The sequence below is a fragment of the Panthera pardus genome, unplaced genomic scaffold, assembly GCF_024362965.1.
Source record: "Panthera pardus isolate Hobbes unplaced genomic scaffold, ASM2436296v1 HiC_scaffold_8, whole genome shotgun sequence".
Classification (NCBI taxonomy): Eukaryota; Metazoa; Chordata; class Mammalia; order Carnivora; family Felidae; genus Panthera; species Panthera pardus.
This window is the reverse complement of record NW_026527013.1, coordinates 156179863-156756578: the sequence shown is the minus strand read 5'-3', so window position 1 is coordinate 156756578 and position 576716 is coordinate 156179863. Positions and strand designations below refer to the sequence as shown.

The following is a 576716-nucleotide window of genomic DNA, read 5'->3' as shown; positions in this document are numbered from 1 at the left end:
CTTCTTTTTTCTTTTTCCTTTTTTATGTCAAAAACTTCTAAATGAATGCACAGGAGAGATTATCTGTGACCCTGGGTTAGGCAAAGATGGACTAGATAGGACACAAAAAGTACATGAGCCATAAGAGGAAATGATTGATAAATTGAGCTTCATAAAATTTTAATAACTTCTGAAGTTCAGTAGATAATATTAAGAAAAAAAAGGAAAGAGAAGGAAAGAAAGAAAGAAAGAAAGAGAGAAAGAAAGAAAGAAAGAAAGAAAGAAAGAAAGAAAGAAAGAAAAAGAAAAGAAAAAAGGGAGAAAGAAAACAAAAAGGCAGGCTATAGACTAGAAAAATTATTTGCTGTATTTGTATCTGACAATGGATTTGCATTCAGGATACATAGAGAACTCTTACATCTCAATAAGAAGACAAACGATCCAATAAAAAAAATAAAAGGACAAAATATTTCAACATACTTCATGGAAGATAAGCTATGAAAGGCCAGTAAGCCCATGAAAAGATTCTCAATATTGTTAGTGATCAGAGAAATGCCAATTAATGTCACAATTAGATACCATACACCCCACTAGAACTGCTCCTAAAAAGACTGACAAGAAGTGTTGGTAATAATGTGGAGCGACTGGAGCTCTCATACATTACTGTTGGGAATGTACAGTTGGAAAACAGTTTGGCAATTTCTTATCAACTTAAACCTACTCTTCCCATACCACTCAGACATCTCATTCCTAAGTATTTATCCAGAAGAACAGAAAACACGTCCACACAAAAATTCTGCACATCATTGTTCATGGCAGCAAGCCCCAAACTGGAAGCTACCCAAATGTTCATCAACAGATGAACAGATAAACAAAATGTGACATATCCACCCAGGGACATACTACTCAGCAGTTAAAAAAAAGGGGGGAGATAGATTACTGATAGGCTTAATAATATAGGTGGCTCTCAAAAATGTACTCTAAGTGGAAGAAGCCAAATGCAAGAGTATCTACTTTGTGATTCCATTTATATGAAGTTTCAGAAAAGGCAGACCTAATCTACACTGAAAGCCAGCATGTCAGTGGTTGCCCGGGGACTGAAGTGACCGAAATAGGGCAAAAGATAGCTTTATATGGTGATGGAAATGTTATGTATTTTTATTGTGATTATACCAGTGTATAAATGTAACAAAATCTCATCAAGATGTACACTTTAAATGGATGGATTTTAACACATGTCTGCGAGGTTGATTTTTTCAAAGTTGGCATATTCAACACAATATCAAAGGAGAACAAAGTGGGACTCACTATACTTGAGACTCACAGTAACCAAAAGAGAAAAGAGTGTGGTATTCGTGAAAGAACAGACAAACTGAATGGAATAGAGAGCCCAGAAAGAGACCCACATAAATCTGGTCATCTGATCTTTGATAGAGGAACAAAGGCCATACAATGGAGCAGAGAAAGTCTTCAAAAATGATGCTGGAACTGGACATCCACAGGCAAAACAATGAAACCTAGGCACAGACCTTATAGCTTTCATAAAATAACTCAAAATAGATCACAGACCTGAAGGTAAAACACAGAACTGTAAAACTCCTAGTAGATAACATAGGAAATAATCCTAGATGATCTTGACTGTGGTATGACTTTTTAGCTATAATAACCAAGGAAACATGAACATGATCATGGGTAGGCTGGGCTTCATTAAAATTGAAAACTTCTTCTCTGCAAAAGTCAATGTCAAGAGAATGAGAAGACAGGCCACAGACTGGGAACATATATCTGCAAAGGCACATCATATAAAGCATTATCATCCAAAATATATAATGAACTCTTAAAATAACAATAAGAAAACAATATAATAAAATGGTCCAATGACCTTAATAGACACCTCACAATAAGATGTACAGATGTAAGATAATCCTATAAAAAGACACTTCATATCACATGTCATCGGGGAAATGCAAAGTAAAACAATGAGCTGTCACTACACTGAAAATCCAAGACATTGACACCACCAAATGCTGATGAGGATGTGGAGCAACAGGAACTCTTGTTCACTGCTGATGGGAATGCAACATGGTACAGCCACCTTCGAAGACAGTTTCACAGTTTCTTACAGACTAAACTACTCTTACCATATGATCTTGCAATCACACTCCTTGCTATTTACCCAAAGGAGTTATATCCACACAAAAACATGCATGTGGATATTAGTAGCAGCTGTGTTCATAATTGCCAAACGTAGAAGCAACCAAGATGTTCTTCAGGGGGTGAATGAGTAAGTAAATTGTGGTACATTCAGAAGTGGGGTATTATTCAGTGCTAAAAATAAATGAGCTAATAAGCCATGAACAGACATGGAGGAAATTTAAATGCATGATTAATGTATGATTGCGACTGGATGACATCTGGAAAAGGCAAAACTCTGGAGACAGTAAAAAGATCTGTGGATGCCAGGGGCAAGATGAGAGGATGAATAGGCAGGACACAGAGTATTTTGGGGGCAGTGAAAATACTTGATGATACCATAATTAGGGATACATGTCATTATACCTTTGTCCAAACCCACAGGATGTACAAGAGTGAACCCTAATGAGAACCATGGGCTTTGGGTGATAATAATGTGCTAATGTAGGTTTGAGTGTAACAGATGTACTACCCTGATGGGGATGTTGGTAACGGGAGGCTGTGTGTGTTTGTGTGTGTGTGTGTGTGTGTGTGTGTGTGTGTGTGTGTGTTGGGGGGGGGGGGCGCTATATGGGACTTCTGTGTGCTCTCCCCTCAATAGTGCTGTGAGCCTAAAAGTACTCTTAGGGGCCTCTGGCTGGCTCGGTCAGTACAGCTTGAGACTCTTGATGCCAGGGTCATAAGTTCACGCCCATATTGAGCATGGAGCCTACTTAAAAAAAAATAAATAAATAAAGCGTAGTTTTTTTAATTGGCATGTTAAAGCCTGAAAAAAAAAAAAAAAAACCTTCTCATTGTCTTTCCCTCTGTTTGTAATCTGTTCTCACCCCTGTATGATAATCAATTTCATTAGTTTCTTGATTATTCCTTCCTGTTTCTTTTTACAACAGTGTGTGTGTGGATACATATTGTGCCCAGTATTTCACAAATTAAAGGAAGCATGCTATGAATACTCTTTTACACCCTGCTTTTTTCAATTAATATATCTTAATAATTATGCTTTGACAATATTTAGAAATCTCCCTTATTTTTTTTTTCCATAGTGGCGTTCTGTTTGTCTCTATGAGTATACCATAGTTTATTCAACCAACCTCTAATGTACGGGCATTCGTGTTGCTTTCATGTTTTTGCTATCATAAAGCTGCAATGGATAAGTTTGTTTTAAGTGTTTTCATTTTATTGAAATTGTGCCTTTTGGCTAACTTTCTAGAGATAAAATTGCTAGGTCCAAGGATAAATGTATGTATGCTTTTGTAAGAAATTGCCAAGTTCATCCCCATGTTGGGTTGTACCACTTAGCATTCTCACCAGCAGTGGAGAGAGAATGCCTGTTTCCCCCACACAATTCTAACAGGACAGTTATCAGACTTCTGAAGCTTTGTTACCCTGATAGCTGGGAAATGGTATTCCAATATCGTTGTAACTTGGATTCTTTTTTCTGTTTTAAGTTTATTTAATTTTAGAGAGAGGGAGAGAGAGCATGAGCAGGAGAGGGGCAGAGAGAGAGAATCCCAAGTAGGCTCTGCACTGTCAGCACAGAGCCCGAAGAGGGTCTTGAACCCAGGGACCATGAGGTCATGATTTGAGCCAAATCTAAGAGTCGGACACTTAACTGACTGAGCCACCCAGGCGCCCCTTCATTCTTTTTTCTAGAAGTAAATCAGTGTGTGTTAAGAGTCATTTAGGTTTTTTTGGTTGCAAACTGTCCTTTTACATGTTTTGCCCATTTTCAGATATGTTTTTCGTGTTCTCATTTTAAGAGGTCTTTACAGATTAGAAATATTCATCTTTTATCTGTGATTACAGCACGTTTGTTTTTTAAATGTACTTAGTATTTCTGCCATTCAAAAATGCATATGTAGCTAATTTTATCAATCTTTTCTCTTAGCACATTTGATTTGGGGTCATAGTTAGGAAGCCTTTCCTCACACCTAGATTATGAGATTTCACTCTTGGTTTCTTCTAGTACTTGGGTGGTTTCCCTTTTAAAATTTACCACTCGGATGCATTTGGAATCTTGTCTTGTGTGTTGTGTGTCAGAGGGTATCCATTTTATCTTTTCCCAAATGCCTAACCAGTCATCCCAACATTTATGAAATTATATTTATAATTTATAATATAACATATTTATTATTTATATTATATAATTATAGATTATATTATGCATTATGTATTACATCAATATTTATAATAAGTTAATATAATTTATAATATAGGTTATTTGAAATTATATTTATGAAAGTATCTTTTCCCAGTAATACAAGATGCCACCTTTATTATACACTAATAGCCATATTTACTGTGTTGCCCTTATTGTTTTAATAAGCTTTATATTTTTAGATCTGAGTTGCGAATTAACTAGTTTTTATAATCTGCATCTCCAGATTAAGAACGCCATTTGTCTCTTTCTCGCACTTTTGCATGCTCACCCTCTACCTCCCAAAACAGCGGCACCTTGGTTCCAGTTTGGTTTTGCCTCAGTTTAGTTTAACATCATGGTTCTGCTAATTCGGGATTCTTTCTTAGCAACTGCAGAAGACCTTTCTCAGCATTACTTATAAATTACACTGGTCTTCGTGCCCGCCACTGTTTCCTGAAGCCAATTTGTTTGTCTGTTGTACCTGTTTTTCTTTTTCTAGACCTACAGGGTAACCTTAGGTACATTTTGGGGAAAACTTTCATGAGTGGTACATTTTCTAAACCCTTGATGTGGTATCAGCATTTCCACGTGCCAACGAAGAGTTTTAGGCGGCTGTGTGTGTCATACGAAGAGAGTGCCTTCACTGCCCTCAAATACTTTGTTTTTAGGGAACTTGTTTCACTTCTTTGTAGGTAATTTGTTCTCTTTGGCTTTGTTTTCTTTCTGGCGGCCTTCAAGGCTTTTTCTTCATGTTTGAAGTTCATTAGCTTGTCAGTAACCAGCTAGATCCTGCACTTCTCATTTACCCTGCTTTGCATTCGGATAGTCCTGTCTTTCTGAGAACTGAAATCGGTTTTTCAGTGCAAGGAAATTGCCATGTAATTGTAGGTTTCTTGCTACTTTTTTCTCTTTCTTTGCTTTCTTAACTCCCGCTTGCTAGATCTTCTTTGTCCTTCATTCTCTTTTTTCTGCTACTGTTTAGCTTCATGCCTTTCAGCACTGCCCTCTGGAACGATCACTTGACTCAGTTTCCCTGTTGACTTATTCATAGTGTTCATCCCCATCAAGATTTACTTCCTGCCATGTATTAAAATTGAGATTCTCTGGCAATTATACTTTTATTCTAATGAGTAACTTATTATAGCAGCCTGTTTTTTTGTTGTTTTTTTTTTTTTTTTTTGGAGACAAAGTATGTCATCTCAAAACTCCAATAATCTGCAATATTTATGTAGGACTTTCACCTTCATTTATCACTGTTACTAGAGTGTTGGTTTTCTGTGGTTAGTTTCGTGCTTCTCTTTCACGGTGTTACTTTTCACCACATATTCAGTGATTCTTGTTTATTTAAATGTTAAGTGGCATTGAAATTCTACATTGGTCATTACTGGTTACTGAGGTGTATTTTCTCAGGACAAATGATAATCCCTACTCTTCCTGTTTTCTTGGTCTTTTTCTTTCACATAGATGGCAGTTACAGATTCTTCTGTTTTCAAGGGTTTCTGATCAGTCTGATTCCATTTGATTTCCATTTTCTATAAATTTCTCACTGGCCCAGTTTATTGATTGTGCCCTTCTCCAAACCCAGTGCTATCATGGATTTATTCTGATTTTAAAACTTAATGTTTCATTTCAGAAGAGAATGGGAAAGAGAAGTAAAAATCCAGTTCAGATTTTTTTCAGTTTATGAAAGAAAAATTTTTCTCCCCCTGCAAAGAAGTCATGGCTATTAGACATAAAAGACACTCTGAGGGTGCCCCCCAGCTTAGCATGAGCAGGACCTCACCCAGGGTCATTGTCTAGATGAGGTTCTAGCGACTCAGTGTCTGGACCTCAAGTTTGCACATTCAGTATCACCCCCCTTGTCATAATAGTGTATAAACCTTGATGCCAGTGTATTTATCTAAAACACAGGGGTGCCTGGGTGGCTCAGTCAGTTAAGCGTCTGACTCTTGGGTTTGGCTCAGGTCACGATCTCACAGTTTCTTGGGTTCAAGTCCAGCATCGGGCTCTGTGCTGGCAGTGGAGCCTGCTTGGGATTCTCTGTCTCCCTCTCTCTCTGCCCCTCCCCTACTTGTCTAGTTTTTGTCTTTCTCAAAATAAATAAATAAACTTAAAAAAAATAAAACAATAAATAAAACACAGTGACCTACCTCTTCACTGATTTCACCTGTAAAACAACTGCGTGAAATTTATACACAGAACTGCTTCTTATAAGAATTTAAACACATTTTGCATTTAATTTTATATGCAGGTATAAAGTCATAAAAAAATTTTTAAATTAATATATTTTTTTTTAATTATTTTTTTTAACGTTTATTTATTTTTGAGACAGAGAGAGACAGAGCATGAACGGGGGAGGGTCAGAGAGAGGGAGACACAGAATCTGAAACAGGCTCCAGGCTCTGAGCTGTCAGCACAGAGCCCGACGCGGGGCTCGAACTCACAGACCACGAGATCATGACCTGAGCCGAAGTCGGCCGCCCAACCGACTGAGCCACCCAGGCGCCCCTAAATTAATATTTTTAATTTTAGAATCACCAAATTAAAGGCAGACTGTCCAAGATATTGCTTGAGAAATAGACATGTCACAAAACTAGAACATTCTGCGTGGCCTGGCCTGTTGGGGCAGGTGATCGTCAGAATCACAAGCAAGATTATAATCACAAGGTGGTTGGGTAAACTGAGAATCAGAGCAGGAACAGCGAGCTGAATAACTTCGGAGGTTACTACCTGAAGGAGCTGGAGAGTCACTAGGGTGATACCTTGTCTCCAGGAAAGGCTCGTACCCACTGAGAGCACCGCAGTCTCCCTGTCGGTTAACTGGAGTTCTCCCAGCCAGAGGACACGACTCAGCTCTGCTGTCCGCCTGGCTCCTGTTTTCCATTGTATCCTGGCAGCTGCCTTCTGCAATTACCACATCTTTACAAAAGTGGCACAGCCAGTTCTGGGATCCCGAACTTATGGAGGTCACTCTACCTCTTACCCCCTGAGGATCCCACTAGGTGGCCAGGGCTGCGTCTCCTGTTTTGGGGTTACAGGTGTCCTGAGGTGATAGGGGTCCGTTACCCAGAGACGGGTACAGATGGTGCTGAGAAAGACCTTATAGTGTGGATGTCACTCCAGCGAGCCGGCAATGAGTGGGTGGAGTGCTGGGTGTCAGCAGTCAATCCTTTTAGGTTCAAGTTACCAGGAGGGTCTCACTAGAGTTGAAGCCACTCAGCTCCCCTGCCCCACCTTTTGAGATAATACTGGTGCCACCAACTCAGCTCTCCATTGACTTTATTTGCAGAAAATTGGCTGCACAGAACTTATAAATAAGGTTCTTTATGAGAATGAAAACATGATATACCATTCAGTTATTTATATAATGTGCAAAAGGCTGAAATAAACACTTAAATCTGGAATATTTAAGATATAATATTAGGTAAACACAGCAAGCCTTCCTTTGAGATTTCCTTTGGAGGATTTGGGTTTTGTTTTTTTTTTAATAAATTTGTGTTGTGTTTTTTTAATGTTTATTTATTTTTAATTTTTTTTAATATTTATTCATCTTTGAGAGACAGAGAGAGAGACAGAGCATGAGTGGGGGAGGAGCAGAGAGAGAGGGAGACACAGAACCTGAAGCAAGCCCCAGGCTCTGAGCTGTCAGCACAGAGCCTGATGCAGGACTCGAACTCACTGACTGCGAGATCGTGACCTGAGCCGAAGTTGGACGCTTAACTGACTGAGCCACCCAGGAGCCCCTGTTTATTTATTTATTTTGAGAGAGAGAGAGCGAGAGCGAGAGAGAGAGAGAGACAGCACACACTTGCAATTGGGGGGTGGGGGGGAGTGCAGAGAGAGAGGTCAGAGAGAGAATCCCAAGCAAGCTCTGAGCTCTTAGTGCAGAGCCCAACGTGGGGCTTGATCCCATCAACCGGGAGATCACGACCGGAGCTGAAATCAAAAGTAGGGCCCTTAACTGACAGAGCCACCCAGGCGCCCTTGCTTTGGAGAGTTTGTCTTCCAAGAATGAGTAGACCAGAATCAACGTCCCCCTGTCTTCCTTCTGACCAGCCTCCATACCCAGGGAGGTCAGATATGCCCACCTTGTTCTCCCAGCTGCCCTGTGAGAGACAAAAGTGGTCATATTAGGAAAGCTGCTGCCTGCTGTATGCTGGGTGCTGTCCCTGGGGCTTTCTGTGGCTGCTCCTTGAATGGAGAACACTTGTGTGTCTTTGCAGCTGTGAGGATGACCTCTCCGAGGACAGAGACGAGCTCCTGCACGGGATTTCAGAGCTGGACATCAGCAACTCAGACTGCTTCCCATCCCAGCTGCTGGTGCACGGGGCTCTGGCCTTTCCCCTGGGGTTAGACTCCTACCATGGCTGTGTCATAGCGGCTGCCCGCTACGGCCGGGGCCGGGTGGTCGTGACCGGCCACAAGGTATTATTCACCGTTGGCAAACTGGGCCCCTTTCTGCTCAATGCCGTGCGCTGGCTGGACGGGGGCCGCAGAGGCAAGATCGTGGTGCAGACAGAACTGAGGACACTGAGCGGCCTGCTCGCAGTGGGGGGCATAGACACCAGCATCGAGCCCCATCTGACCAGCGACGCGAGTGTCTATTGCTTTGAACCCGTGAGCGATGTGGGGGTCAAAGAGCTGCAGGAGTTCGTAGCAGAGGGCGGGGGACTGTTCGTTGGAGCCCAAGCCTGGTGGTGGGCCTTCAAGAACCCTGGAGTGTCCCCTTTGGCTCGGTTCCCAGGAAACCTCCTCCTCAACCCCTTTGGCATCAGCATCACAAGCCAGAGCCTCAATCCGGGGCCCTTCCGTACTCCTAAAGCAGGGATCAGGACCTATCACTTCCGCTCCACTCTGGCCGAGTTCCAGGTCATAATGGGCCGGAAGAGAGGGAATGTGGAAAAGGGCTGGCTGGCAAAGCTGGGGCCGGACGGGGCTGCTTTCCTCCAGATCCCCGCAGAGGAGATCCCTGCCTATATGTCTGTGCACCGGCTCCTGAGGAAACTGCTGAGTCGCTATCGGCTCCCGGTAGCAACGCGAGAGAACCCCGTTATCAATGATTGCTGCAGGGGTGCTATGCTCTCCCTGGCCACTGGTCTGGCCCACTCGGGAAGCGACCTCTCTCTGTTAGTGCCAGAAATCGAAGACATGTACAGCAGCCCCTATCTGCGCCCCTCGGAATCTCCTATCACCGTTGACGTCAACTGCAACAATCCAGGTAAGGAATGGGGGCAGGGAGAAGGAGAACTCAGCATGGGGGGCCGTGGGGACGGGGCCTGATGGCCTCAGAAGGCCATCGCCACCCTTGGCCGTGCACTTTCCAGGAGATGGGGGTTGGGGATTTAGGTGACATTTAAGCACCTGAATCAGGGCGGCATGAAGGGAGGGAGGCGGGCGGAGCTCCCGAATGGGCTGTGGATGTGCTGGACGGAGATGGCGTCACGGAGGAGGGATAAAGTCTGCCCTTCTGTGCGTCGGCAGGCACCAGATACTGCTGGATGAGCACCGGGCTCTACATTCCTGGAAGGCAGATCATAGAGGTCTCGCTGCCTGAAGCTGCTGCCTCTGCTGATCTGAAGGTAAGGCCGGGCCCCATCTCCCGTGTGACGCAGAAGCCAGAGGTCCTTGCTGTCCTGGTTGCCAGTTAAAAACCCTACTGGCCTTGTGAGGCAAGGACTTACCCCATTTTAAGGGTAAGACAACTGAGGGGGCAGGTGGATTGAAAATATTGATCTAGTACACCTGGAACTAATGTGACACTGTGTGTCAACTATACTTGGGTCGATCAGTAGATCTGATGCATTGTGGAGCCCAGGACTCAAAGCTCACCAATTGCTAGCTCTCAAGTTCTGTGCCTTTCATTCATGTCCTGCAGTGGGGAATAAGAAGGGCAGCAAACAGGAGTGCCTGGCTGGCTCACTCGGTACGCAAGCGACTCTCAATCTCAGAGTCGTGAGTTCAAGCCCCACGTTGGGCACAGAGCCTACTTAAAAAATAATAATAATAATAATAATAATAATTTAAAAAATAAAATGCTTCCATTAAAGTAAAATAAAATAAGGCACCACATGGAGGCATCCCGGCATACAGCAATGTTCAGTCAACCGCAGTTCCCTCTCCATGCCCATCTAACCTCCCACTGGAGCCCAAGGTCTTTCTACCTCTTCCCTGTGACACCGAAGACTGTTCCTGCTTCCCTGTTCCACCTTCAGCTCTGCCGCTGTCACACACACATATCACAAATTAAGTAGCCATCCTGCTCAGCCCCCTTGAGAGTTGTGACAGGTAGGGTCTGTTCTGTGCCTGTACCTCTCCTGGAACTCTCTAGCATCAGCCTGGGAGAACCATCCCAGGACTCTGTGAAGTACAGGGACTGCTCCACTGGCCCAGGAGGGGGGCCCCGGAGAACAGGAGGAACTGAATCTATCCTCCAGGCCATCAGCCGGTCACCCTGCCCTTCACCGGGCCTCCTCTCTAGTCAACAAAACGCAGAAGTCCGCAAGGTCCCCTCTGCCCCATTACCAATGCCAGAATGGCCACAGTGAAATAGGCAACCCAGTATCCTGTGGGTCTCAGAGACACCCAGGGGCCCGGGAGTCGGCCCTCCTCAGCATTAGCGTGTGGGTTCCACCTGGTGCCCCTCACTTCAGCGTCCCTGGGAGGACATTACACGCGGTTCAGTCCACGCGGCCCTGAGGAATGATGGAATTGCATGGGTTTGGCACACATGGTTCACGAATGGTGGAAAAACTGGGCTTGCGTGGGATCATGGCCCAGTGATCCTGACTGTCCCCACCTCCTGGGAGCCTTCCCTTTCCACCTGCACACTCCCCGAAGTGACTCTGGGCGGGGGGGATCTTCTGCTCCAGATACAGATTGGCTGCCACACGGATGACCTGACCAGAGCCAGCAAGCTGTTCCGAGGCCCGCTCGTGATCAACCGGTGCTGCCTGGACAAGCCCACGAAGTCCATCACCTGCCTCTGGGGCGGCCTCCTCTACATCATCGTGCCTCAGAGCAGCAAACTGGGCTCCGTGCCCATCACTGTGAAGGGGGCTGTGCATGCCCCATACTACAAGCTAGGTGAGCGAAAGCCGTGGGGTGCACGCCTGCGGGAATGGGTCGTCTGGGGCTGTTCGGTGTAGGAAGAGAGACACGTGGGTTGGTAGAGGGAAGGAGAGAAGGACCAAACCACATTCATGGGGAGGGACTTCACAGAAGGAGAGAGAGGGGATGTGGTTGTTCATGACCTTGCTGTTCTCCGCCTGGGCTCAGGTTGTATCTTTTCACGTTAAGGGATTTGGGAAAGTGAGTTTCAAGCCCCACGGCCTCTCTTCCCAGGGGAGACCTCGCAGGAGGAGTGGAAGAGGCGTATCCAGGAGAATCCAGGTCCCTGGGGAGAGCTGGCTACGGACAACATCATCCTGACCGTGCCAACCGCCAATCTCCGTACCCTGGAGAACCCTGAGCCATTGCTTCGCCTCTGGGATGAGGTGATGCAGGCTGTGGCGCGGCTGGGGGCCGAGCCCTTCCCTTTGCGTCTGCCCCAGAGGATCGTCGCCGACGTGCAGATCTCAGTTGGTGGGTGCCCCGGGCGAACCAGCCCTCTGTGCGCGCTCCCCTCGGGGCCTCTCCTTTTTTTTTTTCCAACAGCCATCCAGTGGGCGGCCAGCTGGTTAAAAATGTTTTTCTAGCAAGACATATAAGATGTAAGTCTTGCCATATAGATGAAAAGGGGGAAAATGGATCTAAGAAAAACAGATGCAGCCATATCCCCCAACAAAAAATGGGAAACTACCTAAATGTCCAAAAGTATGGAACGGTTAAGTGATATATGGTGTGTACCTTCAACAGTCATTGAGGAAGATATTTAAAGTGATCTTTTGATGGCAGAAAGAAATATAATGGGATTATGTGACACAAAAGCAGGCTACAGAACTATATGAGCAGCACATTAAAATATGTAACAGTTGACAGGCGCTTGGGTGGCTCAGTTGGTTAAGCGTCAGACTTCAGCTCAGGTCATGATCTCACAGTTCATGAGTTTGAGCCCCCATGAGGCTTTTCACTCTCAGCCTGGAGCCCACTTGGGATATTCTCTCTCTCCCTCTCTCTCTCTCCCTCTCTCTCTCTCTCTCTCTCTCTCTTTCTCTCTCTCCCCCACTCCCACTCTCTCTCTTCCTCTCTCAAAAATAAACATAAAGTAAAACATAAAAGTATGTAACAGTTGAAGTCAGCATGTCAAGAGAGGTCTTCAACAGCAGGAAACATTCAGAGAATAGTGCCAGGCTTTCACAGCAGCCCCAGCAGGGGATGTCAAGGAGAAAGTAAAAGTGGCAGAGGGTCTGGACCTAGGTCACAGTTGTTGGGAGAAGGAACTTAACAACTTTGAGAAGACACTGAATGAAGAGATCTGTGCCAGGGGGTTAAGAAGCCTAGAAAAACCAGGGTGGGTGTAGACATTAAAGAACGATGGAAATTTCTCTGGACCCCAGTTTTCTTGCCCTCCGGAGATGATCCCTATAAAGTAGTGTCAATGTGGGCAACTCCACATCTAAATATTGAGAAGGGGAAACCACTGTCAGGAGTTTTTCAGTTTTGAGAGAAGGGTATAATGAGACAGGTTCACATGGACAGGACACTCCCACAAAAATAGAAACTGAAGAGGAACACGAAGGGCTGTCTGTAACGTGCATCAGTCCTGCAGCCACACCCTGTCGGGTGGGAGTGGGGTGGGGGCACCCATCCACCATGAGAGGGGGGGGGGAAGCCCAGGTGGGTCTTGTGTGGATCGTCCTTCTGAGCATTACGGTTTCTGGGAGTCCTGGTACAGATGCGTGGGGAGCATCCTAACCCTTCTTCCTCCCTCCTGCGGCCCAGGCTGGATGCACGCAGGGTACCCCATCATGTGCCATCTGGAGTCTGTGCAGGAGCTCATCAATGAGAAGCTCATCAGAACCAAGGGGCTGTGGGGCCCCGTCCACGAGCTCGGCCGTAACCAGCAACGGCAGGAGTGGGAGTTCCCCCCGCACACCACGGAGGCCACCTGCAACCTGTGGTGTGTTTATGTGCACGAGACGGTCCTGGGCATCCCTCGAGGCCGCGCCAATATTGCTCTGTGGCCTCCGGTTCGGGAAAAGAGGGTCCGAATCTACCTGGGCAAGGGTCCCAATGTGAAAAACTGGAATGCGTGGACCGCCCTGGAAACGTATCTCCAGGTACTGGGCAGCAACGGAGGGGGTTGGGAACCTCCCACTCAGGGGACCGGCAGCGCAACCTTGTCAGGTGACGCTCTAGTGACCCAGGAGACCTGACGGAGCCCAAGTGTGACAGTGCTATTTGATGAAGCCTCCCAGTGGACATGACTGCCTCAGCCCCACCCTCACACCATGATTCTGAGGAGGTTCAGTAGAGTGGATAGAAAGCACCACGAAAGCTTAAACTTGGTAGAGGCGAAAAGAGTACTTAAGGACAGTTACCATCTCTGGCTTTAAACCCAGACGTACCTGAGACTGAAGCCAAGCCGTGCCACAGAATAGCCCTCTAAAACCAAACACCCCCCCGCCCTGCCCTCCACGCACAAGATATGGGATGGGACCTGTTGTTTCCTTACAGGAGGCGGATCTTCTCCCTGCCTCAGTTTCTCCCTCTTAGGCAGTCCCAGATTCCTCACTGGCCTGGACACGAGGTTGCCCCTGCCTTTGAACTACTGTTCAACACGCCAGTTCCCTCCCCGCGGTTGCTGGGGCAGCTCCCAGCTCACCGGGCAGCGTCTCACCACCTGGGATTCTGGAACTCGGCCTCCAGCCAGGCACACTCTATTCTGGTTCTTGCTCTGTTCGAATCCGCTGCCCTGAGAACAACAGTGAGAGTGCCTGCAGACCTTAACCTTGTCGTTGGGCCGCTTTCACCCCAGGGACAAAAGGTGCTCACGTGTGAAATCCAGCTGACGCTGTTCCAGAGAATGGCTAATGTCCGTCCCAACGGTAAAGCGCCATAACCCAGCCTCACGTGGGCTGTTGCCAGTGGCCTCAGGACAGCTGCCTTCTCCTAAAACTATGTCTTACGTAACTTAATTCTAGCCACCTAGACTGTACATAATCTTCTGTGTCTATAGGACTCACCTTCTTTTCCCTAAAGGCCATGTTCCTAGCCTTGCAGATTGACATAGGCCTGTGGCCGATGCAGGCTAACGTCAGGGTAAGGGTGGAGGTTCCCCAACTATTGGGGTTTAACTTTGCAACTGTTGAAGATACAAGGATTTTTTTCCACGTCAGCCTGTTTTGAATCCTTGTGTGATATCCTGTGGACGCTTTCACGATCTAGTGAGCTACATGAATAACGATACTGGTGGTAAATACTGATGATAACCTTTACAGTTATTACCACAGCCATCATTTATTGAGTGTCTGCTCGGTGCTGAGCACCGTGCTAGCTCAGAGGCCCTTCCGAAGATAAGATCAAGGATGGCCCATGAGGCCAGCAGCCACAACGGGAGACAGGGTCAGTGACAGAGATGAAACTTGTGTTTCAGAGGTTAAATACATTAATTTACTGTAGTGTCTGCTGGGCCTTCTTTCTGTGGATTAAATGTCTCATCTTGCTGCTGCTTTCTCTTCCCAGCTACAGGAGGCCTTTGGGTGGGAGCCGTTCATCCGTCTCTTCACTGAGTACAGGAACCAGACCAACTTGCCCACAGACAATGTTGACAAAATGAATCTGTGGGTGAAGATGTTCTCCCACCAAGTGCAGAAGAATCTGGCTCCGTTCTTTGAGGCCTGGGCCTGGCCTATCCAGAAGGAAGTGGCTACCAGCCTGGCCTATCTGCCTGAATGGAAGGAAAATATTATGAAATTATACCTCCTCACACAGATGTAAGGAGTGCCCAGCGAGGTGGCAGGTAGAGAGGTTTGGGGAGGTAGGCAGAGATGGGGATTCAGTCCTCGACCTCTGTCTCTTAGGGTCCTAGCCTTGCCCTCTCAGCTCCCTGCCCCTGTAACTGACTGCCCGGCTCCATCCCTAGAAAGTGGGTTAAGAACACAGCAAAAAGGAGAATCCTAATTTCTCAGGAGCAAGGCCTTCTGTTTGTGAGTCTCGTTCCTCTGCTCTCAGCTGTCAGATTCCCTCCTGGCCCTATACTGGCCTGGTTCTGAGAGCTTTGACACCTGCCTTCATGCCAGCCCTTGGCTCACCACTGGGGGCCATGGCCCTTAGGGGGTGGTCCTCATTCTGACATCCTGAGGACTCTCTGGTCTTGTATGTTTTGACCAGCTGCTCCAAAAACCTGACCCTAGAATCTACTACAGCACAAATTTACCAGGATAACCAGATAGTTCCTTGATATTCTGTGTCTTAGGTCGTTTTCCAAGAGCATGAGATGCAATCTAGTGTACCAGAAAGAGCCCATAGCTGGGGTTAGCTCTTGGGAAAGTCACTGTAGCTCTAGGAGTGTGAGGTGAGGACAGAAATCCCTGCCTCACAGGGTGGTCGTGAAGACTCAGACCAATAGCTCTGAAGAGGCCTGCAAATACAGTACTTGCACGTCTCAGAGACTGCTCCGCGTTCTGCTGGCCCACGGAGTAGTGAGCTTAGTACGTCCTCTTTTCTCGCCACAGCCTGGAGGTTAAGACCATCATCTCTCACAGCAGACTCCTTGCGTCCAAACCTGGTTCTTCCACCTGTTAGTCACGTGACTCTGGGCAAACTGCTTATACAATGGGATCTATTTCATAGAATTATTGTGAGGATTAAATTTTAGCACCTCTAAACGGAATTGGGACAGTACCAGGCAGTTGGCAGGTACTGAGAAAGTGTCAGCTTCTGTTGTTACTGTCTAATGAATTCGGTATCATTGTAGAGCTAGACCGCCCTTTTAGATGGCATTTACAGATGGCAGTGTGATCTGTCCCATCGCATCCTACACTTTATACACCAGCCTCTGAAAGCATTGTGGAATCTTGCTTCAGCATCTACAGGATCCACAGGCTCTAAATCCACAGTGGGGTTTTAATAGCTACTTGGGGTTTGGTCTCTTCATTCAGTTCCACCTTTCAGGTAAAAGCCCTTCCTTGATTAGATCAAGAGTGGAAGTCACTTGAAAAACTAGAACGAATCCGTGAGGGTGTTTGTCTAGCAAACAATGGGCACCTGGCTTAGTGATGGTGTCTATATTTCCAGAGTGGCACAGATTCCTATCGCTGCCAGAGTTCCTTACCAGTTTGGCAGATAAAGTCCACACACACAGAGAAATCTTTATTTCAGAACCAGCTAACTGGATATGACTGACCCAAATTTCATTTAATTACAATGCAAAGACTTTCTTAAGTTTTCTTCTGATCTTATTCACAACCTCCCATTTTCTGTGTAATTTGAAGTAGAGTTGAGGCTCTGGGATTAATTCGTACACCCAGCCAGTTTCCTTTAGATCACTTCTATTCATTTAGTTGTTTTAATACACTATTTTATTCACTTTGTTAGGAACTGGGTGGAGGCATAGGCAATAAGATTGGACCCACAGAGTATTCTTCTGTGGATTCCTTTATTATGTCATTTCTCAGTCCTAGAATTATTTTCCTCTATCATGAATGTCTTCCTCTAGATGCTTTAAACGTAGATGTTGGACGTTCATTCAACATTTGAAAAAATCCTGTCAGTTAGAGGGTTTTTGAGTGTGTGCCAAATAACATACTTGTTTTTTGTTTTTAATATAGATTAATTTAATCGTCACAATAATCTGATGAAGTGGAAATGTATCGCTCCCATTTCAGGAATAAGTGAGCTGAATTTTATGGAGATCAAGTAAAGTGCCTGAGGCTACATTGCTAACAGGTGGTAGACCTGGGATTCGAACCAGGGCCCTCTGATTACAGAATGGTGTTAGTAACGAAAGTGCTTTGAATAAGCAAATCAGTGAGTAAATGAAACCAGCCAGCAAACAGAAGGACCTTTATGTCCTTCTTGCCAGCTTTTTGGCTGCTTGTGCTCACCCCCCATCCAATTTTATCAGAACAGAAAGTCCCTTTGTTTACCCCAAATGCCAGTTCAAAGCAAGAATCTACGGTAGGCTCCTAAAGTGTTTCCCAAAGACAGTGTGGGTCTTTCAGGTTCAGTTTATTCAGGTTTCACACATTATCTCTAGGGCACCATGAACGCATTCTAGTAGCTTACTGGGTTTTGAATGATGGGTTATTTTGGTAAAGTGCCTGACTCCCAGAAGTCCCAGACATTGCATGTTCTCAGTGAGGAAATCAGATTCTTAGTCCTCTAGAATAATATTTGTATGCATTCTGGCCCTCTTTAGTTCATTTTTAGCATTGCGGCCCCGGGGACCTCTTAATTATATAAAGCTATTCATGTCACTCTTGTGTCTAAAAGCTTCCAGTGGGACTTTGAATTTAAGATGATGAACTAAGCATATAAGTTTACTTCCCCTCCCTCCCCAGGCCCCACTGAAATTGAAGTCAAGAAATGCAAAAGAGGATTGACACATCTCAGCAAAGAAAATGGAACAGATTTGATAATAACTGAAGAAGATCTCAACACATTTCTGGAAGAGAGAAGGTGGATGAAGCATGATAATGAATGAAAGAGTGAAGGTGTCTTTCAGACAGAATAGAAGCTGATCTGAACAACCTAATCCCAAAGAAACATGAGCACCTGAAGAGTCTATAGAGTTATACCTTATACCCATTGTAAATCTGAACCCCGTCCTATCCTACCCCAACCATTGTGCAGAACACAGGCAGTATTGCGATTGGTACCCATTAAAAATCTGTTGTTCTTGTTGTTGTTGTTGTTTGTACAGAAGTTGATTAAGCTGCCTGAGGAGAGGTAGAAGTTGGTGCCCCAGAATAAGATTTCTCTTTTTTGGAAATAAGTGACTCCCCACCCCCCCAGTCTATCAGCTAATTCTCTGTCAAAATCCCTCTGCAAATGCCCAAGTGCTTCTAGATCCAGAAGAGGCTTAACTAGAGAAACAGACCCAGCCATACAATGGCAGAGGATACCCACGCCAATTCCTATAGAAGTTAACAGTTATATTGATTCTTAAATGCAAACGGTCAGCCCAGTAGTTTGGGCATTAGGAGGTGGAGGGGGAGGACCAGGGGAGAAGCATGTAAGAAAAATAACCAGTGAGAATTGGGAGACTTGAAAAATACAACCAACTCTAGAGGAAACAAAGTGAACATGGTGAACAAAGTGAACATGAAAACAGAAGGCTACAAAGGAAAGAAAAACTGGATAAAAAGAGCCCTTTGAAAGTGAAATAAAACTACCCAAAATATTCAGTAGACAGGCTAGAAAATAAAGTTGAGGGCAACTCCCTAGATACACAACAAAAAGAAACAGTAGAAAAAAATGAAGGAAAGAGATCTAGTCAATCAATATCTAAGCATTAGGACTTTTTGGAAAAGAGAACGTACAAAATCTAGGTGAAGAAATTTTTTAAAAATTGAAGAACAGAAAGAACTAAGTCTCCAGATGGAGGTACCCTGATACCACCTATATCTAGACACAATCTTGTGAAGTTTTGGAATATTAAGGAAAGAGGGAAGATATTACAAGTGCCCAAAGAGAAAATAAAGTCATCATAATTAGCTCAACTAAAAAGGGATGAGAAATAGACTGGCAGCAGATTTTTCATCAGCAACGCTGAGTGCTAGAAGCCAATGGAGCAGTTTCTTCCCTTATGGGAAATATTTGGATCCCGGATAACCTAGCAAGCCAAACTGTCAAGAGTGACGTCAAAATAAAGACATTTTCTGACGGGCAAGTTTTCAGAAAGTCTACCTACTTTGCACCCTTACTAAGAAAGTACCTTGAGGAAGTTCTCCAAGAAAATGAGGAAGAAGACCAGGAAAGAAGAAGAAATGGAATCCAGGAAACAATGGACCTCACCTAGGATGTCTCACTCTACAGTGACAGTTGTCCAGCAGGATGCCTCACTCTAGAGTGACAGTCCAGCAGGATGTGTCACTCTAGAGTGACAGCTGTCCCAGCAGGATGCCTCACTCTAGCAGACCCATTTCAGATGAGAGCACACAGTCTCAGGCTCTTTGGGAAGAATATACATTCTGCTCCACAGATCGTATCATTGAGAAGCTGCAATGTTTGAAAATATGGAAGACATACATGCTTCAGTCGGCAAAAAGAAAACGGAAGTATGTCGAGACATTCAGGTCCAACTGTGAAACAAAAACTCGTGGAATGTACGAAGAGATGCAATTTGACATTGGCGGTAGGTACCTTTCCTTACAAGTGGCATAGGAATCATGAACACTGGGTTTTGAATGGCAAAAAAATGCCCTCGCATCTACTCGGCTCTCGGTAAACACTATTTACCTAGACAAAATAATGTAGATGCTGTCTGTTGGTATTCAGTGTTCTGATCAGCCTAGAGACAAAACATGAGAAGCTTAATTTTTTATTCAGAACTGAAATGGAATATAACGAATCCTGACAAGCTCAGAAACAAGAGAACAGAAAGAGGTTGAGAATTGGTTGGGGGAGGAGGGGTGGAAGGAAGAGATGGGCCACTTCTGCATTCACAGCGAGAATGAGAAGATGAAGTCTGCAGTTAATGGAACAAGAACTAGAGGGCAGTATACTGTCCAAAGTTATAAATGAAATCAACAGAAGTCTTAAAAATGGCATTATCTATCGAAAGCTTGGGAAAGGACAGGCAAAGGAAAGGTGGGGATAGTGTAAGTTAAATCCTTATCTTTTGTAATGGGGAATTATTAAAGATTGTCTAAAGTTAATAAGTCAAGAATTATTGTTCAGACATATTATTTAATGTTAGCAAGTTAGTTAACAGAAGATCTAAAAATAGAAAATGTTAAATGCATTGCCTCTAGGGAACGGGGCTAGGGTTAAAGAGGGTGGGGTGGGAAACCGTGTTTTTCATTTTAAGTCCTTCTGTACTATTTAATTTTTTACCTTGTGCATGTATTACTTTGAAAAATTTTTAATAAACTCAAATAAAAATTCTGCAGTGACTTCATATTGACTAAGATATGCTCCAGACCAAACCCTTACAATGGCTTATGAGGCCCTCAGATATTTGGATCCACCCAGTGTGTCCAGGTTCATTGTTCTTCCCATTACTCTCTAGGTCCGGCCATTATTCACACTTCACCTTCCCTTGTTGCTGCAGGTGTTCCACAAAAAACAAAGCTTGTCCCTGATCTCACCATGTAACTGAGATTAAGCTTACTCTCTAGCAGAGTTTTAATATTCATTGAGTGAAGGAACACTCAACAGGTGTTGCATGAAGATTGCCAACCAGTGTTCTCTCCCAAGAAGGCATGATACTTGTCCCTATTCTATTCCAGGGAACATCTCAAGATCATAATGGGGCTGTAAGTCTTCCTGCATTCCTATTCATTTGACGATTTGGGTAAGTTTTAGTCTTAGATGAGACCAGGTCATGTCAGAAGACTTCTATCCGTCAGTCTCCTTGTTATGTTCTTTGCCACTTTGCTTGAACATCATAATCTGTTTTCTCCAATTCTCCCTCTGCCTCCCACCCCCGTATTTTGGAGAGGCAGTCAACTATGTAGGAGAAATCTTCAGGCTCCCAAATTTCTTGTGTTTTGCTATCTTCATCTCTTGGTGGCTCTTCCTTCCCCACTAGTTTACTTTCTTCTGTTGTCCAACTCCCAAGGCCAGGTGGAGCTCTCTAAGGAACATTGGCCTTACAGCCATATATATTGGCCTTACACATTAGGCTGCTATATTTAGTCCCTAAACCAATGTCCTCACATTGGTGAGTCGCAACCTCACCTAAGGTATATGCTAGCAAGCCACTAGGTAAGTAGATATGGCATTAGATGTTGACTGGTTTTGCTGGCAGAAGTAACACATTCTATGCCTTCTTTCAAGATGACATCACTTCTAGGTTCTTTATTCCTTCAATGCTTTTGGACCTCTACTTAGCTTCCATTTTGAAAAGGATTTCTTTCTTTGACCCTCATCATTAGAGTCAGAAGTGTGGTAGAGAAGGTTTGGGTGGGAGGGTGATCCTCTACTTTTCAAGCATCTTCTAACTACACACACACACACACACACACACACACACACACACACACACTCCACATCTAATTCAAGAGAGCTATAGAAATGCTACTGATTCATTTGGATTCTTACACATTTGAATGCTATAAAGAAGCATTTCTTTGAGAGGAAAGGTTGTGTACATTGTTATTGGCAATGTTCTCATGCTGGATGCTTAGTTTTATAGGTGCTCATTATATTAGGAAAAAAATAGAATAAATGAGTAAATTAGAAACAAAACAATCATTGATCAGTGATGACAGTTATCAGGAGCCAAGGACTATGTTAACACAAGCATGTGTACATGAAGGTCATTAAAATGTTACTTCTGTTCATCTGAACTATAAAGGAACTCAAATACACATAATTAAGAAATATGTACGTGTGGGTACTAAAAATTTCTTTGCATGAACTGCCTTAAATTTGGCATAAAGTTCACTGTCACAGACCGCCAAAATTATTTAGTATAATTTGAGTTCAGAGATAGTACAGGTGGGTGGGTGGGAGAATGTTGAGGGTGGGAGCCAGGAGGGCAAAATGATCAAATGTAAAACATAAAGACAACCAAATCAAGGAGTCCAGGAGAGGCCCCACAGACCGAGACATCCCCCCCCTTCCCCAACGCAACCTGTAATTCTGGGCCCAAGTATATATAACTGGCTATACCTATGCCAAGTCCTGTTATCTGTGAAGTGTTTGCTTTAAGTAAGAGCCAAGTACCCGGAAGAGGTCATGAGCTCTCCTTGTAGCCTCCATCAAGGTAGCGAGTGGGAGAGGCCAACTCCAATTTTTTGTTTTATTTTTTAACAGTTTCTCCTGTGGTTCTTACTGTCAGAGCAGCTTGGGGGCCACACAAAGGAAGCAATAGTAAGTCGTAATCAAGGTTTCTGATATTTATTCACAAGACATTTGGCACTGTGAGCTGGTCCGTTGGTAACAGTCAAAATCTAGAGCAGACAAATCTCAGATCCCCGTAGGAAATGGAGATTAAACTATAAAAAGGTGAACAGTGACTCACATCAGTAGTGTCGGAGTGACCTTTGGATAACGCCTACTGGGTCTCTGGTACTGGATGAAGAAGAGAATTTAATGGGATGGATGGGATGGGGAGGGGTGAATATCCTCAGGTCTAACAGATGATGGTATTGATGCCCTCCAGCCAAAGACCACCAGGAGCACCCCTCTAGCTGAACAAGCTGGGTAACTCATTGCGGCTAGGGAAAAGCACACACTGCAGGGAACTGGACATCTCAGTAAAAGGTGTTTAAAAGAAACGACTAGAGAATTTGGCTTTGGGTGAATCATTCTGGGGAGGGTCTAAGGAAGCAAGGCTTTGTTCTGGATTGGATGCTGTCAAGACGCAGGGGCAATTCTATGACTGTCTCAGGAAATCTCATCTATTGGTAAAGGGATGCCTACAGTGGCCATAGAGCCAGAACTGGTCTCTGAAAAAGTAGCAGGTCCTCATTTTAGGTAAGAGAGAGGGATATTTGGTATTTTGAGGTTGCCCAGAGATCTTGCTCTTGTTGCCTTATCATGGTCTCAGAGTGATCTTGTTTGACGTGGATGTTCCATGGAATGGTTTATGTACAAAGGGGAAAAACAGCGCCTAGCTGTATCAGACAGGCTCCTGATGTCAGGAGCTGCTTTTTTTTTTCTTTCACAGTGCTAGAGGATGAAATGAAGAGCCTCTGCTCCTCTTACACAAGATTAAAATATGCATTTCTCTTGACTGAGCATACGGATATGTTGGGGAAAAAAATAGTATCACAAGGTGCCCAAGAGCAACCCCTGGAAAGGGTGGTTCCCTAATGATTCCCTAGACTTGGAGCAAGTCTTGGTTGTAATTCAAAATGAGGCTGGGACCACAAGTTAATACTAACAGGCCACTTACTCTCTGAAACATTCCCACTTTTGAAATGTAGGTTCCCTGAGCCATTCCTGAGAAGAATACAAAGTAGGCATTAGGGAAGCAGTTTGCTTTTACCTAACAGGAAGAACATAACAGTAAGATACCATTACAATCCGTCTAAATGCACTTGCTAGTTGAGCCACACAGGAAAAATTGGAATTTAAAACAGAAACTGAAAGGTGCCTTTATGTTAGTTAGATATATAATGCTTTCGGGGCACCTGGCTGGCTCAGTTAAGCGTCTGACTCTTGACTTGGGCTCAAGTCATGATCTTATTATGTTTCATGAAATTGAGCCCCTCATCAGGCTCTGTGCTGACAGCACAGAGCCTGCTTGGGATTCTCTCCCTCTCTGCCCCTCCCCTGCTTGCTGTGTACACACTCTCTCTCTCAAAAATAAGTCAACTTTTAAAAAAAAGTATATGTAAAAAAGATCTATAGTGCTTTGATAAAAGGAGTAGCAGAAACCATTTTCTCCAGGGCTCAAACTTCCCTTATGGAGCTCATAGTCTCTGGGAGATAGGAGAGCAAAGCAGTAAAGATCTGTGGCCTCACTGAGATTTTAATATTTTTTAGCATAAAACTAAATGAAACCACTGGAAAAGTGCTTTACCAAGTTAAATTAAAATTCTTCGTGTTTGATCTGCCCTCTTTTAAGAAATGTTCAAAGAGGGGCACCTGGGTGGCTCTGTCGGTTAAGCATCTGACTTCAGCTCAGGTCGTGATCTCACAGTTGGTGAGTCCAAGCCCCTCATCGGGCTCTGTGCTAACAGCTTAGAGCCTGGAACCTGCTTCAGATTCTGTGTCTCCTTCTCTCTCTGCCCCTCCCCCATTTGCACTCTGTCTCTCTCTCTCAAAAATAAACATTAAAAAAAGTTTTAAAAAAAGAAATGTTCAAAGAAATGTTCCCTAAACATTCATAAAATCATTATAAAATTTTGGCTTCTGTAAGATGCATGTCCCACATTTGGGCATCTCCTTCCAATCTGGCCACTGGGTCACCTATAAATTCACTCAATAAACATTTATTGAACACCTACTACAATGCTAGTTAGAGGGTCTGGAAATACACAATAAACATAATAAAGCACCTGTCTTCATAGTGCTTATGTTCCAGTTTGAACATTAAAATGAACAAATAAACATATATCGAGTATGTTGAAGTATAAAACAAAGTTAAGACAGAGGAGTGTTCTGGGGAGGAGGGCACTGGACAAGGGGTGTGTTTGCTGTTTTATGCAGTGAGGTCCAGGAAAGCCTCTCTGATAAAGGGGAGATGTGGCAGATTCTTGAAGGAAATGAGGGAGCAAAGCATGCAGATACTTCAAGGCAAAGAGAGGTAAAATTAGACTTGGCATACTGAGAGCAGCAAGACAGACAAGAGTTTCATCCCCGTAAGAGTCCATAGCTATTTCTTGGATATAAGCTTTAATTTCTGACCTTAGCCTTATGACAGAACCCACTGACTTAATGGAAACTCACAACTTTTGAGTATCTCTCCTCAAACTTCAAAGTCAAAGCACACTTCTCACTCTGAAATATCCCTGTGACTGAGGAGTATGAGGGGCTCATCTTAGTGGCTGCTGTGACCTCTACCAAAGGTACTGAATGAAGACATGCCTTTAACTTTTATATACAAAGTTCTGGGTCCCTGTTGATGGCCTGATGGATCCAGTAACAAGTGGACTTTGGAACCACATTCATGGGAGAAAACTGATTTGGAAGCAAATGACTAAATTTGCACAGCAGTGCAAGTTTTAGACTTCCATACTGATGTCCATTAGGACAAATGTGTCATGGGAAACAGCCTCAGTTATCCTTGGCCTCCTAGTCCATATCCCTCTTCCCCTGCTAAGCTGTATAATATCCGTTTGACCTTGGTTAAAATTAAAAGACACATGGGGGCACCTGGGTGGCTCAGTAGGTTGAGCATCTGACTCTTGGTTTCGGCTCAGGTCACGAGCTCACGGTTCGTGAGATGGAGGTCCACACCAGGCTCTGCACTGACAGCACGGAGCCTGCTTGGGATTCTCTCTCTCCTTCTCTTTCTGATCCTCCCCCACTCACACATACACACACACACACACACACACAAACACACACACACTCTCTCTCTAAGTAAATATATAAACTTAAAAAAATGAAAAGATACTTGGATCATAAGTATCGATATAAAATGAAAAACCTTGAGAGGAAAACCTTGATATTACAGTAATTCTCAGAATAAATCAATTTGGAAATAATTGTTTATACTTGCAGAAAAATCTAAAAAATAATGTTGTTGATCCCATAGGACTGGTAGCTTTGATATTCCTTCTCTACGTGGATTTTATTGTAGAGATATTGGCCTTCAGTGACTCCCAATTCCCATACAGCAGCCCATCTGGCATCTTGACATCTGCGACCCTTGTGGGTTTGTGCATGAAGACAGATAAACCACACTGGTGTGGATACAATTATAGAAACTGTGTCTGTTGTATACCTACCTAATGGGTCTGATATTTCAGAGCCAGAGGAAAAACATCCACACTCAGCCTTGGGCTAAGTCAGTTCCACTGGCTCCGGGACAACTGAAATCTTCAGTACAAAACCAACCGTTATGGAGATGGGACAAGTTTGGAAATGTATGAAGACTCCTCTCTTGTTGCTGATGTGAAGAAGACATCTTCAGAATGGACATCTGTGGAGTGGTAGTGGTATGTTCCAAGACACCCCCTGTGACTGCAATATTACTGCTCCTGCCACATACGTCCCACATCCTTACGATCCAAAAAGAAAATATAGGCCCAGGTTGGGGAACCTGGCTGGCTCGGTCGGTAAAGCATGTGACTCCTGATCTCGGGGTTGTGAGTGTGTTGGGTGTAGAGATTACTTAAAATAAATAAATTTTAAAAAATAGGCCTAGGTTAATTTCACAAAGACGCCAAAGGAGAAAATGAAAGCTCTTCTAACTGCGATTAAGCGCTGGCCATCTGTCAAGAGTAGCAGCAAATTCCAGCCTCACTGCTTTAAATAAATAGGCAGGCAGGAACTTGCCCTAGAGATAGACCATGCTATGATCTGAATGAGGGTTATCATACATGTACTAAAGAATGAAAAAATGTAGTCGGTGAGGCTTTCCTACATGCTCTCAAGTTAACGGCTTTGCTCTTTACTCCCACTAAGGCACAATTTTGATAAGTGCACTTGAGCATTTTAACTTTAGGAGATATCCTTGTAACAGTACATGTGTTAGCCTGGATCCTCCAAGCAGTAGAAGCCAAGATGAGGTCAGATGCACAAGAGATTTATCTCAAGGGAAACATCTGTGAGAGAAAATGGAGAGGGACCAGAAGAGGCTGGGAGAGCCATGGGACCGTGAGGGAGGTTTCATCCTCTGAAGGAAGAGAGCAAACGCAGGAAAAGCTTCTGTGGGGCAGGTCTCAGAGAAAGTCCTGTCAAGGCCAATAGGAGTCCTTGAGCCAAAGTCACCCATCAGAAGAGTCCCATGTACCCCAGGAATGGGCCTGCCTCAATAGCCCGAGTACACTTAATCACCAGCCAGGAGAATCCATGGCCCAGCACCCAGGATTCCAGGGTGCACCAGCTGTGGCCGCCTGTCACTTACATACCCGCTCCTTGCAGTTGGAGATCGGAGTGGAGCCTTTTCATGGCCCAGTACTTATTCTTCAAACAGCTGCGGACACCTGTTCTGGATCATCTTAAATAGTGACTTAGTAACCCTCCCCAGCGACTCATACCAATAAATGCGCATAGGTGCATTCAACCATCTCTATTCCTAAATTAGACCATGGCTAATCCTTCCCAGATTCTTGAGGCCCTTCAGGGAAAGAATATATGGGACCACATTAAGTTTAACTCAGAGCTAAAAATAATTGAAGAAGGAAGTCAGTGACTATTAATGCTAGCCCACAATTAGAAAGCTTAGGTATTAGGTAACCCCTGCATTTGGCTTTGTGAGAAAATGGAATTACTGCAAGAGTTTTCCTCTGTTTGACAAAAACGGGCTGGTGTACCAGTGGTTAACAGTAAAAGTTCTGATCCCTATGCCCCTTGCATGTGCTAGACAATTAAGTATCATATTGCTCGTGTATACATATTAGGTATAACCCAGAAGGAGTCAGTCATTGTAGCACAAAGGACAGGGGTTGGCATGCTTGGCCTGAGCTAGGACAGACCCACACGTGGACCTGGAAATGGCTCCATCTCCCCCTGAATCTTAAGGGAGAGGGAGAAGGAGATTATCTAACAAAAATGGGATCTGCTGAGAAAGGGCAGTAGAGGTGGGGTAGGGAATGATGTGGAGGAGGGACTCTCCACGTTTACGACACGGCATTTCTTAAAAACCTTCCTCCAGACTGCAGACTACAATCCAAACTCCTGGGTTGCCATCCAAATTCACTCCCACAAGCGCGGTTCACAAATTTCGGTCACAATGAACATTTTGTCTTTCTCAGACCAAGCTTTCACAAGGACATCTCCATGCTGTGGACTACGATGTGGCCTCATGTTATAATGCCCTTGACTCTTGTCTGCTCACAAATCACATTTATGTTTTTCAAAGCTAAGTTTTAGTGGCTCCGTCCCTGTAAGTTCATCTCTGATGACTAAAAATAATGGCCTCTTCCCTTCTCTTTCCTGGCACTGATTTTTCAGCTGATTATGACACCTACATAAATCCTTACGGTATTACAGCTCTTTCGTGTCTACTGTCTTCTTAGATTTACTGACTACAGTATCATCTCCATCTCCCAGAGCACCCCACAGAGTATGTGCCCGGTGAGAATATGCTGATTTTCATGGAGGAGTCTCTGTTTTCCCCTAGGCTGGAGGAAGGGTCTGGAGGTCTGCACATGAGCAATGACCCTTTAGTCTGACCCGTGTTGGCCACCATCTTTCATTTGCTAGGTTTTAAATGGACCTTTGTGCTGTTTCTTATGTTGTTTTGTTTCCATTCTTCAGCCAACTTCTGTTCCCAAATGGAGGTACCCTAATGACCACAGGTACCATTTGCTCGCTGGCCCTGAAAAATTCACCTTTATTTGAAGCCCTTTCTTCTATTAGATCAACACCAAAAATACTCACAGGTGTCTTACTAGAATCGTGGCACTTGACCATAAAGTGGGACACTGATGTAGGCAGAGACTGGTTAAAACCTTAGAGCGCAAACACAAAAGGGCCCCTAGACTCCTCATTTGACATGGAACTTTCCTGACACACTCCCTCAGTGGCTGGCTCCCACCTTACTTCTCCAAGGTTTGTTTCCTGGTATGAAACCTATGAATTCAACTAACCCCAGCTCACATTGGGCTTCCACCCTGAAGTATTCTCAAATTCGGATAGGTCTTAGCCAAATCGCGTGCCTTGTATAGGTTTCTCCTTGCCTCTTCCATCTGAAACCTGACTGCATTTGGTCCTCTACCAAACAAATTTCTGCTAGTCCTCCAAAGACGCGGTTATTTACTAGTTCAGTACACATTTCTTGAACATTCACTATATGCTTATTCGCTTATTGAATCACACACTTTCATGCAATTATTAAGAAACGGAAGCCTGCTACGTGACAAATGAAGCTCGGCAGTGAGGATGCAATGACGGACACGACGGAGACAGATGACACACTCAGCAAGAGAGCCTATGGGAGAAACCAACGGTAATCGGTGGTCATACAAGCAAGTGTGGAGTGGCAACCTGGGAAAGAAGAAGAAAGAGAGGTGTCTGGTGTGGTCGGGAGCAGGATTTGGTATAATCTGGAGGTTAGGACATTCTTTTCGAGGCAAGTGACTGCTGCGCTAAGGTAAGAAAAAGCGTCGCTTTCTAAGAGAAGAAAATTTCACCTTCCTAGGAAGGAGTGTTGCACACTGAATACACTTTAAGAAAACCCCTGAAACAAGAATATCTTTGGCACCGAAGTCTCTTCTACTCCCAGACGCAGTACTAGCTTGAGTGTCCTGCACAGCCTGGAAACCCCACGAGCACGGGCTGCGCGGGCGGGTGCTGACCACCAGGAGGCAGCCTTTCAACGCAGGAAACTATTCTCTGGCGCTGCACCCCACCACTGGAGGGGAGGGAGGCGCTTCCACGCCAAAACCCCTAGGCGCTGGGTTACGCTGCCGTCGGGCGCTGCTTGCCCCGAATCTGGTTTACTAGAGACCTGGCGTTTGCTTTCCGGCAAAGCTCCCCTCTCGTACCCCAGAACTCTCGGAGGGCCTGAGAGAGCCTCTTTAACCGAACCCCGCAGATCGAGGAACTCCGCCTCCTGGGAGCATGAGTCACGCACCCTGATGGAGCTCCGCAAACTGCGACACCACCTCAAGCGCAGCGGGCCGGGAGGGGCCTCTCGGAGGCGAGCTGCCCCTCGCCACGCCCCCTCTCCTGCCTGTCCCGCCCACGAACCGCCCCAACCGCGCCGCGCCCCGCCCACCCCCGGGCCGCCCCGCCCCCGGGCCGCCTCAACCGGGCGGCGCCCCACCACGCCTGCCGCGCCCCGCCGGCTCCGCCCCACAGACCGCCCCCTGAGCCCCGTCCCTGAACCACCCCAACCCCGCCCCGCACGCCCGCCCCTGGGTCGCCAGCCGCGCCCCCTCCACAAGGCGCCCAGACCGACCGCCGCGCCCTGCCCCCGGGCCGTCCCCCCAGCACCTCGCCGCATCCTCGCCGCCTCTGGGTCCCACTCCGCGCCCTCTCCACGCGGCCCCGAGACCGCCCACCGCGCCGCGGACCGCCCCAACCGCGCCCCACCCCGCCTGCCTCCTCCATCAGGCCCCACCCCAGACCGCTTGCTGTGCCACCGCAGAAGTTCCCCGCGCTCGGATCTAGCGCCACGGACCCGGCTACCGATAGTGAGTTTAACAATCCGAGAGCGTTGCGGGTGGGGCGGGGGCCAAGAACCTGGGCTCGCTGGGGCGCCGCTTGGTGCCGGAAGCATGCCCAGGAATGTTCCTTCATTCAGGTGTTTCTCTCTGCCTGGGTCCCGGGTTTCCTTTCGTGTACCCAGTCTGGTGCTGTTTGCTATTTTTCTGAAAACACTTTTCTCTCGCCTCTTTGAACCTGTGAATCAAAAATCTTACCAAGATGTATGCATGTACGTGCGCATGTCTGCGCACACACGCGCACCTACTTCTTGAGAGTTGAGGTCAGGGTTCGTAGGAACTATTACTCATCTCTTGGGTTTTTTGTCTGTTTTTCCTGTTAGGCCCAGGGTACTGAAAGACTTCCCTTTCCAAGGTAGTTAACATGATCTTGATCTCAGGCTGCCTGACTTCTTTCGCTGCTTTTTCCCGAGTCCTAAACCAGAAAGCTGAGATCACTCGCCCTCATGGCCCACGATGCTCGATGTGGGTACCGGTTCTCTTTTGTGAATTCACTTTCCTGGGAGCATTACTGAGAAAGAGGTGGTTAGATGGGCCGGGAAGTTAGAGGGTGATCAGGAGCTGGACTTCTGTAGGAAATACTGGACATGTTCAGGGATGCTAAGCCTGCTAGAGGTTTGCAGAGAATGTATGTAGCAGGGGAAAAAAGTCTGGAACAGCCCAGACCATGGAGGTCTTAGAATCCAGGGCAAGGCACTCAGCTTCTACCTTATGGAGAGTGGATGAAATCAGAGGGTTTTTATTACGAAGTGAAGTGGGTAGGATGGCTTGAGAAGACGGTAGATGAGAATCCATCCTGGGACTAAAGCCAGATGGGTTTAGTCTGGATGTGAATACAAGCGGAAGGCACTCACTCATGTTGGAGAGACCCGGTGCAAGAAGAACAAAGTGAGGTAGCCGACTGTCTATGGAAACAGGAGAGAGGAAGGAAGGAGGCAAAGGTAGAGGAAAACTTTGGTGTCTTAGTTTCGATTCTTCCCCAAAGCGAGGCCTGCTACAAGGACTGGAGTCGGGTAGCCTATTTGGGAAGTGAGCCCCAAATGCAGGTGAGGAAGTGGGGAGGGGGAGACCAGGAAGGAGGGAAAGGCAGCGACGGGCTGAGCTGCTCACCACTGGGGCAGCTGGAGCTGAGCCCCTCAGGTGCTTGCTGAGGGACCCGTGGACACACGTAGGACAGCCGCTGTGGCACGGAGTCCACATGCCCTCCACTTCCCCGCTCAGGGCCACTGCAGGGCTGCCCCTGTGTACCTGCGGAAGTGAGGAGGCGTTCGAGTGCCCAGGAAGTTCCTCCATGGCAGTTGCTGAAGTCAGGGGTAGGCCGAGGGGAGCAGACAGGCACCCAGAACATGGCCCTTGTCATTTGGGGAAGTTAGAAAGGTCAGCATAGGGACAGACCCTCACGTTTTCTCAGCACTCACTGTGTACCCAGAACAAGGTGTTTTCATATGCATTCTCTTAATCTCCAAAAACGATCCTCCAAGGGATGTATTATTCTTTATTATAAGTGGGGAAACTGAGGCTTAAGTAATTTATCCAAGAGAAGCTGCTTTAAGGGAAAAAATAGCTGAATTTTAGGCACACTGACTTTTTAAAAATGTTATTTATATTTGAGAGAGAGAGAATGCATAGGCAGGGGAGGGGCGAGAGAAAGGGAGACACAGAAACTGAAGCAGGCTCCAGGCTCCAAGTTGTCAGCACAGAGCCCAAAAGAGGGCTTGAACCCTTGAACCGCGAGATCATGACCTGAGCCTAAGTCTGATGCTTCACAGACTGAGCCACCCAGGCTCTCCAGGCACAATGAATTTTAAAAGACCCCTGGAAAAAGAAAGCTACCCACACAGAGGTAGGGAACTCCTAGTTAGGGCAGCCATGATAAGTTGGGAGACATTTCAATTCATTTAGTCAAAACTGTCCCCCAAAATGCAGTTTTCTGAAAGGTCACTTGACCGTTTTGTCCATAGAGATGCAGCACAATACTAAGTCAGCTCACGCACATGGCTGTCACCTTGTACCAGGCTGTGCAGGACCCAGCCCCGCCCCCCTCAGCCACTCAGGTCGTGTTCTGCCCTGCCCAGGGCTACTTTGGGCTCCCACACATGCCACGTCTCAGCTGAAACGTCAGGTTACACCTTGAAGGTCACTTCCTCATCTAGGCCTTTCCTGTCACACAATCTCAACGGACTCTCCAGTTACTCTTGATATCACATCACTTCCTTATTTTCATCCTAATGGTTAGGAATTGCTGTGTTTATGTTTGTCTACCGATTTATTTATTGTCCTTCCCCTGCTGAAATATCAGATTCATGAAAATGAAGGCCTTGTCCCCGTGTGCCTTGCTGGGCCCCCTAGTGGTTGGCACACAGTGGGGAACCCAGTGAATGGTTTAGTTTGAATGTGTTTAGTTGTGTTTTCACTTGATGCTTCATCAGTTCTGACCAAGCGCAGCCTTTCATCTCCTCTGCAGCAGCTGGTTGAACCATGGCGACAACTCCTGCCAGTGCTTTCGAGGCCCTCATGGATGGAGTGACAAGCTGGAATGTCCCCAAAGACCCCATCCCTAGTGAACTTCTTCTTATTGGAGAGGCCGCCTTCCCGGTGATGGTGAATGACAAGGGCCAGGTCCTCATTGCTGCCTCCTTCTACGGCCGAGGCCGCCTGGTGGTGGTGTCCCATGAAGGCTACCTGCTGGACGCTGGCTTGGTTCCATTTCTTCTTAATGCAGTGGGTTGGCTCTGTCCCTCACCTGGGGCTCCCACTGGAGTGCACCCATCCCTGGGATCACTAGTAAGTATCCTGCAGGGCTGTGGGGTTCAGGCACAGATTCAGCCGGAACTGGGGGCCCCCTTGGGGGTTTACTGCATCAGTGCCTACCATGATAAGATGACTGCAGAGCTGATCCAGTTTGTGAAACGTGGAGGTGGCCTGCTCATCGGGGGCCAAGCCTGGTATTGGGCCAGTCAGCATGGTCGTGACAATGTGCTGTCCAGGTTCCCCGGGAACCAGGTGACAAGTGTGGCTGGAGTGTACTTCACCGACATCTATGGGGACAGAGGACGGTTCAAGGTCTCTAAGAAGGTACCCAAGATCCCACTCCATGTCAGGTGAGTGGTGTTTCCCTACGGGGAGTCGGACACATGGTAACAATACATTTGATCTCCCTCTTGGATGAGCTTCCATTTTCACACACGTGATTCTCCACTCTGTTTTGGAAGCACCACAAGGCAAACACAGGGAGGGAGGCTGGGTTCTCACCATCACCCTGTCCTATGTCCAGATAGAAGTGTTTGCTTTATTCATCTCTCCGTCTCCTGTGTCTAGTGTCCAGGATGGGGAGAGTGCTTATCAAGATCTCTTAAACAGATCAAAGAACACTGGTTTATTTGTGTGAGCTCAGCCCACTGCCAGCCCCACACAGCACACCAAGTCCTACTACCTGCTCATTTATATGCCGGTGAAGAGCTAGGCAATTAAGAAAACAAATAAATATAAACTCTAGCATGTGTTGATAAGAGCCACAGGGAAAGTAATGCAGGATAAGTGGACAGTGACAGGGAGGGGAGTCGAGGGCACTGAGGGTCATCAGGGAAGGCTTATCGGTCAGGCCCCGTCAGGACTAGTTGGTGTTTGAAACAGAAGGACTTAATATAAGAACTTGACTATGCAGGTGAGGGAGGAACTGGAAAGCCACACAAGAGACAGCACAGTAATGGAGGGCTTAGTGACAGCATGACCAACAGAGGGAGGTGGCCTTGTCACTGGAGCCCAGGTTCTGAGTCATCTGGTAGGAGCCTGTGTAGCAGGAGCTGGGACCCCAGATGGAGGGGTGTCTGTGGGACCTGGCATCTCAGAGTAGACACCGTGAGTGCCAGAGACACAGCCTGAAGAGAGAGACACAGACCTCGTCTCCTTCTTGTTGCCTGCCTGCCTTCAGTCTTCTTTCTGCCTCTGCCTCCCGTGGGTGTACCCACCAGAAGCCCAAGGGCAAGGAAGCCAGGGAAACACAATTCCCTAAAATGGAGAGCATGACAGAGGAGCGTGGGGAGTGGAGAGGAGTGCAAACAAGAAAACGGCCACCTTGGAAGGCTTCTCTGGTCTGGTCAGGTGACAGCTAAGAGATCTGAAAGAATTTCAGAAATGAGCCATATGGACATCCGTGAAAAGAGAACTGAGGGGGCGCCTGGGTGGCTCAGTCAGTTGAGCGTCCTACTCTTGATTTTGGCTCAGGTTAAGATCTCATGGTTTGTGGGATCAAGGCCCACATCGGGCTGTGCTGATAGCGTGGAGCCTGCTTGGGATTCCCTCTCTCCTTCTCTCTCTGCCCCTCCCCAACCTGCATGTGCTCCCTTTCTCTCTCTCTCTCTCTCTCTCAAAATAAATACACTTTTAAAAAGAAAAGAGAACTCAGGCGGAGGGGGGAGCAAAGGTGAAAGCCCGAAGCAGAAGCCCGCCTGCTTTGTTGCAGGAACACTGAGGAAGCTGGTGTGACCGGAGCTGGGTGAATGAGGGCTGGTGTAAAAGGACGTGAGGTAGTCCTTGGCAGCGCTCTGGGTCTTACTGGAAGTGAGAGGATTTGGGTCAGAGGACTGACAGGAAGTACCTGCATTTCAAAAGGGGCCTTCTGATTGATGGAGAATAGGCTGTAGGAGGCAGGACTGAAGCAGGACACCAGTCAGGAGGCTCCTGAAACAGGCTACCTAAGAGGTACCGTGGCTCACACCAGGGTGACGGCAGTGGAGCTGGAGGTGAGACTGGAGACCCAACAGGCATGGCTGATGGATGAAAATGGAGCGAGAAGGGAAAAAGCGACAGGAGTTTGGATCTGAATGCCTTAAAGACCAAAGTTGCTATTTATGAAGTGGAGGAAGACTGAGAAGGGAGTTCAGAGGAGACCAGGAAGTTTAATTTTGGATACTTGGGGGTTGGGGTAACGGTGAAACCAGTGACTGTGTTCGGTGACATGTCACAGAAGCCTTACCGCAGTGGATTAACCATGCAGGATTAAGTTTTCTTGTGGAGCACAAAGTTCAGGTAGATAAGCCTGTGGCAGACACTCCGTGATGTGCCAGGTTCATTCATTCTCTCTCTGTCTCTGCACCGTCACCTCCACCCCTCCCGTCATGGCGTATCACCTTATTCTTTATGGTCACAAGGCTGCCCCTACTACTTCAGGCACTGTAAGCATACCTAGGATAAGCTAGGATATCCACACCTGCTGAGTAGATCCCTTTTAGTTCAGAAAATAAAATATTTTTGGAAGCCCCGACCATTAGACTTGCTGTTCACCTGGCCAGCTCTGCTGCCAGAGGCTCTGAGGGGCTGAGTGTTTTAAAAATTTTTCTTTTTAAGGTTTATTTATTTTTGAGACAGAGAGAGACAGAGCATGAACGGGGGAGGGTCAGAGAGTGGGAGACACAGAATCTGAAACAGGCTTCAGGCTCTGAGCTGTCAGCACAGAGCCCGACTCGGAGCTCGAACTCACGGACCGCGAAATCATGACCTGAGCCGAAGTCGGCCGCTTAACCGACTGAGCCACCCAGGCGCCCCTGCTGAGTATTTTTAAAGGCGCACTAGCAACTCTGAAGAAATCAAGTTGCTGATGCCAGGAAGAGCATACGCTTGTTGGGTGAGCAGCTAGCAGCACCCTGGGCCGTCAGCCCCAAGCCCTGGTGCCCTGGGACCTCCTTCCCTCCGAGAGGGGCGGGAGGGGATGGGAGGGGACGGGTCACTCAGAAACCTTAGAGTGGATCTGATCCACTCCAGCTTGTCTTTGATTCTAATTCTATGGGACAAACAAGAAATCCCATGAGCCCGATTCTACTTAATTGTTCCAGAGGCTCTTGTCCGGCAAACTAAAGCGATTTTTCTTCATCTACACGTACATTTTTTTCATCTCTGTTGCTGAACCTGAGTTATGTTTTGTGTTTGTTTCAACTTTTAATTATGGAAAACTTCACACATGCAAAAGACCAGTCCCATGAGCCCCATGCAGCCATGACCTGACCTTCAGAAGAGCCAACTCATAGTCAGTTTTACCCACAGCCCTACCATTACTTGGAAGTAAATTGCAGACATATCATATTTCTTTTTCTTTTTTTTTTTTTTTAAGAGACAGAGCACAGGCCGGGGAGGGTAATAGAGAGGGGAACAGAGGACCTGAAGCAGGCTCCGCTCTGACAGCAGTGAGCCTGATGTGAGGCTTGAACTCACAAACCATGAGATAATGATCGGAGCCAAAGCCAGCCACTCAACCAACTGAGCCACCCAGGTGCTCCCATCATGTTTCAATATGTATGTCTAAACATATAAACTCTTTCAAAAACAACCACAAGGCACCACTGTCATTCCTTAATGGCATCATTTATTTCCATGATTATCTTTTTTTTTCAAAGTTTATTGGAACTGGTATTTATTAAAACCCAAATATTTTGACTGATACGACTTTTACGTCTCCTGTAAGATATGAGTTTCCTTCCCAATTCTTTTTATCTCTTGCTTTTTTTTTGTTCTGTTTTGTTGTTGTTGTTGTTGTTGTTGTTGTTGTTGTTGTTGTTGAAGAAACTAGGCACTTTGTCCTGCCTGAACAGTTCACTTCAGTCTGAATTTTTAGATTGCATTCTTACGGTGTCATGTAATATATTCCTTTGTTCCCTGTATTTCCTGTACACTGGAAGTTAGATGTAGATTCTATGGCAGGGATTAGCAAACCATGCCCTCCCTGTTTCTGTAAATAAAGCTTCAGTGCAACACAGTATGCCCCTCTGTGTACATGTGGTCTGTGGCTGCTTTCGAGCTACAATGGCAGAGTTGAGTAGGATCAACAGAGACCATGTGGCCCACAAGCCTAATGTCTATTATCTACCCTGCTGGAAAAGTTTCCCACCCCCCAATTTAGAAGCTTGATGAGCCTCATGTTTGAATTTTTGGCCTGACCACTTTAAACGTGGTAATGTGTGTATGTCCACAGAATGGAACATAATGTCTGTTTCTCTCACTGTGATATTAAAAGTCATTAATAATCATTGCCTAGTCCTAGATCCATTAATTCATCAGTGGCTATAAAATGGTAGATTTAGGGGTGCCTGGGTGGCTCAGCCAGTTAAGTGTCTGACTCTTGATTTTGGCTCAGGTCATGATCTCACCATTCGTGAGTTCAAGCCCCACTTCGGGCTCTGCACGGATACAGCTGAGCCTGCCTGAAATTCTCTTTTATTTATTTTATTTATCTCTCTCTGCCCCTCTCTCACCTGCTGTGTCTCTCTCTCTCTCAAAATAAATAAAAATAAACTTAAGATGGTATATTTAAAATTCTAGCATTCCTTTTATCCAGTATTTAGAATACTTCTATAAAAACATAATTCCCTTCATCTACTATTTGCATACCCTGGCATAGTCTGCTTAGGGAAGGCAGGATAAATGCTGGATTTTCCAAAGCACTGAGTTGGACTCCCTAGAATCTTCCAAAGGTCTCCACTGTGTCTTATTTTTTTTTAAATTGTCCTTATGAACTCATGGATTAGAACACTCACATAATAAACATGTTCCATCATGAACCTATTCAAGTCAAACTAAAACTTTTTGACCCAGCCTTAATGGACTTCCTTGTTTCAGCCTCATGTTACACATTTCCTGCCCCAGACCCAACGTCAGCCATTTCTACAAGGAGCCCTTATTCCTTTGAGTGGGAAATGGTGTTTAGGAGCCAGAGACACAGTGGTGTGCTCACTGCTCTTGGGTTGATCATTGTTTCCAGGCCTTTTGAGTGGGCAGAGCTAAGAAATAAGGATTTTGAAATGATAAATACATCAAGAGCTCATTCTCATGCTTCAAATTCAACTTCAGAGCTATAGGGTTTTATTTCCTTTCAGTGATCTTATTACATCTGCCTCCTTTTTGTCCCATGCTAAATAATCCTAGTTCTGAAAGAAAGCACCCTAATAACTCATTTGTTTTATCCCACAAGACACACATAACAGTTGCCAAATAACAGTACTACCAGCACAGTTAAAGATTATTTTCAGTTCCTTTCATCCTTATGATATATTTTATGAGGTATATAAAGTCAAATTACCATCTTTTAAAGTCACTTAGACTAGTTCTTCTCTTTGTGGTTACACCACTAAATGGATACACATGTAGGGGCGCCTGGGTGGCTCAGTCGGTTAAGCGTCCGACTTCAGCTCAGGTCACGATCTCGCGGTCCATGAGTTCGAGCCCCGCGTTGGGCTCTGGGCTGATGGCTCAGAGCCTGGAGCCTGCTTTGGATTCTGTGTCTCCCTCTCTCTCTCTGCCCCTCCCCCGTTCATGCTCTGTCTCTCTCTGTCTCAAAAATAAATAAATAAAAAAAACGTTAAAAAAAAAAAATTAAAAATAAATAAATAAATAAATGGATACACATGTAGATTCATTTGGATATTTTACTTTTGCTGTTTGGAAGCGCTTTTGTGAATTAATTTTATTTTATAATAATTTAGCATAGCTATGTGGATCTAAAGTAAAATCTTAAGAAGCCAATATTCTATCCCTGTTCCTTTATATAATTTTTTTTCTCGCTTTTTTAAAAAAAAATCATTTTACTCCATTGTTAGTATATGTATGAACACACACACACACACACACACACACACACACACACACACACACTGGTGTCCTTTTTCTTGAAAAAAGCAACTGTATACGATACATATTTTTCTCCACCTTACTTTTTCACTTAATATTGTTTTCTGGATATGGCTCCATAATAACCTATAGATATGCACTATATATTTTATTACACTGAAATGTATGGATGTAGTATAGTTTATTCAGATAGTTTTTTTACTGACAGATTTGAGTTTGTAGTATTTAAAAATTTTTTCCAGTATTCTTACTATTTCATCTATATTGCAGTAAATGCCTGTGTGCATATGTCTTTGTAATTTTGCATATTGCTGGAAATGGGATTGCTGAGTCAAAGGATAAATGCACATGTAATTTTTGCTAAACATTACCAACTATCCCAGAATTGGGTTCCCCAGGAACCCAACTCAAAGACCGAGAGAGTAAGCAGAAAGTTTACTAGGAGGGACTCTCCGAATCAGCACCTATGGGGGAAGGGAAGATGGAAGGATTGGAAAAGAGAAATGTGTCTATGGGGCAAAGTTTAGTAGCAAAAATTTTAATGGTGTTTCACTAGTAAGTAAAACACGGGGAAAACTATAAGTGTCTAACAGATGGAATATTGCTTAAATAATTATGGTATAGGGGCACCGGGGTGGTTCAGTCGGTTAAGCATCCAACTTCGGCTCAGGTCATGATCTCACAGTTCATGAGTTCGAGCCCCGAGTCGGGCTCTGGGCTGACGGCTCAGAGCCTGGAGCCTGCTTCAGATTCTGTGTCTCCCTCTCGCTCTCTGCCCTTCCCCCTCTCATGCTCTGTCTCTGTCTCTCAAAAATAAATAAATGTTAAAAAAAAATTTTTTTAATAAGATAAAATAAAAATCTTTAAAAAAATAGTAATTATGGTATATCTTACTCTTTAACTCCTTAAAGACTTATTACTTAAAGGAGTAAGAAAATACTGATGATACAATAGACAAAATTAATATATAAAACTATATTAAATGATGCCAAATTAGTTAAGATGTGTACAGATAGAAAATAAAAGTATTAATAGTATATCTCTAGAGATAAGCTGATAGGTGATTATTATTTTCTTCTTTAAACATTTGTTATCTCCAAGTTGTCTATAATTATAACCTGAAAAAAATTTTATATCACTCCTCTGCCTTTGTATAAACCCTTACACAATAGGAAATTTTCCTCAAATTACACTAAGATTCTTTCTTTGACCTTATGTCTTATATTGTTCTATTAATGCAGCAACAAAATGGGTAAAGATGCAAATTTCATTACCATATCAGTTTTCCTTCCCTCTTTCTAGAACCTGTCAATCCATTCTTTCACTCAGATAAAATGTGCTGAGAGCCTGTGAAACTGTAGACACTATTTTGGGCTCTGGGCCTACAGTAGTGTTTAACTGAAGTCCATACTTGCTTGACCAACAGAAGTGTTGGGAATGTTCAGGTAATGTATGAAAATAAGTTTTCCATGTTATCAGTTTTCCTTATTTGTAAAACTTTTACTGAAATAACAACATGACAGTGAAATATCTGAATATTTTTAGCTTCTCATTGTGTCCCCAACAAAATTTTGACCTTTACACATCTTCTGTCATCATGCATCATTTTTGCCAGTTGTTGTTATGTACTGCTATTTTGTATTTGCTTAAGAACATTTTTCTATTTTTAAAAGTAATGTTCTTAATGAGAATTTTTAGTCACAATATATGTGCCACAGTTGGTTTAACTGTGTCCTTGTGTTGAGTACGTAGACATTTTCTAACTTGAGTATTTCGAGGGGGGGGGTATAGCTTGTACATCAGCCACACACATCTTTAAATTTCTAAAATAATCCCCCCAAATTCAAAGACCTCAAGGTGTAACATTAGGTTTCTCGTCCTATAAAGTTTCAAGACATTTGTGGGGGTGCCTGGGTGGCTCAGTCAGTTAAGCATCTGACTCTTGGTTTTAGCTCAGGTAATGATCTCACAGCTCATGAAACTAAGCCCCGCGTCCGGCTGTGTGCTCATGACAGTGCAGAGCCTGCTTGAGATTCTCTCTCTCTTCCTCCCTCTCTCTCTCAAAATAAATAAACTTTAAAGAAGTTTTTTAAAGACATTTGCAAATCCAGTTATTCAAAAAAAATAACACTAGTAGTTCAATGGCAAAGTTCATTTTAAGACCTGTTTTCAAATTTCTCTTCCTACTCTGGGAAGCTCTGGACCAGACAATTTATTCTTCTTATTCAGTTTCAAGCTCAAACCCCCTTCTCAGAGGAGTCTTCCCCGATGACCCTATTGAATCTAAGACTAACCTCCCCGTGTCACTCTTCTGCATTTATGGCCTCGACATCAGTGATCACAACCTGCACACCCCCGACCTGTGCACTGGCTGGCGCCTGTCCAGCCAGCCAGAACGTTAAGCTGCACCAATGCCTTGCTCTTGCTTGTCATGTCTGCTGCTTTCTTCGCAGCGCCTGCCGTGTGAAACACAGTATAGAGCGACAAATGTTTGTATACCATATAAATTAATGGATACGTAGGTGAATACACACCCAAAACCATGAAGGAGAAAGGGTGGCTAGTATGCTAGTGTTAACCCCACAGATAAGTTCATGTTAAGGAATGTTCTGCCAGGGGAGCTCAGCCAAAAACTGGGTTGAAGCTGGCTGAGAGGGTCACGTCTAAAGTCTAAGAAGACCTGATAATGTTGAGCCCAGGCCCTCAGCTCAGATTCCTGCCTCCTTTACCTGGCGTCCCCTTAGAGGTTTTTAGGGAACTTTCCTGCTGGCAAATCTTGGTCAAAGGCGCCTGGACTGACCCAGCAGGTTTGCTGACTTCAAAGTCCTGCTGGAGGCCCTGGAGCATCTTAAGGGAAATGCTCTGCCAAGGGGAGGGGCATTCTCCAAAAACCAAAACAGAAGATACTCTCAATGTCTTGTCCCCAAGGGCAAGCGCTGACTGCACACCCATGCTTATATAACTGAGAGAGACACTGAAGTTACTTTAATACGCAAAGTCAGGGGGTGCCTGGGTGGCTCAGTCTGTTAGGGGTCTGACTCTTGATCTCAGCTCAGGTCATGATCTCATGGTTTATGAGTTGGAGCCCTGCATTGGCTCTCTGCTGTCAGCAGAGAGCCCACTTTGGATTCTCTGTCCCCCTCTCTGCCCCTCCCACACTCGCTTTCTCTCAAAAAAAAAAAAAAAAAAAAAAAAAAAAAACAACAAAGAACAAAGTCAGATCCAAAGGCACTTGCTAGGGAAAACAACTCCCAGAACAATAGCTCGTGACATTTATACGTGGTGTAACCTAGAAAGTCTAGAATATATTAGGAATTGCTCACGTGAAAGTAAACACATGCCAGCAGCTTATGCATCTTCTAAAGGTGTTGTGTTCTCTCATTTGATCCTCACCACGGTCCAAAGAGTTTCCAGGTAAAGACTGTATGCAATGGGGCTAGATCCCAGAACTGCCCTCTCCACCAAATCTGACCAAATGAATGAGCAATGCCAAGTAGACAGCTGAACGGGAGGCTTCGAGGCTGGCAGGTGACTGATGTGTGGCACGGTATGTACCATCTCCTGACCCCCACCCCAACCCAGACGCAAGAAGAAAGCTACCACCACAAATCCAAGAATTATCATTAATGCCTTCTCATATTCTAGAACGAACACACTGGGGAGTATATAAAAGCACCAGAGCCACTGCAGGACTTGGTGGAGGCAGAAAGGGAAGCCGGAGCTGCCATCTTCCATGCACAGTGGTGGGTGGAACCCCTCAGGTGTGTTCCACACCTGCTCGGGTGGGGTAGGCATAGCCTTAAGTCCCCCAAAGTGCAGGGACTAGCCCCCAGCAAGGACAGCAGTAGGCCCAGGTGATTACTTTGCCGTTTGATTCATGCTACACACCTCAGACAACAAGAAAGTGGAAAGCAGCAATATCCCAACCTCCGTAGAATCCAGGAAGGTGGATAGATGTGGGTGGTGTGTATAGGCAAACGGGTCCCGGAGCATATGAAGGAAAACTGAACCAAACTATTTCAGAACATGCAAGAGATCTGCAGCAGCTAATTGGGGGAACAAATCTGTACAGTAACTCTATAAAAACACCGTAATACATTGGAAAGGGAAATACAGAAAAGACAAATTTAGTATGGAAAGATGACAGAATCAATCAGGCGTGGGAGAAAAATGCGACCCAGTGAACAGAAGCAGATTCCCTGAGAATGTTTCAGGCTATTAAAGTTCTATTTAGAACTTTCCAAAAATATATGTTAAACAAGTAACAGAATGAAGTGAAAAGAAGGATGTCAGAGCAAAGAAAACAAATTCAGAACCAAACACCTCAGGAAAAAAGTCAATTAGGCATCATAAGGAATAGGATAGGGAAGGCCAATGTATGGTTAAGGGGACAGTGGCTCACTTCCCACTAAGCCCTCTCTTCATAGTTGTCATTATTGTGAGGTTCTTTAAGCTGCATTCAGAAAACCATTACATGGGATGCCTGGGTGGCTCAGTTGAGCGAGCATCTGACTGTTGACCTCAACTTAGGTCTCGATCTCAGGGTAAGTTCAAGCCCTGCGTTGGGCTCCACACTGGGTGTGAAGTCTACATAAAAAAAAAAAAAAAAAAAAAAAAAAAAAAAGCCACTGCACGTATCACTTGTCTGCTTAGGTGTGACCTAGTGTATTACCTGAACACTATCACCTCTCGCTTCCCTTCACTGTCAGCTCCGAAGGGACGCACATATTTCATTTTTCATAAACACAGTATTAGTTGCACCTTCACATCTTTTTAAAGTCTCCTTTGCACAAACTATATGCATTGATTGCCATATACCCACTTGTGGGCTTAATCCAAAGACTCAAGCAATTGAAGGAGAGTTTTCACTGTGTGGACAACATTGGCTAGAGGCAAACCACCCTGGATTTGCTTCCTGTCCCTGCCAGTTATTAGCTAAGAACCATGGAGCAAACTGCTTAACTTTTTAAGCCTCATTTGTGAAGCGAGAGTAATGTATTTCAGTTTTATCATGATTAAAGGAGAGAATCCATGTGTGTGGATACCTAGTATATATTAAGCCTCGTTAAGCAATAGCTACGTTCATTATTTTCCAGACTTCAATACCATTGATAGTATGCAAGATTTGAATATTGGTAAATCGATATTTGAGATCATTAATATTGCCCTCATAACACTGTCAAGCATTCTGCTGAGAATTACTTGGTATCCCATCTACTATGTTTGCTCTTCCTTCCATCTTTCCTTTGTCTTAACATCCCATCTTTTTACAAAACTCTTTCAAAAGGAATTCAAGCTTATTGTCAAGAACATACAGACCACAGAGAAATATATACAGAATAGTAGATCGTCTTTTATCCCACACTGCCAGGCCCTATCCCCAGAGGACGCCTCTGGACTGAGGTTGCTACTGCTCTTAAAAGCTTGACGCAGATAATCTAATTTGCTCATCTGTGCATGTGCTTGTGTGCTGAAAACTGGTATGTTATTTAATGCATCATGTTTAAGAAAGTCTACTTTCTTCCTTATAGTCTTGCCTCAAATTGGTGGAATGCAGCATCCTAGGCTCTCTCCCCATCATCCTCAGCGTCTGGGAGATATTGCACCAGTGTTCTCTGATCAAGCGTGTTTTTTGTTCTGCTCAAATCATCTCTCTCCTCTTTTTTCTTTTTTTTAATGTAATTGACCCACTGGATGCTGACAGATCCACTACCATCCCAAATGCAATTATGAGTTCATCAAATTTTAATTTGTTTTGTGCCAAGTTTTTGCTCTCAGCATTTTGTTTTTAGGACCCTAAAAATTGATGAAAATTGTATCTTTGGTAAAGTGTAACTTTTACCCATGGAAAATATTCACTTGGTGTATTTTAACTCTTTCCTCTTTCAATTTAGTTGCATCTCATATTAATACCGGCACTTCTGCTTTCTTTTTGTTGTGGTTTTTTCCGATACAGCTTTGTTGATACACAGATTTCCTCATTTTCAGTCCTTCTGTGTCAGTTTGGAGTATGTCTTTTACAAGCAGCTTATACCTAGATATTTTTAACCTGAGCTAAGAGGCTCAGTCATTTCATATAGAAATTTAACCCATTTATATAAAATAATAATTTCAGTGTATCTCTTCCTCTTGCCTTATTTTCTGCTTTTATGCTTTGTTTCTTTCTGCATTCTTTTTTTTTTTTTTTGACTAAGTTTTCTCTATTCCTTAAAGTCCCGAACACATTTGTAGATTATACATTTTATTTCTATTTTTCCAGCAGTTACCTTAGCATTTTAAATTTAATTTTTAATTGCCAGAGAAATTACATTCCTATATTCTCCCTATTTGAAAACTACCAATGAGGAAAAACCCCTGTGACCATCCCTTTCAAAATCAGCCCTTTCTCTCCATCCCACGATCCAAAAGTTTATTGTGGTTTTATCCTGACTTTTTTGACATATGTATTGACATATATTAACATTGTTTTATTTTTGTCTTATAAAAATTGCATCCCCAAGTTCTGCTATTTTGCAAATTGTTTTGCTCGGCACAATGTTCTGGACATCTGCCCATGTTAATTCGCATGGGTTTACCTGTTGTTTTTAACTGATAAATAGCAAGCCATGGTATGATTAATGCCATTTTTTTATTTGTTCCTCCTTTATGCTTAAGAGAAATTAAGGAGAAGCTGTGCAAGAGGTACTTTTTTCCATAATGTTTTGCAACTTAAATGGATAAACTATTTTTTAACAACACTTGATTTTTATGATGAGACAATAAAGTTTTGTAAAGATAATTAAAATTGCCTATAATCCCACTAGCCAAGATGGTCACTGAAGATGTTGTGATAAACAGACTTTAGATTCTGCCTCTGGTTTCATGTTTTCTATTTGCTTTTTCATTTTTGGTGGTTTGTTCCAAAAATTTGGCTCATTTAGGGCACAGTATCTTGGAATCTGATTTTTAAATATTTTCCATGAAGCATTTTCCAATATTATCTTACAGTTATTTTAATTATCATATGGTATGCCATCTACAGTTAACCATAACTTATTTAACCAATGTCCCGTTGTTTGACATTCACAAATCTATCTACAAATTGGTTTAAAAAAATCTTGACATACAAAAGTTTTTTTAAATTTATTACGTTTAGACCATTTCTCGATAAAAAGTGACAAATACTCTCATCAGATTTGAGAATTTTTACAGTGTGTGTGTGTATGAATCTTTAATTGTAGTATTAGACAATTTACTTGTGTTTCTAGCTCAGAGCTAGCAATCTGATGTTTTTACAGCTTTTTTTCTGGCAGAAAATTAGCTCTGAGAAATACAGTAGGACTACTTTCTCTAGGAATAGACTATTTTTTTACTAACTTATGTATATGTTTAATTACTTAAAAAGATATGAAATTCAAGCCAGAATATTCAACAACCAGTTGACTAACATGGGAAGAATTCCTGGCAGTGTTTATTTGGAGAAGGTGGACTTTAAGATGTACACATAAGGCCACTACGTCACTCCTCAGTATTTCATCAAATCCACGACAATGTCAGTTATAAGATAAGCACCATTTTTGTGTCACGAAGTAAGAGTCAACACTGCCAATTAAACAGCGATATGCCATCAGTTAGTCGTTCAAAGGTGAAAAAATCTGCCTCAGATCCGATAAGGTAAATGGTATTCCATACTTGAATCCTAGCAGTTATCAGTCAGAACCAGGAGGCTGGCACGAACTGTCCCCTCTGCACCCACACCGAGAACTCCCTATCTAGGAGCTTGTTTTCGGTGCTTCTGACCCTCTGTCCCCGTGTCACCCTCCAGGTGCGGGGAGGATCTCAGGCGGGATCAGCAGCAGCTCCTGGAAGGGATCTCAGAGCTGGACATCAAGACGGGGGGAGTTCCCTCGCAGCTGCTGGTGCACGGGGCCCTGGCCTTCCCGCTGGGGTTAGACGCCTCGCTCGGCTGCTTCCTGGCAGCCGCCCGCTATGGCCGGGGCCGGGTGGTCCTCGCCGCCCACGAGGGCATGCTCTGGGCTCCCAAGATGGGGCCCTTTTTGCTCAATGCTGTGCGCTGGCTGGCCAGAGGCCAGACAGGCAAATGTGGGGTGAACACAGAGCTGAAAAACCTGTGCGCCCTCCTATCGGAGCACGGCCTGGAGTGCGGTCTGCAGCCCCATCTGACGCACGACTTGCGTGTCTACTGCTGCAAGGCCTACTGTGACAAGGAGGCCAAGCAGCTACAGGAGTTCGTGGCCGAGGGTGGGGGCTTGCTGATCGGGGGCCAGGCCTGGTGGTGGGCCTCCCAGAACCCGGGCCGCTCCACTTTGGCCGGTTTCCCCGGCAACGTCATCCTCAACCGCTTTGGCCTCAGCATCCTGGCTCAGACCCTCGATCCGGGCTGCTTCCCTGTCCCCACCCCCGAGATGCGGAGCTACCACATCCGCACGGCGCTGTGCGAGTTCCAGGCCACGCTGAACCGTGGGGCTGGGAACCTGGAAAAGCGCTGGCTGGCAAAGCTGGGAGCAGACGGTGCGGCCTTCCTACAGATTCCCGCGGAGGGGGTCCCGGCCTACGCCTCCTTGCACCGGCTCCTGAGGAAGATGCTGCGTCTGTCAGGCCTCCCAGCCGTGAGCCGGGAGCACCCAGTGGCTGGCGATTCCTGTGAGGCCGCGGTGCTCTGCCTGGCCACGGAGCTGGCACGCTCTGGGACTGACTGCTCCCAGCTGGTGCGCGAGCTTGGGACGGGGACCTGCGGCTCCCTTCCGGCCCCCTCAGATCAGCCCATCGCTGTGGAGATCGATGGCAGCAACCCAGGTACAGAGCGAGATGCCCAGAGCAGGAGGCCCCGGGGCGGGGGGGTGGGGGGGTTCCTCGGTGTCACAGGACATTGCAGGTACCGAGCTCCAGTGGGCCAGCGTCATTCCCTATCACGTACTTCAGGGAAGATGGGGTCGGGGTTCCAATGAGGGTTTGGGGGGCATGCATGCCAGAAGCATGGGTGAGCTGAGGTCTGCAGGGCAGGGGCTGTGCCTCTGGGAGGGGCCGGGAGGCTCCAGGGTGCCCCAGAGTCAGCTGGGCGAAGAACTCAGCCCTTCCTGTGGCTTTTGTCAGGCAACGAGGACCGCTGGGTGAGTACCGGGCTCTACCTCCCGCACGGACAAAGTGCAGAAGTCTCGCTGTCCGAGGCTGCGGCCTGCGCCGGTCTGAAGGTAAGACCAGAGTAGCCACTGCCAACACCCCAAACCCCAGAGCCGCTTGGCTTTCCTCGGGTCTCGGCAGCGCTCCCGGGAGGCCAGGAGGGACCATTCTGCCCATTTCACAGGTTTCATAGACGAAGCAGATCTATTTCAGGGGGCCTAAAGGAGCAACTGAGATGCCAGAGGTACTGTCACGCATAGAACTCACACCTAAGCCCTCGCACTTCCACGTGTGGTGATTTTACGTCCCCACAGGGATGTGAGGGGCCCCAGGAGCCCCATCACATCCTCAGAACCTCACCCACTTCGCCAACAGCACACGGCCTTTCTGTGTTTTACGTCATTACCTTGACCCCTGAGGCTGTGCTTCATCTGGTCACTCACACAAGCAGGCCCTACAGGCAGGATTAACACTGTCCTGCCTCAACCTGAGGGTCACTTCCTGCCACAGTCAGGGGCTCTTCTGTGTCCGCCTTTCGGGAGCTCGCTTACGTTCCACCTAAAAGAAGCAACCCCAGGACTCCAGACAAAACAAACCTCAACCCGTGTGACCAGAAAGGGGAGTGGGGGGGCCCTGGACAAGGGCGGGGGGAAGTGAGAACTAGCCCTCCCGCCTCGGGCCACATCTCACCACCTCTGGACGGCTGCCCCCCTCTGTGCACAAAAGGCGGCCCAGGACCCCGTCTGGCTCATCCTGGTGTTGGAATCACCACACGGCGTAGGCCCTGACACGAGAGCCCGGGTCCCACCTGGTACAGAGACACCGCAGGGCCCTGGTCCATATCTGCCTCAGGGCTGTTGTGCCTGGTCTGTCTGGTGACACTCCATCGTTGGGCTGTTTAAACCCCCAGAAGAACGATCCCACATACTGTTCATTCCCTATGACTGCTGAAGGACGACCTCATAGGTTTCACGGGTAGCTCATAGAAGGGGGAAGCTGGTGTTTGTCGGGTACCCGCCATCCAGCCAGCACACACAGGGCCCCCCACACTCACCACAGAGACCTAGCTCCTGCTACACATGATGGACTCACCTCCCCAGATACAGGTTGGCTGCCACACTGATAACCTGACCGAGGCCAGAAAGCTGTCCCGAGCCCCTGTGGTGACTCACCAGTGCTGCATGGACAGGACCACGCGGTCGGTCTCCTGCCTCTGGGGCGGCCTCCTCTATGTCATCGTGCCGAAGGGCAGCAAACTGGGCCCCATACCTGTCACCATCAAGAGGGCCGTGCCCGCCCCATACTACAAGCTGGGTGAGGAGACAATGCCGGGGATGCTACCAGAGTCGCAGGCCGGTTGCTAAGGGGGGCTGGGGCGGGGACTGGCACACAGAAGGGGGAAGAAGTGTTCAAGATGTAAGTAGAGGTGGGGTGGGGCTATGAAACACCCTGTGGCTGTGGAGACTTCCGGGCAGAACTAAGGGGAGGGTCTAGAGGCCCGTCCTTCACTTCATGGCACATAGACCCACATGTCCAGTTCACTATTTCAGTGACCTCCTCCTGGAGTTCAAGGTAAGCTGGAGAAGTGGGGAGACATGCCCATGATATTTGTTCCCAGGTAAGACATCGGTGCAGGAGTGGAAGAACTGTGTCCAGGAGAGCCTGGCTCCCTGGGGAGAGCTGGCCACCGATAATATCATCCTGACGGTGCCAACGGCAGACCTCCGTACCCTGGAGGACCCCGAGCCTGCACTCCACCTCTGGGACGAGATGATGCAGGCGATAGCCCGGCTGGCAGCCCAGCCTTTCCCTCTCTGCCGTCCCGAGAGGATTGTTGCCGACGTGCAGATCTCAGCCGGTGGGTACTCCAGGGCTGTGCTCCTCCTAGTCAGCGCACACCATTTATTCAGTGTTTTGCCTTTTTTCATGTCCAGTATGTGAAGGGTATAATCTAACCAGTAAAGGAAAAAAGACCTTGATGGGGATGCAGAGATGTTCACGTGTGAAAAGGTGAACATCTACAAGGTGAGATTTCACAGGATGGCAGGACAATCTCAGAAAAAAAATTGCTCCTGGGGGTTCACAGATAGTGACGAGCCATCTCTTTGTTATTTCAAGGAGAGGTTAAAATAGAAATATTCCTCCAAACAGAAGTGAGTTGGCCATGGAAAGGAGCAGTTTATGTTCAGTATTGAGTGGTTTACATGAAAGAAAAATGAGGAGATCTGGTTCTGACATATTGACATTTCCTTTGGACCTTGGTTTTCTTCTCTTTAAAAAAGGAGAAGATGACCTCTGCTGATGAGTATAAATCTGCACGACAGTGGTTTACGTGGCAGAAGAAATGACACTGTTCTCCAATCCAGACACAGGACATGGTGTCACAGACTCACAGGATAGGAAAATCACACAAAGTGAAGCACTGAATTGTAGCAAGAATGGCTGTGTAAAGTGTATTCATATCCTTCAGGGCCACAGTGAGGTGGAGGGCATAACTCTGGCGTGAAAGGCTGGGCAGGGGGCCAGGGACCGTTCAGTTTCTGACCGGGTAAAGGAAGCCATCTACTTTCCGATCAACATGGAGATTCCGGTGTTGCAGAAGGCAACCCGGATGGTGAGGGAAAGTTACCCGGCAGAGAGGAATGAAGGGAGATGGGTTTGGGTACCCCCTGCCCCTCATCTCTTGCTTCTGCGTTCCCAGGCTGGATGCACTCAGGATACCCCATCATGTGCCACCTGGAGTCAGTGCAGGAGCTCATCAATGAGGCAGGCATGAGGAGCAGGGGTCTGTGGGGACCCATCCATGAGCTGGGTCACAACCAGCAGCAACAGAAGTGGGAGTTCCCCCCACACACCACTGAGGCCACCTGCAACCTCTGGTCAGTCTATGTGCATGAGACGGTCCTGGGCATCCCCAGGGCTCGGGCCCATCCTGCGCTGAGCCCTCCAGAACGAGAGAAGAGAATTAAAACCCACGTAAGAAAGGGAGCCCCACTGCACGACTGGAATGTGTGGACAGCTCTGGAAACATACCTACAGGTACGGAGAAGGTCAGGGAGTTGAGAGCCACCAGAACCCTCCACCGTGTAGCATCCTGGATCCCCTTCACTGCCGCCTCCAGACTGGGCACAGGTAGGGGGGGACCGGACCACATGGTGGGGCTTCCCAGGTTATATATGTCTAAGATAGAGATAATGACACCTGTCCCACTCGCCTTCTGTACTTTGCGACGTTAAGTAAGAGGAAATGAAAAGTATTATGAAAAACAAAGCAGGCGGACAAAATACAGCCTACTGGTCTGCTGGTCATGAGCAGAAGTTCTGAGGCATTCCTGAGACTGGAGCCAAGCACTTCCACTTACTGGTTCTGACCATGGTTGCCTAATGAGTGCTCCAGAAATGGGTGTCGTTCTGTTTTTCTTTGTTTTTCCTAACCTTAGTTCTGTGAATTAAGAGAATGTTACATCCCTTCATCCATCCGTTTGTAATAACAGTGGTATGAGTCCAGGACAACTGCATTACAAGAGCTTTCTAGGAGATAACTGTTATCAAGGCTCTCTGACTTCAGTCACACCACTTGAACCTGAAATGTCTTTAGAACGAATAAAGGAATAACCAACCAACCCCACTTCCCAAGGATACCAAAGTCCTGAAGCGGGTAGACTTCCTGTGAAATAAGCACAAAGCCCTGTCCCCTCCCCAACCTGCTCTGAATATTAATGTTTCAGAGTTCTCAAGTCTGTTCCCCAGATCAGATCTCTTATGCTGCCTGCCACAGCCCTATATGGCAGTGGTATGGCCTGCTTTTCACAGAGGCAAATACCAGATTAAAGAAGTTCAGCAGCCTCTCCCATATCACTCATTTAAATGATGAACCCGGAACCTAAAATCAGAAGTTAATGACACAACTCAAGCTTTGGCACTGCCTCTCAATCACTTCCCTTCCTCTTATCTTTAAAAAATATATTTATTTATTTTGGGGAGAGTGCAAGCGGGGGAGGGGCAGAGAGACGGGGACAGAGGATCCGAAGTGGGCTCTGCACTGACAGTCTGACAGCCGTGAGTCTGATGTGAGGCACGAATTCACAAACCACGAGATCGTGACCTGAGCTAACGTCGGACACCGACTGAGCTACCCAGGCGCCCCTCTTCCCCTTATTTTCTAAGAGTGAATGGAGACAGCACCACTCAATGAGATGACTTTGCACTGCCTCAGTTCTGTATTCTTACACGGCCGGTCTGAGGGTCTACATGGAGACAGACCTTAAATAGTAGCTTGCTACCGAAGTGGAAGTTAAAGCCATAATTTCACCCTACCCGCCTACCCACTCACCATGGAGCCTTGAAGATCATTTTGCAGAAGTTATGGAAAGACCCATCATCTTGGGGTCTGGGACTCAGTCTCAGGATGGGCAGGCACCTTCTGATTCCTCTACCTGCTCACCACCCTTCCTCCCACTGTTGCCCTGGTACAGGTGCTCACTGCTCGTCTCTGCTCTGTGACAACAGCCTCCTTGCCTCAACCCCCTACTGTCCCTCATCCACTTTACTTCCAAAATAATCTTAATACTCCATGATTAAAACTCTTAAAGTGATCTCCTCTACATACAAAGTCAAAGCCGCCCAGCAGGGTGTACAAGACCCTGCCAGCTTCAGATTTTTACCAGCTTCATCGCCCAGCTCCCGTGCCCCTCGAGTTACCCTCTGGTACTCCAAACTCCTTCCCACTATGAACACATCTTGCTGCTTCAGCTTCTCGTCCCCCAGTTCCCAGGTTTCCTTCCTTCCTGTGGCTGAAATGTGCTTGAACATCTTATCTACCCATCAAGTCAGGTCCCCTGTCAACATTCAGTTCTATTGCCCTCCTCTCCTGACATTATCTCCTTGATAAGCCTCTTTTTTTTTTTTTTTTTTTTTTACATTTATTTACACGTCTGTCTCTCCCACTGACCCGTGACCTCTGGAAGACAGGGGCTCTTAATCACCATTGTTTAGTGCAATGCCTGGCACGCTATAGGTATTTAATAAATGCTGTATGTGTAATAAGTGTCTGTTGATGCATTAATTAATAGTGATGAGCAGGACTGTCAGAGGCCAGGGCAATAAGATCAGAGGGAGGTCTGACTTTAGGATGTTATCCGTTTTGGCTTTTATACCCCAGGGTCAGAATTCTCCTCCACAAAAGAGGGGTGGTCTGGGACACCCCAGGATCCCTGCACATTCTATACCTCTGTAGTCTTAGCCAAGACTACAGGAGGGAGGCTCATGAATGGTCAAGGAGAAGAAATCGCTGTAACTGAAATATACTTCTGAACATGCATGTTGCCGGTGCTTTCACAACTTGGTACCTGATTCTGCCCCTTCCTTCTCTTCTCAGCTCCAGGAAGCCTTTGGGTGGGAGCCATTCACCCAGTTATTTGCTGAGTACCAGACACTCTCTGGCACCCCCACAGACAAGGCTGGCAAGATGAATCTGTGGGTGAAGAAGTTCTCGGAAAAGGTGCAGAAGAATCTGGCTCCATTCTTTGAGGCCTGGGGCTGGCCTGTCCAGAAGGAAGTGGCCGCCAGCCTGTCCTGTCTGCCTGAGTGGCAAGAAAACCCCATGCGGATGTACGTGCATCCTCAGGTATAAAGGATGTGCAGCAAGGCAGTGGGGTGGTGGTGGTGGGGAGGAACGATCACTCGCCAAGGCCACCACCCATGTTTCCAGCTTAGCTTCTTGAGCCTGAGCCCCACATCCATCCCTGAGCTGTCTTCAGGAAGGCAGCTAAGGTCATAAGACAAAATGACCCCAACTTTCTCAGGAAAATGCCCTTGTTACTATTTCCCTGTTCAACCGACTTGCTTCACGACCCTCCTTCTCCAGCAGAGGACCTTTCTTCTGCGCATCTTGAGGTCCTGCAGGCTCATGGCTTCTACTTCTGACCAACAGTTCTAACGACTATGGGTTACCATAACAATCTGACATCACTCCCTCACCCCTGCCAGCCTTGAACATGACTCTAAATTTCTTATGCTTTGGGAAGTTTTCTAATAGCAAGAGAGACAGGCTGGTATAGAGAGCCCTGGACTTGTTTGGTTCTGTGGGAAATCTCTTCAACTCTCTGTGCTTCTGTATTCTCATCCATGACTTGGGGATAAAAGTCCACTGTTTGATAATGGTGAACATGTTCATCCACTGCAAAATGCATACACATGCAAGGGCATTCTTCAGCTTTTGCCAGGTCCAATGGTGGCCTGGCCTGTCTATCTAGTCTTGTGTGGACAACCTGAAGACTGAATCCCACCTCAGAGTTGGCCACTTGAGGTAGGCATGCAGTCTCTGTGTAAGACTATGTAATGAGTACAGGTGTTGTTTCCAGACATGGTGATGATAGTTACTGAGATCCTAGCCTGTCTTACATCCTTTCTCCCACCTCTAGAAGGACTCGTGGGTATGACCTAACCCAAAGAGTGGTATAAATTCAAGTAAGATGGTATAAATTCAAGCTCAATGTTACAAAGCCACTTGGTCTTTTTGGTTAGTTCCATCTTCTAGTACTTGTGTTTCAACCAAAACTAAAGTCACAGCAGTAACCCCTACCAGGTCCACCAGCCTGTTTGTTCTTAGCACAAAATAGGTGACTGACTCCTCTGGTCACCAAAGAATCAAGGCGCTGTCCGGTGATAACAACAGCTGTACTGAATGAAAAGTCTTTGTGCATGACAGCCTTTACTCAGGAGCAGGATTACTGGATGCAGCAGACCAAATTAACCCTGAGCTTTCTAATAATGCATTCCAGCCCATCCCAACTCTTTGGCTAGGTGGAGTTCTAAATGGAGCTACATCTCCAGGATTAATGGGGTGTGGCCATTTTTCTCTAGCTTACTTTTAAACCATATTTTGTGGTTTGAATATCATTCCATGAACTGCGTTCAGAGTAGAGTAGCTCTTCTAAAGAAGAACTGACTTAGGAAATGCCTTTTTTGAATCCCATCCTCCTCCTCCCGATTCTAGGATAATTTCCTTTTATTTCACTACTATATTTTCTCAGGTGCTTTTCACATGAAAGGTGCTCAATAAACATTTGTGAGTTCAAAGAACAGTGATGACACCCAGCTCACAATGAGCGATCAGTACACGCAGGCACTGTGTGGGGTATTTAATGTGAGTTATCTCATGGAATTTACACAACAGACCTTTGAAGTAGGTACTATTATTATTCCCATGTCAAAAATGAGGAGACAGATACTAAGGAATATTAAGTAACTTCTGAAGTCACCCAGATAATAAGAGGAAAAGTCAGGGCTTAAGTGAAACCCCTAGCAGTGAAAAACTCCTCCATGAAAGATTTATAATTTAAACAAAAATCTACCTAGAAAATGGAAGTTCAACAAACTTCTGACTTACTTCATGTTAACTACTGAATTTTTACTAAATATCAAATTTAAGTTCCAAAAAGTATTGGTACCTGATTTTCTGGTTGTCTCAGCATGTGACTAGTTAGCTTCCATATAGGTAGAGAAAGGAGTTGAACCCAGGAAATTCAACTCCAGAACTGGTATTCTTATCGATGATGTTAAGGAAGACTGCATGGATGGATAATACCAGCTTTAAGAGGCTGCCATAGAACACCAACAATGAAGCAACAGAAAGAGAAATCAAGGAATCTATCCCATTTACAACTGCACCAAAAACCATAAAATACCTAGGAATAAATCTAACCAAAGAGGTGGAAAATCTATACACTGAAAACTACAGAAAGCTTATGAAAGAAATTGAAGAAGACACAAAAAAATGGAAAAACATTCCATGCTCCTGGATAGAAAGAACAAATATTGTTAAAATGTTGATACTATCCAAAGCAATCTACATATTCAATGCAATCCCTATCAAAGTAACACCAGCATTCTTCACAGAGCTAGAACAAATAATCCTAAAATTCGTATGGAACCAGAAAAGATCCTGAATAGCCAAAGCAGTTTTAAAAAAGAAAACCAAAGCAGGAGGCATCACAATCCTGGACTTCAACCTATACTACAAAGCTGTAATCATCAAGACAGTATGGTACTGTCACAAGAACAGACACTCAGATCAATGGAACAGAATAGAGAACCCAAAAATGGACCCACAAACATATGGCTAATCTTTGACAAAGCAGAAAAGAATATCCAATGGAACAAAGACAGTCTCTTCAGCAAGTGGTGCTGGGAAAACTGGACAACGACATGCAGAAGAATGAACCTGGGTCACTTTCTTACACCACACACAAAAATAAACTCAAAATGGATGAAAGACCTCAATGTAAGACAGGAAGCCATCAAAATCCTCGAGGAGAAAACAGGCAACAACCTCTTTGATCTCAGCCACAGCAACTTCCTACTCAACACGTCTCCGGGGGCTAGGGAAACAAAAGCAAAAATGAACTACTGGGACCTCATCAAAATAAAAAGCAAAGGAAACAATCAGCAAAACTAAAAGGCAACCAACGGAATGGGAGAAGATATTCGCAAATGACATATCAGATAAAGGGTTAGTATCCAAAATCTATAAAGAACTTACCAACTCAACACCCAAAAAACAAATAATCCAGTGAAGAAATGGGTAAAAGACATGAATACTTTTCCAAAGAAGACATCCAGGTGGCTAACAGACACATGAAAACATGCTCAATAAAAAAAAATAAAATAAAAAATTTTTAAAAATTTTAAAAAAAAGCTCAACATCACTCATCATCAGGGAAATACAAACCAAAACCACAATGAGATACCACCTGACACCTGTCAGAATGGCTAACATTAACAACTCAGGCAACAACAGATGTTGGCGAGGATGCGGAGAAAGAGGATCTCTTTTGCATTGCTGGTGGGAATGCAAGCTGGTGCAGCCACTCTGGAAAACAGTATGGAGGTTCCTCAAAAAATTAAAAATAGAACTACCCTACAACCCAGCAACTGCACTACTAAGTATTTATCCATGGGATACAGGTGTGCTGTTTCGAAGGGACACATGCACCCCCATGTTTACAGCAGCACTATCAACGATAGCCAAAGTAAGGAAAGAGCCCAAATGTCCATCAATGGATGAATGGATAAAGATGTGGTGTATATATACAATGGAGTATCACTCAGCAATCAAAATAATGAAATCTTGCCATTTGCAACTATATGGATGGAACTGGAGGGTATTATGCTAAGTGAAATTAGTCAGAGAAAGACAAAAATCATATGACTTCACTCATATGAGGACTTTAAGAAAAAAATAGATTAACATAAGGGAAGGGAAACAAAAATAATATAAAAACAGGGAGGGGGACAAAACAGAAGAGACTGATAAATATGGAGAACAAACAGGGTTACTGGAGGGGTTGTAGGAGGGGGGAAGAGCTAAATGGGTGAGGGGCAATAAGGAATCTACTCCTGAAATCATTGTTGCACTAGATGCTAACCAATTTGGATGTAAATTTAAAAAAATAAATAAAATTTAAAAAAAAAGAGGTTGTCATAGAGACAAAGACAAACCCTGACTCTTCCCCCACACACTCTGTAGTGGAAATTGGAGTCCTTCCCTCTTACAAATGGCTCTGCTGGTTGTTTCTGAGTTCACAATTAATTTTAACTGTTACAATGTCAGGGTATTCTGTATCCAAGTACATTTGCTCACAAGGATGTCAGTGTAGGTCTCAACATCAATAAATGCTGTCTTCCAGGAACTGTTATAAGTGCTTTTATTTTTTATGTTCACAACAGTCCTACGGAGTAAGTACTATTACTATATCCATTTTGCAGAGAAGGAAGTAGAAATACAGAGCTAAGTGGTAAAGCCCAAGTTGGACTGCAGAGCCCAAACCTTCAGCCAACATACCACGTGCTTCCTGCCACAACCTCCAGCTCCTCTTGCATGAAACTTGCATGAATAGGGGCGCCTGCGTGGCTCAGGTGGTTAAGCGTCTGACTTTAGGCCAGGTTATGATCTCACAGTTTGTGAGTTCAAGCCCTGCATCAGGTTCTGTGCTGTCAGCTCTGAGCCTGGAGCCTTCTGTGCCTCCCTCTCTCTGCCCCTCTGCCATTCATGCTCGCTCTCTCTCTCTCTCTCTCTCTCTCTCTCTTTCTCTGTCAAAAATAAATAAACGTTAAAAAAAAAAAAACTTGCATGCGTAGTTACTGAACCAAAAATGACCATATCAAAACTGCTAAAACCAAAAAACGTTATTTCTAGTTACTCAAAAGAAACTACTTAATGATAAGGGTCATTCATCTAAGGTACACATCCTTTAATACCATGACCCTGGCCTATCTAGTCTGGAGGATTTTAAAGATCTGATGCTTTAAAATAACAGCCTGGTGGAGTCCTAGAAGCTGGTCTGAAACACAGGACTTGTATCCACATGTCCTTTGCTCATTCTTAAGGGTACCCCAACTTCCATTCTTCGTGTCTCAGAGCATGGGACAAGGAACCACATGTGTTCTTATAGCCTATTAGATCCAATATCTGAAATACCCAAATTCCTACAATACTGGACAAATTTCAAAGGAAAGACATCACCCTAGGGAAATTTAGGGAAGTAGTAAAGGCTGCTTTACAGTTTTTGAGGTGATAAAAAGGACTCTACCTATATCTTCTTCCCTTAGCACTAGATAGCCACTGACTTATTAGGATGGACAATGAATTTCAAAACCATTAAAGCACTAATGGTCACACTGAACAGAACAATAAAATCTCCTACTTCTCTAGCAAATACTGTTAAAATGAAATAAGAAGCCCTGCTAAAGGAAATTAAAGTAATGTCTACCTTGAGTGAACTTAGGCATTGGAGATGCTGGGGCCACCTATGTTGTTCTTTGTCTCCTCCTTGTGGCCACTCAGAAACATTACAACTCCTTGCTATCAACAGTATTGTTCCCATAGTGGCAAACTCGGACCGTGCCTTCATTTTAGTTTACGAGTTTATCCACGTGACTCTTCCCATAAAATTGCTAGTCAAATGCTCTTCACTTCTTTTTTTTTTTAATTTTTTTTAACATTTATTCATCTTTGAGAGACAGAGACAGAGCATGAGCGGGGAAGGAGCAGAGAGAGGGAGACACAGAATCCCAAGCAGGCTCCAGGCTCTGAGCTGTCAAGCACAGAGCCTGACACGGGGCTTGAATTCATGAACTACGAGATCATGACCTGAGCCGAAGTCGGACGCTCAACCAACTGAGCCACCCAGGCCCCCTACCAGTATGGTCTTCACTTCTTAAAAAATATTCTAAGTGAATTTTTTAAAGCAAAGAAATATGACTTTTAGAAGAGGACAAATACACAAATTCCCTGAAGGGGTAATTTAAACCTACCATCCAAATCTTTCTTTAAGGTCTCAAAGAGCTTGTCTTTATTACAAAGGCAAACATCTCACCAAAGACACTGTGGCTTTTGATCTTTCACTAAAGATACACAGAAGAGGCCAAGTTTCACTTGTACTATCCATGAACAATCTCCCAAATCAATTTGCTCTACTCAAATAGAAACAAATTCATCTACTGTTTACCTAATAATATTGTTAATGTGGATTTAGAATCTTGGCATACAATAGAATCACTGCCTTTATTAATTACACATGTGAAATTTTAGTTGATACCTCTTATTAAGTGTGTAACTTTCACTTGGTTTATACCACATGAACTATGCACTTGGTGTAAGAAAAAAAAATCTACTCACAGAAGGACATCAAGTGTTACAAACTACTTATCGAAAATTGAATAATGATAGGATACCAGCCATGAGATGCTTAAGGCTAGTAAGAGCTCTGCCCAAAATAAAAACGTAAAAAACATATTAGGAAATAAAATAAAATTCAATTTACCAGGGATTTCACCCATACCTGTGTCAATGATCACCTTACCAAATGGGACCCATGATCAGGGAATTGTGACTACCCTGAAGACCAGTATCTCAGACCTCAGGGGTCTTTTCTCATTTTGGACCTCTGTTCTCAAACTTCCTGTCAAGGACTCTGGCCCTGCTGCAGGACTAGAAAATGAGGGCTCTGTAATCAGCAACTATGTCAGGCCCCAAGATCTTGAAAGACTGCAGACTTAAATACACACAGAGAATTTCTGCATCATCTCCAATAACCTGGCTGTGGTCAAGCCCTGGGGAATGGGACAACTGGTATACTGGATCCAAAGTAATAGAGAACAAACCAATCTGAAACCTTGGCCAAATATACAGATAAGAGTAAAATTTCAGAGGCACCTGGGTGACTCAGTCAGTTAAATGTACAACTTTAGCTCAGGTCATGAACCTCACAGTTCGTGAGTTCAAGCCCCGCATCAGGCTCTGTGCTGACAGCTCAGAGCCTAGAGCCTGCTTCGGATTCTGTGTCTTCCTCTCTCTCTCTGCCTCTCACCTCACTCACTCTTTCTCTCTCTCTTACTCTCTCTCAAAAATAAATAGAAACATTAAAAAATTTTTTTTGAAGAGTAAAGTTTTAGTCTCACATGTTTATGCCAACTAAATGCGTGTGTGTGTGTGTGTGTGTGTGTGTGTCTGTGTGTGTCCACGTAGTATTTAAGACTCTAAGCAGAATTATGCAGTGGTTACCTTAATTAGAGTGGGTGTTCTATTGGGACCTCAAGCTACTCCTATAGTAGCAGGAAACTGGTTTATGAATGTGATACATGGTTGCCCTTAAAAGGATTTAAGCCAATGTATCCCTTTAATTACATCCACATCCTATATTCAGCTGTTAAAAGACAAAAGAAAAACAGATATTGTTGAGGGATATTCTACCCTATTTTTCTTTGCCTTTACTTGAAGCGAGACTCCTTGGTGTAGGCAGTTCTCAGTTGAACATAGTAAGTGATTTAAATTAACATGACTAGGGTATTATGATTTTCTATCAAAAATATTCCATCCTCTTGGACCCCTCCAGAAATAAGGAGATTCTGCAGTAGGTGTTGGAACATTGTCTTAAAGTTTTTAAAGATCAAATTAAAAGGTAACATGGAAATTATCTGAATCTGTGCAAAGGCCAGACAATCTGAAGGAAGAAGAAGTTACAACTCAGAAACAGGCAGAACTTTGAACTTTACTGGCCATAATTCATTTCTTAAAACATAGACTTTAAAACTGGGGGTGGGGGAGTATTTTTAAGAACACTGTTGGAGGGGACCAAGATGGCAGAAAAGCATAGAAATTTTTTGTGTCTCTTGTCCCTGAAATGCAGCTAGATCAACATCAAACCAACCTGCACACCTAGAAAATTGATCTGAGGATTAACTCAACAATCTGCATGACTTGAACCACAGAATTCATACGTGATACAGAGAGGTGAACTTGGGGAGAGAGAAGCCAGGGAAGGTAGGGAGCTGTTTTTGCTTTCAGAGAGAGAACAGAGACAGAGGGGAGAGTACAGGAAATGCACTGCCCCTGAAAGCAGCTGGAGAGAAAGAGAAAGACTGGAAGCACCCATAAGGGAATTAAAAAGAAAGGGAGAAAAGAGAAAGGAGAGGGTCTGGATACCATCAAGACTCTATGTAAACAGAGGAGTGCAAAGTCTGAGACTCTGTACCTTGATACCTGGTGGAGCTGTGGTGAGAAGGGCAAATCCCTAGGAGCAGACAGCGAGGTCTGAGGGGTCCTTGGGCCACACGGGGAGAGGCAGTTCTCTTGCTGAGAGGACATTTGGTAGAGGCTGTGCAGCCTCCCCACAGGCAAAGGTCCCAGTGGACCCAGGGAACAGCCACACTTGCTAGTGTTGGAACAAGGGCGTTAAGAGACAAGAACAAGGTGCCAGATGTGTGCTGTGATTTACCATAATCCTTGAAACGCTGCTGCTACACAATCACACAGACTTTTTCTGGGGCGGGCTGGCCCCCAGCTACAGTCTCTGAGCATCTGCATCAGAGCGGTCACGTGAGCATTCCTGGAAGTGGGCCAGCACCCAGCCATTGCTTGGTGAAACCCTCCCCCAGAGGGGTGGAGTGGGTCAAAGGGTCAGGGCCCTCAGAAGCGAGGGGTTTGGCAACACAGCCCCATCTGAGATAAAACTCGGGAGGGAGGTGCCACCTGGCAGGCTGATGTCTTGGTAGCAGACAGGGTAGAAGTGGGGTGTGGGTGGAGGCCAAAGACAATGGAGGGGTGCTTGACTGCTGGTTGGCAAAAACACAAAGTTCTGATACCAGAGACTGGGTAGCTGGGTGATGCCATTTTCCCCTCTCCTGTGCATGAACGTACACATACCACAACAATCCACCCCAGGTAAGTTAACCAGTGCCATCTAGTAGAGAATGGAGTCGTTACACCAAGCCCCATCCAACTGTGTCAACCATGCTCTAGAGGAACGTAAGTCTCTCCACCTGCTTAGTTTACGGAGTATAAAGTGCTTCATAGTTTGACTGCTAGGGGAAACTGGATGTAATTTCCATCGTATTCCATTCTGTTCGCTGGTCCATCTATTCATTTTTTTTTCTTTTTCTTTTCTTATTCTTGAATACAGAAAGAGAAAATTTTTATTTTTATTTTTGTTTTTATAAGAAAGATTTTTCCTTAATTTTTTTCTACTATATTTTTTACTTTTTTGTAACTTTTTTACTCTATTTCACTTTAATCATTTCATTTTATTCTATTTTATTGTATTCACTTTTTTTAAATTTTCAAACATTTTCCTTTTTTTTCCTTTTCTTTTATTTCCTTTTTTCCTCTATTCTACCAAGCTTCCTTCAACAACCAGACCAAAACAAACCTAGGATCTAGCATCCTTTATCTGATTTTTGTGTTTTTGATTTTTATTTTTTATCAATTATTTTTCTTCCTTGAAAATGATGAAACAAAGGAATTCACCTCAAAAGAAAGAACAGAAAGAATTGACAGTCAGGGACTTAACACAGATATAAGCAAGATGTCTGAACAAGAATTTAGAATCATGATAATAAGAATACTAGCAGGGGTGGAAAAAAGCATAGAATCCCTTTCTGCGAAGGCAAAAGAAGTAAAATCTAGTCAAGACAAAATTAAAAATGCTATAACTGAGATGCAATCTTGAATGGATGCCACAGCAGAAAGGATGGATGAAGCAGAGAAGCGAATCAGTGATATAGAGGGCAAATTATGGAGAGTCATGTAGCAGAAAAAAAAGAGGTAAACTAAGGCAAAACAGCACTATATAAGAATTAGAGAGCTCAGTGACCCATGAAAAAGGAATAACAACCAAATCATACACTTCCCAGAAGATGAAGAGAGAGAAAAAGGGGTAGAAGGTTTCTGTGAGCAAATCATAGTGGAAAATTTTCCTAACCTGGGGAAAGACACAAACATCAAAATCCAGGAAGCACAGAGAACTCCCATTAGATTCAACAAAAACCAACTATCAACAAGGCATATCATAGTTCAATTCGCAAAATATACAGACAAGGAAAGAATCATGAAAGCAACAAGGGAAAAAAGCCCTTAATCTATAAGGGAAGATGGATCAGGTTCGCAGTAGACCAATACACAGAAACTTGGCAGGCCAGAAAGGAGTGGCAGGATATATTCAATGTGCTGAATCGGAAAAATATGCAGCCAAGAATTCTTTATCCAGCAAGGTTGTCATTCAAAATAGAAGGACAGATAAACAGTATCCCAGACAAACAAAAACTAAAGGAGTTTGTGACCACTAAACCAGCACTGCAAGAAATTTTAAGGGGGACACGCTGAGGGGAGAAAAGATGAAACAAAACAAAAAAGACCAAAATCAACAGACTAGAAAGGACCAGAGAACACCACCAGAAACTCCAACTCTACTGGCAACACAATGGCAATAAATTCTTATCTTTCAGTACTCACTCTAAATGTCAATGGACTAAAGGCTCTAATTAAAAGGCACAGGGTAACAGAATGGATATGAAAACAAGATCCATCTGCATGCTGTTTACAAAAGATCCATTTTAGACCTAAAGACACCTTCAGATTGAAAGTAAAGGGATGGAGAACTATGTATCATGCTAATGGATGTCAAAAGAAAGCCAGAGTAGCCATACTTATATCAGACAATCTAGATTTTAAAATAAAGATAGTAACAAGAGATAAAGAAGGGCATTATACCATAATTAAGGGGTTTATCCACCAAGAGGACCTAACAATTGTAAACATCCATATGGAAGCACCCAAATATATAAATCAATTAATCACAAACATATAGAAACTCATTGATAATACCATAATAGTAGGAGCCTTCAACACCCCACTTACAGCAATGGACAGATCATCTAAACAGAAAATCAACAAGGAAACCATGGCTTTGAATGCCACACTGAACCAGATGGACTTAACAGATATATTCAGAACATTTCATACCAAAACATCATAATACACATTCTTCTCAAGTGCACATGGAACATTCTCCAGAACAGATCACATACTGGGACACAAATCAGCCCTCAACAAGTACAAAAAGATAGAGATCATACCATGCATATTTTCAAACCACAATGCTATGAAACTAGAAATCAACCACAAGAAAAAATTTGGAAAGACAACAAATACTTGGAGACTAAAGAACATCTTACTAAAGAATGAATGGGTAAACCAAGAAATTAAAGAGGAAATTAAAAATTACATGGAAGCCAATGAAAATGATAACACCACAGCAAAAAACCTCTGGGACAGGGCAAAGGTGGTCAAAAGAGGGAAGTATATAGCAATCCAGGGTTTCCTAAAGAAGGAAGAAAGGTCTCTGATACACAACTTAACCTCACACCTTAAATAGCTGGAAAAAGAACAGCAAATAAAGCCCAAACCAGAAGACAGGAAATAATAAAGATTAGAGTAGAAATCAATAATACCAAAATCAAAAAACAGTAGAACAGATCAATGAAACCAGGAGCTGGTTCTTTGAAATTATTAACAAAATTGATAAACCCCTAGCCAGTTTGAGCAAAAAGAAAAAGGAAAGGACCCAAATAAACAAAATCAAGAATGAAAGAGGAGAGATCACAACCAATACTGCAGAAACACAAACAATAATAACAGAATACTATGAGCAATTATATGCAAATAAAATGGGCAATCTGGAAGAAAGGGACAAATTCCTAGAAACAGATTAACTACCAAAACTGAAACAAGAAGAAATAGAAAATTTGAACAGACCCATAACCAGTAAGAAAATCAAATTAGAAATCAAAACTCTCCCAAAAAACAAGAGTTCAGGGCCGGATGGCTTTCCAGGGAAATTCTATCAAACATTTAAAGAAGAGTTAACACCAATTCTTTTGAAGCTATTCCAAAAAATATAAATGGAAGGAAAACTTCCAAACTCACTTACAAAGCCAGCATTACCTTGATTCCAAAACCAAAGACCCCACTAAAAAGGAGTTTCCCTAATGAACATGGATGCAAAAATCCTCAACAAGATACTAGTCAACCAGATCCAACAATACATTAAAAAAATTATTCACCACGACCAAGCAGGATTTATACCTGGGATGCAGGGCTGCTTCAATATCTGAAAATAATCAATGTGATACATCACAGCAATAAAAGAAAGGGCAAGAACCACATGATCCTCTCAATAGATGCAGAGAAAGCAGTTGACAAAATACAGCATCCTTTCTTGATAACAGCCCTCAAGAAAGTAGGGACAGAAGGATCATACCTCAAGATCATAAAAGCTATAATTGAAATACCCACCACTAATATCATCCTCAATGGGGAAAAACTGAGAGCTTTCCCCCTAAGGTCAGGAACATGACAGGGATGTCCACCCTATCCAGTTATTCAACATAGTATGAAGTCCTAGCCTCAGCAATCAGCCAACACAAAGGAATAAAAGGCATCCATATCAGTAAGAAGGAAGTCAAACTTTCACTCTTTGCAGATGACAGGATACTCTATACGGAAAACCCAAAAGATTCCACCAAAAAACTGTTAGAACTGATCCATGAATTCAGCGAAGTTGCAGGATATCAAATCAAAGCACACAAATCGGTAGATTTCTATCCACCAATAATGAAGCAACAGAAAGAGAAATCAAGAATTGATCCCATTTACAACTGCATCAAAACCCACAAAATACCTAGGAATAAACCTAACCAAAGAGGTGAAAAATCTATATACTGAAAACTATAGAAAGCTTATCAAAGAAATCAAAGAAGACACAAAGAAATGAAAAACCATTCTGTGTTCCTCGATAGGAAGAACAAATATTGTTAAAATGTCAATACTACCCAAACCAATCTGCATATTCAATGCAATCCCTATCAAAATAACACCAGCATTCTTCACAGAGCTAGAACAAACAATCCTAAAATTTGTATGGAACCAGAAAAGACCCCGAATAGCCAAAGCAATCCTGAAAAAGAACACGAAGCCTGGAGGCATCACAATCCCGGACTTCAAGATGTATTACAAAGATATAATCATCAAGACAGTATGGTACTGCCACAAGAACAGACACATAGAGATGATTGTAACTGAAAAGAGAACCCAGAAGTGAACCCACAAACATATGACCAACTAATCTTTGACAAAGCAGGAAAGAATATCCAATGGAACAAAGACAGTCTCTTCAGCAAGTGGTGCTGGGAAAACTGGACAACGACATGCAGAAGAATGAACCTGGGTCACTTTCTTACACCACACACAAAAATAAACTCAAAATGGATGAAAGACCTCAATGTAAGACAGGAAGCCATCAAAATCCTCGAGGAGAAAACAGGCAACAACCTCTTTGATCTCAGCCACAGCAACTTCCTACTCAACACGTCTCCGGGGGCTAGGGAAACAAAAGCAAAAATGAACTACTGGGACCTCATCAAAATAAAAAGCAAAGGAAACAATCAGCAAAACTAAAAGGCAACCAACGGAATGGGAGAAGATATTCACAAATGACATATCAGATAAAGGGTTAGTATCCAAAATCTATAAAGAACTTACCAACTCAACACCCAAAAAACAAATAATCCAGTGAAGAAATGGGTAAAAGACATGAATACTTTTCCAAAGAAGACATCCAGGTGGCTAACAGACACATGAAAACATGCTCAATAAAAAAAAATAAAATAAAAAATTTTTAAAAAATTTTTTAAAAAGCTCAACATCACTCATCATCAGGGAAATACAAACCAAAACCACAATGAGATACCACCTGACACCTGTCAGAATGGCTAACATTAACAACTCAGGCAACAACAGATGTTGGCGAGGATGCAGAGAAAGAGGATCTCTTTTGCATTGCTGGTGGGAATGCAAGCTGGTGCAGCCACTCTGGAAAACAGTATGGAGGTTCCTCAAAAAACTAAAAATAGAACTACCCTACAACCCAGCAACTGCACTACTAAGTATTTATCCAAGTGATACAGGCATGCTGTTTTGAAGGAGCACATGCACCCCAATGTTTATAGCAGTGCTATCAACAATAGCCAAAGTATGGAAAGAGCCCAAATGTCCATCAATGGATGAATGGATAAAGAACATGTGGTATGTGTGTGTGTGTGTGTGTGTGTGTGTGTGTGTGTACACACACACACACACACACACACACACACACAATGGAGTATTACTTGGCAATCAAAAGGAATTAAATCTTGCCATTTGCAACAACGTGGATTGAACTGGAGGGTATTATGCTAAGCAAAATTAGTCAGAGAAAGACAAGTATCATATGACTTCACTCATATGTGGAATTTAAGATACAAAACAGATGAACATAAAGGAAGAGAAGCAAAAATAATATAAAAACAGGGAGGGGAACAAAACGTAAGAGACTTGAATATAGAGAACAAACTGAGGGTTGCTGGAGGAGTTTTGGATGGGGGATGAGCTAAATGGGCAAGGGGGAATAAGGAAGACACTTTTTGGGATTAGCACTGGGTGTTATATGTAGGGGATGAATCACTGGATTCTACTTCTGAAATCATCATCGCACTATATGCTAACTAACTTGAATGTGAATTAAAAAAAAAATTAAAAAAAATAAAAATAAATAAACTATGCGCAACTCAACCTTACTAGATAAAAACAAGCTGTAGACAACAGTAAGTTAAATTTGGACCACTCTGAATATATGAGGAGATTCCATTGCTCCAGATCCTGTGGACACTTAATATCATTGGCTTTTTTTTCTTCCTTTTGGCCAAAATGATGGGTGCAGAATAGTATATTATTGTGGTTTTAATTTATGCTGTACTGATTACTAATGAGGTTAGGTAGCTTTGCATATATTAACTTGACATTTAGATTTTGTTTTATTCTTGGTGCATTTTTCTATTGGATTTTCTGTATGTCATGATTATTCTGTTTATATAACTGTGGTTGGTTACATGTTTTCTGATAGCTTCTCCCACTCTGGGTTGCCCTTTCTTTCTTTTTCTTGTATCATTTGAGAAACAATACTTCTCCTGATAAACATTACAAGTCCAAGTTTTTAATCTTTTCCTTATGGGTAATGCTAATTGCATCTTGATTAAAAATTACTTTGTTTACCCAAATTACAAGAAGATACTTTTCTATACTATCTTCCAAGAGTTTTGCAATTTTCCTTTCAAGCGAAGATCTTTAAATAAGTTTTTTGTGTCATGTGAAGTAGGAATACAATTTCAGTGTCTAAAAATATGGCTTCCCAGTTATCGTAACCCTGTTCATTGAAAAGTCTACTCCTTCCCCTCATCGGCAGGGCCAACTGCCCGTATATATGTGTGTCTTTTGGAAGCGCTCTGTTTTTTTCTATTGATTTATTTTTCTATCTCTGTGCCAATGGTTCAATAGTGTAAGATTTTTATACTTGTTTTTCTTTATTTTTCTTCCAGAACACTCAACTGTTCTTGGCTCTTTGTTGCTTATATTTAAATTTTAAAATCAGCTCATTGTGTTCCACCAAAACAAATAAGCAAACAACAATCACCACCACAAGCCCTGCTACATTTTGATTCTAAGTGATTTCTTTTTTAAGTATAGATCAGTTTATGGGGAATTTATATCTTTTAAGAAATTAGTTTTTCAGTTTATGATCATATTTTACCTCTGCACCTCTTTAGGTACCCCCCAATGATTCTCTGTCCACATTTCTTTTTTTCTTTTTATCATTTATTTATTTTGAGAGAGAGAGGGAGAGGGAGCACAAGCAGGGGAGGGGCAGAGAAACAGGAAGAGAGAGAGAGAGAGTGAGCAAGAGAGAGAGAGAGAGAGAGAATCCCAAGCAGGCTCTGTGTTGTCAGCACACAGCCAGACTTGCGGCTCTATCTCACGAATCATGAGATCATAACTTGAGCCAAAATCAGGAGTTGGATGCTTAACTGACTGAGCTACCCAGGTGCCCCTGTTCACTTTCCTAGTTTTCCCACAAAGTTGTGGAACAGTTTCTAGATATGTTACTTCATTCTTGACTCCATATTTTTTAATGCAAGTGGATTTTCCCATTATTCCAAACGAATAAAATATTCATTTCACACCTGGAATATTGATAGTATATAGGAATGCAATTAATGTTTGTATGTTATCTTTAGCAATATCAAATAACAATATTTGTATGTTAACTCCAGCAATACTGATAAACCCCATAGCTTTCAAACTATGAGAATTAAAAAAAATTATGTTTATTCATTTATTTTGAGGGAGGGAAGGGGGGAGAGGGAGTGAGAGCGAGAGCGAGAGCGAGAGCGAGAGAGAGAGAGAATCCCAAGCAGGCTCCACACTGTCAGGCAGAGCCCAACATGGGGCTTAATCCCACAAACCTTGGAGACCATGACCTGAGCCGAAATCAAGAGTCAGACACTCAACCGACTGAGCCACCCAGGTGCCCCAAACTTTGGGAATCTTTAAATATTTTCCACCTACACACTCACATCACTTGTAAGTACAAAAGTTTTAAAAATTTATTTCCAGTCCTTCTTAACATTTACTCATTTCTTTATTATTTGTGTATTTTCACTTTAGCATTCTATGCTGGCAAGGACTTTTAATGTTGAATAAAAATGGTACCAGTGCACATCCTTATCTTATTCTGATCTCAAAGGGAAATGTTTGAATATTTCATCATGTAACTAATGTCTAACAATAGGTTTTATACATATCCATGATCAGTTTGGGAAAGTTCGTTTTTATTCTTTATTTTCTAAGAGATTTTACTAGATAAACTTTGAGTTTCATAAAAAGTATTTCTTCAACTGCTCAAATGGTTGCACACTTTTTCTTTTCTTGCCTGTAAACATAGGTGGGTTCATGAATTGAATTTCTCATGTTTAAACCAATATGGCATCCTGGGATCAACATAACTAGTCACGTGCATTATGAGACATATAAGTTATTATTTGTAAGTATAATACTGTTCTTAGGATTCCCACATCTACATTTACAGGTTAGATTAGACTACAATTCTCCTTTTTACACGTGTTTGCCAAGTTTTCATATCAAAGTTACATCCTTCTTCACAAAGTTAGGTATTGAACATTTCCTTCTTTTGCTCTCGTTGGAAAGATTTCATAAGATTAAAATTACTTTTTGAAAGAACTCACTGGACACTGTGTCTGGCATTTTATTTATAAGAAATTTTTACCTACTGATAAAATTTCCTTGATGGTTACAGAATTATTAACTTCCTTCTCGATTCAGATTTGAAAGTGATGCTTTTCAATAATTTGTGTATCTAATTTTTCCAATGTGTTGGCTTCAAGGTTTTTAGAACATCCTTGTGTGATTATTCAATCTCTACATCGTCTGTCCTTTTTTTTTCCCTTTTCATTTCTGATGTTATTATTTGTGTTTCTCTCACCTCTTTCGTCTTTGACCAGTGTCATAGGAGACTCATCTTTTCAGACTTTTGAGTTTGGCTATTTACACTTTTTTTCTTTTTAAATAATGTCTATTCTTAGCTTCATTATTTCCTTTTTTCTGCTTCTTGGCGGAGGCATTGTTTTGCTATCACTTTCTAACTTCTTAAATAGATGTTTAGTTCAGTTTATTTTCAGTCTTTCTTATACTAAAGTTTAAGAATGTATATTTTTCAATGATCACTTTTCATTCCATCTTTCCGAAGCAGACAATTCATTCTCTCTGCCATCTCCCTCTGCAACCAGTAGCAAAGTTTTGGCAAAAAGAACACATGAAAATTCTTTCAGACACTGTCATAAACTAAAATAAAAACTAACCAAACCTTAATTAGGCAGATTTCTTCATAATCTATTAAAACTGACCCCCATCTGGTACAAAGTGCTGTACCCTATACAAATAGCTACAAGGAACAAATAAATTCAGCAAACTCATCACTAGCCACCCTGGATTGCAGTGAAGAATGTACACTTCAAACATTAGCTCTTAGTGAATCAGCTTTCAGCACTCTGGCTCTTTCCAAATCAACGGCACTGAGCCCAGGCATCTTGTGAGGCCTCACAGCAGCACCTGACTGGCCCTGCATCAGGGTACACTGACTGCCTTGACTCTCACCAGAGAGAAGCTGCCCAACACAGAATGTCCAGTCTGGCCCCATATGGTCGGTAGTGGTGTTCCAATCTCCTAACCCAAGATCAAAGAGCAAAGATGAAAACTCACACTCTACGGAGGCTCTCTAATGGGACATCCCCGAGTAGTCACTGACCTCTGCTTTTACTCCTTTTGTTGCCCTCAGCCTGTTACCGGTTCCTGTCCTCTTGGGTCATGTTTTTCACTAAAGGTAACAATAGTTTTGCAGAGACCCCTCTGCTCACCACAGGGAAACACCTCCGTGCAGAGTGTGACAGTGATGAGTGGAGAATACTTGAGGAGACTGGGACAGTCTCAACCTAAATCCTCTCAGTTATAGACTCAGATCCAGAGAGAAGTGACCAGGGGCTTGTTTGCAAGAAGCATCACTTGAGTGTTGCTCAGGTGTTCAGGGAAGTCATCCAGCTAAGCACCACTCTCCCAAAAGGAGGCAGAAAGAAGGATATTGTGAAGGTAATCATACCTTCTTCCTTATATATAGCATCTCCAGACCACCCACTCTCCACTTCTACACAAATGACTCTTCTCCCTCACACTAGACCTGAGCTGTAGGCACAAGATGATCAGGTGAGCTTCTCTGACTGTTTCTGGAATGTGACTGTCCTGGGCATGGAGGAGGGAGGTGTTACTGAGCTTCCTTCCTTGTGTATTGGAACTGGAGTTGTGTGCCTAGGGCTAACGGTAACAATGAGAGGATGTAGCTACTAGGTTCTTGTGCTGATGAAAGACATAAACGAACGTGTTTAAATTGGAGCCTCCAGGCACCCAAAGCACATGAGAGAAGTTTCCTGTTTCTGATTTTCTTTGTACCCCAATTCTTTCTTTTGTATACCCTTCAGGGTCAAGGGAGGATGGGAGGATCAAACTCTAAGGAACCTAGAAGGAGACCAATCAGGTTGCAAATAAGCTTGGACAAGGAGATAGAGTCAAATGTTTCTCTGATTAATCTGAGATTACTCAAAATGTTTTAGGTCTCCTGGGATGGTGGGGGGAGATGTACTCTATAAAGAATATTGGACATCACGTCATCTCTTCCTTCCTATTGCATTCGGGATACCGCATCATGTGCCATGTGCAGTCAGTGCCTATGTTCCCAGGTCAGGTGATCATAAGGTCCAAAGGCATTTGGGTTCCTTTCCACAAGCCGGGCCACAACCAGCAGTGAGGCCGTGTGCAACCTCTGGTCAGTCTATGTGCATGAGATGGTCCTGGACATCCCCAGCTCAGGCCCACTCTGCTCTGAGAACTAAGTCGGCAGCTGAGGATCAACATGTGTATGGATAAGGGAGACCCCTGCATGACTGGAACATATGGAAAGCTCTGGAAACATATCTTTAGGTACTAAGCAGAAATGGGGGGGATGGGGACCACCAGGCCTCCCCTCAAGTTGTATAACATCTTTGTGACCCCAGAAGCCCCATGACTCGTTGCTCCTTCATCATCCACAGCAGCCATGGGCACACCACCTCCCCTGGATGAGGGACACTGAGCTGTATGGTGGTGTCTTTCTGTGGCTCAGATTTTAGGTGTCTAGAATGAATAACGATACACGTCCTCTCCTCTGCCTCCAAACTTTGTGGAAACAAATGAAAGTACGTGGAGTCATTGTGCAAATATACCATAATAACACAACTCTGTCTGAACAACCTTGAGATAGACACTCAGCTTTGCCAAATACAAGATCAATGGTTTCTCCTGAGTTATCCTTATAGCTCAGAGATGACGACTTCACTTGCTTGTAACAATGCATTACAAGGGCATATTTTGGGGACAGTGACCTGGTAGCAAGTTTCTCAAAATGGTATCTTCTTACTCAAATCCCAAATTCTGGTTTCCCTATAAAATAGCTAATATGTGCACAGTGTTTTACAGCATTTTGAATACCTTCCTTTCCATTTTGCCATGCAATCCTTACCAGGTGAGGAAAATACAACCCTCATTTTGCAGGTGCAGGAACTGAAGGTTAACCGCATAAGCAGTTTTCCATCAATCTTTTAACTGACCAGGAAGGGTCACACCTACTCAAGTTTAGTGTTCTGACTCCTGATCCCCGTGCTTTTGGCCTGACAGCACAATGTCTCTGGATTTTCACTGCCTTCACAATTTCAAAGAGTCTGAGATTACTTCAGGCAGCAAGGTGACTTCAGACTATACCATCTCCCCTGGCGGTGATGAATCTGTCAGAGCTTCTGCAGGAGAGTCCCAGTCCCAGCCAGAAGCTTGACAGGCAAGTTCAATTCCAAGCCTCTGGGGGTGGACTTGCTGCACTGCCCTCTGCCTAGACTTCCATGGCCCTGGGCTCCACCTCTCTGACTCCTTACCTTGCATTCCCACCACCAAGGTCAAAATTCCAGTCCCCAGCATCTCTCATCCAAACTACTCCATTAACCTCTTTACTGGGCTCCCCACTTCTAGGCATGATTTCAACTGACTCGTCTTCCAAAGCGCTGCCAAACAAACCACACCTTTCAGCTAAAAGGCCCTCAGGGACTCCCGGTTGTCTTCAGGGAGAATGCCAGACTCTTCATTTTCTGGCTCTACCCTACCCCTTCCCCTTCCTCCAGTTCCAGCTCCCACCCTCTGACTCATTCTCTGGCAAATCCAAATTGCTTCTCATCTTCAGAACACATCTCCGTGGTTTGCATATCTGCGCATTTACATACAGTGCTCCTTCTCCTTGAAATAGTGCTGCCTTCTTTATACACCAGGAAAACTCCTGTTCATCCTTCAGGAGGAGCTCATTTGTCGCCTTCTCCAAGAAGCCTTCCCCGAATGTGCTCCTTTTAGATATTATTTGCTTGTTCCCCCATATTACTTCTGTGTCCTAATGACACCATGTTGTCAGTTACTTTAAGCAGGTGTCTCTCTTACCAGGCAGAACAGAGTCTTCCTTTCCATCTCTGTGACCTGGTGTTTAGCACCGTGCCTGGTGCCCTGTGGACGTTCAATGAATGCCCAGTTATAATTAGGATGAGATATCTCCTAGTGACACAGACTGGGATCACAGCTGAGCAATAATGAAAAATGACAACGATGCTGGTCGAATCATTCTACTTTCACTTGTCGTAAGGCTGTCCTTCTCCAAGGTCCCTAAGGACCCTGCTCAACAGTCTAGGACTCGTAGTGCCTTCAAGTTCCACAGAAACTCCCCTACTGTTCCCTAAACCAATAAACTGCTTCCTTTTGCTTCTACGCATTTGAGTTCCAATCACCTGTCATCAGAAAAGCCCAACTGAAATACTTTCCCTTTCCTCCAGTTTGCTGTTAGAGCAGTGTGACTCTTGTCTTTTCTCCCTGAGGATCCACGCTGGTGTCACATCTCTTCCCTCTACTCACAGTGGATGAACTCGAGCACAACACAAGCCAGTTTTCCATGATCGCCGAGGACTCCACCTCTAGAAGTCCATGATTCTGAAACCACACATTCTTGATCTTAAAGGTACCCTTGGATAGAGAGATTCTTCGGACAGGCAAAGAATATGGGTTTTTTTTTTTTCCAGCTTTGGAAAGACAGGAGTCTGGTCAGAAGGGCTGACCAATAGTTCTGTCTCCTCTTGCAGGTCTCAATTTAAAGACCCTTTCTTACAGGAAACTCTACCCCTGGCTGTGTCCTGACTATGCACACTGTTACCTGCGGTCATACCCCGTGATTCCTTCCCTGCTTCTCATCATATTTGCAATAATGTTTGGGCGATGTTCTCTTCCCTAACTGGACTATACATGGCACGAAGGTGGGGCTGATGTCTGCATTTCTCAGAGCTTTACCCCCAAAACATAGCACAAGGCCTGGCACACCAAACGGTATTTGTGGACTAGATAAAGACAAAAAAGACTGAGTTTCCCAACTCCTGCCCCAACTAAATATCCTATACGGGCCTCTGATATTTACTGAAATCCAAAGACATTCTTCCAGAAAGAAGCTGCGATACGACTTTAGTCTTTTCTCCATTTTTTTCTACCTCATTACTGGCTACATAAATTTTGGTCACATTGGTGGCCAGACTGGGCGAGAGGTTAACTTTCCACTGGTTTCCTCCCCCACCCCCTTTTATATATTCAAAATTCAGTACTGATGGGAATGTTTCCAGTAAAAATTTTGTAGGAGATGGTGATGGAAACTTTCAAGGGAGATAAACAGGTTTTTATTTTTTTTTTAAGTTTATTTATTTGAGAGAGAGCATGAGCAGGGGAGGGGCAGAGAGAGATGGAGAGAGAGAATCTCAAACAGGCTCCATACTTTCAAACTCACTGAACTGTGAGATCATGCCCTGAGCAGAAATCAAGAGTCACACACTTGACCGACTGAGCCACCCTGGTGCCCTGGAAATAATCAGTTTTTAAATTCCTTAGGCCTTGACATTTTTACGGTCTCTGTCTTTAATTCTTCCCACACAGGTTTCTTTTGTCTCCTCACTTGATCTTCAACCAGCATTAATTTAGGAGAGGCTTTTCTTTTTTCTGAATTGTCACCTCCTTTGGTCCTGCTATATGTCATTAAATTCTGGATCAAAGGCATTCTTCTAAATCAGGATGATTCCCAAGTCTCTTTACATCATGAACCACAGTAATTCCAGTCCTTTCCTGTCTGTCCTCAAGATGGCACACTAAGCACAGGCTCCAGCCTCTCCAAAACCGGGGTCCTAACTTACTAGAAAGACCAGATCTCTTCTATAACTCTAATACAGCATTGGAAAGCTGGAAGCCTGGCTCCCCTAAAAGATCCAGGAAGATGGTATTACACGGTAAAAGAAAATCAAGAACCTGCCTGGTGCACAGGGCTTAACAGAGCAGGAGTGGCCGTGGGGACTCTCCAAGTCCAGAGGGAGTAGACTGGGGGGACAGATAAATCTCAAGAATGCAGGATGGTGCAATTCTAGTATAACTAATGTGTTCACTGACTTCACAGATTATAAGAGAAACACTTCATGACCATAACAGAAAATAGTTTGAAAAATCCAAGCCCAGGCAGGATTAAACATCTGCAGCACAGTAAGGTAGAAAGAAAGAAAGAATATAACGAATAGTATATCTACCAGAAACCTCTGGCAAAGCATTATACTCAGAAGTAAAAAGTTAGAAAGATTCACATTAAATTCAAGAACATGAGAAGAGGAGCACCTGGGTGGCTCAGTCAGATGAGCATCTGACTCTTGATTTTGGCTCAGGTCATGATCTCACGGTCATGAGATAGAGCCCCGCATTGGGGCTCTGTACTGAGTGTGGAGCCTGCTTAGGGTTCTCTCTCTCTCCCTTTCTCCCTCCCTCTCTCTCTCTCTCCCCCTCCCCCACTGCCCTTTTCCCCTTCGTGCACTTGCTTACTCTCTCTCAAAAAAAAAAAAAAGTGGGGGGGGCCTGGGTGGCTCAGTCAGTTAAGTATCTGACTTCGGCTCAGGTCATGTTCTCATGGTTCGTGGGTTCAAGCCCCGTGTAGGGCTCTGCACTGACAGCTCAGAGCCTGGAGCCTGATTCAGATTCTGTGTCTCCCTCTCTCTCTGCCCCTCCCCCACTCGCTCATGCTCTCTCACTCTCTCTCTCTCAAAAAAAAAAAAAAAAACCATGAGAAGAATGAAAAGGGATATACCTTCAGCATATCCCTGGAGATCCTAAGTAATGCATGAGGACAAGAAAAATAGACAAAATGCAAAGGAAGAAACAAAACAGTTGCTATTTTCAGAAAATATGACCATCTATATTTTGGGGGTGGATCTAACAGACTTCAATGATGAATAGATGTGATGGTGACAGGTAAAGAAAGAGCAAGTATGATACCTGGGTTCTCGGCTTGAGCCCTCAGTGTTTTTCATACCTTTAGGTGATATAGTGGGAAATGATAGCATGGGATTAAGAGAAAATATCACAACGGCAGTTTGACTGATGAGTCTAGACTCCAGAGCAGAGATCAGGTCTGAAATAGAAACTTAGAACTCATCAGAATATAGATGATATTCAAAGCTTTAGACCACACCGAATTCCTTAGGAAAACATGGAGAATGCTGCCAGCAACACTGTGAGACAAGCAAATGAGATTGGGAAAGACTAGCCTGGTGAGGTGAGAGAAAAGCCCAAACTTCTGATAGTATCACAGAACTACTTGAAAGAAAATATTTTTTTAAAAAGCGGAGGAGGAGGGAGATGTCCAGAGTCATAGGTTGTTGACTGCTCATGAAAAAGTCATGTAAAAGGAGGGTGGACATGTGACTGTAGGATGCGTCCTTGTGGAGGTGATCATGTCAAGGAATATGGCGGCTGAGTCAGAAACCCAACTGTGGTTGGTTGAGGGAATGGAAGATGAGGAACTCAAGACAACCTATATTCAAAATGCTCCTGATAGATTTTCCTTGGTAAAGAAACAAAAAAAGAGATGACAACTGGAGGGATAAAGGACTAAGGGAAGAGTTGTTTTTTAGTATGATGACAGGCAATGTTATATTAGTTTATATGTACAACACAGTAATCCAACTTCTCTACAGGTTAAGTATGGTGTGCTCACCACAAGTGTCCCCATACAACACTATTACAGTATCGTTGCCTATATTCTCTATGCTGTGACTTTTATTCCCGTGACTTATCCATTCCATAACTGGAACCTGTACCTTCCACTCCCCTTCACCATTTCACTCTTTCATCCGTCTGCCCATTCCCAACCCCTCCCCTCTGGCAACCATCAGCTTGTTCTCTGTATTTACAGATCTGATTCTGCTTTTTGTTTACTTAATCGTTTGTTTTGTTTTTTGGATTCCACATATGAGTGAAATCATATGGTATCTGAGTCTGACTTATCTGCTTAGCATGATACCCTCTAGGTCCATCCATGTTGTTGCAAATGGCAAAATCTCATCCTTTCATGGCTGTGTAATATACCATTGTATAAATAATGTATATCACATCTTCCTAATCCATTTGTCTGTCAATGGGCACTTAGGTTGCTTCCCCATACCTTGGCTACTGTAAAAAATGCTGCAATAAACACAGGGGTACATATATCTTTTCAAATTAGTGTTTTGTTTTCTTTGGGTAAATATCCAGCAGTGGAATTACTGGACCATACAGTATTTCTATTTTTAATTTTTTAAGGAACCTCTACACTATTTTCCACAGTGGCTGTACCAGTTTTCATTCCCACCAACAGTGCATGAAGGTTCCTTTCTCTCCACATCCTCACCAACACTTCTTATTTCTTGTCTTTTTTATTTTAGCCATCTTAACAGGTATAAAGTGATATTTCATTGTGGTTCTGATTTGCATTTCCTGATATTTAGTGATGTGAAGCATTTTTTCATGTGTCTAATGAGTTTTTTTTTTTAAAAGATAATGAGATACTAGAGAATACTGGCATAAAAATGTGACTAATCCAGTATGGAGTGAGAAATTCTGCCTTTGAGATTATGTGTTTGAAAGGAGTGGGCAAGTAAATTCATTTATATAAAGTAGTTTTCAAACTTTAAGGAAGAGATTAGATAGAATATGAATCCATAGCTCAGCCAAACAAACTTATTTTCTGTCATCTCAATTGGACTTGAAATTTGTTATATGCTTGATGTTTAAGAAACTAATGTGTAAAAGACATTTTTTCTGGGGCATCTGAGTGGCTCAGTCGGTTAAATGTCTAACTCTTGATTTTGGCTCAGGTCATGAGCTCATGCTTCATGAGATTGAGCCCCTGAGCCAGACTCCAAGCGGACAGCACAGAGCCTGCTTGGGATTCTCACCCTCTCTCTCTCCCCATCTGCCCCTCCCTTGCTTGCTTGAGCACGCACACATGCTTTCTCTCTCAAAATAAATACACTTTTTAAAAAAAAGGTATTTTGGGGGTGCCTGGGTGGCTCAGTTGGTTAAGCATCTGACTGGATTTCGGCTCAGGTCATGATCTCACGGTTTGAGTTCAAGACCCTGTTTGGTATTCTCTCCCTCGCTCTCTCTGCCCCTCCCCTGTTCATTCTCATTCTCTCTCTCTCAAAATAAATAAATAAAACTTTTTCTAAAGATACTTTTTCTTTTAAAGATATGGCTTCGCTCAGAGATTATTTTCATAACAAAAAATATCTGGGGATTTTGCCCCCAGTATGTATGTAGCACCTTATCTCTCAATATATCTTTGGGTATCTAAGATGAACCTATATTGACAAAAGACTTACTAATTCCTTCTCCAGATGAAAAAATGGAAATTTGAACAGCTTCCTGTAGAGTGCCTATTTACTCTCAACTCATTCAATTCTGTTTGATTTTAAACAGACACAGGGGATTTTAGTTGTGTGTTGTTTGGGTTTTTTTTTTTTGGGGGGGGGGGTTTGTGTGTGTTTTTGTTTTCACTGCTCAGCAGTGATCCTGTTTCTGTTTGGGGTCCCCCTCAAATAGTCTGAGTCTGGGTGGAAGACAGGGTCCTACTTCATAGCACACTAGGTAAAAATGCCACATACATATATTTCCTCCTCTCAACCCTAAAGCTAGAGTAGTCAGCCACGTCCACTGGGACACTGAATACCAAGCAGATGATGCCTGGGGAGCATAAAAGTATGGAACCAATTCCGTTGGTCGCATCCAGTGGCTGGTGGCCTCCTGAGGTATAAACTGTGCTGCACTTCTGAGCATCTAGCTCCCCGGTCTCCATACATGCCATTAATTCGGAGAGCTGTCCAAATTACTTCTAGTAAATTCCTTCCCTCCAAGAGTTAGCCAAGGCTTTCTTTTCTGTTGCTTTCCAACCAACATCCCCGAGTGCCGCACCACATACACTCCCAACTGTGGCATCCCCTAGCCAGCCTGACAGCCTCTTCCTCCAGGGAAGTAACCCAATTCTTGGAAGCTCTGCAGCCCAAATCGTACCTACATCTTTGTCTTTGCATTAGGTCTCATTTGGCTCACAAGGATCTAAATCTTGGCCACTACGGTTGGTCCTAGAGCCAGGCAGAGGACAAAGACTGAAATAATTAATATGAGGATACTCACATTCCGAGTATACATCTTAAGAAAATAGAATTCATTTTCGTTTCACCTTTGTGTGACACTTTCCTCAATGGCTACCCAGTGCGATGCACATGGCTTTTCAGTATTTGTCAAATAAGTATATCCAGAAAAATATTAGAAAACGGTGCAGAATCATGAAGAGAGAGCTGAAATAGTGGTCAAGGAAGAAAGCATTCTTTTCCTCTCTCTACAACCTTGAGGTAATCTCTGGCATCAATTTCCTTATTTGTAAAATGGGGCAAGGTAGTAGAGTAACTTTTAGTTCAGAAACTCTTTGATTTGGGAGTAAATATACTTAAGATTGGATACTAGGACTCAGAGCTCTGTGGTGCAAATTTGAAAAACAACAACAACAACAACAACAACAACAACAACAATTCTTTCTTTGGTGAGAAAAAAAGGGGGTTTTATTTCATTTATTTTTCCCAGCACTTGGCTGAGTAAATGTAGGCTTCATTAATTAGTAAAACTGCACAAGCCAACGCGTTCGCGTTTGCTCACACAGGCACGAGTTCCCACAGGAAGGTGCCCAGTACGTGCTGTACCGTAGGCTCTACTGAAACGCTGCCTCCACGGGGCCCAGCACCCCCGTATCCCCACAGCACTTCCGAAGGCTAGCCTGTCCCTCTCGGGTTAAACTCGCTGATGCAAATTGCCCAGCTGGGTTTTAATTAAAGCTCTGCTCCCGCTTTCCCTTGGGTGTTTCTAGCGTATACCCCTTCACTCCCCTCTTTCTCCCGTAGTCACCTCTCTCTTAACTCCCCCACACACAGGCCCAGGATGAAGAGAGCGGCTGATAATGAGGCCCCAGGAACTGGTTCAAAGCCTGCTGTAAAACTTTTTAAATTAAACCCTCGAGATTTTAAGAGTTGTAATTAAAATGCATGATTGGAAGTGAAGGAACTTCTGGCTGGCATAACCCCGTGCCCACGGGTCTGCTGGGCTCTGGGTGCTAAAGCCCTGGCAGAGAGCTACTCCCCACCACTGGCCACCCTTCCCCGATAGTGGGCAAAGTTCTCCTTGAACCTTTTAGGAAAGGTGCCAAATTCTCCTCTTGTTGAATGGTTAGAATGTGTTTAATCTTCCACTATTAGAATCAGTTGCTTTGATGAATGTCTATGGAGACAAGTCTTTGCATTTGTGAAAAATTCCTCAAAATAGATTTCCAGGGGTGGAATTAGAAAGTGGAGGGCAGAAATATATCAAGGATTCAATACAGATGCCAAACTCCTTTCTTCTCACTCATTCACAGAAGCAAATGTTTATTGAGCATCTGTATGTGCCAGGCACTGTTCCAGGTGCTGGAGGATGGCTGTGGACAAGATAGACGAGTCTCTGATCTTATGGAGTGTCTGCTCTAATGCTTAAGGAAGACAACAAACAAGTAAGAAAAAAAATACGTAATACAATTAGAAATGGTAACAAGCCATTAATACACCTAACATGGGATGATGGAGAGTAAGGATGGGGTTTTTCCGATCTTTCACACCCTCACAATTATCTGACCCTCAGCAGATTTGGTCAGCTTTATCTTCCAGACGTAAACAATTCAATTGCTCTCACCACCTTCTTGCTACCTCCTTAACGTGAGTCACCACCACCTTCTGCCTGGACTTTCCCAACACCTTCCCCTTTGGCTCATCCTACCCCTCTGTGTTCTATTCTCCCCACAACAGTCTTACTGAGTCTTTTATGGTGGAAGTCAGATCTTATAACTTAGCTGCAAAGGCACTTCAAATAGCTTCCCTTTTCTCAGAGTAAAATCCAGTCATTGCCAGGGAGCTCCAGCATGGACACTGGTACCTCCACTATCTCTACCACTCCCTCCAGTTCCTCTCCTCTCCAGTTCCAAGTGTGATCCTGCCCCAGGGCTTTTGCACCTGCTCTTTCCTGTGTTTGGAATGCTCTTTCCCCAGCTATTTCTCATTTGTTAGTTCTTTGTTCAAATAGTATCTTTTAAGAAAAACAATCACTGGCCATCCCAAATAAAATAGCAAGGCAGAGGCACCTGGTTGGCTCAGTTGGTAGACCATGCAACTCTTGATCTCAGGGTGGTGAGTTCAAGCCTCACATTAAGTGTAGAGCTTACTTTGTTTTTTAAGTTTATTTATTTTGAGAGAGAGAGCGCGAGAGAGCGAGAGAGCGCACAAGCTGGGGAAGGGCAGAGAGAAGGAGAAACAGAATCTTAAGCAGGCTCCATACTATCAGCACAGAGCCCAATATGGGGCTTGAACTCACAAACTGTGAGATCATGACTTACAGCAAAAATCGGATCCTTAATTAACCAACTGCACCACCCACGCACCCCTAGAGCTCACTTAAAAAAGAAAAAAAAAGAGGTGCCTGGGTGGCGCAGGCAGTTAAGCATCCAACTCTTGATTTGGGCTCAGGTCATGATCTCACTGTTCATGGGATCAAGCCCCGCACTGGGCTCTGTGCTGACAGCACAGAGCCTGCTTAGGATTCTCTCTCCCGCTCTCTGTCTCTCCCCTGAGCACATGCTCACTCTCTCTCAAAATAAACACTTTAAAAAAAATATTTCAAGAGATATATAACACTTCCAAATAAAATCGCATAGCATCCCTCTGTCTTTCTTCTGCATCTTCCTTTACTTTTTGTCGCCAGCACTAGACAGACTTATTTTATTGACTCTTTTTACCCACAAAAGTGGCAATTTCATAGAGAAAGGACTTCATTTGTTCTATCCACTGCTGTATCCACAGTGCCTAAATTGATACCTGGGTTCAGCATTTGCTGAATGAATGGACAAACCATCACACGCAGAGTATGCTCGTTAAGGGCTCTGTTTCAACCCGGCGAGAGATTTTTAGGGATATTCTGTAGGCTGGATTATGCACCTTGTCTTGTTTTTCATTTTTATCAATGAGATGGATCAAGAAACAGTATGAGGTTTCACAAAGTGGTGTAAAAAATGACTTGTTACCAGAATCATCTTCAGCAACGTTTATCAAATTGCACATCACTAACCATTAGTAGGCAGTAAATATAGTTTAGCAGGCTGTGAACAGCTTCTTCTTAACACATGGGAATATAGGCACACCGGAACAGAATGGAATTGGATTGGGGAAAACAATAAAACATATCACATGTAATACAGTTACGTGTTATTTTGTGAAAGTTTAATTACATGTATGTGGGGTTTTGTGCATAAAAAGGGATATGATGTACAATGTATTTATGTTGTCATAATTTTTTTAAAAGTTTCAAACATAAAGACCTAGAGTGTGGATTCTTGGAAACTGATCTAGAATTCCCAGGAAATAGTAAAAATAACAGCAAAAAACAATGAAATGGAAAAGCAGTAAAAGAGAGAAAGAATCAATAAACTAAAGAGCTGGTCCTTTTAAAAACATCAATAAGTTAATAACTGAGCAGCTCTACTGGCCATGGTAAGAAGGGAGAAGACATAAATTAAAATTTCAGAATGAAGGAGGGGATGCCATTGCAGAGCCTAAAGATATTTATAACCATAAGGATTAAACAGACAGGTCCTTTGAAAGACATACTAGCAAAACTCACTGAAGAAAAAACAGACATCTTAAACAATCTTTATATATATATACATATATATATATATATATGTATATATATATATAAAATTGAATTTGTGGTTAAAAACCTTCCAAGAAGAAGAATCTTCAGGCTCAGATGGTTGCACTGGCAAGATTTCTCAAACATTTCAGAAAAATAATACCAATTCTATGCAAAGTTTTCCAGAAAATAAGAGGGAATTACCAAGATCATTTTCTGAGGCTAGCATTACCTTATATTAAAAACAAAGACATCAAAATAAAACTACAGACCAAATATCCCTCATGAGCATAGATACAAAAATCTTTAATAAAACTGTAGTGATCGCAATCCAACAACGTGTAAAAAAGGTAATACACCATGACCAAGTAAGGTTTACCTCGGCATGCAAGACAGTTAAACATTCAAAAGCTGATCAAATCAATTCACCACATCAGTAGACAAAAGTGGAAGTATATACCATACACTTATCCCTAGAGATGCAGAAAATCAGTGGACAAAACCCAGCATCTATTCATAATAAAAACTCTCAAGAGGTTAATAATGGAAGGGCACGTCCTCAAGCTGAGGAAAAGCACCTACAAAAATGGCTGCTAACATCATAGCTCGTGGTGAAAGACTGAATGTTTTACCTCTAAGATCAGAAACCAGGCTAGGAGGGCCACTCCCACTACCCTTATGTGACTTCACACTAGAAGTTCTTTGGTTGCAATAAGAGAAGAAATAGAAATGAAAGATATAGGGGTGCCGGGGTGTCTCAGTCAGTTAAGCTTCCAACTCTTGACTGCAGCTCAGGTCATGATCTCACGGTTCATGGGATCGAGCCCCATGTTGGGCTCTGTGCTGACAGCTTGGAGCCTGCTTGGGATTCACTCTCTCCCTCTCTCTCTGCCCCTCTCCCACTCGCACATGTGTGCTCACTCTCCTTCTCAAAACAAATACATAAACATTAAAAAAAGAAAGAAAGACATAATGACATACTGATTGAAATGGAACAAATAGAAATGTTTCTCTTCACAGATGATGTGACTATATATTTAGAAAATTCCAATCTATGAGAAATTTATTAGAACTAAAAAGTAAGTTTAACAGTGGATGGAAGGCCAATATAAGTTCAGTATACAAAATCAACTGTGTTTCTGTATATATTCTTTATATTACCAATGGAAATTGAAAAGTTTCAAGTAGTACCATCATAATAGCACCAAAAAATAAAAAATATTTTGGACTATTTTAACACCAAAATCTTAACAAAATCTGTTTATGATTTGTGTACTGAAAACTCTAAAACACTGATTAAAAAAAAAAGTCAAAGACCTCAAAAAATTTAAGATATATCATGTTCGTGAGTTTAAAGTCTCAATGTTGTTATGATGTCAACTCTCCTGCAACTGTTCTACATATTCAATGCAATCTTAATATCATAGCAGGAATTTCTGTAGAAAATGAGAAGCTGATTCCAAACTCTCTAAGGAAAAATAAAAGGAAATGTAAGAGCTGAAACAATTGTGAAAAAGACAAACTTAGGGGACTTAAACTACCTCAGTTCAAGACTTACCTTAAAGCTACATTAATCCAGAGAGTACAGTATTGGTGAAAGCACAGACATATAAGTCAATGTAAAAGAGTAGATTCCAGATACAGATACAGACCCATGCATAAATATCAACAGATTTTTCACAAACATGTAAAGGGAGGGGCGCCTGGGTGGCTCAGTCGGTTAAGCATCCGTCTTCAACTTAGGTCATGATCTCTCAGTTCGTGGGTTCAAGCCCCATGTCGGGCTCTATGCTAACAGCTTAGAGCCTGGAGCCTGCTTCAAATTCTGTGTCTCCCTCTCTCTCTGCCCCAACCCCACTCATTCTTTCTCTCTCTCTCTCTCTCTCTCTCTTTCTCTCTCTCTCTCTCTCTGCCCCTCCCCTGCTCATGCTCTGTCTCTCTCTGTCTCAAAAATAAATAAAAACATTAAAAAATGTTTTTAATAATAAACAAATAAATAAATATTAAAAAGTTAAAAAAAACATAAAGGGAATTCAATGGAGAAAGAATACTCTTGCACATGACATTGAGATTTGTGGCTGTTTGTTACACAGCAAGAGCTGACTAGAACACAAACTGGTACAGAGATGTAGGGTAGTGCCATAACACAGCCAACACTTGAAATATGCAGTACTGGCTCTGGGCTGCAAAGGGACTGTTACTGGAAGCTGGAAAAAACTTCCAGCATTATTATATAGAGGCAAAACATTTAGCATAAATGTTGCCTGTGATAATTTGTAAGACAGAAACTGTAGCTAATGAAACTGTAGCACATGGCAAAGAGGTTTTGAAGAAGAATGTTGACAGATGAGCTGACTGTCTCCAGCTATGTTGGTAAGGTACTGCCTGAAAGAGCTGAACTGAGGGAGGAACTCATCAGTTCCTAAGAATTTAGAGGGGATTTAGTGAGTTGTGAATGTGCAGGGTGGAATAATGAAGTGATTTCTCACTATACCAAAGGTATGGCAATTACTACCGTCTCAGACTAACGACCCAATCGAGAGTAAAACTGGGTGAAACATTACCCGAAGCTAACAGAATTGACTGGGAACCCATAGAATCAGATTTGAAATCAACAGGTAGTTTTTGAAGTTGAGAAGGCAAGAAAAGCAGGAATTGTTTAACAGATGAAGGGACCTCGTTAGGATACGTGGATGGGATGAATGGATGCAAGTATCTTCAGACTTGTTTTATATCTTCTGAAGATCTGAATCCCAAGGAGAAGAATCCAACTGGCTCAGCGTGGGTCACATGCCCACCCCTTGGGAGTAGGAGAGTACAGCGTCTGTGGCCACAGTTTCATCTGACTATGGAAGGATTAAATACTAAAACCAAGTATGGCTGCTGTCAGGAGGAAAATATACGAAAAGAAAAAAAAATGCCTTGCAAAAGATGGTAAACAAGTACCTCTCAAGAATCTTCCATTTACCACATGAGTTCACTTCTGCTTCCTCTCAAACCTCACTAAAATGACAAGGAAGGGATTTAAAAGGTATACATCATCATGGATCAAGAAAATAAGAGTAAGGAAATTTTAGACTTTGCATGGATGGGTAACCAACTTCACAGAGCAAGGAAACAGAAACCTAAGCCAGAAATACAGTACCCTGAAGCCCAGGTTTATACTGCAGACTACTAGGAAGTCTCTAGAATTAGGAAGAGCTGGGGTTTGAGGGTTCACTTAAATGTCTGCGCAGAAGCAGTTAGATCCCTACAGTCAGTGAGCTGCCCAACTCTCCCCAAGGGGTAGAAGGAGATAGCAGAGGTTGAACCGGCATCGCTCTGGACTCAAGGACACCATACGTGTCCCAGAACAGGGGTGGTGATCTGCAAACAGGGGCACTGAGTGACGCTTCTTTGCCCTCTCACCCTCAGATCACTTCCCCTATCGGATTCCCAGAATGCTGGCGGCCAGGCTTATCCCCTACAGGCTAGAGAGTAGCGAACTCCTTCCTGACACTGACAAGCCCGCAGAACACGCTTACAGATCCTGACATTAGAGGTCCCCCACTGAAGCAACCGAGGCCTCAGTCACTTACTGACTCCCATCAGTCAACAAGCTTTGTCCGTACATATTGTGATTCTAGACAGTTTTTACTGGTATCATAAATACGAACAAAAAGTTAGGAAGCACCCGTCATTTTAAAAGCCTCCACTATTAGAAAAAACATACATACAAAAAGAAATCTCAGGGGAAAAAAAAGATGTTACCCCCCCCAAAAAAGATATTACAAAATATACATAAGAGGTATTACAAAATATATATTTCCTCAGAGAAATGAGAAAAGATTGCATCTACCAAATAAAAACAAATAGAATATTACATCACACACACAAAAAAAGGAACACCAGAGAATAAAACTGTTCTTTAAAATCATAACTTTGACAGCAGAAATGAAAAATTCAATGAAAGAACTGGAAAACAGTCAAGAAAATCTCCCATAACTAAAGCAAAAAGACAGGGTGAGAAAACTAGAGAAAATATGTATGTAGTTTAAAAAAGAGAGAACACGAGAGCAGTCTAGAAGGTACCTGAATTCAATACTTGAATAGGGGTTCCAAAAAGAAAGAACAAAGGAAATGGAACATTATCCAAAACATAATGAATAAATATTTCCCAGAATGAAGACCATGGGCTTCGAGATTGAATGGACCCACCAAAGCACTCATGATTCATTTTAAAAATGCCCAACACCATGGCACCGTGTCATGATATTTCAGGTTACTCTGGACAAAGAAAAGACACTAAACACTTTCAGAAAGAAAAAGAAAGATAGGTTAGGTGAAAAGGACTGAAAATCAAAATGAGACCATATTTCTCCAAAGCAACACTGGCAGCCAGTAACAATGGAATGATCCTTCCCAAGTCTAAGGAATAAGGTTTTTCGGCAGAAAATTTTATATCCACCCACAGTAGTAATCCATTGTTCGGACAGATAAAGACATTAACAGGCATTTAAGCCTTCAGCAACTTTATTTTCCCACATTCCCTATTTCAAGTTAAGTTTCCAGGGGAGTATTTGCCAACCAGTAGGAGAATAAAGGGAGAGAGAGAGAGAGAGAGAGAGAGAGAGAGAGAGAGAGAGATCGATCGATCGATCCAGCATCCAGGCAACAGGGATCCAACAGAAAATGAAGGGAAAGTTCAGGATGGTGCTAAAGAAAGATGCCAAGAAGACAGGTGCGCAAGAGCAAAGATGAACCAGTCCACGTTGGAGCAGTGCTGGGATCCAGGAGAGATGTCTCCATGACTGCGGCAAAGTGACACAGAGCTGGTATGACCAAATGCACTCCGAGATTCATACTCTCGGCTTGACGTTCCAGGGTGAAGTAGTGATAGCTACGTAGAAAGCTAAGTCAACAAAAAAGATGAGGTAGTTATTGACTCTAGGGGAAACAAAAGTTTTACAAGAAAGGAAATGTAATAATTGGTGATAACTGTATAATCTATGGCTCATCCATGAATAATATTAACATAATTACAATAATGTACACAGCGAATATCATTCTATGCCAAAATTATGATGTAACCTATTATATAGGGAAGGGAAGTACTTGTGTTTGTCTCTATGTTTGTATTGGGGAGGAGTATAAAAAAGCCAAATTCCCATCTTCCACAGTGGAAAGTTGAGAAACAGTATGTGAAACTGAAAGAAAAAAAAAATCAACCAACAATAGATTAAGATTTTTTTAAAGTACATTGCCAGAAGAAATAATTAAAAGAGTTGACATTGAGGACAGGTGAGAGGGAGGGAGGGGATTGGTACTTTTTTCAGTCTTAATTTTTTTTTTATTTTTTTAATGTTTATTTATTTTTGAGAGAGAGAAAGAGAGGGAGAGAGAGAATGAGCAGGGGAGGGACAGAAGAGACAGAGACACAGAATCGGACGCAGGCCCCAGGCTCCGAGCTGTCAGCAGAGAGCCTGACACAGGGCTCAAACCCACGAACCACGAGATCATGACCTGAGCCAGTCAGATGCTCAACGGACCGAGCCACCAAGGTACCCCTCTTACACAGTTATTTTTAACTGATCAAAATAAAACTTCAACTATAAAGGAAGAATATTTTCCTGCCAGGAGCTTAAGGATGAAGCAGGGTATGTGGTAAGATTCATGGCACAGACTTACAGGGACTCATACTGCCAACAACTGGGGGAAGTGTCTGGCTTGCCATGCATGGCGAAGCCACCAGAGCCATGCCCCATCCAGCTCTTCCTGGGGAATTCTGCTGCCTTCTGAGAAGGCTTCACAGAGCTGCACAGGGTAGGAGAACCCTCCAGATGAGACTGGAGTCAAAAGTGGGAAGATACTGTCCTGCAGCCAGTAGCTCTAAGACAAAAATCCCTCTCGGCATCTGGGAGTCAGTAACGAGACTGAATTTCAGATTCAAACCTACCTAAAGGCCTTCTAAACTTAGGAGATAGGCCCCTGAGTAAGCACAGGGGGTCGATCCTGCAGGGAAAGAATGTGGACCGGGCACTGCTATTGTTCTGTGGTCAATGCATTAGGATGAGTCAGAAAATAATGAAACACGGCATTTAGCAAGGATTTATCTGTGCCTTGTGCCGTGCTCACCGTTGTACAGAACCATCCCTTTGTGCCCTCGCTACAGCGCTCTACACTGGCACAGAGAGAACACTGGTTGGGCCCTCGCCACATCTCGGGTATCACATTAAATTCCATTCAGTCCTCATAACAGCTCTCTGGTCGAGGTGGACGTGTTATTTTGCCTACTTTACAGACGGGGAAACTGAGAAACGAAAACGTTCATCACTTCCCCAATGGCACGCAGCTAAGCCAGGATTCTAAGGCTGTGGATTCCCAAGACTGTACGTGGGATGGTGTGTGACGATAGTCCACAGCAATGCTGGCCTAGAGCAACAGAACACAAACTGGGGCTCAGAGGATCCAAGAAACAAGCCAAGGGTGCACAGTCACCAAGGAGCGGAGCCAGCGCTCGAATCCAGCCTTCCCTGAGCCCAGAGCCCACCAGGCATTGCTACATTAATAGCATAACGAGAGCTGCCTCCATAATAGAGAATCCAACAGAATAAGGAAAGCAAGCCACTCTGTCCTCAGGTTCACACTCACGGTGATGGTGAACACACTGACCGACGGTATACGGGGTATGGGGCGTACAGTATGTAGTATGGGAGGTCAGCAGTAAAATCCTCAGCCCCTGGGCGCCTGTGTGGAACAGGTCACCCGCCCTCTAGTGGAACGGGCGGCCTACCCTTTGCCTGCCCCTCTCCTTTCTAACACCAGCAGTAAGTGTTCAAGTGGTAAGTACTGTTGCAGTCCTTTCATCCAGGAGGTCCTTCCGTATGCCCTGCTCGCGACTCTGAGGCTAACCCTTGCTGTTGGTTGGCTGGCATTGCCAGGCTTGCGTTGGTTTCTGCTCTGCTCTTGGCATTCCAGGCTTCAGGAGTTGGTATCCTCATCCTCCACCCCCTGGGCTGCTGACTCGGATTTCTTACCTCATACAGAGTACCCTGTGGTGTGGCCCGCAGGCCCAGATTCCCAGTGAGTCAATCTCTACTAATTGCTATGGGAACCCCTTGCTGCAAAACGCCCACTTTGATGCCACCTGACTTCCTCCACGCTAGCTCATTCCCACACATCTGGGCCTCTGTGTAGACATGAACTTAGTCTTTACTTACTACCCACTTACTCTGGGATTGATCTCTGGGTCTGAGGTTTCTATTTCAGGTTCCTCTCTCCATAGACCTATCACTCATAGTAGCGACTAAAATTGGTAAGACACTTCACAATTTATACCGAACAAATATTCTGATTCAACTCCACAAACAATAATCCTTTGAGATAGGCATTGTTGTTGCATATGTATATATACTCTGTATATATATCAGATAGATAATCTGTCCAAAGTTGTAAAGAATTAGTGGCACAGATAGAACTAGAAACTAGATTTTCTGACTCTAGACGCTGTATTCTTTCTAGCATACCACACTGCCCATAAAGCCTACAAAGACTCAAACCCCACTTATAAAAATTTCCAAGCCTCAGGGCACCTGGGTGGCTTCAGGCAGTTAACTTGTAGTTAACTGACTTCGGCTCAGGTCATGATCTCACGGTTCGTGGGTTCAAGCCCCGTGTCAGGCTCTGTGCTGAAAGCTCAGAGCCTGGAACCTGCTTTGGGTTCTGTGTCTCCCTCTCTCTCTGCCCCTCCCCAACTCGTGCTCTTGTCTCTTTCTCAAAAAATGAATAAACATTACAAAAAAATTTTTTTAATTTCCAAGTCTTATTAAAAGGCTTGGAATTATATATCAAAATCACAGCAACCAGCTTAATGAATTTAGAAGTTAATGACAATGTAGGAGCGCCTGGGTGCCTCAGTCAGTAGAGCGTTCAACTCTTGATTTTGGCTCAGGTCATGATCCCAGGGTTGTGGGATGGAGTCCTGCATCAAGCCCCACAATGGACTTGGGAATCTCTCTCTCTCTCTCTCTCTCTCTCTCTCTCTCTCGGCCCCTCTCCCCAACTCACTCTCCCTCTCTCAAAAAAATAAAAAAGTTAATGACAATGTCGATCAACTGTAAAATCAAGCTCCAGAATATAAAATAAAATAAGATAAAAGAGAATAGATTAGAATAATGAAATAAGCGGCGCCCGGGTGGCTCAGTCAGTTAAGCAACTGACTTCGGCTCAGGTAATGATCTCTCAGTCCATAAGTTCGAGCCCCACATGGGGTTCTATGCTGTCATAATTGCTCAGAGCCTGGAGCCTGCTTCAGATTCTGTGTCTCCCTCTCTCTCTCTGTCCCTCCCCAACTTGTGCTCTGTCTCTCTCTCTAAAAATAAACATTAAGAATAAGACATGAAATGAGATGAAATGAAATGAGATGAAATGAAATGAGATGAAATGAAATCCCAAGCCTCCAGGCTGGCCCTGCCCTCTGGCGCCTGAAGTGTTACTCTTGCATCAGCAGCTGTCAGGCATAACTGGCCACGTGCAGCTCAGTATGCTCAGCTCTGACCTCAGCACACCTTCCGAATCACTAGCTCTCTCCATGCACTTGGCTCCATTTCTGTAAAAGCTCTCAAGTATTCTCTATACGCAAAACCTCAGAATCCCACTTGGCCCCCGCCCGCACCCATACCTGCCCATTCAGTTACCTACTGAAACCAAACACTGTCTCTGTGGTCACTCCCCGCATGTCAATTTTCCCTTCCTCTCTTACACCTACTGCTCGGATCCAGGCTCTCATAACTACTACCCCCCACCCCTACCCACCCCTGCCCCCTTCAACTACTAGTCTTCTCCTTCTTTACACTGTCTCCTTTCTCATTCCATCTTAAACCTACAAGATGAATCTCAGTAACATGTGCCACATTTTCTCTTGCAGAAAACCTTTGTGTGGCTCTTCATATCCTTTAAAAGAAGATCAGTTCCTTCACCTGTGCTTCTTGAACTGTGTGCTGGGAAACACCAGTGTTCTGTGGACACGAATAGGTCCTTCATTAGAAGAAAAAAAAAAAAGAAACGGCTGCTATCTATTATCATCTCTTCTCCATTTACATGCACTTTAGCTAAGAGCCCAAATATGTGACCAAGAGACCTGAAACTTTTTGCTTAAAACCAACATCTTTGGGATGCCTGGTTGGCTCAATCAGTGGTGCATGGGACTCTTGATCGGGGATGTAAGTTCAAGTCCCATGTTGGGTGTAGACATTACTTAAAAGTAAAATCTTAAAAACAAACAAAACAAAACAACTAACACTTTCAAGATGTACTTGACCACTGAACACTTTTTCCAATGAAAACTTATGAACATCTGATGGACACTAATGTTCCACAAAACACAGTTTAAGACATTCACCACCTCACCTCCACATCCCTTTCTGGACTTACCTTCCACCACTACCATGTACAAATCCTTTTTGCCTTGAAACTGGCTCCTGACCAAGTCAGACCAAGTTCCACCTTTGAGTTCAACGCTATCCTTCTCTGACCACCGGAGAAGCCTGGTGAGCGTTCTCAACTCTGCTCACTGCATTGGGAACCACATATTCCAGATTTTTGACATGGTTCTTGTTTTATGAGATTTACCCTTCTTAATAAAGATGATTCAAGTATAGCATGAAAAGAAATTTGATTTTAAGGGATTCTTACTGTAAATAAATTTACACACCAGAAAAAATCCTTTATTAAATCACCCATCCTGATTTCTGATTTATATAGTTGGTTTGCTATAATTGTTGAGCACACCTATTTTTTGCACTGTCTACTGAATTCACTGTCTGCGGTTCTGTAGGGTTAGTTATGTTTTATACCCCTTCAGATCTCTCCTACCAGGTTGGTCCATTTACCTCCAGTATTTATTTATCATCCAGAGTTTTATGCTCAATAACTTAGGTAGATTACGATGATTCCCTTTTTAAAATATTTTTATTTTTAACTAATCTCTACACCCAACATGGAGCTCAAACTCACAACCCCAAGATCAAGAGTCACATGCTCTACCAACTGAGCCAGCCAGGTGTGTCCAGATGATGATGATTCTGAGGTTGCTCTAAGACTCGCCCAGAGACTTTCAAATGGCAAAGTTCTTATTACCCAAAATACACATTTCACCTGTAAGACCAAGACTGCCTAAGAAAGGAATACTCTGCTTTAATTTAAGAAATAAGGCCTAGTCCTTAGTGGGGCATCTTAAAGCCACAAAGATTAAAGGAAACAAGAGGCACCAGGACCAGAGTCGTTATTATAACCATTTGCAGAACCCACTGCTCCTTTTGAAGACTCACCTGGTACTCAAATACCAAAACTAGAGAAGTACATAAATAATGGTACAAAAGCAGAAATGCACCAGTGTATGCAGGTGCTTCGATATAAAACAAGTGAATGCACGAAATTATTTGTGGGTGAAGTAATATACTATTCTGGATTTGCTTTAAAACACTGCAACAAAAACAAACGTCCAAAGAACATGAGGCAAAGACAGATGAAACAAGATTGGCAAAATGTTGGTAACTGATGAGCTGGATAACTGATCGTGAAGGCTTGTTACAACATTCTCTGTGATGTTACATGCACGGGAAAGTTTCTATAACCAAGAAACATCAAATGTGTGGACGACTGGTGTTGAGTAAAGAGGAAGCATGATGATGGTGCAAGTGCCTTGTTTATCAGGTCTGCACTTCTGTCAGCTTCTCTCCTTCCACTGTCAGTAACCAGACCGACCCGGGTATCACAATCACCCAGCCTGTGGCTTCGTGCTACCATCACCCCTTCTGAAAAGGCCAACCCAGGATTAACTTCCATCAGGAGGAGGCACGTAAATGGAGCCCAGTCTCCTTCTCTGTCCTTTTTTTCCTGCTGTTCATCTGTTCTTCCGCCTCCCAGCCTGCCTACTTCCCTGTCATCCCACCCAACTGCTACCTGCACACATCCTGCCCGTCCTTCCTCCATCAGGCTTGTAAGCCCTCATAACATCCCGCCTAAAACTGCAGATACCTCAGCTATCGACCGATACCAGGAATATGAACCTTCTGTCTCTGCCTTTGTATGCCCTCTTGATTTCTTTCTGACAGTGTGAATGCTGACCCTCCTGCTGACCCAGCCCTGACCTTCTCCTGTGCATGCTCTGATTCCAGAACCCGCTCAGGTGGTGCCCTCACATGATGCTCACCATCTGGCATTAAAGAGGCAGGGAGAGGCAGGCGAATGTGCACAGAAAGGTGTGACAAAATTGAGAATGTGTCTTATCATAAACACGAAAGAAGAAAGAATTTCAAGGATACGGTGCTCAAAGGGGCAAAATGCTAGAAAAATCTATGGAGCATAAGTAGTTAGAAGAGGGTTTTGGTAACTAGGGAATCATTACCAACTGTGACAAGTTCAGAAATGATAGAAGTGAGTTCCAGGAGCATAGAATTCAGGCAGGAAGGAGGCATGGAATAGACTGAAAACTTACCTAAGAATATATACAAGGATGAGAAGGAGAAAAATATATAGAATCTTATACAGAAAAAAGTCCAAACTTGGGGGTTTTCAAGATAACTTAGGCAGACATGGGCATGTCTGAAGGAGAAAGTAGCCACTGGAAAGAGAAAGGATGAAGAATCTAGGGTGTCAAGGGGCGCCTGGGTGGCTCAGTCGGTTGGGCGTCCGACTTCAGCTAAGGTCATGATCTCGCAGTAGGTGGGTTCTAGAGCCCCACTGACAGTTCAGAGCCTGGAGCCTGCTTCGGATTCTGTGTCTCTTCCTCTCTCTGCCCCTCCCCCACTCATGCTCTGTCTTGCTCTGTCTCTCAATAATAAACGTTAAAAAAGTTAATAAAAGTATAAATAAACTTTAAAACCAAAAAAAAAAAAAAAAGAAAACGAGAAGCTTGAGAAAAACAGAAGGTTGGTTGGCAGAGATGCTATGGAGATTTTGTCATGAAATGAGCAAGTTATTATCAAGCATCTGTAGGAACTCACTTCAAGCTCAGCCAGGCACTGGTACTGGGAAGGGTTGGGAGGTGTCTGGGCAGAAAGGAAGTTAGGGGAATGGATGCAACTGGAATAAGTAGGCAGTCATGCTACACAAACAAAGGTTTAGTGGATGATATCTTACAGGAGGGCTGGTGAAACTTAAAGCATCTCCTTGCTGCTAGTTAAGCAAAGGGGTGGAAACGTCAAGGAGGAGAAGTATGGTTAGTGTATTAGTATGGACAGGGAAATCCACAACAGGCTCTGCAGAATCGCTTCATGTAAGGAAACACTAGATGACTGCAAGGAAGTTGGAGTACAGCCCTCCTCCCTGCATTGTTCAGTCTTTACTGTGAGAAATCAACAAAGACGGTAAAAGCAATATCAGAAATGTAACAACAGTGACAAGCATTTCTGATGTGAACTGGTGATACTGCAGACCTTACATGAGAAGACTGGATACTAAGGGAAGCCGCGACCATTATTTCAGCTAGTTAGCTATAGCCAACTGTACTCTTCCACTCCCACTGATTTCAGCAAAGGAAGAATGAAAACTTTAAGTCTCAGGGAGTGAGGCAAAAAACAAACCTGGCTATAATCACTTTGTGGCAAAACAGCATTTGTCAGCCATGCATGGTTCTGCTTCTCATATTCTCACGTTTAATAACAGCATTAATGTTATACTCAAGTACTCACTTTTGGGTGCTTAATTAACATACCAGGTATCAGGCTACATTTATTTTTTCTATTCACCATTGTATCTTGAGATTTGTTCATGAAAAAATACTTAGTTCTAGCTCTTACTTCTAATCCCCTGTGCAGTATTTCATTTTTTTTCAGATAGCACATTTTCTACCCTTTTCTTTACTACTGGACATGCAAGGGATTTCTAACGCTGCCAGTTCACACTATGCTGCAGTGAACTCCTGAGAGCTTATGTTTCTGCATCTCTAGAAGAGGGTCTGCAGGGCATATGCTTCTATGCGAAGACGTAGAATATGAACATCGGTGCAGTGCCACCCATGCTATCAAGTTCTACTGCAGTGAGCATGCTCATTTATCTCACCAGTCACAGTCCCCAAGGGCTCCCCCTTCTCCACAACTTCGCCGGTCCTTTATGATTATCTGGCACTTAACTTTTGCCAAACTGATGGCTAGCAATGAGCTTCTCATTTATTCTTGCCTTTTCCCCCCCATTAAATAGTTTGCTTAGCGTCTAGTGTGAGGTGTGATGCTCAGTATTTTACTCCAACTGGCTGAGGTTGGCGGGTATAGCTTCAAAGTCACATGTGATATAGATGTTTCTTCACGAACTAAGGTATAACGATACTTCCAAAGGGGTCACGTGTATTTATTATTGAACTTCAGAAAACAAGGGGGGGAAAGTTGAATGAATTATGCCTTCCAACAAATTACAACTAGCTACTATGAAAAGCATTTGTCTCTAAGCAACATGATAAGAACACAGAATCAATGCAAGATAAATGTGAGCCAACACGTGCTGTCCCCGCATGAGCCCAGCTTTGTTACTTCCCAATGGCTTTTCTTGGGAGTCACACCTAATCCGGTTAACGACTTTTATTTAAATCCCTTGAGAAACAGGACAGTTTTGCTTTCATTTCGTGGCAAAAGATAGCTTGATCTTGAAAGGCTAGTGTGAACACAAGGCTAAAAAGAAAGCCAAGGATCCACATCATACCGGTGACAATGGAGAAAGAAAAAAGAGAAACTGCGTGGTCATCTACACATTATTATCTCTGACAAAAATGATGCTGACAATCTCTTCAGTGACTTATTATCCATTCAAATTACTCTTTTTATAAACAGCTCAACCACGTCTTTGTCTATTTTCCTTGGTTTTTAAAACTCATGGTATTTCCTTACAGAGCTGTAACTTTTTGATATTACTGATACAGGTATCACTTCCTGGACCATGCTGTCCTTTGTTAACCAAAATATTTATTTTTAATGTAGTCTAATCTGTCAATTTTTCTCCCCAAGGATTGTGTATTTTACACCTTTTTGGTATATCTAGTTGATTTTTCTTCATATCACAAACCCACATCTCTGAAACATTTATTTTAAAATTAAAACATTTTATGGGGCGACTTGGTGGCTCAGTCGGTTATAAGTCCGACTTCGGCTCAGGTCATCATCTCACAGTTTGTGAGTTTGAGCCCCGCGTTAGGCTCTGTGCTGACAGCTCAGAGCCTGGATCCTGCTTTGGATTCTGTCTCCTTCTCTCTCTGCCCCTCCCCACATGTGCTCTCTCTGTCTCTCAAAAATAAGTAAATGAAAAAAATTTTTAATTAAAGCATTTTCCACTGATTGATGATGCATTACCACCATTCACCAACTTCACATGAAAATAGGCACCTGCATTTGGACTGTCAATCATGTGCCGTCGGTCCATTTATTTTTATACAAATATCAATGCATTTTGCTAATTATTGCTTTGCAGTATATTTTAATATCTAGGAGGGCTACTCATCTTCTCTCCTCTCCACCTTGGTTCGAAATTTCAAATTTTTATTAGCTATTTTGGGGACTTTATTTCTTATATATATTTTAAAATGAATATGTCACTTTGCCTCATGAGTTCTGTTGTAATTGTTATTCAAATACATTTAACATATTCCAAAGTTGGAAAAACTGGCATTTTTAGCAAGTCTTCCTACTCATGAATACTGTATACTTCTATATTTATTTGGATTCTCTTTCTTGTCCTTTATTAGAGTTTTATACTTGTCTTCATAACACTGTTGATTTTCTTACATTAATTCCTATTTATTTGATAGCCTGTGTTGCTACGAGAATGGTATCTTATTTTCTTAAATTATATTTTAAATTGATTATGGGTAAAGGAGCCTTATTTACTTTTATATATTGATCTTATATTGGGAAATCTTGCTGAACTTTCTTATTGGTGTGACTAATTTGCCCATTAATTCTCTTGGATTTTAAATGTAAATTATCATCAGCAAATAATTACAATATACCCTCTTTTAGATCAGTTGCTATTTTCTTTTCTTTTCTATTGGCCAGAATCACCACTACTATTCTGGTAAGCACAACTTACACAAAGCACATATCTTGTTCCCAACTTTAGAAGAAGCACCTCAGGTTTACCCATTAAATACGACATCTGCTGTAAACTTTTTGTATATTGGCTGGGTTTTATTAGATCATAAAGCTCCTACTTCTAACTTCTAAGAATTTTCACCATTTTTTTTTTCATGTGTACTAAGATGACTCTCTTTTCCTTTGGTCAACCATTATGACAGTGAATCATAAATTTTCTGAAGCTGAATCATCTCAGTATTCCTGAGGAAACTGCCACTTGGTAAAAATGCTTTTTAAAAAATTTTCAGTATCCTTAGATAACATTAAAAGATGTTTTCATCTAAAAAACTAGGGTATACTTTTCTTATAAATGAGAATTATTCTAGTCTAGGTTATGCAAACCTCATGAGTTGGGCAAGGTTTTTTTCGTTTCATTTTCTGGAAAAACATTAATATATGGGATCATATGACCCTTGAAAGTATAGTAATATCCATCTTTAAAAATTTATTATCTTTTTTTTTTTTAATACTTGTTTATTTTTGAGAAAGAGAGAGAGGGAGACACAGAATCCAAAGCAGGCTCCAGGCTCTGAACTGTCAGCACAGAGCCCGATGCGGGGCTCGAACCCATGAGCCGTGAAATCATGACCTGAGCCGAAGTCAGATGCTTAACCAACTGAGCCACCCAGGGGCCCTGAAAATCATTATCTCTTTAATAGTAATTCAATGTCAGTGATTATAAGTCTAGCCAAGTTTTCTTTCTTCTTAAGTTGATTGGGCTTTTATTTGCATACATGTGTCCACTGTATCCATAAATACTTCTCTTATTATCTTTAATCTCTACCTTATCTATTTTAATTTCTATGTTTTTATTTTTTTTAATTCATTTGTATCTTCTCTCATTTTTCATTGGTGAGAATTCCAGAAATGTATCCATCTTCTTAGAATTTTTAGTGTATGTATTGAAGGTTTGGGTTACACTCTATGTTGTTTCTTTTCTAGGCCTTTGATTTCCATATGTATCTTTATAATTTATTTTGTACACTTTAGGTTTACTCTATTGCTCTTTTTCTATCATCAACATTTCTATAAATTTACCAAAAAAAAACCCCAAAAAACGCAAAGCCCCATGAGAAATTAACTTCTCTTCCTCAGGGTCACAGATATTCATCAAAGTCAGTAATTTCACTAACCTCTTCACCAAAGTGACAGTGGAGACTAGAGGCAGGCCTCTCACCAGTTGATCCGCAATCGGATGACAAATGGTTGAGGAATGCGGAGGTGATGTCAGCATTTCCGGTCTCAGTTCAGACACAGTTCCCACATGGTTCCAAGTCTGAGAAAAGTCCCAGCAGCCCTCTGAGAAGAGACAGAGGCACCACCACCCTGAGGAATCCATCCCTAGGCCCAAAGAGAGAATTCCCTGTGTTGACACAACTCTTCAAATCAAGCCAAACTCCGGCCAAAGAAAACACTGTGTATAAAACCCCAAACCCCTTTGTCATTGGTAACCTTTGCTACAGTGCAGAGTTTACACATCCTGAAAATCATGTCCAAGTTCTTCTTGGCAACATTTCCAAAATTCTGAACCATGACCACACTGCTGTTTGTGAATGACATCATCACATCTGCGAGTCCTGATCACCAAGGAGGCCTGTTCAGACGGAGTCTCTTCCCAACTGCCTCTCACCTTACTGGGAAACTATGTGCACAGGAAGAACAGGAAATGGGAAGGCACTCTACATTCTGAAAGCTCAGTGCCACGGAAGGCGGGATAGAATTCTATGCTGGAAAATATGTTGATCACAGCTCTTCAATATAATAATCATTGTCAAGTGACATTTATGGTACACTTTAGAATTTACAAAATGTTTTCATAAGTAAGATCTCATTTAAAATCTTAAAACAGCTTTTCCCATGTCAGCCATACCTCAGCATAAAGCAGTTTTTAAAAAGAGAGATGGGGCACCTGGGTGGCTCAGTCGATTAAGCGACCGACTTCAGCTCAGGTCATGATCTCATGGTCTGTGAGTTCAAGTCCCGCGTCAGGCTCTGTGCTGACAGCTCAGAGCCTGGAGCCTGCTTCAGATTCTGTGTCTCCCTCTCTCTCTTGCCCTCCCCCGTTCATGCTCTGTCTCTCTCTGTCTCAAAAATAAATAAACATTAAAAAAAAATTTAAAAAGAGAGAATAAGAGGTGCCTGGGTGGCTCAGCTGGTTGAGCGTCTAACTCTTGATTTGGGCTCAGGTCATGATCTCATGGTGGTGAGATTGAGCTCCGTGTTGGGTTCCGTGCTAGGCTTAAAGCCTGCTTGAGAGTCTCTCTCTCTCTCTCTCTCTCTCTCTCTCTCTCTCTCTCTCTCTCTCTCTCTCTCTCCCTCTGTCCCCCCCACCCCCATTCGTGCTCACTTGTGTGTGCTCACTCTCCCAATAAATAAATAGAGACAGAGAGAGAAGGCGGGGCGGGGGGGGGGGGGGGGGGAAGCAAGTACAGACAACTCTTGAAGAATTTTTCTCACTGCATAAAAATGGGACTTAGATGAAAAAAATGAGATCAAGAGAGATTTCCTCTAAGATAGGAGAAATACCAGTTTATTTAAATCTACTTACAGGAGGAATCTGAAAAAAGTCAAAGGCATAGAAGAGAAATCAATAGTGGTTGCCAGGGGCTGAAGGGCGGGGGGATTGGGGAATTGTCATTCAAAGGGCACTAGGTTTCAGTTACGCAAGATGAGTAAGTTCTAAATATCTACTGTACAACATCGTGCCCACAGATTACAATACAGTACAGTGCATTTCAAATGTTGTTAAGAGGGTGGATCTCATGTTAAGTGTTCTTACCACAAAAAACAAAGGGAAACAGGAAACTCTGGGAAGTGCTGGATAGGTCTGTTCCCTTCACTATGGTGATGTATCATGGGTGTTGGCATATGACCAAGCTCACCAAATTTGTATACTTAAAATGTGGGAAGTTCTTTGTATTCCATTATACTTCAGTAAAGCTGTTAAAGATAAAATCTTAAAACAACCTACTAATTAGACACAAACTGTGGTATTATTTTTATGTATCAGTCATGCGAACTAAGGCTTGGACAAAGTAAATTACTTCCTAAAGTATACATGCAAGCAAACAAACAAAAAAAGGTAAACTTGGGGGGTGCCTGGGTGGTTCATTCGGTTGGGCATCCAATTCTTGATTTTGGCTCAAATCATGATCTCACAGTCTGTGGGTTCGAGCCCCACATCAGGCTCCACACTGGCAGTGTAGAGCCTGCTTGGGGTTCTCTCTCCCTTCTCTCTATGCCCTTCCCCTGCACTCTCTCCCTCTCTCAAAATAAACTTAAAAAAAATTTTAAGGTAAATTTGGGATAAGAACCTGGAATTTTAGAACCCAGAATTTTGTTTCCAATTCTTTCTTCCATGGTTTGAATTCCACCCTCACTTCCAGCCTGTGATACAGCTCCTTCCACCCACTTCATGAAGAATGCTTCCCATTCAACTATCATGAAACCTTCCACAGCACCTTTAACATAACAAGTGTATGGGGATTAAGGTAACTGTTTATTACCCATGGGGGAAATCATTCTATTCGATCATGGAATCATTTTCCACGTAAATCTTCTATATGATGGAGACGTGCACACTGGGAGGTACGTAGAACACAAGTATATCATTTCCCCAGCTGAAAAATGGAGGCCATCGGACCCCACCTCTCTGCAGACTCCCTTCTGGCTTCTCATTTTCCTAAACTCCTAACACTGGAGTAGCCCAGAGCTCAATTTGGGGAACCCTTTCTTTTCTCTAACTATACTCATTCCCATACTAATTTCACCCAGTTTCATGATTTCAAATACCACCTGTAGTTAATGACTTCAAATTTATCCATCTAAGTGGGACCTCTCCCATGAACTCCCATGAACTTCACAAATCCACGTGGACATCTAGTGGGTATCTCAAACTTAACATACGCCGCCACTGAACTACTTATCACACCTTCCTCCCCAAACTCGCTCCACCTAAGACCTTCCTCATCTCAGGTAATGACACCTTGATCCTTCCTGTCGCTCAGGCAGAAAAATAAAGCCATTCTGACCCCTCTCTCTCACACCCCATATCCAATCCATCAGGAAATTCTGCTGGCTCCACATTTAAAATATATTCAGAATCCAACCATATCTCACCACGCTCATCTGATCTAAGTCATATTTTCCCTCACCTGGATCACTGTAATGCTGATGACCCCGCTTCCACCCTGGTCCCCCACGGTCTATTCTCAACAAAGCAGCCAGAGGGATCCTTTTGTAGCATTCCAGTCCTCGAGGCCTCCAGTGGCTCTCCACCTCTCACAGAACAAAAGCCAAATTCCCGTCATCGCCCATAAGGCACCACCTCCTGACCACCCACTAATTTTCTGACCTCATCTGCCGACTCCTCTGTCCTCACTGACTCCACCCCAGCTACGCTGGCCTCCTCACTGTGCTTCAAACACACCACACCTGCACCCCACTCAGGACCTCCGACTGGCTAATTCTTCCACTTGGAACATTCTTCTGCCAGATATCCACGGGATTCACTTCTTCACCTCCCTCAGGTTTTGCATCAAAGGTCACCTGCTCACTAGAGCCTTCCTCAAACATCCTATTTAAAATTCATGTCTTCCCTCACATTCCCTATCTTCCTTTATTTTTCTCCATTAGACTTATCACCTGTGAATTTGTTATATCATTTACTTAATTTGGTTACTGTCTAACTCCTCCCCGGAACATAGCTCCAAGAGGACAGGAATTTTTGTCCCTTTTTTCCTCCCTGATGGATACCCCAGGTACCCGAACCAAAGCCTGGCACACAGTAGGTACCCAATAAACATGTGCTGAACTGCTGAATTAATGAATAAATTAATGAGTAAATGAACGAGAAAAGATGACCTCTAGAGTCCTGTGATGCCAGTATGCACACAGGCGTGCACATAGGCTATATATGTGCACGTAGGTTATATGCACATAGGCGTGTGGATAAGCTAAAAACCAAGAGCAATTCTTCAGCTTCCAAACACAGAGGGACCTGTCAGAGCTGCCTAGTTCATCCTCCAGGGGCAGGGGTCCCCTTGGCGGAAGCTTCCTCGTGCAGTTTCCTGGGTCCTTGCACATGTGAGAGTTAAGAAAGGAGATTCATTCACGCATCTCAACAGCCAGCTGCCTTGCCCTAGCCATTGGACAAATTAAGACCTCTGAGACCTGCCAGGCACCTGCCACTTCACTACATGATCTGGAGCTGCCACCTAGTCTACCACGCAGAGATGGGAATTGCCATGACGAGAGAGGAGCAAGGCACGCTCTAGGGAAAGCTCTGGGTACCGACGGGACAGACAGTACTCTGGGCACGTAGGCCACGTGAGACAGGAAGAGTTGTTTCCCTTGGACAGCCGGAGTCATTTTATGTGTGCCAAGCCCCCACTAGGTCTCCCAGCCTGGAGGAGGGATTTGTAGTGAGTGGGTTAACAGATTACGGGACGCTCTTGTTCTTGCACTCCCTGTGGAAGGGACTAGTATACTCCTCTCTTCCGTTGCCCCCACATCTCCAGGGATATAAAGCCAAGCCCAGGTTCCAGTACCGACCAGTCACAGCTAATCAGAAACTCCTGTGGAAACCTTTCTGGGCTCCTCTTCCAGCCTCTCCATCTCTTCTCCTCCTTCCAAGTCCTCCTCCTGGCTTCCACAACTGCGCCCTGCAGCTCCAGAGCCTCCTGCTTTTCACGGTACCTGTGATCTCTTTAACCTCCAGTCCCCACGTGCTGTCTCCTCTCCCCTCCGTCTCCAAGTCTCCTGAGCCCAGGTGAGGAGAAGGCTGGCATCTACAAGGTAGGTGGGCAGAAGAAGAGAAGGAAACACCAAGAGTAGAGCGTGGAGGGGTGCTTGGCTGGCTCAGTTGGTGGAGCATGTGACTCTTGATCTCAGGGTTGTAAGTTCCAGCCCCATGTTGGGTATAGAGATTATGTAAAGATAAAATCTTAAAAAAAAAAAAAAAAAAAAAAAGAGTAGAGCATGGACATAAAGAAATCAGAACATTTCCCAGCTAAGTTTGCCCAAACGAGAGACTACATGTGAGAGAAGCATTTCTTCCCATACCACCACCCTCCTTAGTCAGCTCCAGTGCCCACATCAGTCAATCATGGGGCACAGGATGTTCCAACCACTCTAACTGTGGATCCCTTCAATCTTGGGTGCACTCAAGTGGGGTCAGGTGTGAGGAACATCAGGCAGCTACAGATGCCAGGACTTTTACATTCTGCTTCTATTTTTATCATATGATGTTACCCAAATGCATTTCCTTTGCCTCAGCTATCCCATCTAAAAATGGGAGAGTCTTGTCTCCTCAAGTGAACAGAGGTTCTCGGGGCAAGAGGCATCCAACAGTATGTTGTTTCCATAGAGTAACAGGTAAGAATAAAATTGAGGAAGATAATTTACTTTCTTAGAGGCAGAATAGAGAGCATTGAAGAAGAGAGTATCTGCTAATCATGATTTGGCTCCACAGGACACACAGAAACTCCCTGTCATGGAATTGTCAGCGGCTCTATTTATTTCTCACTTCCTGGCCAGAGCACTAAATCCCCAGGCGTTGGACCACACCAACCACAGGGACCCCTCCTTGAAGAGCCCACCCCTGGCCTGGCCAAATCCTGTGCCTTCCATCCCACTTCATCTAATCTTTGTTGCTATTCTCGGCAACCACTGGAGACTATTCTGGAAACTGGGAGGCAAGCAGTAGGGTAGTGAGGAGAATGTCCCACTGGAAAGAGCTCCTGAAGCCAAAATTATGCGGACAACTCTCAGAGGTGAAGGGTTTTCTGAGGGGCCTATGGCTTTCTGAAGCAGTGTTCTGAAAATATTAACAGGGTTCTCTCCCAGAATGCGGCTGGCCCAGGAGATCAACATTTTTTCCTCTCACCAGTTTATGTTTTCTTATTTTGGGGGTTCTTCTTTTCTTTTCTTCACTTTTTTAATGAATCATGAAACCGTCCTGGCAAAACTGAGGTTGCCTTGACCTCCTCATCCAAACAGCTGTCTTGCCCTGTCACTAAGTTCTAGCTCTCCAGCCATGACCAACAAGAACCAATGGCACATTTCACAGGGAGGGTTTTCTGGGTTTTTGAGGGAGTCCTCTTGCTACTTTGTAGCAAAAGATGCAGTTTAGAAATTAGAAGTTATTTTTAAACCTATCAAAACTGAATTCATGGAAAGTGGTAGTTAATTTAAAAAATAACAAATTTTGAAAACAAACTAGTTTCCCTCTAGAGCACAGCTGCAATATTTTTTTCCCAAAAGATTAGGTGACTGGTCCTCAGGCCTAGAAGACTTTTCAAATGGTAACGGTACAATGACGGTGCATTTACGTGTGGTAACGTTGACCTTCACAGTGCCAAAGCTGGGACAGTCTCCTCACCAGGCAATTTTAATGTTGAACATGAAAGTGCTCGTTTCTGAAGCTCAGCCTTCTTCCTCTGGCAGAAGCCTGGGTCAGAGATTGACTTTAAATGGGTGCTTCGTTCAAGCGAGTCTCTTTCAAAGCATCAAAGGCAGAGAGCTGGCTCGAAAACCAGTGGGACTCCTATATTTGTATGGTTCAGAGCTCCTCTCCAGATGAAAATGAAAGAAGGCAGGAAGCTGAAATGATATTTTGCTCAAAGCCCTAATCCCACAATTGACTTGGAGGGGGAAAAAAGAACCAACAGTGGCAACTATTCAGGGAACTCTAAACACAGATGCACACGTCGTCGTGACTGAATCCTCAGGCAACTTTGAGGAGAAAATGTTGGCCAAAATGCAAAACCCGAGGTAACACTTGAGTCGGAGCTAGAAAAGTGAAAGACTGTCCATGGAGCCATCATTTTGAGAAGAGCTCCAGAGCAGACGCAGAAAATAGCAAAGGCATCTCATTTTTATAACATGTAGAATCACTAATCACATAAGCGGAGAAAGGCAAGAATGTTTGTACAGGGAAAATATGCCCTAGTAAATCTACTTAAATGCTTTTAGGGGATAAAGATGCCGACAAGAAACCAACAGAGGATTTCTTTTATTTAGACTTTCAAAAGCCTCTGACAAGATATCTTACCAAATTTAGTCATCAAGGACACAGCAGATGTTCTGCCATGGATAAGGAACTGGTCACAAGACACAGGTACTGCTGTGAGAGAGGCTCGTACCCCAGGGGTCGAGGCTGAGATTACAAACGGTTGCAAAAGGAAGCACACAGTGAAATCTCTACATCCGGAGATGATATTTAGCTCCTCTGAGAAATGAAATTACCAAACCAATGAGGACAATAACACTGAAAGATGTAAGTTTGTGTGACAGAACAAGAAGATGGTAAATGCACTTTAATTCAAGGGATTTTATTCCAGAAAACAAATCTAAACTTAAAATACATAACAGTGGAAGTACATGTAAATGCATGAGTTCCAAGTCAGCTCTCACAAACCAAGGAAAAGGCTGACGCCATAGGAAAAGGACTCGTTACAATAATTATAGCTGTCAGCTGTGCGCAGACAGAGCCCAAAGGCTGACATACTGTAGAAGTTAGTTTGCAGTGTGACACAATTAATAACTACCTCTGGCTGTCCACTCTGTGCCTGGCACTGTGTTGTGAGCTTCTTTGGCAGTGTATGCATTTCTCACCAAACCCTATGAGTTAGAACCCTTACCTCCATTGAGATGTAAAAAGACTGAGGATCAGGGAGACTGACGCAATGTGGCTGGTGAGTGGTTGCAGCAGATTTTAAATCTACAGATGTGTTTTTCCACAGCCCGTACAGTTTTACAAAAACAACTGGAAACCTAACAGGAAAAAAAAGTAGAAAGATGGAGGGTAAAGATGATGATGATGATAGATTGATATGTAGGTAGACAGACTTATCTACATCGATGTCTACTTATCTCCCCATGAGTTTCCTAAATCCAGAATACTTTGTACGCCCTGCTTCTTGGACCCCAGAAAGACGGAAAAGGCAAGAAGTTAGAAAGCACCCGAAAGGACACAATCAAGAAGGGAGGAGGGTGCCTGGTGGAAAGACGAGTTTCCGGAGGAAAGACACGCTAAGCTCCTCAATCGTGAAGAAAAGCAGAAAGATGAGAACGCTTTACAATCTTTTTGTGCCCCTGGTTCTGTGCTGGTATCTCAGGGAAGCTTCACCAAGCCCCTCCTTTGTTATCCCTATCTGGCAGTGCGGAGGCAAGGCTTTGGAAGTGTTAAGTAACTTGTCCCCACCCCAAATCAAACTCAGCAAATACCAAAGCAAAAATTTACACTGAGGAGACTCTTTCTACTTCACAGAGGATTTTAAAAAGGAAAAAAAAATCCTTTTTTTTTTAAATTTTTTGAATGTATAGTATTTATTTTTCCTAAAAGGGAAGCACTGGAAGAAAAGAGATTCCAGAACAATTTGTATAAACTCCTAGACCAGAGGCTCATGACAGATTATTAAATCAAGTTAGGGAAACTCAGCCATATTTATAATCTTCTAAATTTAATTCCCTGGGAGACGATGATCTGATTTTTCTTTTCTTTTAAATGTTAATTTTGAGAGAGAGAGAGAGAGAGAGAGCACAAACAGGAGAGAGGCAGAGAGAGGGAGAAAGAGAATCCCAAGCAGGCTCCACGCTGTGAGTGCAGAGCCCAACACGGGCTCAGTCCCACAAACCGTGAGATTATGACCTGAGCCAAAACCAAGACTGGGAGGCTTAACCAACTGAGCCCCCCAGGTGCCCCTGACAATGATCTGATTTTTCTGTGACTTCTCATGTGGTGCTTTTGTAAACAATCATACTAAATCAGCACGCTCGGGGCTACTCTGGAAAACAATTCTGGCAGAAATAGAGCCATCAAGCAGGAGTTGTGAGACCTGGACTCTGACCCAGCTCTGCTGCCAACGGATGGCAATAAAGCCCCTCGCTCGTCATGTGGCCTCTCTGGGCCTCACCTGCTACAACGTGAGGATCTGGACCTTGACCCCTGAGCTCCATTCCAGTTCAAGATGCTATGGAATCCTCACAACCCCGAGGGGCCTGACTGGTCTGCCTCTCAAATCTCTCACTGTACAGCCTCTCTTTAAAAGTGCTTTAACTGGGGGCGCCTGGGTGGCTCAGCCAGTTAAGTGCCTGACTTCGGCACAGGTCATGATCTCAGGGTTCATGAGTTTGAGCCCTGCATCAGGCTCTGCACTGATAGTGTGGAGCCTGCTTGGGATTCTCTCTCTCTCTCTCTCTCTCTCTCTCTCTCTCTCTCTCTCTCTCTCTGTCCCCACCCCACTTGTACACTCTCTCTTAAAATAAATAAATAGACTTTTTAAAAAAGTGCTTTAACTACCTACTAACATGACCTTTTTTTGGTAAGTTTATTTATTTTGAGAGAGAGAGTGCAAGTTGGAAAGGGGCAGAAAAAGAGAGGAGAGAGAGAGAGAGAGAGAGAGAGAGAGAATCCCAAGCAGACTCCACACTGCCAGCACAGAGCCCAACGTGGGGCTCCGACCCACGAACCGTGAGATCATGACTTGAGCCAAAATCAAGAGTGGGACGCCCAACTGCCTGAGCCACCCAGGCACTCCTAAAATGGCTTTTAAAAACATCATTATTACAGATAATTTTAACTGTCCTGCATAGCAAATATCAAATCTGAGATCTGCAGCCCCAGCCCAGAGAGGCTTCCAGCCACATCCAGATGTCCTGGGCCACCAGCCAGCCATTACTCTGTGGGTGCTCCATGGAGCCTCACACAATTAGGAAAGCAGATCTGCCAGAAGAATAACAATAGCAGCGATGAATGTCAAAGCTAAGGAGAAATTATGTTTAGATTTGCGATCTTAGGTTATCTGTATTCCTGCTCACATCTACATGTCCTCAAGAGAAATGTCAGGAGAAATTGCCTAAGAGAGTGTAGGTAATTTCTGAGCAAGGGAAAGGTGGGAGATGTGGGGAAAGGGGTAGGGTGTGTCTTATGAGAGGATTTTCTAGGAGAGGTATAAATAAGGAAGAGCGTGTACTGGATAAGACCATGGACTACCAGAGATCAGGCTGCCTCAGTATAACACCTGCCTTTAAGCTCTAACCAGCTACGTGACATTTAGTTCCTTTAGGTATCTCTCAGTTTCCTCATTTGTTAGATGGGTACACTAAGTGTCCACCCACCTCGTTACGGGTATACTAAGAGTCACTAGGATTAAGTGAATTAAATGTGTCAAGTCCTTCTGAGCACTGGCCTACCAGTCCCTTAACTGCATTCATTCTTGTTGATGTTATGAACCACCTGGAAGGGAGACTATCCGCCCTTCTGCCCCTGGGGAGAAAGGTGGCTCAGGCAGGCCTTGCCAACGAGGGTGCAGCTGGATTTTGAATCAAACCGCTGAAGTTTTGAAAGTGTGTCCTCCCCTCCCCCTCCCAGACAGAAGACATTTCGAATACACATTCCTAGAGTTTATGACAAGTCGTCCTGAATACGCTAAGCAAAGTAGAATATTCCTCAGTCTACGTTTGATTGAATCGACCTACCTGGCTTGCTTTCCACAGCTTTGTGTGTAAAACATAATGTACCTTGAGCTTGTGGTTACTGGTGCCCCCCGACCAACTACCTTGTCATTTCTATGCAGTGTGGACATGAAGGAAAGAGCACCGGATTGTTGCTGTCTCTCTGCCCCCCACCCCGTGCTTCTCTAAGAAGATGAAAAGACAGAAGTAGAGAAAGGGCAAGCCGAGGCAGAGTGAAGACGGCCGTCGTGGGTATTTCCACAGTTTCACGCTGCCTGAGCCTCCAGGACAGCCAAGCTCCTCCCTCCCGTGCCCACTTACGGCTCCAACACCGGGCAAGGGAGAGGCACTCCTCACAGGTTTGTTAAACTGGCTGAACAGAACGAATACTGGCCAAAACAAACAAACAAACAAACACAAAAAACAAATGTGAGGGCTCTAAAAGAGATGGGAAGTGACTCCCCCTCTCTCCAACCCCCCACCCCCACACCACAGGATCCTCCTCCGTAAGACCCCAATTGCGGTTTGAAGGTGCTCCACTCAGATGATAGGAAATAGCACAGAGTGATAAATATAAACCCTCAGAATTCTCCTTTCTAAAAAGAGCACTAGGTAACAGAAATCAAGCTCTTCCCACTCCTTCCAGCTCTTCCGATGATTTACCTCCTGCCCTTGACCAGGCTTTATTGCTATTGCATTCTATGGTATAACAGCACAAATTCCACTTCCAACATTGGTTATTAACGGTGACTCAGAGGCACTAAGAGGAAATAATTGTTGAGCTTACAATTAGAGTTAATAAAAAAGAGATAAGGAAATAAAAAGAGATGTCATTAATAACTACTGGAAAATCAAACACCCTCCTCCAGTTTGCCTCCAAGTCCCTATCACCTTATGTTCTCCACTGCAGAGGTTTGCAGCAATTGCAGCCAACCTACAGGCAATCAATGTTTTCCAAATGTTGCCTGCAAATGAGTCATGGGTGACTCTGGGAAAGAAATTGTGTTCAGTCGGCAAATTTGGAATGTACTGCTAACTCTGAAAGGCGAGTTAGAACAGATACGCATCACTTTTTCTCATGTTGACAGAGTATTAATAAAAATGTTAGGGACGTTTTGTTCCTGATGCACCCAGAGAGGCCTTCTAACCAACCACCCCTGCTGCCTAAACATCTGCCTCAGCACCTGGCACAGACCTGGGTCTCTGTTTAAGGCTAAATCAATATGAACTGGCCAACTGATCCCAGTGACCCGTATGGGGTCATGGGAAGTTCTGGATTCAGCCTCAGGAATGCAGATTCTCTTCCTAGCTTTCTGTGAGTAGTTAAGCCTCCCCCACACACACACCCAGCCAGCTTTATTTTCCTTTTTAAAATTATGAGGTTGTAGGAGATGATCACTAAGGTCTTCATCTGCATTTTGTTTTTGTGATTCTGTGACACATCACAGAAAGCAATTCAAAGCGATAGTGCAGGGCAGGGAGGAGGAAACGGAAGCAGGGCATAAAGACACAATTCTTGCCTTGAGGAGCTAAGGCAGAGGACAGCATAACACTCCTGCCTACAGACAGGACCCACCAAACAATGCCTAGGGTCTGAAGGCAGGGAATCATTTGTAGGTGGAGGTCAGGGGTGATAGGTTGCAAGCAAAGGGCCTAAAATTAAGGCTTCTTTGGAAAAAGCATGTTGAGAAAGCAGTCTTGGGAATTCTAGTCCAGGAGACAAAACTACACAAGTTAATAAAACGTCCATCACGGGGAGGTGGGGCTGGAAATGCACCCAGACACTCTACCCCCTCTCTGCAGCCCCTACTCCCTCCCACCTCTAAATTCCATCCAGCCCTTCCTCAAGCGGCAGGGTGGAGGGACTATACTCGCAAGCTCCCCCTTTCCCCGTTTCTTTCCTACAGGTGCCTCTGGGCAGGCCAGTGCATGGACAGCCCCAGCAATGCCACCATGCCCTGTGGCTTTCTCCTTCAGGGCTTCTCTGAGTTCCCGCACCTAAGGCCGGTGCTCTTCTTGTTGCTGCTAGCCGTGCACCTGGCCACCCTGGGCGGGAACCTGCTCATCCTGGTGGCCGTGGCCTCAGTGCCCAGCCCACCACCCATGCTGCTCTTCCTGTGCCAGCTGTCAGCCATCGAGCTCTGTTACACTCTGGTGGTGGTGCCCCGCTCCCTGGCTGACCTGGCCACGCCAGGCCTTGGCGGGGGCAGCCCCATCTCCTTCCTGGGCTGCGCAGTTCAGATGCAGATGTTCGTGGCACTGGGTGGGGCCGAGTGCTTCCTGCTGGCCACCATGGCCTATGACCGTTACGTGGCCATCTGCCACCCGCTGCGCTACACCGCAGTGGTGACCCCAGGGCTGTGCGCAAGGCTGGCCCTGGCCTGCTGTCTCGGGGGACTGGCAGTGTCCGTGGGGCTCACAGTGGCAATCTTTCACCTGCCTTTCTGCGGCTCCCGCCTACTGGTGCATTTCTTCTGCGATATCACAGCACTGCTGGACCTGGCTTGCACACGGAGCTACGCTGACGAGCTTCCCCTGCTGGGCACCTGCCTCGTGCTGCTGCTGCTGCCCTCGCTGCTCATCCTGTCCTCCTACGGAGCCATCGCCGCCACCCTGCGTCGCCTGCACTCCCCCAGGGGCCGGTACAAGGCTGCCTCCACCTGCGCCTCGCACCTGGCCGTCACTTTCCTGCACTATGGCTGTGCCACCTTCATGTATGTGCGGCCCAAGGCCAGCTACTCCCCACGGCGGGACCGCACGCTGGCACTCATCTACACCAACATCACGCCGCTGCTGTACCCGCTCATCTACAGCCTGCGCAACCGTGAGATCACCACCGCCATCCGCCGGGTGCTGGGGCAGGGGCGGCAGGGACAAGGTCTGTGTGAGCCCTGAAAGCAGGCAGGGACCAGGCCAGAGAGGGCAGCTCCGTTCCCTAAAGCTAACTCTGTCAGGAGGTGTCTGTGTCAGCAACACCACGAGGGGGGCCTCGAGGACTGGATTCAGGAAAGGGAACCTGGAAAAGCGTCCACACAAGAAGGATCTCCTTGTGGGGCAGGTGCCCCATTCTCCACCCCTCCGTTGAGCAGTGGCCAAAGACAGCATGGTAGAGATCCCCAGGCCTGCAGATAGTGGCCCCATCAGTCCTTGCTAGTTCCCCCCGTGCACTGGGGCCTGTGCAAGGTGATGGGCTCACATGACGAAGAAGGCACAACTCATGGCCGCAGGGGCTCACAGATGGAGTGGGAGGAAAATGTGAGTGGTGAAGGGGCGATGGATGGAGCGGCTCCTGAGAAGGAGTTTCTGTGCTAGACTTTTTGAGAGGAGAGGAGAGTCAGGGGAAACTTCCTGGAAGACAAAGATGGCTAAATGGAGAACTATAGGTTGACTAGAGGTCAATCAGGAGAAGAGGAGGGTGAAGAAGGTCCAGCAGCAATGATTCAACAGGGGCTGGGTATTTGGGGAAGGACCTTGTAAAGAGCGGAAGGATTTGAACTCATGGGGTGACATGATGACCTACTGTTCCTGTGTGGTCACTGTGGCCATAGTGTAGAGAAGGATCTAGGGACACGGAGGTCTGTCTGGGGAGCTGTTGCCCTATTCCAGGAGAAAGGTGAAGGGGTTTGGACCAGAGGACTGACACAGGGTATTAGGGGCATAGAGTCAAGAGACAGGCAGGAGGTGGAAACTATAGAACCTTGACTGGATATGGAGGCGTGAGAAAAAGGGGAGTTAAGGAGCATCTCTAATCTGGGTCACTGGGTGGACGGTGGCTCCATTTGCTGGAAACGAGAAAACAGGAGTAAGCTGGGAGGGTGGTGATGGGTGTTGAATCTGTGCTGGTGCTGAATCTGTGTAGCTGAAATGCTGCCCTGGACCAACCAGTGCAGATGCTGACTGAGGCAAATATGGTTGTCCAGAGTGCAGGGCCAAGAGGAGGGGAGCTCTGGATTTATAGATGGCCACCGAGACCATGGGGTGGGTACTACCCCTCATTAACAAAAAGCTAACAATTGCTCCCCATGTGATGAGATTAAGGGTGATTTTTATTTCCTAATGGTGTACCTTCCAAATTTCTCCTAATCATTCTCAATGGATGTTACTTTTATACAGAAACAAGCATTACTTAAGAACACTTTGGGGGCCTGCTCAGTGAGTCATAAAGACTTGTTACCCCCCATCCCTGAGATGAAAGCCTGAGCCCACTTGCCTAAACACTGTCTCCTCACCAACAGCCCAGGAATGAAGAGGAACTAGAGTGAGCTCTGTGGGGGCCGATCCAGCATATACCTGTGTGGTACGAGGGTAGGAATGCACCAAGGAACTTTAGTCCACCAGAAACTTGGAGGGAATATTGCTGTCAAAGACACAGCAAGGAGACATTGAAAGGAAGAATTACTAATCCACAATGTCATGTAAAACTGACAGAGAACATAAAATCCCTGGATGTGACTTTCTCAACAATGTTACATTAGTATATCCTGGTGTGTTAAAGGGACAAACTGGCACAAAACCTTAAGTACAGATGCCAGGCTACACTAAGAAAATCCCAGAAGTTATTCGTTCATCTGTATGTGCAATAAACAGCTGTTTATTGAGTGATGGTTCCATGCCAACAGCTAGACAGGATTCAACTGTAATCAAAATGGCACAGTATTTCTAGCACCTCAATCCAAATTATTGAAGGAATGAAGACAAAGCCCATGTGCAATTTGAAATCTACCAGGGCACTCGGGAAAATAAATAGGCATTGCATTATCATGTGACAGGTACTATGATGGGGAAAATACAGGACACTGTGCTAACGATTAGCCTAGACTTGGGATGGTAGGAGCATTAGTAAAGGCTTATGAAGAAGTGATGTGTAGGACCTCAGTGCAAGCAGGAATAGCAGAGCCAGATAAAGACAGTTGGGAAAGGAGCATCCAGGCAGAGGGAACAGCATGTGCAAACACCCCAAGTCCAAAGAACACTCCAGGAACTTGTTGATGGGACTAGATCTAATTGGTGTGGCTGAGGGGTGCATACTTCCAGTATTAAGAGATTATGCTACAGGTACAAACAAATAGGGACCAGAGCACAGAAGTGGTACAAGCAACATTAAAGAGTTTGGACTTGACCCTAAAGAAGAAAGAGGAGACAAAAGAAGGGTGGGGACAAGGAGAAGGAAAAGAAGGAAAAGCCACTGAAGATGTTCAGGCAGAGGAGTGATAGGATCCAATATAAACACTGACTATGACGTGAAGAAGGAACTAGAGAAGGACATGACAAAAAGGACCTTTACAAGGAAGCTCATGTAGAAATATAGGCTGGAGATAATGTTGGCCCATTTAGGCAAGTGGTAATGGAAATGGAGAGAAGTGGACAGGCTGGAGAACTATTTAGAAGGCAGAGATAATAGAACTTAGTGCAGACTGAACAGGGATAAAAGAGAAAGAGGTATCAGATAGACATGGGCTATCTAGAAAAGATGACGGTCCGGGCTCCCTGAGATGGAGGGCACAGGAAGAGTAACCAGTCTGAGGGCAGGACAAGGTGGAGGTGGTGAGTTCAGTACGGAGAAAGTTGATATGAGGTATGGATCTGTATAGTGGGCAGTTGGGTATAAGTCAGGAGAATCTGGGCTCAAGAAACATGTTTAGAAATCACCAGTTCATCAGTGGCAACTGACATGGCTGCGAAGCTCAGAGTAAGAGACAGAGGAGGAACAGAGCAGCTCCAAAACAAGATCATGAGGAACACCAACACTGAAGGATCGACTGTCTAAGCATGACATAAAGCACACAATTTGTTAATTAGATGTAAAGCAGCTTTACTTGTGGACACTAGCTTAAGCAAAGTGAAAAAAGACAAACTTCCATATCTAACGTATGGAAGGGGCCCATCTCATTAATACATAATGATTTCGGCTCAGATCACGATCTCACAGTTCACGAGATCAAGGCCCGTGTCGGGCTCTGTGCTGACAGTACAGAGCTTGCTTGGGATTCTCTTTCACCCTCTCTCTGCCTCTGCTAGTATGTGTGTGCGCACTCTCTCCTCCCCCTCTCCTTCTCTCTCTCTGCCCCTGCCATGTGCGCTCTCTCTCCCTTTCAAAATAAATTAAAAAAAAGAAAGAAGCAGCGGTTTTATCTGACACATATGGAACCATCTCATACATGTTGGTGAGTGAAACAGCAAGGTGCAGGGCAGTATACAGTACAGCCATCCGTGACTCTGGCCTTTTTACTTGTGGTTTCCACTCCCGTGCTCTCCCCATGAATCCTCACAGGCTGGCTCCTCATCACTCAGATGCTGTCCGGACTCATACATTCACTCCTTGCAGAGGCCTTCACTGACCACCCTATGTAATATTGCCATGCTGCCTGCCATCACATGATCATGCTTTAGTTTCTAATCATCTCTTATTATTTGAAATTATCTTTTTTAATGTTTTATTTACCTGCCCCTCCGAACAGAATATAAACTCTATGAAAATTATCTGCTCACCACAGTGTTTACCCTGTTCCTAAACAGTGTGTGGCATGAGTAGGTGCTCAGTAAATTGCTAAATGGAAGAGTGAATAAGTCAATATTATGGTCTGTCAGCATTTATATATTAAAACACATGGAATGTGTGTATGTATGTATCATGTGCTTGTATATGTCCTATACATTTTACATACACACACACACACACACACACACACACACACACACCCCAACACACATCTGTAACCAAATTAAAAGTCTGAGGAACTGGAGCACAGGGTGGAACAGATCTTTACTTTTCACTGAATACCCTCCTTGCATACATACATGTGTTACTTATTCAGTAAATGCTTTCAAACTAAAAATAAAGGCTAGGCATCGGAGGAGGAATGCAGAGAGAATTTTTTTTTAAAAAGAGCAATCAGAAAAGTAGAAGAAAATCCAATATAGCAGGGCGCCACGGAAGCCAAGGAAAGAGAATTTCAAGGATGGAGTAGTTAGCAGTGCCAGGTGATACTACTGTTTCTAGAAATAACATGGTACTGGAGCCAGAGATAATTTTAGGGATGTCTAATCCAGCCCAAAGAGCACAAAATTCACCTGTACAAACCTCAGCAAAAGCCTCAGCATGTGCAAAGTCTTGGCAGACAAACAGCCAAGCCCACAACTACAAATGCCATGTGCCCAGAGATCATGCAATGGCTGCCAGGCCCCAGCCAACACTGAAAAACTATAGAGAACCAACTCAAATCATGCACAATCACTTGCTAGAGCAGGAAGTAACCTTGGATTTCATTTCTTTTTTTAAATTTTTGTAATGTTTATGTATTTTTGAGAGAGAGGGACAGAGAGAGGGAGAGGGAGGGAATAAGTGGGGGAGGGGCAGACAGAGAGACAGAGAATCCAAAGCAGGCTCCAGACTCTGTCAGCCCAGAGCCTGACACGGGGCTCAAATTCACAAACGGCGAGATCATGACCTGAGCTGAAGTCAGACGCTTAACCAACTGAGCCACCCAGGTGCCCCTGGATTTCATTTTATTTTATTTTATTTTTTATTTTTAAATAAAAATATTTAGTAATAATTAAATTTATTAAATTTATTAATACTTATTAATGATAATTAAATGTATTATAAATAAATTAATTAAATAATTTATTTATTTTCTGAGAGAATGAGAGAGACAGAGCACAAGCAGGGGAGAGGCAGAGAGAGAGAGAGAGAGAGAGACAGACAGACAGACAGACAGACAGACAGACAGAGACAGAGACACATAATCCAAAGCAGCCTCCAGGCTTTGTGCTGTCAGCCCAGAACCCCAATGCAAGGCTTGATCTCACCAACCATGAGATCATGACCTGAGCTAAAGTCAGACATTTAACCAACTGAGCCACCCAGGTGCCCCTGGATTTCATTGTAAATGCTGAAATCCTTAACACTTTCAAGATCTGTACCCTGGATTTGTTTTAATCCCATATGGTAAGGTAACAGACACAGAGACAACTGCCCTTGACAAAAGAGCTTCTTAGTTACTGGGGCAGTTGCGAGACAGAGAGAGAGAGGAGAAAGCCTGGCCCTGAGCCTTTATTGTGATTTCTGTGGGAAGGAATGGGCGAGGCAAAGTAGGAAAGCTTGAGTTCGTTTAGGATTGGATCGTTTGACTGATTTTAGGGGGTTCTGGACTATCACAGTGGTCTCTAGCTGTCTGAGTTAGCTGACTTGGCCCTGGGGTGACAGGGTGGGTAGCCTGGTGGTTTGACACATGAAGAGTTAGATGAAGGAGGTGGTTGGGGATATGGGCTTTGGGCTGGTCCATTTGCACAGGAAAGGCACACTCACAAGGAAGCCGGTTTGCTATCTCTAGGAATTAGCTATCTCTGGGAAGAGCAGCCTATCCTCAGCCAGCAAGGCCCCAAGACATCAAAACATCATAAAGTACAGAAAATAATAAACATGACTGATACAAGCACGGACTCTACCTTCAACAAATACAAAAAGATTGAGACCATAACGTGCATATTTTCAGACCACAACGCTATGAAACTCCAAATCAACCACAAGAAAAAATTTGGAAAGACAACAAATACTTGGAGACTAAAGAACATCCTACTAAAGAGTGAATGGGTTAACCAAGAAATTAAAGGGGAAATTAAAAAGTCCACGAAGCCAATGAAAATGATAACACGACAGTCCAAAACCTCTGGGATGCAGCAAAGGCGGTCATAAGAGGGAAGCAGCAATCCAGGCCTTCCTAAAGGAGGAGGAACGGTCTCAGATACACAACCTAACCTTACACCTTAAAGAGCTAGATACAAACACGGGCTCTAAAGACGATTCCCAGGACAGCGTGTGTCACTTCTCAAATACAGACCTGTGAGCACTTGCAAGTGCTGACGGCGACCCCACAGCTCTTCACATTCGGGCCACTGCGACTTCCTCATCAGAGCCAGACTCGGCCAGAAATTATCCTCTGTCCACAATACCTCCATTTCAGTGGGTCCCTCACTCGGCTGAAAAATGGAATCGCTTGAAGACCTTTAAAAATACCGATGTCTGGACCAAAATTCTAGAGATTCTGACTGAACTGGTCTTGGTGAAGGTGGAGAACTGGAATTTTTAAAAGCCATCCCTTAGGTAATTCTGAGGTGCAACAAAGGTTGAGAACCTCCGCCCTCAGCATCAGATGTTGCCCTCGTCCCACTTAAATGTAATCCTGATTGAGTTCCAGGTCCATTTCACCCACTCCTCAGATAGCTCACACGTTTTTTCCTGCTACTCTCTGCCATGGCTTGAACTCGAGCATACAAACATCTTTAAGATAGGCAAGTTCCCATTTCTCTGATAGCACATGGTCTTTTCCTTGAAGAGGCAAGTTTCAAGTGGGGAGGAGGTGGCTAGATTACTGAGGATCACAGTTCCCAGTCAGTGATAATTCCCCAAGCTAGGTAGATATGGGACAAGCACGTTACAAGGGCAGAGGGGAGGGAACCAGAACATGGTCATCAAGGCCGGATAAAGGTCAACTAAACATGGAAGATGCTTATTTATCTTTGATGAAATTCCTCTGTCCAGGAGACCAGTTCCCACACCCAATCAATCTAAGTCCCACTTACAGAAGTAATATTTGTGGAGCTCTTTGGGGAGTACAAGTCTTCAAGAAATTTGAGATGTAGGTAACAGTTCAGCCTTCCTATTAATGACTTAAATCTTTACCTAGAGCTTCTGACGTTCCAGTCCTACATGCTAGAGAGCTAAGATGTCTATGATCCTCCTGACAATGGGCAAATGTACCTTCTTCACATTATAACGAGAGGAAAAGGACTCCTAACCATACAATCTTCCTTAATCCATGTGGTGTCCACATCCCCTGCAGGGTCTGCTTCCTCCTCTGGCTGCGCCTGGTGTGTTGGTCTTAAGGCCGTACCACAAAGGTCCACGTTGTCTCCAAACTTCAGTTGTTCCCTAAAGGAGTCACTGCCCTTGTGGGAAACAACAGAGTGAATTTAATCCATTCTGCCATTATAATTAAAACACACATCCACAAAGAGAGAAGTAAAGTCCTTCAACTGAATGTTCCTGGAGCATGGCAGCTATAGAGCCAAGGTGGGCCTTCTGGGAGAAAAGTGGCAATGCTGTGATCATTACTGGGGTATTGAGCCAGGCTACCTAGGTCTGAATCCTGGCCCCTTGAATTCCTAACTGTGACCTTGGATAAGTTACTCTCCAGACCTGGACCTGTGAGTCTTCACTGGATAATCTGGAGTTGATATTAGTACCTGTCTCCCATTATCTGATGTAATAATTAAAGCTAATAGAGTAAATGTGCTACAACAGTGTCTGGCATTAAAGCATCGTTAAGGATTTCAAGGGAAAATTAAGGCATTTAGTGTGATTTTTAGGAAGGTTTGCTCTCTGACATGTGAGGTAGCCCTCCCTCCCTCAATCTATTACACTCCACAGTGAAATCAATCACCCGTCAGGGCACTGGGATTTATGGTTCATGTGGAGGATGCCATCCTTAGAGAAGGAAGTCTAAGGAGGTTCAGCTACAATGTGGTTATGTTTGCAAAATATGGGCTTATTTCAGCTTTGTCTGATGTCACTACTCAACCTGAAAATCATTCATCATTGATAAAATGTTTTCCTACATGATAAAAGCTTCAGCAGAAGAAATTTACTCTTAAGTTTTTTAAAAACTACTTGATTATAATATTCCTGGAAATTTATATTTTCAGGAGGTATATGCTGGAACTTGTATTTTCCTAAAAGAACATTATAATAAGCATTACAAGCAGATACTTCTCTAACCAAAAATTGTCACAATATCAACCCTCTACATGGCCAGAAATGAACCATAAATTAAAAGTACTATAAACTTTTTAAATAAAGTAGTGAAATAAATACTTTAAGGTCTTATAAAATGGGGATAAATGGTCCCTATTTTTTTATTTTTAATTTTTATTTTTTTAAAGTTTTTTGGGTTTTTAAATTTTGTTTTAATGTTTATTTAGTTTTGAGAGAGAGAGAGACAGAGACAGAGCATGATAGGGGGAGGGGCAGAGAGAGAGGGAGACACAGAATCCGAAGCAGGTTCCAGGCTCCAAGCTGTCGGTACAGAGCCTGACGCCAGGCTCAAGCTCACGAAGTGTGAGGTCATGACCTGAGCTGAAGTCAGATGCTCAACTGACTGAGCCACCCAGCCGCCCCTTATTTTTTAATTTTGAGAGAAAAAGAGAGAGAGAGAGAGAGAGAGAGAGCGAGAGCGAGCATGCATGAACGGGGCAAAGAGGCAGAGGGAGAGAGAGAGAAAATCTCAAGCAGGATCCACGCTCAGCTCAGAACCTGAAGCCTGATGCGGGCTCCTGGGATGGATCATAACCTGAGTTGAAATCAGGAGTAGGACACTCAACTGACTGAGCCACTCAGGCATCCCAAACAGTCCCTATTCTGAATGCAAGGCTCCCAACCATAAAAGGTACATATAGAAATAAAAAAAAAAAAAAAGACAAAAGCATAACCTTGTATGATATCCTTGATTTTTAAAAATAGTATGATAGCTTTAATAAGCATTTTGTTATTTTTTCGTAGAACTTTAGAGTCAATACTTAGACAATCTAGTTATCTTAAAATTGCTTTTCAAGGGTGCTTCAAATAGATATCTGCTTTTTCTCTAAATGAGTATCTCTTTCATAAGCAGAAGCCTTCAAAATAATTCCACTGATCCTACTGCTACCTCAAATTGGTAGTGTAGGATTTTAAATGTGTTTCATGGTGGTGGTGTAAATAATGATTATAGCAGTGCTCCCACTAGATTCTTTAAAAGAGCCAACCTATATCCATCCATAGATGGATGGATAAAAAAGATGGGATAGATATAGATATATAGATTTAATGGAACGTTACTCAACCATAAAAAAAGAATGGGGAAAAAAAGGCGATCTTGCCATTTGAGACAACATGGGTGAACCTAGAATTATTATGCTAAGTGAAATAAGTCAGAGAAAGACAAATGCCATGTGATTTCACTTATAAGTGGAATCTAACAACAACAACAAAAAGAACAAACAAAAAAGCAGAAACAGACCCATAAATATAGAGAATAAACTGATGATTGCCAGAGGGGCAGAGGTGGGTGAGTGGGCAAAAATGGATGAAGGGGAGTGGGAGAGACAGCCTTCCAGTTATGGAATGAGGAAGTCATGGGGCTGAAAAGTACAACACGGGGAATGTAGTCAGTGGCACTGTATGGTGACCGATGGTGGCTACACTTGTCACGAGCACAACATAATATACAGAGTTGTGGAATCACACATTGTCCACCTGAAACTATGTAACACTCTGTGTCAACCAAACTTCAGTTTAAAAAGAAAAGAATAGGGGTGTCTGGGTGGCTCAGTTGGTTAAGCGCCCAACTCTTGGTTTGGCTCGGGTCAAGATCTTGCGATTCATGGGTCTGAGCCCCAAGTTGGGCTCTGCGCTGGTGGTGCACAGACTGCTTGGGATTCTCTCTGCCCCTCGCTCTCAAAATAAACAAATAAACTTTAAAAATATATAAATAACTAAATAAAAAAAAAAAAATTGACTTTGCCTAGGTGGTTGGATTTAGCCACTAATAAATGTTTTGAAGCAAACAAACAAAGAGCCAATCTAATATAAACTGGAGTCAGACCCCTTGGAGTCAGACCAAGAAATACTTGACATTAGCAAAACTTATCTAGCCCAACTCAGCTTCAGCTTTCTCCTTCCTCAAATGAGAAAGTGCTCGTGAAATTCCTGGAAAGTAATTAAAAACACAAATGTAAGGTTTTTCCTTTTTTAGCATAAGAAAAAGTGGAAGCCCCATCTGGCAAGATCAGAGCAGGAAAGTCACAGGACTTTCTTACGGCAGCTGAGCGATTTCTTTGGATTTTTTCCCCCACTGGACTTGGAGACAGATGGAGAGAGGGAAGAAGTCCCCAAGGCAGCTTCCAGGAAAGCACCCTTGCAGCTGCACCTCTTCTTTAGGACACCGGCAGTAGGTTCACTGTTCACAGGAGCAGAGGCAAGATGACAAGGGGTTCTTGTTGTCTCTGTGGACAGCTTCTGGACCTGTATTTGCTCATTCCCAGCCCCTATACTCACTGTCCTTCCTGACCTCCCTGCTGGCCTCAGCGTCCCCATGCCCACCTCACCAGCTGGAAGAAGCCTTCTCGAGCTGGCATCTAGCCTCTGGGTCAGCCCCAGCTGCCGTCCACAGCTCCATGGGCCAGGAGCTCTGAAGCTTTCTGCACTTAACGCAGAGCTGGGGGAGCAACTCCAACCACGGAAGCTTCTAAAAAGTTACTTTCGAAACATCTCTCACAAAATCCCAAGGGCGGCATAAAATACTTTGGTTGTGATGCAGAACTGTTGGAACAGCTTGTATTTTGCAAAAGGGAAAATGAGAAAAAATTGAGTTTACAAGGCTCAACAGGATGAAAGTCAATGTGTGAGGGGAAAAATTTAGTTGCTATTTGTAGCACTGGTTTGACTAGCACCTTTCTTCTAAAGGTGTTGGCAGTATTCAAACACAAAAAAACTTTGGTTTTGTTTGTTTGTTTGTTTGTTTGTTTTTGTCTGTGGGTTCACCATAGACTAGGCGCTGTGCTCAGTGCTGTACATGGACCATCTCATTTAATCCTGAGAGCCTAACAATCATGTGACATCTGCCAGGTCCCAGCCAACACTGAAAAATGTGAAAACCAACTCAAATCATGTTTAATCACCTGCTGGAGTGGAAAGAACATAGGCTTTCATTTTATCATTCTCCCCATTTGACATATGAAGAAACTGAGGCAACAGACTTTAACTCGCCCAATGTCATAAATGCACAGGAGGGGAGCCAAGATTCAGACACAGGCATTCAGAGTTCTGAACGTGCACTCTTAGCCACCAGGCGCTGGCGCCTCAGCTGGGCCATGGTCTGCTAAGTAGATAAAACACCTCTGGCTACACAGAGTCCATCTGGACTGAAACAGGTTTGAAAATCCTGGGAAAAGGTCATGGCCAAGACGAGATTCCAGGCTTCAGATCACCAGATCTCAAGTCTATCATGTTCTGGAAATTAAGAAGAACTGGCTCATTGAACATCCTGAATTCTCAAGATATTAGCTGAAACAAACTTTATTCCTTCTGACCCCCATACTCTCAAACCTGCACTGTGGAGATTCCCCCACCCCTGGACTAAATCTATAACATGGAGCATAAATGCCCTGGTTCCTCCTGGAAAATACAAAGGTTTCCAGTCACTTCCAGTCCCCAAAACATTATCATTTCAGTATTAAAAGTAACCAGTCCAGGGGCTCCTGGGTGGCTCAGTTGGTTGAGAGTCCGACTCTCTATTTCAGCTCAGGTCATGATCTTGGGGTTTGGGATTGAGTTCTATGTCAGGCTCTGTGCTCACAGCACATTCTCTCCCCTCCCCCATCTCTCTTTCCCTCTCCTTCTACCCCTCCCCTGTGCTTGAGTGTGCTCTCTCTAACAAATAAAAATAAAAATAAAAATAGGGGCGCCTGGATGGCTCAGTCGGTTGAGCGTCCGACTTCGGCTCAGGTCATGATCTCATGGTTCGTGAGTTCCAGCCCCGTGTCAGCTGTGCTGACAGCTCAGAGCCGGAACCTTCTTCGATTCTGTGCCTCCCTCTCTCTCTGCCCCTCCCCTGCTCACGCTCTGTCTCTCTCTCTCTCTCTCTCAAAAATAAAAATAAACATTAAAAAAATTTTTAATAAAAATAAAAGTATTTTTTTAAGTAGCCAGTCCAATGTAAAATAAAACTGCGAACCTCATTCCAAGTCAACACTTCTCCCCTTAACTCAGAAGTCTATGTTAGGAAGGTGGGCTTCTTCACTCTTCTCTGGGCTTCTTCCTCACCTCTGTCCCCGGCCTGACCTCCACTAGACCACTCCTGACTTTTCCTGGGTCGGAGCAGGGGATGACACAGGTAGGGGGCAGAAATGTCTTTGCTGACCAGCAACGGTGCCGTTTGAGAGCAGATTCCCAAAGCTGGCTGCAACTGAGAAGCACTTCACAGTTTCCTTGGAGATTCTCCAGCCGGGCTCACTGCAGCTCCCTTGATGTAGACAAAGCTTCTGCTCCTCCCGGCAACCAACCCCCTCCCCCTCCCCCACCCCTCCACCGACCAACTGCATACAGTTTCCTCAACCTCTGGGTATCCGCCGTTGAGGTCCCTCAACCTCTGGGTATCTGAGGGTCTACCCCTCTGTTAGGGTCACATTTCCCCTCCAAGTACTCTCTTGGGAAAGAGTCAAACTGACACTGGCCAGCTCGCTTCCATGGAGCTCACCTCTGGTCAACAAGAAACACTTGAGCGTCTCTGCTGTACCTTCAGAAGAAATTCCACTTACTGCCCCGTAGCCCTCTTCCCTCTCTCCTCTGCCTTCCCCAGCTTCTCTAGCCGCCTTTCCTCTTGCCAGTCTGTAGCTTCCCAAACTCAAAGGGTACAAACTGACTGGTCAAAGACAATGAATGGCTTCAGGTGGAGGGAACCCCCCCCCCCCCCGCCATCCCTTACACATGGAGGTGAGGGACGACAAACACTCATTACCAGCTCTCTCCAAAAAAATTCTTTTCTCCGATCTCTTCTCCCTCCTCTTCAATTTCAACCCCTTCATACTGGGCTGGGGGGTGGGACAAGAGCCACCAATTGATTTTAGAAACTCTCTTTGAAAACTCTGCAAAGTAAGCAAGCCCTTCACCTTGGAAGGTATGGACGTGAAGCACTGATCTGATTGTTCTCACACAAAGACAAAACTGAGATGGAGTCCATTTTACTGGCATTTTATCCAAGCTGCAGAGCCTTTGGAGAAACAGGCAGGGATGATTAGGGATGAAGATCCCCTGGTCTTCAAAAGTAGCTATCATGGTGTAAAATGGCCCCGGGACCTGGACCATCAGTAAGCCCTTGGGTGTTGTGTCTTGTGTCCAGAACCAACCCAGCTCAGGGCCAAGGGAGGCAAGAAGCTCAGCACAGACAGGCCCACACGCCACCCTCACCACATGGGAGGCCCCTCTAAACCGAGCAGGCGAGAGGCATCCCTCGTCATGGAACTCAAAGCTGCCATCAGAATCACCTATTCTGAGGAAAGCTGAGTTTCTCATTTGTACTATCTATTGGGAGAGTGGATGATCAGAATATTCTAAAAACAAGAGTCCACAGTCTGAGAGATAGGAATGGAGAGGAAGAAGTTTAGAGGCAAGAAGGCAAGGCAAGGTATGGAGAACAAGGCAGAAACATTATTAATTGTGAATGAATGCCAGGGGAACCTGGGGATGGAGAGGGAGGGAAGAGATTAGAATCTGCCTAAGTTTCCCACTGCTGCTGTAATAAATTACCACAAATTTGCTGGTTTACAGCAACGCAAATTGATTCTCACAATTCTGGATGTCAGAAGTCCAAAATCAATTTTACTGGGCTCAGGTCAAGGTGTTGGGAGGGCTTGTTCCTTCTAGAGGCTTCAGAAGGGAACCCTTCTTCTTGCCTTTTTTAGCTTTTAGTGGCTACCTGCATTCCTTGTCTTGTGACTTTCCTCACATCACTGCAAATTCTTGCTTCTATCAACACATCCTTTTCTGCTTCGGAAAGATCTTCCTGCCTCCCCCCATGCTAGTGTCAACGTTGGGCACACCTGGGACCATCCAAGATAATCTCTCCATCTCCCAATTCTTAACTTAATCATATCCACAAAGTCCCTTCTACCATAGAAGGTAAAATTCATATTCTCCAGGGATTAGGATGTGGATATAAGTGGGGGCCATTATTTAGCTTGCCACAGGATCCAAAATTAGTTAGGGCAAAACTGAGGCAAATGTTTAGGCATGGAAGTGAGCCAGAAGACTCCAGAGGGAAACAAAAAGCAAGTCAGCTTCCTTGTACAAAGGCCAGGAAGCAACTATATCTAAGAGTAGCAGGAAACACGCAGTCAGAACCCTTTTCTCTGTTCTTGTTGATATTAATAGACATTGTTTCTGCTTAATTGGGAAATGGGAAAGACCCTGAAGCAGAAAGATACTGCTTCCCCTTCTGCTAATCTCTCTGTAGAGAATTTCAGAATGTCAGAGCATCAGGAAACCTCCACATTCTTTCATCTGCAACCATGTCATTTCAGAAAGGGAGGAATGGTGGAGGAGGCATGGTCTAGTGAAAAGAGCCTAAGATTTGACATCAGGCATGTATTGATTTTCATCTCCACTGATTTTTTACCAACTGTCCAGCTCTGGCCAAATCTGTGCCTACCTGAATGTGACATATTAATGTTTCCCTCCCTCATTCCCTAGGACATGGCAATACCCAGGCCCACTTAGGGCCAACCGCACACCAGGCTAGGGGAACTGAGAAGGACCGCTCCAGAAAAATCAAACAGGCTCCTTTAGCAAAATATTTCACATACCTTAGGTTTAGTGCCCACAATCTGATTGTCACACTGCTGCTTAGTCCTGCAGTCAGACCTGTCGTGGCTAATTCCTCCACCCCCTGGACCCATACGGTCCATAGCCCTACTCAGTTGTATCCTTGGAGGAGCAGAATGCAACGGACTGACTGGCAACCCAGGCCAAAGGCCAAGAAGAAGAAACTGAATGCTAGATCAGGGCTGGGATGCATATAGAGCACAGTGACTAAAAGAGCCCACGGTGAGAGAAGCTGGGAGAATTTCCTCAATGGAAACTCATGGAGTTGAAAATAAAGGTCTAACTGGTCCACTGGGGGCAGGTGTGATCAGCTGAACAGAGAAAGGAAGAGATACCTGACTCCCTATGAAAGATGGGCACTATGTGAAAAATAGCATAAGAGAATACTTCGGGAGGATTAGACTAATATAGTGTTACCTTTATTAATTCCAAATGACAGATTGTTCAAGGTGGCCCAGAAACTCCAAGAAGGTCAAGGGACCGCAGAGCAGCAGTGGAAGAGCCCCTACGATGCAGCATGTACGCCCCACCTTTCTGCGTGCCTGGTGCAGAACCAGACTACCTGCCAAGGGAGGATCAGCTTTTTGGAGAAAAGGGACCACAAAGTAAACTTCCTAAGTCAGGACCCCAAAAGGAACCAGTCAGTTCTTGGAGATGGGGTGTGTGTGTGCGTGTGTGTATGTGTGTGTTTGGGGTGATCACATCAGAAAACCCTGAAGCAGGAGCATTTCAACAAAAGGACTGCCACTGAGTCCTGACAATGCCAAGGCAACAAGCAGTCCATGAGTCCCTCAGCCACAGACTTCAACAGCGGATGCCGCGGGCAAGGTCTAGACTCTCAAAGAAAGGCCATGTACATATGCGCAGATGAGAGTAGCTACCCGACCGCAGAGACCAGCACCAGAACCAGCATGAGACAGGAGTGAGTCTATAGCCTCCACCCCAAGCCCCGCCGTGTCTCCCCTGGTACCAGGTTTCCTCTTATACACAGAGGTCACCTCCAGAAAAGGAGAGAAAGAAATAAACCATTCTGATCAAAGGGAGAATTCTGAACTAATTAAATATTTACTTGGAAAGATTATTTTAAGTCAAAAGAGACTGTTTACGCTGTAGGAAACTAAGATTTTTTTAAAGGTTACTTTAATGTTTACGTATTTTTGAGAGAAAGGGAGACACAGAATCTGAAGCAGGCTCCAGGCTCCGAGCTGTCAGCACAGAGCCCAACGTGGGGCTCAAATTCATGAACCACGAGATCATGACCTGAGCCAAAGTCAGATGCTCAACCACCTGAGCCACCCAGATGCCCCGGAAAATAAGATATTTTTAATTGGCATGTTATATTGTTTGCTTTCCCCCCACCTTCCATACTACCCACCAGGATACAGACTTAGGAAGATCATTACTGAAAACAAGGAAGCTACATTCTCACTGAACGAACACACCCATGAACAATGTGTTTAAATTTGTTACTCTATCAGACAGGCAAGTTGATCTTGAAGTAAAGATTGTTCTGGACTCCATGTGTGTGCCAGCAATCTATTAGGAGAAGACTTCTTTTCTTAAAAAAAAGCTGTACTGTACCTGTCCAATATCAACACATAATAAGGAAATTACACAAATTTTCAAGGAGATAGCTTCTTATAAAGTGTTTAGTACTCATTAAACATTAGTTGCCAAACCTTTCTTTCTCATCCTCACTACCGCCACCTAATTGGTTTCCCCCGAGTCACATACTTGATTAGGCACAGGAAGAAGACCAAAGCACCGAAATACCACTTAAAAATGTTTCCTAGTGGGGCGCCTGGGTGGCGCAGTCGGTTAAGCGTCCGACTTCAGCCAGGTCACGATCTCGCGGTCCGTGAGTTCGAGCCCCGCGTCAGGCTCTGGGCTGATGGCTTGGAGCCTGTTTCCGATTCTGTGTTTCCCTCTCTCTCTGCCCCTCCCCCGTTCATGCTCTGTCTCTCTCTGTCCCAAAAATAAATTAAAAACGTTGAAAAAAATTAAAAAAAAAAAATGTTTCCTAGTGTGTAGAGGTAGGAAGCAGAGCAGTATTCAGAACCTGTCATGGCAGAACTAATTAGTGATAAGCTGTGTCCAAGGCTACCGAACCTGTGGTCAAGTATAGTAGTCATCAGCCTGAGTAACCTGCTTCCTGTCAAAGTGCCTCTTGACATTTCACTGGGGAAAGGTGGGGAAAAGCTAATTCTGGTAAAAACAAACACACAAAACAAAATAAAACAAAACAAACCCCTCTGAGTGGAAGGAATTGAATGGGAAATGTGTATAACTGAGAACCAGATATAGTAGTTCAGAGGTGAAGAAACTATTCATAGCAACAGGAAAGTCTTATGGCAAGGAGATATGAGGGTAGAGAAGCAGAGGGTAGGGGGGCGGGTGGGGGTGGTACGATTCCAAAAGAGTGAAGAGAAAGATCTGACAAGTAGCAGGTCTGGGGCTGGACAGACAATGCAGGAAGTGAATCGTCTCCAAGGGCTAGGGATCTAAACAGTGCATAAAATATTGATTTGGTCAATGAAATTCCTGGTGTGGATCAGGCTCAAAGGAGAGAACTACTCCTAGCTCCTCAAGACCACAGTTTGGAACCCATAATCCTGTGACTTCAGTCTCAGACCTCCGTATCTAGGATGCAAGCTGATGTCCACACTAGTAAAGAGACTTCCAGAACTGCAGGATCCTTGGAGGTCTAACCCAATCTCTTTTCACAAATCACAAAACTGAAATCCAGGGAATTTAAATGACATGTCCAGAGGTGCCTGGGTGGCACCGTCAGTTGAGCGTCTGACTCTTGATTTCAGTTCAGGTCTTGATCTCAGGGTCATGAGTTCAAGTCCTGCATCGGGCTCCACACTGGGTACGAAGCCTACTAAAAATAAAAATAAAAAATAAATAAGAGCACCTGGGTGGCTCAGTGGGTTAAGCATCTGACTTCAGCTCAGGTCATGGTCTCACGGTTTGTGAGCTCGAGTCCCGCATCGGGCTCCGTGCTAACAGCTCAGAGCCCGGAGCCTGCTTCAGATTCTGTGTCTCCCTCTCTCTCTGCCCCTCCACTGCTCATACTCTGTCTCTGTCCCTCAAAAGTAAATATTAAAAAAAAAATTTTAAATAAACATAAAAAAATAAAAAACAAATGACATGTCCAAAGTCACAGAGCCATTTATACTAAAGCTAGAGCAAAAAAACAACTGTCCTGTCCCTAGTCCAGAGTGGCTACCACCATAGGATATTTACAGATCTACCCTTCATGGTCTCAATGACATAAAACCTGTCATTATATCTACTTTCCTGACACAGAATTACAGTAGTATCTTCCTTCTACCCTAACACCTACCCATGTTACTCAAAGGCCATTTAGTAGTGCTAGACCAGAGCCAGTGAGTTGATTTCCCAGCATTCCTATCTCAATAGGCTACGTCTAATAATAATTTCCAAATGTCACTGAGATTCTTATTAGAAAAATATGTTTATTTTGGACATTTTTCAAAATATAGATGAACAAAAATAAAAATACCTATAAACCTATTACCAGAATAACCTATTGATATTTTTTAACATCCTTCCAGTTCTTTTTTTAATGTTTATTTATTTTGAGAGAGAAAAAGAGGTGGGGGAGGAGGGGGGGGGAGAAAAAGTAGGGGAGGGAGACAGAGAGGGAGAGAGAGAATCCCAAGCAGGCTTCACACTCAGCACGGAGCCTGACACAGGGCTCAGTCTCACAAATCATGAGATCATGACCTGAGCCAAAATCAAGAGTCGGACGCTCAATCAACTGAGCCACCCAGGCACCCCCCCATCCAGTTTTCTATGTTTCTGTATTTATATACATCCAACTGTATGCATGTTATTTTATGCAATGTAGAATCATACCAAACCTACAATTTTCCAATCTAATTTTTTCATCCAGTTACATATCATCTGGGTTCAGAAAAACAGGAAAGATGCATTTCTTTTTCACCAGAAAACAGATATTTTCATTAGATGATCACATACTATGTTGTCTCGAAGGTGGCACCCCTAAGTTCTTTTCCTTTATAGTTGGGTCACCTACGTCAGACCGCACTAAGTCTACCTTTGATATGCATCCCAAAGCCTACCAGTCAGGTGTCACTCTTTCTCTTCTCCATCAGGGTGCCTTCGGACATCTTTCTACCCCCGCCATCCTCCTCAACTTGAGGCCACAACTCTCACCCAGAGGGTCGGATCAGGTTTTGCTTTCAATGGACCTTGAGGTTAGGACAGCCACAGGTCCTCTGTGTCTTGAGTTGTGCTGTGCCATGGAAGGAGCAGGGATGAACTAAGGGAAGAACACGAAGTAAAACTACTGTCCCCCATTGGCCCATTGTCATTAGAGTAACAAACTCTTCAAGCTACTTAAACCTTTTTCTTGTTGATATTATCAACTATTATAGACAAATTCTAATGACTTACTTGCTAATAACATCTCTGTTTTTTCTTCCCATCTTACCAAAGACCTATGTTCTATTACTGTAGAAACAGTTATGTACTGGGAATAAAACCCCATCCTGACCCATTATTTTCTCTGCTCCTTCTAAGGAAGTCCAGTAGGGACATTAAAACTTTGTGGAAGACTATCCAGAACCAGGAGATCAAGCTTAGTGAAAGCCAGAAAAACTTCTGGTATGAGAATATGCAAAGGAAACCCAACTCAACAGAAATGTGATACTGGAGATCACTAAGGAGTCTACAGAAATATTTTCATGACTGTGAACTTGAGATTTCTCAGTTGCTTCCAGGCCACAGACAGGATGGCTTTACTCTGTATCTTACCACTCCCTGGTCACTAAAACCAGCTGTGTGGGAAGAGGAGAAAAGGTGCACCTGTCTCCTTCACTTAGAAAGGAGCTCAGACTCTGAAACTACAGTTCCTCTTCTCTTTCCCAATTAATCTCAATCCCTTTCCAACAACTCAAAGTGAATATTCCTCTCTTGACTCCAGCCAAAAGTCCCTAACAATGCCATATACTTGAAGGGCAGTGAAAGACCCGAAAATCCGAGAAGGGCTCATCAGTGTGGGAACTACAAGGACAATTAAAAGTGGAGATAAAATGTTTTCAGATTGCTTATCCCATCGGGAACTGGGAAGAGTGGGGAGCTGTGGCTGCAGGGAAGTAGCTGGGGACGGAGATGAATAAAGAACACACCAAAAGCAAGTAATTGCCCTCTGGGGATTCTTAGGTTCTGAAAAGTTAGTAGCTGAGGCTGACAGAGTAAAACCTCCACCCCCCAGAACAGGACGGACAACTGTTTCAAGGACTTCCTGAGAAACGTGTCACTTCGTCACCCAAAAGGAATTCCATGCAGGAGATGAGCACGCAGTAGCCTCGGTGAGTCCCCCACAGGGAAGGGTAAGAGGAGGAGAGAACAGAGCCCAACTTCCTGGGAGCAGCCGGGACAGCCCTGGCATCCTCCCCTGTGTTTTTCTCACTATTATAGTTGGAGGCTCTTTCCATGGAGGATTGAGCCAATGGAGGATTCTTCCCATGACCTAGATAATGCAACCACTGCTTTCAAGCCCCTCAATAGAGTCCTCAGTCTTGGTCAGTCACCTAAGCAACAGTATAAACTGAAGTGCTCAGTAGATAGACACATACTGAAAACACTGAAGAGTAGAGGTCAAAAGGGATCAATCTCTTTTCTTGGCCTCAAGACGTTTGCATTATATTGGACATACGAAGGAATGCAGAAGGGCAGAGCTCAATTACTATAAGAACCAAATATACACATAAGCTTATCTTTTTTTTTTTTAATTTTTTTTTCAACTTTATTTATTTATTTTTGGGACAGAGAGAGACAGAGCATGAACGGGGGAGGGGCAGAGAGAGAGGGAGACACAGAATCGGAAACAGGCTCCAGGCTCCGAGCCATCAGCCCAGAGCCTGACGCGGGGCTCGAACTCATGGACCGCGAGATCGTGACCTGGCTGAAGTTGGACGCTTAACCGACTGCGCCACCCAGGCGTCCCTTTTTTTTTTTTTTTTTTAAGAGGAAGGTGAATATTCTCAAGCATTAAGAAGCATAATCCTTAGGGGAACTAAGGTAGGCTTGTTAAGGGTCATCCCACTCTAGGAATTACCTGGGCCCGACTGTGGAAAGAAGCCCTGACAACCCAAGTGGTTCTCCCATTTCTGTGTGGCTCCTTCACTATTTCCTTAATTTCTGGTTTTTAAGTCAAGCTGATCTCATTTAGTGGCACCTCCCCAAATAGTTACGTGCAATACGAATGCTTTGATCCCCAAACCCAGTAACCGATCATATCTTAGTGTCCATAGTCTCACAAGCTACTATGCATTTCTTCTTCAAGACTGAAGAATTTCTTTTTCCCTCTTATATTGCTTCAAACTATAGCTTATATTTATTCACTTACTGCAGATCTTTAGAGCTGGAGAAATCTTGGTGTCTACCTAATTTGCTCATTCTGCGGATGAAGAAACTATGGCTCAAAAAGATAGTGGCTTACAGGGTACCTGGGTGGCTCAGTTGGTTAAGCGTCCGACTTCAGCTCAGGTCATGATCTTGCAGTTTGTGAGTTCGAGGCCTGTGTCAGGCTCTGTGACAGCTCAGAGCCTGGAGCCTGCTCTGGATTCTTTGTCCCCCTCTCTCTCTGTCCCTCCCATGCTCGAGCTCTGTCTTTCTCTGTCTCTCCATAATGAATAAGCATTAAAAAAAATTTTTTTTTCTAAAGGTAGTGGTTTATAAGGTTATTTAGATGGTTTATTGATACAGATTGACACCCAAGAAGTCTCCTTACTATGTGCACCTTAAACTGCATCTACTTTTTCAAGAAGCAAATGCACTGGTTGTTTCTTTGTTTCTACTTTAGTATTTCTACATATCTGCCTGGTTACTTCCATAGTCTGACTCTGTCTCCACTTACCTGACTTGGTAGCTTCTTTTGAAAACTCTAGTAAAAGTCATGATAATTCACCCTCTCTATCCTTCTGCCAGGCTGAGTTCTTAGAGAGGGGGACAGGGCTGTATTATATATCCTGTTACCCCAGCACCTGTCATGGGAACAGGCACTACTCAGTGCTCAGTAAATGTTCACTAAGTCAAGCAAAGTGGAATGAAATTCTCTAATCCCAAAAAGCTGAGAACAAGACCATCTATTAATAAAAAAGAAAGTTTATCACCATCTAAAAATAGAATCAAAGGGGCATCTGGGTGGCTCAGTCAGTTAAGCATCTGACTTCAGCTCAGGTCATGATTTCACAGCTCATGGGTTTGACCCCCACGTCAAGGCTCTGTGCTGATGGCTCAGAGCCTGGAGCCTGATTTGGATTCTGTCTCTCCCTCTCTTTCTGCCACTCCCCCGCTTGCACTCCGTCTCTGCCTCTCTCTCTCTGTCCCTCAAAAATAAATTTTTAATTTAAATAAATAAATAAATAAAAGCAGCATCAAAATTTTATTGGAAGAAAAAAAGGTATTGAGCTCATCCGGCACATAGAGCATAGTACTACCCACTAGGTATAGACAAACCCTTGACCTTAATTTTTCACTTACTGAAGCAGGGTCTTCAGTAAGTTAAGTAATATTTAGGCAATAGGATTTATTACAATGGGGATTTATGTTTATTTATATTCTGTTAACTTTCTGGCCTCTATAGCACATATTCATATTGTTTTTTGTCCTCTTATCACTTGGGCAGAATTTACTTTGGTGAAACGGACTTGCTGAGTGTAATAACAACAGCCAGTTATGTTTATTTAGTCCTTTACAAAGCGCATTCACGTTAATTTCTTCATTTGATCTTACTCAAGATACTGTGAAATAGGCATTATTATTTGTCCCACATTTCAAATGAAGAAACTGAGGCTCAGGGAGGTCAAGTAACTTGCCCAGGGCACACAGCAAGCTAATGGAAGAGGCAAACTAGAACTTGGATCCCTTGATTTCTCATTAAAAGCTTTTCACACTCACTACACAGTATTTCTCTACATGGCAAGAGAGCTGTCCTGGGCCTCCCATCTAAGATTCCTCAGGTGCCTCCCTTCCTAGTCCATTGCCTTCCACAACTTCCTTCCGACCCCTCACTCCCTGGCTCAGGGAGAGCTGAGAATGTGCAGTGTAGACTTAAATGTGGTTCCAGCGTGGTTCCCAGGGAAATCTGATACCTGGACCGACCACCTTACTCCTGTTCCTTGGCTTCCTTGTCCACAAAATGAAATGGATGGAATCCATGATGTCTATGGTTCCTTCACTTCTTACATGCTTCATTTTCTTATATAGTAACAGGGTTCTTCCGAAGGGAATCTGGATCCATGGCAGTGACTCTGAAGGGGAGAATTCTGGATGCCTGGCAGCCTACAGATCATATATCAGAGCAGAGTTACCTCCTCTGCTGATACAAGGACCCAGCTTGGTGGGCAGCCACAGGCTCCCTGGGGTGGTGCTCAGAACCCAGCCACCATCCTCTGGCTCTACAACCAGGTCACCAACCCTGAGAATCTAAAGTCAGTTTCTATTTTTAGTTTCAACAGTGATGCCTTCCAACCACTCTGGGACCAGGGCTGAAGGGAAGGCGAGGGAGGCCTGCTCCACCCTGGTTCCCTGCTCTCTCGCGGGCCACGGTTTCCAGCCAGAGGACATCTCAACTGGATTATGACTTTCAGCTCTATTATATTTGATTCTGTGGCTCCAAGCTGGTTTTAACACTGATGTATTCCTTTTGTCCTCTGTTTAATTGTCTTGTTGGATTGTCACGGATTTTACCAAGATCCAATTTCAAAGTTTCTTATTTGATTCTGTTGCACTGCTGATTTTCTAAACACAAATTCCTAACGTTGAAAGGCATTATATGCCGGAAGGTGGTTGAAAACATAGTACCCCGTATACTCAATAAGTATTTTTAATAACTGAGTTAATTGATTTGTTAACTATTTTAAGAACAGGAAATACACCTTCAGATTACATTTAAGTCTGTTTTTACACTGGGCCAGTCAGCACATTGGAAGGGAGAAAATCCACCACAATCTTAGCTGAGAAAGGAGAATTCATTCCTCCCGAAAGATTCAGTGGATTTCAGTCAGTCTGTATCAGCAGTAATATGTATCATTGGTTTCCAAAGGCCTTCATTACATTATTTTGTTAATCATTTACTTGAACATCTAAATAAATGTCTGCAACTTACTATGTAAATTGCACATTATTGAGAAGACATAATCAGTGGTAATTTAATTACAGCCACAAATTTAATTTACCAACTAGTAACCTTGTTCTTCTTCAAAGTACTTAGCACAATTATAATTAATTTTTGTAATTATTAATTTAATCTTGGTGTCCCTGATTAAGTTATAAGAACCAAGAAAGCAGGATTCCTGCTTCAATCTTGCTCACAGACAGGTGTCTCGTGTCCAGCACAGGTCCTTGGCACACACAGAGGCTGTGGCTTAAAACCACATCCTGCTCTCCTCCCTATCTTCCACTTTCTTTCCTCCTTTTCCGATTTCCAAACTTTTCTTCCTTAGTTTTTCTTTTTCTTTTACATTCTTTTTTGTCTTTCCTTCTACCCTTTCTCCACCACTTTTTTTCCTCTATCTTTCCTTCTACAGTGAATGATTTCCTATGTAACTGTAACTGTGCTGGATCCTAGCCACAAAAGGATGATCAGAATAGGGACTTTAACCCTGAGAACCTCACAGTCTAGTTGAGAACCCAGGTGCCCCTTCCTCCGGCTCTTTCACTGCATTCTCCCTAAGCACCTAGGTTAAGGGAACAGGAGGGTAGGTGTCCCTACTGCGGCTCAAGTCCTGGCTCATGGCTTAATCCCCGACTCCTAAAGTCTGACCTTTACTTGCCCCTCTCTGACTCTGCTCCTCTCCCAGCAGCCCAGCCCCCCTGCTCCATGAGGAGGGACAACCTGACCTGGGAAAGTGAGTTTGTCCTCCTGGGGCTCTCCAGCGACAGGCAGACCCAGGCTGGACTCTTTGTCCTGTTTGCGGCCGCCTATCTGCTGACCCTGCTGGGCAACGGGCTCATCATCCTCCTGATCGGGCTGGACGCGCGGCTGCACCTGCCCATGTACTTCTTCCTCTGCAACCTCTCAGTGGTGGACATCTGCTACACCTCTAGTGGGGTCCCCCAGATGCTGGTACACTTCCTCCTGGAGAAGAAGACCATCTCCTTCACCCGATGTGGGACTCAGCTCTTCTTCTCACTGGCCCTGGGGGGGTACCGAGTTCCTGCTGCTGGCTGCTATGGCCTATGACCGCTACGTGGCTGTCTGTGACCCCCTGCGCTACGTGGCAGTGATGAGCCCGAGGTGCTGCACAGGCCTGGCAGCTGTCTCTTGGCTTGTAGGCCTGGTGAATTCTACAGTGGAGACGGTGGTCACCATGCGTCTGCCTACCTGTGGGCATCACGTGCTGAACCATGTGGCCTGTGAGACGCTGGCACTCGTCCGCCTGGCCTGCGTGGACATCACCCTCAACCAGGTGGTCATACTGGCCTCCAGCGTGGTAGTGCTGCTGGTGCCATGCTGCCTCGTCTCACTGTCCTATACCTACATCGTGGCAGCCATCCTGCGGATCCGCTCCACTGGGGGACGCCGCAAGGCCTTTGGGACCTGTGCCTCCCACCTCACCGTGGTCTCCATGTCTTACGTGATGGCCCTGGTCACCTACATGCAGCCCCACTCCACAGCCTCAGCCGAGCAGGACAAGGTGGTGATGCTCTTTTATGCTGTGATGACCCCCATGTTGAATCCGCTCATCTACAGTCTACGGAACAACGAGATGAAAGCTGCTCTGAGTCGAGTTCTGATGAGGAGTTCTGAATCAAAACTTTAGCACGCAGCTTTGTCATAAGAGGCCTCACTCGGAAGCCCGTGGACCTTGGAGTGGGCGCTCTGGCATAGCGTATGCGTGTTTGTAAGGGAGCAGGTAGGGAGACCCCAATCTGCACCACTATCTTTTGAGGAACTGGGAAATGGACTGTATCCCTGGACTCTGTTTTTGGTCCCTGACTTCTTCTAAAAATCTGAATTATGATTTACAAATACACCCACTGGAAAACTAAATGGAAAAAATAAATTAAAAAGATATACCAGCATATATGAGTTAGAAAGGAAGATGAAATCAGAAGTCACAGCAGTGCACAAAACTTAGGCCAAGAAAGGATATTTCCTTCTAAAATCTACAACTACATGTCTAAGCTTTTCTGCAAAAGGGAGGGGAGGAGGGAGCTGTAATCTACAAAATTCACTGTGCCCAAAGGATCAAACGGGCTTTAGGCCAGAGGTGCAAAGGTCACCCCTGTGACTCACACATGCCTGGGCCCAACCCAGCTCAGTAGGGTGGGGAATTCACAAGGGACTTGGGGCCAAAGTCATAGAAACTCTCCCCACAAACCGTGAAAAGCAGGACTAGACGGTGCGTGCGGCACATGAACACCCCTCGGCATGCCTCCACGCCCTTGGCCTTGCAGTGGTGGCAAATGGCTGGCCCGCAAGTCAAGCATTCGGGACCTCAAACATGTACTTTCTACACACTCAGGTCTAAGGACATACTCTTCTGAAAACAGAACTGTATTCAGAATTCACGCTGGACTATCATGCCACACCCCATCAGAGGGGAGCCGAGCGAGCCACTCAGCAAGGAAAGAATCTGTTTCTAGTTTTGCCCCACTCTGGTGATACACAATCAGTGACTGGGCTCTCAATATCCTAACCCAGAAAGTGAAACAGTGCTAGGTTTGTCCAGGAAAGTATTTAAAACAACACTTAAAAATTAAAATAAAGCATCTCTTACCTAAATATTACAGGTATCTGGTTGGTCTTACCCACAAACAACAACAACAAAAACCCATAAACTGACAACAATGCAAACTTCTAATCAATCTGCTGAGAAAATGCCAAAAAGCTGCAGAGGAGGAGAATGGAGTACCTTTTTAAATTCTTGGTACAACTTTTTTTTAATTGACATAAAATTCACATAACACAGGATTCATGATTTGTACCATTTTAAAGTGTACAATTCAGTGACATTTAGTATATTCACCACGTTGTTCAACCTTATGTCTATCCAGTTCCGAAACATTTTCATCACCCCCAAAAGGGCACCTCAGACCCTTTAACAAGTCCCTCTCCCTCCCTCCACCCAGGCCCTGGCAACCCCCAATCTGCTTTCTGTCTTTATGGATTTGCCCACTCTAAACACTTAACAGAAATGGAATCATAACAATACGTGACCTTTTGTGCCTGCCTTCTTTCACCTAGCATAATGGTTTTGTAGCACAGAACACGGTGCTTCGTTTCTTTTTATGGCTGGATAATATTCCACCGTATGGAAACAAACACATTTTCTCCCCCCCCCCTTCCGCCCCCTCCCCATTCATCAGGTAGTGGGTGTTTGGGTTATTTCTAACTAATAGTTAAAACAGTGCTGCTATATGTCCACGTGCGCGTTTTTGCTTGAATTTTGCTTTTGACTCTTTGGAGCATATACCTTGGAATGGAACTGCTGGATCATATGGCAATTCTGTGTTTAACTTTTTTTTTAAGTTTGTTTGTTTGTTTGTTTTTGAGAGGGAATGAAGTAGAGACAGAGGGAGAGGATCGCAAGTAGCTCCCGGCTGTCAGCATCAAGCCCCAAGTGGGGCTCGAACTCACAAGCCGTGAGATCACGGCCTGAGCCAAAATCAAGAGTTGGAAGCGCAACAGACTGAGCCACCGAGGCGCCCGTATGATTAACGTTTCTGAGGAACTGCCGAAGTGTTGGCCACCACAGCTGATCCATCATATGTTCCCACCAACAGTGAAGGGGGGCTCCAACTTCTCCACATCCTCCCAACACTTAGTTTTGTTTCTTTGATTACAGCCGTCCCAGTGGGTAGGAAATGATGTCCCACTCCGGCTTTAACTTGGATGTCCCTAGTGACTAATGATGCTGAGCATCTTTCCATGTGCCTGTTGGCCACGTGTAGATCTTCTTCGGAGAAATGTCCAGCAAAAATTTTTTTTTTATTTTTTATTTAAGACCCTCTCTGCTTCCTTCCCCTCCCTCAGCCCCTGCCCACCTCCTTCTCCCCTACCACGACCAGCCGCCTTCATCAGCCTTCCTCCTTCCCTGCTCCCATGCCCATGTGAGATATAAGGCACTCAGCCCCATCTCCAGTCAAAATGTTTTAACTCTCACTTTTAGATCCTCCTGTAACTATTAAGTTCTCTCCCCAAATAAACAAATTATCTTTTCCTTTCTCCACTGCCTCCATGGTTAGGTGTTTGCCTGCCCTTTGCCCAGTGCCTACATTTTGCACAGCAAAGAAACCTCAGGAGTTCTTTCTTTTTAAGTGAGAAAGAATAAATCACAAGCATTTGTAATTTAATATATTTTCCTTTATCTTCATCATGTATCTACAGAACATCTACCACTGAGCAGCAGGATATCCTAGCACACTTTCTAATATAGCCAGGCTATAAAATGATCACCAAGATCATTGAATGAGCAAGCTTTGTGTATGGAGGTTCTTTTTTATAAAACCAGTTAAAATTTGGAAGGGGTCAACCAAAAGCAATGATGTCCCTTCTTTACGGGTTGAGCTAGAGTCCTTTATTAAAGTACAATATAGTAGGGACAATAATCTATTAAGACATCCTCTAATCCTAATAATGAAAACATACCTTCTGTATACAGAATAATACTCGTATTGTTTGTGGCAGGAGGGCAAACATCTAGTTTATCCAAAGAAGACACCAATTCACTAAATTACAAGTTAGAAAAAGAAAGTAGTAGGTCCAAAATATTTTCCTACTTACCTTATTGTTTGACTTTTAGAATTTAAAAAACAAAAATGTGGCCCTTGTCTCTTTATTATTTTTTATTTTTTTTAATGTTTATTTTTGAGAGAGCATGAGTGGGCAAGGTGCAGAGAGGGGGGAGGTGCAGGGAAGAGGTGGGGAACAGAAGATCTGAAGTGGAGGAAGATCTCTGCGCTGATAACAGAGAGCCCTACAGGGGCTCAAACTCACAAACCAAGAGATCATGACCTGAGCCAAAGTCAGACGCTCAACCGACTGAGCCACCCATGTGCCTCTGGCCCTTGTCTCTTCCAAGAGAGACTCAGTGTATTTGAAGGGCACTTACTAATCAGGAGGAAAAACTGGTCCCACAAGAGACCCTTCTGAGTGGAGCTATTCTTGAGATGCTATTACAGAGTGAACTCTCTGAAAACATCAATAGGAAAGTTCTATACTGAGCTCATGGATGAGAGAATGAATTTTAAAACCACTCTTCACTATGATGTTCATTCAGCCAGCCGACCAACTCTATCTATATGCCAGTCTCAATGAGAAAGGGGTGAGGCGCCTGGGTGGCCCAGTCGGTTGGGCATCCGACTTTGGCTCAGGTCATGATCTCATAGTTCGTGAGTTCAAGCCCCACATCGGGAGCCTGCTTCGGATTCTGTGTCTCCCTCTCTCTCTGCTCCTCCCCTGCTCATGCTCTGTCTCTCTCTCTCTCCTTCAAAACCAATTTTTAAAAAAAATTGAAAAAAAAAAAGGAAATGAGAAAGGGGTATGACAAGAAAACACCCTGTTTACCCTTCAAGCAGTTAGTTTGTTAGAAGTCATAAAAAGAAAGTAAACAGTTCAGGCACAGTGGAGGTGCTCTTCCAATTCTACCTCCTGGCTGCAGAGAAAGTTGAGAGTCCTGGTGTGTGGGCTCCATACTCTGACTAAACTAGGGGGTGAAGATTTTCCTCTTGGATGAAATGGAAGGAGGCCAGCTGGCCTAACGAACTGGGCCACCAGTCCGCCTGCCTCTCCAAACTGCTCTTCAGCCAGTTTCCCTACGTTACATCACGTCGTGGCAGCTTGAAGTCCCCAGGGAGCCGCATCCTAAAACATCACACCTTGCCTGACTGCCCTCCCCCATAAATCTCACCTGTCCCACACATCATTTTGCGGTGATGCTGCTCCCCACTAGCTGCTGTGATACACTGTGTGCTCCACATGATAACACAATATGATGTAGAGGGAAGAACATGGGAACGTGGTCCTCCGATTCCACATCCAGTTCCAGCCCTGCTCCTGGCTTTGCTCACACAAACCCCTTCTGTTCCTGAGCCTCAGTGTCCTCATTTGTAAAATGACAAGGTTGAAATGATGATCCTGAAAGTTCCTTCCAGTTTTTCTGCCATTTCTGTGTTCTCTCTCGTTTTGCATTTTATTCCCTTCCATGGGGAGAGTTTTAGTTGCTGTTCTGGGCACTCAGGAGCCGCATCGGGGGAGTAACATTTGGCTGCTTACTGCATTGACGAAGGAAATAGGTTCTGTGGAAAACGGGCTCTATCCCAGGTGCAGGGCTCAGAAAACCAGCAGGGTGCCCTGCCAAAGCCAGTCTCTGTTCTTAGTATTTTCCACAGTGACACCTTCTGGCCACAGAAGGACTGAAAGAACGAAAGGAGTAGGTTCCAACCAGGTAGGAGAGACAGAGGGTGGTGTCCACTTGCTTTGCCCTTTTCACCCCCATCCACCCATGAGCTCTATCTTCAAGCCTTGTTAGAAAAACTTGGGTTGAATTGTTTTCATTTCCATTTCATTGCATTCTATGACCCATCTTTCATATCTGTGATACAGATCCTTTTCAGTTAGATAATGCTCTGAAATTTATGAGGGCTTTCCCACACATTATCTCATTGTACTACCTAATATCTCATTGGATATTTACTACTATTTCCCTGGGTCTAAAATATTCTGAAACATCGTTTGGGGACAAGACCTAAGGAAGTAAGACTAAGGGAAGACCCAACACACAAAAAGGCAAGCTATCAAGGATCACGTTTTCACTCATTCAGTGGAATTTGAGGCAAATTATTTATACTCTCTTGGCCTCAACTTTTTCAAAGAATGAGAAGCTCAGCCCAAAAGTTCCTTCCTCCTCAAAAACTCTTCTAGGTTTACCTCAAAACATATTCCTCTCCCCAGAAGAACATGCACTGAGTCTTCCAAAATAAGATTAAAAGGTCCCATCTAAAGCAGTGGTTCTCAAATTTAGCTCCACATTTTGTTTGTTTGAGAAACGTGAAAAGGTACGGACATACTAATATCTGGAGATTGTGACTTAATTGCTTTGGAGTCTTCCGAGTGTGCCAGGTGATCTCAATGTGCGGCCACTGTGAGTCCTGTGGGATTTTCACAGTCAAACCCTAGAGCCTGGAGTTTCCCTTCCTTCTCAAGCTTCCCCAGTGGGCACTCAAACGGGCTTTTCCAGCAGCGGACTCTTCTCCATGTCCCCGTGGTCTCTCCTCACCCCTGTACTACATAATAGCACTATCTCCTCCCGCCATGTTGCAGAGACACGTAATGTAGACATGACAATGGAGCTAGAGGGACTTGCTATTAACAAATAGAGAAATAAAGATGATAAAATTGCTTAGTACATTTCATTTGTACTAAGGGAAAAAATAGCATCTTTACCCTTTGATAGAAGCTAAAGACCAGCAAAGTAAACAGGGAGGTGTTCCAAGGGCACACCTGTCTCTGCTGTCACAGAAGGATTTACACATAACAAAGTTCAAAGGGTTTCAGAGGCACTCCCTTACTGACTTCATCTGTGGGCACCATCAGGTTCCAAACGCTCTGGTTGCAAGTGAGTGATATATACATTCATCTTTTATAAAGCACTTACTTTAACATTCAAATAAATGCCAGCATTTCACCAAGGAAATAGCATCATCTCAAGAAGTTGGGACATAATTACAGTGAGCATAATGTTGTACAATGAGGTCCTGATCTTATCAACCTAGGAATAAGCCTGATTAATCAGTACACTGAGAACCAAGTGAGTGATGTTCTCTGTCACTGACCCAGCCTGGCTTATGGGAGAAACAGGAAGAACCACGAGCTCCAGCGTGAGGAGTAATGACAAGGAGGAAGTCCAGAGCACACGTCCTACGTCTTAGGATCAGAGAATTATCCTCAAGGCCACTACTTTCAACTTTTTCTTATTTGTGTACTCATACTGTGAAACATTTTTTAGGAATCTTTGCATGAAAAGAAAAATCATAAAAGATCCATGATGTGAAGAAGTTCAGAGTCTACTGGGGAAAATGTATAAGTTCTTGCAGTCCCACAGAAAGCCCTTTGTTGCAAATTCTCATTGATTCTGGCTTCTCTAAGCCACCTCCTCTCCCAGCAGCCCGGCTCGCCTGCTCCATGAGGAGGGACAACCTGACCTGGGAAAGTGAGTTTGTCCTCCTGGGGCTCTCCAGCGACAGGCAGACCCAGGCTGGACTCTTTGTCCTGTTTGTGGCCGCCTATCTGCTGACCCTGCTAGGCAACGGGCTCGTCATCCTCCTGATCGGGCTGGACGCGCGGCTGCACCTGCCCATGTACTTCTTCCTCTGCAACCTCTCAGTGGTGGACATCTGCTACACCTCTAGTGGGGTCCCCCAGATGCTGGTGCACTTCCTCCTGGAGAAGAAGACCATCTCCTTCACCCGATGTGGGACTCAGCTCTTCTTCTCACTGGCCCTGGGGGGTACCGAGTTCCTGCTGCTGGCTGCTATGGCCTATGGCCACTACGTGGCTGTCTGTGCCCCCCTGTGCTCCACAGCAGTGGTCTCTTGGCTTATAGGCCTAGTGAGTTCCGTGGTGGAGACAGTGGTCATGATGTACCTGCCCACCCGTGGGTACATGTGCTGACCACGTGGCCCACGTGGACATCATACATACCAGGCTGTAAGGGTGGGCTTTAGCACAGTAGTGCTGCTGATGCCCAGAGCTGAATGCTGGGTAGGAACTCGGTTGTGTTACAGACAAATACAGACGAACTCCAAAGTGGAAAGAGAAGGCTGTCTTCTAAGGACAGCAAAGCTTGTACTAAGGGATAAAGCATTTGTGCAACTGTGTGTGTGTGTGTGTGTGTGTGTGTGTGTGTGTGTGTGTGTGTGGAAAATGTACTCTTTGTTTTTGAAGGCATATATAAGCAGTGACTTAAGTTCTGAAATCTTTGTAGCTCTGGCTGTTCTCAACAAGATTCAAAAGCAGTTTACACCCATCAGAAATGTTACACATCCACCGTGTGAACATGAACATATAATGCCCAAGGCCACTTTCACCACTGGCCTAAATGTCAACTTTGCCATCCACAGTCAATCACCAAACACCACTTTTATTTTATTTATTTATTTATTTATTTATTTATTTATTTATTTATTTATTTTTTATGTTTATCTTTATTTTTGAGACAGAGACAAGAACATGAGCAGGGGAGAGGCAGAGAGAGAGGGAGACACAGAATCGGAAGCAGGCTCCAGGCTCTGAGCTGTCAGCACAGAGCCCGACACGGGGCTCAAACTCAAACTGTGAGATCATGACCTGAGCTGAAGTAGTACGCTCAACTGACTGAGCCACCCAGGCACCCCACCAAACACCACTTTTAATGAACACCTCCTCCGTGCCCAGCCTGAAGCCCTTCCTCACAACACTTATCATCCCAGCCTCCTCCTCTCAAGAGCAGAGAGCATGATGGGCCTGGGACACGATGCAAGTCTCAGAAAGAAATATCAATCGGCGAATAGATTTGTGTGCCATTGGCCATGCCAGGTGCTGCAAGAGACACACGAAGTCAACAGGAGAGCCTTCCTCCCAACCTGGAGACTATTTGAAAAGATAAGAGATACGCGCCAAAAAAGAAAAAAAGAAATCACAACGTAATCCAACAATGCAAAAAACACAACTAAGGAGATATTTGCTTAATTACCAAATACAAGATGAAGGTTCAAAAAACCCATGGAATTCATAAAATTACCCCATGAAGGGGGGAAAAATCTGGGTAGTTTGCAAAGGGATTGAAGGGGAAGAAAAAATTAAATGGGGCTTTAGGAAATGGTTGAATTTGGACAGTTGAGGGAGTCCAAAGATAGGTTCATTTTTGGTGAGTGGAGGAACCATAGAAACCAAGTGAAGAGGTAGAAAAAACTGAGGTCTGTCTGGGAAAGAGTGAGCAAACCAGTTTGGTTAGAGCAAAGACTTCATTCTGAGGAGTAATGAGGCAGAAGTGAGGCTGGAAAGAGGGTTTGGTAGGGCTTTGAAAACAAGGCCAAGGAACGTGCTTTAGAGGCCGTGAAAAGATAGCAGAGTTTCTAATATGGGGCATTGACACATGTGATACGTATTCTAGAAGCTGTCCTCTTCCTCTGCACAGGACTGTTAGTCCTAAGACAAAACAAACAGCACAAACTTTGTCTTCTTTTTGTCTGACAAAGTCTCTATTTCACGCTTAACTAGAGGCAGTAAGTGAAACAATTTTTTGTAATTCAACTTCCTCTCATTTGGGCAGACTTCGCAGACCAGGTAGATAAGGCAGGTTTCAAAGACCAAAGAATTGGGAAGAATATAGACCAGAAGTTTTTTAAAGCATAAGGGAATGTTAAAAGTGAATACATCTTGAGGTTGAGACTTGAACGAAGGGTATAACTGTAAAGTGCCTTCTGCTTTCCTTTTTTTTAATATTTTTTTAATGTTTATTTTTGACAGAGAGAGAGAGAGACAGAGCATGAGCGGGGGAGGGGCAGAGAGAGAGAGAGACACAGAATCTGAAGCAGGCTCCAGGCTCCAAGCGGTCAGTACAGAGCCCGACGCGGGGCTCGAACTCAAGAACCGCAAGATCACGACCTGAGCCAAAGTCGGCCGCTCAACTGACTGAGCCATCCAGGCACCCCCTTTTATTTTTTTTTAATAAAAAGATAACCATGCCATCTGAGTAACACTCTGAAGACTGAGCAAAAATAAACAGACCTTACTTGGTGTTTCTGTAAGCGTCACCTCTGATAACAACCCTGCTTTTCTGATTTCAGGCCATGTCTCAAGAGGCAACCCTCTGGTTAGACAGGTCCCATCCTGGTTAAGGAGGGATCTGGAGTTTGCTTTTTTAACACTGACTCACAAAACAGGTATGAGCCTCACCAAAGGCACTAGCCTGGCAAAGCCTTGATACTTTATCTTTTTTAATGGCGAACAAACCAATGCATGAAGTCTAAGAGAGCAAAACCCAGTTCCAAGGTGGGAACTCTATTAGTAGAGTATTTCTAGAGTCACTCAGAGTCAAAGGAGGGAGTAAATGGGCATGAGGGAACATTGTTCTGTGGCCATTCTGAGCAGACCTGGGAATTTACATGGTAGAGGATCCCTATGGCAAGACCTCCCTGCTTTGCCAGGACAGCACTAAACTAATCTCTTCCATCTAGAACAAAAACCCTCCCTCCGTACAGCACTCTTTGCTTCACACAATCACATGACCAGGAATACCACAAGAGAGCAGAATCCTTAGCCTGGAACTCACGGACAGGTTTCCGGGTCTACAGGCACCTGGAACTGTGTGTTCAAATGACATCTCATCCACAGTGTTATCACCTCCTGAGGGAGGTTTATATGAATAGACACCTGGCCCTTGACTCCCCACAAGATCGTAAACACCATGGGGACAGAAATGACATCTACAAGGCTCACTACTTTATCTTCAGCACAGAGAGCTGCCTACAGGTAGGCACTCCAAAAATATCCGCCAATCGAATACATTCGCAAACAGTCTGCAGCCCCCAAAAGGTTAACACATCCTGACATATATTTTTTGGCATTGTGTTTTTAAATTTTACAAAATTTCTTTCATAAAACCTTTAGTAGTGAGCTGTGATATTTGCCACTGGTTAATAAGATGGGTTTTAGCTAAGCTTTGCTGATACCACAGAACTGGATTTTCCTTTAGGAAGCACTACCTACCCGAAGAGGGCTGTGGAAGGCCTAGCACATGGTCCAAGGTCCGGCAATCAATCTGATTTCTCATTGATTCAATCTGGTCTCCAGTACATTTTCTTAGTCTTTTCGTTTCTTTCCTCAATAAAACAGCTCGATATAGCAACATGACAGCACATAATATAGAATAAAGTTTAAAGATAACAGCTAATATTTAGTAACTCTTACTATTCTCTTTATGGTTTTCTTCTTTCCCCTTTATGTCTTCAAAGAAAAAACAAAATAGTTCTTTTTTTTTTTTTTTGCCTCCCTTAGCTGATGTCAAAAGCTACTTAAGTACTAAGTGAAATAAGTCCGTCAGAGAGAGACAAATAACATGAATATACTCATATGGGGAATTTAAGAAACAAAACAGTGGGCTTGAGACGGGCTCAGTGTCAGTACCCAGAGGCCGCACGGGCCGTGGATGCCCTGCACGGCAGTCGGCCACCAGGCTGCTTCTGCCCCAGCCGCGGCAACGGACCCATCATGCAGGAGGACAGCACCGCTACCAGTTCGCCTGCGACACCTGCCCCTACATGCACATCACCGGCAAGGTAAAAAATCGGAGGAATCCAAAGCTGAAATCAGCGGAGGATATGCGTGTGGAGCAGCTTCCTGGGAGAATGTTGACTCTCCTGCAGTCACATCCTAACTGCGAACACCCGTGTGCCTATTTCGTGCAGCTTCAGACCCACTCTGCAGACAAGCTGGTGACCACCTTCTACAAATGCTATGATGCTCGGTGTGGACACTGCCAGAAGAACGAAGGCCAGGCTGGCCCAGCCATGTCAGTGTCTGCTTATCTTCTCCCTCAGGTTGGATTCCCAGCCAGGAGCGTGAACTTGTGTGTCCTGAGAGTCTCTGTCAGTGTGGCAGAAAGCTAACCCAGGATGTCAGCAAATATAGCCCATCTGCCCATCAGCAGATGAGCTCATTTCAATCCAGGGAGATTTGGGGGGGAGGGGGTACCCCTAACCAAGTACAGTCTATAATGTCCTGCTCATTTATCTTTTAAATGTATGGGGTAATGACACTCTCTCACCATCAGCCCTCTTTTTTTTTTTTTAAGTTTATTTATTTATTTTGAGAGAGAGAAAGTGCACATATATGCATGAGCAGGGGATGGCAGAGAGAAGGGGAGGGAGGGAGAGGGGGAGAGGGAGAGAGGGAGAGGAAGAGGGAGGGGGGGAGAGAGAGAGAGAGAGAGAGAGACAGAGACAGAGGGAGAGAGAGAGACAGAGGGAGAGGGAGAGACAGAGGGAGAGGGAGAGACAGAGGGAGAGGGAGAGGGAGAGGGAGAGGGAGAGGGAGAGGGAGAGGGAGAGGGAGAGGGAGAGGGAGAGGGAGAGGGAGAGGGAGAGGGAGAGGGAGAGGGAGAGGGAGAGGGAGAGGGAGAGGGAGAGGGAGAGGGAGAGGGAGAGAGGGAGGGAGAGGGAATCCCAAGCAGGCTCCACACTGTCTACCAACACAGAGCCGAGGCAGGGCTCGAACTCACAAACTGTGAGACCATGACCTGAGCTGAAAATAAGAGTCGGATGCTTAATGACCTGAACCACCCAGGCGCCCTCCATCAGCCCTCTTAAACATGTACCCTGTTTGCACAACTAAAAAAAGTAAAATTTTGTAATTAAAAAAAAAAGAAACAACAAATGAACAAAGGAGTAAAAAGAGAAAGAAACAAACCAACAAACAGACTCTTAATTACAGAAAACAAACTGATGGTTACCAGAGGGGAGGTGGGGGGTAGGGGAGGTGAAGTGGGTGATGGGGACTAAGGAGGGCACTTGTTGCGATGATCACCGGGTGATGTATGGAAGATAGAACGCTATATTGTACACCTGAAGCTAATATTACACTGTGTGTTAACTAGCTGGAATTTAAATAAAAACTTAACCAAAAAAGCTACTTAACTGAACTATTCTCAGAGTCACACCCCCTAGTGAGCCTCTGGTGGCCTCCTTCAGCATCAGAGGCCCTTCTCAGTGATTTCTTAGCCACCACAGACGGTTTTTCTTTAGCTCACTCACACTTACTGTGTTGGCCTAATTTAGCAGTTAAAAAAAAATTGAAAGAATGAGAAAGAAACAAAACAAGAGGAGTCAAAGAAAGAAACAGAAACACTGGTCTTTCCTGGTGGCTAGAAACGTCCTTGCCATACTCAGGTTTCTCTACTCTTTTTGTGCTGATGCAGATACAGAGTATAATTTTTTAAATAATATTAACTATGCAACACTAGAATTACTCTTAACAAGTTACGATCAATACTAATGTGTCATGCACATATACTGCCTACATCAGTCTTCGCAATTACTCTGAGACAGCTGCTATCACCTCGGTGAATATGTCAGGAAACTAAGGCATAAAGGGTTAATTACACCTAAAAGAATTCACATCACGTTGTGTAAGACCTATATTTTAAAAAATTAAAACACTACGGAAAGTAATCAAAGAAATCTTGAATAGTTTTTTATGTTGTTTTGTTTTGGGTGGGGGGGGGGAAGAGCGTGTGGGGAGGGACACAGAGGGAGGGAGAGAATCTTAAGTAGGCTCCACACCAAACTCAGAGCCCAATTCGGGGCCCAACACGGGGCTCCGTCTCACAATCAATTGTGAGATCATGACCTGATGTCAGATCAAGAGTCAGACACTTGACCGACCGAATAAATCTTGAATAATCTTGGATAAATGGAAAAGCATACCATATTCTTGAATAGAAGACTCAACATCATGGATATGTATTTCTCCTCATGTTGAATTATACAGTTAATAGTATCCAACATAATTTTCTTAAAAAGGAATTGTTTGGGACTAGACACTACTATAGCCAAGAAAGTTAGAAAAGATTGATGAAGAAAGACTAGTTCCCCAGTCATTCAAATATCATAAACCTAAAATAGTCAAAATGCTGTGGTACTGGCACATGATTATACCAAAGTAGCAAAACAGCAAAACGGGACAGAAAGGAAATACCCCAATATATATAGGAATTTAGTCACGATAAAAGGTAACATTTTAAATCAGTGGAGATTAGATTGGGATTCTCTCTCGTGCTCTCTCTCTGCCCATCCCCTGCTTGCGCACACATGCTCTCTCTCTCTTTAAAAAAAAAAAAAAAAAAAATTAAGAGGTTAAATTGTTTTGGGATGCAAACTAAGAGAAACTCTTGAGTCTTTGTTTTTCAGAACTAGAAGTACATGTTTATTCAAATTTACATGTGACTTTGTGACTTTTGCTTAAGGAAGAAAAAAAAGTTCCAGAGACAATTTGAAAACAGAGAAAATCACAATGTGTGATTCTTAAGAAGAATAAACATGGAAAAAGTCTGGCTGCCACTGAGACTTTAGAGGGGGGAAAACTGAAAGCGGAACAGTGGAAACAATAATAAGAAAAGAGATGGGTTTGTGTGAAGAAACTTTCCAGTCTTCATAAAATTAAAACCAAATTATCCAAGTGTGCTGAAAGAAAAAGAATCCGCACAGAAGGGAGGGCTATGCGACATCACAGCCCAGACCACTGTCAGCCCCAACTACTGTCCTCCAGGGCTCCCATGGTAACCAACACATTATCCTCAAGAGACCTACTTCTTCCCCATCCACATCCCAGTTCAGCCACAGACACATTTTCTCTTCATCCCCTGGGAGGCTGTTGAGATCACATGTACTGTTAATCAGGACTCTTTAACTGGAAGCTGCCACATAACAGAGGGGACACGAAATAGAGAACAGACAAAATTTTATATTCTGAACTTCTGGACAATACTGGCTCTCTGGGACCTGTGGGCCCCCACTTGACAGTGTCCCAAGGAAGGAATCTTGCTCAGAGAATCCCCAGAGTTGACTCCCCCCCCTCTCCTTCCCAAAGGAGGAAGCCCAGAGTAGAATCCAGTAGGTACCTGCCTCGGAAGCTATCTCCGTGTTAGTGGGCACAGGTTCCGTCACCCTCCCTGAGTCTCTTCCGGGGGTCTGGGTAAGGAGACCGTGCCACCTAGGCCACCCAGAAGCCCCTGGCCAGCAGCAGCAGCTGTCTGCACACCCCTCGAAGCCTGAGGTTGCTGGAGATGAGGAAAAACGGATGGACAGACATGCACAGGTAGATTAAAATCTGCCACGGCCAGTACGGCCAGTACCAGTCACTCTCTGAGAAGAAACCTGCAGCATCGATGACCAGGGATGCGAGGGACAGAGCATCAAGAATGAGGAAGGAGACGAGCGACTTCAGAGCTCTGGTGTGAGCCTGGGCACTGGGGTCCTGTGGCCTGTGGGCGCTGAGCTGCATCCTCCCGGTGTGCCTCCTCAGAGAATTAATCAACAGCGCAACTGAGACCAGAAAAACAGAGCAAGGAACTAACAAGGTGATCAGCTTCAGGGGCAAGAAGTAGTGAACTTCCAGTGTCCTGCTCCACTGTCTGAAGGTCATGTTCCCAGGAAACTTTCTAATTAAGAATCCTTCACACACAGCACGGTTTCCCCAAAAGAAGAGCAGAGTGACGATGAAGGAGATCAGGAGAGGAGCCATGAGGAGCCAGGGCACTGACCCTGGGAACCTCCACTTGACCCAGAGGAAGGTAGGGTGGGTGAAGTCAGTGATCTTCATGCAGAAGAGGACACTGTGCCAGGAGCTGAACCAGAAGGTGGCTGAGTTCAGGAAGTCCCAATGGAGACCAAAGAACTGCCGTGCAGGACCTCTCCTGTACTCGGCCAGTAGAAGCTGTTCACCGTTCCAACCCACTGCAGGCAGAAGCGGGAGGCGCCCAAGCTCAGGAGGATCATGCCAGAGGGAGGCAGCCTCCCCCGCTGCAGCCTTTCCCTGCCCAGCACCAGCACAATGAGCCACTGGCCAGGATTCCCAGAAGGCACGGCAGGACGAAGAGCAGCATGAAGAAGGCTGAGAGCCCTGGCCGCGTTTCGGCCGCTCGGGTCACCACCCCTGTGCCTTGCGCCTTGGTCCCTGGCCTCCTCCCTACCCCCGCACACAGTCCCTCTTTAGACCTTTCCTGGGGACGTGAGAAGAGTGTCCAGGCTCTGCATCTGAGTCAGAGTTCGCTCACAAGGCGGATACTGGGGCTGCAGGGGAAAGGTGAGCTCAGCTCAGTGAGGATGCAAATTTCCCGTGGGCTCAGTTACCACGAGGCCTACCCGCTGCCCCTGATTTGCCTTGTCTGGTTTTGTCTGCATGCTACCATCATTAGCATCAATGTAGAGAGTTTTTCAGTGTCTCTGTAGCTGAATTCTATACTTCTTATTTCTCCCTTGGGAGAATATACACACCTCTCCCCATCAGATCATTCTTAAGACATGAAGCGTACAGGCAACAAGTACAGGAGACATTTAATATGGCCAAGACCTGGGCAAAACAGTGATGATAGAGAAGTCTGTCTCAGCCAAGCTTCCCTGTCACACATCCACCCTCAAATATGAGCAGTCATCCCCTTCAAGGTCAGAATCTTTGGTCCACCTTTTTACCAAACCTCTTCTTAAATCCTTCATGGACCCTGAGATATGAATGACTGATAACGGTTTAAACCAGTTTTATGTTCCAGTGAGAGAATTCATTTCCTTGCGGTTGTGGAACTAAGGGCACCTGCCTCTTGCTGGGTCTCAGTTGAAGGCTCCCTCAGATCCTGGTGGCCACTGGCTGTTTTTGCCAAGTGGGATGTTTCAACATGGCACCTTACTCCATCAAGCCAGCAAAGAGAGTGTCTAGAGGGAGCTGGCTAGCAGGATGGAGTCTTAAACAGTGTAGTACAATCACAGGAGGACATCCTATCACTTTTGCCATATTCTATCGCCTAGAAGCAAGTCGCAGTCTGCAGGGACGCTCAAATGGTGTGCGTTACAAAAAGGTACAGATACCAAAGTTGGGGGACCATCTTAGAGCCTATCTGCCACAATGAGACACCACAGCTTACAAGGCATGTGTGCTGTCCTGTCTTCCAACACCAACATTAAAAAGAGATCTCTATGAGACCACATTAAAAAGCAAAAGTATTTTTTTGGGGCTCCTGGGTGGTTCAGTCAGTTAGGCATCCAACTCTTGATTTCAGCCCAGGTCATGATCTCATGGTTTGTGAGACTGAGCCCCGCATCGGGCTCTGCGCTGACAGTGTGGAGCCTGCTTGGGATCTTCCCTCTCCCTCTCTCTCTGCCCCATCCTCCACTCACACTGTCTCAGCTTGGTCCATAGTCAAATGTTTCCTATTTAGCAGTTCAAATCTGTCCTTTCTCCACATTTGTTTGAAAAACTCAAGAGTATGTTTTTATGTAAGTGTGTCCTTTTGGATTGTGACTTTGTCATGAATCAACTAAGAAAAATAGTCATACAAATAATGTGAAAGTCGTCACTACCACAACATAAATGTATAATTATACTAAAATGAATAATCCACAACAGAGAGAGAGATCTCACTGAAGGTAGGTGAACATGCATTTTTTCTATTCTCAGATCCACGTCACTCATCCAGTTTTGACTCGTTCACTCAACAAATACTTACTGAGCACTTACACACACAGGACTCCTATTCTTGTCACCGGGAATAGAGAAGCGAACGTAAGAGGTAGGATTCCTGCTTCTGTGCAACTTACAGTCTGATGGAAGGTAACTGACAATAAGCACGTGCATGAGCAAGACACTTTCACATTGTAATCAGTGCCCTGAAGAAAACAGGAGAGGAAGACTGCTGGAGAATAGCTGGAGAGGGAGAAACTGCTCCTTCACACCCACGGGATGGGGGGCATTCTCAGGGGACACGTGGGCTGAGGGGCCCGAGCGAGTAGAGTCTTTGCCACGTACAGCTGGCTGAACTCATAATATTATCAAATCATCACTTTATTCATTCTCTCCCACCATCTCTTCTAATTTTACGCAGTGAGAGAACCTTCTCCTGCCAGAGAAAAAGAATTCCCGGAGCCACATGACTATTCACTCTTATCAACTAAGTTATCACTTCAAGTGATACCAGTCAAGTATATTCAAGATATACTTGAAGTGATATCACTTCAAGTGATACCCGAGATCACTTCAAGTCACAAAACCAACTCAGACCAGAAATGGGGCATTTCTGTCCAATATATAAAAACTACATAACAAGATGGCATTGGCTGATGCAGATGGAGAATGCAAAAGGGGCGGGAAGGGTCTTGCTTGGACTAGAACCAAAGCCTTGTGCCTTCCGGGCCTGGCACATGTTAAATGCTGATGCTCCTTCCTGGGGAACTTCAGAGCTCTGGAGGCTCCCCACTGGGCGCTCTCCCACAATTCCCTTTGATGGGGAGAAACCATCTTTATTTTGGGTGATCCCTTGGGACTCCTTCCTCAGCTCCTAGACACTTTCCCCAAAATCATTGCTGCTGGCATTTCCTCAACCCACTAGACAGCCCTATTGGTCAGACCTCAAGACACCTGCACACATATGCTCTCTCCCTTGGGGTCCAAAACTGGTACCCTAGCCCTGCCCCCACACTCCAAACGTGGCCACATTCTCCTGACTCTGCCCCAAAAGTTAGCTAGTCTGTTTGTCTCTCATTATCTTAACTACCCCCAGCAGGAACAAGACCTTACTTAGCCCACTATCCCTCCCGACTGAAGCAGTAACACGGCAAGATTTGAGAGTGGCCCCACAGAAGCTCTGGAGCACCACCAGGTTTGAGGTTAAGTCCTCCTCAGTGAAGGATGGAGTGCGTTTCATCACATAGCTTTTCCAAATATTTATTCCTCACAAAATCCTCTCTCTTCTACTCTCTAACCTTTTCATTTTATCAAAGGGTTTCAGGAGTTACAGGACAGGTTTATGCCCAGTGCCTGTGAAAACCTGAATAGTGTGAACTAGCAGCTCACTTTGAAATCTCCTATCATTAGATCTTTGCACTTGGTAGAAATGTCAACCTCTGTTTAAAAGGCAAGATCAAGAAAGTCATGTTGGTCATGGTAAGAACTTGGGATGTTATCCTCACATAATAGAAAGCCATTAGAGAGTTTTAAACAAGGGAGTAGCATGACCTAATCTGTTTTTAAACAGATCCTGTGGATCAGGACTTGGAGAATGGAAGTGGGGAAGGGCAAGGGTAGAGAAGAGCAGTCAGAGGCTACTGCATTAGACCGTGCACAAGCAGGCGCTAGCTTCTTCTCAGCTGGGAGCACTGGAAGTGGTGAGCAGGGATGAGATGCTGGCATCTTTTGAAGGCAGATTCAGTAGGATTTTCCTGATGGCGGGAGTGAGAGAGAAAAAGGAATCAAGGATGGATCCCAAATTTTTACTTCGGTCATTGGAGAATTTACGGAGCTGTCTACAGAGAGGAGTTAGACTGAGAGGGATATATTTCTGGGAGGAAGTCTGTTCTGGTCACGTGAAGTCTGAGACACCTGTTAGATCTCTAAAATGAGACATGAAGGGGACAATTAAAATAAAAGTCTGGATCTCAGAATGGCTGGAGTAACAGGTTTGGGAGCCATCAACACTCGGTATTTAGAGCCATTACATTAGATGAGATCACGTGGGAAAAGAGTGTGAACGGAGACTGGTAAGGGGCTGGAGGCGAACCCTGCACCTTCAGCCTTGAGGGGTTGGAAGTCAAAGGATCCGGCTGAGGAGACTTGGCTGAGACTGATATCCAGGAGGGATTCCGTTCTCTGAGCTCATGCTCAGGTACAGGAGGAGGAGGAAGACAACGGGGAGGAGGGCGACACAGAAATGAAAACTGTGCTGAAGAGACTTTGAAGAGACTCGAGCGTTGCAGGGGGATCTGGACCCAGGGGCTGCAAGCCGCGTGCTCTGGGGAGATGCCCTGAGGCAGATACTGTCAGCGGCTCTCACTCTGACAGGCCCTCTGGTCCGGACCCAAGCCCAGCCCAGCAGTGTTGAAACCGCGCTTTACCACCTGACAGCCTCAGCAGAGCAGCTCTATTTATCATTCATCCATTCAGCAGGTACCGTCCATCAGACACTAGGCCAGCCATGTAGGCACAAAGATAAAGATAGTCTTTGAGGGAGAAAAGATAAGTAGACATATGACAATTCCATATGGTAAATGATAAAATAATATTTACTCAGTGCTGCTATGCATCCCCATGCACTTCCAAGCGCTTTACAAATGTTAATTTTTGATACTCATAAAAACTCAATGAGTATCAAAAAAGGCGCTGGAACACTAGATATCTACATACAAAACACTGATGCTGGACACCATCCACAAAAATCAACTCAAAGTGGATCCCAGAACCAAATATAAGAGCTAAAAGTACAAAACTCTTAGAGGAAAACACAGGAGTAAATCTTCATGATCTTGGGTTAGACAAAGCCTTCTTAGGACAACAAAAGCATGAGTGACTAGGGGCTCCTGGGTGGCTCGGTCAGTTAAGCATCGACTTCAGCTCAGGTCATGATCTTGAGGTTCATGAGTTCAAGCCCCACATCAGGCTCTGTGCTGACAGCTCAGAGCCTGGAGCCTGCTTTGGATTCTCTGTCTCCCTCACCCTGCCCCTCCCCCCCCCCACTCCCCACGCTCTGTCTCTCTCTCTCTCTCAAAAATAAACGTTAAAAAAAATTTTTTTTAACAACAACAAAAAAAAGCACAAGTGACTAAAGAAACAATTGATATACTGGATTAAATCAAAGATTACAAACTGTTGTGCTTCCAAGGATACCATCAACAAAGTGAAAAAACAACTACAGAATGGGCGAAAATACCTCCAAATCATATACCTGATGAGAAACTTGCACCCAGAATATATAAAGAACACTTATAACTCAGCAATAAAATGACATAATCCAATTTAAAATGGGCAAAGGATTTGAACAGACATTTCTCCAAAGATGACAGACAAATGGCCAACAAGCACACAAAAAGATGTTCCACATTATTAGTTACTATAAAAATTCAAACTAGGAGGCACCCGGGTGGCTCAGTCAGTTGAGCATCTGACTTCAGCTCAGGTCATGATCTCATAGTTCATGGGTTCAAGCCCCACATCAGACTTGCAGCTGTCAGCACAGAGCCCGCTTAGGATCCTCTGTCCCCCTCACTCTCTGCCCCTCCCCCACTCGCACACTCATGCTCTCTCTCAAAAATAAACATTAAAAAAAATTTGCAATGGAAATCAGCCATTGCTGATTAGAGAATCTCTAGCCACCTTAATGTGCTCAGAACACTTACATTAGCCTACAGTTGGGCAAAATCATCTAACACAAAGCCTAGCTTATAACAAAGTGTTGAATATCTCATGTCATTTACTGACTACGATACTGAAAATGGAAAACAGAACGGTTATGTGGGTAGAGAATGGTTGTCAGTATTTACCGTCATGATCACGTGGCTGACTGGGAGTAGAATGCGAGTGTTCTCATTAAAGAAAGGTAACTATGTGAGGTGTTAATTAATTTGATGGTGGGAAACCCTTTCAAAGTGTATACAAATCAAACCATCACATTGTACACTTTACACATATTACAATTGTTTGTCAGCTATATACCTCAATAAAGCTGAAAACAAGACTGGAGTCAATAGAAAAGTAACCATGAATGTTAACTGAGAAATATAGAACACAATCTGATGTGTGATAACTATTATATTAGTGTTCAAATAGGTATGTGCATGAGATACAACAAACATGATTTTTTATTATAAAAGAGAGAGAACCACTAATATTTTTGATGCAAAACAGAAGAGTCATATTAAATATCCCGCAAATGTTAGAGAATCAGCAATTATGATCCCTAGATAATATATTATCCCTTAGGTAATATAATTGTCTACAGTGGTTATATACAGTAAACGTAGGGGTGCCTGGCTGGCTTAGTCAGAAGAGCAAATGACTTGATCCTGGGGTAGTGAGTTAGAGCCTCATGTTGGGTGTAGAGGTTACTTAAAAATAAAATCTTAAAAAAATAGTAAATGTAAAGTCAACATTCATGAAAGCATGAATATTATAATACATTATATATATTATACATTAATGTTAATATTATAATATTATGCAGAATAACACTGGCTGGGCATCCAGAGTAGATATGAGCCATGATTCCCTCTTTGAAGAGAGGAAACACGATGTCTAAAATGACAGTCATCACAATGTAGACTGTGAAACAATGAGCGAGGATATAAAAACACTGCCTGCAATAAAACCTTCAGAATCTGTGCCTTGTCCTTCTAGGTTCTGGGGGAAAAGCACCACTGTGGTGGAATATGGAACATCACCAAGCTTATTGTGTCATGGCTCCATTTAAAATTACAGTTAAGATTGAATATAAAATCTTGATTATTCAGCAAAATTAATGAATCAAATATTTTTATTCCTAAGATTTATGTTTTTTCATGTTTTATGCCATACTTTCCACAAAATATTTGCATATCCTAGAAAAGTGCCATCTGTGAGAACAAATGATGATTCTTCCTGAGAAATTAACAATAATTTTGTTCATTATTGAGCTACTACTGTTCATAAACTTCATAGTCTCTTGGGGTGCCTGGGTAGCTCAGTCAGTTAAGCAACCAACTCCTAGTTTCAGCTCAGGTCATGATCTCACAGTCATGGGATCAAGCCCCACATCAGGCTCTGTGCTGATAGCGGGGAACCTGCTTGGGATTCTCTCCCTCTCTGCCCCTCCCCCACTCATACTAACACTTCTCTCAAAATAAACAAATTTAAAAAAAAAACTTCACAGTCTCTTACAATAATTATTAAAAGGCTTCCTTATGTCTGCCATGGCAAAAAGATGAAATAATCATAATACATAAAAATATATATAAATTAAAACATATATATATGTATATATAAATTTATTATCCTAACTTTGTTTTTTGTGGTTTTTTTGTAGTGTTTATTTTTGAGAGAGAGACAGAGACAGAGAGACAGAGACAGAGTGAGAGCGGGGGACAAGCAGGGAGAGAAGGAGACACAGAATCGGAAGCAGGCTCCAGGCTCTGAGCTGTCAGCACAGAGCTCAACGTGCGACTTGAACTCATGGACCATGAGATCATGACCTGAGCTGAAGTCAGGCACTTAACTGACTGAGTCACCCAGGCACCCCTATCCTAACTTTGTAAAAAGTTGTTTAAATATCTGAAATATTGACATTATTTACTTTTACATATACATTTGTATAAATACAATTCTATGTGAGGAAAAATATCTAGAAGGAATAATGAGTGTTAATGATAATTATTCTCCAGATAACGAAAGTATGAGTGATTATTAAACTTCTTTATAATATTCTATAACTTTCAAGTCCCTGCAATAATCAGATATTATCAAAAAAGAACATTTAAAGTTTGAAACTAATAAATCATTTGTGATCAAAGTAAAGAAGGCTAAATAACTCTGCTTCACCTCCAACATTAAGCTCAGCTGTAAAACCGTATGATTTGAGACCAGTAAGAACTGATTGACCTGGCATAGGGCAGGGGAAAGTAGGGCAGAGCAGCAGGGCAGAACTGGTCACGGTGTTCAAGGTTCCACTGTTATACAGAGTTGTATATTGATCTTCCAAGGACTTCTCCCTGCTGCTTTCCTGAAAATCTTCTGTATAAACGTTAAGCATTTAGTTAATCGGTCCAACTAACGCTTTCAGTACCTCTGTCCCGCCCCTCCCCTGCAAACATGTACCACCACCATCAACACCAGTGCTACCATCCAACTGCCACCATCACAAGCCAAAGATCACACCCTCTTCTTTCCTACAGATAAGGAAACTGAGAACCCGGGAAGGTAACTGACTTTCCCAAGGCCACAACACAGAGGCAGAAAAGAACGAATTCTTAAATTCAGATCTTCACTCGAAGACCCTGCACCATGTTCTCCCAGAGCCCTATGTCATTGAGTTAACTGTCACCATCAGAGGTTTCATGCCTTGGAAGATTCTTAATTTCCATGCTAGAGACCAAAATTGGAATCTTAATACCTTCTACTACCCAAATCTCCATCAGGAAGAGAGTCTGTAGTAGGACACAGGGTGTGGGGCATGAACACAGTGTTAGTGTTCGGTCCTCACTCGTACCTTGGGAATCAGTGATTAGGTGGACAGTACCCTGTGATTAGGACTCCTGGAAAGCCTATTCCAAATTCCCAGGTTCTGACTCCACCGGATTCCCTAAATTCATGGCAACCATTCACAAATGTCAAGTCAGAGCAAGAGAAAAGAACTTTCTTTGAGGCTTTGGCAAATTCACTTCTCAGGGCTGGGTCACCAGTTGCTGCACCACCAGGTTGGCCAGGAAAGACTCGGATGGAATCCACAGTGGTCCCTAAAGTATGATGCTGCCAAAAGCAAGCACAAGGCTAAAAGAGACCAGTATTGTGAGCCGAAGAGCAAGTCAAAAACAGCAACCGCAGGGCTAGACCAAACTGGATAGAGCAGGCCAGCAGAGTCCTCCATGCAAAATCAATTCACTTTCCAGATGTCTCTACAAGACAGAACCTATGCAGAAGTTGAAGTCCAAGGTCTAAATGAAGCAAAGTAGCATGAATAGATAGCACAGGTAAGCAGTGGAAAACATATCAAGGTTTAATTTAGTTTTACCCAAGGAAGTAAGCTATTGATTTTAGGGTAGAGACTGCCTTGAGCTCTGTGCTTTTAAAGCCATTCTTGACGTGAGAGAATTAGAGCTTCTGATGTGCACTCCAGAGGGGAGCGTGTTCTAAGCTATGGTTCCACAACATCTGAATATCCATAGCTGAAGAAGGATGTCACATTCTCCATGGCAAAGATACTTTGCAATGTGTGTGTCTTTCACGGCTCTAGTTAAAAAAAAGAATATGCTACAAAGTTTCTGATTCTTTTACACATCAGTACCTGTACTTTTTTTGTTTGTTTGTTTTATTTATTTATTTTGAGGGAGGGAGAGAGCAGGGTAGGGGCACAGACAGGGAGAGAGAGAAACCCAAGAAGAGCCCAACGCAGGGCTCTCTCAGGAACCCTGAGATCATGACTTGTGCCAAAATCAAGAGTCAGACGCTTAACCAACTGAGCCACCCAGGTGCCCACACCTAAAAATACTTTAATTCGATGTGCCTCAGTGACTCTTCCTCACATTCAGATTCTAAAACACATCTGCTCGGTCTGAAACAGATATTTGTACATCTACATTCACTGCAGCATTATTCACAAAAGCCAAAATGTGGAAGCAACCCAAGTATCCATCAACAAACAAATAAATAAGTGAAATAGATAAATAAAATGTGGCATAGACAGACAATGAAATATTATTTTGCCTTCACAAAGATATCTGCTACAACGTGGATGAATCTTGAAGACATTATGCTAAGTGAAATAAGTCAGACGCAAAAGGGCAAGTAATGTGTGATTTCACTTAAGTGAGGTACCCCAAATAGTCCAATTCATAAAGATGAAAAGTAGAATAGTGGTTGCCAGGGGCTGGGGAGGGAGGAGGCGTGGAGAATGGGACATTTTCATGTAAGGGATAGAGTTTCAATTGGAGAGGATGAAGAGTTCTGCTGACAGATGGTGGGGATGACCGCATAACAATGTGAATGTACTTAATGCCACAGAAATGTACACTTTACAAAGGCTGAAATGGTAAACTTTGTTATGTGTGTTTTCACCACAATAAAGTATTTTCTCAAAGCATATTTTCTGGACACAGTATAAGGGCCTCATCTTTTATATACATGCTTCAATTTCAGACATTGCTCTTGATCTAATAGAAAAGTACGTTGTTCTTTTAAAGAACAAAGACTGTGTCTTCTCCAGCCCCGACATCTCCCACATAGTGGGCATTAAGGAAATATTTGCTGAATGAATGAGCTTGGTTGTTTTCCTTTTTAAAGTCATCTTCATGTGTCATCCTTCTACAAATTGCATTACTGACATATTTTGTTACAGATACTTTCAACTTTTGGGTTATTTCAGGAGACTGAGTTAGCAAGACAATATAAATTCTATGACAACAAAACCAATAATGCTTGTGTCTACCTTGGAAATGCTGAGAAGAAACATGTATGTTGTACATACAAAGGTGTTCTCAGTCTTATTCGCCGGAGCCCTGAAAGTCTGGTCTTACTACTAAGAGTTGGCGATTATTTTCCCAAAAAATAACAGATTAGTAACAACTCAGCTGCAATAACACACGTAACAAAAGATTTCAAAAACAAGTAACATGACTCAGGTTACTGACTCACATAAATACAGTCATTAGCTTTAATTTGAGAAGTGCAGCTATCGCCAGCTTCCTTATGGATTTCTCTATGACAGGACAAAGGAGATAGAACCTAAATGTTTTCCAATTCTAAGCCTTTGGACCAGCTGTTTTCCTTCTCCATTTGCAACTTTTCAGCAGTAAGGACAGCACTCCCCTTACATCTGACCCCTACAAGATTGAATGGATCCTACTGCTGGTGATGACCCACAGGGCAGTACATCCAAGGAGTTTGTCAGTAGGACAGGAAGCCACCAACTTCAGTCCTAATCTGGTAGGATACAGGAAACTATAGTCCCTCTTGGAGACAGAAATCTATATTGCTCTCAAAACTACTGCACTTTAGGGGCGCCTGGCTGGCTCAGTCAGAAGAGCGAGGGTGTGGCTGTTGATCGCAGGGTCATGAGTTCAAGAACCCCACTGACATAGTGATTACTTAAATCAATAACCTTTAAAAAGAGATTACTTAGGGGCACCTGGGTGGCACAGTCAGTAAGTGTCCCACTCTTGATTTTGGCTCAGATGGTAATCTCATGGTCATGAGATTGAGCCCCATGTTGGGCTCCAAGCTGAGTGGAGCCTGTTTGGGATTCTCTCTCTCCCTCTCTTTCTTTCAAAATAAATAAATTTAAACTTTTTAAAAAAAGTTTTTAATGTCTTATTTTTGAGAGAGAGAGAGAGAGAGAGAAACAGAGCACAAGCAGAGAAAAGGCAGAGAGAGAGGGAGACAGAATCTGAAGCAGGATCCAGGCTCTGAGGTGTCAGCACAGAGTCTAACGTAGGGCTCAAACTCAAACTGTGAGATCATGACCTGAGCTGAAGTCGGACACTTAATCGACTGAGCCACCCAGATGCCCCAAAATAAATAAACTTAAAAAAAAAAACTAAAAAGATTACTTAAATAAACTTAAAAAAAAAAAAAAACCCCACTGTACTTTAGATCTGATGTAAGTGATATAATCATCTAATGACAAAGGAGTGGTTTCTCATTAAAAAAAAAAAAAAAAATCTTGAGCAATATAGAGAATGGATACTGGATATTGTACCTTAAACAGTTTATTCAACGTCTTCTAAAAAATGTTTTATTTTTACTGGAAGAGAAATAAGAGTCCTTAAAAAACACTGCCACCCCCATAGGTCTCGGCCACCCAAACCTTGGGTTTCCATCACTGTAGTTCAGAATTCGTATTATTTATAGTTAAAAGACATGTCAGCTCAGCTTACTAAAATTCAAAATACGTTCAGCTGCTGACTGCTAAAGCCCAGTTTCCAAAGCTTTTATCTGTTACCAAGGCCGACCATCCAAACCACTGGAACTCAGATTCATTACAAGCCTGTGCCAGAGGCCAGCTGCGTGAGCAGCCACGTCCTGGCTCACTCCCTGCTACGTGATTCTGACCTGATTTCAAAGGTTCGGTTCCCTCCCAGCTCTCCTCCCACACGAGCCCTCGTTCTTGTGACTTTTTAAAATCTTGAGATTATTCCTCTTTACCTGAGTGAACCATCAGTACAGGCCATAAGTCCATAGGAATTCAGAATAGGAGACCATCAATGACACTAAGAAATGTCAAAAACAAACACTGTGATCAAAGATAGATGGAAACTGCCCAACATCTGATGTATTTGAGACACAGAAAATTTGCGGCAAAACATTATACATAGATAATGCTGGACAACGGTGTCTGATTCATTTCCATCTTAGAATTCTCTCAGTACCAAGGTCAAATATGAACTAGCAGTACTTGATAATGGTCACTTTAGCTCTTAAGTGTATCGTATTCCCGTAAATAGAGTGTGTATATTACCGGGTAGATTTCCTGAATGCTTAGATTCTACTTCCATACCCCCAATGCTCTTAGCTGGGAGATAAATACTTAGATTTCCATATCTAGATGTTCAATAAGTTCTTGTTCAAATGTCAAAGAATCCTGGCAGCAATCAGCTCTCTCTACTAACAACTGTAGAAAATGTGAAGGCTAGCTGTTGTATTAGCCAGCAAAAATCACCGAAGTGGACTGAATTGATAAGAAAATGTTCATTGCTGATCCAGTTTCCAACAGCCATAGATATTTCTACAAGCATAAAAGTGATGAATCTTTGCATTCATTAATGTAGTTCGTTATAATAAGATAATGCTTTCATGGCTTCCACAAATACTTACTGAGTGACTACCTCTTGCCAGGGGGGAACAAAACAGATAAAAATTCCTGTCCTTGTGGAGTTTATATGGTTGTGAGGAAAACACATGATATATATAAGAAAAATAGACAGTGATAATGCTGAGGAGACAAAGCAGGGCAGGGAATGGTGGCACGGAGGACAGCAGTTTACAGTGGAGATGACGATGCCTGAAGCAGTGAGGGAGTGAGCCATGCCAATATCTGGGGTAGAACATTCCAAGCAAAGAGGTCACAAATGCACAGGCTCTGAGGAAGGTGTATGCAGGGCTTATTTAAGGAACACCAGGGACGCCAAAGTGACCAGAGCAGTGTGAGAGGGGGGCGGAATAGCAGAGGCGACTATCATACCAAACAAACTCCTAAAGGGCATTCTAACTCATTATGAAAACTTAGGCTTTTTCTTGAGGTTGAAAAGGAAATGGAGAATTTTGAAAGAAACGTGATGTGACGTGACTTCTATTTTTAAAGGATCCTGCTAGCTGCCATGCTGAATACAGATGAAAGGCAAATTGAGAGTAAAAGTTGTGAAACCAGTTAGGAGGCCGAGGTAGCAATCCAAGCAAGACGTGATCGTGCCTTGCACCAGAGCAGAGGCTGTGGAGGTGGCAATAAATGGTGGAATCACAGATTCATTTCGAAAGCTGTCAACAAGTCTAACCCTGATTTTTTCAAACCCTTGTGTCAGAGGCCAACTTTCAACAGATTGTAGTCAAGGAGGAGCTGCTTTGCTACCTATGAAATCCCAACCCAGAAGCAGTTGATCTAAACATCGATTGAGCACCCGGTCAAATAGTGTGACATCAGGGTTGCTGAGTGATTGTGCGTGAAATGCAAGAAGCTTTGTCCAGAGCAACTGGAAGAATGGAGTTGCCATCCGCTGAAACAGGGCGGGGGGGAAGTGGTGAGAGCAGTATGTTGAAGTAGAAAAATATCAGGAGCTCAGCTTTGGATACTGTAACTTTGAAATGCCTATTAGACATCCATGTGGATGTCTCAAGAAGGAATATACAATGTGGATCAGAGATACAGTCTGAAGAGCAGACCACTTAGACCAAGCTCTCTGGAAGCAGAGCCTGCAGGGGGTTCTTATGCAAGTGATTTTTCAAGGACTGCTTTCCGGAGAAACCTGTAGGGAATTAAGAAACACAAGATAGGGCAGGAGACAAAACTAGACCAAAAAATACCAAGTGATTTGGGGATTAATCTAGACTTGGTTTGATATTATGGGGAGATCTGGAGTGTAAACTGCTAGAAATATAGATCCCTAAATTCTGTCAAACCTTTTTATCAATAGAGGCAACTCTTCCTCCCTTAACTGAGGAAGTCAGTCACCCCTTTCTTGCAGACGCCACAATGGGCTCCCCTCTAGTAGCTTCCTTGCAAGGCAATGCTGATCCTGCTAAAGATCCCCACCTCCCCTCACTGCTTCCAGACCTATAACCAGACTCAAGGCCCAGCAGGGTAAGACACAAATTGTGACCAGTGAGAAGGTGCGATGCACCCCAAAGTCCTAGGGAGCATCGCTGGATCAAAGGGTGCATGCACTTGTAAATCTGACAGATATTGCCAAATTGCCTGCCATAGAAATTGTACTAATCTATACTACCACCAACAATGTAGAGAGAACATATTTCCCCAATAATCTGGTAAAAAAGTGGTTTCAATGTTCAGGAGTTTTCCCAAATAGAGATCCAAAAAATGGTTATCTCAGCTGGTTTTGATCTGTATTTCTTATTATGAATGAGACTATCTTTCCTGTGTTTAAGAAACATCTGTGTTTCTCCTTTTCTGTGAATTACATATTCATAGTATTTGCCTGTTCTCTTTTTTTTTGGGGGGGGGGGCGGGGGGGGGTTGTTGATCTTTTCCCCATCATTTCTAAGAGCTCTTTGTGTTTTAGAGATTAAACTTTCATTATGAATGCAGATATTTTCCCAGCTTGTTGTATTTTTGGTAAATTTCTTATAGACTTTTACCATGGAGAATTTAAAAAAGTTTAATCAATCAATCAGTTTAAAATATTTTCCACACCCCAAGGTTTTAGTATATGTGCTGCCGAAGTGAGCACTCCATACCCACCCCAAGGTTTTAAAAAAAAAAAAAACCCTCATCTTCCCATTTTTTTTTCTAGTAGTTGTATTGTTTCATTTTTAACATTAAAACATTTGATCCATTTGGACTTCATCCTGGTATACAGCTTGAGGTATGGCAACACCTTAATTTTTTTCAGATGGCTAGCCTGTTATCTCAGTATCAGTTACTGAGTAATCCATTTTCTTCTGATCTATTACTTTTATTTGTACTCTGGAATTTAGACTAAATTCCTATATTGTATGTATTTGTTTTCTAGACTACTTATTCTACTGGGATACAGCCACAAACACTTACATTTCAAGGTTCATGCTGTAGTTCAGTGAATGATAGAGCTTGTCTATCATCACTGTTTTCTTTTTTGGCTTCTTCCAACTTCCATAATAACCTTTGAATATGTTAATCTTATTTTTATAGGTTTAAAAAGAGGCAGTAAGTTGGCATTTTTATAGGTCTAACATCAAATTAAGAAATTAACTTAAGGGGCGCCTGGGTGGCTTGGTCGGTTGAGCGTCCAACTTCGGCTCAGGTCATGATCTCACAGTCCGTGAGTTCGAGCCCCGCGTCGGGCTCTGTGCTGACAGCTCAGAGCCTGGAGCCTGTTTCCGATTCTGTGTTTCCCTCTCTCTGCCCCTCCCCTGTTCATGCTCTGTCTCTCTCTGTCTCAAAGATAAATAAACGTTAAAAAAAATTAAAAAAAAAAAAAAAAGAAATTAACTTAAGAGTAACTGACATCTTTATGGTGTGGAGTCTTCTTATTTAAGAATATGGTATTATATTCCTTTGATTCATGTCTGCTTCCATGGTTTCCTGAGTGTTTTAAAGCTTCCTTCATGTAGATCTTATACATTTCTTTAAAATTTATCTCTGGGTGGCTCAGTCAGTTAAGTGTTCAACTCTTCACTTTGACTCCAGTCATGATCTCACAGTTCGCGGAGTTCAGGCCCCATGTCAGGCTCCATGCTGACAGTACAGAGCCTGCTTGGGATTCTCTCTTTTCCCCTCTCTCTGCCCCCCCCCCCACCATGTGGATGCTCATGCATGCACTCTTGCTCTCTCTCTCTCTCTCAAAATGAATAAACTTCTGGGGCACCTGGGGGGCTCAGTCGGTTAAGCATCCAGCTTTGGCTCAGGTCATGATATCATGGTTCATGAGTTCGAGCCCCACATTGGGCTCTGTGCTGACAGCTCAGAGCCTGGAGCCTGCTTAGCATTCTGTGTCTCCTCTCTCTCCCTCTTCTCCATTAGAAAGCTCTCTCTCTCTCTCTTTCTCTCTCTCTCTCAAAACTAAATAAACATTTAAAAAATTAATGAATAAATAAACTTTAAAAAAAATGTAAATATAAAACTTATTTCAGGGTGCCTGGGTGGCTCAGTCGGTTGAGCATCGACTTCGGCTCAGGTCATGATCTCACAGCTTGTGGGTTCGAGCCCCACATCAGGCTCTGTGCTGACAGCTCAGAGCCTGGAGCCTGTTTCAGATTCTGTGTCTCCCTCTCTCTGCCCCTAACCCACTCGCATTCTGTCTCTGTCTCTCTCAAAAATAAAGAAACATTAAAAAAAATTTTTTTTTAACTTATCTCTGGGCATTTTGTCTCTTTGTGATTATTGCAAATAGAATCTTTTCTTTCATTCTGTCCCCTCATTGGTGACTATTTGTGTATATGAGAAAATATTAATATCTATATATTTATTTTGTACCCCACTACCTTACAAATTCTTATTGTTCTATAGTTTTTATATTCATTATTTGGATTTTTAAATTATACACACACAAATTTTTACATCCCATTTCCAATGTCTATAACTAATGTATTTCTCTTGATAGATTATCACCCTTCAAATGTAAACGGTGGTGGTAGTATTCATTCTTTTAATGTTCTTGAGTTTTGTAAGAATGTTACATTCATTAAATATGATGAAGCTTAATTTGTATTTTACCTCTTTTTTGTTTGTTTTGTTTTTGTTTTCCATTTTTACAGAGAGAGAGAGAGAGAGCATGCACAAACGAGTGAGGGACGGGGGGGGGGAGGAAGGGAGGAAGGGAGGGAGGGAGGGAGAGAGGAAGAGAGGGAGAGAGGGAGAGAGAGAGAGAGAGAGGGAGAGAGAGAGAGAGAGAGGGAGAGAGAGAGAGAGGGAGAGAGAGAGAGAGGGAGAGAGAGAGAGGGAGAGAGAGAGAGAGGGAGAGAGAGAGAGAGAGAGAGAGAGGGAGAGAGAGAGAGAGGGAGAGAGAGAGAGAGAGAGAGAGAGAGAGAGGGAGAGAGAGAGAGAGGGAGAGAGAGAGAGAGGGGAGAGGGAGAGGGAGAGGGAGAGGGAGAGGGAGAGGGAGAGGGAGAGGGGGAGAGAGAGAGAGAGAGAGAGAGAGAGAGAGAGAGAGAATCCCAAGCAGGCTCCACACTCAACGCAGGGCCGACTTGGGGCTCGATCCTATGATCCTGGGATCATGACCTGAGCTGAAATCAAGGGTCAAACACTCAACGGAGTGAGCCACCCAGGCACCCCTATATTTTACCTCTTAACATTAAAGACTTATCCTGGTATCCCATTTGATCATATTAGGTATCAATTCCTTTTGTTTGCATTTACCTGACATATTATTCTTCACTCATTTTCAAACTTCCACTTTTTTTATGGATCTTAGAAATATAAGGGTGCCTAAGTGGCTCAGACAGTTGAGCATCCAACTCTTGATTTCAGACCAAGTCATGATCTCCCAGTTTGTGAAATTGGGCCCCGAGTTGGGCTCTTCGCTGACAGCACAGAGCGTACTTGGGATTCTCTCTTTCTCTTTGCCCCTCCCTCTCCTCTAAAAATAAAGGATAAACTCAGAAAAAAAAAAGTACCAAAGCCTTAAAAAAAAAAAAAATACAAAGCTGTGTTTTGCTTTTTGAGCTGATCTGAAGGCCATTCTAAGTGTAAAGTTATTTAATTGCATGTCCAACATGTTTCATCTTAATTCTGGCACATTATTTTATGTTCTGTGTTTTGTTTATAAAAGTTTACAGGGAGGGGATGATTATTATATTTGCATTTGTTGTATGTTTCCTCATTTTTGTTTGTGGTTCTATTTTTTTCCAATGTTTTATTTTTGAGACACGGAGAGTGCAAGCAGAGGAGGAGCAGAGAGGGAGGACCCGAAGCAGGCTCTGTGCTGTCAGCATTCAGAGCCCAATGTGGGGTTCGTGAGACCGTGACCTGAGCCAAAGTGAGGCACTTAACCAACTGACCTGCCCTGGTGCCCCTGTTGGTTCTATTAATTGTAAGGAAAGTATATATATTTTTTGTTCCAGTACTCACCTTTATAATTTATATAGTTCTCTTAGTCCTCTGTTTCTTTTGACCACATCTATTGGTTACCACTTATGAGTAATAACAAACGAATAATTAACTAGGTTACAGAAGTCCGTGACTTCTGTCTTGCTGGCCCTCTCTCTTCTGCAGATGCTCTGGTATACCGTCATCTGTTCACTCTGATGAAGTCAGATGCTCTACAGAGAGGGTTACGTGGCAAGGAAGTGAAGGCCTCCAGCCAACAGCTCGGAAGGACCTGATGCTTTGGTCCAACAACCCATGAGAAACCGAATCCTGCAGCAACCACACAGGTTTGCTGGGAAGTAGCTCCTAACCAGATGAGCCTGAAGATGACTGCAGCCTGTGACAGCTGAGACATGCCTGGCTTCCTGGCCCACAAAAGTTATGAGGTTATAATAAAGGGTTTTTTAAGCCATTAAGTGTCAGGATAATTTGTTATGCGGGAACAGATAACTAACACATGCATACTAAGGGTCTTTTGCATTTCAAGGTGTGTCTTTTCTTCAGAAAGTGTATTTTTGCTGGAATATTATTTCTGCCCCTGCTGGGCCCTCTTACTTTCCTTCATGCTTCTTCTTTTCACTTTCTTTCTTGACTCTACCTGATCTCACCTGTGACTGGTAGTGATTTCACACAATTTGAAATCTGTGGACTATCTGTCTTTCATCTTCACTGAAAATGGGAGTTTTCAGAGTCTTCTTTCAATTGTCTTGTTTCTTCTAGGTGGTTTCCAGGGAAAGAAATGGAAAGCCACTGATTTATGCAGCTGTATTTATATTAGTGGCTTTTGTTGTTTTAATTTGCATTTTCATGATGCAAGTGCTGATAAGCTGCTTTTCACATGTATATGTGACAATCTGTATGATCTATGTCTAATCATTTAACCACAATTCTATCACTTTGCTTTTATTTTTCTTACTGATTTGTAGAAGCTCTTTTGTATATTAGAGATACTGGCTTTTATCTTTTAAGAATGTTTGTAAACATTTTCTGGAAATCTGTCACTTGTCCTTTAAAATTGAAAGCACTTCAGTGATCCCTACATTTACAGAATCTTTTCATAAAAAATTTTAAATTGTTCTGCAGTCAAATTTACCAACGACTTTCATTACGACTCGATATTTCAAGAGTTACTAACAAGAAGGCCTAAGAAAACAGCTTCTCTGGATTGTGAAAGCTGAAGGTAATGTACATATTCTACCATCCCATCCAAAAAGGTGGGGAAAAAAACAGTCAACATGTCTGCAGATTTTAAAGGCAGTATTTCATGAAATAAAATACAGGAAAAATTGAATTATCAAAAAAAGTATCCAACTGTAGTACCAATATACTACAACATGATTGAAATGACCGTTTTTTCCCTCATCAATTTAAGATACCTTATCATATATAATTTTCCACGTAACTATTATCTGGACTATGTGTTGATGCATTTATCTATCCCTGCATCAATACCACACCATCTTAAAGGCTATAGCACTGAGGTATTCTGGTTCCATCATTCACTAGCCACAAGACCTCAGTAAACTTCTTTAAACCTCAGTTTCTACTCTGTAGTGTTGTTTTCAGAATTAAATAAAGGACAGAAGTAAATAAATCTTCTAGCCCCATGCCTCACATAAAAATAGGCATTCATAACAAAAAACCATAAAATACCTAGGAAAAAACCTAACCAAAGAAGTGAAAACTCTATACACTGAAAACTATAGACAGCTTATGAAAGAAACTGAAGAAGACACACAAAAAAAAGGAAAAATATTCCATGCTCCTGGATTGGAAGAACAAACTTTTTTTTAAGAGTTTATTTTTTAAAAAAAGTTTATTTTTTTTAATGTTTATTTTTATTTTTGAGAGAGAGAGACAGAGTGTAAGGCATTGTTAAAATGCTGATGCTACCCAAAGCAATCTACATATTCAGCGCGATGCCTATCAAAGTAACACCAGCATTCTTCACAGAGCTAGAACAAATCATCCTAAAATTTGTATGGAACCAGAAAAGACCCCAAATAGCCAAAGCAATCTTGAAAAGAAAACCAAAGCTGGAGGCATCACAATTCTGAACTTCAAGATGTATTACAAAGCTATAATCATCAAGACAGTATGGTACTGCCACAAAAACAGACTCAGATCAGTGGAACAGAATAGAGAACCCAGAAATGGACCCACAAACGTATGGCCAACTAATCTTTAACAAAGCAGGAAAGAATAACCAATGGAATAAGGACAGTCTCTTCAGCAAATGGTGCTGGGAAAACTGGACAGCGACATGCAGAAGAATGAACCTGGACCACTTTCTTACACCACACACACACACAGAAAAAAAAAAAAAAAAAAAAACTCAAAATGGATGAAAGACTTAAAGCCATCAAAATCCTGAAGGAGAAAGCAGACAAAACCTCTTTGACCTCGGCCGCAGCAACTTCCTACTCAACACGTCTCTGGAGGCAAGGGAAACAAAGGCAAAAATGAACTACTGGGACCGCATCAAAATAAAAAGCTTCTGTACAGCAAAGGAAACAACCAGCAAAACTAAAAGGCAACCGATGGAATGGGAGATTATATTGCAAATGACATATCAGATAAATGGTTACTATCCAAAATCTATAAAGAACTTATCAAACTCAACACCCAAAAAACAAATAATCCATAAGAAATGGGCCAAAGACATGAACATTTTCCAAAGAAGACATCCAGATGGCTAACAGACACATGAAAAAAATGTTCAACATCACTCATCATCAGGGAAATACAAACCAAAACCACAATGAGATACCACCACACACCTGTCAGAATGGCTAACATTAACAACTCAGGCAACAACAGATGCTGGCAAAGATGCGGAGAAAGAGGATCTCTTTTGCATTGTTGGTGGGAATGCAAGCTGGTGCAGCCACTCTGGAAAACAGTATGGAGGTTCCTCAGAAAATTAAAAATAGAACTACCCTACGACCCAGCAATTGCACTATTAGATATTTATCCAAGGGATACAGGTGTGCTGTTTCAAAGGGGCACATGCACCCCAAAGATTATAGCAGTGCTATTGACCATAGCCAAAGTATGGAAAGAGCCCCAATGTCCCTCGACGGATGAATGGATAAAGAAGATGTGGTATAATATATACAATGGAGTATTACTTGGCAATCAAACAGAATGAAATCTTGCCATTTGCAACTATGTGGATGGAACTGGAGGGTATTATGCTAAGCGAAATCAGTCAGAGAAAGAAAAATATAATATGACTTCACTCATATGAGGAATTTAAGATATAGAACAGACTAACATAAGGGAAGGGAAGCAAAAATAACATAAAAACAGGGAGGGAGACAAAACATAAGAGACTCTTAAATATAGAGAACAAACAGAGGGTTGCTGGAGGGGTGGTGGGAGGGGGGATGGGCTAAATGGATAATGGGCAGTAAGGAATCTACTCCTGAAATCATTGTTGCACTATATGTTAACTAACTTGGATGTAAATCAAAAAATAAGTTAATTAATAAAATAAATAGGCATTCATAAATGATTGCTATTAATATCAGCATAATGCAGGATGAAATTAGACTATAGGCAAAAGTTGATGATAATAATAAGATAACTATGCATTTTAAAAATACAACAAACTGCTACTCTTTTAATGTTTCCCTGTGTGTTCAAGCTCCAGGGGAACTAGTCCCCGTGGGGAGATCAGTCAGATTCTGGTAGATGTTCTGTTCTCCTAGCTAACATGTGAAAAGAGGAAGGAACAAAGATTAGCTTATACAAGGCTCTCTGGAAAGAGACACTGGGTCAGTAACAAAGACAAGTGGCACTTCACTGAGATTCCCATAGGAAGGCGCTGAGCTAGTCATTCACAGTTGCTTAGCAACATGTAAATGTACAAGAAAGAAGCAAAGTAAAGGCATCACAAAATCAGGCATATCTTACTCTCTCACCTACTCATTTATTATTTCTACACTGTGCATTGGTCAAAGAGAAACAGAATATAAGGCTGACCTCCAAAAATGAGATGGCCAGATAGTGAAGGAAATACAGCTCAAACATCAGTATTAAAATGTAGTAGGTAGCCCAGAGATAAATGTACAGACAAAAATCCATGTGCTTAGGGCTGGGTCCAGGTGCAAGAGAATTATTCTGTTCAGTGTATCAAGTATTTATAAGTGCTTCAAGGAACACATAGAAAAGTGTAAGGCAGCCATGCTTTCAAAAACTTTAAAACATACTGGGGAGACGGGGCGCCCGGGTGACTCAGTTAAGTGGCCAATTTCAGCTCATGTAATGATCTCAAGGTTCATGAATTCGAGCCCTATGTCGGGCTCAGAGCCTGAAGCCTGCTTCAGATTCTGTGTCTCCCTCTCTCTCTCTGCCCCTCCCCGGCTCGCTCACTTTCTCTCTCAAAACAAAATACACATTAAAAAGTAATTTTTAATATACTAGGGAGTATAAGATATGAATACAGATCATACCACCACAGAACAGAATTCATGTCACAACTGAGTAATATGTCCTCAAAGGTCAGAGAGATCAAAACCTGGGAGGTAGTAAACCAGAAAAGCTTCCTGGAAGAGAAGTCATTGGAATTAACCTTTAAAGGTTAAATAGGGGGAAAAAATTAAATAGGATTTTCACAGGTAGATGTGGGGATAAGAGATCACCTTTCAGTACATCAGGGAGGGAACTCCAGGTATGTTGGAAACAATGAAAATCTCGATTTTTCTACAAAACAGAATTCTCGTAGAATCAACACAAAGGAAGATAAAATTATTGCCATATTGTGGAGGTCCGTGAATGCCAGGTTTGGGGACCCTGTGCTTCATGTCTAGGCACTGAGAGGCGGTGAGTGTGGGTGGAAATGATTAATTATGCCTTCAAGAGATGAATCTGGCAATGGTAGTTTTGACTGGGATGGGGGGAAGGGAGAGTGTAATGGACCAAGAGGTGAAGAGGAAATTTTAGCAGCGCAGGTGAGAGAGGAGGACAGCCTAATCAATAATAGAATCCATGGGAATGGGAAGGAAGGGACAGATAATAGAGACTTTGCAGAAGTAGCTACTGGAGATAAGCTGCTGATTAGACTCAAGGGCTCAGCAGAGATGGGGAGAGAAAATTATCTCAGAGGTGGTAAGCCTGGTGTACTGGACATAAATAATAGAAAAAATAGATCCAGCTGAGCAGTAGAGGGGGCTGGTGGGGGGGGGGGGGGGGGAAGGAAGACGAAGAGGAGAGAAAGGACATCCACTGTGGACTTGCTAAGTTTGAAATGTTCATGGTACTATCCGGTGGTTAAGGGTCCAATTTCAGCTCATGTCATGATCTCATGGTTCATGAGTTCAAGCCCCGTGTCAGGCTCTGCGCTGAGCTTGGAGAACCTGTTTGGGATTCATTCTCTCTCTCTCTCTCTCTCTCTCTCTCTCTCTCTCTCTCTCTCTCTCTCTCTCTCTCTCTCTCTCTCAAAATAAATAAACCTTAAAAATCAAATAAAGCCAATAGAGGGAAGGCTAGGGACCTTACTTTGAATGGTTCAAGAGGTAACTGAGCTTAAGGAAGGTTTAAAAAGATCTATGGAAGGCAGAAAAGCAGCCTGCATTCTTCACCAAACCAAACCCAAGTCTTTTCTTCTTAAATCTTGTCATATAGCTATAGATGAACCTTCCCAAGTCAAAAATTTCAGAAGGTCCCAATATCAGCATAAACAAAAGTCACATCTGGGTTCGTGGACCTTAACATTTATGAAACAGACTAACAGAATAGGCCACTGTGGAGAACATAAGCAATATATAAAGCATGACCCCCTAACTTTCACAGGGATCTCCAAAGGTCATCTGCAAACATACAAATCCTAGATAACACATACTGCCAAACACAGGCACAACCAGACCCACGCTCTGTGAAGAGAGTTCAGACATGAGAAACTCTTGCACAGAAGAAGGAAGACTTCACTGCAGTAGATGGCTGGAAAACAGTTAAGTGATGAAAGAAAAGAAAGAAAGGAAAAGGAAAGGAAAGAAAGAAAAAAGAAAAAAGACAAGGAAAGAAAAGAAAAGAAAAGAAAAGAAAAGAGAAGGAAAGAAAAGAAAAGAAAAGAAAAGAAAAGAAAAGAAAAGAAAAGAAAAGAAAAGGTGGTTTACAGCATGAAGCCAGAGGAAAACTGAGGTTCCAAATATCTTCTCCAGTCTGACTCAACAGATAAAAATTGAATGGTGCGTCAGGATCCTCGCATCCAGTCTCCAGAAGGATAATTTTACCCTCCAAGAGACCGATCACAGGGAAAGAAAAAGTTTCCTGACTCTAGCCACATCAAGCCCCACAAGGAACACAGCTGCCTTGGCCACAGACTTGCTGGGTTGTACATCAGTGACGCTACCCCATTATCTCAGGACCTTCGATCCCACCTTGAAATCCTATTTCATAGAAGTCATTCTCCTCGTGAAACGTAGCAGAGAGGAAAGGAACATTAAAAGTGGCAAAGGGATTTAAAGAAGCCATGTCCCATTGCACCATGCCCTCTGCCTTAGTGTTTCTGAGGTTTTTCATCAATCGCAACTCACGATGCCCAGCACCCTGCACAGCAGCCGCTCTCCACCACACCTCTCGGCCGGGGGTTGCTCAAGTGCAGTGATGGGGACTGCTGAGCACAGATAAATCACTGCCTGCCACACCCAGTAGCTAGGGTCCCAAAATGGAAAAACACCTGCAGCATTGAGCACCAGTGACAGAAAACAGGAGGTGGAGAGGACGGAAAAGGACATGAGAGCCAGGAGAACCTGGTTGTGCGCCTGGGCCCTGGGCTCACAAAAGCCACAATGGACAGGCAGACCTTCTTAGTGTGTCTTTCCAGAGACATGACCAAACCATGTCGAAAAGGAAGACAGCAGTAACGACTGTCCAGCTAACAAGTTTTAAACAGAAGAAGTAGAATTTCTCATATGGTCTTACGGTATTCTCAATGGCATTCCCAGATTGCAACCTTCTCCTTACAAAGTACTGTTACAAGCTCTGGTTGCCTATGAAAATAAGATGGTGCTCAAGTTGGAGAGCCCTACAGCATCCATGCAACCAACCCAGACACCTTCTATTTTAGCCAGAGGAAGATGGGGAGGGTGAAGGTTGCAATTTTCATGCAATGGAAGACACTGAGCTAGGTAGGTGGAGAATCGTAAGATGGCCAGTCCCGCCAGAAGGCTAGGAACTGCAGTACAAGGTTGGATGGGAAGGCCTCTGGATACAGGAAAATATAAATGGTCTTCCTCATCACACCCACTGCAGACAGAGGCAAGAGGCCCCCAGGCTGACTAATAATTTATCACAAGGTAACAGTGTTCTCTGTAGCAACCACTCCACGTCCAGAGCTGCAGTGATGAAGCCATTGCTCACTGCTGCCACCAGGCACAAAAATAATAAAACGATAGCCAAGATGATGGCTCTCTTATCAGTCACTGGAGATCCTGGAATCATGTCATCTCCATTCATCTCTCCTGTGCACTAGATGGGTCCCAAGACTTCGAGGTCTATTCCTGTTGGGTGGTTCTGGAAGCTCCTACATCATGTTTACCCCTCTAGCTGCCCCCAAGTGTAGAGGACACGGGTTATCTCCTGAGGGTAAAGAGGTTTCTTCTTCTCAAAACAGATGCAAATATTGCTAAGGCTCAGTGTCAAAAGTCCCCCTGCCTGCCCCTGAACTTGCCTGCCCCTCCTCTGCCCACTCTCTGCCCATGTCAACACGGGCATGAACACCATATCAGGCAGGCACTTGCATTTAGCATCCCTTACACAGAAAGTTCTACTTCTCTAAGCTAACACCTAACGACCATCAGAGCTCACATCCATCAACTGGCTGTTCATTCCAGGCATTTTTCTAAATGTTTTCCATCGTGCTAGTTCCCACTGTGACCCTATGAAGTAGGTGCTTTCGGAATACCCTCCCGACAGACCAAAAAATGAGCTAAACCTCTACCAAAAGAGGTCCAAGTCCTAGAACTTGTGGTGAACATCAGTATCAAAAAGAACATAGCAGACAATTATATACTATCAGGCAGGTGACTTTTTTGTTACGACATTTTATAATGTGACCTTTAAAGTGGCATTTCATGAGAGAACCCCTACCAGGATAGCAATGAAACGAATGGGATGTGGCAGAAAGAATCCTGGATAAGGCACCAAGGCAGGAACTGGTACAAGCCCCCCCACCCCACCATGAGTTACTGAGTATGGTGTTAACCCCTCTGAGCCTCAATTTCACCATCTGTAAGATGCAAAAAGTGTCATCTATTCTTTTTTTTTGTTTTTTTTTTTTTAATTTTTTTTAACGTTTATTTATTTTTGAGACAGAGAGAGACAGAGTATGAACAGGGGAGGAGCAGAGAGAGAGGGAGACACAGAATCTGAAACAGGCTCCAGGCTCTGAGCTGTCAGCACAGAGCCCGACGCGGGGCTCGAACTCACGGACCGTGAGATCATGACCTGAGCCGAAGTCGGACACTTAACCAACCAAGCCACCCAGGCGCCCCTTTTTTGTTTTTTTTAAAGTAAAGCTCTACACCCAACATGGGGCTCAAACACATGACCCCAAGATCAAGAGTTGCACGCTCTTCCAACTGAGCCAGCCAGGTGCCCCAAGTATCATCTGTTCTTTTTTTTTAATTTTTTAATGTTTTTATTCATTTTTGAGAGACAGAGAAAGACAGAGAATGAGTGGGGGAGGGGCAGAGACAGAGGGAGACACAGAATCCAAAGCAGGCTCTAGGCTCTGAGCTGTCAGCACAGAGCCTGACGCAGGGCTCAAATCCACAAACCGCAAGATCGTGACCTGAGCCAAAGTTGGACACTTAACTGACTGAACCACCCAGGAGCCACAAGTATCATCTGTTCTAACTCAAGATTGAACAAGAATCTATGACTAGAATCTCAGTTTTTAGAGTGAAATAAAACATGAAAATAATTTTATACAAGAAAGAAATGAGGCCTCAAAGTATAGATTAAGAGTCTCAGCCAAGGTCACAGTTACATGGAAGAAAGACCGAGACCCAAGCTGATTCTAAGACCAGGGATCTCTGCCACAGTTAGAACACATTCTTGACTCTGATCTCCTTCATCCCCAGCTGAAGTCAGAGACCACATTTTGAGTCTTGTCACAATCACTATCTGTGGCTCTTCAGTCTAGTCATTTAACATTTCTGAAGCCCTCTTTCTTCACCTATAAAATATATGGATCACAAATACATGTGGATATATCTCTCTACTATAAATCTGCACCAGCACAAGACAGAATTAGGGTGATGATGACAACTGTTATTACAATAACCACCTGTCATTCCATCCATCCTGTGGAGGGACAAGTAGTCCAAGGAAAGGTCAGGAGAGCATCAGGGATGCAGCAGAGGTCAGAGCACCAAATCTTGGACCATCTACTTTGGCCAGAGGAAGGCAGAATAAGCAAAGATTATATTTTTCATAGGAATGATTTCAAAGAGTAAAAAAACAAAAAAAAACAACAAAACAAACAAACAAAAAACACCCAGCAATTAAGGGAGTACTTACTTATCCAGGTGAATTTTAGCTGATTAATGTGTCTACAGGGAGACAGGCAAGCAGAAATAGTTTGGGGTCATATATGGCAGTATGTATTGAAGGCTCAGGGTCAAGTAACATGAGCCTGTGGGAGTATTTTATAGTGCACCCCTCTTCTGGCCAGCACCGTGTCCTTCCAGTTCCATGCACAGAACCCTACAAAGGGAGACTAGAATGCAGAAAACACATCTCTTTCCACTTTCCAGTCCACCTGGGACAAAGACACAGGTGGAAATCTCCTTCCAACACAGAGCCCTTGCTATGGTGAATACTAGGTTCCCGGAAAAAGGAGAGATGGGGAACTAAGGTATTTTGTTCACCCTGTCCTTCTGTGAAGATGCAAATGTTCAGGAGATAAAATTCCCAACTGCTCTCTTCGTTAGCCTTATTCCCCTGGCTGACATTTGGCCATTGCCTATTGGACCTTGGAGCAATGGGGCAAACTTTGAGTTCACAGCTCCGGAGTCTGGCCAGCCACAAACCTCTCAGTATGGAATCTCATCCTTCCCACCCACCACCTCCATCTTTGATAGCTTATACTATGGGAAGGACGTGTGCTAACCTTTAATTCACTCGACAACAATTCATGAGGCATCTCCTATGTCATAAGGACCCTGTGAAAGGCACTGGAGCTACAACAGTAAACTAGGTACCCGCCCTCAAAGTGTTTTCACGTACCAGTCATCAACCACAACACTAACTGGCCACATCTTATTGCAGATTAAGTTAATCCAATAGGTAAATAATCGTTTGTATATAAATATGCAAAGTGTTTTATGGTGATTCTTTTGTTGTTTGTGCTTTTTGGTTTCATTCGTTGCAATTTATTTTCCCACATTCAAATTTATCTTCTAAGGTGGAAGCCAAATCTGAGAATTTGCAAGTTTTCACAGCTGGTCTTTATATGTGTCATCATGGGGGTGGTACGGGCAGGAATCCCGAGTACATTCTCTACGTGGGAAACACGTACCTCAGGACTCTCTCTGACAGGGATGAAAAGGGAGGATTCCCAGGCTGCAGTTGGAAATGTTACACAGCCTCCTATTCCCACCCCAAGAATTCGAAGAGCTCAGCAGCAGCAGCAGCAGCAGCAGCAGCAGCAGAGGCTTCACTGCGGGACAACAAAGACGCCGTCTTGTATGTTGTAAAGGAGATGTGAGTCAGTGAAGGAGGTAGAGCTACCGTTATGTCTCAGGAATAATCTGGTAAGTCTGACTATGGCTAAGGGAATGGTGGCCTACCAGGATGAAAAGGCAGGCCGGGAAGAGTTCACAGAAACCCTCAAAAATCAGGATGAGCTACTGGGTTGTGTTTTTGGTCAAGATGGGAGCCACCAAATGTTTGGGGGACTCTTCAGAGCTAAAAGCTAGGAGAGGGAGGCTAAGAACATCAACCAATCAAGAAGTCCTGAGATAAGCCCACGAGACCTGGCCTAACTCAAAGGGCTGTGAACATGTTACGGGACATGGGAGTTGCACCACCATTCCCTCCCCACCCAAGACATTCAGTAAAGTTCTGGAGCTCTGCACGGGGAAAGGCAGTCTTCCAGATGCTTCCAGGTGAGTAGAAGGGATGGCAGAGACAGACACCCCTGATGCTCTTGCCTTCACTGCCCCTACCCAACCCTTTTCTAGTTTTTTGGTCTCCATACATTTCTAAAGCAAATTCCATCAGCCAAAAAAAAGTTTATGAGCATGCATCCAAGCATATGTGCCTTTATTTAATTACTTGCATGTACTACTTTACTAATACATTCTGTATATCATAAAATATACACACACAAAAAAAAACAGGAACTAAAAGGATGAAATAAAAGTAAATGCAAATTAGAGTTGCCCCACTTTTCTCTGCACATTCAGTGGATCATTGTGCACACAACTCAGAGAGGCAAACACCCAATGTGGAGACTACCATGCTAGGCACTGGCATTCAGGACCCACCTCCTGGGTGAAGAGAGAGGAAAGGCAGGATTATCAAAATTAAGAACTACAGCAAATTTATTTTGTTTTCCTTCTCTGTCTTCTGTTGGCCAAAACCTAAAAGCATTTCCACATCAGACAATTCCTTTTAATTAAACATTTAGCAAACACACAAAATCATGGGCAGGGCCTAGAATGGCACAAAACTCATATATACCCTCAGCCTTTCATGGGACCACATTGAAAAGGCTGGGTGGAATCAGTCATAAGCAGGGCACAAAAGAAGGGAATGGCCAAGAATGGCAGACAAAGGAAAGAAGGAAGTTCCAGATGGGCCAAATTACTGGGCTGGAGTGGAGAGACCGAGCTGACAGCAGAGCAGTAATAAGGAGGGCAGTGGTGTGTGGGATGGTGTGAGACAATCTATGCCACCATTAAAAAACACTTCAGGTTGACCACAGAGATAACCGACAACCATTACAGGTCTCTGTAAAGAGGTACAGACCAAAATGATGCTTGGAAAAATCTGTTATGGCTGCTCATACAGAAGGTACGAGAGGTCTGTGAGGCAATGAGGCCACCATCCCAGCCCACAGGGGTTTCGGACCCAAACTGGGGACCTGGAGCAGTGCAGGAACAAAACAGGGTACAAAAAAAGCTAATGCAGCATGGAAGGAACAGGAAAGTAAGAAGGAAATGAAAAGAGAAAAGGACAGTGCCCAAACTTTGGGGGTTCTAGCCACTTACAGGCTTATCTACTGGTAGTGGTAATTGATACTGATAACTTGAGATAAACCCGCCTTTGTCCAGAGCTCTCCAAAGCCTGGTCCTCAGGGCCTTTCTCAGCTTGGGGCTGCTTAGCATCAGGATGCTGGAGTGCAGACAGATACCTGTGTAGGTCACCACTTCCCAGGCCCAGCGCCAGTGACCCTGGAAGGTTGCGATTTTCATAGTAACGACAATCAGGGACAGAAAATATGATGTATAGAAGACAAGGAAGAAGGAAAGTGACTTCAGGGCCATGATGTGAGCCTGGGTGCTGGGATCACATGGACCCAGTCTATGATCCCTCATCTGCCCCAAGTGCCGATGCAGGGAGCACATGAGCAAAAGCGTGGACGCCAAGAACAGAAGGAATGGGATCAACCACATAAGCATTGCATGAGGATGAAAAAAGCGCCAATAGCTCTGTAGTCTATCAGCCAGGGTCCTGTTTCCTTGGGAATTCTGGGAGGCAGTCACCTGCACAGGAAATATAGTCCCAATGGTTGATGAGATGACCACCAGACCAGCCATGAGCAGGGAGCCCAGCAGCAGCCTGGGCACTGACTGAGAAATCCTCCACCTCAGCCAGGAGAAGACAGGGTGGGAGAAGATGGAGGTCTTTACACAGAAGACAGCAAGCCAGGCGGTGAGCCAGGAAGAGAGAGTGTTGAAGAAGCTCCAGAGGATGCTGAAATAGTCCATTATGGAACGAAAATCAAAGAAGGTGAAGAGGTTGTTCAGGATGGCCACCCATGCAGGCAGAACCGGGAGGCAGCCAAGGAGGCCACAATCATGTCACTCGCGGGCAGCAACCGGCATCGCACCCACTCCCTGCCCAGCACAGTAACCATGAAGCCATTCTGCAACATTGCAGCCAGTGACTCCAGGAAGAAGATGACCGTGAAGATCAATGCAGGTGAGGGCATCCTCTCCAGGAGGTTCTGATCAAACTGGGATGCATCCACAGGGAAAAACGGCTTCTCTGGCCAAGCCACCCTATTGAGACCAGGGATCCAGAGAGCTCTCTCCTTGGATTCATGCAAAAGCCTACCTGCCAGCAAACACCTCCAGTCCCCCAGGATTTGAAAAGAGGATCCCTGTGATCTCTCTTGGCGTAAGAATCACTCCCAGCTCAATGACTCCCTGTGTCTATTTGCCTAACCTGTATTTGCCTGTTCCTTACCAGAGTCCAAGGCAGGGAGATATTAACAGAAGAGAGGCTCCAGGGGTGATTGAAAATACTCATACTTTGTACTTTATTTCTTAACCATACTGTTTCTTTCCTAACTTTTCCTTAAAAGATGCTCTAATCCTTGTTTGGCTCCCCCAACCAAAACTTCCTGGACCCTTCATGTCCCTGTTTGGTATTTTATTCAGTAGCCTGTACACATTACATTAAGGCCCAAATCTTGAATGGGTGGAGTAAGAAGTTCTTCATATGCACAAGCACCAGGAAAAGGCTCATTTTCTCTTCCACTGACTGTTCATGCTGCCCAGAATTTCACTGGAGGCTCTATTTTGAAGTTTGAGGAGTCTCCAGTTAAAATGTGACCTTCCCCGACATGTTAGCATCAAATCTGTTAGCCATTAATGTCTTAGCTTCAATGTGCTCGGCAAACCAAAATTAACTCTTTTCCAAAGAAGGTAAGTCGTGAGAAGAAGAGAAAGAGAAGGGAAACTGGGAGAGCAGATCCTGAACAGACACAACAGGAGGCAGGGAAGCAAGAGTCCGGATGACAAAAGGAGCTCAGAATGAGCCCACTGGGTGGGGATTTGGTGGGGAGGGGACAATAAGAGAATAACAAGCAACCTGTTAGGAACACCTTGCCATTTACAAGGTGGTTGCACACATTACATTTTGTCTCCACCACCAACCACACAGGGACACTGGTTCAGATCAGGGAGCAATGAAGAAGAAACCAACTAAGGTGGGTTTTAAAGGGGCAAGAATGCTTAGGAACACGAAAAAGAAAAGAGCCAAGGGAGGGAAGGTGCCTGGGTGGCTCAGTTGGTTACCTGTCCGGCTTTGGTTCAGGTCATGATCTCGCAGTGAGTTCGAGCCCCGTGTCGGGCTCTGTGCTGACAGCTCAGAGCCTGGAGCCTGCTTTGGATTCTGTGTCTCTCCCTCTCTCTGCCCCTCCCATGCTCATGTTCTGTCTCTGTCTCTCAACAATAAATAAATATTAAAAAAAGTTTTTTTTTAAAGAAAAAAGAAAAGAGCCAAGGGGAAAGAAGGAAGAGAGGAGGGTAGAAGGAAGCAGAGGTGCAAGTAGAGGAAGAGGGAAAGGAGTCTCCCCTTCCAATATCAAAGGTCCTGGAGCCATGGTCCTCCCCAAGGCCACTCACAATTGACATGGTCTCACTTCAAGACTCCACAGTGAGAGGTCTACTGTGAAAGATGAAAGACAGTAACGGCGAAGATAAACATTTACAGAGACCTCAGGGAAAAGAGGTTTGGCTCCGTCTCAAATATGGCATTTACTTGAAGGGCTGCTTCCATTTTCTCAAAATATCGCCACAGAACAGATAATCCACTCTGATCAATGGTTGTGCAACACGGCTTCAGTGACTTGATTTAGTTCTTTGCGTGTTTTTCCCCAGGCTTCTCCTTGAAGACGGCAGCCCTGAATGGCTCCTGCACGTTTCACAATATTGTGGCTCTTCTTGGAATCCTCTGGTGAAAGGCCGGCTTCATGATGTCATCAAGAAGCAAGTTGAGGCCATGGCACACACGCCCTGCTGGGATCACGTGTAACCGAGTGTCCCCGGCGCGCTCACAGTCAACCTCAGGACTTCCCCAGTCATCAAAGCAGATCCTGTGCCAGAACTGGTTTTTCTCAGGACGCTTCCCTTTCTACGGTTGATGGCACTACAAGGTGACGTTCTCTCTTGTTTCCACACTCCTCTGCAAGCAGGTGGAGAGGGTGCCTTTCCTTCCACTGGCAGCCCTTCATCCACCTCTCAGGGCTCCACAAGATGCATCCTAGAGAGGTCCCGCGTCCCATGCAGAGTCGGCCTCCAAAGGAGGCCACAAGCAAGACAACTCTTTTCATTGTTTTTGAGAGTCTTTCCGATGTGCAACCCCAGTCGAAATACGAGGTGTTTCTCACCAGTTTGGATCACGTTTCTGTTTTCTAAAGGTGTCTCTTGCCTGAAAATAAAACTGATGAATCCTTTTCTGTAGCACAATTGGCAAAAAAACTTTAGCATGATGCCTGAGTCCCCTGTGAAATTATGCTGGTGTCAACACATAATGGCAGGACGATTCTGAAGAGACCTATTTCCACTTCCTTCATTTTGACTCGACACTAGTATTGTTTTGGCTTCTGTTCATTAGGGAGGGGTTTTTTTTATTTTTTTCTTATTACGTTAAAAAATGCGCTGAGTCACCTTACTGACACGTGAAAATACATATTTCATTTAACAGCATTTGTCAATCTTGGTGTCCATTCCCCACTGGACCTTTGAGTGACCTGCGGTGTGCAAATACTTCCAGATTCTTCCATGGTTTCGACAGGTAATTCATGGCCTGTGCCAGGGAAAGGTGGAGCAGGAAGGAAATAACAATGTTTTTAAAGGCTAGACTGTGCATAAACACAAAGATAAATCATGCACGAATTTAATCATGATTTCCATGCATAATAAACTCCCAATAGTTTTCTGGCCCCACAGGCCCCTTCTCACTCATTCAGTCAGGTAAATATTCTTCAGTGAAACATTGAATCTAGTGGCAATCCAGTGTAAAGCGGAATCTTAGCTTTCTAAAAGTAAATCTGAGAGCTTACATCTTCAATTATCAAAATGTGAAAAAATAATTAAATATTGCTTAATTTTCAGGTAAATTTATGCACTTTCCTCAGAAAACAAAAAAAAATAGCATTTTAAAGCTATTTTTATAAAAAAGTTCACCTAGGGGCACCTGGGTGGCTCAGTCGGTTGAGCATCTGGCTTCGGCTCAGGTCATGATCTCGCGGTGAGTTCAAGCCCCGCGTCAGGCTCTGTGCTGACAGCTCAGAGCCTGGAGCCTGCTTCAGATTCTTTCTCTCTCTCTCTCTCTCTCTCTCTCTCTCTCTCTTTCTGCCCCTCCCCCACTCACACTCTGTCTCTCTCTCCTTCAAAAATAAATAAACATAAAAAAAAAAAAAAGCCTGCAAGGAGGTTCAGAGTCCAATTTTATTCAAGTTCAAAAAATCTTAGAATAGTCTTTTTTTTCTCTGACATGCACCATTTGAGCAATGAGGAGCAATAAAATTAATCTCTAAAGGGATAAATCAATGCTCTTCCATAATGCCATAAACTTCACTCAAATGTCCAACATCTGCTAGAGGGATAGATATGTTCAATTCCTCAATCAGAGGTTTGCAAACCATGCCTTGCAGGGCGTTCTCATGGTAGAGAAGGGGCAAGATGAGAACTGAGAAGTGCAGCCACAGGCTCTCACCTCCACTTCCAACAGAGCAGCTTTACCTATATCTAGTTCACAGATGTACACACACACACACACACACACACACACACACACACACACACAAGTTCTGTGTGAGATCTCAGTTAAAGACAGGCCTCCAGGGGTGCCCGGGTGGCTCAGCCAGTTAAGCATCAGACTTCGACTCAGGTCATGATTTTGTGGCTTGCTGCTGTCAGCACAGAACCTGCTTTGGATCCTCTGTGCCCCACCCCTCTCTCTGCCCCTTCCCCACTGCTTCTCTCTCTCTCAAAATAAATAAACTTAAACAAATAATAAGATAGGACTCCACTACAAAAAGCAAATTTGGAGCTGATGTCCTAGATCAAAGGTCATCAAGAGGAAAAGACATTAAATCCCTGCATCTTCTTTCACCCCTCCCCAAACTCTTCTAAATTGACTGTACAGAGATTTTTAGAAACTACTTTTCAAGTCTTCAATCTATATTAACACAATGAGGGGAGAAAAAAAAAAAAAAAAACAACACTGGAAAGTAGATGGAGGAGTAGCCAAAAACGTAGCAGATCTGAGAAAACCAAATCCTATGTAAACAGAAGGAAAAGTCAAGAACTAACCTGACTTTTACTCAGGATTTTCAGTACCAGGTGCCTCTGGAGAAAAACTGCTAAGCACTGGCTGTAAGTCAGTTTAAGATTCAGATTCCCAGATCACTTCTCCCCTTTTGCATAACTGGGCAACCACTCCTCCCCAGCCCTAGGGAAAGACTGGAGGTTATTCTCCAGAAAGGACAAAACAGGATCTTCTGGGTGAACACCAAACACATCTGAGGCAAGGGTGCACTGAAAACAGACACCATCAGCTAAACAAACATTCTTCCCTCCCTTGGCTTCCAGAACACCACCACCCGGGCCTTCCGATTCCAGGCGATTCCAGGCACGAAATGAGTGTAGACTTTTCTAAGAATCCAAGCATTCCAAGAGGACGATCTAAAGACACTGATAATCAGAGATTCCTCAAATAATTAGCCCAGCCACTCACTCTACAGTGAAGCCTGGAGCAAACAAGTTCCATTCACAAGTTCACAGTCTCTACTCAGCCCTTCCATTCACTCAGCTTGAGTCTGCAGTATCCGAGAAAAGGTGGGGGATAAGACAAAAATAAAGCAACAGAAAAGCTATTTGTGGGGAAACCATCAATGCGTGGAGGAAAAAAACATTTCCTCCCCAAAATCCATATTCTCAGAGAGTTCAGAGACTCCAACACAACCATACAATATAACAAGATGTTATTAAAAAGAAATATTAAATATTTTTTTAATTTTTAAAATTTCTCTCAAATAAAAAACATGATATCTGAAATTAAAAACTCAGTATGAGAGGGGTGCCTGCATGGCTCAGTCAGCTAAGCGTCCGACTTCGGCTCAGGTCATGATCTCACGACTCGTGAGTTCAAGCCCCAAAACAGGCTCTCTGGTGTTAGTGCAAAGCCCGCTTCGGATCCTCTGTCCCCTCTCTCCCTGCCACTCCCCCACTCACACTCTGTCTCTCTTTCTCTCTCTCAAAAATAAATAAATAAACATTCAAAAAGTTTTTTAAAAAACTCAACATAAGAGATGAAGATAAGGGGCACCTGGGTGGCTCAGTCGGTTAAGCGTCCGACTCTTAGTATCAGCTCAGGCCGTGATCTCTCAGTCCGGAGATCAAGCTCTGTGTCCAGCTCAGGACTGAGCACTGAGCGTGGAGCCTGCTTGGGATTCTCTCTCTCTCTCTCTCTCTCTCTCTCTCTCTCTGTCTGTCTCTCTCCCTCTGCTCCTCCCCCACTCACGCACTCTCTCTCTCTCTCTCTCTCTCTAAATCAGTAAGTAAACATTAAATTTAAAAAAGTGGAAGATAAAATTTATAAAATATCTTAGAAAGCAGAGCCAAAAAAAAAAAAAAAAACTGTAGGTGAAAAACAAAGAGAATGCTAATCCAGGATACCCAGTATCCAACTAACAGAGATTCCAAAAGGAGAGAAAGAATAAATGGAAGGGAAAACCTCGTCAACAAAATAACCATGAAGAAAAATTCCCGGAACTACAGGACATAAGCTTTCCTATTAAAAGGGCCCTCCAAGTATCTGGGTCACCATAAAGGTTCAGAAGACCGAACATAAAGAGAAGAGCTGGGGCACCTGGGAGGTTCGGTCGGATGAGCGGACGACTCTTGGTTTCGGCTCAGGTCATCATCTCGTGGGTTTGAGAGTTCCAGCTCCAAGGTGGGCTCCACGCTGACAGTGTGGAGTCTGCTTGGGATTCTCTCTCCCTCTCTCTCTGTCCCTCTCCCACTCACTCTCTCTAACTAAAAAAAAATACACTTAAAAAATATTTTTAAAAAATAATAAAAACAAAACAAAGAGAAGATCCTAGAAGCTTCTTGGGAGGGCAAGAAGTAAGGAAGACACCACTTTCAAAATATTAGCAATTCGAGTATTTTTTAGACTTTTAAAAGGTAACTTTGGAAGCTAGAAGGCACTGCAACAATCATCTCTAACCTAGAAATTCCTATCTGGACACTCAAGTACAAGGAAAAAATAAGGACTTTTCAGATAAGCAAAGTCTCACACAGTTTACTTTCTGTGTAATCCTTCCCTGGGAACCACTCCTCCGAAGCTAGAGGGTATCACGATAAAGGAAGGCATGGAGTACAGACGATAAAGGTCCAGGAAGGGAGACAGGCCTAGGTGGTCCCCAGGACCACTAACTGGAAGGGCTGACCTCAGGGGGAAGGGAGGTGCACCAAGCATCAGGGGCAATTCCAAACTGGAACAAAACGAGAGGCCCCACGAGAGACGCTCTCAGGCAAATAAAATCTTAGACTACTAAACATTTCCAAAATTGCTGAGAAGGATTTAGACCACCGATGAAAAGTCTGAAAGCTAAAAGCAAATGTAATGAGGCAATTATGAACTCAACAGAAAACAAAAGTTTGTAGGGAAAGGGGCACCTGGGTGGCTCAGTTAGCTGAGTGTCCGACTTCTGCTCAGGTCATGATCTCGCAGTCGGTGAGTTCGAGCCCCACGTCAGGCTCTGTGCTGAAAGCTCAGGGCCTGGAGCCTGCTTCAGATTCTGTGTCTCCCTCTCTCTCTGCCCCTCCCCTGCTCACGCTCTGTCTCTCCCTCCCTCTCAAAAATAAATAAACATAAAAATTTTTTTAAAAAGTTTGTAGGGACAGCAAAAGTAATTGTGGAATCCACAGGTCCACCATGAATAGCATTTACCTCATCATTTAAAAGAAAACTTGTTTCTCTACGCACAGCAGACACCAAATTGGGGGTGGAGGTTGGGGGGGGTTCTCATACCACAATTCTCCAATTCTCCAGACATCAACTGGGTGCCTACAATTCAATTCCAACACTAATTACTCAAAGTTCATGCAGACCCACAGGTTAAGGGCTCAGTCCCAAGACCGCACCCCACTTCAGATGCCAGTCTCAAGCCTCAGGTTGTCACTCGTACATCTGACCAACCAGCCCTAAATTGGAGTTTCCCACACATCCTCCTCAGGTTCAATAACTTGATTTAGGATACCACAAAACTCAGAAATACTTTCTTATATTTACTCATTTATTACAAATGATTTAGATGAATGGCCAGATGAAAATATATATAGGGTGAGACCCAGAAGAGTTCCAAGTGCAGGAATTTCTCTGTCTCTGTGGAGCTGGGGTTCACTACCTGGCATTTGGGTGTGTTCACCAACCAAGAAGCTCTCAGAAACTCCTTGATTAGGGTTTTTATGGTGGTTTGGTTATGGAGGTACAACTGATTAGATCATGGACCACCAGTAATTGACTCAGTCTCCAGAGGTTTGAGGTGGGGCTGCAAGTGCCAACGTTGTAGAGGAGTCTGGGTCTTTCTGGCACCAGCTCCATATTCTGAAGGTAGGGGCTGCCAGCCAACAGTCTTGTCATTTGCATCAAAAGAACATTCCGATCGCTCCTGAGATTCCAAGGGTCTTAGAAGCTCTTGCTCAGGAACTGGGGTCAAAGACTATATGTTGGAACAAAAGATGCTCCTAGCACCCCTACACTCAGGAAATTACAAGGGTTTTAGTAGGTCTGTGTCAGAAACCAGAGGCAGGGACCAAATGTGTATTTCTTATTATGTGACAGTCATAACACTTCAAATACTGAACATCGATTTAGCCAACACTGCAATAAAACTACATTGAAAAGTGAGACGGAAAAGGTCTGCCATGGAAACAGGGTGAAGAAGAACTATGTTTTCATGTTCTATAGTGGAAAGTATGCCCGAGATTGAGAAATCAAAAGTAGCAGTACAAGCATATAATTCACACACACACACACACACACACAGCTAAAGGCAGTGAAAGCAGCTGCTTTGGGAAAGAGCGGTTTGAAAGAGAATGGGAACAAGAACCACTGTTTTTCAAAACAACTGGCAGAGGGGTGCCTGGGTGGCTCAGTCAGTTAAGCATCCCACTCTTGATTTCGGCTCAGGTCATGATCTCACAGTTTGTGAGATGGAACCCTGCATCAGGTTCCACACTGACAGTGCAGAGCCTGCTTGGGATTCTCTCTCTCTCTCTCTCTCTCTCTCTCTCTCTCTCTCGCTCTGTCTCTCTCTCTCTCTCTCTCTCACCCTGCCCCTCCCATGCACTCTCTCAAAATAAATAAATAAACTTAAAACAAATGGTGGAAATATCTAGCTCTTTAAACTAGATGTATATACAACTTTGATGAAATCTTAAGAAAAAAAAATGAGAGAAGATAACAAGCAGAGGCCTACGAGTGAATATACCCAAACTAATCCTCCTTGGTTTTTGTAAACAGCAGTGCTTCCTAGAAGCACAGATTCATTTTCCTCTTGCAGTTAAGTATTGGACTGCTGTCCTCCATAAACAGGAATTAGAATGATCTAATATTACTCATAATCTTATTAAAATCTTCCAAGTATGTGTTTTTCATAATCATTTGGAGGAAAAAGGGCAGAAGTCAAATATGAGTCATGTTTCTAAAATGGCTTAATCATTCTTCTAGAAAAAATCATCATCTCAGATTTCCCATTTTTCAAACGGTGATTATTCTTCTAACTTTTCTCTCTTCACATCCCTCCATCTCGTCCCTCCTGAGATCCTCAAACAGCCCCCACCCAACATTCATCATACACCTTCCAGAGGGCATGAGGGATAAAGGGAGTGTTGGTGGTAGCAGATTATGAAACGCTTCCTAGGAGGAGGCCAAAATGTGCTGACCTATATACCACGATCAGGGGTGCAACAGTCCTGGGAACTGGTGGATAAAATAAAGAGGCAAATGAAGAACATAACACCCACTATGCTCCCACCACGATATGGGATCTCACAGGTTTCTTCTTAAACCCAATAAAGGAAGGGGCGCCTGGATGGCTCAGTCGGCTGAGCGTCCGGCTCTTGGTTTCAGCTCAGGTCATGATCTCGCGGTTCACAGGATCAAGCTTCACTTCGGGCTCCACGCTGTCAGCGCAGAGCCCGCCTGGGATTCTCTCTCTCCCTTTCTCTTTCTATCTCAAAAAATAAATAAAACTAAAAAACAACAAAAAAAACAAAACAAAAAAACAAAAACAAAAAAACTCAATAGAGGTGTTTAAAAACACATTCCCAATCATCCAGCAACTCCTGACAATCCCCTCAGAAAGCTCCAATCACTTTGCGTGTGCAGAAGTGAAGGAAATAGAGGGATTGCAGTGGAGAGTTTCCAACTGGGTAGAGCTAGGGAAGCACTGTGGGATGGCTGCAGGAACACTGGGTGAGGGGGTGTGGACCCAGGAGGGGCTGGGTACTGGGCTCCCAGGTACGTAGCTTAGTAGATTGGTTCATTTTTCCCCATCAGACCATGGTAATAAAAGTCAGAGGAGAGATTTTTTTTTTTTTTTTAATCAACAAGGTATGAAGTAGGGAACTCTAGGAAAGAAATACAATCTCATATTGAATCACATTCATTGAAAACCTATTATGTGGCTGGCATTATGCTAAGCATATTTGCATACATCATTTTCTCATCTCATCTTATTCGAGGATACCATATGTGCTCTAGATTTTGCTCTCTATTATTAGATTCACTGTCTATACCTTTGTGTTTTTCCTCAGAAAAACACAGCGAAGCTGCTGCCACCGAGCCTTTGCCCGGAATGGAAGATCGGGACACCACATCATCGCGCCACGTTTCCATCGCCTGGTGGGGCCAAAGGAACAAGCCAAACAAGCCATCTCCTTGCCATTTTTCAGCGACTGAGTCTCAAATTTCTGAATCAAGATTGCTGTACGGAGTACTGAACAAGTGTCTTCTCATCTTCCTGTTCCTCCTCTTCCTCATAATATTTCTTATTTACCAACAGGGACAATGAGTAAATACACCCATGCAGGTAAACATCAGAGAATCTAAGAAAACATCATGACATTCCAAAGAAAGCTATAAAAATACAATGCTCACCATAACATTCCACAAGTTTAAATTAATTCAGGCCTGGTTTGTTGTAAAGGGCACATAATTTAGATTTGGAAGCCCTGGGCTTGATTTTATTTCTGTCACTTTCTCAACCTGTAACCCACAATTGTCTCCTCCTCTTTTTCCACCTTGGTATATACGACTGTAATAATAAATACTTGCAAATATGTGGAACGTTAGATGAGGCAATATATACAAAAACATTTTTGTCCAATACTAAGCCCTATATATCAGTCATTTAGTAACAGAGGCACAACCCAGGAAAGATAACGCAGACAAAGCAAAAGAAACACAACGCAAACTCCTTGCTGTCGGTCTACTCGTTTCCTTTCCTGAAGGGAAACTCATTCCCACAACACTCCTGCCCCAAAGTCTTTCCTCATTTACAAAAAAACTGCCTTTTCTATCCCTTACTTATGAACAAATCCCAAGTCTTTTAACAGCTTCTTGTCACGTTTTGGAACGCTGCTTCTCTCTCTTAGAACAGGCAGCCGCACCTGCTGCACCTGAGGCTTTTCAGAGGGGTCTCTCTCATGGAATGGGCATTAAAAATTAGACGACGTGTCCTCAAAGTGCCCTGCCAGCCTGAACGTCCACATTTCTGGCCCTCCTCTCTCTTTCCCAGTCACTATCTGGGATCTTCTACCTCCTTTTTTTCCCCATCAGTCTCTCTGGGAACAAGTCCCGCTTCACCAGCTCCCTGAGAAACATCTTCAAGCTATTCATAATTTTCAATGTGCACGGTTAAAATGCATTAATTTTAAAAAATCAACCTAATAATAGTTGTTGATATTTTACTCCTGTTCTGAACTTGACATTTGGGCAAGTGGTGGCATCCCCACCAGCAGGGTGCCCCACCAGAGGTCACCCCTCACAGCAGAAATTGTGAGGTAAATTATGGTAGACGAGACGCACGTACAGAGGAGAGCCTCTCTGGAGGAGGAAGGTGGGCTCTTTGAAACCATGAGTGTGCCACCTACCTCGGAGGGACAGGTACCAATGACCGACACCACAGGAAAGCTGCATTCCTGGAGATGGAGAGGAAGCCAGGAACCGGAACCGGCTCTGAGCCATGTCTGGGAGTCACCTGGAAAACGGGAAAGAGGTGAAACTGAAATAGCCATCTTCTAGAGAAGCTGCACTTGATGCCCCTGCTGGTGTGTGAGGGCACCTGGGCTGAAATGACCTGGGAATTCATCTTTCCCTGAAGAACTGTTCTAATGTGCATAAAAAGACATAGATAAGGATACTCTTCACCGCTTTGTTGACAATAGCAAAAATCTAGAGAGAAAAAAGTCATCAAGAGATCAGTAGCTCTTACTGAGGACACTGTGACCCTCTCTAAAAGATAGTTATGAAACTCGTGTGGGTGTTTTGATTTGTACCGTCTTTGGGGTTACTACTGGCATTTACTGTTGGGGGCCACGATGTATCCCACACAATGAAGAATGTCCCCCGGCCAGTAAGAACTTCGGGGTCCCGCCAGACACTCATGTAGGTGAAAAATATCTGAGCCGAGAATTTAACTCGGCTATATATAAACACAGAGTAATTTCTGCACAATTTTTCATATGCGATGACTTTTCTTCTAAGAATGGAACTACCAAATAAACTGACATGTGGGAACTTTGTTAAGTTTGAATCTTCACCACAAGTTGTTCGTCATCTCACAAAAATTCTGAAATCGATGGCAACATCACCCAAAGTACTTAAATCAACAACAAACACACCTAAATCTGTCTGCATTTGGGGCTGTAGCATTCACTTGAGTCTATACGTGGTGCAAGCATCTGTCTACTTTATGATGTCATCGGCAGTGCACACGAGCCATCTACATGTCAACATATCACTTTACTATAAATGGCGATTATTAATAGCATTATATCACAGTTAGAACATTGTATAGATCTTAAGTCACGTTTTAAGTAAGTCGTATTATTTATGAATTTCATTTCAGGATAATAAGGGAATAAAATAAACAACATTTTAAACTAAACTAAACTATTTTATAAAAAGGGGACATTGGTCCAGAGTATCTTTAATTAAATAAAATGACACATTATACTATGGAATACTCTGCAATAGTTGTAAGAATTAGCTGCATCTATACAAGCTGATATGGAGGAATCTCTAAGACAGCTGAGTGAAGAAAGCTGTTTCAGGGAAATTTATACAGCATGTACTGTTGATACCAATTTATATAAATATACATACACGCAAAACCACAAAACCATGTATGATGATATATGATATACACACATAGAGAAAAACACATGGAAAAAACATCTCAAAGTTTACAAAATGAGCCTATAACGAGGGGACAGAATCAGGAATGGTGATCAAGGCAGGTTTCCATTTTATTTGTAATGCTTGAATGTGTACACAGAGAATGAATGCAGGTAGCCATAGAATAGTTAAAAATTGGTAAAGTAGAGGGGCGCCTTTGTGGCTCAGTCGGTTGGACCTCCAACTGCAACTCAGGTCATTATCTCACAGTCCATGAGTTCGAGCTCCACGTGGGGCTCTGTGCTGACAGCTCAGAGCCTGGAGCCTACTTCAGATTCCGTGTCTCCCTCACTCTCTGCCCCCTCCCCCACTCCTGCTCTGTCTCTCTGTCTCTCTCTCTCTCTCTCTCTCTCAAAAATAAATACACATTTTAAAAAACGTGGTACAATAAAAATTCTGAAAAGAACTTCCTAAAGAAAAAAGTGATGGCCAAGTTGTCCTGCCCGTCACCCGTGTGTTCCTGGCCTGAACCTCAGAGCGCCCCTTGTGAACGATCAGCTGGAGGGACTCACAGGTGACGGGCGCTCCCAGTGCTCTGAGCCCAGCCTGTGACACCCTGACCCCCTGAGCACTGGTCAGCTACACCTGGATCACTGCATCCTTCTGCACAAGAAACGGGGACAGAAGCTCTGACTTGGGTCCAACCTGGCCCAGGTTGGGCATTCCAGTCAACAGTGTGCCACTCCGGGGGACGGCACCACATTATCTCCAATAGCCACGAAGGAGGTCCTAAGCTTCCATTCAGTATAGAAAGGTCAATTTTAGGCAGCCGTCGAGGCAGTGCTGAACCAGACTGGGCTCCCTCCTGTTCCAGACCAAGACTGGATTAAGCATTTGGACACCCCAGACACAGAACAAGATGGGGCGGGAGGGTTGGGGGGAACTCTCCCTACGATAAGGTAGAGGGCCTGAGGCACTGTGAAGAAGCGGGGCCGCCTGAGGCGGGTGGTGATGGTCAGCAAAAACAGCCGCCCTCCAGAGCTCACAGGCCACTGTCAATAATAAGTATGACAAAAAAATGTTTAACTCACCCTTCGATAAGGCAGCCAGGGCAGTAGAAGAGCACGTTTACACAGCCCAGTTTAGGAGGTGTTCTTAACAGGAAAAAAAATAAAATAAAACACATTTGGGGGCGCCTGGGTGGCTCAGTCGGTTAAGCGTCCGACTTGAGCTCAGGTCACGATCTCGCGGTCCGTGAGTTCGAGCCCCGCATCGGGCTCTGGGCTGATGGCTCAGAGCCTGGAGCCTGCTTCCGATTCTGTGTCTCCCTCTCTCTCTGCCCCTCCCCCGTTCATGCTCTGTCTCTCTCTGTCTCAAAAATAAATAAACGTTAAAAAAAAAAATTAAAAAAAAAAAAAAACAACACATTTGTATGGAGTAGTAACAGCTATTTCTCCAGGTCGCAAAGGCCTGGGGACAAATGACGCATCTCAATGGCACTGGGCTCTGCGTGCCCTGCCAGCCAGTCTGGTCTGTGGATCTCCACACCCGGCCCCCCACGGGCCTCCCCGCCCCCACACAGCTGTGCAGGGTTCAGCTCCCTGCTGTTGCTGTCCATCCCGGCCACTGCTGCGCCCGCCCACGTCCCCACATCACCACCTGTGCCCTGTGGCTCCCAGACTTAGAGGAGGGTCCTATCTCCAAGGAACAGGCTTTTTCCCTCAACTTTAGAACGTCAAGCTTTTAAGTGATGGCCCGGAACCTTCTTTCCTTCTGGAGACATGCTTTAGACGGGCAGCTCGGGGCCAGGACACCTGGAGAAGCTTCCCTGATGACAAGACCAGTGTGCCATGACAGCTGCCCTTCCCTCTCTCCCAGGTGTCCAGCTAGTAGCATTCTTTACTGCTCCTTGATTTTTTACACAATGCAAACCGCAGAGTCCCCAGAACCTAACCACCACTGACAAACTCTTCACACAAATAATTTCTGGCGTCTACACAGATACACAGGCTTTAAACAGAGAGCATGAGCTGTGGTGTCAGACCACCCGCGTCGGAAGATCACCTTCACCGTGACTAACTGTATAACCTGAGCGGGTCACTAGGCCTCCTGCAGTGCAGCCTCCTCATCTGCACATGAACGTCTCCCACAGGCTTCTTACAAAGACTATATGGAAATACACGGAAAGTGCTTAGCACAGTTCCGGGTCATATAAGAACTCCAAGAGCCATCGGTGTTCTGCCCGTGGGCCACCTGGAGAGGTGTGCAGAAAACGGCACCTCTCCCACAACTCTCCCACGCAGCAATGTCGAAGAGCTGCATTCTGACTTCTATATGGTCTCATTTCTTTAGTATTGCCTTCGCATCTCAGAATTCTTCCATGAAGAGTGGGACTTCTGACATTATGCTGGATGGACCGTGACTTTGTTTCTGGGACCTAATAAATAGAGTTCATAGAACTGAAGATACAGGAGGGGCGGTGAGGAGATCATGGTAAGGTCCTGCCCCACCTGCTCAAAGCCAAGAGACCTCCAAAGACTTGCCTAGAGTTGACTGGCTAGGAAAGGATGGGGGATCAAAGGCAGAAGGGAGTCAGGATTACCCAATTAAATGAGGACATTCTGTCACTTCCATTGTGTGTGAACCTCCAAGGTTCTTGGTGTCAAACTCTCGACTCCCTAAGGGTCAAGAGAGTTTCTGGACAATAATTATGCTTGTTCACTGCTGTTCCTACAGGCCAGTTACAATTCGATGCTTCCTCACAACTTACCGACGAAGGTAACAAAAACCACAGTAATGACGAGGTTAATGCCATTTTTCTGTCAATCTGTTGGTTTTCTCTTTGGTTCTGAGAATTGCAAAACACCAGCAAGAGCTGTATTTCAAGCTGGAAAAGTGATAAAGGAAGAGGGTACCACAACAGATGCTCACCGGGAAATAAAAGACAGGGAAAGAACTGAGTAAACGGGGCACCTCTTCCAGACAAATACCACCTTTAGGCAGGTGGCCAGACCCACAGGGAGGACTTTGAAGATTCTGGCACTCAGGGAGAGAGCTGGATAGCAAAGGAGCGGCAGACAGTGACCTTTATTTTCAACCCAGCTAGACTGTGGGGAGATAAAAAGCAAAACCTACGTCACAGAGCAGGAGCACAGAGCAAAACATGGGGCTCAGAAGAGCAGACAGCAGGAAGAGAACACATTAAATAGAGAAAAAGAAAAATAATCAGCATAGCTGAAATTTTCATCCATTTCATTCTCTTACCGAGCATCAGAGCCAACAAAAAGATTGACCTGATCACGGGAACTGTCCATAGCATCCTATGCTTCCAAGAAAACCAAGAATCTGAATCCAAAAGCACCACATAAGGACTTAATTTCTGTGGGGAGCCGAGAGAAGGAGACCACACCCCAAGTCCTCCCTCACTGCTAATCTTCATAAATGTCCCCTTCAAGCGTCTGGGCCATTTTTCATCCATGTTCTACTCCGGAAGGCACCTGCCATGTCTTGACTTCCTGTCTTGTCCTCTCCACACTAGCCTCTGCCTGGCCTCCCTGGTTTCCTACCTCTTACCTACCACCACCAACTCTTTTTCCCAGTCTTCTCAGCCATACACCCCACTCCACCAAACAAAATCCTAACTAATCATTCTGATTCAAACAATAACTCTGCACCCAACTCTGATGTGTGGGCTTTTCCCCCACACCACCAGGCAAGTCTACCAGAAGATAGTGTCAGATCCCCCAGGTTGTGGACTCAGTCCCACAAGATTGCCCCCCACTCCAGATACCAAAGCAAGGCCAAGTTGTCACCTGTACTCCTGACAGATGGGCTGTAAATCAGAGGTTCTCCTGCCTCCTTGCCAGGGGGCGCCTCATAGAACTCAGGAAAACAGTGTGCTTACTAGATTAGCAGTTTATCATAAAAGGGTATGACTCAAGAAGAGCCAGACGGGAGAGTTGCAGAGGTCAAGGTGTGTGGGAAGGGGCTCGCATGCTGTCTCTGGACACACTTCCCAGCGTCTCCACGTATTCACCAACCTGGAAGCTCACAAAGCCCTTTACTTTGGGTTTTACAGTCATGATTGATTAGATCAATCGATTCGACCACCAGGCCCTCTCTCCTCCCAGGAAGTCAGCGTGGGACTAGAAGTCAGATCTCTGGATTGGCTCCCCTGGCAACCAGCCCTTGCAGGTGAACTAGGAGCTTTCCAAATGTCACTCGCTAACATGACAAGAAACAGGGATGCCTGGGTGGCTCAGTCAGTTGGGCGTCAGACTTCAGCTCAGGTCATGATCTCGTGACCTGTGGGTTTGAGCCCCATGTTTGGCTCTGTGCTGACAGATCAGAGCCTGGAGCCTATTTTGGATTCTGTGTCTCTCTCCCCCTCCCCTGCTCGTGCTCTGTCTCTCAGAAATGAATAAACATTAAAAAAAAATTGGGGGGGGATGGGGCGCCTGGGTGGCGCAGTCGGTTAAGCGTCCAACTTCAGCCAGGTCACGATCTCGCGGTCCGTGAGTTCGAGCCCCGCGTCAGGCTCTGGGCTGATGGCTCGGAACCTGGAGCCTGTTTCCGATTCTGTGTCTCCCTCTCTCTCTGCCCCTCCCCCGTTCATGCTCTGTCTCTCTCTGTCCCAAAAATAAATAAAAAACGTTGAAAAAAAAATTTAAAAAAAAAAAAAAATTGGGGGGGGGCACCTGGGTGGCTCAGTCAGCTAAGTGTCTGACTTCGGCTCAGGTTATGATCTCACAGTTTGTCAGTTCGAGCCCCATGTCGGGCTCTGTGCTGTCAGCTCGGAGCCTGGAGCCTGGAGCCTGCTTCGGATTCTGTCTCCTTCTCTCTCTGCCCCTCCCCCACTTGTGCCCGGTCTCTGTCTCTCAAAAATAAAGGTAATAAAAAAATTTTTTTTAATTTTTTTAAATTAAAAAAATGACAAAAGATACCTTTATCACCCCTAGCACAGGAAATTCCAAAGTTTTTAGGAGTTGTGTGCCAGACCAAATATATGTTTCTTATCATATACAGCAATATCATACTGATTGATCATTTTCTCTAAAGCATTTTCCAGAGGGCGGACATTCCTTCCAGCACACCTACTCCCACAGAGATACAGTTTTCTAAAATCAAAAATGTGACTCTTGCCACTTTGAGTCTGTATGAAATGGTGAACTTCCCTCACCTCCCCGACTAACTGGCCAACACACTCTGTTACTCTGTGAGTAAAATGTCACTCATATAGCCTTTCCACTCACTGCCCAAGTTTGAGCCCTTATTGTTTCTTACCTGCAGAGGCCACTTTTAGGCAACAGGCTTGAGCAATGGAAACTGGATCAAGACAAAAGGGTCCATAGGGACCACCGAGCTGAATGCAAACAGGCTCATTAAGCAACCCACCTCGAAATACCCATAGGCCCTAACTGACCAATTACAACCAGGTACAGTTCCGAAGATTACCAAAAATGGGGGAAATTCAATACATTCTTTTACCCCATCACTCCACCCTATTACCTGTGGCCCCTCACCACTGCCTCACAGTCTCTCCTTTGCTATCCAGCCCTCAGCTCCCTTGAGATGTATTCAATAACCTTCTCTTTTGTTCTGTGTTGGGTGAATTCTTTCACTGCCCACACCACTGGCTTCCACTCGATCAGTTGTCCCACATTTGGGGGTCCCCATTCGATTGAGAGATATACCACATTATCTGGACCATTACTTCTGATTCCTCCTTCTGCACCTGTAGTCTTTCCTCCATTGTCGACCAGAGCTCAAACCCTGATCTCTGATCACGCAGCTCCCATGCTCAAAATTTACTTTTGCTGCCTCTGGGTTACGCAGAGAATAAAAGTTCAAACTCTAAGCTGATCACCAAGGCCAATTCCAATCTGCCTTAATTGAGCTTATCTCCCATTTCTCTCTCCTCACCCCAGAGGAGCCCATCACACCACACAGCCTCCCATTTCCTAGCCTGCCATCTTCCCACCCTGTACAGTCAAATGGCGGCCACCAGCCTGGCGTGAAACAACCTTTGCTGCTCTGTGACTTTTGCCAGCCCCTGCACTCTGCTTCAAGCCCTCCCATCTCTCTACGGGCCAACACCGACCCTCCTAACTTGTCCCTGCCCTGCCCCCGCCCACACTAGCCGGAATGGCCCCTTGAAAAGCTTAGTCCGAGTGTGAATCTTCACTGACTGACCCCCTTCTCAGGGTCTCCATCTCACTCAAAGGAAAAGTCAAAAAGTCTTCAAAATGGTATGAAATGCCCTACATTTGCTGATCCCTTCTAGTCCCTAACCCCACTCTCCCCGCTGCCTGCTCTCATCTGAAACACTGGTCTCCTTGACCTTCACTGAACCTCTCAGCTCGTGCCCACCCAGGGCCTTGGAGCCACAATGGGTTCTTCTTCCCTCTGATCTGAATCTGTATGGCACATTCTCTCCTCTCCTTCAATTCCCTGCGCCAAGTTCACCTCATCGATACACAGAGACCTCCTCATATCCCCTTCCCTGTTTAGTTCTCCCAATAGCTCTATCTGAAAAACCTATTGATTTGTGTACTGTCTGGTTCTTCCCCCTAAAATGTAAACTCAGTGAGCGCAGGTGGTTTTTTGTTTTCCTTGTTTACAGGTATTTCCCAGCACCTGGAACAGTGCCTACCTCATAGTAAAGGCAGAATAAATTTTTGTTGGATGAATGAATGAACTACGCTATTGAAGTCATTCTACTAGGCCCAACACAGAGACCACTTTTTCCTGTGGCAGGAGGACATTGTTCCTGTCAAAATCAGCCTCCTGTATTTGTGTGGCTGTCTGCTTCTGCCTCCACCTGAGGTTTTATGGGAGCTGCCTTCCACTTGGGCGCACCCTCTCCCGACACACGGAGGTGCTCCCAGAAGGCAAATGAACCGCTTGCATGAGAGGAAGTCTAAGTCTCAGAGAGGTAAGAAAAATGCCCACAGTCTTGTATCCAGGAGGCAGAAACCTAGAGTTCTACTGCAAGTCAATATGAATTTAAAGGCTCCTAAAACTCCTTTCCGTTAACCTTCAGTGCCTCCCCAAAATAAAGAGGAACTTCTCACTGCCCAACCAGAAGAATTACTCGGGTATATAATTAACCGGGATCAAACTGAGGCTTTAGCAATGGAGAAACCAACAGACACCGCCTCATATTATCTTCAATTAAATCTGGGCATCTTTGGGCATTTGGACCTTTTTTTTTTTTTTTTTTTAAGGCTGTTGAGCATTTTTTGGTAAAAATAAATTCTGGCTTTAAAAAAAACAACTCTCTAAGTAAATGAAACATCCAGTAGTATAAGTACAGGTTTTGTTTTTGGTCTAATAAACGGTTCTTCCTGAGAATTATTGTTTAACAAAAAGGAAGAAGACAGGGAGGGAGGGGAAGGAAGGAGACTAGAAGGAAGAAAAGGAAGAAAAATGAAAAGAAACAGTTGCCACTCTGATGGCACAAGCAGCTCCAGAGTAAGATGGCTGAATGGAGTGGAGACACATCTCTCTCCAGCTTGCACCTGACAGACACCTTGCAAACAATGATGGTCCCTCTCCTCCCAGCCGGCACCTCCTAGGCAACTTGGGTTTCTGCTTTCTCCACACCCGCACCCCCAACCACCACCACCCTGTGTCCAGAACCAAAGCCTGAAAGTAGGACACGCCCTCATCACACCATCACTAGCCCCTCCCTCCCTTCCTTCCCACCAGGACCTTCCCTCCAGTCAGAGGCTGTCGCTGCGGGGACGCCGTTGCGGGCTGTCCATTTTCACAGTCATGAAAATCACTGTCACTTTCATGTCGTGCTGATTATTATTCCTGTGATATTCTAAGATTTCATATGGGATAAATATACCTGCTGATGGCATACTTGAAGATACAGATGCAGTTTCCTGCTTCTCCTCACCAGGTGGCGCTCATATTTTATGACCCATGGCCTGAATACCTTCCAAACTGGGGGATCTATTGGGAGAAGGGTACATTCATTTTTTAACACAAGTGGTGGTATCTGTATGTTCAAACATGCACGTTTCTGTGTGTATGCATTCATAACAGTAACTTTCTAACTGGAACTTAGAAAAAAGTATGGATTGCCCTGTTAGAATCCCTTTTATTAAAAAGTTCTTCGGGGCACCTGGGTGGCTCAGTCGGTTGAGCAACCGACTTCAGCTCAGGTCACGATCTCACGGTTCGTGAGTTCGAGCCCCGCATCGGGCTCTGGGCTGATGGCTCAGAGCCTGGAGCCTGCTTCCGATTCTGTGTCTCCCTCTCTCTCTGCCCCTCCCCTGTTCATGCTCTGTCTCTCTCTGTCCCAAAAATAAATAAATGTTAAAAAAAAAATTAAAAAAAAAAAAAGTTCTTCAAAGCAAAATTTAAAAGGAATCAAATTTTTGCCCAATTAATAGGATCCACACTTATCAAATAATTCTTTTATAGGACAACAATGCAACATTATCTCTGGGCCACAGGACCAGTAGCTTAAAACTGAAAGTGTGGATTTTGCCAGTCTACATCCCAACCCTCTCTAAGGGTTAGTTTCCCAGAACTCCCAGCCTAGACCAGCAATAAAATTGTAAATTTTTCAAATAAACTGTTAGCCTAATCCAGAAGACAAAGCTGACAGTTTGTTTCAGCCCTCTCCTCTCTCATACTAGCTAAACTAAAATGGACTTTGAAACATAGTCTTCCACTCCCTCTCCTCTTCCTGTGGTCTAGGCAATAAACATTTTGACAAGGACCAAGCTCTCACTCTTCTCCCGGGTTGGGGGGGGGGGGGGGGCGGTTCTGGTATTTAACACTTGTCTCAACTTGTTCTTACTAAATTTCTGACCTGTCCCCGTTCACTGAGACACATTTGTTCTCTCCCTCTCCCTCCCTCCCTTCTACCTGCCCAAGCATTAATGGAGCGTATTAATTTCTCAGGTTAGCAATGCTATCTTCTCAGGCGGTCAAGCAAACAAGTTCAGGTGGAAGCATGGGGTTTGTCGTGAGACGCACACAAATATTAGTACAAGGAATTCTGAGTCACAGCCTCTTCACACGACTGACCTGTCCAAGGTTTCCTGTCGCCACTCCAGAAATCAATGAAATAATAGGATAATTGTAAACTGGTTTTATTTTTCCTCTGGAGAGAGAATGGTTAAGAATGGGGGGGTTGAGGGGAGGTGGTGAGGAAGGTGTTGAGGTAAGCTCTACCTAAATATGCATTTGGATGGAACGAATGCATAACCCCAACGGAATTCCCACCTCACCCCTCCCCCACTGCCTCTCCCATCAACACCAGAAGTCACCCCATCTCCTTTGTGGCTGCTACCACCCAGCCTTGAATTCATCCTTGAATTTCCTCTTCGTGGCCCATGCTAGCATGCAGCACAGGCTCATGGATTTTTCACTACCTGCTTGCCTCTAAAACAAACAAAATGCTTGGCAGGATTTTCACATTGCAAAGGGAAATAGAATTTTAGGAAAAACAAGTACAAGCAGAATTGCAGTATGTCCCAAAAGTGTGTCATATTTAGTCCCATAATGCCTCATAATCTAAATGGATCAAGAGTGACTTCTCTTAGCTCTTGCTTTATTCTTCTCTTGCCTCTTTTTGAGATCTGAGCTTCAACCAAACAACCAACCCTTTTAATTCAGGGACTGATACTACTTAGGTCTGCCCCTTCCTTCAGCAGACTTATTCCCTGATTCTCCAAATCCATCTTGCAAACAGCCCTGTACACAGGACACAAAAAGGAAAAAGATGTACCCTTACATTACACGACAGAGCCAGGAGCATATGCTCGCATCCTTTATCGTATTTGTACCCGCCTCATGCACCATGATGTAGGTGCTGAGGACCAGCATCATTACCACTATTTCCCCAATTTTGTAGATGAGACAGCTGAGGTTCAAGACAGTCAGATGATATGCCCACGGTCATCACAGGATGAATCACATGATTCAGTGACAAAAGTAGGATTTTTTTTTAATAGTTTTTTAATTTATTTTGAGGGAAAGAGAGAGGAAAAAAACACATGGGGGAGGGGCAGAGAGGAAGAGAGACAATGCCAAGCAGGATCCTTGCCATAAGCACAGAGCCTGATGCAGGACTCAAACTCACAAAACGTGGGATCATGACTTGGGCTGAAATCAAGAGTCGGACACTTAACCGACTGAGCCACCCTGGAGCCCTAATAGTAGGACTTTCCAATAGATATTTTTGGAAATATGGCATCTCGGGGAAAACTTCCACCTGCTTCTGTCACAAAACAGTCCTACTTCTGATATGAAGAGTTATGGCTACTTAAATAAATCAGGTGCTTTCCTTTTGTCAAACTGAGATGGAAGACGGGAGGGCCATACAAAGGAGTAAGGAAGGGGGACAATCCGGCAGTATGGCATTGCTCACAGGCTGCCCCTGAATAGATTTAATCAATAAAGGAACCATGGGGCTAGCAAGAACTCCCCTTCAAAAACAGAAGTACCTTCTGGGAAGATCAAACATCTCTCAGATACCCAGAGACACCCAGACCTAGATAAACCATGGGAGTGGCCTGGTGTGGCAATTTAAGTGTAGAATGTTTAACCACAAAGTCAAGAAGTCTTTAAAAATAAGGTGTTTTGTTTTTTGGTTTTTTTTTTAATGTTTATCTCTGAGAGAGACAGACAGAGCATGGAGGGGGGAAGGGCAGAGAGAGAGAGAGACATAGAATCCCAAGCAGACTTCGAGCTGTCAACACAGAGTCCAAACCAATGCAGGGCTTGAACCTATGAACTATGAGACCATGACCTGAGCTGAAGTCAGACGCTTAACCCACTGAGCCACCCAGGTGCCCCAATAAGCTGTTCTTTATACAGGGGAATATCGAAATAGCACACAATAACAGCACGCTCTTACGCACACACATAAGAGTAAATGAAAGAACTCAGACACCAAAGAATGCATATTACATGATTCCATTTTAGAAAGTTTGAAAACAGGCTTTTTTAATCCATGCTGTTTCAAGCCAGGGGAGACAGAGGGAAGGAGGTAGGAAAACAAAATTTAAGCGTTGCCTACTTCTTTTGCTTCTGGAATCTCAACTGGAGGCCAAAGGCCCCAGAGTCCAACAGACCTGGGTTCAAATTCTGATTCTGCAACTGAGTGACTCTGAACAAGTAACTTAATTCCCTGTGCCTCAGGTTTTTCCATCTATAAAATAGAACTAATAATACCTTCTTCAAAGGGTTGGTGTGAGAAGTAAATGAAATAATGTATGTGAAGTGCCCTGGCAGCATGCGTAGGTGCGGTAATAAATGGTAACTATGATTATCCCCACCCCTGCTGCCTGATGGTAAACCAGGATCAGAGAGCAGATAGGTAAGAGCACAGAGGAGAAGGGAAGGCAAGGACCAAATTAGCCTTGTGATCAAAGATGTGCGGAATTCACCCGGATGCATTGAGAGAGCTGTTCCTTCGCTTCCCACTGCCCACACAGTCTCCTGGATCGTGCTGCCTGCAAGTGCAGGCCAGCCTGCAGCAGCCAAAACAAAGCTGTTTGGTCCCATCCACACAGGCCCTTGCTCAGGACCTGATATTCATCTGATAAACCAACGTGCATTGATGCTTTCATAGTGTTGCTGGCAGCTTACTGGGTTACCCTGCCGGTTAGGCTGTGTTTTAACCAGAGTCTTATGGACATACAAGGCCTCAACCTAGGCTGGGTGAAATTTCACCTTATCCCAGATCAGCAAAGAGCCAGGTGGAGCTGGAGAGGAGGAGCAGGGACAGGCGGGGGATGGGACAATATGAACAAGGGAGTGTTAAGGTCCGGGCTGCAGGAGGAAGCCAGAAGCCAGGAAGTCTGAGGCTGCAGGGATGAGCAGGCTTTCCTTTCCATCCTTCTTGACTACAGAATGAGAACTACAGGGTCAGAAAACTTGGGTTCTCTCCATCTAAGAGGGAAGACGGGTGTCCCTCTGGGAAGCCTCGTCAGGTAAGGGGCCTGGAGTTCCTGGGGAAGCAGAGCAGAGGGAGACTGTTTGGGTTTGATTTTTGGATTGTTAAATGATGCCCCAGGGCATCCACACAGGGAACAGTGGTCGACAAACCAGAAGGAGCAAACTGCTGATGCCCACAACCTGCACAGACCTCAGGGCATGGTACTGAAAGGAAAAGCCAGACTCGGAAGACTACAGGAAATTCTGGCCCCTGCAGACAGGGGAGGAATCTTGTCTATATTGACAGGAAGCCTGGAGCCCAGGTGGGATTGACAGCAAAGGGCATGAGGGACCGTTTCTGGGTGATGAAAGTGTTCTGGATCTTGAGTGAGGTGGTGGTTACGAGGGCGGATGCCTTTGTCAGAACCCACTGAACTGTGCTCTTGGAATGGGTGAAATTCATTTTATGCAAATTATCCCTCAATAAAGTTGCTTTTAAAAGGAAAAAAAATGTGATGCCTCAGTCACAGAGGCTGTTCTACTCCAGGAGCTCCCTGCAGGAGAAACTCAGTAGGCCGCACCCCCAACACTGTCCCAGCACATCAGTGTCTGTATGGTAACTTACTGCTAGCAAGAGCTTTCTCCTCTTCTGATCCTCACACCCGCTCCCCCCCCCCCCTTAGTTTTACAGCTAAGGAAACAGAGACACAGAATAGCTAAATGAGCTGGCCTATGTCTTCTCACTCCGAATCCTGCCATTTTTCCTGGAACCGGCCTCAGAGATCACTCGAATGTAAGGAAACTAAGATCCAGAGAGTGTAAACAGCCTGACCAAAGCAGCAGTGCTAGTTAAGGGCAGAGGCCGAAATCGAAGGCCTGCCTCAGCCCACACAAACAGAATGAGGAACTGTCAAGCTGGGAGCATCCTGAATGGGGGCAGAAGGTGGGCTTTCATTCCCCTTCTGTGTCACTTCCAGAACCTGGACAGAGAAGCAACCTTAAAACAAAAGCAAGGCTCCTTTCCAGCCCTCTTCACGCCACCTCTCCCCGCAAGGAGCAGCCCCCACCCCACCCCCTTCAGTCCCAAGGGTCTTGTAACTTTAACAAACCACAGCAACGAACACATGCATTACCTCACCACAGTCTGGCTTATTTCCTAGCAGCAATTGTCCAAAGCTTGCTCCATTTCCCCCCTTCTGTTGGCTGTGCACCCTTTGCCCATTCCTCCCTGCTGAAATCACAAAGCTCTGACCCCAGTGGGCCTGCAGGAGCCTCCGCCTCCTTCCCAAAGTACTTACCATTAGAAAGAAGCCCCTGGTGCTGAACAGTGTGTATCCACTGGCCCCTCTGTATACATTCTAAAAGCATGCATGTGTGTGTGCTTAGGGGGAAAATCCTGGGAGAATCTCAAGACACAACTGGTGGCCATTAACACTGGGGAGAGGAGTTAGAGGGTGGAAGAAGGGAGGACTCTCCTTTCCATTTTGTTTCTTTTCTGTTCAACGTGAATTTTCCAACCAAGATCCATGGATTACATTTATTTATTCATGCCAACGAGGATAGTCTGGGCCAGAAAATTACAAGCCATTTTCTTCTCATTTTTAATCTGTACAACAAATAGAAACCCCGAGAAGTATTAATTTTTCATTAATAAAGTAAGCACCTGTAATGTACCACAGTCACTGAAAATGCAACAACTGAAATGATACAAAGACTACAAATCATTCACCCAAATGAGATGGACCCAGGGAAGGGTAAAGGAAGGAGAGGCCCCAGGAGCGGAGCCCCCACCATCCTAAATAGATGTATTGCTCCCATTTGAGCCACTGTTGCCCCCATTTTGTACCTCAGCTGGGGTCTACTCCTATCTGTCATTTGAGTCAAATGTGTTGGCTTTATGCCCTCTTCCGACCAACAGCTTGTTTAGGGCAAGGACTGTCTTACTCTTCTTTGAGTCTCTCAGAGCTTGATGCATGCAAAGTAGAAAGTGAATAAACATTTATTAAATATAACGTAAGGAGGTCTCCAAGAGGGTGGGAGGGACGTGGGTTGTCTCCAACTAGACAGGACTCGAGCAGGCTGGACCTGCTCCCACTTAACACTTGTGCTCAGAACCCCTCACAGATTCCTCTCTTTTGCTCTGTAAAGCTCATGGTAACATGTTTACTAAGACCTTCCCTGCTCTGGACACACCTGACTCTCTGCCCCACTCCCAAGACAAATCCTGTGCCCCAGCAGTCAAACTGGTCCATTCACCACTCCCAGAGCGCACCTTGGGGCTCCCTGCCTCAGGCCCTTGCTCATGCCTTTCCCAATCTCTGCCACTGAAAACCCAGCTCACACGGCCTACTCCCTAAAGACTCACCTACTGTTGCCCTGAAGGCTGGGCTTCCTTCCTCTTCCGAGTCTCCAGGTGTTTCTCTCAGAGTTGTAGCCCACCTTGCATTATGGTCGTCTAAGCCTCCCCTACTGCAGCATAAAACCCTGCCTTCCCCCGTGGCTATTACATTGCTAGGAACTGCTTTCTTTAGAAAGAGAGAGGGAGAAACACAAAGGTGTAGTTCAAGTCAGAGGTAGAATTAGGTTAAAGGTTGAGTTTAGGATTAGAATTAGAACTGGGTTAATTCTGGTTAATTCGAACTGGGTTAGTCGATTCCTAATCCCACCCACCAGGCGGCGCCCGCAGTCTCATTCCGGTCCAGACGCCTCCGGTTTTTGAAGTTTATTACCTGTCTAACAAGTTTCCTTCCTGCTCTACTGTCCCTTTAAGAAGGTGATCCAGGTGAGGCCCGGCTCCGCCCCCGGTGCCGGCCCCGCCCCCCGCCCCCGCCCGGCCCTCCCAGCTCGCGAAGTCCTCGCGACCTGACCCAGCCGTCTGGGCCGAGGTCCCAGGTCCCGGCCGGCGCCATGGAGCGGCGCTGGCCCCTGGGGCTCGGGCTGCTGCTGCTGCTCTGCGCCCCGCTGCCCCCCGGGGCGCGCGCCAAGGAAGGTACCGACCCCCGCCCCGCCCCCGCCCCCCCCCCCCCAGGGGCCCGGCCGGCACCCTTTCCAGGAGCCGGCATTCCTGCGGAGGCCCTCTCCGCGCGCGCCCCTCTCCAGCGCTCTTGTTTTGCCCTGCCGCCAGGCGATCGACTGGCCAGGCCAGTCTTTGGTCTTTGACCCCCAAACAACTGGTGGCCCTGGTCAGTCGCCCTGATCAACAGTTTGCGCCTGGTGGTGGGGAGGGACCTACTGACCGCTGCGGGGAAGCGGCGTCCAGACCCCCGCCCCGCCCCCCCCAGCACTCGTGGGGATCCCTCATTCTCAGGCAGTCTCAGTCTCAGGTGCCCAACCCAAAGATCCGGACCCTATGAAGTCAGGGGTGGGAAGTCCCCTTATGCCATCCTATGCCTGAGGGGGCGCGGGGTGGGGGTGGGCAGAGGGACCTGCCACTGGGGGGAATGGATTCGAACTCGGGATGCAGGAGTTTCCAGATGTAGAGATCAAATCTTAATGGTGAAGGCCTGTACACCCTCTCTGGCCCTACTACCCCCATTTTCCCAGGCTCAAGAGCTACGCCTGGTACCGTCACTGCACACCCCCAACCACAGGCAGAGCAGGCCATTTGCCCGTAGGAAGGAGCCTCCCCACTCGGGAACCCCCTGTAAGGTTCCCTGACCACACCCTACCCACTCAGGACCCCCAGGGGCTGAGATCCTCTCTTGCCCACACACTCTTCCAATTCTGCAGCTGCTGAATTTTCCCCAGCCAGCACCAGCCACTGCTGAGTGAGAGGGTGCAGGCCTTACGTGGGGCTGCGCTTCCCAACACTTCCTGCCTTGACTTTGGTCAAGGATCCAGCCCTCCAACCCTTGCCCGACTCTGCCTTCCTCCCTTCACACTCTGGAGGAAGACAGACTAATCCCTGAGCTCTTCACTCCTCCTTCCCCAGCTAAACCTCAGGAAGTCACAGCTGTTAGGAACAGGATGTTGAAGCCTTGGGGCTGGGGGCCCAGAATGAGGAATGTGGGTTGCACGTGTGGGTCCTCCTCCCCCAAGGGTGACCGACCTTTTCCTCACCACTTCAGTCACTCTGATGGACACGAGCACAGCACAGGGAGAGCTGGGCTGGCTGCTGGATCCCCCAGAGGATGGGGTAAGTGTCAAGGGAGGGGAAGGCTCAAAGCTGCAGGCCAGTGGGAAATGGGCGGAGAGGTGGGTGGAGGAACGGAGAAAAGAGCAGGAAAAACTGGAAGTGTCTCCTCAGGGAGGGGGAAGGGAGGTGAGTCAGAGCCTCCTGAATGGGACATTGGGGGGGGGGGGTTCAGGCTTCACCCCAGAAGAACGCTTCAATGCCTGGCTCCTCCCCTCCCTGCCCCAGAGAGAGAGAGGACTTGGGAGGTGATGAGACCACAATCCCCCAGGCAGGGGATGAACGGGACCAGGGATGCAATCATTGAGGGCTAAGAACCAAAACACCAGATGTATCTTCAATGTGAGGTCCATCTATCCCAATAGAGTTGCACAGACAGACTTCAGAGGGTCAAGGGTCAAGGAACCCCATAAAAGTGGATCCTAAATTGTATAGATGTACGGGGATATTCTTTTCTGGATAGGAAAGCCAAAGTTTTCAGCAAGTTCTTCAAAGGGTGTTTGCCTCCCCAAAATTCAAAGCTGCCCTCCCACTAGAGGTCCCTGAGCGCTTGGCACCTTGTCCATTTTCCTCAGCCCAGGCACAGCATGCATTCCAGCTGTCTGAACCTGCTCCAAGTCCCTTCCCTCCACAGATATTCCTAAGACCTAGTGAGCAGAGAGACGTTCTTGTGAGTCCCAAAGCACACCTTTCCATCACTCAGCAGAGCTGGCCACAGAACCCCAGGAGGCTGCCCTCGCTGTCTCAGCTTCCTGGAGTCTGGCCTCAGGGCCTCCTTCCCTCTGGTCCTGGACCCCTTTGGCCTTCCTATTCCTGTAGGAACGCAGCCTCTATTTCTGGTATTGGGGTCACCTGCTTTCTTTCCCTCTGGGTCCTAGGGTCCTGGCTCTACTCTTAGTTCTCCCACAGAGTGGCCTATAATTAGAATTAATAGACTAAACCATAATGTATCCTACAGGAGGGGCTGCTTGGAAAATCCTGGATTAGGCCAGCCGTAATAGGCGCCTCATCTCATAAAGCAGCTAATCACTCCACAATGAGGGCTGCAGGTCCATTAGCTGGCTCCCACAGGCCTTCGCTGTCCCCCGGCCACCCCCACCCAAATAACTCTTCCCTAATTGGGCTGGAGTGGAAGCAAGGCCCCTTGTGCAGCTCAGGTCAAACAGCATATGTAATGCATACATGCACATACATATGCATACATGTGCATCACATACATATATAATATATTTGCACCGGGAGGGCAAGAAGACGGGAGCAGTTACAGACTCCCAATGTCTGCCGTGTCCCCTCCCCTCATCTCACACACATGCACGCGGATTCAGGCTCACCAGAATGTACCCATGTAGCAGCCAGCAGCCCGAGTGATAAGTGAAAGGATCCTTGTTGCTGATCCCGGGCAGCTGGTTCTCCCCCATCTGTCACCGCTGGAACTGGGAAAGGCAAGTCACAGCTGGGAACATCTGCTCCTCCGGGCTCCAGCTGCAGCCATGACAATCTAGCTAATGAGCTGCACATTAACCGCCTACCACCCTTCCACCTGACCTCCACGCCATGCCTTCCCCTTGGGCTTCCTCATCACAGCTTCCTGCTAAGAACAGGCCCCGGATGCCTTCACTGCTGGACACCCCCTGCCCAATCTCTGAACTGCCTCACACAGCGCAAAATTATGTACCTCATATACTCCTGCCCCTGCCACACCCCACCCAGTTCTCAGTTGATGGTGCTTTCCCCTACTTTTTCCCAGAGCTGAGAGTAGCAATGAAGGCCCTTACAGAAGATGTTCTAAGGGCCTCAGACTCCTCTTTAAGGCTCAGGTCAAGATCTCATGGGTTCGTGAGTTTGAGCCCCTTGTGGGCTGACAGCAGAGAGCCTGCTTGGGATTCTCTCTCTCCTCTCTTTCTCTGCCCCTCCCCCACTCACATGCACTCCCTCCCTCAAAAATAAAGAAGTAAACTTTTAAAAAAAGTTAATTTAAAAATAACAAGGAAGAAGAAGAATGTGAAGTTACATCTCCATTTCATACTTTACACCAAAAAATAAATTCTAAGGAGATTAAAATCTAAACCTAAAAACGAAATCCACAGAAATATGAGGAGAAAATACACAAGATCCTTGTAAGTTTGGGATGAGAGAGCTTCCCAAGCAAAATACACGACTTAGAATTCATAAAGGGAGAGGAGATAGACGTTACTATGTAAAATTTTTAAATGTAGGCCAACATCAAAGATATCATTAGCAAATTAAGTGGCATGACAGGAAGAAAACATTTGAAACATATTTCAAGCAAACGATTAGCATCTATGATTAAAAAAAAAAAAAAGTTCATCCAAATGAACACTCAAAAGGTAACAGGCAAAGTTTACAAACACATAATTACATAAAAATACAGATAGCCAATGAACAAAATAGAAACGCACAGCCTCCTTCTCAAAAGAAATGTAAATTAAAATGGCAGGAAGCTGTGTTTTGTCCATAAGAGAGGCCAAAAGTAAAGAGATCTTCACTATCCAGTTTCTCAAAAAAAAAAAAATGAGCCCTCATGCATTGTTGGTGAAAGTATAAATTGATAAATCCTTTTTGGAGGCCAATTTGACAGTATCTTCTTACAAAGTTTATAATATTTACCTTTTAATACAGCACTTCTACAGAAATCTTATAGAAATCTACACGTTTACTTAAAAAAAAAAACTAGAAGCTACCTAAATGTCCAACAATAGAATAATTAAATAAATTACAGTACATCCATACAATGGAATACTATTTTATGGATTGCTAAAAAGACTTAGGTAGATCTTTTTATACTCTCGTGAACATCTTTCAAAGACTTTTTATTTGTTAAAAACAAAAAGTAGGTTACAAAATAACAGGTTAAAAAATTATGTTAAAAACACAGAAAAACATTCAAACGTTTCTCTAGAGGCACTGAAAATGGTCTGGGGAGCTTCACTCCAAATTGTTAAGAATAACTTCCCGTGAAGAGGTAGTCGGGTGGGAGGACTTTCACTTTATATTATATATGTTTATTCTTTGACTTAAAAAAAAAAAAAACTTATTTATTTTGAAAGTGTGTGCATGTTGGGGGGGGGGGGGGGGAGGGCAGAGAGAAAGGGAGAGAATCCCAAGGGCACAGTCAGCTCAGGGCCCCGCGTGGGACTTCAATCCATGAACCTTGAGATCATGACCTGAGCCGAAGTCGGACGCTTAACAGACTGAGCCACCCAGATGCCCCTTCTTTGACTTTAATAATTAGCCCTTAGAAATAAAATGATCAAGAACATAGGAGCACCTGGCTGGCTTAGTGGAGCATGTGACTCTTGACCTCAGGGTCATGAGTTCATGCCCCACACTGGGCAGGGAGCCTACTTAAAAAAAAAAAAAAAAAGAGAAAGAAAGAAAGAAAAAGAGCATAAACTCTGGAGCCTAGAGTGCCTGGGTGCACATCCCAGCTCTGCCTCCTAATGACTGAGTGCACAGGGCAAGTCACTTAACCTCGTTGTGACTCAGTGTCCATCATGGAAAGTGTTTATAACAGTGACTGGTGCGTGGTAAGTCCTGTATTAGTGCTAGCCATTGTTATTACTAAGTGTAAAAATAAAATGCTTTTGGGGCTCCTGGGTGGCTCAGTCGGCTAAGCATCCCACTTCAGCTCAGGTCATGATCTTATGGTTCGTGAGTTTGAGTCTCGCATGGGGCTCTGTGCTGACAGCTCAGAGCCTGGAGCCTGTTTCATATTGTCTCCATCTCTCTCTCTGCCCCTCCCCTGCTTGTGCACTCTCTCTCTCAAATATAAATAAACATTTAAAAAATTTTTAATAAATAAATAAAAATAAAATGCTTTTCATGTAAAAGCAGTTAACAGGGGTGGACTAGATGGTGTCTACGAGTCCAAGCAACCCCATCCATTGTTGATTTTGATAGTGACCATAACTGGAGGGAATATTGGAGAGGGTGAGTTCCTTCCATACAGAAGAGATTTATGCTTGTTCGTGCCCTCCAAAAGCTTAGGGGCCTTAATGTTAAAGGTAGTATCCTCTTTTCTACACAAATAGGCAGAAAGGTTTTGTGAATGAGTTTCTGCCATAAAAGTCGGCCTTTGGGGCACTTGACAATCCTGACTGATGAGAGAGGTAAAAAAGCGGTGCTCATACTTCTGCAGCTGAAGTGGGCTCACTGAAGAGATCGGGGCTGGCTGCAGATCGCATGGGGGTATTGTTTTGCCCATCCTGTATCCAAATAAATCCTGACTCTAAACATTTAGCTTCTTCTCCTGGAGCCCGGGGGGATGGAAAGAGAGCAGGACAAGCAGGTGAACTGGGGGAGCTCTGACACCAGCTTCCCCATCATCAGCTCTAGAAAACCAGAGTTTAGGGAGCAGGTGATGACTTGGATGGAGCCTAACTCGGATTTTTCCTTCTCGCAGTGGAGTGAAGTGCAGCAGATACTGAATGGGACACCCCTCTACATGTACCAGGACTGCCCACTGCAAGATGGCGGGGACACTGACCACTGGCTGCGCTCCAACTGGATTTATCGGGGGGAGGAAGCTTCGCGTGTCCATGTGGAGCTGCAGTTCACCGTGAGGGACTGTAAGAGCTTCCCCGGGGGAGCCAGGCCTCTGGGCTGCAAGGAGACCTTCAACCTCCTGTACATGGAGAGCGACCAGGACGTGGGCATTCAGCTCCGACGGCCCTTGTTCCAGAAGGTGCTTCTACCCCGCCCCACCTCCCACCCCTGCCACTTTGGTCCTAACACTGGTTCCTGCCCCCGCTCAGCTCAGGAAAAGGGACAGTGGCAGAAGAAAGAGAAAGAGGATCTAGGTGTCCAATAAGGACAAGAATGCGGGACTGGCAATCAGAAGAGGTGGATTTGAGTAGCGTAGAGGCCCCCTGACCTGCGGGACATACCTCCCAGGACCCCCACCCCCACCCCGGGATGCCTGCACAGACAGTACTGAACCCCGATACATACATTCCCGCGGTTAAGCTTTCACGTATAAATCAGAACGGAGCCAGAGACACAACACTGGCTCGTAATAAAATAAAACACTGATAACAGTACACTGTAATATAAGTTATCAGAGTACAGTCTCTTTCCCTCCCCCTCTGTCTCAAAATATTTCACGTGCTGTACTCACCCCTTTCCTCGTGGCGCTGCGAGATGACAAAACGCCTCTCCAGGAGAGGGAGCGAGGAACGAAGCACCGCTGAGTCCTGTCGTCAGCCTGTGACGTGACGAGACGTGACGTGACGTGGCGTGACGTGACGTGACGTGACGTGAAGCCGGCGCACCCGGCTACTATTGACCTTCTGACGCAAGGTCAGGAGGAGGAGTCTCTGCTCGTAGGCGTGGTTGACAGCCCTGCGGTCTTTGACAGCTGCCAAGCTGAAGCCGCGAAAGCCGGACCGCGGATAAGGAGGAACTACTTTGCCTTTTCTGCTCCGTCCGGCCTTTGCGCTCTGCACTTAACCTCTGAGAGGTTTTCTTGTCTTAAAATAGTGATGATAATAGTGCCGGCCTTATCTGTTTCAGCGGCTTTGCCTCCGTTGAGATAACGGCATTCCCTGGTGGAGGTATTTGGACTTTTGCTATCAGCACCCAGGCTGCTTGCGAGTGACACACCCCCGTGGGTCTACCTAGAGCTGTGTAGGGAGACACTTCTCTGCAGGCTCTCTCTCTAATACTATCCCTCTCTTTCCTACTCAAGAAGACGTACCGGAATGCAAAAGCGTAAGAAGCATATTATTATAGGACGTGCTCTCGTTTTTTTTTTTTTTTTTCCCCAAAGAGAAGATGTTGTAAAGTTTGTTATTAGTAATAAATGAATGATGACGCACTTCATAACTGATCACCTCATTGGCACAGACGCTGGGAACACCTTCGAATAGTGGAAATTATATGGGCTATAGCGTCTCACTGCCTGGTTACCAGTCCCATCATGTAGCTGTGTGATCTTGTCCAAGGTCTCTAGCCTCTCTTCGCCTTAGTTTCTTCATCTGTTAAGTGGGGATGGTAATCCATCCTACCTCGTAGGTTTACTGCAAGGACTCAACAGCATAACACACATAAGACACTTAGCCAGTAGCTCACAAGTAATAAGCCCTTGGTTTACAGTTGTGTAAACTATACTTTATTTATTTATTTATTTATTTATTTATTTATTTTATATTTTAATGTTCATTTATTTTGAGAAAGAGACACAGAGTATGAGTGGGGGAGGAGCAGAGAGAGAGGGAGACACAGAATCCAAAGAACACTCCAGGCTCTGAGCCGTCAGACTAGAGCCCTACATGGGGCTGGAACCTATAAATCGTGAGATCGTGACCTGAGCCAAAGTAAGAGGCTTAAGTGACTGAGCCACCTGGGCACCCCTAAAGTATTTTTTTAATGTTTATTTATTTTTGAGAGAGAGAGTACAAACATGGGAGGAGCGGCGGGGTGGACAGAAGGTGCAAAGCAGGCTCTGCACTGACAAGCAGAGAGCCCGATGTGGGGCTTGAACTCATGAACCATGAGATCACGACCCGAGCTAAAGTCGGACGCTCAACCACTGGGCCACCCAGGCTCCCCTGAACTATAAAGTATAGAGCAAACAACTGTTTTCTGTCCCGCGGGAGTGAAGCATAACTTTACCATCCCCTTCTCGGACACCTCTCCTTCCCAGGTGACCACTGTGGCTGCAGACCAGAGCTTCACCATCCGAGACCTCGCGTCTGGCGCCGTGAAGCTGAACGTGGAGCGCTGCTCCTTGGGCCGCCTGACCCGCCGAGGCCTCTACCTCGCTTTCCACAACCCAGGTGCCTGCGTGGCCCTGGTGTCTGTAAGGGTGTTCTACCAGCGCTGTCCTGAGGCCGTGCAGGGCTTGGCCCGATTCCCCGACACACTGCCCGGACCCGGCGGGTTGGTGGAAGTGGCAGGGACCTGCTTGCCCCATGCCCAGGCCAGCCCTGGTCCGGCGGGTGCACCGCGCATGCACTGCAGTCCGGAGGGTGAGTGGTTGGTGCCCGTGGGCCGATGCCACTGTGAGCCTGGCTACGAGGAAGGCAGCAGCGGTAAAGGATGCCTGGGTAAGGAGGCCGGAGGAGGTGGTGGGCACTTGCAGGGGCCACTCGGGGGAGGGCCTCCAGGTGCCGAGGGAGGGGAGGAGGTCCACGCTCCATCTCCGAGAAGTGTTGACTGTGTGGCTGAGCACCCCAGGAGACACATGCAGGGTGCTTCTGGTACAGAGGATTGGAGGCGGTGGCGAATGGGGATGATTCTGCCTGTAAACACATTGGCCAACCATGGCTCTGCTGCTTTCTCCCTCCAGCCTGCCCTAGCGGCTCCTACCGGGCAGACACAGATGCACCACATTGTCTCAAGTGTCCAGAACACAGCACAGCTGAGCCGGAGGGGGCCACCGTCTGCACCTGTGAGAGTGGCCATTTCCGAGCCCTGGGGGAGGGCCCCCAAGTGGCATGCACACGTGAGTCCAAGGGGGAGGGCCTGGCCATCTGTGAGAAAGCGCAGGACTTTTGGTGAGCCCATGTTAAGGTCGAAGTTTTCCGGAACTTTTCAGAAATTGAGCACCATTTAAAGTGCCAGACGTTAGAGCTCCTCCCCCTCCCCCCACTTTCCTGGAAGAATGCAGAGCTGAGCTGGGTCTGAATCCAATCTCCCAGCAAGGCCTTCAGCGGTGGGAGGAGGCAGGGGCCAGCAGGCTAGATGAGAGCAAAGCTAGTTCCACCTAATGGCCCCTCTTCTCCTTACAGGGCCCCCCTCAGTTCCCCGAAACCTGAGCTTCTCTGTTTTGGGGACTCAGCTCTCCCTGCGTTGGGAACCCCCAGCAGATATGGGGGGGCGCCAGGATGTGAGGTACAGTGTGGGGTGTTCTCAGTGTCGGGGAGCAGCAGTGGACGGGGGACCCTGCCAACCCTGCGGGGGAACTGTGCGCTTTTCCCCGGGAGCCAGCGGGCTCACGGCACCGGCCGTGCGTGTCAACGGCCTTGAACCCTACGCCAACTACACCTTTAACGTTGAGGCCCAGAATGGAGTGTCGGGGTTTGGCCCGTCCACGCATGCCAGCACCTCACTGAGCATCAGCATGGGGCACGCAGGTGAGTGACCTGGGCAGGGGCCAGGACAGGACTGGAGGAAACCAGAAGGGCTCAGGACCACAGAGACAGATTGACGGGCAGAAAGCAATCAAAAAGCGACTTAGGTTCTTTCTTCTTTCTTCCCAAACCCCCTGGAACCCTCTTGACTCACAGAGTCACTGTCAGGCTTGTCCCTGAGGCTGGTAAAGAAGGAGCCACGGCAGCTGGAACTGACCTGGGCAGGGTCCCGGCCCCGCAGTCCAGGGGGGAACTTGAGCTACGAGCTGCATGTGCTGAATCAGGTGAGGATGAGGCAGAGAAACAGTCCCTGGTGTCTGGGTGTCTGTTCTGGGGCACAACTCGCCATTCCTAGCCTGGGTGATGGGACAGAGGGAGAACTGGCCGAAGTGAACGGTGTGGCTTTCTCAGGACAAAGCCTGCAAACAGCCCTGCCCTGACCATTCCCCAAGCCACCCCTGTCCACATGATCCCAAGACTGCCATCGCCTCCACCAGGTCTCTCTCTGCACAGCCCAGTTTCCGTTGGTTCTCATCCACAGGACGAAGAAAGGCACCAGATGGTTCTAGAACCCAGGGTCTTGCTGACCGAACTGCAGCCAGACACCACGTACATTGTCAGAGTTCGAATGCTGACCCCTCTAGGGCCTGGCCCTTTCTCCCCTGACCATGAGTTCCGGACAAGCCCGCCAGGTGGGTGGGTTATCCTGTGTTCTGCCCCAAACACACATGCACACGTCATCCCACTGAGGCTTCTCAAACACTGCTCCAATCAGTGACCTTTCCTCTTCCGCTATGTATGTGCATATGCACATACATGCACGTACACATAGGAACTGCCTCAGCGGAGAGAGCCCCCATGGATTCCCACAAAGCCCCCTCCCCATAGTAATCTCAGACATTTTTTTAAGAGCACAAGCAGGGGAAGGGGCACACACACACAGAGAGAGAGAGAGAGAGAGAGAGAGACAGAAAGAATCTTAAGCGGGCTCCACACTCAGCAAGGACCTGGGACCTCAGTCCCGCGACCCTGGGATCATGACCTGAGCTGAAATCAAGAGTCAGACACCGGGAGCACCTGGGTGGCTCAGGTGGTTAAGCGACTGACTCTTGGTTTCAGCTCAGGTCATGATCTCATGTTTTGTGAGTCTGAGCCCTACATCGGGCTCCACGCTGACAGCATGGAGCCTGCTTGGGGTTCTCTCTCCCTCTCTCTCTCTCTCTCTGCCCCTCCCCCACTCTCTTTGTCTCTCTCAAAAATGAATAATACACTTAAAAAAAAGAGTGGGATACTAAACCAACTGAGCCACCCAGGCGCCCCTCCTCAGAACACCTTCTGCTGCTGGATACTGCCAGCCAGGATCCTGCCAAACCTCCTAGCCCCCCGGTTTCGTGCTTGTCACCAGGCAGCCCAAAGCTAGGGGCCCCAGGGTGAGGCCTCTCCGCATGCTCCCCCCCCACACTCCCCCATCTCCTCGCACAGGGGACACACACCCGAGGCCCACTGAGGGACCTGCCCCTGGGTGTGCCCTTGTAGCCTTCATCGTCCCTGTGGACTCTGAGCCCTCCAGCCCTCCTCACCCCCTGTGCCACAGTTTCCAGGGGCCTGACTGGAGGAGAGATTGTGGCCATCATCTTTGGGCTGCTGCTGGGCGTAGCTCTGCTGCTGGGGATGCTCTTCTTCCGCTCAAGGTGCTGTTGCTGCCCCTTGCCGGCTGCCACCCGGGGCCCCAGAAGCCCTGGAATGCAGCCCCAACACCCCTCCCCTCCGCTAGTATGAAAGCTCCCTCCAGCATTCCCCCACCCCGTCCTGTGCCCCCAGCCCCTGTGGTTTGTGGGTAAAACCCAGCCAGAGCTCCCTGGGCCCCTGCGGCAGTCCTGGGACTCTAAAGCAATGCTCCCTCACCCCTGCAGGAAAGCTCAGCGGCGACACCAGCAGAGGCCCCGTGATCGCGTCACTGACGTGAACCGAGGTGAGCCCAGGGCACCTGTGTGTGTGTGGGGGGGGGGGGGGGGCGGGGGGATGTGGGCTTGGGAGGCGCCACTGGGATAGAACCAAAGAACCCACATTTGCCAAGCCAACTCTGGGAGCATGAGTCGGGGCCATGGTCTCTGGAGCTTTTCTGTTTTGCTACCTAATTAACTTTGGTTAATTAACTTTGTACTGATAGCCCCCCAGAGGCTCTGTGCAATTACCTGTCAGCTCTTGGTGCCACTGTTCCGACACCCTGGCTGGCCAGGTCTGCTGGCCGAGGCTTGGTGGGAAGGGGGTTGCTGGCAGGCTCCCTGAAGTCCTCTGAGGCATGTGGACTTCCTACCGGTCACCTCATTAGGTGCCCCCACGAAAGGGGGAGGCAGTGGTCCCTCCGAGTAACAGGGTGAGGGCGAGGCTTGTCTGGGAATGTGAATGAGGTGTGAGTGATTGGAGGAGTATGGCTAGCAGGGGTGAGGAGGAAGGGCAAGAGATTTGAAGTGTGGTCAGCAAGCCATGGAAAGATTGGGTAACTCGAGGCTGTGAACAGCTTTCAGCCCCAGGTTCTGGCCTGCAGCTCTGGGACTCTGGGGGCGAGGACATAGAGCTTTGCGCGTAGACAGAGGAAGAACCTCATTGCTAAGGACGGAGACTTTCTCCCACTTTAGCCAAAACAGGACTCTTATGGGAACAAAAAAACTCCTGAGCCTTGAAGTTCGAGTTCCTGTGGTGAGCCCCCCGCCCCCCGTTCTGCCTACAGAGGACAAGCTGTGGCTTAAGCCGTATGTGGACCTCCAAGCATATGAGGACCCTGCCCAGGGAGCCCTGGACTTCACCCAGGAGCTTGATCCAGGCTGGCTGATTGTGGACACTGTCATAGGGGAAGGTGAGCCCCGCAGGTCCCCTGTGTGTGGCAGCACACAGAGCTGCGAGCCGGCTGGCCCGTCAGTTGACCCAAGAGCTCCTAGATGAATTTCCTTTCTGCTCTACCCTGAATCTTCCTCGAATTGCTGTGGTCATGCTGTAACCCCTTTATCAGATGTCCTCAAGCAGCCCCTGCTTCCTACACAGTTTGCTTTGGTGGTTATGGAGTTTCTGATGAACAGCCTTAAACACATCATCTTTGTCAGCAGAGGGGTCGTCGTCCCCAGGCTCAGGCTCTTCTCAGATGGTTCCCAAACGTGGGAGAGCTTCAGAGCCTCCCTCGCCCCGCATTCCACCCCACCAGGGGCCCAGTGTCCTTGGGCTGCCCTGATCCCTTGGGTCACTAGAGGAAACGGATCTGAGCAGAGAACAAAGCTCAGCAGTGTCCTTGCTGGCTCTGCAGCCAAGCCAGCTGCGCTGTGACCGGAGGAGCTCGCGCGAGAGGAGGCAATGGTTAGCCTCCCCAGTCACTGGCGCACTGGCCCCGGCCCACCCCGCCCTTTATAAACACAGTCCGGTGCCACTGCACAGCACGCACTCACCTGGCATTTACCGAGCACCTACTGTTAGCTGAGAACTCTGCTCACCTGGGACACTGTGCCGAACAGGTTGTGTGGCTGCACCGCTCCTCCAGACTCCTGGCCCCTTCCCTAGGAAGTACGGCCCAAGCCCCTGTCCAACAAAGGGCAAGCCACTTTTCTGATCCAGTGAAGAAAAGAACCAGAGTGCTAGAGGATACTGCTACCTGTCCCCCCAGGGGCATCGGGCCATGGCCTGTTTTCTTTCTACCCAGGAGAGTTTGGAGAAGTGTATCGAGGGACCCTGAGGATCCCCAGCCAGGACTGCAAGACTGTGGCCATTAAGACCTTGAAAGACACATCTCCAGACGGCCAGTGGTGGAACTTCCTTCGAGAGGCCACCATCATGGGCCAGTTCAGCCACCCACACATTTTGCATCTGGAAGGCGTCGTCACCAAGAGTAGGAGCAGTGGTCTCCAGGAGCATGGGGAGGGAAGGAGGAGGAAGGGAGGGCATGAGAGCACCGGAAGCGTAGGGGAGATCTGCTGCCAAGGGCAGGAAGTCTGGTTCTGGGAGGAGATGGGTAGAGGCTGCCAGGCCGACTTGTGCTTTGTGTCTCAGGAAAGCCCATCATGATCATCACGGAGTTTATGGAGAACGGAGCCCTGGATGCCTTCCTGAGGGTGAGGAGGGTGGACAGCCAGCTGGGGAGGGGAATGCACCATGGATGCCTGGGTTTGGGCTCCTGGTTTGGGAGGAGGAGACCCTGCCCGGTGCCTAACTGGCCCGCTCACCCTGCTACAGGAGCAGGAAGACCAGCTGGTCCCTGGGCAGCTGGTGGCTATGCTGCAGGGCATCGCGTCAGGCATGAACTACCTCAGCGACCACAGTTATGTCCACCGGGACCTGGCCGCCAGGAACATCTTAGTGAGTCAGAACCTGTGCTGCAAGGTGTCTGACTTTGGCCTCACCCGCCTTCTGGACAACTTTGATGGCACTTACGAAACCCAGGTTAGAGCCCTGTGCTCGCTGCGTCTATACTCGCATGCAACTGTGTGGCATACATACAGTCACACACGTATGAGTATGGGACGCGCGCTTTTGTGGACACAGTAATGACTCATCCCTTTGCACAGGTGCTTTCTCGCGCCCCTCCTTGCCCTGAAACACATCACCTTTCTGCCCTACATGCCCTGTTAGGGAGGAAAGATCCCCATCCGTTGGACAGCCCCCGAAGCCATTGCCCATCGCACCTTCACCACGGCCAGCGACGTGTGGAGCTTTGGGATTGTGATGTGGGAGGTTCTGAGTTTTGGGGACAAACCGTACGGGGAGATGAGCAATCAGGAGGTAAGCCTGGGGTAGTCCTCCCCATGTCACCCCTGACTGACTTCTCATCTCCCCAAAACTTCCCGTGGCCCCTTCCTGCAGACATCCTATTCTTTCTCCCTGACCCAGCCTTTCTGCACTCTTGCTCCTCTGTCCCCGTTGTCTTACTCCCTGTTCTCTTTCCTACTGGTCAGGGGGTGGGAAGAGGCTCTATCGCAGTGATCTTGTGTGCACAGAGGCTTCTCATGGGGCCCCTCCCTGCTCCCCTGCTGCAGGTAATGAAGAGCATTGAGGATGGGTACCGGCTGCCCCCTCCCGTGGACTGCCCTGCCCCTCTCTATGAACTCATGAAGAACTGCTGGGCCTATGACCGAGCCCGTCGGCCCTCCTTCCACCAGCTGAAGGCACATCTGGAGCAATTGCTTGCCAACCCCCACCCCCTGAGGACCATTGCCAACTTTGATCCCAGGTAACCACATTGGAGAGGGCAAGGGGATTCGGAGGGCAGATCTGGCAGAAGGAAAATGGGCGTTCAGCAACATTCACCGAGTGCTAGGCCTGTGGACCTGTGGACAGAGTGCGGCGTCTGCCCTTGGGGAGAAGACGCCGTCCCATCCTTGATAAGTCTGGGTTGGTAGGATAGAAAGCAAGCACAGAGATGGAAAGCACATATAAACAGTGCCTACGACCCAATAACTACTCCAGAGAGCTTGTTCACTTGGGTGGGGATTGGGGTGGGGGAGATAGAGTAACCGGCAAGTGCTAGACAGTGGGATGTGTGCATGTCATGGCCGAGGGAGGGACAGCCTCGTGGGGTCTCCCAGAGCACATGGCCAGCCTGGGTTGGGGAGCTTAGGGAAGACCGGTTACAAATAGCGCAGGGTCCCAGCAGAGATGGTGGGGTCAGTGCAAGGGGGACCAGCTCTGCTGAGAAGTTTGGACTCTACCCTGAGCGCAGAGAACCATTGACCAGCTTGTAAGTCGGAGGGACATGGTCAGCATCGTGTTTTACCAGAAACATTGCCAGCATGTGGAGAACGAACTGGTGGCAGGAGTGAGGTGGGGGAGATGGGCACGGCTGGACTCTGAATGCTGGATCGGGTGAACCAGCCCTGGCATGCTGGCCTCCATATCACACCACCATATATAACCTTGTTTCTGGGAGAAAATATGCTCCAAGCTCCGGCTTTTGAAACTATCTTTTGGAGCAACAACTCCCTCGTATACTGGAGACTGCGTGTGCTAATCTTTCTGGAATGTTGAATATTTTTCCCCCAGCAGATTTACTTTGCTAATGGTTTTGGCCCTGGCTGGCTTTAGCACAGCAACACTCATTGTCTTTGAGGGTGTCGGAGTGCAAGAATAACAGCCGAGGTGGAGGGGGCAAGCCGTGGCTGCTCCCAGAAGTCAGGGGGCCGCCCCGAAAACGGCAGGACCATGCCTAGCTTCTAAAGCCTCCGCTCTCCTGCCGTCTGCTTCCTCTCAACTGTGGTGGTTGACGCTTGAGTCTTAACCAGCCACCAGTCACTCAGGACTGGCCACTCCCGTGGGAGATGGGCTGATGGCATGCTTCTGTTGGGGGCTCCCAGGGCTGTCACCTCCCCTGAGTCTATCAGTGCCACGGGACCGTCAGCCTGCCTGTTGCCGTGAGCACACCAGGACTTGGGCCAGGAAATGAGTTCGCAGACAACGGCCAGGCTAATCCACAAAGTCCAGATAATCTCTGTGCTCAGACACCCAACTTGAATGCTGGCTGCAGATGCTCAGAGGCTGAGCCCCGATCTCAGAAAAGCTGGGGCAGGAAGCTGCGGACAGCCCCTGCACGTCCCGTGCAACCGAGGGACCCCTTGTCCCACAGGGTGACGCTCCGCCTTCCCAGCTTGAGTGGCTCCGATGGGATCCCCTATCGAAGCGTCCCTGAGTGGCTGGAATCCATACGAATGAAACGCTACATTCTGCACTTCCGCTCGGCTGGGCTGGACACCATGGAGTGTGTGTTGGAGCTGACGGCCGAGTGAGAACCCCGGGGGGAGAGGGGGCCCCAGGCAGGGAGGGCTGCTGGGGGTTGAGCCCAGACTCACAGTCCCCTTTCACCACCCACAGGGACCTGGCACAGATGGGAATCACGCTGCCGGGACACCAGAAGCGCATCCTTTGCAGTATTCAGGGATTCAAGGACTGAGCCCCTCCTGCACCTACCCTGGCCTCAAAGAGCAAGGATGGGGCCATGGTCACTCCCCATGGCCCTCCCCTCATCCTACAAGATGTAGGCCTTCGGTGCTGCTCCTGCCCACCCTTGCCTGAGGAACTCACCTCTGGACCCAGGAGCCTTTGTTTTAAAAAGGGAGGTGGGGGTAGAAGTGAAAAGGTAATTGGGGGAGGGACTTGGGGGAGGGTTTAATATATATACATATACATATATATTTTTGTAAATAAACAGGAACGGAGTTTTCACCTTTACCCCAGGCTTTTTTATCCCTGTATCTCCTCCATCCCACCCGTGAGGGCTGTACACACAAGAAAGATTCCTGAGAATTCTGGAAACAGGTGGTTTTTTTTTATCTGTAGCTGTAGCCACAACCCGGCAGCATGGGGGTGGGTGGGGGTGTCCGGGCCAGTCAACCCAGCCCAGCCCAGCCCAGCCTCCCCGAGTCAGGGGGTCTCCAGGCCCTCAGCAAGCAGAATGCACGGCTGCTAGGGGACCAGCCAAGGGCATCGGTGCAGCAGTGAAAGCAGCAGCGCTCAACCTGGTGCCCCCTCAGGTGGGGCACACCTGGGGGGGGGGGGTGGTCCTTGCAGGACGGGGGTGGACTGGAAACCCAGAGCTGGGACGCTGCAGCCCTAGGCCATGTCGGGGCTTTGCACAGGACACCTGGGATACGGGGCAGGGGCTGGTGTGGAAGGAGAGGCTGAACATCAGAAGATAACTGAAGGGGGGCAGGGCAGGTGGAGGGCAGGGTGGTCTCAGTGTGGATGGTCCGCTAATGGGGAAGGAACGGACTCGCCGGTGCCCACTCAGGTCTGGGCTCTGGCAGTGTGGCACTTCCGGCAGAGCACGTGACCATCCAGGGGGAAGCAGCCGTTGTCATCCGCCTCAATGGACAGTGGCTTCCCGCAGTCCTGGAAGGAAGGAAGAGTCCGCCATTGGGAAGGCCCCGGTGCACCGCCCGCCCCCCCCCCCCCAACACCTCCGCCTTTAAATTAGGAAGACCAAATGCTCCATGCCTTGGCTGATGCCCAGCGTCACTGCCTGTGTCCCCAGTCACACCTACCCCTAAGCCCTATCCTCACTTCTACTGCCCATTTTCACTCTTGTCCCTAGGCCTCTCCTGCCCAAGGCGAGCAGTGGGAAGAGCTGTTCCCAAGGCCTCCACCCAATAAAAGATGTGGGGCCTCCCCCACCTGCCTCAACTCCCCTCACTTCCTCCTTTAGCCTCACCAAGCACATCCTCCCTCCCCAAAATAGCGAAGCCCCACACCCTTTCCTCCCACTGGCCGCCCCCTTTCTTAGTTTATCTGAAATACAGCGGAAGCTCAGTGAAACCCCACAGAAACCCCTCCCTGCGTCATGGGCAGTGATGGGAGCATCTGGGTGGGGACAGGTATGGGCACCGCGCCCCCTCAAAATTGCAACTGCGACCTCCAGGCTGGCACTGCCCACCAACCACCTGGTAGCGAGCAGTGTCCCACCACCTCCCAGCCCTGGGGGCCGGCCAACCTCACACTTGTAGCACTTCATGTGGAAGTTCTTATCCAGAGCGACCACTCGCACGGTCTCCTCGCGGCCAGGCTCAGGCATGATGGGCCCTTCGCAGACCGAGCACCTGGGGGCGTACTGCCTGGAGGGGCCGAGAGCGGGGCAGGAGTCAGCACGGGGCAAGGGGTACCCAGGGCTGCCCGTGAAAGCGCAGGGGAGGGAGACCGCGGTTGCGTGGCAACAGGGCAGACTTAGCCCATTTTGCGCCACACAAAGCCACACAAAAGCCCATTTTGCGTGCCTGAGACGAGCCACCTTATCTGGCCCTTGTCAAGGGGGTTTCCCACCTTTCCCCTCACCCACTCCAGGAACCTCTGCCACTGGGTCTTGACTCCGTCTGTCATCCACACTGCAGTCAGAGGCATCCCTCTCCAGCCCCCATCCCTGGACCCTTGACCCTAGCCTTCGGCCACACAGGTGTCTCTCTGCCAGATCACTGGGGTGTATGGAGGGAGGGATGTGAAGTTCTGGATGCCTAAGGTGGAATTCTTAACAACACACACCTCAGACACACCGTCAGAGGTGGGAGTCAGATTCTGCAGCTTCCCTGCACCGCCCTTGAGCTATGGGATTCTGCCACTGGCCTCAGAAAGTAGCCACCTTGTAAACACTGTTTCTAGGGAAAAACCAGAGTTCCAAAAAGCTGATTTCCGAAAGAACTTTTAGAACCCAGCCTGCGTGAAATGAAGTCATTCCAGCACACATTGTTGAACGCAAGACCGCACCCACGAGAAGCCTCGGCGAGCCAAAGGCCAGAGGGCACTTGCCAGCAGCCAAGACTTGCTACCAAGGTCTGAGGCCACTGGACAGCTAAATCCAGATGAACTGGTCTCTGCTGTCTACACACAGGATGTGGGGCCAGAAAGGAAGGCCAGGGGTTGGGGGCTGTCTCAGAATCAGGAGGCAACCCAGCTCCCAGACGACCGCGACTGGCAGCCAGAGAAGAGCCCAGAAGACAGGAGGTGGGTCCTCACTTGTGGTAGTCGGGTACACAGTGGGGCCGGTTGGCCTGATCCACAATGAAGGAGGTGCCCTCCAGCGGGCAGGAGCAGACCACGCAGGTGAAGCACTGCGGGTGGTAGGCTTTGCCGGTGGCCCTCAGCATGCGGTCAGTGATGGGCTGTCCGCAGGTGTTGCACTTCTCCAGGGTGTCCTAAGGAGGTAGCAGCAGGACATCGGCAAGGAACTGGCACCCAAAAGGCAGCTGCCGAGGTGCGTCGGCCCCAAGTCCCCACCCGGCCCTTGACTGAGCCCGGCGGCGTGCCCCTCGGCCCAGCCCTGACTCACGGTATAGCAGCCCTCACAGTAGGGCGCCCCCTCCAGGCTGTAGAACTGCTGTCCCTGCAGCTGCTGCTCACACTGGTGGCAGGTAAAGCAGGTGATGTGGAACAACTGCCCCAGAGCCCGAACTGCAGGCTGCGTGCGTGCCAGGGGCTGATGACACCGGCCACAGGACTCTGGAGAGGCCAGAGAAAACAGAAGTCAATAGGAGGAAGGAGCAGGGCAAGGGATCGGAGGCTCTGGCGGCGGGGGGCGGAGCCCAGGAGCCTGCGGGGCAGCGGCGGGAGGCCGTGAGCTCACCGTTGACAGCCACGTTCTGCCTCTGAGGGTGCTCCATGTCCTGCATCAGCTGCTGGGTCAGCTGCTCCAGCTCCTCCACCTCCTTCAGAGTCAGAGGTCCGGGGGCCCCAGGGGAGCGGACCTGAAACCCCAACACTCTCTTCATCTTCTCTCGACAGTCATCTTCCTCCAAGAACTCTCCCCAGCCAGCTTGGCCACTTTCTTCCAATGAGGACTGACTCCCCGCGCATTTCCCAGACGCTCACGTTGGACTCTGAAAGCTCCTCCTTCTCCCTCCCTGACCCCCAGCACCACGCAAATAAGGGGAAGGGGATGAACCTTCCACCCACTTTGCCCACCCCCCACCCCCCACCCCCCGGGCAGTCACGGACAGGCCAGAACAACTGAGCGGACAGAGGCCACACACACAGCAGCTGAGGTCACCGAAGCAGCCAACACACCCGGCCACGCGTCAACTCCACAGAGCATGCGCAGACATGGCCCCCCACGGAAGAGGTCGGCACGTGATGGCGTGTGCACCCGTGTGCACACACACCTACCCGGCCCGCCTGCTCTGAGCGGCCCCTGTCAGCGTGCGGATACAACACAGGCGGGAATCACAGGTTAAACCCCCAGGGCTGTCGTTGGGAGCCCAGCCCACAGCTCCCCAAGCGGCCTCCCCGGCAGGCCTCAGAGTAGGACCATTCCCTCCACCCGCCTCCCCTTTCTATTAAGAGGATCCTGGGAGAGCTGCGGACCGGGGGTGGGGGGCACTGCCAGGAACCCCGAGCGGTCCCGGGGGAGCTGCCGCAGGGGCTACCAGTGCTTCCACGAGGCTCCCAGAGAAACATGGGGCTGGTTTCCCAGGACTGCGGCCCCCGCAGAATGGAATGTCCTACCTGCCGCCTGCCAATAACGCCTCGGTTCCTGTAACACTGGAACCCCAAAGCCTCCGAGCTACCTCCTCCCACAGCCACCTTCCCCTCGGCCCCGGCTCCATCGTGCTCACACCCGTGTGCATCCAGAGCTCCAGGCGTTTTCCACATAGAGCGTCCCCTGTAAGCCCCTTCCCACAATGTGAGCTCCACCCCTCCCTCTCCCAATCTTCCCTTCCTGGCGTCTTGGGGACAGAGGAAGGGCCCTTGCTCTCTGGTACCACTTAGACGCCTGTCCCGCTCTCTGGAAGTAGGAACCATTCACGGACATCAGCTCCCCGCAGGTATGCACAACCCTTCAAGACATACTCAGTGCAGCCACAGTTTCCTCTCTGCCTGCCACAGCTTCAACACCCGTGGCCCTCGGCCCTCTAGCTCTTCAACTTCAGTGGCTCCAAACGTGCTTCCAGCTCAGGTACCTTCCACCACGGAACACTTCGAAATTGCCACTCACTGGTCAAGCTCATCTTACGCCATGATCCTAGGCTTGACCTCCCAATGATTACCTTCCGCCCTCCTTCCCCATTCACACCAACCGAATGAGCCGATCAGAAAGGCTCCTCTGCTTCCCAGCCCACCCCCTGCGTCTTACGCATCGAAACTTTCTGGCTCGCCTCCCCACCCAGTCTGCTCCCTTAACCATTCATTTCTACAAGGCCACCCTCAGCCACCATCTCTTGTTCATCTGGCTCCATCTCAACCCTGGGTCATGCCACTGCCTGCTTCCTGCTTCTGACTCCAAGCTGCAGGAAGTAGGTGGAGGGCTCCCTGAACACTGCAGAGTGGGTTCTCCAAACACTGCAGCGCCCTCTGCGCCCTCCAGCCTCAGCCCGGCTGTCTGGTATTTGGCTCCTGCGGATTCCCAGTCGCCTTCCCCACAGCAGCTGTTCCAAACCCTTCCATCTCCTCGAGCCCCCAACTGCGTCCTCCCCTCGCTCCCGGCTCACCGATGACCTCACCTCCTACATGACTCCTACATGACTGAGAAGACATGACTGAAGCCAGCCAGCTCCAGCTCCCTCCTCTCCCAGAAAACCCTGTGGCCACACTGCCCTTGCTCTCTGGGAATGCCTGGGGGCGGGGGTGACCCCGTGTTTCCCTCCAGGACTCCATCCTAGCAGCAGCCCCTGCTCTCAGGCATCATAAGCCCCTCTTTCATCAGCTTCTTCCCTCTGCTTTTCTCCCTCTCTTTCTCTCTCACGCATACACACACACACACACACACACACACACACACACACACACGCACGCACACCCTCCCCACCACAGGGCACCAACAGGCCACCCCACAGCCATCTAGGACTTCTGAATAGTCAAATCTCTGGGCTCAGTCCTCGCCCGCACCACTGAAGAACTCCTCAGCCATCACACTCTCTTCCAACGAGACCCCACTCTGTCTGGAGCCCCTCTTCCGCCTGCCCCCCTCCCTCGTGGTCAACCTGAGCATCACCCGAGGTTCCTCCCAGGCCCTCAGCTCCTCCTGCTCGGCATCCCCTGGGCCCCTCGGCAGCCCGTGCCACGCCCGGGGCACCACACACTACACCATGTACACCCACACCTCGAGTCTGCCGCCCCCACCTGACACCCAGGCCTCCATTTCTAACTGAATGACAGTCCCAGCTGAGGCCAAGCCCTCCTGGAACCTGTTGCTCAACAGGCTGACAGCTGGACCCCTCCCCTTCCCGTCCGAACCATTTCCCCTTCTGGACTTCTCTATTTGGTCAGCAATACTGTCATTCCCCAACACACCCCTCCTCTTCCAAAGGCTTATCGGCTACCAAGCCTGGAGGCTCTTCCTTTTTAACAGCTCTCCTATCTTGACCTTATTTTCCATTAACACTACAGTTGCCCAGGAATGAACTCTCCCTCATTTTGCTGACCTCCTACCTCCAGCCTGCACCTCTGCCAAAAAACTTTTCCCAAAGCTTCCAAAAGCACGGCTGGGCTGTCGGCTGTCGCCAGCCCTCCAGCCTGGCCATGCAACTCCTCAGAACCCATTCGTGACTCTCCAGGACGGACATGCTCCCTTGGTGTGCTATTTTATTATTTCCTCCTCCCTCCAGCCAGCCCCTCCCTCCCTCGGTACAGCTCTGCAATCCTCCCACAGGAACCGACTACTGTGTGTTCTCCAAACACCCTGGCATGCTCGTGCCCTTGAGTCTTGCTCATGCTCTTCCTGCCCAAATGCCCTTCCTGCTCTTCTCCAACCTCAAGTCCCACCATCCTTCAAGGCACTCAGGTGCGATGATGCCTTTCCTAACCCACAGGCCCCCATGTTGACGCCTGTCCGGAGCTCTGAAACACCAGGTTCTGCAAAACTCACTGGCATTTAGTATCTCTTCCTCCACTGTGTCTGCACACAAACACACACACCCACGCCGTCAGTTAACTTGATGGCTGGTAGGACTAGACGACCCTCAGGGGCCCTTCTACTCAGACCTCAATCCCCCCAACCAGAAGGCAGAAATGGTCAGACAGGAATAACTTTTCTATTTTGAGCATTCAAGAGCTAGATACAGACCCCAGCACTTTCTACTTCGAGTGAGCTCACTTAATCTTCACAAAACTGTTGTGTGGGGTGTTATGGTAAAGATGGGGAAACTGAGGCTGAAAGTTCACCTAACTTGCCTAGGGTCTTGTGAGCCGGGAATTCTATCCCAGGCCCATCTGACTCCCTCAGACTTAACCTCTGAGATCTCTTCCCTCCAGCGCACAGAGCACAGAGCACAGAGCCTGGCACCCAGCAAATGCTGGCTCAGCCAGTGTTTACTGCCACTGTGACTCTTATCACCAGATGGGCCCTGGGGTGGGCCCTGGGGCCGTGAGGGTGGCTCAGAGGAGCAGAGAGATGTACACAAGAATCTAAGATGGGGGAAGAAGCAAGGTCAAACTGGTGATGATCTCATCCCTCCCTTTAACATTCTAGGGGGCAGGGTGCAAGGGAGGGTCCACCAAATCCTTCCCTTGATTCACAGCCTATTCTGCTCCCCCAAAGCCCAGTCAGGCCCCACCCAGACCCAGACCCAGACCCAGACCCAGACCCTGCCAGGCCCTCCTCAGAAGAGCTTTCTCTTACCACTGACCCGCTTGGCCAACTTCAGAGGCTCCAAACTCCTATCCCACCACGCCGCCCACCTCACTGGGACCACCTTCGCCCTCATTCTCTGGCCCCCTGGTCTCAGCCTGGCCTCCCCACCCTCCCTCACCTGATTTTGGCTTTGCGCTGGTGGGGCCACTGGATGCTGCTTCTCCTGCACTCGGGGCCTCTCCTTCTGCTGAGCATAGGTGAAGCTGGGGGACTGAGGGGAGCCTGTGCTACTGGAAGAGGGAGCTTCAGGGGACCCCAACTTCTGATTAGGCTGTGACCCAGGTCCCCCTGGGGCTCCAGGGCTGAACTTGGAAGCCACAGGAGTAAACTTGGAAGCCACTGGAGAAAACTTTGGGGCCGGAGATGGGGCTGGGGGTCCTCGAGGCTGGGTGTTCGCGAAAGGCACAGGCTGGGGCTGGGGCTGGGGCTGGGGCTGCACGTGAAGCTGGACCTGAGGCTTGACCTGGGGCTGCACGTGGAACTGGGTCTGGCTCAGAGGCTGAGCCTGAGCCTGGGGCAGAGGCTGGGAGCTAGAAGGGGACTTCCAAGGAGGCAGGGGTGCTGTGCCCCCAGTTGCAGGCTTAGTATTGGACTTGGGAATGTATGGAGTAGCGACTGGTGGGGGTACATATCCAGATGACACCTGCACAGGTAGCGGGAGAGGAGAGAAGCTCAGTTAGAGGAGCAGGCCTGCCCTCCTCCTCCCCTCCCCCCACCTTCCCCCTCTCCAGTCCCTTACCCGGGCTTTGAAGGGATCATTCCTGGTCATGTCATCCAGCAGTGAGGACAGAGAGTCGATCTCCAAATCAATACTGCTCACCTTCTCCCTGGGCTGGAGAGTCCGGGGTCTGAGCACCCACCCCAGATCTTCGTTCCCACCCCACCCCAATCAGGCCAGAGATGCAGGGGAGATCAGAGGTAAGGACTCTCCTCTGCTCCCTTTGGGGGTGTCCCAGTGTAGCCGCCCTTCCGAAGCTTCCATACCTGTGGGGGGGGAGGTATGGCGGCCTCAGGCCCTCCCTCCTCCTCCAGTGGAGGCGGTGGGGAAGGGAAGATCTCCTCCTCCAGAGGCGCAGGGGGAAACGGTTCCTCGATAGGGGGAGGGGGAGGTGGGAAGGCACCTCCCAGAGCGCCCTCCGAGTCGTCGCCATCCCCAAGGATGGGAGGGGGTGGCGGGGGAAAGTCTGAGGTGGGAAGACCAGAGAAGACAGGAGAGAGGACAGTCAGCGGGGCCCCCACTACCCCTTCCCCAAGTTACTCTCCTTCCACAGCTCTAACCCCTAACCCAAGACCTCTCGCACCCCCCACCCCCCCTTCGCCGGAGAGCGTGTGGGAAGCAAAGGAAGACGCAGGACGCCCTGGGAGCACGGGGTCAGTAAAGGCGGGGGCTCGACCCAGGAGTGATGCAGCTCCCGTTACACTTGGGAAAACGGACCCAGAGGGGAAGATTCGTGCCCCACATTCCCGCCTCCCACCCCCCAGGCGGGGGACTTGGAACGGTCCCAGGAGCCCTGGCTCCCAGCCATGAGCTCCGCGATGAGGTAAGAACATCTGCTCGGGACAGGCTAGCTGCGCCCAGCCCCCTTCGCCGCAACCTTTCCAGACACCCCCAAACTCCCGACACCGCTGTCCCCGGCCCGGCGCCTGCCGGGGTCCAGCCCCCAAGCCCAGCCGCATACCTTCCGCGGGCGGCGGGGGGATCTCACCCACCCGGCCCATCTGCGCGCGCTGGGCCCCGGCGGCCGGGGGAGGCTCGCTATCCCCGGGCCGGAAAGGATTCACTTTGGGCTTTGGGGCCACCACCGGGCCGAACTTCTTCTGCGGGGCGTAAAAAGCCGGAGCGGAGACCGACACGGAGATCGCGGGAGGCGGGCGGGGGGCCGCCATGGCCGGGCCGGGCTGCTGGGGGCGGGCGGCCAGGTTACGCGGCGCGCGACCCGGGCAGACGACCCCTCGCCGGCCCGGCTCCCCCCCCCCGCCCCCCGCGCGCGGCGCCCGCGCCCCCGCCCTTCCCCGTGCGCGTCCGCCGGGCGGCTCCCCGCGCCTCACCGCGGGCCGGAGCGTGCGCGCCGCGTCTCGGGTGGCCGCCTCGCAGCCGGGTCCGCGGACTCTGCGTCCGGGTCCCGAGCAGCCTCCAGCCTGGCGAGGAGGGACGCAGGGAAGAGGGAGGGAAGGAGGGGGCGGGGAGAGAGCGGCGCTCAGACCATACAAGGAGCGGCCCGGAGAGGGGGCGGGGAGAGGCGGGGAGGGCGGACCCGGCAGGAAACTCCCCCAGGAAGGGGCCCGGCTCTTGCCCTGAGGCCGGAGGCTCAGCCGAAGTCCTCCCGCCCCCGCTCTGCCGCCCCCGCCGCCCCGGCCCGGCTCAGACCTCCCCTCCCCAGGCACAGGCCTCTGATGTCATTTCCTGACTCGCCCCCCCACCCCCACCCCGCTACCCGCCCGACCCGCGGGTGCCCGAGATCTGACTCACTATCCCCACTCCCGGCGGAGCCGGCGGAGGTCCGACGGGTGCCCCAGAGGCGGCGAAGCGGCCCCACTGCGCCTCCGCCGCGGCCCAGCCCCCTCCTCTCCCGGCCTTGCTGCTACCTGCCCCCGCCACCTCCCGGGGCTCCTCCCTCTCCCTCCCCCCCCCCTCCCCGCGCCCAGCCTCGTCCCCGGTCCCCTCCGGCTCAGCCCGGACTAGCAGGACTGGGTGGAAACGGGATCCGGGGTGGACGGGGATGGTGAGTGGGGTTCTCCCTGCCCACGCCCCCCTGGGCCTTTCTGTGACCTGGAGGCGGGGTGTGAGCGCCAACCTCCTGTGTCCTCGGAGGATCCTAACTTTAAATCCTGGGCAGCCGCCTAAGGCTTCTAGGAATTCCCATCACCCGCGCCCCCGCCTGCAGATCAGTTAAGCTTCACGGGAGGGAGAGACCCGGAACGGAGGTGGGGGGCGGGGTGGAGGCGAGGGCGGCCGGCGGACTTGGGGCTGGGGGGTATCCGGAGGACGGACGCGGACCGTACGTCGGCGCCCACCGTGACCCGCCCATCTGAGAATCTTTGCGTGGCGGGGCAGCCCCGGGGCAAACGGAGCCTGCGTTCGGTGGAGCCCCCCGCTGGTCCGACCGGATTCCTCTGCCCTGGACTCCGTGCCCCTGGCTATGCCAAAGGGAAAGACCTAGGCTCTTTTTACCTTTAATTGAACGTGGAAATTTACCAAATTGCCGCTTGAATTCCAACACACTCACTACCTGCAAAGTATGGAGACCTATGACATTTCGGCCTGTAAGGCCACTATATCTACCCGCGGGTGCTTCCTTTTCTCTCTTGCTGTGCCGCCAGCCTTCTCTGCCATCTAAGGCAGTCAGTGCCCTCGGGCACACCATACTCAGTATTTATCTCCGGTTCTTGGCCCTACAAATGAGCTATCCCCTGCTTGGTCAGCGAGCCTCTGGGCTATGCTCTAGAAACCATCCAGAGGCAGTCCTCACATTTACCATGAGAAAACAAGCAGGGAGCTTAGGAGATGGGGCCAGGTCAGACCCGGTAAGCTGCAGGGTCTAGACTAGAGCTGGTTATCTTGAGGGCTGTAATGTGAGACTTCATATTCCCCTACACCCTGGTGTCAGGTAAAGCAACCCTGGATACAAGAGAGCAGAGTGAGGTCAGGGTTCAGAGACCCAGCCTGAGTGCCCAAAATAAGTGAAAAGTGTCTTCATTCTCTGCTTCATTTTCTATGTAAAAGAGTGGTGATATTTAGTCCACCTCCCTTATTGCATCGTATGGAAAAATAAATAAAACTTTCTATCTGAAAGTACCATATAACGCTTGGTGTTATTATTCAAGTCCCAGTTCTGCCCAGAAGGGAAATTCTGAAGGGTTCATCGAAGGCTGGTTTCCCCTTCAGGGTTGGCAGGCAGACCTCTCAGGGGCCTTGGTATATGCAAAGCCCTGCTCCTTCCTTCAACTTTATTAAATGACTAATTCTACCTAAGACTACAATTTCATCTTCTCAGACCCCACTGATCTTTTCTTTTCTCTGGCATCTTACTGTCTTTGTCACCGGCATTTCTCACAGCCACAAGCATGTGTGGCCGTGTATGATATTAAGCATGCAGTGCAGACCTTTTCTGACGGGTAGGAGCTGGTCCTGGGCCTGTCCCTATGAAGATCAGCTAGAAATTTGATACTGGATTTCCTGTGCATGTTGGGGATTGTGTCTTGGGCTTTACAGACCAAAAGTCTCATTGCCAACCCTTCAAAATAGAGTTGACCCTTCAGCATTGGTTTGAACTATGCAGGTCTATTTATATGCTTTTTTTTTTTTTTTTTTTTTTTTAGAAATACAGTACTGTAAATGTATTTTTCTCTTCCTTAAGATTAAATGAACATTTTCTTTTCTCTAGCTTACTTTGTTGTAAGAATACAGTATATAATACATATAGCATACCAAATATGTTTTAATGGGCTGTGTATGTTACCGGTAAGGCTTCCAGACAATGATAATCTATTAATAAAGTTTGGGGAAGTCAAAAGTTATAGGCAGATTTTTGACTGCACAGGAGTCAGGGCCCCTAACCTCCAGGTTGTTCAAGGGTCAACCATATACCCACTTGGGGAAGAAAGTTAGGAAGATGGTTTCCAGATAGCATCGCAAAAGTAAAAGCCATCTACCCTCTAAATGTCTCCCTGAGGAATGTGCATGTGCAAAATATAGTACGTTTAATTGTTAGGCAGCTGAACCTATTTATATATCAAGAATAGAAGAGTGCGTAGGCAGGCTTAGTTTTACTGACAACTAATAGCATTTGGGATGCTGAACATTAAACCTACGAGTTTTAAGCCAGCTTTTCTAAATACAAGTAGAAACACTTCAGAGCATCCCAGAAGGACACATTCACTAGGCCAGGATGTCTCAAGCATAACTGCAGGGTAGATGCTATCAAAATGCACACAATGAACAGGAGAAGCCCTAATGACTCTTTTAAATTTTTATTTATTTATTTTGAGAGAGAGCACAGCAGGAAGGGACAGAGAGAGAGGGAGACAGAGAATCTGAACTGGGCTCTGTGCTGACAGCAGAGAGCCAAAGTGGGCTCAAACTCACAAACTGCAAGATCATGACCGGAGCTGAAGCTGGGTGCTTAACCGAGTGAGCCACCCAGGCGCCCCTTAGGGATTTTCTTAAGTAAGCAGTTCTAATTGGCTTTTTCAGGTAGTATGTATGTGTAAAGTGTAGCAAGTAAGTAGATGTTCCCACCCGATCATTTCCAACTGCTTGGGGCCAGGCAAGAGAGAGGAGGTGAGAAAATAGACAGGGACCTTTGCTACCTAAAACATCTCTACACACCTCCAAGGATTTATATTCACCAGGTCTCAGAAAATTTGCTTCAAGGGCACACAACATAAACCAAGAAGTTAGAGGCAGTCAAACAAGGGGTGCTATCATGAGGTTCTTTCCAGATGCTGGCTGCAGATGGACAGAGGGTCAACAGCGTGCCTGGCGTGGGGCTGGGCACTGTGGCAGCAGCAGGGACACAACTACCATAACCACCACCACCAATAATAATAGCTCACCTGGATAAAACTCAGTATGTGGAGCTAGGCACAAAACTAAGCACTTTAAACATATCCCCCCTGGGGCGCCTGGGTGGCTCAGTGGGTTAAGCGTCCGACTTCGGCTCAGGTCACGAGCTCACGGTTCGTGAGTTCAAGCCCCAGTCGGGCTCTGTGCTGACATGTCAGAGCCTGGAGCCTGCTTCACATTCTGTGTCTCCCTCTCTCTCTGCCCCTCCCCTGCTCATGCTCTGTCTCTCTCTGTCTCTCAATAATAAATGTTAAACATATCACCCCATTTTATTCTTACAATAAACCCATGAGGAATGTACATTATTATCCCATTTTTCAGTTAAGGAAGTTGAAGCCAACTGGATGTCGGATTTTGTTGACTTTCAAAACTAAAAAAAAAGTTGCAATGCAAATACTTTATTATCTGAAGACACTCCTGCCCTCCACTTACACCCTTGCATCTATCATTTCTTCCCTTTAAGAGCCCCAGGCTGGTGCATCAAACACCCTCTGCAGGCCAGCCGCCGACTCCATCCCTCACCTTGAGTACTGGGGCCACTGTTTTCTTTTCCATCACATGATGCCATCAAATCCTAGCTGTCTGTCCATCTGCATGTGTGTATATACACATGTTTTGTATATGTAACGCACACACACACACACACACACACACACTACATCTACATTCTTCTGGAGATTATATATGAAATTATATGTATTTCATATATAAGCATACTTTTGTATAATAGAACATTTCCAGGAGGTTAAGCATCCAGCTCTTTTCTTAAGTGTTTTTTAAAAATGTTTTTTAGGGGCGCCTGGGTGGCTCAGTCGGTTAAGCGTCTGACTTCGCCTCAGGTCATGATCTCACGGTCTGTGGGTTCGAGCCCCACGTCGGGCTCTGTGCTGACAGCTCAGAGCCTGGAGCCTGCTTCACATTCTGTGTCTCCCTCTCTCTCTGACCCTCCCCTGTTCATGCTCTGTCTCTCTCTGTCTCAAAAATAAATAAACATTAAAAAAAAAAAAGATATATCTTGGTAGTGTAACTTTAGAAAAAAAAAATTTTTTAATGTTTATTTTTGAGAAAGACAGAGACAGAACGTGAGCAGGGGAGGGGCAGAGAGAGAGGGAGACACAGAATCTGAAGCAGACTCCAGGCTCTGAGTTGTCAGCACAGAGTCTGACATGGGACTCGACCTCAGGAGCTGTGAGATCATGACCTGAGCCAAAGTCGGATGCTTAACCAACCGAGCCACCCAGGCGCCCCTATTTATTTATTTTTGAGAGAGAGAGATAGAGATCAAGTAGGGGAGGGGCAGAGAGTGGGAGACAGGATCCCAAGCATGCTCTATCCTTACTGTCAGCATGGAAACTGAGGCAGGGCTCAAACTCACGAACCATGAGATCATGACCTGAGCCAAAGTCAGATGCTTAACCGACTGAGCCACCCTGGCGCCCCTTAAGTCTCATCCTGCCAGGTCCAAAGCAGCAGCGAGCAGAGCCTGCAGGGGGCATCCAGGGAGCAGAGGTCAGAGGAGCAGGAGGGAGGCAGGGCTCCGTACATCCCAAGGTCTAAGCCAGATGGGCCCCCAACAGCACAGCGAGCATCAGCAAGGCAGAAATGCGCGGTGGTTGTGGGGGCAGAGTAAGCAGATGGTCAGATGGCGAGGAGTCAGCAGCCGAGAGAACTGGGAAGGGCAGACAGGAAAGGAGACCCAGGGCTCCAACAGCAGCACAGGCGGGTTGCTGGCACCAAGGCAGCTCCTAGTGGAGCGTCTGCTGCCTTCCTTCTCCCTGAACCCAGGAAAGCCAAAATCGGAGACAGTCTAGCCTCGAAGATTGAGTCTTCGTCACTGTACCTTGCAGATTGACTGTAGGGAGTAAACATTTCAGGGGCCAGGGGGGTGAACTATAGAGAGAGAACCTAGCTGCTCCAGACAAGAAGCACGATGTTTCTCTGGTGGTTCCCACCGCCCCCGCCCCCTTTAATAAGATGGGCCTAATATGAAAAACCGTACTGGGGCGCCTGGGTGGCGCAGTCGGTTAAGCGTCCGACTTCAGCCAGGTCACGATCTCGCGGTCCGTGAGTTCGAGCCCCACGTCAGGCTCTGGGCTGATGGCTCGGAGCCTGGAGCCTGTTTCCGATTCTGTGTCTCCCTCTCTCTCTGCCCCTCCCCCGTTCATGCTCTGTCTCTCTCTGTCCCAAAAATAAATAACAAACGTTGAAAAATTAAAAAAAAAAAACAAAAAAAAACCAAAAAAAAACCGTACCAGGCCACACCGACAAAGGGAGCACGAGCTCTGAGCTCCGGAGCAAAGCCACAGAGCGTGCTGGCGCTTCCTGGGGCGCCTTCTCCCCCCTGGGCTTGTCGCTATTTACCTGCCCATCCAGAGCCACGCTGAACATGGCAGATGGACCCTCAGTCTCGGAAAGAGGGGATCCGCCCAGAACTCTGAGGTCTTCCTGTGGAGACCTCTCCACCTGCTGGAGCTAGCCGAGAGATAAGTCTTTGTACCCAAGTGTGAGATGCTACCAGAGGACTCGCCTAGGCTACAAGCAACCTAGCCAATTCCAGCAAAGGCGTCCGTATGCTCTGTGGCAGCAGGGCGTAGGCGGCCTAGCCAGTGCCTGCCACCAACCCAGGGCGATGAACACACTTACTGACTGCGGCTGAGTTCAGAGCCGTGGAAATCTCATACTAGATCAGAAAGGCCCTGTGTTTAAGGGCTTTTGAATCATGTTGAATCATTCATTCATCCATTTAACACACATTTATTGAGTAGCTACTATGTGCAGGACTTTGTTAGGTGCTGGGGATATAATACTGAGCAGTAACAGACATGATGCCAGCCCTTATGAAGGGGCCACGTCCTTGGGTACTCTACTAGGGGAGATAAATACCCATCAAATAACCATAAATGCAAAACTGCAGGTAAAGGGAAAGATATGTGATGCCCAAAGGAGATGTGATCTGGTGGGGGAGCCTAAGAAAGGGATGGCTGAGCTGAGATCTGAAAGAGAAGTAGGAGTTAATGAGGTGAAGCGGAGGGAGAAGGCATTCTGTGCAGAGGTAGTAGCAAGTGCAAAGCCCTTGATGGCTATTGGCCACGTGAGAAGAGGGAGGCCCGGCGTGGGGGACCACTGAGGGTGAGGCAGAAGCGTGACCTGGGAGAGCTGGAGGTGGGGGGGGGGGGGTTGGGAAGATGGGGGGGGGGGTGGGGGGTGCAGAAATGCAGACCATATTTTGTCCTGAGAGCAGTGGGGAGCCACTGCAGGGTTTCAGGTTGAAAAGAATGCATGAAAAGGTGGGAATGTTGAAAATCTCACTGTAGGGGCAATGTGGAGAAGAACACAAGAGCACAGATGTAGACAGACTCATGCACGAGGAAGAGGCTTGTGGAGACGGACGAAAGTGGACAGACTGAGGGCTGTTCAGGCATGAAATCATCGGCAGAACCTAGGGATGGTTTGCATTTCATGGGGGGGAGGAGGGCGGGGGCAGGGCGGGTGCTGAGGAGAAAGAGTCATGGACCCAGCCCAGCTTCTGGCTGGTACCTACCCAGAGTGTGGTGCTCAGCGCTGTGAGGTGCAGGTCTGGGAGTGAGGCTGTGTGCTTTGCTTTGGACTTGCCAAGAATGAGAGGGGGTACGGTGGGCAGTGGGCCATCCCGACCCGGAGCAGAGGGCAGAGAACTCTGAGTACCCACATTTACAAGTCGTCTGCCTCCAAGTAGTAATCTGAAGCTGTTACTGGCTGAAAAAAAATCACCTAGCGAGTGGTTGAGAGGGCCTAGGCTGGGTTTTGATGCATTACAGCACTTGTGGGGCAGGGGGACAGGGAGGCGTGCTTTCCCTGGAAGGAAGCCCCACCCCCGGCCCCCTCTGCCCCTCCAATAGGAGTGAAGAAAGACCCCCTCCTCCCCTGTGCTTCCTACACTCAGCACCTGGCCTCCATTTGCTCTGATTGCTTAAGCCCCTTCACCCCATATGTCAGTCACCGCAGGAAGCCCCAGATGCCCAGCTCCCCCCACATTTTGCTCCTCTGCCCACCTCCGGAAACCAGAACTCACAGACACTGCCAGCAAATGTGCCTGTTCTTCCCGCAACTCTCCCCACCTGCTGTAACCTGGATCCCCTCTGAGGACACATCTCCCTTTGCAGCCCTGTCAGGTGGCAGCAAAATGTGTCCCCCTGGACTTCTTACCAGGAGCCCTGGATGTGGCACGGATATCCCTTTTGATCCCCGTTACTACTTCCACACTATTCTCCTTCCCTCCTCCCTAAAGTCCCAGCTTTGAATATCCTGTCATCAAACTACACCACCTACTGCCCTCTGAGAGGCACAGCCGGCTATTGCCCTGGGCCATTCATCCTCATTTCTCAAACACTGTTCTGTCCTAGCTCACTGGCACTTTCTCCAAAACAACTTTGCCAGTAAGTCTTGGTCATTTCAACATCACAAAGATGAACTTCTCTCTTTGCTCTGCCTTAACCACTATCCCCATGGTAATACCCTAAACCAATACTGACCAACAGAAATGTGATGTGAGCCATATATTTAATTTAAAAAGAAACTAGGGGCACCTGGGTGGCTCAGTCGGTTGAGCATCCGACTTCGGCTCAGGTCATGATCTCGCAGTCTGTGAGTTTGAGCCCCGCGTCGGGCTCTGTGCTGACAGCTCAGAGCCTGGAGCCTGCCTCAGATTCTGTGCCTCCCTCTCTCTCTGCCCCTTCCCTGATCATGCTCTGTCTCTATCTGTCTCAAAAATAAATAAAAACATTAAAAAAAAAGAAAAGAAAAGAAAGGAGTGCCTGTGTGGCTCAGTCAGTTAAGCATCCGACAACGTCAGCTCTGGTCATGACCTCAAGGTTTCTGAGTTCAAACCCCCCATTGGGCTCTGTCAGCGCAGAGCCTGCTTTGGATCCTCTGTCTCCCTCTCCCCTGCATGTGTTCTTGCTCGTTCACTCTCTCTCAAAAATAAGTAAATATTTTTTAAAAATTTAAAAAGAAACTGGGGCGCCTGGGTGGCTCAGTAGGTTGAGCATCTGATTTCGGCTCAGGTGATGATCTCACGGTTTGTGAGTTTGAGCCCCTCGTCAGGCTCTGTGCTGACAGCTCACAGCGTGGAGGCTGCTTCCGATTCTGTGCCTCCCTCTCTCTCTGCCCCTCCCCTGGTTGCACTCTGTCTCTGTCTCTCAAAAATAAATGTTAAAAAAACAAAAAGTATGATGCTCAGGTCTCACCCCAGACACATTCAAGCAGAATCTCTGAGGGTAGAGCCTGGGAAGCAGTATTAAAAAAGAAGGAAGGAAGGAAGGAAGGAAGGAAGGAAGGAAGGAAGGAAGGAAGGAAGGAGAGAGAAAGAAAAGAAGGAACAGGTGACAGTAATTTCAATAATAGATTTAATGTAGCATATCCAAAGATTATCATTTCAACATGTAATCAATATTTTAAAAATTATTAATAAAATATTTTACACTCTTTTTTATTGTTTTGTTACTAAGTCTTGGGGATTTGGCATGCATTTTACCCTTACAGCACATCTGGACTCGGATGAGGCCCATTTCAGTGCTCAGTGGCCACAGGTCACTAATGACTCCTGACTATGCAGGGGACAACCCAGCTCTAGAAGACCATGTGGCAGCCCTTTGCAATAACCGCTTAAAGCAACCCTCTCTCCCACCAGCTCCTTCTATCTTTCCAGTTTACTCCCTTCTTTTACCTTAACAATCCTTGGACCCACCGGGAACTACAGTTTATGTCAGCTTTTCTGTTTACCTCCCCCTGCATCGTGCCCTCCCTACCCAGTTGATTTTTTTTAATATGAAATTTATTGTCAAGTTGGTTTCTATGCAACACCCAGTGCTCATCCCAACAGGTACCCTCAATACCCATCACCCACCCACCCCTCCCTCCCACCCCCCATAAACCCTCAGTTTGTTCTCAGTTTTTAGGAGTCTCCTATGTTTTGGCTCCCTCCCTCTCTAACCATTTTTTTTTTCCTTCCCCTCCCCCATGGTCTTCTGTTAAGTTTCTCAGGATCCACATAAGAGTGAAAACATATGGTATCTGTCTTTCTCTGTATGGCTTATTTCACTTAGCATCACACTCTCCAGTTCCATCCACGTTGCTACAAAGGGCCATATTTCGTTCTTTCTCATTGCCATGTAGTACTCCATTGTGTATATAAACCACAATTTCTTTATCCATTCATCAGTTGATGGACATTTAGGCTCTTTCCATAATTTGGCTATTGTTGAGAGTGCTGCTATAAACATTGGGGTACAAGTGCCTCTATGCATCAGTACTCCTGTATCCCTTGCCTCCCTACCCAGTTTAAAAGCCTTGGGAGGCACCTGGGTGGCTCAGTCAGTTAAGCATCTGACTTCACTCAGGTCATGATCTCATGGCTTGTGAGTTCGAGCCCCACATCGGGCTCTGTGCTCACAGCTCAGAGCCTGGGGCCTGCTTCAGATTCTTCGGGCCCTCTCTCTCTCTGTCTCTCTGCCCCTCCTGCTCATGCTCTATCTCTCTCTGTCTCTCAAAAATAAACATTAAAAGAAAGAAAGAAAGAAAGAAAGAAAGAAAGAAAGAAAGAAAGAAAGAAAGAAAGAAAGAAAGAAAATGCCTTGGGCAATCATGAGAGCTAGTCCCTTGCACCTGCCCTCAACTCCCTTGTCCTTCCCTCTCACTTTGTGGTACTCACTGGGCAAAACCCAAACCTGGCTTCCACCCAGCTCTACCAAAGGCACCCCTGCAGCCGGGCAGCTCAGGGGGGCTGGAGGGAAGCACACAGCCCTTCTGACCAGTCTCATTTTGAAGTTCATGACAAGCCTTTAGGTGCCACTCAGTAATTCTACTTCCCGGTAAGCATAGCAATTTCTCTTGCCCGTTCACTTCCCACTCTTTTGAAAGACTTCTAGATCTTCCCTCTCTTCAACTTCTTCCCCATCCACACCCATAGCTGATGACCTTGCTTCCTTGCTTCCTGTTGTACTGAGAAAACTGAAGAAATTGAAAAGATCTTGCCCAGGCTCCCCTGACATCCACCCTCCCACCTGAGTCTGCTTTGCTGCACTCTGCCTTCCTCCCCCTTACTAAAGTGGACTCCCCACAGTCATTTTTATTTTATTTTTTAACATTAAAGAAAATTTATTTTAGAGAGTGCATATGCATGTGCATGAGAGCTGGGAAGGGGAGGGGCAGAGAGAGAGAGACAGAAAGAGAGAATTAAGCAGGTTCGGTACTTGGTGTGGAGCCCAATCCAGTGTCCCTGGGATCATGATCTTCCCTGAAATCAAGAGTCAGATGCTCAACTGCTCAACCGACTGAGCCACCCAGGTGCCCCACCCATAGTCATTTTTAAATGTTTATTTAGGGGCGCCTGGGTGGCTCAGTCAGTTGAGCATCCAACTTTGGCTCAGGTCATGATCTCACAGTTCATGAGTTCGAGCCCCACATCAGGTCCTGTGCTGACAGCTCAGAGTTTGGGGTCTGCTTCCGATTCTATGTCTCCCTCTCTCTCTGCCCCTCCCCTGCTCACACTGTCTCTCTTTCGCTCTCTTTCTCTCTCTCAAGATAAATAAACATTAAAAAATTAAAAAAAAATAAACGTTTATTTATTTTTGAGAGAGAGAAAGAGAGAGAGAGAGTGCAGGGGAGGTGCAGAAAGAGAGGGAGACAGAGGATCTGAAGTGGGCTCCATGCTGACAGCTGAGAGCCCAACATGGGCTTGAACTCACTGGATCATGACCTGGATGGAATCTGACACTTAACCCACTGAGGCCCCCAGGCACACAGCCCCCAACAGTCATTTTTCAGCTGCCATCACCACTCTTGCCCTAGATTCTATTCATTCTCACCTGCCCTAGGATTGTTGCTCTCGCAATTAATGCACTCCCTTGAATTTCAGTTTTTTCCTCTCTACTAGATGATTATCATCAGTATACAGCTAGGCCCCAACTTAAAAATTAACCCCATTTCCCCGTCCAGCTACCACTCCATTTCTCTGCTCATTTTTGCAGCAAAATGTCTTCTCTATACTTGATAGCCCTAATTCCTCTTCTCCCATTTTCTCTTAACTTGCTCCAACCATCTTTGACCCCCACCACTTAACTGACAGTACGTTTGTCAAGATCAGCAATGACCTCCCTATTGCCAAAGTCAATTACTTTTGACACATCAGCTATATTTGATTCAGCTGTTTACTCTCTTCTGCATGAAACATCTGCTTCTCTGCACACCACAATCTCTTTTCCCCCAACCCCACTGGTCCATTCTTCTCATTCTCCTCTGGCTCCACCTTATCTGCTCAGCCTCTAAGTGCTGGGAAGGAGTCCTTGCATCTGTTAGCCTCCACCTACCACTCTTCTGGCTGACCATACCCAGTCTGAAGCCTTTAAATGCCATCCCTATGCTAATGATCCTCAAATTTGTACCTGTATCTCGGATCTTTTCTATGGCCCAACAACACACACATCCAGCCTCTTACTCTTTTTTTTTTTTTTTTTTTTTTTTTTTTTTCAACGTTTTTTATTTATTTTTGGGACAGAGAGAGACAGAGCATGAACGGGGGAGGGGCAGAGAGAGAGAGGGAGACACAGAATCGGAAACAGGCTCCAGGCTCCGAGCCATCAGCCCAGAGCCTGACGCGGGGCTCGAACTCACGGACCGCGAGATCGTGACCTGGCTGAAGTCGGACGCTTAACCGACTGCGCCACCCAGGCGCCCCAATCCAGCCTCTTACTCTTAATTCCCACTTGATGATCTAGTGGACATTTCAAACTAAATACGTCCAAAGCTTAGTTCCTACTCTTTCCCCCCCAAACTTGTGCTACCCATAATCTTCCTCATTCAGCTGATAAAAACTCCATTCTTTGGTTCAGGCCAAAAATTTTGGAGATATCTCTGACATCTCTCTCTCTTTGGCACTCAAAATCCATCGAATCCTGCGCACTCTGGCTTCAAAACATTTCCAGAATCTGCCCACTTCTTGCCGTCTCTACCACTACCCTCTTGTTCACAGCCCCCATCATCTCCCCGATTTACTGCAATATCTTGCCTCCCTACACCCTACTCTAAATGTAACTGCCACTGTTATCCCTTCATCTGATTTCACATCATGTTACTCTAATCAAAACTCTCCTTTCTCCTTTCACTCGGAATGAAAGCCAGAGTACAAGGCTCTGCCCAAATGAGTCCCACGTACTCTCTGAGCTCATGTCCTATGACTCATTCTGCTCCAACCACACTGGCCTCCTTGCTATCCCTCCAAAATGCAAGTCACATTCCCACCTCAGAGCCTTGCACCTGCTGTCCCCCTGCTTGGAAGGCTCTTCCCCAGACATCTGCACAGATCACTCTATTTTCTCCATACTCTTCCTCAAATACCACCTTCTCAGTGAGGCCATCCCTGATCACCCGATTTAAAACCGCATCACCAGGCTACCTGGGGGGCTCAGTCAGTTAAGCGTCCCACCCTTGGTTTCGGCTCAGGTCATGATCTCACAGTTCATGAGTTCAAGCCCCATGTCAGTCTCCTCTCTGTCCTTGGGAGCTGGCTTGGGATTCTCTCTCTCTGCCCCTCACCTCTCTCTCTCTCTCTCTCTCTCTCTCTCTCTCTCTCTCTCTCTCTCTCTCTCTGTCGCTCAAAATAAATAAACAGACTTAAAAAAAAAAAACTACATACACCAATGCCCTTTATTCATTATCCTCCTTTCTTCCATTTTTCTTTAAAGCACTTAATGACCTTAAATATATTATATAGGTAGGTCCTGGGCTTCAACACCAAAAAAAATGTCTATTACTCATTTCACTTCTCTATCGCTAACTCCTCCTCACTACTTCTCACTAGACAGCGAGCCCCATGAAGGTATGAGTTTTGGCCCCTAGCACCTAGAATAGTACTGACATATAGATGCTCAATAAATACTTGTAATATGGAATGAATGAATGAATGAATGAATGAATGAATGAAATGAATTGGCAAAGAAAGAAGGCAGAGAAGGAGCAGCCAGAAAGGCAGGAGGAAAACCAGGAAAGGATGTTCAGGGACAAGGGAGTGGTCAACTGTGGAATGCTCCCGATATGTCAGGTTAGTATTAGAAATGCACACGATCTGCCGGAGGATATAGGAGCCCACCGAGTGAGCTGTTTCCGTGAAGACGCCACCCTGGAGTGGGGTGAGGAGTGGGTGGAAGCAGGGAAATGAGGGTGAGTATTAGCAGCTCTTCCGAGCCCTCTGGCTGTGAAGGAAACTGGAGACATGGGGAGTGAAAGACCAAGAGGCAAATTCCAGCTCCCACTTTAGAATGCAGAACTTGCTCCCGTCTCCTCCCTCACCTCGATTCTCCACTGTCAGTAATAAAGTCCAACCTCCGTTACCACCCGCTGCCACGGCGCATGTATATATATGTATATGTGTATGTATATTTATGTGTGTGTGTGTGTATATATATATATATTGAAACATTGAAACATTGAAAGGAAATGTTGCAAAACGTGCATAGTGTAAATAACAGGTGATGGCTTTGGTTTCTTCTTTCTGCTTGTGTGTATTTAACAATTTTTTTTCTAGGTGCTCCTGGCTGGCTCAGTCTGTAGAGCGTGCAACCCTTAATCTCAGGGCTCTGAGTTCAAACCCCACGTTGGGTGTGGAGCCTACTTACAATAATAACTTTTTTCCAAAACGAGTACATATTGCTTGAGAAAAATATGTCTGCACCACCCAGAATTCAAAACCTCCCATCTCTTTTGGACTTTCCCGTCCAGGTGGGTCCACTGCCCATTGGCAGGACAATCATGATTGATTCGGTCAGTAAACAGCCCTCACCTTCCCCACCACGCAGGAGAGTGAAGCCTTGTCCCCATCAGCTTATCACCGCAAAAAACCCCTAACCAAACGATGACCTGCACATAGACACAAAGATTACACAGCCATTACACACCCAGAGGAAAGCTCTGGAACTCCTAAGCTAGAACAATGTTCTTTTTTTAAAATCATTATTATTGTGTTAAGGACACTTAGCATGAAATCTACACTTTCAGAACAATGTTCATTTTACCCAGAAGGAGCTGATCAGTCTACGTGAGCCAAAGGAGTATGGGATCTGAGCATATTTCAGCAATGTTCGGTGTTACACACATTTTACACAATAAAATCAGAAAAATAATCCAATGTCGGTTTAGGGTAGCATCATGGGATAGGGCAAAGAATGCTAGAAGAGAGATGGAGAACGTGAGTTTTGGTTTCACTTGTTACTTTTTAGCCATAGGACTGTGAAGATCTGAGCAATGAATCCTCCTTGTCTGTGAAACTATAGCAACAGACTTGATGTCTACGGTCTTGTCCAGTTCCAACACTCACAGCCCTGTATTTAATGCCCTGTATATCCACTGCTCTCCCACTGTCAGGAAGACACCTCTGCTGTCTTCTCTGGACCTGGCTGGCTTGCTTATAGAAGAAGACAGCAGACTGGGAAGGGTGGAGTCCTGGAGCTACGCTGACCCGTTATGTATTAAACACACACCACTTAAGATCCAGGACCAGTTGCAGGAAAGAAGACAAGATTCCAGGCAGTTAGACATTGCAGCAAAACCAAGAAAGCATCTGCAAGGGGAATTCATGCTGAGCTTGCAGGACATCCCAAGAGCGAGGGAAGGCAAGGGGGTTGGGAACCCAGAATGGGGGTATATTCAGGAATCCGAAAGGGGGGCTGTCAACTGTCAGCTGGCAGGTAGTAATGGAGCGTCAGCCACAAGGCTCGTAATTCAGAGGCAAGACCAGGGGAGTAAGCACAGGAAAGCATCTCGCCTGGGGGAGCTGGGCATTAAGGGGGTGGCAGCAGGGGGCAGGTGAGAGGGCTCCGCAGACATGATGTGACAGGGCTGCTCCTCTCCCCTGAGTTAGTGCATACTGGCCAGACAGCTATCGACGATGCGATGCTCGGAGCAGAACCTTCCAGTTCCCAATTCTCACTGATTCTCCCGGAGGGAGGGGGGCACCACATTGGCACTAGGCTGGAGGAAGTGACTGTCTGGAGTTACCTACCTGATTCTTCCCTTTCTGTCAGTGGCTCTGGGATGTGTGAGTGCTGAGCACTTGCTTGATGTCTGAAGGTCCCGTCTGGTCTGGCTCTCTTACGATTGATAAACTCCATTTTTTTATTGCTTACCCGGCCCCTGACACGTGCTTGCCCAAACTCCAGGCCTGCTTCCTTGATTCTGGCATCCTTCCTGATCCGCTACTGGCTGTGACCTGGACATGATGAGAATGATACCCCCGAGGCCCTTAAACATACTTGGGGCCTGACCTGGAAGCTGTAGTAAAGCCCTGACATCGTTCTGGGCCCTCTGGACGAAACCTTCCCTTCTATGAGGGAGGTAGGATCCCACTGGCCTAGAACCTCTGGCCTGGCCTTTCTCATCGGAATGTTTGGCGGGAACCCCCAACTCTGAATGGATTCTCTTTCAGCCTTTCCCACAGAGCTGCTTCTCAAAGAGAAGACAGGGCAAATGCATGGCCTTGATATCTTAATGTGGTTTGGGTACTCTCTTCTGCCGAATGGATCCACAGGATCCTTAAAATGTGGATTCAGTGATGCTGACCTGCCCATGCAGGAGACTTTGCCCCATACTGGGAGGCTGCACCATGGGGGGGGGGGGGGGGGGGGGGTGGGGAGGCCGCTAACACTCCCCAGCTACCAAGCTTCCTTGTCTCACTACACTGGAGTGAGCTCACCTTACGTAGAGTCGTAAAGTTCTTCGAAGTTTCAAACATCATCTGAAAGTCAAACCAGCAATGACCCATGCTGGTCTAAAAGGGTTTATCTTCCTCAATGTCCAGGAGATCAGAGATTGGTCAAATGGGGCCTTTTGGCCTCCACCACCAACAAGGAAGCCAGAGAAGTTCTGCTGTGGAACGCGTCAGCCTGTATAAGTTGCGGCCCTGACAGGAGCCGCCTCTCTTCTGAGGGCAAACGCGCGGAGGAGGCGGCCGCCTCCTACTCCATGGAAATACAATCTGCACACTGCCAACACCCCTGCCCATCCGTGACTTAGCTCTGGGTCTGCACCTGTGTGTCAGGAACCTAACCCCCAAGTTCCATTCTTTGTCTTTGTTCCCTGAGGATTAAGTCAATTACTCCCATAAAAAAGAATACCCACCTCCATCACTGCCCTGCCTCAGCCTCTTCTGATTCCCACCCAGATGCCCGTGCTGTTCCCAAGTACACCGTCACCAAATGACCTACCGCAGCACGTTCCCCAAGTTCTCCAGGATCTGCAGGCCTACTTCTGGCGCCTTCAGCCAACACGGCCTCCTGTGAGCCACTAAGGGCTGCCACGAAGCTGACTACACGTGGGGGTGGCCTGAATCACCTGCTGTCACCCTGAGATAGAGACTTTGATACAAAACGCCGGCATTGATACATAGGAACTGAGACTCACCAGTCATCAGTGCCTCAGGACAGCATCAAAGACCCATAGTAGTGGCTGCAAGTGTCCCCGAAGAAAGATCCTTGCCTTTTCATTTCAAAACGTAGGAATGTAGACAGATTTGGCCCTCTCTTCAGCTTACGGCCCCACCTTCAAAAAAGAAAGACAAGACTGAAGGAATGTGTATCAGATAAAACCCTGAACCAAGTAACTCTAGTCATTTTAAAAAACAGAGGAGCGAACACATAAATAAAGCTCTCTCCCACCGCATCCAGGATGAATTTTCTATTTGAGGGGCTGAGTTTATGCTCTAGCTTCTTCTCTTTCCAGCTGGGTAATTTTGGGGAAAAGAAAGCTAGTAGGACTCTAAGCCCAGATTTCTCTCTCTCTCTCTTTAATGTTTATTTACTTCTAACAGAGAGAGAGTGAACAGGGAAGGGGAAGAGAGAGAGGTTCTGAAGCACAGAGCCTGACACGGGGCTCGAACTCACAAGCGGTGAGATCATGACCTGAGCCGAAGTCGGACGCTTAACCAACCGAGCCACGCAGGCGCCCCATCTAAGCCCAGATTTCTCAACTGCAACACAAATATAATGATTTCCTTCCTGGACTGTTGTAAGAAGACGCTGAAAACGCTTTGTCAACTGCTAAGTGATAGTTGCCTATTACTTATTGTTATTTTATTGTATCTCCCCCTCTTAGTAGATGATCTCACTTCCCACTTCTCGGAGAAAACAGACACCATCAGACTGGAATCCCTCATCTTGCCGACACCAAACGTGCAACCTACTGGCATCTGCTCCATCGTTCCATCTGCTAGAATCGCTGGGCTCCTCCATCTGAGCCCAGTCCCCCTCCCTCAGCCTTGTGGGCATCCCTCGTGGCTGCCTTAGGAAATCACGTTCAGCATGGCTGAGTCTTCCTCTCCTGTACTTTGAACCTCCCCCTCTCAGTTGGATCTTTTCATCTGCCCTTAACGGTGATCTAGTGTCTCCCATTACAACAAAATAAATTCTTTATTAAGCTGTTGTGATTTTAAATTAAAAAAAAATTTTTTTAAGTTTATTTATTTTAGAGAGAGACAGAGCGTGAACAGGGGAGGGGCAGAGAGAGAGAGGGAGACACAGGATCCGAAACAGGCTCCAGGCTCTGAGCTGTCAGCACAGTGGGGCTCAAACCCATGAACCGGGAGATCATGACCTGAGCTACAGTCGGACACTTAACCAACTGAGCCACCCAGGCGCCCGAAGCCGTTGTGTTTTTAGAGTTGCCGCTCCATTTGTTCGGGACAGGCATGAAGCTTAGGATGTGGCTCTTCTCGTCCTGCGGATAAAAGGGACATATCTTTGTTTTGGGGGACCCAGGCTTCAAAATGGGATGTCATCTGCTTTGCTTGGTCATTTAAGTTGGTACTATTAACAGGATTATTAAGCTCCTGCAGAATTAGAGAGTTCTCCACTCCACCACCACTACCAAAAATATATTTAGAGGTCAAGGGTTCTTTTTTTATTTAAGATTTTTAAAATTATTTTTAAGTAATCTCTAGACCCAACATGGGGCTCGAATTTATAATCCGGAGATCAAGAGTCACATGCTCTACCGAATGAGCCAGCCAGGTGCCCCGGAGGCCAGGGATTCTTAAACATTTTTCTGCCCTGGATCCCTTGGCAATCTGGGAAATCCACGGCTTCCCTGTCAGAATAATACTAAATGCATCAAATAAAACACAAAGGGAACCACTAATGTAAAAAAAAAGTTATTATAAAATTGTGATATGGTAATATGTCTGGTTCTTTATAAGAGCATTAAATGGGAAAACGTGCACACAGGTAAATACCACCATAGTTTCAAAGTAGTGATGAACATGAAGGCTGGTGTAAGAAATCTGCAGCAGCTGTTGTATAATGGAAACATCTGCGATTTTTATGGGCAGTGAAGACACAGTACAACAGCTGTAACACCACTGTGCTTTGCTGCCTATATGCATAACTGAAGGACATGGGGAATTTTAGGTACAAGTCAGTGAACATAAAGATTTAGGTCTTGGGGTGCCTGGGTGGCTCAGTTGGTTAAGCATCCAACTTCACTCAGGTCACGATCCCACGGTTTATGCGTTCGAGCTCCACATCGGGCTCTGTGCTGTCAGCTCAGAACATGGAGCCTGCTTCGGATTCTGTATCTCCCTCTCTCTTCCCATCCCCCGCTCACAGTCTGTCTCTCTCAAAAATAAATAAACATTAAAAAACATTTTTTTTTTTTAAATTTAAGACTTAAGTCTTCCCAACCAAGGTTATGGACTCTGGATTATGCCCACGGATTCTGGGACAAGAGCTCCTGTCTTATCTTGTTTTGTTTTAAAGGTGTGTGTGTGTGTGTGTGTGTGTGTGTGTGTGTGTGTGTGTTTTATCTCTGAGAGAAAGAGAGAGAGCAAGGGAGGGGCAGCAAGAGAGGGAGACAGAATCCCAAGCAGGCTCTGCCCTGTTAGTGCAGAGCCCAAAGTGGGGCTCGAACTAACAAACCCATGAGATCATGACCTGAGCAGAAGTTGGGTGCTTAATCAGCTGAGCCACCCAGGTGCCCCAGGAGTCCCTGTTTTAGGTTGTACTGTTTCTGAACGTGGTTTTGTTCCTTTTGTCCAAGAGCTATCCATAGGAGATTAGGAGCATGAAGTAGCAACCACGGAGAGGGTGGAAACATCACTTCACCATGTCGTACCAATGCCATTCTGGGACATTTGGCCAAACTGCTTTAGTTTTAGACTTTGGTAATGGACTGGTTAATATTGTGATATCATTGAGGGCCAAACTTAACTGATGAGTGGGCTTGGACTCCTGTAAGACACAGGCTTCCCACAGGGAATCCCATAAATTACTTGGGATGGAAAGTCTGACAAAAGGCAGGAGAATGTGTGTATGCGATTTGTAAACAAAACTTGAAATACTCTAATTCTTATATTACAGCCTGCTTCTCTATATAATGTCACAATATATCGTCACAGTAGGTCAACAAATACAATTATAAAATATGATCAATGGCTACATAGTGTTCTAAGCATATACCGTAATTTATTTAATTAACCCCCAGGTTTGAGCATGTGAGTTCTTTCATTATTATGTAAATAGCGCCCTGATGGGTGCTGTAGATTAAATCTTTGTCCACGGTCTATTTTTATTTCCTTGGAATATTTCTATAAATGGAATAGCTGTGTCACAATTTAGTAATGTCGCAACAACAGCAATGCATATTTTAAAGATTTTTTGATCAGTGCTGTCAAATCGTCCTCCAGAAAGGTTGTTCCTGTTCGTATCAGAACTGGAATCTTTGACCTTGGCTCAGAAGATGGCAAAGAGACCGGGAGAATGCCTCTAAATAGTGAGCAGAGGATCCTGTAGCAGAAGCCGGAAGAAAGCAGGCCAGTGTCGTGCCTATGATGTTCTGCTTTTCTCTGGTGCTAGAAATGCCCTTTAGGCAGAATGTGGACCAGGACTGAGTCTTCAAGGCCTGGGGTCCCTTGTGTTGACCTGATGCAGATCGTTTGGATAAACCCAGCCCGTGGAACAAGGGGAGTGGTCTGTATCCATGTTTGGACCAGACTAATAGTGAGAATACTGGAATCAGAGAGCACCCCAGACAGAGGCAGAGCAGGTTCGAGGGGGAAGGCATGAGCAGAGCTGGCCACTTTGTCTGTTACTTCCTGACCTGGACATTCCCATCAGCACTGCTTCTCCACCGGAAAATAGGGGTTGACTGGCACCTGCTGTAGTAAAGAAGGCTGTTTCTCTTCCTCCTTCTCTTCCTCCTTCTTCCTCTCCTTCTTCTCCCCCTACCCCCCGCATTCTTTCCATTTTCTTTCCTTCGCAGCTAGACAGTATATTCCAGGAGGGCAGAAGCCATGTGATGCTTCTTTTGTAAAACCAACAAGAGTAGATATGGGGGAAGATACTCGGGAATTCTTCTGTCAAAATAAGGTATCAGGTCTTGCCACAGTCACACCGGATGATTGAAATCTCAGCAGACTTACTGACCGCTCTCTCTTCTCTCTCATGGTTTTGTAGATGCAGATTTGGTTTATTTCTTCATGCACAGAGACCAAAGATCAGTTCTGTCTCCATAATCCCATCTCCCAGATCTGCAATTAGATTATTAGCCTCTTCTCTCCCATCTCTCATCTGGGATTCCACAGAATGTAGTGATTATCACCCCAGAGTTTAGTCTCCATTCAGACTCTAAAGGTTAAAAAGATGCATCTATTAGAGTTGGTCTCTTGCCCTGGGGACACCCACACAGCGGACCCCCGGCCAGGTGCCCTGCTCCTGCCCAACCTCAGGAGGGACATGAAAGCTGGTGAGGAGCAAACAGCCCCTGGATTAGCATTTGCTCTGTCATTGGTGCTGACCTTGTCTGCTGTCTCACACTTCAGGTTTGTGGGTGCTGCTTAGACCCACAAACAAAAAGAGTCTCCTTGCCCTTTCTTGTGTGACTTTCCTAGACTTCACTTCTTGCCTGCTTTAACTGTGGTGCCCACTTGACCCCTGCCACGTACATCACGCTTTCTCTCAGTCTTTTTTTTTTTTTTTTTAACGTTTACTTATTTTTGAGAGAGAGAGAGAGAGACAGGGCGTGAGCATGGGAGGGCACAGAGAGAAGGAGACACAGAATCCTAAGCAGGCTCCAGGCTCTGAGCTGTCAGCAAAGAGCCTGACGCGGGGCTCGAACTCACGACCCGTGAGATGACCTGGGCCACAACCCAGGCGCCCCATCTCTCTCCATCTCTTACCCACGAGGCCCTGGGTACCTACCTGACCCCTTCTGGCTAGCCAGGGGGCAATCCTCTCCTCTCTTGACTGCTTCCTTCCTGACATCCATGCTCTCGTTTGTCAGCGAAGACCAAGGCTCAGAAAGTTAAACGGGATTTAAAACTATGCCTTCTGGTCGGTCTCGAGTCCCGATTTTCACTTCCCTCTAGCTGGGACCGAATCGCCCCGTTCCACTCCCCCAGCCCCAGTCGGGCCCGGAGATGATCTGCACCCACCCCCACAGCCATCCGCGAGTTTCCCGCGAGCGCCCAGCACACCCGCAAACACTTCGCGATCTGTTTGGGTGCACTAAACAGCGCACAGGAAGCGCAGAGCAACCGTGGCCGTATCCTATCGCGCTCGCGCTCGCGTGCCAGCTGCCGCCCCGGGAAGAAAACAAGTGTTTGCGGAATTTGGCGGCCGCGGCCCTCCACCCGGGCTTTATTGCACCGCCCCGCCTTTCTCCCCGGGCATCCCCAACCGCGGCCCTCGAAATCCATCCTCCAGGAGCGGGGTTCTCTCCCCGGCTCCCGGAGACCCGAGGCGGGCGTCCCCCGGGTCTCCGGCACCCCCAGGGGCGCGAGCCCGGCCGGGAGTCGGCGAGGAGCCCCCGCGCGCGCGCCGGGGGCAGGGCCGGCGGAGGGGAGCGCCGCGAGGTGCGCAGGGCGCGCGGCGGCGGGGTCGGGGGCAGGGGCGGGGAGGCGCCACGCGCAGCCAATCCCCGGGCCGCCCCCTCCCCGCCGCCGCCAGCCGAGCCGGGGCGGGGGAGCCAGGCGGCGGCGGCGGCGGCGGCGGCGGCGACGGAGGCTGCCGCGGGGAGGGATGGAGAGGGGAGGGGGGAGCGGAGCCGAGCGGAGACAGCCGCGGCGCTGCAGAGCGGCTGGGGCGGCGGCGCGGCTCCCGGTGCTGCCCCCCGGCGCCCGCCCCGCGGCGGTGAGCGCCCGGCCACGGAGGCGCCGGAGCCATGGGCTGCATCGGCTCCCGGACCGTGGGTGGGTACCGCGGCGGGGCGGGGGCGGGCGGAGGCGGGCTCGGCCCGCGCCGGTCCCCGGCCCCCCTCCCCCACCGCTCCCGGCGCCCCCCCCGCCCCGCCCGGCCTGGCTCCCGCACTTTCCCTGCGCTCGGCTCTCCTCCGCGCCCGCTCGCCCCTCGCGCCTCCGGGGGCCGGCCGCCCTCTCCGCTCCTCCGCTCCCTCGTCGCCCTCCGGCCTCCCTGCGCCGCCCTCCCCCAGGCGCGGTCCCTCTCCATCATCTCTCCACCGGCCTCCTCTCCCTCCGCGGCCGCTCTCCCTACTCCCGCGTCCCCTCGCCCGCCACCTCCAGGCCCTCCGCCTCGACTCTGCCCTCCCCGGCGCCTCTCCCCCTCCAATTCTGGGGCAGTCCCTCCCGAGGACCCCCGGCCTCCGCCCCGGCAGGAGTCCTTCTCACGCCCCCCCCCCTCCCCACCGCCTCCGTCTGGCTTGGGTGTTTTGCTCCCACCTCTTTGCTTCTCTGTTGCCTTTTTCTGTCGTTCCTGCCTCCCCCGATTCGCATTGTTCACGTGCATTTTTCCCTCCGGGGCGGGGGCGGGATGCGCCCGGTGCCTCGGGGAGGGGAACGGGGTCCACGCCCGGAGAAAATGGGGCCGCGCCGGGCCGGGCTGGAGGGAAGGGCTGGGGGGCGCGGGGAGGAGGCGGGGGTTTAGGGGGACGGACCGGGGTCGGGAGCCGGCTCCCGGGAGGGTGGGGCCGGCCCGAGGAGCCCGGACCTGCACCTGTCGGCGGGGGCTGGCGGGGCGGGGCCGTCTCTTTATTTACCTTGGACTGGGGGCGGGCACGGGCGCTTCCTAAGTCTTCGCTCCCCTCAGCCTCTGCCTCGCTTCTACCCCCCTGTCCCCCGGCCCACGCACCCACTCCACGCTCACGGCTCAACGAATGAGTCCAGCCCTCTCCCCAAACCCCCAATTTTCCCCCACTTCTCCCGCCTACACGACCCAGTGACCTCAGGCTGAGAGAATAATTCGTATTATTATTACAAACAAACTCACTCTCCGGAAGCCTGATTTCTCTGAGACCCGGTTTATTTCCATGGATACCCCCCTCCTCTGCTTTCACCTCTTCCCAGGGTTCTCTCTCTCCCCCTCCCTGCCCCCCCAGGGCTCTGACTCAGCTCTCCCTCCTCTACAAAGGCCACCTCCCCCTCCCCTGTCTCTTGCTCTGCCCTCTTCATCCCTGCTCTCCTCTCTGTCCGCCCTGTTCCTGCTCTCTACGCCCAGAGGCTCATTTCCTCTTCCCTGCCGGCCACAGCCCCTGATCTGACCCATCTCCTCACTCCCCTGTAGCCCTGAGGGAGAGGGCTTCACCTAGGAGGGGTCCTGCCTCCTTCCCACCCGTTAACCACAATCCCTCTGCACTAGCGGTGGGGATGCATGCTGAATGCCTCCTCCTGCTCCAGACTCCCTTCCCTTCACTCCTTCCCAAGACTGGGCCCCTAACCCCAAATTCAGAATCACAAAACTCGCGTGCAGGAAAGATCTATAAGGTCAGATTCCACAGCCATCTGATCCCTGAGCCCCTTTCCAACTGCTCAGGCGGTTCCTCCCCCGCCTGCCTCCCCGGAGAGGCACCACCCTGCCCTCTTGCCAGCGTCTGCCTTGGCCACATGCTCTCACCTGAACAATTACCATCAGTTTCCCAGTCAGCCCTCAGACCCTGTCCACCCCTCCCATTGTCTTTGCCTTCTCTTTGACTTGAATGCCTATCCTTTTAGGTCCAGTTTTAAAAAGTTCCCTTGTCTCCTCCTCCGACCCCCTTTGCTCCTCTCCCATCCATCACTTGCCTCCCAACCGCGAGGGAAAACGATCATACCTCACTCTTGGCCTCCTCTCCTGTCACCGTTTCCTGGTGAACACACACAGTTCCTGCCTCTATCCCCACCACATCCCCTCCCTGTCAGACAAATTCGCCAACTCCAAGATACAAGCCGTAAAGCCCACTTGGAGGGAAGCTCACCCCTAAAGAAGTTCTGCCCTTAATTGTAGGAACATCATAGCTCTCATGCTCTCCCATCTAGAAACACTCCAGGATTCCTCAGGACAGAATAAAGAACTGTTTTCCTGCTAAAACCCAACCACGGACCCCCTCCGTTTTGACAACAACAAATAAGGCCATATAACACTTTCCTGAGAGGGAATATTTTGGCTCAACCTTACAGTTTGTCCCTACCAAAAATTTGGGGGAGAGGAGGGATGTAAAAGGGCCCGTGCGGAGCAGTGGCTGGAGGGAAGGGAGGGGTCTGGAGGGGCTGCCCCCTGTGTGGCCTCAGCATTGTGAGACCCAAGAGGGGCTTGTGGGCTGGGACCTAGGGAGGCTGAAGGTCAAGCAAGTAACCCTGTGGCCGCTGCAGGGAATGAGGTGATTGCAGTGGATTGGAAGGGCCTGAAGGATGTCGACCAAATCAACATGGACAGCACCAGCTCGCTGCACGGGAGCAGCCTCCACCGGCCGTCCACCGAGGTGAGGCCCCGTGCCCTGCTGCCCCCCTAACCAAAGGACTTTTAGAAGACCCCAGAGACCATCCTGAACAAAGCCGCCCGGTTGCCCGATCCTTGAATTATCTTCCTAAATTCCAAGAGAACATCCCAGACACTCCTTCAGACTGACACTTTTACAGAACATTTCCTTTCCTCAAAACACAGGCCAAATGTTCTACTCTGAGATCCTAATTCCCTATGTTAAGCTGGGGGGGGGGGGGGAGGGTAGAAAAAAAACCTCTCTACTTCACACACTTCTGGAAGTCCCTGGGGGTGGGGGTGGGGGGGGGCTGCTTGCATTTCTGGAAGTGCCTGTGATCCCCGCTCCCTTTTCTCTCTCCTCACAGCAAACCCGAACTGATTTCTCCTGGGATGGCATCAATGTGAGTTCACCCCACCCCCCGGTTTTCTCTAGCTCCTCTCCCTTATATTCTCCCTTAGATTGGCTACAGAACACAGCTGTCCTAGGTTCCCTACCGACCTGCCATGCTTTTCAAGGGCAGTTAGGGGATGAGCTTCCTTGGGACTCCTGGGTGTAATGAATGGTTCCCTTATCACCTGCCCTGGCTTAGGCCCTTCCTTCCTCCTGGAAACCGTGAACTCTCCTCTGCCCCTCCTCCCACATTCTCTATCCCAGCTCTCCATGGAGGACACCACTTCCATTCTGCCGAAGCTTAAGCGAAATTCTAATGCCTACGGCATTGGGGCCCTGGCCAAATCATCATTCTCAGGTGAGACTCCCGACCTGGGGATGTGTCCAGAGAGGAGAATCCCTACACACTCCTGGTCTCGATCTCCTTGCTCCTTCGGATCTAAAGAAGACCCCCACCCCCACCCCCACCCCTGACCTATTTGCCCTTTCCTTCATGCCCTCCTGTCCAGGCTGCCCCTCATATGGAGGCCTAAGGAATCCCTTCCCTCATCGGGCGGAGTCCCATGGGACTCGGGTGGGGATACCGGGTGGGTCTTGTATGGGCATCCTGTGATATTCTGGAGGATGTGGGGAATGTCTGGCCCCTCAGGGATTTCTCGCAGCATGAAGGACCATGTGACGAAGCCCACAGCCATGGGGCAAGGCCGGGTGGCCCACATGATTGAGTGGCAGGGCTGGGGGAAGGCACCAGCCATTCAGCCGCAACACAGCCACGAGGCGGTGCGCAGGGATACCGATGCCTACTCCGACCTCAGCGATGGCGAGAAGGAGGCACGCTTCCTAGCAGGTACTTGTTCTTGGGACCCTCAAGAGACACGTGTTCAGGATGGCCAGAGACTGACCTTCCAACCTGATCCCCTCTGGCAGGACTTGCTCTATCCATATCGTGACCATAAGACTTAATTTCCCAATCAGCTCTGATTTCAGGCTCTTGGACTTAATTGATTCGGATAAGGGTCTTCAAACTTATTTTCATTATCATCTCAGAAGTTAAGAAGAATTACCTGGGATTGTGGGTCCACCTGTTCCGGATGCCTTCTCTTCTACATGGGAGGACTGTCAGTACCTGAAGGAAAGGCAGGGGCCTCTGACTCTGAAAGGCTCTCCTTCTACCCATGTTCTTTGTTTTTGTTTCTTTTTGTTTCTTTTTGAGAGAGAAGGAGGGGGGTGGGGAGCAGATGAGAGCAGGGTAGAGGGGCAGAGGGAGAGAGAGAGAATCCCAAGCAGCCCCATGCGCACTGTGGAGTCTGATGCAGGACTCCATCCCACAGCCCTGGGATCATGACCTGAGCCGAAGTCAAGAGTCCGTCGCTCAACTGACTGAACCATTTAGGCCCCCCTCTACCCATGATTCTTGAGGAAAAAGAACAGAAGGCTGTGGGGATCCCTTCTAGCCTTTGCTCCTCAGCACCTTGCAGTAGTGGATTCCCTTACTTGGCTCATTCCTTGTGACAGCTGCTAGGTCAAGGGGCCTGGGTGAGGAGAGGGTCGTATACAGAAGAGGTTTCTTTCCGGGAAAGTGGTATCGCTACAAGACAGGCATATAGCATACCTACAACAGTGACCAAGCCCCTCTAACACGTCTCCATAGATATGTAGGAAAAATGAGATCCAGAAGAGAAGAGAGGGCTCTCGGTGTTGGTGGTGTGGATGGTGGAAGAACTCTCCATGAGGAGGGGAGCCAAACATGTAGTGGGTAGGGAGTAGTTTAGGGCAGCTGGCAATGTAAACTTCAACTTAGGACTTTAACTGGGATGGGGACTCCCAAGTCTACCCATCCTCCCTAGTCTATTCTCCCTCCCTTCTCCTTCCAATTTCTTGAACTTTCCACTTTTTTTTTAAATGTTTATTTTTATTTTTGAGAGAGAGTGCACACATATGTGTGAGTGGGGGAGGGGGAAAGGGAGAATCCCAAGAGGAATCCATGCTGTCAGTGCAGCCCCTGATGTGGGGCTCGATCCCACAAACGACTTGAGACTAAATCAAGAGTCGGACATGCAACCGTCTGAGCCACCCAGGTACCCCTCTTGACCTTTCCACTTAATACTACTATGGACCTACAAGCCCATGGTACTTCTTCGGGGATTCTCTGTTGAACCTGAACCCTCTCATTTAGATTCCTCTGTCTTTGACTACTAGCTAACATTCTTAAAATCTTCCAAAGATAAACTTCTGGGAATTCCTCATTTCAATCCCTTTGGATATCTTACCAGAAGACCCCTTAACTCTAGGAATTCTTTTTTTTTTTTTTTAAGTTTATTTATTTATTTGGCGGGGGGGGGGGGGGCAGGGAGGAGGAGGAATGGGGGTGGAGCAGAGAGGGCGAGAAACAGAATATCCTAAGCAGGTTCCATGCTCAGTGCAGAACCTGACGTGGGGCTTGATCTCACAACTGTGAAGTCATGACCTGAGCCAAAATCAAGAGTCAGTTGCTTAACGAACTGAGCCATCCAGGTGCCCCAACTCTAGGAATTCTTAATCTGACCTTCTGGGAAATCTCATGCGGTTTTGCCCTATTTTGGGTCATATGCAAAGTCTGTGTTGTCCAGTACAGTAGCCACTGGCCACATGGTGGCTACTGAGAACTTGAAATGTGGCCAGTCTGAATGGAGATGCACCGTCAGTATAAAATACCCACTGGATTTCAGAGACTCGTATAAATAAAATAATGTAAACGATCTCATTAATCATTTTTATGTGGATTAAGTGTTGAAAGATAATCTAATATATATTGGGTTAAGTAAGATATATTATAACAATTAATTTCATCTGTTTCTTTTAAAGTGTCTTTACTATGGCTACTAGAACATTTTAAATTACCAAAGTGGCTTGCATTATATTTCTGTTGAACGGCGCTGCCTCGCTGTCCCTCTACCCCCTGCATGTGTCTAAGGGTTCCCAGAGGTATCTCGTGCCAACCACTGTTCTTCTAGGTGTCATGGAGCAGTTTGCCATCTCCGAGGCCACACTCATGGCCTGGTCTTCCATGGATGGTGAGGACATGAGCGTCAACTCCGCCCAGGAGCCATTGGGCTGCAACTACAGTGACAACTACCAGGAGCTGATGGAGAGTCAAGGTGAGGGATGGTTCCTCTCAGGCCGAGGAGGCCTCCTCTGCTATCTAGGCTGCCTCTGTTCCTCTCTGTTCTTCTGAGACTTTCTGTTCATCTCAGCTTTCCTACTCTCCTCCCCGCGGTCTCCCTCTCATCCTCTGTGCTGTTGTTACTGCCTTTGACGTTCTGTAACCCTGCCGACCTCCGTGATTCTCTTCACAGATGCCCTTGCTCAAGCCCCCATGGATGGATGGCCTCACTCCTATGTGTCCCAGGGCATGTACTGTCTGGGGTCGTCAGATGCCTGGGAAGCCAGTGACCAGTCCCTCATCGCCTCCCCGGCCACAGGATCCTATCTTGGCCCTGCATTCGATGACTCACAGCCTAGCTTGCATGAAATGGGGCCTTCCCAACCTGCTTCCGGGTACTCTGCTCAGGAGCCTCCACCTTTGCTGGGGGCGGACGCTGACTGGGCTCCGGGGGGCGGTGGGGTGGACCTGGCTAGGGGCCCTGCTGAGGAGGAGAAGAGGCCGTTGGCCCCCGAGGAGGAAGAGGATGCAGGATGCCGGGACCTGGAGTCACTTTCCCCACGAGAAGACCCTGAGATGGCCACTGCCCTCAGCCGGAAGGTGTCTGATGTCACGTCCTCAGGTGTGCAGTCCTTTGATGAGGAGGAGGGCGAGGCTAACAACTAGCTTCCACCCACTCCACGCCCAGCCTTCCACTCCCAGCTGAGGGGCCTGGCTGCAACAACACCCTCCCTTCCCCCAGCAGTACAGCTGAGACCCGGGCAGAAGACCACGAGGAACCCAGGAGTTGCCTGTCCTCGCCAGGAAAATGGAGAGCCAGGGTGGGATTTAATCCAGGCATATGCTGTAGAACCACAGGTCCGGGAACTGAGGCCCAGGCAACCAGATGGCCGTGAACTTTGCTTGGCTGCGGGCTTCCGGGTCTGTGATGATGAAGCTCCAGGGCGTCTCCCGAGGTCGGGAGCACAGAGCGGCTTGTAGCCGTCGATGGGGATCTCACTTCTTCACTTTCTGATTCGTCTTCCAGGAGCCCTGACTGTGGCTGTGGGAATGCCTCCTTTCTCCATGTCACTCTTGCTTTTCCCGACTCTGTGTTTTCTCTGGCTGTGGCCCCAGCTCATCCCCACCGTGAGGAACAGACCTCAGGGGCTATTGGTTTGGCTTGACAGGCACAGGGGAAGCCACCGAAAGGCACAGGTCCTTAGAGGGTGGAGAATCTGCCCTAGGCGAAAAATTGGCTTCTGAGATCGGGAGTCATGGGGGAGGTGCGTGTGGCAGCTGGGATGCACAGGGACTCGAACACGATTCTTTACATCAAGGCCTGCCCACAGCCCAGAAAGTCACTGATGAGACCAAGAACAAACATGGCCGCCTGTTCTGGGACCTTGACTATCCCGTGGCTGGAAGGAGGAGCCAAGGATCTGGGGCCGGGGCTGGCTGCTCCAGCTCTTGCTTCCTTTTCTGCCTTCTTCTGGCTCCTGCTCTGGGAACCCTGGCCCTGAGGGGGTGACACAGAATGCAGGTGTCCTGGCCAAACGGGGAAGCATGAGGGCTGTGTCTCCCTCCACCCACCCTCTAATTCTCTGGAGCTGTTTACACTTTTCTCTTTGCCTTTTCTACATTTTTATAACTTCTTGGGGACTCAGGGTTGAGTGGGGTGGAGGGAGGAGGCCGGTGCTGTCAGGCCCCAGCCGGGGTGGGCTGTTTGTGAAGGAGCAGTGTGGGCACATGGTTCCTTTGCCCCTTCTTCAGCTGCTCCCAGGACTCCAAAGAGGGCCTCACAGGTGTTCTCCCTCCCTCCCCAGGCCTCCTGTGGAGGAAGAGAGGAGAATCGGAGTATTCCTCCTTCCAGGACAGGTGACCGTGAGGCATACGCCCCTGGAACAGCGTTCCCTCCCCCACCCAGTTCCCACTGTGGTGGGGACCTCTCTGTGGCACTTCTGTGAGAGATCCTGACAGCAGGGGCCGGGGGTAGAGCAAAGGCCGCTGCAGCTGTGGAGCTGGACGGCACACTGCCCTCCCTGCTGCAGTGACACAGGGACACTGTGGGTAGGGGTAGGAGAGAGAAGCTGAGAGCTTCCTTGTTGCCTCTCCTCGTGCCCGACGAAGGCTGCGGGTCCAAGGCCTTGTGTCCCACCCAAAGTTTGTCAGGGGTCCTACCACTTTCTCCTCTGCCAGGAAGGGAGCACCGTCCCAGACCCTGGGCAGAACTGCACCCCCCCCCCCCATGCCCCAGACTTCTATTTCTTTCGAATGAGGAGGCTGCGAGTCGGGGTGTTTCTGTCCATCCATGACCCCACCCCCACGGAGTTCACCCTTTCATCTGTGCTCCTAAAATGCAGCCAAGAACAAGGGCCCGTGTCCTCCAGGGGAGGGGAGAATGGTTTTCCTGGGGTCGGTCTTTGGAGGACCCAGGAGTGGGCACGGTGAGCACACGTAAGCGAAGTCACCTTTTCTACAACTGTCTCAACAGAAGACCCCTCGCGTGTTTGAAAATGTGACCTGCCTCAGGTGGCGGCAGGACCAGTAGCTGGGAGCTCTGGAAGTGGCCTCGCGTGGCCCTCACGCCAGACTCCTGCCGCGGGTCCTCGGGGTTTTGCATGCTGGCGAGTCCCTGTGTCCTCGCCTGTGCCACCTGCCGTCTCAGCGCACCACCTTTCCCTCTTAGCCTCACCCCCTTCGTGCCTATGTTCTGCCCCCATGCCCGGACCGCGGCGGCCATCCAGTCCAGCGGGTTCGTTCATTACAGTTCCTTTTTGCTCAGGGCCTGTGGAGTCGGGAAAGGTGGACTGAAGCGGCGTTCTCCCCGTCCTCCCTTCCTCCCTCCCTTCCCCCAGGAAGCCAGATGGTCCCTGAAACAGTGGCTGGAACTGGGAGGGAGTCTAGCAGACTTTGCACGAGGAGGGGGCTTGCAGACCAGAGGTCAGGTGGGGGCCTGCGTTTCCCACTCTGAAGAGGGAGAAGAACCAAGGACCTGCCCTGGGACCCTCTTAGGACTCTGGTGGAGGGAGGAACTGCTCTCCGGTGCTGGGGGCAGGTGCATGGGGTTTGCTTATAGCCTATTCTAGGGGGAGGGGAGGGGCATGTGCAGGAAGAGGCTGTGGGGGGGCGGGGGGGTTGCTTTTCCTTTGGGGTTAAAGGCTGTGCAGCACGTTTTACGACAGTCCTGGAACAGGGCTGTTTTTATATTCTTGTGAATGAAACTGCTCTTGCTCAATGATTTTCCTTTGGGGGGGAGGGGGGTGCACTTTCATTTTCAAATCACTTTATTAAAGAAAAATCCAAATCTCCCATTCCTCCCCTTCCACTGCCCCACTGCCCCCCACGCCTTCCTTCTTGCCCCTCAGCTGAGGAGGGGCTCTTGGTGAATGAGTGTATGCCCTTCTCTTTGCCCCCACTTCTACATCCCATTCTGTGTCTTCCAGGTCTGGGAAATAATTCATTTTTATGGCCAGTCTTAGCATGTTTTCTTAATGTGACATTCCCACCCCAGGCCCAAGAGAGATTCTATGACATATATAACAGAGAGAATTATATATAAATATATATATATAAATATTATAGATTATTTACACATGGGCACGGGCTCACATGCCCACTGCCAACCCCCTCCCCAGGCTGTGCCCTCTCTCTCTCTCTCTCTCTCTCTCTCTCTCTCGGCCTGGGGAGGTGGAAGGGACGTGATGTTGGAGAGGGCTACAGGCTGTGTTCAATGGCACTAAACAGAATGTGGTGGCACATCTGACTATGAGTGTCTTATTTGGGGGGTGACGGAGACTGGGCACAGGGGAGGAGAAGGAGGAGAATGTCGGAAAGGGGTAAAACTGCAGAACCAGACAAGGCATAAAAGGAGGGAGGGAGGAAAGCCTTGGGTGTGGAGGCTCAGAGCACCCGAGACCACTTATAAGAAAAACAGGCTAACAGCAGACACCCTGTTGCCGATTGGGGGAGGGTACGGATCTGACTTCCCCAGTGTGGGAAGCATCAAAGACATCTGCCATCTTGACTTTGAACCCTCCTCTCTCCACCTCTAGGAGAGGAACACAAAGAACCAGTCTAAAGGCTGGTGTCTGAGTGACCCAGTGACCTTGCCCTGAGCCTTGGTGCCGGGTGAAGAACCACAGCCACAGCAGCGGGAGGGCACACCTGACCCTTGGGCAGGACAGATCAGTGACGACACTGGGGAGGGGGATGTATGTTTCCAGGGAGTGACCTGGAAACTGGAGGGTGAGGAAACTGGTATGGGATTGATTTCTGCCTGAAGGAGGTAGGAGTGACCCTGCTTCCTCCACAGAGAACTTTTCTCTGTCAGGCTGCCCCTCCTTTATCCACATTGCACTGCTTAAGTCTGAGGCAAAGGAGGAGGTGATGGGACCGGCCTTTCAGTGCCCTAGTGATGACCCTTGCCTCGTGACAGGTAGTAGGGGGCAACTTTCAGGGAGCCGGTGTGAGCCAGTGGGAGAACGGGGTGGGGGGCTCTGAGAGAGGGGTGCGGACTGTTCTGGGGTATATTCCGGGGCCATCTGTCCACGAGGGCCTCCCATCTCCTCCACAGGCCACAGTCATGTGGGTCCCCGCCATGGAGACTGGCAGACACACAGGCAGAGCCAGGAAGGTGTTGGGACAAGAACATCAGGGGGCTCCTGGAGAATAAGGGGAGGCCTGAAAGTCGCAGGGTATGTCCCACCCCACACACCAGAGAGACTCGGGAAACCCCACGGACTATCAGGCCCTCCGCTGGGGTTAGAAGCCCCTGCCTGTCTGGATGGGGGGACGTGGCCTAAATAACTGATCAAGGCTACTCTCTGCTGCAAGGAACCCTCCTCTAAGTCTGTCACTATCCCATTTCACAATTCCCAGGAGGGGGCAGGACATCGGTTTGATCCCTCCAATCTCAGGACGTACCCTCTCCCACACAAAGCCAGCCTGGGGCCGGGGCCTCTGGACAGTCTTGAGGAGGAGGTCCTGGAGGCGTCACAGGATCAGTTCGTCCTCGTCCTCCTCATCGGTGGACCGCAGACTGGGGCCCTGCAGGATATCAGCCAGCTCCTCTTCCGGCCCGGGACTCTCCACCAGCTCCAGCTCCTCCAGCTCGCCCTCCACCTTGGCTGGAGCCACTGAGACAGGGGGCTCCGGGGAGGGGGAGGGCACGGGGGTCTCTGGGGAGGCGGGAGCCCCGTCCCCCGCCCCGGCCGCCCTGGTTCCGTCCTCAGGCAGGCTCCACGTGTCCGTGGGAGGGGGCGGGCCCCCAGGGTTCTTCCGAGCTGTCGTCGTGTTCCGGAAGCTGGCAAGGGGCGGGCGGAGCTGCACCCCGGACTTGGTGTGCCCTTCGATGGCCTTCTGCAGCTGCGGGGAGAGGGAAAGAGGGTACACGGTTGGGAAGAGGACGAAGATGGGGCAGGTGAGAGACACGGGCGCGAGAGAACAGACCCGCACGAGGAGGAGGAACAGGACGCATGGAGAGGCAGGAGACGGGGCCTGGGGAAGAGGCGCACCCGCGGGGCCTCGAGTCTCCAGCTCCTCTGGCTGGGCCCCTTCCTGGTGACCCTCAGGCCTCCTTCAGCCACATCCCACCCCATCCCATTTTCCCACAGATCACACACATGGAACTGTGACTCACGCCCTGAACCCTCACCCCAAACCCAAGCAGTCCACGAAGACCCTGGGGGCGGTCCTCTCCACCTGCCCCTTGCGCCACCCACCCCCTCCAGTCTCCGCATGAGAAACAGAGTGGGAAGTCTGGGGGACCCCGCCAGATGTCAAGCCACCCCCTCCCCACCCTCTTATCCTGTGCCCCTTCTTCCTCCTGCTGCTCCAGTGGGACAAGTCATTACCTCCTCCAACGCGAGCACGCCCCTGAGCTTCCCCATGCTGGTCACGTAAGCAAGGTGGAGGCCGAGGAGCGAGAAGAGCGTGTGCGTCTGCAGGAAGAGAGCTGCAGGTCAGTGCGCGGCCGCCCCACACCTCCCCTGCCCGCAGCAGCCCCGAGCGGTGGTGGGCGAGGACTCGCCTTGTGCAGAGACGTCTGCTCCACCAGCTGGAAGGGAGACTGGTCAATGCAGCAGTAGTCAAAACACACCGGCTGGCTCAGCTGCTCCTTCTCCCAGGCCTCAATCTGTTGGGCAGAGTAGGGCCGTCGCTCAGTATCACGGGGCCCCCTTCAGCCTCAGATCTACAGCCGGGCCCCAAACAGCCCTCCTAGCCAGCCCAGACCCTGAAATACGCAATGGAGTGTCACTGACCACACCCCCCCCAATACTAGCCCTTCTCCCTTCCCACCAGGGGCCAGCACCCTCTCCTTTCCTCCCTCATCAGGCCCCACATCACCTTGTCTCTCAGGCACGAAGAGCACCTCTCTGTCTTCTTGTCCTCTACCCCCTCCCCTCCCCACTCCCTGTGCCCCATACATTTGTAATTTCCAACCCAACTGCCCAGTCTTATTTTCCACCACTCCTGTGATACCCATTGCTCAGGGAAACCAGACGTGCCTTCCCAAACCTGCGTTTGCTGTTCTCGCCCCTTGGATTCCCCTTACTGCCCCCACCCTGCCTGCACAGGCTCTCCTGACCTCCCAGGAGCAGGTTTTTCATTTCCTATAGCACATTACTGAGCCCTCCTTTACAGAGATGACATGGATCGTGCTCAGTCTTTTACTGGCGTTTGTCTTACCTCTGCCTACAGGACAGGGATGAAGAACTCTTTTTTTTTTTTTTTTTTTTTTTTAATTATTTATTTTTGAGAGACAGAGTGCAAGCAGGGGAGAGGCAGAAAGAGAGGCGGAACAGAGAGTCTGAAGTGAAGCACGCTCTGCGCTGACAGCAGCGAGCCCCGTGTGGGGCTAGAACCCAGGAACCACGGTATCATGACCTGAGCTGAAGTTGGCTGCTCAGCTAACTGAGCCCCCCCAGGCGCCCTGGACGTAAACTCCTAGGAGTGTTACGTGCGTTTGCCCACCGCGTGTTGGGCAGAAACCAGCACATTCGTGTCTTCCAGATTGCGGGGACTGTTTGTTGGGCGTGAAGAAGAGCTATACCAACTCACATGGCACCCGATGTGACTGGCTGGAGTCAAACCATTTTTGTTTTGTTTTGTCTATCACAGAAGCATTAAGGCACGAAGGTCCTAATCTCCTCTTGATTTAGATACGCGCACCCAAATCCCCAAGTGATCCAGGAGAGCTCTGACTTTTATAATGGAATCTAAAATTTCCTGAAATCTCTTCTCAGTCAGCACCTTCCGATCGCTGTGCTCCTTTATTTTTCTGTTTGTCCAAGTCCCCATGTCTCAAGCTCCGGAGAAGGTCTCTGAAGGCCATGTCCCGGTTCTCGTGGCGGGTGTATGGTCCAGGCTGGTGTGCTCTCCATCTGTCCCTTCCTGGTTGTTCTGGACCGCAACCACACCTCCTCCAGGCCCCCCCTTTCCTGACGGGAGGTTCACACAGGGTTTGGCTGGTCCTCACAGCACAGGATGGATGACCACTTAGCAGGTGTGCTGGAGACATGATTTATTTGTAGGGCCCTTGCCAACCCTGGTTTGGTTGATCCTGTCCTCCTGGATCTTTCTACGACCATTTCCTGCCTTCCCTGGTTCCATTCTTGTCTTCCCTTAAGGAACAACAACAGTAACAGAACCATTTCCAGCATACATGCACCAAGCACTCCCTCTGTGCCAAGCATCATTCGGGTGGCTTTATGTGTCTTCACTCACTGAATCCTCTCCAACGACCTATCATTACCTCCATTTTACAGATGAGGAGATAGAGGAAAAGGGTGCATAAGTTGCCTGCCCAAGACGACACAGAGGTAGAGCAGTGCTTCCGACCTTGACTGCTGATCAAGTTCCAGGAACCCCCAGCTTGTGTCCAAGGGGCAGGGGATCTCTGCTTTAGGGTCCCACTACTTATAAAGGTAACAAACTGGGGCTCTAACTGTGTGTACTCCTAACAGAGGAGCAGATAAACATGACCTCTGGTGACCTGTTAGTGAATTCTTCCGCTCTTTCCGAAGGTGTCACCTTGATATTGCCAAGAGTGCCTTCTTGATCTTATCCGAAAACCATGTTCAGAATATCCTGAATTTTTACTCCTATGGATCTTATCCTCCTAGAATGGCCCAGTGGGTCATGTGGGAGTTTACATCCCTAAAGTCTTTTTTGGGAAAGACATAAGCTAAAAATACATGCTTCCTGGTGGCACTTTATTTCCAGTGGTCATTAAATAGCCCCACTGATCAACTAGCTAGCTTTCCCTCTGGGGTACTTTTTAGAAGAGTATTATTATTGGTTTTGAACTCCAGCGAAACCCTCCTCAACCACTGTCATGACCCATCTGACTCCTGCCTGGGGGCAAAAGCTGTAGCTGTTCTCTCCTCTGTGCTCATCTATTCCATTTGTCCATAAGGCATTGATCAGAAGGGTGTGTGTTTTGAGGGGTGACAAGGAGAGAAGGGACAGACTTCCCTCCTCTCTTGTGATGTCCCATGCCCTCCCCCATATAGTCTGGACAACCAAGAAGATGTTTCTTTTAGGGGTGCCCGAGTGGCTCGTCGATTAAAGCGTTCCAGCTCTTGATTTCGGCTCAGGTCATGATCTTATGGTTCGTGAGATTGAACTCTATGTCAGGCTCTGCACTAACAGCTCAGAGCCCGCTTGGGATTCTCTCTTTGCCCCTCCCCCACCTCAAAATAAATAAACTTTATAAAAAAAAGACGCTTATTTTAAAATAATATCCATTATGGTTGTCATCTACCTACTTTTAAAAAACTCTACCTTTTCAGTTCCATGGTGGGCCTGCATTCTTTTGCTAAATGGAATGGCTGCTAATGGACCCTGTTGTGTCTCTGCAACCCCAGGGTCTGTTTGGACTGGTACTGCTCAGCTTTCTCCTCCAGATCATTGCTCCCCGTCTGTCCACTCCACACAGCCAGGCTTATTCAGGGCCGGATTTTCTCTCCCATGGACTCAATAACTACCTTTTTTAGGAAATAGGTGTTTGTCCCAGTGGGGCACTGCTGTCAATATCTGCCCTAGGTTTTTGGTTCTTTCCAATCTAGTTTACTGGCATTTTCTTGTAGTCCATTGTCTCGGGACCCTGACCAATCCAGCATCGTAACCTCCAGCAGGCACGGACCATTTTAGCTTCCATGCTGTTCTGCATTGGAATGTGTAACTGCTGGCTGCCTGCCATTTTACTTCAGGTGAAGCTCATGCTTCCTACACAGTCTCTGCCTGGTCCACAATATCCCGAATGTCTAAATGTTATAAGATCTAAGACTCATCTGAGCACTACGGTCCCATCCATGCCTGGAGGCTCAAAATTTCCCTCTTCTGATCCCTCTGAGAACAGCTACCTCTGAGCGATGTGCCCAGCCCTCCCTCCATAGTCGTATCTCATTCCCAACCTCGCACAATGCTTTCTGGCCTAGACTCGCATCTTATTCTTACAACAACATAATGAAGAAAGGGAACAGTGTCTCCATTTGGCAGAACAGTCCACCCCAGGTTGTTCCTGTTTCTCTTACCTCTTCAGGTGACATGGTGTCCACCAAATCCGTTGACTCCTAGAGAAGAAAGACATAGGTCCAAGTTCTTTCCCTTTTCATGGCAGTTATGGTTCCTTTGGCCATTAGCCATCTCTCACAGGCCAGGGCCACAGATGCTTGCCTTCCTAGTCATGGTTCCTTCCATATGAACCTTCTCCATGGTGGGGCCTTCTCACTTCTGCCTTGCGGACCATGGATGTCTCAGTTCGCAGAGGCACGCCCCTTTCCCTGTCCACCCTCCGCGACACATCTGCTCTCACCTGGGTTGTTTTCTTCTTCGTGGGGCGAGGTCTGCCCAGTAAGCAGCGCAGCAGGGACCGGAAGACAGAGGGTCTTTGACCTGAGGGGAGTGGCAGGTGGATGGAAACGGAAACAGAGCGGTATCTGTCCTAGGAGGAAACGGCCGGCTGGGGAGGCTCTGAGGGACCCCTGACACTTTGCCAAACAAGGTGTGTACTTCCCGGATGCGTCACCTCCATGGACACCCTCTCTCCTACCCTCCTAAATCAGCTCTTGCCCTTCCCTGGGATGGTAATATGGAGACTCAATGAATAGGAATCCCTTCCCCCCACCCCCCTCCTTATAGTAGCAGCTGTTAGGTTGAAGAGCCCAGAGAGAAGCCACAGGCATGAATGCGGGTGCATGCTGGGAGAATCTTCACCTGCGGGCTCCGGGGCTTCTGGCTGCTGTTTGTGGCTGGGCAGGGGCCCATTGGGCTCTTCTGGGGACAATGGAGCAGCAGGAAAGGAGCGAGGAGCGGGGAGAGGAGGCAGCTGTAAGGAACAGTAAAAGTTCTCAGTCCTGGGGAAGAGGCTGCCTAGCACTTTCCTCCCCTTATCAGCTGGTGTCCTGGGAAATCTCTCGACCTCTATTCTTTCTCCCCTTTCAGAATTCCTGTGTCTCTTTGGGTTCTCATTGGTACCATCACCTGCAACCTTATCTCCTTCAGCCCCTGGCCCCCAGGGACACTGGTCTCTTTGACCTTCTCAGTGATCAGCATGTCCTCTCTGTCCTCTGCCCCAATCTATCCAGCTCCCCCAGCCCCACCCCTCCCTGGTCACCTCGGGCTTCCCAGAGAGGTCCTCCTCTTCATCCTCATCCACAAAGGCAAAGGACTCCCTCCGGCCCTCGGATGGGATGCCTTGGTGCCCCCTGCCAGCAGGCCGCGCCTTTCCATCATAAGGCAGCTCAGACAGCTTCCTGGCCATGTCCTGGGCTGCCCGCAGCCTCCGCTCAGGGCACAGGTGGCGCTGCAGGAGGGATTGCAGCTCTGACCGCTCCACGGAGCCCAGCAGGATCATTGAATCTGGGGGAGAGCGGAGCACAGCCTGAGGGCCCGCTCTTTCCACTCCCGGCTCCGCAGGATCCAGTCCGGGACAGAAGCCCAGCACCCCTGCTTCATTTCCCAACTTTTACCCTCTCTTTCTGAAAACTCATTTCAAACATCTGCCAGGACTGACCTCACCCAATCCCTTTTATTTCACTCATTCAGCACTTAGAGACCCAATTGATACTATCCTACTTAGTGCTAATTTGTACTTATTTGAATGCAGCCCTTCCTTATACAGGCTGTTTGTAAATAGGTGAACTTGGCATCAAAATAGCTAATCAACCCTGTCTCAAAAAAAAAAAAAAAACCACCAAAACTCTTTAAAATCCACTTATATAGGCTGAGATGTGAATATACTTTGAAAGAAGTGTACAAGGATATCTGATGCTTAATCACTTAAAGACTCTGGGTCCTTCTAGGATATAAACAAAACGCCTACTTTTCCTGGGAAGGTGTTTCATATACGGAAATTTCTGCTACCATAATGAACCTTTTCATTAAGTTGTAAGCCCATAAAATTGCAGCAGTGTTATTAGATAAATCTTACCATTAAGTCTTTGTCATTATTATGAAAACCTTGTATCTCATTGGCTGTACCCAGACTCCAATGAAAAGCCACTGCTTTAGAGGCGACTTAAAAAGTATTTGGGATTTGGGGAAAATATTAAAATGAGTCTAACCTGAACAATTTGGATACTCTGATTATCTGAAATCAGGAACTAACAAATTTAATGGCTCCAAATGGCCGTACATGATTCTTCTTAATTACACTAATTCAAGCACTAGGCGAGTATTGATTTAATATCTAGTAAATACCTACAGGGAGACAGCCTGAAGGGGATAGAAGTTACAGTGCCTGCCCTCAAAGAATTCCCAATCTAGTGAGACATAGATATATAAACTACACAAGAAATAATACACAGCAGGATTAAATGCCAAAGGATGATGAAATAAAGTAGTGTGTGAAATCACTGCTTTAAACCATTCACTCCTCGGAGCGCCTGGGTGGCTCAGTCGGTTAAGTGTCGACTTTTTTTTTAACGTTCATTTATTTGAGAGAGGGAGAGAGAGAGGGAGAGAGAGGGAGAGCACAAGCAGAGGAGGGGCAGAGGGAGAGAGAGAGGGAGACACAGAATCCGAAGCAGCCTCCAGGGTCTGAGCTGTCAGCAAAGAGCCCGACATGGGGCTTGAACTCATTAACTGTGAGATCATGACCTGAGACAAAGTTGGACGTTTAACCGACTGAGCCACCCAGATGCCCCAAGTGTGGACTCTTGATTTTGGGTCAGGTCATGATCTCACGGTTCGTGAAATCAAACCCTGAGCGGGGCTCTGCACTGACTGTGCAGAGAGTACTTGGGATTCTCTCTCCCTGTCTCTCTTTGCCCCCACCCCCAAAATAAATAAACAAACATTAAAAAGGATAAACCATTCACTCCTTCATACAGAACGGTTTCCTCTGCCCCTCACGTCGGGCACTAAAGAACAGCTACCGTTTAGTGAAGTAGCAAAGAGAACCACGTAAGGGGCTAAGCCTCAGTGTTCATGGATTCCTTGTTTGCAAATTTGTCTCCTGTCTCAAATACGGGGGCGTATTTGTAACCCCCAGATCAGTGCTCAAGGTGCCCTCGCCGTCATTCACAGACCTGTACAGAGCGGCGAATGACCGGGGGCCTCCCTGTGCGCGTGTTCCCAGCTAAGCTGCAAAAGAGATGCTCTGCTTCTTGTTTCAGCTCCCATATTGTAAACGAGCATTCTTTCCATGGTCTGTTTAATGCCACATTTTCACATTTTTGTTGGTTCTGTGTTGGTGGTTTTGCTGCTTAAACCCCACCCCACCCCTCCCCCTCCCCAAGCAAGAAGGCTGTGATGGGCCTTATGGAGAACATCCGTGTGCTAGGCAAGCTTCGTTCAGGCCTGAGTTATAGCCCTGTCGGCCATGAATTCTAGTTAGTGAATCAACACTATATACATGAAATAAGCTGTCTTTAAAGAGAAACACACATAAAACAAGTTTATGCATTGATTAGTCGAAGAAAATGTGACCAGAGGAACCTAACCCTGTATTTCCTCCAGGGCAATGGTTCAGTATCATATCCCTAATTCAGTGTTCATGGCAACTTTAGAGAACATAACTACAATGACTAATGAGAATCAGCTATAGTTCTCTGATTGGATTTTTAACTATCTTCTTGCGCTTGTGTTAGGACTGTATTTTTCCTTCTCAAAGATGATCGTGTTCCTTAAGGAACACAGGCTGGGTATGCTGTGGCACAAATGCATGGTCCCTAATGACAAGCCCACACTACAGTGTCTCTTCCACCTCTGTGGAGCCCTTGTTCAGGTCGCTAGCTCAGAAGTCTGTTTCCTTCCTTCCCACTGACCTTTCGAATCAACCAGTGGTAAAGTCTTGACTGTGGTGGTCTGGAGCAGGGTTTGCAATTCCCCATACGTGCAGGCAGCTGAAACAAACTTCACATCACGCACCATGATGTCCTCAACAAAGATTGTAAATTTGCTACGGAGGAAGAAAGCATGGGGGTTAGCCCCACCATACACTTGTTCCTTTGCCATCCCAGGCATTCCATCACTCATAATATTCATCAAGTACATGGGAACATAAAAGTAAGTAAAAAGCAGTGTTTCCAAATGTTGACCCTAACCTTGGTCTCAACCTCAGAACCTCCCACCCCCACCCCATCAAGTCTGAACTAATTCCAGCTGGTGCCCCTGACCTGAGCTGGTTCCAACCAAGGTCAGGCAAGTAGGGTAGCTTCTTGACCTGGATGATGCTGTCATAGAGGGAGGGCTGCAGGCTCTGAGCCACCATGTTGGCCAAGATGACAGCCACCATCATGGGGAGGATGTGGGCGATCTGACCCGTTAACTCGAAGCAAATCACAGCTGTGGAGACCGTATGGGACACTGCGCCAGTCAGCGCTGCTGCCCCTAGAATGACACACAGGAAGCGGTGGGTTAGGGTTGCCATTCCTGGCATGGAGGGCACATGAGGATGCCATGGGAGTGATGTAGAATGGGGAGACATGACCCCAGTCAGTACCAACACTCCTGACATAATCATCTGTCAAGAGTAGTGGTGAGAATGCTCAAGTATTAGAAAACCATTAATCTTACTCGATGTCCTTTGGCAATTTGCAAAATCATTGTGTGTGCCCGGATTTTCACTTATAAAATGAAGACAGTGATGTCCTATCTATTCCTTGCTTTAGAAAGTTTGGATCATTCTGTTTTGTTTTGTTTTGTTTTGTTTTGTTTTGAAGTAGTCTCTACACCCAGTGTGGAGCTTGAACTCACAACCCTGAGATCAAGAGTCACATGCTCTACCGACTGAGCCACCCAGGCGCCCCAGAAGTTTGGACTGTTCTTAACTGAGCATTTTAAAACCCAGTGATAGCATTTTACTTTGGGCCTCAGGTTTTGATGTCAACAATTTATGAATGAAGAGGGTCAAACCCAGGATTCAGGCTGTGGACTTGGAACATGACACCTGTGTCAGATCCTGGTTCTACAGTTTCTCAACTGTGAGAACAGAACTTGATGCTGCTGGAATCCCATATTCTTATCTCTGAGGTAAATGAGGTATTGAATAAGTTGTAAGGCCCTTGCAGACCTACAATGTTATGATTCTGTGAACGCTTTGAAAACAGAATCTGTCTTATTTGTTTTTAGTTATGTTTTCCCATCAACAGAAATAGTTGCTAGAAGGTATACATGGAAAGAGAACAAGAAAAATTTACAAAAGAGAGGGGCACAGTCAGTAGAGCGTGCAATTCTTGATCTCGGGGTGGTGAGTTCAAGCCCCATGTTGGGTGTACAGCTTACTTGATGGGGAATAAGAGCAGATGACTCTTACTGATGAAAGAGGCTTTTGTAAAGGACTGTGATTGGGGAGTAAGGTCGCCATATGCAATGTAAAGCCGGTTAAGGCTTCTATATTTAAGGGAGGCATGGCCTTAGATGTTATGGGATTTTGGTGAAGAACATAGGAGGGAGGAGGCATACTAATTTTGAGGATTACACTGGCTTCTGTGTTAGACATGGTTTCAGTTGGATGGTTTCAGTTGGATTATCACAGATTATCAGAATGTTAGGACCGTGAGATATCTCAGAAGTCACGTGAGGGAAAAGAAAGTGGGGTGCAGAAAGGTAGCTAACTTGCTCTATAGTCATGCAGGTGACAAGTGGCAGGGATGAGCACAGAGCCCATGTTTCTTAGGTCTTAGTCATGTACTCTTAAGTCCCGTCAATATTGGTACATCTGCAGGTTGGGAGTATCCAAGCAAGTGACCTGCACTGCTGTTTCTCTGATTCTTTGGAAGCAAAGAAAAACCCTCACCAAACATTCAGACACGATCCTAGGTGCTTTCCTTCTTATCTTGTTTAATCCCCATAATAATCCCTTTTCTACATAAAGAAACTAAGGCTCAAAGATGTTCAATAAGAGCTAATGAGAGTCAGAGCCAAGGGCTGATTATTTGAACAAAAGTTGAATCAAATAGCATAAAATTAAAACCTCATTGTGGAGCCTGGAATAAAGATGTCATGGGAGAGTTTGAGTGTGGCTATTAGGGGTTCCGGAGGGTAGAATGTGTCTCACCAATTACTGCATAGCCGCCGGGTAGGATCTTGTAGATGATGTCATCGAATAGGATACCGTCAGGGAATAGCATGGCCATGATCTCTCCCACCAGTCTTCCAAATGCAGCTCCTAGAGGAAAGACAAAAGGAACGAAGGTATTGAAAGATCCAAGTTCCAGATCCTCTATATTTTCAGAGCCAATCCCTGCTTGGGCACTAAGACCAAACATAAGCCCCAAGCATCCAGACCTTTCCTTGATTTCCCAGTACCCTAGATTGCAGCTCTCAGTAAGATCCCAGGCTTCCCACCAGAACTTACCTAGCACAAACACAGGCATGAAGCCTCCACAGGGTATGGGCATAGTGGTGGCCACGATGGACATCCAAAACTGGGGTAAAAAGAGGCATCAGGACACCCTCTCAACCCTGCCCAATACACATGCATACACTCCACCCTCTCCCCACTTCCAACCCTCCTTCTTGCTTCGAGAGTCACAGAAACCCTGGGATAGCAAATCCTTTTGGAAGCCATTTTGTCTGCACCCTTCCTCCAGAACCAAAAAAAACGTGGAGTGCTCAGTCTAAGAGACAACCAAAGACAACATTATAAGAAAGTTCCTCCTGATCGTTAACTCAAATCGTTCTGACTTGGGAGTGACTGTGTTTGCCTTTAGGCAATCTAGAAGGAAGAGTGGAGCCCCTGAAGACTCCTGTCCCTGCTCCAGAAGGCTCCTGGCCTATACTGTACCCTCTTAGCCTGAAAAGGTAACCTCAGCTGAACAGCCTAAAAGTCTTGAAGCTGGAAGATATCTTTTCCCAGTCAGATTATGTTTCTGAAAAAGAGCCCATTTTTAAGTGGCAGACACCTTGAAGTCTTAGTGACTTACTACATGACTAATGTAGCTTTGAGGTGGTCATTTACAAAGCTGTTTATATGGTAAACCTCACAAGGGAGTCTGGAGTGAAGCCTGTCTTGCCAGAGCCATTTCCTAACATCAAATCACCTTAAGCAGAGATTCAAAACACATCAGATCTGTCCTGGCCATCCTGGAAGGGCACACTGAGAAACCTAGCCAATCTCCAAGGCCAACTCTGTCGGGAAGTATTCCAACAGAAATTGGAACAATTTTAGCAAAAGCAATAGGTACATTCTGTGGCAAGGAATGCAGAAGAATTGAGAAATAAGAGTGGAGAAAAGAGTATTGGTTGAGCTTTTGAAATATCTGTGAAAGAAATAAAAATGTGAGACATAGCATGTGAATTAGGTTTACGTATCACTTCCAAAATACGTCAGCTAATCTTACAAAAGGATCTCAAACTAATTTGGTGAAAGATGGTAGCAGCTAAGTCCAAACAAATTGACAGGATGAAACATTTACAATTAAAAACCTATGCAAATTTACTGTAAGCTGGTAAGAAATAAATTTCTTAATATTCTGAACCTTAGAAAGATTCCCTTGAGGAGTGCCTGGGTGACTCAGTCGGTTAAGTTTAGGTCGTGATCTCACGGCCTGTGAGTTCGAGCCCTGTGTCTGACAGCACAGAGCCTGCCTGGGATTCTCTATCTCCCTCTCTCTCTGCCCATCCCTCGTTCATTCTCTGTCTCTCTCTCTCTGAAAATAAATAAAAATTAAAAAAAAAAAAAAGATTCCATTGCGACAGGGCTGGTGTCAAGAGCCATGACAAAAACTCTGGGAAGGTTTCTTTCCAGAAGCTCTGAGTTGATGCAAAATGGATACATACTTCTTCAGGTCAGAATATGAGTGGGTAAAACAGTTGAGAACTGCAAAGTCAAGTGAAGAGATATAAACTAAGAACTCCTTGAGTAGAAAGCAACCGCATGCCTCTTCTCTGCCTGCTCTCAGCACTGGCATGGTGCTCATAAATGCAAGTCAGATGTAGGTAGGTCACTAGGGAGGGAGGGAAGGAGGGAGGAAGGAAAGAAAGAAGAGAGTTTGCTTGGTCCATGCAAGTGTCTGTGCAAATAGTGTCCATACAAAACAGAAAAGGCTTCTCAGAGCTAATATTTGCTGCAACACCCAACAGAAATGCTCGCTGGTAAACTGGTTGAAACTGCAGATGACCAGACACCATGTCAGTCTGTCTGGACATGGAGTTCTAGACCCTTCTAGTTTAACCTTCATAAGTGATTCTGACATATGACAATTGGAGACCCTTTGAACTATTCTGTGCCATCTTTTTGGAATAAGCACATGAAAGCCATATAGAATTTTGTTGGCTTGGGTTTACCTGAACGCTCCAGTAATACAGATAATACGTGGATAATAGGGCTGAATTCAGAGGACAAAGTTTGGATTATCCCCCAAGATATGTGTAAGAACAGATGAGGATCAGAGGACATGGAAGTGATCAAGCCCTGTAGCACAAAGAATGACATATGAGGTTAGCAAACTTTCTGAGCTATTAGCACATGAAAGGAAGGATCCAGAAGCAATGTAAGTAATGTGGAACACAAATAACTCCCAAGAATTTAAACACCCCGTTCTAGAGAACTGGGAAACTAGACACCCGTTATGACAGATGTCACTTTATTTAGACCCTCCACAAGAAGGAGTGCTATGAAGAATTCTACTGAACCCTGGGCTATGCTGAACAGTGATACCAGGTAATGATGTTGGACTCTTAAAAAGGGAAACTGAGAAGTTGTAATATTCATACCCATTGTGGGAGCTGGTGACTTACAGCATGGTGATACTTTCTATGTCTTAAGACTGAGGAATACAGAAGTTCCTTTCACCATTAGCTGAGAACCTTATCTACCTGTATGGATACTGCCTGTGTATGTATGTATGTATGTATGTATGTGTATATATATATGTGTGTGTGTATAGGTAACCTCCTACCTACACTTTAAATTTTTTTTTTTAAATTTTTAATGTTTATTTATTTTTGAGACAGAGAGAGACAGAGCATGAACGGGGGAGGGGCAGAGAGAGAGGGAGACACAGAATCTGAAGCAGGATCCAGGCTCTGAGCCATCAGCCCAGAGCCCGACGCGGGGCTCGAACTTACGGACCGCAAGATCATGACCTGAGCCGAAGTCGGACGCCCAACCGACTGAGCCACCCAGGCGCCCCAAATGTTTTTTTTAAGACAGAGAGAGACAGAGCATGAGTGGGGATGGGGCAGAGAGAGAGAGTGAGACACAGAATCCGAAGCAGGCTCCAGGCTCTGAGCTGTCAGCACACCCTACGTGAGGCTCGACCTCACGAACTGTGAGATCATGACCTGAGCTGAAGTTGGACACTCAACCAACTGAGCCACTCAGGCACCCTTTTTAAAAAATTTTTTTTAAATTTATTTTTAAGACAGAGAGACCATTACCTACACTTCAGAATAAAGGGATGTGTATGTGTCCAATAGCAGAACAGTGAAAATGCTGGAAGCAATGATAATCAATCAGACAATATCAGATTTATAGCAGTGAGTGGTTTTATGTGTATAAATATTATAGAATAGCACAGGCCTGCTACATACTGTGGGGCTTGAAACATAGCCCAGGAAGTATATGAGTTTCTCCCCCTGACACGCTTATGATATACACATTATCAAGGATGTAATTCAGTGAGAAATTAATAATAGTGACATACAGTTGAGTCCTGCTATATAATCCAATTAGGCTTCTTAGAATAAACTTTAATCTGTGAAGTTGAATCCAGATATATACTTGGGAATCTGAGATGAGGTGAAGTGAGGTGTAGGGGAAATGTTGAAAAATATACAGTATTTTGTTTCTTCAAAACTTTTCAAAAGCTTGACATTTTCTTTTAATTATTTTTTTATTTTTTTATTATTATTATTTTTTTGCTCCTTCTACTATCTTGGAACCTGTGGAGGCCTGCTGGGAACAGGACTCCTGAAAATGACAAGTATGTCTGGAAGGCTGTAGTCCAAAGCCATTTTTGCTGGCTATAAGCGGGGTCTCCAGAACCAGAGGGAACACACAGCTCTTCTTAAAATTGAAGGTGTTTATGCTCGAGATGAAACTGAATTCTATCTAGGCAAGAGATGTGCTTCTGTGTACAAGGCAAAGAACAACACAGTGACTCCTGGTGGCAAACCGAACAAAACCAGAATACTCAGGAAAAGTAACTCATGCTCCAGGAAACAGTGGCATGGTTCGTGCCAAATTCCAAAGCAACCTTCCTACTAAAGCCATTGGCCACAGAATCTGTGTGACGTTGTACCCCTCAAGGATTTAAACTAACTGAAAAGTAAATAAATAAAGATGTAGATTTGTTCTCCTGTTAAAAAAAAAAAGTTGGTTTTTTTTGTTTTTGTTTTTTTTTTTAATTTTAGAGAGAGAGAGGGTGCATGCAAGCAAGGGAGAGGGGCAGAGGGAGAGAGAGAATCCTAGACAGGCTCCACAGCTAGCACAGAGCCTGACGTGGGGCTCAATCCCATGACCATGAGCTCATGACCTGAGCTGAAATCAAGAGTCAAATGCTCAACTGACTGAGTCACCCAGGCGCCCCAAAACCTTGACATTTTAAAAGTATATATGATCCTATCAACAACAGCCAAATTATAGAAACAGCCTAAATGTCCATCGACTGAAGAATGGATAAAAAAGATGTGGTATATATACACAATGGAATAGTACTTGGCTATCAAAAAGAATGAAATCTTGCAATTTGCAGCAACATTGATAGAATTAGAATGAATTATGCTAAGCGAAATAAGTCAGAGAAAGATAAATATCATATGATTTCACTCATATGTGCAATTTAAGAAACAGAACAGATGAACATAGAGGAAAGGGAAAGAAAAATAAGATGAAAACAGAGAGGGGTGCCTGGGTGGCTCAGTCGGTTAAGCGTCTAAATTCGGCTCAGGTCATGATCTCACAGTTCATGGGTTTGAGCCCCGCGTCGGGTTCTATGCTGATAGCTTGGGGCCTGGAGCCTGCTTCGGATTCTGGATCTCCCTCTCTCTCTCTCTGCCCCTCCCCCACTCACGTTCTGTCTCCCTCTCTCTGTCAAAAATGAATAAACATTAAAAAAAATTAAAAAAAAAAACAACAACAGAGAGGGAGGCAAACCATAAGAAACTTCTAAGTACAAAAAACGAATTGAGGGTTGATGGGAGGCGGGGCTTGGGTGGGGGGATGCACTAAATGGGTGATGGGTATTAAGGAGGGCCCTTGTTGGGATGAGTACTGGGTGTTATACTAAATTCTACTCCTGGAACCATTATTACACTACTTTAACTAACTTGGATTTGAATAAAATTTTTAAAAAAGTATATATGATCCCAAAGTTACCATACAGCTCAGTCTATATTATTTTCCTTGAACAATAAATTCTGAGATGCTATCAAAACTTGGCCTCGGTTACTTACAGGAAGCTGGGATTTATAAGTGAGAGAAGATGAATGCTGTACTGGAAGTCCAAAAGTCAAATCCCTAACAAGACAGCGAGACTACTTTTACAATAAAAATATCAAATCTTTTGAAGGAACAACAACAGACCTAATTAATAAAGTAGGTGTGCAAAATATGGAAGCTGTTGACCCACTGAACCCACATGGAGTGGAATGGGAAAGAACATGCACAGATACAGCTTCCAGAAACCCAGAGCAAATCCTGAGAATGTAAGTCACAGACTTGGAACCTGGTGCGTCAAGCACCTGGTATCTTTAATCATGGGATCCTTGGCAAGTACATTAAAGGAGCAGCAAAAAACAAAGACATTTTTTTCAACCATAAGCATATATAACTTAGTGACTCATATCCTGCGAAAATATAGATTCACAAAAATTATCACGAATAAGTTAATAGCAAGGTATTCAAAAGCATGAAGGTTCAGTGTGGACAGTCTTTTACTTGAGAACCCTAATATACAGAGGAAATCTTGGAACATACAGGCAACACGCACCGTCAGTAATAAGGCAATCATCAAAAGAGAAAAAAGAAAGGCAAGCAGCAGCCAGAAGAGATGTCACAACTAGGGGTGGAAATAAAAATATCTTTGTATAAGGCGGTGACTGAGAAGCTTAGGAATACATGGTCCTTGATGGGCAGACATGGAAGAGAACGGATGTAAGAGACCAGTTGTGGTTTCCTAACTGAAAGTAGGAGAAAAAGGCTTGAGAGTGGTAAAATCCTCATGGCCTTGCTACCTAACTAGGGAACAATACCATGTATAAAAATTACATACAGTCACTAATAAAATTGATTTAAATATTTTATCTCTTTTGCAATTCTAGAAAAGAGATTACCCACTAGACAGGGGGAAAATGGATATGCAAATCATCCAAAATGGATAATCAGACACATGGAGAATGAAGTATACAATTATCTAATATGTGGTGGGATTTGGTTAGCTTATCTTAGGTGTTCCCACAGTCATCTATACTGCTCAACCCCGTCTTGTCCTTGTTTACCAGGCTGCTGTGACATCTTAAGCACTTAGCAAATGGAACTTTTAGCAGGCTTATGGTAATGATGGCAACATCACTAAGTTGACATGAATAGACACTGGCTCACTCCTATAGATGGGCAGCTTACCTGTGCTATGGTTTCCAGCTACTTGTTTTTAGGTCCACATGAAGTTTACTCTTTCTACCCTATGCAAACCATGGGTTCCAGGTTGAAAACAGACAGAAGCTTAGGGGGTCAGGAGTGCAGGAAGGGGTACCTTCATGATAAAGAAGAGGAGGATGATGATGACGACGTTGACTTGTGGATGGATCCACACAGCCGACTGGCCCAGGCTTGCAGGGTCACCCACATGCTTTACCCACGTGTTGTTGTCAAAGAGGGTACTGATGGCTTCACGAGGCATCAGCTGTGAGAGGAAGAAGCAAAAGGGGGCAGGTCTCCAAGGAAGTTTGGTGCTAGCACTTTGTACAGAACTGATTCTCCTGGGGTTTCCCGGGTAGCTCAGTCGTTTAAGCATCCGACTTCAGCTCAGGTTATGATCTCATGGTTCATGAGTTCGAGCCCTGCATCGGGCTTTCTGCTGTCAGCGTGGAGCCTGCTTGGGATTCTATCTCTCCTTCTCTCTGCCCCTCCCTCTCTCTCTCCCAAAAAACAAATATACAAGTGGATTCTCTCGTCTCATTTTTCAAGGGTCTCTCTTGTCTGTTCTTGGGGAGAGATTCTACACTTGGGTAAAAGTACTTGTGCTCAGAAGCTGGAGGGATGTCTGTGCTGTGGCCCTGCCCTGGCTTAGTCCCAGCTCAGTGACCTGATGCCCACCTCCCTCCCCAGACTCTTTGGAGCTGACCTCTCCAGCCATGAATTGACCCATTCCTGGTGGAAAAGTGAATGAAGCGATGACAAAGGTGACGATTCCGGGATACAGCAGGCGACTGAAAAAGACACAGATTTAAGCCCCTCCAAGTTAGCCACAGTGGATGTCACATTGAGCTGGCTAGCTGGGTCCTAGTAGCCCACTGCAGACTTAGCTCTTTGTTTTTATTTTATTTTTTTAGGAGAGAGAGAAAGTGAGTGAGGGAGAGGGGTGGGGTGGGGGGAGGGAGAGAGAGAGAGAGGAGAGAGAGCCCACGAACTGTGAGATCATGACCTGAGCTGAAACCAAGAGTCAGATGCTCAGTCCACTGAGCCACCCAGGCATCCCATCCTCAGCTCTTGAAACACAGAATGTTCTTGCCACCAAAAAGCAATCTTTAACGGGCAAACCACACCGTGTTCTCTCTCTATGTGGAATATCAGGGCTCCTATATTTTATCGCAAGTCATGTATTGGCATTTACAGCCTTTGAGAAAGATTAAAAGGGAGGGGCTCGTGGAGAAAGCAGAAAGTAAATGGGTAGGACACAGAAGGGCAGTGACTCACTGCTTCGCCAGAAACCGGCTGAGGGCCTTGTGCCTTCGGACACCAAGCATGACTTGGCGGTGCAGATACACAAATACAGCTCCCAGGAACCCACAGCAAATCCTGAGGGCGCAAGTCGTACAGCAATGGAACCCTCATCCCAGACCTGGCTGTGGCAGGGAAACAAATACCAGGCGCCCACCCTCCCCCAGCAACTCACACTCACCCACGCCTGCCCCCAGGCTTTCAGCTTGAGGCCCTCCCAGCCCAAAGCCGCACCCTGCCCTGCCCCCACCCCCAGCTAACCACTCCCAGGGCACTCCACTGACCCGATGATGGCAAAGGCTGGGAGTTCCTGCAGGTCAAAGGGGAAATCCATTCGGAAATTGGTTCTGAAGAGGGCGGTGATGGTGACTACGGGATGGAAAGGCATGGTGGGAGCGCCACAGAGACCCGAGGGGAAGCCAGGGTCATCAGCCGAGGGTCAATTCCTTCCTTCCTCCGAGGCCAATGTCACCTCTTCCACTGAATTTCCAGTTTTTATGGCCGAACACTGCCCTTCTACTCCGTGATCCAGGACCTATATCTTTGCTCTATATCCTTGGGCCCACTTCCGAAATAATGCCATCCATTCCTTTTCTAAACCGCCCTAAGGAGCTTCCCTACACGCCCCATTACCAGCCTCCCTCTTTCCCTGTTACCGGCATCCTTGTTCCACACGGCCAGCACGCGGAAAACAAAGGCACTGAACGTGGCCGCAAAGAATCCTCGCCAGTAGTTCCGCACGGCAAAGTAGGTAGAGGTGACCTCGATGCTGAACAGCACTCCTGCAGGGGCGTGGGGGTGGTCAGGGCCAGACAGAGTAAGAGGCTCTCCCCCAGCCCCCACCCTGTGGCCCCGAGGTGCTTTTGCTGAAACCTGAATCACGAGGGGAAGCAGCAGTGGGAAGTAATGGTCTCCTGGAACCTCACGCTCTAAAACATACACCTGCCCACGCTGGCGGTTGTTTGCAGGCCGGGGATGTGGTCCAGTAAGATACAGAGAGGAGCTCGGGGTGGGGGATGGGGAGTGTGGTCCTCAACCCACAGACCGAGGGGGTCAGGTGGTCCCACCCTCTCTCTCCCTTAGAAAGTAGGGTTGGGTGGGATTCACGATTGTCAGCCACAGGGACTTAAGGGTTGTTGCAAAGTTTCTGCAGGGAAGTTATGGGAGAAAACATTTCCAGAGCAGGTGCTCAGCAGAGCTGTGAGGCAGAGCTCAGGACCCATGGGAACTCTCCTTCACATTCCCTCCAATCTCTACCCCCTCCTCCCAGGTACCACATACCTTGAGGCAACTTTATAAGGAACAAATAAGAAAAATGAACATGAGAAGCCTTCATGAGAGCTGACAATAATCAATATTCCAAGAAAAGAAGAGGATTCATCAAAGTGTTTAAAAATTAATATTAGGGGCGCCTGGGCAGCTCAGTCGGCTGAGTGTCTGACTCTTGATTCTGGCTCAGGCCATGATCCTGGGTCATGAGATTGAGCCCTGTGCATGCACGTTGAGTGCAGAGCCAGCTTAATATTCTCTCTCTCTCTCTCTCTCTCTCTCTCTCTCCCTCTCCCCCTCTCCCCTGTGCGTGCTCTCTCTCAAATTAAAAAAAAAGTTAACATTAAAAACTTGACATAAAATAACAAAAACAAGGGGAAAAACCAAGAGGCTAGGAGTCAAAAACAATTTTGTTTCAGAAAGGTGAGTGGGGCAGAAGGAAAGCTAATTAAAAGGCCTATATAGCACTGTTTCTAAGCAGATGCTGGAGTGGAAAATGAGGAGGTCGATACACAGACCGATAGCAAGCAGAGGGAGGGACAAAGTGAGGAACGCTAATGAGGGCCTAAAAGCGAGATTCAAGAGACAGCAAGGAAAATAACCTTTGAACGTATTAAGAATACGGGAGTGGACTTTGATTAGATGCAGGATAAAAATTGATGGCAAGAAGAAGTAGCTAGCTAAGCCTCATCTTTATGGAAAATGAGGAAGAGAAACCAGAAAAATGCAGCATGTAACTAGATGAGTGGAGGAGGGGCCTGGGCCCAAGAGCAACCAGGAACCAGATAAGGTGCGTCTCCTCCTTTCCCCCCACGGTGAACGGTTGCTGGCCTGAGACCCCTCAGGTAGCAGCTTCCGTCCGAGTCAATGTTTTTCTCCCTGTTCTACATGCAAAGTCACAACTCTGGACTCCTCCGGGACTGCCCCGCTCTGTTTCACAGGTGACAGTCAATAGTTGAGTAAGTTACTTGCGCCAAGAGGATAGTGGCCTGCCGGTTACTCCCTCACAGAGTAGCTGCAGCATTTTGGGTGAGGGTCCCTAGGGGTCAGCTCAAAAGTCACCTTCTCTGGGAAGGCATTCCAGGTGCCCCTCGTCAGGTGGAAACAGCTGACTGTCTCAGAATTTTGGACTGTTTGAGCACTTGTTATGTGTTTCCATCTCTGAGTTCCCCCTAGGATCAAAAGTTCCTTGGAAACCACCACCTAATACAATGCCTGACACATCGTCGGGGCTTTCTGTCTGTTCTATGGGTGAACGGGAGAGGAAGGGGAGGAGAGAGAACAAGAGAGAACAGAACGGGTGAAATTTCAGAGAGCGGAGCGAGGGAAGGGGGAATTTGGGGCAGCTGGAGCTGCCAGCCACCCTTTCTGCCCCTGCTCCTCAAATCACGGCCGGTAAGGCTGCTGTCTCCTCGGGCTGAAAGGAGGATTTGACACAGTGTGGGGAGCAGGTGGAGGAAGTCTCTCTCCTTTTCTTTACCAGTAATAAAACAAAGTCAGCTTTGATTTGTTGGGGTGTAAGCTATCCAACTTATGAATATTTTACGACCATATTTTGAAACCCTGGGCTAGATTTTCTTTCCTATGATGTGGTTCTGGGAATGCTTTCTCCAGCAGTCTGTCACTCTATACTCAGGAATGAGAACTGATTTTACTATTAGTCTGAGCCAAGCAGAAAATGTGCCGCTAAGAGCAAACAAAGCATTAAAAACACAAACAGCTTCTGGAAACTCTCTGGTTTTTGTTCCGTGGTACAGCTCTCTTCTGCCCCCCTGGATGTTCCCTGTTCTCCCCCTCTGGCTCCTTTGCCCCTGCCCAAGCCAGGGCCTTGACCTTGGTCTCCTGCTCTTGCTACTCACAGACACACTTTCTTGATTTCATGGCTTCAACTGCCACCGACAGGCTACTTGTTAGCAAAGCCATGTGTTCAGCTCAGTTCCTGGACTTCAGACTCAACAGTCCAGCTGTCTGGTCGGTATCACTCGGCTATGCCACTGGATCTTCAAACTCAATAGATGTAAAGTAAAATGGATCAACTCCTCCAGAGCCGTTTCACGTCCCATATTCCTTGTCTTGCTGACCAGCACCGCTGTCCACCCAATTTTCCTTGGAATAAACTTTGGGAGTTGGCCCAGATTCCTCTTTCTGTCTCATCCTTTATAGCCTCACATAAAATCAACCTCCAGGACACATCGATTTTACTTTCTATCATCCATATGTATCATCCTCTTCTCTCTTCTTCCTCTGTCCAGTCTCTCATCATCTGGCATCAGGGCTTTGACAATAGCCTTCTTCTTAATCTTAGACTTAATCCTGTTAATCCACAGGCTGGTCCAACTCTGCACGCATCTGCTGGAGGGACTGGATGGATATGCCGGGCTTGTCGTGTGTCACTCCCTTCCTTGTACAGAATTCTTCCATGGCTCCCCTTCCCCCGTGACAGCATTTCCAAAAGCCCGATCTGTGAGGTCCTTTGAGTCTTATGAGAAGTTCCTTGCAGAAGGGATTCTGTGGGAAATGCTATACTGGAGCCACATTTTGCATATTCACAAAGCATGCCAGCATATCCAACATTCCGATAACTCTTCCAGTTTAAAGAACTAGCTGTTTAACACAGTGTTTTTCCAACTTATTTGACCTTGGAACACTTTTCACATGTTACCTCTATTAATGCCATGGAGAACCATGTTCTGTAAAACACATTTGGACCTTCACGATTCATGATTTCCTTCCTTCATGGTTTCCCTGTGCAGACTCACTTCCTGTTCCTGTTTCTCTTAACAATGCTCTCATCTACTGTGATTACAGCCCCCAGATCTTGACTTTGCAATGCTGTCTCTTCTGTCCAAAGTACCCTGTCCTCATTGTCTTCCTTGCACTTTGCCCAAACTGTCATCAAGACACTTCTTTGGGTGGGCTATGATGATGGGTTTATCTGCCCATCCACCCCGTCAGCTGTGAGCCCCTGGGAGTATGGGATCCAGCACACCCAGAGGGCACACAGCACAGAGGGCACACGGTAGAAGCAAAAAGATGTTTGTCGTTTTAGCAGGTTGTTGAAGCAGATTTCTTTCATCAGTGTAAGGAATTAAGAGTTGGCTATATAATGAATAAATTATCGTTTTATTAATGTTTTCTTTCAGAATTACTCTATGTTCTTAAAAAAAGAAAAATAATCAAATAAGCCTACCTTCCAGGGTATTTATTTTTTTAATTTTTAAAAAATTTGAGAAAGAGTGTGTGCATTCGTGCGCAAGTGGGGGAGGGGCAGAGAAAGGGAGAGAGGATCTCAATCAGGTTCCATGCTCAGCACAGAACCCAATGCTGGGCTTGATTCCAAGACCCTGGGATCATGACCTGAGCTGAAATCAAGAGCCGGATGCTCAACTGACTGAGCCACCCAGGCGCCCCCTGAAAATTGCATCTTAATTTTTCAGTACTGAACCTTTTCTCGGGTCAAGAGCCATGTTTTACCTGTCGCTCCCTTACCACCTTCCCTATATTCTACACTGGACCAAGAGAAACCTTCCTCGTTCATCCTCGACATTCCAGTTTTATGCAAAAAATACACATTCTCTTCATTTTAAAATAATCTGGCTGATTAAAAAAAAAAAAAATTAAAAAGCCCACCTGTCTGAAAATGCTTTTCAGACCTTCTGGATTTGTAAGGCAAAAAGAGAAAGTAAAGGTGAAAGTGGGTACAAATGTTAAGTGTGAATGTCTAACGTGTACAGAAATTCAAACGCACTGAAGTGTGTACAGAAACTCAAATACACCCCTCACTCGTGGAGACTGGTGACTTTAATGACAAGAGCTGACACCAGAAGTACAGACAGGATGCTAGCTGATCTTACGCTGGGCACAGCATCAGGACAAACGGGTATGACACACTTTCTGCTCCCTCTGAACGCTTACTCGTAAGTCATTCCTGAGCTGAGACGTGGGAGTTACCTGCGCACTCCTCTATGAAGGGACTGATTACATTTTCATAATTGAAAAGCTACCTCTAACGTTTAAGGAGCATATGCTTTTCTGGCAATTTTGTTTCCCCAGTGTCAACTCGGTGCCCTTTTTATCACCAATGAATCCAATGAATGAATGATCCATGTAGTCCCTCCTGTGTTAATCTTGTTACAACGGACTCACCACTAAGTAAACATGGCTGCTTTCTCTGTCCGAGCCCACTTGTTAGTGACCCAGGACAAAGAAAACAGTCTGAAAAGCTGCCCTTTGCCTTTCATGTGCGGGGAGAACTAATCTCAGGTTTATGTTGCTGTCAGGGAGCAAAGGTGCTTTTAATTCCTGTCCGCAGCCCTCGTTAAAGCTGACCATTAGTCTGAATAACCACACCCCTAGACCCCCGTGTCCTTGATAACACGCACAATGGAAGCTCTCCCGTGGAGAACACACTACATAAGGTCCCCTGTTAGAGGACGTAATAAGTGGAGGGCAAAGGTGTCCAACAATTTTGACAGGCTTTATTGGTTACAAGTAGGGGGACTGGGGGGACTGCCTTGGTTTTCATTCCCCGCTCTACCTCTTGCTAATGGGCTGGCCTTGCTCAAGTCACTTACCCTCTCTGTGATCAGTTTTCTCCTCCCCCTCCTCTGTGCTGTCGGTCTCATACAGTTTTTAGCAGGAGTAAGGTGCTTAGAACATCACCTGCACATGGTAAATGCTCACTAAAGTTTGCTGTTCTTGTCATACTTTGGTTTTAACTGGCAGTATCGCACTTGGGGAGCAGGGCCAGGCAGTGGACTGATGTAGGAGGGGGTAAATCACTTGCCTCCGAGTGGTGTCCCAAAACAACAGCCAACTCCCACAGCACAGCCCACAGTCAGCATGTCAGTGTAATAGTATGGCTGCTACTAGGGGAGAGAGACAGACAGACAGAGAGATGGGGGGTGGGGCAGGGAAGGGGAGCAGAGAGGAACGGAGAACAGGCAAGGGTGGGGAATAAGGCAGAAAGAGAGGCTTAAGTCACAGAGACTCACAGTGGTCCCATCTCCCCAGTGATTCCCAGGTCAAGAGATACTCAGTTAGTTTGGCAAACAGGAAGTGACCTCATAGGGCAAGCCAAACTTAGAAATAAAAGGTAAATATATGCAAGGCAGGTAAGCCAATAAATGATCATCAGAGAGGGGCTGGAGATGGGGACAACCCGGGCAAGAAGTGTCAATAGGAAGAGAAACAGAGGACTTCAGACAGACCGTACCAATAAAAGCCTGCATAAAACAGCCGCCAGCCGCGAAAGAACACATAGCCCTTTGGTGGAAAAGCGTAGGTGCCTGGAACCCAGGGGCTGCGATCCGGGGTCACTCCTTGAATGCCCACCCACCAGTCCCTTCAGCTAGCACCCTCTCCACCCCAAAGCTTAGGCAGCCACTCAAACCCCCTTCCAGGTCGTGCTCCGGGGTAGGGAGGAAGTGGGACTTGCCTCCGATAGGGGCTGCAAAGCAGCATCCCACGCCCACCGCACAGGCCGGCACCAGGAGATCAAGCCGCCCAGACACGGTCTGCAACAGAGAAGCACGCAGGACGAGGAGGGTGGAGGGCTAGGGCCAGCAGCAGTGCTTGTGAGAGATGGGGTGGGGAGGACCAGGAAAACAGAGGGACAGGGTGGGTACAGGAGGCAAGGGCGGAGCTTGGATGGGGCAAGGGGGGGGGGGGCGTGGGGGCGTGGGGGGGGGGCACTGACGAGGGGCAGCATGGGAGCTGGTGGGCCTGCAGGCCTGGAGGAGCCGGGGAGCAGATCGAGAAGGGCGGCCGGGAAAAGGCTGGGGTACGTGGCGGGGGGGGGGGGGGGGGGGGGGGAGGGGGGCGGGGCCGGGGCGCGGTGTGTGTGTAGAATAAAGGAGCGTGGGTTAGCGCGACGCCCCATTTCAGCATCATGGCCAGCCCAGAGCAAAGGCAGCCCTCCCGACGCCCTAAGCACACACAGCCCATCCCTCATTTTCTTTCTCAACCTTACCTCATATACCCCGCAGAACATTGACATGAACTTGCTGAGGACAGCAGCACAGATGCTGGCTATGTGCACAAATGGGCCCTGGGAGAGAGAGGGAGGTGAGGGGTCAGCAGCAGGGGTCCAGACAGGAGGCTGTGCGTCCTTCACTGGACAAGCTTTATGGCTCCAGGCACTGAGCTGGGTGCCACAAATGCGGCAGTGACCACGACAGAGGATCTGCCCTCCTGAACTTCATTCCAGAGGGGAAGGGGGTGGGGGGTGAGGGGGGGGGGGGGGGGAGATGGACCAGCATTTCAATCAGGCTACAGGTGGGGAAAATGAGAAAGGGTGAGGGGATAGAGAGAGGCAGACAGACTAGGGTGTGATGTGGGTTTAGAGAAGGCACTCGGGGACGGCCACAATTGAGTAGTGTCTCCACTGAAATGAGGCAGTGAGCCACGTGGGTGTCAGGAGGAAGAACGCTCCACGCTGGGTCCTGGGACGGGAACAGCTTGTGCGATTGAGGGACAGGAAGACCCTGTCACCCAAACGCAGTGAACAAGGGAAGCTTGGGAGAGCAGAAGACCAGACAGAAAGAAGCCAGATCAGCACAGGTCTCCTAGGCCCCAGAGAGACGTTTGTACTTGATTTTTAGAAGACTGGAAAGCCATTAGAAGTTCTTAAGCAGAGGTTCTGCCAGTACTGATTCCATTTTGAAAAGACTCTGGCTGCCGTGTGGATTCCCGATTGTGGCCGGGCAAGAATGCACGTGAGTATAACCTTGAAAAAACACAGCCTCTCTCTGGGGTTCAGCTTCCGTAATATTAAAACAAGGAAACTGGTCCGAAGTGCCTCCAAGGCAGTGGTCCTCCACCCGGCGAGATCCCTCTCCCCACCCCCCAGGGAAATTTGCCAGTATCTGGAGGCATTCTGATTCTCGAAACTAGGGGGCGCTACCAACATCTAGGAGGTAGAAGCCAGGGATCTGCTAAACCTTCCACAATGCACAGGGCAGCCCCCCAGAACCAAGAATTACCCGACCCAAAATGTCAACAGGGCCCAGTCTGGGAGACTGCTCTAAGGCCCTACCGGCTCAGACTTCTGTTATTCTACTCCAGGACTAGGACCTTCCCTAGTATTTCCCCTCCCTAACGTACCCTGGCGCGGGCTCTCCCAGCGCCCCTGGTCTCAGGCTCCCAGAGCTCCCTCCGGGCTCAGTGCTGCCCTCTGCCGGAGCACCAGCGGACTTACCTCCTTCCCCACAGGAATGCCACTGCCCAGCCCTGCAGTCAGGGCCACAACCTTGGCCACAAAGGCCTTGACGGTGAGATATTCCTTCAGGATGACCCCACGGAGTATTGTCTTCATCTCAGGGATCCCGGAGCCTAAAAGGTTCAAAGAGTGATTATGTGCCGCTTCCAGCTAGAGGTTAAAAGGGAGACAAACATCCAGACAGGTGGACGTGGTGATGGGCGTGGGTGGGGAGACGATGGCAAGACAGGGGAAAGGGCCGTCAGTCGGGTTGAGGGGCTGAGCGAGGGAGGAAGGGCACTGGAAGGGTCTACAGGCTAAAGAGATAACACTGATGACACGACAGGGGTAGGGTGGTGAGCGGATGGAGGGGGGAGGTTCTCACCAACGGCCTGGGGAGAGATGAGGTGGCAAAAGAGGGCGCTGAAGAGGATGAGAGTTAGCGGGAAGGTGACCCAGACCAGGTACTGCAGAGGCAGGCTGGGCTGCATCTGGTAATAGGTCCACTTGTAGGCTGCAGAGACACGTGCCTGAGCTCAGTCCCAGAGTGGCGGGATGTCACCGCACCCCCACGGTGCAGCACATCACAGTGTGCAAGGAGCGTCCTCACGGCCTGGCCATCCCGTCTGACCTCACCACACGGTATTGTTCTCACTGGACACAAGGGAGCCCGAGTTGTGGGAGGTGCCGTGACCTGTCCAAGTTCCCACCACTTGTAGGAGGTAGAATCTGCGAACCCCACTTCTGAGTGCTGGGACTGCAGGCTGCCCCAGTTTGCCCAGAACCTGGGGTGGGGGGAGGGTGCCTGGGACTCAGGGTGGTCAGTGCCCAAACCAGAAAAGCCCTGGGGAAATGGGGATGAGCTGGTCACCCTATTAGAGGGGCACCCACAGGTTGTATGGCAGCAGCTGAAGGGGCAGAAGTGGATCTGGGTCCGGGTCTGGTCTTCTCCTGGGCCAGACCTCCTCTGTGCAGCGCCCCCCTCTCCCCCAAACACGCCCAGCTTATCCTAGGCAGGAACTCTAGAAACTCTAGGAACCGCTGTGCGAAGAGAGGCTGAGGGTAAAGGACCAGGTTAAACCTACCCTGAAGGCTTTTGGCACTGACATAATCCATGCTCCAGCTAACCAGAGCCATAAGCAGTCCCAGGAGCACCAGAAAGATCCAGTCTTCTCCTAATTTCCTTCTTACCATGTGTCCCAGGCGGCGCATACAGTCTGGGAAGAGGGAAAGACAAAAAGAGCGGCTAACCGGTCACTGCTCTGGGCTGTGATTGAGGACAGGAGCGGAGGAGCTGGGCCCCTGGGGTCTTGTCTATCTCTGCACCTCATTCACTGGGTTTGCCCATGGGATACCTGAGTTCTTTCTAACTCTCCTTTCCTGGGGGTGGCTGGGAGGGAGAAGAGGGAGCCAGGCAGGGTGAGAGGAGGCAGAGAGAGATGCCTTTCCCTACTGCTTGGAGGGGGACTTGGGTGTGGGTGAGGGGAGGGCAGAGAGTGAGCTACAGGCGGTGGGGATGTCCCAGTTCTCCTAATCCCTGCGCCTCCTTCCATTCCAGATCCCTTTATTCCTTAGTCCCCGTCACCTTGACATTTAGAAGAGTGATCCTCATCCTTGCTGTCCAGGCTGTCACTGGAGCCCGTCTTCGGGGGCATCCCCATGCCCTGCTCCTTGTGCGGGGGCTGCTGTTTGTGATGGCCATAAATCTGGACATGGGGGGAATGGGAAACGTCTGTTTTGTTGGAGTCCGAAGGAATAGACGGAGGGAAGCACCCAGACCCACAGGGGAAACAAACAGCTTTTTAAATTCCTGGGCGTTGAGAGCCTCACGTAGGGTCACTTTGTGGTGGTCCCTGCCCTCGGTGCTCCATCTACACGCTCCCACTCTGGACGCCTTTACCCCTGTACCCATCCTCACCCCATCTCTGTCCTCATCTTGATGGATGGCAAGGAGGCCAGCTTCTACTCTAAAGTGGAGACACAGGAACTCTGCTAAGACGGGGCATCCGTGTCAATCAGGTGTTTTATGTGTGACCCAGCTTACTGTGTGTCAGCCTCTCCCTACTATCCCAGAACCCCCTTCTCTGCCTGGCGTCCCTCCTAGGAATCCTGACGTGGACCAGCAAGGACAGACTAGCAGGGGACTCTTGGTTTCTCTTTGCCTTGGTGTGTCTGGCCTCTCTTGAGGCCCCTCAGATGCTCTCTCAAGTTCAGAGGAAGCCCACCCGCCTCACCTCCCTGTGCTCATGTGCACAAACAGGAAGCAGACCTGGTAAGGGACTTCCCATGGCAGGATTACTAGACGCTCACACTACGGGGAGAGGACAGAGCGGCGCCCCTCAGATCTGGGAGCCCTCTGCTCTCATCCCCATGGAGAACACGTGTGTTTGGGGCAAGGGGAGCAAGGGCTCTCACTGCTTTTGGTCTGTCCTCCCCCCCTTCACTAGCTCCGTCCTCTGGGGCCAGGGTCAGGCCAGGTCGTGTTGCCAGTTCTGGGAGAGCCTGGGTGGGAGAGATCTGATTTCACAATATGAGCAGCAGAGTTTACGCCCCAGTTCTGGACAGGAGCACACTCTTTGCCCAGCTCATGGCTGTTCTGTCTTCTGGGATGAGATGGGTTGACTGAGCGAGACAGTGTGTCCCTCCCTGCGCTACCTGGCCCCAGAGAGCAGACACTCCCCCTGTGGCTCAGTGCATGTCCCTCCACCTGCTGTTTCAGCTGTCTGGGGCCTCAGGCTGGTGGAGGCAAGGAAGGGGGTGTGGAGGTGAGGAAGGGAGTGCTCCAGACCAAACCCTGGCTGGGAAACACCTGAGAGAGCCAAATCTGTGCCGGGTGGTTCAGGGCGAGGCACCGCATCAGAGCAGAGCTCGGGGAAGGGAGGGACAGCTCAAGTGTGAGGGGGATGCTGGGATTCACGGGTGTGTAGGGGTGAGGCTGGGAATGGGAAGGAGAGGTGAAGCAGTGTAGACACAATATCGGTGATTGTTGAAAGCTGGGTAAGGGGCATTTGGGGGTTCATTACACGGGTCTATTTTTTAAGTTTGGAATTTTCCATAATAAAAATGAAACAAAGAAAAACTTTAGTCCAAACCTCTCTTCTTTACTTTCAGGCCAGCTCTACTTCTGAAATTAATTTACCATTCTTCTCCATCAGGAAGCTTCCTGCTACTTTGTCGCCGCACCTTGACGGCATTTCACTCGCCCACGGAGGCATGTGGTGGCATGTGGTGACCGGTGAGAGGAGCAGGGCCCTGAGGAGGGGCCTTTCTGTCCAATCCCGTCTGGTGTTGCAAGGCCAGGCCAGGCCCCACCTTCTCCGGGAAGCCCCTCTCCCCACACTCACCATTCCCATCTCTCCTGACTTTGTGTCCCCGCCCCCACTGATTCCCCAGGGGTGCCCTTAGTAACCATCTCCATCTCCGGGATGATGCCAACTGCTGCGTGGATCCTCTCGTCCCCCAGTGCTGACATCACCTGCACAGCCACCCCTTGGTTCCCTGCCCTGTCTGCATCCCCTCATCACCCACCCCTCCCCGCCATCTTTAGCTAAAACACGTGCACACACACTTCCTCACGGATCACCTGCCTGTTTATCTGCGGCAACCTCGCAAGCTTTCCTTCATAGTTGTGCCGTCAGTCCCCTTTTCCGTGCTAGATGTCCACAGCCCACCCATCCAGACGCCCGCAGTGAGCTCACTAGGCACGCACACCTCTACCTCCCCGGGGCGGGGCACCTGCAACCTGATGGGCTCCTACCTGATCCACCTTCCCACCCAAAAGTTAGGCTGCGGTTCTTCTGCTCATTTTGACCCTGGTGTACCTTTGATCACTGATCTGCAATCCAGTTCGTTTTCTCCACTTACCCCAGCACCTTTCTTCTGCCTTGTGCAGAAGCGTTTATTTGTGCGCGCACTGCAGAGGGTCAGCAGGGAGAGAGCTGGTGGTGTCTGCGTGGGGGTGAGGGAGTAAGAGGCAGCTTCACACAGAGGTGTGGGCTCCCACGCCAACCACTCTGGGCAGGTTATGTAAGCACGGGCTAGTCAAGCCTGTGTGGCTATGCCTTTCCCCCCTAGGATTCGGGTGTCCTGTTAGTCAGGGTTATATAAAAAAAGGGGATGGGATCTCTATAAATGCACGCTTAGCTGAGCTCAGCCCTTTGAAGGATTTTCGTATTTTGAACACATCACCATGTACTTTTTAAAGTTAACGCAACACTTCTCCCGCTTTCACCTGATTCCTCATTCCCCCACCCCCAGCCGTCACACAACTGTCCCCCGGATTCCACCACCCCCTCCCCCTTGGACTTTACCTGTGTGGGGCGGGTGTTGGGACGGGGGCCTGCGTCCCTCCGGAGCCTGTGCTGAAGGGCCCCATTTTCGGAGGGTAGTCCGTAGCTGGTGCAGTGCTCAAAAGGCATATACTGGTACTGGGGGGCACTACCCCACCAGCTTTGCTCCCCCCCACGCCGCTGGGACTCCGACCGCTCCATGTTCCTTCCCCGGGCCAGGCCTTGGCCTGCTCGCCCCGGGGCCTCCCCCAGTACAGCTCCTTAAGCCCGTCCTCTTGCCTGTCCCCAAGGCGTCTGGGGCAGCATGCCCACCCCCAGCTATTTATAGCCATCTCTCCGTCACATGACCCCCCCCATTGCCACATCTGATCTGCTTGGGGTCGAAGCAGGTGTGAGAGGGGTGCGGGGGAGGGGTTGGGACAAGAACCTGAGGGACAGCCCGCAGGGAATTCCCTCGGCGGGGGCCAGCAGCCCTATCCCCTCCATAGTCACAAGGAGGCTTCCAGCCCCAAGCCACTGGGCCCCCTTATAAACATCGCCCAGACCAGCATGGAGAGGGGCTCTGCACACTCAGACCTGTGTGTTCCCGGGGGCACCGGACCTGCACCCTTAGGGTGTCCTGCCCTCGCTTCCCCGAGGAAAGGTGAGGGGTGGGTGCTGGATGGAGGGATCCGGAGGATAACTCACGTGAGAGAGTAACTGGTGCCTCTCTGCCATCTTTCCCTGTCCAGTTGCTCCCAGCTCAGTATCTTCCCAAGATTGAGTCTTCATCTGTGGGGCCAACTCTCCCATCCCGGCCAGTTTTCAGGTTGCCCCTCCAGCTTTGCTATTTCTATCTGCCAGAGGCCACTAATAATGCTTTGGTGTCATCCCCGTGACGCCACTCTTATTACCCACTGGGTGTGGGAAGCAGGGGTAACAGCCTTGGGTTCTGGCCTTTCTCCCACTTCCCAGACAGATATGTCAGTCACACCAGAAGCCTGGACTCTCGGGGAGGGACGGAGCCTCCATGTAGACTATGGAGCACCTGCCTAGGTCTGTCAGGGCAGGTTAGATAACACGGGAGAAGGAGAAGTGGGTCAGGGGCATGGGGTGGGTGGGGGGGGAAGGGAGTGTCTCTCATCATGAGCCCAACAAACAAAAAGGATGACGGGGAAGTTCTCTGCTACTCCTCCTTTTTCGGGTCAATAAGTTTTGGCCAAGGCCCAACTACCCTATCTGGTGTCTTTTTTTTTTTTTTTTTTTAAGCCAAGTTTCCTAGGACATTCCTTCCCCTGTGAACTCCTCACTATAGAAGAAAAGTTACAAACATGAGCCAACGCATAGTTTAGAATTTGTCACCAAGTGGGGTCCGCCCCAGGGTATTCCAAGTTCAGGGACTGCAGGGTACTGACACCAATCACTTGCTCTGCAATTAAACCTTGACCTCGGCTAAATGGCACTGTCCAAAGCAGGGGAGGTGGATGCCATTAAAAGCACGTTTTCTAACACCAACCCTATGAGCTCGAAGGCTTATAATCCACCGCCAATGATTACAAATGTGTGCTGGTGTGAGGGCCTGAAGGCTGACAGATGCCTTCTCTGCAGGCAGAACGTAAGGAAAGAGATCTAATGATTTGGTGTAAGATGAAAGAATAGAGTGCCAAAGTCAAAGTAGGTTCTTTGGGGGAGGCGGGAACTTTAGAAACAGAAAACGTTGTCACGTTTGAGAAGGGCTCTCCTGAATGTAGCCAGTTTCTATAGACACTCAATAATCCTGAGAAACAAGTATCTAACACAATTACTGTTTCTTCATGCTTCCTTAGAAAATCAGGACCTGGTTATAGATTCCAGGATTTGAAGGCAGAGAGATCAGTGGGACTGGGAAAATCCACACTCCACCAAGCCAAGTAGAAACACCATCTTGTGAAGTAGAAAAACCAGATTCTGAAACTGGGAGAGTCAAGGCAACCTACTGCTGCTAACGCTGAGGGCAGGGATTTGTGAGTAACTTGAGTCTGACATCGGAAATTGTTAATATCTCATGGGTTACCATCTTTAAGAGAACAAGAAAATAAAATGTCAGGGCGCCTGGATGGCTTGGTTGGGGGAGTGTGCACCTCTTGATTTGGGGCTGTAAGTTCAAGCCCCATGCTGACTGTAGAGAATACTTAACTAAAGTCTTTAAAACGGAGAAAAGAACATGTAAACTATGACCACCCCCTACCCATAGGTACAATGCTTGGGTTCTTATTTAGAAGATGGGTTTCTGGGGAGTTCTGTGAAAAGCTCCACAATCTGGAAACAAATTTATAAGCATGCACACATTCTAGAAGGTATGTATACTGTGTAAGGAATGAATTATTCTGGGGTTTTGAATATATTTTTTTAAGCTTATTTTTTTGTTTTTTGAGAAAGAGACAGTGAGTGGAGGAGGGGCAGAGAGACGGACAGAGAGAATCCCACACAGGCTCTGCACCATCAGTGTAGAGCCTGATGCAGGGCTCAAACCCACGAACCGGGATATCATGACCCGAGCTGAAGTCGGACGCTTAACCAACTGAGCCACCCAGGTGCCCCTTGAAGAGATTTTCTTGGGGTCTACGATACTAAAAAGTAAAACCTATAGGCTTATGGAATTGCTATTTGAAGGGAGGTTGCCAAAAATGACCATATGGGACACATGTGCAGGGGAAAGTGTGTGTTGGAGTACAGGTGGGTGTGAATGAGCCACTGCCCGCCCCCTCGCCCAACAGCTTCCCATCAACTGAAGCATGAACTTTCTCTCTGGGTTACACCCTTGTTTTCAGACCTCTTCAAATCCAGCCCCCCAGCCCACTGGACAATGCACCATTACATTGTCTTTAACGGCCTCCAGACATCACTTTCCCTCTGCACATCTAGTCTAGCATCAAACCCATGACCACATGCTTTTGTTTCACCTAGGCAACTGTTAACTCTGCGTCCACCACCCCCCAAGCCGCACACACCTTCTAATTGTACTCGCTGGTAGTAGTAGCTTCTCTACTCCCCACTGGATCCCGCCCCCCCAGATCTTTACAAATACTTGGTCCCTTCCAAGGCCTGCATGAGGCCTTCCTGATAGCACTGGAGAGGTCTCTTTCTCTTCTGGTTTCTCAAACATGATACACTTGTTCTCTATTCTCTACCTAAAATAGTGCAAAGATGGGATAGTCTCTGGTCTCAGGCTTATTTTCCCAGCCCAGTGGGAAAAATCTATAACCCAAAAAAGTGAAGAGGAAAAAAAAAATCTCATGCTAGGAAGTCACAGAAGTCATACTGTTAGTTAAGAGCATACATTAAAGCTAACATTTTGTTTCACATCCTGACCTCAGTTTCTTTAGAAAGGCAGTAACTTAGAGGGTTATGGTAATAAGAGAATGCATGCAAAAAACTTCCAGTGTTTGCCCTCATAGCAAGCACTGAATATGAATGCATATTATTGAACTGAAGCTCATTCTGCCAGAGTTCACAATTCTCAAGTATTTGTAATGCATTAATACTGTGTCACCACACATCATACTTAATCCTCATGGGGACCTTTTAAGGGAGAACACTTTTCATTTTCAGCTAAGGGAAACCGAGGTTCCAGGAGGCTAGGTACCTTAGCCAAGGTCTCCAATACCTCAAAAGGCTGAGCCAGCATTCAAAATCTATTTAATTGTAGACTTCATGGCCTTCAAGCTACGTTTCTTCCCTTTTTTGTGTTATTTGAAGTCTGAGCCTCATTTTCCCCATCTGAGAAAACAAGTGGAAAATGACCAGCTCATGCGCCCGCGGGGAGGGTGGCCTGTGAAGGTGCACGTGCTCCTGTCTCCCTCTTCGGTCCAGGCGCCTGCCCTGCCCTCCCCTAATATCACGACTCTGCTCTCATGGCCCAATTTCCTCTTCCCCCTTAAGAGGAAGCTGGATGGAGGAGAGCTGCAGAGAAGGGCAGCCCCCAGCTCAGGGAGGGGATAATTTTAGCAGAGAATCCCTGGCAGAGGTAAGCAGGGGGGAAGGGAGGGGAGCTGTGAAATTCAACCTGATACTCATTCAAGGGCGGGGCGGGAAGGACATGCAATCCAGGTCAGAAACCTCGCTACTGCGCTGTAATTCCCAAATGTAGCACCCCCACAAAGAAGCTCTCCCCTGCTGAAAATGGGTACTTTGCTTACTCCCACTGTTCCAGTAATTTCCTAGCCTCTCTGAAACTTTGTATCCCTTCCTCTCTTGAGAACGGCCCCTTTTCCCTTGGGGTGCAGCCAACCAGGGTCAGCAGGCTTTTCATGCCCTTCCCTGTTGTTCAGCCAACTCCCGCCCTCCCCCTGGTGAGGTGCTTCAGCTCAACTCTTTTTGCTCTTTCCCCTCCATATCCCTCACCACTTCCCCCCAGGTCCCACTGATGCCTCCCACCACGAGGCTCCTGCAGAATCTCTCATCTCTCACTGGGCCCATATGCACTCGCACACTTGCCTCTCCAGGCACACACTTTAGATACACTGCGCCCCAAGAATTTTCTAACCTACAGAGCCCAGTGCTTAGATCTCCTTCATGCTGCCCTGAATTCTCTTAAAATCCGTGTCCGTGCTACAAAGCCTTAAATCCAACTTGGGACCATGTAAATTCTATAATCGTGACCATCCTCCTATTCCAGTCCAATCTCTTTCTCCAGCTTTCATCCCATAATCTACATAATCCAGAAGCAACAATGCTTGCTTAATGACTCTTTGGTCTCATCTGACAATAAGAAATCCCAGTGCCACTACATTTTGGGCAGTTGCCTGTGGCCAAGACAACTCAGATGGGCCCACATCTGCGTATGTAATAAAGATCATGCAGCAGAGTAACAAAAGGTGCTCGGCTCTGTGTCCAGCTCGTAAGGTGGTGAGGAATGCTGTAAGGGGCTAAGGAAATGAGAATACGTGGGCTTTAGAAGATTATCTGTGGAAACAGAGATGTCGGGCATACATCAGTAATAAATATGAGCGTTTATTTGGCACCTGAAGGCATATAAAATCCCGGCAGTGGGAAGTGGAAAGGTTCTATCACCCGAATACTTCCGTATTTCGACCCAAGGGTAGAACTCCGCAACAAGTCTCCAAACCACCTGGCTCACCAAACAGGTATTTATTGAGCACCTGAACTACTACAGGCTGGGCACTATGCCAGGTACCACAGGAGATAGAGGGCATCTGTCTTCAAGAGCCAACAGTATCAGTGAACAAAACACATGGAAAAATCTAGAGTATAAATACTAAACTTGTGTATATTTTAAAGGGAAATTTTGTCCCAAAACATTTATTGAAGACCTATCCTGTGCCAGGCACTGGGTACATACTGGAGAACAAAAGAGACAAGGTTTCCACCCTCAGGGAGCTTATGACCTAGTTGGGGAGACAGAAATGAAGTGAAGCAAGCAAACACGTAATTATAAATTGTGCTAAGTGCAATGAGGGGATTAACAGGATACAGTAATAAGGAAACATGGAAGATTATTTAGAGATAGAAAGGTCTTGGGAAGGTGGCATTTAGGCCACGACTTGAGAGGAGTGGAGCTCAGGAGACCCCAGAAGAGTGTCTGCGATGGTCCAGGGCAGGGAAAGAGCTCAGAATGTTTGAGAAACTGAGGAAGGGGCTGGGCTGTCACTTAGAGGGAAATCAGCATTTTGTGAGGTCCAAGCGGGGGGGTGGGGGAGTAGGAGCCCTGCAGACCAAGGTTAGGAGTTTGGACATTACTTGAGGTGTAACAGAAATTCGAGCAGGAGAGTGACCTGATCAGATTTATCAAGACCCCAAACCAAAATCTGCCATATAGAGATTAGATTGGAGGGGGCAAGAATGGAAGTACAAGAAGAGGCCTTGAAGAACAGGGAAGCTTCATATGGCACACATGATAAACAACACATGTAACAACAGTCTCTCTAAAATGGAGACATATGGCAAGGGGAAACAGGCCATATAAAATCAAAAGGGGATTTGATACTGAAACAGAAAGCAGGAACAAACTACTACATGACATCTTTGAGGAGCCAAATGATCCAATTAAGTAGTATTTTAGACAGATTTGGTGGCAGCCATGAAAGGAAGAGAGGAGAAAAGGGGAGAAACAGGAAGTAGGGAGATAACAACTAGGACGCTTTTTAAAAGGGACATTTCAGAGGAAGAAAAAGTTGATAAGGGGACAGGTTATGGAGTATGAGGAAGCATACCACTCTTATCTGCCTCTGCTAACACTCTCCCCGAGGCTCATTTCAGTAAAAAAGCTGAGAGAGAGAGAATAACCGATTAAAAGATCTTTGGAATCTCCCTGGGCAAAGATCAACGAGTTCTAGGTACACGGCATCCAAGCTGTAGCCTCTGCCAAGAGGCTGGGTTCCTTGAGCCTCAAGGAGCCAACAGTGGAGAACACGGGCCTTCCACTGGGTGGCCCCGTGGTGCCGCAAGGGGCGCACAGGTCACAATCACACACGCAGTGGCACAGTGTGCGTTTAGTCCCGCCTGCCCTCTTGAGGCTAAATGAAAAATGCCTCTGTTGAATCAGGACACCTTCCAAACTCTCAGGCGGAGAGAAACGGGGTTGGGATATGAAAGAAAGACAAGACAGGAGATGGCCTCTGAAACATCTTAACTAATAAAAACAACTTATAAAAGCAATTACCAAAGTGCTGTCTGTAAAAGCCCTGAGGGCGGGAACCAAACACCAGCAGCGAGGCAACCCACGTGCCCTCTCCCCATCAAGACCCTGTGTTCACAACATCATCCGCCAGGCGCCTCTACAGTAGCCAGACACTCCGGGCAGCCAGGCCAGCCAGAGCCCGCTCTACAGGAAGGGAGCTTCAGCAAGACCGCTGGCCTATGGTCCCTGGTGCTAGAAGACAGGGAGGAGCCGATGAGGGGCGTGGTGTGCCACAAGCCTGGGATATTCCCAATCCCTGAGGGGGAACAGAAACCGTGTGTCCGAAGAGAAAAGGCCCGGTGGCCTCCGTGCCTCCGGGCCGACAAGGACGACCTCACGTGGGAGGGTGTCCCGGGAACAGGTAGAGGTGCCGGCACAGGGTGCTACAGTACTCAGACATCTCCTTGCACCGGTGGAACTCTGTGCCGGGGGCATAGCCTTCACGCTCCTTGATAAGTGCGTTCACCTGGAAAGACAGGAACCAGTAGTCCAGAGTCTGAGAATCTGGGGTTTGCACAGTCCGGGCACAAGAAGAAGGGTAGGGAGGCTATGAAGGATGGTGCAAGGGAGGACGAGGAGGAAGGCGGAACACCGCACAGAGGCTACTCACCGTAACAAGCATGTCGGCCACGTGCGTGTCACAAGCCCTCTCAGAGAACACTTGAGTGAGGGCCTCAATGTACCAGGAGCCCCGCTTGGTGTTCCGCATGGCAGCGGTGCCTGCAACCGGGATGGTATTAACCACACTGTGGAGGTCGCGGGATACCTCACGCAGCTGGGTGTCCCAAAGTAGACTTCCGTGGTACCCTGTACCCTCCCCAGTCAGAGAGCCCAGCATGCGAAAGAGCACGTCTAAGAGGGTGCAGCCTTGGACTGCGGCTGGGGGCTCAGGATACCTCTGAGGCAGGCATAGCCGCAGATCATGTCCGAGCGCGTGGGCAGTCGGGTCTTCAGCAACTCCTTGCTGTCATCGCTCTCCTCGCACTCAGAGGACCCCGCGCTGTTCTTTCCGTCTTGCTGGTCAACCCCACGATCTGTTTCATCTGTAGCAACGGCAGACAGGATGGACAAATGTTATTTCCTCCCATTGCTCTGGGGCCTGCCACAGGCAAGCCAGAGTTCCCTATGGCCTTGACTGGGAAGAGCCATTTCCAGCTGTTGCCTCCGACTTCTGGCTGCTGAAATTAAAAAACAAAACAACAAAACCATTACTCCCATCCCTGCCCCAGCACGCGTCCATTCCTCGGGGGAGCACCCAGAGGCCCGGCACCACGCTCAAGCACCTGCACATGTGCAAGGTCCAGGGTCTGAGCTCCATCCGTGCTGTGTAAGTCACAGAGCGCTGATCAAATACTCCTTGTAAACAGAACTAAAAATCATATGCCCATGATTTACTTGTTCAATTAGCAATGTACCTGCCAGTCACAGTGCTTTTTATTGCAAAACACAAATATTGATAATGCAGCTTTGTGTCAAAAAAACAAGTTAATAAATCAATATGATTACATGTAGGCTATGTAAAAACCACCTCAAATCTATGTTATGAAACTGAACATGCTCAGTTTCCAAGGTATTTTGGTATTTTTAATTTCATAAGCCAAATTGTAGCAGGCATCGAAGATCTGAGAGAAATTTATAAGAGGAAAAACTTAAAATTGCGGTAATTTGACTATTTTCTTCTAGATAATTGAAAAAGAACACCATTATTCAATTTTAGCAGTTCCTCAACATACCCTGAGTATATCCAACCTCCTGATGCAGGCCTCATCTGTGCCCAGACATAGTCTTATTTGGATGTTGCACTTTTATTTTGGAGGAGGGTGGGGTGAGGTCAGTAGTAGAGACAGAGAGCGAGGACACCCAGCTCAACACACTTAAGCTAAGAGAGTATGCTCCTTTCCAGTACTTTCTGTTCCATGCAACACTCAAGAGGCTAAAAGGCAAGTGAAGCTTGAAGAACTATGGTGAAATGACCAAAATTCACTGATCCAACAAACAGTTATCGAACAACTGCCATGTGCCAGGTACTGCTTTGCATTAAGCCCTAGGGATGTAGTGAAGGAGAGTCTCCTGCCCTTACGGAGCTCACATTCCACTTTGGGAGCCGGTCAACCGGGGAAGGGAGAGTAATTTCACAGACATCAATTACACGAACTAAGTACAGGAGAAGACAGGTGAGCTCAAATCTTCAAAGGTCATCTCTTGAAGGATTTACTCTGAGAGAGAAGGTTTGGATTACCCTAGGAAAGAGCAATTTCTCCCTATCCAGCTCTGATCCTGTACACAGATCTCTGAATATAGGAGGAGAAAATGATCACGAGTGTCTTCATTTCAGTTTGCCAGTAATACCTCCTAAAGGAAATAGGCCAAGCTAACTGTGTTCCCTCAAGAAAAAAGAAGCTTCTTTCCTCCCTTGGTGTCTCAGATCTATTAATCAATAAGTGTTATTGCTTCTTCCAATAACACAATATCCCATCTGTTTTCTGTATTATTGCTATTTTTTTAAGGAGATTAATTTTCATCCCTTCATTCAATATTTATTAAGTACTACCATCTATCAGGCAGTGCTCTGGGGCTGGGCATCCAGCTGAACAGACACTAAGTTCCTGTCCTCACGTACTCTTTCCTCAGTGCAGTTCCCTAGCACGGTAATCGTCCTGGAAAAGAATTCATCACATTATTTAAGCTACCAACAGCTCCACACAACGATCTGTTGAAGTCCAAAATCTGTTTGACTAAAGATTTATCATCAGCGGCCTACCTTATCTTACTACACACCCACATAGATACCCAGTCTCTAAATCAGATCCGGGCAGACTTCCAGCCCAGCACAACATCTGGGGAAGAGTGGGGGCTGTCCTTTTAGTCCTGGTGTGCTTGTGGTCTTGTATTCCTGTTTCGTCTGGAAGCCCCTATTTACTACTCCACACCTATGCAGATTTTATCATTTTGGGTCCAAATTAAGCCTTACTAAATTAAGTCTCTACCAAATGTGTTCAAACTAAGCCAACTTAAAACGATCTATTCCCTACTGCTTACTCCTTCACACATATGGTTTGCATCTCACTAATTTCACCCTTGCTTGAGGCCTCTGAATTATTCTCAAGCTACTTCACGTACATTTGCTTTCTCTTTCTAGTCATCGGTAGGCTATTTAGAGAGACACCACATTTTTTCTTCTTTTTTTTTTAAAGAGGAGCAGTTAGAGAGCCCACACATTTTCTTTTGCCTTTGTGACAGTGCCTAGTGTAGTCACGTTGTAGAACCTTAATAAAATTATCTCCTTTGGTGATATTATGACATTATTAACAGTATTAACCATTTACATCTGTTGAATACACAACAGATAAAAAAAATTATTTGTATGTTAGGACAAAGTGACCTTTAAGCCAAACTATAAGCCCCTTGAGGGCACTAACCATGTAATAATGGTCATGGCTGGCATTTTCTGTGGATTTACTATGAGCCAGGTCCTGTGCTAAGTAAGCCCTTCAAGTGTATGATTCTGTTCAATGATCACAACAACCTTACGAAGTAGGTCTGATCATTATCTACATTTTGTATGCAGGAAACTAAGGTGGAGAGACATCAAGTAACCTCTCTAACTTGACAGAACTGGTCAGTGGTAAAGTCAAAATGTGACTCCAAAGTTAGAGTTGCCCTCCAGGATGAAGAGTATGCCCGCATGTCTTCGGAGCCTAGTCCTGGAGTCCTGGCTGCAGGCGAGAAAGAAGAGGGACAGAAGTGTCTCAGGGACAAGTAAGAGACAAAGCCCGACCTGGGGCTTCTGCACTGCAACCCTGCCTGGTACAAGGATGACGAAGAGGCAACGATGGAGCGCAGGTGAAAAGACGAGAGGGGAAGAGGGATGCAGGAAGGAAAAGAGGAAGTGGAAGAGAGACAGAAGAGACAGACAGAAGTGCCTCAACTGCAGTGAGTAACAAAAGAAAGCGCAGCAGAGTTAATAGTGCAGAGGTGACAGAGTTCTCACGAAGGAAGGCAAGGCACTGAGAAAGAGTCTTGAGAAGAGGGTATGGTGGTGCACAGAGAGCTGACCAACCTGAGAGCCATGGGCTGCCCAAGTCCCAGCACACCCCATGCATCGGGAGACACTTACAGAGCAAGAGAGGCGGTGGCAGCAGTGAACAGAAGGAGGTGCCCAAGGGATCCGATAGCACCTGAGAGGAGCAAACAGGAAAGTGAGAGCTGGTGGGAGGCTGCCCAGGAGCCACCACCCGGGTGCTGGTCTGCTAGAGCACTCACCTCCACGGCAGGCCTGGATGAAGAACATTTTCGGCTTGTTCTGTAGGTTTGGGCAACTAGCGTTGTCAAAGAGCCGAAAAACCTCTTGAAGCTGCCAGAAAGGAAAGAAAGAGAAGGGAGGTTAAGTAGCCCGCAGGGCCTCCTGAGTCCTGTATTGGCCATAGCAGCCATTACAGGAGAGATGGGTAGGCAGGAGGGGAAGTCACCGAGCTCGGACAGCTGTCGGACACGAGATGACACACACCTGAAGCAGTTTGCCATCCACACCGTAGATGCCTCCCTCCACGCCATGAGAGAGGAGCGCTACTATGCAGGAGTCAGTGACACGGTGGGCAGGTAACTGGGCAAAATTCTGAAGTTTCTCTTGCATTTCCTGCAGGAAAAGTACCTTTTGGTTAGTGTCGTTCACTGTAGTCTGCGCCAATGTCATCTTTCTTTGGTGTCTGAACCCCTGAGCTATTAGAAGACCTGATGCGTTCTATATATTATGTGGCCAACGATAACAGATGTCAGAGACCCTATGAGAGGCTAAAAAAAAGCTATGGACTCATCACAAAAATGCATGACTTCAGACACACAATTCTGAATATAATTTCACAAAATTCAGACTCACTGAGATACGTTAAGAACTCCTGGACTAAAGCAAGTTACTAATGAAGCTAATCATGAGATAGTTAACTTTATCCACTCCCCAGTCATCAACCAAATCTTCTAGCAAATGCCCTTGTATAAAAATGACACAAGGAGGACCACCAGGTGAGTTATGAGTGAATCAAATATTTACCCAGCCATAAGGAAATAAGCTGTTCTCACTAAGGGCTAATGGGATCATGACAATAAAGAATACTAGCACTTTTATGCGATTTTCTGTCTGAGATTTTAAGTTCCCAGAAACAATGACGATATCTGTACAAAATGCTCACTTCAGGGAAGAGTGTGCTGTAAAGATAATTAAGCACAGGGCCATGGCTACATACATGGGCTACAGGATCAGACAGACCTAGCTTTGATCCCTGAGTTCATAAATTAGAATCAATTATTTCGCCCCTCAAAGCTCTAATACTCATTTTGTAAGAGGGTAATTAAGAGTAAATTTTTTCCAAGTTTGTATAAAGATTAAATGAGATACTGCATAGAAAGGATTTAGAATTACAACTGGCACCTACTGCAAAGATCTGCCATTATTATAATGTGCATATCTTACAAAGAGTAGCGATGTCATTTTCTCAAAGAAACCTACTACTGGTCAACCTTGTAGTCCAACTTAAGAACCTTATTTGTCATGTACCAGGTTGCCACATGTGAGTATCACTCTTTAAACACTTGGCCCATCCAATGGCAAGCTATACAAAATAGTTTAATAATCCAATTTAAACTATTAAATCTAGGTCTCCCTCTACAACTAGAGAAGTCTGAATGGTCCCTCCTATTTGAGATGAGCAGGGAGAAAGCAAGTTCATTTTGACTATGAATTTTAATATAATGAAAATGAATATGCTATCTAGGCACATTAGTTACCATGTACAGCCCCCAATAAAAAGCACACTTGTATAATATATTTCTTACAAGTTCTGGAAAGTTGTAAGAAAGGCAAAGTCTTGGGTCCTAGCAAACTCCAGGTGATTCTGACATGCTAAAGTTTGAGAACTACTAATCTATTTGTTCAGAATACTTCCGTTTGCAGATAATGGAGACAATTATACAAAAGCCTTGAAAGGCTGCAACTTAAACTGGATATGAAGAACTTGGCTTTATTGAAAAGTATGTTCATTTTCTGGGCAAAGAGAAGCCAATCATAATATTGGAAATCTTACGGTAATAAAAAGATATCCAAAATTCATTTATTTCTAGAATATATAATCTTAAGAGAATACATGAGTATGAATGTTTTTCTTGAGTCGACCATAATAGAATTGTAACATAGAGTAGTTGAAGTTCATTTTGCTGGAAGAAGGCTGTAAAAATGTATGTTTGGCACCTACTCAAGAGCATTTTGAACTTAAGTGAGACTATTAGGTCAGTAAATAGTGGACAACAGAGCCCAAAGTAAAAACACACACTTAGTAATTGAATTTAATAGTACTAAATGGATAAATGGGGGTTATATCATTTGGGTAAAATTTTCTGAAAGCAGCAAAGCTTAAAATAGGATCTCTAGATTTATTCCTGATAAAATTACAGTACTTCTAAAAATAGCAGAGTTCTTAACCAGAGGTTGGGGGACACAAGAGAATAACCTATAAACCCTCAGAAATGATATGCAAAACTTTACGGCTAGCTGCATTTTCCAGGAATGAGCCATAGCATGTCCTTACATTTTCAAAGCAGTCTGTGACCCAAATGTAAGTTAAAAATCAATACCACATAGCGGGGGGTGGGGTACCTGGGTGACTCAGTCGGTTGAGCGTCTGACTTCGGCTCAGGTCATGATCTCACAACTCGTGAGTTCGAGCCCCGTGTTGGGCTCTGTGCTGACAGCTCAGAGCCTGGAGTCTGCTTCAGATTCTGTCTCCCTCTCTCTCTGCCCCATACCCACTCATGCTCTGTCTCTGTCTTAAAAATAAATAAAACGTTACAAAAAATTTTTAAAAAATAAATACCACGTGGGAAAAGGAAATCTGCCACTTTAAAATGTATCTCATTTCCTTGGGGTGCCTGGGTGGCTCAGTCGGTTGAACAACCGACTTTGGCTCAGGTCATGATCTCACAGTTTGTGAGTTCGAGCCCCGCGTCAGACTCTGTGCTGACAGTTCAGAGTCTGGAACCTGCTTCTGATTCTGTGTCTCCCTCTCTTTCTGCCCTTCCCCCATTCATGCTCTGTCTCTCTCTGTCTCAGAAATAAATAAACATTAAAAAAAAATTAAAAAAATAAATAAAAATAAAATGTATCTCATTTCCTAATATATGATAACTAATTCTAGAACTAGTAGCCTCATGGGAGGTGCAGTGACAGAAGACTTTGATGACCAGGAGGAAAACTGAAAACCTCCACGAGCAGTGAGAATACCAGTGTACTGTCCAGCACCATGTAGTGGAGAGGATTCTCTAAGACTATACTATTTCAAATTTTTAAATGCAATTATTTCTAAAGTCAAAAAGGTATAATAGGGAGAAAAAAAGATCTTAATTTTTTTTGGTTCTCTTTGCTTGCCAAATAATTACATGAGAAAAGAGTTGAGTCTCTTGAGAAGTCCTACCAGGAATAAAATATTCTGTGCAGATGCCCAAAGAACCAAATTATCACAACCACTGTAACTAACTGGTTTTAGCTGTACTGAGAGTTTGATTGATTGGCCACTGTTGGAAACTTGACTGTGCAACGTCCTCCTGTTTCTGAGTCTCCAGAGCTAAGGACCAGGCTACAAGGAGGGCTATCCCCCAAGGTTTAGTTCTATGCCTTTTGGTCTTCTGACTCTAACCTCCTTCTCAAAGATTTCATATTCTTATCACTTAAAGTATTTCTCCTGCACAGGTAATGCCCAAATGTTTGGTCTTGATTTCTCTGAGACCCTCAAATCCTTACTTAATTTTTCTATCTTTTTCTATATGCAGTCATTTAACCACCGAGCACTAACAGTACAGTCATGCCATTACGCTATTTTCCACACACATTCTTTCCCTCTTGGTCTACTATTCTGTCCAGGATCCCAACATCTTGTACTCCCAGTATATTAACTCCAAACTGGATTCCCTGCCACTGGTCTCTACTTCACTCTTCCCAATGGTAGCCCGAATCATCACTGTGAATGTATCACCTTTCTGTTAAAAAAATTACTAACGGTTTTGTAAAACAAGGAAGTTCAAGGGCCTGGGATTCTAGTCCCTTTATCTCCAATCTTATTTTTGGCACTTTTTTGCCATGGCACATTTGCTTTACCCATTATTTCCCTAACATCACAGACACATTTCTATCTATAGGCTATTCTCCCTGCCTAGGACCCCTCCCCCACTCCTCTGTGCTTCAGGGGCTTCTATCTTTCAAGGCCAGCTCAAGTCTCACACAATCCATTTATCTTTCTGACCACATCTACTGAGGGGATGGTTTCTTTATCTTAACTACTGTAGAAGACTTGTCTACTCTTGCTTGGTCCTTAAGAATATAAGGGAAGTACTTCTTTTTTTGCTGATGTCAAGACTACCTCATCTGAGGTCCTGTGAACTCAAGAATCACATTAAAAAAAATTTCTAGTAAATTTATAGAAGCAAACATAGTTCCGCCTCAGCTATTGTAAAGTGTTCAAAATTAATATTTATTTATTTTTATTTTTTTAAAAGTCGGCTCCATGGCCAGTGTGGAGCCCACCGTGGGGCTTGAACTCACAACCCTGTGATCAAGACACGAACTGAGATCAAGAGTAGGATGCTTAACCAACTGAGCCACCCACGTGCCTCTGATTAATTTTTAAAGTAAGTTCTATGCCCAACATGGGGCTTGAACTTACAACACCAAGATCAAGAATCATATGCTTTCCCAACTGAGCCAGCCAGGAGCCCCTAGGACAATGTAACCAGAGAATTAGAATCTAATAGGTACTTGAATCTACATCAGTTTTAGCATAAATGGGAATGGTATTTGTGAAGTGGGTTCATGGGTACACCAAATCTGCTGAATGCCTCTGAAAAACAGTAGTATATAGCTGACTTGGTGACTCAGGACTGTATTTATTTATTTATTTATTTATTTTTATTTTGAGAGACAAAGAACAAGCTGGGGAGGGGTAGAGACAGGGGGAGACAGAGGATCAGAAGTGGGCTCAGTGCTGACAGCAGAGCCTGACGTGGGGCTCGAACTCACAAACCATGAGATCATGGCCTGAGCCAAAGTCAGATGCTTAACTGAGTCACCCAGGCACCCCAGCACTGTATTTTTAATTATCAAGCATATAAAATCCCTTATCAACTGCATACAATTTGGAAAACTATGACATAATAACTTCCTAGTAAAAGGAATGGCTAGAGGGGCACCTGGATGGCTCAGTCGGTTAAGCATCTGACCCTTGATTTTGGCTCAGGTCATGATCTCATGGTTCATGAGTTCGAACCCCTCCTTGGGCTCTGTGCTGAACAGCATGGAGCCTGCTTGGGATTCTTTCTCTCCCCTCTGCTCCTCCCTTACATGTGCATGTGCTCTCTCTCAGAATATTTAAAAAAGAAAAAAAAAAGGCTAGACAAAAAGCTCTAGAGAAACATAAATAAACATTCATTTTGTTAAGTGGCCTTCTAAGTGGTCTCTTGGTAGGAATTACAGCTGATGTCCTACCCTCATTCCCTTCACGCTCAGTAGACCTCTTAGGAAAGCATATAACCCACTTGATCAAGAGTCACAGCCTCTACTGACTGAGCCAGCTAGGTGCCCCGAGCATATAACCTACTTGAATATCACTTGATTACTACAGAAGCTGTTCCAGCCATGGCTTTGAAGCATGGATGGGTTTACTTCTCTGTATGGGCTATTATTGCAAAGGTGGTGAAAAGAGCAGGTAAATAACAACACTAAGGTATCTACTGTTGAAATTGGCCTTACCAAAAGTACAGCATGTATACAATCATTCTCATTGAAGATAGCTGAGAAACAGAAATGAAGACCACAGACAATGCTGAAGACAAAACAAAGATTTCCTATCTCAACAAGTCAAAGTGAATTTCCTAGAAACTGTGATTTTACCACTGATGTTACCAAAAGCAAATTTGAGAAAGTACTATTATTCTGGAATCAAAATGAAGAATTAGGGGTGGAGAGATGGGTTAAATAGGTGATGGGGATTAAGGAGTGCACTTGTCATGATGAGCACAGGGTGATGTATGAAGTATTGAATTACTATATTGTATACATGCAACTAACATAACACTGTATGTTAACTAACTGGAATTAAAATAAAAACTTAAAAAGAGCAAAAGGATGGAAATGGGAAAAAAAATGAAAATTAATATCTATTTACCAATAGGCTATCATCAATTCCAGAAGAGAAAAACCTAAAGGTAACTAAGTCAGCAGTACGGCTCAGTAATTGGGGTTAACAGGGAAACAGGGAATAGCACACAATGAAAATGCTTGCGATTTGTAGGAATCTAGTCCGGAAGTAATCTACTCTAAGATCTGTCTTGTGGTCACACAACTGGTAAGGGTAAGGAATTTTTCCATGTTAATTCATGGAAACTGCCAAGGACAGTTCTAGCAAACTTTCACTTGCAAGAATTTTATCTGCCAAAGTAATCTTTTCAACAATAACTGGACTTGTAAGCAACAATATCAACCAAGAAGTAAATGTCCTGTGTCATCATGGCTTAGAAGTATCTTTCCTGATTGGCTGGGAGAATCTCAGTGTCTCCTCACATCCTGAGTGACTGCGAACCAAGTTTCTGAACATGGAAGAGTAAGAACCCAAACTGGGACTGGTGTTGCTCAGGAGAACACAGTGACCCTAAGCTTAACACTGGAGCTGCTGGCTGGCCTGAATTCTTTTTTTTTTTTTTTTTTTTTTTTTTTTTAACTAGCTTGCAAGGCAAGACACAGAACAGAATGAGTAAAAAGGTACAAAGGAAAATAGAACTTGAGGGGCACCTGGGTGGCTCAGTTAAGTGTCCGACTTTGGCTCAGGTCACGATCTCACGGCTCGTGAGTTTGAGACCTGCACTGGGTTCTGTGCTGACAGCTCAGAGCCTGGAGCCTGCTTTGGATTCTGCGTCTCCCTCTCTCTCAAAAATATACATTAAAAAACAACAACAACAACAACAACAACAAAAAACCCACCATAATTTGAGTAACACCTGAGTAACATCTATCCAGCAGGTAGAAGAGCAGTGAATGTTCCTGGCCCCAAAGTGTTGCCCAGCCCTCCAATGTACACATTAGATGTACCTGTGCAGTCTGGTCAAGTAGAACATGGACTTTGTAGCCTAAGAGCTTGAAAAGGGTGACCAGAGTGCTGTGGTCCACATCCCCTCCAGAGCGAAATTCCAGGTCTTTCTCTCCAGTGAAGTGTACATTGCTCAGCACCAGTGCCAGGCCACGAGGCCGAGACTGCAACCTATAGGCCTGGGGTGGGATGGGGGTGTGGGGGAGGCCAATTAGAGCTTCTTATGGACACAAACTATGTCTCCCCAACTAAAAAATCCGACACATTTCAAGAAAACAAAGCCATCCTATTTTTGTTAACCCCACCAGATCAATACAGAGAAATGCTCCGAGAAGATAACCAATCAGTAATGCCTTTCTGACTAATAAAGCAGGAAGGAGATATATACGCAATCTAAGTTCAGATGCCCAGGAAGGGTCTCCCATTTCCCAACTCTTCCTCTTGCATTCTGCATGACTCACCAGCTGGTAGTGTGTTTGATAAAATTCGGGAGTGCAAGGCTTCACGTGAAGGCAGGGAGGACCATCTCCATTGTCTAGGGAGTGTTCCACAGCATCTGTGGCACAGAGAGCCAAAAACACTAGTATACAATCTGTGTCAATCCTAGTACTTCATTGTAACTTAAGGCACCCTGTTGAACTGGGGTTTTAATAATTAGTGGTTCTGCTCACTCCCCAAAACTGTCAAATCCAGGAGGGCAGAGACCCTATGTGCTTTTGCTCACTGCTGGATTACCCTCCCACATACCGTACTGAATGGGGTATCTGATAAAAGCCTTGTTCTAATCAATAGGCTACTCAGTCAGCAGGCTAGTGGCCCAAAATGTAGTCTTTGCTCATTCTAAAGTAGCGGCTTTAAGGAGCCAGGCCACTCGGGTAGGAATTTCCTACCTATACCTGAGCTAAGGGCTAAATACTGTGGAAAAATCATCTGTGATGGAAGGAAGCAGGCCCAACCAATACCCCATCTAAATTTTCCTGCTAGTCCCTAACAAATTCACCGAGGAAACTGTTCCCAGTATGAATATAAATAGGAATCGTGCTAGGGCAAAGTCAGATACCAGTCAAGAAACAAGTCAATCTGTGGGACGTGTTATGCCATCGATTCTCACCTGGAGACAGGCGGAGTTGCTTGTGAGGGGGACAGGACTCACACATCGGGAAGGGGAGACTCCAGTCGTTGTCACAGCTCAACTGTAAGAAACCAGGACCCATCATACCAGGTCTTAAGGAGATGATCCTGTCTGAATAGAACCATCATCTAGTCTCCCCAGCCCCATCTCAAAAATTCCTTTCCCACCAAACGAATCCTTCTCAACACACCACATGTCTAGGGCTCCATACCGGTGGGATTGCATGCTGAAGATCAGAGAGGGTAGTGAGCAACAGATCCTCCAGATGACCCTGCTTGGTCTCCCTCAGGGCCACACAGAAGGCATTAAAAGCCTGGGGACCCCTCTTGGGCAGCAAGTTGAGAAGTTCCACATTTTGGCTGAAACTGCCCACTTTGGCCTAAGATTTAAAAAAAAAAAACAACATGAAATCATATTTACTTATCCAGCTATAATCTTCTCTCTCCAGATGACCTTCCTAGTAATCTCAAGAATCCTTTTACAGGAAAAATACATGTATGGGGGGAAGTCTTTCCTATTATTTTTAAATTATATGTCTTTTCTGTTTAAGGCTTTAGGGTAGAAGGGCATTTTCATTTCCTTAGTAAGGCTCTACATCCTTTGTCATACTCCCACGACCAATTTATTTATTTGGTGTTTCTCTTTCGCTTCCAAATACCTGAATGTGCTCCCTCATTTCCAAGGTGATGATGTCCTTCTCTAGGAGGTGTTCTAACAGTTCACTCAGCAAAAGTTGTTTGGCCAGTACCACTCGGTTCTTTTTTAGTGCTTCCTGATGATCAGGATGCATGCCACACACTCCCAGTATCCTACAGATTTAAGGCAGAGGGAAAGGCTGTCAGGTACAAGATTTGGCACAGAAGAGTAGAGTGGAACAGTTGTGGGTAGACAGAACACAAAGGATGGGACTGCAATAACCAATATTAAGCATATTTTATTGAATCTGGTTAAAATCAAAGCAGTATTCAGCAGTAACACACTGGTCATAAAGAAATAACGTATAATTTTTTATGGAGTATGTTCAACTGAGACCATCCTCTGAGATGAATTAGTCTGTCTAGGGGAGGAAAATACCTATCTTGAAAAAATGATACACACAGAAGCACAAATATATTTATGAGAAGAAATATTCCTCTGACACACCAATTTCAATTAAGAGATTATTCCAGGGGGCCTGGGTGGCTCAGCTGGTTAAGTGTCCGACTTTGGTGGCTCAGGTCATGATCTCGCGGTTTGTGGGTTGGAGCCCCGCATCGGGTTCTGGGCTGACAGCTTTGAGCCTGGAGCCTGCTTCCCCACTCTGTGTGTCTGTCTGTCTCTCTCTCTGCCCCTCCCCCACTCGTGCTCTGTCCCTCTCTCTCAAAAATAAAGACATTAAAAAAATAAAAAAAAAAAAATTAAAAGATTATTCCAGAAAACCTTTTACATTATTTATCTAGGCTGCTATAAATGATATGTTTAAAATGATCCCGGGTGAGGAATAAAATAATTTAATACAATGGCAAAAGTTCAAGCCAATCGCTGGCTTTAACACAAAATAAATGAGATAGGTGTACACACACACACACGTACTCTCTATCCCACTTATACCTATGGTTTTTAAAACTTAAGTTCCTGTGACAAAATGATGCTAGAAATAAGAACTGGGTAAGTAGAAGGTATGACAGAAAGTCACAGTAAATACAGACGACAAACAGAATCAACATAACTTGAGATCAAGAGTTAAAACATAAAGGCTAAATTCTTTTGGTAATTTAATAGAGATGTCTATTTCAAGGATTCTTGGTTTTGCTATTGGTTTGGAAAGAGACCAGCTCTGTTTATGAATTTTAAAATTCCCATTTCCAATATATATCATCTCTGTGCCTAGTTTACATAAACCCAGAGCTCACCAGCCTGCTTAGTTCCCAAGAAGATGACAACAGTAAGGGTCTGACGGCGGGAAAGGGATGAGGTAACAGCTTCAGTTTATAACTTTAAAGCCTATTTAAAGATGCACACTGATTCAAAGATATTAAAATGTGGGGGAGGGGGGATGAGGAATTTGCATCTTAGAATCAATCAGTTAAATACCATGCATTTATAGGATGCACTTGGCTTAACTCCAGGTTAGAGATACATAGAGGAAGGAAAAGCAGAGTCCTGGAAGAGCTGAGAGACCCAAGAGGAGGATGGCATGTGGACCTTAAGGCAGAGGAAGTGGTCAGCAAAACATTCCCAAGATTGGAAGCAGCCAACTTCGGTTAAGTTTAGGGTTTGGGACAGTGATGTTTGAAACTCCATTTAAGCTTCGGGTTTCTGTTTATTAGAAATACTCCCATGACCCCAAACCTTCAGTAGAAACCTGCTACAATAGATCTGGAGAAATCAAAAACCTTATTTAAGAAATCACCTTAGGGGCGCCTGGCTGGCTCAGTCGGCAGAGTGAGCAACTCTTGATCCCGGGTTTGTGAGTTTGAGCCCCATGTTGGGTGCAGAGATTAGTTTAAAAAAAAAAAAAAAAAAAAAAAAAAAAAAGTGGGGCACCTGGATGGCTCAGTTGGTTAAGTGTCTGACTCTTGATATTGGCCCAGGTCATGATCTCAGAGTCAGCTGTGGAATTGAGCCCCGTGTCCAGCTCAGCCGGCAGTGTGGAGCCTGCTTGGGATTCTCTCTCTGCCCTTCCTGTGCTCTCTCTCTTGAAATAAATAAACTTTAAAAAAATTAAAATAAAAAAATCTTTAGGGTGACTGAGTGACTCAGTTGAGTGTCTGACTCTTGATTTCGGGTTGGGTCATGATCCCAGGGTCATGGGATCAAGCCCTGCACGGGGCTTTGTGCTGAGCGTGGAGCCTGCTTGAGATGCTCTCTCTCCCTCTGCCCCTCTCCCCTGCTCGTGCTTGCTCTCTCTTAAATAATAAATTAATTAATGAGTGAATAAATAGACATCTAAAATATATATATATATATAAAAGAATCACCTTAGAAAACACCAAGCCAGTAACAATGATGGCATATATGAAACTCTGGTAAAAATAAATGTTATCAGGCCAACTGCAAGACAACATCACAGCTGGAGATGCTGGGTATTTCCTTAAGATACCTATCACTGGTGAAGCAGGTTTCCTCAAGTTTCTTCCCTTAGTTTACCAGCAGCATTTCAAACTTTCTCCTCCCTTGGTTTCCCTGATACTTTCTCTCCAGTCCCTCCCTCCGCCAACTGTTCCTGTTCCTTCACAAGATGTGTAGCCTGCCCTTGAATGTTGACATTCCATTAGGAACCCCCTCAAAGAGCCTCTCCCTATTCAATCTCACCCATACTCACAATTCACTAACTGACTCACAATTCTTAACTCTTTTGAAGTTCTAGACTTAAATTGTCAATCAGTAACTCATTAGGTTTAATCAGAAGCATTATCCATTCTCCACACACCTGCTGCTTTCTGCATTCCACTTTAGGCCAAAGTCTCAATTGTGGACTTTCCCAAAGTAATCATAATCATCTAGAACTCCAGGCCACAGATGGAAAGGGAGGAGGAAAAGGAGAAAAGGACACAAAAGGAATTCCTAAGTCTGGATTCTATGTTTTTCTGCAGGTTCTGGCTCCAAAGCCCGAAGTTAATCTTCTGGGTCTGGACCACGAGGCATTAAAATGTTATCCAGGGTGATCCCTGCCATGAAATGATATAACTGGGGCAGAGGCGGAGACACACTGGGAGTCTCGGAACCACCTCGTCCTTTCAAAGTACTCAACCCTTAAAGCCCGTGTCGACTGCTTTGAAAACCTGATCACTGTACCCAAAGCAATACGTGTCATGATACAGTCAATCCAAATCAAATGTACATCAGGGAGGACTGCGAGGTCTGCAGATGTCATCCGCTTTTAAGGGGGCAAAGTTCCTCATACAGGAGTAGAGGGACAGAAAGGATGGAGAATCTTTAAGAGAAGCCGAGATTCGGCAGTACCGGAGAGCTCCTCATGTCCAGAGACCCCTGGGGTTGGTCAAAGCAGGCTGGGGCAGTCAGAAGAGGGACAGGGCCGAGAGGAAGCCCAACGCTCGCGCGCCCCTCGGGGACTCGCCTGGCCTCCCACCCTTGGCTGCACGGGTGGACACGGCTGCTTCCAGAGGCGCCAGGGCCATGATCCGTATTCCCTTCCCTGGGCCCAACTAAGGACCTGTGCGACCCTCCCTCACTCACCTGCGCCCTCTGTCAGCGGCCATTACCTCCTTTCGGTGCAGACAGGGCCGGGAGGCCGCGCTCGGCGCCGCCATTTACCGCTTTTCCCGGGCTGTGCGCGTACCGCCCACAATCCAAACAAACGGAAAACCCTCACGCCCTCAGCATCCCTCCCCCCGTCCGCCGGCGCACATTGCGCCTGCGCGCTGCTTCTTCTAGCTCCACCCCCACGCGAGAGCTGCCCCGCCTCTGCCGTCGCCAGTGCGCGCGCAGGCACAGAGCCCTCGCGCTAGAAACGCCGTCCAATGGGGTGAGAGAGCGCTCTTGGCGGAAAGGGAAGGGGCGGGGGAAGGCGAGGAAACACCCCGTCCTACGCGGGAATCCGATTGGTCGTCGGTTCCCGCGGAAATCGCGGATGCCTCTCCGGCGCCTCCCACCCTGTCTCACCCGCCTATTGCAACGTTACTGAGACGGGTTTGGCCGGACTTTATGCTTTATTGAAGTTGAACTGTTGGGGCCAGGATAAGGAGGAGATAGAGGGCACTAGGCGTTACACAGATACCACACAGTGGATGAAAGCCTGAGTGGGGAGCGCACCCCTGAGGAAGGTGGGTCAGCGATGGCCGAGCAGCTCCCAGTGGCTAAAACCTACATTACAGCCGAAGCACGATTCCAGAAAATCTAGTGTTCTGTTGGGATCTTAGCGAGCAGGACCCGGGGGTGGGGGTGGGGGTAAAATGCTGCGGTCCGAGTGCAGGGGTGAGGCTTAAGCGGTTAGACACCGTGCATGTGGCTCCAGCGCTTCATAGCAGGTGATTCAAGAGTGACCCTCAGGTACTCCGCCACTCCTGGCAAGCCCCTGTCATCCTTTCTGATCCTTGTCCACTCGTCTTAAAATCGGAAGTCCCTCCCCCGGGGCAGTTTACTCCAGTTTCCCAATGGGGTGGGGACCCTGCCCTGGAGACTGCTCTTTAGCCCCAGGGCAGAAATTGCCCCTTACCTGGAGCAGGGGCTATCACGGCTTTGATTAGCTTTGCTCATCTAGGAGAGAGGGCACACTCCTGGTCACAATCAGTCCACACTGCCCGCAGACACAACTGGTCCACCGCTCTGTCCCTAGGAAGGCTCCCACCTGTCTCCAGCAGTTGCTCAAGATAGAGATTGAGAGATTTGTGGATGACCTTGTATTGAAAATACAGTAGGCTTTGGGATCAGAAGAGTAAACATTTTTATGCTATTTACTAGCAGTGTGCCCCTGTGCAAATTATCAAACTCCTCTGACCCTTGGGATCCTTATTTTTCAAATGAGGGCAGTAATACCTCACAAGGCTGGGAAAGTCTTCTTGTGCTAACAGAGATGAAGCACCCAGAACAGAAGCAACATAGCTGTCGCTCAGATGTTTCTTTTCTTCCTTCTTCAGATTCTCTGGGTCACTCCTCTCATACTCGTCTAACTCTGGAAATATCGGATATGGGGTAGGTCACTGAATGTTACTCGAAGACTCCAACAGTGCTATGTACATCTCAGCTGGGAGAGGCTTAGGATAGCCTGACTCCCCTCTGTGTTAAGTTCCCCACGTGGAAACAGAGTTCCTGATACGTGGCAGGCACTGGGAAATGTTGGTCAAATGAATGAATGAGTCTGGCGCAGAGAGGATATATCCTGGCATAGTCTTTTAGGGGGGTGTCCGGTTGTTTTCAAAGAAAACATCATCAGGTTGACCAAAGCTGACATCATAGTCAGGGGGTGGGGTAAGAGGCTCCAGTTTGGGGGGCATCCCCAAGATCTGCAGATCAGGAGCAGTGGACACAGCTCGGGGTCCCCGAAGCCGAAGGCTGATTGGAGCTCTTCCAGGGTTTCCTGAGGTCATAGATCCCTCTGAGCCCACTCGCCTTTCCAGTCTAGCTCTTTCGGGCCCTTCTGGATGGCCAGGCTGTCCTTCCTCAAGTACTGGGGGGATTACAACACTGCTGTAGGGGGGTGGTTGACCCAGCTCTTGGGGGCGGCACTGTGATTCCAATACCACAGCCTCTTCATAGGTTGGCACCTCAAAGGCTTCGTTGTCGCTGAGGGAGGAGAAATAAAATCACTGGCGGCCTCCTGTGTGGAGTCCTTTTCCGCTTTACTGTCTTCTATTGGCAAAAGAACCTTCCACTAACCCCACCCCCCACCCCCTCATTGATACTAGTAACAGGGAAGCAGAGCTATATGCCTGAGAGACTAGAGGGACACCAGGAAAAAGGGGCCATCGTGTATTCCTAGAATTCTGCCCGCCCCTTAACTCACCGTGCATTGCTTGAGGCCCCCGAATTCTCGGTCTGCATTGATCGGAACCCCCATTCCAGAATACAGGCCAGGAGGCAGGCAAACAAGAAGAAGCCACCCAAGGTGAGAAAGAAATAAGCAACAGGGGCGATGTCTGGCTGTATGCCCAGCAAAGCCAGCCCCAGGAGGAAGGAGGCGCAGCACAGGAAGAGAAGCGGCTTCTCCAGTCTCCCCCAAAACTGTCTTGGCACCATGGCCCCTCCCCAGGCTCCTGCAAAAAGACACACAGGTATTGTGTCTAAACTAGCAACTGGCGTCCCGGCCAGGTCAGATTCCGCAGTAACCATATCAGACAACTTTGGGTCTCAGGTTCTTCAGTCTCCAATCAAATAAGTGGCCAAAATATATGACCTTCAGGGTTCCCTTCAGCTTTGTAATTCTCTCTAGGATCAATCAGAGTGCCAGGGTATCAATGCGTGTGGAGTAGCCAGGAAATAAACCCAGGATCTTTCATGCAACTTACTGTGTAATGGCCCTGCCTTCCTTCCTTCTTCCTTCTTCCTTGCAGTGTCTCTTCCAGCTCTATCTTTCTACACCATCCAAGACCCAGTCCTGGCTGGCCCTGCCTGGGGCTTTGGTGCTCACCAGCATCTGTGGAATCCAGGTAATGAGGCAAACCCTGCCTTTTCTCTATAATTGCTCTGCACTGGACCTCCACCCTACCTCCCTGTCTCCCCACTTAGACCCTGTTGGGGAGAGAAGTTGGGAAGGAGCACCATTACCCTGTCTGACTCCATCTTCCCATTTCCTCTACTCAGCCCGTGCTCTGGTTGGATAGAGAAAATGTACATGGACCCGACAAAGCCACAGGGACACAACTATATGAGAGGGCCTCTTACAAAGGCCTCCATCTATTGGAGGCCCAGATGGAGCCCGGATAACTGGAGGCCCAGATAACTCCTGATCTCTCTATACTCCGCACCTGCCAGGGTACCCCATCCTCTATGGGCCTTAACTCCGTAAGCTCAGATTTCAAACTTCCTGTCTGAAGTTACCACAAGGACTGGGAGGCTGGTGGGGAGAAGCAGCAACACCTGGTTAGCAGCACCCCAAAACCAACCCATCAGGAATTCCCTGAACTCTGCTATCAAGAAGCCAAAGACTCTAGGTAGGGCCCAGACCCCCTTCTTTAACCCTAACTCCAATCCCCCTTCTTGAACCCAACCCCCCCCCTACCCTTCTCACCGGTCTTAGAAGTTCCTCTCTCACCTGTCTGGAACGACTCCGCAGAAAGTAGGTTGTAGCCAAGCCGGAGGAGGCGGGGGTGGAGCCCACTGGCTCCACCCACTTTTCTGTTCCAATCCCTCCGTTCCTGGCGTAGGCTTCCTCCTCTTTCTGCTTCCACTTGACCTGCTATTGCCCCACCTTGATTTTTTTTTTTTTTCTTTTTTGGTTTTTACTCCACCCACCCCGTACCCGTGCCTTAATGAGAGTGCTCCTGTCACCCCCACCCCCACCTCAGTGATCTTTGTACTTAGGACCAGAGTTATATTCAGTTTCCACCTCTGCTCAAAGCACACTGTATTCTGAATAGTTTGTCTTATATTTAGGTAATGTATTTAATGCCTAGGAGCGGAGGCCACAATTTATTTAATCTCTCTAGATCACATAGTGCTTTGCATGGTTTGCTGTGGGCATGGGATGGCGTGTCCTGCTTCAGCTGCTGCCAAAGTACCGTTTCTGTGAACTTGTTTTCTGCAGGCCTGTAAGACATTTTGGTGTATGCTTCTTGGCCCACTTGACTCTTGATTCTTCAAAAGCCACATCCAGGGTGATGCCTACTGTGGAGGCTGCCTCCACAGTGTATCTAGAGCATTCCTTCCTACCCCGTTTAAGCCTTTAGCTGTTTATTTAGTAATTTTCTGTTTACATACCTTTCTTCCACTGTAAGCTTTTCTTTAAAAATTTTTAAGTTTATTTATTTATTTTGAGAGAGGCAGAGACAGCACAAGTAGGGGAGGAGAGAGAGGGAGAGAGAGAGAATCCCAAGCAGGCTGTCAGCGTAGAGCCCAAGGCTAGGCTTGAACTCACGAAACTTCAAGATCATCACCTGAGGCAAAACCAAGGGTCTGACGCTTAACCAACTGAGCCACCCAGGTGCTCCCACTGTGAGCTTTTCAAAGTGAGTGATTAGTTTCAATACTTTCTGAATCCCTGCAACTGACATTGGTTTCTGACACATGTTAGGTGCTCACTAAACAAAGTCGAATGCTCTCATTAGAAGGCTACCATTTTGCCTGGCCTCACCACCCATTGGAGATCCAGGACCCACTCTTTTTTTTTTTTTGTTAATGCTTATTTATTTTTGAGAGAGACAGAGACAGAGCATGAGCAGGGAAAGGGGAGAGAGAGGGGGGGGACACAGAATCTGAAGCAGGCTCCAGGCTCTGAGCTGTCAGCACAGAGTCCAATGCATGGTTCAAACTCACAAGCCGTGAGTGAGATCATGACCTGAGCCAAAGTTGGACACTTAACTGACTGAGCCACCCAGGAGCCCCAAGGACCCAGTCTTTTAAGGGAACCCTGACAATAAGTCAAGGTGAGGCAGGTGTTGGGAGGTGTAGAGAGGATGGAGGCATACTTTTTTCTTGAGAAACAGAGCAGGACAGAGGAGGCTGGGTTCTGGGCCTTTGGACAAACTGAAAGAAGTAGGAGATAGTGGGGCACAAATCTAATCCCACGGACAGTTGTGGGGCATAGCCAGGGCTGCTGCATCAGAGGATGTATGAAGTGTATGTATGTGTGTGTGAGAGTGAGAGAGAGAGGGAGAGAGGAGGGAAGAAGGATGAAGATGAGGACGAGGGGCTGGAGTGGAGTGCAGGTGTGTACAATGGTGGGCTATCAATGATGACTCTCCCACAGATAGAGGGAGGGAGAAGATGTAATGGGAAGGCTGTGCTAGTCTAAATGAGCTATGTCTCTACAGGAAGTGGGAATGGAGAGTGGGGGGGGGGGGGAGCTGGTTGTTGTTTTGTTTACACCAATTTCCATACTGTTGGTCCCATAAAAGGAAAGTATGTGATCAGAAGGATTTGCATCTGCAGTTAATATATTAATAGAAGGAAATTGGCCAAGAGTCATTGGTATGTGTGATAAGTAAGAGGGCTTTGTTAAGGAGTGAGTCCCTGGACAGGGACATGGCAGGGAGCGTAGGCTGAGAGGCAAGAGAGTCAAAGGGGGAGACTGAATGTCTACAGTTCAGGCTTTTACAGGCTTTGCAGTTGGGAGAATGAGATCTTTGTGCATGAGGCTCTTGGTTACCAGAAGGAGCCTACACTAGAGAGGCTTGCTAGTTAAAAACCGGGTCCACGTCAGAAAGGCTGGATTGTTGGCTGGCTGGCTGGCTGGGCCTTTCAATGTATTCTCTGTTACGTTAATCTACATTAAGTAGATTTCCTAAAAATTCTACTTCTTAAATATAAAATCTTGCAAAAATATTTAAAGACTATAAAGAAAAAACACCCACTATCTCATTATTCTAACATGGCCATTTAAAATTTCTACACATTTCTTCTAGTCTGTCCACACACTGGTTGAAATTAGAGTGTATTCATAATTTTGTATCTTTAAAAAATACTAAACATTATATCATGTATATACTTCACCTTTTGGTACAGTCTTTGTTGTGGTAATTTTTAACAGCCACATAATACTGAATGGATGTACCATAACTTAGCATACCTTTATGTTATGTTACTTGGTAACAATGAGTTTATTTTCTTATTTTTTATTTATTTTTTTTGGTTGTTGTTGTTGATCATCAACTGCTTTAAGAGACAGAAAGGAGATTAATGATTGCCAGGAGCTGAGAGAGAGAGGAATGGGGAGTAACTCCTAACGGATTTCTTCTGAGGGTAATGAAAAGCTTTTAAAATTAGTGTTGCTTGCACAACTCTGCGAATATACTAAAAAAAGACCCACTGAATTTTACACTTCAAAAGGGTGAATTATGCTTCTATAAATCTGTTTTAAAAATGATGCTACAATGGGGCTCCTGGTTGGTTTAGTCAGTTGAGTGTCTAACTCTTGATTTCAGCTCAGGTCATGATCTCAGCGTTCGTGAGTTCGAGCCCCACGTTGGGCTCTGTGCTGACAGCTTGAAGCCTGCTTGGGATTCTCTCTTTCTGCCCCTCCCCTACTTGCTTGCATGTGCATGCGTACTCTCTCTCAGAATTAAAAAAAAAAAAAAAATGCTACAATGAACATCTTCTTACATATAGTTTTACCTTCTTTTTGGATTATTTACTCCGGTTCAATCTAAGAAATGTCATCAAGACAACGTGAAAGAAAGCTTTTGTTGCCTTGAATACATATGGCCAAACTTCTTTCCAAAGGTTTTACTTTTCCTCTTTTCCTTCACCAACTTAGTATGAGTGCTAAGGATACTATTAGTCATTTTGTTTTCTACTTGCCTGCCTCTGCAAATCATCTTGTGAGCAGTTGGATTACCGCTCTAGGCTGGCCCACTGTGCCATTTTGGGGGACGATGGTGAAGAGAAGTGGGAGGTGAGGGAAGGAGGGAGAAGGAGAGATAACTGACAGACTTCCTGTGAATGATAATGGATGTCTACCCGCCCTGTGCTTCTCTGTGTCTCCATATACTTGTGATTTGGTGTTTCTGAATGTGGGTCTGTGTTATACTTATAGCCAACATGTGTGGAGTGTTTTTTGTGTACTACTCACTATGCTGGATGCTTTATACAAATTAATTTAAAATATAGTGTAATAAGAGGTAGTTATAATTATTATATTCATTTTATAGGTGAGGTCAGAAACTTGAGGAAAATATATAGCTAATCAAGGGTGGGGTCAAGATTTGAACCCATAGTCCCAGTGCAGAAACCTGGCTCTTAACCGCCATGTCATCTGACTATAAACACTGTTTTTTGGCCACCTTAATAATGATAATTTAACAAAACACTTATGATATTCTTTTTTTTTTAAGTTTATTTGTTTATTTTGAGAGAGAGAGTGTGTACAAGTGAGCAGGGGAGGGGCAGAGAGAGAGGGAGAGAGAAAATCCCAAGCAAGCTCCATGCTGACATGGAGCCTGACATGGGGCTCAATCCCATGAACTGTGAGATCATGACATGAGCCGAAACCAAGAGTTGGACACTTAACTGACTGAGACACCAGGCGCCCCCATACTTATGACATTCTGAGATCATTACTCTGGGGTTTCCATGGAGGAGTGGTTAGATGCTATTTTCCTCATTGTTTGGCATCTTAAGAAAAGGCTGACCTTCTGACAGCAAAGGCAGCAAAAGAGATTATGAGAAGATTAAGTAAGGTTATCAACATATAAGGCGAGAATGGAAATTAAGATTTCAGGCTCTGTAGCAGTATATGTTTATCTTTTAGGAGCTAATTAAGAGTGATTACAAAAGATAAGGCTCTTACCTGAATAGCTCTAGAAGCCCAATGTGCGGGTGACTTTTTTTTTTAAAGGGTGTAGGTGGGAATGTGTATGTGTAGAAACAATTTGGTCCGATCTCATTTGATCCTTAATAACAGTCATGTAGGTAAGTCTGATTATCATTTTCATGTTACAGAGGAGGAAACCAGCTCAGAGAAAGTACATGATTTATTTAGTTAGAATCAAACTCAGAATCTTGACCTTCTAACTCAGTTGAAAGTGTTTTTCTCTGTGTTAGCTGCCTTACCCACCGCTCTTTCAAATGTGTAGGGAAGGGGATAAATGATTTAATGTGAATTGTATCAGCATCATTGATATTTCTTGAATGGAAATGCTTCCGATAAATCATAAATTCTCAAGTATGTAAGGATAAATACACGTTTTCACTCAGCAACTAGTTGTAATACCACACAAAGCTCACTGGCAATGTGCTGAGTGAATATGAGGTTCAGGCTGTCCCTCTAGCTCAGATATTCAGCACTAAGCCACAAAAGTGATTCTCAAATTTGAGAAGTTGAGTGTAATTGTTGCCCAGTACAAATAATACATTGTGTTTATAAAAGATGTCTGTAGATAGTGGCAAAAATGTCCCACATGAATATGTCCCTAAATAAGAGAAGACAAGAAGGTATCGTGGTTGCGGTTAAGCACATATTTTTGGAGATGGCCAGACCAGGTTTCAAATCTCATTTCTACCAATTACTAACTGTGTGACCTTTGATAAGCTATTTAACCTTTTTTCATGCATAAAAGTAACTAGAGTTAAATATTAGTTAACTTGTTTTCTTTTTAAATAAGATTGGTCTACAGTAAAATGCACAAATTTTCAGTGGGCAATTCCATAAGTTTTGATAAAGACTTATACTTGTGGAACCCAAATTCCAATCAAGATACAAAACACTACTATCATCCAAAGTTCCCTGCAAGCCCCCTTCAGTCAACCCCATAGGCAACCACTGTTTTGCTTTTTTTTCCCATCTACTATATTCTTAAAAATGGTTTCTGTTTTATGGAACAACAATTTATTGAACCATAAACATTTAATTATCTGATAACCAGCTGGTTTGTTTCCAGGATTTTGCAATTCATATATTTCTTTTTTTTTTTTAATTTTATTTTAAGTAGGCTCCACATGCAATGTGTCTCAAGACCTGAGATCAAGTCACATGCTCTATCAAGACTGAGCCAGCCAGTTGCCCTCGCATATTCCTATACGTGTTTTTATTCATATGTGTGATTCAGAAAAAATCCTGAAAGTGAAGTTTCTAATAAATACCACCATGTGCTCTCGAAAGGAGTTGCAAATATTCATACTCCTACTCACATTGCAGGGTTACCTATTGGCCCACACCCTGATCAACAGTGAGTTATCAAACTTGGGTTCAATAAATTTTTACTGTTCACTTGCTACACAGGACACTCCAAGGCATATTCAGTAGATCTGACAGGAATATCACTCTCAAAGAGCTTACTGTCCCTAAGGGGAAAGGCGTGTACATGACTAACCGTAGGGTAGGATACAAAGAGACAAGGTACAAAGTGCTGCTGAGAGCAGAAACTTGGTGCTGACAAGGGTGGGGATCAGGAATACATCACGGATATAAAGGGGGTTTGTTTACACTCCTTTTTAAAAAAAATGTTTATTGAGAGAGAGAGAGAGAGAGAGAGAGAGTGTGTGTGCGCGCGCATGTGTGCACTTGTGAGCAGGGGAGGGGCAGAGAGAGAGGGAGAGAGTCCCAAGGAGGCTCCACACTGTCGGAGCAGAGCCCAACTCTGGGATTGATCCTGAGAACTGTGAGATCATGACCTGAGCCTAAATCAAGAGTCTGATGCTTAACCGCTGAGCCACCCAGGTGCCCCTACACTCTCTTTATGTCCATCTCATCATTATGCGTGGAGTAGACAATAAATGCTTGTATCGTTTGTTGGTAGTAAATATTTACTGATTTAGTGATTCATGATCTTTGGATCCCTTGATCCTCCCTCAATTGTCTCCCCCTCTTTTCCAGTCTTTTTTGGTCTGGCATCAGCTAGCGCCAGCCATACCCTTGAACATGGGCTTGGCGGAAGAGGGAATTAGTCTGATCCAAGCCAGGGGTTTCAGTTTTCCCGTTTGTGAACACATTGAAGGAACTCTCTGGGATTAAGGTAACGGGATGAGTGAGGAACAGCATCCAGTTGGCTTCCCTGCCGCCAATTCCCTGGGGTACAAGTGGCTACTTCTTTCTGCTTTCACTTCTGCTTATACCTGGGAATCGTAGTCAAATGAAGGACTAGGCTTCCTCTGAGAAGGAGAATGATAAATAATGGGCCCCAAGTCCCTGTCTTCCAGTTGGACTCCTACTTTCTCCATGCACTTACCCGGCAGCATCATTTTCTGGAATCCCTGTTCACCTTTTCTACTTCGAGACTTCCCCCATCTCCTCTGTGACCTTGTTATCTCCTTCTTTTGCCACCTCCCATCTCTTTTTCCCTTCTCTCACTTTCTCCTCTTTTCTTTGGTCCATTTGTTTGGTAAGAATTTACTCAGCATGTATCATGTGCTCACAGGAACAGCTACATACAGTACATAGTTTGTTGGGTCCAGTGCAAACTGAAATGCAGGGCCGCTTGCTCCAAATTATGAAGGATTGCAAGACAGTGCTGGCAGAGCATCAAACCAGTCATGGGGCCCTGTGTGAGTGCACAGGATGCAAGTCCTTGAGGCTGACCTTGTGTGCACAGTACTATGGGGATATGTGAAAATGTGTAATATCACAGAATTTAAATTTCAGTACATTTTTTTAAGTTTATTTATTTACTTTGAGAGAGAGAGAGAAAGAAAGAGAGACCTTGCAAGCAGGGGAGGGGCAGAGAGAGAGAGAGGGAGAGAGGAAGAATCCCAAGCATGCTGTCCTATGCTGTCAGCATGGAGCCTGATGTGGGGCTCAATCTCATGAACCGTGAGATCATGACCTGAGCCAAACCCAAGAATTGGATGCTTAACTGACTGAGCCACCCAGGCACCTCCCCCGCTTTTTTAAAGTAATTTCTACACCCTATGTGGGGCTTGAACTGATGGCCCTGAGATCAAGAGTCATAAGCTTCACTGACTGAGCCAGCCAGGTGCCCCTCAGTACACTTTCAAGACATTATTATGGAAATAATCCCAACACACATAAATGAGGAAAGAATAGTATAATGAACTCTTCATGTACCCATCACTCAGCTCCAATAATCGTCTCATCTATTTTTTCCACCTCCCCCACTTTTTTCATTTTGGGGGGGGGGAGGGGCAAAAGGACAGAGAGAGACAGAGGGAGGGAGGGAGGGAGAGAGGGAGAATCTTAAGCAGGCTCCACACTTGCACTGAGTCTAACACTGGGGCTTGATCCCACAACCCTGGGATCATGACCTGAGCAGAAATCAAGAGCTGGATGCTCAACCAGCTGAACCACCCAGGCGCCCCACCTCCCCAACTTTTTAAAAGGCAGCACGTCACCTCTACCCTAAATGTTTCAGAATGCAATTCCAATTGATGAGAACTTACTTGTGCCTGCCACCCTGCCATTATCACACTTAATTCCTTAGTATCATCTAATATCCAGTCTCTGTTACTTTCTCTCAGTTGTCTTAAAATGTACATTCTTTTAAAATATACTATTAAGAACAATATTGACATTTCAAAAACAGTCAATCCAGTTAGAAAATGGGCAAAAGGCACGAACAGAAATTTCACTGGAGAGGATGTACAGATGGCAAAGCGTACACAAAAAGATGTTCATGAGCCCTTAGGGAAATGCAGATTAAAATTACAGTGAGCTATCACTACACATCTATCAGAATGGCTAAAATAAAAAATAGCAGTAACACCAAATGCTGGTGAGGATGTAGAGAAACTGGATCACTCGTGCATTTCTAGTGGCATGGCCACTTAGGAAAAGTATAGCAGTTTCTTACAAAACTAAACATGCACTTATTATATGACTCAGCAACTGTACTCCTGGGCATTTACCCCAGAAAAACAAAAATTTGTGTGCACACAAAAACCTGTACAAGAATATTCATACCAGGTCTATTTGTAATAGCCCCAAACTGGAAACAACCTAAGTGTCCTTCAACAGGTTAAACAAATTGGCACATCCATACCCGAACTACTACTCAGCAATAAAAAGAACCAGAGACACGCAACACCTTGTGTGGATCTGAAGGGAATATGCTGAGTGAAAATAAGCCAATCTGATTCCATTTATATGGCACTCTTGAAGTGACAAAACTATACGAAGAACAGATTTGTCATTGGTAGGGCTTAGAGAAGTGGGGAGGGCAGGTGGCCCTAGCTATAAAAGGGGGAGCATGAGGATCCCTTATGCTCAAAATATTTCATATCTTGTGATGGTGGTCACGTACACAATAAAATAATACAGAACTAAATATACACAAATGAGTGCACGAAAAACCGATGAAATCTGAATAGGGTTGATGGATCGCGTCAATGTCAATGTTCTGTTTGTGTCACTATACTATAGCTGTGCAAGATGTTACCATTGGGGAAACTGGATGAAGGGTATATTGAATCACTGACTTATGGCTGACATTCATGTGTTAAAAAATACAAACATTTCTGGGTACACACAAAAAAACCAGAGAGTACAAATGGAAATGAAAAAGGGGAGACTCTTCACTTGATAGCTTGCTGGTTTTTTTTTTGTTTTACCACATGAATGTGATACTTTTTGTTGTTTGTTAACACTTGTGTTTCGAGTCTGTCAAAAAATACCATTCTAGAAGTTCTACCTAAGTTTGTTTTAGAAGTATAATGTTATTTTGGTAAGCCTGGAATTTGAACTCCAGTGCAAGATAGTGGTTCAGTATTCTAAGTATTGACATAACTATGAATTTTATATTACACTACAACTATTGATCAGAAGGGGAGGAGAGGAAGGAACTAAGTATGAAGCTTTTTGGATTAGAAGAGTGTTCCTTTATTTTAAAAATACAGCTGCATTTGGGGGCTTTCCCCTTTCTCACTGTGATGGTTAATTTCATGTGTCAGCTTGACTGAGCTAAGGGATGCCCGGAGAGCTGATAAAACAATACTTCTGGGTGTGCCTGTGAGGGTGCTTCTAGAAGAGATTAGCATTTGAATCGGTAGACTGAGTAAGAGTAAAGGTGGCCCTCACCAGTGTGGGTGGGCATCATCCAGTTTATTGAGGGCCTGAATGGCACAAAAAAGCAAAAGGCAAACTTGTTCTTTCTGTTTGAACTGAGACATGCATGTTCTGTTGCCCTCAGACACAGGTGCTGCTGGTTCTCAGGCTTTGGATTCTGGATTGGAACTGCACCACCAGCCCGCTTTCCCAGGCCTCCAGCTTGCAGATGGCAGATCGTGGAACTTCTTAGCCTCCAGTCATGTAAGCCAACCCCTGATAATAGATCTCTTTTATATACATGGGTAAATACACTCTTGTTTCTGTGTTGTTTTTTTTTTTTTTTTATGTTTTTAAAAATTTTATTATTTTTTTAAATTTACATCCAAGTTAGTTAGCATATAATGCAACAATGATTTCAGGGGTAGTACTGTTTCTGTTTCTCTGGAGAACCCTAATACACTTGTTTCGGATTCTATTTGGCAGAAGTTCAGACATTATAATCCAGAGCGTGTTTGTAAGGTTTAGTCTAGAAATTGTCTCATTCCTCCAGAGAAGATTACATTTACTATTGGATTAGGAAAATAGGATGTTAGACTCTTTGAAGGAAGACTGGGCAGACCTGGGAAATGCCTGCCCGTCTACAGTAAGAGATTAGTTCACATTAGCCTGGGATAAAATTTGGGATTAAGTTAAGCAACTGATAATGTTTCAAAAACAATGGGAAGGATGCACAATTGTAGCCAAATGTGAATCCAGAAGTTCTTGTATTTTTTCATTAAATATATACATTTTTGTTTGCCAGAAAAGATGATCATTTCAAAAAGTCTACAAATGAAATGGAAACATCTTGGCATATTTTATTCCAGGATTAATAAATTGATTTCCTCTGTAATATTTTTTTATAAGTCAACATGTAATTGAGATCATAGCATGTAGTTTAATCTTTTTTTCCAATTAATAATATATCCCAAGAATTTCCAGCATTAAAATTCTTTACAAGTGTAATTTTTGATAGTTATGAAACATTACATCCTGGATGTCCCATAACTTATTCAAGCATCTGCCTATTGTTAGATATTTAAGGTACTTGATATCACAAACAATGCTGAGATCAGCACTTTTATTCATAAAACTTTGTCTCCGCTACTGTCCTCTCAGCATAGATGAGAACTTCTATATACTTGAATATATAACATAAATACATGAGACGTAACATTTTAATTTGCTCTTAGGTTTCTTACTATTGGACATTTCCCCGTATTTTAAATTAATATTAGATGTACATGTCATGATATCTCTTTTGAAAGATGGAGTGTGTACTTGGAGATGTACTTCTGGTTAGTTAGCAGCTAAGCCTAGTAAGGATAACTTGAAATCCAAGAGTATGCTGGAATAATGGAAAAGGGGAGAGGAGGAAAACAGAAAATGATGGGGAATAAAAGGGGCAAATGAGCTTGGAGATTAGAAAGAGCCAGAGGGAGGGAACAAGGCATCCCCTCTTAAAGCCTCTCAACCTTTGAGCCATCAAAAACTCCACACCTGGTTTCCAACAGATGCCTAAGTGTGGTTTCAGCTTTGAATAAAGAGTATTCTCAAAGAAGTCCAAAGATTGTTGAAACACAAGGTATTCTGATTACTGCATAGCTGGCACAAACAGAGCCGGGCCTTTGGATAAATAACTGAGTGAGCGGGAAAACTATAGGTTTGTATGGGAAGGAACAGGGGTTCCAGGGAGAGAGGCCCTGGGATTTTCTCGAAATCTGCTTTGTGGGTGAGGGAACTCTGTGGGATGAGCACCTTGCCCAGGCCATGGCAACTCCAGCCTGTCTCCCTGTGCTGCCTTGCCCTTGTTCTGCTGGTCAGTGTAGCTGGAGGTGTTCAAATATCTGGGTAGAAGCTCAGCCATGCTCTGGCTCCCTCTCAGGCACCATGACTGGTTAGAAGGCAGTAGGTACCAAACTGGTTATTTAGTTTTCGGTCCCTGAAAAGGGATGGTTTCCTGCTCCTTCCACACAAGCTGCCCTGAGGGCAGCAGTGGGGCTGGCAGTACGGAAAAAGCTGTTTAGAAACACTCAGAGTGGACAGAATATGACAGTAGGAAGAACACACAAACACCAGACAGGACACAGAAATATTCTGCCTGATGATGTTAGGTTTATTCTGAGAGAAAGTAGAGTTTGGGGCTCTTGAAAGGCACTTGTGAGGCACGCAAGTAAAAGCAGTCATGAGACTAAGGTAGATGATGTAACACGCAGTCCCCCTCCCCGGCATCCCCAGGGCCACAGAGGAACCGCTGTCAGACAGGAAAACCAGAATGCTAGTGTCACACAGTGGAAGAAGCGTAAGCAGATTATCTACTTTTTTACTCCAGTAGTTTTGCTTCCCTTGGCCATCCTTAAATTTTGGCATTTATGGCTGGAGGCACAGGGCCCATCCATTTCTCTCCTAGATGGAGAAAATCACATATGTTAGAGGCTGGCCCCACAAGCCTCAGGGGTTTTCTAAGGAGACCTCTGCTTGGCTTCCTTCTTTTCTGTGGGGGTGAAGGTGGCCTCTCCCCATTCAACTTTGAGGACCCCTGTGTATGAGGCTTCATTGTTGGAAATGCATAGAATATGTTTTGCTCTGCATCTGTCATTCTGGTCCACTGATATAATGGGGTGGGGCTGGGGTCAAGGGCAGCTCACCACGAACCTGTAACTTACCCAGCAGGTGTGCCAGCAACTCCATCCGGTCAGAGCCAAACAGCATGTGGGTTTGGCCATCCAGATGGGCCACGGTGACAGGCAGCCCAAAGGCCTGGAGAAAGCAGTGATGGAGCAGGTGTTTATTAGGCTGGGGTCAAAGGCTAAGAGTCAATACTTGTCTGAGGTCATAGAAGCAAAGTAGCCAAAGATGTGATTGCTAAGAAGTTCCTTGGCTCTAAGGAGTTTTCTGGTTTTAACTCTCAGATGTTGTCTTTCTTCTTGCCATCCAGCTCCCTCCCTTTTTCTCCATGGACTATGGGTTGGGAAGGGAGAGGATGAGGGTTGACTGGGAGCTGGGAGCTGGGAGGACTCATGCTGGGAGCAACTTCTGGGACAGGTGCATGGGGACCCAGCAGATTCTCATCCTGTCTCCAGCACTGGGGCTGGGGACCCACATCAGGAGTTGCTCACCCCGTATTTGCAGGCTGCGTTGGTGGTATCCCTGAGCTCGTTCTTCACCTTTGGTGTTGAGATCTTTTCCAGAAGTCCCTGGGCTTGTTCTGTAGACATGCCAGCTTTCTCTGCAGCCTGAGGGCATGTGGTAGGGAACACAACTGTGTCTGAATTAGTGGGACCAGAAAATTCTGGTCTTTTTATTTTCTGCTCCCATCTTCATGGTAAGGCCTTTGTCCACCCACAAGTGGAGGTCTAGCTTTGCTAAGAGGGGCAAAATCTTGAGACTGGTGGAAAGAACAGGTGGCAGAGTCATAGCTGTAGAAATTTAAAGCCAGGGGGCATCTTAGAAACCAGTGAAGGGACTGTTATCCAGAGGTAGTCCATGACTTGGTTGGCATTAAAGAGCTTGTTAGTGGCAGAGCCAATGCTAGAATCCAGGTCCCCTGACAGTAAGTCTGGGCTCTTGCCTTCTTATTTCTCAGAATTCTTGAATATCTTGTGCTCTTCTGACTCAAGGGCTAGGCTACAAATTCTCATGGAATTTCTGGAGGACTTCTGAGCAGAGCACAGGGATACAGCTTCCTGCATGGCTAACAATAACAAAGGCTTCAGTATGGGGTTTGTTGGTATCGTTTGGGATTAGGGGTTCTTAACTTTGGCTGCACGTTAGAATCTCCCGAGGGAGCTTTTAAAAAATCCCATTCACAAATCACCCCCTGGAACAATTACATCAGAACTTTTGGTAGGCAGTGTCCAGGTGCTCTAGGGGACTTAAATATACAGCTGAGGATGAGAACCACTGCTGCTTGACCTCCTCAACCTGGAGGAGGAAACACAAAGTTATGCAGTGTATTCTAACGTGACACTATCTTTCTCGTACTTGTCTACATGAGAGAATTGTGTCCCAGACCAAATGTTCAACAACAGGGGAATGGTTAAGTAAACAAAATGCTTAAAAAACAAAAAAACAAAATTGCCCACTAAATGCAATGCTACGTAGAAACTAAGAATGGTACTTTCAAAGAGTTTATGATGGCATGGGAAAGGATTGTTCATAAGTGGAAAGGCAAGCCTGGGCATATACTCTGCAGGAATAAAAACAGTGGAGGAATATATTGGCCATTCTTTGTATGTGTACTTTTGGTGATTTGCCATCTTATGTATTAAATCTGAATATGCTTCGACTATCATTTTGTAAACTGCAGGGAAATTATTATTTTGAATTTCCCGATTTAATTCCAATGAAAAACTTAAGTTTTTATATACCTCATCGATGGCTGGCACACATTCCAATGTTTTGAGCTATTTCTATTTGTTTTCACTCTGGCTTTTGTATAATTCTGGCTTGAGCCGGTTATCTCTTTTAGTCTCTTTAAAGTCTGTCTGTAAAGTCTCCTGCTTTCTACTCTGGCTGTGTTGGTGTGGTCTGTGTTGGAGTCTCTGGGGCCAAGATTGCCAATGCTTCATCCCTCCCCATCTGGGGATGCCACCATTTAACAGCTCTTTCCCACTGACTCCTTCATGAGATAAATTCTACCCATGCAGAAGTTTGCACTTCCCCTTTCAACCATGAGATAATCTTCTGTGTGTCCTCCTAGTTCCAACCTTTCAGTAATTTGGCTTCCCAAACACAGACCTGCTTTCTCCCCTAATAACTATGACCTCTTGCACTGAATATGAAATCTGTGCCCTCTCTGCCCCTAAACACCAATTGTTCTCAGCTTTGCTATGAGAGGAGTGGGGACAAGCCAGGATACTCACAGCCAGGATGCTCTTGGGCTCCGAGATGTCTTCATCCTGAGAAGAAGAGAACACTCAGCAGGAAGGAGGTGGAGAGGGTGGAGATGGGGGACAAGTAGGCCAGTGAACAAGAGGGAAAGGCAGGACCAGGATGCTGGAAATGGTTCTGGGGAGGGTCAGAACACCATCCAGGGTCTCCCAAGCAGGTTCCCAGAGTTCTGTCCTCACTCGTGACCAGACGCGCATCCATAGTTCTCTGGACACTTTCTCCAGCATCTTTGGGTGCTCCAGGTTCACAGCGGTGAGGAATCGCATGGCTGATAAACTTCCTGCAGGGCAGAGGTACTCAGAGGTGGGCTCTCCTGGCTTGTTTCTGATGAAGGACCAGCTCTTTCATGCTTCTGACATCCCCAGAGCTCAGTTGCCCTCAGCCTCCCACCCAAATTTCTCATAGCCAATTTGACCTGCTCTTTCTCCCCTTCTGTCCCCATAAGCTTCTGCTGACTCAACTCTGACCTGCGTTTCCCCCAGGTTTGTTTCAGTTTCATGTGGTTGCCAGCCCTTACTTCCTGCCACTAGTTTCCAAATGCGCTGCCTTTCACTAGATACCCCTTCTGTATCCCACTGTCTTCACCTTTTTCAAGGATCACAGAGAAGAAATCCTTGGGGAGCTGGATGGGAACCTGGATATGCTGTCCCAGGAGCCTGATGTCATTTTGCAGGTATTGGGCTTTGCGGGGAAGCAGAGCTGGCGGCTGGTTTCCTGCAAATGGCAATTTGGGGACATTGGTGAGAGACCACGTGAGGGTCCCAGGCTTGGGGGCCGGCTATCTGGGTTTTGACCAGAGGGCAGATTACGAGCTACAGGTGCCAATGTAAAGACCCAATTGAAGCCATCCCTCCCTCAAATCGCGGTCCCAAAGGCGACCGCCTTCACACCGCTGTCTTTCATGATCGCTGCAATGAGGCTCGGGCGCAACTGCAGGTTGATGTTCCAGAGCTTCTTATATCGGCACAGGACCTGCAGAGACAGAGATGGGGAGCCACTGTGTCAGATGGAGAGAGTGAAGATGGCTAAGCGCAGAGTAGGGGTTCTGTGGATACCCTAAATTTCATTGCTAGAAACGATCCCATGAACTTTGCTCCGTCCCAAGAAATCGATCGCAGGATCTTTCTGTGGACGGCTTCCATACTTTTCACTCTCAGCCCCCCAAAAGTGGTGGCAGTGCCATGGAATTCTCTTTGATACTTTGGAGTTACCCGTCTTCTTCCAAACCGCCGTGGGAAACCACTGCCTTAGAATATAAAGGCTCGACCTGGACCCAGCGACCGTATCCCGTTTAAAAACACAAAGTGACCTTCAGCGCTTCACCTCTCTATCGCGTGTCCTAAACCCCGTCCGGCAGCGCCAGGCCTTTCACGAGACTTCGGTCCCCGCGCCCCGCTCCCGCCCTTGCCTCCGCCCTTGCCCTCCAAGCCCCGGCCGAGGGGGCTCCCAGAGTCACCTCGAAGCCCAACCAGGAGTAGGGGGACAGCACATCGTAGAAGAGCTCCAGAGTGCGCGGCGCGGGCGTCATGTTGCAGCAGCCGAGGTCCTCTCTGGCGCGCCGAGCTCGCGTAGAGGATTCCAGGCGTGCTATGGGAGACCCGCCCTCCGCCCTCCGCCCTCCGCCCGCCGCCGCGCAGCCGCGCGAGGAAGACAGCCCTGGGCCAAGTCTGGCCGAAGGTCGTGTGGGCGGGGCCGTCTGGCGGGAGCGGGTGGGCACCGCCCCCTGGGGAGCGCTTGGTGCGTGAGGGCGGGGCTGTCTCTGGCCTGGTCCTGAGTCTACGGCCCAGGCGGGTGTTTGAGATGTGGACTGTGTTTCTCGTTTAGCTGTGCTCCTTTGGCAGGCCACTTGACGTCTCTGAACCTCACTTTCTTCTTCATCCCTTTTTTTTCCTTTCTTTCTTTTTTTTTTTTTTTTGAGAGAGAGCTCCTGCGAGCGTGGGGGAGGGGCAGAGGGAAAGGGAAAATCTCAAGTAAATTCCAGGCCCAGCACAGAGCCAGAAGCCGGGGCTGGATTACACCATCCTGAGATTATGACGCCAGCGGAAATCAAGAGTTCCACGTTTGCCCGTCAGCCTACCTGTGGGAGCCACACAGAGGACCCCCTCCTCATCCCTCCCCAAAATGGGGTTGCTTGGGGCATCTGGGTGGCTCCGTCAGTCAAGACTTGATTTCGGCTCAGGTAATGATCTCACAATTTGTGAGATAAAGCCCCGCTTTGGGCTCCACGCTGAACGCACAGAGCCTGCTTGAGATTCTCTCTCTCTCTCTCTCTCTCTCTCTCTCTCTCTCTCTCTCCCCCCCTCTCCCCCTCCCTCCCTCCCTGCCTCCCTCTCTCTCTCTCCCCCTCCCTCCCTCCCTCTCTCTCTCTCTCTCCCCCTCTCCCTCCCTCCCTCCCTCCCTCTCTCTCTCTCTCTCTCTCTCCCCCTCTCCCTCCCTGCCTCCCTCTCTCTCTCTCCCCCTCCCTCCCTCTCTCTCTCTCTCTCTCTCTCTCCCCCTCTCCCTCCCTCCCTCCCTCTCTCTCTCTCCCTCCCTCTCTCTCTCTCCCCCTCCCTCCCTCTCTCTCCCCCTCCCTCCCTCTCTCTCTCTCTCTCTCTGCCCCTCCCCAGCTTGCGCATGTGCTCTCTCAAATAAATAAAATGAAAATTTTTTTAAAAAAATGGGGATGCATAATGATAACCCCTACCTCACACAGCCTTGTGAGAAGAAAAGGGCTGATACGTGTTAGTTATTTGTGTTACCTGGAAGTTGCAGGAAGTTCCTGGGACCAGGGCCGAGTAAGAAGTGCCCAAATTATACATTTCTTTTGCATTTCTCAGAGCTTAGCCTGGAACATATTTGACAATCAGTGCATGTTCTGAGAGTGAGTGCAGGAGAGAAGGAGGCCTCCCTGCAACAATAATAAGAGGAATAATGGGGAATGGTGTGTCCTATCTGTATTCCTGAATATGTCATATTGTCTTATATTGGGATTACATTGACTGCAAAGAAACAGTTAAAATATTTTTTTTTTCCTTCTAATGTTTAGTTTTGAGAGAGAGACAGAGTGCAAGTGGGAAAAGAGCAGAGAGAGAGGGAGACAGGGAATCAGAAGCAGGCTCCAGACTCTGAGCTGTCACAGCACAGAGCCCAACTGAGGCTCAGACTCACCAGCCCAGCGGTGAGATCATGACCTGAGCCAAAGTGGGATGCTCAGCAGATTGAGCCACCCAGGCCCCCCAAAGAAACAAATTTTTAAAGTTCCATTTAATTTTATTAAAATTATTCTTAATGTTTCTGATTTTATGAATGGGAAAACACATAACAATAAAGATTCTACGTCTCATGCATATTCAGGAGAAAAAGCAACCCTAAGCCATCAGAATACAAGGGCAGTGTAAACATTTACCTAGAGTAGAAAGTATGAAATGAAATGAGATAGAATGTTATTTTCACCTACTTGAAAATTGAACTAATTGCTTTGCAATCACTGAAACTGAAAAATTACACATTTCTTCAGTTAATATTAATTTAAAAGTATCCAAGAGTAAATTTAGCTCCATGATAATATCTTATTTTAAATAATATCCCATATTTTAAAAAACCTTAATTTTTAGGAATAATTTTAGGCTTACAAAAGAATTGTAAAGATAGTAGTACGGAGAGTTTCTGCATACCCCTCATCCAGCTTTCCCTGACGTGGACAACTTATATAACCTTAGTATAATGATCAAAGCTAAGAAATTAACATTGGTACAGTACTATTAACTAGATAATGGGCTTCATTTGGATTTCACCATGTTTTCCACTAATGTCCTTTTTCTGTTCCAGGATCCGTTCCAGGGTACCACCTAGCATTTAGTTGTCATGTCTCTTTAGTCTCCTCTCGTATCTATGAAAGTTTCTTGATTTTTTTCTTGTGTTTCTTGACCTTAACACTTTTGGAGACCATTAGTCACATATTTTGTACAATGTCCCTCAATTTCCGGTTTGATGATTTTTCATGACTAGGCTGGAATTCTGCTTTTTTTGGAAGTATGCCACAGAGGTGAAGTGCCCTTTTCCTTGAATTGTGTCAGGGGGTTCCTGATACCAACATGACTTATTATTACCCATGTTAACCTTGACCATTTGGGTAAGGTGGAGAAAACTTGTCAAGTTTCTCTACTGTAAAAATCATTGTTTCTTCCTTTCCCTACTCTATTCTTTAGAAGGGAGTCACTAAGTGCAGCCCAGTCTGGAGGTGGGGTTGGTTGTGAAGGACATCAAATAATTTGTGGATGTATGTTAAAACCACCATAGTATTTAAGACATGTTTTGGGAGAGATACTTTAAAGGTATGAAATGTCCTATTCCTCCTTAAACTTTCACCTACCAGTTTTATCATTCATCAGTAGATTCTGCCTGCAGCAGTTATTACTGTGGTGTTCTAATGGTGATTTTCTATTTCCCTTGTTTCTTCTACAATTATTAATTGAAATTCTGAAAAGAGAATTGTTCCATTTATGTATTTGTGTATGTATTTATTCAATCATTCGTTTATATCATATGGACTGATGGATATTTATTTTACAAATCATAGCATGGTAAAACATAATCTGAGTCTCTATATCCTTCCTCCATACACTGTTATTATTAATATTATTATTATATTGGGCCCTGTGGATAATACAGAGTGGGAACAACAAAAATATTTACACTTCTTTACACCATTATTTCATATTGTTGAGGGGAGTGTCTAGGCACTGACTAGAGTTATTGGAACAAGAAATTGTGATGTAAGCCAATTATTTAAAGTAGCAAAAATAACTAGTAAAGGAACTAAATATGATGTAATTATCAAACTTTGGAGGGGTGAAGAAGGGCTGGTATATGTAAACCAAATCCTCATCAGTAATATTGTCTGCATTCAAAACATCACGAGAGCTTTAATCATGTAATTTGGAGTTAAGTATTTGAAACCACAGATGTTTTAGACAAATTGCCTTTCCAAGTAAGTAAAAGATGGATTGTTTAATAAGTGGTATTGGGACAACTGGGAGGTTTAAGCAAAACGTAGTTTGACCTATATGTCACACCTTACACAAGGAACATCTCTAGCTTGATGGAGTATTTTTTTGTTGTTTTTGTTTTTTTTAAGGGCTATTTCTTAATTTTTTTTTTTTTTTTAACATTTATTCACTTTTGAGAGAAAGAGTGCGAGCCAGGGAGGGGCAGAGAGAGAGAGAGGGAGACCCAGAATCCAAAGCAGGCTCCATGCTTGGAGATGTCAGCACAGAGCCCCACACGGGGCTCGAACCCCTGGACCCCGACATCATGACCTGAACTGAAGTCGAAGGTTTAACTGACTGAGCCACCCAGGAACCCCTAGAATATTTTAGGTTAAAGAAAGAAACCACTAAAGTACCTGAGGAATTTATGGAAAAACCTTAAAAAAAAATCTGGGAGTAGAGACCGCTTTGCTAGCTGTGATACTAAATGCAGAAACCTTAAAAGATTTTAACATTCAATACATAACTTTAAAAATCCGTTTGGCAAACTCCATTACGTCAAAAAATAACTGGGAAAAATATCTGGGTTCATTTCATAGTCAAAAAGCTAATTATCCGTGTGTAAAAAGAGCTATGAAATCAATAAGGTGCCAAGAATTCCACGTTGTACGATTCCATTTGTATGAAATTTTCAGAGAAAACAGAAAGTGGATCAGTGGTTTCTCCTGAGGCTGGGAGGGGGAGTGACTGAAAATTGGTACAAGAGGACTATTTGAGGTGATGGAATTTCTAGATGTCTTCTGCGGGATCAGAATCCCCTCCGGCTGAGAATCATTGCACTAGTGTTTATTGAAGGCCCCTTACGTCCCACATACTGTTGGGAGTGCCCATCCATACTGTGGGGATGGATACAAGCATTATTCATCCGTTGATGTGGGAATCAAAAGGCATAAAATTGGTCTAACATCAAGTGTATGTGGGGGTGCCTGGGTGGCTCAGTGGGTTGAGCGTCCGACTTTGGCTCAGGTCATGATCTTGCAGTTCCTGGGTTTGAGCCCTGTGTCTGGTTCTGTGCTGTCAGCACAGAGTCTGCTTCAAAACCTCTGTCCCCTTCTCTCCTTGCCCCTCCCCTTCTGTCTCTCTCTCTCAAAAATAAATATTTTTCAAAAAATGATATAAAAAATAAAGTGTGTGTATGTGTGTGTGTGTGTGTGTGTGTGTGTGTGTGTGTGTTAGGGTGGGGTACATTGGGGGCAATGAGGAAGAATCAAAAAAACTGCCTAGAAAAAGTGACCTTGCATGAAGACTTGAAAGGTGGGTAGGGGTTAAGTAGGAGTTAGACCCTTGAGAGGGAGCACAGGTAGATTTGCACCCAGAGCCAGCAACAGGTACAAAAAAAGGCAGTGTGGTCCAGAGTCTTGAGGAACTGAGCAAAGTTCTTTTAGGCGAAGAAGGCAGTGTGGCCTGGGAAGGTGGCAGGTAGAGGCCAGGTCATGTGACAAGTTTCAGAGTCTCTACTTGAATGACCTCAAGCTTAGTATAGTTTTTAAAACATATTTTATAGAAGAGCAGTAATTCCATTGCTTAAGTACTCAGATGTTGTGCGTCTTGAGGTATGGGAAAACATATAAGAACTGTCAGGAATTTACTCAGGTGATGAATCACATAGCCACAAATAATTATTTTTATTATTTAGGAAGTACACATCGAACTCACATTACTTACTGCATGTTAGATGCCGTTATAAAGTGCTTTATTAAAACTAACTCATCATGACAACCCTACCAGGTAGTTGCTATTTTATTTTAGCAGCTTTGTTGAGGTATAGTTTACATATATAAAATTCACCTGTTACAAGCATACCATTCAGTGATTTTTATTAAATGTGTAGAATTGCACAACCATCACCATGATCCTGTCTTGGAATATTAATGCCACTCCCAGCCCTCATCTCAGGAATCCACTGGTCTACTTTCTGTCTTCTTAGATTTGCTTTTTCTGGAAATTTTATATAAATGGAATCACATAATATATAGTTTTTTCTGGCTTCTTTCACTTTGTATATTTTTGACATTCATCCATGTTGTAACATATATCAGTAATTTTTCTTTTTTTTTTTTCATTTTTTAAAGTTTATTTGTTTATTTTTGAGAGGGCAAAGAGAGGAAGAGAATCCCAAGCAGGTTCTGCACCGTCAGTGCAGAGCCTGACATGGGGCTTGAACTCATGGATCTCAAGATCATGACCTGAGCCAAAATGAAGAGTTGGATGCTTAACCAACTGAGCCACCCAGGTGGCTTTTTTACTTCCTATTGCTGGATAGTATTTTGTATTGCTGGATAGTATTTGCTGGATCGTAGTTTTTTACTTCCTATTGCTGGATAGTATTTTGTGTATGGATGTACCACATTTTGTTTATCTATTCACCAGTTGATGGGCATTTGGGTTATTTCTAGTTGTGGGCCATTAGGAACAATTCTGCTGTGAATACTTGCAGACAAGTCTTGGTGTGGACATATGTTTTCATTTCTCTTGGGTGGAATTTCTCCGTCTAATGGTAAGTTTAACTTTTTAAGAAACTGACAAACTATACTCCCAAGTGTCTGTTCAGTAGGTACTATTATCACGTTGGTCCTCATTCTGCTGATGGGAAGACTGAGGCATGGAGAGATTCAGAAACTTGCACAAAATCATAAAGCCTGTAAGTGGTGGGAATGATAATTGAACTTGTGTGGTCTGGAGTTGCCTCTGTGACCCTGGCACTAAACTTCGTTGGCCACTTTCTGGGTTGGAAATTGTTCTCCGTTTCAAAGAATGAGGTTTGTCTGCTTTCCCTCACCTGATTTTGGCTTCAGAACTGCTGGAGAACATGTTGTTTTCAGCTCTATCCATGGGAATTTTGCCTGAAGGCATGTCTGTGATGTCCTTTTTCTTCTTTCCTTCCAAGGTCATTCCCTAAGCAAATATCAAGCACTCAAGTATTTTTATTTTTGTGTTTCTTCTGTGAGAAAAATGAACAAACCTAGTGAGTGTTTTGCAATTGGGATTTATAAACTCTCCAGTGAGCAAATCCCCTTTCTTGGGCCAAGAACCACCTTCTTAGGACAAAATACCATTATAGCTACTGATTCAGTGTGTGCCTGGTGGATTTCCTTTAAACACAGCAGCAGTGCCCTGCAGTGCACATGCCAATAATAGCTTGTGGGCTGGTAGCCATGCATGGGCCAGTTGCTCAAAAGACCCTCTGGCTCTGACTGGTAATTACCTCCTGATTTTAAAGGCCAGCCATGTCAGCACCCGCCTTCTGCTTCCAAGATTCGATGTGATCACCCCCTTTAGCACCCTTCCTTTGCTGAGAATTACAAAAAAGGCAACAGCTTGCTCTACAACCACTGAGGAGATGCCATCTTTAGGCCTTTAGATTAACTTATACATGATTGGCAATATGCACTTTCCAGGATTGTTCTTAAAGAGATAGGAACTACTTGTGAGAGGCTTAATCATAGCTAAGATTATGCCAGGTCCTGCTGGGGTCTTTGAATTCTAGTAGTATATTCTTAGAACCTGAGTGTTTTCTAACAGTGATTACTCTGGGAATGTAACTTGCCAGTAATCATAAAGAATAGTGAAAGGCAAATTGTGATCCTAACTCAGATCCCAAATCTTAAACTCTAAGTCATCCTGTCCCCCAACATGCCTATCCTCCAGAATCCTTTTGTGAACCTGGAGGCTAACCTGTCTCTCTTCTGGGTTCTTGTGCTGCCCTGTGCATTCTCTTACCATGGCCCCTATCATAGTAGATTGAAATTTTCAGTATCTCCCACTGTTCTGTAAGCTTGTACAGGGAGGAAATGTGTGTGTGTGTGTGTGTGTGTGTGTGTGTGTGTGTGTGTGTGTTAATCTCAGGTGCAGAGAGAGTTGAATTAAATATTCCCTTCAATCCATAGCTCACTATTATCATACACACAAGTTTCCACCCTTGTTTTTTTTCATTTTATTTTTCTCTTCTACTCTTAATCCCCCTCTCATATTATTATGGGTAATGATAGCAAACAACAACAGTTAGGGAGCATTTACTGACAGGCACTGTTTAAGTACTTTTATTAACTCTGCTAATCCTCACCACACCGTAGAGTCCTTGCTATTATTATCTACCATTTTTCAAGTGAAGAAACTAAACACAGAGGTTAAGAGACTTGCCCAAGGTGACAGAGCCAGTAAGCAGCAGAGCCAGGATTTGAACCCAAGTGGTCTGGTGCTAGAAGCCATGCTCTTAACTACTGTGCGATGTGCTCTCCCAGGTACATGTGCTGCTGTGATGGATGATGTCCCTGAACGTGAATATCACTCCTCAGATGTGCAGTGCTGTTTGATGTGTGCTTTTCATATACATAAGTGGGGCTCAGCTATGGGTCTTATTCTGCTTCGATTTCTTTTGTTTTGTTTTGTTTTCTCTGCTTCTTGTATTTCCTCTTGAAAATATCCAGTGTGCTGTTTGTACTTCTAGTGCACAGCTTCTGACTGCTGTGTGCTAGTTTGCACTGGGCACCCACCACACCTTATGACCCATTCTTGTTTGGGTGCCTTCAGCTCACTACCTCCACAAGCAATGCTTTAAGGAACACCCTGTCTAGTCCCCTAAAGAACCTGTGCTAGAGTTTCTCTTGGGGATGTACCCAGGAGTGGATCTCTAAGTCAAAGTGCATGTGAGTATTTTATTTCACCAATGCTGACAGATTGGTCTCTGAAATGGCGGTGCAATTTCACATGCCTGCCAGCAGCACCAAGGTTTCCCTTTCTTCACATCCTTGCCAACGCTTGGTAATTTTGGGTTATTCTGACTAATGTAAAATAATACCTTATTGTTGTTTTAATTTGCATATTCCTGGTTACAAGTGAGAATGAGTACCTTTTGTTGGACATTTGAGTTTCCTCTACCTATTTGTATTTTATGTGTGTGCGTGTGTGTGTTTGTGTGTGTGTGTGTGTGTGTGTGTGTGTGTGTGTGTGTGTGTGTGTTAGTTTTCCTGTACGGTCTTGTTAGTGGTCTCCTGTCGCTTTTGGATGTTGTAAACGCCTTCTCCCTGACTGTCATCACTACCTTTCACTGAATGGAAATGCAATCAATTTTGAGCTTTTGGGATCTTGTTTAATAAGGCATTTTCTATTCTTTAGTCACAAAATTGTAAATTTTCTTCTATTAACTTTATAATACTACCTTTCACATTTGGGTCTTTTATCTGTTTAGATTTACCTTTGTGTAAAGTAAGAGGAAAGGATTCAACTTTATTTTTCTCCAAACAGTGAGCATCATTCCCAGTACTTTTTATTATTTTTACTTTTTTAAAGATCTTATTTTGTTAAGTAATCTCTACACCCAATGTGGGGCTTAAACCCACAACCCTAAGATCAAGAGTCGCATGCTCCGCTGACTGAGCCAGCCAGGTGCCCACCAACCCCCCCCCCCCCCCCGCCCAGTATTTTTTAATAAATATTCTATCCTTTGCTCACTCATATATGGTTCACTTTTTATCATATCTTAAGTTCCTATGTATAAATGAGTCTATTTTTATGTTCATTTTCCTATTTTTTTAATGTCTATTTATTCTTGAGGGGCGGGGAGTGGCAGAGAGAGAGGGAGACAGAGGATCTGAAAGCAGGCTCTGTGCTGATAGCAGAAAGTCTGGTGCGGGGCTTGAACTGATGAACCATGAGATCATGATCTGAGCCCAAGTCAGATGCTTAACTGAACCACCCAGGCGCCCCTTCATTTTCCTGTTATATTAGTTTAACAATAACTTAGTAGCATGCCTTAATATCTGGAAGAGATTAGTTATTCAAGGACCTTTATTCATCTGTATAAGTTTTAAAATAAGTTGTTTGAGTTGATAAAAAAATTAATATTTTATTTCTGGAAAGATCTAGATTTACTGATAGGCAAGTTCCTTCTATATGATTCTTTTTTTTTTTTAGAGCATGATTTTTAATTTTATATTTTTAAATTTACATCCAAATTAGTTAGCATATAGCGCAACAATGATTTTAGGAGTAGATTCCTTAGTGTCCCTTACCCATTTAGCCCATCCCCCCTCCCACACCTCCTCCAGTAACCCTCTGTTTGTTCTCCATATTTATGAGTCTCTTCTGTTCTGTCCCCCTCCCTGTTTTTATATTATTTTTGTTTCCCATCGCTTATGTTCATCTGTTTCGTCTCTTAAAGTCCTCATATGAGTGAAGTCATATGATTTTTGTCTTTCTCTAATTTCACTTAGCATAATACCCTCCAGTTCCATCCACGTAGTTGCTAATGGCAAGATTTCATTCTTTTTGATTGCTGAGTAATACTCCACTGTATATATATATCCCACATCTTCTTTATCCATTCATCCGTTGATGGCCATTTGGGCTCTTTCCATACTTTGGCTATTGTTGATAGTGCTGCTATAAGCATTGGGGTGCATGTGTCCCTTCAAAACAGCACACCTGTATCCCTTGGATAAATGCCTAGTATTGCAATTTCTGGGTCATAGGGTAGTTCTATTTTTAGGTTTTTGAGGAACCTCCATACTGTTTTCCAAAGTTCTTCTATGTGATTCTTATTTACCATTATATCCTTACAACCTGGCACAGCAGCTTACATATACAGTGGCTGAATAAATACTTATAGAACTGATCTATTTTTCTACTGATTTGTGTCCCCTTTCAAAGTGACTGGGCAGTAAACAGATGATGTGATAATGGAGGGCACATTTAAAACCATATTGCCTTCCTTTGAGTGAGAGGAGAGAGATGAGGAAAGCAAAGATTAGGGAACTGACCCCTTCTGTAACAGGGACAGTTGTAGCTTTTGTTTTGATTCCTATAATTACTAAATAAGATTAGACCCTCTTGGTTGAAAATAACTTCTGCGTCGAGCTTTCGAGGTGGCTGCAGACAAGGGTCAATAGCTGGATCCCTAATGGATTTTCAAAGGAAAATATAAAGCTTAAGCCAGGATATGAGAGAGAGGAAAAGTTGTGTCAGTTAATTCATTTGATCCAGTTAGTGTTGAATGTGGAGTTGCAAATACCTTTGTAGAAAGGGTTTGTGCTACAGAAATGAGGAGGATGCCATCTAGTGGCAATAAATCCACACAGCACCATTTGATCTAACGTCCTGGGTAATAGCAGGAAATAATATTATGATGCCAACAGGAAGCTAGGCACTGTTGTAAGAATTTTGCACATCACAGAAAAACCCACAAGACAGAGGTATTTATTACCCGTGTCGTAAAGATGAGGAAATTGAGTCTCAGAGGAATTAAGCAACTTGCCCAAGGTCACAGAGCTAGTACTCTGTTGAAATCTAGACTGTGTGGCTACAGAATTGGTATGCTCAGTCTTTTTGTTCTTTTGCTTAAGAGGAAGAGGGAGTGGTGTGCTGGAGTTGGCTGCCACCAGATAGAAAGCATGGATGGTGTGCATTTCTTCCCAACTTCCCATTTAGTGACATCATGGTGGGAGTATTTACACAATGAAAATTCACAATGAGAATACTCCACATATCAAAGCTTTACTCTCTTTCTCTCTCTGTCTCCCTCCTTCTCTTTCTGTCTCTCTTTTTCCCAGAGAACTGGTTTGCCAACATACCCTAGGTGAGGAGGACTGAAAATTCAGAGACATAGCCCTAGGCTTTCTTTAGGGAAATTGGGCAAGAGATTTGAAAAGTAATTAAAAACCCAGTTTTGGGGGGAAAAAAGAGAAAGAGGTTTTAAGACCTTTCTTCTTGATTTTCTTGGTATTAAAATAGAAACAGGTAGTTTATGACTAGCATAGAACTCTTTAAAGTGAAGGTCTATTGGAGAGTAATGTTGAGTTGCTCAACCACTTTATGAGGAAGGAAGGCAGGGTCTCTGTTGCAAATCACACATTAAAAATGGCCAAAGAGGAGCACCTGGCTGGCTCCGTTGGTAGAGCACGTGACTCTTAATATGGGGGTCCTGAGTTTGAGCCCCATGTTGGTCATAGGAATTACTTTAAAAAATGGCCAAAGAAACAGATGAGTCAGGAAGAACCAGCAGAACCATTTTTAGAGGAACTTAAGCTAAATACAGTCAGACTAACTTAAGGACTGTCAAATGGGCAAAGTAGAATTAGAAAGTTCAGGGAACAAACACATGTAAGCCGATTTGAAGGGAATCAAATCACAGACAGAATGGCCATGGTATTTAGGAGAAGTGACACAAAGTTGCCATGACTTCCCACTTTAGAACCCACTTTAGAACAAAACCTTTTAGGCTGAAGCTCCTAGAAGTATTTGAATCATACAATAACCCTACTCAAAAGCCTTCCGTAGACAGTCCTGGCAGAATGTTATTTGTTGAGGCCAAAATACATAAGGGATCACTGTTCTATTTCTCTATTTTTCTGTATGTTTGAAATTTTCCATAATTAAAGAAGAAAAACCCAAACCCAAGCCATCAGACTTTTCAAATGATTGTATTCAGTACAGTGAATAAAATAAAGGATCAAAATCTGTCAGAAGAGGTAGGTCTGAGATGCACGCAGAACGGAGGGCTTTGCAAGCCCATCTGAAAATCTAAAGGTAATGGAAGCCACTGGAGGCTTTTAAGCAGGGGTATGTGTGCCTGGGCATGGGTGTGTATGTGTTCGAAGTTCAAGTCTGTGTATGTCTGTTCATAAAGGATTGGGACGAACGAACATCATAGCTGTAGTTGAACGACAATAATGAATAAAATCTGAATATAGTCTCAGTCATTTGGGTGGTGCTCAAGTGACAAACTGTCTTGGTTTGCCCAGGACTGAGGTTTTTCTGAGATTTGGGATTTGGGGTTTTAAGCCCCAAAGGTGGTGGCGGAGTGTGACTTCTTTGTTTAAAGGGTGCTTGATGGATAAGGAAATAGGATAAAGACAGGCAGCTGAACAGATAACAGAAGCCGGAATGGAGGGTTTATAAAAAGGGGGTAGTCAGCCTTGCCCCAGGCCATGGAGGAGCCGAGAGGAAGGAGACTCAGACCACAGAATCGGATGTTCTAGGATGACCTCTTTAGATCAGGATTTGCCAGACATATTCTTCAGTTACCCAGCCTTTGAAAACCAAAAACCAAAACCAAAACCTCACTTCACAGCACATACAACTAATCAGTGCCAAAGATGTAGTCTCACTAGTACTTTTAGATGTTAGAATACAGATTCAGAAATTGATTAGCTAAGTAACTCATGAAAAGGTAAACTGCAAAGGCAGAGGCATTTTATCATTTAATACTCTGATTCTTTCATAAAAAGATTAAGGCAATCTCACAGTATTTAATTTTTGTAATATATATTTTACTATATTAAAATAAATTTCACAGAAAGCTGAACAAATATTTGTTAAAAATATAAATATAAAACATAAACATGTGGCAAACTTACATACTCCAGAGCAAGTAATTTTAACCCTACTTGCTAATCTTAGTTAATTGACTGAGTCCACTTGACATTGGCTATGCTGCACTATGAATGAGGTCCTTGGCCAAGGGTTTTGGGGAATAGAGACAGAGAGAGAGCAAGAGAGAGCATGAGCAGGGAAGGGGCAGGGAGAGAGAGAGAGAGAGAGAGAGAGAGAGAGAAGAGAGAGAAGAGAGAGAATCCCAAACAGGCTCTACGCTGTAAGTGCAAAGCATGACATGGGGCTCAATCTCATGAACCGTGAGATCATGACCTGAGTGAAAACCAAGAGTCAGATGCTTAAGTGACTAAGCCACCCAGGCACTAAGGGTTTTGGGGAATAGAAAGATGAGTTAGGGTCTTTCAATATGATTGTGGACGGGTTTTTTTGTTTGTTTGTTTGTTTTTTTTTTTTTTTTTTTTGTCAGGAGGCTGTATCTGGCAGTGTAGAGAGATCCCCCAGGCTGTATAGTCTGTGGGGTTTGCAGTTTGAACTTTAGGGTTTATTCACCAAAGTTGTGTAGGCACTGATTCACTGGAGAATTGACCTGTCTTCTCAGACACACCTCAGCTAGAGATCTGAAAAGTCATATGGCCTTTCCTTTTTTTTTTTTCTATTTCTTCTCTTTTATTTTTTATATTGGATATATTTATTTATTGTTTTAATTTTATTTTTCATTTTTTAAAATTTACATCCAAATTAGTTAGCATCTGGTGCAACAATGATTTCAGGAGTAGATTCCTTAGTGCCCCTTACCCATTTAGCCCATCCCCCCTCCGACAACCCCTCCAGTAACTCTCAGTTTTTTCTCCATATTTATGAGTCTCTAATGTTTTGTCCCCCTCCCTGTTTTTATATTATTTTTCTTCCCTTCTTTTATGTTCATCTGGTCTGTGTCTTAAAGTCCTCAGATGAGTGAGTCATATGATTTTTGTCTTTCTCTGACTGACTAATTTCACTTAGTATAACACCCTCCAGTTCCATCCACGTAGTTGCAAATGGCAAGATTTCATTATTTTGATTGCCGAGTAATACTCCATTGTATATATATACCACATCTTTATCCATTCATCCATTGATGGACATTTGGGCTCTTTCCATACTTTGGCTATCGTTGATAGTGCTGCTGTAAACATGGGGGTGCATGTGTCCCTTCGAAACAGCACACCTGTATCCCTTGGATAAATACCTAGTAGTGCAATTGCTAGGTTGTAGGGTAGTTCTATTTTTACTTTTTAAGGAACCTCCATACTGTTTTCCCGAGTGGCTGCACCAGCTTGCATTCCCACCAGCAATGCAAAAGAGATCCTCTTTCTCTGCATCCTCGCCAACATCTGTTGTTGCCTGAGTTGTTAATGTTAGCCATTCTGACAGGTGTCAGGTGGTATCTCATTGTGGTTTTGGTTTGTATTTCCCTGATGATGAGTGATGTTGAGCATTTTTCATGTGTCGGTTGCCCATCTGGATGTCTTCTTTGGAGAAGTGTCTTTTGCCCATTTCTTCACTGGATTATTTGTTTTATGGGTGTTGAGTTTGATAAGTTCTTTATAGATTTTGGATAGTAACTGTTTATCTGATGTCATTTGCAAATATCTTCTCCCATTCTGTCGGTTGCCTTTTATTTTGCTGATTGTTTCCTTCGCTGTGCAGAAGATTTTTATTTTGATGAGGTCTAAGTAGTTCATTTTTGCTTTTGCTTCCCTTGCCTCTGGAGATGTGTTGAGTAAGAAGTTGCTGTGGCCAAGATCAAAGAGGTTTTTGCCTAGTTTCTCCTCGAGGATTTTGATTTCCTGTCTTATATTTAGGTCTTTCATCCATTTTGAGTTTATTTTTGTGTATGGTATAAGAAAGTGGTCCAGGTTCATTCTTCTGCATGTCATTGTCCAGTTTTCCCAGCACCACTTGCTGAAGAGACTGTCTTTATTCCATTGGATATTCTTTCCTGCTTTGTCAAAGATTAGTTGACCATACGTTTGTGGGTCCATTTCTGGGTTCTCTATTCTGTTCCATTGATCTGAGTGTCTGTTCTTGTGTCATGACCTTTCCTTCCTCATACTTCAATCATTTTATGTCCAGAGCTTACCTCTGGCTTAATCTACTCCCTTTGTTATCTGAACACACTCCATGAGTGCAGAGAAAATGTATGCTTACCCCAGTCCTAACTCCTGATGCCACTGCCTATCAGGACCTGCTCAGGTGGGGTGGGGAATCTGGTATCCGTCCAGTGTAAGGGCAGGCAATTGGGGGTGGCTGGTGGGGAGAGAGGGGGTGGAGATAGGAGTTAGGCCATGTTTCCTCCTATTTCCAACCTCAGCATAGGATACAAACCCTAGCTTCTCTCGTTCTGTCCCCATAGAGTCCTCCAGGCACATCTGCCATTGTTCCTTGGAGAGCAGGTCGTGGCCAGGAGGAAATGGAGGGTGGGTGCAGGCCCTGTACAGACACAACCACAACCTCCAAGTGGCTAGACTGACTTGTTCAAGGTATTTTTCTTGGCCTTTGAGTCCAAAGGCAAGCAAATTTTGCTCTGTGCATTCATGAATAGAATGTGAATATTAGGTCCTATTCCACTGAGAAGTAAGATGAACAGGAAACCAGATTAGGATCCTCTGAGGTCTCCTGTCTTCAGAGAGTCAGACTGCCACCCTGTCCCGGCTAAGCATTTCTGTCATTCTTGGTCCCAGCTGCACTCAGGGCCACCAGCATCTGGTTTGAATAAATCACAAATCTGTTTTCAGTCTCCAAGAGCTCTTGGCAGGAGATGCAAACAGCAGCTTTCCGTAGGGAAGTCTGGGTGTGATGGGACCCCTTTCTTTTTTGCATCTTCAGGCTGTGATGAGGATTTCGAAGGATAGTCAGTGGAACATGCTTCTCTGCTGTCCTGAGTTCTCCTTTCTCTGTCACAGAAGGAAATAAAGCAGGAAATTTCAGGATTTAATTTTTTTATTTTTTGGAGAGGAATTTTAATTGTGAACATTTGAGGTGTGAGGTACATCCCTGACCCCATAGTACAAAGACCTACACTGAAGTGTTTCCCACCTTGTAATTATACCTCTTGTTCTTTACCAGCCTCTGAGCCCTTGGAGGCTGAAAGTTTAGCTGTGTTAACCTTTGAATTCTGTGTCTCATTTAATGAGCAGTCCTCTCAGTACATGTGTGTTGAATGAATAAATGCACTCACTTTTTTATGGTGATTTCTAGTTTATTATGCACATATATATTATTTCCTTTGAACCTCAAAACAACTCTGTGAAATGGATATTCTGATCATCTCTGTTTTTCCAGATGGGGAAACTGAAGGCAAAACAGGTTTGGTGACTTTCTAAAGATCACCTAGAATGGGCACTCAAATCTAACTGTTTAAAAAAAATTTTTTTTCCCTTTATTCTGGAGAGAGAGAGAATGTGAGCACGAGTGAGCCAGGGGGAGGGGCAGAGAGGGAGAGAGAGAGAATCCCAAGTAGGCTCCACACTCAGCACAGAGCCTGATGCAGGGGTTGATCCCACTACCCTGGGATCATGACCTGAGCCAAATTCAAGAGTTGGATGCCCACATCTAGGCGCCCCTCGAATCTAGACTTTTTGACACCAAAGTCTAGGTTCTTCCCGTGTGCCACACTGACTCTAGATGTTTCCCATCATTGTCTTAGTAAACCAGCTGAAAAAGACACAAAGATATAAACATTGCCCTGATGGGTCAGAACCACACAGGGAACTGCAGCCTACCATCCAGTCCAGTCTCACAGCGGGAGTTTGTAGGAGCATGATCATTTCAGAGCTAGAGACATAGCTTTCAAAACATTCCTGAGGACCCTGTAGGAACCTGTTTAATGATTTTTACTTCTTGTTACTGACTGAATAGATTCAGGGTGGTTTTATTTATTTATTTATTTATTTATTTATAATATTTTATCTTCAAATTCCATCCACTTACTATATTAGTGAAGTCTTGAGTCTTTTTTTAAAAAAAATGTTTATTGAGGGAGAGAGAGAGACAGAGAGAGAGAGAGCGAGCATGAGTAGAGGGGCAGAGAGAAAGGGAGACAGAGAATCCCAGGCAGGCACCTGAATGTCAGCACAGAGACCGACTGGGGGCTCAAACCCATGAACCATGAGATCATGATCCAAGCTGAAACCAAAACCAACTGAGCCACCCAGGCACCCCTGAAGGTGGTATCTTTTAAAATTTTAGATACAAACTTATTTGGGGCCCTGTGTCTGTCCTTAACAGCGTGGCAGTGGTAGGAGAGGGACTAGGGTCCTCATTGTTTTTCACAAAGAACTAAAGAGTTGTGATTTAGGGATCACCAAGGGGTAGACCCAAGCTGGACAAACTGAAAGTGGCAGAAATATTCAGAAAGTTGCTGTGTTCACGACATGGCAAAATTATCATGATATGCGTCTCTGGTTTACAGTAAAGGTAACTGGGGTTTGTGGTGGGTTTTGGTGCCTCCTTGAGTTGGAGAAACTGTGGCTTGGGGGTCAAATGTGACCCACCTCCTGGTCTTGTAGAGCCCACAAGCTAAGAATGCTTTTTGCATGCTTAAATGGTTGAAAAAAAAATCAAAAGATATTTTATGACATGTGAAAATTATATGAAATTGACATTTCAGTGTCTGTAAAGAAAACTTTATTAGCACAGCCACTCCTATTCATTTATGTGTTGTTTCAGATGGCTCATGTGACAGGGGCTGCATGTGGCCCACAAAGCTTAAAATATTTATTGTGTGTGGCCCCTGACAGAGTTTGCTGACCCGTGACATAGTGCCCCCCTTCCTTCAAAATTGCCAAGGGTTTAAACCCTGGAATAGTAGATGTCTTTCTGATGTTGTCAGAAGGGTGTGTGGGAGCCAAATACTTCAGGATGCCTCCCCAACCCCTGCACCCCTGCCCCACACATCCACCTACCACTTCAGATGATGAGCTGTTATGAATCGAGCCTGGTTCTGTGGATCAGGCTCACCCCTCTGTGTGTGTCCAGCCCAATCTCGGCCTTTTCACATCTGGCCTGCTCTAAATATCCTCATTCTAAATTTTTTTCAATTAAAAAAAATTTTTTTTAAATTTTTTGGGAGAGAGAGTGGGGGAGGGGCAGAGGGGGAGAGAGGGAGGGAGAGAGAGAGAGAGAGAGAGAGAAAGAGAATCACAGAATCTTAAGAGGCTCCATGCTCAGTGAGGAGCCCAGCCTGAGTCGGGGCTGGAACTAATGACCATGAGATCATGACCTGAGCCAAAATCAAGAGTCAGATGCCTAAGCAACTGAGCCACCCAGGCGCCCCTGTATATCCTCATTCTAGACTCCTGGCCCCTCAGCCTCACATCCCTTCTCTTAAGAATATTAACAGCTAACATTGGTTGAGAGCTTACTCTCAACCAATAATAAGTTGAGATAACCAAAAATAAGTTTTATCTCACTTATTTCTTAGGATGAGATAGGTAATCCCAGGAGGGAGGTATTATTATCATTATTCCCATTTTACAGGTACAGAAACTAAGGTTCAGAGAGTTGCAATAACATGCCTGCGTCAAAAACCAGTAAGTAGCAGAGCCAGGACCCAAACTGAAGTCGTTTGGACTCCAGGAACTGCGTGGCCAGAGGGGCAAGGCAGCTACCCGACGTGACATTTTCCCGTTAATCTTCCACCTTGGAATTCTCTCCTTGGATTCCCTTCGCTGCTGCCACATCCGAACCCAACCCAACCCAGGGGATTGTTGATTCCTTTTCTTTTTGAACTGTTTTCAGAGCGGCTTTTCTTTGATTTTATCCTGATACAACTGAGGGAGGACAGAACATTTTTAAGACACTTTGCTAAAAAACTAAGGGAAACCAAATGAGAGAAACAAGAAACTTTACCCCCACCCCCCAAATCCATTTCCTCCCCAGTGAGGCTGGTTGATAGGCTAGCTTTGCAGACACAGGGCACCTGTGCAGTATAGAGTCCCACCCAGAAATATTCCTCAGGAAAGCTCTTAGAAGATCTTTTGTTGCCCCCAAAGGCCAGGCAGGAGCGGTAAGCAGATTGCTTCCCCAGATGAGCCTGGCCAAGCACTCAGCACCTTCACACCTTCCCTTTCCCAATCCTTCTGCCCTGGCCTCCCACCCCACACCTCTTGTGCTTGCTGCTCTTCTCTGCTCTGGCCTCACCTCCTGGGCCACATGCCAGGCTCTAAGAGGCTTCTGTCCTGCTTCCATCAACAACTTTCTAGCCATGTAGCATGTTACCTTCCCCAAAAGGACACGGAAATGAGCATTTCCTTCTGACTGTCACCTTTGCTCTCTGAGGCAACCTGTCTCCAGTGCAGCGAAGGGGTCCAGGGAGCGCCCCCAGCCTTCTAACACTAAGGGCTGGTGCCCTGGCTTGCTTACTCCTCCTTTCTCTCCTGAAAACCAACCTTCCCGAGCATGTAAGGAATTTCCATACCTCTCACCTCTCCTCTAAGGAGTCCATTTCTGTCCATCCTGCCATGATTGCTTCAGCTTTCTGCCCTTGGTTTCTGTTCTCCCCCTCCAACTCAAGACTCATTGGTTGGTTGAATTTACAGTTCCTTTCCCTTTATTCAATAGATGTTTCTGTCCTAGCAGCCCAAAGGAAAGGATGTCTGAGAGAATAGTAAAGGAGAATTCCTGCAGAGTCCACTCCCAGAAAAGCAGGAACCATGGTGGCATTTAGCAGATTAAAAGGTGAAGATCGTGTTGGATTGTGGGGCACTCTGGTGCCCACAAATCCCAGCCCTTAGATTGACCCTGGCTTCTACTCTAGTCTTCCTTCACTAGGACTCAGCTGTGTTTGAGACACCCCGCCTTGTACTGGGCCTTCCACATTGGAGTCCCCGTGGCAACCCAAGTCCCCCTAGCTGCTCCACGTGGTGGGTGAATGTCCAGAGTGACTTTGTGAGTAAAGAAACCCTTCACACCAACTTTCAGACTTCTCTCAGGGTACAGGGGTGTCATGTAGAGTTTGCAAAGCAGATCCTTTAGGACTTCTTATTTCTGTCTAAAGCCAACCAATTGGAAGGTAGGGTGCCCATTATAGAAATCTAGGTGGGTTGTACAGAAAGAAAGAAAAGAAGGAAGGAAAGAAGGGGGAAGGAAGGAGGAAGCAGGGAAGGAAAGAAAGAAGGAAGGAGGGAAGGAAGGAAGGAAGGAAGGAAGGAAGGAAGGAAGGAAGGAAGGAAAGAAAGAAGGAGGGGAGGGAGAGAGAACTGGAGGGAACTTTACCTAGTTGAAGGTAAGGCAACACACACTATTAATGTCATCATCCTTGAAGCTCTGGTTAGCTCTCTGCTGCTTTTGGCTTTTACAAACAATGACATGTTATTTCTTCATAATAAGCACAGAGAGGGATTACATAGTTTGTTATCTTGGTGTGGTTCATATTAATCACATGCTGGCTCTAAATCAATTTTCTGTTTTTCATTGGATGGGTGTGCACGTATTATTGGGAAAATGTATATTTCTCTATTCTTTAGGTACTGGAATGAAACTTCAAAATCTAATTTGCCCCACCATAACAACTGTACCAACCTCAAATAGTCATAGAAGTAAATATCAATTAGGAAAACAATGAAAAATGTGTGTTTCCATGAATATAGTTTCCCTTCTAATTGAATACATCCCATGCTGTTGGAACTGTAAAGGGGTGTATGTGAGAGTGTGTACATGCCTCTGTGTGTGTGTGTGTGTGTGATTTTTTTCTGTTCACGGATATAAAGGGCTCTTTCTGAAAAATGTGCTCGAGAGCCCAGAAGCTCAGCATTTAGTCTTTGCTACCAACCTTATATTTTCATTTGGAAGCTTTGGTGTGGTGAGTGGCGTTCTTTTCATACTTTGCTCAGTAATTCTGATTTTGAAAACACCAAATACAAGAAAACCCCAAGTTCCTAACTTTCTAGTTCCAAGATGTCTAGGAGTGGTGTCTTATTTTGTACAAGGCTGTTTGAGGTGGTGCTGATGCCATCATTGTGAAGAGTGGCAGTGAACTGTGACATTTTCTTTCTTGTCAAACAGCCCCTGCCAGGTAACCTGCGCTGGCACCATGGTCACATCAAGGGAACCTAGAACTGCTATCGCCAGAGGCAGATGCCATTTGCATTGCCCCCAACACAGGAGCACAGCAACATAGATGTTCCTTTGCTCTGGACTCTTCCTGTTTTCTTCCTGGGGCTGCACATGCCACTCTTCCCCCCACACCGCCCTGCCATTTGGAAAAATAAAGCATTCAATTGACCATCCACTTATCCATCTGCCGCCCTGTATTTCATGTTTTTCTCCAGACAACCTCCTGAAATTATTGGTCTTTACAAACTCCCTCACTGTTTTCATCACCTACTCTGGAAACTTCTGTAATATGAATGCTACCTGTCACTGCACTAATAGTATACACAGCCTCCATTTTCCTTGAAACCTTTGCAGCACCTGGTAATTCTGGCCAGGCTTTCTCTTAGTCCCTTTTCCCTGTAGGTATGCTAGCCTCCCTTCTGCCTGTTGGACTGCATACAATGCTTGTCACTAGCCCTCCTTTTTCTTAACTGTGGGTTAGTAGGGTGCCTTCAGTAGGGTGACCATGTAAGTTTTCATCCAGACCAAGATATCTTTGAGAATTAAAGGGTGCCCGGTGACCACAGGCACACACTGAGATCATCCCCGGCAAATGGAGAGGTCCAGCCATCCTCTCCTTACTTAAGGCTCAGGGCGGGAGATGAATGAACATAGATCAAGGAGCTTCCACAATCCATCTTAGAGTTGCTTAGCTACTTCAGCTTAGAATCTCAAGTTAAAAACTCAGTGTCCCATTCATGGAACAACCCAGTTACCTGAGAAATAAGATTAAGCAGAAAAGAGGGGTGAGGAGAGAGGTTTAGGTGGGGGAAAGGCAGAGCTGGTTGAACCGGTCCTGTGGCACTCTGGATTCCATCACAGGGTCTGCTCTTATAGATGAAGATGAACACGGTGCTGAAACCTCTTCCAGGCTCTTCTCAGCCCAGGGTTGCCCAAGATCAGTAGCACTGAGTGGCCAGCTGGGTAAGCAGCCATGACGATTTTGCACAAAATATTCCAGAAACTGTTGATGTCAAAGATGTTGGACATGGAAATGAATAGAGCAACTGCATTGAAAATATAGAAAATGAGAAAGTAGCTGATAGCTTTGATCGCCCCCATGTGAGCCTCCATGCTGGGGTCCCTGAAGCCAGTGGCATGTGTAGGGTGTATCTCTTGTGTAGGGTGTATCTCTTGAGAGAGATGATCAGCAGAGTGGCTGCAAAGATGAGCATGATCAGAGGAATGAAGATCCCCAGGTTATAGAGAAGAACCAGGTTGACCATGTTAGTCTCAGAGAAGTATTTCTTCTCAGTGGTGTTGGAGGAGGGGATAGGAACGGAACTATTTATGTACACATTGAAGATATCTTTAGAGAAGCGAAAGCTGAAGCGTAAGGAGATGAACAGTGACAGCCCCAGAAGCCGAGGCATCAGCTCTCTGATTTTCCTCTTCATCATGGAGAACAAACAGTGAGCAAAGTTTGCAATTCGAAGGCAAGAGACGATGTTGAGCCAGGCAGCAAGCCAGAGGTTGGAATAGTTCAGAAACATGGTGATGACTTTGAAGGTTATAAACACTGTGTTTTGGTTATAAGTGACCAGGAAGAATAGGCTGTAAATATTCTCCAGCATCATCCAGATCTGCAGCAAAAGCCTGGAGAAGCTCAGCTTCAACAGGATACAGTCACTCACAGGGAGCCTTTTGCCTCTGGCCCACTCGGCCCCATGGATGGCAGTGATGAAGCCATTCCCAATCATGCCAGTCATGCACTCTACTCCAGAGAGCACCGGTGAGGACGATTTTAAACCTGGATGTGTCTCTATCCATGGCATCTGTGTTCACTGTCGCCATTCTCTTTGGCCCTGGCCCAGTACCATGCCAAGGCCTGGTACCTGCTATGCAGTCTTCTGATCCTCGCTCAATGTTGTTATAATTTTTTTCCCCAGTTAATGGTTATTTCCAATTTTTCTTCATTTGTTTGCCCCATGACTACAGGTCAGAGGCTTGAAAGGCAAATGATGGGAGGATCTTGTTACTGGATGTCTCTGTTTTTCATAAAGACCCGTTTGCCTCGGGCTTGCAGAAGCTCACTGGAAAAAATTTGAGATAGGTTCCTATCATGGCATCTTTCTCCCTTAGTTACTTTAAGCCCATATACACCTGACAGGCAAGAGTCCCACGTTAGGAGTCTTTGTGCTCACGCATTTGTGCTCATTTCATAAGACCTGTTACCTGCCAAATTGTAAAAACACAACAGCTCCTTTGATCTGCCTTCTCCTGCTTCTTTTTGTCTCCCTTATTTGCAGAGACGTTTTTATCCTGTGGTTAGCATGTTCATGAATAAGAAGTTCCCATCAGTTTGTATGCAAACATTTTTACTTAGACCCAAGTTTCCTCCAGAAAGGTCAGCTGTTATAATGTCCTCAGACACAGAAGAGCCAAAATTTGATGCCATTTGGGTTAATTAGAGACTAGAAAAACTGCCTTGTGACAGTTTCATTGTTTGTGTGTTTATCACTGATTATAATTTACACCACGATGCACATCAGTATTTCAACTCAGAATCGGGTTAGAATTAGCTTGGGCAAGTGGTGGGGTGTTCTGAACACAGTGCTGAAGTTGAGAAATGTGACCAGACACTGTTAACTTGAAATTTAAAGTCATATGCAGATGCCCGGGCCTCATTCCTGATCTAGTTAAGTCAGAATCTGAGCTAGGGCCCAGACATGTTGTATTTAAAAAAAAAATTTTTTTTAATGTTTATTTTTGAGAGAGACAGAGACAGAATGCGAGTGGGTTAGGGGCAGAGAGAGAGGGAGACACAGAATCTGAAGCAGGCTCCAGGCTCTGAGCTGTCAGCACAGAGCCTGACGCAGGGCTTGAACTCACGAGCTGTGAGATCATGACCTGAGCTGAAGTGAGATGCTCAGCCGACTGAGCCACCCAAGCATCCCATAGACATGTATTTTTAAAAAGTTAAAAGTTCATATTGCTCAAAGCCAGACTGAGAACCAAAATCTTAGCTACAGATTAATGAGTCTTGGGGCCAAATCTGGCCTGCCATTGTGTTTTATCCTGCACAGCCTGAGACTGGACGGCATTAGGCCCACCGCCAGTGCTTGCTACTTTCTGCTGGTCAACGTTCAAATTTAGGAGGTTGCATATATGCACAAAAAGTCTGTCTGCCCTTGAAAAATTAGAAGATTGGGGAACATTGGGACCGCATAGTGAATTGGTTGAGGAAGAATAGTAGCTGCACATTTATTTTTTATTTTATTTTTTAAACTTTTAAAAAATGTTTATAATTTATTAGTATAATTTATTGTCAAATTGGCTAACATACAGTGTGTAAAGTGTGCTCTTGGTTTTTGGGGTAGATTCCCATGGTTCATTGCTTACATACAACACCCAGTGCTCAACCCAATGAGTGCCCTCCTCAATGTGGCTGCACATTTAAAACAAGGTTATGTATGTACTTTTCAGTTTGTCACAGTATTCACCAACTCCTAGCATCTTCTTGATTCTGAGGCTTCATGCCAGTGTGATGGCCCTGTTGTAATTTTTCTAATAGAAATGGAGAGATGATGAAAATGGATTTCTCCATCTCCAAATTAATTTTATCTCAAATTAAACTCAGAGATTTATTTTTATTATAAAATTGCCTCTTATTATTAAATCATGGTTGCATACACATAGCACCAGAAAAAGCAACATATTGCAAAATTAGGAAAGCATTGTTTAGAGAAATTGAAATTCATGTCAACACAAAGACTTGGACAAGAGTGTTCATAGAAGCTTTACTCATAATAGCCAGAAACAGGAAACAACAAGATTTCTTGACAGGCACCTGGGTGGCTCAGTTGGTTGAGTCTCTGACTCTTGATTTCGCCTCAGGTCGTGATCCCAGGGTCAGGGGATCAAGCCCCTCACTGGGCTCCAGGCTGAGAATGGAGCCTTCTTAAGATTCTCTCTTTCTCCCTCTGCCCCTCCCCGCTGCTTGTGTGCTCTCTCTAAAAAAAAAAAAAAAAAAAAAAAAAGGTTCCTTGACAAGTTCTGCATATCTGTTGAGAGTCATTAACTTCTGTTACTTCTGCTAATAGAGTAGTAATTATCATCAGCTTTCGTGAATTCCAATGCACCAAACTCATCTTTTTGTGTATTTTGTTCCAACTTATATCAGTTTGTGATAAATAATATCCCCCTAAATTTTTTGCACACAATTGTTTTCTACTGTTCTAGTACTATCTTCTGTTGGCATTTATTCACCTTTTTCTCTGATCTTAATAGGAAGAGCAGTGGGGGCTGATGATATGACTGGTGCCATATCAATAAGGATGTGGGGCCAATTCGGTTTTTATTCTGTGATCCTTTCTCATTCAGGAAGCTAGAATGGAGTCTCCTTTGGAGGAGACTATGGAGGAGGTCCATGGGGGAAGCAAAGACCAAAGGTTTCATATTCCTGGCTATTGGGTTCAAAAGCTTTGGTGCAGGTGTCAGATAAATCAGATTTGGAAGACTATGTGTTTGGGGGAACCATTTCCTCCACTTCTCTCTCAAACACCACCATGCAGACTAGAAGATGCTTTCCCAGTTGGGGAGGAATGAGAAGTGCAGGGAAGAGTCAGAGGAGGTAAGCATCTCCATGAAAGAGACCTAGGATCCTGCCCACCGCTCATGGCTGCAGGGGGTGGCAAAGGCAAAGTGGGGCTGCAGGACTGCTCCAGAGTCTCCCCAGGCACACTTGAGAGAGCCACTAAACCTTGTGTTCACACAAAAGGCTTAAAAATTTGCTGCGGGAGTTAGTGGATTCCAAAGGGGTCTGGTGGTCTTATCAAGGAGGCTTTGCAAGCTTGGGTTCAGATGAAGCCAATGCAAAGACAAAGGAATGGCCGTGGAAGAGGCTCGCCACTCCCCACCTCCCTCCAAGTCTGTTTGATGCCCACAGAACATGGGTGTCACTTCCCAGAAGACAGGAAGAAGAAATCCTGAGAAAATCTTATAATCATAGTGTTTAAACCTGTGTGACTGAGAAAACACTGAAGTATGATTCATTGATAAAGTGGTGTCAAGTCATTAAGCAGGATAAACGTGACCAAGATTCTTTCCTTCGATCGTAGTGCCCAACTCCATGCTTCTGACTCTCCCTTTCCCATCCCATGGTGACATGTTGCGCAGATTTCATCTTTCCTAGTCTTTTTTGGTTATTAATATTTGATCCAGTTTAGTTTCATGCTTGGTTTAAACCTTACCATCTCCCCTCCTCCCACCCCCAGCACAGTTTGAGCTGAGACCACATCTGCTTGGATTGGAGGGGGACCGGGTGGGTCTGGGACACCTGTCTCTCTCTCTTCTTCCAGGGTGCTGCTGTGGGAGAGGGGACGGGTGGTAGCTGTATTTCATTGGCTGCTATGGTAAATTCATCCCCTTATGCTTGCTGCTACTGCCCTGACATCATCTGGCCATCCGTGCCTCTGGGGGTCAGGCATCATGTACCGGCTGTCTTGTGAGGAGCCCATGTGAGGTCTGCTTGCTCCACATCTGTCCTTCTCAACCTTGTCTATATGCCAGAATTGCCTGAATTAACACTGTGGGTCTTTAAAAGACATCATACCCATGTCCCATCCTCAAAGATTCTGAGTAACCGTGCTCGAGAAAAGCTAAGCATTGGCATTTCCAAAGCTCCCTGTTGTGGCTCCAGTAGGAGCAAGAGAGGGTTGAGAACCACTACAGGCAAGGGGTACTTACTGGCATGGTTTATGGTGTGGGCATTCTTATGGAAGAGACTGAATGCCTTCCTGGACAAGACTGAGGACATGTTCTTCCATCAGGTGGAGGGAGATCAGATCCAGAGGTTGAATTACAGAGAAGAGATGTATTTTGCAAAACTGAGTTGTGCTTTGTGAAGGTCACTTCTGTATCGTGTTAGAAAAGCGAATATTTCTTACGTCTCTGTGAAAAGGAGGAAGTAGAACATAGACGTAGAGAGTCCTATGTTCCACTTTGTAAACTGAAGGCTACTTCTGTGTGCTTATGTGGCAAAGGATGTAATTTAAGACAACAGCCTAGGTGGCGTGATGAAACAAACCACTGTAAGAAAAAAGACCAAGGATGTGGAAAAGATGTCTGATCAAATCCTAAGAGCTGCAAAGAGAACTGAAAAGCCAGCAAGGTTTGTTTTGATTTTTAATACAATCAGCAGTTATATATTTTAGTGAAAAGTCTGCCTGGGCCATCAAATTCTTCACAGATAGCAAGTTGTAAAGGAGTGTCTATTGAATGGGGTAGAAATTGTATGTCCTGAGAAGATACAGACGTGTGAAAATAGAAGTGTAACCAGAAACACTGTTGCTCAATGTACTAGAAATATGGCTAGGAAACTAAAAGAAAAACTGTGTGAAAAAAGTTTTAAACATTGTGACATTTGCTTCTGCAGCTGATGAGGGGACATATTTAGTAATACTTAGATGTAATAATTAGCTCTATTTATTCACCGTGGGTTTGAGAATTTTTATACGACTGAAAATATTTTAGACAGTGTGCCCATGACAGGCACAACACTAGGAAGTAATTAAGAAATTCATTTCTGTAACAAGAGGAAACTTTCAAACAATTTAATATAGATGATGATCCTGGGATGGATGGTGCTAATATTGGACTTGCGGTAACACTTAAGTTCCATGTGGCAAGTTATGCAAGGACACAGGCTTTACCTCTACTCATTTGCATTACTCAGCAGGAATTGCTTTCTGCTGGAAGTTAAAAATGGAACGCATCACAGACCCAGAGCTCACCACCTGTAAGCTGGGTCTCCCCCTGGGGTTTGGGCCACAGAGCATCTCAGGCGCCGTTGAATGAATTGGACACATAACACAGAGGTCTGCTCACTGCACGTAGGTTGGGAGGCTCAGTCACCACTGAAGCTAAGGAGATGTGTTGAACTGTTGAAATGAACTCGTTCCTCATCACGGAGGAAAAGAAATTTTTGTTTATGCTAAGCAGCAAAGATTGTTATCACAGAATTGGCCTTTTGGGTTGGCAAACACTTTGAACGCCCTGCAAAGTCACCCATTAGAGTTATGAAACATTATGGAGACAGTGATCTGGCAGAGCGTTATTTGGTCCTCTTTTCTGTGCTAGAATTAGCTCTAGAACTGTAGCTGATGGTCAGAGCCCTGTGATGGAAATTCTGTGATGCTGAAAGCTGACTTTGTCGTTGACTTCAGCACTGTGAAGGTAACCTTCCCCTGCTCAGTGCTCCTTTATCTCTTCATACATACTTGCAGTGTGAAAGGTGATCTGCGGTGCAACACAGGACTGGACATCTAGCACAGTGACACCAGAGCCCCAACCTCCTGCAAATATCTGAACAGTTGTGCAAAGATTGTTAAAACTCTTTGAAAATGCCTACGTTTGTGAACAGTTCTTCTCAATTATTGAAGTCAAGGCTACCAGTCAAAGCTGAATTCCGTGCTCGCGTGGAACTTGGTACAAGATTTAAACAATGATCTGCTAAAGAAAAAGTCGCAGATTTCTGGTTCCAAAACAAGAGTTAACAAATTGTGAAAGAAAATGTTAAAAGTAAAATATTTCTATTTTATGTTTTTTTTTTCCAATTTTGAATTTAAGTTACCATTGTCAATATCATGTGTATGCATTATGTGGTATGGTTGTAATCCTGGTTCAGAAAAATAAAGTTTGATTATGCTCCTGGCACTTGGTTAGTTTTTCTTACCTCTTCCGTGTTCACCCATAGACCTTTATAACCCTGGAGTTTTCAGTGACCTCTTCAACGAGTGTTTTGTGCGGGCAGTTATGTGATAGTTTAGAGCTTAGCTGACAGTATTCATTCACTCACGGTAAGGTGGAGCCTGGGAATCCTTCTTGGAAAATCTGGCAATTACTTAATTTGTCCACTAGTGGGCGGGCATGCTCTTTCTTTCTCAACAGGAGCTTCTGGAAAACCTTTTTCTCTTTTAGGCATTTGGCTAAGAGTTTTACCTACCCACTTTTAGGGAGAGCTCTGAATCTTTATATTCATGGTTAGAGTTGTGGTCATGGTCAGACAGCTTTCATGAGGAAACTCATATTGTCTCTTAATAAAGCATCTTTTTTGTTAATAATTATTTTTATTTTTTATTTTTTAAATAATAATTATTTTTAAAGACAGCTTGCAAATAAAAACTATGTCCCTTAAAAAGATTAACTTGAGTTGACTACAGAGCCTGTTTCTAAAGACTCCAGATTATTAGAATGCTAGTACTGCAGGTGACCTGAGAGCTGGTGTTGGGGATGAGAACTGAGGCCTTAAGCAGGCAAGAGAATTGCTTGGGGCCACTCACCTGTTGAGGTCATTACTGGAGTATCAGGTAATGGTCTTGGTGGTCCCTTTAAACTTGCCTTTGGATTTCTATTAACTTCTCTGCAGGCTCTCTCTTTACTAATGGGTAGTTACTTGCCTTATTAGGCTCTTCGTATCCAATCCAGGAAATGTTCGTGAAAGCTCACTTCAACACAGGGCTCAACAACTTTTTAACTTAACTTAATTTAACTTAATTTAATTTAATTTAATTTAATTTAATTTTATATTTTGCCTTAAATTAAATGAGTTCCTGCACTTAAATGGTATAGATACACACAATGACCTTTGTTTCTAAAGGAAACTGGAATCTCATTTATTCAGTCAACAAATACATAAGTGCCTACTATGTCCCAGGCAGTAGAGATAAATAGTAAACAAACAACTTCCTGTCTTCGTCTTACAGTTTAGTTTGGGGGGTGGGGGAGACAGAGGGGAGTGAGAGAGTTTGGGAATTTGGGAAGGGTAGATATTAACAAGTTAACAGATGATATAATTTTAGATGATAGCTTCCATAAAAAAGTAAAGAATTGATTTTCAACAAGGATGCCAAGACTATTTAATGGGGGGAGAATAGTCTTTTAAAAAACTAATACCTACAATTGACTAACTCCGTGCAAAAGAATGAAGTTAGACTTCTACCTCACACCATATACAAAAATTAACTCAAAATGGATCAAAGACTGAAATGTAAGAACTGAAATTATTAAATTCTTAGAAGAAAACAGGTGTAGGGGTACCTGAGTGGCTCAGTCAGATAAGCATCCAACTTTGGCTCAGCTCATGATCTCATAGTTCGTGGGTTCAAGCCCCATGTCAGGCTCTGGGCTGAAAGCTCAGAGCCTGGAGCCTGCTTTGGATTCTGTGTCTCCCTCTCTCTGCCCCTTCCCCACTTGCACTCTGTCTCTCAAAAATGAATAAACATTAAAAAAAAATTAAAAAAAAACAGGTGTAAATCTTTATGCCCTTGGATTATGCACTGGCTCCCTAGATATGACGCTTAAAGCATAAGCAATGAAAAAATAGAGAAATTAGATGTTATCTAAATTAAAAAAACTTTTGTGCTTCAATGGTTACTATTAAGAAAACAAAAAGACAACTCATATAACTGGGAGAAAATATTTGCATATTCTATATCTGATAAGAGTTTAGTATCCAGAATATATAAAGAACCTTTACAACTCAACAATAAAAAGACAATCCAATTTAAAAAGTGGGCAAAGGATTTGAATAGACATTTTTCCAAATAAGATATACAAATAACTAATAAGCCCATGAAAAAACACTGAGCACCATTAGTCATTAGGGAAATGCTAAGTGACAGAAGCCAGACATAAAAGGCCACATATCATGTGATTTCACTCATATGAAATGTCCAGGACAGGCCAAATGATACAGATAGAAGATAAGTAGATTTGTGGTTGATATGAACTAGGGAGGGGAGAAATCGGGAGTAACTGTGAAATAAATAGCATTTCTTTTTGGGGTGATGAAACTGTTCTACAATCATATAGTGGTGATTGTTGCATACGTCTTGTAAATATGCTAAAACCCACTGAATCGTATACTTAAAAGAGTGAATTTTTGTGGCATAGGATTACATCATAATAAAAAAAGTACAATGATCGGACAGAGAAAGTGGGCAAAAGGCAGCGGTAGATTATTTAAACACTGTGATGAGGGAGGCTTTCAACAGGCAGGCAACATTTCAGCAGACCGTTTGAATTAATGAATGAATGGATGAAGCCCACAAACCCCACTGTGCTCTCTGTTCTCTCTTCTTTTGTTTGTATATGTCCTTTCTCTGTTACTTACATTATTAGAGCATGTCTCCACTCCTGTGCCATAAATTTGTGTGAAAGACACATTAAGAAAATGAAAGTCATTTTTGATGAAAATGCTTGCCTACAGTGCTTCCTTCCCTGAAGAATTAACAGGGAAATCTCTAAGTCCTAACAATGCCTTGAACATCTTATGGAAGGTGTGTAACAGGACGTTAAATGAGGGTTTTAAAGTTTTGGCTAAGCCGTCTAGGTGGGATACAGTCAGTGATATGTGACCACATAATCTAGAGACAGAATCCTTAATTCATCTTCTGCCTTCAATTTACATAAGAGAGGATCCTTCAAAGGGAATTTGTATAAGAGGAGATCATGCAGCTTTCCTGTCTGTGTCCCTAGAATGCTGTCCTCCGCTTCCCCCAACAAAGACAAGGGAGGTTGGGAGATGCCAGGGCATCACTGGTAGAATCAAGACCCTTGGCAGAAAGGGAGACCAGCATCTTACTCACCATCTGCCCTTGTTGCTGTCAGAGGAGACAGCAAGAATGTTCTTCAGAGAGGTTCACCTGGACTTCCTGGAGCTGAACTTCTAGACCTCGGTACTATTGACATTCTGGGTGGATAAATCTTTGCCATGAAATGTAGAAATGTTCAGCGGTGTCCCTGGCCTCCACCCACTAGATGCTAGTAGCATGTCCCCACCTCCCACAATTGTGACAACCAAAATACATCTCCAGACATGGCTAAACATCCCCTGGGTGGGGGGCAAAATTACTTCCGGCTAAGAACCATTGCCCAGTTTTAGAGGGCAGTAGCGATCTAGAGATTGATGCTTGACTTTTGCTTGGTGAAATGAGAAGGGAAGAGGCTGCCTACTGTTGCCACTAATGGTGCAGCACAGAGAAAAGGTGGGCGGTGTAGGGGCTGCCTGACTGCCAGTGTTTGGCGGAGCAAAGAAGGGTAATGCTTTCCCTTCACGCACACACTGTAGAAGTGAGTCAGGCTCAAGCTGTTCTGAAAGGACCCTCTTGAAGGTAAGAGAGGTGCTGGCTATTGGACAGGAGAGAGATTGCAAGAGGCCAACAAGTTCATTGCTTGCTTTAGATTAGGGTTTTTAACCTTGACACTACTGACATTTTGGACTTGATACTTCTTTGTTGTAGGAGCCTGTCCTGTGTGTTGTAGGATAGTTGGCGTCTCGGGCCTCCATCTGCTAGATGCTATTGGCATTCCCCCCAGTCGTGATGATCCAAAATATCTCCAGACATGATCAAATCTCCCCTGGGGGGGGGGGTAGTGGATATAAAAAATTGACCCTGGTTGAGAAGTACTGCTTTTGGGAAAGATAAATGCCAAGAGTCCCTCTGTGGAGGTCTGGAAACCCCACAGAGTCCCACAAGTCAGCTACTTCCTATTGCTACTCTAATAGATTACCAGAAAGTTAGTGGTTTAAAACAACACATTTCTGATCTCACAGTACTGGATGTCAGAAGTCCAAGCTGGGTCCTACTGGGCTAACATCAGGGTGTCGGCAAGCCCACGTTCCTTCTGGGAGCTCTGGTGGAGAATTCCTTTCCTTGGCAGCTTACGGTGCTGCCTCACCTCCTGGTGCCCTACTCCCGGCCAGTAATGGCCTCACGCTGACCTCCATCTGCTTCCATCATCACATCTTCTCTGACTCTGACCCTCCTGCCTCCCTCTGATAAAAGACCGTTGTGATTACATTGGGCCCGTCTGGACAGCCCAGGTTCATCTTCCCATCTGGAGGTTCTAAACTTCATCCTATCTGCCAAGTCCCTTTTAGCGTGGAAGGCTTCACAGATTAGGAGGTGGACATGGTTGGGGAGGACATTCTGTGTACCACACGTGGGCTCCCGCTAGCCAGAGGACACTGAGTGGCCAGATGCACCAGCACTAGTTAAGTAATACCTCGTGCTTTCTACTTCCTTCTCCCTCTGCCACCTCCCAGGAACTGGAAGCAGCTGAGCCAAGTGGGAAAAGAAGGTGAGAAAGAGATATCTCACCCTCCCCTCTGCATCGCTGGAACCCAGCGTGGAGGTGTGCTCGGGCCTAGCTGCAGAGACCTTGAAATCGTTTGGGAGATAATGGTTTTGATTACAATGGGACTGAACTTTTTTTTTTTTTTTTTTTAGTTTATTTACTTATTTGGGGGGGCAGAGAGAGGAGAGAGAGACAGAGAGAGAGAGAGAATCCCAAGCAGGCTCTGCACTGTCAGCACAGAGCCCAATGCAGGCCTCTAGCCCACAAACTGGCGAGATCCTGACCTGAGTGAAATCAAGAGTCAGACACTCAACTGACTAAGCCACTCAGGTGCCCCTGAACTTTTTTTTTTTTTAATGGAAAATTATGCTATTTTGATTCCCCACTTGTCTGGAAAGCGACAGGCTCTACCTGGAAGGATAGCGAGCAAGGAGGCTGTTAAACAGTAAACCTGAAGGCAGTGATGGAGAGAGAAAGTCACTGCTCTTGGTCCCTCATAGAATCCAGTACATTGAATAAACCCGGTGCAAGAAGGTTTTGGTGGAGAGAGGATTTCAGAATTCTATTGTGTCACCCCACAACTGGGAAGACCCTCTCCCCAGAGAGGGAGAGGTGGGAGTGTTGAGTGCGTCTACTTCCGGCTGCAGAGATGTGGGGGCATCGGGAGGCCCATGATTCTCCTGGGAACGCTGGATGGTCTTGCTCTTGCCTAGAAATTTGGGGAGAGAGGTAGAGGAAGGAGAGAGAAGAATGGGAAAAAGGTAGACAGACCTGGGCTGGTAACTACCAACATTCACGTGGGGAAGAGCAAGCAGATAGCGTTTCAAATCTGTGCTGGCAGGAGGAGCTGGGGCATATGGCCCCTCGCACGGGGAGGGATGCAGCTTGCGGCTCCATGGCTCTGAGTCAGACTTGAAAACGCTTCCCAATGTGTCAGTGTATGGCCTGCCTGAACCCTAAAACTATAACTGGAAAACTTTCATGGGTTTCTTGGGGACACCAATTAGATAATCCAAGCCCACGTTTCTTCCGTCCTGGCTGGATGAGCCTGCATCCTTCCCTTCTGGAACATGGAAACACAGCAGAGCAGGCCACACTCACAAAGATTAAAAATGGTGAGTGGCAATCCATAGGCTAAAACCAAAATTGCCTCTAGTTTTGTATGTGGTGTATTTATATATAATTTTAATGACCATTTAAAGAACATCAAAATGACAAGTATAGTCCTCAACATTTTTTTCCACAAAGAGAGATATAATGATTTGAGGTGAGGAAAACTTTGGGGAGGAGGGGTAGACTTTGGAGCACTGAAAATGGATGTGTGTTTTGTGCAGGAAGAGAGTCATTGATGTGTCTGAGTGGAGTGGACTAGTCGAGGTAGAGTGGGGCGGATGATGAAGGTACTTTGTGATTTCCACACCGGTACAGGATGCGGGGGAGCTACAGAAGAGGACCCAACCCTGAACGGAGTAAAGGGTCCAGAAAGAAGGCGCCAGACTGACCCGAGGAGAGGCAGGGGCAGGGAGGGGCCCTAAACAGGCTTCACCTTTCTCTAGATTCTAAGTAGGAATGAGCTTTTCCAACGCTATTGCAGGTGCATGGCACATATTGGAAGTAGGATGTTGTTTTTGTGCTTACTTCTGTGGCTGCATGCGGTCTTCATGCCCAAAGTCTTACCCACGATCGTCCAGCAACAAAACGACCTGGGATTTCTCCTTTTTCCTTAGGTAGGTGGGCAGAAGTATCCAACTGAAGCTGGGTTCTATCTCTCTCTGTGTATTTGTAGCGAGCTACCTGGGGACTGGTGCTTTTTACTTTTCAGTTGGATGCAGTAAAGTCTTATTTTTCTAAATTAAGAAGCTTGTGCCTGGCCACATGTTAGGCTCTCTATAAGTAATTTGTTGAAGGAAGGAGACAGGGAAGGGAGGCAGAAAGGTAGGAGGAAGGCAAATCAGAAGGATGGGAAGGAGGAAGAAGGAGAAAAGGGGAGGAGAGAAAGAAGGAAGGAGGGAGGGATGGGAGGAGGGAGGGAGGGGTGGACAGAAGGACAGAAGGAGGGAGGAAATCAAGACTTGCCTCTCTGTGTGTGTGCTTCCAGAAGTGGCACAGAAGATCATGGAGAAGGTTAGCTCTGTGAGGAGCGCTCCAAGCCTTTGGGTTGTGACAGAAAAAGCAGGGAGGCTACTTCGGTGCCAGATCTACAAGGTGTGTGGTGGGAGGGATTGAGCTGTTCTTATTCTGCGAGTGAGTCTGAGAAATGCTGCTGTGACTTGTGAGCTCGTGGACCCTAGGAATGTGGATCTTCCCCAAAAGCTGCCAAGTCACCTGTCTCTGGGGGCACAAATACAGTCAAACCCAAGGAGCCTGTGCTTTCTTCATTTACTGCCCTGCCTTAAAGTCACTTTCTTTCATTTTATTTCATTTTATTTTATTTTACTTTATTTTATTTATTTTAGGGGGGGAGGGACAGAGGGAGAGAGATTCTCAAGCAGGCTCCATGCTCAGCTCGGAGCCTGGCACAGGGGTCCATCTCATAATGGTGGGAGATTGTGACTTGAGCTGAAATCAAGAGTCAGACACTTAACCAACTGAGCCACCCAGGTGCCCCTCTTTTTTTTTTTTAGGCCACTGGAAGCCTGTTTTCTCCCATATGTGTGCTGGGCATTATTAGCCTTGTGCTCTACACTGGGTTTTATTTGAGGGGCTGGTTGTCTGTATCGTGTGATCCCCGAAGAGATTGGTCTTCTCTCATTTCCCAGATACCTTTGGTTCTGTACTGTGATTTTCTTTTTTTTTTTTTTTAACGTTTATTTATTTTTGAGACAGAGAGAGACAGAGCATGAACGGGGGAGGGTCAGAGAGAGGGAGACACAGAATCTGAAACAGGCTCCAGGCTCTGAGCTGTCAGCACAGAGCCCGACGCGGGGCTTGAACTCACGGACCGCGAGATCATGACCTGAGCCGAAGTCGGACGCTTAACCGACCGAGCCACCCAGGTGCCCCTCTGTACTGTGATTTTCAAATGTGGCTGTTCTAAGGTGGCTGGACTTGGACGGATGTAAATAAGAGATGCCACAAATATTAAATGTGAAGAATCTAGGTGTAGAGTGCGTGTTGATCAATATTTGTGGATTTTGAAAACACTCAAATGCTGCTTCTTTACTAATGCATTTCTTTGTCATTAATGCTGTCATTATTTGTTCTTCAACCAAGACCCCAAGTCTTTGGTCTCTATGATCAAGAGAGACATTTTCTGACTTGACAAGTGTAAGCCACCACGTTTCTGAGGAGGGGTCACATAATCTGGGTGATCCCTAGAGAGTGCAGAGCCACCCTCTCTGCGTGACTGGCAGTCAGGTAGACAGTCTAAGTTGGAGCACTGGGAAACTGATAGGAAGACATGTACTCTTCTCCCCCCTTTCCTTCTTCTTCACATATTCTGAGAAAGAGAAAGTGTTTTTTAAAAAAAATTTTTTTTTAACATTTATTTATTTCTGAGACAGAGAGAGAGCATGAACAGGGGAGGGTCAGAGAAAGAGGGAGACACAGAATCTGAAACAGGCTCCAGGCTCTGAGCTGCCAGCACAGAGCCCGACGCAGGGCTCGAACCCATGGACCGCAAGATCATGACCTGAGCTGAAGTCCGATGCTCAACCGACTGAGCCACGCAGGCGCCCCAAGAAAGTGTTTTTAGTTCAGCAGAAAATGAGAAATTGAGGAGATCCTGGAGCTGAGATAGGAACGCTCCACAAATCTGGCAATGTGGTCACTGTGTTGCCTGCCCCCTTACACCCAGGTTGGGCTGTATGGTCAGCTCTGGCCAGTGGGCTGTGACTGGGGGGGATGTGTGACACCCTCTTCACTGCAGACAATTCCACATGCTCCCTTCTCCTGCTGAGGTGACCCCGAGTCCTCATTTCAGATGGTGGTGCATTAGCGCTAAGCAGCCTGGATCCCTGAGACGCTGTGTGGAGAACAGCTACTCTTGGAATGCTTTTTCAAAGCCCGTAGAGGGTTTTGAATGAGATTGGAAGAAACCTGTGTTTTCTTAAGCCATTGAAATTTTCTTTTTTTAATTTTTAGGGAAAATGAATTTAAGTGGATACCTTAAGTAGTATAATTTTTAGTTTAAAAACATTTACCAGCACTTTGTAATTTATAGAGCATATTTTCGTAGATATTATTTCATTGAAAGCTCACCATACTCCTAAGGTAATTTTCCTTTCTTTTGACTCCTATTTTGACTTAATATCAGGCTTCTAGAAAAGTTGCAAGAACAGCACACAGGATTCCCGCACACCCCTCCCCCAGATTTCCCAAATATTACCATTGCACTGCACTGCTTGATTCTTCTCTCTCTCTCTCTCTCTCGATATATATACATACTTATTACTTTTTTTCTGAACTGTTTGAGAGGAAGCTGCAGATAGGATGCCCCTTCATCCCTAAATACTTAGGTGTGTCCCCTAAAAAGGAAGACGTTAGGGTCCTATGTTCTGCCACCTAGCTTAGCTTATTCTAGACCGATACAGACAACCTTTGTGGCACTGCTGAGCATGGAAGGTTTGATACACAAGAAGTGGAAGGCCAAACAGGGGCCAAACAGCCCTTTCGAGGAAACCGGCTTAGAATTGGGGAGATTAGAATCTTAAAGGAAACAGGTTTTTGTTTCTTCAATCGATATTTTTTGATATGATATGAAATGGTATTTAGGGAGCCAGATAAAGGTGGATGGGAAGGGAATTACCACATTCAGTCGTGTGGAGAGAAGGGCTTTCGGGAAAATCTGTTTCCTAAGCAAGGTAAACCTGGACTCCTGTTTCTGCTTTGCGCCCACGGTGGGTATTACTATCACACTCTATCGCCATGTTTTCAGTAAAACCACCTCTGTTTTGCTCCAGGCCTAAAAATGTATCCAGGCCACCGGTAAGGATGACATTGAGAAGCGTGTAGCTAATAAAAGTGTAGGGGCGTCTCTCTGGGCTCGTGGTTGAAAACAACGCTCACGGAGCTGGAGAAAGGAGTGCTGTCCAAGACATCCAGAGTCAGCTGAGGGTCAGATACCTGGGAACGCAAGGCCCAGCCTCCTGTCTTGGCAGTGACACCGACTCATCAGCCCCAATTTCCAGAGCTGCGTCCTTCTCACTCCTCCTTCCAAATCCACCTCCACTTGGGCTTTCAATCTGTGCCTGGTTCTGGTTTGAATGAGCCACTGATGTATTTGTAGCCATCCGGGATCTGGAGCGCAGATGCAAATGGCAGTTTTCTCTGGTAAGTGTTGGGGCAATCGGATCCTTTTCTGATTTGCATTCCCAAGTCCTGCAGGTTCTCAGGAAATCACATCTTCCAGGCAGTCTGGTGGGGGTTATTTTTAATCTCAGCTATAAATGCCAGTCCATAATAGTTCTTAAAACCGAAAGAGCCTTCGTTTACAAGGCAGAGGACAGTTAGAGACAGAGTCATTAGTTTAGCAAAAATCTCGGACCAAAAAAGGGGCTGAGGAGAAGGGACTCTGGGGATAGAGAAGGCTTGGGGTTCAGGAGTGAGATGGGGGACAGGCACAAATTTGGAAGACACTAGCTTTTGGGGGACTTAAACCATAAGAATGGAGGGGCTTGTTCAGGGAGAGCATTCAAGGAGAAAGAGAAAAGAGCATGTTAGGTGTACCTGGGCATGTTAAACACACTGCTCTTCTCTCAGAGTCAGTCTTATTAGCATTCATCCCTGTTTCTGACATAAATGGTGATTTCTGAGGGTCTATCTCATCTATTTCCACCACTTCTCAATCTCTTGTCTCTTGCTGGTGCTGGGCCCTACCTGGAGATAATTTTATTCCAAATTCCAGTCCAGGGTTAGAATTAGTTTATGTGCAGATGTATGCTCTGTGAGGATATTTCAAAATCCCAGGTGAGCTCCCACGTAAAGTAGGAATGAATTTTAAAATTTGCAAATCGAGTGTGTGAAGAACAACTTACATTTTAAAGGTAATTAGTTTAATATCTGCATAGCCCTCCCTTCCCCCAATCCACCTGGTGGGTGAAAACACAATTCTGGGTAAACGCACTCATTTCGTGTTACACTCAGCCCACTCAAGATTTTCTCTCCTGCTTTGAGCCTGGAGCTACTTAAAGGCGGAAGGATGGTGGTTTGGGCTGGTCTCTAAGGCAGATGTCCAGGCACCAGCTGTGTCTTTCCCATCTAGAGAGTCACTGCCCGCAACGCTCTTTCCTCTCACTGTGACAGCTGCATTCAGTGTGGCACCTTTACTTCTCGCTTAGCCTGCCCCTTCTCTCACTCACTCTCCTGGTGCTAGCATCTCCATCTTTGTGTTCAGCTCTGTTTGTTGTACAGAATCCCACTACTCGATGGGCAGAATAGCTGTCTCCATGGTGATGCAGGCACTAGTCTTCCCAGGGAATCGGCCGCCATGTCTTTTTATCTACTTGGCAGGCAAGTCAGAGTTGGCTGGGATGGGCTAAATCCTGCCTTTCTCTTCTCTGTGTTTGTTCTTATGCTCTTATGAGAAAATTCTCAAGCTGATGAGGCCATGCACACAGCTGTGTGGATTGCAAGTGGAGAGGCCCCATACAGATGTTTTCCTTTATTTTAGTATCCTGACCACTCAGTTTATTGATGAACATCTCTCATTTCTAGCCCAGTAATCAGCTTTTGCCAATTTAAACTTTCTGGAAATTTTCTATGAAATCAGTAAGAAAGGGGAATTGCTGCTATCGTTTAATCAGTTTGAGGGCTTGATAAACTTTCCAAGAGGTCAGTCACATAATGAAATTAGCAGGTCTGTTAACAGATGAGAAAAACACTAGCATAAAACAAAAATAATATAAGCCTGTCATCGAGTTAATGCTCTAGTTCAGAAACTTCCTTAGAAATTTCCTGTAGAGGAATGCCTGAGTGGCACAATTGGTTAAACATCCAACTCTTGGTTTTGGCTCAGGTTACCAACTCACAGTTCACAGCTTTGAGCCACATATCAGGCTCTGAGCTGATGGCATATAACCTGCTTGGGATTCTGTCTCTCCTCTCTGCCCCTCCCCCGTGTGTGTGTGTGTGCGTGTGTGTGTGCGTGTGTGCGTGCGTGCACACGCGTGCGCTTTCTCTCTCTCAAAATGAATAAATAACTTAAAAAATTGTAAAAAAAAAAAAAGAAATTTTCTGTAGAAAACCAGTTTGGGGGATTTTTATGACCCCAAATTAAGTTTTGGACAATTTGAAATTGTCCATGGTAAAGCACTGTCATGAGCTTGACAATGACTGAACTGAAACAGGCTGACAGGTTCTTGTGTAATAAAAAGAAATATTGTGTATAAGGCTTCTGATTTTAAATTTTAGACCAAACAAATGTACTTGACTCCCCCTTCTTCTGAGACTCCACTGAGAAAAACAATCCCATAATAATTAAGAGAGAGGAGTGAGGGCAGACTAGAGATTTCATCCCATCTCTTGGATGTGGACCATCCATGAAAGCGTGTTGTGGATGAAGTGGCACAGAGGATGCTCAGAATATGCACAAGGTGGTCCTCTGGCAGTGTGGCGGCTGCTAAGCTTGCTTGAAAGCCTTGAGGTCCCCTGATGTGTGTTTCCTAGCTTTGGCTAGTAGGAGTGAGGCAGGGTGTAAAACCAAGTCATTGTTGTAATTCTGTCTGCCATATAGCTGCTTCAGTGATTCCTTCCAACCTTTTCTCCATCACTGCACACAGAACCATTGACAACCCCCATATCAACAATGCTTTTGTAGAGAAATTGAATGCATTTCCAAGAAGCAGGGCTTCCAGTGTGATGTTTGCACAGAGATTAAATTCTTTCTTATTATGACATTTTTAATTTCAAGGCTAATATCTGATTTTTTACCCACATACCTTAAAAAAAAAGTCATCAGAAGCCAATCCTGACGAACTGGATGGCCCAGTTACAAAACAGAGGTCCCAATCAGCCTTTCCATTCAGAAGAATGTCCTGCTGGGGAATAATTCTTACTTATGCAAAACAGCCTTTCATTTTCCTTCATGAATTAGTAATCAAGGATTATCAGAAATAGGAGCAAAATTCACAGCCTGAAAGAGAAAGACCAAGATAAATATTCAGAATAAATGACCCCTGGAGAAATAAAGATCAAAGAAGAATACTTATAAAATTTGAACTTGTATCTTCAGAGAAGGCAGAAAAGATACTGAATTCATAAATTAAGAAAAAGATGTTATTAAAAAGAAATAGGAAACAAGAAGAAACTTTGAGATTAAAAATATTTAAAATTACATACTGTTAACATGATTTCAGTAAAATTAAGATGAGTTCAAGATAATATCTCTGAATGCTCAGCATAAATCAATGATGAAAAAGATAAGAGACACAGATATTTAATCTAGGAGGCCTAAAATCTGACCAAAAAGAATTTTAAGGATCAAATTTAGAGAAAATGAAGAGGAAGAAATTATTTTTAAAAAATAAAAGAAACTTTATGAGTGCTGATGAAGGGCATGTTTTTTTGTTTTTGTTTTTGTTTTTGAGAGAGAGAGAGGGAGAACAAGTAGGGGAGAGAGAATCCCAAGCAGGCTCCATGCTCAATGCAACGCCCTATGCAGGGCTCGATCCCACGACCCTGGGATCATGACTTGAGCCGAAATCAAGAGTCAGATGCCCAACTGACTGAGCCAGTCAGGTGCCCCAAAGACATGGTCTTTGATTGATAAACCCTCACTTGGTCTTACACAATTTTCACCAAATGGAGCATCTGATACTAGTTGCCTAACCCATGATCATTCTTCCCTCTTCCTCAATATAAGTACCCTAATTTTGTTTAGAGTGGATTAGGGTGGAAGTGTAAGCCTAGTCATATACTGTATTTAATGTAACTGGCAATAAGGCGGCAGAGAAAGGGTCTATATCTGCAGGCAGCCCGACCTAGAATGAAGCAAAGCATTCCTAAGCTTACTCTTGTATGGAAAAGCAAAGGACGGTCCATATGTGCCAAGTGACAAAATACACTAGTGCCAGTTGTGGGAAACTTCCAACGTTCTGAAAAATCACTGATTTTTGCCAAACACAATTACAAATTAAAAATAATTCTTTCTACAATTTTCCTTGTGGAGGTGTCATGTGACCTAGTTCTGCCTAGAATGTAGAGGTGATACTCTTAATTTCATCTCAGATCATGATCCTAGGGTCGTGGGATTGAGCCCTGCGTAGGGGCTACTGGGATTCTCTCTCTCCCCTCTCTCCCTCTCCCTCTGCCCCTCCCCAGCTCATTCTCTCTCTCTCTCTCTCTCTCTCTCTCTGTCTCTGTCTCTGTCTCTGTCTCATGTTGCCTCAGCAACATGATGTGGTAGGAAAGGAAGCTAGAAGGATCCTGAGTCATTAGTGACTTCCTGGAGCATTTTTTTCAACCTCTAGAATTCATGTTACATTTAAAAATAGCATTATATGGTCACTTTAATCAGATTTCTGTTATATGCAGTTGTAGTGCAGTCTTGGTGAATCATGAAAGATAAAAAGAAGATTTTAAAAATGTCTAAAGAAAGAATACAAAAACCTAGAAAGGAAAAAGGCACAGGTTGCTTTCACACTTCTAATTAGTAACAACAAATGTGAAAAGAATGAAATTTCTTCTAAACTTAAGGTAAATTATTTTAGACCTAAAATTGTATATTCAACCAACTATCAACTACTAATCAAGAGTGAGGGCAAAATAAAAACATTTCCCATTTCTGAAGGACTTTTCCGAGGAAGCTACTTAAGGATGTGTTCCGGTAAGTAAGGGAGGAAATAAGAAAAGGAAGAGTAAGACATGTGGTCTAGAAAATAGGTGATGGATATAACCCGGACATCCGGGTGGATGACAAACATGAATCAGGCTTAGGAGCCACTTATCAAGAAGGGAACGAGAATGAAAGGCATTGATCAAGTTGCTACTGGAAAAAAAAAAAAAAGTGGATTACATCCAACTGACAGTGCCATGATTAAAATACTGAATTCCTTTGAGTAGGTGATAAGGAATATACTTATCTCTCTGGGAGGCAGGGCTGGTATAACAACATAAAGGAAGGCAATTGAGCAGGATTATCATAAACCCAAACTAAATTCTTTCATGTTGCTGAGTAAATGATGGAGTGTAAAAAAAAAAAAAATGCATTTGATTTTTATGCTGGAAACAATCTCCTTTTACCTGGGTTTATGGATTGTGTCATTGAACTTAATGAAAAGCACTTTTTGGTCTTGAGTCCAGTAATAATAGTTTTACTAAGAATATTAGAAATGCTATTTATTGATCTTCTACATTTAAAATAAATTCATAGATGAAGCACAGAAGACTGAACAATAGTTACAGAATAGCATATGACAATGTGAAAGGAGCATGTTGCTTTCAGCAGTTAGAATGTGGAAAAGGGGGTCACCTGGGTGGCTCAGTCGGTTGTGTTCAACTTTGGCTCAGGTCATGATCTCATAGTTTGAGTTCGAGCCCTGCATCGGGCTCTCTGCTGTCAGCGCAGAGCCTGTTCTGGATCCTCTTCCTCCCTCTCTTTCTCTGTCCCTCCCCGCTGTGCTCTCTCTCTCTCTCTGTCTCTCTCTCTCTCTCAAAAATAAATAAAAATATTTTTTAAAAAGCAGGTGGAAAAGGGAGAAGTAGTAAAAAGAAGGATGGGGCACTAACATACTCTTTTATATAATGTGGAGTTGGTAGGCATGGACTATAAATAGTAGAATAAGACATTGCAACTTAAAATGATCATTCAAGGGGCTCCTGGTGGCTCAGTTGGTTGAACGCCTAACTTCGGCTCAGGTCACGGTCTCATGGTTTCTGAGTTGAGCTCCGCATCGGGCTCTGTGCTGACAGCTCAGAGTGTGGAGCCTGCTTCAGATTCTGTTTCTCCCTCTCTCTCTGCCTGTCCCTTACTCATGCTCTCTCTCTCTCAAAAATAAATACACATTAAAATGATCATTCAAAAATTTAAAAGCAATGAGAATAAGAGCCAGAAGTAGTAATGCAATTACTACAGGGCAGCATTTGATGGCAATGTAAGTGACACTTCAGTCCTCACCATTTACAGTGATGAGTCAATAGGTGTTTACAGATGGATAATACAATGTGCGTGTCTATGTGTACCTGTTCGGAGCTATGAAAGTAACCACCACAAAAACTAGAGTCAGAAATAATAGAAATGTTGCTTTGGGGAAGTGAGATTTTGGGTGAGGCAGGAGACTTACTATTCACAAAAGACCTTTTCAGCATTTGTTTACTTATTTGTTGGCCAAAAGCTGATATTACTTTGAATATGATGATGATGACAATCAGCTTGAAACAACTCTAATTTCACTTCTGTAATATTTGGGTGGAGATTTAGAAATGAGTAATAGTGTTATGTTTTTGTAAGTATTGACAATCTCATTTAAAAAAAGCTATATGTGAGAATTGGAGGGAAGATGCTTTTAATAGACAGCTTTGTAGCAATCAGGCTATTTCACAAGAAAATAAATCTTACCATATTAACCAGAAAATAGTGACAAACAATGGTGACATGTGACATGTGATATATACTTCCCCAATTATCTGTTACTTGGTTTTGGGAGTTGCTCGATGAGAAATGTAACCATTTCCATCAATACTTTGTCATAGGTGATGGCTCTGATGCTCTATTTCCAGCTGCCCATGACTGTGTGTTTTGATAGTCACTCACTTAATGTCTTTAGCCTCTGAGAATGTTTACAAAGCACATCTATGAATTTTCTTAGCATCCAGTATATTATTCAGAATCCATTTGTTAAGGTACAAGGAAGCATGCTATCATTTTGAATATCAAATACTTTTTTTTTAAAACAACAAAATCCTTGATAGGGATTAAATGACAAATAGTGATGTATGTCTAACACTCACACCTGAAATAGTCGTGTTCCTTCTCTGAAGACTTTCACGGTGTCAAGTCATATTTACTTTCCGGTAGGTTTTAAGGATGGCACATGTGAGGAGTACTGGCTAGCACAGTTAAATCTTCAGCCCAGTGAGGACTCCCCCTGAGGTGTCCATGTTTACAGATTGTTCTATAGTCTGGTTATGAAATGGGGGAAGGTAGTTCACCTTTTCTTCTCTCAGGATGGTAGCCCTTTCCACTCCAGGACATGAGTAACGAGGCAGCCTGCAGTCCAGAACCTATCCTGAATAGATTCAAGTGGTCTTGAATTGCATCTCTCTCTTGGATTGAAAATTTCAAAATTTCAAAGTTGTTTTTACATTTTGCTCTTTTGCTTTTATTTGTTATCTTGTAAGCCCATGGACGTGGAAGTTCAGAAAATGAGACCTTTAAAGAAGAGTCTGTCTATCTTCTTGAAAAGAAAAAGAAACAATTCCTCTATTTCAGGAGAAATTTAACCTAATTTTTTCCAGATAGGAAGAGAAAGTAGAATAAGTTTTATTTGGTGAATTTTTCAAATATTAAGTTCTAGAGATTGGTGATTCAACATTAGTTGCTATCCCCAGTGTGGCTCCATTTAATAATGAATATAGCCATTTGGATGTAAAATATTGCAACAAATAATTGGTACATATATCAATTTTTATGTGCTCAAGAATATCTATAAAATAAATATCCCCAAGTATAATTGTCAAATAAAAGTATGTACTTTCATATGTATTACTAAACTGTACTTAAAGAAGCAGCAATTAACATTTCCATAAATTTATGAGATTGCCTTGTCCTCATGATCACACACAGTGTGTTACCAAACTTTTTGATCTTTGCTTATCTAATAGGTAAAAAATTATATCTCAAAGTGGTCTTCATTTTCTTCTTGATATAAGCCAGGCTGAGCATCTTAAACTTTTTTGTTTTAGGTTTTGGAAAACAATCACCTTAAGAAATTAAAAAGAATTATCTAAGTTCCAACACCAAAAATTCTGACTTAATTGATTTAGGGTCAGGTTTCGACATTGGTATTTCAAAAATCTCCCCCAGAGATTCTAATGTGTAGAACCGCTGCTTTTACATAGAGCAAGTGGAGGTAAAATAGGAGGCTTAGGTAAAGAATATGTCAAACATCACTAAGACTGTGCCCAAGAAGCAAAAGAGAGAAATGAAGATTAACCTTCTGTATAAAAAACCACATCAGGTGGAAGGATCAGGTCAGGTTTGGGGAAGAAAGGAGGTGGGGGGAGAGGGGTCTGGGTAAGGGGGAGGCAGAGCTGGTTGGGCTTGTTTTGTGGTATTCTGGTTCTCTTTTAGGTGAAGATGAATTTGAGGCTGAAGCTGCTTCCAAGCTCTTCTCAACCCAGGGTTGTCCTGAATCAGCAGAATGGAGTGACCAGCAGGGTAGGCAGCCATGATGAATTCGCACAAAATAATCCAGGAACTGTTGGCGTCACAGATATTGGACATATAAAGAAATAGAGCAACTGCATTGGAAATGTAGAGAATGAGAAAGTAGCTGGTAACTTTGATGGTCCCCATGTGAGCCAGTGGCATTGCTTTCCATGTGTAGGGTGTGTCTTTTGAGAGAGATGATCAGCAGGGTGGCTGCAAAGATGAACATGATCGGAGGAATGAAGATCCCCAGGTTATAGAGAAGAACCAGGTTGACCACATTGGTCTGAGGAAGTATTTTTTCTTAGAGGAGTTGCGAGAGGGATAGAAGAATTGTTACAATACATGGTGTTGATGTCATTGGAGAAGAGCACACTGTAGCCTAAGGAAATAAACATTGATAGCCACAGAGCCAGGGCATCCGTCCCGGAAATTCTCTACTTCAGCTTGAGGAAAAGGGGGTGGGAGAAATCAGCGATCTTCACGAAGTAGAAGCTGAGCCAGGCAGCAAACCAGAGGCTACAATGATTTAAGAACATGAAAGTTACTTTGAATGTACCATATATAACATCTTCATTATAAAAATGTGGGGATGTTGAGCTGAAGGTAATTTTTATCATCATGAAGCTTTGGAGAGGTATTCTGGATACACTCAAGAAAAACAGGATCCTGCTTATTGGAAACTGCCTTATTTTTAATCCATTCAGCTGTATTTATAGCCATGATGAACCCATTTGCAACGATACCAATGATGCATTCAGTGCCTATAACTGTTAAAATTGAGAGGATGTGAAATGGTGAAAATTCATTATCTGCAGGATTGCAGGTTTTTGTCATCCTGAGTTGTTACCCCTGTTTGGTGTCTGGGGGAAAATGTCTCTCTAGCGTTTGATAGGCAGATCCTCAGTAGCTCCCACTATTCATGTCATAGGAGGAAGCCTTTGATGCATCATTTCCAAATTCATTCCATTTGTTTATCTCAGAATTCTTAGCTCTAAATCTGGAGATGCAAATGATGGAAGGATTTGCTTTCTAATCCTCTTCCATGTCCATTTGGACTTGTTGGTTTTAGTTCAATTATGGGGCCCAGGAAGGACTAGAGTCAAGCCCGATGCGGGGCTTGAACCCATGAACCGTGAGATCATGACCTGAGCCGAAGTCAGATGCTCAACTGACTGAGCCACCCAGGTGCCCCAATCTTTTGTATATTTTTAAAAATTTTTAAATTTTATTTAAATCCAGGTTAGTTAACATATAGTGGAATAATGATGTTACAAGTAGAATTTAGTGATTCTCATCACTTACATATAACACCCAGTGCTCATCCCAACAAGTGCCCTTCTTAATGCCCATCATCCATTTAGCCCATCCTCCACTCAATATCCTTCCAGCAATTCTTAGTTTGTTCTCTGCATTTAAGAGTCTCTTACAGTTTGTCTCCCTCTCTTTTTTTAATCTTATTTTTCCTTCTCTTTCTCTATGTTCATCTGTTTTGTTTATTAAATTCCACATATGAGTAAAATCATATGACATTTGTCTTTCTCTGGCTGACTTATTTCACTTGGGTACATGCTCCTTTATAAACCACTAATGTGGTATTGAGAACCATGGCCTTTACTAATGCCAGTTAAGTAGAACATCTGCCTGCCAAGTCACCATTTAACTTAGTTTCACTTGTGACCTCAGGGAACTGATTGGAAATAATAATAATAAATTCAAAGTCAATGTAATATATAAATCAATGTATGCTATGTATAGCGTGTGTGTGTGTGTGTGTGCGCGTATGCTAGACACTGTTCAAATACTTTATATATATCATCAAATTTAAGCCACACAGCAATTCAGTGAAGAATGTATTTTATTATCTACACTTTGCAGATGAGGAAACTGAGGCTAAATAACTTGTCCCAAGTCACACATCTAGAAAGAGACAGTGTTGGTATTCTACCTCAGGTCACCTGGTTCCAGAGACCATCTTCTTACCACTCTTTATATTTCCTACACCCATGTGTGGATCCTTTTGTGTGCGCCAAAGACCAAAGTCAGGGTTGACTTGACTGTAACATTTTTTTCCTGGTAGTCTTTTATGATGCCTTCACTATTTAAGGGAAGAATAATTGAGTTAAAAAAAAAAAGCGTAATCCAGCTTTCTACCTGTGAGACTTTCTTTACTACTCACACAGAACACTTCACTTCTGACACTTCTGGTCATCGACCGTGTGTGTGGTTTTGTTTTGTTTTGTTTTGTTTTGTTTTGTTTTGTTTTGTTTTCCCCACACCAGGCCATTCTGTGATAGTAGCTGGGTGTCCTACAATTTACCTCAATTCAGACACTAACTGCCTGTTTATTATTATTTATTAATAACAGTTTATTATAAAAGGATATGCTAAAGGCTACGGATGATTCTTCAGGTGGAAGAGACGCAGAAGGCAGAGTATGTCCACGCCCTCCCCAGGGGCCCCACTCTCCAAACACCTCACATGTTCACCAGCCTAGAAGCTCTCTGAACCCAGTCCTGTGTGATTTTTATGGAGGCTTCATCACATAGGCGGGATTGAGTAAATCACTGGCCATTAGTGATAGTGTCAACTATCACCCGCCCCCGCCCAGCACCCCAGTCTAGAAATCAGGGGGTGGGACTGAAAGTTCCAAACCTCTAATCACATGATTGGCTCTCCTGGCAGCCCGCCCCCAGCTTATGTGCGATCGATTGGAAAGCCACATCATTAACATAACCAAAGACACCTTTATAACACTCATCTCTTCGGAAATTCCAAGGGTTTTAGGAGCTCTGCTAGAGAAACAAGACCAAATGTATTTATTATAATATGATATGATATGATACAATATACATAATCATACCATAATATACAATATCACAATGGTAAAACAAGAAGACACTAATTTTCAAGAGATAGAACTTCGTTGCAAAATGAATTACTTGACAGATAATAAACTTCTTTTGTTACATATAAATATTTAAAGGCCTACACAACATTTACCTTTCATTTAAATAGAACACTACGAAAATGAGGGTCGAAGGTATTAAAAAAAGAAAACTGGAGGCACCTGGGTGGCTCACTCTGTTAAGTGTCCAACTCTTGATCTCTGCTCAGGTCATGATCACACTGTTTGTGAGTTCAAGCCCCACATCGGGCTCTGTGCTGATAGTGTGCAGCCTGCTTGAGATTCCCTCCTACTTTCTGCCCTTCACCTGCTTGTTCTCTCTCTCTCTCTCTCTCTCTCTCTCTCTCTCTCTCTCTCTCCCTCCCTCCCTCTCTCTCTCTCTCAAAATAAATAAATACACTTAAAAACAAAAAGAAAGAAAACCACAGGCCCAAAATGATGCCACTTAGACCAAGTTCCCAAACCGGGGCTTAATACTCAATCTAATTGCAACTTCAATCTCCCCCAGAAATATTGCCCTAATTGTCTGGAATTTTCTGGCCAGCACTAAAGAAGTAATCTGTCACTGGGACTCTCTCAGTCCCCCCCAAGAGATGAAGTAAACTGCAAGGTAAGATCCTCTGCCCTTTTCCCTAAAAGAAAGTGACCTTCCTGGAGCCATCCTTTCTTTTCTTTCCCTAGTAACTTCCTTGCCCCTCCTCCATCCTATAAACCTTCCATTTTGTACAACTCTTCGAGGGCCTTGCTACTTGCCAGATGAGGTGCTGCCCAATTCATCGCTTGTTGAATAAAGCCAGTTAGATCTTCAAATTTACTTGGTTGAATTTTGTTTTTGTTTTTGTTTTTTTTAACAAAGGAAAAGTTCCCTGTTCCTTTACAACATAGGCTAACCAACAGTAGGGTAAAAACAGCACCAGAATCACTCAATCTTTTTTGGAATATTAAAACTAAAAGAGATGGCCATTGTATAGCAGGATTCTCACACAGAGAGACGGGGCCGCGAGGCTTTCTTTTCCAGGAAGCACTTTATTTGTCGTGTCAGCATGGGCTCAATGGGTTTGTATCCGAAAAACCGAGCCCTGAGCGCAGCAGGGTGTAGCCTTTTGCGCAATTGCAGCTTCTTTGTCTCCCATATAGGGTGACACACATAGTCTGATTGAACCCAGTCCAAGTTTCAGAGTTGTGTCAGAGTTATGCATACGTGTATAGGAGTTGATTGGGCACGTTGCCTTCCTTTGTTCTGAGAAGGCCCCCACCACATTCCTTAGGGAGGGGCTCTACCTCTACCACAATTGAGGTGCTCATTTCTAATTTTAAAATGTATGCACGGGACAAATGATGATAAAATTGACCTCTCAATTCAGAGTAAATAGACTTTCGTGAATGAACATTAAAGTAATGACAAGTAATTCTAACAAAGAGAAGGTTGGTGAGTGAGGTGTCTCTGAAAATCTTCACAACGTTTGTTTTCTTCTTACTTAAGGCCTCTTTTTAAAAAAAGCAAAAAGCTTATGAAGGTTTTCCAGCCTGATAAACTGTTTGAGACAAGTTTTTATGGATTTTACCATCTTGTCTTTAAATCCCTGTTTTTGAACTCCAGATATTTCCTTCAAATACAGTGTTGTAAACAACTCCGCTTGTTTCCACACACTTGTGCAAGCAGCTCAGGACCTCTGATTTGGTTTGAAGAGATTTTTCTTGTCACTGGCTCTTCCCCAGCTCTGCCCACCCAGGTCGCCGACAGTAAGGGAGAAGGGGACAAGCTCTGTTAAGAGCCTGATGATTCTCTCCTCCTTTCTTTGCTAATCACAGTGTCTCACTCTCAGCTCTGTCACCTGTAGTGCCTGACCCCCTGGGAGGCGGTACAGATACTTGCTGGTGAATGAGTGATCTTACCAATGGCCCAGAGAACTTCTTCCTAATGACTGGCATCCAGAGAAGGCAGTTCAACCACCCCATAAATCTAGAATTTTTGCAGGTTTGATGCCCAAATTGAGTGTGGGAGTGTGAATAACAAGGCTGAGTGAGAGCACAGCAGTTCTCTGTATTACGGTCTAATACTGTGAGAGGAACACTGGTGGGAGATCGAGAGTATGGGGTGGGGGCGTGGGTGGGGATAAGTTAGAGGAAGGGGCAATGACCTCAGCCTGTGGCTGGGCTTCCTAGTGTTCAGGGGTCGCACAGAGGCAGTGGGCAGGAGCAGGGGCCACAGCCATCACGAGAGGCACCTCAGAAGAAGCTCTGCTTGTCACAGCCAACGGCAGAGTTGCTTCCTACAATGGAAAGAACATTGTTGTTGTTGACAGGAACTCCCAGGGACAGTCTGAAGTGGGGGGAGGTAACTTTTCTAGGTGAAGAGATGATCTTTAGAGTTTATTTATTTATTTTGAGAGAGAGAGAGAGAGAGGAGGGGAGAGGAGGAGAGAGAGAATCCCAAGCAGACTGTGCACTGTTAGCGTGGAGCCAGATGTAGGGCTCAAAATCATGGAGCCAGGAGGTCATGATCTGAGCCAAAACCAAGAGTCAGACACTTACCCAACTGAGCCACCCAGGGGCCCTGAAGAGATGATCTTTTCAAGTAGAACTAGTGGAATTAGTAGAACCTAAATGATAAATCTGGTTTGATATATCCTGGATGTATTCAAGTGTATGTCTAACCACGGAAATCTCATCAGGAGGACACTGAACCATTAATGACAGAGAAAATGGCTTCAAGCAGTTCAGTTTATTTGCTATATCTTTAAATTATTATTTTGAAATAGTTTTTGACATAGAGATGTACTGTAAATATACTACAGAGAATTCCCATTTATACCCCTAACCCAGCTTCTCCTAATGCTTACATCTGACATAACTGTGGCACAATGACCAAAACTAAGAAGTTAGTACTGTTACAAATACTGTTAGTTACACTGTAGGCTTTGTTTGGATTTTTCAGTTTTCCACTGATGTCTTTTTCCTGTTCCAAGATCCAGTCTAGAGTACCACCTTGTGTTTAATCATTGTGTATCTTTATTCTCTTTCAATCTGTAACAGATTCTTGGTCTTTTTTCCTTTTCTTTCATGACCATGACAGCTTTGAAGAAACATACCAGTCAGGTATTTTGTGAAGTAGTGCTTGGCTTGGGTTTGTCTCATGTTTTCTCGTGGTTATAGGGGAGTTACGGGTTTTGAGGAATACCCCAGAGGTGAGGTGCCCTTCTCATTGCAAGGGGTACACCCTGCCAGCATCTTATTACCAGTGATAGGAAACTTGAATACTTGGTTAACATGACATCTACCAGTTTTCTCCACCATAAAGTTACTTTTTTCTTTCTTTTCTTTTCATACTCTATTCATTTGAAGTGAGTCACTAAATCTGGCCCATACTCAGGGGGAGAGGAATTAAGCTTTGCTTCCTGGAAGGAGGAATCTCAAAGAATTTGTGGACATATTTGAAAACCTCCACAGGAATATTCTGGAGGGGATACTTTGAAGCTATGCAAATATCTTGTTTTTCCTTAAACCCTTCTCTGCTAATGTCAGCATTCATTAGCAGATGTTGACTGCAACAATTAAAAAAAATTTTTTTTTTAATGTTTATTTATTTTTGAGACAACACGAAAGACAGAGTGCAAGCAGCAGAGGGGCAGACAGAGGGAGACACAATCTGAAGTGGGCTCCAGGCTCTGAGCTGTCAGCCCAGAGCCCAACGTGGGGCTCAAACTCACGGACAGTGAGATCATGACCTGAGCCGAAGTCAGACGCTCAACCCACTGAGCCACTCAGGTGCCCCAACTGCAACAATTATTACATTGCTGTGCTGTTGTAATTTTTTATTTTCTTCATTCCTTTTACTTGTATTAATTAGATTTCTTCTGTAAGGAAGAGTTTTTTCTTTCCCATCATTTATTTATTTAATCAAACATTAATTTGCATTACTATATACTTATGGACTTTGTATTTATTCTGTTATGGTCTAATACTATTTTTATTTATAGTGCTGCTCAGATTGGTTAAGCTTTTGGTAACTGGGAACTCTTTCATGTAGGCTCTTATGTCTTTGATATGACTCCATTTTTGTTTTTGTTTTCTTACTTTCAGGCATTATGGGATGTTCCGGTCATCCTGCTCTAACCCTAGAATTATCCTTGTTGCTCCAATCCAATCCCTAAATCCCTAGCAACCACTAATTTGTTTTCTGTTGAATACTTTTGCTTTCTCCAGATAACATATAAGTGGTTTTATACAGTATATAGCCTTTTGGGTCTGGCTTTCACTTTGCAAAATGCCGTTAAGATGTAACTAACCATTTAAATGAATTTATAGTTCAGCCACTTTTATTGTTGAGTAGTATGACATCGTATGGATAGATCAGTTTGTTATCCATTCTCTTGTTGAAGTACATTTCCAGTTTTCGGCAATGGTGAATAACATCATGTGTATAAGTTTTCTTTTCGCTTGGGCAAATCCCTGAAAGTAGGATTTCTGAGTTGTACAGTAAATTCTTAACTTTTAAAGAAACTGCTGAACTCTTTACCAGAGTAGTTGTACTGTTTTTCATTTTTACTAGCAATGTGTGAGAGTTCAAGTTGCCCTGCATCTTACCTAGTACCTAGTATTGTCAGTGTTATGTGTGTGGGGGCGGGAGGGGGTGGTGGGTAGGGAGGGTGGGAGGTTGGGGGGTTTGTTTTTGTTTGCTTTGTTTTAGTCATTTTAGATGTATAGTGGTATTTCACTGCGATTTTGATTTGCACTTACCTAATGACTAGTGGTGTTGAACATCTGTTTATAGGCTAATTGGACATAAATTTATCTTCTTTGATAAAATGTTCTCAGATTTTTGCCTAGTTTGAAAAAATCAAGTTGTTTGCTTATTGTTGAACTTTTGAAATTCTTTTTTTTTTAAAGGTTATTTATTTATTTTGAGAGGGAGAGAGAGAGTGCACATGCATGTGAATTGGGGAGGGGCAGAGAGAGAGGGAAAGAGAATCCCTGTCAGGGCAGAGCCTGACATGTTGTGCAATCCCAGAACTCTGGGAGTTGCTCAACTGACTGAGCCATCCAAGCACCCCAAATTTTTAAAATCCTTTATCATAGTTATGAGTCCTTTATCACCTGTATGCTTTGCAAATACAGTATAACCTTGGTTTGTGAGCATAATTAATTCTGGAAACATGCTTGTCATCCAAAGCGCTTGTATATCAAAGCTAATTTCCCCATAAGAAATAATGGAAATTCAGATGATTAGTTCCACAACCCAAAAATATTCATATAAGAATGATCATAACACTGTAACCTAATGCAAAATAATAAAAAATATAAGGAAAAATAAATTAACTTACACTTCTCTTTGAAAACCTTCATGGCTGGTGTGAGGGACACAAGAGACAGGAGGGTTATTGTGTAGAACCACTTCCATCACTATCACTAACAGAATCACTGCCGTCTATTGGCTCAATGGAATCTTCTTCTGCATGGGGGCCATTGTATACACTCACATGGATGTTGACTATAGTACAGTAGTAATAAGCCTAGTCATATACTGTATTTAATGTAACTGGCAATAAGGCGGCAGAGAAAAGGGTCTATATCTGCAGGCAGCCCGACCTAGAATGAAGCAAAGCATTCCTAAGCTTACTCTTGTATGGAAAAGCAAAGGACGGTCCATATGTGCCAAGTGACAAAATACACTAGTGCCAGTTGTGGGAAACTTCCAACATTCTGAAAAATCACTGATTTCTGCCAAACACCATGGCCTGAGACCGAGCATCCCAGCATGGGAGCTGATCACCCACAATCTCACAACAAGAGAGTGAGAGAGAGAGAGAGAGAAAAGAACCATTGGCTCAGTTGTGATCATGTGATACTCTGCATCATGTACTACTCATATTGCAAGACATTGCTCTTTTACCAAGTTAAAATTTATTAGAAATGGTTGCTCGTCTTACAGAACACTTGCAGAACAAGTTACTTGCAATCCAAGGTTTTACTGTATTTTCTCTTAGCCCATGGCTTGTCTTTTATTCTGTTAACAATGTCTTCTACAGAATGAAAGTTTGATACTTTTATAAGTTTCAATGTATCAATTTTTCTTGAATGGACTGTGCTTTTGCTGTTATATTGAACAGCTCTCTGCCAGATCCAAGGTCACAAAAACCTTCTCTTGTTTTCTTTGAGAAGTTGTATAATTTGATCTTTTATATTTAGGTCCATGACCCATTCCAATTTAACTTTTGTATGAACTGTGAGGAATGTGTCAAGGTATTAGGTATTTTGTTTTGTTTTGTTTTGCATGTGGATAATCAGTTGTTCCAGAACCATTTATTGATAGAAGTATCCTTTCTTCATTGGCTTGCCTTGGTGCCCTTGTCAAAAATCAGTTGTCTATATTTATGTGGGTCTACTTTTCAACTGTCTCTTCTGTTCCATTGATCTATGTCTCTTTTTGTGAATAACACCACCAATTTTTTTTTTCATTTAAAAAATTTATTTAATTCAAGTTAGTTAATATATAGTGTAGTAATGGTTTCAGGAGTAGATTTAGTGATTCATCACTTACATTTAACACTCAGTGCTCATCCCAACAGGTGCCCTCCTTAGTACCCATCACCCAGTTAGCCCATCACCCACCACCCCCCCAGCAACCCTTAGTTTCTTCTCTGTATTTAAGAGTCTCTTATGGTTTGCCTTTCTGTCTGTTTTTATCTTATTTTCTTTCCTTTTCCTTATGCTGATCTGTTTTGTTTCTTAAATTCCATACGTGAGTGAAATCATATGGCATTTTTCTTTCTCTGTCTTATTTTGCTTAGTACAACACATTCTAGTTCCATCCATGTTGTTGCAAATGGCAAGATTTCATTCTTTTTGATCACTGAGTAATAGTCCATTGTATATATATACCACATCTTCTTTATCCATTCATCAGTTGATGGACATTTGGGCTCTTTCCATATTTTGGGTATTGTTGATAGTGTTGCTATAAACATGGGGGTGCATGTCCCCCTTTGCAACAGCTTTTTTGTATCCTGTGGGTATATACCTAATAGTGCAATTGCTGGATCGTAGGATAGTTCTATTTTTAATTTTTTGAGGAACCTCCACACTGTTTTCCAGAGTGGCTGCCCCAGTTTGCATTCCCACCAACAGTGCAAGAGGGTTCCCCTTTCTCTGCATCCTCGCCAACATCTGTTGTTTCCTGAGTTGTTAATATTAGCTATTCTTCCAGGTGTGAGGTAGTATCTCATTGTGATTTTGATTTATATTTCCCTGATGATGAGTGATGTTGAGCATCTTTTCATGTGTCTGTTAGCCATCTGGATGTCTTCTTTGGTAAAGTGTCTGTTCATGTGTTTTGCCCATTTCTTCACTGGATTATTTGTTTGTGGGTGTTGAGTTTGATAGTTCTTTATAGATTTTGGATACTAACCCTTTATCTGATATGTCATTTGCAAATATCTTCTCCCATTCCATAGGCTGTCTTTTAGTTTTGTTGATTGTTTCCTACTACCAATTATTGTAACTGTGTAATAGATTTTGAAATTGAATCTTCTGAATTTGTTCATGCTTTTCAGAGTTGTTTTGCTATGAGTAGAGCCTCTCGGGGGGGAACCCAAAAACTTTGAGCAGATTCTTTTCGGCAGTAACTATCATAGCATTTCACAGGAACATTTTTTTCCTTTGGTTTCTGTTTCCTACCACAGAAACTGCCACATCTTTCACTAGTCTCTTGAAGTAAAAAGTAGAGGGGCATTCCCTTCTTTCTTTTTATCTTTTATCTTTTTTTAAAAAATGTTTGTTTGTTTGTTTGTTTGTTTATTTATTTATTTATTTAGTGTGTGTGTGTGTGTGTGTGTGTGTGAGAGAGAGAGAGAGAGAGAGAGAGAGAGAATGAAAGAGAGAGAGAGAGAGAATCCCAAGATCCCAAGCAGGCTCCATGCTGCCAGTATAGAGCCCAAAGTGGGGCTCAATCTCATGAACTGTGAAATCATGATCTGAGCTGAAATCAAGAGTCAGACACTCAGCTGACTGAACCACCCAGGCACACCTCTTTTTTTTTTTTTTTTTTTTTTTAATGTTTACTAATTTTTGAGAAAGAAAGAGCATGCACTGAGGGGAAGGGGCAGAGAGAGAGGGAGACAGAGACTCCAAAGCAGAGTCTGCACTGACAGCAGATAGCCCCATGAGGGGCTCAAACCCACAAACTGCAAGATTGTGACCTGAGCTGAAATTGGATGCTTAATCAACTGAGCCACCCAGGTGTCTCTCCCTTCTTCATTAAAAAAAAAAAAAAAAAAAATCTTTATTAGGGGCACCCAGCTGGCTCAGTCGGTGGACCTTGTGATTCTTGATCTCAGGATTGTGGGTTTGAGCACCATGGTGTAGAGATTACTTTTTTTTTAATGTTTATTTATTTTGAAAGAGAGAGAAAGAGTGAGTGGGAGGAGGTGCAAAGAGAGATGGAGACAGACAAATCTGAAGCAGATTCTGCACTGTCAGCACAGAGCCCAATGTGAGGCTAAACTCACAAACCATGAGATCATGACATGAGCCAAAATTAAAGGTTGGTCACTCAACTGACTGAGTCACCCAGGCACTCCTGGGTGTAGAGATTACTTAAAAATAAAATCTTAAAAAAACAATCTTTATCATACTAAATCCAGAGGCAAATGATAATCTATACAGAGTATTATAAGATCACAAGATTTACATTTCATACTTGTTATACTCTAGAGATCCCTATAGTTGATTTTGTTAAGATAGCTTTGTTTTGTTCATGGCACAATTACCTTTCATCATGTAGTAAGCTCTGTGCTTCTTTTCTCCCCCGTGCACATGCTTATGACTCTCCTTACTTACAGAGATTCTATGAAAATATTTTGTGTAGTTATAGTTTTGATATTAATAATTATGTTTCATTTGAAAAGTGTAGAATATTTTAAATAACTATAAAAAAGACTAAAGTTTGCATCTCAGCAATGACTATTGTATTTGATATTTTGTAATTATCTAATTTCTACATATTTTATTTTAAAAATATTGGGGCACCTGGGTGGCTCAGCTGGATAAGCAACTGACTTCAGCTTAGGTCACGATCTCGCGGTTTGAGCCCCATGTCAGACTCTGTGCTGACAGCTCAGACCCTGGAGCCTGTGTTTACCTCTCTCTGCCCCTCCCCCACTCATGTTCTGTCTCTCACTCTCTGTCTCAATATAAATAAACATTAAAATTTTTAAAAATTAGTTGTAAAAGCAATGATATGATAATAAACATTTTGCCTCAAATAAAAGACCTGTAGTTGTCTCATAAACAAAGGGACAAACTGGTGATTGCCAGAAAGAAGGGGGTAGGGGGAGAGATGAAGTAGGTGGAGTGGATTAAAAGATACAAACTTTCAGTCACAAAATAAGTCACAGAAAAGTACAGCATACGAAATCTAGTCATTAATAGTGTAATAACATTGTATGGTGACAGACGGTGGCTACACTTATCATGGAGAGCATTAAGTAATGTATAGACTTGTCAGATCACAATGTTGTATACCTGAAACTAACATAACATTGTATATTAACTATACGTCAAAAGACAACAAACCCTTTGTTGTATTTTACACTCAGCTCAGATTTGCTGTTAAAACATATCTTCTTTTTGACATTTTATAGTTCCACTTCCTAACAAATGTTGATTTATTTATTTTTAGAGACAGGGAGAAAAAGAGAGAGAGCATGTGCATGAGTGGAGGAGGGGCAGAGAGAGAGAGGGAGACAGAATCCCAAGCAGGCTAGGCGCTGTCAGCACAGAGCCCGAAGTGGGGCTCCAACTCCTGAAACCATGAGATCATGACCTGAGCGGAAATCAAGAGGCCGGCGCTTAACCCACTGAGCTACCCAGTTGCCCTTTGACATTTTATGGTTTTAATCTTAAAAGCAATTCACAAAGAATAAATAAAAATAAAAAATAAAATTATTGGTGTATGAAAAAAACTTTCTAAAAATGTACTAGCCTCTTGGCATATACTCTCTATATAAATTTTTACCACAACAATATTGTGACCATTTTTCTACATTGTTAGGTGTTCTTTTATTTATTTATTTATTTATTTATTTATTTATTTATTTAATTTATTTTTTATTTTATTTTTAATTTTTTTAAATTTATATCCAAATTAGTTAGCATATAGTGCAACAATGATTTCAGGAGTAGATTCCTTAGTGCCCTTTACCCATTTAGCCCATCCCCCCTTCCACAACCCCTCCAGTAACCCTCAGTTTGTGCTCCATATTTATGGGTCTCTTCTGTTTTGTTCCCCTCCCTGTTTTTATATACTTTTTGTTTCCTTCCCTTATGTTCATCTGTTTTGTCTCTTAAAGTCCTCAGATGAGTGAAGTCATATGATTTTTGTCTTTCTCTGACTAATTTCACTTAGCATATTGCTCTCCAGTTCCATCCACATAGTTGCAAAATGGCAAGGTTTCATTCTTTTTGATTGCTGAGTAATACTCCGTTGTAATTAAGTATTCTTTTGTAGTATCATTTTATTTTTTTTAAATTTTTTTATTAAAAAAATTTTTTAAACGTTTATTTATTATTGAAAGACAGAGAGACACAGAGCGTGAGCAGGGGAGGGGTAAAGAGAGGGGGAGACACAGAATCTGAAGCAGGCTCCAGGCTCCGAGCTGTCAGCACAGAGCCCGATGCGGGGCTCTAATTCACAAAGTGTGATATCATGACCTGAGCCCAAGTTGGACGCTTAACTGACTGAGCCACCCAGGTGCCCCTTATAGTATCATTTTAATGAATAAACATGGTATCACAAAAGAAAGCAATTCATCTAAAGTCATTTTTCACATAGTAACAACAATACCAATAGCAAACAGCGCTTAAACAAGGTAGGAGAGGGAAGTAGTGTGGAGGAGGGACAAAAGAACACCATGCGAGACAGGGAAATGACCCTCAAGTAAGACTCCCGTAAACCGCAAAGAAGCAGCTCTTCTTGCATACTGTTGGCTGATGTTAGTCATAGAGCAGCATTTATTCTCAGAAGAGGCTTGGAAATGCAATCTGTGTGGAGGTAATAGTGTCTGATCCAAAGTACAATTACATTGGATAAAGAGGATTTTTTTTTTCTTGTGAAGCAGCAGGGTGGACATTTGATTACAAATTCAATTTTTTAAATAGTTACCTGGTTAGTTTGTCAATTTTGCGGGGGAGTGATTTTAATTATTTATATTTTTTCTAGAAAAATGTCTGTTTCATGTGGGTTTTCAGCCTTCTTTAGCATAAAATTACACCTATGAGTTTGGAGTAAACCCCCACTATTTATTTTATAGTTATTGCCTCTTTTTTTTTCTTTTTCTAGTATGGTCTGTGTCTTTTCTCATTGTTTTCTAATTAGAAGTTTCTTGTTTTGCTAGATATCCCATCTCCTACCCTGAAGATTCAGTTCTAGGTTTTGTTTATCTTTCATTGTTTCTTTCATTTCTGTTGCATTATCTCTTCATGTATCATTAATATAATTTTACATCTTCCTTTAGTTTTATTTTGTCACTTTTTTAAGGTTTTTTTTTTTAGTTGAATGCCTAGACAACTGGTTTTCAATTTTTCTTATTTTTCTTAATGTTTATTTGTTTTTGAGGGGAGGAGAGAGAGAGAGAGAAAGAGCAAGCAAGTGAGCACGAGCGGGGAAAGAGCAGAAAGAGAGGGAAACACAGAATCTGAAACAGGCTCCAGGCTCTGAGCCGTCAGCACAGAGCCAGATGTGGGGCTTGAACCCACGAACTGTGAGATCATGACCTGAGCCAAAGTCGGACGCTTAACCTACTGAGCCACCCAGGCGCCCTGCTTATTTTTTTTTTTTTAAATAAATAAGTATATACATTTACTGCTAAGTACTATGTTATAGTAGCCCTGTGAAATTTGGTGTGTAGGACTTCTATTGTCATATGTTTCCAACTATGTTTGTAACCTCCCTTATGATTTCCTTTTAAAGAATTTCTTTGAATGGGTAAAACATGTACATACTAATAAATTTTTTGAGCACATATTATATACCAGGCACTTGGGATACAGAAGTGAAACACAGGGATCCTATCTCAAGAAACTCTAAAGATTAGTGCCTATGGGTATTACAATAGGTTTTTTTTTTTAAGGTTTTTTATTTTAAGTTTACTTATTTATTTTGAAAGAGAGAGAGAGAGAAAGCATGAGCAGGGAGGGGCAGAGAGAGAGAATTCTAAGCAGGTTCTGTGCTGTCAGTTCAGAGCCTGATCCGATGCAGGACTTGATCCCACAAACCCATGACCTGAACCATAATCAAGAGTTGGACGCTTAACTGACTGAGCCACCCAAGTGCCCCATAGGTATTACAGTTGTAAAAGGTATTTTCTCTCAATGACAGTATGTTGGATGGTAAGTAGGCAAGTTGACTGCGATGGTTAAGTAAAGGGCTCAGATGAATGAGGCCAAGATTAATGTTCAGTACAGGTGCCCATAAATCAGCCTCTTTTTGTTCCTGGTACAGCTAATCTCAGTTACTGATCTTGTAAACAGTTACCCTGACACAGGAAAAAGTAATGCAACTAGGTCAAACATTTTTATTCACTGTGTGCTTAAAGAGTTGTATTCCTACATAACTTTTTATTATATTTATTAGAAAAATAACCCTGTTTACTTTCCCCTCCCCATCTCATTTCCCCTCTTCAGAGGAAATCATTTTCAATTCGTTTATCCATTTCATTTGATATTTTTCTCCATGTCTCTAAATAACATACCTATTGTGCTACCTCTTGATTTTTTTTTTTTTTTTCTAGTTTTGGTCATTTTCTTTTGACTTCCCACTTTGCAAGATGAGGGTTTAGCTCTATTTCACTCTCCACATAGCAGCTTCCTACACCCACACTCACACATTCTTCCGGTCCCTCATGCCTCCCATACATTATATATATAATAAGTGGTTAATACAATGTCTGATATTTACATCACTATGACAATGCAAATAAAGTTTGTAGTTGAGCCTCAGGTGATACCTTGTGATTACTTTTTGTTTTATATGCAGATTTTTGGTCTCCCTAGAGCAATTGAAAGAAAATTTGTTGCTTAGTTTTTTACGTATTTGTCATCAACTCATCCCAACTTTGATCCTGATTTTCTAAATATTTTTTCAATATGCTCAGCCATATCAGATATTCTATGTCTTGTAGACATAACTAGTTGATCCTTTCTATCTACTCCAAACTAGACAGGTTTGGAGACCTCTGGAGGCCTGCTGCCCTCTCGCTATTTTAGACTCTCCCTTCTCTATTATCCTGGTGAGTCTCTTTACTTTTGTCTTATGGTGAATTCCCTGTTGTCTGGTTTTCTTGGTTTACTCCCTTAATTTGGTGGAGCACTTCTTTAAATTTGCATGTCAAAAAATATCTTTATTCTAACTTCCCAACCAATGAATGTTATGGCTGTGAATTGAATTCCTCAGCCATTGCCATTGAAGAGTCTAATCACAATTTTGTTCCTTTACATGTAACTTAACGTCTCTTTCTCTGGAGGCACAAAATACCTTCTCTTTGTCTACACTATCCTGAATTTTCATAATGATATCTTTTGCTGGATGTCTATTTTACTAACTGGATTGGGATTTCAATCTGGAAAATCACATCTTCCAATTTGGGCAGTATGTCAATTATCAATTTATTGATTCCTTTTACTTTTTTTCTCCCTTCTTTCTTTTCTGAATTCCTAATATTTGTGGTTGGACTTTAACATTTTTTTCATCTCTTTAGCATTTTATTCTTGTTATGCCCAAAATTCGTGATCCCCAAAGACCACCAGGGAGCCGAGTCCGATGCAAAAGCAAAGAGCCTTTATTCGAGCTAGCTCGAGCTCAATCCCCTACCTGCACCGACGCAGCGGTGAGATACCGGGGAGAGAGAGCGAGTTTCAAAAGGACAAAGGTTTTATTGGGGCCTAGGGGCAGTTGGTGAGGTAATGGCTGTGGCCTCAGCCGATTGGCTGGGGAAGGGTCGGAGTCCTGTTACGCAGGTCGCCGGGCGTGTTTTGATTGGGAAGTTTGAACGGGTGAGCGGGAGGTTACTCAAGGGGAGGAGGCGTGGTCAAGGTGAAGGACACAGAACAAGATGGAGTCGGAGGGCGTAGGCCCGCCCTTTCAATTCTAATTTCTGAGAGATTTCCTTGACTTTTTCTTCCAACCATTCCATTGAATGTTTTCATTTCTACTATTGTTTTTTAAACTTCCATATGTCTCTTTCTCCCCTCTAATATTCCTTTTTTTTAAATTAAAAAAAAAAATTTAATGTTTATTTATTATTGAGAGACAGAGAGACACAGAGCGTGAGCAGGGGAGGGGTAGAGAGAGAAGGAGACACAGAATCCGAAACAGGCTCCAGGCTCTGAGCTGTCAGCACAGAGCCCGACGCGGGGCTCGAACTCACAAACTGTGAGATCATGACCTGAGCTGAAATCAGTCACCCAACCAACTGAGCCACCCAGGCACCCCTCTAATATTCCTTTTTAATAATGCCCTGTTCTTGCTATATGTATGAAGGTGTTTTTAATTGTCTTTTGAAGTTTTCATCTTCTGACATACTGTCTATTTCCTCTAAGTTAATCCTTCTCTTTGATTTGATCTTGTGTTTCTTGGTAAAGACTTTCAGCAACTCTCTATTAATCTTTGGATGACTGTTTCTCTATGAGTGAGGTTGTCTTAGTTTTTGGATGTCTGAATATATTTTTATTTTGCTCTTATTTTAATAAGATTTTGACTAGGTAAAAAATTCTAGTTTGACAGTGATTTTCTCTCAGCACTTTGAATATTTGGATTTGTTAGTTTCTTATTTCTGGTATTTATTATTGTTGATGAGAAATATACTGTTATTCTTTAATATTATCATTTTTGTTGTATCTTTGAGAGTTTTAAGATTATCTCTTTTTAGGGGCACCTGAGTGGCTCAGTTGTTAAGCATCTGACTCTTGATTTTGACTCAGGCGTGACCTCACGGTTGTGAGATGGAGCCTCCATAGGGCTCTGTGCTGGGCATAGAGCCTACCTGGGATTCTTGCTCTCTCTTTCTCTCTGTCCTCCCCTGCTTGCACTTTCTTGTGTGCTCGCTTTCACTCTTGCAAAAATAAAAAAGACTATATTTTTAAATTTTCTGTATTTTTCTACTATGTGGCTAAACTGGACTTTTATTATTATTATTACAAAAAAATTTTTAATGTTTATTTATTTTTGGGAAAGAGAGAGAGACAGAGTGCAAGCAGGGGAGAGGCAGAGAGAGAGAAGGAGATCCAGAATCCGAAGTAGGCTCCAGGCTCTGAGCTGTCAACCCAGAGCCTGATGTGGGGCCCAAACCCACAAATGGTGAGATCATGACCTGCGCTGAAGTCCGATGCTTAACCTACTGAGCCATCCATGTGCCCCTATTATTACTTTTAAATATGTCTTGCTTGGCATTCAGAAAGGGTCCTAAATATGACATTTTATACATTTTTAAAAACTGGTAAATTTTAGCAATATCTTTAAATATTTAAAAATGTCTTTCAGACTTTTCTTTCATTCTCCTCATCTGGAATTCCTTTTTTTTTTTTTTTTTAATTAATGTTTATTTATTTTTGAAAGAGAGATAGAATGCAAGTGGGGGAGGGACAGAGAGACAGAAACACAAAATCTGAAGCAGGCTCCAGGCTCTGAGCTGTCAGCACAGAGCCCAACGCTGGGCTCGAACTCATGAACCGGGAGATCATGACCTGAGCTGACATCAGAGGCTTAGCCAACTGAGCCACCCAGGCTCCCCTGGAATTCATATTAAACCTGGTTTTCTTTATAATTATTGCAAGTTTTTAGTATTTCTGTCTCCTTATTCTGCATTCCATTTAGGGTAACCGTGTAATTTATCATGCAAATGAGACAGTTTTGGGAATGAAAAAGGGCACTACAGTGATTATACAGTTAGTAAATCTGAATTTATTGGCTGAAAATTTTTATTATTTGTTGGTAGACTGGTAAAATAGATCTATTCGAAAAATATTTTTTAAATGTGGTGGGGTGCCTGGGTGGCTCAGTTGGTTAAGTGTCTGACTCTTGATTTCAGCTCATGCCATGATCCTACATTTGGTGAAATCAACACTTGGGTCAAGCTCTCTGCTGACAGTATGGAGTCTGCTTGGAATTCTCTCTCTCCCTTTCTCTCTGCCTCTCCACTGCTCACTCTCTCCCTCAAAATGAATAAGTAAGTATTAAGAAAATAATAAAAATACGGTGCACTGTTGGTGGAAATGTAAATTGGTGTAGCCATTATGGAAAATAGTATGGAGGTTCCTCAAAAAATCAAAACTAGAAATACCATAAGATCCAGTAATTCCACTGTTGGGTATTTACCAAAGAAAATGAAAACACTAATTTGAAAAGATATATGTTTCCCTATGTTTATTGCAGTATTATTTATAGTAGCCAAGATATCTATCAATGGATGGGTATATATATTGTATATACATATATATATATATATATATACACACACACATATATATACATATACAGTATATATACATGTATATATGTGTATATATATGTATGTGTGTGTGTGTGTGTGTGTGTGTATATATATATACATATATAATGCAGCCATATAAAATAGAATGAAATCCTGCCATTTGTGTCAATATGGATAGACCTAGAAGATACTATGTTAAGTGAAATAAGCCAGACAGAGAAAGACAAATATCATATGATTTCACTTTCAGAAACAGACTCATAAATACAGAGAACAAACTCGTGGTTGTCAGATGGGAAGGGGGTAGAAGGATTGGTAAAATAGACGAAGATGTTTAAAAGGTACAAGCTTCCAGTTATAAAATAACTTAGTCAAGAGGATGAAAAATACAGCATAAAAAATATAGTCAATAACATTGTAATAATTCTATATGGTGACAGATGGTAACTATACTTTTCATGGTGAGCACTGCACAACATGTGGAACTGTCGAATCACCTTGTTGTAAACCTGTAACTTATATGACACTGCATGTCAACTATACTTCAATTAAAAGTCTTTCTAAAAACCATATATCCTTTAAAGAAATTGTGGTTTATATACACAATGGAATACTACGTGGCAATGAGAAAGAATGAATTATGGCCTTTTGTAGCAACGTGGATGGAACTGGAGAGTGTGATGCTAAGTGAAATAAGCCATACAGAGAAAGACAGATACCATATGGTTTCACTCTTATGTGGATCCTGAGAAACTTAACAGAAACCCATGGGGGAGGGGAAGGAAAAAAAAAAAAAAGAGGTTAGAGTGGGAGAGAGCCAAAGCATAAGAGACTCTTAAAAACTGAGAACAAACTGAGGGTTGATGGGGGGTGGGAGGGAGGGGAGGGTGGGTCATGGGTATTGAGGAGGGCACCTTTTGGGATGAGCACTGGGTGTTGTATGGAAACCAATTTGACAATAAATTTCATATATTAAAAAAACAAAAACAAAAACAAAAACAAAACCATATATCCTTGATCTCTAGAGCAAAATTAAAACTACTTTCTTGTACTGACTAACTGAACATTTAAAAAAATGCAAATAGACAACTTTTCTGTTATAAATTCATGTACTTTAATAAATTTTTTAGTCACATTTATTTCCAATACCATATCACTGATAGTGTTCTGAATAACATGTTTTTCAATACCTCTTATTATCGCTCTTATCTTCATAAAATTACCTGCAGTGTTATTCATAGTTGCATTTTATGGCTAATGCATTTGAAATTGTTGACTCTTCAATGGACTCTTCTTTATTAAGAAAATAGTCTTCACAGGTGTTGATATAATTAGTACATGCTGAGAAAATTTTGTTAAACAGATGATATTCTCAATACTAACTTTTTTAGTTAGAACTTTGTAAATATTTTAGCTTCCTTTCAAAAAATCGTTCTTCAAAATATTTTACAAGATGAAACTCAAATACATTTTCCATGTCCATGATTCTTCTGAATATTTTACCAGTTTTAAATCCTGCATAATTCTCAATTTTATTTCATTGTAACATTGTAATACAGAATGTACATTTACCCAATTAAAAATAATAACTATCAAAATATTTGTTCTAGAAGTTGAGGTATTTATTTATTTATTTATTTATTTATTTATTTATTTATAGATGTTTATTTATTTTCCAGAGAGAGAGAGAGAATGAGCACATGAGTGGAGGAGGGGCAGAGAGAGAGAGGGAGACAGAATTCTAGGCAGGCTCTGAGCTGTCAGCGCAGAGCCCAGTGGGGGTGGGGTGGGGCTTAGGGCTTGAGCTCAGGAACTGTGAGATCACGACCTGAGCTGTAGTCGGATGCCTAACCAACTGAGCCATCCAGGCACCTTGAAACTGAGGTGTTTTAAAGCACAGTTTTTAAATTTTAAAATTAAATTTTCTGTACCATTGAGCACTCATAGTTTATTTTGTTTAGTTTCTTTTTCTTTCTGTCCTTTCTTGTGTAGGGATCAATGTCAATGTTTTCCTATTTATGAGTTGTTTTCCAATCATTGTAACTTACTAAAAGTTTTAAAAACTGAAATGTTTTCTGCTCCCTATGTTTAAAACTTGGATTATTGGGGCACCTGGGTGACTCGGTTGAGCGCCTGACTCTTGATATCACCACAGAAAGTGAAACCAAGGATAAGGGGAGGCTACTGTAATCAGAACTGACAGGAACTGTTTACCAAAACGTTCAATATAATTGTGGGAAACTTAGTTAGGTTCATCTATAAAACAGTTTTTCAAAGGTTTGAACATACCTGAAGTACGACTAATGAGAAGAAGCGATGGGAGAAAGTGTGTAGTGCCATGCCGAAGTACTTTTTGGTATCCAATAGGAGACACATCATGGAAATTTTGTAGGTCAGTTATTCTGCTTGTATAAGAAAATATTTGCAAAGCTTGTCAGCTACAGCTTCTATTTTGATTGGTAAAGTAGGTCCGCTTCTTTGAATGCTATTTAAATTATGCTTGTACCACAATTCCAATTATCTTTCTGATTCACAGATTTCTTTTTTTATTTAAAATGTTTTAATGTTTATTTTTGAGAGAGAGAGAGAGAGCGAGTACAAGTGGGAGAGATGCCGAGAGAGAGGGGGAACAGAGGACCTGAAGTGGGCATTGACAGCCTGATGTGGGGCTCAAATTCACGACCCAACCATGAGATCATGACCTGAGCAGAAGTCGGAGGCTTAACTGATAGCCACCCAGGCATCCTGAGAATATTTGCTTTTAATGTGACACTGTCCTCTACTAAAATTTGTGTTCATATTGTGAACTACCAAACAAATAATTTTTATTTTCAATGTTTACCTTTTTAAATGAGTTTGTAGCACACACCAACATGTCAGCTATTTCATCTTCAAACAGAAAGAACTTCCAAAAGCTTCACTTTTTTAATTCATGAATTGGGTGAACACAATCTATTGTTTGAATTAACCGATGCCTCTATTTGAAAGACTGATAAAACTGTTGTAAAACTAAGGTCATATTACTGGGAATTTTCTTCTGTTAATGGACTCAGCATGAATGGCTTTCAATTCCTTTTTGGTATATGCACAAAAAACATGAAAATGTAGATGTTGGCAGTTTACTTCTTCCTTTTTGATTTGGATACCTTTTATTTCTTGCCTGATTGCTGTGGCTAGGGCTTCCAGTCCTATGTTCAATAGAAGTCGTGAGAGTTGAAAATCTTTGTATCGTTCCTGATCTTAGAGGAAAAACTTGGTTTTTTACTGTTGAGTATGATGTTAGCTGTGGGCTTGTCATGTATGGCTTTTGCTATGTTGAGATACATTCCTTCTAAACCCAATTTGTTGAGTGTTTTTATGATGAAAAATTGTTGAACTTGATCAGATGCTTTTTCTGCATCTATTGAGATGATCATATAATTTTTATCCTTCATTCTGTTAATGTGGCGTACCACCGTGATTGATTTGCCTATGTTGAATTATCTTTGCGTCCCAAGGATAAGTCCATTTGCTTATAGTGTACGATTCTTTTAATAAGTTATTGAATTTGGTTGGCTAGTGTTCTGTTGACGATTTTTGTATCTATGTTCACCAGAGATATTGGCTTATAGTTTTGTTATAGTGTCTTTGGCTTTATTAGACTAATGCTAACCTCACAAAATGAGTTTGAAAGTGTTCCCTCGTCTTCAGTTTTTTTGAAGAGTTTGACAAGGATTGGCATTAATTCTTCTTTATATCATAGAAGCCACCAGTGAAGCCATCTGGTCCTGGGCTTTTATTTGTTTTGATTACTTATTCAATCTCCTTACTTGTTATTGATCCCATTCATATTTTCTATTTATTTATGATTCAGCCTTGGTAGATTATATGGTTCTAGGAATTTATCCATTTTCTCCTAGTTTATTCAGGTTGTTGGCATATACTTGTTCATGATAGTCTCTTATGATTCTTTGTATTTCTGTGGTAACAGCTGTAATATCTCCTCATTCATTTCTGATTTTATTTGGTCTCTTTTTCTTAATCTAGCTAAAGGCATTTGACCAAAATGAAAGGTCGTGCTTTACTGAGAGATATGAATGAAATGCACCTTCTACAGAAGTACATTAATGTCATCTTTAGGTCTAGTCTTTTAAAAGTAACAACTAACTTTTTTTTTTTAAATATTTATTTATTTTTGAGAAAGAAAGAGACAGAGGGTGAGTGGGGGAGGGACAGAAAGAGAGGGAGACACAGAATCCAAAGCAGGATCCAGGCTCCGAGGTGTCAGCACAGAGCCGACGCGGGGCTCGAACTCACAGCTGTGAGATCATGACCCAAGCCGAAGTCAGATGTTCAACTGACTGAGCCACCCAGGCAACCCGTTCTTTAGTTTTTTTTTTTTTTTTAATGTTTATTTATTTTTGAGAGAAAGAGACAGCATGAGGAGGGGAGGGGCAGAGAGAGAGGGAGACACAGAATCCGAAGCAGGATCCAGGCTCCAAGCTGTCAGTAGGAAGCCTGACACCGGGCTGGAACCCACAAACCGTGAGATCATGACCCGAGCTGAAGTCAGAGGCTTAACTGACTGAGTCATCCAGGTGCCCAGTAACAACTAACTTTTGAAGTAGACTTAGGTCTAGGGTTTTCATGTGGTCACCAATATTATTGTAGTCTGCACAATAGATGGTAAATGACGACAAGCATATTCATCATCAACTTTCTTGAGAAATAAAAATTGAGTACTTAATTTTTTTATTATCATACATTTTTTTTCTGAGTCCACTTAGGCCAACAGGTTTATCACTAAAGTTCAAATTATAAAGCAAATAAGTAGTTGTAGATTTACACCACACACAAACAAATGCAAAGTACCGTATCAGGAACATTCATTCAGACCACTCTCTACATACTCTATGATAGGACTGGTCAGTCTCTATTTCTTAAACACTTTTCACCTAAGCTATAACTTCTTGCATTCCTCATTGTTCTCACCAACTGGTGACCCACAGGCTTCATGCAAATCTCAAATTTTGCCCTGCTTGTGGGTGGAGCTGGCAAGAATGGCATCTTTTTTGCCTTTTTAGTAACTTCTGAGGCTGGAAGGAGACAGGGGGCCCAAGCCACTCACTAATGAGGGCACCTTGTTTTTGCAGTAAGTTCCCTGGACACTGTCCTTCAAAAGAGTAAGTATTAGACCCACTGGTTTCTGAAATGTGTGGGGAAAAGCCAGCTGGGTTTTTAGTGGAGCATCTCACATACTATTAGAGAAGACCTGGGCAGAAGTTGGAGTACTAAGTGAAAGTGTCAAACCCATCCTGGCATGTTTTAATGCAACTAATTAAAAATTTCAAATATGGGACAAAAGATAAATTGCACAGGGCTCTGGAGCAAAAGGCACGAACTAATATGTTCATAGAGCTCTTCTCTAACTTGAGATGAATTCTTCAACATTATCTTCTAATTTACAAATATTTTATTCATTGGGTCCATTTCAGTTTATTAATTTTTCTTTGCACCTTAAAATGCTTCAGTGAGTATATTTTTCCTTTGCAAGGTTTCTAATTGGTTACTTCTATTTATTTCTCATTGTTTCATTTCTGCCTCTAAAATTTTTTGCCTCTTTTAAGACTGTTCTATTAGTTTAATAGTAGATTGTCATTAGATTTCTTTTTAAAAAATTTTTATTTTCTTGTAGCAAGAATACTTAACATGAGATCAACCTTTTAACAAATTTTTAAATGTACGGTACAGTATTGTTGATTATAGGTACAATCCAGAACTCTTGAACTTACTCATCTTGCTTAACTGAAACTCTAAGCCTGATGATTAGTTTCTTTATGTGTTTGCAGTTTGGCTTTGCAGTTTCATCTTGAACCAGGGGAATCTCTCCTCTCTCCATGATCCCCCACTCCCCATCTAGCATGTGGTGTTTAAGTCACCTTTTCCTGGTCCTCTGATTTCCCAATCCAGAACTACAATTGTTGCCTGGTGTTGATTTTGTTGGTATTGCAGGTGCTTTGGTTCTGTGATTTGTGGCCATTTCTAATGTGTATATTTTGGGTAACCATTTGGCTGCTGGTTGCATGTAGTTTTCCTTCAAGATGATATCTCCTTTTTAACCCTCACCCCATTTTGGACCCTAACACTTGACAAAAAGTTTAGTGTTTTATTTCGATTTTGTTGTTAGGTCCCATTAAAATATGACCTTAGCTAAAGTGGCTATACCAAAAGAGATATATCAAAATGTTTTAGAACCATTTTATGCCATTGCTATCTGATATGATATAACAGTGTTCTTTTTCTTCCCTTCCTTTCTGTGGGAGTTGCTGTTGGTGCTACAGATGTATTTCCTCAGCAATCACTGTTTTTTTTTTTTTAATTTGAGAGAGAGAGAGAGAGAGAGAGGCAGAGTAAGAGAGAGAGAATCTTTTTTTAAAATCTTTTTAAATTTTTATTTATTTTTGAGAGAGAGAGGGAGAGACAGAGTACAAGTGGGGGAGGGGCAGAGAGAGAGGGAGACACAGAATCCGAAGCAAGAGAGAGAGAGAGAGAGAGAGAGAATATCTTACGCAGGCCCCAAGCTCAGTGCAGAGCCCAATGCGGGGCTTGATCCCACGACCCTGGGAACATGAGCCAATTTGACAATAAATTATATTTAAAAAAATGAAATTAATAAAAGAAAAAAAAAGACACTCAACTGACTGAGCCACCCAGGTGCCCCAGCAATCACTATTCTTAAACACCCGGAAAAATTCATCTTAGTTTGTGTTCCCTCAGGGGCAGACTTTGAGGCAAAGATTTGAATGGAAGTGTTTTTTGGTTTTTTGAAAAATTTAGGAAACATGCGCAGGAGAGTGTGTGTGTTGATATGCTCAGGGGAACATAATAAATAAAGGGTACATTATTAAGCCAAGTTGTCAGAGTGGAAGACAAGCTTAATCCTGAGGGAGATCTCTGGCAGACGGTTAAAACGCATGCCTCATAAGTATTACACTCCAGAGACGTAATAACTTGGGTATATCCATGCCAATTTCCATGTCATGGGTTGAGGGTTGCTCCTCAAGGTTTTTGGTGCTCCCATCCCCACGCTGCTTTTCCAACCTGCCATGTGTGTGGACAGAGTGGTCTTCCATATTTCTGAAAGAAGACCACCAGCAAAGAGATACAGATCACGATATTGTGATTTATAAGAAACATATATTTGGCCATTTGGATGACCAAAATGTATTTCTAATATATATTTTGTCTTTGTCCATCCACTATTTCTGGCTCACAGCTCCTCAAACCTTTGGAATTTCTTGTGATGAGAGTGATAAAGGTCTTTTATTAGGTTAATGAGGTGATGTTTGGAAAGCCTCTAAGGATGGGGGGCTGGTAGCCAGGAGAACTGAAACCTTGTGATTGGGAGGTTGGAACTTTTAGCTTCCCTCTTTCCTCCCGTCTCTAGGGGGGGAGAGAGGCCCTTAATCACTAATGGCCAATGATTTAATGAACCATGACTATGTAGTGAAGCTTCCATAAAAACCCACAAGGACAGGGTTTGGAGATCTTCCAGGCTGGTGAACATGTAGAGGTTCTGGGAGAGAGGCACTCCGGAGAGGGCATGGAAGTTCCGTGCCCCTTCTCGCATACCTTGCCTTCCACACCTCTAACATCTGGACGTTCATCTCTATCCTTTAACGTATGCTCTTATAATAAACGGTAAAGTATAAGTAAAGTGTTTTCCTGAGTTCTGTGAGCTGCTCTAGCAAATTAATTGAACCTGAGAAGGGGGTCATGGGGGATTTATGACTTACAGCTGCTTGCTTAGGAGCCCAGGTGACAACCTGAACTTGTGACTGCATCTGAAGTGGAGGGGGCAGCCTTGTTGGGACTGGTCACTTGACGTATGGGCTTCGATGCTATTTCTGGGTAGATAGTGTCAGAATTAAGTTGAATTGTAGAGCACCCAGCCGGTGTTACAGAGAATTTCTTGGTGGGGGGAATCCCCCCTCTCCACATTTGGTGACTAGAAGTGTTCTGTGTGAGTGTGGTAGTAGTGTAGAAGTAAAGAAGACATACAGGAGGAAAACACAGTAGGGAAAATCTGTTTTTTTCCTATGTAGGTGAAAAATCGAGTTTTTCCAACACATAAATAATGGCTGGTGAAGTTGTTCAGAGCACACAGAAATAAAGTCTGAGGGATAGGGACAAGACAGGTAAATGTAAGGCTTTTTGCTTCAGACACCTGCCACTTCATCCTTGGGGTATCTCTTGAAACACATGGCATCGTGTGCCTGGGAGTCAATCCTCTGGGAAAACAGCTACCAAACAATAATGGAGGGGAGCCAATGGAAAAATACCCCAACTCCTTCAAGGGGGACAACCTCAGAGATTCCAGAATACTTGGGTTCCAACTATCCACAGTGGAAACCCATCATTAGCTCACCCTGCACTTTCTTCTTTTTCATGTATTTCCCGACTGAAAGTGGGATTCCAGAGTTGAATCAGTCCATATACTATAGAGTCACAAAGACTCCACTGCAGGTATTAAGTGAGGTGGGGGATAGCTCCCGGCACACTGTAGTAACAGGATATTTAGACTTTAGGGGCACCTGGGTGGCTCAGTCGGTTGAGCGTCTGACTTCAGCTCAGGTCATGATCTCATGGTCTGTGGGTTCAAGCCTCGTGTTGGGCACCTGTGTTGACAGCTCAGAGCCTGGAGCCTGCTTTGGATTCTGTGTCTCCCTCTTCCTCTGCCCCTGCCCCACTTGCACTCTGTCCCTCTCTCAAAAATAAATAATCAACATTAAAAAAATATTTAGACTTTAACTTTTGATAAATTGAGATGGGATGTAGGTCATGTTTGAATAATATGTGGATAAGAGTAATGATAAGGGTTGTGGCATTGGATATCTGGAGCTCTTGGCCTAGAAAAAAACCCAGAAGAAACAACAAGGTCAGGCAGGTCAATGACCAACTCAGGATTGGTGTCAACATGAGAAAGTCTTTAGTGCAGCATAAAGACATCCTCTTCTTTTGCAATTTTCAGCATACTTAATGAAAATCAGCTGTGCTCACTTTCAACAATAGCTAAATTATGGAAAAAGCCAAATGTCCATCAACTGATGAATGGATAAAGAAGATGTGGTTTAAATATACAATGGAATACTACTTAGCAATAAGAAAGAATGAAATCATGCCATTTGCAGGAAAGTGGATGGAACTGGAAGGTATTATGCTGAGTCAAATAAGTCAGTCAGAGAAAGACAGATATCATATGTTTTTACTCACATGTGAATATTGAGAAACTTAACAGAAGACCATGGGGGAAGGGAAGGGGAAGAATAGTTACAGAGAAGGAGGGAGGCAAAAACTGAGGGTTGATGGTGGGGGGGTGGGGGAGAGGGGAACATGGGTGATGGGCATTGAGGAGGGCACTTGTTGGGATGAGCACTGGATGCTGTATGTAAGCAATGAACCATGGGAATCTACCCCTAAAACCAAGAGCACACTTTACACACTGTATGTTAGCCAATTTGACAATAAATTAGTTAAAAAAAAAAAAAAAAGAAAATCAGCTGTACTGAGAATCAGGCTTGCGATTTCACTGCAATGATGGCAGGTTTAAAAAGGACTGATTTACAACACTAGCAAGATTCCTATGATAAAGTCAGGACCCTCATAAGGAATAAACAGATTCTGAGACTTGGGATAGAGAGTTTATGTAGATACAAATGAAAACATTGATCTCAAGATAAGTCTGAACCTCTGAACTTTGTTAGAAAAGAGCAAAATTTTTTTTACCTAGAGACCATGTACCTAACATGGATGTTTTGTCTTGAAATCTGCCCCACCTCCATTTGCATGATAAATGCTTTTTCATCCCTTCACTTTCAATGTGCATGTGTCTTTAGATCTGAAATAAGTCTCTTGTAGGCAGCATATACAAGGGTCTTGCTTTTTTATTCATTGTATCTCCCTGTGTTCTTTGATTGGAGTTTAAATGGAGTGTTTAGTCTATTTATATTCAAGGTGGTTATTGATAGGTATATACTAATTGCCATTTTGTTAGTTGTTTTATGGTTGTTTTTGTAGTTCTTCTCTATTCTTTTCTATTGCTGTCTTCTCTCATGGTTTGCTGGCTTTCTTTAGTTTCTTGGATTCCTTTCTCTTTATTTTTGGCATATCTATTACCAAGTTTTGATTTGTAGTTACTATTAGGTTTATATATAACATATTATGCACATAGCAGTCTATAAAGTTTATGGTTGTTTAAGTGTAAAACCATTCTAAAAACACTAAATTGTCATTCCTTACATTTTAGGTGTATGGTGGCATACTTTACATCCTTTTATTTTGTGATTCCCTTGACTGATTTTTATAGATATACTTAATTTCACTGCTTTTTTTCTTTCTATTTTCCTCATTCTTGCTTATGGTCTTTCCTTTCCACTTAAAAAGTCCCCTTTAACATTTCTCGTAGGTTTAATGGTCATGAATTCCTTTAACTTTTGTTTGTCTAGGAACTCTTTAGCCCTCTTCCTATTCTGAATGATAGCCTTGCTGGATAGAGTATTCTTGGCTACAGGTTTTTTTCCTTTTAGCACTTTGAATATATCATGGCGCTCCCTTCTTGCCTGCGGGGTGCTGAAAACTCAGCTGATAGCCTGATGGGGTTTATCTTGTACGTAACTGTTTTTCTTTTTTCTTACTGCTTTTAAACTTCTCTGTTTATCACTACTTTGGTCATTTTAGTTACTATGTGTCTTTGTGTGGACCTTATTGGGGTGATTTTGTTGGGGGCTCTTCATGCCTCCTGGATCTGAAGACATACCCTTTGGTAAAACAGGAAGGAATGTGCTATTGGGAGGGTGGGACCCTGGAATCGTCTAACAGACAAACAAAAAATCCCTTGACGGCTGCTTTGTCAGATGTGGTATCTTTACAAGAATAGATGAGCATAGTCTCTGACACTTGCTCTGTGGCTATTGATATGATAAATGCCCCCCCCCCCTTTTTTTTTCATCAGGAAAAATCAATGAGAAAGAAAAGATCAAGAGTAGTTTATGTTTGTCTGGCTGGGCAGGCATTCATACACATTCACATTTTTACCCTGGTGCTGTGTTAACCAGCTGTGCCTAATGGCCCCATTGACCCTCATTTCCCACAAACATTTGGCATTCCCTAGCTTTCTGAGTTTTTCCCTACAGTAAGGAAGCACAGGGCATGGGTACAGGGAAGGGGCATCATATTTGGGAGCCCAGGGAATTTCTGATTCTGTGACCTGTCTCTATTTCTTCATCTCTCCCTCTTCATACCAATGGACAATGAGAAACCATAAACTCTCTTCAGTAACAGTTCTTTGAAAGAACAAAGTTCCAGATATTCTGGGTGCTCCGAGGCTCCTCTGGGACAGATTTGGAAGGGAAGACACAGAAAACAGAGAAGCTTATGAGAAGTTTATTTTACAGACCACAACAGATACTCCAGCCCAATTTCTGTAGAGGAACCATCCTCGGGGGCAGACAAGGGCTTCCACCAAGATCAGCCTACGGTTATGGTCCCAATGGTATAAATATATTTTTGTCCCAAGGGCACCACTGCCTCATTGTTGGGGCAGATATCTAGTTGTGCAGTAATTTGGGCCACTGCTGCTATCTTTGCAGTTTCTGAAAGAGACAAGGACAAAGATCTTCTCTGATAACACTGTAACCTCCAGTTTTCTGGCTTTTTTTACCAGTTTCAGGAACCTCTCTATTGGGACCCAGTTTCCCCCCAGTCATCTGCAAATATATCTCCCTTGTTAGCTTTTCTCATACAACCCCTCACCTTTCAGACCCGGGCATAGTCCCCATCCACTCTCCCTTTTCCTTCCCTCCTTTCCCTCCACCCTTCTGCCCTGACATTCTGTTTCATATCTGGAGTAACATTTCTCTTTATGATTTCCCTACCCTAGTAGATAGTTCTTCACTTGGATGACCCCTATGCTTACTATTTTTTAAAAATTTTTAATGTTCATTTATTTTTGAGAGAGAGACAGAGCATGAGTAGGGGAGGAACAGAGAGAGACGGAGACACAGAATCCAAAGCAGGGTCCAGGCTCTGAGCTGTCAGCACAGAGCCCGATGCGGGGCTTGAACCCACAAACAGTGAGATCCTGACCTGACCCCAAGTCAGACACTCAAGTGACTGAGCCACCCAGGTGCCCCACCCTATACTTACCATTGATGTGAAAGTCCCAGTAGAAATTTCTTGGAGCATTCTTACAGAGGCAGGTGGTGAAACGATAGTTAAAAGGACCTTGGATTGTAATGTTGCTTCTGAGGTAAGATGTAATCTGGGGAGGAAGAAGTGGGCAGAGAGGACCCAGTGTTAGTCTGGGGAGTGGGAAAGGGAAAGAAAGACAAGAGAGCATGAAAGAGGAAAAGGAGGAGGCAGAAGAGGAGGAGGAGGAGGAGGAGGAGGAGGAGGAGGAGAACATCTTTCATGCACAAAGAGCAGGGACAGATGTAGACCAGAAGCACTGGGGAGTCCTCTTTTGTCTATCATTTTCAGGAGCTAAAGCCTAGGTTAGAAGGTTTTCTGGCAACATGTCCTGCTTTAGTGCTATGGGTCTGGGCTCCGAAGGGAAGAGGTAAGTGAATTGACAGGGCAAGGAGAACTCACTCTGAGGCAGCCTTCATCTGAGGAGCAGGCTTGCTGTGGTTTCCTGGCTAGGGCTTTCAGGAATGGCCTGCTACCACAGCTTGGATCTTGGGTGTGGAGGCCAAAACCGGACCTTGCTCCTGGAACTATGCTCCTCCCAACTCTGTGACCTTTGATGATTGGAGTGACATCTCTCAGTCTCTCTTTCCTCAGTTGTGAGAGGAAAACAGTCACCTACCAGACTTGGCTGTTAGATAAACGGATGAAATCTTGAAGGTAAATTTCCTTTTTCCTTTTTTAACTTGAGAGGGCTTTGCAACTTGATACATAAGTTTCAGCAGCGTCAGGAAGCTTTTGTCTGGTTAGTGTTCAGCAAGGGGTGTTACCCTGGAGTCCATGGACCCAGGGGGTCTGTGGATAGAATTCACTGAGTCTGTGAACTCAGATGGAAAGAAATTGTATCTTTATTTTATTAACCTCTCACTGAAATTGAACATTTCCTCCCACTATGTCATCAATGATCCTCAGTGGCATTTGCAGTGTGTGTGATTTTATCACGAAGGGAAACAGATGTGTTCATACCATTTTACAGGTTTATATATCTCAAACTATTATCTGAATCCATCACTACCTTGAACACAGGGACATTATATCACGGGGTTGCATGGTCATGGCTGGGGCCATCTGCCCATCTCCTGAAGCTTGCCCAGGTAACTGGAAACTGTGCACTAAAATAGCTTGTCAGCTCTAAATGGTGAACTCCAGCTTTCTCCCCATTGGAATTTTACTCAGAATATTTTGGAGATCCTGGCATTTCTTTCAAGAAACAAACTCTTGCTGGGGGTTTATATCTTATGACATTTACAACAGTTTATCCTAATGAGTCAGAATTTTCAACACTTGAATATTCAAAACAAAAAGTCAGAGGCCACTGGAATTCACTTGTCAAAACCAATGTACAGTTGGAGCTACTTATTCAGGCTGAGCAACAAGAACCGTTATGTAGATCATCTTTATAAGATAAATTTTAACTTGTCTATATTTTAAATGTATTGCCTTTTTAGCTAATATGTCAATAAAGTAATGTAAACAGTACCGTGTCAAAAGTTTATTTTTAATAATCATTATCACTTGTTTTTCAATATGGTAGTTTTCCTGTGTAGTCCAATGCATTTTATTTACACATTTATTTATTTATTATTTTTTTTGAGAGAGAGAGAGAGAGAGAGAGAGAGAGAGCAAGTGCACCAGCCAGGGAGAGGGGCAAGAGGAGAGAGAGAAATAATCCCAAGCAGGCTCCACACTCAGCATGGAGCCCCATACAGGGCTCAATTCCACGACCCCAGGACTGCAACCTGAGCTAATGTCTAGAATCAGATGCTCAACTGACTGAGCCAAACCAAGTGCCCCTATTCACACATTTAAAAGTAATTTCCTCATAAGCATTCCCTAGACTTCAAGAGATCAACAAAATGGTCCATACCACAAATGTTTAATTTTTTTTATGTTTATTCAGTTTTTGAGAGAGAGAAAGACAGACAGAGAGAGAGAGAGCGAGAGAGAGAGGGGCAGTGTGAGTGGGGAGGGGCAGAGAGGGAGACAGAATCTGAAGCAGGCTCCAGGCTCTGAGCTGTCAGCACAGAGCCCCACGTGAGGCTCAAACCCATGATGAGATCATGACCTGAGCTGAAGTCCGACACTTAACTGACTGAGCCACCCAGGCACTCCCATACCACAAATGTTTAAGCAAAGCACTATGGTTTGCTACAAGTTCTCTTCAACCTTAAAAGATTATACAATCTTTATATTCATGATTGAGGGTATAATCTATTTTAATTTTAAATTTGTGATCCTAATACCTCACTTGATCGAAAATTTACTTGCAAAACATTATAATTGTTAGAAAATGAAGATTAGGTATTAGAATCTTCACACATAAAAATTATATTTTCCTAAATTAAAAAAAATCTGAAGATGTTTCTGTAGCCAGACATTTTTTTATATTGGAAGCTACAAATAAAAATTGGTTGACCAGAACTAACAAAATTCTTTCTAATTTGCAATGTATTCTATGAGATTCCTTGTACTTGGGTAGGTTTTAAAAAGATTGCCTAGGTGGCTCAGTTGGTTGAGCATCCGACTTTGGCTCAGGTCATGATCTCTTGGTTCCTGAGTTCGAGCCCTGTGTGAGGCTCTGTGGTGACAGCCCAGAGCCTGGAGCCTGCTTTGGATTCTGGGTCTCCCTCTCTCTCTGTCCTTCCCCCACTTGCACTCTCTCTCTCTGAAAAATGAATAAACATTAAAAATTATTTTAAAAAATTGTTCTTTTATTATTTTATTTATTATTTTTTTAATATGAAATTTATTGTCAAATTGGTTTCCATACAACACCCAATGCTCATCCCAACAGGTGCCCTCCTCAATGCCCATCACCCACTTTCCTCTCCCCCCACTCCTCAGTTTATTCTCAGTTTTTAAGAGTCTGTTAATGTTTGTCTCCTTCCCTCTCTGTAATGTTTTTCCCCCTCCCTCTCCCCCATGGTCTTCTGTTAAGTTTCTCAGGATCCACATAAGAGTGAAAACATATGGTATCTGTCTTTCTCTGTATGTATTAGCATTGTTCTTAAAACATAGTCCTATGAATCACAGTAGCACAAAATTATTTCACGTGTGATTTTGTTGATTAAGCACACTTTTTTACACCTATCACTTTTTCAGGGGTGGAAACAGACTTTCATTATCTATCATTACCAGGAACTACCATTATCACAAGACCTTTATGCACACATTCTCATTCTTTTTGTCATCAGTCGTTATGATAAACAAAACACAAAATTGAGAAATTATGATGTGGCCTCCCTCCCACCCACAGCTAACATGCAGTATTCACATTCTTGGACTGTGAACAGACAAATTTGACAAAGCAGCCATTTTGTTCTTTGCTCAGTGATCAGAAATCTTTCTCTTACAGATATGGGGCCATTTCTAGAATATATTTTAAGGAATAACAATTCTCATACTTCCAATTCTGTTTTCTTTTTAATCATTGTACTTAAATCTAATTTGAGTTAGGAAACTCATGTATGCGCTGCCTGAGAGAGTGTACTTCTAGAAGGAGGCAGGGGAGAAACGCCTGGGTTTTGGCCATAGAACAGAGGTAGCTAACAAGGGGCAGATTGCGTGTGGGGGACAACACGAGAGGAGACTGCTGGCAGGGAAGAGAAGGACACACTCTTCCCTGGGGAAAAGCCCTAAACCTGCATGGGTCCCTTCTCCTTGTGGCCCAGAGCAGCTGGTGATAAGGCACAGGTGAGACTTATGCTCATTTCCATTTGAAAACCTCTGATGTAATAAAGGGATTGGACCTCCCTCCCACAACTGCGAATTGGAGAAAGGGGAGAAGACAGCGTGGGCTCCTTGTTGGGGAGAGGAGGCTGGAACAGGAGTGAACTTCTGATGATAGAGCAAAAGGGCAGAGGGAGGGGGGTCAACGCAGCCTTTGCTCAGAGTTCACTGCCAAGGAGCAAATCTTATCCCTTGTGTTCTGTGCAACATATCTCTTCTGCCCACCTGCCTCAATGCACTGGATGGGGTTGCAGTTTTCCTTGTGAGAACCCCCTATCCCCACCTCTCCTCTCAAACAATCATCTTCCGGACCTTGGAGGAACTCTTACCACTTCTCTCCCAGCTCATAAGCTTTTCCTCTCTTCTCCCTCTTAGCTGTGCTTTTCTTCACTACCCATTCCTTCTTTCCTTCTCTTCCTTCCTACACCTCAGGATCGGATTCCTTTATCTGTAAAATGAGAATAGTAATCTGCCCCGAGGTCTGATGATTGTTCTGAGGATCAAGTATATATGAGAATTGGGAGCATGAGGATTGCAGTTCATCATATTATTAAGTATAATGCATGATATTAAAGGGAGAGATTAATCTAATTGTATTCATAACTAAGGAGTCAGATTTGTCTTGAGTTCACCCCCTACTCCAGGCCTCTACTTACCACCATACATTCTAGCAGTTCTGTTTTAACATTCATCTTCACAGTGATTTCTTCACTTGCGTTTGCTCTGCGGGGCATCTGTACCTCCATTTTTATCACTTTTCGACCGCTTTGGGGAACAGGGAAGGAGGGTAGAGATCAGAGATCTGTCCCGTGCACGAGAGGAGCACACAATGAGCAGAGCGTAAGCAACAGGGAAGGTGTAAAGCAAAGGGGATAATGAGAGCTGAATCAATTGCTGAGCGTCAGAACCCCTGGACTTTTTTTAATTTTTATTTTTTAATTTCCATCCAAGTTACTTAGCATATAGTGCAATAATGAAGAACCCCTGGAAATTTTTGATCCTTGTTTGCTTTGGTTGTTTTCTACAAGACTTTGTTTTGTTTAATATAGCAGCTTTGATGCTTTATTTAAAATTGAGCATTGTCTTTCTTTCCACTGACAAAAAATGAATTTAAAAAAAAGGAATAAAAGTATAATATTACATGTCATTTCTTAATAAAATCCTTCGGGTTCTGTTGACTGTCCACTAATGTGGGGTGGGGGAGGCTCAAGTCATCATTACTAGAAAATTCCATGTAGACAGAATCGTGTTAAACCAAAAACATCTCAATGCACTGGAGGAATTTTTAGAGTCATCCTTGAGATCATCCTTCTTTGATTCCTGGTGGGGCCTAGGTATTTGTATTTCTTTAGCACTGCAGATAATTTGGACATATGGCCATGTTTGAGGCCTTTAGATGCCACCCTACTTTTAAGCCACATATCACAATCTGATGGGAAAAGGAAATAGAAGCAGAGAGAAGTCAAGGATTTCTTCATCAGGGAGACCTGGGTTCAAGACTAGGAGAGTTACTTTCTTTCTCCCAGAAACTCCTGGCTGAACTCCTTGGTATTGGTGGGACAGGAGGGAATTTACGGTTTTGGCTACAATGCTTCACAGTCCCATTTTCCTATGGTAAATCATCTCAGATTTTGGAGATATTGCATTTCTTGTGCCAGTTGCTCTAGTGCTCAGTGTACAGGAATTCCAAAATTCCTCCAAAATTCCTCTCATTTGTAAATGAATTTAGGAGTGATAAGATGACCAGCTTAGCTAGAGTGAGTGATCAGATCAGCTTGCCCAGGAGTGAGGAGCTTCTTGGGATGACAGCCTTTTAGTGCTAACACTGAGAAATTTCTGGGCAGACAGGGATTCTGATCACCCTAATTAGTGCAGCTTATTTCACCAACTTGCTGCCCCCTAAAGGGCTACATGGGGTGATATCTGTGTCTGAACCTGTCCCCATTCAAAATTTCTTAGGACATTGGGCTCCATTCTACCAACTTGTCAAAACTCTGAATGTTTTACTCCAGGACAGGACATCTGGTTGTGCCACAGAGGGTACCATCAGAATCACAGTCCCAAAACCCAGCATTCAAAACCCTGTTCTTGTTGAGAAAACCCCCTAGATTTGCTGAGTGTCCCTGCTTCTCCCAGACCCTGGCTCCATTTCCTACTTCATTTCCCCCAATTTTCCTGCTTCCTTCAAATATGTACCCTCAATAATTTGGCTTCTGAGCCTGTGTTCCCAGGTCCTAGTGTAGGTGGTGGGTGAGTGTGTACTTGCTTTTGTCTTTGAGCTTCAGAATAGGAAGAATGTCTAAGCTGTTTGGCTGGCTCAACCTTGGACCATGGGGTCAAGGATCAGTGATCAGAGCCTCTGATCCTTTAGTGAGTCCTACCAACATTGCTTAAAGCTATCGCTAGAACTCACAGACTTGCTAAACCTGCTGTTCTAGGAGGCAAGGTGTGAGAATGTAAAGCTTACTGACCAGAAATCTGACAAAGGTGTAGACTATGGACAGGATGTGGATGAGAGCCCTAGAGCAAGACTGATTGTTACTTATAGCCTATATGCACACTGGGAGACTTATTTCCATGAACAACCTAGAAGAACCCAGTGGAAATATGAGTATAGTTTATGAGACTTCCTAAGAGGAGAGAAGTGGAACTTGAAATGGGGTTTAGGAGAGTCTCTGGGACCAGAGTTCTGGAAAGTTGAAAAGTTTTCAGGAAAGGATATAGAGATTTTCAGGCTAAGATAAGATCCTTCCCTGAAAGGATTTTTGTGAGGAAGAGAAAGGCTTGGCTCACGTGTTTTCCTGAGCTTTGTTGGTCCCCAGCTGCAGACAGAGAACCAGGAGCAGGGCAGCAGAGCTGGCTCTGAACAGGAGCTGGAGAAAGTGCATGGTGGAGGAGACAGAATGTGACGTCTTAGAGAACACAGTCCCAGGTGCCCAGCATCCTCCTTATATGCAGATCAAGCAAGTGAGAGAGCTGCCAAGCGGATCCCTGTGGTCAACTACCCAAATACCCTTCCCACTCACGATCTTTCCTTGTTGAGCTGAAGTTTGTTTTCCTATGGAAAAAGTCAACATTCGTCTACAGTGTTAGTGTCTGAGAAAAGAGATTATCCTTCCTCATTTACTTGGTATGTCAGAATTTCACAGAGTGTCCAGGACCTCAAAAGACCTCAAAAGCTCTTCCCTCTTATGCAAATGTTTTCTTTTCCCTCATAATCATATGCGTGCTGTATGTAGCTTTAGCTACAGTCTGCTCCCCTAGTCTCTAGAGGCAGAGCCCAGCTGTGGGGAGCAGGTTTCAGATCACAGCTGTAGGAAACTTTTGCTATCCCCTTATGGTAAGTTCAAGAGGAGATGTTCTTCAAAAAATTTTGTAGGGCTGCTAGGGTGATTAGGATTCTCCTAGGGGTTACCACCAATCATAAGAGAGGAGAAAACTAGAGGCGGGCTGCTCTGGATGATGGGGAATTAAGGCCATATAACTGGGTGACATGAAGATGTGTGTGATTGTTGAATCCTTAATTTCAGAGACTGTAACACACACACACACACACACACACACACACACACACACACACACACACACACTCTATTGGTTCTATTTGAGAATCCTAATACAGCTGGTGTTTGGGAAAGGGCAATAAATGTTGAAAGGGTTGGAACCCATATTGGTTGCAAGTGTATTTGAAACTTTGGGGTGAAATCAGGTTCTAAACCCACAATATAGCAGGCATTTCAGATGGGAAGGACAAATGTGGAGTAGAGAAGATATGGCATCTAGGCAAGTTGTACTGAATTCTTAATGTCATTTTTGCTGGGCTTCAACATTCTTTGGTGTCACTTCACTAGGTGGTAATATCCCGGGGTATAAGACAGATTATTGTCTATTGAACATAATTTGGAGAGGCACTTCATGATGATATTTAAGTATATATTAGTTTAAAAATCATTATTTTTTAAAGTGATGGTCACATTGGTCAAGGGTATTGTGGAAAATGATATCCACAGAATAATGGAACATGGTGAATCTGCCTTAAGGGTTAGTAGGAATGACCACATTTTATCTTTCACTCCATCATGTATGTCCAAATATAGGACTCCAGGGTATTTTAGCTTGATGTAAATGTATGCAGATATTGGTTAAGTAATTTTGACTAAATCAGCAATAGATATTTATTCTAGAAACTGATATGATTTGGGGGCCAATAAGCCAATAGATTGCTGTAACATAGTTTCTTCAATGCCTACCCACATTGCATCAAAGATCTGGATGGAGATGAACAGTATCAGGCAAACCTTGGTTTTAACTTGGTTTTAGGAATGAAGCAAGTCCACCAGCAAAAATCCATGTGTCTCCCCAGTTGACAAAGAGGCGTCAGTATTCATGGGGTTTAATATATCTGGAAAGACCAAGTTTTCTGAGGGAAGATAGAATGTAAGTAATTGTTGCAGTTCTATAGATGGTATGCAGGGAAGTGTTTAGAATGTTATTTATGATAAAAGCTTGAGAATAATATCATCTTCTCCATGCTGTTGTTCAGGAAACTGATCTAGCAGATGGCTCCCAGGGGGAGAAAAATGAAGCTGAAATTGTCGTGTCCTCTAAGTAATGAACAGGTCCAGTAGGTTTCAAAAAACAAATAGAGATTGATAAAATCAGATTGTAAACAATTCAAGAAGCTCATAAAGAGAATGTACGGGAGCAAGGGGAAGGGATTAAGGATTAAAGAGAAACTTGCCACAGGCTAAATTTGTGAAGAGAAAGGTGATCCTAGGTCTGACAGGGCTCACACAAGAGGGAGATAAGGAATGACCACAAAAGGGACTTAAAGAAGCCAATACATAGTGAACGTGTACTATGTGCCTGACACTGTGCTAAACATTTCACATGTATTAACTCAATTTTCAAAACAATGCTATGAAGTAGATGCCAGCTTATTCCATTTTACAAATGGAGAAATGGAGGCACATAGCAAATAAATATATTGAGCCCAAGTCACAGAGCCAGTAAGTGGTGGAGCCAATGTTGGATCCACGTTTTGTAGAATCTGAAAGTTTTGTTTTACAATATTGGGAGGCTGTTTCAGAAATAGAATGCAAATTCTCAAATATGAAATACATACACAGGGCTTTGGAAGAGGTTGTAAGTAAGGGGCCCTAAGACTTCACATCACTAACTTTATGGTACATGTGGACAAACCAGAATTTGAATGCAGGCAGTCTGGCTCTAGAACCTGAGCTTTTAACTACTCCATTGCCTACCAGTGAGGACAAGGCCACAATGAGGCATGCCCAAATACTAATAGAGTCCCAAAGTAGGTAAGTACAAGGCCTACTCTAAGTACACATTTATCTTCTATGGCTGACCATTCTAGGGTGTTTTCCCATAAAGTTGATGTAACAATCTTAGCATTCATCCTTTCTTTTATGAATTCATCTCTCTACCCATCATCTACCTAGTTCCTTCAGTTGATGTATTCTACAAATATTGATTAAGCACCTACCTTTACAGAGAGGCTTAAGGTGATGGGCATACAGAAATGAATGAGACAGAATATAATGGGGGAGGCAGTCAAAATAACAAATTTAATAGGCTGTGATCAGAATTCTAATATTAGTTTCTGTTTATTGAGGACAACTAAGTATGTTATAGGGTTAACCTAAATGGAGCAGGCAGTCATGAGACCTATTTCTGTCTTCCCATAGATTTTAAAAAGCATCCAGAGCACCTGGGTGGCTCAGTCAATTAAGCGTCTGACTCTTGATTTCGACTCAAGTCATGATCTCATGGTTTGTGGCTTCAAGCTCTGTGTCAGGCTCTGTGCTATCAGCACAGAGCCTGCTTGGGATTCTCTTTTTCCTTCTCTACCTGCCCCTTCCCTGCTCTCTCTCTCTCTCTCTAAAAAATAAATAAACATTAAAAAAAAAAGCATCCAAGCAAACACACCTAAAAATGAAAAAAATACAAATTTGATTCAGAAGTTTTGAATAATATAAAAGTTCTTTACTATAATTATAGTTTGGGGGTATGGAGAAGTTTTACACATTATGGTCCACAGACACATTTCTTAGTGTCTTCCTTGATCCCCACATTTTCCTCTTAAAGGTAGCTACTAGAGATTTCTCCTGTCTCTCTTGTCAGTGTACTGTATTCAACACCATGGTGTTTCCCCATTCTCAACACTTTTTGTACACTGAGTACTTTTGACATACGACCCTCCCTTCTGCTATACAAGATGCAGAAGTAGAGCTCTGCTCCTTTTGTCTCCTACTGCGTTGAGAATCACATACCCTAGGATTATTGTATACAGCTTCTTCAAATAGCAAAAACAACAATGAGAGCAAATATTTATACAGTGCTCACTATAAGTCAGATTCTCTGCTAAGTGGTTAACATATTAATTCATCTATTGCTTAAAAGATCATATAACTTAAGTATTATCCTCATTTTATGGATGAAGAATTTGAGGCCTAGAGAGAGAAAGTAAATTGCTCAAGGTTGCAAAGTTAGTAACTGGCAGAGCTGGGGTTAAAAATCAAGTAGCCTGGGAACACCTGGGTGGCTCAGTCGGTTAAGCGAACAACTTCAGCCCACGTCACGATCTCACGATCTCATGATTTGTGAGTTCGAGCCCCACATCGGGCTCTGTGCTGACAGCTCAGAGCCTGGAGCCTGCTTTAGATTCTGTGTTTCCCTCTCTCTCTCTGCCCCTCCCCTGCTCACACTCTGTCTGTCTCTCTCAAAAATAAATAAACATTAAAAAAAAATTAAAAAAAGAAATAGGCCTTATTTTCCAAATATAAGATTTTTCTAACTGCTCTAGTGAGGTATGTTTAATCTATAAAAAAACTTCACATATTTAAAACACACAATTTGATGAGTTTTGGATATATGCATATACCTGTGATATACTATCACAATAATCAAGATAAAAATATAGGATTTTTAAAATTATTGATTTTAGCTTATTTATATTAAGTTTGGAGGATATATTCTGAGTAGTAGACAGAATAATGGCACCTCAGATAGTCTGTGTTCTAATCCCTGGAGCCTCTATGTTACTTTATATGGCAAAAAGGACTCTCTAGATATCTTTAAATTAAGGGTCTTGAGATGGGGAGATTATCCTGGGTTACCTGGGGTCGGCCCATTGTAATTATAAAAATTCTTATAAGAGAAAGAGAGAGTCAGGAGAGTTAGAGTGAGAAGAGATATGATGACAGAAGCAGAAGTCAGAGAGATACAAGGAAGAGGCTGCAAGCCAAGAGATATAGGTGGCTTCTAAAATCTGGAAAAGGAAACAGATTCTTCCCTAGGGCTTCCAGAAGGAACAGAGACCTGCTGACACCTTGATTTAGGACTTATGAGCTCTGGACCTGTAAGATAATCCATTTGTGTTGTTTTAAGCCACTAAATTTATGATAATTTGTTACAGCAGCAATTGGAAGCTGATGTATGGTACATAATTCGCCCTCTAGCTTCTATGAAGTTATGTGTGTGCTTGAAAGAGCACATAATACTAAAAAATATTGTCAGTGATACAAAAAATAAAAAGAAGGACCTAATGTTTAAAAAATAGTGTAATATTACATGTCAGATAATTACACAAACACTAATGAATATGATACTTTACCTTGAAGAAGACATGACATTTCATCGTGGAAGGTAGTAGCTTGTGGGTTATTGTGAAATGGTGGGCAGAGGATTATCTGAAATCAGGTGAAAGGTTGTAACACCAGATATGAGTAGGTGTGACTTTCCTTGCTTTGATATTGGCCTCTGATCTTCCACAACCTTTAAATACTTGGGCATGTTTTGTTTTGTTTTTGCCTTTGGATTGTGGGTCTTTCAAGGTTTTCATCAAAATTGCAATTGTTATTTCAGTGTGTTGCTTTCCTCCTCAATTAACTTTAGGATCATGGCTGGAAACTTTTTTGTGGCTTTCTCATCTGCACTTGTGGTTTCCCCCAAGGGCTGAAGGCTTTGGAAATTATAGTGATGTTTGAAATCACTAAACCAGCAACTAAGAGCACTAAAAGGAGCCACTTATACAGGATTTGGTGATTTCTTTTAAGGTCCTCACATATAAATAGTATTGTCTTTTTTTGTTTGTAGTCCTTGGCATTTTGAACCAGGACACTTAGATATATTTGGGATGTTGAGTGTGTGTTTGTTTATACAGAAAAGGTTGTAGTTACAAACAGATAATAAAATACAACTTTGTAGGATAACACACCCAGTGGACTGAGGTACCTGGTGGATGTTTGAGTGTATTTTGGGTATTACTTTGTGGATTGTTTCAGCTGGGTACAGGTTCTATTATTCCATCTTGTGTTTCTTTTTTTTTTATGTTTATTTACTTATTTTGAGAGAGAGAGAGAGAGAGAGAGAGAGAGAGAGAGAGAGAGAGAGAGAGAGAGTGTGAGCAGGGGAGGGGCAGAGAGAGAGAGAGGGAGAGAGAGAATCCCAAGCAGGCTCTGTGCTGTTAGTGCAGATCCCCACACTGAGCTCAATCCCATGAACCATGAGATCATGACCTGAGCCAAAATCAAGAGTCGGACACTCAACCGACTGAGCCACCCATTGGGGAACAACGTGCAAATTGTTCCCTAATAAATCAATCAAACTGAAACAAATTCAAATTTTCAAAATGAGTGTTATTGCAGAATTGACTGCAAGTGGGAATGGAACTGACTGGTCATGAGGCATCCAGTGTTTATAGGGTACCAGTTGTTCATCTTTAGATAGTGCCAAAAAATCTTCCGATATTCATCCAGCCAGCGGTATGTATGAAGTCCAGTCACTCTGCATCCTCACCCACAACTCTATTTTGTCTGTTTTTGTTGTTGCTGTTGTTGTTGTTAGTTATTCTGGAATGTGTGTAACTGAATCTCATTGCAGTTTTTATTTGTATTTACCTAAGGACTAACGATAATGAGGCCATTTTCACAAGCTTATTTCCTGTTTATATACACCCAATGTGAAATACCTATGTAATTATATTCCATGTAATTATAAATTATTCCTCATTTGGAAGTAGGCAAAGTAGCAGAGTAGTCGCAAACACAGGTCTTAACATCAGGTAAACTTGAGTGTAAAGCCTAGCTGTGCCTCTAGCAAGCAGTGTGATTCTGTACTAATTTCTTTGCCTTTCATGTTAAGTGCTCAAAAATGGCATTTATTACTATTTTCAACTGAAGCATGTACTTTCATCACATGGATGTAGCTTAATTTTCATGAAGAAAATATACTGGGGGAATTTATCTGAAGTTGGAACCAGAATAGTTACTATAGTAAACGGTTTTTTGGAGCCTTTCTCAAATTTGGATGTTTGGCCAAATCTTTATTTCTTTAAGTTTATTTTTTTATTTTGAGAGAGAGCACATGAATGGAGTGGGGGGCAGGGAGAGAGAGAGAGGGAGACAGAGAATCCCAAGCAGGCTCTGCACTGTCAGTGCGGGGCCCGACTTGGGGCTTGATCTCACAGACCGTGAAATCATGACCTGAATGGAAATCAAGAGTCAGATGCTTAACCAACTGAGTCACCCAGGCGCCCCTGGTCAAATATTTAGTAGTGGCTGGTGTTACAGGATCCGAAGTGGGAAGGAGTTTGTAGGCCTGAATAATGAGGAGATGTCCCTTGGTAATGAAATCAGGAGTATCTGCTTATTTGTCAGTAGAAATTTGTGCTTCTATGAATATTTTACTAGACTCAGCAAGATTTCTTCTTGCAGATTTTTTTAAAAGAGTGTAAGCTGTTGTTCTCAACGCACCTGACTCACACAGACTAAAACATTCCACCCGGCTATTGACTAAGTCAAGGCACTGGTTTGTTTCAAGGATTTACATTTTCCTGAGTGTGGCAATGACCTTTCAGGATTCTATGTCTGGTACTGTGTGAGAATAGGGTACCTTCCCACTCCACAGACTATGTTACACCTGTTCACTCTTCAATTATTAAGAAGGAATTTAAACTGCCACGTGTTATGTTTTGGTTCAGGATGATTTTAAATCTTCTTGACCTTCCCTTGGAGTAACAACAGCTCCCATTCCTGTGCTATTGCTGTTGGGTTAGTGATGCAAGAGTCAGAAGGGTTTAACATAAGCCCTGTGCTGCTCCTTGCCCAGGATGCCATATTTTTTGACTGGCTAACATTTCCCCCTCTCTGGGCCATTATACTTACACATATCTTTTGGCAGTGTTCAAATTCCTCTCAAATTATTATTTTTTTCATCACCTCCATCACGTATGGTACTCCAATGTTGATGTTACAAAGATGTTCTTATATAGCCACATTTTTAATCAGCCAGTTAGCAGAGATTTTAGTGCCCAAGGTTGAGAAAACTATTCCTCACATTGAGTTACACAAAGGTATCTGTTCATGAATGAATGAAAACCTCAGACCTACATTATCCATGGGAATGGGAACCTGGAGAGTACCTAGGTGGGGGAGCCTGGAGCAGAGGTTTAAGGTATAACTAGGTCATAGCAGGAAGGAAGAAGTCTGAATGGCTCAGGCCCAGAAGAACCTAAGTCTGGCAGAGACTTTGTAGACCAAAGGAGAAGCTGGTGACCTCTATGTAGGCCAGTGTAGGCCAGTAGGCCAGTGTTAGGCAGGCTGTATCCAAATCTCTGGTGTAGCTATAAAAATAAAACAGATTGCTGGACTCTGGACCTAACAGTTTTGATTTAGAAGTTTCATGAAATTACATAGGAATGTGGTATTTTTATAAAGCCCTGTAGGAAATTCTGAGATGCCATCAATGGTATAGAGATCATAAAATACATTGGTTAAAGGCTAAATTCTTGGGGATCAACAGTTTGAGTGAAACCTGAATGCTAAAGAGATATCCAGGAAGATAGTTGAAAACAAGCCTAAAGATATGGTAACCCTGCACTGAAGTGGGTTTTCAAGGGTTTTTTAAAAATAATTTTATTTTTTAAATTTACATCCAAATTAGTTAGCATATAGTGCAACAATGATTTCAGGAGTAGATTCCTTAATGCCCATTACCCATTTAGCCCATCCCCCCTCCCACAACCCCTCCAGTAACTCTGTTTGTTCTTCATATTTAAGAGTCTCTTATGTTTTGTCCTCCTCCCTGTTTTTATATTATTTTTGCTTCCCTTCCCTTATGTTCTTCTGGTCTGTGTCTTAAAGTCCTTATATGAGTGAAGTCGTATTGTATTTGTCTTTCTCTGACTGACTAATTTCGCTTAGCATAAGACCCTCTAGTTTCATCCATTTAGTTGCAAATGCCAAGATTTCATTCTTTATGATTGCTGAGTAATACTCCATTGTATATATATACCACATCTTCTTTATCCATTCATCCATCAATGGACATCTGGGCTCTTTCCATACTTTAGCTATTGTTGATAGTGCTGCTATAAACATTGGGGTGCATGTGTCCCTTTGAAACAGCATACCTATATCCCTTGGATAAAAACCTAGTAGTGCAATTGCTGGGTCATAGGGTAGTTCTATTTTTAGTTTTTTGAGGAACCTCCATACTGTTTTCCAGAGTGGCTGTACCAGCTTGCATCCCCACCAGCAATGCAAAAGAGATCCTCTTTCTCCGCATCCTCGCCAACATCTGTTGTTCCTGAGTTGTTAATGTTAACCATTCTGACAGGTGTGAGGTGGTATCTCATTGTGGTTTTGATTTGTATTTCCCTAATGATGAGTGATGTTGAGCATTTTTTCATGTGTCGGTTGGCCATCTGGATGTCTTCTTTGGAGAAGTGTCTATTCATGTCTTTTGCCCATTTCTTCACTGGATGATTTGTTTTTTGGGTGTTGAGTTTGATAAGTTCTTTATAGATTTTGGATACTAACCTTTATCTGATATTTCATTTGCAAAAATCTTCTCCCATTCTGTCTGTTGCCTTTTATCTTTGCTGATTGTTTCCTTCGCTGTGCAGACGCTTTTTATTTTGATGAGGTCCAAATAGTTCATTTTTGCTTTTGTTTCCCTTGCCTCTGGAGACATGTTGAGTAAGAAGCTGCTGCGGGCAAGATCAAAGAGGTTTTTGCCTGCTTTCTCCTCAAGGATTTTGATGACTTCCTGTCTTACATTGAGGTCTTTCATCCATTTTGAGTTTATTTTTGTGTATGGTGTAAGAAAGTGGTCCAGGTTCATTCTTCTGCATGTCGCTGTCCAGTTTTCCCAGCACCACTTGCTGAAGAGACTGTCTTTATTCCATTGGGTATTCTTTCCTGCTTTGTCAAAGATTAGTTGGCCATACGTTTGTGGGTACATTTCTGGGTTCTCTATTCTGTTCCATTGATCTGAGTGTCTGTTTTTGTGCCAGTACCGTACTGTCTTAATGATTACAGCTTTGTAGTATAACTTAAAGTCCGGGATTGTGATGCTCCTGCTTTGGTTTTCTTTCTCAAGATTGCTTTGGCTATTTGGGGTCTTTTCTGGCTCCATACAAATTTTAGGATTATTTGTTCTAGCTGTGTGAAGAATGCTGGTGTTATTTTGATAGGGATCGCGTTGAATATGTAGATTGCTTTGGGTAGTATCGACATTTTAACAATATTTGTTCTTCCTATCCAGGAGCATGGAATCTTTTTCCATTTCTTTGTGTCTTCTTCAATTTCTTTCATAATCTTTCTATAGTTTTCAGTGTATAAATTTTTCACCTCTTTGGTTAGATTTATTCCTAGGTATTTTATAGTTTTTGGTGCAGTTTTAAATGGGATCGATTCCTTGATTTCTCTTTCTGTTGCTTCATTGTTGGTGTATAGGAATGCAGCCGATTTATGTGCATTGATTTTATATCCAGTGACTGCTGAATTCATGAATCAGTTCTGGTGGGTTTTTTTGGTGGAATCTTTTGGGTTTTCCATATAGAGTATCATGTCATTTGTGAAGAGTGAAAATTTGACCTCCTCCTGGCTGATTTGGATGCCTTTTGTTTCTTTGTGTTGTCTGGTTGCAGAGGCTAAGACTTCTAATACTATGTTGAATAACAGTGGCGAGAGTGGACATCCTTGTCTTGTTCCTGACCTTAGGGGGAAAGCTCTCAGTTTTTCCCCATGGAGGATGATATTAGCATTGTGTCTTTTGTATCTGGCTTTTATGATCTTGAGGTATGCTCCTTCTACCCTACTTTCTTGAGGGTTTTTATCAAGAAAGGGTGCTTTATTTTGTCAAATGCTTTCTCTGCATCTATTGAGAGGATCATATGGTTCTTGTCCTTTCTTTTATTGATGTGATGAATCACATTGGTTGTTTTGTGGATATTGAACCAGCCCTGCATCCCAGGTGTAAATCCCACTTGGTTGTGGTGAATAAATTTTTTTATAAATTTTTTTTAACGTTTATTTATTTTTGAGGGAAGAGAGAGACAGAGAATGAGTAGGGTAGAAGCAGAGAGAGAGGGAGACACCAAACCTGAAGCAGGCTCCAGGCTCTGAGTTGTCAGCACAGATCCTGATGTGGGGCTCAAAGCTACAAACTGTGAGATCATGACCTGAGCTGAAGTCGGACATTCAACCGACTGACCCACCCAGGTGCCCCCGTTGTGAATAATTTTTTAAATATATTGCTGGATCCAGTTGGATAATATCTCGTTGAGGATTTTTGCATCCATGTTCATCAGGGAAAGTGGTCTATAGTTCTCCTTTTTAGTGGGGTCTCTGTCTAGTTTTGGAATCAAGGTAATGTTGGCTTCAAAGACAGAGTTTGGAAGTTTTCCTTTCCTTTCCTTTTTTTGAAACAGCTTTAAGAGAAGAGGTATTAACTCTTCCTTAAATATTTGGTAGAATTCCCCTGGAAAGCCATCTGGCCCTGGACTCTTGTTTTTTGGGAGATTTTTGATTACTAATTTGATTTCTTTACTGGTTATGGGTCTGTTCAAATTTTCTATTTCTTCCTGTTTCAGTTTTGGTAGTGTATATGTTTCTAGGAATTTGTCCATTTCTTCCAGGTTGCCCATTTTATTGGCATATAATTGCTCATAATACTCTCTTATTATTGTTTTTATTTCTGCTGTGTTGGTTGTGATCTCTTCTCTTTCATTCTTGATTTTATTCATTTGGGTCCTTTCCTTTTTCTTTTTGATAAAACTGGCTAGTGGTTTATCAATTTTGTTGATTCTTTCAAAGAACTAGCTTCTGGTTTCATTGATCTGTTCTACTGGGTTTGTTTTTTGTTTTTTTTTTGTTTTTTTTTTTTTTTTGGTTTTGATAGTATTAATTTCTGTTCTAATCTTTATTATTTCCTGTCTTCTTCTGTTTTTGGGTTTTATTTGCTGTTCTTTTTCCAGCTTTTCAAGGTGTAAGGTTAAGTTGGGTATCTGAGATCTTTCTTCCTTCTTTAGGAAGGCCTGGATTGCTATATACTTTCCTCTTATGACCGCCTTTGCTGTGTCCCAGAGGTTTTGGGTTGTGGTGTTATCATTTTCATTGGCTTTCATGAACTTTTTAGTTTCCTCTTTAACTTCTTGGTTAGCCCATTCATTCTTTGGTAGGATGTTCTTTAGTCTCCAAGTGTTTGTTACCTTTCCAAATTTTTTCTTGTGGTTGATTTCGAGTTTCATAGTGTTGTGGTCTGAAAATATGCATGGTATGATCTCGATCATTTTGTACTTGTTGAGGGCTGATTTGTTTCACAGTATGTGGTCTGTTCTGGAGAACGTTCCTTGTGCACTGGAGAAGAATGTATATTCTGCTGCTTTAGGATGAAATGTTCTGAATATATCTGTTAAGTCCATCTGGTCCAGTGTGTCATTCAAAGCCATTGTTTCCTTGTTGATTTTTTGATTAGATGATCTGTCCATTGCTGTGAGTGGGGTGTTGAAGTCTCCTACTATTATGGTATTACTATCAATGAGTTTCTTTATGTTTGTGATTAATTGATTTATATATTTGGGTGTTATCACATTTGGTGCATAAATGTTTACAATTGTTAGGTCTTCTTGGTGGATACACCCTTTGATTATGATATAATGCCCTTGTGCATCTCTTGATACAGTCTTTATTTTAAAGTCTAGATTGTCTGATATAAGTATGGCTACTCCAGCTTTCTTTTGTTGACCATTAGCATGATAGATGGTTCTCCATCCCTTTACTTTCTTTTTTTTTTAAATTTTTTTGTTAAGTTTATTTATTTTTGAGACAGAGAGAGACAGAGCATGAACGGGGGAGGGGCAGAGAGAGAGGGAGACACAGAATCAGAAGCAGGCTCCAGGCTCTGACCCATCAGCCCAGAGCCCGACGTGGGGCTCGAACTCACGGACCGCGAGATCGTGACCTGAGCTGAAGTCATACGCTTAACCAACTGAGCCACCCAGGTGCCCTTCCATCCCCTTACTTTCAATCTGAAGGTGTCTTTAGGTCTAAAGTGGGTCTCTTGTAAACAGCATATAGATGGATCTTGTTTTCTTATCCATTCTGTTACCCTATGTCTTTTGATTGGAGCATTTAGTCCATTGACATTTACAGTGAATACTGAAAGATATGAATTTATTGCCATTATGTTGCTTGTAGAGTTGGAGTTTCTAGTGGTGTTCTCTGGTCCTTTTTGTCTTTGCTGCTTTTGGTATTTATTTATTTATTTATTTATTTATTTATTTATTTAATCTTTTCTCCCCTCAGAGAGTCCCCCTTAATATTTCTTGCAGGGCTGGTTTAGTGGTCATAAATTTCTTTAATTTTTGTTTGTCTGGGAAACTTATTATCTCTCCTTCTATTTTGAATGGCAGCTTTGCTGGATAAAAAAAATTCTTGGCTGCATATTTTTCTGATTCAGCACATTGAATATATCTTGCCACTTCTTTCTGGCCTGCTAAGTTTCTGTGGATAGGTCTCTTGCAAACCTGATCTGTCTTCCCTTGTAGGTGAAGGACTTTTTTTCCCTTGCTGCTTTCATGATTCTCTCCTCACCTGAGTATTTTGTGAATTTGACTATGATATGTCTTGTTGATGGTCAGTTTTTGTTGAATCTAATGGGAGTCCTCTGTGATTCCTGAATTTTGAGGTCTGTATCTTTCCCCAGGTTAGGAAAGTTTTCTGCTATGATTTGCTTACATAACCCTTCTACCCCTATTTCTCTCTCTTCCTTTTCTGGGACTCCTATGATTCTGATGTTGTTCCTTTTTAATGAGTCATTGATTTCTCTAGTTCTAAAATCGTGCTCTTTTGCCTTAATCTCCATCTTTTTTTCTGCTTCATTATTCTTCTTAAGTTTGTCCTCTATATTGCTGATTCTCTGTTCTGCCTCATCCATCCTTGCTGCCATGGCATCCATTCGAAATTGCAGCTCAGTTATAACATTTTTTTATTTCATTCTGACTAGCTTTTACTTCTTTTATCTCTGCAGAAAGGGATTCTAATCTATTTTTGACTCCAGCTAGTATTCTTGTTATCGGGATTCTAAATTCTGGTTCAGACCTCTTGCTTGTATCTGTGTTGGTTAAGTCCCTGGCTGTCGTTTCTTCCTACTCTTTCTTTTGGGATGAATTCCTTTGTTTTGTCATTTTGAAGGGAGAAAAGGAATTAATGAGGTAAACAAAATTAAAATTAAAAACATTAAAATTAAAAAATTAAACACACACACACGCAAAAAATCGAATAAATGATGCTAGACCCTAGGTGTGTTTTGGTCTGGGTGTTGAAAGGGGCTTGATAGATTAGAGAAAAAAAGGGAAAGAAAAAAAGGAAATCGTTTGAAAATTTGAAAAAATGAATACACTGAAATGATGGAGGTAATATAGAATTTGAAAATTTTACACAAAAGTAAAAAATAGTAGAAAAAATGTTAAAGAAAAATATTTTTAATAAAAATGAATTTTTCTCTCTCTGTAGTCAAGAAAAAGAAACAAAAAAGAGAAAAAAGAAAAAGAAGGAAAGAAAGAAAATTGAATAGAAGGACCAGCGAACAGACTGAAATATGACTGAAATAACTGAAATAACTTTGTTTTCCCCTAGAAGTCAAAGTATGAAGCGCTTTATAGTCCATAAACTCAGCAGGCGGAGAGACTTGTGTTCCTGAAGAGGGAGGTTGGCCCAGTTGGGCAGGGCTTAGTGTAATGGCTCCATTCTCCACTAGATGGTGCTAATACTTGCTGGGGTGGATTGTTGTGGCGCTTGTAGGTGTGTGTATGCCCGGCAGCGGTGAAAATGGCGTCTCCCAGCTACCCAGTCTCTAGTATCAGAACTCTATTCTCCCCAATCAGCAATCGCGCACCCATCCTTTGTCTTTGGCTTCCGTCCACTCCCCACTTCTATACAGTCTGTGACCAAGCCCCAAGCAGCACCTCTCTCCTGAGTTTTGTCTCAGATGTGGCTGTTTTTCCCGACCCCTTACTTCTGAGGGACTGCAGCTTTGACCCATTCCGCCCCCCCTGTGGAGGGTCTCAGTGAGCTATGGCCGGGTGCTAGCCACACCCAGGAATGTTTGCAGGTCTGTGCTACTGCTGATGCCCAGAGACTGCGGTTGGGTGCCAGCCTGCCCCAGAAAAAGTTTATGAGATAGTGTAGCAGCAGTGCCTTAGGGATTATGGAAAATCATAGCACACACCTGGCACCAGGCTTCACCCTTAATGACCTTGTTCCAGCACCCACGAATGTGGTTGTTCTCCCGAGTCCACTAGGGTCTTGCCTTTGGGGGACCACACAGCCTCTACCAGGTGTCCTCCCAGCAGGGGAACCACCTCTCCCTGTGTGGCCTGAAGAACCCAGACTCCACTCTGCTCCTGGGGATTCGCCCTTCTCACCAGAGCACCATGAGGTATTGAGCTGTGGATTTTTAGACTCTGTGCTCCCCCTGTTTATAGTCCTAGTGGAATTTAAACCCTCTCCTTTCTCTTTTCTCCTTTCTGCCTTTTAGTTCAGCCCCTGTGGCTGTTTCCACTTTTCCATTTTCTCTCTAGCTGCTTTGGTGGAGGTGCTTTTCCCGTATTCTGTAGCCCCCATCTCTCTCTGCATTCAAAGGCAGCTTCCTGCCCTCTGCAGCTTTTCTCTCCCCCAGTTCTCCTCTCTGCACCACGTACGTGCTGAATTCTGTGGTTCAGATTGTGCAGATTGTTGTGTTAATTCTCAGATCAGTTTTCTAGGTGTGCATGATGGTTTAGTGTTGGTCTGGCTGTATTTCATGGACGTGAGACACAAAAAACTTCCATGGTGTTTTGCCTTCTTGGCTCCTCCTCCTCAAGAATTTTTAGTAATGAATTTCAGCTGAAGCCCTAATGAGCTTGGAGCTTTAGAATTTAGTAGACCATGGTTTCTCACACCCCCATGTAAATAAGAACTGCTTGAACAGGTAAAAAACAAAAACAAAAATAATGGGTCCATCTTAGAAATCCCAAATCAAAATCTCTGGGTAGGCAGGGCTTTGGCATTTTAAAATTTAAATGATTTTACTTATATTTCAAATAAGTATACTGTTTGTTAAGGAGATAGTTGAACATTATTATTGCATTATTTTGATGATCTTGGAGGAAACTATTGAAACAAGACGCTGAGAGATGTAGGGAGGGTAACGAGGGAAGCATTTTTTTAAAAATTTTTTTTAACGTTTATTTCTTTTTGAGACAGAGAGAGAGAGAGAGACAGAGCATGAACAGGGGAGGGGCAGAGAGAGAGGGAGACACAGAATCAGAAGCAGGCTCCAGGCTCTGAGCCATCAGCTCAGAGCCTGACGCAGGGCTCGAATTCGCAGACCGCGAGATTGTGACCTGAGCTGAAGTTGGACGCTTAACTGACTGAGCCACCCAGGTGCCCCACGAGGGAAGCATTTTTACACACTTTCCTCCACTATCCCACACATAGACCTCATCCTCAGACAACTACCTGGGAAGTGAGGAGTAGGCTGTGCATGTGCCATATACAGAATGGCAAATTTTTGTAATATTCTGAACACATCCCTGTGACCTGCTGCATTTGTGAATGTTTGCCTGCCCAGGATTCTACACCCACCCCCATTTCCACCCACAGGGCTCTGATGCACAGATATCATCTTCTCCAGAGAATCTTTCCTGATGGTCTTAGCCAAAGTGATCCCTCTTCCTTCTGGGGTCTCGCTGTACTTGAAATTCATTGCAAAATTATAAATGCTTATTGTAGAAAAAAATGTAGCCAAACAAAAGAAAACAAAAATCATCATAATTTGACCACTGTTCTCATTCTAGTTCAGCTTTCAACTCTATTTTTCTTTCTCATTCTTTATTGACCAAAATATAATTATAAATTTATAATTCTGTAAATTTTATAAATTTATGATTTTCATATATATACATATACATATGCATGTATATCTATATACATATATATGTGAGGGAAAATTTTTTTTTTTAATCTCTCTAAATCAAATATATCTGGAAATACATCCTAGCTACTAGACTTTTCTTCCTAGCTAATCTTCCTTTTTGGTGATGAACTTAGATTCCTATTATGTAGCTCCCCCAGTATACCAGCCTCCTTTGGGTCTATATACTCACTCTTATGCCCTGATCTGTCGAATCCCTAAGAGATAACATAATTTGTGGCCTCAGACTCAGCACACCAACATATATAAGAATGGGGAGGGAATGATATCTCGTAGTTCTTCCTATAGCAGCAAAAGCAACAATAAAAACTCACAAATCAGTATTTCATTGAATTGTCTTGGCACACGTGTGCTCATGTGCATGTGCCCATATACACATGACATATGATTTATAAATGAATCCATACTGTATATCTTGTTCATATTACCACTGTTTGCTGTGCAGTAGTTTAGAAATATTTGCCACTATAATTGGATTTCTTCTGCATTAATTAATTGTATTTATTTATTTTTAATTTTTTTAAACATTTATTTATTATGGAGACACAGAGAGACACAGAGCGTGAGCAGGGTAGGGGTAGAGAGAGGGGGAGACACAGAATCCGAAGCAGGCTCCAGGCTTGGAGCTGTCAGCACAGAGCCTGACGCGGGGCTCAAACTCACAATCTATGAGATCATGACCTGAGCTGAAGTCAGTCGCTCAACCAACTGAGCCACCCAGGCGCACTTTTATTTATTTTAAAGTTTGTTTATTTTTATTTTGAGAGAGAGAGAGAGAGAGCACTAGTGGGGGAGGGGCAGAGAGAAGGAGAGACAGAATCCCAAGCAGGCTCCACACTGTCAGTGCAGAACTCGATGTGGGGCTCAAACTCACAAACCATGAGATCATGACCTGAGTCAAGATCAAGAGTCAGATGCCTAACCGACTGAGCCACCCAGGTGGCCCATCTTCTTCATATTTTAAAGGCTACCTAATATATAAGAACAGAAATTATTTACTTAACCAATCCCTTACTTAAACATTTTAAAAAGTTTTTAAGTTTCTTTATTTTGTGTGTGTGTGAGAGAGAGAGAGGGCACGAGTTGGGTAGGGGTAGAGAGAGAGACAGAAAATCCCAAGCAGACTTCACACTGTCAGTGCGGAGCCTAATTCGGGGTTTGAACTAATGAACTGGGAGATCATGACCTGAGCTGAAGCCGTACCCTTAGCCATCTGAACCAGCCAGGCACCCCACCCCTTATTTAAATATTTAGTTATCTTCAATTGTAACTCTTTCAAGGAATACTGTAATAATTCCCTGACTTGAATATAAGAACCATGAGGGTGGATATAGTTTGTGTGTGTGTGTGTGTGTGTGTGTGTGTGTGTGTGTGTGTGTGTGTGTATTTATTTCACTGCCATATTCTCAGTGTCTAGAGCAGTGATCAGAGTGAAAAAGTCTCAATAAATTGTAGATGATAAAAGAATAAGTAAATCATTATTCCTGGATGTGGAATTACTAGGTTAAGAAGTTCCAGTTCCAAAGTACTTTTTCCAAAATGACACCTCCTAGAACAATGAATGTATTGCATTGCCAGTTACCCTACATTCTTACCCACATTGAGAGTGATTAATTCAAACAACAAACACCATCTTTTCCCCATTACATTACATTATGCCATGAATTGTGTTCTGACTTTTATTCTTTGCTTGAGTATGATAATTGCATCTCCTTTGCAGGTCCTCCTCGTCCTTAAGCTTTCAATCTTGGATGACCCTCACTTGCTAAGATCATCTATCCTAATGGTTTTTATGTGGTAATGACTCCCAAATTGTATCTCCAGCCCTGACCTTTCCCCCTGAATTCCAGATATGTTCATTTAATAGCCTGCATAACAGTTCACTGGATGTCATAAAGCATCACAGATTTCACACATCCGGGTCAAAACTTTTGATTCTCTGCATTCCCAAAACACTCCTCCCACAGCCTTCCACACATTTTAGCAAATGGCATCTCCAAGTACCCAGATGATTAGGTCAAAACTTTGGAGTCATCAATGATAATGTTCTTTCTCTTGCAACCCACATCCAATCTCCCAGAAAATCCTGTGGTTTTACCATAAAAGGTATTTATAATGCTATCTCATTTCCCATCCCTAATTCCAATCCCTTAGTCAGATCCCAAGCACCTGTCACCTGGACCACTGCCACATTTCCTAACTGTTCTCCTTGTTTCCACCTGTACCCTTATATAACCTATGCTACAGATAGCAGGCAGCATGCGATCCTTTAAAAACAAAGCAGATTTTATACTCCCGCCTCCAAAAACAAAACAAAACCCTTCCTGATGGCTTTCCATTATCTGTGGAATAAATTTCATTGCCCCTCCCCACTCATGGTCTAGGGAGCCCTAAGAGATCTGGTTATGACAAAATTTTCTGATTTCAGTTTCTATCATTGTCTTTCTCCCTATTCTGTTTCATTTGCCTTGGCCTTCTTCTCATCTTTGAAAACACCGAGCAAACTCCTGCCTCGGGAGTTGTACCTGCAGTTCCTGCTTGGTAACCTCTACTGTAATGTACTTGAATGGTAGCCTCCTCTGTTCAGATGTGTCCTTTCCAGGGAGCTCTTCCATCATCACCTTGTTCCAATGATTACCCTCAGACTCTTTTTATCCCTCTGGCTTGCTCCATTTTTCACCATGGCACTTATAATCCAGCATTTTACTATATATTTCTTTATGATTTGCTTGTCTCTCCAAGAGGATGTAAGTCTCAAGGGGCAAAGAATTCCTATCTCCCATTTTCTGCTTTATCCAGAAGGCATAGAACAGTAACTCTCAAATAGGTGATCAATAAATATTTGTCAAAAGAACAAATGAGTGAATAAATTCCTTTCAGAATTTCAATTTCTTGAAAACTTGGAAGCAATTTTCTCAGTTCGGGAGAAAGAATGTGTAAATCTTAAAATTTCCATGTAACCTGGCAGCTTTTTAGCACGTCCGGGTGGTGTTTGCTGAAAACTCTGTACACCCTGCAGCTCAGCTCTTGGCTGGGAGGCAGTCTTCCCCTCATTTATTCACACCAAAGGAGGACAGCAGTGACAAGGAACTGAAGTCTAAGAGAGGTGGTCCTGTACAAATGTGGAAGAATCAGGAAAGCCTGAAGTTTCCTGCCTTTCCAGCCAGTCCAGCCCAGGAGAATAGAACCTTCCATTAATCTTGTTCAAGTGACTGGCTTGCCACCTTTGGTGGTCATGAAATGACCACCTCTTCATCCCTCTTCCTGTCTAGATTCTCGCTCTTTTTAGGTATCTTGGGTCAGTAACTTGGGAACAAAGGTTTAACACTCTAGAAACCCATAAAGCAGATAGTTCTGTATCATGTCTTATCCATTTCCCTTTGCTCAGCAACAAAGAGCCCAGAGGACCAGGAGAAGTAAGAGGAAGTGGAAAAATAAAGTTCTCTAATTCTAGGGGCCCCTGGGTGGCTCAGTCGGTTAAGCGTCCAACTTTGGCTCAGGTCATGTTCTCGCGGTCCATGAGTTCGAGCCCCGCGTCGGGCTCTGTGCTGACAGCTCAGAGCCTGGAGCCTGTTTCAGATTCTGTGTCTCCCTCTCTCTCTGACCCTCCCCCGTTCATGCTCTGTCTCTCTCTGTCTCAAAAATAAATATTAAAAAAATTTTGTTTAAAAAGTTCTCTAATTCTAGACTCCTCCTTTTTGGAAGGCCTCAGAGTTCCCTCCCTTTCATAGATTTATGCTGGAACCTTATATTCTTAAAGAATTCTTCAAACATTTCCAGACACATGCTAGTCCTCTACTGTGGGCATCTTTCTTTGGGGTCTTTCATGGTCCCTGATGAGCTCATTGTGTATGGAGCAAAGTGAAGATAGGGGACAGAGGTGAGAATTGAGACACAGCTGGGAGCAGTTGGAGGAAACACTGTGGTTTGTTTTTGTCACAGGAACTATCTCTGGGATTAGGGGAGGGGATCATTTCTGACTCAGTTACCCAATCCTGGTAGAGAGAGGGTTTTGGAGCAGAATATCTCAGAGGTAGAGATAGCTTCATGTCCCTCCAAAATTAGAAAAAAATAAGTTCCAGGGCCCTTTTTACAATGATATGGAAGCCACTGGTGTGTTTTTGAGCTGGAAGTCTGTGAAAAAATGGAGAAGTCAAAACTTTCTGGCTTTGGAATGAGAGCTACAGCATGCAGTTAAAGTATAGCTCCCGAGGAAGGATGAGAAAGAAGAGAGGACTTCTATCCGCTGGTTACGATTCTAAGCCAGAGGGTCACATGAACACACACACACACACACACACACACACACACACACACACAGTGCCACACATAGTCATACACACAGTCATATACACACACACAGTCACATACACAGCCACACAGCCACACATATACACAATCACACATGCATTCATACACACACACACACACACACACACACACACACAGGGAGCTGGGTCACTCTGTGTGGGAAGAAGGGAGGTTCCCTTTCTCATGTATTGGCATGTGCTTGGTATTTTCATATGGTTATGTCTCTGTCTCACAAAACCCCTTATGTAATACCTACTATTAAACCAATGTTACAAGTTAATTTGACAGAGGTAGTAAGTGACCAGACTAAATCAATGTCTAGGTGTCTTGACTTGCAAAAGCCATCCCCTTCTCATTGTACTGTGCTGCCCCTCACAATTTAAAATTATGGTTTAATCTTTGTGGCCAACGTCTGCTCCAGGAATTCAGGACTAATATCTAACCTGGTAGCTCAGTTAAGTACAGGAAAATGAGTAAGCATTGCCCGCTGGGTTTTCTGAAGGGATGGAAAGGAGGAAGAGTGGTTTGTGAGTCTCTTAAGGCCACTTGACAGGGCTTCCCAGCACATCCTCTTAACCTTTCCAGGTACCCTTTGCGACAGAGTCTGCTTCTATAGGAAAAGTCAACAGGATCTGCCCAATGGCACATGTCATGACTACATTGCCAGGACAGGAGATGGGCTGTTCTTCCTGGTTTTGTAGCCTAAATAATGTCCTTGTATCAGAGGTCAATTTAATTGACCTGTCTTCACTTGCTTGCCATATCAACCACTTCACTCACATGAAACAATGGTTGCTGACTTCTCTTTTGCCAGCCTGGCACTGTCCTTATCCAAGTCCTGCCCTCTCACTCTTAATCCTCTCTTCTGCTTTGTGGTATCTGCAAAGACTGGACGCCAGATACTTTCCCTGGTTAAGTCTTGGAGCTCTGTTTCTATTGGCAAATGGTTGCTGATACCGTCCTCCTCCCTCTGCATCCTGCACTGCTCCCCGCCCCCCCCCCCCCCCCCCCCCCCCAAACTAGGAGCTTCGTCCATCTGGCTTGTACTCACTTTACCTATAAATTTCTGCTTCCCAGCCCTGGACACATTTTCAGAGAACTTAAGGAAATAATCAAGATGAGACCTACGGCATTTCTGCCCACTTTCTTCATCCCACCACTTTGGGTGAGACCAACGTACCCTGGTTTGCCTAGAACTTTCCATTTTAGCACTGAAAATCTTTTAAGCTTGGAAACCTCTCAGTTCTTGACAAGTCAGGATGGTGACTACCCATATTTCTCTTCTTCCAGATCATCAGCTTCTAGATTAGCATGTCCTTCAGGTCTTGGGATAATTTAAGGGGACTCTATTACACTGGGAACAGGGCCAAGCAAATACTAAAGTAATCCACTCCAGAGTGCTCTCTTTCTTTGAGATACTGTCCTTTAAATCTCCATTAGAATCTTTGCTATTGGAGACTTTCAGCTCAAGATGGCAAAATTGACCCACTTGTTTGCTTTCTTCTCTCTGTGAAATAAATCAGTGAAACAAAAACAAACAACAACAAATACACCATAGCAAAAAGAGAGGGATCGCTTTGTTATAAGATGCTTCTCCTCTTTTTTTTTCTTCGAATTTTCATTTAAATTCTAGTTAGTTAACATATAGTGTAATATTGTTTCAGGAGTAGAATTTAGTGATTCATCACTTAACATACAACTCACAGTGTTCAACACAAGTCCCCTCCTTAATACCCATCGCCCATTTAGCCCATTCCCCACCCACCTCACTCCACTTATTAGAATACGAGCTCAGAGATGCACATTACATTATACTTTGAGATCCTGGAGGTCAAGTTCTGTGCTATATTCTCCTTTCTATCTCCAGTTTCTGGCACAGAGTAGAACTCAAAATTCTTTATGAAATAGATGACTATGATTGGAAAATCTGAGAGAACAAAAGGAGCTCTAACATTGAAAACTTTGAGACCTGAATCATCACAATTTGAGACCTGAATCATAATTTCTTACACTCAGCACTGGTTGGGCCACCTGTGAAGAGTCGTGCTGAATTCTGAGAACTGATTCTCTCCACTCCAGCCTGGACCTCAGGTAAACTGTAGGCAACCAGTTGTAGAAGGTGGAAAGTAGGAGACACAGAGTGAGTCCTAACTTCAGGCAGCCTGTCCCAAACTACACAATTCACCCAGGCTCTGGAGAAAAAGAGAGGTTATCTTAGGATATTGTCCAAGTCCAATTCCTGGAATTACTTTGGCTGTGTCCCAGCTCTAGCCTGCAGGCATAGACATGTGACTGATGCCTGCTCAGGTAAACTTCCTTGATCTCTGGGAGACCTTGGAGAGGGGTGAAAGGAGAGGATAGGGCAGCTTGCCTGTAATTATTGTAGCAGTCGCCAGTTCTCAGAAGCAGTGGGTTGGATGAAATGACCTTTGGCAAACAGAGCAATATGAAGAGAAGGGTGAAAGGGAGAAAGGTGTGTTGAACTAGTGTTCTCAGCCCTCCGTAGTGACCGCTGTTTCTGTAGTGGCAGGGATGAGAATTTGAGAAAAAACTCTCGTCATCAAAATGTCTAAGCCTTGCTTCCTGCCTTCACTGTGTGGATTTACATTTGGGCTCCCCCTCTTCCACTTGGTATGGAGAAGAGCAGTGAGATTGGCTAGCTCATCTCCTTAAGGAAGTACACTTCCTTTTCCACTGGCAAAGGCATCATATCCCTGGAGGTATAGGGTGATATCTAAGGAGATGAGAAAGGAGGGGAAGTAGGTAGTTTTAGCTGCTCACCATATTCTCCTTGGATGTAAATATCTGCAGGTATTGATAATGAGTCATAGGTATCAGAAGGGGAATGATGTGCAAGTTACATGTGCGTGTGACCTCACATGTTAGCCAAGCGCTGGTGACCACGGTCTGTCTGGAATTACTTTGCACATGTGTCTCTGTGTTGGTATTTCCAATATAAGTCAGTGTCTTTCTGTGGGTCTGTGAGCTCCAGTATATGGGTGCCAAACACGTACATTCCCAGAACTGTGTGTACATTGCTTTGCCTTATTTTCCTATTATAACCTTGGAAGTCCAAGCCCGGGGTAAATATCTAACTGCTGGCATAGGCCAGAAAGCCTTGGGCTACATCACTTATGACATTGGGCTCATTCTACAGTGTTGTTTTTGGATGATTCAGGAGACATGAATCTTTGGGACAGAAAATTAACCTTGTGACTGCTGGTCAAGGAATAGGCCGGGCAGGACTGAGTCACTGCACCAGCTATTGAAGAAGGAACTGTTTTTCTAAACTGCTGAGGGATGTACCCCAAGAAACATACCCTTATAGTATATTCCAAACAGGCAGATGATTTAGATGGAGAAATGACTACCTGTATCTGTTTTTTTTTTTTTTTTTTTTAACTACCTGTATCTTTAATGTTATGACCATTTTAGGGGCTGGGACAAAGCGAGATAGGAGGTGTCCCCTCACTGAACATTGGAGGAACTGACTCTGAACAAAAAAAGGGGAATACACTTGGAGGTGCGGTGTTGTAGAAGAAGGGTACTATTTGTTAAAGTCAGCTGCATCAGGATCACTGCATACACGATATACCAATGTCACCACCCGTTCATAGAACCCAGGGATTCCAGTGAGAATGTAGCTTATTATACACTGTCTTACTTTCTCCATGAGCTCATTCCCTATTATGTATATTCTCATTCTGGAATTCTGCAATTCTGAAGGGAGAGATATAGGTATGTGGGAATAAGCTACTTCCTTCCTTTGAGCCAATACCGTCTGTTTTTGGCAATATAGGCCTAAAATATGGAGGATTAGCTGAGTGTTGTCAGAGAGCATCTGTGCAAGTAGCTGATGCTGATGACAAAAGCTGGAAGGATGCCATTAGTCATAGGCTCAGGAAGCCACTCATCAATTCTCCCAACAGTGCACTAAGAGCAAGTCTTCATGGTTTTTTGTTTGTTTGTTTTTTGTAGTTTTATGGTTTTATTAAAACAAATGTGATGTGTACATAAGCTGTCTGTCTATTCATTTTCTTTGCTGTGCAGCCTGGCATTGGGATTCGTGACTCTGATAGCCAGCTGAGCTTCTCGTTCCACTATGGCTTTACGGTTCTTGGAGGAGACATTGTAAGCAATCTCTTCACGGTAAGATTCGTTGCACATCAGCAGCACCTCAAGCTCCTTGACTTGTGGACTAGAAACTTCTGAGAGCCACTGGGCAGCATGTGCTTTGTTTTCTTGTTGCTCCCATAACCCATGTTGGGCATCAGGATCTGGCCCTTGAATCTTCTGCGCATCCTATCATCAATGCTTCTGTGTTTCTGCCAGTTGCACTTAATTTTGACATACTGGTCTGACTGGTGCCAGATGAACTTCTTTGTCCTCTTTTTAATGATCTTGGGCTTCACCAGAGGTCTGAGGGCAGCCATTATGCCTTCAGGAAAGAAGCAGAGATGGTATCATTGAGTCCTAGAAGGAAGCTTTCCTGCTCAGGCCTTGAACATTGTTGCAGACTGTCTTCCAATCTCCAGCTGCTGAGCAAACTGGGAGTAGAATGGGTACCTCTGCAAGGCTTGCTTTCTCTCCCATTTACGAAGATGGCAGAATATTAACCACTCCCCAGACACGATCCTGGGAGAAGTCTTCATGGTTTTTGATGTGTGTGCACAATAAAATCACCTGGGAAGCCTCACCCAATCAATTATATTGGAATTTCTGGGAACGGGTTCTTGGCATCAGAATTTTAAAATATGTCTTAGAAGTGGTTGTAATATGCAGCCAAGGTTGCAGAATACCTAAATTCTGGAACCCCTCAGTTCAGAAACATGAAACCAGAATATTCAACCAGGCACCTGACATTGAAAGAGGAATCACAAGGGAGACTGTTTCCTTTGTCCATGTGAGATGCGGGGTTAACTGCACACCATGTGACACTTTTACAATGTTCAGTAGACATGTCTAAAAACTAATCAGCTAGGCTGATTAGATATTCTCTCTCAGGGACTTGAAGGGGGACACAAAAGCTGTGGTAGATGCCTGACCTGAAAGTTCAGGGTACGTTGGGGCGTGGGATCATTATGGTCACAGATTTGTCAGGTAGGGCAGACTTGGAGGAGGTTGGTCAGGAGAGGGAAGAGAATGAAAGAGCAGCTGGAGAAACAGAAGGATGACACAGGGGACACAAGCAGGGGAGGATGGCCAGTCCCCACGGATGCCTTGACTCCTTAGCTTGCTGAGACAGTTGCAGTGCAATCTGGGAGAACCGTAAGTAGAACTCTGATTTAGAATTTTAAGTGAGAAGGATGCGGTTTCCTCTTAAGTCTTCAAGCCTGGCGTATACCTGTCTTGAATGCACTTCCTTTTTCTCTCTGTCACTCAAACACCTAATCCTTTCTCAAGAACAGTTTGGATGTCATTCCTACTTGGCCTCCAAGAACACGCTACAATGCATACTCTGCTCCCTTAAATGAGATTTTGCTCATACCTTTATTTATTCCTTTCCATGCTGAGTTATCATTTTCTACTTCCTTGTCTCCTCTACTAGATTTTGAGCTCTTTGAGGCTAGAGGTTGTATGTGACTTACATTTTTCATCAGTGTCTAATGCAGTTTTTGGCACATAGCAGTTGTGAATAGAAGCTTGAATTAATTGAATACACTCTTAAAGATCAGATGGGCCTGAGTTTGTGGAACTTTCTGCTTCCTCATACACTCAGAAAAGGGTTAGTATACATAAAAATCTTTCTAGAATTCTAGATTGTAAACTTCCAAGGAATTTGTCCAGTAAATTCTTATGTAAAATATCTAATAAATAAAATAAAATAAAATAAAATAAAATAAAATAAAATAAAATAAAATATCTACTAAAAACCCTTAGCAGGAAATTCTCCCCTTCGGTCTTTAAACATCAAGCCTTCACAGAAAATTTAAGAGAACTAAGACATAAGAATAAGATTAGTTTATAAACTGAACCTATTTTGTTATTTAATGGTACTATGCCTGTACAAATGAATTATCCAAATAATTACAATGAGCCATTTAGCCTAGCTGCCCCCAAGATAGGATTTTGAAATGCAAACTTAACTGTTGTTATAGTGACGCCTTGATTTGAATTTCATCTGCTGTTGTGTAAATACTTAACACCTGCAATCAAAAGGGAACCATATTTTGCCTACCTTCCTGAGCCAATTACATGAGGCCTGTGGCTATATATGGAGCTCCATGGACATCCTATAAACCTCATATTATAGAAGGATTTTTTGTGTGCGACCCCTGATCTATGACTTTGGATGCATTCAATAAGGAGTAATGGACTCTGTGCTACAATCCATCACTGGCTGGTCAGACAAATGTGAACCGAGAGCGTTACAAAAAATTTAAGCTTTTTCTGGTATTAGCAAAATATGTCCTTTATTCCCATTGCTCACTCCCATTCTCCTCACCTTCCCTACCAGGAAGCAGTCCCTCTGATCTCCTCAGTGTCTATTTTCTGCATGTGTTCTTGGAAAACACATAATGATGATTTGTATGCAGATGCTTTTATTTTTTCTTAAAAACATTTTTATTTTGAGATAGCAGTAGATTTACGTGAATTTGTATAAAATAGTGCAGAAAGATTCCATGTACCCTTAACCCAGTTTCCTCCAATGGTAACATCTTAAAGAAACTAGTACATATCACAACTAGAATATTGACATTCATAGTTAGGATAGGGAACATTTCCATTAGCAGTCGTGTAAACACATGGCACCTGAAGTCAAGATGGAACTATATTTTGCATATCTACCTAGCCAATTATGGGTTTCTTATGACTATATCTGGAATTCCATGGGCATTGTATGAAATTCAAATTGATGTTCACATTAAAGTTCAACCAGGATATTGACTTAGACAGTTAAGATACAGAACATTTCTATCCCCACAAGATCCCTCATGTTGCTTTTGCTTAGTCATACCTACTTCCATCCTCCTCCACCCCTTCCTTAAACCCCTGGCAAACCCTAATCTGTTCTCCATTTCTGTAGTTTTTTATCATTTCAAAAACGTTATAAAAGTGGAAGAATCATGTAGCATATAACCTTTGGGGATTTGGGGATTAGCTTTTTTTTTTTTTTGCATTCGACATAATTCTCTGGAGATTCATGCATGTTGTGTGTATTGGTAGATTTTTTTTTTTTAATTGCTGAGTAGTCTTCCACAGTGTTGATAGATTACCATTTGTTTAACAGTTGACTCTGAAAGACATCTGGGTTTCCAATTTTTAGCTACTTTAAATACAGTTACTGTAAACATTTGTGTACAGGCTTTTGTGTGAATATCTCTTCATTTCGCTAGGATAATACCTAGGAGTGTAACTGCTGAGCCCCATGGTAGATGCATGTTTCCTTTTTAAAGAAACTGCTAAACTGTTTTCTGAGTGGCTTCATCATTTTACCTTCCCACCAGCAATGTATGAGTGATGCATTTTCTCCACATCTTCACCAGTATTTAGTGTTGTTACTATTTTAACTTTAGACATTCTGATAGGTAAATCTATGAGATTTTATATCCCATTGTGGTTCTATTTTTCCAATAGCTAATTTTGTTGAAAATCTTTTCATGTGCTTTCTTTTTTTTTTTTTTTTGCCATCTTTATATCCTTTTTTGATTGAACGCCTCTTTATGCCTTTTGCCTATTTTCTAACAGGACTGTTTATGGTTTTAATGTTGAGATTTGCTAGTACTTTATATATTCTGGAGAATAGCCTTTTCGGATATGTAGTTTGCAAATATTTTCTCTTTGTCCCTATCTTGACTTTTCATCCTCTTAATAGAGTCTTACAAAGTAAAAATTTTACATTTTGGTCAAATCCAATTTATCAGCTTATCAACTTTTCCTTTTATGGATTTTGATTTAGTGTCAAGTTTAAGGGCTCTTTTTGCCTAGCCCTAGCTCTTAAAGATTATCTCCTCCGCTTTTTAAAAATATATTTTATAGTTTCATGTTTTACATTTAAGTCTATGATCCATTTTGAATGAATTTTTGTATAAGGTGTGAGACTTAAGTCATGGTTACTTGTGTTTGTTTGTTTGTGGCTGTCCAATTGCTTGCTCCAACACCAGATACTTGAAAAAGCTCTCTTTTCTTCATGAAATCACTTTGTATCTTTGTAAAACATCAGGTGGGCATATTTGCATGGATTTATTTCTGGGTTCTGGGTTCTGTTTTACTGATCTGTGTGTCTACCACAATGCCAATATCACATGGCTTTTTTTTTTTTAATACTACGTAGTGTTGATTTCTATAGTATCTAATAAGTCTTGAAATTGGGTAGATCCATTGTTTGAGCTGAAATTGGGTAGGTCCATCCAAAATTGTTTGAGCTATTCTAATTCCTTTGCTTTCCCATGTAAATTTTAGAATAATATTGTTGATGTCTGTAAAAAGAGAAAAGAGTTGCTGGAAATTTGACATCTTTGCTGTGTTGAGATTTTCCACCATGAATACGGCATGTCTTTCTGTTTGTTTAGATCTTTTTGATTATTTTCATCAGTGTTGTGTAGTTTTCAGCATACAAGTCCTGTAAATATCTTGTTAGGTTTATACCTATATATTTTACTTTTTAAAGAAATTATACATGCACAATTTCATTGATTCCTTCCTGATATACATGACTTATTGCCTTTTTATATTGGTTTATAACTTCTAATGTTGAATAAGTGATGATGAGAGCAGACATCCTTGCCTTGTTCCCAACCTTAGGGACAAAGCATTCAGACTTTCACCAGTAAATATAATGTTAGCTGTAGGATTTTTCTGTGGCTTCTCTTTATCAAGTTGGGGTAGTTTTATTCTATTTCTATTTTTCTGAGAGTTTTTTTAAAATTATAAATGAATGTTGAATTGGTCAGATGTTTTTTTCTACACTGTTTAGTATGACAATGTGATTTTTCATCTTTTGCTTGTGATGGGTTACATTGATTTTTGAATACTGAATCTGCTTGGTATCACTGGAATAATCCTCACTTGGTTATGGTGATAATTCTTTTTACATATTGCTGAATTGTTTGTTAATATTTGTTAAGGATTTCTGTGTGTATATTCAAAGACATATTTGTTTGTAGTTTCCTTTTTTGCATTATCTTTATCTGGTTGTGGTATTAGGGTAATATTAGCTTCATAGAATGCATTAAGACAAATTCCCTTTCCAGATAGAAAGGAAGAGGTTATGTAGAACTGACATTAATTCTTCTCTAAATATTTGGTAGAATTATCCAGTTAAAGTATCTTGGCCTGAAGATTTCTTTTTAGAGAGTTTTAAAATTATGACTTTACCTTTCTTGATAGTAATGGGGTATTCAAATTACCTTTTTGTATGGGATGGCTTGTGCTAGTTTGTGTCTTTTGAGGAAGTGGTTTCTTTTGTATAAGCTGTCAAATTTATGCGTGCAGAGTTGTTCCTAGTACTTTCTTATTATCCTTTTATGTGTTCAGTGTCTATAGTAATATCTCTTCTTTCATTCCTAATGTGGGTAGTTTATATCTTCTCTTTTTCTCTCTCTTATCTGTATTGTTAGAAGTCTGCCAGTTTTACTGATGTTTTTCAAAGAACTAGACCTTTGTTTCATTGGTTTTTTTTCCTGTTGTTTTTCTGCTTTCAATTTTATCAATTTCTGTTCTTAGGTTATTATTTTCTTCCTTCTTTTGCTTTCAGTTTATTTTACTTTTTTTCTTTTCTGTGTTCTTGAATTGGGAGCTTAGATTTTTGATTTAAGACTTTTCCTCTTACCTAACATATTCATTTTTAATGTTATAAAATTTTTCCTCTCAACACTGCCTTAGCTGTGTGTCTCATATCTGTTTTTGTTTTTGTTTTTTTTTCTGTTTCTATTAGCATCTCTGGAGGGTTTGAAAAAATAAGAGTATATTTAGAGATACAGTTAACACCATGTCCATCAACAGCAGATGCTTCTGATAGCTGTCCTCTGGTATTTGTCCTGAAGTAGTAACACAGAATTATCTGCTGAGAAAGGTATATCTTCTTTCTGAGAAGGCTAAGTATGAAGATACGTGAGATATATAATCTAGGTGATGCTGTAATAACAAACATCATAAAAATGCAAGTGGGCAAACATACCAAAAGTTTCTCACCTGTGTAAAGTTCACTGTAAGCCCAGGGCAGCTATCTTCTCTCTGGCTGTGGCTCAACATTTTAGGCACCTTTAATGTGCGTCTCCATCCAGTTACATGCCTCCGTAGTCAATGTGGAGAAGAGCAGACATGGAGTCTCTCAAATGCTTCTGCTACAATTGACTCATGACATTTCTATTCATATGTGACTGGCCAAAGCTAGTCATATTATCATGCCCAAATTCAAGGGTGGGAGAAGAGTGTGTGCATGTGTATGTATGTGAGAGAGAAAGAAGGTGTGTGTGTGAGAGAGACAGAGAGGCAGAGAATTCTAATATGCATCTTGTTAGGCAATTGTATACATATTACAGTGCATATCGCTTTTTTAATGTTTATTTTATTTTGAGAAAGAGAGAGAGAGAGAAAGCATGCAGGTGAGAGGCAGAGACAGAGGGAGAGAGAGAATCCCATGGGATTCGACACGGGGCTTGAACCAATGAACTGCGAGATAATGACCTAAGCTGAAACGAAGAGTCAGATGCTTAACTGACTGAGCCACCCGGGCACCCCAGTGCATATTACTTTTAACTTATACAACGTCTTTGTGAATATTTATTGCCTTCAATTGTACAAAATAAGGAGTAGAAGTTCAAAGTAATAAATTGTAAAGTCAGAATTTGAACTCGCTTAAGGCTATCTGACTTCAACATTCATGCTTTCTTTTTAACATATACAGTGATAAGCAGCCTATAATGCTAAATCCAACATCTCTATTAATTCTGCTTTGTTTGAACATTTGGAATAGTCTAGGATGATGAGAAAATAATCCAAATAAATCACCCTGGATGGAGGCAGTTGAATATTACAGAAGAGTTCAGTTTAACAAATTTATAGTTGGCCCCTTCTGTGACATCAGGCACCAGTAAAGCTCATAGTCTAAAAGACATGTAAACTAATAGATACACTTAGTATGTGATACCATAGAAATTTGCAGAGTGCCATAGAAATACTCCAGTATTCACCTAATAACAATTGATGGGAGAAGAGTCCAGGTAGGCTTTTTGGAAAAGATGATGTCTGAATGAAGTCTTTTAGACCTCAGTTATCTCTGCTATTTTGGGGCTGATATCACTGATTATCTCCTGCTCTACTACTCCTTTTCCCTGTAACCGATCGCTCTCCTGAAAAATCCCCTTCACTCATTGAAGACTTTGGCGTCCAGCTGAGAATTATCTCTTTCACCCTCGCTTATGTCGTCCATCATTCCAGGTAACTTCTATGTCTGCGTCGATAATCCATTAAACATCTTGGCCTCTCTTGATCGCAACTCTGTTTGCTTCTACCTAAACTCCCCTCCAATGACTTGCTTCCTCTGTTGTCATTAAGTATTCAGAAAGGTGGATATTCAACTTATAGATTCAAGTCTGTATAATTTACCATTCTAATCCTGCTGCCAGTTAGCTGGCCATTCGGATCCTGTCCTCTTCTACCTTTTTTTTTGAACCCCCAATTTATTATTCTAAACAGGTACCTGTGGGGCAGAAGGACAGAGGGGTTTATGAGGAAGGCTGAAGCTTGAGGGTGTGGCCCCTACAGAAGCATACATTTATTTAGATACTGCAAGCAAGAAAGATGAGGGAGTTGATGAGGAATATAATCTGTGAACTGTAGGGGCTGTGGTAGTTTTGATTTCAGCTCTTTTTTTTAACGTTTATTTATTTTGGGGGGGGGGGAGGAGAAGAAAGAGGGAGACAGAGGATCTGAAGCAGATTCCGTGCTGTGAGCACAGAGCCCAATGTGGGGCTCAAACTCATGAACCATGAGATCATGACCTGAGCTGAAATAAAGAGTTGACAGCTTAACTGACTGAGCTATCCAGGCGCCCCTCAGTTTCACTTCTTTACACTATAATCTTCTGAGTTGCTTACCTAAGTCCAACCTTAAATGGTTTTTGCTCTGGCTAGTTAAAATGGCAAAGGAATGTATAATAAATTATCAAAGGATGAGCAATAATAAACAGGCAGCACAAATTGTGTTTTTAAAATTTAGACCACACCTCCCTAGAGAAGAATGGGGTGAAGTTCCCCATACTGTCTCAGCTGCTAAGTGAACCTAGAACTGAACTGAAAGCATATTCTATTTAAAAGTTTTTTTTAATGGTTATTTATTTTTGAGAGACAGAGAGACAGAGCATGAGTGGGGGAGGAGCAGAAAGAGAGGGAAACACAGAATCTGAAGCAGGCACCACACTCTGAGTTGTCAGTGCAGAGCCCGATGCGGGGCTTGAACTCACAAACCGTGAGATCATGACATGAGCTGAAGTTGGATGCTTAACTGAGCCACCCAGGCGCCCCTATTTTTAATATGACATTTGTAATTAAACAAAACTGAAGAATAATCATTGAATCTAGGAAAAAAGTTTTCCATGTTGAAAGCTGATGCTTTGAAAAGAGTAGATTAATAAATAGAGAATGAGGGCAGAGATGGGAAATTTCCTGGTTCTCTGCAGGCATCTTCTGCACATGTCCAAAGGGCTAGGGGATAAGTCCTCAGGTTCTTTGTCATTTCTAATTGGAATCAACACCTGGGGCAGGCACCTGGGTGTCTCAGTCGATTAAACATCGAACTTTGGCTCAGGTCATGATCTCACAGTCTGTGGGTTCGAGCCCCTTGTCGGGATCTGTGCTGACATCTCAGAGCCTGGAGTCTGCTTCAGATTCTGTGTCTCCCTCTCTCTAACCCTCCCCTGCTCATGCTGTGTGTGTGTCTCTCTCTCTCTCTCTCAAAAATAAATAAACATTAAAAAAAAATTTTTTTTTTAAACCAATGATTTTCCAAAACGGTAACTGTCATTTTCTTTGGGAAGATGTATAACATCATATTTACTTCTATCTTCTGGTAATCAGAAAAAGCACAAATTATTTCTAAAAGAAATTTTCTTTTTTCTTGTTAACATGTTAACTACCATTAGTCGTAGACATCTTGGTCTTGACTTCGGTGGTTTTAGACAAATAGAAAGGGGATAGAGAAGAGAAGTGCTATCAGAACTCAGAAGCTTGGGGTAAAAGACTCACATGTGAGTGTGACAAAAAATGCCTAAATTCTATAAGTGGTGAGAGAGGAGGTAGGGAGGTGGGAGGCAATGGTTCACACATAGCTCCTCTGTGCAAGGAGAAAATAGGTGGCTGGAAAGGTAACTGTCAGATAATTTTTTATTTCCACTCCTACATGAGGAGGGTGGATGTGTTAGGGAGGTAGAGTATCAACGGGCCCTTTATATTTATAAGACATTTGTGAATTTTGCTCACAATCATGGTCTTCTTATCCATAGCTTGTACTTTTATGTATGGTTTGAACCTAAATATCCTGAACTAAAGCTGCTATTGCCTTCAATTCCTGAACTTCCCATTTATTTCTAAGTGTATTTCCTACATAATGTTCAATTATTTGCTAGGAAGCTACAGTCAGACACACAGAATTTTGCTGTGATAAGTGTTTAGCACCCTTTTGGGAAAGGGTGCTACAGCAATTTTGCTGCAAGGCTATAATATATGGTGATAATGATGCTTCACTCCTTTAGAAATGGTACCAGGGGCCGATCCCTGAGAGCAGAGTGCAGAGCTGCCGAGGTCTGCCTCTTTAGGAGGTTCTATGGATTGCTTAGGATGAGTAAATGTTTAATGAGCACTTTATTCTCATTACAGGGTAATGTTGGATATCTAAGAACAACAGCATACCAACTCCTTTGTTAATTCTCATCGATTTATAATTTCCTTCTAGTTGTATTTTCTTTTTTCTTCCCAGTCTATATTAAAGTGAGTTTGACTTGGGCACCTGGGTGACTCAGTCGTTTAAGCATCCAACTCTTGACTTTGGCTCAGGTCATGACCTCACAGTTCATGGGATTGAGCCCTGTGTTGGGCTCTATGCTGAGAGAGTGGCGCCTGCTTGGGATTCTCTCTCTCTTCCTTTTCTCTCTGCCCCTCCCCTGCTCGCACATGATCTCTGTCTCTCTCTTTCTCAAAATAAATAAATTAAATAAACAAACAAAAAAAGAACTCCTGTGGTTTGCCTCCATCTCTGTTTTTATTTTATTTTTCCTTCCTTTCCCCTATGTTCATGTGTTGTGTTTCTCAAATTCCACGAGTGAAATCATATTATATCTGTCTTTCTCTGACTTATTTCACTTAGCGTAATAGACTCTAGTTCCATCCATGTTGTTGCAAATGGCAAGATTTTATTCTTTTTCATACCGAGTAGTATTCCATCATATAAATATACCACATCTTCTTTATCCATTCATCAGCCAATGGACATTTGGGCTTTTTCCATCATTTGGCTATTGTTGATAGTGCTGCTATAAACAATGGGGTGCATGTGCTCCTTTGAATCAGCATTTTTGTATCCTTTGGATAAATACCTAATAGTACAAAGTTCCATATTTCAGACCATTTCAGCCCTCAGAGTTCATAATCAGTACTTGGTTTGTACAGATCCTAAGTTGCCTAACTTTTGTATTCATGGAGACTATGAGAGTGGTCTGTATTCCTATCAAGAGTTATATCAGGCAAGAATGATGTGTAGGCCTCAACAAAGATAATATTTCAAATGGTGGGAGAGAAACAGAGGAAAGAAGAGGAAAATTTGTATGTAGATCAATTTGGATGGTTAAGCTTTTTATCTTCAAAACACATCAAGTTCTTTACAATGAAAGGGAATTAGAAGTCTTGCCTATTTGCCTTCATAATTTGATTCTATTTTAACATCAAACTTCAATAGTCCTAATGTCTTAACAATAATTGTTACATCAGTTGAGAATTACTGTCATGGAAGCTAATGCAAAAAGGAAATCCAAGTGGATGATAAAACAAACTTATCGGATCACATCGTGCAATCAAGATAATCTAATAAATAGTTTCTGAAACACTGAAAAAAAAATGAACTCCTTAAAAAAAATAAAGTGGGCTTGATTCTTGTGGAATCTAAGTCCTAAATGCTAAATGGAAGATCAAAATGAAGTGATATTAGCAGTTGGGATTTTATGATAATGGAGAGAGACTGGTGAGTTGTTTTATGTGTGGTCGGATGTGAGGTGTGGGAAGACGGGGTGCACCATTCCTGGGGGGAGCAAATGACTAAGTAGCAGGTCCAAGGAGAGAGAGGCTGTCATGATACAAAGGGTAACTAATTTGCTTGAGTAACAAGAAAGATTCTGCTGGTGTGTGGAATGGGAGCACGGATGAGGGATGTTGTTGAATCAGGGGGTGTTAAAGAGGCAGGTATAACAGAGCTTCTGCCACTGTGAGGTTTGTGAATTTGATCGGGGGCTAATATGGAACCTAAATCAGTTTTGAGATGGTGATGCTGCTGTGTTACTTGGGGTCAAACCAACCATTGTAGGTGAAAGATTTAGGGTCCAAAGGGGAAGTTAGTATCGTGTGTGTGTGAGTGTGTGTGTGTGTGTGTGTGTGTGTGTGTGTACACACAGATGCACAGATGGAAGAGTGGTCATTGGGCAAGACTGTTATTTCAAAAGGGGGGAATATAGAAAGGTATGTTCCATCTCAGAGAAGATCATTACTTCCAGCTACTTCTTTAGGCTCTAAATCCTCCAGAATGTAGAGTAATTAGCACCATGAGAATCAGAGCATAAAAACTGCACCCATTCATGCGCCTATCTCCACCATTCCCGGTTCTCTGAAGTTCCTGAGGTAGCATTACCATGACGTTCACCTGACTACCAAGTATTCCCCTCAAAGGAGGCCAGAGATTGACCAAACCATACCCAAATAGCCCTAAATCCAAGATTCTCTTCCAGGCAGATTTTTCACCCTATTGGCTTGGGATATTTTCTATTGCCTATACAATAGAAAGGGGAAAGACATCAGAAGGGCGATTTTCTTTTCCTAAAACAATGTCCTGCAATTCTCCATTTCTCTTCTCTACAGGTTATCCAACCATCTACCAACCCCCAGGAAGTGCAACAAACTCAGAATCTGCTCACAGGGAAAACAGCAGAAGGAAAATATAGGAAGAGTTTACATACAGGTGGGATAAATTACAGGTGCCTCCTGTTTACTAAGTACAAGCTTGCAGAGGTAGACAGTCCCTGGTGGACTCTCCCGATTTCATTCTCCCTTTAGCAGCTCTGGGGTCATTCATTTTTCTGGTTAGGACATCTCACCCTCACACTCAGAAGAGTTGCTTTACCTGTTCATGTATTCTCTCTATTGCTTTCACTCTTTGCCCAGCCGTCACCTCCTCCCAAATCAATGAGAAAAAAAGTGTTTCCCGCCAGAGTTGCAAATACATCCATGAGCTCTGCCCTGAGATGTTTCCTCAGACTTTTGAGCAGTGTCTCATCAGATTCTGGGCACTCTGAGCAGTTATTTATGTTCTGTTGCCAAGTACCCTATCTGAGTCACCACACACCAGAATCTCTCTGGTGGGTTTTCTCCATTTCTTCTATCATTCCGTGTTTGGTGTTTTTCTTACAGGATGATTAGCACAGTACATCCACTTCACTCAGCTCTTTTGGTGTTCTTTGTGATGACTTTCTAAATCTAGTTCCTTTAAAAACAGTCTCCAAGCCCCCAGTGTCTCCACCTTACCTCAATCTGTCTCTACCACTATTCCCTTGGTCTCAGAAGGATCACTGACAGCTTCGAAATACAAATATGTTATAAAACTGCTTATAAGTGATTTGGAAATTCAAAACCCTTCTCCATTTTTGCTACACTTTATCATTTGAACATTAAAGTTTTGTTGGTTGTGCCTGTCACCATATTTAACATGAACTTAACCAGGTATTTGCAACTCCATCACAAAATAAACTTACTTTCCCCACAGATTGGGGAAAAGGATGAGAAGTCTAGAAAAAGAGAGCAACAGATATCTCACAGAAACATGACTGTCATACCTCCTTTATTTTTTAAAAATTATTTATTTAAGTAATCTCTACCCCCAAAGTGGGCCCCCAATTCACAATCCCCAAGATCAAGAGTCTCATGCTCCTCTGACTGAGCCAGTCAGGCACCCCTGTCATATTTCCTTTAAATTCTACCTTCATATCCTTTCTTTCAGAGCTTAGAGACTTGTACATAAGACTTTATCCTGGGATCAGTCTTTGAGATAGATGTACTGTATATTTTTTCCCAAAAAATTCTTGTGTAAATTCACTATGCAAATAGAAGTTCACCAAGCTTGGGATATTTGCCTTACAGATAAATGGGGAACATATTCTGTAAAACAGATCTTTGGATGGGAAGATCTATATCAGGTGATGGGGAGTTAAAAGAGCAAAAAGGATGAAGAGGGGACCGAGAGAAGAGAAACAAAATAGGAAAAGGAAAAGAGGATGGAGAATGAAGAAGAAAAGGCAAGGAGCATGGGAAGCCTGGCAGGGAATTCTGATTATCGACAGTACACCCCAAAGTAGGATTCCTAGTGAAAAATCAGTGAGTGTATTATTACCTGCACTCCAAAGCCATGTCATTGTATGTGTATAGAAGGTGATATCTAGGTGCAACCGTTCTGTATCTTCTGGATATATGTAAAACTTAATAATGGAAAAATTGGAAGTTCCTCTTTGATTCTGCCAAGAAAGTCCAAAGAGATCTGGAATAAGAGAACTGTATCAACAAGGAAGAATTTGAGAAAAGTTGGAGAAAGAGAAAATGTTAACTCTCTAGTAGCTGTTAAATACCAGGATTGAAAAGCTACACTGGAGAACACCTGACTGGCTTAGTGGGTAGGGTATGTGCCTCTTGTTCTCAGGGTCATCAGTTCAGGCTTCATGTTGGGTGTAGAGTTTACTTAAAAAAAAAAAAAAAGAAAGAAAGAAAAAAAAAGAAAACCTACTCTGTTCTTCTGATGAAATGGAGGAGGACATCCATAAATGACTTCTCAGTGGTTATCCCCAATTCTTAGGGTGGGGTTGAGGGTGGTCTACAGTCTTTGGTTGGGGTGTAGCAAGCATAGAGAAGCCTTCCCATGGGCATATATCGTGATCTTGCCTTCGCTTCCTGCACTGTATGTCCTCTTAACATCATGGCCTTAACAGCATCATGTCTACACATTTCCTTCTTAAAAATGTTATTAGAGGGGCGCCTGGGTGGCTCAGTCGGTTAAGTGTCCAACTTCGGCCTAGGTCATGATCTCGTGGTTCACGAGTTCGAGCCCCATGTCGGGCTCTGTGCTGACAGCTCGGAGCCTGGAGCCTGCTTCCGATTCTGTGTCTCCCTCTCTCTCTGACCCTACCCCCATTCACTCTCTGTCTCTCTCTGTCTCAAAAATAAATAAACATTAAAAAAAAATTAAAAAAATGTTATTAGATTCCCCTTTTGTTGTGTGGTTCGGGGAAGTGTACTCTCCTGCTTCTCCTTAGTTATGCTCCTGATTTCTAACCCCTGGGAAGGTAAGAAGTATGTGGGACATTCTTTTCAAAAGCTGCAACCTGGGCCACAGTGTTTATTATTGTTGGGCTCCATCTGCATAGCAGTTAATTCAAATAATAGAAGTTAATAAACTGCTCTGATGACAGAAGAAGAGATCTGGGGACAAAGAGTAAGCTTAGCTTAGCCATTGAATCCAATTAGACTTGCCTCAGAGTTCAGTGGTTAAAGCTTTTGTGATTCCAATCACTCTCATCTGCCATCTTCCCAAGACTGACACTATCCCTCATTCAGCTCTCTGTTGAGTTATCTTCTCCCTGACAACCTACATCACTCTTTCCCCTTATTTGGTTTTATTTTCTTTTCACCTCTTATCATTACTTTAAATTTATTATATATTTGGTTACTTATTACCTGTGACCTTCATTATATTGTTAGCTCCATGCAGGGAAGAATTTGTCTTGTTCACTGCTCTATGTTGGGTACCTAAAATAGCACCTGGTACATGGTTGACATTTGATAACTCTTTATTAAAGGAAGAAAAGCACCTGGCTACTCTTTACCAAGGTTCTAGGAGGTCCTTTTTTTACTTAGTATGTCCTTTGATTCCAGATTTAAAAACATATACACATACAGTATGATTTTATTTTATTTATTTTTTTAGAGCATGCGCACGAGAGGGTGGGAGTGGAGAGGGGCAGAGGGAGAGAAGGACTCTTAAGCAGCCTCCAAACTCAGTGCAGAGCTCCACACAGGGCCTGATCCCACAATCCTGGGATCATGACCTGAACCTAAATCAAGAGTCAGATGCTTAACTGACTGAGGCACCCAGGCATACCCCTCCCACCCCCCAACAGTATATATCTCCAATAAAACTCACGGTTTTGGCTTTTCCTATGTTCATCTCAGCACATCTTTAGTGTGACATCTTTCTCCCTTTCTACCTCTATTGATGAATCCACCCAAGAGATACTCTCTGCTCTCAAGCTATTTCTAGCTGATTTATCCCTGTTCAGATAATGTATCCCAAGATTTCAAAAAATATTATTTAATTTTGTTCTTTTTTCTCATTTGAGCATACAATCAACCAACTTAGGTTCAGTGAACTGTGGATTGAGGCTAAAAGATGCCCCATTCTTACCATACCTAATGATAACCAACTTTGTTTTGTTTGATTACATTTATGAGACTTATGCTTTTTTTTTTAAGTTTATTTATTTTCAGAGAGAAAGAGAGAGTGTGAATGTGAGTGGGGAGGGCAGAACGAGAGGGAGAGAAAGAGAATCCAAGCAGGCTCCATGCTACCAATGTGGAAACTGATGTGGGGCTTTATCCCATGAACAGTGAGATCATGACCTGAGCTGAAATCAAGAGTCAGACACTCAACTGACAGAGGCACCCAGGTGCCCCTGAGACTTATACTTAAAAAAAACACAGGCATCATTACTTTTCATTTTCAATTTTCACTTTTTATTATTTTTCAGCAAAATACTTAAATAATAGCACAGACAAAACTGAATATTTAGGTGGCAGGGGATGCCATATGTGATACTTGAAATGTTCATAGATGAGCAGATATATGAATTCAGCAGTGTGAAAGGTGAATTAGGTATGCCAGCATAGAATGTGCACAAGGTCGTGTACTACAAAAGTCTAAAGTACACAAATCAAAGATCATCTGTTCTTTGCAGTTTGGGGTTCAAACCCAGGTACCACGAAGTAGGTGTGTGTCCTAGAGTAAGGGCTTCCTCTGTACCATCAGCAGAGAAATGAAAACCTCAGAAACAGCTATTCACAGGGTTGTTTAAAGAATCAAATGAGACAATGCCTGTGGGAAGCACGTGGTAAAGGTATTATTGCTATATGAGAGAGAACAAGGGACAAGGAAGAAGGACTATGTAATTTCCTGATTCCTTAGGCACTGGAAGTGATGCATGTCCTTGGCTGAGTGGAAAAGCCAGGGAAGCTGGTCTTGCTGATAAAGAGATATAAAATACCTTTGGCTTTGGTATTCATGACAATGGAATCATAACTCTATTAGTGTTTCTTTGCCATAGTTTTTCATTTCTTCATAAATTTATGTAATATACAAAATTACAAATACTATGTGTACGTGCATATGTATAATTACTATTTCATAACTGTAAACAGGTCCTCAGTGTTTCATTTTGGTTTCAGTTAATATCTTTCTCTAGTGACCATGGCCATGATTCCTTCATTGGTGGGTCCCCCTCCCGCTCAGGAATGTACGTTTAGATTTTGAGTCCCCTGTTATATGTGGGCAAACTGAGGCCCTGAGAGAAGATGCTCTGAAGATTATTCTTAAGCATGAGAGTGAACCCCACTCAATATCTTGATGCTCAGGTCCTGGTGATTCCTATTTTTTAAAAGAAATGTTTTTACTACTTCAGGATTTCTCTGTTTTGGACCCTGTTTTTCCCTCCAGGGTGACCAGAGACAGGGAGATCTCTTAGCCCACTGTTTTTGCTCCTCTACTGTCTGTGTCTAAAACATCTGGTGCCCAGCTCCTTGTCCTCACTCTCTCTTCTCCTCACCCCACCCCCCCTGCAGAGCCCAGATCCTAGGACTATTGGGGCACACTGAGCTCTATGCCCACAGGAGACAGGAGAGAGTGAGAGAGAATAGTCAGGGTTCCCCAGGAGGCCCCTGTGGACTCACAGTAGTCTGCCTTTTTCCTTGAGCTCACGTTTCCCAAACTGAGTATAATGCTGGGATGTGCCCAAGTGTCCAGTGGAGACAGCTGCTCCTTGGGAACCACTATCGTGCTCCTATTCAACCCTGTAGGAGCACACCATCAGCGTGTGTGAGAAGGGCTGGAGGCTTCCACCTTTCCCAGTGCCTTTTGGTTTCAGATCTAACACCAGTAGTGCCTAAAGAGCAGGAGGAAGGGGATATGGAGAAAGGGTCCCAGGTAAGGTGGAGTGTTTCCGTCCTGGTGTTGTGTTATCTTCATTTACTGCAGACTGCCCCAGAGATCCTAGGTTTGGAAACTGTGCCTATAGAGAGTTTGAGGAGGACCTCTTGGCTCCATTCAACCCATTTCACTTGCCTTGTTGTCCCCTGTGTGCCACCCACCACTGCTGAATCTTGCGTCTGGACCTGGGTGGCAGGATGAGACCTACCACTGGTAAGTCCCCTACCTTCCCCTCAGCCTCTTTCATGCTCCTTTCATTGCCATCACAGCATTTGTCACGGGTTGTCATTTAAAACTTATTTATTGTCTGTTTTTTTCAACTTGGCTGTAAGGCCTGGAACTATTTTGTTCACCACCATATCCCTTGAACACCAACAGTATCTGACACAGTCAATCATATTTTTCTGACTGAATGAGTGCATGAATGAATGATTTGAGTTTCCTGTGTCCTCTTGCACACTGGGCTATTGCTGATTTCAGTGCAGCAATGAATCCCATGACAGGACCCCACTCCCTGCCTTGGCCTCATTCTGTTCTCTCTCTTGGGGAAGACCTAGGGGTCTTCTTCCAGCCCCACTCCTTCTGCCCCACCCTAAGAGACCCGGGTTCAAGGGAAGCTCTGTCTAGGTTCCTTCTTGATGCATCTCTGTCTTCTTTTTGAGGCTTTAATTCTTGTTGCCATCCAGTCTGCTGGCCCCAGTGTGCTGTTTACTCTGTGTCCTCCCTCTGTCACCTGCCCTTGCAAAAGCCTGTGAACCATAAGGTGATATTCAGTGACTTTCTCTGCTTGCCCCTCTGTCCCATTCCTCACCCCTGCTCTTTCATTCCCTCCAGAAGCTCGGCATGTCCCATGACACTGGTGACCAAAACCACTGGTACAAATAATCATGGTGATGGTATGCTAACCGCTCTGAATTCCAAGTTGTTAAAGAAAGAGTTATTTCCAGGGTGAGAAAGTTGTTTCAAAAGTCAAAAAGCATGGGGCACCTGGGTGGCTCAGTCGATTAAGCATCCCACTCTTGATTTCAGCTCAGGTCATAATCTCATGGTTCATGAGTTCAAGCCCCATGTCAGTCTCTGTGCTGACAGTGTGGCACTTGCTTGGGATTCTCTTGTCTCCCTCTCTCCCTGCCTCTCTCTCGCCCTCCCTCAAAAACAAACAAACAAACAAACAAACAAACAAACAAACAAATATTTAAAAAGTCAAAAAGCATAAGAATAATTCAGTCAGAAGAATTGAGAGGGTTGATGTGGAGAGACAGTAAGATGCATAACAAGGCAGGGGGGTTTTCAAACAGGTGCCATGTCTCTGGGGGGTTAATATACACAGACAGGTGAGCTCTCTACTAGGTGACACTGTAACAGAAATCTGAACAGCAAAATCTACAGCACAAAGAATTTGGATAGGGATGAACAGGATCTCTTACCTGAGAGAATCTTTACCAGAAATGTGTGAGGGAAACTGAGAACATACCAGGGAGTCCAGACGTTCGAGTACAGGTAATGTGTGGCCTAGACGAAAGCATGTGCTGCATAGCCAACAAAAGCCTTCGCCAGCCTACTTTGTGAAGGTTAAAGCTGCCATTGGCCTGCTTTGATGGGACACTGCATTGTCTTCTGATTGGAGAAACCAGGAGGATGTGGGACCCCTGGGCCTGAGAAAAGATGTATTCTGTAGCAAGGGAGGGAGCGGGATGCTCCAAGGGGTATCGCAGAAGCTGCACTGAGGAAAATCTGCTTGCAGCAGACACTGATGCAGAGGAAAGCTAGTTCTATGTTCAAGTTGAACCTTGCTTATGTCAGTTTTGCCTGTGTTAAACAATCAGTTTTGACAAATAAGAACTTGAGATGTAACATTATTCAATAAGTACATCAGGTCCTAAAACATGCTCCGGGGGGCATGTCCTGAGCTGTGGGCCAGATGGCTGAGTTGGACTTGGGGGGGAATGGTGGCTCAGAGTCTGGAAGCAACATGAGGAAGATGGTAGTCCATCATGGACAAAGGGGAGGGTACCAAGTTATCCAAGCTGAGCGGGGAGGCAAGGTCTTGAATAGGAAGGGAAAAGTCTGAGGTGAAATGTCCAGTAGGCTGGAGAGGGGTTGGTGGGAGGAAGGCAAGAGGGGTTTGGAGGAGGGTGTAGTAATGGGGGCTGTGCTGGAGGCCTGTTTGTGAAGGACACTGCACTGAACGGAGTGTTCCTGACTTCAGAGTCACCTCTGAATCAACGTTTTCATCCCTGATTGCAGGACTTCAAATGTTTTAGACTGTGGAACTGCAGGATGCTTTGTCACAGACACCTGTCAGGTAAGAAATATGTTGCCCTTCAGGTGGCAGTGATGGTGAATAAACCATAATAGGCCCATGGGTTGAATTTCTCATTCTTGCTCAGGCATTTATAACACCTGCAGAGTATGAGCCATGTCAATATGGGAGTGCGTAGGGAGAGATCACAATCAGGAAGGTTGTCGTGGAGAAGCAGCCTCCTGGGGGCCCAAGCCCCCTGTCTCTCAATGAGAGATGGAGTATTGAGGGCTGAACCTCTGACTCGTCCTGTGGTAGCCTTAGAGATCACGTTCGATCCTTTCTGCGGGGAAAGGACACCCTCCCTGTCTCCTACTCATCACTGCTAGTCAACAGCTGATCATGGGAACTTACTCTTTAATATATTGCTTAATTTACCATTTACTAAATACTTTTTCCATTTGCAAATGTAAGTAATAGGCTTTGGATTCTGTGTCCAGAAATTGATAGGGCACTGTGTTCATAAATTTTGTAGATTCTGTGTATTTGACATTGTGATTAAACAAATAGGTACTTGAGTCAGAAAACCCTGGATTCAAATCCCAGATGTACATTTATTAACTGCATGACTTGGGATTGAGGTCCTTAAACATCCTGAGCCTCAGTTTTTATCACCTGTGATGCGGAGATAGTCACCATCTCACAGCTTGGTCGCAGCACAGAAACCAGTGCATGGTGGCACTCAGTGAGTGGGGTCTCCCCATTCACCACTCCATGTCCACAATTCTGTATCAAAATGCTTTGACAACTGAAAGTTCTTTCTAATTTTGTGTATATGCTTGCCTTAGAAGATAAGAGAAGGAGTAGGTGTTGTTGGTGGTGTTTAAAAGAGTTTTTCCTGATCATTGATCTGAACTTACCAACTTGAGGCTCTTTGTAGCCTCTATCTCTTCTGTTAGGTGTGAATATTTATGTATTTTGCTGGAGAAATAGTATTGTACAGTATTTGGTCACAGGGTGCTGCCTAGACCCTCTGGGAGTGGATTCTGAAACACACCTGGTCACATTTTCCTTTTTCTGATAAGAAATTGGCAGGTCATGATTGCCTCATTGCTTGTCTGTTAAAGCCCACAATGCACACGCACGAGTAATCATTAAAGAACATGCATTTCCATTTGTCAAACTTTTCTTCTCAGGATTTGGAATGAAAACTCGATAGAGGTACTCATTGATTTGTTTAGCTAAGATGTACTAAGAACATACATTGTGTAAGACATGTTGCCGGGTATTGGGAGGACTATGAAGATGACAAGAGAGCGCTGCCACTGAGAAACAGGTGTTTGAAAGAAGGCTGGCACAAGAATAACTATAATGCAAGGGAGACAGGCTAACTTCCACAGGTGGGAATTCCAGGAAGAGTGAGTTCACATCTGAATGGGGGATGAAACTTCATAAAGGAGGGATATTTGAGACAGTCCCTGAAGGGGACTTCATTCTTTAACTAACACAAGAATTTGTCAGGCAATAATGGCAGGACAGGGTATTCCAAGCATAGAGAACAATAAGGAAGAGTTTGTGAAAGCAGGTTGGAGTTAACATTTGGAGAATAGCCAGTGGTCCAGTCTGGTGATAGCGTGAAGTGTGTGGCAAGAAAGAGGTAAGGGTGAGGTTGGAAGGGTAGGTGGGTAGAGCTGTGTAAGGCTAGGATAGCCAGGGGGAGTATGTGCCTGATTTAGCAGACAAGAGAAGGAATAGATGTTGTTGTTGGTTTTAAAAAAGTTTCTTCTGATCACTGAAGTAATATGCATCTAAAGGAAAAGAATTTGGAAAACAAACAAGATAAAGATTGGTATAGATATAGATACACATTGAACTGTCTATAATCCACACCCAAGATCGCCCATTAGTGATTTAAAATACATCCTTCTAGCCTTTTACTGTATGGATACAAGGTAGATGGCTAACTAGTTTGATTAATTGATCTTGAGAGTAATGTATAAATGAAATCACATTGCCTTAGATTGTTACAAAAAGAGCCTGTGGACATAATACCTTAGAAACATAAATATAACAGTAGTATGTGGGTAGGTCAGATACAGAGAAATCTATAAATGAGAAAGTCATGGGGCGCCTGGGTGGCTCACGTCAGTTGTGTCTGACTCTTGATTTTGGCTCTGGTCATGATCTCACAGTTCATGAGAGTGAGTCCTGTGTTGGTCTCTGTGCTGACAGTGCAAAGCCTGCTTGGGATTCTCTCTCTCCCTCTCTGTCCCTCCCCAACCTGTGCGTGCGGTCTCTCTCACAATACATAAATAAACATTAAAAAAAGGGGAATCCATTAAGAATGCTGTTGCAGTGATTAAGAGGAAACAAGTTCTTGAACTTGGGGGCTACGGGAAAAAGAAAGGGGGAGTGCAGATTAAAAAAATATTTCTAAGGATGGCAGTTCAAGTGGGTTAGAAGAAGGTAGGGAAAACCAGAGATCCCTTCCAGATGACAAGCCTGGATGACTGGGGGATTGCGGAATGATGAACATGATCTGGGCTTTGGGGAAGGGGAGGATTATGTGTGTATTTTTATACATGGTGAGTATATTGTGGTAGTTAGCAGACAATCAGAGATGTGGGTTGAGAATAAGAATGCTGATTTGAGATTCATTTATATTTTCTAGATTGTTATAGTTAAGGAAGAAGAGAGATTTCTGAAGGAGGAAATAGTTGAGAGAAGAACACAAAGAGCACTTGGAGTGGGCAGTCCTTGTAGTCAAGGGTGGAAGTAGTTTCAAAAATGGGTTATTCATAGCCTGAAATGTCACAGAGACCACAAGAAAGATGAGATTGAGCACAAAAGATGAAAAGAAGTCAAATATAAGGTTCCTAGCACAGTTCCAAGCACATGGAAAGAACTTCACTCACAGCAAGTATTATTACAAGGAAATGACCATTAAATATGGTAGTTTTTTTTAAATTGATAAATTATTTTATTTTATTTTTTGTTTTTTGGGTTTCTTTTATATGAAATTTATTGTCAAATTGGTTTCTATATAACACCCAGTGCTCTTCCCAACAGGTGCCCCCCTCAATGCCCATTACCCACTTTCCCCTCCCTCCCAGCTCTCCATCAACCCTCAGGTTATTCTCAGTTTTTAAGAGTCTCTTATGGTTTGCCTCCTTCCCTCTCTGTAACTTTTTTTTCCCCATTCCCCTCCCCCTTGGTCTTCTGTTAAGTTTCTCAAGATCCACATAAGAGTGAAAACATATGGTATCTGCCTTTCTCTATATGACTTATTTCACTTAGCATAACACTCTCCAGTTCCATCCACGTTTCTACAAAAAGCCATATTTCATTCTTTCTCATTGCCAAGTAGTATTCCATTGTATATATAAACCACAACTTCTTTATCCATTCATCAGTTGATGGACATGTAGGCTCTTTCCATAATTTGGCTATTGTTGAAAGTGCTGCTCTAAACATTGGGGCACAAGTGCCCCTATGCATCAGTACTCCTGTATCCCTTGGGTAAATTCCTAGCAGTGCTTTTGCTGGGTCATGGGGTAGATCTATTGTTAATTTTTTGAGGAACCTCCACACTGTTTTCCAGAGCAGCTGCACCAGTTTGCATTCCCACCAACAGTGCAAGAGGGTTCCCGTTTCTCCACATCCTCTCTAGCATCTATAGTCTCCTGATTTGTTCATTTTAGCCACTCTGACTGGCGTGATATCTTAGTGTGGTTTTGATTTGTATTTCCCTGGTGAGGAGTGATGTTGAACATCTTTTCATGTGCCTGTTTGCCATCTGGATGTCTTCTTTAGAGAAGTGTCTATTCATGTCTTCTGCCCATTTCTTCACTGGATTATTTGTTTTTCGGGTGTGGAGTTTGGTGAGTTCTTTATAGATTTTTGATACTGGCCCTTTGTCTGATATGTCATTTGCAAATATCTTTTCCCATTCCATTGGTTGCCTTTTAGTTTTGTTGATTGTTTCCTTTGCAGTGCAGAAGCTTTTTATCTTCACGAGGTCCCAATAGTTCATTTTAGCTTTTAATTCCCTTGCCTTTGGAGATGTGTCAAGTGAGAAATTGCTGCGGATGAGGTCAGAGAGGTTTTTTTTCCCGCTTTCTCCTCCAGGGTTTTGATGGTTTCCTGTCTCACATTCAGGTCTTTCATCCATTTTGAGTTATTTTTGTGTATGGTGTAAGAAAGTGGTCTAGTTTCATTCTTCTGCATGTTGCTGTTAAATATGGTAGTTAGGGAGTGTTTACAAGACCCACCAAAATTCTTACACAGAGTTGGAGTTTAACAAATGTGTTGAATGGAATGATGACTGATGGAATACAATAGAAAAAGAGTGTAGGAGTTTGATAACACCTGTCCAACTCCTGGACAGGTTAATCAGAACTTGTTAGTTCTTGCCCTTTGGGAATATATCTTCTGGACTCTGAGATTAACCATGCATGCTGGTTAGTATGCTTGAGGGGCCAGGCCAGCCATCAGAGAGCATAGTCAAGACAGGTGTTGATGGTGACTTCCCACTAAGATTTCCTGGCTTCTCATAGGTAGTACAGAGAACTGGCATCAAGTGCGATGAGTAACTTCTGTGTGGTTAGGGGATTTTTACTGCTGGGATTGTCACACCTCCATGAGTTCCAGGTCCTACTGTTTGCATTCATCCTTTTGATGTGTGTGCTGACAGTGCTGGAGAACCTGGCCATTATTACCCTCACATGACTTGACTCCTGCCTCCACTCACCCATGTACTTCTTCCTCTGTAACTTCTCCCTTATGGAGATGCTGGTCACCTCCACTGTGGTTCCTAGGATGCTGGCAGACCTGCTGTCCCTCAGAAGACCATTTCCCTGGCTGAGTGCCTGATCCAGTCTCTCTTTTACTTCTCCTTGGGTTCCACTAACTTTCTGATTCTCACAGTCATGGCCTTTGATCACTATATGGCCATCTGCCACCCTCGACACTACCCAACCATCATGAATGGTCCAGTGTGTACGAAGCTGGCGGCAGTCTGCTGGGTGGTTGGCTTTGTCTCCATCATCTCCCTGATCCTGCAGAAAACACGGCTCTGGTTCTGTGGCCCTAATGTCATCGACCACCACTTTTGTGACTCTGCCCCACTTCTCAAGCTTTCCTGCTCTGACGCCTGCCACGTTGAGTGCATGGATTTCTTCCTGTCCTTGCTCTTCATGCTGGCCACCATGCTGCTGTTCATAGTGTCCTACATCCTCATTGTGGCTGCAGTGCTACACATCCCCTCTTTCTCTAGGCACCAGAAAGCCTTCTCCACCTGTGCCTCCCACCTCACTGTGGTGGTTCTGGGCTATGGTAGTGCCATCTTCATCTATGTGAGGCCAGGCAAGGGCCACTCCACACACTTCAACAAAGTGGTGGCTCTGATGACTGCAGTGGTGACCCCTTTCCTGAATCCCCTCATCTTCACCTTCCGGAATGAGAAGGTCAAGGAGGTCATTGGAGATATGACCAAAAGTCTCCTCCTCAGAGACCCAGCAGCCTGTGGATGAGAAGGCCAGAGAACACCTGTCAAATCACAGGAGTAAGGATCCTCCACTGCAGGTGGGCACCTGGGCACCCATGCTGGAGCTCCTCAGTCTCCTTCTTCATCTCTCCTGCTCCCTTTATCCCCCACTCACTCACTACAGAGAACTAATGAGCTTACATCATCTGAATGATTCCAAGGCAAGTATATGTGAGCCTGAGATAAACAAGGAGGAGATGATTTTGAGGGAGCTGTGGAGTGAAAACAGTATGATAATGTCAACTAAAAGAGAGTATCCAAATAAAACCCTCAGTCCTGGGTCTGGTACATAGTAAAAACTCTGTAGATGTGGCTATTATTATAAAAATGTGCTATTAAAATCTCTCCTTCCCAGTCTGGCTGTATGGTTTTGTTTACATTCCTTTACATTTCTTTGTCTGCAAATTCTTTGGGGGGTGTATTTCTTTCTCATGAACTGGCTTCAGAGTGTAGGATAGGGTTCTGAAAATGGGAGTTTCTCTGAGAAGAGCAGAGTGGCCTGGCATCCCCCAAAGAGAAGAAACTCCATGCCTCTCATTAGGACCGTTTCTTTGGGGATTATTCCTGAAGCAGAAGCACTACTTATACCCAGGAGGCCCACTTCTGTCCAGCCCCTCAAAATCCCTTGTTTTTAAATAGAAATGACTCTCTAGGGGCCACTTTCTCAGCACCTTCCACAGAGAGGTCCTGAGGGCTCCAGGCCTAGACTTTATCCTTTTTATGCACTCAAGAAAGAAAGGGAAGCTGGACCATTGCTCCCACGCTGGCAGCTTTCTCCTTCACATGCATTAGCAACTGTCTTCTCTGACAGAATCTTAGGTCCATGTCCCAGAGCGAGGGCCCTCTGTGTTTGGCTTTCCCGGAAGCAGCCCGGACAGGAGGTCACCAGGGCCCTGGTGGTAAAGCAAAGATAGTGCAAGCCAGTTGAGAGGGAAGAAGTGGGGTGGTATTGGGGTTATGAATAACAGGGGGGTAGGGCAAGGCGGGGGAAGGCTTTCCCTGGCAGTTTGGGAATGGTTTAGGAAGTCGGGGGAGATGTGGGAGTGGGAGTAGCTCTAGTGTCTGATTTCTCGTATCAGGGTGAATCTGGACTTGGGCTGGGATTTGCAGAACAGGACAAAGAGTAGATGCAAACTTCTTCCTACTTCTGAAGCTAGTTCTGCCTGATGAGGGAGCATAATGCAGGCTGCAGGCAAAGTACAAGCTAGAGTGTGCGTATGCGTGCGGACGCTGTGCGCGCGCGCACACACACACATACACACACCAGGTGTAGGTGGGATATGTGTGATATTCCTCAGGCACTCCTGGCTGCCTATGAGCAAAGGAAAGGAAAGAAAACATATGGTTAACTGGTAGAGATCACATCATAGAGGAATGGGTCTCCATCTGTTTACAAATATCTTATTAAATGACAAGAAAAAGGCAATCTTATCAATAGCCTAATCTGCAGAAACCTGTGGACTCAGTTTCCTGGAACCCCAACGTCACCCCTCCATAGTGATATGGGGAACAAAGGCAAGAAGGAAAAATTAGATTTCCTTATAACCTACAGCCCATTGACAAATACTTGAGGCAGGCAGAGGAAAACATTCTTCCAGGAACTCCCACTGTCTTAATGTTAATGCTTTGCTAGAGGGAAAACAATTTTAGCTTGACCATAGCTTGGCCTCCAGCATCCTGTGAGTCTTCTTTAACATATGCAAATCTCCTTGGAAACTTCTCATTTGCCTTTACCTCCCCAAATCCATAGTATGTAACCAGTCACTCTTCACGACCCCAGTGCAGCTCTTTCTGCCCACGGGCCCTGTCTCCGTGCTTTAATAAAATTACCTTTTTGCACCAAAGACATCTCAAGAATTCTTTCTTGGCCATCAACTCCGAACCCCACTACCACCCCAAAACGTCATCATGCCCACAGGATACCTATAGGAGAGGTCGTAGTCCTAATGTGTAGCATGGATAGGCCCACAGAGGGGCCACGCTGTAGAGCCACAGCTGTGGAGAAAGGGGTGGTGGAGGGGAACACGTCTGGGGGCCCCCACCCAGAGGCATGAGTCTCTGGTTATTACTGGGGAGCTTGACATCCAATTAAGCTCTTTTTTTAACTACCATAGGACAAATTACCATTTGTGGGTCTCTCCAAAAGGGGGCAGATACTTTTGATTCTGTGGTAAAGGGCAGCAGGGAAAACAGTTTTTCATCCTTAGAACTTTCTCTCCTCCACCTCTCAAGGGACTAATTGCTTACTCTCTTTGCAAACTTGGTGAAAAAACTTAAGAACTAAATGGGAAGCAATTATCTCCTTCTGATATGCAAACACTTTCCTTCAGCTTTTCCTCCTAAAGTAATCAGCACACAAATCCGCTCAGATTTGCCTCCTGAGAGATTCCTTCCTGCTGCTACTCTCTCATTTCTGCACATTCCCTTAAAAAATTAAAAATAATCAACAGTCTACAGCCATCTATTGCCTCTTTTTCATGGTGTGATCTTAGCAGTGAGATATCTGACTGGTCAGATTGGGAGGGTATAGCTTGCCTTGGGGCTCCACAGTAATCACCCCCTCATACAGCATCACACAGTCATGATGATGAGGGAGCTTGGGGCAAGCTGAGGGCAAAATACAGGCTAGCACCCTGCCCCCCACCCCCTCAGGTAGAATATTTGTGATATTCCTCAGACACTCCTGGCTACCTAAGAACAAAGGAACAAAGGAAAGGGGTTTAAATGCTTGCTGTGGTAATGCCGGAAACTAAGACAAATGAAAAATTAAATTCCCTTACTGCCTATAGCCCATTGACAAGTCCTTGAAACCGGCAGAGTGACCTCCCTGTAGGAGCTCAGCTGCCTCAAGGATGACACTTTGCTGGGGGGAAAAGAGAACCTTAGCTTAACATTATCCCAACATCAAGGATCCTGTAAGTCAGTTTCCTTTATCTCAACTGTCCCAAGATATATGCTGGCAATCACACTCCAAGCTTATGGCCCCCTGATATATATCTGAAGGGTCTCATGACCGAGGTTGTATTAAATGGTAATAAATGGCATTTCCCTAGCAACAGCTAGCCTCTCAAGGTCCTGGAGACCTTGCTTCCAAAATTCCTTAGAGACATACTCTATCCCTGACCCCCTCCCAACCTGAGAGTATATAGTGAGTTACCCATCATGACCCCAGTGCAGCTCTTCCTGCCCATGGGTCCTGTCCCCATGCTTTAATAAAATCACCTTTTTGCACCAAAGACATCTCCAAGAATTCTTTCTTGGCCTTTGACTCCAGTCCCTACGAAACCCCCATCACCCCAAAACTTCATCAATGACATTCCCAACAAAATTACCTGTGTGATGCTTGGAACAGCACTGTCCTCTCCCTTAATACAGAATGCTGAACCTCGGGCCCCACTCTAGACCTGCTGAAACAGAATCTGCATTTTTTTAAAGTTTATTTATTTATTTATTTCGGGGGGGGGGAGGGGTAGAGAGAGGGAGAGAGAATCTCAAGCAGGTTCTGCACTGTCAGCACAGAGCCTGATGTGGAGCTTAAACTCACGAGTTGTGAGATCATGACCTGAGCTGAGAGTCAGACCTGACCAAGAATCAGATGCTCAACTGACTGAGCCACCCAGGCACCCCACAGATCTGCATTTTAACAGACCCCCTGGATGATTTATATGCACCCTAATATTTGAGGAGCACTGATCTAGACAATCTGCTGGTGGAAGTTTCAATCAGGAAATTGTGTACGAAAGTCCTTGTCTTGGTGGCAATACTGTGAAAGGCACTGGAAGGGGGCATGTGCTTGCGATTACCAGAGCCATCCTCCCTTCAGGACTTTTATCCCAGGGCCTATTTCTGGAGATGGTAACCAGGATTTAAGCCCTGAGACTTTTATTCTGGTCTGACTTTAAACTACTTCTTCTCCTTTTCTTCTTCCTCTTCGTCCTCCTCCTCCACTTCCTCCTCCTCTTTCTCCTTCTTCTTTGAAAGAGCTCAAGCTCGAACTCATGTGAGTGAGGGAGGGAAAGAAGGAGAGGGAGAGAGAGAATCCCAAGCAGGCCCCGTGCTGTCAGTGCAGAGCCTGTGGCATGGCTCAACGTCATGAACTGAACTGTGTGATCATGACCTGCGCCGAAATCAAGAGAAGGATGCTTAACCAACTGAGCCACCCAAGTGCCCCATGACTTTAAATTTCTTGAGAAACTTAGGCCAATGGTCCAGCCTGTGATTTGCTGTTAGAATTCTGTGTGGCCTTGACCTAGAGATGTTTTGGTTCCATACATTTGTCTTAATGTGACAGGGACTCTCAGTGTGCACAATATCAGATAAGACATAAGCCTGGTTAGACTTAAGCCAAGAAATACTGATAACAGACTTTTCCATCTTGCTGGAAGGAATCTAAGGACACCAGTTCTAGGGCAAAGTGGGTGTATGCAAGTCTCCCCAGGTTTAGAGTCACGATGTGACTAAATCATTGCCTCTTGGAATTGCAAGGCAGTGTGTGGGCCATCCAGGCACACCTCCTCTCACTGCAGGCCTCCCCGCTGTGGGACACTTCGCAGGTCAGCAAGGAGACCTGCTGGAGCCAAGTCTAGGCATGGCGCACTCCCAGCTGCGAGGCAGCCCCTGTCTTTGCTATAGCGGTCTCAGTTTTAAGATGAAACCTTATGTCCAGCCATTGAACTATTTCTAGACCTCTCACCCGCTGTCCACATTGCTTCCTCTGGTCCCTGTTGTTAAGTGGGTCTTGGAACTGGTTGTGGCACTAGGATAGACTGCTAACTGGATAGAGTGCAGTGGGATAAGTTCTTCTTATGTGTTGTTTACTTCTTTCTTTTAATTATTATATGAAATTTATTGTCAAATTAGTTTCCATACAACACCCGGTGCTCATCCCAAAAGATGCCCTCTTCAATGCCCATCACCTACCCTCCCCTCCCTCAGTGTTACAGTGTCTACTCATATTCCAAATTCATCTGCAAACCTTGTTCCCAAAGACAGCTAGCATTTATTGAACATCTGTGTCCTAGGCATAGGAGATACAAAGGCATGTAAGAAATGGGACCTAACTTAAGGAGCTCAGAATTTTGTGTGGGAAAACAAAACTATGTAGTTAGTTACTAAGATATGCAAAGCACCCTGGAAATACAGGGAGGGGGTGCCTGATTTTCCTTGGTTAAATTGAAAGTATTCTCAAACATGGTATTATCTGAGTTGAGCTTTGAAGTATGAAGAGCCACTTCACAGTCTGAGGAGGGGAAATGTGAATTCCAGAGAGAAGCAGCCGATATGTAAAATAATGTAGACATAAAAATGGCATGTTACATGGGCAATGAAAGCACAGGGAGATGGAATTAATGAATGACTCTGGAGAATGGTCCTGGATATTTTCACAAAACAGATCCAGGTCTCTCAGGGGGAATTTGTAAGTGTCCTCTGAAGGATAATGCACTCACTGAACTCACAGGACACAACTGTTTTACAACGAACTTGGGAGTGGGTACAGAGGGCATTGATGTGGAAACCTTTGCACGCTTGGGCAATTATACTGTATTCACAAAAGGTACTGTTTCTCTTCAGTGCTGGAATTTTATTGTTTGCAGTTTTGAACATGACCCAAGGAAGTTCAGAAAGAGCTTAGGAATAGTTCTGTGAAAGGACAGTTCCTTGAAGTTTGCTTCCATAGGACTTGGGATGTATCTGACTCAAGGGAAGGAGAATGACAAAGATTCTGGGTTGAATGGGGAACAGGATCCAAGGGAAAACCCAGAGGCAGAATGCTACAGTGATGCTCTGGAGCCCTCTCGAGAACTGACTGTTAAGTTTTCAGGAAAGTAACAGAACATTATTAAAAATTAAATAGTAGAATCTTACAATCAAACAGATTATGTGAAAAACAAAGGTAACAAGAATTCAAAACTCATAATTACTTCACTACATTTTACTTTTATCTATGCTACTGAAGGTGTTGGCCTCATGTTAGTAGTTTGAAACTGGACTGGATGGGGGTGAAACTGACACCAGGGAAATTGGCAAATACTGGAGGTCAGAAAATGCTACAATTAGAGAGAGGGTGGTTAAACATTTACCAGCAGACCACTGGACCACTGCCACCTTTCTTCAGTATCTGTGAGGCATTGTTGGAAGGACCATATTTATATTCAGAAAGTGAGAGCATAAATAAGTGGTGAACTGGACTGATGTCAACATGATCCCTATAGACAACACTGAAATTTCCCAACTCGGCCTTAGAGGGTTTTACACCTTACCAAACTTCCAAAATCCTGTGTATGCAGGGACTTGTTGCTACCTGCTGGCCACTGTAGGACCCAAGCCTGACTTGTATTTGAAACATGATTCAATTCCTTTATCTTCCTTCATCAAAATTCCCATACTCTATCTTGCTCCCCTGTCCTGCCAACCAGACGAAATAATTTTGCTTTTTGGCTTCCTATTGGGATTTACATGTGTGACAATTGCTTTTTTTTTTTTTTTAAGTTTATTTATTTTGAAAAGAGAAAGGCAGAGAGGGAGGGGGAGAGAGAATCCCAAGCAGGCTCTGCACTGACAGTGCTGACTCGGGGCTCGATCCCACCAACTGTGAGATCATAACCTGAGCTGAAATCAAGAGTTGGCTGCTTGGCCGACTGAGCCACCCAGGTGCCCCAACAATTGTTTCTTATGTTAGCCATTCAGAGTCCTGTATTTCTTCTGGTTGCTTACTGGAACATGGTTGTCTCTGCAACTGGGATGCCAGGCAAATGGAGGTACCTTGGGGTAGGGCAGGCATTGTAGAGTCCTGAAATCTAGCCTTGATTCTACCTATAATTAAATCAGTTCTGGGTGTTACAGTCCTGTCCTCCTACCACCCTGCAATTATGTTCCATTGAAACCACTTCTGTGGAGTGGGAAGGCTGTTGCCTTCTGTCAAATGCTCTTAAAGCAAATGATCTTATGAGACTAACAATGAACTCAATTGTTCCCATCTCCTGAGAAACATGGTATTACAGATATTCCCTGCTTTTTGAAAGCTTTTGTTGCACCACTTCACTTTTCCAAAAGACCTACATTAGTACCTGTTTTCACTAATCTTAAGAAATTGGGGCACACCTGGGTGGCTCAGTTGGTTAAGCATCCGACTCTTGATTTCAGCTGGGGTCATGATCTCACAGTTAGTGAGGTCAAGCCCTGCCTTGGGATTTGAGGATTTGCATTGGATGCGAAGCCTGCATGGGATTGTCTCTCTCTCTCACTCTCCCTCTGCCTCTCCCCTGCTTGTGCTCTCTCTCTAAATAAATAAATAAACATTTTTAAAAAAGAAATTGGAAGAGGATTTTTGCTTTTACAAGAAAAGGAGAAAAGCAGAAATAGCGCTGGGCATTTGTTCTGCGCAAGCTGTTGCAGAGGTAGTGCACACCCCAAGCAGTGAGCATGGTGCCACTGAACTTCTTTCCCAGGAACCACACTCAGCGTGTCAGCATCCAGCTGCCAGAGCTGTGACCTGAGTGAGCATCCACGCTTTCTCTCGATTTACTTTGTGCATCTCTTAGCAAGATGTGTCCTAAGACACCAGAAAAGCCTATGAGATTATTTTTTGTGTTTCTGGGAATGCTCAAAAAATGTTCATACAAATTAATGGTAATTTCTTCTTTGCTTTATGCCATTTCAGTTTAGGAGAGGTTTCATAAGAATGCTGTATTTTTCGATGGTGGGTGGGGCAGGGGGAACCTGTGTAGCAAAGGAAGTGGGAATCTACCTGGCAATGAACGTAATGTCTGGGCTGAATAAAACTATTTCTTGCACGTACAAGTGTTATCTGTTATCTTTCAAATGTTTGGGGATACTATTACAATAAATGGAATACAAATATTTAAAAGTGACTGATTCTACAATTGCTTTCTGACAGTATGTTTCTTTCAAGTGAGGGGTATGGAACATCCAACTATTGTTATGAAGGAGTTGGTAGAATTACTGCAATTGCAATTGTATACACCTGATGGGAACCAGACGGATATACCCTGAATTAGAGGCTGGAGGAGTCTACGTGGAGTGGCTTCAGATCCTGGAGATTCCAACATTTAATTAACCCAACTCTGAAGAATTTCTGAGGATGAAGAGGTGGAAAAGAAGTTTGAAGAAACAGATTCTACTGTTAGCTCTGCCATCACTTTGACCAGTTCTTTTTTTTCTCAACTATATTTTTCCTTCTCTTGAGTGTGTCAAAGTACTGCCTAGCTGCAGCCCAAGAATTGGCATTTCCCTTCTGGGCTGTCTTTATGACACTCATTTTAAGTGGGAGAACCCCTTCTCAAAACGTTTTAGAATTCATTATAGCTTTTCCTCTCTCTCGCAGGTGGAGAAAACTTTTGAGGTTAGAATCCACATTTCTTTGATCTCTAATGACCAGTGCTAAGCAGAGTGCTTTGCTCATGGTGAGTGATCAGTGATTCTTTATTTAACTGAATTTTACTATGAGGATAAAACCAAATGGAAAACATGTATAAAGTGGTTTATAAAGTGTGAATATATATGTGTATATATACACATATATAAAAAACTAAGTCATTATCGGTAAAGTTAATCTTACTTTCTTATCCTCCTTCCACTTATTCTATAAATATTTACTCTCTGAGGTGGTGAGCAGAGGATAATTAGAGAAAATAAATCCGTTTGGGCAACAGCAAACATCAGTCATTGCTCTGATGTGTTATTGAGGAGATGCAACACTTTCAACCAGAAGCTGAAACCAGGAACCTAAAGACACCCTCTGATTTGAGTGAGGGCCAGCTCAGCAAGCAAGAAATGAGTGTTTTGGAAAGTCAGACAAAGGGACACTTCTGTTAGGAGGGGCTTAGCCTGAGGTGACACTGGAAGTGTATAGTGAGAACCAAAGGGCCACCAAGTGGGCCACATCTCCAAAGCTAGACACTATGTGTCCACCAAAAGAGCGTACAATTCCCTGCCTTGTTTATTTTCACATAGTAGACTTGTAAAACTCTGGACATTTGTGGTAAATTAGTAGTTTTTGTTGTCTTAAAATAAGTGGGGCTAGGAGTACTCTCTTGATGAGTGAAGTCATCATCATTTGCTGAGAAATGCAGTTTGGTAAATTAAAATGTATTTGTAGAAACAGGCAGAATATTTTAAATTGGGGCTGTTTTACAAAACCCAGGATAGTTAAAAGCTAAGAGAAAACCATGAGTCTGAGGTCAAAGTAGTTGGAGACTTTTTAAAATTTCAGATTATAGTTGGGAGGGAAAGAGAGTGGAGCAGATGTTTCATCCCAAATCTTTCAGGAATTTCACACACACACACACACACACACACACACACAGTGGATAATATTTCTTGATTGGAGAATACTTCTTGGCTGCTGTCCTTGAATGGAAAGCCCATGTACTTCCTTGTATTGAAAGTCTTACCTCTGGCTCCCCAGGCTTTGAGCTACTTTCAGAGTTCTTGTAGCTACTAGTGAGTATGGGGAGCGCTTCCATGGTGGCCTGTGAGAGCCAGACAGGGTAGCACTGGGGACTCACTGTAGTTACCACACAGAAGCACAGAGGAAAAACCCTAAAGAAATTCAGGTAGTAGTCTTCCCACCCAGTCTGGTACTCTGCCTCCTCACAGACCTACTTGACTGAAGCTGGCCAGGTTCCTCAGGCTCATCATAGCGCCTTGTAGAGGCCTTTAAGCCTCTGCATCTGCCCCTGTAGCACTGCCTTGACTGTCTCATTGCAGAGGGTAAGGATAAAGATATTGAGAAAGGGGGTGAGGACTGATGTCACCAAGGCTATGGTCTTGTTGACTTCCATAGAATGTTCTTTGCCAGACCTGACATGAAGGAAGACGGTGCCAGACCTGTAGCCAATGAAGACCAGGGTGAGGTGGGATCCACAGGTTGAGAAAGCCTTCTGATGGCCGCTAGCAGAGGGGATCCTCAGCACAGTGGTCACAATATAGCCATAGGAGATGAGGGTAACCAGGAAGGAACTGAGGACAAAGGCTAAGGCCATCACAAAGTCCCAGAATTCCTGCAGGCTGGTATCTGAGCAGGACAGTTGCAGCAGAGGTGCATTGTCACAGAAGAAGTGGTTAATGATGTTGTCATGGCAATAACTGACATAAGCCTGGAAGAAGACAGTGGGCACCATGGCTAAGAAAGGAGCTGCCCAGGAAGCCCCTGCCAACTGGATATACACATCCCAGCTCATCAAAGTTCCACAGCGTAGTGGATGGCAGATGGCCACAAAGTGGTCAAGAGCCATGTCTGACAGGATGAGGAAGGAGGTGGAACCCAGGGAAAAGTAGAAGTAGAACTGGGCCATGCAGCCATTGAAGGAAATGACTTTGCAGGGGACCAGCAGGTCTGAAAGCATCCTAGGCACTGTAGTTATGGTCACCAAGGTCTCCAGCAGTGAAAAGTTACCCGGGAAGAAGTACATGGGAGTATGTACGTTGGTGTTGGCTGTGACTGTGACTATGATGACAGTGTTTCCCATGAAGGCAAGAAGATAAAGCATGAGGAAAGGCCCACACAGCAGAACTTGCAGCTCACCAAAAGAGGAGAAGCCCAAGAGCACAAATTCAGAAGGGTGGCTCAGATTTGTCATGATCCAGGAGCTGGGTGCCTGTATGGGAAGGAAACAGAGAGAGAGAGAGAGAGAGAGAGAGAGAGAGAGAGAGAGAGAGAATATCACTGATCATGAAACAAAATGAACAGGGAGAGCAAGACAAGTAGATGGTCAGCGATAAACAGAGAGATAACAGAAAGTGATAAACAGAGAGAGAAACAGAAAGAAGGAGATAAACAGAATGAGAGTATGAGAGCATCATACATTTAGGGAGTCTTAGAACTAAAAGCATTGAAAGCCATTGATATGGAGAGAGAAAAACAGAGAGGAGTGGATTAAGGAAGACAACACAGCAGCAGACATCAACATTTCTGGAGAAGGAAAGAAGAAAACAAAATTGGAACACAATTAAGAAAGGAAGACCAAATGTATGAGAGGGAGAAACAGAAAGATAGGGAGGGGAGGAAACATGGAAAGAAAGAGAGAATTAGTATAAGTCACCCCCAAGTCCTTAAGTATGGGTTGGTACTGGGGGAGGGGGTCTGTGTCATGACTCAGAGACTGTGAACCAAGATTCCTTTTAAAGGGTCCATTCAAGTCTTTCTGGGCTATGTCTCTATTGAGGACTCTCACTCATTCACATTTCTCTAGCTATGATCATGAAATTAATGGGAAGTCAGAGTTTTGTGTTAATAAATTAGGTTCCTTTGGTGGTGGTGGTGGTGCTGGGCTCTAGTATATGCATTCAAGATGGAAAGCAGAAAAGACATACAGGGTCATGGAGATAAACCTCAGAACCAGGTGGCTGCCCTGCCAGTGATGAGAAGATCATTAGCATCCGACCTCCTGGTGCTGTTTTGCTGCTGCAGTGTGTCCCTTCCCCTCCTGACTCCTCTCATTCTTGCATGGTGGTTTGGGGCACAAGCTGTGAACCTGTGTTTGAATTCTGATCTGAAACTTGTTTGTGGAACATAAATCTTCTCTTTATAACATGCTCTCTGAACCTCAGTTTACTCAGCTATAAAATGAAGATAATGATAGTACTGGGTTTCTAGGGCTTCTAGGGCTATTGTGAAGATTAAATGAGTGAACTACTTAGTATAGTGACAGGCACATACCAAGTGCTCCACAAACAACTATGGTCATTGCTATCATTATCCTATGGCTGCCAATGATCTGCCAAAAATTTCTGTCCCATCATCTCTCCACACTTCCTGAAGGCCAACAGATGGTGTGTGTGTGTGTGTGTGTGTGTGTGTGTGTGTGTGTGTGTGAATATTTTTACAACTTTATGCTGCCTTAGACTTTAAGTTCACTGAAAGGATACCTTTAAATTTTTCCAATTGTCAAAGGAAATAAACACTATAATACAAACTATCAGAAGTGGAAAGAGCAAAGCTGTGAATAGTTATACTTATACTCTGGCTCTCTCTCTGGCCCCATTAAAAGCTTCATCTGAGGCTGTGACTTGGCCACTAGCAATGGCCTTCCAATTTAAAGAAGAGGCTTTGTCCCTCCATTAGCTTCTATCCATCCTACTAATAAACCCTAACAGTAGGTCTAAAATCTACATCCAGAACTGATCAATTGAAACCCAATTTTGATGTCTGTGCTGCACAGGAGCTCAACCCATATGCAAACCTAAGCCACTTACTTTGAGTGTTTTCTTGAGCTGCTCACATTAAGAAATTCACGTCTGGAGATTTCTGCCTAATGGGTTCACTCTGTAACATGAGTGACATGAGATATATGGTCCACTACCCTTGGTTAGTGTGTTACAGCTGGCAGGAGTAGTAAGGGGCTTCTGTACTGCTAGGTGAGTGGCTCCACAAGCTACAATATCTCCAGTCCTCTACTGATTTCCTAATTAAAGACTTACCCCGTGTCACCATAAAGCCCTGGGCAGCAACTTTGATGAGACCAGAGGAGAAAGGTGCTGTCTTTGCCCCTTTCCTCCCAATGATAAGTGTTCTTGATTCTCTCTACCCACCATGTCTCCAAGTCCCTGGTTTCTTGATGTGGTTTAGAGCTAAGCATACATTGGATGGAAAAGACTCCAGCAGTGTTCTTCAGGGGAATGATGGGAAAACAAGGAATACTCTGGGGATTAAGAGGCACTATTGTTTTTCTTTAGAATAATGAGAACTCCTGTGTTCTGAGTAAGTAACATTTGAGAAAAAGATGTGAATGAAGAAAGGGATAGAGACCTAGATACACCTAAGCAGCTGATGGCTTAGGTTGGTCCATGGCAGTGCTTGCTTTCTGACCCTTCCTGGATTAAAATTATGGCAGACTGGATAGATAGTGAGGGTTAGATACAGTTTTCATTTGGAGATTTTGTCTCCCTCCCAGATCCAGGATTTTGAGATCAGGAGAAGTAGGGAATGTAGGTATTGGACCACATCACGCTCTTGTCTGAACTCTCCAGTGTCATCTGTAGAAGTTGGGGAATTGAAACAGTAAGCTTAAGAAGAGATATCCTCCTCTTGGAGCCATGGCCGCTGATAGAAACATCTTGGGAGCTGAGCAACCTGAAGGGCCTGTCTCTGACTTTTGTGAGAAGATGTACACCTTAGGGAGGGATGAAGGTGAAGGCAACATAGCATAGATAAAGGATCAAGCTCCCCAGTTAACTCTGAGTAACATCCTTCACCTCAGAGAAGTTCAGACTTTATAGATGCCACCCAACTTAGCCCCACCCACAGACAAATAATAACAAAGGGATATGAAGCAAAAGCTTTTCTATGAAGACAGTACAAGTGGATCCCAAGTTTAAGACCCACAAAGCTGGACAGATGGCCTGGCAATCTTTCTGTAGGACCTGAGTCTAGAACTGAGTTTTTAGGGCAAAGCTTTGATTGCAAGGAAGATTTTATGTCTGGACAGAAATGGGGGATAATGTAGAAAGGAGCATATTGCTACTCACTCAACACTTAGTATATACTATTAAAATAAATTGAAAATACATGTCTGAGTCTGTGTCTGAATTCTCTGTACTATTTCATTGGTGTATATGTCTACTGATCTACATGATATCATGTCAATAACATACTGTCTCAATTATTGTAGCTTTGTAAGAAGTCTTTAAGTAAGATTTGTGAGTCCCCCAGCTTTGTGCTTTTTAAAAATTATTTGGCTACTCTAGATCCTTTACATTTACATATAAATCTTAGAGTCACCTTCTCAATGTTAAAGCCAAAGTAACAGTTCTGGTATTTGAAAAAAAAAATTTATTTGAGAGAGAGAGAGAGAGAGAGAACCCACATGAGCAGGAGAGAGTGGCAGAGGGAGAAAGAGAACCTTAAGCAAGCTCCATGTTCAGCACTCAGTGCAGAGCCCGAAGTGGCACTTGATCTCACAACACTGGGATCATGATCATGACCCAAGCTGAACTCAAGAGTCAGACACTCAATGGACTGAGCCACCCAGGTGCCCCACGGCTCTGGGATTTTGGTTGAATTTGTGTTGAACCTTTAGACTAGATTAGAAAGAATTGGCTTTATAATAAAATCGAGTCTTCTGATTTAGAATATTTCTTCATCTATTTAGGTCTTTAATTTCTTTCAGTAATGTTTTATGACTTTATTTCTTGCACATAGTTTGTTAAATATATCCTTTAGTCTCTCATATTTTTGGATACTATTGTATATTATAGATTTTATTTCCATTTCTAATGTTTATTGCTGGTGTATAGCAATACAACAGATTTTTATATACTTAGCCTTTGTCCTGTGACCTTAATAACAACTTGTTAGTTCTAGTATTTTTTTGTGGACATTTTAGGATTTTTTACATATAAGGTTATGTCATATGTAAATAAATAGTTTTATTATTTTTATTTTCTAATTCTATGCTTTTTATTTCATTATCTTGCTTTATTGCATTAGCTAAGACTTCCAATACAATGTTGAATAGAAGTAGTGAGAATGGATATCATTGCCTTCCTTCCCATCTTTCCTAAAGGGAAAGCATTCAGTCTCCCCACAGCCTCCCCACAGGCAAAGGTCCCAGTAGACCACCAATTATAGCCATGTTTGCTGGTGTTGGAACAAGGATGCTAGGGTGCCATGAAGCCTGATGCCAGATGTGTGTTGTGCTTTACCATAATCCCTGAACCACTGCTGATACATGATTGCATGAAATGTTTCTGGGGTGGACTGGCAACGGGATGCAGTCTCTGGACCTCTGCAGTGGCACAGTTGTGTGAGTGTTCCTGGGGGCAGGATGGCACCCCACGATTCCTTGGCGAGACCCTCCTCTAGAGGGTCGGAGCAGGTTCAAACTGAAGGGCCCTAGAAGTGAGAGGTTTAGAAACACAGCCCTATATGAGATAAAATTTGGGAGAGAAGGGCTTCTTGGTAGGCTGAAGGCTTGGTCATGGACAGTGTAGAAGTGGGGAGTGGATGGAAGCCAGAGAAAAAGGAGGGGTGCTTGATTGCTGGTTGGTGATAGCACAGAAAGTGGGTGATGCCATTTTCACCTCTCCTGTGCATGTGCATACACGCATACATGCGCCAAACTGATCCACCCAAGTAAGCTAAAGAGAGCCACCTAGTGGAGAACCGAGCCATTACACCAAACCCTGACCAACTGTGCCAACCAAGCCCTAGAGGACCATCACAAGTCTCTCCACTTGCTTAGTTTACAGACTATAAAGTGCTAAATAGTTTGACTTCTGGGGAAACTGGATGTAATTTTACTCAGATTTCATTCTGTTTGCTGGTCTATCCATTTTTTTCTTTTCTTATTCTTGGATAGAGAAAGAGAAAAAAATTATTTTTATTTTCCATTTTTGTAAAAAACATTTTTCTTCATTTTTTCCTACTATATTTTTTATTTGTGTGTGTGTGAAGTTTTTAGTCTATTTTACTTTCTTCATTTAATTTTACTCTATTTTATTGTATACAATTACAAAAATTTTAAAAATATTTTCTTACTGTTTTTCACCTTTATTTCTTTTCTTTTTTTTGCCTTTTTCCTCCTCTATTCTACCAAGCTTCTTTCAACAACCAGACCAAAACACACCAAGGATCTAGCTTCCTTTACTTGATTTTTTGTGTTGTTTTTAATTTTTTTAATTTACTTATTTATTTTATTCTTTTTCTTCCTCCAAAATGATGAAATGAAGGATTTCACCCCAAAAGAAAGAACAGGAAGAAAGTCCTGACAGCCAGGGACTTAATCAACACAGATATAAGCAAGATGTCTAAACCAGAATTTAGAATCATGATCATAAGAATACTAGCTGGGGTCAAAAAAAACATAGAATCCCTTTCTGCTAAGATAAAAGAAGTAATATCTAGTCAAAACGAAATTAAAAATGCTATAACTGAGATGCAATCTCGAATGGATGCCATGGAGGCAAGGATAGATGAAGCAGAGCAATGATCAGTGATATAGAAGACAAACAAGGAGAATAATGAAGCAGAAAAAAAGGAGGGGGAACTAAGGCAAAAGAGCACAATATAAGAATTAGAGAACTCAGTGACTCATTAAAAAGGAATAACATCTGAATCATAGGGGTCGCAGAAGAAGAGAGAGAAAAAGGGGTGGAAGATTTATGTGAGCAAACCATAGTAGAAAGTGTTCCCAACCTGGGGAAAGACACAGACATCAAAATCTGAGAAGCACAGAGAACCCCCATTAGATTCAACAAAAAACGACCATCAACGAGGCATATCATAGTCAAATTCACAAAATACACAGATAAGTAAAGGATTATAAAACAGCAAGAAAAAAGAAAGTCCTTAACCTATAAGGGAAGACAGATCAGGTTCACAACAAACCTATTCACAGAAATCTGGCAGGCCAGAAAAGAGTGGCAGGATATTTTCAACATGCTGAATCATAAAAAAAAATATGTAGCCAAGAATTCTTTATCCATCAAGGTTGTCATTCAAAGTAGGAGAGACAAAGAGTTTCCCAGACAAACAAAAACTAAAGGAATTCATGAGCACTAAACCAGCCCTGCAAGAAATTTTAAGGGGACTCTCTGAGGGGAGAAAAGATGAAACAAAACAAAAAAGGTTTAAAGTAAGAAAGACTAGAAAGGACCAGAGAACACCACCAGAAACTCCAACTCTACAAACAACACAATGGCAATAAGTTCATATGTTTCAGTACTCACTCTAAATGTCAATGGACTAAACTGTCCAATCAAAAGACATAGAGTAACAGAATTGATAAGAAAACAAGATCCATCTATATATGCTGCTTACAAGAGACCAATTTTAGACCTAAAGATACCGTCAGATTGAAAGTAAGGGGATGGAGAACCATGTATCATGCTAATGGTCACCAAAAGAAAGCCAGAGTAGCCACACTTATATCAGACAATCTAGATTTTAAAATAAATCCTATAATAAGAGATACAGAAGGGCATTATATCATATTTCAGACACTTTAGATTTTAAAATAAATCCTGTAACAAAAGACAAAGAAGGGCATTGTATTATAATCAAAGGGTCTATCCACCAAGATCTAACAATTATAAACATTTATGCCCCCAGTGTGAAGAAACACAAATATATAAATCAATTAATCACAAACATAAAGAAACTCATTGATAATAATACCATAATAGTAGGGGACTTCAACACCCCAGTTTCATCAACGGAGAGATCATCTAAGCAGAAAACCAACAAGGAAACAATGGCTTTGAATGACACACTGAACCAGAGGGACTTAACAATTATATTCAGAACATTTCATCCTAAAGCAGAGGAATACACATTCTTTTCGAGTGCACATGGAACATTCTCCAGAATAGACCACATACTGGGACACAAATCAGCCTTTAACAAGTACAAAAAAATCGAGATCATACCGTGCATATTTTCAGACAACAATACTATGAAACTCCATTTTCCAAAGGAGACATCCAGATGGCTAACAGGCACATGAAAAAATGTTCAACATCACTCATCATCAGGGAAATACAAATCAAAACCACAATGAGATACCACCTCACACCAGTCAGAATGGCGAATATTAACAACTCAGGCAACGGCAGATGTTGGTGAGGATGCAGAGAGAGAGAGGATCTCTTTTGCACTGCTGGTGGGAATGCAAACTGGTGCAGCCACTCTGGAAAACAGTATGGGGGTTCCTCAAAAAATTAAAAATAGAACTACCATACAACCCAGCAATTGCACTACTAGGTATTTATCCAAGGGATACAGGTGTGCTGTTTTGAAGGAACACATGCACCTCAATGTTTATAGCAGCGCTACCGACAATAGCCAAATAGCCAAAGTATGGAGAGAGCCCAAATGTCCATTGACAGATGAATGGATTAAGGAGATGTGGTATATATACATATACAATGGAGTATTTCTTGGCAATCAAAAAAATGAAATTTTGCCATTTGTAACAACATGGATGGAACTAAAGTGTATTATGCTGAGTGAGATAAGTCAGTCAGAGAAAGACAAATATCATATGACCTCACTCATATGTGGAATCTACGATACAAAACAGATGAACATAAGGCAAGAGAAGCAAAAATAATTTAAAAAAACAGGGAGGGGGACAAAACATAGAAGACTCTTAAATGTAGAGAACAACCTGAGGGTCGCTGGAGGGGTTGTGGGTGGGGGGATAATTAATGGGTAAAAGACTAAATGGGCTAAATGGTAAAAACATAAACAACAGGCAAAATTGATCAAGAGTCTAGCTAATAAAGAATGGGGCATTCATATGGAGTACTATGCAAAAAAATTAAAAAAAAAAGAAAGCCAAATGTGTTGATAGGAGAAATTATCTTCTTAAATTTTGGGTTAAATTGTATATTTTTGTTTTATTTTATTGAGGTATAATAGACACACAATGTTATATTAGTTTTAGGGATACAACATAGTGATTTCAACTCTATACATTATGCTATGTTCACCACAATTGTAGCTACCGTCTATCATCATACAACACTATTACACACCATTACAGTATCATTGATTATATTCTCTATGCTGTACCATTCATCCCAACAACTTAGTCCATAACTGAAAGCCTGTATCTCCCACTCCCCTTCACCCATTTTGCCCAATCTCTGTCCCCATCTCCTCTGGCAGGCACTATTTGTTCTCTGTATTTATGCATCTGTTTCTACTTTTGTTTGTTTGTTCTATTTGTTTTTGTTTTTGATCCCACATAGTGAAATGATACAGTATTTGTCTTTCTCTGTCCAATTTATTTCACTTAGCATAAAATCCTCTAAGTCCATCTATGTTGTCACAACAACAAAGCAAGATCTCATTTTTTTTACGGCTAAGTAATATTCTGTGTGTGCGCGCGCACGCTTGTGTGTGTGTGTGTGTGTGTGTGTGTGTGTACCACATTGTCTTTATCTATTCATCTACTGATGGACACTTAGGTAGCTTCCATATCTTGGCAATTAAAGAATTGCTGCAATAAACATAGGGGAGCATATGTGTTGTTTTTAATTAGTGTTTTTGGTTTCTTTGGGTGAATACCTAGTGGTGGGGTTACTGGATCATATCATATTTCTATTTTTAAACTTCTGAGGAACTTCCATACTGTTTTCCACAGTGGCTATACCAATTTACATTCTTACCAGTAGTACAGCAGGGTTGTATTTTCTCCATATGCTTGCCAGAACTTGTTATTTCTTGTTGTTTTGTTTTGTTTTGTTTTGTTGTTTGTTTCCAGTCACTCTGATAGGTGTGGGATAATATCTCATTGTGGGTTTTTAAAATTTTTTTTTAATGTTTATTTATTTTTGAGAGAGATAGAGAGAGAGTGACCAAGTATGACTGAGGGAGGGGGCAGAGAGAGAGGGAGACACAGAATCCCAAGTGGGCTCCAGGCTCTGAGCTGTCAGCACAGAGCCTGATGCGGGCTCAAACCCACGAACTGTGAAATCATGACCTGAGCCAAAGTCGGACACCCAACCCACTGAGTGACCCAGGCGCCCCTCATTGGGTTTTGATTTGAATTTCCCTGGCGACTAGTGATGCTGACCATCTTTTCATATGTCTGTTGGCCATTTTTATGTCTTCTTTGAAAAATGTCTATTCAGGTCCTCTGCCTATTTTGAAATTGGATTATTTGGGGGCTTTTGGCGTTGAATCATATAAGTTTTTAAAATATATTTTGATATTAATCCTTTATCAGATATATCATTTGCAGGTATGTTCTTCTATTCAGTAGGATACCTTTTCATTTGGTTGATGGTTTCCTTTGCTGTGCAAAAGCTTTTTATTTTGGTGTGGTACCAATAATTTATTTTTGCTTTTGTTTCCCTTGCCTGAGGAGATATATCTGGAAAAATGTTGCTAAGGCTGAAGTCAGAGATTACTGCCTATGTTTTCTTCTAAGGGTTGTATGGTTTCAGGTCTCACATTTTGTGTTTAATCCATTTTGAACTTATTTATGTGTGTGGTGTAAGAAAGAAGTCCACTTCCCTCTTTCACATGAGAGGTCCACTTTTCCCAGCACCAGTTATTGAAGAAACTTTCTTTTCACATTGCATATTCTTGCCTCCTTTCTCATAGATTGACTGTATACCCATGGATTATTTTGAGAAGTGAGAGAGAAAATGCCATAACAGATATCCACAGCATTTTCTGTTAAAAATATGCAGATACATGCTTAGGAAATTTTTCCAAGATTATATGGCAATCTTGTTGGGCTCAGGCAATGTCAGGCATGGTTAGGATGATTGTCCCCAATTTATACCCTTTTTCACCTGGTGATATTCTCAGATTTAGCAGGTATTCTTCAAATGAAATCTCAAATCTAAATAAATGTTTTGTAGCTGCCACTTTTTCTGTCTCACTCTAGTATAAAGCAGATTTACAATTTACATTTGTCAGTTGTTTCAGGTTGTAAATATAACTGCCTACATTGGCTGTCCTTATGCTGTCCCCACTTTGAAGTGCCCAGCTGGCAAACATGGACACACCATAGAAATAAATGTAAGAATCTTGCTTGAATGCATACAGATGCATGTGTGTTCTGAAGAGTGGAAATCTGAGACAATAGCAGAGAGTGAAGTACAATTTGGAGGCAGAAACTCTCCCCAGTTTTCTGGAAGGTCCTCAGAGTTAGGAGCAGGAGCTTCTCTATGAAATGAGTGAAGGAGAAAACAGACTTTGTAGGGGATTTCTGGTGAAGTTAGGACTGTCTGGGACCAACATGCATGCTTTAAGATATTGGTGCACATTTTAGATGTCAATTGTAATGTGTCCTACTGGGGCCTGGGGGATGCTTGTTTTCTCTGAATAGCTAAAAGAATCAGGGAAAAGTCTAGGATATAGGGGCAGAAGGGGTGATCTGCTTAGAGTCCGAGATGTCTTCTTGAAACCTTGACTTGGGGCCTTTGAGGAGGCAGTCTTGGTATGGAAAACCTGTGATTGGTGAGATTTCAGGTTTCTTCATTAAGCAAAAAGTTTCAAAAGTTCTGGCACTTAATTGGTCAAAAATGGGAATACTAAAACTTTGTTCCGCTTTCCGCAGTCTGATTGCTTAGGGACGCCCTGAACCTGGCGTCCTAATTAAGAACAGGTACCTCAGTGACTAAGTCCCCTTGGGAAGGAGGGTAGTGAGGGTGAAGAAGAGAGAGAGAAACCCTCAGTTCCCCTAACCCTGTTATTTCTGGACTTTTTCCTAAGCTCCTCCCAAGAAAGTTGCTCTGGCTCCTGAGCAGTAACTAGATAGGAGTTAGCCTTGGCTGAATCCTGGAGAGCCTGAGAAGTGGTGGAGAGACCCCTCTATGAAGGTGAGTGTCTTCTCACGGTTGCTTTCTGCCAAGGAATCAGTAGGAGAAGATCAAGTATAGAGTTATGGGCTTGGCTGCCTGCAAGAAGGAGGTCTAGCTTCTGAGGGGTAGAATAGTGGAGCAGCAGAATTGAGAGGCTCATCTCCAAATCCCCTCTACACAGCAGAGAGCAGATTGAATTCTTCTCTGTCCCAGTACTAAGGACAGTCACTGCTAACATTCTTCTGTATTTTTTTCAGCTAGTGCTCATTATGTAGACATTATATAAATGTAGATCACTGAGAGCTATCCCAACAGTTCTGTCCTTGACCTCTTTTCCCATCATTCCAGCCCACAGAAGCTTAGAGGAGGTGACATGAATAAGGAAAGTGAGGAAGGGAAAATGGTAATGTGAGCCATGAAAGCAAATCAAGAAGAGTAGGCTCCATGGGGTATGGCCCAACTACTTTAATGAGCATCAAGTACTATTTAACCATATAGCACACATCCAAGCAACCATCATGTAGGAAAATTTATCAGCATGACTTTATAGCTCAATAATATATATATATATATATATATATATATCTATATATATATATATATATATATATATATATATACACACATGTCCTTGCCTTCATAGAGTTTATATTATAGTATCATAGATGAACAAAGAATACATGAAATTGGTTTCCTGTCCTTCTTCCTTGCCTTATATTTGTTCCAGAATGATGAATAGACTAACATCATAATTTTACTTACTTGTCTTGTATATAATCTGGCATCCACCCTCCCCTTGAATGTAAGCTCCACAGGGCAGGAAGTTTTGTTTGTTCTATCCACTGCTGAATTTGCTTAATGTTCAATGAAGGAATGAAATTAGTATACATATCATATCAGGTAATAAGAAGTGCTACAAAGAATGGTAAAGTCCAAAAATGAACAAGTTATTCCTAATTGGTGTAGGGTTACTGGAAAGAGTCTTCTGAAGAGATATTTGAGTAATGGGATGGAAAAGTGAGAGGTCGAGATCCAGACATCCACAGGGGCTACTGGCCTCAGATCTATCCTTGTTAGGGACAGGTACCACCTTTCCTCTCTCCCAACATTTTGCAAAGCACATGGATTTAGAGAAGAATGATTCTGCCCTGGGAAATTATCTCCAGAGAGCTCCAGAGCTCTCATTTGTAGATATGTCTGCTCTGTACAATGGAAGTTTACACTCTGGGGAAAGCAGGGGTGTTGGTCTTAGTCCTCTGCTGCTTTTCTACTACCCGAAGTTGGGTCTAGACAATTCCAGTAAGGATGACGTGTAGGGTTCAATGTTCCAGGATTTGACCATCACCTAGAACACTGTTATGTCATCTGCTACAGTTAACATAAGAAGAATGACACAGTCCCCGGACTGGTGTGGCTGATCAACACAGCTTCATAAGTGGTCAGTTTAAACACTCTTATCCTCTGTCCCTGGAGAGAAGGCCTATCCTGTGGTGTAAAAAGACAGAGAACGTTTTCTTATCCTCAGTAGAGATTCAGGAGTCTTCCCCTATTCCAGACAGGCAGACTTGTGCTAGATTGAAGGTGATCACATTTATGTCTGACCTTGTGCAGAGCATTGCAGTCGGGGCATGTCACCAGGTTTTCAGGTTGAAAATATTTTCTCATCCTAACCTGTCTTCCTTCTCTTTGGAGAACAGGACTATGTGGCGCCATGTTACCAGTCTTTGAGCTCTAGGTTTTAAGACAAACAGAAACAAGGAGTAAATGATGAACAATCTCTCTAGTGCCACTGAATTCTGCCTTCTAGGCTTTCCTGGGTCCCAAGAACTACACCACATTCTTTTTGCCATATTCTTTTTCTTCTACTCAGTGACATTAATGGGAAACACAGTCATCATTGTGATTGTCTGTGTGGATAAACGTCTGCAGTCTCCCATGTATTTCTTCCTTGGTCATTTGTCTGCCTTGGAGATCATGATCACAACTATTACTGTGCCCATGCTGCTTTGGGGATTGATGCTCCCTGGGATGCAGACAATATCTCTGGTTGCATGTGTCACCCAGCTCTTCCTGTACCTTGCTGTGGGGACCACAGAGTTTGTGTTACTGGGAGCGATGGCTGTGGATCGTTACGTGGCTGTCTGTAACCCTTTGAGGTACAACATCATTATGAACAGCCACACCTGCATCTGGGTGGTCATTGTGTCATGGGTGTTTGGGTTCCTTTCTGAAATATGGCCAGTCTATGCCACATTTCAGTTTACCTTCTGCAAGTCAAATCTGTTAGACCACTTTTTTTGTGAACGCGGGCAACTGCTCAAACTATCCTGTGGTGACACTCTTTTCACAGAGTTTGTTCTCTTCTTAATGGCTGTTGTCATTATCATTGGTTCACTGACCCCAACAATAGTCTCCTACACCTACATCATCTCTACCATCCTCAAGATCCCCACAGCCTCGGGCCGGAGGAAAGCCTTCTCTACGTGTGCTTCTCACTTCACCTTTGTTGTGATCGGCTATGGCAGTTGCTTGTTCCTCTATGTGAAACCTAAGCAAACACAGGCTGCTGAGTACAACAAGATAGTTTCCCTGTTTATTTCTGTGGTAACCCCTTTCCTGAACCCTTTCATCTTCACCCTGAGGAATGACAAAGTCAAAGAGGCCCTTCGGGATGGTATGAAACGCTGCTGTCGACTGGTAAAGGATTAAATCTCTCTACATCAGTTTTGGGTGGCAATGTCTTCACTATAAATTATTCACTAACCTAGAAAACCCTAGCTCCTCTCTTATAATTATCATCTTTTCAAAGATCAGTTTTGTACAACCTCCAATCTGTGCTGTTGAAGAAGACAAGACAGATAAAAATGAAACCTATTCTCTGCACACTAGAATCTCTTTCCTCAGTTTGTGATGGTTCCCCTCTTGAACCATGGAGGCATATCCTTGGGAAATGGGATGATTAAAGAAAGGTAATACACACATGTTTATAGCTCTGTATCCTTCAATTAATTCTCCTACAATGCATTTTTGAGGATGTATTTCCTAGGGAAGGAAGAATGTGGGAAGAAGGGGTGGGGAGGCATCTGGCATAATCAGTCCCAAGGGGCAGATGCTCACTTTGTTTCTTTATCAACTGTTGTAGAGATTTTCCTGTATTTTGTGCAATTTCTTGACGCAATGGCTGTATGCACTTTAAATATTCTATGGTTCTCCTTTCTCTGCTGGTTTTTCTCTGCTGGCCCCATTGCTAGTGCAAAGTACATACAATGTTATATACTCTATGCCACAGAGCCAATCTAGAGTGGAGATACGGGGATTGGAATACTTTTAGTAAGTCTAAGCGATGTAAAGATATGAAATATTTTGGGACATATTGGTATTGGGACGTATGGGGATTGAGACAAGTAAGAATTAAATGACTAATTCTAGAGAAAGCATCCTGTGTTGTACAACTGCTTAAATCTACTATGTTTGTTGAGACTACTTCCAGACTCAGACTTTAGGCTTCATGATGCTTGTGGTTCTTTGTCTCTGAAATCCAAGTGTCTCAGTACCCTGTCATAGATTTTCTCCATGGGGAGAACCACAGAAATGAGAAGCTACCCTCTCAACTTGCAGCTCTTCAGGAATACAAGGCATGGTTTTATGATAATGCAAGTGTAGGAAGCTCATCATGTTGGAGCAAGGTATTTGAACAAAGGAGGAATTTAAAAGTATTTTCACTATTTTTTATTAAAAAAAAGTTTATTTATTTATTTTGAAAGAGAGAATGTATGTGAGTGGGTGGAGGGGGAAAGAGAGAGAGAGAGAAGAAGAAGAAGAAGAAGAAGAAGAAGAAGAAGAAGAAGAAGAAGAAGAAGAAAGGAGAGGAGAGGAGGGGAGATAGAGAATCCCAAGCAGGCTCCATGCTATTAGTGACACAGGGCTGGACCTCACTACCCTGAGATTTTGACCTGGGCAAAATTTAAGAGTCAGACTCTTAACTGACTGAGCCACCCAGGTGCCCCAGGAAGGTATTGATTAAATGGTAACACTCAGCAACTCCAGCCAGCCCTGAACTGGGTGGAGATATTGAGCCACCCAGCAGTAGATGATGGGATGATTTGCTTTTAGTTGGAACAAATTTCTTTGGTATTTCTTGTATGAAGACTCTGTTAACAACAAATTTTCTGTTTGAGTTTTTCTGGGAGGTTTTTTTTTAATGTTTATTTTTAAGATAGAGAGAGAGAATTGTGGAGGGACAGAGAGAGGGAGACACAGAATCTGAAGCAGGCTCCAGGGACTGAGCTGTCAGCACAGAGCCCAGTGTAGGGCTCCAACTCAAGAACCATGAGATCATGACCTGAGCCAAAGTCAGATGCTTAACCAACTGAGCCACCCTGGTGCCCTGAGTTTTTCTGGGAGTTATGTGTCTTTCCTTTGCTTTCAGTTTTGAAAGGTAGTTTTGGTGGATATAAGATTCTTGATTGACCATGTTTTTTCTTTAAGCACTTAAATATGTCATCCCATTACCTTCTAGTCTTAACTGTTTCCAGGAGAAGTCACCTGTTAATATTAATGGAGTCTCCTTGTATGTGAGGAATCATTTTTTTCTCGTTGCTTTAAAGATTTGTTCTTTGTCTTTTAGTAATTTTAGTATTATATATTTGTGTGCAGATCTCTTTGAATTCATTTCACTTGGAGTTCATTGATTTTCTTGGGTGTGTAAATTAATGTTTCTCATGAAATTTGGAAAGTTTTTGATCATCATTTCTTTGAAAATTTCTTACTCTCCTTTGTCTCTCCTATTCTAGTGTCACCACAGCTTGTATTTAGTGCACTTAATAGACACCCTTATTTCTCTGCAACTATGTTCATTTTTCTTCACTCCTTTTGTAGTTACTTGGATTATGAACATAGACTTTTCTGAGGAAAACACAGACCCCAGGATACTAAAAGACTTAAAGTTAACCACATAAGAATAAAATATTTAACTACAAAAATATAAATAAATGAATGAATGAATAAATAAAGTGTTACTAAAAATTTTTTAAGTGTTTGAGAGAGGGAGTGCATGTGAACAGAGAAGGGACAGAGAGAGAGTGAGAAGGAGAGAATCCCAAGCAGGCTCCATCAGCACAGACACTGAAACAAGGATCAGTCTCATGAACCCATGAGATCATGACCTGAGTTGAAATCAAGACTCAGAGGCTTAACTGACTAAGCCATCCAAGTGCCCCAATTTTTAATTTTTAAAATAAAGTTTTGCTTTATTTGTGCATAAAGTTCCCTTCTAAATTGGTAAGTTCAATAAAGAAAAATATAAATGGTTTTTGAAACTATGAAAGAGTCCAACTTGATTGAATATTAAGAACAGATCATTCAGCAAGAACATTTTTTGAATAACAGTTACCTTTCATACAGTGTGCTGAAAATATAGCGGGAAACACAGTGGGCATGGTCTCTTCCCTGATAGAGCATATTTGGCGAAGAGATACACCATACAGAGTGAAACCACACACACACACAAAATATATAATTAAAACTGTGGATCATTCAGGAAAGAAATTGTGAGGTTGTCTTAAGTCTGGGAGTGATCTTTGAGACAATTCCTGTAAAGGTATGGGGGAGAATATGTTTGGGCAGAGGGGGGAAGTTGACTGGTAATGAAGTTGCCACAGAGGCTTCAACCCCAGGAGGAACCAATCCCACCGGGAGCCCTGGAGCTAGGATGGCTCTTTAGAATTGTGCTGACTTGTGTCCCTACCTCAAACACAGGAGCTGGACATTTGCACTCCTGCATCTACAGGTCGTTGGGTACAGGCTACCTTAGAGGACAGGCTATAATCTTGGTGGAGGCACTTATGCTTAACTGAGGGCAATTTCTAGGGATAACCTCAGCTATGGGGTGGGGGGCAAGTACCTTGGTCCTGAGGGAGGTCTGGGGAAGGCACATAGCATCTACTACAAGGGTATTTGGAGAACACCTGACAGGGAACCTGAATATGTCTGTGGAGGTTAGGGAAAGCCCCTATAAGAAAGGATCATGGGGTGCTCAGTGGCTCAGTGGCTCAGTTGGCTAAGCATCCAACTTCAGCTCAGGTCATGATATCACGGTTTGTGGGTTTGAGCCTGGCATTGGGCTCTGTGCTGATAGCTCAGAGCCTCCTTTGGATTCTGTGTCTCCCTGTCTCTTGGCCCCTTCCCCGTTTGTGCTCTCTTCTCTCAAGGAGATTATTTATAATAACTCTCAAAGAATTATTAAATAAATAAACATTTTTTAAAAAGTTACAAAAATAAAGTGATCATTAACTGATGTGTGGCATGAACAAGGCAAAGCTGGGTGGGAATGGAGCGAGCACATTAAGAGTGCATTAAGAGCATGCACTAAAGCCCTTGAAGGATCTAAAAGAATGTCAGTGCTGCCGGGCAGCATGGGGTGAAGGAAGGGAAAGACAGACGACATTAGAGAAAAGCATTTCTAGAAATCATATAGATCCTTAGGGCACTCGGGACAGTGACCAATGAGCAGTGAGAAGGTTTTAATCAGGGGAGAGACCTGATCCAATCTGTGTCTTAAAAGATCACTCAAGCAGTTATGGGGAGAACAGAGTAGAAAGAGGGAAGTGATGGCAGACGTGAAGGTCAGTTAGCAGACTTTTGAGGCAGGCAAGTAAGGATAATTTCCTCTCATCCCTTCTTTTGTGGGCAGGCATTCAGCACTTGGGGTAATAACCCTATCTGTCCTCCTAGATCATCAAGATGGCTCTTTATTTCTCTGGTCCATGTTGACTTCTCCTCTTGCCTGTGTCTGCAGTATACTTATGTGGAATATGGAAAAAATATAGACATGGAATGGCCTTCAGGTTTGGCCAACTTTGAGTTTGGGCAGTCACCAGCTTTACTCACATAAACAATCCAGTAAGCAAGGGTAACTTTAGGTACCGAGTCTGGTGTGGTCTATGAATGCCCATGATGTTATCTGGAAAGAGCTGATTCTGACAAAAAGTTTAGCTTTGCAGAGGGGTTCCATGACCAAAGGTAATGAGTGGAGAGCCTCAGCAGGAGGCTGAGAGGCTCAGTGCATCATTACAAGGCTCAAGGACTAGCTCAGTTTCTGCTCCTTGCCCCTTCACTTTGGGCAAGGTAGAGATTCTGAAAGAGAGGTCAGACATCCTGTACCTCACTGCCCTGATATTTCAGAAGAGAAAACCAAAGCCAGAGAGTTGAACACTCACACACCGAATTGAATATAACATAGCTAGTGGGTATGAAAAGGAATTAGCATTCAGGTTCCTGATTCTCATCTCAATAGTTTATCCACGATTGTTCACTGTCTTGAGATCCTTTAACTTTCACCAAAGACAAATATTTTAAAATTGTGCTCTCATGTTATAAGCTTTACTGGTGGTTTATATCTGTCATCCATTTTACAAACTAAAGTTTGTTTGTAAACTTAAGAGGTGCTTGCAGAAAGTTACTCAAAAAGGTGATAGATCATGGTCAAAGAGAACATCTGTTTGGAGAATGGTCTGGAAATTACGTAATTTGTTACATTCTGACATCCATTAGGGTTAGTTAAGCCTGGTCTTCACCTTGTGTTCTTTTAACTTTCCCCACCCTCACACCTAATCCACAACCATATTCGACATACCTTACTTTGTCTACCTATTCTGTTTTAGCCTTCAGTATACCCTAAAGTATATAAAGCCTTATATACTTTATACTTAATATAACTTTATACTTCACTTAACCTTACCTCATTTCTCTACCCATCAATCCCTTAATGATGAGCCCTCTCCTGTTATAGTTTGGGTTTATTTAAAAAATATTTGCAACATTTTAATGTTAATTTTCATACAATAATGTAGCCATTTGATGTGTAAATTTCAGTGAGTTTTAACAAATGTATACACACATGTAGCTATCACAACCAAATTATAAAATATGTTCATCACCCTAAAGGTTTCTTTGTGCTCCTTTTGAATAAATCTGCATTTTCATTCTTAACCTCAGGCTGTTTTCTGTTATTATAGATCAGATTTTTTGTTTCTTGAGCTTATTAATGAAATAATAATATTTATGTCAGGATTCTTTTGCTTACTGTATCCCTGTACAGAATTATCCATGATGGTGCATCTATCAATAGATTTTTATTTCTGAGTAGTGTTCCACTGTATGAATGTACCATTTATTTATCCATTCACTTATTAAGCATTACTTGGGTTTTTCGAGTTTATTGTGAATAAAATTGCATTCATGAAGATGTCTTTTGTGGTGTGTGTTTTCTTATAGATTGGGAAAATATCTAAGAGTGAAGTTGAATTATGGCTTTGTAGGGTAAGTGTATGTTTACTTGTTGTTGTTTATATCACCAGCAGTGTACGAAAGATCCAGTTTCTCCACACCTTCACCAACACTTCATGTGGTCAAAATCAATTAAAGATGTATGTTGGCATTTGTGTCTGAATTCTCTATTCTATTTTATTGGTTTATGTCTGTTGATCTAATTATAGTATGTAAGTAAGATAGTGTTTTGATTACTGTAACTTAAATTAAGTTGTAAATAAGGTATTGTGAGTCTCCCACCTTTTTTGTTCTTTTTCAAAAATCTTTTGGCTCTTCTTAGTTCTTCATAGTTGCATAGAAATCTTAGAGCCAGCTTTTCAATATTAAAATAAAAACTTCCTGGGATTGTGAGTGACATTTTATTGAATTTAGAGACTAATTTAATAAAAAAAGGCATTTAAACAAAATTCAAGCTTCTGATTCATGAAAATACAATGTTAATTTATTTAGGTATTTCTCAGTTTATATCAGCCATGTTTTATAGTTTCAAGTGTATAGTCATGTACAGTTTGTTGAGTTATCTTTTAGTATTTCATTTTTTGCATCTTATTATAAATTATAATTTTTATTTCCATCTCTGGTTTCTTGCTAGTATGTAACAATACAAGAGATTTTTATATATTGAGGCCTTTGTCCTGTGGGCCTGGTAATCACTCATTATTTCTGGGAAGTTTTTGTTTGTTTTTGTTTTTGGTTTTGTTTTTGTTTTGTGGATCTCTGAGGATTTTCTGCATAATGGATTATGTAATCTGCAAATAAATATTTTTTCTTTATTTCCTAACTGTATGCTTTTAATTTCATTTTCTTGCCTTAATGCATTAGCTAGGATGTCCAGTTTAATGTTGAATAGAATTGGTGAGAACAGATATTGTTGCCTTCCTCCCTATCTTGGAGGAAGAAATTAGGTCTTTCATCATTAGGTTTCATGTTAGAATTAGATTTTTGGTGGGTTCTATTTATGAGTTTAAAGAAGATTCCATTTGTTCCTAGTTTGATCAGAGTTTTTCATCAGTGGATGTTGATTTTAGTGAAATGTCTTCTCTGCTCTTGTTTAAGTGACCATGTGGTTTTTCTCTTTATTTCTGTTCATATGGTGAATTATATTAATCTCCCAATGTTAACCTAACCTAGCATATCTGGAATAAAACCATCCTTTTGTTATGGCACATTATTCTCTTTAAGTATTGCTGGATTTTATTTTCTCATATTTTACTAAGGATTTTTCCTTTCATATTCACAAAGGATATTGGTTCTTAGTTTTCTTTTCTTTCAGTGTCCTTGGTATCAAGATTTAATTCTGACCTCATAAAATTAATGACCAGCGTTCCCTTGCGCTCAATTTTCTGGAAAATTCTATGTAGAATTGGAAATATTTCTTCCTTAAAAATTTGATAGAATATACCAGTAAAGCCACTTGAAAGTATAGTTTTCTGTGTGGGAGCATTTTGAATTATGAATTCAATTATTTTCCATATTAGGAATACTTAGGAAACATGTTTAATTTCTTTTTGAATCAGTTTTGGTAATTTTTAACTTTCAAAACATTTTCTACTTCAGCAGGTTTTCCAATTGATTTCTCATTTAAGGTATTTTAATATAGTTGTCTTTAATTTAAATGAATTATGATCATATCTTTGGTTAGTAGCAGATCAGGAAATCAAGAGTGCTCTTATCACACAGTCTTAGTGTCAGTGTGAATCAATCCAAAATCTTTGGAGTATAATTGGTGTTAATAGAAACCAATACCTTTGACATATCTACCTTATAAGTGCCCAGTCTAGGGATTTATCAGAAATATCAATGTGTATGGAGTTATGATGTATAAAGATATTTATAGCATCATTTTTCACAATAAAATGAACGCAATAAGCAATGATCAGCAGAGGGCTAACTAATAAAGAATGGGCATCCCTATAATGGAACACTATGCAGAGATAAAAGTGGGCAACATGTATAGATATGCTTTATATCTATTTTTTTTGGCTTTATATCTATTTTTTAAAATTTTTATTCATTTAGTTTTCCTGTTACAGGAGCTTCTATTTTTTTCTTTAATTTACATCCAAATGAGTTAGCATATAGTGTAACAATGATTTCAGGAGTAGATTTCTTAATGCCCCTTACCCATTTAGCCCATTCCCCACCCCCCACAATCCTTCCAGTAACCCTCTGTTTGTTCTCAATATTTAAGAGTCTCTTGTGTTTTGTCCCCCTCGCTTTTTTAAATATCATTTTTGCTTCCCTTCCCTTATGTTCATCTGTTCTGTGTCTTAAAGTCCTCATATGAGTGAAGTCATATGATAGTTGTCTTTCTCTGACTGACTAATTTTGCTTAGCCTAATACCCTCCAGTTCCATCAACATAGTTGCAAATGGCAAGATTTCATTCTGTTTGATTGCCGAGTAATACTCCATTGTATATATACACCACATTGTCTTTATCCATTAATCCATCGATGGACATTTGGGCTCTTTCCATACTTTGACTATTGTTAATAGTGCTGCTATAAACATTGGGGTGCATGTGTCCCTTCGAAACAGCATACCTGTTTCTCTTGTATAAATACCTAGTAGTGTAATTGCTGGGCCATAGGGTAGTTCTATTTTTAATTTTTTGAGGAACCTCCAAACTGTTTTCCAGAGTGGCTACACCAGCTTGCATTCCCATATATATCTATTTTTATCTATTTTTATATGTTGTTAATGAGAGAGAAAAGGTTTTAAAATAGATTTTCACAGGATTTTCTATAAAGAATATGCAGATACATACTTATAAATTTTTTCTAATATTATATGGCAATCTAGTTGGGCTTGGCAACATCAGAAATGGGAAGGAAGATTATTCCCAAATTATACCCTTCTTCATCTATTGACCCTCTCAGATTTAACAGGTATACTTCAAATGAAATCCCAAATCCAGATACATGGTTGTAGCTGCCATTTTTTCTGTCTTGCTCTAGCATAAAGCAGACTTACAATTTACATTTGTCAGTTGGTTCAGGTTGTAAATATAACTGCCTACATTGTCTGTCCTTATGCTGTCCCCACTTTGAAGTGCCCAGCTGGCAAACATGGACACACCATAGAAATAAATGTAAGAATCTTGCTTGAATGCATACAGATGCATGTGTGTTCAGAAGAGTGGAAACCTGAGACAGTAGCAGAGAGCGAAGTACAATTTGGAGGCAGAAACTCTCCCCAGTTTTCTGGAAGGTCCTCAGAGTTAGGAGCAGGAGCCTCTCTATGAAATGAGTGAAGGAGGAAACAGGCTTTGTAGGGGATTTCTGGTGAAGTTAAGGCTTTGACTGAGACCAATATGCATGCTTTTAGGATACTGGTGCACATTTTAGATGTCAATTGTAATGTGTCCTATTGGGGGTTAGGGGATGATTTTTTCTCTGAATAGCTAAGAGAATCAGAGAAGAGTCTAGGATATAGGGCAGAAGGGGTAATCTGCTTAGAGTCTGAGATGTCTCTTGAATCCTAGACTTGGGGCCTTTGAGGAGGCAGTTTTGGTATTGAAAGCCTGTGATTGGTGAGATTTCAGGTTTCTTCATTAAGCAAAAAGTTTCAAAAGTTCTGACCCTTAATTGGTCAAAAAAGGGAATAACTAAAAGTTTGTTCTGCTTTCCGCAGTCTGATTGCTTAGGGATGCCCTGAACCTGGGCTAATTAAGAACAGGTACCTCAGTGACTAAGTCCCCTTGGGAAGGAGGGTAGTGGGAGGGAAGGAGAGAGAAAGAGACCCTCAGTTCCCACAATGCTGTTATTTCTGGAGTTTCTGCTCAGCTCCTGTTGAGTAAGTTGCTGTGGCCCCTGTATATGCATCAGCAGTAGCCAGACAAGTTATCCAAGTCCTGGAGAGTCTGAGAAGGGTGGAGAGGCCCCTCCATGGGGGTGAGTATTTTCTCAGGGTTTTCCTCTAGGAAGGAAAGAGTAGGAGAAGATCAGATTGGAGTTCTGGGCTTGGCTACCTGTTAGAACAAAGGAGGCCCAGAGCTTAAAGAGTGGTTGAGGACATCACCGAATCCCCTCTACACAGCAGAGAGCAGATTTATTTCTCCTCTGTTCCAATGTTAAAAACAGTCACTGCTAAGATTCTTCTATATTTTTTCACCCAGTGCCCAATACACAGACATTTTAGCAATGCAGATCACTGAGCCATCCCCACAATACTGTTCTTAACCTGTTTTCCCATCATTCCAACCTTCAGAGGCTTAGAGGAGGTGGCGTGAGTAAGGGAAGGGAGGAAGGGGAAATGGTAATGTGAGCCATGAAAGCAAATCAAGAAGAGTAGGCTCCACGGGGTATGGCCAGGCTGCTTTAATGAACATCAAGTACTATTTAACCATATAGCACACATCCAAGCAACTATCATGTAGGGAAATTTATCAGCATGACTTTATAGCTCAACAATAATATAGATATAAATATAGATGTAGATACAGATACAGATATAGATAGATATATACACACATGTCCTGCCTTCATACAGTTTATATTCTAGTATCATAGATGAACTGTGAATACATTAAATTAGATTTCCTGTCCTTCTTCCTTGCCTTATATTTGTTCCAGCATGATGAATAGACTAGCACCATAATTGTACTTACTTGTCTTGTATATAATCTGGCATCCACCCTCCCCTTGAATGTGAGCTCCATAGGGCAGGAATTTTTGTTTGTTCTATCCACTGCTGAATTTGCTTAATGTTCAATGAAGGAATGAAATTAGTATACATATCATATCAGGTAATAAGAAGTGCTACAAAGAATGGTAAAGTCCAAAAATGAACAAGTTATTCCTAATTGGTGTAGGGTTACTGGAAAGAGTCTTCTGAAGAGATATTTGAGTAATGGGATGGAAAAGTGAGAGGTCGAGATCCAGACATCCACAGGGGCTACTGGCCTCAGATCTATCCTTGTTAGGGACAGGTGCCACCTTTCCTCTCTCCCAACATTTTGCAAAGCACATGGATTTAGAGAAGAATGATTCTGCCCTGGGAAATTATCTCCAGAGAGCTCCAGAGCTCTCATTTGTAGATATGTCTGCTCTGTACAATGGAAGTTTACACTCTGGGGAAAGCAGGGGTGTTGGTCTTAGTCCTCTGCTGCTTTTCTACTACCCGAAGTTGGGTCTAGACAATTCCAGTAAGGATGACGTGTAGGGTTCAATGTTCCAGGATTTGACCATCACCTAGAACACTGTTATGTCATCTGCTACAGTTAACATAAGAAGAATGACACAGTCCCCGGACTGGTGTGGCTGATCAACACAGCTTCATAAGTGGTCAGTTTAAACACTCTTATCCTCTGTCCCTGGAGAGAAGGCCTATCCTGTGGTGTAAAAAGACAGAGAACGTTTTCTTATCCTCAGTAGAGATTCAGGAGTCTTCCCCTATTCCAGACAGGCAGACTTGTGCTAGATTGAAGGTGATCACATTTATGTCTGACCTTGTGCAGAGCATTGCAGTCGGGGCATGTCACCAGGTTTTCAGGTTGAAAATATTTTCTCATCCTAACCTGTCTTCCTTCTCTTTGGAGAACAGGACTATGTGGCGCCATGTTACCAGTCTTTGAGCTCTAGGTTTTAAGACAAACAGAAACAAGGAGTAAATGATGAACAATCTCTCTAGTGCCACTGAATTCTGCCTTCTAGGCTTTCCTGGGTCCCAAGAACTACACCACATTCTTTTTGCCATATTCTTTTTCTTCTACTCAGTGACATTAATGGGAAACACAGTCATCATTGTGATTGTCTGTGTGGATAAACGTCTGCAGTCTCCCATGTATTTCTTCCTTGGTCATTTGTCTGCCTTGGAGATCATGATCACATCCATCATCATGCCCATGCTGCTTTGGGGATTGCTGCTTCCTGGGATGCACACAATATCTCTGGTTGCATGTGTCACCCAGCTCTTCCTGTACCTTGCTGTGGGGACCACAGAGTTTGTGTTACTGGGAGCGATGGCTGTGGATCGTTACGTGGCTGTCTGTAACCCTTTGAGGTACAACATCATTATGAACAGCCACACCTGCATCTGGGTGGTCATTGTGTCATGGGTGTTTGGGTTCCTTTCTGAAATATGGCCAGTCTATGCCACATTTCAGTTTACCTTCTGCAAGTCAAATCTGTTAGACCACTTTTTTTGTGAACGCGGGCAACTGCTCAAACTATCCTGTGGTGACACTCTTTTCACAGAGTTTGTTCTCTTCTTAATGGCTGTTGTCATTATCATTGGTTCACTGACCCCAACAATAGTCTCCTACACCTACATCATCTCTACCATCCTCAAGATCCCCACAGCCTCAGGCCGGAGGAAAGCCTTCTCTACGTGTGCCTCTCACTTCACTTTTGTTGTGATCGGCTATGGCAGTTGCTTGTTCCTCTATGTGAAACCTAAGCAAACACAGGCTGCTGAGTACAACAAGATAGTTTCCCTGTTTATTTCCGTGGTAACCCCTTTCCTGAACCCTTTCATCTTCACCCTGAGGAATGACAAAGTCAAAGAGGCCCTTCGGGATGGTATGAAACGCTGCTGTCGACTGGTAAAGGATTAAATCTCTCTACATCAGTTTTGTGACAATGTCCTCACTATACATTTTTCAGTAACCTAGAAAACCCCACCTTTTATCTTATCATTATTTTCCCTTCAAAAATCAGTAGTGTACAACTTATAATCAGGGCCATCGAAGAAGACATGGAAGGTAAAAAAGAAACCCATTTTCTGCCTATTAGATTCTCATTCCTCAGTTTCTGATGGTTCCCGACTTGAACCATTGAAGCCTATCCTTGGGAAGTGGGAGGATTGGGTAAAGGTAATACATACATGCTTGTATTTTTTCCATAGCTCAATTAATTCGCCTACAATGCATTTTTGAGGATATATTTCTTAGTGGAGGAAGGAAGTGGGAAGAAGGGGAGGGGAGGCATCTGCCATAATAAGTACCAAGGGGGAGATGCTCACATTGTTTCTTTATCAACTGTTGTAGAGATTTTCCTATATTTTTGTGCAATTTCTTGATGCGATGGCAATATGCCCTTTAAATATTCTATGGTTCTCCTTTTCTCTGCTGGTTCTTCATGTTATCCAGGCTCCGTTGCTAGTGCAAAGTACGTACAATGTTATATACTCTTTGCCACAGAACCAATCTAGAGTGGAGATACGGGGACTGGAATACTTTTAGTAAGTCTTAACGATGTAAAGATATGAAATATTTTGGGACATATGGGGATTGAGACAAGTAAGAATTAAATGACTAATTATAGAGAAAGAATCCTGTGTTGTACAACTGCTTAAATCTACTATGTCTGTTGAGACTACTCCCAGACCCAGACTTTCGGCCTCATGATGCCTTTAGTTCTCTGTCTCTGAAATCCAGTTGTCTCAGTACCCTGTCATAGATTTTCTCTATGGGGAGCATCAAAGAAATGAGAAGCTACCCTCTCAACTTGCAGCTCTTCAAGAATACAAGGCATGGTTTTATGACAATGCAAGTGTAGGAAGCTCATCATGTTGGAGAAAGGGGTTTGAAGGAAGGTAGGTTTTTAAAATTATTTTTATTTTTTATTTAAAAAAAGTTTATTTATTTTGAAAGGAGAAATTGTGTGAATGGAGGCAGGTGCAGAAGAGAGTGGAGAGAGAGAATCCCAAGAAGTCTGTGTGCCATCAGTGACACAGTGCTGGACCTCACTACCCTGAGATTATGACCTGAGCCAAAATCATAAATGAGACTCTTAACTAAGTCACCCAGGTGCCCCAGGAAGATGTTGGTTAAATGGTAATGCTCAGCACTTCCTGGCAGCCCTGAACTGGTGGCAGATATTCAGCCACCTAGTCGTGGATGATGGTGTTCCATAGAGTTGCAGAGTACTGTGTGAGGGTGCCTTCCCGTTTGGTGAAGACAGAGAAGTCTACCATCCATGATATAGTTGATTCCACCTCATATGGGCAACATATGAGGTGTTGGGTGGGGTCTTAATCCAGCCCATGCTCTGGTAGCTAACCAATAGGTTGTAATGGGACTGCATTGTCTCTGGGCTTGTAGAGGCAATTTAGGAGGACAGAAAAGAGAGCCTCACTGTCCTCATCAGTTTCTTCGGTTTCTGAACCTTCATCACCGATGCCTACTGCACCCTGTCCTGATCATCCTTAGTTCATCCACCACCTGTCTTCTTCCTTCTTCCTCTTTCCCCTTGTCCTTGAGCTCTCCTATTCCTCTCTTTCTCCTTCTTTCCCTTTCTCTCTTTTCCCTTTCCGCTTGAATCAGGCTCTGATCACCCACTGCTAATGCATTTCCTATTCTTCCCCTTGTCCTCCATCAACAATTCCATTCCTTTCCTGTATCTCAGGGATGCAGTGCTCTAAACTGCTTCTCTGAATGCCCCTGACCATGAGGAAGGAAGGAAAGTTCCAGGTCTAGTGATTTGTGATGGGGCATGAAACATCTTTTGTACCAAAGGGAGGTTCTTCTGTTTGGTCTTTGATTCTGAATGAAGGAAAGGTAATGTTTATGTTAGTCTGCCTGGGCTGTCATTTCAAAACACTACACATTTGGTGGTTTAAATAAGAAAAAATTATTTCTCATAGTTCTGGAGACTTAGAAGTCCGAGTTCAAGGTTCAGGCTAATTTAGTTTTGGTGAGAACTATTCTTATGTGATGAGGCCCCCACCCATTGACCTCCTTTTAGCTTAATTACTTAAGAGTCCCCATCTCCCAAATCAGCTGCACTGGGTGTCAGCATTTCAACATATGGATTTTAAGGGAACATAAACCTTCAGTCCATAACACTGTCACTGTGCCCCTGCCCTGCAAGCCATCTTATTCTCAACCAGAATGCCTACTCCATGTTCACACTGGGAGCTGGGAGACAGATATGTCTGCCCACTGAGGCTTAATTTCTCAACCAGCGGCTGTCTCCTACCCCCAAATGAAGTGAGATTCCTCACACCATTTCCTCACTACTATATACACTATCAAGTCTCAATAACATTTGTTCTATTTATTTTTTGTCTTTACTTTTCACAACTAAGTACACAGATAATCAATACAGATATCTAAATATAAATACGAGTAATATTCCATTCTATATACACATCACATTTTCTTTATCTGTTCATCAGTTGAACAGTTGGGCTGTTTCCATCTTTTGGCTGGGGTAGATCATGCTGCTATAAACATCGGGGTGCATATAGCCCTTTGATTTAGTATTTTTGTATTCTTTGGGTACATACTTAGTAGTGCACTTGCTGGATTATAGGGTAGTTCTATTTTTAACTTTTTGAGGAACCTTCATACTGTTTTCCAGAGTGGCTGCACCAGTTTGCATTCCCACCAATAGTACAAGAGGGTCCCTCTTTCTTCACCTCCTCGCCAACACCTGTTGTTTCTTGTGCTGTTGATTTTAACCATTCTGACGGGTGTGACGTGATGTCTCAGTGTAGTTTTGATTTGGATTTTCCTGATGATCAGTGGTGTTGAGCATCTTTTCAGCCATAAAAGAAAATGAAATCTTGCCATTTGCTATAACATGGATGGAGTATTATGCTAAGCAAAATAAGTCAGAGAAAAACAAATACTATATGATTTCACTTATATGTGGAATTTAAGAAATAAAACAAATGAGCAAAGGGGAAAAAAGGAGAATGAGAGGCAAACCAAGAAACAGACTCTTAATTCTAGAGAACAAACTGATGGTTACCAGAGGGGAGGTGGGTGGGGGGATTAAATAGGTGATGGGGATTAAAGGGCACACTTGTGATTGAGTACCAGATGTTTGTATGGAAATGTGAGTCACTAAATTGTACACCTAAACCAATATTACACTATTTGTTACCTAATTGGAACTTAAGTAAAAGCTTTAAAAAAAGGAATTAAAAAACACTCGTTATCATAATTCACATGTAATTATCATATTCAAATCTTAGGTATAATTTGATGTATCTCAGACATGATGTATTGCAACTTTGTAACTTATTTTAAATATGTGCCTCTTAACATACTTTGTATTCTTAGTTATATGATCAGAGTTAAAACAAAAACAAAACTGGAGAGAAGACTACTTTTACCAGGAAGTTTTTAGTAGTTTCTGTTCAGGAAAAGTTCCTTGGTGAAAGAAAATGCTAATCCTAGATAGTGTCTGTTATATACATCTGAGAAGACATTCACTTTTTTCCTGTTTTATTTCCTACAGGTATTTCATTATATTCATACTAAATGTTGCATAAATATTGTTGTATAGGATACAAAGTAAAATAAGTTTTTTCCTTAAAATTTTTTTTAAAAAATGTTTACTTATTTATTGTGACACACACACACACACACACACACAGAGCATGGGAGGGGCAGAGGAAGAGAGAGAGAGAATCCCAAGTAGGCTCTGCTTTGTCAGCACAGAGCTCAATTGGGGGCCGTAATTCACAAATTGTGAGATTATGACCTGAGCCCAGATCAAGAGTTGGACACTTAACCAGCTGAATCATCCAGGAGTCCCTACATTTTTTTTATTTTTAAATTTTTTTTAGAGAGAGAGCAGGGGAGGGGTGCAGAGGAAGAGAGGAGAATCCCAAGCAGGTTCCACGCTCAGCACTGGAATCTGACAAGGGCTGGGTGGCATAACCCTGGGACATGACCTGAGCCCAAATCAAGAGTCCAACACTTAATGACTGAGCCACTCAGATGCCTCAAAATATGAAATATTCTAGTATAAACTAATGTTCCTTATTAGGAGATAAGGAGAAAAAAGGAGTGGTGTGTAATTAAAACTTCTATTTCTTTTGCATAGCCACTGCAAATATTTATTTTCTTTGTTCCTAATGGAAATACCTCCAATGTTTTATTAATATTGATAATAATTTTTAAAACTGAATAGGTTTGTGTGATTCCAAATTTTGCTCTTAAACATCTTTGTTATTTTGTCCTATGAACATGAGGAAGTTTTTTCAGTAAAGATGCTGAATATAACTTTTATATAATTTGATTGATTTTTATACATTGAATATCTACTGCAGAAGAAACTTTGCTGAATGTTTTGGAATCATATAGATGGAAGGAAGGTAGTATTGATTGTATACTAAGTACCTTGTAATTTCTGTATATTGTCATTTAATCCTGGCAATAAGCTGTTAGGTGAGTAGTATTGTGTTCACTTAACAGATTAGTATATAGAAACTAAATAAGACTTTAACAGGAGCACCTGAGTAGCTCAGTCAGTTAAATGTCTGATTTTGGCTCCAGTCATGCTCTTAAGGTTCGTGAGTTCGAGGCCTGCATCGGGCTCTGTGCTGACAGCCTGGAGCCTGCTTCAGATTATGTGTCTCCCTCTCTGCCCTCCCCTGCTCGTGCTCTCTCTCTCTCTCTCTCCTTCTCTTTCTCTTTCTCTCTCTCTCTCAGAATAAACATTAAAAACTTTAAGACATTAAACAACTTGCCAAAATATACTCAGCCATCAGCCATATCATTTCTATCTGATTGGAGAAAAGCAAAATTCTAAGAATCCTATTGTTCATGTGAATTCTGATGAATAGAGCTTTTATTCATTTATGATGGGAATATAAAATATTATGGCCCTGGTAATTCATAACAAACTTAGTAAGCATATGTTGTGCTTGTACACTGTGGCCTATTCTCATATGTTAATGCTTTCTTCATCTGCTTTAAGTGTCCTGATGATCTTATGAAAAAATTCTTTTTTTATATATAAATAAATGTTCATTCATTTTTGAGAGAGAGAGAGACAGAGAGAAAGAGACAGAGAGAGACAGAGAAAGGGACAGAGGATCTAAAGGGGGCCCTGCACTGATAGCAGTGAGGAAGGGAGAGGCAGAGAGGGAGGGAGAGGAAATCTCAAGCTCAATGCTGTCAGTGCAGAACCCAACACAGTGCTTGATCTCATGAACCCATGAGATCATGACCTGAGTTGAAATCAAGACTTGGACGCTGAACCGATTGAGCCACCCAGGTGCCCCAATTTTTAATTTTTTGAAATAAAAGTTTATTTTATTTGTGCATAAAGTTCTCTTCTAAATTGGTAAGTTCAATAAAGAAAAATATAAATGGTTTTTGAAACTATGAAAGAGTCTAACTTGATTGAATATTAAGAACAGATCATTCAGCAAGAACATTTTTTGAATAACAGTTACCTTTCAGACAATGTGCTGAAAATATAGCAGGAAACATAGTGGACATGGTCTCTTCCCTGATAGAGCATATTTGGTGAAGAGATACACCATACAGAGTGAAACCACACACACACACAAAATATATAATTAAAACTGTGGATCATTCAGGAAAGAAATTGTGAGGTTGTCTTAAGTCTGGGAGTGATCTTTGAGACAATTCCTGTAAAGGTGTGGGGGAGAATATGTTTGGGCAGAGGGGAAGCTGACTGGTAACGAAGTTGCCACAGAGGCTTCAACCCCAGGAGGAACCAATCCCACCGGGAGCCCTGGAGCTAGGATGGCTCTTTAGAATTGTGCTGACTTGTGTCCCTACCTCAAACACAGGAGCTGGACATTTGCACTCTTGCATCTACAGGTCGTTGGGTACAGGCTACCTTAGAGGACAGGCTATAATCTTGGTGGAGGCACTTATGCTTAACTGAGGGCAATTTCTAGGGATAACCTCAGCTATGGGGTGGGGGGCAAGTACCTTGGTCCTGAGGGAGGTCTGGGGAAGGCACATAGCATCTACTACAAGGGTATTTGGAGAACACCTGACAGGGAACCTGAATATGTCTGTGGAGGTTAGGGAAAGCCCCTATAAGAAAGGATCATGGGGTGCTCAGTGGCTCAGTGGCTCAGTTGGCTAAGCATCCAACTTCAGCTCAGGTCATGATATCACGGTTTGTGGGTTTGAGCCTGGCATTGGGCTCTGTGCTGATAGCTCAGAGCCTCCTTTGGATTCTGTGTCTCCCTGTCTCTTGGCCCCTTCCCCGTTTGTGCTCTCTTCTCTCAAGGAGATTATTTATAATAACTCTCAAAGAATTATTAAATAAATAAACATTTTTTAAAAAGTTACAAAAATAAAGTGATCATTAACTGATGTGTGGCATGAACAAGGCAAAGCTGGGTGGGAATGGAGCGAGCACATTAAGAGTGCATTAAGAGCATGCACTAAAGCCCTTGAAGGATCTAAAAGAATGTCAGTGCTGCCGGGCAGCATGGGGTGAAGGAAGGGAAAGACAGACGACATTAGAGAAAAGCATTTCTAGAAATCATATAGATCCTTAGGGCACTCGGGACAGTGACCAATGAGCAGTGAGAAGGTTTTAATCAGGGGAGAGACCTGATCCAATCTGTGTCTTAAAAGATCACTCAAGCAGTTATGGGGAGAACAGAGTAGAAAGAGGGAAGTGATGGCAGACGTGAAGGTCAGTTAGCAGACTTTTGAGGCAGGCAAGTAAGGATAATTTCCTCTCATCCCTTCTTTTGTGGGCAGGCATTCAGCACTTGGGGTAATAACCCTATCTGTCCTCCTAGATCATCAAGATGGCTCTTTATTTCTCTGGTCCATGTTGACTTCTCCTCTTGCCTGTGTCTGCAGTATACTTATGTGGAATATGGAAAAAATATAGACATGGAATGGCCTTCAGGTTTGGCCAACTTTGAGTTTGGGCAGTCACCAGCTTTACTCACATAAACAATCCAGTAAGCAAGGGTAACTTTAGGTACCGAGTCTGGTGTGGTCTATGAATGCCCATGATGTTATCTGGAAAGAGCTGATTCTGACAAAAAGTTTAGCTTTGCAGAGGGGTTCCATGACCAAAGGTAATGAGTGGAGAGCCTCAGCAGGAGGCTGAGAGGCTCAGTGCATCAATTCAAGGCTCAAGGACTAGCTCAGTTTCTGCTCCTTGCCTCTTCACTTTGGGCAAGGTAGAGATTCTGAAAGAGAGGTCAGACATCCTGTACCTCACTGCCCTGATATTTCAGAAGAGAAAACCAAAGCCAGAGAGTTGAACACTCACACACCGAATTGAATATAACATAGCTAGTGGGTATGAAAAGGAATTAGCATTCAGGTTCCTGATTCTCATCTCAATAGTTTATCCACGATTGTTCACTGTCTTGAGATCCTTTAACTTTCACCAAAGACGAATATTTTAAAATTGTGCTCTCATGTTATAAGCTTTACTGGTGGTTTATATCTGTCATCCATTTTACAAACTAAAGTTTGTTTGTAAACTTAAGAGGTGCTTGCAGAAAGTTACTCAAAAAGGTGATAGATCATGGTCAAAGAGAACATCTGTTTGGAGAATGGTCTGGAAATTACGTAATTTGTTACATTCTGACATCCATTAGGGTTAGTTAAGCCTGGTCTTCACCTTGTGTTCTTTTAACTTTCCCCATCCTCACACCTAATCCACAACCATATTCGACATACCTTACTTTGTCTACCTATTCTGTTTAGCCTTCAGTTATATACTTTATAGTTAATATAACTTTATACTTCACTTAACCTTACCTCATTTCTCTACCCATCAATCCCTTAATGATGAGCCCTCTCCTGTTATAGTTTGGATTTATTTAAAAAATATTTTCGGGGCTCCTGGGTGGCTCAGTCGGTTGAGCGTCCGGCTTCGGCTCAGGTCATGATCTCACAGTCTGTGAGTTCGAGCGCCGCGTCAGGCTCTGGGCTGACAGCTCAGAGCCTGGAGCCTGCTTCTGATTCTGTGTCTCCCTCTCTCTCTGCCCCTCCTCTGCTCATGCTCTGCCTCTCTCTGTCTCAAAAATAAATAAAAAAACATTAAAAAAATTAAAAAAATATTTTCAACATTTTTAATGTTAATTTTCATACAATAATGTAGCCATTTGATGTGTAAATTTCAGTGAGTTTTAACAAATGTATATATACATGTAGCTATCACAACCAAATAATAAAATATGTTCATCACCCTAAAGGTTTCTTTGTGCTCCTTTTGAATAAATCTCCATTTTCATTCCTAACCTCAGGCTGTTTTCTGTTATTATAGATCAGGTTTTTTGTTTCTTGAGCTTATTAATGAAATAATAATATTTATGTCAGGATTCTTTTGCTTACTGTAGCCCTGTACAGAATTATCCATGATGGTGCATCTATCAATAGATTTTTATTTCTGAGTAGTGTTCCACTGTATGAATGTACCATTTATTTATCCATTCAGTTATTAATCATCACTTGGGTTTTTCGAGTTTATTGTGAATAAAATTGCATTCATGAAGATGTCTTTTGTGGTGTGTGTTTTCTTATAGATTGGGAAAATATCTAAGAGTGAAGTTGAATTATGGCTTTGTAGGGTAAGTGTATGTTTACTTGTTGTTGTTTATATCACCAGCAGTGTACGAAAGATCCAGTTTCTCCACACCTTCACCAACACTTCATGTGGTCAAAATCAATTAAAGATGTATGTTGGCATTTGTGTCTGAATTCTCTATTCTATTTTATTGGTTTATGTCTGTTGATCTAATCATAGTATGTAAGTAAGATAGTGTTTTGATTACTGTAACTTAAATTAAGTTGTAAATAAGGTATTGTGAGTCTCCCACCTTTCTTGTTCTTTTTCAAAATTCTTTTGGCTCTTCTTAGTTCTTCATAGTTGCATAGAAATCTTAGACTCAGCTCTTCAATATTAAAATAAAAACTTCCTGGGATTTTGAGTGACACTTTATTGAACCTAGAGACAAATTAAAAAAAGGCATTTTAACAAAATCCAAGTTTCTGATTCATGAAAACACAATGTTAATTTATTTAGATATTTCTCAGTTTATATCAGCAATGTTGTATAGTTTCAAGTGTATAGTCATGTACAATTTGTTGAATTAATCTCTTAGTTTTTCATGGTTTTGCATCTTATAATTTAAAATTTTTATTTTCATTTCTAGTTTCTTGCTAGTATGTAGCAATATAATAGATTTTTGTATATTGAGGCCTTTATCCTGTGGCCTTGGTAATCACCTTTTATTTCTAGAAGGTGTTCCTTTTTATTTATTTTTTTTTTGCAGATCTCTTAGGATTTTCTGCATATTGGATTATGTACTCTACAAGTATTTTTTTTTCTTTATTTGCTAACTGTATGCTTTTAATTTCATTTTCTTGCCTTATTGCATTAGCTAGGATGTCCAGTTTAATGTTGAATAGAAGCGGTGAGAACAGATATCGTTGCCTTCCTCCCTATCTTGGAGGAAGAAATTAGGTCTTTCATCATTAGGTTTCATGTTACCATTAGGTTTTTGGTGGACTCTATTTATGAATTTAGAGAAGGTCCCACTTGGGGCACCTGGTTAACCCACTGGGGCTCAGTCGGTTAAGCATCCAACTTCAGCTCAGGTCATCATCTCATGGTTGGTGGGTTTGAGCCCTGTGTTGGACTCTGTGCTGATAGCTCAGGCCCTGGAGCCCACTTTGGATTCTGTGTCTCCCTCTCTCTCTGCCTCTCCCCTGCTCACTCTGTGTCTGTCTGTCTCTCTCTCAAAAATAAATAAACATTAAAATATTTAAAAAAATAAAAAATAAAGAAGATCCCATTTGTTCCTAGTTTGATCAGAATTTTTCATCATTGGATGTTGATTTTAGTGAAATGCCTTCTCTGCTCCCATTTAAGTGACCATGTGGTTTTTCTCTTTATTTCTGTTCATATGATGAATTATATTGATTAATCTCCTAATGTTAACCCAATCTTGCGTATCTGGAGTAAAATCATCCCTTTGTTATGGCACATTATTTTCTTTAAGTATTGCTGGATTTTATTTTCTCATATTTTACTAAGGATTTTTCCTTTCATATTCAAAAGGGATCTTAGTTTCCTTTTCTTTCAGTGTCCTTGGTCCTTGGTATCAAGATTTAAGTCTGACTTCATAAGATTAATGAGCAGTGTTCCCTTGCACTCAATTTTCTGGAAATTCTGTGTAGAATTGGAGATATTTCTTCCTTAAAAAATTGATAGAATATACCAGTAAAGCCATTTGAAGCTATAGTTTTCTGTATGGGAGAATTTTATATAATGAATTCAATTATTTTCCATATTTAGGAATACTTAGGAAATGTGTTTCATTTCTTTTGAGTCAGTTATGGTAATTTTTATCTTGCAAACATTTCACTTCAATAGGTTTTCCAATTGATTTCTCATGTGAGGTATCTTAATATTGTTCTCTTCAATTTTAAATGAATTTTCATTGTATCATTGTTAGTAGTAGATCAGGAAATCAAGAGTGCTCTTATCACACAGTCTTCGTGTCAGTGTGAATCAATCCAAAATCTTTGGTGTATTATTTGGTGTTAATAGAAACCAATACCTTCAATGTATCTCCCTTTTAACCTAAAAGTGTCCAGTCTAGGGGTTTATTTCAGAAATATCAACATGTATAGACTTATAAATGTATAGGGATGTTTATACCATCATTTTACACAATAAAATGTAAACAAGAGCAAACAATGATCAATTGAGGGCTAACTAATAAAGAATGGGTCATCCATATAATGGAACACTATGCAGAAAGAAAAAAGTGGTCAGCATGTGTAGATTTGGAGGACTATCGTTTATATATAGTTAACTGAGAGAGAGAAGGTTTTAAAATAGATTTTCACAGGATTTTCTATAAAGAATATGCAGATACATACTTATAAATTTTTTCTAATATTATATGGCAATCTAGTTGGGCTTGGCAACATCAGAAATGGGAAGGAAGATTATTCCCAAATTATACCCTTCTTCATCTATTGACCCTCTCAGATTTAACAGGTATACTTCAAATGAAATCCCAAATCCAGATACATGGTTGTAGCTGCCATTTTTTCTGTCTTGCTCTAGCATAAAGCAGACTTACAATTTACATTTGTCAGTTGGTTCAGGTTGTAGATATAACTGCCTACATTGTCTGTCCTTATGCTGTCCCCACTTTGAAGTGCCCAGCTGGCAAACATGGACACACCATAGAAATAAATGTAAGAATCTTGCTTGAATGCATACAGATGCATGTGTGTTCAGAAGAGTGGAAACCTGAGACAGTAGCAGAGAGCGAAGTACAATTTGGAGGCAGAAACTCTCCCCAGTTTTCTGGAAGGTCCTCAGAGTTAGGAGCAGGAGCCTCTCTATGAAATGAGTGAAGGAGGAAACAGGCTTTGTAGGGGATTTCTGGTGAAGTTAAGGCTTTGACTGAGACCAATATGCATGCTTTTAGGATACTGGTGCACATTTTAGATGTCAATTGTAATGTGTCCTATTGGGGGTTAGGGGATGATTTTTTCTCTGAATAGCTAAGAGAATCAGAGAAGAGTCTAGGATATAGGGCAGAAGGGGTAATCTGCTTAGAGTCTGAGATGTCTCTTGAATCCTAGACTTGGGGCCTTTGAGGAGGCAGTTTTGGTATTGAAAGCCTGTGATTGGTGAGATTTCAGGTTTCTTCATTAAGCAAAAAGTTTCAAAAGTTCTGACCCTTAATTGGTCAAAAAAGGGAATAACTAAAAGTTTGTTCTGCTTTCCGCAGTCTGATTGCTTAGGGACGCCCTGAACCTGGGCTAATTAAGAACAGGTACCTCAGTGACTAAGTCCCCTTGGGAAGGAGGGTAGTGGGAGGGAAGGAGAGAGAAAGAGACCCTCAGTTCCCACAATGCTGTTATTTCTGGAGTTTCTGCTCAGCTCCTGTTGAGTAAGTTGCTGTGGCCCCTGTATATGCATCAGCAGTAGCCAGACAAGTTATCCAAGTCCTGGAGAGTCTGAGAAGGGTGGAGAGGCCCCTCCATGGGGGTGAGTATTTTCTCAGGGTTTTCCTCTAGGACGGAAAGAGTAGGAGAAGATCAGATTGGAGTTCTGGGCTTGGCTACCTGTTAGAACAAAGGAGGCCCAGAGCTTAAAGAGTGGTTGAGGACATCACCGAATCCCCTCTACACAGCAGAGAGCAGATTTATTTCTCCTCTGTTCCAATGTTAAAAACAGTCACTGCTAAGATTCTTCTATATTTTTTCACCCAGTGCCCAATACACAGACATTTTAGCAATGCAGATCACTGAGCCATCCCCACAATACTGTTCTTAACCTGTTTTCCCATCATTCCAACCTTCAGAGGCTTAGAGGAGGTGGCGTGAGTAAGGGAAGGGAGGAAGGGGAAATGGTAATGTGAGCCATGAAAGCAAATCAAGAAGAGTAGGCTCCACGGGGTATGGCCCGGCTGCTTTAATGAACATCAAGTACTATTTAACCATATAGCACACATCCAAGCAACTATCATGTAGGGAAATTTATCAGCATGACTTTATAGCTCAACAATAATATAGATATAAATATAGATGTAGATACAGATACAGATATAGATAGATATATACACACATGTCCTGCCTTCATACAGTTTATATTCTAGTATCATAGATGAACTGTGAATACATTAAATTAGATTTCCTGTCCTTCTTCCTTGCCTTATATTTGTTCCAGCATGATGAATAGACTAGCACCATAATTGTACTTACTTGTCTTGTATATAATCTGGCATCCACCCTCCCCTTGAATGTGAGCTCCATAGGGCAGGAATTTTTGTTTGTTCTATCCACTGCTGAATTTGCTTAATGTTAAAATAAGGAATAAAGTTAGTATACATATCAAATCAGGTAATAAAAAGTGCTACAAAGAATGGTAACAGCAAGCCATTCCTAATTGGTGTAGGATTACTGGATAGAATTCTCTGAGGAGATGACATTTGAGTAATAGGATGAAAAAAGTGAGAGGTCAAGTTCCAGACAGACATCCTAAGGGCCTACTGCCCTCATATCTATCCTTGTCAGTGCCAGGTGCCACTTTTCCTCCCTCCCAGCACTTTGCAAATCACATGGAGTTAGAGAAGAATGATTCTTCCCTGGGAAACTATCTCAAGTTCTATAGTTCTCATTTATAGATGTTTCTGCTCTGTACAATGGAAGTTTACCTCTGGGGAAAGCAGAGGTGTTGGTCTTAGTCCTCTGCTGCTTTTCTACTGCCCCCACGATAAGTCTAGACAGTACTAGTAAGGATGAGGCACAGGGTTCAATATTCCATGTTTTGAACATCACCTAGAACACCTTTGTATCATCTGCTACAATTAACATAAGAGGAAATGACACAATCCCAGGCCTGGTGTGGCTGATCAACACAGCTTCATAAGTGGCCAGTTTAACACTCTTATCCTCTGTCCCCTGAAAGAAGGCATATCCAGTGGTGTAAAAAAACAAGAAAGGGTTCTTATCCTCTATAGAGATGAAGGAGTCTTCATCTTCAAGACAGGTGATCTTGAGGTAGATTGGAGGTCACCACATTGAGGTGTGGCCTTGTGCAGAGCATTGCAGTTGGGGCTTTTCACCTGGTCTTCAGGTTGGAGATAGTTTCTCATCCTAACCTGTCTTCCTTCTCTTTGGAGAACAGGACCATGTGGAGCCATGTTACCAGTCTTCAAGCTCTAGGTTTTACAAAAACAGAAACAAGGAGTAAATGATGAACAATCTCTCTAGTGCCACTGAGTTCTGCCTTCTAGGCTTTCCTGGGTCCCAAGAACTACACCACATTCTTTTTGCCATATTCTTTTTCTTCTACTCAGCAACGTTAATGGGAAACACAGTCATCATCATGATTGTCTGTGTGGATAAACGTCTGTGGTCCCCTATGTATTTCTTCCTTGGTCATCTCTCTGCCTTGGAGATATTGGTTACAACTATTATCGTGCCTGTGATGCTTTGGGGATTGCTGCTCCCTGGGATACAGACAATATCTCTGGCTGCATGTGTCACCCAGCTCTTCCTGTACCTTGCTGTGGGGACCACAGAGTTCGCATTACTGGGAGCGATGGCTGTGGATCGTTACGTGGCTGTCTGTAACCCTTTGAGGTACAACATCATTATGAACAGCCACACCTGCATCTGGGTGGTCATTGTGTCATGGGTGTTTGGGTTCCTTTCTGAAATATGGCCAGTCTATGCCACATTTCAGTTTACTTTCTGCAAGTCAAATCTGTTAGACCATTTTTTCTGTGACCGAGGGCAACTGCTCAAACTATCCTGTGGTGACACTCTTTTCACAGAGTTCGTTCTCTTCTTAATGGCTGTTGTCATTATCATTGGTTCGCTGGCCCCAACAATTGTCTCCTACACCTACATCATCTCTACCATCCTCAAGATCCCCACAGCCTCGGGCCGGAGGAAAGCCTTCTCTACCTGTGCCTCTCACTTCATCTTTGTTGTGATTGGCTACGGAAGCTGCTTGTTCCTGTTTGTAAAACCTAAGCAAACACAGGCTGCTGAGTACAACAAGATAGTTTCCCTGTTTATTTCTGTGGTAACCCCTTTCCTGAACCCTTTCATCTTCACCCTGAGGAATGACAAAGTCAAAGAGGCCCTTCGGGATGGTATGAAACGCTGCTGTCGACTGGTCAAGGATTGATTCTTCTATGTCAATTTTGTGTGGAAACACAGTAATCATTGGGGATTATTAAGTAACCTAGAAAACCCTAATTCCTCTCTTATCATTATCATCCTTTCAGAAGCAAATGGTATGTACAGTTTCCAGTCAGGCCATGGAAGAAGACAAAGAAGATGAAAATGAAACCCATCTGTGCTCACTAGAATCTCATTCATCAGTTCCTGCTGCTTCCACTATTGAACTATGGAAGCATATCTTTGGGAAGTGGGAGGAAGTAGAGAAAAGAAACACATATATTTTTGTAGCAATCTATAGCTCAGTTAATTCGCTTATAATCCCTTTCTCAAAATGTGTATCCTGATGGAGGAAGGATATGGGAGAAGGCTAAGGGTGCAGGTCTGGAATAATTAGAGTACCAAGGAAGAGAAGCTCACTTTTGTTGTTGCTGTCACCATTGTTATCTGTTGTAGACTTTTTCTATATTTTGTCCAATTTCTTGACAAGATCGCCACATATATTTTAAATATTGTGTTTCTCTCTTACTCTTGTGGTTTATTATGCGGTTTATTCTTGTTCCATTCTACTGCAAAGTAAATAAAATGTTATATACATTTTTTTTTGCCACAGAAGCAACCTAGATTGGTGAGATGGGGATTGGAATACTTTTTTTTTTTTTCAGTAAATCTTTGTGAAGTAAATATATGAAATATTTTGGGATGTTTGGGAATTGAGACAAATAAGAATTAAATGACTAATTCTACAGAGAATTAGCATTCTACAGCTGCTTAAATCAACTATTTCTAGTGAGACTGCTCCCAGACCCAGACTTCAGGCTTCATGATGCCTTATTTCTTTGTCTCCCAAATCCATGTGTATTAGTATCTTTCCATAGATCTTCTCTGTGGGGAGCATCAAAGGAATGAGAAGCTACCCTCTTAACTCACAGTTCTTCAGGAATTCCAGGGCATGGCTATTTAGCAATGCAGTTGTAGGATATTCATAATGTTTGAGGAAGGGATTTGATGGAAGGTGTTGATTAAATGATAACACTCAGCACCTCCTGCCAGCCCTGAACTGGGTGGATATATTGAGCCACCCAGCAGTGGATGATGGTGTTCCATAGGTTTGCAAAGAGTGCTGTGTGGGGATGCCTTCCATTTGATGAGGACAAGGAAGACCACCACATATGACCTAGCTGATTTCACCTCATATGAGCACTAGATGAGGTGTTGAGTGGGGCCTTAATCCAACCCATGTTCTGCTAGCCAACCAGTGGGTTGTCATGGGACTTCATTGGCTAGAGAAAGGGCTGAAGGTTGTCACAAAGGTATTCACCCACATCCACATTCATTTTCTGAGGTCTGTCATTTTTTTCTCCTTCAGTAATGCAGAAAGGATGCCTTTTCTAATTTGTACAAAGGCTTTTCATAGCGCAAGAATAGGAACTTTTACATATTTTTGGTGGGAATATAAAATATTTTGGTCCAAGTAATTAGACAGTAGGAAACTTAGTAAACATATGCTGTACATATATAATATTGCCTATTCTCAAATCTGTTGATTGTTTTTTCAGCTTTATTGAGTCTACTGATGAGCTTATGAAAGGAGTTCTTTTCCCCTCATGCAGTATTTTTTAGTTTATAATATCTTCCTTTGATTCTTTCTTACAGTTTTTATTTCTCTACTGAAAACCCTTCTTGTTTACGCATGTTGGTCACCTTTTCCACTATATCATTTTACATATTAATCCTAGTTACATTACTTTTATGGAAGTCAATATTTACTAGTATAATATTTTATTTATTTATTTACTTGGATTATAGTACTCTTTATTTTTAAATTGAAGTGCAATTAACATACAACGTTACACTAGTTACAGATGTATGGTGTATTGTTTCAACTATTCTATACATTACTCAGTGTTTACCACAATAAGTGTAGTCAGCATACAACATTGCTACAATATGATTGACTATTCCCTATGCTGTGCTTTTCATCTTGGTGCTTCATAACTGAAAGTTTGTACTTTTTAATCCTGTTTATCTATTTCACCCATCTCCCAACCCGCCTCCTCTGGCAAATACCAATTTGTTCTGTACTGAGTTTTTTTGGCTTGTTTGTTTTGTTTTGTTCATTTGTTATGTTTTTTTAAGACTCCACATATAAGTAAAATCATATGGTATTTGTCCTTCAATGTCTGACTTACTTCACTTAGTATATATTACTTTCTAGGTCCGTCAATACTGTCTCAAATGGCAAGAGCTTATTTTTTAATGAATGAGTACCATTCCATTTTACACACACACACACACACACACACACACACACACACATACACACACACACATATACATTTATCCATTCAATTATTAGTAGACATTTAGGTTGCTTTCATATCTTGGCTATTGTAAATAATGATGTAATAAACATAAGAGTGCATGTATCTTTTCTAATTAGTGTTTTCATTTTCTTCGGGTAAATATCCAGTAGTAGAATTACTGTATCATATGGTATTTCTATTTTTTTTTTTTTGAGAAAACTCCATACTGTTTTCTACAGGGGGTGCACCAATTTACATCGCCGCCGATTGTGCACAAGGATTTCTTTTTCTTCACATCTTTGCCAACACTTGTTATTTCTTGTATTTTTTAACTTTAGCCATTTTGACAGGCATGAGGTGATATCTCATTGTAGTTTTGATTTGCATTTCCCTGATGATGAATGATATGGAGCATCATTTCATGTGTCTATTTGCTATCTGTAAGTCTTCTTTGGAAAAATGTCTATTCAGGACCTTTCCCTATTTTTAAACTGGATTATTTGTGGGTGGTTTTTTTTGCTGTTCAGTTGTATTGTTTTTAAATAATAATTTAATAATAATTTTAATTTTAGATCATAATTCTTATCAATATATCATTTGCAACTATCTTCTCTCATTCAGTGGGTTGCCTTTACATTTTCTTGGTGGTTTTCTTCACTGTGCAAAAGCTTTCTTATTTATTTATTTATTTATTTATTTATTTATTTATTTATATTTTTTAATTAATTTTTTAATTTAAAAAATTATTTATATTTTAATTTACATCCAAGTTAGTTAGCATATAGTGTAACCATGATTTCAGGAGTAGATTCCTTAATGCCTCTTACCCATTTAGCCCATCCCCCCTCCCTCAACCCCTCCAGCAACTCTCTGTTTGTTCTCTATATTTAAGAGTCTTTTATGTTTTGTATTCCTCCCTGTTTTTATATTATTTTTGCTTCGCTTACCTTATGTTCATCTGTTTTGTATCTTAAAGTCCTCATATGAGTGAAGTCATATGATATTTGTCTTTAAAGGCTTTTTATTTTGATATCTTTGATTATTTTCATTTTAAAGTTTAAAACTTTTAAAAGTTCATTTTTTTTGATGATGCTCTATGACTTGCCATGTACATCTTAATTTAGAATTCACTTCACATGTATACTAACAATGCCAGTTAGCTAGGGAATTATTACTCCTATGTAGCTCTCTCCCCTTCTTTTCTTACTGTTCTTACAGTGTCTATATAGTTGCAAGCTTAGCAATACATTGTTACAATTATTACTTTATATTTTTTTATTTAAAACCTTTTTTACTTTATATATTTTTTAAAGAACATGGAAGAAGAAAGAAGAGCAAGTATATATTTATAGCATTTGTTGTATTATCCTCATTTACCTTTTCTGGTACTGTTAACTTTTTCCTCAGATTCAAGGTGCCATTTGGTGTCATTTTCTTTCTCCAGATCAGCTCTGCCTCTATCCACCTCCTTTGTGCTATTATTGGCAAATGTATTACATTTGTTTATGTTATCCATTCAACAATACAACTATTTACTTATTTTTTAATACAATTGCTTTTTAAATTAGTTAATAGTCAGAGAAAGACAGATATCATATTTTTCACTCATATGTGGAACTTGAGAAACTTAATAGAAGACCATGGGAGAAGGGAAGGGGGAAAATAGTTACAGAGAGAGAGGGAGGCAAACCATAAGAGACTCTTAAAGACAGAGAACAAACTGAGGGTTGATGGAGGGGCGGTAGGGGAAGATGGATGGTGGGCATTGAGGAGGGCACTTGTTGGGATGAGCACTGGGTGTTGTATGTAAGTGATGAATCACTGGAACCTACCCCCAAAACCAACAGCACACTCTATATACTGTATGTTAGCCAACTTGACACTAAATTATATTAAAATACATCAGTTAATAGAAGGCAGGGGAAGAAATATACATTTATACTGTCTTACATCATTACAGAATTACCCTTACCAATGCTGTTTCTTTGCATGTATATGGATTCTAATTACTTCCTGGGGTCATTTGCTTTTAGTTGGAAGAGATTTCTTCAGTATTTCTTATAAGAGGGGTCTGTTTTAGTTTATCTGGCAATGTCTCTTTTTGACTTTCATTTTTGAAAGATAGTTTTTCTGGATATAAGATTCTTGGTTGACTATTCATTTATTTATTTATTTTTATTTAAGTATGGCTTGCACACAATGTTATATTAATTTCAGGTGTACAACATAGTTATTGACCATACTTTCTTCTTTCAGCACTCTGACTATATCATCCCATTGCCTTCTGGTCTTAAATGTTTCAATGAGAAGTCAAGCATTTAACCTTATTGGGGTCCTCTTTTCCCTGAGATGTCTTTCTTTTACTGGTTTGAATTTTTTTCTATGCCTTTTAGAAAATGCACTATTGTGTTTTAGTTTGTGGATTTCATTGAATTTATTTTACTTGGATTTCATTGAACCTTTGTGGATGTGTATATTAATGGTATTAAAATTTAGAAAATAACTATCATTTCCTTAAATATTTTTTACTATCCTTTGTGTCTCTTCTATGCTTCTAGTGCTCCCATTGCATATATGTTGGTGACCTTAATGGAGTCCCATATTTCTCTGAGGCTCTGTTCCTTTTTTCTTCATTATTTTTTTCTTTCTGTTCTTTTTGTTGCATAATTCCTATTTATTTGTCTTCAATTTATTAATTTATTTTTCTATCAGTTAAAAATCTACTATTGAGCTCTTCTACTGAATTTTGAGAGAGAGAGAGAAAGAGAGTGAGAGCACAGGGGAGGGCAGAGAGAGACAGAGAGGGAGAGGGAGAATCCTCAGCAGGCTCCACACTGTCAGCACAGAGCCTGACGTGGGGCTTGTTCTCACAAACCATGAAATTGTGACCTGACGCTTAACCAGCTGAGCCACTTAAGCACCCCATCTTCTCTTCCACTGAATTTTTAATTTCACTTATGCTTTTCAAGTCTTGAATTTCCACTTGATTTTCTTTTTTAATTTTGATCTCTTTTTAGAATATCTATGTGGAGAAGCTTTAGCAACATATCTTCCTTTTCTTCCTTAAGCATTTTTTCCCTTTGGTTGTTTGAACATATTTTTATGGCTACTTTCGTATTTATAATGGCTACTTTGAAGTCTTTTGACTATAAAATGTGATATCTGGGCCCTCAACAAGCAGCTTCTGTTGTGTGCCTTTTGTATTGTGTATATGTCATACTTTGTTTCTTTGCATGTCTTGTAATTTTTCATTGAAAACTAGACATTTTAGATATTATATGAAAATACTCTGGATGCTGGTATCCCACCTCAGGGGCTTGTTGATACAGTTTACTTGTTGATTTGTTTAGTATCCTGGCTGGACTACTTTAGTCCATTTCTCTGGCAGTGTGTACACTCTGGGGTCACTCCTTAGAGGCCACAGTCTTCACCATATGCACAATTTCCCTAATGTAACAGTGGTTTTAACAGGACTCTCTTTGACTGTCTCTTTCCCTTATCACACCTAGTTGTTAGGCTGTACTGATTGCTGGCTAATTCTTCTACTGTTTTTGACAATGTCCTGAGGCATAAATTGCTCCATAGTTGGATTCAACTAACTTAAGATTCCTTTACAGAGGTAATTTTTGAGGTCAGAGTTTGACATTTATTCTGACCCCAGGGAGGCATTTCTTAGCTGTCTCTTTCTCTGTTTCTGTTAAACTAGCTGCTCTATACTTTTCTTTGTACCCCTTTATGAAGTTACCACACTCCTCCTTTGCTCACCACCAAAACTTTTATTGTTTTTGAAAGTACTCTAAAACTTGAACTTCCCCACACTGTTTCACATAGTCAGTTCCTTCAGAGCTGGCTGTTCCCTGGGAAAAATATCTGGGACATGACTCTGTAGCTGGGATTGAGGACAGTGGTGCAGTTTTTTCCAAGTGACACCCCTGCTTCAGTTTCAGGGTGATGGGGCAGTAGCAATTGTTTTTGAACTTCTTGGCTTGCCTTTCTGCAAGGGAGGGTGATTGAGGCCCTCATATTCTCAATGTGCTGTTCCTGAGGTAGAACCTCTGCTCTATGAATGAAGACTGAGCAGGAGCAGGAAGTCCCAAACCTGTTGTCTGCATTCTCCTGGCAATTAGCTTTTGCAACATGTAGTTGTGAGGGAGGAAGAGGAAGAAATGCAGACCCCTGCCCCTTTTGGGAAGATACTGTAGCCCTTGGCTTGGAGCTGGGGCTAAGGGAGCCCACTGTTCTTGGCTATATCTGCCTGAAGTGGACTTTCCTTCCCATACTGAATTAGGAAGGGGGAGGAAGGTGTTGGGTCATGTTTAAAGTGCCACAGACTCTTGCTGTTCTTGGCATATTCTCTTGAATTAATGTTTCTTCATTTGCTATATGCCTTTAGTACAATTTCCAGAGACTTCAAATATTTTTAAATAGTTGTTTTAAAGTCTCTCACTGATAGTTCCAATATCTGGATCTGCTCTGAGTTTAGTTACATTACTTTTTCTACTAAAACTGGGTTGTTTTTCATGTGTGTGTATGTGTGTGTGTGTATGTCTCATATGTTTTAAAATTAAATTCTTGGGGCGCCTAGGTGGCTCAGTTGGTTAAGCGTCTGACTTCAGCTCGGGTCATGATCTTGCGGTTGGTGAGCTCAAGCCCTGCATCAGTCTCTGTGCTGACTGCTTCAGATTCTGTGTCTTCCTGTTTCTCATCCCCTCTCCTGCTTGCGCTCTGTCTCTCTTTCTCTTTCTTTCAAAAATAAGTAAAGATTTTTTTTAAAGTTAAAAAAAATTAAATTAAATTCTGTACACTATCTGTAGAACAGTTGAGTCTGAGGTAAATAGTATTTGTGCCTCGAAATAGGCAGACCTCTTCTTGGGTTCAGTTGTAAGTTTGAGGAGTTCAGTTAATATGATGAGGAAGTCGAGCTGGATTGGGGGTATTTTGTTGCCTTTAGTGAACCAGATGCTTCAAATTCCTTTAGTGGTAGGCTGCTGTGCCTTGGTCTTAAAGTATCTAGACTGGGTATATGCATTATTGGATTTAACAGAAAACAATAATCACCTTGATACTTTATAGTTGTGAAATGTTTTTAAATCTTCCAACTGTTTTTGACACTGTCGACCTTTCCTTGCTCTACCCATAGATATGTTTGTATGAGGGATAATCCCCTATCTTGTGGCCATTGTTCTCAGTATGCTCAGATAGTCTACTCTTGGTGAAACATTTTTTTCACTGCCCTTTCTCCCAAACTTATTTTCTATTAATCTCAAGGCCACAAATGTACATGGTTTAAGATACAGTTTTAACCAAATCACTCATGTATACAAATGATCTATTTCCCTAGACTTCCAGCATTTCTTCCATAGGGTTAGCACTAAGCACCATTCTTTGAAAATTGACCAGGTTCTAAATCTATTTTCTCTTCTTCACCACTAAATAAAGACTTTTCTAGAATTCTCTTTTTTTAAAACTTTTAGTTTTACCTTCTATTCATTTTTTGAGAATAGGATGTTAACAACTGTACTGAAGACAACAAAAACTGTTCTAATTTTATAAAGAGTAATCCAGGTTCTAACATTACACACACAAACATTACATAATTTATCTATAACTCCCTTGAAATTCGCTTGTTGTTGGAATTTTCTCTAGTTACTTGAGACAATTCCATTCTTATATGAGATCTGTCTCTCACTAGATCAAAAAAAGTATGTCTTTTCTGAGGTGATTTTTTTGGAAGTTGTTGTGGAAATGGGATTGTTGGCATCCCCTACTCAGCATGTCCTCTACTAACTCACTGCATCAATCCCCCAGCTACTGTGAGGGTTGGCTTCAGCCAACGGCTCCTTCTTCAGACAACTGCCCTTGACTGGACAGGAGCCCCCTCATGCAGAACGTTTATAACCTACCCTTCTCCAGAGAAAGACTGACTGACTGAGAGAGACAGAAAACCATTCCATTTGTCTCAACATGCGACCAACTCTATGGAACAATTATTTTGTCAAAAGTCCTATGGGACCAGGCTAAACTAGTCCTCAGTTGAGACCACATCTTTGAGTAGCTTTCTTTCCTTGTCCTATTCTGCTTCCCTCACTCTTCCTTTCCAGAGAGCACTCCCACCATAAATCACTTCCTCAGAAATCCTTGTCTTAGGCCATTTCTAAGGAACCCAATCTAAAACAGTTGGTATTAAAAGTGGTCTTAAAAGCAGACACAGATGAGGAGACTCTGGAGGTGGATCACTTGTTGGTCAGATGTCAATTACTGACAGCTTGGATAGACCCTGGAATGATTATAAGGATATATCAAATGCAACTGTTAAGATTTTTTACTCTGGTAGACTAGTATCTGAGAGGTTCAAGGAAAATAGTAACTGTAAGGAAAATGGAATTTGGTAGATATTGTGAAGTGCCATTATTGAGGAAAGAAAATGGCAGGCTCCACTCTATTTAAAGCTAAGTGTGAGACTTCCAGGGCCCTCTTTGGCAACATTAAAGACACTCATTCTGTATAGTCAGAGGACTGACAGAGTGAAAAACAGACACAGAATTTAATTATAAAAGTAATTTAATTTCAAAGAAGGCTCATTCAACCTTGCCAATTCTCCTTGTTCCAAAGACAGGGCCCTGATAGGAAATGAGTGGGACTCTCAGTCTCAGTATGATGATTTCTGGGTAGATACAAATGAGAGCTTTGAACCCCCCAGATTCCTCTAAACTCTCTTGATCTGCAGTAATGACGCATTACCCTTTTAGAAGACATGCCCCCTCCTTTCCTTTAGGACTAAAAGAAGTCAGATAAGGCACAGGCCTTATAAGACAATGCCATCTTCCTCAGGATCTTCATCCATCTCTTCTCCTTCTACCAGATTCATAAATTAAGTTTAATCTCCACATAAACTAGGGAAGAGCTAAATCTGCCAGCAGAAGAGAGATACACATCAAAGTTTCTGCAAGAACTGACTAACATGCACTAGCAGGCACTGGAAGAGCCTGCCCAGGAGTGAGTTTAGAGGGTGGGGGATCAAAGGATTGTTGGAACTTAAAACTGAATAAGAGAGAGTCTGTTGATATGGAGCCACTCCCCCATCATGCAGGATTAAAACCTTGGCAAGGGTCCTGGGGATAAGGTCTAATGTATGCAATTTTCTGACTCATAGAATTTTGAAAAAGGTGAGAGCCTTCATTAAATTAAGTAAAAATGCCAAAAATTGCCTTGGAAGACTTGGAAGGAAGGAATAAAAAGGCTTAGAAAAGTAGAAATGTGTAATGGGGCTATTATATAAGACTGAGAAACCCATCAGTTTGCCATGTTGCTTGGGAGGGAGGACCAAGAAGGTGATAAAAATGTATGGTTAGGGAGGACATCAGCTGAGGCTGTTGTTAGGAGATATTGTTACAGAACTGGGCTTCCTAATGGCAAGAGCATACAGGTGACCAGAATAACAGAGGCCACATGGCAACACTTAACTGTCAGATGCAAAGTGCACATACTTTCTCTATTAGACAGCAAGGTCAAAATGGCAAACAGGAGGAGCCAGAACTGCATCTTTGGATATAGAAAATAGAACATGGTGTTCATGGGGCAAGATATATGGGCAACCAACAAGAGTATTGCTTAGTGTACACAATGAAAGAAAGAATGAATGAGAAGGCTCAGATCAGCTACTCCAATGGAGTCATGATCCCTTTGCGCAATCTCTAGATTTGAACCATCTCTCAGCTCAAGTATCATCAAATAAAAGAGTGTGAAGCACCAGAAGTAGGACCCTATAATACCAGAACAAGTATATTCAACGTGATTTCTCCAGACTTGCCCCTAAAGCCCACAACCATTTACTTGGATAACCATCACTAGAGAAAGGGGGAATACTCAGATATTTTAAGAGCTGTGGGATATAGTAGGAATTGAAGCTTATATTCAGGGATGTGAGGCAACAGCCATGCTCCCTTACTAGAGAAACATGTGGGAGCCAGGTAATTAATGGAGTTTGGATCCAAATATCTCATAGTAGTTTCACTGGATTCATCTATTTTTAACTCTTTTTCTCCCTGTTTTCTTCCCCATTTTCCCTCTTCCTCTCTTCTCCTTTCCTCTCCTCTTCTACCCCTCTAAATTCCAATCTCTCTCTGTCCCTCCATCCCCCCCTCACTCTCCCTCCTTTATAAACACAAACTGCAAATATTCATTCTGCATCAGGCCCTATGCTAAGTACTGAGAATTCAAAGATGAGATCCAGACTCTTCCATCAAAGAGCACACAGTGCAAGGAGGGAGAGTCGCAAGTCACAGAATAGCACATTGTGATAGGATCCCTCTCAGAATCATGCATAGGGGTGTGTGTCAGCATAGAGGGGGAGCCTCCAACTCAGCTAGGAAGGAGTAAAGTAAGGAAATTATTCTCAAAATCAATCGTGTTTCACTTCATGTTTGAAAGAAAAGTGAGCATTATCAGGCAGAAAATGGGAAATCCCCTGCGTTCTTATGCTCATTTTCAACTGGACCTGACTTCCTTCAAGGTTAATCTCTTGGCATGTATTCCTAGTCATGTTAAATAGACGTTTCAGAGAAGACACAGCTGGTGTTCAGTCAACCATAAGAACATTCAGAAAGCCATCTTGTAAGCAGGCACTTCCCCCCAGGAGTTTGGATTCTAGAAAAAAACTGGCTTTTGCCAGATTATATTATTTCTCTCTCACAGATGAGCTACCTTCCTGGAGCAACCTGGAATACTCCAAGATGTAAGTAGAAAACTGTTCCAGTTAGAGAAGCTATACATGCAGAGGAGAAGCTTCCCCAGGAGCCCAGATTCTTTCTCTGAACTCTCTCTTGCCTTTGGAAGATGATTAATAGAGAAACATGAAATTTACAACCAGGCTTAGGCTCAAGGCTCTGCTCTACTGTTTCTGAGTTGTGTGACCCCAAGTCAGATATCCAACCTCCCTAAGAATTACAGGGTCAACCTCTAAGGAAGTTGCAGAGAATTAAAAATATGATATTTAAAGGAGCAGGTCCTCAACCAATGCCAAAGGTGGAACAGCTGTCTGAAGTTATCTACACTTTTCTTTTTACATAAATCATTGTCTAAATTCACATAATCAGTGCCCATGCTAGAAATTAAACTTGGATCTGCTAAATTAAAAGGAAGATGGTGGACTTAAGAGCCAAAGGTCCAAGAGAGAGTATGTACTGAATGGGCAGGTTCATGGTAACAAACTGCAAATTGCTTAGGTCGCTTAGGAATCAGTGGAAATCAGGAAAGATTCACGGTCGAATCCTAGAAAGAATTTGCCAGGGAGCAGAAATGTAGGTAAAATATGAAAGAAAAAATAAACGGCTGAATGTTGGTAGATTAAGGGGTCTGTAAATTAATCTATAGGCAGGACTCCACACTCAAAGTAGGCTAAGACCTCTCTCAGAGAGCAGACCAGATGTGATGGGCTCAGGACACTGGGGAGGCTGGAGTCCACAGCACAGTGATGACATCTACCTGACAAGCCTAGTGATGGTCGTTCTGTTCTTTTTAAGGGAGAGATCTGTTTCTTTATAAGAGGAATACCTTGAGGGCCAAGCCACATTAAGGAAAAAGGGGACTAGACCAAAATGATATGTGGTGATCTGGGGAATCTTAAGAGAGGGAGGTGCTGATGAAGCGATGACTCTAGAATATTGTATGTGACAGAGGAAGGAGAGGGTAAGCTGTCTGGTAGACCTCGCTGAACTAGGAGGCAAATTATCCAAGTAAGTGTGTTGAAAGAAGTCGGTGTGCACAAGCAAGGTGTTAGAAATTTCGGGAGATTAAAAAACAAAAAAGAATTAGGAAAAGGTTGATCACATTTAGTGATATGATAAATTGGCCAATCTCTTACTTACATGTGGGTTATAATGGTGATTCTTTCCCCTTGCGTTAAAAGTATAATGCATTGATGTAATTTTGAATAGGAAATTGGAGAGATGAAGGAGGAGACTATATGGTAAATAGATATCAAAATAAGGTCATAAACATGTAAAAGGAAAGACACAGGTAGCAGGGGACTTGACTGGATACAGAGGAAAGTACTCATTGTTTGAAAGGATGGCTCCATGTAGAAGCCAAGAGAAGATACATGGAGGCAGAGGTTGGGCCGGTGCAGTGGGGGAGGCAAAATTCTGGGACAACTAGATCAGTTGGCTGACAATTGGATAGAAAACCTGGGGTCCAATAGGAAAGGATAAAGATTGTCTCTAAATATCAGAGATACAGCAAAACTGCTTAAGAGTGAAATTAACTTTTAGCAACAATTACCACCATTGCTGGGAACACACCTACAGACCTCATGTTGATGACCCTGTATACATTATTTGGAATCCTCACAATGACCTTGCCAGGAAAAGGTTATTATCTCCACTTTACAGATGAGGAGTAGGAGACCCACAGAGGTTAAGAAACACAGCTTGAAAGTGACAGAAATTGTGGGGCGCCTGGGTGGCTCAGTTGGTTAAGCGTCCAACTTTGGCTCAAGTCATGATCTTACGGTTCATGAGTTCGAGCCTCACATTGGGCTCACTGCTGTCAACACAGAGCCTGCTTCAGATCCTCTCTCCCTCTCTATCTGCCCCTCTCCCCCCCCCCTCAAAAATAAATAAACATTTACAAATTAAAAAAAAAAGAAAGTGACAGAAGTTGTATTTGAACTCGAGTCTAGCTGATGCCAAAGCACCACCCTGGTGCTTCCTTCCCAACCAGGGTTATTGCAAGGTACTTGCAAATACGTGTGCACGCCAAGCATTGCCAATACACTGAATAAATAATAGGGCCAGTGTAAATGTAGGTAGCTGCTGCTCTGATAAATGAAATGTCCATCTGTTAAAAAAACATTGCTGATTTTGCAGTTTTGCGTGAATTTTCTCAACTAAGGAATATTAAAACTATCCATTTTATAACCCGTAGTGTCAAGGGGAGGGGTTTCATAATTTGTTACCACTTAAAAGAGAGTCCTGCAACTGAAAGGCTCCATGCTGTCTCACCCAAGCTGGCCCCATCCTGCATCACATTGGCCCAGGTCGTATGTGTCCTGCAGGCCAATAACACGCACAAAGTATGTACCCTGAAGTTCTTCACGGTGTGCAAAAAGGCACTGTGTACTTTATACAGATGTGTGAATATGAAGTGCATAGAGAAACACGTTATGAAATGAATGAGAAGGAAAGGCAAATGCCTTGAGTCTAAGACACTTAAGTAGAATTTGAATGCTGTTAATTAGAGACCAGAGGTGATAGGAGAAGCCTTTTGCTTAAGATGGTTTCTGCTTGATTATACGTATCTTCATTATATTTATCTCATTTTTTTCAAGTTAATTAACGTTCTTAAACAACTACTGTTACCCCCTACCCTTCAAAATTGAGAGCCAGAACCTTGGGAGATCACAATTCCCAAGTCTCACAGGTGTGCACCTTCTCAGAAATGTGTCTACACCTCCACCTAGTGGCGGCTCTGAAGAATTCAGCTGTGATACCTGGGAGCTGTCAGGCAACAAACTGCGTATTCCAGGGATGATGTCATAAGGAAAAGTGAGAACCAGAGCATATGCTCATTTTTCCTGAGTGAGGAAGGAAGAAAAAAAATGAAAGAAAAAGAAAGAAAGAAAGAAAGAAAGAAAGAAAGAAAGAAAGAAGAAAAGAAATAAGGATAAGGGAGGAAGAAAGGAAGAAAGAAAGAGAAAAGAAGGGAGGAGGGAAGGAAGGGAGGGAGGAGAAATAGAAATGAGAAAAATGAAAAGAAAAAGTTAGGGAACTTTTTTTTGAAACTTGAAAGTAGTAGACATTTCTTTTTTTAGATGTTCATTTATTTATTTTGAGAGAGAGAGAGAGAGAGAGAGAGAGAGAGAGAGAGAGAGAGAGAGAGAATGGGTGGAGGAGGAGCAGAAAGAGAATCCAAAGCAGGTTCCACGCCCAGCACAGAGCCCGTGAGATCATGACCTGAGCCAAAATCAAGAGTCAGATGCCTAACTGACTGAGCCCCCCCCCAAGTACCCCCCAAATAGTAGACATTTCTGAAACAAATTAGATTTTCAGAGATTGAGGGAGATCCATGAACAGAGAGACGCTCACTACCTGAGAATAATGAACAGAGTTCATTTCCAAGGATAGGAAAACAGAATTGAACTGATTGTTAAGAGCTGGATTGAACAATGGCCTGAAGAAAGCACAGTGAAGGGGATTCAATATTATGTTGATTCCGTCCAAGACAGCTGAAGACCTGGGGACAAATGTTGGGGCCACAGTTTGAGCTATAAAATCCAGAATGCTATGTCTGAGAAGATCAAGTTCTCAGATACATACTTAACTGGGTTTACCATCTCTGGGGATTATGGGTGGTACACATGAACGTTTTTATGACGATATTGAGTGCTATTAATAATGTAGCCACCGTCTGTGAAGCCCACACCATGTCACAGGTCTGTCATGGGGATTTTGCTGCCTCATCTTCACCATCACCATGTAAAAGAAGTGTTCTGCCCTAGGTTAAGGATGAGGAAAACGGAGATACAGAGATGCTGAAGAACTGGCCCATACTGTCCTAAGAACTCACAGGTCAAGATGGGATTCAAATTCAGGACTATAATTCCAGGTCCTGTTCTTTCCACTACATCATATTACTTTTCTTAGAAGTACATGCATTAAAATTTTAATTTTAATGTTTACTTTAAATTGTATTTATTTGTTGAATTATTAATAAGTTTATGTGGTATAAAGTTCAAAAAGTACAAAATTGTAAGAGCAAGTGAAAATCAAATGAAAACAAAAAGAGCAAGTGAAAAGCAATCTTCTTCCCACCCTAGCCATCCAGTCCGCCTCCTGAAGGCATCCCTCTCTTGCCAGAATCTTCTATATCTTTCCAGAGTATATTATCCACATGCATGATGACCACATGTTAACAGCAATTTATTGAGCCTCCAACATAATAGGAAATTTTATTTGTATGGCGAATGCAGAAAATCACAAGAGGTAAATTAATTTAAATATCATAATCAAAATTACCTTGCTTGCTCCAATAGAATTTGCAGTTCAGTCAAGAGTTAAGTATAGAGGATTTTCAAAATAAAATATGTGTTAATTCATCATTCAATCATTTGAATAGTTTTGAGTGACTACTAATGGAAGGCTTTAAAACGATTTCTTAAATTTTCTCCAGAGCTTGCATGGATTCCCAAAACCCTCTTGAGAAGCTTCCAAATTATCCAGAGGTTTTTCCCCTTCTTTTTCTTTTATTAAAAAAAGTGTTGTTCTTATTCCCAGATCCCTTTCTTGGTTATTAGAGCGATCCTTAGTCAATCAAGTTAATGTTGGCTGGAGACACCCTCATCAAAAGAGCTGAGCCAAAAATGCCAGTCTGGATTTTATTTCTGGATATATTATGGGCAAGCTAGCTGGTCATTTCTCCAACCAAATGCCTTGAAGTTTTGAAAATGCTCTAAAACTCTTTTCCCACATGTTGTTTTGTCAGTATGAGTTCAGTTTTTACATGCAAAGTGAATCAGATTCACTGCACTCAGTTTTACAGTACATTTTTGCAAGAGATCCCATTTTTAGCCAAGTCACAGCTGAGCTTTACTTTCAGCTAATTAGTACTTGTTCTCAAATTGGGCAGTTCTAACCCAAGCTAGGAGATGAGATGCAATTTACTTCCTCTCTACTCTCCTAAAATTAACTAAGCTATAAAATGTGAGTATTCCCTTGTTTTCCCCTTTGTCTGTCCCAGGATTTGGTTCCATCATAAAGAATTCAACAGAACTCAGAATGTTTCAACAAATCTTGCCGTTCTGATTTGAACAGTAATGGAGTACTTCCTTTCAAAATCTCAGCTCTTTGGTTGCCAAGCAACCATTAATTTACTGTACCTAGCTAATATTTAAAACTATACTTGATAATTAAACAGAACAGTATGCATTTCATATTCCTGAATATACACAGCTTTGGCCAGATCACGATGAATATGGCTGGTTTGGGAGCATCAAAAACAAATCACAAGGAATGCTTCTCGAGATTAAAAGGAGAGGGAATCTGCCTGTTCCTATGTACAAGCCCTGTAAGTGGTCTTAGAAACTACAGTGATCTGTGAGGGTCACACAGTTAAACTGTCCACAAAATTGGAGGAAGCCCAGGTACTAGAAGATCCTAGTCCCTAAAGAAGAATTCTATGACTTAGGGATAAGATATAGGGATCCCTTGAAAGGCCCCAACTACGCTTCAATTAACTTGGTTAAGCTGATCCCTTTAATCCATGATTTTTTGTATAAGGACATTTCCAAGTGTGTGTAACTAACTTATTAAATGAGCTTAATGGGATAGAAATAAGTGGCTTTGTTTTCCTTTGAATCTTTGCTTTCTACGTGCTCCATCAGATATCCCTTCCCTCCCTCTGTGTGACATTCAGGGTATATCCCACAATTTTCCAGTCACTTTTCTTACAAAAACAGCCTCATATTGTTCACGAAGACCTGTTATCAGGTCCTAAACCACGCATGCTAGTCTATATTAGAACTTCAATGTTTCATCTCACTTAAAGGTTTTCTTCTCCCCTGGTCATGTCCGAACTGCATCTTGGAGACCTGCAGATGGAAAGCAGGAATGGTTTGCTCTTTCTCTCATCCTTGTTGATCTATTCCAATTCTCCATCTCTGCCCTGAGTCTTCTTGGGTACTGACAAAGAAGAAGAGGTTAGGGGAAAGGGACTGAAGTCCTTATACTTGCCTGGAGCCATTCATCCTTTCCTTTCCAGCTGATGCTCTTTGTGGGACAGGGGTTCTCATTGGACACATTTGTGCATTCTTTAGATATCCTGAAAGAACATGCGCATTTCAAATTGCTTAGTGACTCCTCCTCCAACTTAGAGCCTCTCAGTGCCAGGGTCTCCTCCCATACAAGGAGGTAACCCTCTTGGATCAGGAACCTTCAGATGGCTCTTACCTTCCCTGTTATCTACTTGGCTCCTTTTGCCTTATCAGTAATAGGAGGGCAGTCTTGCTATAATCCTCACCTGTGATGAGACAAAGCTCTCCCAGCCTTCTCAAACTCTGAGGATGGGTATTTATTTCTTCCTAGAACTTTGTCACCATGCTGCTTCTTTAGTGGCACCAGAGTGGGTCTGTAGGGTTTTGCATCCAACCAAGCAGTGGGATAAGTAGCAGACTACTCCTGCATTTCTAAACTCTTTGGCAATTTCATTTTGGAGACTGCCTTTACCTGCCTACAGTGTGTGGGGGCAGTTGGAGCAGGGACTACAGAACTCTACTCCTTTGAACTTCTTCCCGCTAGTAACTGTTGTCTTTTGTTTTTATAGCCTGGCTGGGTGATGAAATGAAGGTCACTCCATTTTTAGTAAGTCTTGCAGAGTTGTGCCTGGTACTTCTCCTTTAGAATTTGTGGTACTTGATACCTATTTTCTGAACTTTGGCCTTTGAAATTCTATGATGATGAAAAGGGACATTTCAATATGTCAGTATATAGGCAATCAGAAAATGACCAACATTTCCTCAATAGAAGCAGAGCCATGGGAGGGTGTGATGCTGTCCATCTTGGAGTCCACCAAGTTTACTTAGATGACTTTGGTTTACTTAGGTTGAAAGCTAGATGGGAAGTTCAGAGTTGGAACAAGGTGAGGGATCCCACAGGGAGAATGAAGGCATTGAGAGTAACGCTTGATAAGATAGCAGGACATGTGGCTGGCAGGCAGACAAATACTAGAAAGTCTGGAAAGGAATCTGCAGGAAAGAAGATAGGAAATCAAGTATTATTCTGTTTCTGCTATTACCCTTCAAACCCACTCAAGGTTATTCAACTCTGTGTTAGACTCGGTTCTTCAAGAAGTAGACACCAAGCAGGATCAGAAGTCCAAGAAATTTCTTAGGGAAAATGCCCATGAAGAAGAAGGGAGGAATCCTGGAGTTGGGAAGTCAGGGAGATCCATCAGATTGTCATTCAGGTATAAGCGTTGTGAAGGAGAGAGGACAGGTTATAAGGTTGGGTGACAGAGCCTGACACTGTAGCACAGTCATAACACAGTTCAACAAGGCTATCAAGTTGTTCTTGAGCCTAAGTCACCCATCTGAACTGTCCTGATTGTCGTTCCAAGAACAGACTTGCTTTGGTGCCCCTGCCACCCACAATCATCAGCGGAGGGTAGCCACGGGAGGCATGGCAGACAAGGAAGCATTTCAAAGCACAGCATCTGGAGCTGCCTGTCAGTTACAGTCCTGCCATTAGAGATACTAGAGGTACCTTTGCATGGTCGCTTCACACCCTAGACAATGAATGAATGAGCAAATAAATAAATGAATGAATATCCTTTTCTTTCTTAGCCATTGAGTTACCATTCAATCTTACCTTTCTCGCCAAATTTCCTGAAATAGAACTATACACCCACTGTTACTATTTCCATATTGTCCATTCATTTCTTCATCCACAGCAAGGTGGGTTCTCCTCCCCATTGCCCAGTGAAACTGCTCCAACCAAGATGACCATGGACTTCCCAATTACCCTATTTGAAGGATTGAGTGAGTTTGGAGTTCAGAAATAGTTAATAAGGGATAATACTTGTGGATACAGGGATGTGGAAACAGCCACAAATCTGAGGGAGGAAAAGAGGAGCTAAAAATTTGGAAGTTTTATAAAAGAGACAGAAGAAATGAAAGAGGCAGGGAAATTAAAGAAAAGTATAGGATTTTAAACTAGCTGTTGGGACATTGAAAAATCTTTTCAGACAGAGAGTCTAGGAAAACCCTTAGGAAAAATAATCAAAACTGCCATCTTCTGACTGATTTCATACTTGCCAGAAGAGGTCAGCAAAGGCATTAATATCAGTCTGCCCTCCCTAGAGGAAAGGTGGTTGGTTAGGAAGGGATTTTTGCCTTGGGCTGGGCCAGATTTAACAGGGCTTCTTCCATCCAGATTTTCCTTTTTCTCAGACCTTCTTCCTAGAGGTTAGCCTTCTCTGTGTTCCTGGTGAAGGGATGGATTGGGTTATGTGTTTCATGAAATGACAGATCTTCAGTTTAAATGTATACACTTTCCCTCTAAGTCTGAGTAAATGAATGAAAACTTCTGGCATGTTAGCCAATGCAATTAGACAAGAGAAAAAATACAGGGGTAAAATATTAGAAAAGAGGAGAAGACAAAATTAACCTTAATTTCAACTAAATTGATTGTATATCTGGAAGACTCAAGAAAATATTCAACTAAAATATAGTAAGGCAACTTGGTAATGTGGCTGGGTACAAAATATATACTCAGAAGTCAGAATCCTCACACATACAAAAAGATCCAATTAAAAAAAGTAATGGAGGAAAAGGACCCCATTTACAGAAGCTACAACAAAGAAATATAACATATTACTAGGAATAAACCCAAGAAGTTCAAGATTTACATAAAGAAAACTTCAAAATACTCCTGAGAAACACAAAAGAAAAGTGAACAAATGCAAAGGTGGACTCAAATGTACAAGGATATCAATTCTCTCCTAAGTTTATCCATAAAAACTATATACAATTCCAATGAAAGATATCAACCTTTCTTTTGCTAGACAAGCTGATTAAAATTTGTATATGGAAAATAAGCAAGAAAAGATAGCCAAAGACATTCTGAAAGAGAAGAGTAAGGAGAAACTATCTCTGTAAAACAAATTATATAGCTATAGTTAAAATGCTCAAGTATTATCATTTGGGAAAGGTGGATTATTCAACACGTAGGGAGACAACGAGGTGATCATCTAGGGAAAAAATTAAGTTGAATCCATTCCTGCATGTTTCACACCAGGATAAATTTTAAGTGGGCCAAAAGTTTAATTGTAAAAATTAAACCATAAATTTAAAAAGAAAATAAAAGAATGCATATAGGAATAGATAAGACCTTTTTAAGTATGACATAAACACAAAGTCAAAAAAGAAAAGATTGACAAGTTTGATTTTATTAAGAATTAAAAAAAAAAACGGTGTGGTTGATATCACCTGAAACAAAGTAAATAGACAAATGCCAAACTGAGAAACATATCTGGGACACATATCAGGAAAGATTGATTTGCCTAGTGTATATAGAGCTTCTACAAATCAATAAAAAAGTATAATAACCCAACAGAAAAGATAGGTAAAAGATAAGAACATATGAGAATATCATCATCTTCACTCATAAGGAGATCAATGCAAATTAAAACAACATTAAGATACCATTTCCACTTATTAAATTGACAAATATCAAGAAGTTTTATAACACACTGTGAGAAAACAGGTAGCATAAAATGAAATAACCTGCATAAAGGGCAGTGTCATAATATCTATCAAAGATACAAGTGCTTATATCTTTTGTCTTAGCAATTCCTCTTCTAGGAATTATCATTTAGATATTCTGGCACAGGGATATGATGTATGTGTTTAGTTATTAAAATGCATCATTGGTTGTAAAAGCAACAGATTGAAAACAACTTAAATATTGATCAGTGGGGAAACAGTAAAATAAACAATGGGACATCCATATGGTAGAATAATTTGGAGCCACTGAAAAAGGAAAAGCAAAAAGAGTGATCCCTTATGTATGGATTTATAATGATCTGCAAGATATTTTGCCAGGTGTAGGACATGTGTTTAATACACTGCCATTTGCCCAAAAAAAGAAAAATGTATTTGTGTGAATTTGCATACACATGGTTAAAATACCTCTGTAAACTTACACTAGAACATTGATAACATTGGTTGTCTTCGGGGAGGGGTAGTCAGGTGGCTGAGGAACAGATGGGAAGAAAAATGTTTTAAAGTATTTTAAAAATTTTGAACCATGTGTGTATATTATGTTTTCATGCTTTAATATTTGAGTATGGTTATATCTTCCTTTGATAGTCTGGCATTTAAAAAAAAAAGTCTGTGTTTGGGATACTTTATAATCCTAACTCTCTAGGTATGCTAATTAATATATACAGTAAGATCTTGTTCATCCAAAATTCAACTATAGAATCTTTTCATCTATCCAGAATCTGACTAAGATCAGGAAATAACAAAATAAGCCATCAAGCAGGCAAAAGAGATGTCCCAAAGTCCATGTACAAAATAAAGCCTAGGCATTTTTCTCACCGGAAATCCATCAGACTTCCTTTAATATAATTATTTAATTTATTTATTGGAGGCAATTATATTAAGCTTGATAAAGTGGTTAACTCATAGAAAGTATACAGGGCAGGACAAGGCCGACTGAAAGCACTGAGCAGTGTTGGTTCACAACCTGAGAAGCATGTTGGAGAAAAGAAGCACATGAAGACCATCCAAGACCGGAAGACAGCAAGATCTGAGTTCATTAGTGCAGGCACAAACCTTCTCAAAGATTATTCCCTATGGCCATGACATCGTAACAGTGCTCTTGAGGAACCAAAATCACATTCAGGTATGCTCAGTAGGATATGTTGAGACTAATTTTTATCCCTGATGTTTAAATGAAATAGAAAAACTTTTCATGATAAAGAGTCGTAGGCTTTCTGGAAAATAAAATTATATATTTCAGATAGGTGGTGTTTTAGAGTATATTTTTAAAAACACTTAACTGGAGACATCATCAAAAATGGGAGAATAACTGGTCAATGATTCCTTTATCTAATGAGCACAGTAAAATTCCTGCACAAAGCCTCAACAAATGAAAACATCAGTATCTAAAACTGACAGTAGATATGGAAAACATGAGGCAAGAAAAATATTCTAGCACAAGAAAAGAATCTCATAAGAGCCCAGAAGAAATTTCTAATTTCTCTGTAATAGAATGACTTCAAAAATCATTATTCAAATTTAAAGGATGGAAAATATTTATTAGCAAAGAAATGAGAGGAATCGTAGCAGTTATTAATCTAGGACGGGTTGGAATGAAAGAGACAGTAACTTAATGATTAACCAATAGAGTAATTAAGAATGTTGCTGGCATACTCTTTGACCCAGCTATCCATTTCTAGGAATCGTTCTCTAGATATACCCACACCAGGATACAGAGATATATATGCAAGAAAATGTATACCCCTGTGGGAGACGTATATATCAAATAAGAAAGCTAGAAGCAACTAGAAATAACAAAGCCAGAAGCAACTTAAAGCAACTTAAATGCCCACTAAAAAGGGAATGATTAAGCCAAGTATGTATATCCACAAGATGGAATATTATGTAGTCATTAAATAGGAGGGAATACTATATATACTGATGTAAAAAGTTGAGTACTTTGAAATAAATAAAAAAGCAAATTGCAAAACACCATTATATATTTTGCTTCAAGGAATTTCTTTGTGTTGTGGGGGCACACATGCATGTGTGTATGTGTTAGGATGTGGATGGAGAAAGGGTTAGAAAGACAAACATGACCTGTTGTATCAGTTTACCATGAATTTGGGGGAGTGGGCTTAGGCCAGAAATTCACAATTTACTTGACCCTACCTATTTTATTTGATGTGTTAAGAATTATTTTTTAATGTTTAAAAAGAAGACTATTGTTAACCCTGAAAAGCCCAGTTGATGGGATACACTAGGAAATGAAACCCTGTATAGTCAAACTATAATTGGACTAAAATAAAGTAACAAAAATGACTGAACTTGAGAATGGTGTACAATAATCTGCCTTGGGTTTAATTCCTTTATAGGAATTCCTACAGAGAATATAGGTGATTTCAAATCAGCAAAAGTTACTGTAATGAATAGGCATTGTTTTGTTTGCCTAAAATTCCTCCCTCCCTTCTCTGCAGCAGCACCCTCTCCTCTTGGGAAATGCTTCTTTCCCTTTTGCAAACATTTGGCTTAAAGAATATTAAGCTCAGAACTTGTCTTCTATTATATTTACTATCATTTATACTTCCTCTATAATTTTTAGTAGTATCTTAGCTCTTATTCTACTTTTAAACTATAAGTTGGTTTTCCTTTTAAATATAGAATGAGACCTTTTTTTCAACTCTTTCAACTCTATGCTCTTGACCACAAATAATAGGCCTAAATGCGATTACCTACCCTACCCACCTGAGCTAATCACTTAAAGACCACCACGTCACCACAGTTGTAACTGATGATATAGGTATCTCCCTGACCCAGGCAAGACCAATCACAGCCCTTTCTTGGCATTTTTCACACTGGACTTTGAGGAGAAGGAGAGTCATTCCTTCTTCAGTGGTGAGAATTAAGGAACATGCATCCCCAGAGTTGTCACCACCCATGTGGAGGAAGCTAGTTTGCTGGAGATCATGGAGTCAATATTAGCAGCTGTCATGAGAGATGGAGAGGAAATTACCACAGTTGTACTCCTGCTCTGCTTCCCTTCTTGGGGCTACATGGAGAAACAAGTCTCCTTTTCTGACCAAGTTCAGGTTGGGCTTCTGTCCTTTACAATCCAAAACACACGGGCTAATAACAGAAAAAAGGGATGAGCAAGATAACACATTTATTTGCTTCCACCTTCATTTCAGTGGCAGTGCAATGATGATACATGAACCTAAAAAGGAACCAATAATATTGAAAAGATTACAGATTAGGATGGCTACAACTTTTAGAAGCTAAATAATAAAATCCTGGAAGAGGGAAGTATTTATAAGTTCTTAAAGAATATCTATTCTCCCAAAACCATTTTTTTCTGGTTGAGTGACCAATCATTTTGGGGGAAAAAAAGTAGAATGATATTTTGCAAGTTCAAAGTCCATAGAGAGATTTTTTTTTTTGACCCCACATCTCATCTCTATCATTTAAAAGTCATTTTTGGCAGCTTTACTGTGTGGGAAGATGATGCTGAAAAGATTTAATTGAAAATTCATGATCCTCATGATCAATATAATGCTGGATTCAAAACCATATATGAAATCAAGAAAGAGAATGAACAAAACACATACTCAGACATGAACAATTTGTGCAAAACTTAATGTCAGAGAAGGAGTCCAAAGTTTCTATTCTCGATGTTCAATGTAAATAGAGATAAGAATGTTAGTTAACCTTGTAGAATTGAGTTCAATAAAGCTATCTTCAACCCATTTTAGAAAAATAGTATGGGGCGCCTGGGTGGCTTGGTCGGTTAAGCGTCCGACTTCAGCTCAGGTCATGATCTCACGGTCCGTGAGTTTGAGCCCCGCATCGGGCTCTGTGCTGACCGCTCAGAGCCTGGAGCCTGTTTCAGATTCTGTGTCTCCCTCTCTCTCTGCCCCTCCCCTGTTCATGCTCTGTCTCTCTCTGTCTCAAAAATAAATAAACGTTAAAAAAAAAAAAAGAAAAATAGTACATGTAAATGCAGTCTGCATATAAAAAGGCATAGTTGTCAAAGAAAAACAGAATAACAAGTACAGGAGGGAGAAAATTCACTAGAGTCGATTTCAGAGATTCTCAAAAAGACAAAATTCACCTCTCAAAAAAAAAAAGGTCTCATTCTATATTTAAAAGCAAAAACCAACTTATAGTTTAAATAAGAGCTAAGATACTACTAAATTATAGAGGAAGTATAAATGATAGTAAATATAATAGAAGACAATGTGTAAGTTATTAATTATAATAGACACTACATAAGATAATGATAGGGCACAATGAGAAAGACCATTTTATTTATTATTTTTTAATATAATTTATTGTCAAATTAGCTAACATACAGTGTGTAAAATGTGCTCTTGGTTTTTGGGGTAGATTCCCATGGTTCATTGCTTACATACAACACCCAGTGCTCAACCCAACAAGTGCCCTCCTCAATGCCCATCACCCATTTTCCCCTCTCTCCCACCCCCCCATCAATCCTCAGTTTGTTCTTTGTATTTAAGAGTCTCTTATGGTTTGTCTCCCTCCCTCTCTGTTTGTAACTAATTTTTTTTCTCCCTTCCCTTCTCCCATGGTCTTCTGTAAAGTTTCTCAAGATCCACATATGACTGAAAACATAATGATATCTGTCTTTCTCTGGCTGACATATTTCACTTAGCATAATACCTTCCAGTTCCATCCATGTTGCTGCAAATGGCATGATTTCATTCTTTCTCATTGCCAAGTAGTACTCCATTGCATATATAAACCACATCTTCTTTATCCATTCATCAGTTGATGGGACATTTAGGCTCTTTCCATAACTTGGCTATTGTTGAAAGCACTGCTATAAACATTGGGGTACATGTGCCCCTATGAATCAGCACTCCTGTATCCCTTGGATAAATTCCTAGTAGTGCTATTGCCGGGTCATAGGGTGGTTCTATTTTTAATTTTTTGAGGAATCTCCACACTGTTTTCCAGAGAAGCCGCACCAGTTTGCAATCCCACCAACAGTACATAAGGGTTCCCTTTTCTTCACATCCTCGCCAGCATCTGTTGTTTCCTGTTAATTTAAGCCACTCTGACCTGTGTGAGGTGATATCTCAGTGTGGTTTTGATTTGTATTTCCCTGATGATGAGTGACATTGAGCATCTTTTCGTGTGGAAAAAGACCTATTTAACAATTTTACATTCAATCAAACAATGTGGCACTTGTATATATTAATGAAAAGTTATTTGTAATGAAGGAGAATATGGCAGCCATCAGAACTCTGCCCAGTACATTGAGAGAAGCTCCAGCTACTGGGCTGTGGGATCCATCATTGTGGGAGGCTCTGGAACCCATGGGCAGCTCCCATGAGCACACTCATTCCTGGAGATAAGGAATTCCTCTCACTGAAACTTCAGCTTAGGGACTCCTCGATGATTTTCCAAGCATCCTGAGACCATGCAGCAGTCTAAAATGCTTCTGCCCACCTTCTCTCCCCCTTTCTTCCACTGAGGATCAGACTTGCATTGTACCTGATGACTCTCCCGGCATTCTCGGTTCCTTTCACATATTATCTCTCTAGCATTTTCTTTTCTTTTCCTTTCCTTTCCTTTCCTTTCCTTTCCTTTCCTTTCCTTTCCTTTCCTTTCCTTTCCTTTCCTTTCCTTTCCCTTCCCATCCCTTCCCTTCCCTTCCCTTCCCTTCCCTTCCCTTCCCTTCCCTTCCTTTCCTTTCCTTTCCTTTCCTTTGTCTTTCTTTTTCTTCTTCTTCTTCTTCTTCTTCTTCTTCTTCTTCTTCTTCTTCTTCTTGGTGTTTATTTGTTTTGAGAGAAAGGTGGGGAGGGAAAGAGGGAGAGAGAGAGGCACGACAGGCTCTACTTAGTGTGGAGCCTTATGCAGGGCTTGATCTCACAAACCATGAGATCATGACCTGAGATGAGATCAAGAGTTAGACGCTTAACCGACTGAGCCACCCAGGTGCCCCATATTACATCTTTTTTTATCCATGCATCTATCGATGGACACTTGAGCTGTTTCCATAATTTCGCTATTGTAAATAATGCTGCAATGAACATAAGGATGCGTATATCTTTTCAAATTAATGTTCTTGTATTCTTTGGGTAAATACTCAGTAGTGAAATTACTGAATCACATGGTAGTTCCTGTTTCTTCATATCCTCACCAACACTTGTTTCTTGTGTTTTTGATTTTATCCATTTTGATAGGTGTGAGGTGATATCTCATTGTAATTTTGATTTACATTTCCCTGTTGATGAGTGATGTTGAGCATCTTGTTCATGTGTCCGTTGGCCATCTGTAGGTCTTCTTTGGAGAAATGTCTCTTCATATATTCTGCCTATTTTTATTTGTGTGTGTGTGTGTGTGTGTGTGTGTTGGGTTGTAGAAGTTCCTTAAAAATAACTCCTTATTGGGATGCCTGGGTGGCTCAGTCGGTTAAGTGTCTGACTTCAGCTCAGGTCATGATCTCATGGTTCATGAATTTGAGCCCTGAGTTGGGGTCTGTGCTGACAGCTCAGAGCCTGGAGGCTGTTTTTGGATTCTGTCTCCCCCTTTCTGCCCCCACCCTACTCGCACTCTGTCTCTCTGTCACAAAAAATAAACATTAAAAAAATTTTTTTTAAATAACCCCTTATCAGACACGTCATTTGCAAATATCTTCTCCCATTCAGTAGCTTGTCTTTTAGGTTTGTTTGATAGTTTCCTTTGCTGTTGCAGAGGAATTTATTTTGATGTAACCCTAATAGTTTATTTTCACTTTTGTTTCCCTTGCCTCAGGAGACATATCTAGAAAAATGTTGTGGTCAGAGAGTCAAGATGGCAGAGAAGTAGGGGAACCAGAATTTCCCTCATCCCTCAAACACAGCAGTATCGAGATCAAAGCACTTGGATTTCCAGGTGTCCAGGCTACAGAGTGACAGAAACATCTCCATGGGTGTACGGAGACAGCTTGGTGGGACTGAGGTGTGTGTTTGTGAATTAGGAGAGATAAAATGGGTGGTGTAGGCACAGAGGGGAGAGGATCCCTTCAGTGGGGAGACAAATGGAAGAAAAAGAGGCTGTGGAAGTGTGGGATTGTATTTAGACAAGAGAAAAATCTCTCCAGACCATGGTCTGGGGAATGAAAAATACAGACAGAACCAGTTTCTACCTTGCAAACAACCTTAGGACTGAAGATGAGAGTTTTCAGGGTTGCATGACTTTCTCTGGACTGGAGCTGGCAGTGTGTGTGTGCCTTGGGAGAGGGGAGCCAGCTCCAGGGCTTGGTAGTGATCCTGGGGGCACACTGGGAGAGAGCAGTTCCCTCCCTTCAGTACTGTGGGAAGAGGGTATATTGCCCGTACAAGGACAAAAGACCCTGCAGGTGCCAGCCAGAGGCCCTTTGGGCCAAGTGGCACTATTCCAGAACCAGGTCTGTGGGGAGTAGGATCCTTTAATACACTGGGTTTTGAATCCCAGCCCAGCACCTGGGAGGTGTGGGAGACTATGAGCAGGAAAAGCCAGCCTGCCATCCCTGCTCTGTGAGGTCTGCCTGAACAGCATGGCTTGAGACACCTGGTCCAAGGAGGAGATATTGGGATGTCACCATTTTTCTCCCTATCAAGCACACAGTGGGACTTCAGGGAATAGGACAGCAGCCACCAGTGGAGGCAAGACCTGCTTATACCAAACCCCACCCATCTGCTTATCCCCACCCTAGTAACTGTTTATCTACCAGAGTGAGATTGACACTGACCGAATCAGATGGCCTCTCCTCCAGACCAACACAGTCACTGGTCCCAGGCACCAACAGACAACTGCCCTGTGGTTTTGCATTTTCTGATTTGAGTTTTGGTTAATTCATATATATATATATATTTTTTTTTTCTTTCTTTCTTTCTTTCTCTCTCTTTCTTTCTTTCTTTCCTTCTTTCTTTCTCTGTTCTGGTTGTTTGTTTAATCAGGCATTTTTACTCTATTCTTTTTACACCTTTCTGTATCTCCCTTTGCTTTATTTTCCTCCCACTCTCTCTAGATTAAGCCTTACAGTTTCTTTGATTCTCTGCCTAGTCTTTTTTTTCCTGCCCCAGTCATTTCTCTGTTTGAATGAGATAAGGCTTCTTCCACCTCCCCCTTTTTCACTTTTTCCAGGGTTACTTCAATGAACACATCACAGCACACCTGGTCGAAGGTCCAAACCACCACTATGAGTAGGGAGATAAAGCAACCAGAGACAAAACAACAGAGTGCATGCAACACACTCCAAAAACATTTCCTGAGGTGCCAGGCCCTGGGAAATGTATGATCCCTTGTTAACATAGTAATACTTGCAGGTACAGGACCCATAACAAGCTATTAAAGTATGTAAAATACAGAAAACTAGCCAAAATGACAAAATGGAAGAATTCTCCTCAAAAGAAATTTCAGGAAGAAATGACAGCCAGAGAATTGCTCAAAAGAGATATAAACAATATATATGAACATGAATTTAGAATAATAGTCATAAGACTAGTAGCTGGGCTTGAAAAAAGCATAGAAGACAGCTGAGAATATATTGCTGCAGAGATCAAGGACCTAAGAAATACTTACAATGAATTAAGAAATGCTGTAAATGAGGTGCACTTGGATGGCTCAGTCACTTAAGCATCCGACTTTGGCTCAGGTCATGATCTCATGTTCCATGAGTTTGAGCCCCACATCAGGCTCTGTGCTGACAGCTCAGAGCCTGGAGCCTGTTTTGGATTCTTCCCCTCCCCCCCCCCCCCCCCACTCATGCTTTGTCTCCCTCTCTCTCAAAAATAAATAAACATTTAAAAAATTAAAAAAAAATAAGTGTTGTAAATGAGGGGTGCCTGGGTGGCTTAGTTGGTTAAGTGTTTGACTTCAGCTCAGGTCATGATCTGATGTTTGGTAAGTTCAAGGCCTGCGTCAGTCTTTGTTCTGACAGCTCAGAGCCTGGAGCCAGCTTTGGGTTCTGTGTCTCCCTCTCTCTCTGCCCCTCCCATTCTCCTGCTCTCTTTCTCTCTCTCTCTCAAAAATAAATAAACATTTAAAAAATCTTTAAAAAAAGATATGTTGTAACGAGATGCAGAATAAACTAGATGCAGTGACAGCAAGGATGGAAGAAGCAGAGGGGAGAACAGGTGAAATCAAAGATAAATTTATGGAAAATGATGAAGCTGAGAAAAAGAGGGATAGGAAATTACTAGATCATGAGGGGAGAATTAGAGACCTAAGTGATTCAATGAAACATAATAATATCCATATCATAGAAGTTCCAGAAGAAGAAGAGAGGGAGAAAGGGACAGAAGGTTTATTTGAACAAATTATAGCTGAGAACTTCCCTAATCTGGGGAAGGAAGAAGACATCCAACTCCAGGAGGCACAGAGAACTTCCTTCAAAATCAACAGAAACAGATCAACACCACAAAATATCATAGTGAAACTGGCAAAATACAAAAAGAGAGAATTCTGAAGGCAGCTGGGACAATTGGGCCTTAACCTACAAGGGTAGACACATAAGGGTAGTAGCAGACCTGTCCACTGAAACTTGGCAGGCCAGCAGGGAGTGGCAGGACATATTCAATGTGCTGAATAGGAAAAATATGCAGCCAAGAATCCTTTATCCAGCAAAGCTGGATAGAATAGGAGAGATAAAGGCTTTCCCAGACAAACAAAAGCTAAAGGAGTTCATGACCACTAAACCAGCCCTACAGGAGATCCTAAGGGGATTCCGTGAGTGAAAAGCAGCAAAGACTACAAAGGACCAGAGACATCACCACAAGCATGAAACCTACAGGTAACACAATGACACTAAATCCATATCGTTCAATAATCACTCTGAATGTAAATGGACTAAATGCCCCAATCAAAAGACATGGGGTATCAGAATAGATAGAAAACAAGATCCATCTATATGCTGCCTACAAGAGACTCATTTTAGACCTGAGGACACCTTCAGATTGAAAGTGAGGGAATGGAGAACCATCTATCATGCTACTGGATGTCAAAAGAAAGCTGGAGTAGCCATACTTATATCAGACAAATTAAATTTTAAACCAAAGACTGTACGAAGACATGAAAAAGGGCATTATATCATAATTAAGGGTTCTATCCATCAAGAACAGCTAACAATTGTAAATGTTTATGCCCCCAACATGAGAGCACCCAAATATATGAATCAATTAATCACAAACTTATTGATAATAATACTGTAATTATAGATGACTTAATACTCCACTTATATCATTGCACAGATCATCTAGACAGAAAATCAATAAGGAAGCAATGGCCTTGAATGATAAACTGGACCAGATGGACTTAACAGATATATTCAGAACTTTTCATCCAAAAGCTGCAGAATACACATTCTTCTTGAGTGCACATGGAATATTCTCTAAAATAGATCACATACTGGGTCACAAAACAGCCTTCAACAAATATAAAAGGATTGAGATCATACCATGCATATGTCCAGATCACAATGTTATGAAACTTTAAATCAGCCACAAGAAAAAAACTGGAAAGCCTCTAAATACATGGAAGTTAAAGAACATCCTACTAAAGAATGAATGGGTAGGGGCGCCTGGGTGGCTCAGTCGGTTAAGCATCCGACTTCAGCTCAGGTCATGATCTCACAGTCTGTGAGTTTGAGCCCCGTGTCAGGCTCTGTGCTGATAGAGCTTGGAGCCTGCTTTGGATTCTGTGTCTCCCTCTCTCTCTGCCCCTCCCCTGCTCATGCTCTGTCTCTCTCTGTCTCAAAAATAAATAAAAACATTTTAAAAAAAAGAATGAATGGGCCAACCAGGAAATTAAATAAGAAATTAAAAAATATATGGAAACAAATGAAAATGAAAATATGAGAGTCCAAACCCTTTGGGATACAGCAAAGGCAGTCCTAAGAGGAAAATAGATTGCAACCCAGGCTTATCTCAAGAAGCAAGAAAGATCCCAAATACAGAACCTAACCTCACGCCTAGAGGAACTAGAAAGAGAGCAGCAAAGAAAGCCCAAAGCCAGCAGAAGAAGAGAAATAATAAAGATGAGAGCGAAAATAAACAATATAGAATCCAAAAACAGTAGTTCAGATCAATGAATCTAAGAGCTGGTTTTTGAAGGAATAAACAAAATTGATAACCCCCTAGCCAGATTTCTCAAAAAGAAGAGAGAGAGGACCCAAACAGATAAAATCATGAATGAAAGAGGAGAGATAACAACCAACAACACAGAAATAGAAACAATTATCAGAGAATACTATGAAAAATTATATGCCAACAAACTGGACAATCTAGAAGAAATGGACAAATTCCTAGACACCCACACACTATCAAAAATCAAATGAGAAGAAATAGAAAATTTGAACAGACCCATAACCAGCGAAGAAATTGAATCAGTTATCCAAAATCTCCCAACAAATAGGAGTCTTTGGCCAGATGGATTCCCAGGGGAATTCTACCAGACATTTAAAGCAGAGTTAATACCTATTTTTCTCAAGCTGTTCCAAAAAATAGAAATGGAAGGAGAGCTTCCAGACTCATTCTGTGAAGCCAGCATTACCATGATTCCCAAACCAAAGACCGCACTAAAAAGGAGAATTACAGGCCAATATCCCTGATGAACATGAATGCAAAAATTCTCAACAAGATACTGGCAAACCGAATTAAACAACATATTAAAAGGATTATTCACCATGATCAAGTGGGATTCATTCCTGGGCTGCAGGGCTGGTTCAATATCCACAAATCAATCAGTGTGATACATCATATTAATTGAAGAAAGGATAAGAATCATATGATCCTGTCAATAGATGCAGAAAATGCATTTGACAAAATACAGCATTGTTTCTTAATAAAAACCCTCAAGAAAGTTGGGGAAGAAGGAATATACCTTAACATCATAAAAGCCATATATGAAAGGTCCACAGCCAATATCATCCTCAATGGGGAAAAGCTGAGAGTTTTCCCACTGAGATCAGGAACACCACAGGGATGTCCACTCTCACCACTATTGTTTAACAGAATGTTGGAAGTCCTAGCTTCAGCAGACAACAAAATGTAATAAAAGACATCCAAATTGTCAAGGAAGAAGTCAAACTTTCACTTTTCACAGATGACATGATACTCTACATGGAAAACCTAAATACTCCACCAAAAAACTGCTATAACTGATACATGAATTCAGCAAAGTCACTGGATACAAAATCAATGTACAGGAATCAGTTGCATTTCTATACACCAATAATGAAGCAACAGAAAGAGATATCAAGGAATCAATCCCATTTACAATTGCACCAAGAACCATAAAATACCTAGGAATAAACCTAACCAAAGAGGTAAAAGGTATGTATGCTGAAAACTATAGAAAAGTATGAAAGTAATTGAAGAAGACACAAAGAAATGGAAAAACATTCCATGCTCCTGGATAGGAAGAACAAATATCATTAAAATGTCGATACTACCCAAAGCAATATACACATTCAATGCAATCCCAATCAAGATAGCACCAGCATTCTTCTCAGAGCTAGAACAAAAAATCCTAAAATTTGTATGGAATCACAAGAGACCCTGAATAGCCAAAGTAATGTCGAAAAAGAAAAGCAAAGCTGGAGGCATCACAATCCTGGACTTTAGCCTGTACTACAAAGCTGTAATCATCAAGACAGTACGGTATTGGCACAAAAACAGACACATAGACCAATGGAGTAGAACAGAGAACTCATAAATGGACCCACAAATGTATGGCCAACTAATCTTCAACAAAGCAGGAAAGAGTATCCAAATGGAAAAAAGACAGTCTCTTTAGCAAATGGTGCTGGGAGAAGTGGACAGCGACATGCAGAAGAATGAAACTGGACCACTTTCTTACACCATACATAAAAATAAATTCAAAATGGAAGAAAGACCTAAATGTGAGACAGGAAACTATAAATTCTAGAGGAGGAAACAGGCAACAACCTCTTTGACTTCGGCTGCAGCAATTTCTTATTTGACATGTCTCAGGAGGCAAGGCGAATAAAAGGAAAAATGAACTGTTGGGGCCTCATCAAGATAAAAAGCTTCTGCACAGCAAAGGAAACAATCAACAAAAGTAAAAGTCAACTAAAAGACTAAAAGTCTGATGAAGAGTTAGTATCCAAAATCTATAAAGAATTTACCAAACTCAACACCTGAAAAACAAATAATCTAGTGAAGAAATGGGCAGAAGACATGAATATACACTTCTCCAAAAAAGACATCCAGTTGGCTAACAGACACACGAAAAAATGCTCAACATTACTCATCATCAGGGAAATACAAATCAAAACCACATTGAAATACAACTTCACACTGGTCAGAGTGGTTAAAATTAACAGCTCAGGCAACAACAGAGGTTAGCAAGGATGTGGAGAAAGGGGTCCCCTCTTACACTGTTGGTGGGAATGAAAGCTGGTGCAGCCACTCGCAAACAGTGTGGAATTTCCTCAAAAAATTAAAAATAGAACTACCCTATGACCGAGCAATAACACTACTAGGAATTTACCCAAAGGATACAGGAGTGCTGATTCATAGGGTCACATGTACCCCAATGTTTATAGCAGTGCTGTTAGTGATAGCCAAATTATGGAAAGAGACCAAATGTCCATCAACTGATGAATGGATAAAGAAGACGTGGTAGATAGATAGATAGATAGATAGATAGATAGATATAGGTATAGATATAGATATAGATATAGATATAGATATAGATATAGATATAGATATAGATAGATAGATTATAGATAGATAGATATAGATATAGGTATGTACACTCACACACACAATGGAATACTACTCAGCAATGAAAAATAATGCACTCTTGCCTTTTGCAACAATATGGGTGGAACTGGATGGTGTTATGCTAAGTGAAATTAGACAGTCTGAAAAAGACAGATATCATGTTCTCACTCTTATGTGGAATTTGAGAAACTTAACAGAAGACCATAAGGGAAGAGAAGGAAAAATAAGTTATCAACAAGAGGGAGGCAAACTATAAAAGACTCCTAAATACAGAGAACAAACTGAGGGTTGATAGGGTTGGGGTTTGGGAGGGGGACGAGGAAAATAGGAGATAGGCATTGAGGGGGGCACTTGTTGGGATGAGCACCGGATGTTGTTTGTAAGTGATGAGTCATGGGAATCTACTCCCAAAGCCAAGACTACACTGTATACACTGTATGTTAGCTAATGTGGCAATAAATTAATTTTTAAAAAAGAATTAAAAGAAAATGTTGTTATGGCCCATATTACAGAAATTATTGCTTGTTTTCTAGGATTATCATGGTTTCCCATCTCACATTTAAGTCTTACCTTTTGAGGTTTTTTTTTCTTTCCTGTGTGTGGTATAAGAGAGTGGCCCAGTGTCATTCTTTTGCATGTAGCTGTCCAGTTTTCCCAACACCATTTGTTGAAGAGGCTGTCTTTTTCCCATGGCATATTCTTGCTTCCTTTGTTGAAGATTAATTAACCGTATAGTCATGAGTTTATTTCTGGGCTTTCTAAGAACTTCCACTGATCTATGCATCTATTTTTTTTATTATTGTTTGGGTTACTACAGCTTTGTAATATAACTTGATATCTGGAACTGTGATACCTCTAGCTTTGTTTTTCTTTATGAAGATTTCTTTGGCTATTGGGGGTCTTTGTGGTTTCATACATATTTTAGAATTGTTTGTTCTCGTTCTGTGAAAACTGCTGTTGGTATTTTGATAGAGATTGCATTAATATGTAGATTGCTTTGGGTAGTATGGACATTTTAACAATATTTGTTCTCTCAATCCATGAGCATGGAATATCCTTCCATTTATTTTTGTTGTCTTCAATTTCTTTCATCAATGCTTTATAATTTTTAGAGTATAGGTCTTTCACCTCCTTGGTTAAGTTTATTGGTAGGTGTTTTATTCCTTTTGGTGCAATTGAAAATGGGATTGTTTTCTTAATTTCTCTTTCTACTGCTTCATTTTTAGTGTATACAGACACAACAATTTTCTGTACATTGATTTTGTATCCTGAAACTTTACTGAATTCATTTATCAGTTCTAGTAGTTTTTTGGTGGAATCTTCAGGGTTTTCTACATATAGTATCATATTATCTGCAAATAGTGAAAGTTTGACTTCTTCCTTGCCAATTTGGATGCCTTTTATTCCATTTTCTTCTCTGATTGCTGTGGCTAGAACTTGTAGAACTATGTTGAATAAAACTAATTAAGAATTGACATCCTTGTCTTGTTCCTGATCACAGGGGAAAAGTTCTTAGTTTTTCACCATAGAGTATGATGTTATCTGTGGATTTTTCATATATGGCCTTTATTATGTTGAGGTGTCTTCCCTCCATACCTACTTTGTTGAGGGTTTTTATCATGAATAGTTATGTTGTATTTTGTCAAATGCTTTTTCTGCATCTATTGAAACGATCATATAGTTTTTATTCTTTCTGTTATTGATGTGATGTATCACATTGACTGATTTGTGAATATTGAACCACTCTTGCATCCTGGGAATAAATTGCACTTGATTGTGGTGGATGATTTTTTTAATGTATTGTTGGATTAAGTTTGCTGATTTTTTTTTTTGAGGATTTTTGCATCTATGTTCGCTAGAGATATTGGCCTGTATCTCTCTCTCTCTCTCTCTCTCTCTCTCTCTCTCTCTCTCTCTCTCTCTCTCTCTCTCTCCTATCTCTCTCCCTCCCTCCCTCCCTCTCCCTCTCTCATCTTTATCTGGTTTGGGTATCAGGGTAATGCTGGCCTCATAGAATGAATTTGGAAGTTTTACATCCTCTTCTACTTTTCAGAATAGTTTGAAAGGAACAGGTATTAACTTTTCTTTAAGTGACAGAATTCATCTGTGAAGCCATATGGTCCTGGACTTTTGTTTCTTGGGAGTTTTTGATTTCTCATTCACTTTCATTGCTGTTAATTTGTCTGTTCAAATTTTCTATTTCTTCCTGATTCAGTTTTGGGAAATTATAAGACCCTAGGTATTTATCCATTTCCTCTCAGTTGTCCAGTTTGTTGGCATATAATTTTTCATAATATTCTCTTACAATCCCTTGTATTTTTATGGTGTTGATTGCCATTTCTCCTCTTTCATTTCTCATTTTGTTTATTTGAATCCTCTCTCCCCCTCTCTCTCTTTCTCTCTCTCTCTCTCTTTTGGTAAATCTGGATAAAAATTTATCAATTTTGTTGGTCTTTTTAAAGAACCAGCTCTTGATTTCATTGATATGTTCTATTGTGTTTTTTTTCTTGCTTTGCTTTGTTATTTTGTTTTGTTTTGCTTTTGTTTTTTAAGTTTCTATTTCATTTATTTCTGCTCCAGTCTTTATTATTTCCTTCCTTTTACTGGTTTTGGGTTTTGTATGTCCTTTTTCTAGCTCCTTTAGGTGTAAGGTTAAGTTGTTTATTTGAGATTTTTCTTGCTTTTGAGGTAGACTTGTATTGCTAGTAACTTCCCTCTTAGAACAGCGTTTACTGCATCCCAAAGATTTTTGAACTATTGTGTTTTCATTTTTGTTTGTCTCCGTGTATTTTTTGATTTCCTCTTTGTTTTCTTGGTTGACCCTTTCATTGTTTGGTAGCATTTTATTAACTTCCATGTGTTTGTGGTCTTTCCAGATTTTTTTTCCTTATCTGTTTGATTTCTAGTTTCATAGCATTGGGTTGGAAAAGATGCATGTTGTGACTTCAGTCTTTTTAAATTTGTTGAGACTTGTTTTGTGGTCTAATAAGTGATCTGTTTGGGAGAATGTTTCATATGCACTTGAGAAGAATGTGAATTCTGCTGTTTTAGGATGGAATGTTCTGAATATATCTGTTAGATCCATCTGGTCCAATGTCATTCAAAGCCACTCTTTTCTTGTCGATTTTCTGTTTGGATGATCAATCCACTGATGTAAGTGGGGTGTTAAGGTTCCTTACTATTATTGTATTACTATTGATCACATCCTGTATGTTTGTTAATAGCTGCTTTATGTATTTGGGTGCTCCCATATTAGAAGCATAAATATTTACAATTTATATCTTCTTATTGGGTTGTTCTGTTTATGATTATATAGTGTCCTTCTTTGTCTCTCTTTACAGTCTTTGTTTCAATGTCTATTTTGTCTGATATAAGTATTGCTACCCTGACTTTCTTTTCACTTCCATTTGTATGATAAATGCTTCTCCACCCCTTCATTTTCAGGTTTTTTTTTTTTTGCATGTGTCTTTATGTCTGAAGTGAGTCTCTGGCATGCATTTCTTATTATTTATCCATTCTCTCACCCTATAACTTTTTTATTGGAGCATATAGTCCATTTACATTCAAAGTAATTATTAATAGGTATGTACTTACTGCCATTTTGTTACTTGTTTTATGATCGTTTTTGTAGTTCATCTCTGTTCCTTTCTATCTTTGCTCTCTTCTCTCAAGATTAGTTGGCTTTCTTTAGTGATATACTTTAATACCTTTCTCCTTATTTTTTGTGTATTTATTACTGGCTTTGATTTGTGGTTACCATTAGGTAACCATTAGGTTTGTATATAGCATCTTCTACATAAAGCAGTCTGTATTAAGTTCATGGTTGCTTAAGTTTGAACCCATTCTTTACTTCTCTCCTCTCCAGTGTTTTAAGTATATAATGTCATACTTTATATCCGTTTATTTTCTAAGCCCCTTGACTGAGTTTTACAAATACATTTATTTTTACAGCTTCTGTGCTTCCTGCTTTTCTTACTTTAGATTTTGGTCTTTCCTTTCCATTCAAAGAGTCCCCTTTAACATTTCTTGGGGCACTTGGGTGGCTCAGTCAGTTGAGTGTCTGACTTCAGCTCAGGTCATGATCTCACTGTCCGTGAGTTCAAGCCCCATGTGGGGCTCTGTGCTGACAGTTCGGAGCCTGGAGCCTGCTTCTGATTCTGTGTCTCCCTCTCTCTCTGCCCCTAACCACTTGCATTCTGTCTCTGTCTCTCTCAAAAATAAATAAACATTAAAAAACATTAAAAAACCCATTTCTTGTAGGGCTGGTTTAGTGGTCATGAATTCCTTTAACTTTTGTTTGTCTGGGAAACTTTATCTCTGCTTGCATCCTGAATGATAGTCTTGCTGGATAGAGTACTCTTGGCTGTAGATTTTTTCCTTTTAGCACTTTGAATATATCATGCCGCTCCCTTTGGGCCTGCAAAGTTTCTGCTGAAAAAATCAGCTGATAGCCTCATGGGGCTTCCCTTGTGTATAACTGTTTTCTCTCTCTGCTTTAACCCTGCTATTGTGGCTGAGCCACTTTTTACTTCAGTCCAGTCATCTGCAAGTGGCTCTCTTTTCCTCTTGTGGGCAGTGTTTGGTCCTTGTGGTGTTTGTTGGTCAGTCTAGGGCTGTCTTGGGCTTTATTCGACAATTTTAACAAATTATTGGGAACTTTAATGAGAGAATTTAAGAATATTCCTGTGTATAGCTGTCACCAAAAAAAAAAAAAAATCATAAATAGGCCATAAAAGTATTTTAGAAATACCAACCACCAACCTAATAGAAAGAATTCTGCCCAACACATCCTCTAATCATAACACATTTAAAGAAGAAATAAATAATGAAAATATTAGCAAATTGCTTAATTTCTTGTGATATTAAAAAACACTTTTTTAAAGTAAAAATTAGCTTAGGAAAAATTAATAATTCAATAAAAAATCTATTTTAAAGTAATAACAAACACAAGTCTGTATAGCAAAATGTGTTGAAATGTGGCCAAAACAGTGTTTAGAAAAAAATGTACTCATTTAAAAGTCTTTAATAAGAAGAAATTTAAAAAGGATATTAATGAAAAAACTATTATACTGTAAAATTCTAAAATAGAGCAAAGTATTAATCTAAAGCAAAATAGGAAAATAATATAAAAGCATAAATTAATAACATGGAAAATAACTGGTATAAATCAAACATAAAATTAAGAGCTGGTTATTTGAAGAGAAGAAAACTGATAAATCTCTGTTAAATATAATTTAAAAGACACAGAATACTTCCAGTGCATAAAGAGATCTGAATGGATACCCATGCATCTATATATCTCTTGGATATCTGCAACATCTATCAGTGAAATAACATCAACACATACACACACACACACACACACACACACAACCCTAACATTTCCCAAATTAATCTTTTTTTCTGGCTTCTTCTCTTTCTGACCATCAAATGTTAGAATGGCCTGTGTTCCAATCTCTTAGACTCATCCGTACATGATCTCTTCTGGTCCCTTGGCTTTGAAGATAATCTACTTAAATTCAAATGTCCAATTTATTATATCTATTCTTGACCTTTCTGTTGATCTCTAGATGTTTATATTTAATTACCTACACAGCATTTCTCCTTCGGTGTCTAAAAAGTATCCTTTGGGGCGCCTGGGTGGCTTGGTCGGTTAAGTGTCTGACTTCGGCTCAGGTCATGATCTCACGGTCCGTGAGTTGGAGCCCCGCGTCGGGCTCTGTGCTGACAGCTCAGAGCCTGGAGCCTGTTTCAGATTCTGTGTCTCCCTCTCTCTCTGCCCCTCCCCTGTTCATGCTCTGTCTCTCTGTGTCTCAAAAATAAATACACGTTAAAAAAAAAATAAAAAGTATCCTTTGATTTAAATACCTAAACAGAACTCTCTATGCACATCCACTCATCCTCTCTCAATTTTCTTTCCCTTAGGAAATGGCACCAGAATTCATAGAGGTCTACAGGTATCAAATCTAGGCATTATGCTTGCTTGCTATATCTCTCTCATCTCATCTCATCTCATCTTATCTCATATGAAACCCATCAACTAGTGTCTTACTGGCACTGTCTTTGAATAAATCTAGAATTCAGCTGCTTCTTACCACCTCTATTGCTATTGTTTTAATTCATATGTTCATCTCTTACCTGGATTTTGCAATGATTCCGACAGCCTCCTAACCAGCCTTTCTGCTTTTCAAAAACACCTTCCCAGGAGGCTGGCTGATCCTTTAAAAACTGCCCCATGAATTCCCATCACACATAAAGGAAAGTTCAAAGTCTTCCCTCAGCTCACTTGGTTGACTCTATCACTCCTTTGGCACAAATGACAGATCACATTATCAAAAATGGTGCTACATTACCACTATCCTTCATCTCTCTCTACCCCTGTTTCTGCTTTATTTTTTCTCACTACCTAAAATTGTAGTATTTCTTTGTATATAATTGTTTTGTTTGCTTATCTCTCCCCCTGAATGCCAGAATACTTCATACAGATTTGCTCTGCTCCACTATTACTTCTTTTTTTTTTTTTTTTAGATCTATTCAGAATCAGCAATTCCAAAAAATATCTAAGCAAGAAGGTGGATGGGAGGTTTGGAGAAGGTAGTGCATTCTCTGGGGCTGTGGAAGCTCCCATGTGTCATGGTCAGAGGCAACTACAATGAACACAGTAGTTTCAATGCATGCTAGGAATTAGAGTTTTCACACAAAATGGAGAAGCTATGACCTCAGTAGAGACTAGCTGTATTGATTCATGCCTGCTAGAAATGTAGACAAGGCCTGAAAGTACTACCTGCCATCAATAAATAGGAGAATGGGGATTCTGGGGTGGAACCAGAATGGATTCTTTATTTTTTAAGAGAGTCTCAAGATATAAACAAAGCACGCTAGCTTTCATCCACCTCTCAGAAGAATCTTAAATCAAAGAAAGGATTAAAGAGTTATATTATTGCTTCTCACTACTCCAAGTACAATGAGTATGGAAGTGCTGTGAGAAAAGTTGGGGGCAGGGGGGTCTCTTGACAGTCTGTGAGCCCTCAAGGAAATGTGTTGCCCCCAGGTTCAGTCAGTGGAGGAACAGCACTTGCACGTGGGTTTCAGTAAGCTCAGGAGTAGTAGCTCAGACAGGTGTGTGTGTCTTGTAGTTGCAGACATTCACAGTCAGCCAGCATCTGCATCACCTCTTTTTTGGAGAACCACAAAGGGTGGTTCTGAGCCTTCTCAAGAGTGATTAGGCATTTCAGGCTCAAATGACCCACCAGTCTTTTAAACATAGATAGTACAATTCCCATAACATCCTTACGTTTCATACACAGCATTGGCATCAAAACTCAAACTGCTATACTAAAATCAAGTGGCATCCTCCAGCTCTATATTTATGGACCACAGGCTTTAGAAAATGTAGAAGACAATCTGGAAGGCACAGTAAGAAAATTTCAGTTCGAAATAGGGTTTGCTTGGGAAACTCCAGCCTCCGAAAGAGAATTGTCCTGGAGGCCCCTTACCAAGACAACCACACAAATAGATCTAGAGCTGGGATAAAGGCAAAATACACATTTTCCTAAATCTGGCAATCTCATCTTGTTCAATTGAAGAGAAAAAAGCCGGGGACTAGACTTAGGAGAATCTGATTTTAGGAACCAAATGATGGGATGAGGATATGGTTTCTCCCTCTCTATTGTTAACTCCAACTCTTGAATATAAGCTCTACTTCCTCACAGGTTTCCAGCAGCTCTGGGTTAGAGCTTCCTCCTTTATGCTAGTCTGACCTGAATTGGGGTGGGGGTGGGAGATTCTCTTCTCCTAACAGGTAGGAGCCTTGGATGTTTTTAAATCGGACTGACATAGGTCATGTGCCCACGCTTGAACCAATCACCGTGGGCAGTAGGATGCCAGGCACTGATTGATTATAACTGAGCTATTTGCATTGGTGAGGCAGTGTGTGTGTGTGTGAAATGACTCTGATTGCTTTAGGTCAAATGGGACCCATCCCCAAGTATGGTGGTGGAGTCAACCCACCTAAACTGCATTTCCAGTGGCATATGAATGGAATGGCTGTTGGAGAGATCATTGGAGTTATTACCAGGTCCTTGATTTCAAATGATTTTTGTTTTCTTTTTTGTGTGGGTTTTTTTTGGGGGAGGGAGGGTTGGGGGGGGTTGATTTTCAAATTTGCTATAAGGAACATGTATTTTGTAATAAAAAAGAGAATGCAATACAAAATAAAATAAGATTAGAAACAGAATATATAACAATGGAGAAAATGTTAAAACTAATTTTAAAATGTTAGGCACAGTAAAATCAAAAAGACAAGTGAAATGTATGAATTTTTCAAAAAGATTTTTAATGTTTATTTATTTTGAGAAAGAGAAATAGAGAGCAAGCAGGGGAGGGGCAGAGAGAGAGGGAGACAGAGTCTTGCGGGGTTCGAACTCAGGAACCGTGAGATCATGACCTGAGCCAAAATCAAGAGTCGGACGCTTAACCAACTGAGCCATCCAGGTGCCCCAAATGTATGACTTTTTAATAAAATACAATATATCATCATTGGACTAAAAAATAGAAACTCACAAGAACTGAAGGGGAAAATGGGTAAGTTATCAAAGAGGCATACTTCCTCTATCTACCATATTCATCAGAATTTGAAATGTTTCTTTAAATTTTCAAAAAGTAAATCATCTCTTGATTGCAAAACATGTTATTATACTTATGGTGGACATTTGTCATGTTTGTGACTGACAAGTATCTTTTGGAAACCTTTCTAGAACTGGGGAACTTCCCATTTTATAAATCCCACTTCTCCAGGATAGAAGCCAGGCCGTGCTCTCTCAGACTCTCTTGTAGTCAGGCAGAGGCAGTGATCTAGGTTTTACCAACCAGAGACACCTGCACCGGACATCATTTGCAAAGTGAAAAATAGGAGAAAGAGTACATGATGTGGGTCATCCTGGGGCAAACGTGGTGCCAGAGATTCTGCTGTCTGTTCACTGATGGGAACCACAGGGCCTGGGCAGCAGCGGCCTGCAGGAGAGGTATATGGACAGAGCATGGTGTGATTCTGGTTTTTTTTTTTTTTTTTTTTTTTTTCTGCATAGCCTTCGATTCTGTCTCTCTGCCCAACCGATTGGAATTTGTGAAATTCCAAATATCATTGAATAGATTCTCTTACTGACTAAATTATCCAGAATAGATTCTGTTACTTGCAATAAACAATCAGATTGAGGGGCGCCTTGGTGGCTCAGTTGGTTGAGCGTCCGACTTCGGCTCAGTCATGATCTCACAGTTTGTGGGTTCGAGCCTCGCATCATCTTGCTCAGAGCCTGGAACCTGCTTCAGATTCTGTGTCTCCTTCTCTCTCTGCCCCTCACCCCCTCGTGCTTTGTCTCACTCTGTTTCTCAAAAATAAATAAATGTAAAAAAAATTTTTTTTAGATGTTTAACAATAAAAAAAGAATCAGACTGATACATTGTCCAGTTAATTCTATGGGACAATTATAGAACCTATCTTGCAACTTAACTATCATTTAAAAAAATTTTTTTTGAGATACTTGAAGATTCACAGGCAGTTGTAAGGAATGACATGAGAGACCCATGTACCCTTTACTCAGTTTTCCCCAATAGTAAAATCTTGCAAAACTGTAGTACAATTTCACAACCAGACATTGATAGAATATTGATATGACATTGATAGAATCAAGAATATTTCCTTCACCACCAAGGATACTTTGTGTTCCCTTTTTATAGCCATGCCTACTTCTATCCCATCTCTACCTTTTCCTAACCACTGGCAACCACTAATTTGTTCTCCATTACTATAATTTTGGCATGTAAACTTTGTTATATAAATAGAATCGGTAAGTATGTAATTTTGAGGGATTGACTTTTTTTTCACTCAGGGTTTGATTCATCCAGGTATTGTTACTTTGTTCCTTTTTATTGCTGAGTAGTATTCCAGGGTATGGGTTACCATGGTTTGTTTAACTGTCTACCCACTGAAGGACATCTGAGTTGTTTCAAGTTTACTATGAATAAATCTGCTACAGACATTTGTGTACAGGTTTTATGTGAACATGACTTTTCTTTGGGACTCACGCTCGGAGTATAGTTGATGTGTAAAATAGTAGCAGCTTATTTAGTTTTTAAGAAACTGTCAACTTGTTTTCCAGAATGGCTGTACCATTTTACATTCCCATGAACACTGGATAAGAGATCTGGTTTCTCTGTGTATGCCCTAGCACTTGGTTGCCAATATTTATCTTACCCATTCTGATACATACTGGTGATATCTCATTAAAATTTTAATTTGCGTTTCTCTAATGGCTAATGATGTTGAACATCTTTCAAGGTGCTTATTTGCTGTCTTTATATCCATTTTGGAGAAATACCTCTTAATGTCTGCTGCCCACATTCTAAGTGGATTGTTTGTCTTTTAAATGTGGAGTTTTGAGAGGTTTTTAAAAATGTATGTTCCAGATACTAGTCTTTTGTTGGATATGTAGTTTGCAAGTATTTTTTCCCAGTCTTAGTCTGTCTTTTCATCCTCTTAACATGATTTTTCGAACAGCAAACGTTTACAAAAATTCTTTTAATGTTTATTTTTGAGAGAGAGAAAGAGACAGAGACAGAGAGCAAATGGGGGAGGGGCAGAGAGCGAAGGAGACCCAGAATCTGAAGCATGCTCCAGGCTCTGAGCTGTCAGCACAGAGCCCTAAGTGGGGCTCGAATTCACAAACCCTGAGATCATGACCTGAGCCGAAGTCGGATGCCCAACTGACTGAGCCACCCAGATGCCCTGCACAGCAAAAATTATTAATTTTGATGAAGTCCAACTTGTTATTTCTTCCTTTTACAGACTGTGCTATTGGTCCAAAGACCTGCAAAGCAGGAACACCAGTGTCCAAGGGCAGGATATCCCAGATATCCCAGATCAAGCAAAAGCAGAAAATTTGTCCTTCCTCTACCTTTTTGTTCTATTTGGGCATGTGGCACATTTGATGGTGTTTACCCACCATGGTAAGGATGACCATTCTTGGTAAGGATGCTCTTGGGATATAATTGACATACAGCATTGTGTAAGTTTAAGGTGATGATTTACTACACATATAAAGAGAAGAGAAGGTGGCATGAAAGAATACTAAAAAATTAAGGACAAGGATCTTCCTTTTGAGACATTATTGACATGTACACATTTCAAACTTCAGTCTTCGGGGCATTACTTTCAAGTTTTTGCCATGTTCACCACCAATCCATATTTTTTATTAATTTGCTAATTTTTAAAAAAGTTTTTATTTATTTTTCTTTTGAGAGAGAGAGCACACATGCATGCATACACTTATAGATGAGGGAGGAGCAGAGAGGAGAAAGGGAGAGAGAGAGTATCCCAAGCAGGCTCTGCACTGTCAGCACAGAGCCCGATGTGGGGCTCAAAGTCCTGAACTGTGAGATCATGACCTGAGCCAAAGTTGGAGACTTAACCGACAGAGCCACCTAGGTGCCCCCATTAATTTACTAATTTAATTAAACAGGCCTTATGTATTCTAGTCTTGTATCTATAAAAGAAAAAGTATATAGGGAAATTGAAATATTAAAAGCATTCCATCTAGACTTGTCACTTAAAGTGTTTCAAAAACATAAGTTTTTCTTCCCAGAGGTAATCTGCAACTTTCAATATGGCTTCCTTTGAAAAAGCAATTAGAATGCCCCCAACCCTGACCCAGTGATCTGGTTTTTCCTCCTCTGGTCAGTGTCCTCAGCATTGTCTATGACATCGAAGCTTACTCTGGGTCATCCAGGATGGGATTTATTGCTCCTTAGGAAGAAGCTTCTTCGTTGTTATCACTGCAATCAAGTGATCTGAGAGGTAAACTGTCACTGACATACATCCCTGAGAGTGTAGATAAATGTCCCGTCCTTAATTTTGATGCTTTAAGCACTGTCCATGTTGGCTGGTTATGGACAACAATAAAGACACGATCTTCAAAACGTGAAATGGATGTTTGAGAGTCTGGGGAGTAACAGCCCCCAAGGCAGTCATAACAAGATCATAGTAAAGGGTAGTTGAAAGAGTTTAGACAAAAGATTCTGCCAAGGAAGAGACTTCGAAAAATAGAAACTTAATGACTGAGGGTCTCAGTAGTGAAGGCTTTCCTTCAGTTCTCAGCTCTGATGATTGCTGACTTCATAACGTGGGGCAAGTGTACTGCACTTCATGCATCTGTCTTCTCATCTGTAGAATGGGGAGAACAGTTCTCATCGCCCTCATAGAATTGAAGACTGAATGGAAAATATGTACATAAGCAAAGCATTTTTATTGGAGTCCCGGCACATAGGAAGTGCTCAGTAAAAATTAAGATACTATTGCTACTGTTATTACTAGTTAATATTATTCTGGTATCAAACAAAAGATCCTGGAATTCAAGTAGACCGGATGGAACAGTGAAAGAGACCAGGAGGCAGTGTCTGGCTGCCGTGCGAGCCTGTGGTTGCTAGCTGGGGCTCTCTCGGTGCTTACGGCTAATGATGATGGCACTGGTGTGTGGGGCTCCGGGCCGGCGGTGGTGGCGGTGGTAATGACTCACTGCACAGGGGGATGAGGGAGATAAAGGGGTTGTGCTTCTGAGGCAGCTCCCAGAACAGAGGCGGCAGGGCGGGCAGGGCGGACAGCACCCGTGTTGCCGCAGGTCCGTGACCGGCTCAGCTTCTCCAGGACAGAGAGACACTAAGTCCAGGCCTCGGTGGATGTTCGCAGTCACTGATGTAACACAGCACACCTGTGCCTTAACCAGCTC

The 576716-nt window shown here is 43.9% G+C and overlaps 19 protein-coding genes, 5 long non-coding RNA genes, 1 other non-coding gene and 4 pseudogenes across 40 annotated transcripts in view; 15 read left to right on the top strand and 14 right to left on the bottom strand.

The window, feature by feature from the left end:
- The window catches only part of TCAF1 (TRPM8 channel associated factor 1), a 53650-nt gene extending 35554 nt beyond the window's left edge, over positions 1–18096 (top strand). For 3 of the 4 annotated variants that reach the window (XM_053896817.1, XM_053896818.1, XM_053896815.1), the window contains exons 3-9: positions 8536–9530; positions 9794–9891; positions 11182–11395; positions 11654–11893; positions 13193–13530; positions 14936–15186; positions 17755–18096. In XM_053896817.1, the coding sequence (XP_053752792.1) occupies positions 8536–9530; positions 9794–9891; positions 11182–11395; positions 11654–11893; positions 13193–13530; positions 14936–15186; positions 17755–17764 (2146 nt within the window). In that variant the 3' untranslated portion in view covers positions 17765–18096. Of the gene's footprint in view, positions 1–8535; positions 9531–9793; positions 9892–11181; positions 11396–11653; positions 11894–13192; positions 13531–14935; positions 15213–17754 lie in introns of all 4 variants that reach the window. The other variant, XM_053896816.1, reaches the window with a different exon arrangement.
- Positions 18097–29844: 11748 nt separating this feature from the next.
- TCAF2 (TRPM8 channel associated factor 2) lies at positions 29845–56815 on the top strand. Of its 4 annotated transcripts, none has more exons than XM_053897172.1 (8): positions 29845–30120; positions 32615–33251; positions 46571–47562; positions 47860–47957; positions 48993–49200; positions 49505–49744; positions 50588–50925; positions 53263–56815. In XM_053897172.1, exons 2-8 carry the CDS (start codon positions 32629–32631, stop codon positions 53515–53517), a joined length of 2754 nt encoding a protein of 917 aa, XP_053753147.1. In that variant the 5' UTR covers positions 29845–30120; positions 32615–32628; the 3' UTR covers positions 53518–56815. The 4 variants fall into 4 exon arrangements, with proteins under 4 accessions (XP_053753147.1, XP_019308629.2, XP_019308627.2 ...); XM_019453084.2 differs by having other exon boundaries at positions 29846–30120; positions 32618–33251; positions 48987–49200; XM_019453082.2 differs by having other exon boundaries at positions 29847–30120; positions 48987–49200.
- A 55390-nt stretch (positions 56816–112205) lies between these two features.
- Positions 112206–113267, top strand: LOC109268876 (olfactory receptor 10AC1). Its single transcript, XM_019452534.2, has one exon. It carries the CDS (start codon positions 112302–112304, stop codon positions 113265–113267), a length of 966 nt encoding a protein of 321 aa, XP_019308079.1. The 5' UTR covers positions 112206–112301.
- Positions 113268–137665: 24398 nt separating this feature from the next.
- Positions 137666–138608, top strand: LOC109269191 (olfactory receptor 2F1-like; annotated as a pseudogene).
- A 6365-nt stretch (positions 138609–144973) lies between these two features.
- LOC109269190 (olfactory receptor 2F1-like) lies at positions 144974–479071 on the top strand (annotated as a pseudogene).
- On the bottom strand, positions 151812–153729 carry TAS2R41 (taste 2 receptor member 41). The gene is given in 4 exon segments (XM_053897851.1): positions 151812–153252; positions 153255–153383; positions 153386–153548; positions 153691–153729. Coding segments are annotated over 4 exon segments (1044 nt in total). The 3' UTR covers positions 151812–152539.
- Positions 177795–178748, bottom strand: TAS2R60 (taste 2 receptor member 60). The gene is given in 6 exon segments (XM_019453069.2): positions 177795–178083; positions 178086–178130; positions 178133–178291; positions 178294–178323; positions 178326–178538; positions 178541–178748. Coding segments are annotated over 6 exon segments (927 nt in total). The 3' UTR covers positions 177795–177811.
- Positions 211412–227911, top strand: EPHA1 (EPH receptor A1). 2 transcript variants are annotated; one of them, XM_053897332.1, is made up of 18 exons: positions 211413–211560; positions 212639–212706; positions 217127–217408; positions 219368–219770; positions 220013–220168; positions 220455–220799; positions 220953–221080; positions 221338–221488; positions 222391–222487; positions 222710–222768; positions 223528–223653; positions 224485–224670; positions 224832–224893; positions 225015–225221; positions 225411–225560; positions 225815–226008; positions 227398–227553; positions 227643–227911. In XM_053897332.1, exons 1-18 carry the CDS (start codon positions 211479–211481, stop codon positions 227719–227721), a joined length of 2931 nt encoding a protein of 976 aa, XP_053753307.1. In that variant the 5' UTR covers positions 211413–211478; the 3' UTR covers positions 227722–227911. The 2 variants fall into 2 exon arrangements, with proteins under 2 accessions (XP_053753309.1, XP_053753307.1); XM_053897334.1 differs by lacking the exons at positions 227398–227553; positions 227643–227911 and adding an exon at positions 227129–227355 and having other exon boundaries at positions 211412–211560.
- On the bottom strand, positions 227922–237150 carry ZYX (zyxin). 2 transcript variants are annotated; one of them, XM_053897338.1, is made up of 10 exons: positions 236929–237150; positions 236559–236781; positions 235864–236063; positions 235619–235711; positions 234998–235522; positions 230878–230998; positions 230584–230753; positions 230271–230449; positions 229258–229378; positions 227922–228659 (listed from the first exon to the last, which is right to left on the bottom strand). In XM_053897338.1, exons 2-10 carry the CDS (start codon positions 236764–236766, stop codon positions 228555–228557), a joined length of 1722 nt encoding a protein of 573 aa, XP_053753313.1. In that variant the 5' UTR covers positions 236767–236781; positions 236929–237150; the 3' UTR covers positions 227922–228554. The 2 variants fall into 2 exon arrangements, with proteins under 2 accessions (XP_053753313.1, XP_053753312.1); XM_053897337.1 differs by having other exon boundaries at positions 236559–236778; positions 236929–237148.
- Positions 250934–258883, bottom strand: LOC109269184 (uncharacterized). The gene is made up of 3 exons (XR_002080980.2): positions 258661–258883; positions 253874–258087; positions 250934–252683 (listed from the first exon to the last, which is right to left on the bottom strand). It is a non-coding gene; the product is annotated as an uncharacterized LOC109269184 (long non-coding RNA).
- On the top strand, positions 259292–269420 carry FAM131B (family with sequence similarity 131 member B). 2 transcript variants are annotated; one of them, XM_053897340.1, is made up of 7 exons: positions 259292–259313; positions 262041–262150; positions 262515–262550; positions 262805–262898; positions 263190–263387; positions 265534–265677; positions 265876–269420. In XM_053897340.1, the coding sequence occupies exons 2-7, from the start codon at positions 262097–262099 to the stop codon at positions 266346–266348; spliced, it is 999 nt and encodes a 332-aa protein (XP_053753315.1). In that variant the 5' UTR covers positions 259292–259313; positions 262041–262096; the 3' UTR covers positions 266349–269420. The 2 variants fall into 2 exon arrangements, with proteins under 2 accessions (XP_053753315.1, XP_053753314.1); XM_053897339.1 differs by lacking the exon at positions 259292–259313 and adding an exon at positions 259376–259649.
- Positions 269531–302688, bottom strand: CLCN1 (chloride voltage-gated channel 1). Of its 3 annotated transcripts, XM_019453056.2 has the most exons (23): positions 301774–302050; positions 299049–299169; positions 298549–298680; positions 297849–297977; positions 297464–297597; positions 296237–296314; positions 295052–295130; positions 289653–289778; positions 289281–289365; positions 288973–289074; positions 288401–288485; positions 287810–287959; positions 281470–281539; positions 281170–281280; positions 279287–279500; positions 278936–279069; positions 276283–276527; positions 275883–275994; positions 275482–275561; positions 275201–275239; positions 271693–271797; positions 271517–271603; positions 269531–271028 (listed from the first exon to the last, which is right to left on the bottom strand). In XM_019453056.2, the coding sequence occupies exons 1-23, from the start codon at positions 301951–301953 to the stop codon at positions 270657–270659; spliced, it is 2970 nt and encodes a 989-aa protein (XP_019308601.2). In that variant the 5' UTR covers positions 301954–302050; the 3' UTR covers positions 269531–270656. The 3 variants fall into 3 exon arrangements, with proteins under 3 accessions (XP_019308601.2, XP_053753311.1, XP_053753310.1); XM_053897336.1 differs by lacking the exon at positions 301774–302050 and adding an exon at positions 302440–302688 and having other exon boundaries at positions 270915–271028; positions 271517–271797; XM_053897335.1 differs by lacking the exon at positions 295052–295130 and adding an exon at positions 295703–295781 and having other exon boundaries at positions 270915–271028; positions 271517–271797; positions 301774–302421.
- Positions 285034–285425, top strand: LOC109269182 (60S ribosomal protein L35a-like; annotated as a pseudogene).
- LOC109269185 (uncharacterized) lies at positions 302714–303827 on the top strand. The gene is made up of 2 exons (XR_002080981.1): positions 302714–302787; positions 303558–303827. It is a non-coding gene; the product is annotated as an uncharacterized LOC109269185 (long non-coding RNA).
- Positions 306704–324971, bottom strand: CASP2 (caspase 2). 3 transcript variants are annotated; one of them, XM_019453047.2, is made up of 11 exons: positions 324842–324970; positions 321321–321471; positions 320874–321041; positions 320642–320723; positions 319992–320086; positions 319533–319709; positions 312918–313046; positions 312674–312764; positions 309307–309453; positions 309021–309130; positions 306704–308876 (listed from the first exon to the last, which is right to left on the bottom strand). In XM_019453047.2, the coding sequence occupies exons 1-11, from the start codon at positions 324913–324915 to the stop codon at positions 308745–308747; spliced, it is 1356 nt and encodes a 451-aa protein (XP_019308592.1). In that variant the 5' UTR covers positions 324916–324970; the 3' UTR covers positions 306704–308744. The 3 variants fall into 3 exon arrangements, with proteins under 3 accessions (XP_019308592.1, XP_019308593.1, XP_019308594.1); XM_019453048.2 differs by lacking the exon at positions 319533–319709 and having other exon boundaries at positions 324842–324971; XM_019453049.2 differs by lacking the exons at positions 306704–308876; positions 309021–309130 and adding an exon at positions 312528–312588 and having other exon boundaries at positions 309435–309453.
- Positions 326032–329095, bottom strand: TMEM139 (transmembrane protein 139). Of its 3 annotated transcripts, none has more exons than XM_053897343.1 (3): positions 328332–329095; positions 327108–327357; positions 326032–326887 (listed from the first exon to the last, which is right to left on the bottom strand). In XM_053897343.1, exons 2-3 carry the CDS (start codon positions 327338–327340, stop codon positions 326497–326499), a joined length of 624 nt encoding a protein of 207 aa, XP_053753318.1. In that variant the 5' UTR covers positions 327341–327357; positions 328332–329095; the 3' UTR covers positions 326032–326496. The 3 variants fall into 3 exon arrangements, with proteins under 3 accessions (XP_053753318.1, XP_053753316.1, XP_019308597.1); XM_053897341.1 differs by lacking the exon at positions 328332–329095 and adding an exon at positions 327610–327726; XM_019453052.2 differs by lacking the exon at positions 328332–329095 and having other exon boundaries at positions 327108–327603.
- Positions 327657–338007, top strand: LOC128775547 (uncharacterized). Its single transcript, XR_008420309.1, has 2 exons — positions 327657–327750; positions 337837–338007. It is a non-coding gene; the product is annotated as an uncharacterized LOC128775547 (long non-coding RNA).
- On the bottom strand, positions 339827–344216 carry GSTK1 (glutathione S-transferase kappa 1). Its single transcript, XM_019453053.2, has 8 exons — positions 344083–344216; positions 343517–343598; positions 343212–343340; positions 342806–342906; positions 342599–342634; positions 340853–340969; positions 340400–340493; positions 339827–340139 (listed from the first exon to the last, which is right to left on the bottom strand). Exons 1-8 carry the CDS (start codon positions 344152–344154, stop codon positions 340090–340092), a joined length of 681 nt encoding a protein of 226 aa, XP_019308598.2. The 5' UTR covers positions 344155–344216; the 3' UTR covers positions 339827–340089.
- LOC128775548 (uncharacterized) lies at positions 344321–365261 on the top strand. The gene is made up of 2 exons (XR_008420310.1): positions 344321–344805; positions 365030–365261. It is a non-coding gene; the product is annotated as an uncharacterized LOC128775548 (long non-coding RNA).
- On the bottom strand, positions 365936–366913 carry TAS2R40 (taste 2 receptor member 40). Its single transcript, XM_019453050.2, is given in 3 exon segments — positions 365936–366232; positions 366235–366850; positions 366852–366913. Coding segments are annotated over 3 exon segments (975 nt in total).
- Positions 389399–392514, bottom strand: TAS2R39 (taste 2 receptor member 39). The gene is given in 6 exon segments (XM_019452532.2): positions 389399–390657; positions 390659–390797; positions 390800–390833; positions 390836–391181; positions 391183–391387; positions 392490–392514. Coding segments are annotated over 6 exon segments (1077 nt in total). The 3' UTR covers positions 389399–390329.
- Positions 421304–428790, bottom strand: PIP (prolactin induced protein). Its single transcript, XM_019453055.2, has 4 exons — positions 428643–428790; positions 426506–426614; positions 422082–422196; positions 421304–421528 (listed from the first exon to the last, which is right to left on the bottom strand). Exons 1-4 carry the CDS (start codon positions 428735–428737, stop codon positions 421404–421406), a joined length of 444 nt encoding a protein of 147 aa, XP_019308600.1. The 5' UTR covers positions 428738–428790; the 3' UTR covers positions 421304–421403.
- On the bottom strand, positions 453471–453964 carry LOC109269176 (60S ribosomal protein L32-like; annotated as a pseudogene).
- LOC128775792 (small nucleolar RNA SNORA7) lies at positions 453950–454089 on the bottom strand. Its single transcript, XR_008420764.1, has one exon. It is a non-coding gene; the product is annotated as a small nucleolar RNA SNORA7 (small nucleolar RNA).
- LOC109269177 (uncharacterized) lies at positions 454486–467832 on the top strand. Its single transcript, XR_008420311.1, has 3 exons — positions 454486–454712; positions 465506–465605; positions 466781–467832. It is a non-coding gene; the product is annotated as an uncharacterized LOC109269177 (long non-coding RNA).
- Positions 479072–488328: 9257 nt separating the features above from the next.
- Positions 488329–489273, bottom strand: LOC109269171 (olfactory receptor 6V1). The gene has a single exon (XM_053897187.1). It carries the CDS (start codon positions 489271–489273, stop codon positions 488329–488331), a length of 945 nt encoding a protein of 314 aa, XP_053753162.1.
- Positions 489274–501304: 12031 nt separating this feature from the next.
- LOC109269188 (olfactory receptor 9A4-like) lies at positions 501305–502817 on the top strand. Its single transcript, XM_019453068.2, has one exon. The coding sequence runs from the start codon at positions 501719–501721 to the stop codon at positions 502661–502663; it is 945 nt and encodes a 314-aa protein (XP_019308613.1). The 5' UTR covers positions 501305–501718; the 3' UTR covers positions 502664–502817.
- Positions 502818–513481: 10664 nt separating this feature from the next.
- On the top strand, positions 513482–514899 carry LOC109269187 (olfactory receptor 9A4-like). The gene has a single exon (XM_019453067.2). The coding sequence runs from the start codon at positions 513896–513898 to the stop codon at positions 514838–514840; it is 945 nt and encodes a 314-aa protein (XP_019308612.2). The 5' UTR covers positions 513482–513895; the 3' UTR covers positions 514841–514899.
- A 13711-nt stretch (positions 514900–528610) lies between these two features.
- LOC109269186 (olfactory receptor 9A4-like) lies at positions 528611–529652 on the top strand. The gene has a single exon (XM_019453065.2). It carries the CDS (start codon positions 528708–528710, stop codon positions 529650–529652), a length of 945 nt encoding a protein of 314 aa, XP_019308610.1. The 5' UTR covers positions 528611–528707.
- Positions 529653–576716: the final 47064 nt, after the last annotated feature.

Coding starts and splice junctions, on each gene's coding strand:
- LOC109269186 (XM_019453065.2), top strand. CDS start 528,708: ATGATGAACAATCTCTCTAGTGCCACTGAGTTCTGCCTTCTAGGCTTT.
- TCAF2 (XM_019453084.2), top strand. CDS start 32,629: ATGGCGACAACTCCTGCCAGTGCTTTCGAGGCCCTCATGGATGGAGTG. Junction 49,201..49,504: donor CGCCCCATACTACAAGCTGG/GTGAGGAGACAA, acceptor ATTTGTTCCCAG/GTAAGACATCGGTGCAGGAG. Junction 49,745..50,587: donor CGACGTGCAGATCTCAGCCG/GTGGGTACTCCA, acceptor CTGCGTTCCCAG/GCTGGATGCACTCAGGATAC.
- FAM131B (XM_053897339.1), top strand. CDS start 259,622: ATGGGCTGCATCGGCTCCCGGACCGTGG. Junction 259,650..262,040: donor CATCGGCTCCCGGACCGTGG/GTGGGTACCGCG, acceptor TGGCCGCTGCAG/GGAATGAGGTGATTGCAGTG. Junction 262,899..263,189: donor GGCCAAATCATCATTCTCAG/GTGAGACTCCCG, acceptor CTGGCCCCTCAG/GGATTTCTCGCAGCATGAAG.
- LOC109269187 (XM_019453067.2), top strand. CDS start 513,896: ATGATGAACAATCTCTCTAGTGCCACTGAATTCTGCCTTCTAGGCTTT.
- TMEM139 (XM_019453052.2), bottom strand. CDS start 327,433: ATGGTTACTGCGGAATCTGACCTGGCCGGGACGCCAGTTGCTAGTTTA. Junction 326,888..327,107: donor GGGGCCTCAAGCAATGCACG/GTGAGTTAAGGG, acceptor CTCCTCCCTCAG/CGACAACGAAGCCTTTGAGG.
- EPHA1 (XM_053897332.1), top strand. CDS start 211,479: ATGGAGCGGCGCTGGCCCCTGGGGCTCGGGCTGCTGCTGCTGCTCTGC. Junction 221,489..222,390: donor GTTCCGGACAAGCCCGCCAG/GTGGGTGGGTTA, acceptor CCTGTGCCACAG/TTTCCAGGGGCCTGACTGGA. Junction 222,488..222,709: donor ATGCTCTTCTTCCGCTCAAG/GTGCTGTTGCTG, acceptor TCACCCCTGCAG/GAAAGCTCAGCGGCGACACC.
- LOC109269188 (XM_019453068.2), top strand. CDS start 501,719: ATGATGAACAATCTCTCTAGTGCCACTGAATTCTGCCTTCTAGGCTTT.
- LOC109268876 (XM_019452534.2), top strand. CDS start 112,302: ATGGACAGCCCCAGCAATGCCACCATGCCCTGTGGCTTTCTCCTTCAG.
- LOC109269171 (XM_053897187.1), bottom strand. CDS start 489,273: ATGACAAATCTGAGCCACCCTTCTGAATTTGTGCTCTTGGGCTTCTCC.
- PIP (XM_019453055.2), bottom strand. CDS start 428,737: ATGCACTTTCTCCAGCTCCTGTTCAGAGCCAGCTCTGCTGCCCTGCTC. Junction 422,197..426,505: donor AACTGCTAGAATGTATGGTG/GTAAGTAGAGGC, acceptor CTTCCTCCCCAG/ATTACATCTTACCTCAGAAG. Junction 421,529..422,081: donor CTGGGACTTTCACATCAATG/GTAAGTATAGGG, acceptor TGTCTCTTTCAG/AAACTGCAAAGATAGCAGCA.
- ZYX (XM_053897338.1), bottom strand. CDS start 236,766: ATGGCGGCCCCCCGCCCGCCTCCCGCGATCTCCGTGTCGGTCTCCGCT. Junction 235,712..235,863: donor CCATACCTCCCCCCCCACAG/GTATGGAAGCTT, acceptor CGGACTCTCCAG/CCCAGGGAGAAGGTGAGCAG. Junction 230,999..234,997: donor CAGCGCAAAGCCAAAATCAG/GTGAGGGAGGGT, acceptor TTGGGGTTTCAG/GTCCGCTCCCCTGGGGCCCC.
- CASP2 (XM_019453047.2), bottom strand. CDS start 324,915: ATGGCGGCGCCGAGCGCGGCCTCCCGGCCCTGTCTGCACCGAAAGGAG. Junction 312,765..312,917: donor TGGATGGCAAACTGCTTCAG/GTGTGTGTCATC, acceptor CCTTTCTGGCAG/CTTCAAGAGGTTTTTCGGCT. Junction 309,131..309,306: donor CGGCTATGCCTGCCTCAGAG/GTATCCTGAGCC, acceptor TCCCGGTTGCAG/GCACCGCTGCCATGCGGAAC.
- CLCN1 (XM_019453056.2), bottom strand. CDS start 301,953: ATGGAGCGGTCGGAGTCCCAGCGGCGTGGGGGGGAGCAAAGCTGGTGG. Junction 297,978..298,548: donor CAGTGCCAAAAGCCTTCAGG/GTAGGTTTAACC, acceptor GTGTCTCTGCAG/CCTACAAGTGGACCTATTAC. Junction 275,240..275,481: donor CGAAGAAGAAAACAACCCAG/GTGAGAGCAGAT, acceptor TTTCTTCTCTAG/GAGTCAACGGATTTGGTGGA.
- GSTK1 (XM_019453053.2), bottom strand. CDS start 344,154: ATGACGCCCGCGCCGCGCACTCTGGAGCTCTTCTACGATGTGCTGTCC. Junction 342,907..343,211: donor CTCTGTGATCCTTGAAAAAG/GTGAAGACAGTG, acceptor TCTGCCCTGCAG/GAAGTTTATCAGCCATGCGA. Junction 340,494..340,852: donor ACGCAGCCTGCAAATACGGG/GTGAGCAACTCC, acceptor TGCTTTCTCCAG/GCCTTTGGGCTGCCTGTCAC.